Raw genomic sequence first — 524,795 nt, 5'->3', positions numbered from 1 at the left:
CGGAAGAGATTCTCAAAGGAAATGGTGGAATCCCCATAATTTGTAACATTAAAGCCAGAGTAGACAAAGCAGTCATGAATATGCTGTAGGAAATAATCCTCGTGTGGTATTGGACAAACATGCCTGTCTGGCATTGCTTATGTGAACATGTAGTACTTCTTTTTTATTTCTACTGAACTCAATTGATTTTTTACCCCTCACACTTCCACTCCCACTCTCTCTATTTGCATCTGTCTGCTTGTGTCTCATATGCAGGTTGGAAAATGCATTTTGCTATTGGCATTTTTACCACAAATGTGGCTGGATGTCTACCTAATATGCAACAAACTGTACAAAATAATTGTTTGGATGCATTAATCATGTTGCCTCTGAATGGAATGCAAATGGGCCTGTAATTATTTCCAAGTTGGGTTCTAATTTCTTCTAACACTTAAAAATTAAATTCAACGTCATCTCCTAATTCCTCTCCTGCCAAGGGAAGGGAAGGGAAGGGAAGGGAAGGGAAGGGAAGGGAAGGGAAGGGAAGGGAAGGGAAGGGAAGGGAAGGGAAGGGAAGGGAAGGGAAGGGAAGGGAAGGGAAGGGAAGGGAAGGGAAGGGAAGGGAAGGGAAGGGAAGGGAAGGGAAGGGAAGGGAAGGGAAGGGAAGGGAAGGGAAGGGAAGGGAAGGGAAGGGAAGGGAGGTGTATGGGGAGGAGATGAGAGGGGAGTTGCCATGGTTTGGATTTTTAGCTCAGCACCCTAATGTTTAGTCTGAAAACTAATGTAGATAGCCCACTTGTAATTCACAAAGGTTTATGAAAGTGAATCTGAGAGAAGCCAAATGCCTGCTGAAGACTGGCCTGAGGTGTTTGAGCAAATCCTGCCCAGATGGCAGGCCTTCAGTCATGTTCTCCTTTAGCACAGTTGCAGCTCTACTAGTGGGGGAGCTCAGAAGTCTCTTTCTGTGCTGTGTACTGATATTACTGCCACATAGCACAGCTGGCAATGGGAACAGAAACTGGTGCCTGAGCTCCTTTTGCACATAGTTTGGAGTGCTAATGCCAATAGTTCACATGCTAATGAAATGGGATTGGAGCTGAAATACACAGAAATGAGGTACACAGGAAAAGGAAGGAAAAGAAACCCTGCAAAGCATCATTTGCCATCATATATTAGATAATTTTGGGGCATTCCCAAAGCATTCGTGTACACATCTCTCTCTCTCACTCTCCATGCTGCGGTGTTATTTTAAATAAAACATACATGGAAAAGAACTAATCCTTTTTTTTTTTGTCATTTGGCCTCCGGTTAATGCAGTATATCATATGTTTTAGCAAACAAAATTCAGATTGTTACTTTAAGATGATGTCATACAAGAGTGCTGGCACGCTGTAATAGAAATGCAAGTAATATTCTGTTACTTATCATACCTCCCTGTGACCCCATCTTCACCTTTCCTAACGAACGTTCAAATTGCAACAGGCCAATGCTCTGTTAAAGTCCAAAAATTACCTCTAATGCTTGGAAGCATCTTCAGATTCTTTGTGCTGTGAAATGGATTAACATCTTTTTGGACACGCCTTTATATTTTCATGGATTCACAGCAGGGAACATAGCAAGCCATAGAAATGTCTGTTATAGAGGACAGAAGTATCTGTTTTAACCATGAAATTTTCCAGGGGTTAGGAAAAATTACTACAACATTTTGTTACACAGTGTGCACAAAAACGAAACAGAACAAAAACAAGCAGTTCAACCTTTGAGCATTTTAAGCAATCTCTTTAACCTTGGTTGCCCAAGGAGGCTGTGGATGCCCCATCCCTAGAGGCATCAAGGCCAGGCTGGATGTGGCTCTGGGCAGCCTGGTCTGGTGGCTGGTAATCCTGCACATAGCAGGGGGTTGAAACTCAATGATCATTGTGGTCCTTTTCAACCCAGGCCATTCTATGTTTCTATGATTCTATGAACCTGTGATAGGATAAAGCCATCTCAGGCTGGTTGCGGTCAGCCAAAGTTAAGATTAAGATTACCATCTGTAGTAATGCAAAACATTCCACTTTTGAATGCTTTTGATGTTTTGAGATAGTCCTAAGAGTTTCATGCTTTCTTGAAAGTAGGAGAGGAGATAATAAGTTATTCTTGTTAATGCTGAGTACCGAAATGTTTTAGTAACTCTGTGATGTGGATGGTCAGCAGCCACAATACAAATACACTCTCCTCAATCTTCATCTAATTGTTTTCCCAGCTGGGCTGGGCACTACTTCACTACCTGTAGGACTTGGAGCATTCACCCCACCACGCACAATTTTTATTGCCATTGACTCCTAGAAGCAAAACTAATTAATGTGCTGCCACGTCCAAATGACCCGTGTGAACAACAAGGGAAATATTCTGGAGCACTTCCCCAATATCTGTGGTTCTGCCTTTACGTTTTCATTTTTTTCTTACTTAGCAACCAACCAACCAATAAATAAATAAATAAATAAATAACTTTGTTCTGAGAAGCTGGGTTATAATTATCTCTCCAATCTGCTCCCGTTGCATGGTGTCTTACAGCTGACAGTCTACCATTAGCAGTTTACACAGGTGGCAATAAGCGCATTGCTGAGCTCACTATTTGACTCCTGAAAATCATTTGGAAAATAGAAGGTCATTTCTGATGCAGTAGCTTGACTTGGTGATGAAATAGAATCTTACAATCTTAGAATCGTTTTGGAAGGGAACATTCAAGGCCATTTGGTCCAGCTCCCCTTCATTGAATGGGGATACCTACAGCTCCATCAGGTGCTCAGAGCCCCATCCAGCCTGGCCTTGAATGTCTCCAGGGATGGGGCATCCACCACCTCTCTGGGCAGCCTGTGCCAATGCCCCACTATCCCCACAGTATAGAACCTTCTCCTTATATCCAAGGTTAGGGAAGCACGAATAGTGCTGTTGTAGTGGCCCTCACCCTCACAATCAATGCAAGTTTTACTGTGAGCCTCTGAAAGATTTCTTCTGTCACCTCTCCATACTGAAGTTTCCAGCAGCAGCAACACTAGAGGCTGAACTTCTTCACTTCAGTATTTCCAAGCCCGGGTGGGGATCTCCAGAGCAGTGATAAAGCTGCTATGTAGAAGTGCTTTCCCTTGGAGAGCTGCCTTGCTGCTGCACTCTACAACTTCACCCTGCAAGAGCTATTTCACTGACCCGTTGCAAAAAAACCATGCCAAGCTTAAAGTGGCAAGCATTTGCTGTTTACATAGCCATTAGTGAAGCTCTCCAGAAGTTTTCTCCTTTGCATGCCATTGCCTTACTTGGTTTATGAGTGCAAAATCAGGGTGGCCTACAATCATGTTTTTGCAGGCAAAAGCTGAAACACAAAGCCAGACCCCCAGTTCAGATCTCAGGTGTATGATTCAGTACCACCTCGGGGCAACACAGAAGAGGCAGGAACTTCACTTTTGTGATTGTGTATATGTTTTGGTTGCTGAATCAAGGCTGAAGCTAGCTCTGGAAATGAGGTCAGCTGGCACTTGCTTTGATTTCTGCACGCTTCCTGCAAACTGAAGCCATTGATCAAGCCTCCACCTGGCTCCTGCAGCTAATTAATGAATTGAAGTATTCCCTTGGAGTGATAAAGCAGTGCTCACCCTGACACCCATCAGAGCTAAAAAGGTTAGCGCTGGGCTATTTATTCAGCTGTACCTCCCCAAAGGCATAAGCTCAGTGGACCATTTTAATAACTGCAGACAGTGCTCCCTGGCAGTGCTCTCCCTGGCCCTGCAAACCGTCCTTACCAGAAAAGGCTTCAACTCCACAAGCACAGAACTGGTGGCCTCCAATCCCATGTCACTGCTCAGGACTGACAGCTGGGAACATCAGTGCTCAGTAGCAAGTTTGAAATCACTTTTCTTCTTTGTTGTAATTCCTTTAATTACATGTACCTGTGTGGGTCCTCCTGAGTCACTGGGGCTGAGAGGGAAATCATTTTGTTCTCTGAGTCACCATCACCCAGAGAATGGGACAACATCTGTCTGTGCAGAACAGGACAGAGTCCAGCTGTGCAGAGTAGGACAACATCTGCCCATGTAGAATAGGGTAGTATCTGGCCATGCAAAAGGAAGGTGGTATTTACTTACCAGGCAGTGTGAGGACCAGCTACTGAGTAGTACTTGAGTGGGAAATACCACGAATGCCACTGATATATTTATCCAGCAATAAACATTTATTTAGTGATATGAGAAAACAAAAAAAAAGAGAAGAAATCTCTATGCATTAGAATGCCTCCAGTATTATATTGTGTTCTCAGGAAGACTCTCCTTGACATTTTACCCCTTTAGCACAATTAAGAGGGAAAACATTTTATTTTCTGGGATTTAAACCTTAGCTTCCAAAGAAAGTCAGAGAGCTTTGTGTTCTCCAAGCAGAACTGCATGCCAACAACTGGTTATATTGTCAGCCACACTCCTTGGCCTTGCCTAGTGCTGTTTTCCTGCTCTGTTTCTATCACTTTTTGGTCTGCTTTTAGCTGATCCATCTACCCACACATTGTGTAGCATTGTGAGATTAGCACTTCAGGATGGATCTTGCTTTGAACTTGCTAAGTTATCAGATACATGGAGTGCTGAGCCATGAAGATTAACGGAGTAACTGTAGGTTAGCCTTTGTGATACAACAAGTGAACTAACTAAACTGGCTGAAATTCAGCTGGATTTGGGTGCAAGTCTGTGTATGAACACTGTAATTTTGATGTCCGCAGGTCATCCTGGACAGACTTGCATACTGCTTCCAAGCAGTTTGAATTACAACCTATCTACATCACTTTTATTTCAAAGTAAACTGGGGTTACAACACTTAGGAACAAATCTAAACCAAGATGAAGTAAAAATACACTTAATCCAAAATAGGACTGGTTATGGCAGTTTAATAACATCACTGGTTGGCTGTAATAGAGAAGTCTTACTGCCACGCAATCCTGAAGTAATTCATAGAGATGAAATTCTACAATAATGTCATTTCCCCCAACCTTCTTTGCACAGAAGGTTTCTTAAATGCCCTGATCTTTTGCTGCTGCTTGTTTCGTTACTGTTAAGAAAACTCTTTTCCTACTGGAGTTGAATTCTGTCCTCAGGTTTCTTCTCTATAAGTTTGTATTACAGGAAGGAATTTGACTCACGGATTTTACAAGGTTTCACCTCTCGGAGCTGTGACATGGATTCAGGTCAGATGAGGTATCTCAAGACTATTATGTTCTCTGGAAGTCCATCTGAAAAAACATCCAATGTGATAATTTTACACATATAAGGGAGGAGGATATTATGGCTCTTTAGGCAGAACAGTCAGTCAATATCGTGCTTAAGTGCATCTGCAGGATGAAAATACAGATGATGTATCTGACACATCCTTTGCAAAATGTCTCCATTTAACAAAAAGCCACTTAAAGAATCTCACTTTTTAAATACAGTGGAGACAACTCATGGGTATTTTGGTTCTTACAGATCCCCAACTTCATTTTTCAACCACTTCTTTAGCCAGATGACTTCCTCTGGTGATCACTGCTTCCCACACCAACACTGTGCTCCAGGCCCCTGCCCCAGGTTAGGGACCTTCTGGCCCTTGTGGCATTGCCTGTGAGCAGACCAAGCTGTTTCACCCAATGGCCAGGACACTTCTCCAGCTTTGGAGGCTTTCTTGCACCACCTGCTAAGCTTGAATGAGGCACAAGCTTTGCTCTCTACTGTGCTGACTAAATGATGTGGGACCTTCATGTGGAAGGTCTTTAGATAAAATGAGCCTCAGTCTTATTTTGTGCACAGACATCAAAAGACCAACTCATTACAACCTCATTTTTATCATCTTTGCAGGGGTTGCTGTCTCAGTGGGCCAGGACTGGTACTGAGTGAGCAGCTCCTGGTGAGGACCAAGCAGAGGCTGACAAGTCCTTCTGCTCTCAGGCACTCCCACATCCTCACCTGCTCAGATGACGTTGATGGCAAGATCCTGTGGCATCTGTTCACACCTCGCTGATGACAGCTGAATGGCTCACTACCTGCCCGACTATTTGAACTGTCATTTTCCAGCCACGTACAAGATAGACAGAACTTTTGTCCCTTCAGGCTCATCTCTGTTATGTAGAAGTAAAGATTTGTCTGTGTTGTCTTGCTCTTAATTACTGCAGGACAAGAGTGTTTTTTATATTGCTTTAAAGCATAAAATAGATGTTGCAAAACAAATCGCTGTTGTTGTATATAATGAATATCTTCAGTGAAACAGCTATTTTGGTGGCTGTATTCACACATGGACAGATTTTATTTTTAATTTATTTTATTGGAGACTACTTTAGAGATGGTATAATTAAGGGAAAGACATAGTATCTGGGGTGCAATTAGCACAGATAAATGCACGGAAAGGCATGCGCTAAGAAGAAAAAGATCTGGGCATTGCAGATATGATTGATTATTACAAAGATATCATATGAAGGGTAAATTATAACTGTGAACAAAACAGCATTCAAAAAGTCTTGTCTTATTCTGCTCTCAGATTTATGATGAGGTCAGAATTCCACATGCTTTAGGATCGTGTCTTGTTATGAGGCTGTGTTGTGGAAATGGCATATAGAGACTTCTGCTTTTCCTTCAAAAAATCTAGGTTATGATTGTTAATAAGAGTGAACTTCTGTAATGTGTGTGTGTGTGTTTTTAATATAATATGGATTTCAGAGATAGTAATAAAACAAGGTGCTTAGTTTGCTGGCAGGTTCATAAACCATTAAAATAACTCATACATAAAGTTAACTGTGAGTAGTAGTACAGTGAGGGCCTGAGTTTCTCTCAGGGAGACAGAATTAATACTGTTTTCAATTGGACTGGTACGTACTGTGGGAAAATGAAATAGATGACTACAGGGATTTTTGTTATGCTTGAATTTATGTCCTTTCCGTTTCAATATAAGACAAAAATGCACAATGCTTTTCCTCTGGTTATTGTTTACATGGTAAATATGTATTGGAATTGTTACACTTGGCTTTCCATGCTGGAGGGCTTGAGAGGAAACTTAGAGATAATTTGTCATGTCTTTCCTACCTTTACAAAGGAATGGGAGCTTCAGGTCCTTCACTAATCCCCAGTTTTCCTCCTGACTGTCCTATCCACACTGCAAGGGGAGACTTGGAGATCCAGAGCTCTCCTCTCCTTTGGGCAATAATTTGGGTCCTCTTCCTCCACCTATTCCATGAAGTCTGCAGGGATCTATTGTCTTTCTTTCAGTCAAAATTCAGTAGAAGATGAAGGAAACAAGGCAGGCTTATTAAAAAAGAAAAGACAAAAAGAAGCTTAAGAATTCTTCCTCTTTTGAGAGCCACCATCAAGCTAAAAGACTATACATAATGCCAAAAAGGTTGACACGTGAAATGGTTAGTGGAAGGATCACCATCTTATCGGTTTAAAACGTTCCCAAACTGTCATCATTAAAGAGGCTTTCAAAATACACTAAATGTTCAAGCACACTGTAGTTGAATCATGCTGTAAAAGGCCACAGAGAAGAGCATTTGATACTGCCCTCATGTCAGATAGATATTCACATTTATCAAGACTTACACTGAGTAGGGATTCCATCAGATAGCAAACCGAGGCCTTACTGCAGAACTATCCTTGAGATGTGTGATGGGATTGTTCCTGTCTTTAATGAGTAATAATGAACATGCACAAAGTCAGGGAAGAAGTATTGCAATCTGAGCATGTTTTGGCAGCTGGGACACAACAGGGCACTTCCAAATCTACAGGGACACCCAGATGGACAGTTACACACCTCTCGTTGGGGAACAACAATCATTAGATCATCCACTGAAAAGGTAAGGACAGCTCACAAGGCATCCGGGACTGCACGTGTAGTTAACAACCCTGGTATCAGTGTACACTGCCAGTGATTATCCTGTCAGATAAGGTCTACATGGAATCAGTTTAGTATTGTTTATATGTTCCAGTGGCTTCATGTAGGGTGTGACTCACTGCCTGCCCAGAGGAGTAGAACAGCATTCGGAAGATTGTCTACAAGCCCTAATAGGAAGTTGCTGACTCAACAATTTAAGTAATTAGTACAAGAAAGCAACCTTGAGTAGATTTAAAGTCAATAGATTCAAGCAGACTATTTTCTAGGAGTGCTGAGCTTTTCTAGATCCCATTAAGTCCCCAGCAAGATGCTGTATTCAGCAGTACTAGAGGTCAAAGCAACCTTTGGAGACCTTTGGGGATCCATGACTCAGACACACAACTGAGCTACAAGCAGCAGTGTCAGGCTTTCTTGGCTTTTTTTTCCTCAGAACTGTAGGATAAGGGTGCTGATAGAATCCTATATTCACTGAATCCAAAACTGAAAAATGCTGAGTGTCTGCCTGGCAGAGGAGCAAGGTGGGTGTCCATTGCTCCATTTGCCTCATCCTGCTTGGGCTCCTGGTGGGACGTGCTACTGAACATGAGGTGTGCCCCTGTCATGGAGCACACAGTCACTCCTACCAGCAGATCAGCTCTGCACGGTGTTTTACAACACATCTCCCAGTAGTGAAGGCCTTGGCCATGGTTTGCTGCAGCAGCTCAGGTAGTCTGCAGCGACTCACTGAACTGGTGAAATTCAATTATATGTCTTAACTTGCACCCTCCCCCATTCTGGTGAATATGATTTCTGCTGTCTTTAAGAAATCTGGATTTTAATATACATTCTCAATGCACAGAAATGACATCAACTTCTAAACACGTTTTGCTATGTGCCTAACAGGGTACGTGGTTTAATGAACATCCATAACTGTTCTTCAGCTCGCTTTCAGCAAGCGAGCTATATTTGCATCGGTACCATCTTGCATTAATCCTACCCACACAGCAGGAAGTTTCTGAGTACTATCTGTAAAACTGCACATAATTAACATGCAACACCCAGTAAAATCAGCACGGTGTTTCCTGGGCAGCAGGGAAGCATCTCAACAACTATTATACTCCAACCAATTTCTTTCAAGCACTTCCAGCAATTAGTTCTGAGAACACTGGAACTACATTCAGATAGTGTGCCTCTTTCCTTCTCATTTCTAGTTACATGCTTTATATTTCATATGGGATTCTGGTGAGATTAAAGCAAGTTTTTCAGTCTCTCAGACATTCTGGGAGTCATATGAGGGCATTTTTCCCTTGTCAACCTCAATATGGTCAATAACTGTGGAACGCAGGCACTTGAAGATAGTGACCTTTGCAATTGTAGCTTTAACCTAACACAAGCAGAGAAAACAAAGGTCTAGTCAGAAAAACATGAAAGAAAAAGAAGTGAGGAAAACCTATGGAAGTAGGCTTGTGAATGTTTGAGTGTAAGGCTGGTGAAGATATTGTAATGGAGCCATGTATTTAGTTAATCTGGTTCCCAGTACTCACTCTCCAGAGGTCAAGTCTTGGCACATCTCTCTGCCCCTAGAACAATATGAGAAACTGGTTAAAGCAGTCCTGAGTGTTCTCACCTGGCAATCAAATCACACAACTTGTGTTCTAAACCTAACCTAAAACTGTGATAAAAGGCTGGGAGATTTATTAAGGTGCTTTTGAATTCTGGCTAAGGTGTCTCTATGGACTTAACCATAATGGTGTTTGAGTTGCATCTCCATCAGTGCACTCTGGTGGATGACATGCTTTCCACATCAGTTATATTTAAACTGCTTGCTGATGAAGCAGATCTGTCTCTGCCACCACTCTAAGTACTTACCTCGGCACCTGAATCCCAGATTTACGTAGCTCCAGGAGATCTGGAAGTGCTCTCTCTGGTGGTGACTTTGTGCTCTAAGTGCACGATGGAGCCCTCAATAGCTGTGTTCTTGCAGTCTGATCAAAGCTGTTTGGCTGTGGTCAGTTCTGCACAAAATGAGGCCCCAGGCATGCTTAGCTCTTTTCCTTCTGTTGGAACTACCTGGCCATTCTGTTGGGAAGCAGAGAATGTCAAACATCAGGGCAGAGAAAAGGAATATATGAAGAGCACTTGTGTAGTGCAGCACTGAGTCTTCATTGGGAATACTGCGAAGCGGGGCCAGCATTGAGGAGACTTGCAGAGCTTAGCTTACTAAGTCTGGCAGGAAGGCTGAGAGGGATAGAATTCTTGTTAAACATGACGTGGGGTTAACATCAAGAAAGGAGAAGAGCTATTTACACCAAAGGCTGATACTGGCGCACAGTCAAATGGGTATAAACTGATTGTGAATACATTTGGCCTTGGTTTTAGGAGATTGCGTCTGCTACTCTGGAGTAGCAAAGGCTTTAATCAGAATAGCAGGGGACAAAAAACACAGCTAGATTTTAAAAATAGTACTGTATATTTGTGGGGGTATTTTATGCTGCAGTGCTGCCACGGCAGGGGAGTGAATTCAGTGACCCAGAAGGGATTGCTCAGTACCATTCCTACGTTCCTCACAGTTTTTGTCAGAAAAATAAATTGATAACAACACTGACACTAAAATCACTCTTCAGAGACAATCTTCTGAGTCTGCAGCATACTGAGATGAAAGGTGGGAGATGAGGAGGGAGTTCATCTTTCATACTGCCGTTCATTTACCATCTCAGCTCACAGCAGAGAATAACACCAGTTTGCACTCAGTTCTCACTCAAAAGTCTTTTTATTTTCCTCTTCAAATGCAGAGTCTAGAAATGATTTTGTTTAAAAATCAAAGCTCAGATTCTGCAGATGTTCAGGAATCTTTGATGGAATGGAGGAGGGACTCCTGATTCATCAACGATTGAACTAAAGAGCATTTGAGTAGGATAGCATTCATTCATTATAAAAGATAATAGAAGGAGGAGGAACACCAACAGTAGTTTTTCTCCTTCATTTCATAGTATTCAGAAAGCAATGATGTGTCCCATTCAGATCTGGGATTTGGTAAGTAGCAGTATCAGCTTTGCATAAAGTCTTTTCTTAGGAACTGCTTTTGATGAGAACTGGAATGAGAACTTCTCATTTCAGAGGACCATTCTAAGGGATTATTGTGTATCACTTCTTCCCCTTTCTGGTCAGGAAATTGCAAAGATTGTTCCCAGCAGCCCAGATTTTCCTTTCCTCCTTCCACTTTTTCCCTGAGCTGTTTCATACTTTATGAATCAATTTCAGATAATAAGTCTTTTCCTTTTTATTCTCTCCTGTCATGCTACTTTGAGAGAGTCTGTCATTCGGTATTAAAAGAAAAATATTCTAGCAATATTTGTGATTGCAGTTCCTTGTTAATTTTATTTCTTGTTCAGAAATGTTGAAGCCTTTCATGGGATCTTCCCTGTCCATTTGTTCTTTTTAATTTAGCATTCAGAGTCAGGGCTTTGCGTAACCATATTTACCAATGACTGCAGGATCATTTATATAGTGAGGAATGTAGTAAGTGCTTTCATTTGTCATCAAAGTATTGAGCTGAGTTCGAGATGTGGATACTGTAGCAGACTATGTGGCTGAACTAAGACACCCTTCACAGTTGTGCCATTCTGGACTAATTATTTCTTTTCCTATTTCTACACAGAAGGCTGGAAGAAATAATGTGTGTTGTGTTGGAATTCAAGGCAGATGATTACAAATTATCACACGCCTGAAAGGCTGATTTTTCAATGAAGGAAAAGAGCGTTGTTCGCCTTGTCAGCTCATTCTTCTGGAGATATTAATTATTAAACTTCGTCAGTTGTATTCATGAGAGGACATCTGACTCTTCCCTCATACAGTTGTAAATGATGAGTTAGAAAATACAGGTTTACTCCAGTTCGGTTTCTTACCAACAAACATTGGTAAGTGTGCTGGCTAGTTAGATGCAACTGGCCATCAACCGATGGAAGGCCAGGCTCTTCATGCCCTGCAGGCAAATGGCCGCTGCCTTCTGAGCCCGTGTCAGAACTGGCGGGAAGGTTCTGCCCGTGCTGCTGTGTGGTGATACTGCCTCAGCTCACAGGGACGTGTGTCTGCATCCCAGCAGATAAATTATCATCCACAGGCCCTGTCTCTTCTCTGTCCAAGCAGCTGCCATGGGCGTTTCTCCCTCCTCGCTCTTGTACTGGGCGATGTCGGCCTACTCTTGCTGTGACAGGATAGGCACGGGGACGTGGGCCCCTGGGACATGTGTGCTGCTGGGACATTGCTCACAGACCCACGGAGACAGCATTTCTGACAGCAAGTCAGAAGGACAAATCTATCAGCTACTTGATCTGATGGGAATATCTCATATATATATATCATATATATATATATCATATATCATATGTATGATATCTGATGGGCCTGAGAACAAATAAGGTGCTCCTAATACATCAGATCTATGCAAAGACCTTGCCAGAAAGATTGGATGTACAGGTTTAGTTCTCTGCTGGAGGGAATAAATTCCTTAATGGACTTTGCAATGCTTCTGACAAGCAATTACGTCCAGGTCCATGACATTAAATGCACTGATGTGGCAGCACAGATCATGGTGGCTGCCACGAATTGACACTAAATAAATTGTCCAGTACTCTGGGTTGGTACAGCAGTTGCCTTCTTTGAAAATAGCATTACTTTTTTTTTTCTCTGAAGACTCAACTGGAACAGCAATGCAATTACTTCCTGTTATGAGGATTAATTGATCCACTCTGTTACCTCGAGGCAGTGAAAGTTAAACGGGAACATAAAATCTGAGCACCAGTCAGTTATTTAGATCCTAACCTCTTTGTTTTTTAACCACATCACCTTCTCTATGTGTAAAAGGACAACATTGAATATGTGCTAAAATAATGTCCTAATATATGTCCTAATATAATAATGAACAGACCAATGAATATTTCCCAAATACACAGTTACTTCTGTGTAAAGAGGAGTGGCTCCTAAAAACAAAGGCCAAACAAGACTGATGCAGGTGGAACTGAAACAGAGAGGTGGATATCTGGGAGATGGGAGCATGTGAATGTAGGATGCTGGAAGAATAATTCCCACAGAAAATTCTGATTTACATCAAGGACAGGGTGATGTTTGCAGAAATAAGCAACATTATGCTGGGAATTAGTCCTTCCTGAAATACATGGGTTGCTCTAATCATTCATAGAATTCTGAGGCTGCATGCTAGCCATAATTACTTTGCCCCTGTTGTTAACCTTATTCTAAGCTTCCCCACTTTCAGAAAGCCCGAAGAAAATGTTGTGTCCTTCCTTCAAACTAGAGTCAGGAAGCACAAATTGGTTGGCACTTCAGAAGTGGTAAATGGCTATGACTAAATCCAGCCAGGAGCTGACATGAAGGACAAATTTGGCCCAACATCTTACCACATCCCCTTTTCCCAATGCCTGCACTTGCAGCATTGCAAGAGAGAATTACACCTTGGTGCTGAGCTCCTTGCCTGTGTTTCTACATGCCTTATCTCAGGCAGAATCACACATGTGACTTTCTGGAAATCCAGGGAATAAGGAATGGGTAAAAGCAAAATTAGAGTTAAATCTGCTTTCTAAAAGTGTCATTTAGGCATTGGGAGTCTTTTATTCATTCAATAGACATAGAAGCATTATTGTAGAATAAGGAAGCTTATTTGTATGAGTAAATGCTCATCTCCATGAATAAGGCTCTCAAAACATCACGGTGTGTTTTAATGCATAGTGAATTAGTGCCTTAGCGACGACACAGTGGCTGAGTGAGGCCTCCTGAGTCTCACACTTGAGGCAGATGTGCCACAGCACACCCAGTAAACACTCCTGTAAACAAGTTGTAAATACAAACTATAAAATTATGAGATATTTAAAGCTTTAAAGCCAGGGAAAAATTAAACCACTAAGCCCGCCTGCGTTAAGCAGAGTGGGAAAAGAAGCCCTCTGGCCCTGGAAGTCCTGGGGAATGGAGGTGGCTCCACACCTTGGAAGCCTTCGAGTGCTGATGATGTTGAATCTCATTTAGATAACTCAGAAATGTGACCACATGCAGCCTTGAAGCAGGCCTAGGGGGCGGACAAAATAGCCAAGCTGTGCTTCAGTGGCTGTTTGCCTTAAGCAAACCCCACAGTGCCCTACCCTACACAAAACCTTCTGTTGGCACTGCTCACCTTGCGAGAAGTAGGTGGCCCTCCCCAGTACTCAAGGGGACCCAAAACCTCCAGACCAGGTGCTATAGTTTTAATCCCATATACCTTTTCCCCTAATGGGTTGGATTTGTTCCCTGGATGAAGGCAGAAATGTCTCTTGGTTGGTTTTGGAGGTGGAGCATAATAAGACACTGGATCTGGATGGGCACGGATACACACCCTGGGTTTCCAGCATAGGCCTGCACGAAGTAGTTCAACAATGCTGTTGCTGCTGTTTTAGCAAGGAGATGTATGTAAAATATCAACATCAAACACAGACAGCTGAAAGATGCCTATTCCTGAAGTCTGGGCTGACATATCACTCATGTCCATATGGGCATCCCAATTTGGCATGAGTGAATCCTTGTTCCAGTGTAAGCTCAATTCTGATCCTTACCTTAGGGATGCGTCCTCAGTTCCATAGGGATGAGCTGCATGAATTAGAATCATGCTAATTCTAAACCATGAATTAGACTTTCACCAGCATTGATAATTGCAAAGCTCTCTCCAGTCCCAACATAGCTGCCTTGTTATACCCCTTGTTAGCTGAGGAGGACAAGCCAAAGCCAGCGCCTCACCAAAGAGAACAAGGCAGCTCCAGGGATACTTGGTAAATGAGAGGGCTGAGCCTCTTCTGCTGGCAAGCATCCCAGTTGCTACAGTGATCTTGTAGGGAGCCCCACAAAACACTCCTACCTCAGTAGAGATCTCTATGGAATGGAACAAGATGGATTTTCTTCTGCAGAAAGGCCACTGAGCAGCTCAGTTGTGTGTGGGGGATGTGATCTCAAGGCACCACGCAACATTTCCCTTCAGAAATCCCCTGCAGTAAATAAAGGCTTTGTGGTGCCCCAGGTGTGCTGATTGCAGACTGAGGCACAGAGCACAAAACCCAGGCTGTGCAAGGCTTCCTGAGCGTTGAGAAGGTTTCATTCAGGGTTCAGGCTACAGGGAGGATGATCTTGTACCTAAAGTATTCTGTAAGATTCAGGCAATCCCTGGCTCTTTCACAGGGAGCGGCAGGGGTGCATTTGTAATCTTGTGGGAGGCAGTGCTTCAGGCCATATATGTAGATAGAGAGAGGCTCGAGAGAGCAGGGTTTTTTGATTTATCCCCGCTGGCTCAGGAGTACATCTTAACCCTTCTGGTGTTAGCCCTTGCCAGCGCTCTCCCTTCGCCCCAGCGCAGCCCTCCCTTCTTTCATCAGTTGTGCTTCCCTGCTGTTTACACAAATCGAAAAGCCAACAGCAGAACAAATCTGTGCAAACAAACAGAGGCTGCGTAAATGCAGCCTGGGATGAAACAAAATCCCAAAGGCTCGAAGCCGTTTCCTAGAGAAAGCTGGAAAGGAGCATAGGGCTGCAGCCCTGGAGGATGTGAGTTTTGATGGCAGGGAGGTTTCTGCTGCTCAAGGGTGCTGCTGCCCTGCCCTGTTTGCCAGCAGGAGGGTTTTCATCACCGATACATGCATATATATGGGATAATCATATGGGCAGGGTTTGCCTTGCCATGCAAGGAGAGTTTGGGGATGGGTACTTGGGAGGAGGAGGGAAGGAGAAAAGGGAGCTCCTTAGCTCAGAGGGCTGGGAGCTGGCAGCACAGAGTGGGGTACAAGTGATGGGAGCAGTGCACTTCTGTCTTCTCCAGAAACTACAGCCAATAACAGCCTGTATCTACAGAGGGGAAAGCCCCATTTTGTTGTCCCTCCTCTCTGTCCTTCCCCAGCGGCTGAAGGCACTGCACCTGGGACAGTGCATTTCAGTTTGGAACAACGGCAGGACTGAAGAGGGATGTGCTCACAGCAGTATTTCTACTGAAGCTGACAGGACCCAACACTGGGTGTCCTCCCAGGTGAGGTGTGGGCAGTGTACAGCAGCTTTGCAGAAGCTCCTGGCCTCAGAAAGACCAGGACATTCAGCACATCTCAACAAGCTGTGTTGCTGAGCAGTGTTGTTCATGGCTAAGCTTGGAAGGAGATTTAAAGATCATTCAATTCTGACCTCTACCATGGTTTGGTTGCCACCCACCAGATCAGGCTGACCGAAGCCCCATCCAGCCTGGACTTGAGCACCTCTAAGGGTCCACTTGGGACCCTCCTTGAGGCACAAGTGAGTGATTGGAAAATGAAATTCTGTACCATAATGCAGGTAGGGGCAGAATTAGGGTTGCACACTGATCGTGCCTTTCCTTCATCTCAGTTACTTGACTTTGAAGCCTAAATGGAATTCTTCTAATGTATTGCTAAATGTTTAAATGTACGTAATTTTAAATCAAGAGGTAAAAACTCAATTATTTGATGTCTAATGTCTAAATATAATGTCCTTTTTTGAAAATACATTCATTATGCAGCACTACGTGAAGGGGCATGCTGGCTACAAGGCATTGCCACCACTTCTCCTAGCACCTGGCCACACCAGCCAGTGCTCGTACATAGCTGCTGTGGGAGGCACAGCAGACAAGATGAGGAGGAGACTGAAGAACTCATCTTTCTCTCCATCTCCACAACATGCCATCCAGCCAGAGCTGCTCATGGTCCTGTAACAGACCTCCCAGGGCAGAGCAGTATGGGCATCAAGGCACATCTCAATCTGGCTCCCAGCCCTGCTGCATAGACAAAGACAAGCTTTGAGGCACAAAAGCAGCCATGATCAATGTTTGAAAATCCAGTACCAACTTCTAGGAAAAGCATGAAGGTACAAACAGAAATCAATGTTTTTGAAGTTCGTAACTCAGCAAAAATCTGCATTTTTTTCTAACAGAAATGCATTTCCATAGCCCCAGGGATTCCTTCTGCAACATTTCAAAGGCCTGCTGTAAACACCAGCAACACTGACCCTCTCAATAACAGAAAGCATCAGATAATCAAACTAAATGGGCTATGATTAGCAGCAGTGGTAATGCAACACTCCTACTCCAACCCATTTGGATGTCACTGCAATCAATGCCCAGGCTGCCATTAGCCTGCTGTGGCTCGTGATGTTTTTGCATCTTTATGTGTATGTGTCACTGGGTGCCTGCCTGCTGGTGTCCCACCACAATGGCCATCTCTACAAGAAACCAAGGCCAGGATGGTGCAGGTCTAACAAGAAGGTCTGCAGGCAGGAAATACTGCCAAATGTGGGTCAGTGTAGGATTAGGTGTGCTTTTTGGGCCTTGTTCTGTTTCCATTTGGTATTAAATAATGGTGTAAGGAAGCCCTTGTACAGCAAATGCCTATCCTGTCTGTGGTGTTTGGATCGCCTGGCAACAGGCAGAGAGGACATTTCAGTATCAGTATGCCAGACAACTGAAAAGGCTGAAAAACCTGCTATAAGACTGGCTGCCAAAGTGTCACAGCCTGCCTATCCTGAACGTGAGATTGTAGGAATCATGTAGTGATCAAACTGCTGGCGGTATGAGAGCAATCGTGTTTGCTGCATTTCATAGAATCACAGAATCAAGTGGGTTGGGAAAGACCTTCAAGGTCATCAAGGCCAAGAATTAACGTGATCTAACAAGTCCCATCACTAAACCATGTCCCTGAGTGCCACACAGGTACATCTCTTACAGACCTCCAGGAATGGGGACTCCACCACTTCCCTGGGCAGCCCGTGCCAATACTTCACCATTTCTTTCTCTTCTATATCCATGCAGAGAACCTTGTACAATGGGAAGTGGAGATGTGTGACCTGCCAAGACTGTCCCTGAGTGAAACACCAGGATCACCTGTGACATAAAAACATTCCATTCAGAACTGTCAGGGAGTTAAAACTGCAACAAGAAAAACAGTTATGTTGTAAATTAGTTCTCAATTTCAAGCGTTCTTGAGAATACTGAAGAGATTCAGAAAGACACCATTTCCAAGAGAAAATTCTTCATAATGCCCACTCTAAATCTCCCTTGTCAAAACTTGAGAGCGCTTCTTTGCATCCTATCACTTCTCAGCTGAGAAGAGAGACCTACACCTCACTGCAGCCTCCTTGCAGGCAGTTGTAAAGAGCTGTAGTTTCAAGGCAAACTGAAAAACAAAACCTGGTTTGGTGGTGAGAAATGAACTAATGTACAACACTCCTCTTGTTCCTGTGTTCAGACTAATGATGGAAATTTGGCTGTGACTGTCAAAAATGTGTACTAATTCCAGATCCACAAAGCAGCAATTTTACAGCAATGTGCACCTGAGAGAACTCTCTTCCCAGGATGTCAAAGGGAGACTGTGCTTCTCTTGACTGATGTGCAATGCCGTAAGTCCTGAAACCCACTAAGAAAGCCTTTGAAAGCTAGAGACAAGGCCGTAAGGGCAGAGCAAGCTTTTCTCCCTGCCCTCTCTAAGTGAGGAGAGTTTGAGTTGTTGAAAAAATAAATGGATGTGGAAACTTTGTCTGTATTTCATCAGTGACTTCGCTGCAACCCAGATTGACTCTATTGATTTCTTCCTCACGGAAAGCAAGCACACATCTGTACTGTGGGTAGGCACACTGCACTCCGGAATCTGTTGACCAGGGCCATAGCAAAGGATGTAGCAAACTCAGATATTGGATTATTTGCAAATTGCAGCACTGAAGCTCATCTAACCTTCCAGCAGCTCTTTTAAGTGATATTATTATTAGCCCTTGTTCAGAGGGTGGCAGGCAGGCAGCCAGTAAAGCACTTAAGAGTTTACCATCATCCATCTGGTCCTCTATAGATTTGAAGACTGTAGAAATTTTCCTTTTTAGGACTTACTTTGAATATGATTAGTGGGCCACTTGCCATGTTGCTATACAAATGTGTCTGTGTGCTTTAGCCGAGGTATGTGACAGGTATTTTATCAATGAGGAATGGATCGAACAGTGTTTCCATTCATTCATCCGCTTGTTTATTTGTGGAGTAAAACTAAGCCTGGTGTTCTCAAAACACATAACAGAATAACAAACATTCTGCACTGCAGTCGGGAATTATAGGTATACACAGAGGAGGACCACAAAAATGATCCAAGGGATGGAACACCTTCCCTATGAGGACGGGCTGAGAGAGCTGGAACTGTTCAGGCTGGAGAAGGCTCTTAGCTGACCTGAGAGAGGCCTTTCAGTACCTAAGAAGGGGCTATAAGAAAGAAGTGGACAGATTATTTACCAGGACAAAGTGAAATGTTTTCGAACTAAAAGGGGGGAGATACTAAAAGGGGTTGGATATATGGAAGAAGAGTTTTACAGTAAGGGAGGTGAGGTGATGGAACAGGTTGCCCAGAGAGCTGGTGGATGCCCCATCCTAGGACACATTCAAGCTCAGGCTGGATGGGGCCCTGAGTGCTTGATCTAGCTGTAGGTCCCTGTTCATTGCTGGGGAGTTGGACTGGAGGACATTTAAGGCTTCCCTCCAACTCAGATGATTTTATGATTCTATGACTTGGCCATTCTGCCAAGGCACAAGGACATTGGTCTCACACCAGTCCAGCCACCACACCAAGACTGAGGATACTTCTGGCTCATCCAAACCACCATCTGTGCCCTCTACGTTCCCAAACAGCGGCTGAAACCCTTCAGAAAACCCAGCAGAAAGGATGGTGTGCCCCTGAAGGGCCAGCAGGGCAGGCACAGTGCCCAGGAGCCCTGGGTTTTGGGTTGCTTTGCAGTCTCATAGCTCTCACTTGCAAGCTCCTGCAGCACTCCCGCATAGCACCTACACTGCTCTGACAGTCCCCAGAGCTTCCAGAAGCTATCATTTTTCTGATAAGCTTGGGAAAGGCCTGGAGAACAATATTATCCTGTAAGGTCCTGATGTTCCCAGCAGTGGCTCTGAAATGGTCTCTGAGCCAGACAACTGGAGCTTCTCCTACTGCTGGGCAATCTGAACCCTGAGGAGGAGAGCAGTGCAAATGTTTCTCTTTTAGCATAGCCCAGATTGCCTAAACTGGGCTCTGATTGCCATAGCACATCACATGTTCCTTGCTTTCTAAACACCATTGCTCCTGGAAGGACAGCAGGCTCAATTAAAAGACTCCAAACAGATATACAACTTCCTATCTTGGACTAGGACTTAACCACTATAAAAGAGACTGAGCAGATGGTTTCCAAGAATCCCAAATGGTTAAGCTGTAGATCGATTCTACAACAAAATGCATGGTGTGTTGGGGGACTGGGGAAGCAATTCCTGCCCAGAGCTGCTGTTGTTTTTGTCATGTGCACAGGGTCCATTTCTGCACTGCTGAGGAGGGACCCCATCCTGGCACCTTTCTGTCTAGCTCTCCCAGGCTGGGACCTTGCCCAAACACACTGTGAGTGGGTGCCAGTGACATAATGCCCCTCTGGCCTTTGAAGATCCATTTTGTGTGCGTTTCACAGGCCAAGTGCATCACACCATGTTTCCCTGTGACCTCTCATGAGGTTTGAGTTGGCACAGGGCACAAACAAGCAGGGAACAACAAGCAGACTTGTTGGTGCTGCTTTGGTCCATGCACAGAGCAGTGTGTGAGGAACACAGGAACTGCAAAAAAATAAATGAAAGACTATGGCTTTGAAAGCACTGAAGCATATGTTTAACTCCTATGGACTTCAATGGCTGTAAGAACCTACTGAATAGAGCTTCTGAGAGGAGTAAACACGCTTGGATTAAACTCGGACAGAGAAATAACAAGCTCTTTCAGGTTCAAAAACTCATCTCGTGGCTCATTAAAAGTGCTTTCCACAAGGCTCCTCTGAGCATCTGCAGTCTGCACTATCCCCATCTCACACACAAACACATGATGTCTGGCAGAAGAGTTGCCTTGACCACAGATGTGTTTCCATCTGAGAATGCTGCTCAGCCACGCAGGACCCCTCTGTCTGGGCTTTGTGCCCCCCTGGCAACCCCTCCCAGCCCTTGGGTTGCTGCAGCCCCAGGAACAGACCTGAACCTGGATCCCGTGATGAGCCACCTCCCAGTAGAACTCAAAACAGGGCATTCCATCACTGATCCCTGCATCCAGTCCAGGCACCACTGCCACAGGTGCACTGGAAATTTACGAGTGTTTAAAATAGCACTCATACTTTTCTTTCTTTGAATCCTTATTGTTTAGAGAAGACTTTAAAAAATTAAAGATAAAACCTTTCAGAAAATAATTTGGTGGCAATAGATCCCTGATTGAAATACCTCGACAGTGCCATGTCTTTTGTTTTTTATCAGCAAGTCTGGTTTTCAGATCCTGTTTCTCTGAAGACTTCTCGGATTGGCTGTCTGAACCAATTGCCTTTTGTGAGCAGTGAGGATGTGAAGCTCAGCAGCCTGTTCCTTCTCTATTTAAAACTGAGAGAACATGAGGAGTAGGGGGAAAAAAAGAGACTCTCTTGCATAGGAAAATGGCAACCAGCAACAATGCTTGAGAGAATTGCAGAGTATAGCAAGAAATATATACCTTATTTACAAAGAAAACACTTTCATTGTGTCTGCTAAGACATCTGAATTACTGCAGAGGCAGTTAGCAAGGACAAGGTTATTACAATGGCTGTGATTCTGCTTTTAATCACAGGATCGTAGGGGTTGGAAGGGACCTCCAGAGATCATTGAGTCCAACCCCCCTGACAAAGCAGGTTCCCTACACCACATCGCACAGCTCGGCATCCAGGCAGGTATTGAATATCTCCAGAGAAGGAGACTCCACAACCCCCTGTGCAGCCTGTTCCAGTGCTCCCCCACCCTCACTGTAAAGAAGTTCATGCAGACATCCGTGTGGAACTTCCTATGCTCTAGTTTCTGTCCGTTTCCCCTTGTCCTGTCTCCACACACTGCTGAAAAGAGTCTGGCCTCGCCACTTTGCCCCCCACACCTCAGATATTTATAGACCTGGATCAGGTCCCCTCTCAGCCTTCTTTTCTCAAGGCTAAACAGACCCACTCAGCCTTTCTTCATAGGGGAGATGCTCCAGGCCCTTCATCATCTTTGTGGTCCTCCATTGAACTCTTTCCATGAGATCCCTGTCTTTTTTGTACGGGGAGCCCAGAAATGGACACAATATTCCAGATGAGGCCTCACCAGGGCAGAGTAAAGGGGGAGGATCACCTCCCTCGACCTGCTGGACACACTCTTTTTAATGCACCCCAGGACACCATTGGCCTTTTTGTCCACGAGGGCACACTGCTGGGTCATGGCCAACCTGTCTTCCACCAGGAATTAATTTTGTATAGATTTACCATTATTAAAGAATAGCGATTGAAACTCAACAGATTTGAACACTGAAATATGTATAACTCAGACTTCTTTAAGAAATCACTGTTTACAGGCATTTTTGTTTTCAAGAGGGCCTTGGGTGAGCCATGTCATCTATACAAAGGAAACACTGAACATATATAGACTTCCTTTACTAAATAATTTAGTGCTCATGAAAGGTGCCAGATGGAGAGCCCTGGGGACTCGAGTCTTCTTTTTATCTGCTAAACTGCAATAGAATAAAAAGTGACAAATGTATCAAGTTGTTTTCCAGGTGACTCTGTGGCTGCCTGAGCCCTGACGTGGAGCTGCAGCCCCAAAAGGGACAATTTGGCTTTGTCACATCATCCACACTTCCCTGCCTGTCTCTGCTGTCACACGTGATGAGGGCAATGCAATTTGGGTGACAAGGGACACCCAGCTCTCCTCTGGCAGGAGGGCTGACACACATCCTTCATGTGCTCCACCATCCGATTTCTTATAAAACTAATAGTGTGTCACCCTGGTTTTGAACTTGTTCAACAAGGTGGCCTGCAATGAGCAACAAAGAGAACTGCCCACCGCCCCAGGCTGGGTGATTTAGCAGATTATTTATTATCTCCCAGCTTTAATGATCCTGCAAGTAACGAGCCATCCTGTCTTCTGAAACACTTTAAATTTATAAAGCCCAGCCTGTGTGCAATGCTTTGCAAACAAATAAGCTGACAAATCTCTGACCATATGGTTGAAGCCAAACCTATAATAAAAAAAATAGTACAATAAAAAAGAGAAAGGCTAAGGAAAGGCTTCGCTACCATATGCCAAGACACAAACATGTAAAAATATGTGTTCTCTTTATGTACTTTTCTTCACAGGACCAAGACAGAGGGCAAACCTGTTCAATTCAAAGTTTATCAGCGCCAAGTGTGGCAAAAATCCAGATGGTAATTGTTATTCTTTGGCCCTGGCAAAGGGACACACAAAGGGCACTGCTGGTGCAGTGATTAACTTGGGATACTCCAGTTGACACCGCCATTTTATTCAGTTTGGTTTTTTAAAAGCAAAATAGAAGAGCTTTTATGTTAGCATCTCTCATGCTTCTACGCCACTGCCTAATTCAGCGATACAAGCTGCCTTCTGAAATCTCAAGGATGATATGAGTCCTTCAAAAGAAGTTTGCTCTGTTCAGCCGAGGATGGGATCACATCTCTTTGTGAAACAACTGGCCGTTCAAATAGGAAAGATAAAGACAAAAAGTGGAAGTGCTGACGAAGTTCTCATCATAGTCTTTTGGTGTATGAAAGAAACAGGAGAGAAGGAACCTCTAGCCCACAAAAGGTGTGTCCATGACTAATATATGCCACTGTGCCCCAGGGGCTTGAGAGGAATGCATCCTTCTCCTACAGAAGAAACGTTATTGCACAGACAAGCTTCAGGGCCTGAGAAGGTCCTGATCAGAAACCACATCAGCTGTCCAGTGCACTCTGACCAGAGACCTGTCAGACAGAGATAAAAGAACTGCCAGTTGCTGTGAGCCCACAAAAGAGGAGGAGAGCCATGTGTGCCAGCAGGCTCCATGCCAGGCTGCGAGCAATAAAAGGAGTTTCTACAGTCCCAGAAGAGGAATGTGTACAGGATCTTGCTCTGATGCAATCCAGACCTTGTCTGTGCTCTTGCACAAGGAGTATCGGGACACCTGCAAAGGCATTTTGTTCAATTGCAGCTCCAGATATCTTCTCTGGAGGCTAGCATACTTCGGGCTGGCTTTTAACACCACATCACTGTCAAAGCTTGGAATGGATGCGACCAGCTCTGTTCTCAAAGAAAAGGCAGGAGAGAGTCAAGAGGTCAGACATTCTTTCCTTCCAGGGGAGAACCAGATATAAAGAAGCAGGAAGAACAGCGCTGTGAGGGAGATGGAGCCTCTTCTGGATGTCTGCATGCCTGAGGTGGAAGCACCAGCCAGCTCTGAGGAGGAAAGACCCAGAGCGATCTTTTCTCACATCAGCTCTGAATTGATCATCCCAGAGAGGGACAGGTGGCTGAATAAGCTGTTTTGTGGATGTGAGCCACGATATCCTACAGAATGAAAATACATGCTAAGGCCTGAGAAAAAGAAAAATCTCCCCGACTTTCTTGGTAACTTTCTACCCCAGTGTGCTGATGGGAAGCCCCAGGCTGGACACTGGTGGAGTTTCACAAGTGCTCTACATAAGATTTGTAGGAACCACCTCCCTTGACACACTGGCTGCACTCCCAGTGATACAGCTCAGCATGCAGTTGCAGCTGGTTTTCCTATCTCCAGCCCTACAGGCTCCAGCAACGATTCTGTGTTCCCTGACAGTCTGTCCCTGTTCCCATCTTCTTCTCGTTTCCTCTCTGCTTTGGATCTCAATTTGGTTCTGTCTGAATCAGAAGCCCTTCGTTCCATACAATGTCATGCAGTGAAAGGCAGGATCGGTATTAATTACAGAGCAGGTGAGAAATAAAGCCCATTCTCATTCACAGAATTGCATTTATAGCTACAGCAAAAACAAATTTTCTGAGGAGTTTTCATGTCAGAAAGCCCCAAACATCCCACAGGAGGGGCCTCAGAGATCCCCATCTCTCCTGTGTGATACCATGCCCTGACCGAATCTTGACCAGAAGTTCTGTACAAAGAAGAAAAAGCCCAACAGGATGAAGATCACAAAGAAGTTTGTCGCCATTTCATTTTTGTTAAGAGTGCCGCAAGAGCACAGGCTCCATTTTAGTAGCCTGGGGAGCTTTTCTGATGGGGATTTAGAAGGGCAAAAGCACCTCTAGTGTAGAAACAACCCAGCTGCAGCACTCGCGGTCCAACAGTGTGGGTAGGCAATCACACAGCACAGCAAGAGGCGCACCACCAGAGCACAGCTTTGATGGAATATCAAAATATTCAGCACAAAGATTCCTACCAAATACAATGGAACAGGGTAAGTAATCTCCTATCGTAGCAACATCTAAGATTTGAATTAACCTCCCTAGGCCTTAAATTACATTGCTTCACATGGGGCTGGTGCATCTCAGGTTAATTGCGCGGACCTCTGGTAATTGGCCCAAATATAGCACAAGGAGATTTTCATGGTAAGCCAACATCAATACTGCGCATCAAAGGCTGCCCTGAATTCTCCCCCTCTGTTGCTCAGTCATCTTTGATCTAAAAAATGAAAGGAGTGAGGGAATCTGTTGTTATTTTTATTCCTTCTCCCCCACCTCAAAATTGAGGTTACTGAGAATGCAAACAGAGAAAAGGTGGTGAAACAAACAAAAAAATATTGTAAAGAGAAGCAGGGATGATGGAGTGAACAAACAGAACGAGAAGCTTGGGAAAGAAAGAAAATTGCTGTAGGCATGTGGGATATGCCAGTGAAAGCCGCGCTGAAGAAAAGTCTGGGCATGATGATGTGAACCAGGAGAAGGGATCAGTCCATCACTTCTATGAGATATGAGAACTGAATCTGACTTCTTAAGCCATCTGTGTGTTGGCCATCTGGCTTTGCTGTGGTCTGCTTCAGATGCCACCGTGACCTCAGTGCACACATAAAAAGGCCTTGTGCATTTGAGCCTCTTCAGGAATCATAATTATTTGGGAAACAGATGTCATTTTGTGACCCTTGTACTACTTATATAGAAACCAAGGAAGGCCCCATGCCATCCCCATGGATGACTGTGGAGGAGAAAAAGAGCATCTCCACCCATTCCAAGCTTGGGAAAGCAAGCCAAGGTTCTCATGGACAAGAGAAGGGAACCCGCTGAAGGAAGCTTGATTAAAGGGAGAGTATTGAGACAGGGAGAGGAACACGTAGAGGGAAATGTGAAGCAGAAAGGAGCGGACACATGGAATTCTGCAAATTTGAGGATGTGGGAATTTGGGAACATCTTTGTTCCAACATCATATCAGGCCCTTAACAGCCATCCTGAGTGCTTCCTCTGGGCAGCTCCAGAGAATGAACAACTTGCTCTTAGCAACACTAAGTGGAGTTGAGCCCTGGGGTTATAAAAGCTTGGCTCCAGATGAGATTGTTCACAAGCTTCCCATTCATGCATGAGCTCCGGGCCCATTAATTACAGAAGGACAGATCCCCGATGTGGAAATCTGGATGAACTCACAAAACACATGAGGACACTCAGACTTTAATCCCCCAGTCTGGCCTCGCTCATAACTTACAGCCCCAGCAATCTGTTTCCAAGAAGGTGCTCTCCCTTATCCCGCACTCCTATCAGCTCTCCTCCCAGCAGTCTTACATTCACTCCGCAGAGGGCAGTTCTACAGGAACAAAGGCCAGCAAAATGTTTTGGAAAACAAAGAAGTTAAGAAAGACGCATCTGTGACCTCGCAAAGGGGAAGGTTTGCACTATTTGGTGTTGAGTTAATTTCTTAAAAGGGGTAAAGATTTCCTCCTGATGGAATGCTTTGGTTTGTACCAGCTCCAAATATGTTCCATTCTCTGTCCCTTCATTTTCCAGCTTGGCTGCTAAACATGAACTTGAAAGTTTCACAGGTCTGATTATGATACATTTTGATTCTTGGCAACAAAAAATAGACATGTATATATCTAAACAAAAAACACAAAGGGAAAAAAAATGTTAGGAACCACCAACCAGCAACCAAGAAAACAGAGAGAGAAAAAACTGATTCCTGGAGCTGTTTGAGATAGGTTGATTAAAACATCACCAGAAATTTGTGCTGTATTCCAATTTAAATGAATCACAGCCTGATCAGAAGCACAACATTTCACAAACATGCCCAATAGCCACATGGATCACGAGCAAAAGAGGCTGCATCTTATTTTGACTAAAAATTAAAGCTATAGAAAAAAGGACAAAATTGTTCTAGGAGTGGAAATGCATTTCTCTGGGCATCTGAGGTGAAGGAGCATCAGGCAGTTCCACCAAGGCAAGCAGATGAAGTTTCAAAGCCCCTTCCTACCTCCCTGCCTGAAAACCTGTGGCTATGCCTAACGTGCTAAAATTTAATGGGAATCATTATCAAAAACAGCCTTAGCAAACATGACTCCATCTCCCTGCCTTTTTCAGGTACATTTTCATCTGCGTGCTCCTGTACTGCAGGCTGACACTCAAGCCTTGTCCTGCTGTGTGCCAGGGCTCTCACCAGCGCACCATCTGGAGCAGCTCACTCACACAGAAACCAATTCCCCTACAAAGTCCGATAATGGGAAGATGGGAGAGCAAATGCCATTACAGCCTCTGAAGGACCAAATGCTCCTTCCATTTACAGTCCAGAAAGCCTGTCCAGCCAGTGATGGTAACCTGCATTTGCACTAATGCAACCAAAGGCTAATTTTGGCCCTACGTTACCTGTATAGACAGATATTAACTTAATGTAGACCATTTTCTGAGCTCGGATCCTCTGTGCAATGTATATCAATTTACTGAAAGCAAGAGTATCCTTCCAAGCTTCCTGTGGCACAGATTCATGTTCAGGGCACAGACAGGGAGAGAGTTTTCATTTTGTCAATTACAGCTGTGGTGGCAGTAAAATGAGATTGACTTAGACTTACATCCATTACTACATTGCAGGATTTGTTAGGTGGGGAATAGTTTGCGCAATGCATTCCTTTATCATTTGGAAATCAGGCCTTCATAATTTAAAGTTCTTTGTCGTTCTTGTCCCTTCCTGGTGGAGCTGCTTTGCATGTCAGCTGGAATGAAAACCCTGAACTACACGAGTCTGTTGTAGAGAATGTCTGGCAACATATGACCCAAGTCATCTTTATTCCCAGCCCATTGTTTCCTTCAGCATCTGCTCAGATGATTAGATTTAATGAGCAGTAGCTCCACTGGCGCATAAGGGAATTCACAGCTCAGTAGGTAAGGGAAAGGAAGGCTTGCAGTGGAAGATGGCTGCATGCAGGTGGCTGTCTCCAGGATGTGCACTCCCACATGTCTATCGGGAGCACACCAGGAGAAAACATCCTGCCTGTTTGGGGCAGCCAGTGAGAAACTGCCCCGTATTGAGCTGTGCTTCTCATTGAAAGCACCTCGCGATCCAGAGACACAGATAGCTATGAGTACCCAGGGAAAAGTGAAATTATGACTTGAGACTCTTGTCTCTGAATACCTGCAAACTATGATAGATTATTTCCCTTAAAATGTCACCTCATCCACGACTGCAGGAGGAAGTCTCCATCCCTGGATTTTGACTTCTGCAGTTTCCTGCTGCCTTGCACATTCATCCTGTGTTTTCCACAGGGATCAGGCTTCCCCACCCTGCTCCACACGTGAGCGTGAAGAGGAGCCAGTTGGAGCCAAAGCAGCGGTGCAGCACCCCATGGCCACTGTGATTTTCTTCTTCTAGTCAAGTTCGTGTTTTTCCTGTTGTAGAAACAATTCATCCTCTGTTAGACATACTGTCTGCTCCATTATTCACATCTGGAACATACAAAAGCATTCAAAGCTTTGGGTCTCTAATTGTAACAGGACACAGCACGCCTTCCCAGAGATGCACAGATAGAAAGCTGAGGTGTAAAAATACAAAGTAAAGGCAAGTAAAGCATGCTAGAGACTGGGGCTGTCTTAAGCATCAGAATTGGCTTCAGCATCCTCCCTGCACCCATCTCAATGCTGTGGGGAAATGAACTATCCCTGCCTACCCTTCCTGTGTACATCTCTCCTCTCTGGACCAGTGGGAACAACTTGCAGTAACAGATCTGATTTCTCAGGTATAATTGATAAATAAAAGGATATTTATTAACCTGACATGCCTAAAAAGCCATCAGACACATTCATGGTCAAGTCTGTTGGAAATTAAGCCTGTCACCAGGGTAATCTCATGCTTCCCAGAAAAAGCCTGAGAGAAAAGATCCCTGGCATGTATGGTCAGACCATACTGTGCACAGCCCATATGGAGTCTATCTTTAGCTTTCAAAACAAGGAAATGGTGACGGTTGCTCAGAGATACCAATTTTCCTCTCTCCTTGAAGTCTTTCAAGGAAGGAGCCCTCAGCATAGCAATGCTGAATTACATGGCTTGAAGGAGCCACTGGGCCGCTCAGCACCCAGCAATCCCACCAGTGCCAACTTTGAAGAATGTGAAGATGGTGAAGAGCTGCAGGGCCAGGCAGCATGGACTGTGTATGCTCAGGGCTGAGAGCGCACAGCCCTGCTGCTGCCAATGGCTACCACCAGCATCTCCTCCCTGGGGAGCACCACCATCAGGACTGCTGGCATGGCAGGGCCCCGAGCCCTTATTTCCCTTTCTCCAACAAACATACACTAGTCATCCAGGTTGCATTTCCACAGTGTTCTACAACAAACCACACTGATGACTTCTACAAGCTAGAGATGCTGCAGCCCTGTACCAAGGTACTGGGCTGGATGAAACCCTTTTAGTCAGGGCTTCGTGCATCCTTTGGCATGGATCCAGCCAAACACTTATACTGTGCCACAAAGGAATCTGGGGAACCACTGGTTGCAAAAGAAACACAAATCAAAGCAGCCTCTTCTATCCTCTCTCACATAATCACCTTATCACGAGTCCCCTGAGCTGAGGATAAGGGAGTAGGGAGCACAAAGCCTCTGTCCTAAAGAGCTCCCAGCTGAAGCAAGAGGATACGATGAATGCACAGGTATGTCATTACCCAAAGTATTCCATGGAACATTTTAGGACCAGCCAAGCACTGGTTTACTCTGACAAGCATGAAGAGGACCCTGTGACTTCTTGAAGTCTGGAAGTTTTAAGAATGATGTACATTTGCCCTGTAGAGTGATCTCAGGAGACATCACGCTCTCAGTCATTTTCCTGCAGTGCTTGCAGCGATTACAAGAGGCTTGGTACTTCCAGTGCCCTATATAAATAATAACAAAGGTGAAGTGAAAACTTTTTAACCACAGGGTCTGTAGCTCTAATACATTTGCTAAGGTATAGAGCAAACAAAGTACTCAGTGAACACAGACACCTTTCCTCTGAGAACAGCTACTGCCACTGAAAGAAGAAACACTCCCCCCTCTGAGCAAGGATCATTTCTTATGACTGTCTGTAAAGCAATGGAAAGCACAGCAGTGATAGCAGAGTAGCAAAGTCCTAGGTTGCAGCAGCTGTAGACACAGAAACAAAGGAGAGAAAAAAAATAATCTGCTTACCCTCGGAAGGCTACAGCAAAACGCATCTGTGCCCACTGCCAGCACTTAAATGAGATCTGGGAAGGGGTGGATCCTGGCTCATTGCATACACCTGAGCTTCCCTGGGTTGGCCCTGCCTTCCCACCAGGTGCTCAATCATTGTTTCATGCCATGACTTTGTATTTCTGCTATACTGTCCCACTCCTTCTTTACATTCATATTCCTGATACCTTCCCTGCAAGGGGAAGGTATTTTTTGCCCTGTGTGAAAACCTCTATTCATCCTTCTGAGTGTTTGCTGAGGTCATACTATAACTCTTGCTAACTAAGATCACCAAGACCAAATGTCAGCCCATCCCCAACATTCCCACTAACCACATCCTCCCTTCTGAATACCTCCAGGGACAGTGACTCCACCACCTCCCTGGGCAGCCTGTGCCAAAGCTTCACTGCTCTTCCAGAGAAGAAATATTTCCTAATATCCAACCTGACCCTCCTTTGATACAGCTTAAAGCCATTCCCTCGTGTGCTATCACTATCTCAGCTCTTCCACAACTAGTGTCCTGACAAGTATAACGTTTATTTATACTTCTGGAGTCCTTTTTTTTACTCTCTGTATATGATATATCTGTTTTCCTCAGTGGAAAAGAGAGTAAATAAGCTCAAAGTGTGGCTAACTGTATAAACCTTCTCAGCACAGTTTCATCTGAACTTGAAGGATCCGGTTTCTCTCCTCTGCACACAGCTGGCAGATCTCTTCAGCCCAATGAAGGACTCCCTGCAAGGACAAACCAAATGGCAAGTAAAAAGGAAGAATACTTTTAGTCTTGTTTGCCAATTAGGTGACTGAGCATGTGGTGCCAGGCTCACACGCTCCACTCTCCTCCCACCAAAGGCAGCAGGATGCTGGGGCTGGTAGCAGGGCTTAATCCCCCGTGCCACAGCTGGGTGCTTCTTGAATGGCCTTGCTCTGGCAGAGAGAAACATGTGATGAGGCGTCAGGCTGAGCGCTCCCTGCAAACACCACCAGCAGCACTGATTTTAGTGGGAAAACCCATCAGCCTGCTAGGAGCTGGTATTTCCTGGCTCTTGATTTGGCTCTGCTACCAGCCCTGTCCACTCCTATGCAGTGAAGCTGCAAACCACCAGTGCCAGCCAGCAGCAGTGTCACTGCAGTACAGGAAACCCACCCTCCATCACACGGGGTCATTTCCCACACTGCAGAAATCACAGATTCCCACTTTACGATCAGAGCACATCACGCTGCATTGCTGCTGCAGGCGAGCACGTAGAATCGCTCCCTGTATAGTATTGCATCCGAGATGCGCCATTTCACTATTAAACATTAATCATGCTAATGAGGCACGGAGCCCTTGATGCGCGTTGGTGATGGGCAGAGGAAAAAAGCCTTTCCTGATTGATTTCTCGCCCTGAGACAGCGGCAGGAAGGAGCCGGGTCTCGCTGTGAGCATCCCGGCTCCGTTCTTCTGCCCTCTAGTGCCAGAAGCACGAATGGAAAGGATGCGGAGCGCGGCGGAGACCGGCCTCATCACTATGGCTCCTACACCTCAGGTATTTATAGACCTGGATCAGGTCCCCTCTCAGCCTTCTTTTCTCAAGGCCAAACAGACCCAGTTCACTTAGTCTCTACTCATAGGGGAGATGCTCCAGGCCCTTCACCATCTTTGTGGTCCTCCGCTGGACTCTTTCCAAGAGATCCCTGTCTTTTTTGTACTGGGGAGCCCAGAACTGGACACAATATTCCAGATCTTTCTGTAGATCAAAGCCTCCCAGCGTCTGGTACCAAAATGTTTACACTAGAGACTGCCTGCTGTTTAACATGCTGAACATCATTTAGTTCACACTTGTTCTTACTCCCTACTCCTGAACACCACCTTGCTGGGCTGAGTCAGATCTGCTTCCATGGCTGCTCTCTTCAAACACATGAAGAGAAATGTTCTCCTCTTTGGGGTGCCGCTCTCATCATTGAGTTTATCTATTGCTCCTGTGAATCCTCACCAAGATATTTTGAAAACTTGGTATGAATTTGCTGGCGTGTTACTATGGGAACACCAAGGTCAAAGACTCCTCACCCTACAAGGCAATGAGCTGCTCAGCCTCACGTGGCGACAAGTTCTGATCTAAACTCCTGCACCAGAAGACTTTTTAAAGGTTCCTTCCAACCCTAACTCCTCTGTGACTCCATGGGTTGGCACCCGGTATTTGCCCAGGACAACAGATGGGCAGCTGCGGGAGTGTGTTGGAAGACACAGCGCTGCAGGTTCAGGTAAGATGCGAGGAGCTGGTCTGATGTAGGTACTGAGAAAAGACAAAAGCACAAAACTCCCCTCCACTTCAGTTGGGGTCTGGCCATTCTTCCAACACTGAAACTGAGGCTCTGGAAGAACATGAATTTCTGTCCTTTTTCTTCTACTTCCTACAACTCTTAGTACATCATACAGTCTGATGTGGGAAGAAGCTATGAAATATGATTTCCTATGGTGGCTGTTTCTGTAGAGTGATACTCCTTTTAAAACCACCCCTAACTCACATAGCTGAAGGTAACATGCCACTTTATTGCACGTGAGTTAAGGTGAGGCAGCTTAATGGTTAACAGAGGGTCTTCAAAGGGGAAAAAAAAACACTGGAAAGGCCTGCTAGAAAGATGTGCATTTTTGTGTGTCAGAAGGTCACACAGCCTTTCTCACGGCCACATCCTGTCAAGTTTTGGATATCTCCAAGGACGGACACTCCACAAGCTCTCCAGGCAACCTGCTGCACTGTTGACCATCCTCATCCTTAAATAAAAAAAAGAAGCTGATTACAGAATCACACAGAATCACAGATGTTTAAGAGGAATTTCCCATATTTTGCCCCTTGCATCTGTTTGCTGCATCCCTTGAGGAATTCCTGGCTCCGTCTTCCTTCCACCCCAGCAGGTGTCAGACACACCGAGCAGGTCCCAGCCTGGATGATCCCACCTCGAGCCTGGAGACAAACTGGGCAGCACTGAGCCACAAGGGGAGATGATGGCTTATGTGTTTTCCTTACATTGTCCTCCTGGGTTTTATGTTCTGTTTTGTTCTCGTTAACTTCTCGTGTTTGTGTTTGCAGAAACCAGACTGCCACTATTGATTTCAGCGAGTTATTTGGCTTTCTGCTCCCTCAGCAGTGCAATTTCTTGGGAAAGAATAAAGCTGTTGGAACTTCAAAGCAAAATTACAAATGAATAAATTGGTAGAAGAATAATTCCTTAAAATAGATTATCTTGCAGCTAATTGGCACAGCTGAAGCAGTTGATCCTGACCTCTCTGTCCCCAGACAGAAGGGTATTCTAGACTGGTGGCCAAACCAGCAGAGCTGTTTGCCCAGCCCAGGTACCCCCATTGCTGCCTGGTGCCCTGCAGCACAGCTGTGGGTCCTGTAGAGAATTATAGAATGGCTTGGGCTTAAAGAGACCTCAAAGACCATCCTGTTCCAACTCCCTACAGTGGGCAGGGTTGCCAACCACTACATCAGGCACCAGCTCAGGTTGCACAGGACCCCATCCAACCTGGCCTTGAATGCCTCCAGGGATGGGGCATCCACAGCTCCTCTGGGCAGCCATGCCAGCACCTCACTGCCCTCACAGTGAAATAATTCCCTGACAGCGAATCTAAATCTCCCTTCTTTTAGTTTAAAACCATTCCCCTTTGTCCTATCACTGTCTACCCACGTAAAAGTTGATCGTTTATAAACTCCCTTTAAGTACTGGTAGGCTGCAATGAGGTCTCCCAGGAGCATTCTCTCCTCCACACTGAACACACCCAGCTCCCTCAGCTTGTCCTCCAGGTGCTCCAGCCCCTTGAGCATCTTTGTGGTCCTCTGGACCCGCACCAACAGCTCCACAACTTTCCCATACTGGACACAGTACTGCAGATGGGACTTCACAAGGGATCCAGCGACATCCAACAACCACCACATGGCTGTGCCAGACCAGCTGTGTGCCTGCACCAGTGCTGCAGCGAAGACATGCCAGCCTTGATCCGCTCACCTGTGCCAGATGTGCTGTGAACACCTCACGCCAGCAGTGCCTGTTTGGGAACAGGCAAATCCTGCCCTCCAGCTCAGCCCCCAGAGGAGCAGCTTGCTGCGGGTGCCCTCATGGCTGACATCCCCCTGATGACAGCCCCAGAGCTCACCACCACGCACAACCATCCTCAGTGCTTCAGAGGTTTCAGAAGCTGCATCGGCTGCCACAGAGCGGCTCTGACAGACACCAGGGAGAGGAGCAGCCGTGCGGAGCCCAGGCACAGCCAGCAGCTCCTGACGTGAGGCAGCATTTATTTTTAGAGTAATGTAGCGCGAAGGAGATGGCTCGAGCAGGGCCTCCTCGTCACTCTGACGCCATCACCCGCCGCCCACACGCCTGCTAAGTGGGTTATCGCAGCCCATCAGGCTCCCACGGAGAGGGGAAGAGAGTGGAAAGGTCATGGCTCCCCTCATGCCAATAAGCAGCAGAATGCTTTCAGTGCTGTGGTATTTATTAATGGATGTCGCTTTAAAGTGCTGATGGTGCCTTATGCAAGACATCACCTGCCCTGCCGCTTCGAGCCCTGGAGTGGCCATAAGTCACCATCCTCCCACCTCCATGACAAAACCCAGTGTTAAAGCACTTACACAGGGCTTTCCTCTCTCGGCTGATATAAAGCCTTTCTGTGTCCCTGTTTCCCCTCTGACCTGTCAGTATCCTTTTCTTTCTTCTAGACACAGCTAAAATCACTGTGATCCCAGCCACCAGCCTCTTCTCAGCTCCCTTCCATGTCACTTCAATTTTCCCACCTGATGGAACAAAATTCACACTTGTCTGGGATGTTTACACATCCTTTTGTTAAAGGGACTCTCAAGCCGTGGTGTTATGCACAGGTAACATATGGCCACAGTGCCAATTCCCCACCACCCGTGCTGGTGAGAGATCAGCATTGTTCCCAGCACAGCAGCACAGCCCAGGCCTTCACACAGCAGGTCACACTTCTCCATTCCCTCCTCTTCTTCCAGTTGGAGTCGATCTACCACTCCGCAGAGCTCGCTCCCACCCCAGTTGCCATCCAGCGCATCCTTCCAGCACGGAGCTCCTTACTTGGAAGACTCAGCCTGTTCTGCTGTACTTTTCTTGCCCATTTTCCCTCCTCCAACTCGCTGTTTAAAATTTTTGGCACCATCAAGGCACTTGCTGAAGTAGCACATCTCTGCTCTTCATCTGCCCAGCCATCTGCTTGAGAGAGCGGCGCAGGGGGTGTTTCTGCAGCGATGTGCAGACCGAAGGCCAGAAGGAACCAGCATGATCTGGATCAACTGCATAATGAATGCCACAGACACCCAGGCAGCAGCCCCCACGGCGAGTCCTTCCCCACTCATTGCATTATCCCTCACCAATGAAGGCCCAGCTTTTTCTTTTTTTTTCTTCCAGTGGCATTTATTAAACTATTTTCATGCTGTGAAAACATGCAGCTCTACAGGGAGAGGTTTGGAAATCTTAATGACCAGATATGGAAGGGCTGTGAAGTCTCAGGATGAATTACTGAGGTACATGTACACATAGATCCAGTATTTCAAGCTTGCCCCAGACAGCTGTATGCACACAAGCACAGACCCAGGTGTACTCCCTGCTACCAGAAAGCTGCCATTCCACCTCACCCAACCTGGAAACACAATCCCCACCTCTCTGCCTTAGGAAACTGATGATCCCCCTAACCTCCAATGGAAACCTGCCGGACTCTACTCCCAGCCACATGGTACACTACAACAGAGAGACATTTGGCCTAATCCTGTCTCTACCAGATATCCTACAAGTCCCCATGAAAAACCTATCCTCCAGTAATGCTATCCTTACACAAGAGGATGAAAGTCCTCTTACCCCACACAGCCATAAGCCAGTAGCCTTACCCCAGTGACAGCCTAAGGAGATCCCGCTAGCTCATCTCCCATTTCCTAGCAAGTCTTCTTGAAAGCCTAATTATAGCTCAGCTCACCAAAAGTAACATCAGCCTGGAGACACCTGGAAATTCCCTCCTGGGTTCTGCCAAGGTGAAGCCCAGCAGCAGCAGCCTGACCTCTGCTCCAGAGCCTGACCCTGGGTTACAGCCTGATTAGGGCTCCGAGCACCTAATGGAGCCGTAGGTGTTCCTGTTCATTGCAGGGAATTGGACCAGATGGCCTTTAAAGATCTCTTCCAACTCAAATGATTCTCTGATGCCATGATTCTAATATGATTAAAGCTTTCACAGCACAGCCTTTGTCTCTCCAGCAATAGGCGGTATGGTACACGGCGTTCATTAAGATATCTGTTCATGTGAACGTACTGCAGGGCTCTCTGCAAAGTGCCTTTAAATGACTTTTTGCATCGTGAACCACAAATGGCGCCGGCATCTCCCTGAGTGGAAGCTGACATCTTGTGGATGGTTCACTTCAGGCCTCCTGCAGAGCAGAGCAGGGAGCAGCACTGAGAGCTGAGGGGATGGCTGGGCTGCCAGGATGCCACTGAATTTGTGCCCAAGAGTATCTGTGTGACCAGAAAATCTCTTAAATGTTGTGAAAGATACAAAAAGATCTGGTGAATCTTTTCCTACAGATTTCTTGCTAAGGAAAAAAACAGATTGCGCAGCCACGTAGAATTGACACTGATAATTTAATACTGAACCAGTAGCCTCCAAGCAGCAGGAAAATGTGTTAGAATAGCAATTCCTTTTTACTCCCCATAGTCAGTTTGGAAATGACTACACTGCATTTGTCAATGGTTTAATGCAGTAGAGGTGTATTTGTAAGACAGGGCTAATTTCCTGCTCCCTGATAAACACTTTGAGAAAGCAGCTTCTCCATCCAGCGAAGCATTCTCAGGTGCAGTCAGGAGGCATTAGAAATGTTAGGTTACTATCATACCTATTTGGCTAGAAGTCTCACATAAGGCTGAAGAGATACGGACTTTTGTTTCTGCTATACACGCTCCTGAAATAAATGTCAGAACACTGAACATCACAAACCACATTGCCTCTTTTACCAGCTGAAGCACTTAGCAACAGCCTGTGCTTCAACTGCTTCCATGTTATTTTTTATGAACCGGATTTTAAAGCTCCAACAGAGAGTGGCCCTCCTACCTCAGCATCAGTGCAATATCCCACTGGAGCCAGCTCTGCCTGGGACAGACAGATGATCAGCAAAGGCACCTCTTGCTTCCAGCCCAACCACCTCCACCACACAGGGGTGAATGCTGCCTTGAAATCCTCCCAGCAGTGAAAAAAAAGCCTCATTTTCCAAGACTCTCTTAACTTTTCCCTGTCTGCCCTTTGCTAGATGGCTTGGGAAGGTGGTTTCTATCAGAGAAACAATCTTCATATATGATCTGTTTGTCCTGGAGAGAGCAAGAACAAGTCGTCAAGCAGCCATTTCCTGACGTCCTTCCTACAGGTTTTTGTTTGTTTGTTTCCTTGGGGTTTTTTTTTGGACACTTGAGATGGCAATCTGTGCTTTCAAATGTTTACTGTATTGCTATTGCAGCCTCCAGGCACAAGAAAATAAACCCTCAGCAGCTCTGCGAGAGATGATCATGGCTGCAAGCAGTCACAGTGCCTCACTTACAATCATAGTCATTAAGGTTGAAAAAGACCACTGAGATCATCTAGTCCAACCGCAGACCCAACACCGCCACACCCAGTAACCACATCCCTCAGTGCCACATCTCCTGCTCCTTGACAGTCAGACCGAGCTGTCTGCACCAGCACTGTATCAGCGTCCTCACGTTTCAGCAGAGCCTGAAGAGCTCCTTAAGCAGATCAAGGCATGGGATCCATGTTCAGCTGATCAAGATGCAGAGGAACGAGTTCCCAGCCCCCGCTGCCTATTGATCCCATCTCCGTGGACTAAGTAGACAATTAAATTTATGTACGTCTGCAAGCCCCAATCATTGCCTAGTAGCTTATAACTTCATTTCTTCATATTAGATCTGCATTCCTTGCTCTTTGATGCTGTATTAGCGGAGAACAGCCTGATAATCTCCCATTTAACTGCTTACAAGGCAAATCTGGTGTCATTTGCTCAGAAGGTTTGGACATACTGAGCTCAGTCTGACACAGCAGCTTTGGGGGAGAGATGGAAGGACATTATAACCAGTAACAGAAAGCAATTCCTTGCACATCTAATGGAGAAGTGGTACAATCACAGAGCTTGTGTCCGCAAAGATTCACCTCTCTGAGCTGTTCCCCCATTCCTGGCACAAAACGGAGCTTTCCTTGCATTCTTTTGTGTTTCTTTAAGCAAAACATTTGTCTTCGCATCACCATTTTGGCTACAAGCAGGCACTGCTGGACTCGACTCCATATAACACATCTGCAGCTGTCAGCCATGTTCATTTCTGACCTCCTCGTCTTCAGATCCAGCCCTCAGTGCCTGGTTCCCATTTCTACCCAGCAGTGAAGGATCCCTTTGGTGCCAAGGAGCTGAGGCCTTGTTCTCTATGAGATGCATAAGCTCAGAAGCCCCAGCAGCAGTGCTGATGGCCAAACAGCAGAATGGAGCATCACAAAGCAGGGACATCTGCACCTTCTTCCAGTGCAAATGGCCACTGACAAGCTTTGTTGTTTTGCATACAACCGTCTTTCACCCTTTCTCATACCATCAATCTAATTCACCTCCAAGCTCATACAGATGTGGAATGAAGTCAGAATACATTTTGATATCCCAGGCAATCCTGCCAAGCAACTGAAGGTGGTTGTGGAGCTGTGGTGGTTTCACACCAGCAGCTCAGCACAGCTGCTCTCACTCCCCCTCCTCAGAAGCGCAGAGGGAGAAAAGGGCTCAAGGGTTGAGATAAGGACAGGGAGATTGCTCCTATGTTATCACCATGGGCTACACAGACTTAGCACAGGGAGATGAGTGGGCAAGGTGGTGATGGGCTAACAATTGGACTGAATGGTCTCAGTGGCCTCTTCCAACCTTTATGATTGTACGATTAATGCAGTTTTATTGCCTACGATTACTAGATTAGAGTAGTGAGAATTAATGAACTAAAACCAGCACTCTCCAGGGGAATTGTTATTATTGGACAATATTATCATTTTCAGTAGAAATGTGAGTGATTCTTCAGATCTGATCATTCAATTCAGATGCCTTAAATATACACTTTTAGTAATATGCTCTTTAGAAGATGGAGTACAGATTCCAACAGAACAAACAACACCAATGTAGAAATAGGCATAAGTGCTGAAAGATTAAAACAAAGAAATGGAGCAAAACTTAAATATTTCATAGAGCCTATGGCATTTTGAAAATAGGTGTAATTCTTATGGGCAGGGATCAGCTGTCACCTTCCACAAGTGATATGACTCTCCAGAACGACAAAACTGAATCGATAGAGAATATACCATGAGAAGGATAATGACAAACCCTTATGTGCTCTGTTTCTAACAGGGAATGCCTCACTGCAGGCACTGTGCATACAGCTCCTGCTTTGGAAGACACTGGAGACAGACAAAGAACTGGTGACTCTACTTCTGTATGTGAGTTTCATAGGCCTTTCCAGCTTCAGCACATTTTACAACATTAAATGCAGCCATTTATCCCCTCCTTCCTCAGAGCACCCTTAACCGTGTCAGATTTACTGCTCTGCAAACAACTGTGTGCCTGCAGCTCGTGGGATGTAAAGCCACCAAAGCACAGAATGGTTCCTGCTCTGTACGTGTGTAACAAGCATGTGGAGCAATTTGCTCTTCAAAGTCATGAGAATGTAAGAGATTGGGGAGCAGTGCTGTCACACCCTGCTTTGCTCCAACATACACACCGTGCTCCATTTTATGAACACCTGAACTGCTCCCCAGGCTGCTGTGACTACACACAGGACTCTTAATAGACTGCCACAATAAATCAGATTCAGGACTTGACATATTTACAGCTTATCTATAAGAACAGCCAGTAAAGCAAACACACGACCTTTTTCTCCTCCTTCCTTCTCCCCACTGTGAAAACAAGGCTCAAAAACAACCTCAGAGTAGAGCCACGTTCTCTTAAGGCGAGATAACAGCACACACAACACAGGCAAGTCTGTATAGAACTATTATTGCTGAAAAAACCACCATAATAGTTTAGTCCAAGCACCATATGGCTGTGAGACAACAGCTGGGCACATTCCAGGTGGATTTTTCTTGGTTGTTTTTCAGGTGAGCTGATGGAAAGTGAAGGGAGCTGACAAAGGAAGGCCACCACAGGCAGGTAGGCCGCCCTTCCACATCAGCAGCAGGTTATGTTCGTTTAGCATTGCCGTGCATTGGCAGTACCCCACATTCATTAGGTCTACAGAACTGCTCTATGATCAGTGTACATCGATCACTGAACTGTAAGAAAGGAGCACGTTCTTACCTGAAGTTTCTGTGGTGCTCAGTTGTTTAACCAGGTCACCTCAGGGCCCGGCCCTGCTCTGCAGCTCCTTTCAGAAGCAGAGGTCAGGTGGTCACATCACTGCCACCAGCATTTCTGACAAACACCCACACGTCTTTATGTGTTAAGTAATAGGAAACTGGTCGCCTTCCAATTACTTGTAACCCACACGATGTCCAAATCCCAACGTTCAACTGACACGCTGCACTTCTCTAACATGGAGAAACAGGAATTGATGTACGCTGGCATTTCTGTTGGGCTGACAGGGAAAAACATGAGCAGCAAGCAGTCTGTTGAATGGAAGCTCATACAACATTCAGCATGGAAAATAACACTGCGATACTGCCCAAAACGCACACGCAGTAACTGCTAGAGCTTTCACGCTTCTGTCTGTTGTTAAACCTGGACAGGTACAGCTGAATGAATTGCAAATCCGAAGGAGAAAACCTATTATGAGTATTTCCAAAACAGGAGTGTGCTTTGAGGGAGCTCTTCCTTCCTGAAGGCCCAGCCCAGCCACAATACCAGGACGCTTCCAGATTCAGGCAACCACAGCCCTAACCCAAACTTCACTTAAGAGCAAGTCAGGACCTTATTTAAGATTCCAAAGAAACCACTAACAAGGACAATAACCCTCAGCAAACAGAATATTACCTCAGCTCCTGCTTTCCCCTCCCCCATTTTACTCCCTCAGGTTAATCACACTCAGCACACACAAATGGGTACTGCTGCCTCTATGCTCATACTCCAGGTGTTCCTGCTGCACCACAGCCTTAGGTGATGATTGCAACAGCTGTGCTGAACAGGCCAACGAGCATTATTTCCCCCCCCCCCCCAAAATCAGAGATATTCGAGTTCCAAAAATGGGAGCAAAAGACAAAACCATAATTAAGAACTACTGAAGAAAGGTTTAATTAAAAAAAATCAGGAATTCAACAGTGCCTAAATCTTTATTTTTTCATAACCTACATTTTTTTTTTTTCAAATTAGACAGTTTTACATTTTATGACACAAAAAGGAAACTTAAATTACTGATAGTTTACATGTAAGCTTGATTCCAGTCTTAATGGAAGAAGAACAAAAACAAAAACCCTCAAGAAGGCTTCCATATTACACTTGTATTTCACGAATTGGCAGCTGTTAGGTCTCCTTGGAAATCTTCGATTGTCTGCTGCTATTAGTGTAATAGGTTACAAAGCACATGAAATCCCTTAACTGTTCTAGCCGAAGGAGATACAGAGATAGGTATGCACCATTACAGTCAGCTGTTGCTCGTGATACACTGCACCACACTCCAACAAGGGCCTTTCTGTGACAACTGCTCGAGTCTTTTAAAGGATAATGCGGCAACATAAAACACTGCCACGTGTTTTGTCACTGCAGTGACAAATGTCAGCAGAGGGGGGTCTGGTCTGAAACAAGATTGAACTTTAAAAAGCCGCTTTTGTTGGTTTTATTTTCTTTTAATTGCTGGAAGAGTCTCAGATCCCACTTAACTCGCTTTCAAAATGCACCACCACATAATCCTGCGAGGTAAAATGCCGATTTTCATTACTGTATCCTTGGGCCTTTAAACTCAGCTACTGCTTTTGGGAGGCTTTTCCATTTAAAAGCCACATCTTAACATCTCTGTACACCGTAGCAACAGTCTGTGTGCAACTTCACAACTCTATTCCGAAAACTCCATTCTGTCATTGAGTGGAAAACAGATCTCCAAAGTAAAATGCAGTAGGATAAGTTGTACATGACACAGCTATTTGGCATGTCACTTTCTTCTTCTTCTTTTTTTTTTTTTTTTTCTTTAAAAAAGCTATAAAAACCACCTCAGAGGAAGATTTAAACTTTCAATGCAACAGATTGTTGCTGGGTAAGCAGTAATTACAGTGTATTGACCTAGCACAAATGGCAGCAGAATACATTAGAACAGCACAACACATCCTGCTGGTCTCAAGAGATTACCCTATGTACCAGTTGAGCACTACGCCTAGCTGTACACAGTCTGTAAGTAACCACTGGTGATTGTTTGCAGCTGGTAAGCCCTTCACTTTCAGCAGACAAACAAAGCAGAACCATACAGCCAGCCTTAACCATACACAAATCTAGCTACCACATTCACTGCCACCGGGGAAAGGATAAGCGCACCAAAATCCAACGACAGAACTAGTTGAGCTGTTTTGGTGATGTTGTCAGTCCTATCTCCCTCCACAGTTACTCACAAAGTGTGCTTTTTAAACAAGGAAAATCCATGGGTTCCAGCGCGCCCTATTTCAACCAATTGTGCAGCATACGACAGGCTGGATTCAACGAGTTACCGACTGATGCTCCTAACAGGAGATTGGTCAGAAGTTACCTCTAGAGTTACTTTACAGTTACTTTACTTCTACAAATCATACGCTGAGGAAAGCACTGATATTCTTGAAAGCAGACAAGTAAGCTTCCGTGTATATTTTTCTTAGCAGTCTAAAGTTCTTTTTCCCAATTCAATCTGATTTTTATTAATGACTTAAAATTACAGCTTCGATGCTAAGATTCACTATTTACATTGCAGAACACTTCTGAATTGGTTAAATCGCTTTTTAGAGGGTTCAGAAAACACTCGAGGGCTTTCAAATAAGACTTTCGTTCCATTTCCCTTTTGCAGTGAAGAGGCAGAGTCAGTTCAGCACACCAGAATAAAATAAGGAAAAGAAAAAAAAAAACAAAAAAAACAACAAATTAAAGTAATATTCAAACCACAACATTTAGTTTATCTACATCCAGCTCAACAGCAACATTTATAATATCAATAATTTTTATCAGATTTTTTTCTTTAGGGTACCTTTTTATATGTTCTGATTATTTACAACTGTACAAGCAAAGCACACACTTCCAAGTGCACATATTTAATACAGTATTGACTATTTGCATTTACAGATTTTTTTCAACAATCTGAAAAAGATCAACTGTTTAAGATCTTTAAGGTATATTACAAAAACTGCTGCTAGTTCCTGTACTACAGTATGTTTACCCAGTAAGACCAGTGACAATAGATACATACTGTAACTGAGTAATTTCTGTATTCCACTCACGCTAACCCTCAATGGGGTCAGACCTCATTAACTCTAAGCTGTCTTGTACAAAAGTTAAGGCAAAGTCATTTTCAAGTTTAAATAAAATTCAAGTCTTTAAATATTGGATGGAAATAATTCTTTAAAAAAAATCAGTTGTTTAAATAAACATTTTTGTGGAATAAACTGTACTGTCATAGTCAGCAGGAATGAGTTTAGTCTGAACTTCCTGCAGCTTAAACACTTAAAGAAAAGCTTTAGGCATTTTGAAACAAAAATAATTTATATTCAACTTTATTAGAAACTTGCTAATTTAGTGCATCCTTGTCCTTCAGAAAGCGCATCACTTCTAAAGTAAATAAGTGTGAGAAACCTCATCCCAGAGGTAATTATCAGGGATCTCTTCCTCCGCCACACAAAACAAACACCATTATCTCACATCTTGGACAATTTCAATCCATTTGCCAATGCCTGTAGTTACAGGAAGGCGTCAACACGAAGCTGACTGAGATATGAACTCTTTCAAAGAGCACTTGGGGCAGAATTTAAAAAAGAAAAGTCTACACAGAGCACAGGGGTAACCAGAACGTACAGCGCTGACTCAGTTAACTCCCTTACAAGCACAGGGAAGCTAAGGTTATCACGAGAAGGCTACAGTGCTTTCTCCTGATAACATCCACTAGTAGGCTTCACCACCATAGAAGCTCATGGACTCGGTTCTTTCTATTCACAATGTGCTTTGTATTTGCAAATTATAACATCAGTTTTATTCTGGAGTGAGGAGATGGTTACTTGCTTGCAGTAAGTCCAAAAAAAATAAAGGGAAGTGTTTTAGAAAGACTGCTATGGTGCTCCGTGGAATTCATTCTGTGTGTGCAAAAACATCAAGAAAAAAACATTAGGTTTTAAAAAACACTAGAAACAACTACTTGTTTAACCTAGAAGTGCAAGTTCGTTTGCTGACCTTTAGTACAGCAGCCCAATAAAAAAAATCAAGGTCACGTACTAATCTGTAGAACATACCTACTCCTTGCACCCTACACACTAGCTGCCGTTATCAGTCTTTTGGACACTTTAGATATGTACTTGCAGACCAGTTTATTAAAAATATTGCAGCAGCACGTTTCTGCTTAACAGTTTAGAAAAAACTCACTATACAGAGCTTGCACTCACACAGCCACAGAGAGGCTTCATAAAAAGTTGATTCTTCTTTTAAAGACAAATATTTTACATCCTGAAAAAAGAAAAGTAATCACACTAAGCTTCACCTCCAATTAAGCACCAACCTAAATGTAAGGTTTAGAACAACTATCCAGAAATATCCAGAAAAAAAAATAGAATGTTTGTTCAAGAGGGGGAAAAAGTATTTCACAGAAAAATAACTTGCAGGCATTGTTATATGCCTAAGTATCACTGCAAGCTCCTAACCAGCAACTCATTCTCAGGTATCTTAGTGGGAACATGGGTTTAATTTGTGGGAAGCAGACCTCTTTGAATCCCTCCCCGGTGCTAGTTTCACTGAGGAGATTTTGGAGGGGTACTCTGTTCTTTATTTAAGCGTTTGCCAACAGCTGGAGGGGACGATCTGCGTCCTGACTGTCTTCTCTGGTCTTTGGGTTGTCCTGGATGTGACTTCGCAGGAGGAGGTTCTCTGTTTTTCTCTATTGTTTCTGTGGGCTTTTTTTCTTCTTTCCCACATGCTACAGTGTTTGGCTTCTGTTCTTTCTGGGGTTGCAATGTAGGAGGATCTTTAGTTGTTCTCTGGCAAATTTCTGCATAACTAGGTTTTCGCAGTTCCTGTGAAACCAATAGCAAAACAGGACAACAGAGATAAAGCCTCCACAGGAAAAACAATTTAACTCATGAAAAGTCAAATATTTTGTCATAAACAACCACTGTGCTTAAATATGCAGAATACAATGTTTGAATATGAAGTTTACAGAAGTAGTACAGAAAATAGAATCATAGAATCACAAGGTTGGAAAGGACCTACAGGATCATCTAATCCAACTGTCCTCCCATTACCATAGCTACAACAAACCACTAAACCATATCTTGTAGTAGGAGCAAGAGACAAGGTAAATGCGACACAGTATTCCAGAAAAATGGGGTACTGTGATGGAACAAAAATTCCAATTCAAGTAAACTCTAAAACAATTGAAAGAATGTGAACGCTTTGGTTTAAAAACCAAAGTACATACCAGTACTTTTAACTAGAGGTTACTACCAAGTAAGAAGAGCGTTCAGGTAGAACTTCATGGGAAGTCACCTTGAATAATTTTTGCACTGTTAATTGCAGAACTAAAGTAATCATCACAGGCCACTATCATAGACTGATTTATGACACAGCTCTGTTTTAGCAGCGCTTTAGGGTTTATTAACACTTCCGCAATAAATCACGTCAGGTTGTGATTTAAGGTTTCTCAGTTCATATGATTTAGCAGCACTGGATAGCAATAGAAACAATATTTTGTTAAAGACACGAAACTGCATCATTAAGAAAAAGTGAAATAATAAGATCACTTACTATGGCAGCCCCATTGACTTGTACCGATTTACATGCAGTACTGAGTGTGGAAGAAGAAAGCCTTTCTGCACTCTGTGTCTCTCTCTGCTGTTTATCCACGACCTTGGATTCCCTGTAAAGCATCCAGCAGGAACAAAGTCAAGTGAACTGAAACTCGAGGACAAATGATCAACTTAAGAAAGGCTCTAGAACTGTATTCGACTATGACTACAACATTAGAGTGTGCCAGCAAATTACAGCTGTGATTGGCATTGCTTTTAAAAACATCAAATCATAAACAAGTAGATATTAGCATGGAACTTGACACAACCTGCAATTTGGGACATTCTAATAGCATTTGGCATTCAGTTCCCTTATTCCTGTTACTCAAACATCTGAATACAACTTGCAGTTTTTAAATCAGGTCTTACTGAAAACTTTACTATATGGACAATGTTACTACCCACCAGGATGATGCATTTACTCTATGCTTCAAAGCTACCTAAATACAAGGCAATAAGACATTCCAAGATATTTCTTTAATACTTGTTAAGATTAAAATACAACACTAAACTTTTGTCTGCTGGCTTATGTCTGAATCATTATAATGACACTACTCAGAAATTAAATAAAGAAAACATTTACTTCCCAATAACTGTTTACAGTGTCACATTTGGCTTTTTGATGACAGAAAATGCAAACGTGACTGAGAGTAGAATAATTAGAGATACACAGTTAAATTCTTACTCAGAAGACTGGGGTGGCGAAGGAGACCTTTCAAACGTCCTGGGCAATGTAGAAGCAGCTGGCAACAGCGGCTCGCGAGGAATTCCTGATGGAATAGTGTTTGTACTTGCATCCACATTAATGTTCTGAAGGAGAAAAAAAGGCAATTATAGTACCCAATTAATATGGTTTGCCCGAAGATTAACGCAATTCGCAGACAGTTTACATGTTAAAAATGTAAATTGACTAAAGGAAGATCCCAAATGGTCCAATATATTGACTAGATCTAATTTTTTTTTCCCTCTTTATAATTATTCAGAAACACAAATCATACTATCACTCTTCCACAAGGAGTCTGCAGCGTATTTCCTTTTGGGACATCTCTGGATGATAAAAATCACTTCTTTCAAACTGGGAATTATGCACACAATGGTGACAAAGTAGGCTTTGTATCTGTTTACATACTCAGTTTACTTACTACAACGGAAGTCTGCTGGCATTACTCACTAGAAATCGACTTTTGCAAAGCTTTAGCACTAACGTTACCTATCATCCCAATAGCTGGTGCTAAAACCAAAACAATCCTAAGAAAATGAAGTTTTTGCAAACTAGGATGTGACCGACAAGTCCCTATTCTTATGACTATAAAATAGTCTTTTGACTATTTTCTTATGACTATATCACAATTTGCTAACAAGCAGAAGAGGCTTTTTCTGTAGCTCTGAAAAGGTCTTCCTAATGTCAAGTGATATCATCCTTTCAGATAAAGGCCAAAGGGACCCAAGATACACACAACTTTAAATTGTCACAAGGAAGAAAAAAGCAATAAGACTTCTTATAGCTTGAAATATTCCTAACATTTTAACCATTTCACTTGTTTTTACACAGCGCTGGGTTTTGTACTGCTTCTGATCTGATTGATTCTAATACTGGAACTGATGTTAGAAAGAAGAGGTAGCAGTGGTAGGCAGAACACAGGAACAAAGACACAGGAACAAAAACAGAAGGAACAAAACCACCATCCACCTCCTCCTAAGGCCAGTCACCACACAAAGGTCACAAAACATCAGTCTCTTTTCCTGCTAGAAAAGAAAATTACATTTGATGATGCTTAAATCAGGCAGCATAGATTACTGCACCGGATCTAAGCATAGCTTTATCTGAAATCAAAGTAGAACATTAAAAGTTAGATGTTTAGAAATAAAATAACAGGTTCTGTTTGTTTACTTGCTATGATAGTAAGTTCCAAGGTTTGAAAACTGCAAGATTCTGAGCATTCTGGCTCGAATTCATTGAAACACACAGCTACATGGTTACGTGAGAACAGGTTCAAGTGAAGCAGACACACAAGTGCTGCTTTCAGGCCAAAAAAAACTCAGCCTCTGATCTGACAGAGCTACAGATCCCCAGTTAGAAAATGTGTGATGATTAACACCCCCTATTCCCCAGAGCTACTAAAAGAGCGCTACAAAGCAAGGATCAGAAAGACAGCAGGTCTGGGTAACTACTGCCGGAAATCATAGCACATAACTTGTCTCAGCTTCTGTACGCAGGTCTTAGTGATCTATAACAAGAGTAGAGCTGCATAAATCTACTTCAACATCTATTCACACTACATCATACAACACAAAAATCGCTGAGATTAAGAAGAAAAGTTCCCTGTGTAAATCGGCAAGATTCCAGCATTAGCCGCACTTATAGAGCGCAACTCCTTGGAACCATTTACTGTTATCTTATTCATTATTCATGCCAACAAGGAATGAGTGCAATCCCTCTCTTCCACACAGTGGTACAGACATTAACTCATGCACGGCAAAAAAAGAAACCATGATATGTGATAGTGCATTGTGGTAGTATGAACAGTGTCTGACTGACATTAAGACTGTCTTTAAAAGGGATAGGTGCAAATATATCACATTAAGAACAGTGCAAAGCAAGTACTAGAATCAGAGGAACCATGTGCTTTAAACTGTACTAGTGACAGCAGGTGCTGGCATTATGTTTAAAACCTGAAATATAATAGCTAAAAAGTTGCTTTATAAACAGTACTGTTAAAACATTTACAAGTATACAAGTCACAAGAACAGATCACAATCTGGATTACTGATTGACACTAAGTTAAACAGTGCTCTTATCATGGCATTATTTTGCATATTACCCCTAAACACAACCTTAGAATGTTGCTATCTCTTTTCTCATCAAGAGACACAACAATTGTCTGTATGATCTGCTCTGGATGGAGGCTGCCCTCTACTTCCCCTTCCCCTTGCCAACAAATGCCCTCCCAAACAACCTTAGGCACACCAAGAAAAAAAACATCTTTCTTCAGTCTAAGTTAACACTAGAGCTAACAAAATAGACAGTATAAGCCTCCTTAGCCTGCACTGGTCTGTAGCACACAGGGTTGTATCACTCTTGATGGAGAACATACTGACACACACAGGTGGGCATGGTAGAGGCAGTTCTAAGAAGGGAATCTAAGAACAACTACGGAACGTTAATTTTCAGCTGCATTTCGACTACCTCTACAGAGCAATGTTTGGTTGCCAAATCATTCTGGTATATTTTTATCTTACTGAGCAACGTGACAACTCTTGGATACAGCTTGTTTTGATATCAGTTCTTGTTCCAGCTACGATGTCTAGTGCACTAAGATTATGTAGGCAGCTTCTTTATATTTCAGTGGTTAGAAGTTTGTCACTTCAAAATATTTCATACACAATCCATAAGTCTGACTTCTGAACAGGAGGAAAATTTACCATTTATTTTTTCATGTGGGTCTATCAAAAAGGCCATTAGCAACAGTAAAGAGCACATTTCCTGATCTCTGCTATTAACATCTACTTATGTCAGTACACAAGCTCCACAACTTCTCTGAAAGAAGACCCCAATATTCTCAGGTAAGAGTGGCACTTCTCACGACTCATGAAACTGCAAATTTCTTCTACATACAGGACACCCAATTTGAAGAAACAAGAGGGACGATATTCTGTTAATTTTGTTTTCCCAATAAAAATGAACACTGGCTACTCACTCTTTCTTTAGTCGTTCCTATTACCACATTGGACAGTCTGTTTTCAAAAAGGTCTTCGGTCTTTAAGTTGCCAGCAGCCCCAGGTAATGGAGGAAAGCTAGATAAACCCAATTCGAAGCTAGGAGATGGAGGTTTTGGGGGTGGTGGAGACTGTGTTTGGCCTCTCTGGAACAGAAACAACATACTGAGATTACCACAATGGATTAGTCAGGAAGGTCATAGGACTCAATGACATTTTGCATTTGATGCAAAGCCCTAAAAAGAGGCCCATCCCACCCCACTTCCCAGGAAAACTACACAGTATCCAGGAATTCATTTTCCATTGGTGCTCTTAAAATATTCTATTATATTTTAAATGGGATGGTCTAGGAGCCTTACAAATTTTAAATGCTTAAGCTTTTGCACTACAGTTAACCCTCCTTCCTGACGCTTCCTTCAAGACAGATGCTATACTGACACAGGAAAACAGATGTTAGATACCATGATAAAATGAAAATAAAGTCCATTTATGTGCAGTTGGTACCTTTCTACAAGAATGACAAGAGTTAAAGAGCATCTTAATCATGTTTAGATACACTAAGAAACAGCAAGATAACACGCTTTGTCTGTAGTGCAGATAAAGACAATTTTCATCCAATTTCATCAATATGAAAAATGCAAATATAAGCATTAAATTATTTTTTAAACACAGAATTTTTCTAACTAGAGCTAAGAGGAAAAAACAACATCACAGGCAAATACATTATTGGGTTATTTAGAGAAGAGTTAAATGAGTATCACAGGCAAAGTCCACTCATGAAGACTACTTGCAAGAAGTTGTAAAACTTACATACATTGAAAAACTAAAATTCTTTTGTTATGTGCTTTAACTGAAGTTACCCATTGATTCTGCCTATGTCATTTAATCAAAAAGTAACTGTGTCCTGACTGTGCTAAGATCTCTGTTTCAGAACAGTCAATGCAAAGTGATATTTAAGATAATTCCTATGTTGAGATGGAGTTACTGGTACATTGCTAATATGGTCTCAATGTGAGAACAATGCTTCTGAACATAGAATGGGAAAGGTGTCACATTGCTTTCTTTCTATGCTCTCCCTTTTCAGTAAGAGCAATAAAGATATAAAACAACCCTCAAGGTCCCATCTCAAACTGTATTTTATGTCAGTAAAAATGTGAAACATTGAGAAGTAGGGAAAGAATAGAGACAGAGGCAAGAACAATAACAACTCTCATAGATGCTACTGACCGAGCATCCCCCTCACAGCACAGATTTTGAGCATTACAGCAATGAAGGCTAAAAACTGCCCAAATAAGGAGTCAGATAATCTGTCAAAAGGTTGTGGGGAGAAGCTATGCTTTCCTAGCTCAAATCCTAAGAGGGACAAGCTTTTCCTTTCCAGAACAGCATTTCAAATCACAGCACTTCATTTTCAAAAACAGGACAGAAGTCCTGCAATAGATACTACTTCTAGATACTCCTAAATAGACAGTCCTGAAAAGACATTGTAAGAGAGAAGTAGTCAGGATATATTAATGACTTGAATTAGAAGGACTAGGAAAAAACTTAAATAAAAATTAAGCTGCCATCTGCATAAAAGTCTGAAGCCGAATTAATACAAGTTGAGTAATTATATCTATGGCCTCAGACACTACAGATTAAATATTAGTTGGCCAAAAGTCTAGAGTGAACACAACCAAACAGGCTGCAGTTAAAGTCTGCTGCTGAGAAAAGGAAACAGGAGATCTCCAACGAAATCATGAGTTCAGTTTTAAAAGGTGTTTTAACTTTATATTTAGAGTCAGTTGATTACAAAGAGCCTCTCTGTTCACTAGCTGTCCTAGGTAATCCCTTCTCTTTCCACTCATTTATACGTCATTCCTAACCTGTACTGCTTCCTTGTTCTTAAAGAGGGAAAAAGGGGAAAGTTGATAGAAAAAACATCAAGTAGCTCTGAAAGCACAGAATAAACTAGTACTGACAACCCCATGTGTAATCTGATCTCACTAGCTTTAACAAATTTGCCAAGAACCAAAAGGAGCCACTTGTCCCTTTCATACTTTCTAAAGCCCCAGTGTTCCTTTCATCCACATCCCATTAAGCCACACAACAGCAGGAGGCACTAATGCATAAATGCAACTGTTCCAAACCTTTGAGAAACAGTCAGAATTCATGAAGTGATGTTACTTTGCATCTGTTAATAATAAAACAATCCAGTAAGACTTCATGAAGTCGGTAAAACCATGTGTGGCAAAAAAAATGAATTGCCAAGAAGAACTTAAGTCCTACAAAAATTTATTTTTCTTCTACTCACTGCCCAGACCAGCCTTTCCAGGCATCAAAACTATTTAGATATTCACCTTGAATTTAAGTTCACAAAACTTGTAGCATTTCAAGCATTAGTGGTTCTAAATATCTCTGTGCCAATTATGTATGGAAAAAATCAACCTTTCACACTCCATAAATAGCAAAGATGACAATGTGGGTCCTGAAAAAAAACAGCTTTTTGTCCATATTGCACTACATTTAATTCCTCTCCTCTGAGTTTGGATAGGAAGGGAAAAGCAAGGAGAGGTGTTAGATTTAACAAATAGAACTGACCACTAACATAACTAATATTCTAACTATGTGTTATATGACCTGATCTATAAAATATTTCTCATGATCTACATGAATGATAGTCAAATTTCAAGGGTTTCAAACTTCAGGCACTTGGCCCTTTGTGAATGCGCACAGTCATGCTGACAAAATAACAGTAAAGCAGAAGTTATCTGCAATGGCAAAAGAGCAATCTCAATTTTGTCCCTGAATTCCAGAAGTGTGGAAAATTATCTCAGATATCCAACTGCAGAAAATTCACGTGAATTTAATGAGCTGCTATCTTCAATCACACAGTTTGTGGGCAACAGCTTATCTTATCTACTATTCCATATAATAACCATGACATTGCCTTGTTACCCTTGTTACTTTAATTACAGTTGAATACAATCATGAAACTCACTGTGAATTTGTCCTCCCTTTTCTTTCGGTAGCCGTATGAATTTTTCCTAAGGGAAAGAAAACAGTTATCAGAACACTGCCTTGATGTGAGTAGAACACAGGTGAAATTAGTTCTAATTATTATTTCACCTTCATTCTAGAGGAAAAAAACAACAACTTTGTTTCAGGTAAAGATTTCTAGCAAGCTCATTAATATAAACATACAGATTTCTATGACGTCAGTGGAAGAATACACTGGTTTCAAATAACTGCTGAGTTAAACGTGTATCTCAGTGTCAACTGCACAGAACCCCCCACTTAATTCTACATTGACAGAAGTCTAATGCAGGATCATCTGCAAAAGACTCTTCCAATGAAGACAACTACAGGGCACACTCACCTTCCTCGACCTAAACCAGGAGACGAGTCAACGCTGGTCTGTTCCATCCGCCCAGTTCCTACTTCCCTCTTGGTGTAACTCGTAGTAGCGTTCTGCATCCGTGTCCTGTTTTGTCCCGGCTGCCGCGTCTGTGGACTCCTGACGCCATTGATTAAACGATCAGCAGAAAAGTTGAATATTGTAGGACTGTCTAGAAGCCCAGGTCCCCTTTCTGCACTGGGTATTGTATGTCGTATATGGGACTTGCTAGGATTCCTACAAATTCAAAAGTCATTTCAACATACGTACTATGATAGAGCTTCTGAGGCCTAAGTCCACACACAGAATTCAGAAGAAGCAAAATCTTCAGCCCTCTGTTGTGTATTTCAGTTATAAGAACAACAAATACTCATTTTAACAGGCCTTGTGAACTATTATGTTAGCTTTTCCATTGTACTTTCAACTATGGTGTAACTAAAAACTACTTCAAACTGAAAATACCAAATCAATAATCCCGCTGGTCACTTGCCATTGTTCAGAACTATTTTATCTGAGTATGTTAAATTGTGGAGCAGACAAGTTCCCAGCTTTCAGAAGGTCTATCTTCATCTAGAAACAGCATCCTCACTAACAATAGCAAAACCATCTGGCTTTTGGCATCACTTAACCTTGCATCAAGTTCACTTTTACAAGTATTTTCAAGTTGCTGGTGTTTCTAAAATGAGCAGATTAAAACCTCACATGCCAGGTAACTGAGTAGTATGTGTAGCAATAAAAGATAGCTGTACTTGCCTGTTCCTGGGAGGGTACTGTCTGAGTGTAGTCAGTGGAGAAGCAGCAGGCTTGAAGGTCGGAGATGTGAATCCATTGATAAATCCAGTATTTGGAAATGGTGTTACCTTAATAAATAAATAAAACGCAAGCTCATAATCAAAGTAAACTGAGCATTTTCTCTTAAACTTTTATTTTATACCCTTTTATGCGGACAAGTATTTAATAGAATGCTTCCAACAGTAATAGAGCATTTGCCCAGCGTCTCGTAACTAAATGTTTCATTTGAGAATACTGACACTACATTGAAAAACACTGAGCTAAAACTCTCAGCTGTAAGTAATGCTCCTATCTCACACTACACTGTGAAACACATCTGTTCTCTAATATGCATCTGTATTTCTTATTTATATGCAAAATAACCTTAATATGAACCTTCTCCATCTGTTGTCATCTTCCACATGACACCTATATAAAGCCAAGAGAGCAAGTATATGTTACGTGCACCTGATCATCTTTGCTTTGCAGCGCTTCACATGTGATTTACTGTCTTGTTCTCTGAAGAAAAAAGCATTACTAAAGATTTGTTGGGTTGTGGGTACGTGCCAAGGTCCGATACTGACGAGATACCTCAGTATGAAGCACGTTCATAGTAACTTCCCCAATCTCACTAGCACGCTCTTCTTTTGTTTCATGTCTAAATGAAACATACTCAAACATTACTATGAATAACAGCAATTGCTTGCCATTGTCTTCTCTCCACATAAATAAAATGCAGAACAGTAAGACAACATTTTCAATTAATGTTTACATCATGCTCTGGAATAAACTTCAATATAGTACCTTCCAAACATAATTAAACGATGACAGGGACTACGCCTAATACGGCACTCAGTTTCCTACAAATGGGTCCTGAAGCTAATTCAGCCTTTCCTACAACAGTTGGAACAGACCACTAATCAATAAAACAAAAATCAAACACAAGAGCTTCCATCCCAAACTACTGTTTGCCTAACCTAGTACGTCTGACAGCAAACACAACCTTACATTGCAAAAATAGACACTTTGGAGATTAATGAAAGAAAAAAGTTTTATGAAAACATTAGTTTGAAGTGGTTTCTCCTTTGGTATTTACAACTTGAACACAGTAAAATTCACATGAAGTGAGCAAACAGCTACTGAAAGAGAATGGTGACAAAGGATGTAGAAAAGGAAAATAACTCATTTAACTCAAGTGACATTAAGCAGTAGACATCCTTTCCTTCTTTAGATGGACGAATGATCTCTTTGTGGAGAGAAAAATGTTCATTTTCCAACAATACCAAAAACGATAATTTACACACACACAAAAAACACTCAGTTCCTCAAACATACACCTATTTTTAAAAGTACCACAATCCAGCTTTTTCTTCAAATGCCATTAGGTACTTTATGAGGTAGTTTATGAAGTAGTACATAATTTTCCAGTTTGGAAGTCATGTTGCCACACTCTAGTTTGAGAATTAAAACTATTTCCACAAATACAGAGCACTGAACCTCAAATTAGAGTTGAGGAAGTTCTGTCATGGCATTTATGATGAAGCAGAAGTGGATGGAAACTTACGGTACACGTGTACACAAGTCTATATGCAAACTCTGATCCTATCTCATGTAAATTATTGCAAGTGTCATGTTTCTTCTTGGTCCCTATTCTCCTCACAAGTAATTTATTCCCAAATATAGATCTTTCTATTGGTATACAATCACCACAAAGGTTCAAGAGAGATCACACTACATCTATGTATGCAAAATGTAGCCAAATGCCAAAAAGAAATGCATCCAACTAATGACAATATGCTGAAACAGCAGTCAAGACAATGCTCTATCAGTTAGTTCTCTGTTTTTACTAAGAAAGATAAGAGATCTTCAGTACTAGCAAACCTTTGGTCTTCCCCCAGAAGCCAAGACTAGTAAGCTTATAGGGGTACAAAAAGTTCCAGGATGACATAAGACAGATACACACAGTGTTGTGCTTGAACCTGTGGTCAGTTAATCTACATCTTCTACACCAGTGCCATCTGATTATTCCAGTATCTCACAGTGAAACTGTATAGTAGCCAATTGTAGCATTTCTAGGCAAAGAACTGCATTCATTTTAGTTGCTGCTTAATAAGGTGGCTGTCTCTTGGAAAAAACAGAGTTCACTGCACTACTTTGTCTCCTCCACATTCTTTATGCCCCTTACAAAGCCTTCCCCTGCAAGGGCTCTGGCTGCCTTTCTTATATGTGAAGTGTTCAGCACACCAACTTTTTAATTAGTTTGCTGTTCAGTACACAGGAAGTTTGCTCAAGTTTGTTCAAGGACACTTTAATCCTCTGCCAAAAACCTCAAAAAAGCTTCTAATTTTGAGCGCTGCTACCCTAGTTTCTTTTAGCTGCAAGCAAAGAGGCACTTATGGAAGGGACAAGTGGGTTCTAATACAGGACATCCTCAGTCCCCAAGTCATTAACTGAAAATCATATTCATATTAGTTTTCACAGGATGACAAAGGAAGATGAGAAACAGAGAAAACTGTTACAGTGCAGAAGCAGCACTGCAGGATGCAGTGGATGCCCCAACAGAATATATAAAAGTACTTACAGCCACCACTCTAGCTCTAAAAATCATGCTTTTAAGAAATTTCAATTAAAAAAATTAATCACTTTCAGAGCAAATTTTTTTTGAAATAACAAAAATTGTTTGATATTTTATTACAAAAAACAAAGCATCCACAAAGCATTTTGACTCAAGAATGCGTCAAATGGGGCAACTAAGATCAAGATGCTACATTATCCCCCCTTACATTATATGAAATTTACTCACTACGTAGCAGAACTCTGACATTCACATACATATCCTAGTTTCAGTTAAATAAGTTCTTTAAACCATTACAGAAATCAATTTTTACTTTGCCATTAACAAAAGAAAGCTTTGTGAATCTCTCAAAAGAACTTCTGCCTCAAAAACTAAAAAGTCAAGAAGAGAACCCCTAGTCCAGTTTGACACCAGATGTTGTTCTCAATTGATCCTGTAAGTCATGGGGGAGAAGTGTGAATAACTGCTTTTCAAGAAGAATCTGCATCTTAATCTCATTTTCAGGATAATTCTGCTTCCCAGAGCACAGCTCAAAACTATACAACAAAAATACCAACTCTAAGTAGAACAAAACTGTTTTGTAAGCAAGAGACTTACCAATGAAGGGTCAAGGTAGCTGTGCGTGGTTGACCAGGTCTGTGGAGCGATTAAACTGTACAATGGAAACTGCTGCTGGGGACTGTATACGGGAGGTAAGTAAAAGGATGTTGTGTAACGCTGCTGTGTGTAGATGTTCATATCCAGAGGTCTATATCCATTCTTTGGCAAAAATGTGTTTATAGCTATTGCCTTTGCTTTTATCCTTGCCTGCAAAGGAGATAGATTATTTATTACAGCAGCCTTTCAGATTTAATCAGGGTGGTTCAAACTAGCGGATCTCACACTTGACACTTGTCAGTCATTGCTTTCTCCTTCAAGGAAGGCAGGAACAGCTGAATGCTTCCCTGCTGATGCTGGGTTGAACATACTGCTGCCAGAAAGGAGGAAAAGGAGAAGTATAATAGCATGCACTGCATTTCAAAACCAATCAATAGGTCAAACGTTTGCTGAGATTGGACCACCTTAATCCACATTAGAAAACATTAAGTGGAACCCCACAAAAAAAATAGAACATAAGCACAAAAATGAAATAAAGCTTTATTTACCTTAATGGGTTTTCCTTGGAAAGTTTTCACTTCTTCTCTAAGGTATCTGTAAGCCTTTAAAAAGTCATTGCAAAATTTGTCAGATATAATTTAAACAAAGGCAAGTAAGTTTAGACAGGGTAAGGCAAACAATAATTCTTGAAGGGTCTGTTAATGTTAGGCTACAGAAAACCCTCGTATTTAATCTGCATTTGGCGAGATTTAAGTTATCACCGCAGAAGTGCTTCAGTAGTTTTAAACAAGATTTTCAGTCTTACAAATAAAGCATTTCAATGCGTCATGTAAAATATCAATGCTCTTAACACACAAAATTATTGCTTTGGCCAGGAAGCCAGGATATGCAAACAAGATAAAACTTAAAGAGTTATATTTAATAATGCTGATAACTGAGTATTAGCTAACGGGAAGCATTAATGTTTAAAGGATTTTTTTTTTAAGAGTTCTTATACATTTGTAATACAGCTTACGACCCAGTTAATCCTCCCTTCATTTTTCCCATTTTCTGTTATATTCTAAAATGCATTAAAAAAAGCATTACCTGCTGTGCATCAGCTTCTGATTCAAATGTGATGAACCAGTTGTCATTATAGGCAAACTCACAGTTGATAAACTTAGGCAAATTATCTCCTTTGAAAAGTGCTTCAACCTCCTAAGGAAAGAGATTTAGACAAAAAGAGAGAAAAGTGTGTGAGAAAAAGTAGGAAAAAACCAGCAGTTTGAAGTATGATAACCTAGAATTCCTTGTAAGTACTTGTCATCTTATAAAACAGGAATTGAGGAGAGCAATTGTTCTGAAGTTCAAATGTTAACTCTCTAAGCTCCCCATTAGTTAGGAGCAATAAAAACAAGCACTGTCTAGGCCATGTCACAAGAAGTTTCTTGTTTCCTTGAGATTGGGGGGGATAAGTAATTTAGGTGAATGAGAGAGACAAATTTGGCATCAAGTGCAAATTCTTCTGCAAAGCTGTTCTATCTTTCCTATCTCTACCATGCCATATCGCTACCATATCACTACCAGCTACTATCACTTTCTTGGCCCCTCTTATCATGAGGCACCAGCATCCAACAGGTGAATGGTGAATTTCCCTTGTCTACAAATCCATGGAATCATGGAAACCTGCCCATACTGCACAGGACAGGAGACTGCTGCACTTTTGGCAGAAGTTTGGACACGCACCTTAACTCAAGTGGCTACAGATGGGTATATCTGAGAGCAGTACTTGATTTTTTCAGATAATATAAGTGCTAATTTCTATATAAAGAACACATCTTAAGACTTTATGAAATTATTTCACATACTATTTATTTTTGTCACTGAACGGAGACAAGCAGCATCAATAAGCAATTCAGCTTGGGAAGACTTGCAGTTGTAACATGCCGCTTAAATAATGCCTGCCCATGCTAAGCCAGAAAACATATCCCATTAAGTTTGAAAGATTAAATCTAAAATTGTCAGACTGGAAAAATCCAAACACAGTACATAAAATACTTCACTAAAATCACCTATTTCGAAAACAAAGACTACTCGTAACTTTGCTAGCGTTATTTTTAAGCATTTAAGAGAGACTACCTAATGCTAATATATCCAACATGATAAACCAGTGACAGCAAGAAAAGCAATTCAAGATATTAAAAGCTAGGCAGTCTTGGAAAGGCTAAATTTCATTTAGAAATTTAAAAGCAACAGGTATTTTTAAGCAATGCTTATAATGCATTTAACTTCTTCCCTCTGATTCCTTTTAGCACCTTGTTTTATGCTTCTGTATATCAAGGCCATTTACCTTACTGAACATTTTCAATGTAGCAGCACTACTTACACCTTCAGAGAATCTACCTCACTACTCTTACACTAGTTCCATAAGCTAGCCGGGATCATTAGCAACCTGTTTACACCTTTACCTTCAGCATTATGGAAATATCTGCAAAGCTTTTAAGTACTTTAACACAAAAAGATGCAGCAATGATGTTTTCCATTCTAAGACTTATCTCCCCTCAGTTTTGTTTGCTATTTATCCAAGTAGCCAAGAGCTCAGCGCGTACAGAGAAGCCAGAGTCTGAGAAAACAATGCTAATCTCTACTGAACACAGCCATGTCAGTTATTCAGCCCTCTGTAGAGCTACAGATTCTACTGCAGTATTCCTGTGAGTGACATGCTTCTGTCAAATACTTGCTATTCAGTCTCTACTAAGACATGGAAACACAGTTAGTAGTTAAGAAACACAATATTCCTACTGAAAGCTGGAGAAAAAAAATAAAATTCTAACTTCCAAATCTTATATGAGGACAATTATTCCTTATCGAACAGTTACTCACTTCAATGGGGGTAGATTCAGGAACTTCACGTAAAATCACAATACAGCGATTCTGATTTGGCCTAACTTTCTCTCCCTTCTCATCCACTTGGACTAAAGGCAACGCTAAGAGAGAAAAGAAACATAACTTTAGTTGTCAGCAATTGTAACAACATGGCAGATAGGATGAAGCTGTGGACACGGTTTTACAGTACAAAGTTGTTAGCAATGAATATTTTTGAACATTTAACATTAAGAAACAATAGAAGTCAGCTGATAATTTCAAATATGAAACAGAACAGACATTCTTTAATCTCTCCAAATCCTTCCCGCTCTTTCAGATTAAGAAAACCCAATTCATTAGCTATTCCTTTTAAGCTGCACATCTAGTCTTGTTCTTTCTTTATTCCTACCTTAGTGGTAACACTCAGTTGCCCCTTCTGAGAAATTAAATTCACGTTATTCTTATTTACATAGATAGTTACTCAATATTTCGTATGTGAAGTAGATCTCACTGTAAGCGCGATAGTCTAAATTTGAAGATGCTTACTCTATTTTAAGCTTTATAGGAAAAGGATAACATTTGACTGCAATATGACAAACAACAAAAAGATACTGAAAATCTTGATTAATAGAGTCCTACAGCAATGACCAAAATGCTTTCCAGTACTGAGCAATTTTTACTTACATCTCAGCACTTCAACAATCAAATCCATATCAGTACTGAGTTTCTTGACATGATCGAGGTTTGCTACTGTCATTATTGGCACATACTGATCACTGTCCATCTGTGATATAAGGTACATGTCACTGGCAAGATTTTCTCTGTTGGGAGAAAAAAAATAGGGACATGTCATAGACATAACTTTTTTCTGATCTTTAATAAACTTGAGACAAAAGCTCAGTATTGAACAGTAGAAGGCAGACTCCTGCAGTAAGCTGTGTTTTCAGTGTTTTCACCTGTTCTCCAGCACATTCACTTACCACGTTCATTTGTTTTGCCTCATAGAAACTATGAAAATGGTATTCTTCCCCTCCCACCCCCTTCATTCTTCAGTATCAGCATCTTCCCGTTCAAGCAGCACTTTACCCCCACAAGCATGTAACACTAAAGCATTTAGTGTTTCAAGTGACTATAAATGATGATGCAGGAGTACACAGATTAGAAATTGTTCTGTGTTACTAAAATAGGTGTTCAAGATTCATTATTATTATTAAACGCGATACAAGCCCTGAGAACATATAGGTATGGGACCTTGTTAGTTGTCCACTAGTCTGCTACATCCATACATACCTAGATAAGCAAAATTCCAGTGTTTTTTTCAGTAATTCTCGTAGATCTTCCTGACCTTCTGGCAGCAACTGTTCATTTCCACCTAAAGTTTAATAAAAAGTTTCAAGTCTTCAAATTTGAAACAGCTTTAGAAGAGCAGCTTCAAACATGACACTAAATACTGAACCCATTTAACTCACATCTGTCTTTCAGTCTTATGAAATTAACCAGTTTCTGGCTGACTAAACCCAAGAAAAAAGCAAGCAAGCAATGCAAGCAAGCAAAGCAAAGGCAAATCCTGTCTCAGTCTCAGCCTTGCTTTAAGTTCCTAATACAGTAATTCAGAAAAGTCAGTTTCAAATCAACAGAAACACCCAGCACATTTTGCTTTTCCTCACCTCTCACCTCAGTTCAAATAGTAATCCTATACGCATCTAGCAGACGTTCAGTCCCATGAAATATAAGCAGTTTAATCCTTACACTAATTTCCAGAAGTTTCTTAGAACATACCATCTGGTATAAACTACAACTGTTAACAACATTAGTGAACCAGGGAAGTCAAAGAAATGAGACTGAGTTGTTGCTTATGTTAGAGTTTTAAGAAGAAGGTGGATCTTTACTTCACCACATTAATATCTGTGAAAGTATTAAGTGAATTTTACCTCTGTGCCTGACCCAAATATGAAGCTTTAGATATGTACATATTTCAGTGTAAACACGCTAAGGACCTGCATTCTAAATAACATTTCAGAAGACATGAATGAGTTGCATCCACAAGTTATAATTGTTTCTGTACAGTAGCTCAGGAGGCCAATCTTGTGGAAAAGTCTGGTTGCAAACAAGCCTAAGCCCAAAACAAAAAGGAGATGCTTTCTGTTACCTGTCTGGGTGGTTTCATGCATAGACTCATACTCAGAATGATCAAGAGCCAAAGAGTTCATATCTGTCTGGTCTGACACCAAAACAGCTGGCGATGACTCCTGCAGCTCTGTCAGCACCGCATTCTGATGCTTTTTGTCACCATCTCCTTTTGCATCCAGTCCTGCAATGGAGATCAGAGAGGTAACACTCACTTTCATACATTCAAAAAATCTTCCTTCTGATTGCAGTAACATCACATGAGTAGTTGAGATCAAATCTGAAGTGCTAAGATTTGCCTGCATGGTAGCATTCAATTTTTTAAACTATGAAATTGAAAAGGTTCTGCACTGAATTTTAACCCTTGCTTGAGCAACAGCTGAAGACAATATGATTTTTACCTTCTTTACACGAATCTGGAGGCTGGTCAGGTATTTCTTCCCACGTTTTGCTCACGCTACCATCAGTGGCACCACTTGCTTCCAAATGTAACATATGATTTCCCCACACCTTTGCATTAGGATTTAACTCGGAAACCTTGGCTGACTCCTACAAAAGAATTTTCTTTTGGTTACACACTTCATGGATACACAGCACATACCTGTGTGCTTATATGTACATAGTTACAAAGAACAGTATCAGATGCACATCTCAATATAAAAACATCAGTTTTTTTCATATCTGGGTATACCAACTCAAGTCCAATAGTAATTTCAGGTACAAAAGTAACTTAATTGTACAGCACAGAATTCATTGCTCAGATTACAAAACACCAGAAAAGATCAGCCAAGCAGCAAACAAGAACTCATTTTTTGCTTCTAACAAACTAATACAACTAGTACTAGCCTAGTAATTGTACTGGACTTTAAGCAGGTCTCTAATATACATTAACACTGACAATGGTTTCATTCTGTTTCTGCAAAAGAACATTTAAAGAAGAAAATATAAAACCACGCTTGGTCTCCCTTTAGACTCAGTCGCGTGCAAGAGTTTTAAGGAAGTATTAGGTAAAAATGGATACAATGAGATATAAGTAATAAGTATTGTTATTGACAGAAATAAGCAGAGTATTAATAAAAATTTACTATAATTTTTTCCCATATAGGAAAAAGGAAGGAGTTAACAGTTTCAGTTAAACAATTTCCATCTACCTCCTTTGACCAGGACTAGAAACAGTTACATTTAATGGTAATGTATGTTGATATATAACCACTATATATATATGGTTATATTTGCACTTCAGAGACTGCTCTCTGCAGTGCCAGCAACTACAGTATTTTCACCAATAGCACAAGACAGTTTTGTCTTGTTTTGCTACCGCTCAAGCAAAATGTATGAAGTTATTCCATGCCCACATCTCTGGCACATGTTAATATGATTACTGTGTTGAGAAAGAGCATTGCTCATGAAATCAGATACTATTTATACTTACTTTCATTTGTTTAGTGAATTAAGGGATGCTTCAAATATTACCTCGTTCAGGACAAGCACTTCAAATCTCCACAAAGCTTTGATTATTCCAAACATTCACATCCAGGCTATTATCACAGTGTGTGGAAAACATAGCCAAAATGTTTAAAAAAAAGAAAAAAAAGAGGAAAAAAAAGAAAAAAAAGAGATCCAAGGAGAATGATCTCAACTTCAACGCATGTACTGAGTGACAGAGAAAGCGCTGGTAAAACATGTTGCACATTGATTCTTCCATAGTAAGGATTCAAAAACGACAGCAAGTGCTACTAGTTTCCATTTTATTAAATGCAAACAGCTTCCCCAGCAGATAAACTTAAGTGCTAATGCGATTTGCTTCTGGCACTTCAACTGCTGGGCAAGGTCAGAGCAGCTGCTGTAACATGGTTGGTACGGAGAACAATAAAACACAGTAGCTCTGCCCAAAGGCGGAGGATGAAGAGCAGCAGCTGCCACAGGTTGGGTTTGTTTGTTTCTTAACCCAAGTAGCCAAGACGCAGTCTGGCTCATCCCCCATGCTTCTCCTGCAGTCATTTGTTTCCACAGCACTTTGGAAAAAGACCTCTGGAAAAGAGCAAAAGGTTTCCTAACTGCTAGCAAGCAAGAACTTTAAGACTTCAGGAAATCCACACACATCTTCTCCAATATGAAGGTAAAGAGCACAGTTAACTGCCTTCCACACAGTGAAGTGTTCACCTCAAGTTCATCAGGAACTGAGAACTTGCAATCAAGATACCTCACCCAAGGCATTCAAGGTTTCAGACAAGGAAAACAATCAAAAATGAAAAGAAACATCAATATTTGGTCATATTTTAGACTCTTACATTCTGCTTTGCTTTGCAAAGGGAAGAAATGAGAAGCCAGCTTCAGGATAAAATAAAACCAAACATATGAAAAGTTAACTACTTAATGAAAACATAGTTTGACTTGGTTGATTTCAATTTAAGCTCCAGCCTTAAGACTTAACATCAAATCACTTGTGTAGAATACTTACACATTCATCTTTATCTTGCCAGTCCCAAATACCAACATTCTCTAGAGCCAGCAGTTGATAAGGGTATCTTCCCACTGCATACGAAGCACCTGTTAGATCCTCGGGTTCGTTCTGGAAGCTTTCACCATCTATATATTGGCTGTCATTCTTTACAGTTCCGTTAAGAATTGCATTATTCCATAAGAAGCCCATCAGGAATTCACCATTACCAGTAGTGATAGTGTCAGCAAACAGCCCATTTGTCAGATCAGCGCTGCCACTTGGGACACTTACAAGATGTGACCACATTTCAACTTGGGGATTTTGTCTGTCCAGTTTATAGGAATATCCTTGGTTACTTGATACGTCTTCCATTGGATCTAATACGCACTCTTCACTTTTCACTCCCTGAAATCCTCTGGCAACAGCACAAGTACTGTGAATTTCATATGAAGGAGTAGCAGCATATTTGTCTACCTGCTCTGGGTCAACAGAAACTCCAAGCTCTTTGTTTGAGAAAACCTTGTGATCTGACTGCATGTGGTCACAACTTGTGGTCGAGTCTTTCACAGGATCGTTTAATATGTAACCGGCATCTTTTAGTTCAGTAGTCTCAGCTTCTGGCTCTAAATTCCCAGTGGTAAAAGCTTCCACAGCACCAGATGACAAACTAGAAACAGTGAGATTTTTCTCCTTGGAGTGGATACTGACACAGTGTTCTACTTCATTCTGAAGATCACATTCATTTATGCCACATACACTTTTTTCAGGAGTTTCTGGTTGTATTTCAGTAAATGGATCAAAAGAAACTTGAGTATTCCCAAATTCTGGTTCTGGACTGACATGGTTAGAGCTCTGATCCTCTGCCACTGGTTTATCATGATCACGAAAATATGAATTTTGACACAACGAAGGTAAAAAATTACAGTCATTATGAAAAAGATTATCCGTATCTTCAAGAGTTTTAGAGTCATTTACCAGTTTCCCACTCCTGCACAAACAGTTGTCCAGCATTACAGGTAAAGTGTACTTACAGTAAGTACTTCTATCATGAGTTGAGTCCTTATTGAAATTTAAGCTGTTGCTGTCATGATCAGCCATGTTAGCATCAGAATTCTGTTTTGCAGTTTCTGCCTCATTGTTAATTGTTTCATTTGGGTGAACTTCAGAGTTTGTCTGTTTCACAGATTCTATTATATCCCCAGCTATTGTGGTTAGGTCTGTCCCTGCATTCCATTGACTTTCCATTGCATGGAAGGAACACACATCCTGCTGTTTATCTTGTCTACAGTTCAAGCCCATTTTGTCCACATCCTCATGTTCCACAGACACAGAAGAGACGCTGCTTTCCTTATCTGAATTTGAAAAGCTGTGTACTTTACCTTTATTCCCTTTTGATTGTTGTGAAGTCTGAAATTCTACGCTGTTTTTCTGTAGGACTATTTCATCTGTTCTTGTGTTATGTGGTTCATGAGATGACAAAGTACCACCACTTACCCATGACTGAGTTCTGCTGAAGCTACCAGCTTCTTCAAGCACGTTGTCTTTTACCTCGGTGCTTCTCACACAGACATCTTCCTCTACACTCTGCAGGGACACCACCTCAGCTGGCACCTTGTTTTCAGAACAATCCTTAATTTGAGTTTGAAAATCAGAATTCTCTTCCAAGCTTTCATGCATTTCAGTCATATTCAGAGTTTCAAGGTTATGCAGAACTGTACCTGTGCATTTATCTTTCAAGAATTCTTCCAAAACACTGCGGTGTTCACTAGAGCCAGGTGCAAGATTTTGGCTATTGTAACACACGCTTTGAAATGTTCTCTCTTCCACAGAAGGGTTTTCTTCACTTCCTGGCTTTAGGATGAAGCATTCTTCAGCACATTTTTCTGCACGTTGACTCATCAAAAAAGAATCACTGTCTGTTTCATGCAACTCTAATAATTTAAAGTTACCCCTCATATTCTCTACCACTTGCTTATTGTTTTCTTCCTTTACAACACCTGAGGAATGCAAGCTTAAACGATTCAGTACAAAATCAGAATCATTATCTCCCTCAATTTTTCCTGAATTGCACACTTCAGTTTTTAATGATACATTAGAAATACAACCACAAACACGTTTCATGTGTTCTGAGTTAGGGCTGTATTGGTCCTCTCCAGCAGAATCAATAGTTTTTACAGAATCACAAGATCTACCATTGCAGACGTCATATTCTTCCTCCTGTTGATTCTCAAGGACAACTTCATTGCACTCTTTTCCTCCTAAGCCATTTGTTACTACGCTGTCCGTGTTTAACCTATCTATCTGACATTTGTCAGGCAGTGAGCTATTGCAAGACGACTGGATGACCACGCTACAATATTCCTCTGTTTCCTTATTCTCCACATTTGATCTGTCCTCATTTTTACACACAGACAGTTCCTTATGTGAATTAAGCTTAGCTTCCACTTGTGCTGATTGTCGCACTGGAAATTCCTTCCCAGTGTCTAGAGGCCATGCCATGCTGTGCATTCCTTCATCAGTAACAGCTGAATTATCTACGTCTGCTGCAATCTTTTCATGCATGGTAGCTGGCCCCTCTTCGTCCCCTTTCAGATCTTCAGCATCTACAACACAAATACTGTAGAACTCCCTTTCTTTTGTATGTTGTTTGTTGTCTGCATCAAGATAAGAGAAGGTTGGAGACATCTGCCTAATTGAACCTGAAACTTTTTGTACGTTGTCACTCCTATCACCTTCAACATTAACTACTATTTTGTTCTGTACTGAATGGTCGCATGCATAATCACCCTGGAAATTTCTATTTAAGGACATTTCATCCTGTAAGCCACTGTCCATGATGACTGGCATATGAGAAGTGGAAACACAACCAAATGAGCACTGCTCTTCCGCAGCTACATTTTCATTATTACTGTTACTACTATTTTCTGTATTGTTCACGTGCTGACTACTCTTAGATTTTTCAGATGCATCTTTTTTAATCACCTCATCTTCATTTTGTTCACTTTTCTCTAAGTTTCTGTATGTTCCCGAGACCTTCGGAAGGTGACTAAAGGAATTAAAGAAGCCAGAAGGTCTGTCATATGCTCTCTTAGTGCTCTCACAGGATCTGTTCTCCATACTTTCATATGACTTATATTTTGCTTTTCTATCCCAGGGCCCAGATTTAGAACTGGACACTGCGCAATCATTTGTACAAACGCATTCAATGCCGGCTACAGCAGCTTCCCCATTAACCGTCCTTCCCACTGTACGCAGATTCTTCCTTTCTATTGCTCCTAAAATTGAAGATAAAGTTTTACTTATCCTTGAGTCTGGCGCTTCCTCTTCCTCAGGTTTTTGTAACAAGCCAGTTTTCTCCTCACTCGTACTGTTACTCAACTCCTTACTGAAGCAGCAGCCCATGTTTAATTAGTGTCAAAGGAGCCTTCTCATTGCGAATCACCCTCCTCTATACACTAAGCTAACTTTCTACTGCTACTGAGGAGACAAGCCAACACCCAGCTGCCAAAAATAGCGTACTTGAAAACCATGCAGGGGTTCATATGTCAGTGCCACTCAAAGTCCAAATCCCAGTTGCTGAGCAATGTTTTCATATTTCATCATATGCACTGTAACATTCAAGCCAAATAATTTTCCTAATGAGATTACAGTCTGTTTACAGGTATTACTAAGACTTACGAACTTCCATTGTTTAATTTCCTGAAGTTTCCTTCATCTAAATTACTAAAATATTTAAATGGCATCTTCCACAGCGTCTGCGTGCCAAAAATCTGCTTGCCTTCCAGCCCAACGTGACTCCCACTTTATGTACAAGGAACAATGCAGTTTGGCTTCACATGTTTAAACCCGATTTAAAGGCTCAACTAGTAGCAGCTATTACATCAAAGAAGTTCCGTGCCATTTCCTCCTTCTCGCTCCCTCTCTTACAGCTGAATCTACACCGAGATTACTTCTTTAGGAAAAACAGGCTAAAGATAGATAAGACCTCATGTATTCCATTGAACAGTCACTGTACGTTATCAGAAGCTAATTTTGTTCCAAGGCTTTTTTTTAATTGTTATCTGCATGGAAAAAAAAAAAAGCCTCGTCTGAGAGCTCCAGCCATGGCAGTGGGCTCACAGTCACACACACACCTCATGGAACTGTGGCAGGATTAATTACACTGAGCTTGTCCCCAAAACTGGGCATTATTTAACATAAAAAACCTCCAAAGACTAGAAGTCAGTCATCAGTGTAAGCACTGTTCATTGCATGCAAACCGAGTTCCTTCTAGAAGTCAGAAAAGAACACCTTTATACATTTGTAAGTATTTGAGGACTTCTGCTACTCTAAGACCCTCCATAAATTAAATATATATATATATATATTCTCCATCAAAAATAAACAGCCATTAAAAAAAATAATCTAACACTGCCTAAACTCTGCTCTGAACAGCGTGGTTCTTACATTTGCTTTTAGATAAGGTTACATCGTTTAGACATCCCCTCCAATACGATGCTGTTATCTCCCATCTGGGTCTCCCCCTGAGTGGCAGAGCACAACCACCACAGCACTGCCCTACCCCAGTGCTCCAAACATGCTGAAAGCAAGACAAGACAGGCCTGGGAGTACCCCATCTCAAACGTTATTCCAGCAGTATGCTGAACCAAGAGAGATTTTCCAACTGGTTACACACCTTATAGCAAGCTTAATCAAGATCTACTTGAATTAGAGAGAGAAGTTAGCATGGTAGCTTTTCTCCATTGTATTCATAGCAATACACAAGGGTACTACACTAATTAAAGCAGCTGCCTTTCAGATAACTAGAATTAATCTACTACATTATTGCAAGTATGAAGGATGCTCTGAAAGTAATGCCTCCTATTTATTTCCATGGAAACTGCAACAGATACAAAGAGCACAATAACACTATTTAACAGAGCAAATTCTCAGCTACAAAGCCCTATTTTTCAACCCAGTCACCATCCTTAGCTATGCTAAGGATCTTTTCACCAGCAACCAACAAGAGCCTGCATGCCACGCTCATGAAAACCTGCACCAGCACTGCTGAAACACACCACCCATCACCTCACTGTGCTCACATCCACTCTGTGTTCTTCATAGACATCCAGAAAACATCAGTGAATGTCAATGGGTGCAATTCTTCCTGTGTGGATGAATTCAATTCCCAACCTTTGCTTCAATACGCACTTCCATGTCAGACAACATTCTGTCAGGCTGCCCCTCTGTTGTTATCTGTCACACAGCAGCAACATGTAACAGGGATATTGGTGGGAAGGTTCAACCTCTACTGCCATTGCACCAACACGCCTCTGACATTGTGGGCCAACATGGTAAAACAGGCAGCACTACTTTCAGAGCAGCCCTCTCAGTTTCTTAACTTACTTGTATGCGTAACACAAAAAAACATGTAAAGCCATAACACAGCTGCCCTTGTAGCTTTTGCTCTCCAGAGGTTCTGCTCCCAGAACAAATTAATCAAAGAAAACGACACTTCGGATTCTAAAGCCCTTACTGTATATTTAAATGCCATATACAGCAGACTAAGAACCACACTGGTTAACTTCCAAGAACTCCTATTCACCACTAATCCTCCGGCCATTACAAAGATTACAGAATTGGCCAGGAAATAAATGCATTCCCTCCTCAGCAAGTCTGCTTTGGAACCACAGAGTAACAAAAGAGGAAGACTACTCTGCCCCCAGGTTATCTAATGTGTGAAGACTCAGAAGTGCCTACAGATAGCTTGTTCTCAAGGATAGGAAGTCTGATGCATCATTGCTGCCATCTGCTGCACTTTTTTTAATTCACCCCTGGGACAAAGTTATTCAACATGCTGGTATCCAGCCTGGCTCAGACTCACAGCTATGCCAAGCCGCTTCTCTTAAGCATTCCCTGGAACAAAGTACAGGGAAAGGGGGAGGGATTGATTCTAAGAGGATTTTTTTTTTTATAAAGAAATGGCACGAGCAAACAATTCAACTGCTTTAAGTGTCAGCATTAAGTCACATTACTACTTGCAAATTCTATAACTATTCAGATGACTCTTTGTCAAGTGGAGAATTAACACAATATTCCCCTCCCTGACACAGTACAAGGTTTTTGGAGAAGAACTCAGCTCTTAGTTCTGGGCAAAGGACACCGTTCCTGTGCCTTAGCAAGCAGTTCTGCTATCAACCAATGGTGAGAAAACGTGAGCAGCAGTTCAGACAAACAGAGGGTCCTTCTAGTTTTTCCATACTCTTCTCCTTATGTGCAAAGGCACGTTCTGTACTTGTTCCTTTGGTTTTATCTAAGAGTTCTAGATACTATTTCTATTTTTAAGCACCTACAGTGCATATTCATCAGGTCTCATTTCTCAATAATGTTTACTGTGGGATCAGAATAAAAAAAAAAAGCATGAGAAACCTAAGCAGAATTTGCCCACAGTGCTCTTGCACTACATCACCTGAGGTTGTTTGCTCAACTTGGAAAGCTCAATAAGTCTTAAAAGCCTTCCGTGTAGGCTAAACACCTCCACCTGATTTGAAAAGCACTTCTGAGACTAAAAGAATTGCTGCTCTACCACTTCAGAGCTGGATTAGGAAGGGTGGAAACACAACTGCTCCAAAGCAGCACTATCACAACTTCAACAACTTATAATTTTTAGTCCTATATCCAACACACACCTACGCAGTAAGCCACAAATCAAAGTGCTTGTTAGTAGTAGTGTATCTTCAGTCTACATTCATGTCTACAGCCACTACAACCTTCTAACATTTTACTAAGATGATAAATGATGCTAAGTCATGCAATTGTGATCAGCCCTTAAACAACCATTACCCTGCCCTCCAAAGCTAATATGTGATGTTATGCCGACCACCAGTCACAGCAAAAGAGCAGAGCAGGATGACAGTAGACATCCCAATGTCAAGGCTGAAGGTTTCAGGAAAATAGCTGAACAGAACGTTACAACATGACAGAAAATCCTAACACTGGGCAGTGCTGATGCTTCAAGATGTTGACAATCCTCCCATCTCTTGTTTAAAGCAAATTGTGACCTCTTGAATTATTAAATACATCACCTACATGTTACACAAACTGTTAGCAGTTCACTCTTAATTGGCACATACTGTAATACTATGTATTGTTAAATGACCAGAGATCACTATTATACACTATACTGAATTTTTGCTCAGCTTTTACACATGGCCCTACATCAAATTAGTAAATAACATTTCCTCAGTTTCCTTTCAATTCTATCAGGCTTTTTCTTGAATGGATTGCAGAATAATTTTTGAATGTAACCTAGAAGCTCTTAAATCTAAGATATCCTTTCATATGTACTCCAAAATAAGCATCTTAGGAAGCAAAAGGAGTTCTTCTAAATTAATGCCTCCATGTTTATTACGTTGGCCCATGACATCTGAGGCAGATGGCGGTGGTACAGCAGTAGAGGTTGAACCCTCCCATTTGTAAGTGAAAGCTAATATTAAAAAGCAGTTTAGGAGGATCTTCAAGTTGCCAACTTCTTTCAGTCAACTTATGTGCAAAGCTACCAAAATTCTGCCATTGAATACTACTAAAATCAAACTGTTGTTACAACAAACCACATTAGGTTTAGAATCAAACCACATTAGGCATTAAACAGCATACACTGCCTTATGGGCATCTGAAAGACTTTGACATCTACTAGTAAACAAATAACCTCTACATCACTAAGTAAGTAACCTCGGAAAGTTATTTCTGAAGGGTTACGTCATTAGTCACAACATCAAAACTTCAGGTTGAACAGTAATTACTATCAGTTCAGCATTACTAACAGTAAATAACACACTGAGTTTTGATCCTGCCAGAGAAAATAGACCAAGTGCCTGAAAACTCTTAGTACAAATTCTGTGGCTTATCTCTCAAAGTGCCAGAAAAACCACCTGGACCAAGCATCACGGGATCCTTGTAGAATAGCACAGCCAAAATAGCTGGGGAAAGTAATTCAGCACATTTAAGTATGTTTAAAAAGACTCCTGAAGATATCTCCAGATTCCATGGCAGCGTGACTTCACACCAAACACATGTGGAGCAGTGATCACTGAAGACATAAATCCACCCACCTCACAGTGAGTGGAGGGACAGTGCTGAGCTCTCCTCTATAGGGACAGCAACATTGACTGAGGGGACAGCACGGAGCTGTCAGGGGAGCAGCAGGTGGGGGGTTAGGGAAGCAGTCATGGCCCCAAGCTGCCAGAGTTCAAGTGTTTGACACTGCTCTCAGGTATAAGGTTTGAATTCTGGGCAGTCCTGTGCAGAGCCAAGATTTTCTCTCAATGATCCATCCATGTGTGTCCCTTCAAACATGGGACATTCTTTGATAAATCTTGTCTGTTATAGAAATACCTAGTGCTCTGATCTCAAAGTATAAACGAGAAAGAACAGTTAACCTGAAGCATGCACTTGCTAAACAGAATTGAATTTATTTCAGAAGCTTTTCTCCTTCCTACTTGAGACTTCCTTGGACAGAGAAGAATGAATGTCTGTACACTCACATACAACACTGCTCCCAGAAACTTGTAAATAATGAAGTTCTGAAGCACTGGCAAAACATACTTTCCAATGTTTTAGTTTTTTTTTTTCTCCTCTTTCTCCAAATAAATAAGTGAAATTGACATTTAGACCCAAATTCCCACTTAGCTTTATAAATAATTTAGTACTCCAAATGATAAGAACTGGCATCAAGGTTAAGATTAAACCATCTTTAATATTAATGCACTTGTTAAAAGTGCACAAAGTTGCTGCAAGCTTCTGAAGCACATCTGCAACAGCTTCTTACTCAGGCTTATAAGCAAACTGAAGCATGTGGCAAAACAACTGCTCCAGAACTCCTAAGTGCTGCTCAGAATGTTAACTCCAAGAAATAAAATAATAATAATAATAATAATAATAATAATAATAATAATAATAATAAATACCCAACTTTTATGGCACAAAGGTAGGCTCAGTTTATTGCTGTACTGTAAAAAAGAGGAACAGAAAGGTATAACAGAGTAGAAGAGTTACCAAAATACCAACAGCTCCTTAGTGTTTGCTGCCAAGTAAGGTTAAGCAGCAGGCATCCTCTAATGCATAGCACAGACTAAGCACTTGCACAATATACACTGAAGCCAAACTCTTAAAGACATCCCAATTGGGAACATTCCTCTCAATATACAACTACCAAACCATTTTCTGAGAAAAGCTTACACACAAATCAAGTATTTAATCTACTTAAAACCATCTACTGTAACATTTATAAACGCAGTACTATCTGCTGTGTGATCTGCCAAAAGCATCCCAAGGCACAGCTTACTGGATCCTGCACAGCAACACTGAAACAGCAACAAATGCCATTTGGCAGAACTTACAGAGCAAAATTCCTGTTATAAAAGGCAATTTCATATTCTTAAGGGTAACTACTACTATAAGTTATGATTAATGTGAGTAAAATGTAGGGAATCCATTAATCAATGAGTCAGAAATTAACTCAAGGCTGGTAATACAATTCCTGTATAACCAAAAAGACCTGTAACAACTGAAAACTGCTGTAATATGTAGTTTATATCATCCATGGAACTGATAAAAAAGTTAAGGCTGCTACCAGGTATGGAGACATAGCTGCATTCAACAGCTTCGCCCTAATAGTTTATGTTGCAAACCGACTTATAAAACACCAAGACACAATTCTGATTAAGACATACAAAAAAAGCTCCTTCATTCAACACTTATGTGATGGGAATTATAATTAGAATACTTACTAGATGAGAACCGTCTTTAACTTCTTGCACTTGCTGCACCTGCGGTTCAGCCACAACTTTAGTGTCCTGATCAGAAGTCATGAGCTGTCTGCTTTTTGGCTGCTCAGAGAGAACTTTACTGGTCACTTTTGTAAGCTGTGGAAATACAAAGACAAAAAGATTCCATAAGTGGTGGCGGATAGTTCTGAGAATTCACAGCCTTACCCCGATGTAGTAACACAGTGATTCAGCCAAAAAAACTCTAACTGTCAGTAATGTGTTTGGGGAAAAATTTGTGGCAGAGGGCATCCATATAGCTTCTAGTAGTTGGCAGCCTTTGGAATGCAGATGAGCAGCAAGCAGAACACTTACATTGCACTGGCTGAGGAAAATCCAGGGGGAAAAGTTTCATTTCATTCTCACCTTAATTATTCAGACTGGTTTTCAGACCATGCCTTCTTTACACCTCTTGGTACATTTATTTAACTTATCGGAGCATTCCAGTCACAAACCAGCCTTTGTCTTCTACAACTACTCTGACAATCGCTTAATCTTCACAAATTGTAGGAAGCTGTTACAACACTTCTGCTATATTAGCAAAGCTCAACAAGTTGTTCTTCATCATCCTAAAATGTTATTTGATTTGACAAGTGGAGAAGTGAATAGAGTTGGATGTCTGAGTGTCTTAGCTTTGAAATTCGAGGCTATTACTTAATACTGTTATTTTAAGACACACTTAGTCATAAAGTAAAAGCTTAATGAAATTATGAAGTCTTGAAAGTAAACACTAGGAGGTAAATCAGGGTGATTTTAAAATATTTCTCCTCTATAAGAACTACAAACAAGTTCTAATACACTTTTTCATTTATATATTCTCCTAGAAATAAAAATTTGGCAACACGCTGAAGACAACAGTACAGTTACACTCCTTATTTGCATGAACTCCATTTATGGTACCTGGACTCCTAAAGATAAAAACACATTCCAGTCAATATATGGCTTTATGACCTTCCAGTGAATCCATGCCACATTATATTTCGTAACAGACGAAAGCAAAAGTTCCTCATGCAACTGGTTTAGTCAGAAGTCAACACATCAAAAACATGTTTGTGAGAGCAAAATACACACTACATCACTCAAACACCCAAACTTTGGTTTGTTCTATTTGAACATCCCACCAACTCCTCTTCAATGAGAAGCTATTCACATATGGGAGAAATTAAATACACAAGAAAAGCAAAAGAAATCAAGAACTGCCCTGCCCCACACATTCACAGAGTCTAAATTGGAGGAAGTCTGGAATTCATTTGGGATGCTTGTATTCTATTTAATAACTGAAAGTTATCCACTGGATGAAAGCAATTTTTTGAAAGCAAGCATTAAATAGCACAATTCTGAGCTGTTCAAACCCACGCATGGGAAGCTGTACACACATTAACACTAAAGAAGGCTTCTTGCTAAAAGCTCCTGTTAATGTTCTTTAAAGAAATTGGTTTTAGCCTCTAAAATTTCAGATTTTTTTTCTAAAAAGAATACAAGACTTATGCATTTTGTGTTCGCTCCACATAATCTACATCAGTTTACACTAACTGTGGGCACACACCTTAGTCTACATCCACCAGCTAAACCCTACAGAAACTCTGCTACGTTTCAGTCAGTAATAACTTTTTATGCTTTGTATGTTAATCCCCAAATCAATGTACTTCTTTACATGCCCCTGCATCACCTGAGTATCTTATATTCCCATTCCCTTCTATGTTGTTCAGCGTGTTCTGGATATGTAGCATTTGCATCAGTACTTCTTAAGTCCACAGACTGGGGCAGGAAAAAAAACTTAGATCACATGATGCCAACAAAAAGAATGAAGTTCCAGCACATATATGCCCTGTAAATCTTTGGCTGAGCAGCCATCAAGCACAAAATATTCAGCTAAATCATTAATTTTGGCTGAAGGTAGGTAAGTTGATAGTCAACTTGGCAGATGACCGCAATATTCCCATTACTGGTGGTTTGCGTGAGAAATTTCAAGTTGCGATAAGAACAGCGCATCATTCTACTGATGTACAGAGGTCCTTCAGATGAGCTTGCACATGACCCCTATCACAGACTACATCTGCACTGAAGCTCCAGGTGTCTTTGTTTGAAATGTATTTGATGTGATACGCACCACACTAAAACCACTGACCTTGTGGAAAAATATTTTGATAAATATATGGGTTTTGCACTACTGTTAAGTTGAATTTCCATCATTAAGGATCAAACACTTCTTCAAACAAGTAAAATACTATTATAACCTGTTTAAAGCAAATATTCAACCCGCCTTTTAAGTTCTATCCTTTCAACAATGACCAGCTATTGCCTTTCTACAGGTGGGTAAACAATACTGAATGATCCTGAACAGGGGAGTTCTCTAAGCATTAATGTGCATTTAAGGTGTCACCATGCTCAAAGTCCCCAAGATGTCAAGTGCTCTGCTGTAAAATCCCATCCACTGTGCTATGCTTCAATTTGACTCCATGCACTGTGCTGGAAAGTTGGTCTCATTCATGTTTCCGCCATTTGCCAGTCTCTTACAGCATAAAACCTGAGTGACAGTAGGCTTCCATGACTACCATATCAGAGTATAAAGCGTCTGTGGGAAAAAAAAGCAGTGTTCCTTCATATAGATGGGGAAAAATATAAATAAAAACCCTAAAATAACTAAGTGGTAAAGGCTACTGACAGGATGTTTTAGCAAGTTTTTCATTAATATTAATACTGCTATAAATATCTTCATACATAAAATTATTTACAGAAGCGAGAGTCAGTATTTGGTAGCACTAGCAACTACACATGAGGACTGACAGTTTAGAAGACAGTTTATCCTCTCTTGATGGTAATTTAATAGTCGAAATTGCAAGTTAAATGTGGCATTTTAACACAGCAATAAACATTTTCATTCCACCGAGCAGTTAATTTGTCCACCACTTTAATAGACTAACTAGCTGGTAAGCTGTACTCTTGCACAAATACATACTGACCCTTTGTGCCTTCAGGCAGTAATCCCTATAGCAGAGCACTGAGCGACCAGAAGCTTTGGTTTTACCTGCAGAGATACACAGTTCTGGGTTCTTTAATATTCTTAATGTACTGGAAGCAGATTCACAAAAAACATGTCTTCCACAAAATTATGGTCAGTTGCACAGACTACAAAGCAGCTACACTTAAAATCTGATTTACAAGTACACTGTTATGATCTCATACTGTAACTTCCATTCTGTAAGTACACAGAGTAAATCATTACTTTTATTTCTGGGTTGCTATTTGATCACCTCAGAATAATTAGTCAACCTGAACAACCTCGCTTATGCTATGTCAAGAGCAAAGTTCCCTCTTAAGGCACACGCACTTCCAGCTGCCTGGCTCTAGAGAAGCTGAATGGATTTTACTGCAGCTTATAAAAGCAGTTTGGAATCCAAATTGGCAAGACACAACCTCCAAAGATCAAAAAGACAAGTGAAAACATGTTTGTGGGTTTTTTTTAAATTGAAAAAGAAACATTCAGCCATGAAGCCCTTATTATTCCTCAAGTTATCGTGCTACTCAGTCTGCTAAACTGCTAATTGCAACAGGAAGGGCAAAGTGTATATTAAAGCAGGTGATTATTCATTTGAACAGAGATGATAGGAGCAGTAGCTGTACAGGTCCACATACTGAATCTGTCCCTGTGGGCACCTGGCCAGCAGCGCTACATCTGGGCAGCTACAAAAGGGAGGGGACTGAGCAACATTGGTAGCACACGTTCCTGCTTCTGTGGAGCTGGTTTCACTCAAACATCCACCATCATCTTCACATACAAAAAGAACTTTTCAAAAGCCGTCAGCTTGATTCTTTAAGTGCACCTTGCTATAAGAATCCCCTGATACATATCAGAGGATGGTCCATGGGGTGCCTACACAAGCACAGCGCCACAGGACCATTCATGCCTCACTATCTACAGCTGGGACTGTTCTCATCCAAAGGCAACACGTGTGTGTCATTATGATGCCAACATCAGGCTAACCTTTACACTGCACGTTAGTTCAGCTTCTGGTATCCTGTAGCACCAGCAGAGTTAATGTTCAACTACATGAAGATATTTATAGGCACACACAGCACCTCCACATATACACCACAACCCTGGGAACATCTCAGAAGGCATCTATTCAGTTGTTACAGAGACAGCGAAAATTGCTACAGCACCTCTTAGAATCCCCCAAACTCCCATAAGTGCACCCCGATCTGCTCACACCTCTTTCATTGTTTTATTTAAACTCATATTCTAAGCATGCTTTTACATAGTCTGCAATGCTGCCCACAGTTACAAAGGCATGAGTAGCAGCATGCGTCCTCTCCATCAAGCCAGCCAGATAGATCTGTTATTTAAAAACATGCAAAACTCACAATAATGCTCTAGGGCTGAGATCTTGCCTGCCAACTTTCAGCCCAGCGTAATCAGCCCTTAAAAAGCGATTTACAAATGCAAGTGCTGACAACCAGCATTCACATTGCAAACAGCAACACCATAAAACAAAAAAGCTCACTAGGATAAAAGATCTTTTCATTGCTCTCCCAGTGAGCGAAAACAAAAATAGATTTGAGTTTGGCGTCGCAGACAACTCTCAAATATTTTAGAAACCTTAAACAGAGATTAAGAGAAACTCCTCGCAAGGCTAATGAAGAAACACACTTCCAGTAACACGAGAAAGCCTCAGCGATTTTCAAAACAGAGGAGCACTTCTCAGTATAAGCTTCACAACAAACTTTGTTGCAGGCCAGAAGCCCTCTCCCTGCTGCCAGGGCTCACATACTTTCTCACCATCTCTCACACCCTTGTAGCGTTGGTGAGGACTGTGAGAAGCAAGAACTGCTGCTGACTTCAGCCTTGAAAAGAGTTCCAGCACCTACCAAACCTAACACATAGCTGATTTATTGCTGTAAGAAACGGTTAATATCTACTGATAACTAAGGTAGATACATACACTATGGACTCTATTGTAAGCTTGGAAGCAGAAGCCAGGTATTTAATGGAGAACGGAAACACTAATCTCACCTTCCTAATATGCCATAAAACAGCCTTAAACTACTATGACCTAAGAGATTGAGAAACAGCATTTAGCTTTAGCAGGTTACTTAAAACAGCATTACTGATGATATGAGAAACAACACTCCCTTCTAGAAGCATGTTATTAAATTAATGTATTAACTCCCATTTTTAAAAACTCAAGTTTTTTTTTAGTTTCACAAGCATTTTGAATATCCAAAGTTATACATAATGTGGTAATAATTAATGACATTGTAAATCGTAAAGCTGCTACCATATATGAGGTAGTAGTGCTGATAAAACACCAAGAAAAATGAGCAATTCCTAGTCCTTAATGGCTGCGGGTTTTCTTCAGTGTTGAGGTGTGTTAAACATTGGAGTTTGCACATTTTTCCTCAGGTGGCCATTTTAGAAGGCTAAACAAGAAAGATTTCAACTGTTAGTGTCAGAGTTCCACCATCACCCCACTGCATGGGACAAAAGACACCGCTCTGCAGATGATGTGGCCATACAAAGCATCATCGTTTTCACAGTCCTCACAAAAACCCTGGGACAGGACTCCACATAGATTTCAGATTCCCATCTTTCCTTTCAAAACTGGAAATCTTTTCATATATCATCAGAAGCAACAAGTGATGCTCCACGGGACAGTATTATTTAAAAGAAAATATACTATTAAGTGGTTATATGACTAAAGCAGGCAAAATATCCGTACAAGAAAAATCCAACAAGAAGCACATCAGTTGGTGGCAATTTGTGCAATCATCATCCTGACTATGTAAGATGTAAACTCTGTATTACACAACTGCAATTAAAAAGCTGACGTGACATAAATAGTCACAGCATGCAGCTACAGAAGTTCAATACTGCATACGCTACTATTCTAAAAGTCAGCGCAGGGCTCTCCATTTGTTTAACTGCTAATTAACCAAACAGCAGGGGGAAAGTTGAAAGTTTCACCTCTGGAGCCTTGTTTGACCACATGCCCAGACACTATCGAAGTTTGCCGGATGAAGGCTTCAGAACACGCGCACATCCAGTGCAAGTGCCAACATGACTACTGGAAGGTGCTGAGTTTCTTCATTTCTTCCTTCCTGCCAAGAAAATGGCTTATGCCCGAGCACTCCCCAGGAAGAACCCAGAACAGTGCAGAAATGTGGGGTTTGCAGAAGAACACGTACAGCCCCACAGCAGGTGAACCCATTCCAGTACACCCAGCACACGCAAAGTATTTTATAGCCCACTTTAAATGCACACTTAGCAAGAGACAGAGCTCCAGACAGCCCACCTAAATCTTAATGCTGTGTTTTTTGAACACTCTGCAACACAAAGCAACTGCTTTGAGGAGTTTAGAGCTGTTTCCTCTGCTTTGCATGCTGTTTTTTAAGAAAACCTTCTGTTCTTTATGTAGCTGATAGCTTCCAAAACTATCCTGCAATTCCATTCTCACCTCAAACGTAGTCTCTCCTCAAAGGATGGTTGAGATTTCAAGAAAAACAGCTAAGTTCGCTGTGCAAAGGGAACATTAGATCTCCTTTAAAGATTCATCAAGCATTTCTGCACTAGGCTTCAGAAGTGATTTGCAATCTCATCCTGAACTAAGCTTTCTGATCCAAACTCGAACACAAACACAGGAACTGCACACTAGAACTGATTACTCTGCAAGTGCAGAAATTCAGATCGTTAGCAGTAATTAGTTGCCCAAGAGACAAAAAGCAGTAAGTCACTAAACAAAGGTGATAAAATGCTAAAGAAACCTAATACTAGTAAATAAGTGCTCTATATAAATGTATATGAAAGTGTCTCAGTCAACAGCAAGAATAGAGGGAAGTGTTCAGCCTTGTTCACTCGTCTAATACAAAACATAAAGAAAAAGGATTGATGGTACACACACAAGATGAGGGGATAACCCTTACCAACAAACAACTCTGCTATTTAAATCTAGTCTTTATTCTCTGTATTTTAAATGCACTTAAAAGGAAATCCCTTAATTGAAGGGGACCCTAATTTCTGCAGTCCTTTTGCACACCAAGAAGACAGGTTTGACATGCAGGTGCTACTGTCTCATGTATTCCTGAATAAGAATCAAAGAACAGAACACTGAGCCTATGGAGCATGTCCTCCTCAGAAATGCAACGCATCACTTCTTTCATAGAACATAATCTAAGAAACTTTGTCTTTTTAGAGTACTATGAGTGCCCACTAAATCGGGAATAATCACTGGGGAGAAGTTTTTGTGCCTGTAAGGGTACCATGTGCCCTAAAGAGAAGTGACACTGTGTCACGAGCAGTTTTAAGCTTGCTTACAGCTTGTTCTCAATTTTCACATCTGAAGCAGCACTTTCCTGACTGCAAACCGAAGCACACAACATTATAAAATCCAAAGCATTAATTAAGTGGAGTTGCTCCACGCAGCACATCCATCACCAAGCCACAAGCTTGTTTTCTTTGCTTTAAGTGACTTACAGCACACACCCTACAGGTTATCCATATAGTTGCACGTTTTATTTCTAATATAACTACAGTATGTCTGGTAAGTGCTTCTCTTTTAAATCAGATTTCAAGTACCAAACTTAATTAAAATAAACTCTTCACTCTTCCTACTGTGCATTATCTCATCAATCCCTCAACTGGCAAGGTTAAACTTGTTAGTAGCTCAGCCAAGCCACAATAATTTTGAAGGGTGAGATGCCACCTTAATAGAAAGGATCTCTGATCACAAAGCTCCCGTAAAGCTGGTACTTCTTATCTAGGGAATGCTTTCAACTAAAGAATTCCAAATACTACACTCATTCCCAAGGCCTACCAAAGGCCTGAATTTCATCCTCAGGAAAGAGATCAGAAATTTGCCACTCAAGCAAATTACGTTATGTAAGTCAAAGCATGATTTTCCAATAAAATATTCCCTCACTACACCTGGTCAGCTTTTGACCTCCACCCCAACTCCCAACACTCGTCTCTTTTTCTTCCCCCTCCCACAGGAGAAGAAAAAAAGCAAGAAAAGATCAAAATACACCTCATTTCTCCACAGCACCCCATACCTGATTCTGCTTCCAAAGTGTATAACATCAGAAGTGTTAAACGAGCCTAACAGTGGAGGAAAGCTAAATTTTCACATAATTCTCTAAGAACAGCCAACCCAAATAGTTTCCAAGTATATATAAAAAAACAAATTAATTAATAGCTGACATGGATTAAAAGAAGCTGTACAGCAAGACAGAAGCTCCCTCCATCCATAGTATTTTTAAATATATATGGAACTACAGACAAAGAAGCCCACTAATGAGGCTTTCATCAAAGCACAGGCATCATATATTACCCTAAGACACTACTCCTTCATTTCTTGTGATGCTCCCACCCATTCACATTTACCTGTTACGTACAACTGAGCTATGAAGCAACAGCCTATCCTGTCCAGTGTCCAGTGTGCTGGGATCCTGATCTGCAAATGCAAGTCCAACCTGAGGTCATGCAAATAAAATGTGCTGGTATGTTTAATACAGAAACTTCAATGCTGAAGTTGTTTACCTGCTACACAAATATTAACTGTAGGTGCTTTGCTGCAATCTTCTGTAGGCTAACTGCATTCTTCTCTGAAAGACAGAGCTTCTCAACAACTTTAGATATGTCTATGCATACAAATTCCAGGCTTTTAATGTAACACTAATATTTTAAATACCAAATACTGTGCACTGATTTATAATTTTATATATTTTTTCATTTAATGCCCACGTCGGGAAAGCATCACAAAAATACATTTCTGAAGTTTAGCACCGTCAAACAGAAAACCACATCTAATTAACCACTAGTCACCATCATCCACATTGCCCGTCCGCACTGAGGTCACACAAATTAACCATTGCACAACACCTCCGTGCATGAGGAAAGCAGAACAGCACAACTGACTAGGAGCAGTAAAATGAGCTGGAAACAAAGCTAAAGCTTCCCCTGGACTGGACAGGGCAGAAGTTGGTATCTGCCTATGGATTTCATAAAACACTTATTTTCAGTTTTGTACTATTTTTAAACAAGCATATTCAGAACACCAGATGGCGACTTGAACTCCAACCTATTTTAAATAAGATAAACTTCACAAATACTTCCAAATATCTTCAGCCTATGTTACTCCTTCCCATAGCCAACACTTCAATGAAGAGATTAACACAACTACCAGAAAAAGCCACACAAAAGGCTTCTCAGATATTTCTCCTCTAACCTATGGCTCCCTGTTCTGCCATATTATTCCCACCTAGCGAGCTTACTCTGGCACTCCGGATACCAAGTCTGTATCTTTCTATCTTATCTTCTCTCATGTACAGATGAAAAATTACTATGCAAGGATACTATCATGCATAATGATATGTTTCCTTGCTAATCTTCACTCCCTGCGCAGCTGGTTTGCTCTCATTTAGTGGAGGGTTGTTTCTTCTTTTAAAGTATCTGTTGAAGGGAAGTGGGAGAGATTAATCTTCCTATTCCACAACTGAAGGAAGCAACAATTAGCTATGCTACAAGTTCATACACAGCAATAAAGTTCACAAAAACTGTTGCGCTTTCACTCTGATGGGCAATTTTCATTCTGGTACTGAAACTGATCCTGGAATAGGATGGAAATGGAAAAGATACCAAACTTTGCTGGCTAATGAACCCCCCAGCAACTGTGGATGGCAGCCTCGCCATAAACAGACCTGTGGTTTTAGGGAATAGATGCAATTCATAAAACAAATGAAAGCTCTACAGTACTTTAACAGCAGACTCCAATTTCTAAAGCTGAGGTGCAGCAATTGATGTGCTGGTCAGCCTGTTCCAGCTTTTCAATAAATTAAGTCTTCAGGAGATGACACATGACAGAGTACCAACTGCTTCTGCACTTGCTTAGAGGAAGCAAGTTAAAGGTTGTGCATGAAGAATGTCAGTTTGGCAATGCTGGGAACAATGAACTTCCTTGTTTCAATTACTGGATGTTCCTCCTCTTTATTTACCAATATGATCTTTCAGTTTTCCGCATACTTCTTTTTGCTGCTAAGCAAAGTGGCCAATATCATGCAATGCTACAGATCTGTTAGTGACTCGAAGCAGTGCAGTTCTCAAAGGCAAAGGAAGTATCTGCTCCTTTCAGATCTGCCTGGCACAATCTTACAGACAGCATCTTCTTCAGAAAACCTGGAATTTGGTAGCAGAAGATGCAGTTTGTCATTATGAATGTTCAAAAACATCACTTGAAGCTCTAAGGTCAGCTCTTAAGGCAGTTCCAAAGGTGAGGCTAGAAGTCTGACGTCCTTTAAAAGGCTTATCTTAGAACAACCATATTGCTATTATTTAGATTTCACATTTCAAGTCTGCAGTCAGCACTGTGCTTAAGGAACTGGAGGTCAAACACTGTATTAAGAGCTTCCAGGACACTTAAAGAGTAATTCAAAGCACAAACAAGCTTTGAAGCTACGTTTAAATTCTTTATCATCATAATTTTGAAACATACAATGCATGCCTAATTCAGGGAAGCCGAGATCTGAAACCAAGGAGCTCAGATGCAAATACATGTACATCTAGAACTCCAGGGAAGAATTAATGGATACCAACAGAACTGCTGCTTCAGCGCTGTTATAATACACTGTTGGTCAAAAAAGGTCTTGGAAACCATGACAGAAAAGGACCTACCCGTACCTGAGGTCCAGGTCAGGTGGAACCAAATAAGGCATGGACAACTATAGCAAATATAAGTAAGTGTGATAAGTTCTCTTCCAAAAGGAATGTATAGAATTGTGTATGCAAAGGTTATTTTAATAAACAATTCTGAAGAACTTAAACTAGGATGAACATCCCGCAGGCTTTGGAGTTTGCTTCAGATGCCTTGAAAGGTATTCATTTACATTAAATATGTTGGTTTAAGTTCTGAAACATGTTCAGGACCAAAGCTAAAGCAAAATTAAACTACTTACAGAAGAAGCATCACTTAACTTTGAAACTGTAATAATAAGAGGAAGTCAATGTTTTTGCCAGTGATTAACTTCTTGCCAATATTAGAGTTTAACCCAAATAGTCCAGTGATTTTCATATTACTTCTTCTTTTGAAAGATGTCACCACCATCCATTACGAGCTGAACTGAAATCAGAAGTAACTTTTGCTTACTTTTGGACCACTGTACAAAAATCTGTCACCTACTGGGTGCACATTTGTTCCAAGTTGGAGCACCCCACCTTCTCAGAGTATCACTGTAATCAAAACTACAGGTAATTCAGGTTTTGACTCACTGTTAAAGGATAGACTGTTCCAGTAATGGAGCTCAGATTTTAGCACAATAATCCTTCCTTGCAAGTCAAAATAACAGAGAACAGACCCTCCTAAAAATTCCATTGATACCTTCAATCCAAACAATTAAAACCCAGCGTTAATTAATATGGTTATAATTGTAACAAAATGCCTAATAAACTAAATTGCAACAGGCTCATAAAAATAGGATTCCCCCAGCCCAAGCCTTTTAGACAGGTACTGAAATAACTGGACAATAAGCTTTAAACAGGAGCAGTAATACAGACCTAAGATCCTGGAGACGCTCCAATAGAGGCAGTGATATTTTGCTGGAATTGTTTGCCTTGCTGCTTCAAACAGCAGCATGTTGATCATTCTCTGTCCCTATCCATCGGGCAGCAGCAACACTGAATGGGAATAAAACTCGGAGATAAGTCTGCTAATTCTGACGTACAGGTGGCAACTTCCTAAGCTTTGATACTCGGTGATTGAAGTAGCTGTGCCCTGATGCACTGCCCAGCTTTGCTGCTTTTCTAATTCCTAGAACACAAGTCAGAAACCAGCTGAATACTTCAGAACATTTTAGCATAAACCTCCAGCGTCAGGCTGTGAAAAAGCAAGCCACTTTGGACATTGTCCTGTTGATTCATCAGTTCCTTATTTGAACAACAGTCAGAGCAAGCCTCTGTTGTGGGGCAACCTGTGACAGCATCACAACCTATAAAACTACTCTTATGCATACCAACACTGACAGCAAACAAACCCATAAAGCCAGCAACAGACTTCACCATCAGGTTTCTCAAGCACTTTGCTAAGTTTCTGACAAGTGAGCTGTATCGAATGGTTAAATATTTTCTCCCTGATACAGCTGCTATTTAGGTAACATTTCATTTCTTGAGACTCCTCGCTGACATCCTACAATAATAAAATACTTGGAAATAGATGCAGAACCTTCGAACTGCGGAGAAATATCTTTCATGGAATAACAGAAGTCTGCAATTTTGTCATGTGAGTCTGTAACATCATTACCAGGACAGATGGAATTTGTCTCCCAAACGTCCTCAATAAAGTATTAATACTTCTCCACTGTCACTTATTTCCAGAGTCTAGCAGGAAAGAACCAGTATTAAACTGAGGGAGAATTAAACCAAGCACAACCATGTGCTTGGTTTAAGCAAAGAGAAAATACCTTGGGTAAGAGAGTCTGAAAATAATTAAATAGATTGGGATTCAGTATTTAAACTGACCTGCACACTATACAGGGTTAGGGTACCACTTAATCTGACTTGCAAACTATAAAGGGATTCAGTATTTAAACTGACTTGCAAAAAGCCCATCACAGCTTGACAAGGAAGATTTGGACAAAAACGTTACATTCCACAACTGCGCTCAAAATACAGTATGTTCCTGAAGGAGTTTCACATGACTGAATCTGAAGGTCTGATTTCTTAAGTCTTTACATTGCTATCAGTTTATGTGCAGTTTTAACAGCGCAAGCGATAAGGACTTCCATGAAGTCCCTGAGAAGCAAAGCATTTCTGAGGCCAACATCATAAGCTATAGTGGATATATGCAGACATCCATGTATCTGTCTCCACATCCATCCATCCATCCAAGGTATAGCAGCTGTACGTATGTATACTGAATTTGAGATGTCTATGATATATAAGGACAATCCTGAGCAAACCTTCTCTGTAGGATACACTTTCGGGGACACCAGCTCCTTACATGCCAATAGCCTTATGCGGACAACAGAGCTGCTGGAAGCACAGAGGCGGCAGCAATCCATTCAGCTTATGAACGAATGATTCCTTTTGTATTACATCATTCAGCTACCCATTAAGGAGCTGGACTGACAGGATCCAGAATACGCGTGGCCCAGCCCTCCATGGCAAATGAGTGTTAGAAAAGATTAAGGCTCAAAGAAATTGGTGATTCATCAGGGCGTCAAAACAGCATTTCCCCAATTCTCTGCAATGTTCTAGGCTAAATAGCTGGCCGCATACTGGTAACTCCGTCAGACTTCCAATTTTGGAGTTAATTGCTGTTCCTGAAACACATAGCCAGACACAAAATACCTGCAGCAGCACACATCACAGAATGCCGTCACGGCTATATCCTAATCACAAAATTATGCCATATTACAGTCACACCTCATTTAAGTACCTCTGTTCTCTGCAGCTATTACTCCGTGGCACCTGCTTCCTAATGGGGGGAAGCCACTCTCCCCTTGGAAAGGGCACGTAGCAGCAACACGGACAGCAAACAAACGTGAAAGACCAATGAAAAAACAAGCAGATGAGCAATTCTTGGCTCCATCACTTCACAAAAACTTAAGATACGTGAGCTGTTAAGATATGTGAGAATGTTTCTCTCTTACAGCTCTTAGAAAGTAAGCAAAATGTAAATGAATGGGTGGTACCACAAAAATCATCAACTTTAGTTTTTACAAACTTCTTCAAAAATTACTCTTCTAGTTTCTATTGTCAGACGAAACCTCAGAAATACACATTGTTATAATAGAAATGGGTCTTCAATTATCCAGTCTGTACAGCATCAAATTACTTCTATCGACCAGCTAAAATATGGCTATTGCTAGTTTCATACTCACATAAAGAGCTTCAGAAGCTCCGTATTTTCAGTCTACTGTTATGACTTACTGGCTTGCCTCAAATTTAGCACAGAAAATCTAAAGGCTTTGGAGAATGCTTCAGAGAAGTTGCCTTTACACTTATAACAGGCTTCTTCAAAGGAGCATGTTGTGTGTGCTTGCAATTTCTATCTCAAGAACATCAGATAAAACAAGTATTATTTTAAACTTGAAGTTTTATATCACCTTCCCCTCACTAATTTGATGACTGGGTGTACCTTGTGAGCTGGCTAGCTCTTGTCTAAACCACTCTAGTTTATATAAAACAGATATATGTCATAAAATATATTAGACTCAGTACATATATGCTCTGCTTAGGGAGCACAATTGCTTAAATCCCTTTCCTGAGCCTTTTACTACAATAGCAGCTTTTACTCATCTTCCACACAGCTCTCCACATACTGTTTCCTCTTACAAAACTGCAGGGGGAGGGGTTAATTTTCTTCCTTACAACGTTCAATTTTGTAACATCCTTCCTTTCCACTCGCACCTGTGCTCCCATTCTGAATGCAAACTACAGGAGAGTTTTAAGACTCATTTCAGTTTAATACTAATGGTTACATGCATGAATAAATGCAATCATTTCTAAGAGTTACACAGATTCGTTGTCTAAAGATATCATACTATGTAAAAATGCTTGAAGAAACAGAAGACTACAGAGATCACATTCTTAACAGAATGAGCATCTTACATCATAAAACAGCCCCTCATATGCACATGTACACACGTGCAAAAACTGCACTTCCCAAAGTCTGCTATTGCCCAGGCCTGAAACTGTGCTTCCTTGCTTTCTTCACACGCCTCTTCTGCCCTTTTCTGTGCCTCCTTGACACCACATTTCCTAGATACCTTTACAGCCACCTCTGCATCTTCTTTCTTGACAGAAGGATGCTGCTCTTCAAATCAATCAGGCCGCGGCCCTTGAATAAACCCCCTCCTTCCAACACAAACAAAAAACAGGAATCAAATGCTCCATGCACTCACTCGCATCATTCAGCTGTTACCTTTACAACTCAAATATATATCCAGGAATCACTGAATTAAACATTGTAAGCACTGAAGAGCCAGAAAGCAACCTGGTTTTATATATATATACACATACATACATATATATATATATATATATATACCACCAGAAGTTCTACACCCCATTACTTTGTTCTTTACAACTCCTTTATTACTACCTGTCACTTCAGATCTGTCACGCACTAAGGTGAGAAATCTCTCTTCTGCATCTAGGTTCATTTTGGTAGGCAGTGTACTAAATATTTAAGGAAGTTCATATTGTTGAGCCAATTAAGCTCACTGCTAATCTAAAAGAAAACCACTGCCAGATATGAGACTTCAGCAATCCAGCAGCAGGTCTCCCCAGCACACACAGATTACACAGAGGTAAGCTGTCATTTATTTTGCGCTTCAATAAAATAAACAAAGTAGTTTAACTTCACTTGAAGCTCAACATCAAAGCTGGAGATTGCCTGTGTCACTTACAGCGTATCTCAAAAGAAATCAAAATCCCAAGGTCCCCACAACTGCCCTCCATCTTGCTCTGCACTGAACTAGATTGGAGTTCCAGCTACAAACTCAAATGCACGTATTACATACAAATCACACATGCCTTTCTACATGTGTGTTTGTATTAGGGCAAGCCGTAAGAAGCAACCAACGCAGAACACACTTGGGCTGATCTCTCTGTTCCTTTAAGGCACACGTGTGTAAACACACACACAGAATAAAAAGAATCACAGGGGGAAAAAACAAATATATTCCAGAACACTATTTACAAATAAGAACCTGATTTTCTACCAAGAGAATCTGCAATTGCTTGTCTAGGAATATCAGAGGTCAAAAGTCTTCTAAAAACTCATTTATACAAACTTCATATTTCAGTGGCAACAAGGAATATTTCTGCTTCTCCAGATATGAGACCAACTAAACACAACATTGGCTACCAATATAAAATGCATACCTATAACAACAGCAACACACCAAGCAGAATAAGATTTCCTTTAGATATTACATATAAAAAGAAGCCCTGTTTTTCTGTATTTACTATGTCAGGCCAGAACTCAGTTTTCTTCTGCTGTTCTCTGCCCGCAACACATAGTATCCAATAGAAAACATTAAAGCCATTTTAATCTCCAGAGTGAATAAGCCGATTAGTTCCATATCTTAAGAATTAACTAGAAGAACGGCTTCCAAGTCAGCAAGAAACAAGTGAAAGTTCAACTGATAAAAAGTTCCAGATCCGAATCAAAATCGTGGAGTTGTGAAATCCCAACAAGTCAGGAAAAAGAACAAAACACACTTTGACCTTTTAAAAATTATCCAGTCCTTTCAAAGCAGATAAGATTTACATAAAAATTCAACCACGTGAAAGGTTAATGCTTTGCAGTAATGATCCCGAGGCGCTGCCATAAGAACTTGGTTGATGTGGCCACCAAAACCAGGCCAGAGCCGGGCACGATGCTGGAAAACAAAACTGCTACAGTTTTACCCCAACTGTGACTCAAGTTTAAATAGTGGTTTGGAAACCGAGCCTTTCTGTGGCCATAGGCGAGCCCTTAACCGCTTCACCTCAATTCCATTACCTGCAGAACGTAAATAATTATACTTATCTGCCACGGAGAAATCTCGTACAACATTGTTTGGCAGGCACGCATCTGTTTAAACCGTGGGCAAAGCTACGTAGCAATTTCGAGCATCTGCACAAACTGAAACTGAGAGTGAAAACAACTCGGCGGCAGGAACCACATAAGGCCCGACAACAACACGATACCGGGGGCAACACACGCTCAGTTTCCGTCACCTGCCGGGCTCCGGCGCGGCCCCTTCGCGTCTTCAGGCCGCAGATTCCAGCCTGGGCCCGGCACCGCCCGTGCCCGCAGTTCGGAAGGGCTCTGGGCCGCGTGGCGGTTCCCTGCTCCTGCCCTCGCTCGGCTCCCCCCGCCGTGCTCACAGCGACGCTCCGTTGCCGAGGAGGCCGTGCCCGGCGCCTCGCCCCGTCCCGCCGCCAGCCAGGCCCCGAGCCGGCTGCCGCCTCCTCCTTCTCCTTCTCTTCCTCCTCCTCCTCCTCCTCCTCCCGCTCCCCCGGGAACCGCCTCGGCTCTGAAGATGGCGGCTCCTGCCGCCTCCCCGGAGCGCGAGGGGCGGCCCGGGAGGAGCCCGCGGCCCCCGGCTCCGCCATTCCCCTCCATTCCCCTCCCGCCGCGGCCCCTCGCGCTCACCTGTCACAGCCGCCGCCGCCCTCGGGCCGAGCCTCGACGGGGAGAAGGAGGAGAAGGAGACGGGGGGGGGCAGACGCGGGTGGATGTTCCGCCGGGCGCCGGGGCCTGTCTCCGCCGCCGAGCTTTCCGCTGGCGCCGGGGCCTCTCGCCGCGCCGCCGCCGCCGCCGGATGCCGGGAGGAAGAGAGTGGAGCGGGGGGGGGCGGGGCGGGGCCGGGCCGAGGCGCAGGCGGCGGCAGCGGCAGCACAGCGGGACGGGACGGGACGGGGCGCGGGGCACGAGGCGGCGGCGGCGGCTGCGGGGCCCGAAACGTCTCCGAGCCGAGGATCAACCACCCGCTCGCATGAGAGACCCGCTTCCGGCTCCCGGCGGAAGTCCCTCCTCCGCCGGCGGAAGGGATTGGCCGGCGGCACCGGGCGGAACGGCGACCCGCGCGCGGCGTGACGGCGGGAGGCACGTGACGCGTCTGACGTCACCCGATGTGAATGAGCGCGGGGCCGCGCGGTGACTGAGGGAGGTTGGGACATAACGGGCGGATGGGAGCGGGACAGGGCGGGATATGGCGCCTCAGGGCGGCACTACACAGTGCGGGCACAACCCGGCAGCGCCGACACTATGTCCCCTATGAGGACAGGCTGAGGGAGTTGGGTTTGTTCAGCCTGGAGAAGAGAAGGTTGCGGGGTGACCTTATTGCAGCCTTTCAATACCTGAAGGGAACTTACTGCCAGGAGGGGAGTAAACTCTTGGAAAGGGCTGATAATAGCAGGACTAGGGGAAATGGTTTTAAGTTAAAAGAGGGAAGATTTAGGTTGGATGTTAGGGGGAAGTTCTTCACTAGGAGAGTGGTTAGGCCCTGGAACAGGCTGCCCAGGGAGGTTGTGGATGCCCCGTCCTTGGAGGTGTTCAAGGCCAGGTTGGACGGGGCCCTGGGCAACCTGATCTAGTAAAGGTGTATGTTTGGTGGCCCTGCCTGGCAGGGGGGTTGGAACTACATGATCCTTGAGGTCCCTTCCAACCCGGGTCATTCTGTGATTCTGTGACCTCTCCTCATAACTCACAGTCCCAGAGGTGTTTTCAGGATTACTTTAGACCACCTTCTCTCTCTCTTTCAACCTTCTGTTTTATTCCTTTAAACTACCCCCCAGTAGTTGCATTCTCAAATGATTTGATACTGCTAATCAGTGGAATAAGGCTCCATGAATCACTGGCCAAAAAGGCCAATGGCATACTGGGGTGTATTAAAAAGAGCGTGTCCAGCAGGTCGAAGGAGGTGATCCTCCCCCTCTACTCTGCCCTGGTGAGGCCTCATCTGGAATATTGTGTCCAGTTCTGGGCTCCCCAGTACAAAACAGACACGAATCTCTTGGAAAGAGTCCAGCGGAGGGCCACAAAGATGGTGAAGGGCCTGGAGCATCTCCCCTATGAGGAGAGACTTAGGGAACTGGGTCTGTTTAGCCTTGAGAAAAGAAGGCTGAGAGGGGACCTGATCCAGGTTTATAAATACCTGAGGTGTGGGAGCCACAGTGGTGAGGCTGGTCTCTTTTCAGTAGTGCGTGGGGATAGGACTAGGGGTAATGGGATGAAAGTACAGCATAGGAAGCACTGGAACAGGCTGCCCAGGGGGGTGGTGGAGTCTCCTTCTCTGGAGATACTCAAGACCCACCTGGACGCCTACCTGTGTGACATGGTGTAGGGAGCCTGCTTTGGCAGGGGGTTGGACTCGATGATCTCTAGAGGTCCCTTCCAACCCCTACAATTCTGTGATTCTGTGATTTAAGAACCGCTGACCTGGAACAGTCACTTAAACCCACAAAGCACAAAGTGCTGTGGAGATGGTGAGATCTTACCAATCAAAGAATAATATTTCATAATTCCTGATTCTACTACGCAGCTTTGCAGGGAGAAAGATCTTTTCAAGCATACAGTACTAATTGATTGCATACAATGAGCTGTCTCTGTCAGGATACTAAAATTTAAATCCAGTAATTATGCTGCATGTGTAAGAAGCCATGCTTTTTACATTACTGTCTCAAAGTTTGCTGAAATGGACAAGTTCAGGCAAGTCCTGGCCAAGGTTCCAGGACTGCCTTTGTCTGAGACACACAGGAACCAAGGTTCGAGAAATCCCTTTGTTTAGGAGATGGACAAGTCCGGGAGCTACGAAAGGGAGATAAGATACCAATCAATGGCCCTTAAGTGGTCTTTTGTGTAGGCCTATCTCAAGGAAGATGGCCATCCCTGAGGACTAATGGCCCTTAAGTGGTCTTTCTCTCGTGTTGGCTCATCTCAAGGAAGATTGACATCTCTGAGGAAATCACAGGACTCTGACCCGAGCCTTCCCGAAATGTCTCGAAGGCTGGAAAGAAGGATAAAAAGGGCACGGACAAACCCCGAATTTGGGGGGTTTTCTGACACCAGATGCCTCACTACGGAAACAAGGAGGTTTTCTGTCATCAGATGCCTCTCTACGCGAGTGCCTGCATGCTGAAGAAGATGCCTGCATGCTGAAGAACCTTTGTGGGCATCTAGGTATCTGACCTCAGATTCCTCCACCGTTGTCCTACTGCTGCCTATTATCTCTTCTGGGATTGCTGCTCGAGACTCTGCTTCGAGGGACCTCGCTGCCCGAGACTCCACTTCCTGAGACCTCACTACTCTGACCATCTTCTCTGCATTTCATCGATCTGCGGCCTGCTACTCTGCTGCTGCTCTCCCCTACGCTTATTTTGCCCCGGACCAACGTTAACAACGTGCTACGGGACGCTGCTGCATCCAGGAGGTGACTATTCCCCGCTTTAACGTAATTCTTGCTCTTTTCTACCTTTTTCTGTCGCCTACTTTCCCTTCCCCATCACCCTAATTTTGGCATTCGCCGCTCTCCCTTCCCCATCCCCTCAATTGTCTATTACTTCCAATAAACTGGTCGGATCAACATTTGAATGTTCTTCTTCTTAATCTCACGCCGGGCATAACATATCAAAAGAACCTTTCCCTCACTCCTAAATTGGAGCGAGACAGCATGGCATTGAGTTATGCTTCGTATTTTAAATATACAGTATCTCTGTGTCAGTACCTTTCATAGGTCACAAGTAAATGGTTGATTGTGTGTAAAAGGTACTGGAGCAGGTCCAGAGAAGGGTAACGAGGCTCGTGAAGGGCTTGGAGAATCAGCCCTACAAGGAGAGGCTGAGAGAGCTGCGGCTGTTTAGTCTGGGGAAAAGGAGGCTGAGGGGAGACTTTATCACCCTCTTCCAGTACCTGAAATGTGCTTATAGTGAGAGTGGGACAGGTCTCTTCTCACTGGTGACAAGTGACAAGACAAGGGGAAATGGCCTCAAGTTGCACCAGGGCAAGTTTAGGTTGGATATTAGGAAGAACTTCTTTACAGAAAGGGTAGTTAGGTACTTGAATAGGCTCCCCAGGGAGGTGGTTGAATGGCCATCCCTGGATGTGTTTAAGAGCCATTTGGATGTGGTGCTCAGGGATATGATTTAGTGGAGGGTTGTTAGAGTTAGGGTACTATGGTTAGGCTGCGATTGGACTTGATGATCTTCAAGGTCTTTTCCAACCTGCGTAATTGTATGATTCTATGAAAGGCAGTTCCTGTTTCAAGTAGACTGTGGCCTAAACAGTCAGAGCAGACATAGATGAGGAGAAACGAAATAGTTCTTCCAGTGGAAAGAGAAGGTAAGAAAGATTGAATGACCTGCCCAGAGATGATGTAAAATATCCACATCTGAGTCATGGCTCTACACAGAATCCTATAGTTTGGTGAATATTCAGGCTTCCTTTACAGCTAAATGAATATTCACTACTGGGTATGTTGACAAAAGTGCATTACTGCTTACACAGATCTACGATTCCCTATTGCTTACATCTCTCTAATCGTAGGAATTCAACTTGGCCGCAGTGATACTCCAACGCGCAGAGAGCAGCACCAAGCTGTGTGATTGCCTTGTGATTGACAACATGAACACATGCACTTTCTGACTTCTTTGATCAGCTGCTATGTTTGGCAACAAACCTTGTGAAATGGTGTTGTACAACTAGATAAGACAAACCATATTTAACAGCATTTTCCCTCTGGCCGTGTCCCTTTGGCATTTTAGTTATATTTTTTTAACAACACATGGAGGCAACATTAAAATAAGGTTGTGGTGTAGGTACCAGCCACTGTTAAACAGTGTTTTTCATTAATACAGTGTAAGAAGGTCTAATGATACATATTAAAACCATTGTTAACAGCGGTTGGTTACAAATTTTGAAGAGATGGCTTAACAATAATAATTACTGTTAATTGGATGTAATTGCAAGTCTGAATATTACCACCCCGTTTACTGGAGTTTACCACCAAACCAACTAATCTGCAGGTTTTATTCTATCTATGTACATAGCAGGTCTGCAGCAGGGCCAGGACTTGAAACTAGATCTCTCACGTTCCGGGTTTGAGCAGATCATACTGATTTCCATTTAGTTATTGTTCATCTGTGAGAATATTTGGTACTTTAGCTCTTCAACTCATTTTTAAAAGCTAATTATACCTTAATGGTATAATCATGTCATTTAATAGATATTTTGTGGTTGAGTAAGAATTCTTTGAAACTCTCTGACATCAGCTCAGGTTTTAATAGAAATAAGCGTGTTAGCCATTTTCTTCTTTGTACTTAGTTTTGTTATTTTATTGCTTCTGAGCATTTCACAACGCCCTTTCAATACTGCAGCCACTATGTGAGGTGTGTGCTCACACGTTTATATGTATTTATCCCCAGTCAACAGGTGGCAAACTGAGGCGTGGAGATGTTTGGGCTCAATCTTGTAACTGATCCCATGCAAAAGTTCTATCTGTTCTACAAAATGATTGTAATTTTGTATTCCCATCCTCTTTAGCCTTATGCTGAGGCTCCGTGAGAACCACACACGCATACGCTTTTATTTCTTAAACTTTCCTTTTCAGGCTTTAGGATCGTGAATCATTTTTCCAGCTCTTGATCTCGTAAATGCCAAATTAACTTTTTTGTTTGTTCATGTTTTGTTTTTGAGTTTGCTTTTGCAGCACTTTTATTTCTCCCCTTCTGGGTTATATTGGAGGTCTATGGAGAAAACTGCATGAAAAATTTCAGCCCTCCGGTTGAATGTTTTGCAAAGCCACGAACGTCACAGGTTTCTAGTAATACAAGCTCTAAAAAGCTTATTAGTGAGCAAGGATAGAATGTTGAAAGTTGGATAATTTAAATTTGAGTACTTGAAAAATAAGCAAATACTTCCTATAGCAGCAGATTTGTGGCACTTTTGTTTCCAGCCATTCAAAAAACAAAATGTGCCCATTAACCGAAATGAACAGTTTGTTTGGCCATTAATCCATTTAGCACCACTTTTTGATGTGCCCGTACTTATAAAAAATATGGTTATAAAGCAACTGTTTTCCACGAATCTCTCATTGGTTGTATCGTTACGTATAATGGTGTGTGTTATTAGCATGGAGCATAATTTAAGTCACAGAGTTCTCCTAAAGCTTTCAATTTACATTGAGGAACGTGGCATTCCGCTTTAACTCAGCATCAAATACCCCTCTGTGGCACAGAAGAGCAGAAGAAGTTCCTAAAAAGCAATTCATCAGAAGTGTATCTGTTCAATTATAGCTATAATGAGGATCCTCTAGTTCTAATTCATAGGCATATATTCCTCAGTGGATAAAGGAGCACATCTGAAAAGTGGTAAAATTCAGTAATGAAGTGTTAGCAGGTTCTCAGCTCACCTTACTTGAACGTTCATTTGAACTTGGAATTGTAGTGCTAATTGGTTATAAAGATACAGAATGGCAAAGAGAACAGAGTAAATGACTGTACAGCATTGAAGGACAAGGAAATTAGAGTCCTCACCTTGTCTTTTACAGAAATTGATGTTTCAAATGATCAGAGTGTAGTTAAATCTTTGCTGGGTGTGCAGTCCTAATGTGCCTGAATTACACACACGTGTCTGAATTACAGTAGAACAAGAGGAGTTGTGTTTTTTCTCATCAAACCATGCTGTGGATGGATTGTGAAGGTGGCTTATGGGATTTTTGTTGGAAAAGCTGGACTTGAGTATTTCTAAGAGGTCTTATTTGCAGCTTGATGACATCTTAAAGTGTGGTCAAGAACCCTAGCACAGAGTTTGGACTCAGATTATCAGGTGTAACTAAGGAAGGGAAGACATGCCATCCTTCTCTCTTCAGAGTCAGCACTTCCTGTGTAACCTGCATGGTCTGAGTGATTTTGCTTTGACTGGGCAGCTTCAAACTCTCCTTCACCATCAAATACATACAACAGCAGGATGCTGAGAGTGTAAGTTTACCCTAACGCTACAGAAGAAAACTTGCAAACTTCTTTACCTTGTATATTGTACACAGGAAAGGTTATCAGTAAAGTATCTGATGACTTCAGGTTTAAAATAAGGAGCACTTGATACAGTCTGCGGTAAATATACAGGAAATTCAGATGCAGCTATGAAACAATTATTATTTTTACCAGTTCAAATCCTGTGGGTTTGCTGTGAGCTCTGAGATGCTTTAATGCTGGATAGAGCTTTTTGTCCAGAGATGCTAAGGTCACAGTGAGTTGCAGTATCTCTTTGAGATTACTGCTTCTTAGGCTCATTGTACCTCAGGCTCCAAAGGAGTGTGTCCAATGCATCCTTTCTGTGCTAGTGATTCCCAGCTGCTGCCATTGTCCTTTGAGACCACCAGCTGCTGATGTGGTTGGGAAGGGACTGCTTCAGCCACATCAGGAGCAGTGCAACTGCAAAACTGGGTCAAGGCAACTGTGCTTTGTCCTTGAGATGCAAAAAACAGCACAGTCTGAATGAGACCACATCTCCCTTTTCACAGTATTGTCGAATCACAGAACCATAGAATGACTTCTTCAAAGTACTGGATGTACAACGCCTGACACTTCATTTCAGCATTCACTAAACTGACAGTTTCTGGTCTTGCAGTTCTTTTCACAGCTTCAAGAACTGATCTTCCCTCGCGTTCATAATTAAAACAGCTCCAGTAAAGGAGTTGTTTTAGGAGATTTACACCTCATGATTATGAGGTGACATATTTTTTTGTGATGTTTTGCTGGATGAGGTGATTAGGGAGGATAGCATCAAAGGTGGCAGGGAAACCCCAGCTGTATTCATCAGTCAGGATGGCAAGATATTTTTCACTTATTTCTTTACACTTATCCTTTTGAATTACGGACTTACTGCTCCTGAAGCTTCAGAGCTCAAGGTGACTATTACACAAGTAAAAAAACCATGTCATCCTTCACATACCGAAATGTCTAAAAGCTGATTCTGTTGTCTATCACCTATACTCTGCTTTATATATAAATAAATAATAATGGCAGCTTGCGAATCACAAATATGAGTCACATCAAAGCAGAGTATGCAATCAATGGGAATCTGTAACACCAAGTCCTGAAAATCGTCTGATTGTAGAGTCAAAGAATGGTTGAAAAGGACCTTAAAGATGTTCTAGTTTCAAGCCCTGTGCTGTGGGCAGGGTTGGGTTGCCAACCTCTAGACCAGGCTGCCCTGAGCCATATCCAGCCTTCAAGATTATGCTTGAATAGCAATGATTTAATTGATTGCTGTGTTAGTTGCACCTTCAGTTGCATGTGTATTACAAATTATATTGTCAGAGATTTCCACTAGCCCCTGCCTGCTCTCTGATAAGCCCAAAACATGTTCCCTGCTGCTCTAATGAGAGAGGCAACATAGCAGACTGTTTCTTAGCTCATTTTACAAGGCTATCTTTACCCTTCCCACTTGGTGTTTGGGGGGCAGAACTGCTAGCTTTGCCTTCAAATACTTCTAAATTGCCATACATTAGAGTTGCTTAGGATTTATCTATGCTAAAGAAAACTCTGCTGTCCTGTCTCTGGATATTTTATGCCCATTATTTACAGATACACTGCATCATATGCTGAATTCTCTGGCATGTTCTATCTGGACAGTCATGTCTGATTGTTCTTTACACCTCTTCCACCTCAGTCAGAGAGCTGCACTGCTGAGAGCAGTAGAAGAATCACTTCATGTGCTGAATGCTAGTTGTCAAGATGATCTGTTCATACAGCCCTGTGACCTCTTTTCCCTATTACAGAGCCCTTTTCTATAAGATGGGGATTCACTCGGTATCTTTTGCTTTCCAGCTTCTCTTTTCCTATGTTGGCACAATAGTAGCACATTTTTATGCCTGCTATGGGTAGTATTTGTAGCCATATGTTTCTGATTCTTCACCAAATTGAGTAATATGTGAGGGATATCCCACAGAGAGAATACAAATTATCTTTTGAAATTAACTGTGAAAGTGGTCTTGTCTCTAAGGAGGGTGGCTGCCTGGCAGGCAGCGGTGAGCTGGAATTCAGAGGTGTGGAGCAGGTGGGACATTGGTGAGTGATGCTCAAGGATGGCACAACAGGGCTGGTGGTTCCAGGAAGCCCAGAGGAGGCCTTGCTGAGAGGAGACACAGCCCAGCCTGGAGGCTGGATCACAGGCACACAAATAAACTCAGGGGAAACTGGGGGAAATGGATGAATGTGACCTGCATTGTTTCATAGACACTGGGGAGAGAAAAGCCCGGTATGTCCCTGCTGATAATCCAGGCCCATGCTTGTGGGAGACAGATGTGCACCAACGTCTCCCTGTAAGCAGGTAGGAGTTATGAACACGAAAAAAATCTTAAACAGGATTAAATGGAAATCTATAAATATTATTTGAGGTATAATCTTTCTACTGTGAAAGATAAATCACATTGAAAACCAGGAAGGGGGAAAGGAAAAATGGAGAGATGTGTGCAGTTGATTTCTTTTGCTTTAATTGAAAAGCATATTATTTAAAAAAATAAACAAAGCACAGGGGTTAAAAAGAAGTATTTTGCTTCTCCTGACTTTGTGACTAATACTGTTACTTCTTTTGCCCATCAACTTTTCCCTTTTCTTTTAAACTCCTGGCATCTTGTTTTTTAATTAAATAGTAACTCTTCAGGGCAGAAGCTATATTCAGATATGGAGCAGTAAACACCCGGCAGCAATAAATACTTACTCTGATTGGCACCACTGAGCAATATAAACACTATGTAAATAATGAGAAAGAAAGCCTGAGAGGTACTGAGTCCTGGGTAAACACTGTTCCTTTCCAACAGCTTATGATATAGTTAAATTAATTCTAACAGTATACAAAGTCCTGTTGGTGCATTGGCTGAAGGCAGCCTGAGTACCCCTTACAGCTATGGAAACTTGTGAAGAGCTGAGATAGCCCCACAAAGTCAGCTGGGTGTGAAGATGCTCTGGGGAGAAGTTGGTTGGGAACTTGGAGCCAGAATTTCCCACACTTTGGGAAGGAAAAAAAAGCCAACAACCTGAGTCTTCTTATGTGACATTCAGGATGGCATTTAGCTCATAGATTCAATGTCTGTGCATGAGATATATCCCAGCTCCCACTATAGTTAGTGAAACCTAGAGAGCTATTCAGCTGACTAGTATTCAGTTACCCACGTATATTTCTCTAATGACATTTGCAATGCCCACATATATTTTGCAAAGCCATGATACGCCATAACTTCTGGCTGCCCCTTCAAAAGGAGAAAGGTCATATTTAATGTTGGCAATTCCACATAAACGTTTTGGATACCACAGGCAAAGCTGGCATTAAACGTCTAAGTTTAGCCAACTGGGCTGTGTCCTTAGAGGTCTATTTTGATGAGGTGGGCAGATCTCTGTATTACCCTGAGTGTAATGAAAGCTGGGATGTCCAGCTCACATGCAGATACTTACCAGGTGTTTTAATCTATCTGCAAGGTAAATCCTAGTGTCCTTTAAGGTATGCTCTAAGATAAGACTTATCTTAGTGTCCTTCAAGATAACACTTAAAAATAATTAATGCTAATGAAGTGTTTTAACCTCCAGTTTTAACGCTGAAATTGTGTATGAGAACATAGACTTCAGATCTGCTCCAGGTGTGCCCCCTGTGAACAGAATAAAGCTCACACACGCTGTACAGGGACACCTGAGCTGGCTCAGGACCAGGAATACTCTGCTCATGGTACGGTGATACCAGCCAGAATATCCAGCATAGAATAAGCTCACACAGGGACCCACTGGCCTTACTCTTTGCACTGTACACTGACTTGTGCAGAAGGCTGTGCAAAAAAATACATATTCTCAGATGTTACTGAAATTGCATTATACATCTCCAGATCTTTTTATAACACATTCCTTGTGTCTGTGATCACAATGAATTTCAGCATTCAAACAAAGGAAATGAGAGTATTTAACACCACAGTTGTGCTACCTGGAGTAGGAGCAGGACAGATAGATAGACTGACTGTCTCTGTATTCCCAGATGTTCTCAAAGTGAGCAGAAACTGAACACCACTAAGAGTTTTTATCTGAAAGTCAGTACCAGTATGTTTTTTCACCTCCTATAAACAAAGAAAAAGAAGGGTTTGTTCTGCTTCACTGGAGCAAAAAAAAAATAACACAATAGACTTCCATTCAGGCACACAAATAGCAACTGTCCTGTGACTTCTCTATTTAAATGGGTATCCATGGTGAGATCTGCATCGCTTTCGTTAGACGGCTGCAGAACTGTGTGGTGGTTTACACTGCAGACAGGAAGGAAAAGAGGCCTTAAAAATTCCCCTTACAATGAGTGAATGGATGAATGAATAAATGCAGTGAGATACTAAGTCTGTGTTACAACATACTGCAAAAAAAAAATGATGCTCGTGTTGTCCATCCCTCTGCTTTTCCAAGCCCATTCAGATGAAATGCCAGTCTGTATTTGGAAGCACAACACTGACTAACAGAAGGTACATAAGTAGATGTGAAAACTGCAACCTAACATGGACTTCCTTCCTAGGCTGCTTGCTTTCTTCTCTCTTTGTTGGCAGAGGGGGTTAGCAGTTTGCCCCCGTGCTACATGCAGGTGAGCCAGCAGTGCGAGTGCCCGCTGCTGGGGGCTGATGGGTGGCTGGACTGTGGTTGAAAAAAACAGGCTGGAGTAAGTCTGCCAGCCTTCCTGAACTGCCTGTTTTCTGTGGAGAACAGTAGACATGCTGAAAATGTAGGATATTGTTGGCTATATCATCAAGGTTGTTTATATCCAGAATCAGTGAAATAAAATTGACAGCCCACTGAAGAAGTCTGAAGTAATGAATGATGGCTGCCTGGTGTTGGAATAACGGCACAACTTGCTCTCAACAAAGATTAGCTGTTCTGCCAAATACAGGTTCTAAAAAATTATGTGTGGAACCCCCAAATAGGCCGTGACTGGCTTGAGAGTGAAATATGAGGATATTACCTTCAAGTTGTTATTTATATTTTGCATTAAAATACTGAGCTTCACACTTCTGAGATTTTATATGTACATATATCAGCTAGTAAAAATTTAAAATGTCATATTCTGGTAGTAAGTAGAATGTAAATCTTCTTTTATAGATCCTAACGTTCACCGTAAAATTATTAGCATTGCCATTGCTGGATGCAAGGTGGAAGATACTGAAACACCAGTGAGAATGCATTGAACTTTGATTCCATTGAAACAAGTAGATAAGCTGCTCCTGACTTGAAGTGAGAACCAGCTCTAACCTACATGCTGTTATAAAATGTTCTGCCAAGGTGGTAAAACATGAAAATATTTGAAAAAATGGATTCTGCCGTCAAGGTAAAGCCCCCAAAATTTTGTGTATATACACACACACACACATATATATATTCATTATATATTTTACATTATATTCTGCTTGCACGTGAAGACTGAAAGCAGTCTGATCAGTAAACACCCTTCTCATTCAATCCAGCTCAGGAGGTAGGTGCTAAGCCCAGCTGTTAATGGTACAGCAGCTACTGAAATGTGAAAGTGCAGTTAAAAAAGAGCTGAGTTTTCAAGTATTTTCCTGGGGAATCCAGCCAGATTTTTGAATCAGACTATCACTGTCTTCAGTAAATCCATCTGAGCATTACAAAAGCTGGAAATAGTGCTCAGGAAGCCTGCCAATCCCCTGGTGCAGAATGATCGTCTCACGCTGCTTCCTTCCCTGTTTGGCTGTCAGGGCATGTTGGAGTGGATGCTTGTGGCATGTTGTGGTCTGCACTTTCCTTAGGGAGCATCAGAAGGGCCCCTTCGTGTCTGTGATTTGGAGATATCCTGAGGACAGCCTCCATCACCAGGCTGCCCTGCTGGTATGTAAGAAGGCAGAATTCAGCTGGTCTTGCAACAAGGACAAGATAGGTGGAATAAATTCACGTGACTGGGATTCTGCGAGGAAATGGAGAGGAAGAAGTGTGGGCAAAGAACTATCAGGAGGTGGAGGCAAAGCAAACCAAGCATAGGTAGATGTTTGTGCAGTCCTGAGGGAGGATGTGGGCGTTTGCACGCATGAAGGCACAACCAAGCGTGAAGAAGGAGCAGAATCAGTTTGCACTTGGGAGGCACAATCAGCGGCCTGGGTGGTTTTGATCTGTGCTTAGGAAGCAGATGCCTGTGCAGCAAGAAGCAGAGCGTTGTGGCTTCCAAATGCTCATATTTAGCATTCTAGCAAGTTGGAGCAGATGGCAGGTCTGACTACCCTGGGCCCCATTTCTGGGCAGCAGCTAGAAATCCTTAAGGCCTCTGCACAGCAGTGCGGATATGCCTGCTTAAGGAATGGCATCCTGGGATCTCCCACTCCCTTTGCTGCCTCCCCCTGGGTTTTGTACCACTCTCAGCACACAGGAATGTCTCCCCAGCCACAGTGTAGCAGGTTGGGGACACCCCACTGGGTCACGCTGGGCCAACTCAGATACCCTGAGCTGCCCAATTGGGGTGGTGCGAGCCTGGCTGCAGGCCAGCTGCATTGCTTTGCTTCTCAGGTAAAGATGTGGGAAAGCAGCTGTATCTGAGCTACTTGGATGCCTTCCAGAAACCAAGTCATCCATAAGCACTGCTGAAGAGAAGTCATCATGCCCAAGAAGTAGAGCATAGCTGATTTCCCACCCCTGGAAGCAGAGTGCGGGAAGTTTCAGAGCAGCCTTGGTCACAGGCCACTAGGATGGCATAGGAAAGGGTTACCCACATTCCCAGTGTGGCTGAGGTGTACATTGGTGGACAACACCTGTTTTATGCAACCTATTACCCCACACAAGCCAAAATAAATTCTATTGTTCCTTTGCAGTTGGAGAGGAACCATACAAAGGAGGTAGAATGAAGGGCAGGTGTTGACCTTAGGCACGTAGCTTTCACTGCAGCCTTTCACATGGATTTCTAAACTTTGCTCACTAGCTTGTAGCGATGTCAGTATACAACAGAACAGATGTTCTTAACCAAATACTGACATCCCAAATGAGGCTTCTTAGGTTCTCCAACTATAACTACAGAATGCATACAATGAACACTGCATTTATGTCCTTTGAAGTCTGTTATGGCTGCAAGCACATCCAGCTGAGGAGACCATGAGTTTTGTGGAGGTGGCCATGTATTTCAGCAGGGAGGAGTGGGCGCTGCACAGCGAGCTCTCTACTGGGATGTGATGCTGGAGATTTACCAGTGCATGGTCCCGCTGGCTCCACTTCCAGCCCCCAAACCTGTGCTGACCTCCCAGCTTGAAGGAGGGGAAGACCCCTGGATGTGCCTTTGGAGGGAAGCAGAGAAGAAATTGTCCAGCTCTGTGGCAAATAATTCACATACTCAGGTTTTGTACAGGTGTGAGGTTCACTATATAAAGAAAGGAGGGAAAAGGCAAGAAACTACCAGCAAAACTGAAGAAGAGAGTCCTAGTCAATCCCCTCTATACCAAGCTCTGCGTTGGGTGATGTGAGGTGGTGAGTAAAGGCAGTTAGTCACTATGGGGTGTAACTGCAGTATAGGGCTTAGGGGCTTGCCATGTGGTCATCAGTAAACCTGACTGTGAAAGGAGAAAGAGAAAAGGCAACCCAGAAGACAATGGCTGTCATCAGGAGTAGATGTGATACAACTGAAGTAAGGGGGAAGAATGATGAGAACTGGAAATGATCCATTGAAAGCTGACACACGGAAAAATAATTTCAGATTGAAACCATTGGTTCACCAGGATGAAGTCAGAGAAGTTCTCTCAGGAAAGAAGCAAAATGCTGAGAAATCCAAGTTTAGACAGTGAAGCTCAATGCCAGCTTACAATACTTCAGGGAAATGGCGGGCAGATCAGCGAATAACAAATGATGAAAGTGAAGTCAGAATGTATTAAAAGCCTCAGTAACCCTTTGGGGTAGCATTTGCTTTTACCTGGGGAGTTCCTGCAAGTGTTGTGGGAGCTTGAAAGAAAGCAGTAGCTCCCAAATTGCAAACCTCAGAAAGAGGAAGAAAATAATTGCCTCCCAAAGAAGCATGTATGTAAGAAGATGCCTCCACTGGGAGAGGTCACATCAGGAACAGCCATGCTTTTAGTCATCACTGAAGTCCTGAAATCACAAAGGAAGTCATGCAAGAGAAAAAGAGTTGATCTAAGGAGCAATATTTTTTTTCCAAAGAGGGGACCCAGCCATGAGGGGCAGCTCCAACTTTACCTCCAGATTCAAAATGTTAAAGAAGAAGCTTTTGAGACTTCGGGAATATTTCTTTTTTCCATGTTTATGGCCAATTGTCTAGATTGTAGATCTAGATTCAGACATCATCTGAGGTATGAATCTTTGTCAATACTGAACCAGGAGAGAACTTATGACACGTGAGTTTTGTGCAGTCGTCACTAGCTGGAACATCATGGCACTGTCTGTGCTCATCCTGCTTTTTGGTTGTAATCAGTAGCACCAAATGGTTGCTGCTGCTGTTGCATATAGATGGATCTTTGTGCATCTTTAATTACAGGGCTGCTCATAATGCTAAATGCCTTTGGGGCTGGGAGCATAGATGGAAAGCTCTCTTTCATCACTAAACCCTCTACTCATCAGCTAATTTCATCTTGCAGGGTCACATAATCTGTTTCTTGGGGACTTCATCACAGGAAGCCATAGCACTGGGAGTCACAAGGGATGGGAGGACATCAGTCATCCTGACCCAGTTCCATCTTTGGGCCCTCTGATTCCTCCAGAGCATATAAGAGAGGATTGCTGCTGGAAAGGAAGCAGGAAGGTTGGAGGGAAAGACAGTTTGCGTGTCCCCACACAGAAGCACAAAAGGGAGGAACTGTGCCATTAAGACGACTCAGAGCAGGGCCTAGCTGTGCCACGCGGCACTGTGGCATAGCGCACATGACTGGAATTACAGGTACTACTGCTATTGCTACAGGTCATACTAGTGCCTAATAGCTGTGGTACTGCTTAGTACTATGTCCTTGTAGAGTCATGACCTTGGGGGCAACACCTGTCACTGCAAGCCCTCTGACATGCAGGCAGGCTGTGTTCCTCCTGCATAGCATGCAGGCAGGCCTGAGTACAGCCACCCACTGCAGAGACATCCCAGTGCCCCTCCAACATGACAGCAACACACCAAAGCATCCTTTTATGAATCATACTCAAATGTTACTCTTGTGGAGAGCTGTAGCTGTGGAATCAGCCTGTTTCTGATGGGGGCATGCAGAAAGCCCTAGTGCTGCTTGGTGGGGACCTCTAGGAGTCTTCACAGGGGTGGGTTCAGCAAGTGCGAAAAGTTACTGCTCGAAAGGTCAAGATATATTGATAGGACACACCAAGTGAAGAGGATTTGTCTGGAGTATCTTCCTCATCTACTTCTTCATCTTGGAGAATGGCAATAAACCTTACTTCTGGACGAATTTTGACTTTATTGGCTAAAGATTTCCTGTCTTTTTGATAAATTCAAGAAAAAGAAATCAATGAATAGCAGTAGCACAAGTCCTGTGTGTTTATAAATCCTTTATGGTCTGTTTCTAACGTGTGTGCTTTCACACACATAGGAAAGAGCTCTTCTTTCTCTCTTACCAGAAGGCTTTGTTCAGACATGTGCAGGCTGTTCATATTCTTATACACTAAGCCACTGTGTCCAAGATTCCAGTCAAAGGTCAAGGTCCCATTGTGTAAGACAAGCTGTTTCCCCAGAAGTTAGTTCCTGCTCCAAAGAACTTCCAGAGAGAAAAGAAGACAGATTAGCACAGCTAATGGGAGGGAAGCAGAAGGCATTGGTGAGACACTTATAATTAGCATAAGGAGCATCAATCAGATGACACCAGCTCCCTAATCACTGTTAGGTAGTTTTATGGGCTTTGCAGCACAACTGGATTGTAAAGAGAAACGACAGGGGTATTAAGTAGTGACAACTTACAGAACAAACCTTTTCCTCTCTTAAATACATACTTAGATTAGTCCATATGAGATAGAATTTACAGCAATTAATTGAGATATGTCCAAATTTTATGCTTCTTGTTTATCCATAAGTGCTGTGATCTTGCATCTAATGTCCACTTAATGCCTAACGAGCTCCAGATCAGACACACAGATTCAGAATACTAATCTCAATTTATAGATCTTCACATGCAGTACAAGAGTGAACCAAAATTAAAACTACTCTTTCTGACTAGAAAATGCAGGCACTTGATCGATTAGATTGTCAAGGGAGACTTTTAGCCAATGGAATCACCTACCATTTACAACCAAACTTGTTTTTTAAAACCCAAATCCTCACTGAGATTCTCTGGGAAGGTCCTTTGAAATTTCTCTTAAGAGATTTAAGAACATCCACCTCTGCTTTACATGAACTGCCACTACAAAGCAAACTAGATTTTGGGGGTAGGTTTTCAGCTTGCAATCTCTATACGTTCATTCACTATTTTACATGAGTGAATTCCATTTCCAACAAGAAACAAATGATGGTGCACAAATTGCAGTGGGTTGAAATGTGGGCAACTTGGGATTTGTGGTTCAATGATCCCCCTAAGACATTGACCTGGAAGGGGTATTTGCTTATTTTTTAAGTCATGTAAAACCTAAAAGAGAATAGGAGAGGGATATGAATTCATTATTCATGCATGACTCAGCATTCATCGTTCTTTGCCATTTTATAAAGACCCAAAGGCAGTACCCCACAAAGTGCTACTTGGCTGACCAACATTGATGTCTAGTTTTGGGCAACCCAAATCCTGCCCCACCTGCCAAGTGTTTGCTGATGCCAGATGTATACGGGCTGAATGGAAACAGTGTCTGACTCTTTATTCTATTACCAGACCAGAGAAATGGAGTGCTTGTGCTGCTGCTGAGATCACTATAGTATGTGTAACTGGAAGGTCATTTCCCCGTGTTCAGGCTGAAAGGCACAGACCCGCTATAACTAAGCCTTGGATGCTATGGTAACTTGTGAATTTTTCATAGGCCTGCTTCCAGGATGAGCACATCATTTAATTTATTTTATATGCAATATGGAAAGGTTGAGGTGATGTAGTGTAGAACCACGCAGAAAGAGCTACATACTAATATATATTAATAGAGGGATCTCTATTAATATATCACATTCGTATTAATGTGCCTTGTTTCAATATTATTTAGCTAAAATACGAGCAATAAATATTGTTTTTTAAGATTCAGAAAATGCATGCAAAATTAAAGCCTATGCTTTAGTAGATTTATTGTGTCCTTAATAGTGCAGAAGTCAGATAATCAATATGCCTGACATAGTTTAAGCCACAAAGGCAAATGAAAGCTGTTCTGCGGTGAGCTGATTGCAGAACCATCGCAGTAATCATCCATATGATGTGAATGAGAAAAAAAACAGGAAGGCAGAAAAAACTTTTTAACATTACTTCCTTGGAATCACAGGAATGCTTCTCCAAAGTCACAACGGCCTTTCTACTGTGATAGTGTTCTTTCAGTGCACTTATATGCCAAAATCCTTTTTTTTCAGTCAAATATTTGATTGGGTTGAAATGGAAGAAAAACTGCTCTGCACTGTCTCTAAACAGTTAAAAATGTCCTTCTGCAGCTTTCTTGGTCACTGTCACAAATATGTTGCTAGGTGACTGCAGATGTTATCAGATGCTAAAAACATGCATTTTCCAGATGCAGTCATAAAATAATTTTCACCCGAGTGATTCTGCAACAGATTTGAATACCTATTTAAGTGTCTACGTGCTTAAAAATACACAGGCTAATTTGAACTGCATTAAAAACTGTGGTGTGTCTAGAAAGTAGAAAAAACGGATCCAAATGTGGTATGGTTTGACCACGAGTTTCTTGAGATTTAGCTCCTGAAGAGCTGCAACTTCACACTGTCCTCCTGAGTTTTTTAACTTCTTTACAGTAAAGGTGATGGAGCACTGGAACGGGCTTCCCAGAGAGGCTGTGGAATCTCCTTCTATAGAGATATCAACGATTTGTCTGGATGCCTACCTGTGTGATCTACTGTAGGGAACCTATTTTGGCAGGGGGTTGGACTCAGTGATCTCTTTAGGTTCCTTACAACCCTCGCCATTCTGTGATTCTTTGTACACCAGGGTGAGGAGCTCCCAGGCTCCTGTAGTGTACTAGCTGCACTGCCAGTGACTGGAACTCACATGCAGAAATGTACATTAAAATGTTTTAATCCACAAGCTGACTCCTCACTCCAATTAATAGGTGTAACACTTGGATACAATTATTTCCCTTTTTCTTTCTTTCTTTTTATTTTTTAATACAATTAATTTTTAGACTGGAAGTCTGTTTAGGTGATCTAAGGTTTTCTTCTGGTCTCAATATCTTTGAGTGTACACTGGGTAGATGAGATAGGGTTCAAAGAACATGCTACCGCTTGCATTTTGCTTAGGGCTTTGAACCATAACATCTGCATATGCTCTGTGGTTCAGTGTATGCTGTGAATGATGAAGAGATTATTTGGGGTGGTTTGGCAGTGTCTTGCAACATCACACTTTTCAGCTCTGATTATGCTGATCTGAGGCAACGTGACTTGCATGGGTTTAAGTGTAAACTGTCCATAAAGGGTAATGTGCTATGAAATAAAATAATACTTTATTTGTATCAGGAAGTTCCTAGGCATCCTGTGGTAGCAATCTGGGTGCTTATTCTAAGAAAATACCACTACCTATTTTCTATATTCCTATAATTTTTCCCTAGACATTCACTTTTGCCCACATATAAAAGACAAAACGCTGCACTAGATGGATCTTGGCATGACCTGTGTGGCCATGTTCTTAGTCTATAAATACACAGGTGATTTCCAGCAGTGTATGACATTCATATCGTTGGTCTCCAGGGTGTAGTGATAGGTACGGGAAGGACACATCACACAAGAAATCATTAATCCTTCTGGAAAAGCTGAAGGAAGAACAGCAGTTCGTAAAGTCTTTGGTTACAGTAGGTGCAGTGCGTATAGAGCTTAGATTGCTGTGCTTGCTATGCCTAAGCTAAATGTTTTTACCACATCAAAAAAGGTTCAGACAGCATACAATGTCCACGTCCTCTGTTCTAAGATAGTTACAGAGCATTTCACAGACTGTCTGCTAGATGCTGTGTTATTATGCCGTTGCTGCAGGGAGAGGTGGTGGTGTAGGAGAGCCTTTGCTCTTCCTCTTAGTTTTCCTAGCATCAGATAATATAAGGTGAGGCACTGGCCAAGAATTGTGGTTGGGGATGTTCATGTCGGACCACATGACCTCTGGAGATCTCTTCCAGCCAACATTTCTAGAGTCCATAGAAAACCTATAGTCATCTGAATCAGTAACTATAAAGCATCTCAAAGTAACTATAAAAGACTCTACATATTTACATGGTGGTAACTAATCATGTTATCTGATCAGCACCATTAACAGAAAGTGATGCAGCTGATCAGTTACCAGACAAACTAGCTGTTTGACAATTCACCAGCCAAGCAGGTGCACATAGTCAGTGGTTGTATGTAAACCAAGCAAGTATGCATATAATTGGCTTTTTTGGGGATAACTGAGGGTATCTGACTTGCTCGTTGAATGTCATACCAGAAGGACATCGGTTCTGTGTCATATCTATGTGAATATCTCAGGTACCTGGTGGTATCTCCAATGGCACAGCACCTGTTTATGCAACTGAACCAAGCCCTGAATGTTTCCTAGGGTGAACAGAAGGGATTTTGCTTTCTCACCTGCAGCACAGCAGGTTTCATGTTGTCCTCAGTGGCTTGTTCCCTTTAAATAATTTTTTTTTGTGAGACTGTGGTTGGTATATTTAGCTTGCAGGATCACAGCACCAGGTCAAAAAATTACACAAGCGCTCCACTACGCAAATGTTGATCTGGGATAAAGCCCTGTTGTCACATTGCATTTGTTCAAAAACTTAACCACAGCCACAAGTCACAGTCATGTTCACTGTAGCTCATTTACACATTGTTTAGATGTACCAAGTTCTCTTTACCATCAACCAAACTGGAGTTGGAGGTACTCTGCATCAGAACTTTTGGATCCTTTAAGGTTATCACCACGTGTAAGAAAGTGAATATCCAACAGTGATGACTTAAACTGTTGTCCCAGATATGGAGAAAGCCATTATGGAGAAAACGTAGATTCCCAGTAGCCTCTTCCAGTAGCCAGTGCCTCTTCATGTAGCCAGAGTCCAAGTGATTCAGGCCAGCACCAGGCTAAGTGAGCCATACTGTTTTTCTGACTCTTTTCTGCCTTCATTTCTGTATTTATTTCTCCTCTGGAATCCCAAGCTTTCACTGGGCATGCATCCAGCATTAGGCACTTTGCTACCAGGGTGTGTTGGTTTAGGAACTCGTACAACAGCCAGCCTCAGCCTGGGGACCTGGATTGCCAGGGCTGCTCCACCTTGCTGTCTTTGTTTGCTGTAACACCACGTGCAATAATCCTATGCTTAAAAAAAAACAAAAGGAAGGTGGTTCACAAAAAAAAAAGTGACATTTGGAAACCCAGCCCTTGCAGGGACTTTGTTTAGTGTGACACAGCCAGCTGAATCAGCGTAATCAAGGGGAGGAGGAAGGGGGGATTGAAAGTGGGAGTGAGAGCTGGCATCAGATTGGAGCATGAAGGCAGTGACTGTGAGCCCGGTGTGGCCAAGCCCTTCATCTACTGACCGCTCCTGTCCTTTGTTTACCTGCAGCGCTTTGTTCATGGGCTGGACAAAGACCGTGGGTCATAAAGGAGGTATGTGACCAAACAAAGAAATGCTTTTACCTGAGTTCTAATTACTCCTCTGTGTTCCTTTCAGGTAAAACCACCACCTACGTGTATTAGGAATTTCAGATTCTTTCTCTTGAATCTGAACTGTAGGGTTTTGCCAAGGTCTCGGAGCAAAGCTTCTGAAAGGAACTTCCTGAACCACAGAATGGGAGGACAGAGATGTGCACCAGATACACTGAGAGCAAGCCAGGGGCAAATGTCAGTGCAGGGCTGCAGGGCAACAGCTGCTTCTGCAGGGCTGGCCTGTCCTCCCTGATAACAAACATGCTGGGAGCCCAGTGGGTCTGGGGGATGCACACTGGGGAGGTTAGCACTGACACCAATACTCTCTCCTCCCATTTCCCTATTCTGGGAGTTTAAGTTTAGATAGATTCTATACTGTGACCAAATGTAAAACACTGATGGGAATTTTCTGTCTCTTTTAGCAATTTTGAACAGGTAATGACACACAAAGGATTAACGCAGCTTTGCTAAAAAGCGCAAGTTAAATGAAGTTATTAAGGACAAAGAAGTTTTGTTGCTATAAATATAACTCTTTACTGGAAAACATCACAAACTAACATGCACTCAGAAAATGCAGATTTGTATTTTAAGGCTGCTTTTTAGCCTCTTCAGAGTGAATAATATCTTATAGAATATGTTTATTATGTTTACTCTGGTTCTGAAATTTACTGTTGCAGTACTGCTTAAAAGGCGCAATGAAAAACAGTCGTTCCATATGCTTAGCAATAATAATAAACTTAATTCCAGATAAAAACAAAAATGTGGGTAAAGCTCAGTTTTATCTTTCTTCATGAGATAAACACGAGTTTCGTGGGCCCCATTTTTCCCTGCTTTGCAAACTTTATCAGTGCACTGAGGTTTACAGGGATCTGTTTAGTTTATGCCTACTTTGAATGATGACTTGATGACAGAATACAGCAGAGATGAAAATAACACATAAGAAAGGCTAAGAGTTAACTTGTTAGCAATGAACTCTATTTTAATGTCTGCAAGTAAGCAGATTACCTAGTGAAAATGGTTCATTTTGCATTACTTATTTTTGCCTCCAGAACAGACACTTGGATGCCAAGGTATTTTATATATTAATTTTAATGTGAAGCACTGCAATAAAGTGCCACACATCCCAAGACTGGAGGTGTCAGGAGCACACCAGCATTTTTGGGATGCAGTTGCTGTATCTCCCTTGTTACGTGCACTTCATGCTGCAGTTCTAGGAAGCTTGAGTACTCTTTTCTCAGTACAGATGCTGAGATGTTTCTAATGTAGTGCATTCATACTCATATCCCTGCTCATGCAATGGTAGAAGTTTCTGAAAAGAAGTTTAAGCTGTAGAAACCTATTGCAGTGGCAATACTTGATGACTAAACTTGTCTGCCACATCACTAACAAGAAACACTGCATTTCCTGTACAGCTTCTGCTGTTACTGAGGGCCATGTTTTACAACAGGAATCATTAAAAATAAACAGAAAATTTCTTATTTCCGAAGCCTGTCATGTTGGCCTTACTCCTAATGACTTTTGACATAACTCAGCACACTCTGCTGGAAGCATGCTCTCCAGTGTTCCCATTACATTGGTCCACCAGGTACATTTGACATTACCGTAGGCTTTACTTATCAGCATTGTGTTGCCTCCGAGCCTGATTCAGCCTGAGTGACACAAGGCTGATTTGTAGAGTGTGCACAGTCTACGTGAGCAGCTGAAAGCAGAACAGTAGACATTTTAAAGAGCATGCTAATAACTTGGCATGAAGGATCGATGATGAGAATTAGGCAAAGTTAATGGGAAGGCCACCTCTTGGCTCTAGGGTATTCGGAGAACCGGAAAGTGTGAGCCTGGAGGCATTTTCCTGGCATATTGATGTTCTGGCAAAGAGAATGTACACTTTGAACATGGGATGAAGTAACCAGGATTTGTTTTGCTTTGCTTTTGTTTTTTACTTCGTTTGACCTGCCTACACATGTCTGAGCCTCAAATCCCATGCCAAGCTTTAATCCTTTTTCCTCCCAAGCCCTTGGAGGTGGAAAACAAAGTTGTGGTAAATCATATCGTTAGGCTTTAATAGCCAATGAACACTGAGTAACATTTTTTTTCTCCCAAGGGAGTTATTTAGTGTTTAATGAAAATACCAATTTGCATAATTCACTTGCAGTCGAAAGGTCACCATCAGTCTGTCACTGGGATAATAGGGTAATTACCTAAGATAACTATCTCCCAGCCATAAAATAATGTTAACTTGTTGAAAAAGGACAATTTAAAATTGTCGTATTTTAATTATTAGATCATTTTGATTCTATTTTTAAGGATGTCAGACGTTATGCAGTACCGTTCTTAGAGCTGTGTATCAGTTTCTCAGATGCAGTGGGTGCGGAGACCAGGCAGACCAGACTTCTCTACTAGCTGCTGAAAACCTTTGCTTTGCTCCATTTTTTTTCCCATCCACCTTATTCAACCTTCAGTATTTGACAGTCAACATCTGCAAACTTAGATAAGTGGCAACAGCAGCTGTAGATATGAGAAGCTGGATGGAATCAGAGCAGCAGGATGGTGTACAGAAGATTTGCTTGGGCAGAGAACATGGCCATCCCACTCCACGTCTCCTGTTCTCATTTTGTACTATGGTCGGGAGGACCCTGATTTGAGCAGATTGCTCTGTCACACTCCCATCTACAGAGCCTCCAAACCTCGTTGGGTCCCAAATAAAATGCTATCCAATTCAAAGCCCACTTCTTTTTAAGTTGTAGCGTAAGAGTGCTGGAGGACTATTTATTCCTAAAGGAATACGTGTCAGAGCTGGCCTGTAATAGGGACTTCCTAAATTGCTAGTACGTGCGATGCAGCCACACTCATACATGAGTATTTGTGGCATAAGAGTGAATAGCATTGCTTTGTACTTCCAAGCACGTCCCCTTCCTCCAAGGAGCCTCGTCCCAGGGCCGTCACAGTGCCTGGAAGGTGGCATAGTGAAATAAATTCCTTTCCCTTCGTTGTAAAGCCAGGATGAGCTTTCCCTCTTGGAACTCTCAGATCCACCATGAGTTGTTCTTAACATGAGGAAGTGGCCTTGTGAAATGCTGTTTGCAAAAGAACAGACCTACTTTTTCAACTAAGCACAACAGGCCAAAACCGCACGATGTCTCATTTAATGATTACTCCTGCACAAAGCTCTCAAATAATAGGCACTGCTTTAAACCTGAGCAAGCTAAACGTTTCATTTAGCATTCACTTGACTCCACTGTAGCTCATTAAAACCACTGCTGCACTGGACTAGGAGAGGAGGGTAATATGATTAGGATTAGGGTGGGGCAGACAGGGTTTTTCTCAGCTGAAGTCTGAGGAGCAAGGATGTAAATGTGTGATTTCTGCAAAATCCATGCTTGGTTTGAGTTCAGTCACAAAATGTCCTTTTTCATCTCCTCACACGTGGTGACCCAACACAATAGTATAAACATCAGTGCTGGATTTATATGGCTTCGTGGTCAGACAATCCTCTGCTCTGCAAGCCTTCCACCATCGCATGATTAGTCAGTGTTTGAGCTCTCTGGTTGTAGTTTCTATTTCCCGAAGGTCTGCAGAAGCTGGCTGGGTTGGAAGCAGCACTTCAGTTACAAATTTAAGTCGTGTGTGATTTCCAAGTGTGGAATTCTTATTAAAGAGAATTGGAGCACAATAAAAATTGGCTTTACAGGTCCAGACTGGCAGTGGGGAGTCCAACAAAGAAAAGGAAGTTTCTTATAGGGATGGAATTCCTGATGCAAAGGTATATAAACACACACCAGCGGCTTTTCTGGTGTTCTGCCTGACAGCGGCCAATAGCAGATGTAGGGAAGAGTTTCCCAACAGCAGCAAACAGTGATGCTTGTCATACATAATCCCAGCCTTAAGCTATCTGACACATAGGCCTCCTTAAGCCAGGAGCATCATTGTCTTTAAAATAATTAGTGTAACTTAAAATCTAAAAATAATCCTGGAGTCATATGTTCCTCATTCTTCTGAATTTCAGTCATTGCAGCTACTCCACATAGTGTCGCTTTGAGGGAAAAAGAGGGGGAAAAAATCTATTCCCAAGGTTCTCTAGAGCAAAATATTTAATAAATGTAAACTCTCACTCCTTAAATCACGTGCCTAAATGCTGTTGTTTCAGGAGGCGCTGAAGGCATGGGACAAGAAACATAGGGTTGCCCTGGCTGCTGTGATGTGATGGGCTGCAGGCACCCTGCCAGCGTGCTGCACGAGCTTAGAACCTGAAAACAACCAAAGTGCTGGAAATCTGAAAGCTGATTCTCCTCCAAAAACGAGAGCCTTGGCGGAAGTCCCAGGAAGGCAGCACATGAGAATGGAATTCAGCATAAACACCACAAGTGCTGGCAACAAGCAATGCAAAGCAGGGAAACTGTCTTCATCAGTGTTATACACTTTTGCGTTTTCTACCCAAAGTATAAAAGAGACAGAGGCGTGGCTGGACTTCAGGTCACTTGTTAATAGAATGGCAGCGCATACAGAACCCTACTGGTCTTGCTCTGCAGCTTGTGTGGGTTTCTGGCAGCCCTGAATATTGTGATCCAAAATACTTCAATTATATTAAATGCTGGCATTGGGTTTACATTTATGACCAATTTACATTTGTTTTCTTTGGGAGTGTATGAAGGAAATGAAGTTAAGCTGAGACCCAGTCTGAGGCACTTTCATTTTCTTTAAGAATACAAAAAGGAAGAGCCTGACCTTCCTTCAGTCCAGCAGCCTTGATGATCCCCAGCACTGACTCCCCAACGTGCATCATCACGTTGGTGTGTGACAAATAATGTTGAACGGGCAGAGCCCAAGACCTGGTGCTTCCAACTTTAGGGCAACACTGCCCTCAGAGGATGGCAGGTATCTAACATGAAAGTCTAGGCAAGTGCTTGACAGAAGAGCAGCCTGCAATGAATTCCAGGGCAAGGAGAAGCCAGCAGCATCTCCCCTGCTCCATCCACTCTATTAATTTTGCGACCTGATGCCATAATCAGCCTGGAAATAAATTACACTGGCTCCTCCTGGTGGCTGACTGCATCAAGCTCAGCACGCGGGGATGTGGTAATTAGCAATTAGCACTGGGGTTGTTTGAGGAGCCATGTGTTTCACCTATACTGCCATGCAGCCTGAAGCCTTCAACCAAAACTATGTGGCTTTGCTGTTGTATCTGACAGACCTGCCACCAGTTTGTTAACTGTTCTTGGTAGTCACTGCTCGTTGGTAGCAGCAGCTGTCAGTGGTGCAGCTGGCCATGGGCTGTAGCTGCCCGTGGGGTCAGCAGTGTGAGCTCTGAATGCTTCAGAAGGAAAACTTACTGACGGGGAAGGTATCACAAACAGTCAAATATTAAAAGAAAGCAGCTGGATTACAAATGGAGCCAAATTGTGTTCCCTAAACAAATCCACCTGGGACTCATTTCTTTGTGGAATCACTCCACTTTGTGGCACTGAAGAGGTGGGTGCTGCTGCATGTGGGAGGGGAGCTGTGGGAATGCCAGAGGACATTGCATTTCATGGCTAAATGTGAGTGAGTGTTCTGCAGCAACACAGGCCTGGTGACTGAGTGTGCTGGCAGCCTGGCCTGGGGACCTGCTGTTGTAATTACCGTCACCATCGCTTGCATCAAGGATTACAACCACATGAATTTGGAGCCTCGTCACTTTTAGTCAATGCTTGAAAGCTGGCTGTCTTTTATACACGCCCAGTAGTTTCCTTGACCTATTTTTGGACAGTTTAAAGTTATTTTTATATCTAGACTTTCCAATTAATGATAATAATAAAAGTGTGCTGAGGAGGAAGAGAAGAAAGGTAGCTCTGCACCCTCACCCAGACTGTCACAGCAGGGAAAGCGCATCGGTTGTAAGGCTGCTTGGAGGTACAGAAAGCCATCATGCAGAGGATTCTGATTGATGCTTCAGAATGCAGAACGGGGATGGAGGTTACCTTCAGGCCGTGCTTGTCAGATGTTCAATGAGGACTGTCTGGAAGAAAGGAGGAAATTCATACAAGCAGGAATGTGTTACAGGTGTGAGATGTTAAACCTCTGGCAGCTCCTTTTCCATCTCTCTCCTGACAGCTGAAGTGTTTAGTCACTGAGCCTTGTTTAAGGTATGTCTGGTTGTTATTGTGAGGTTGTACAACAGCTCAAGGGAACAACATCTGTATTTGTTCCAGGAATACACTAAAATGCTGAGTTATTGGGCTTATGGATCTGTGTTCCTCTTTGCGTGTTCTGTTACAGCTCCGACATGAGTGCTGTGGAAGCCACCTGTATAGATAGCTCATATGTAACATTTGAGCTGCAGATCCAACCCTCTCTGTTAAGCCTCGATGAGCATCCATCCTCAGTGAGCATCCATCCTTGACACTCAGTGCTGAGGATTACCAGGTCATCAGGAGGAAGAGAAGTAGAAAGACAGCTGAAGAAAAAAAAAAAAAGGAAGGATAAAAAAAAGATGGACCCCTTATATACCTTAAAGGGAGAAATGTAATTTAAACATGGAAATATGAGCAGTAGTAGAGGCAGCATGTACACAGCCAGTGGGAAACTCTCAGAAGTTGGGTACGTGCATAAAACTGAACTTTTCCATGGTTCAAGGGCTGGTACAGGAATGGGAAGCCTGGGTTGGGCTGGGGCTCTGTCCAGCCCATGCTATTCTTCCGCCTCCTTCCATCTGACAGCAGATCTCTAGAGAATAATGTGAGAACAAGACGGCGTGTAGTTTTGCTTCCCCGTCTTGTACGTATTCTGGTCCAGCCTCTGTCAGTCTGCGGCGCAGGGACTTCCTCAAGCAGAGGTAATGTCTTTATGTTGAATACCTGCTCCTGGCCACGCCGCTGGTTCTGCTCTCACAGAGCTATTCACTAGCATGCCGTGGTACTGGTGGCCTCTGAGGTGCCCCCTTGAATCTGCTTTCCTGCTCAGGTGGCATGTGCTGTATTTTCACTTTATCTGGGCTGTAAAGTCAATATGGCATTTTTCTAAAATGCAGCCCTGATAAACTGAGAGGATTGCAACTATAGGTGTGAAGACTTTGAAGGTGACAGTAACATATTTCTTTAGGTCTTACATTGTTTGTTCCTGCAGCTCACATTGCAGTGATACCGTGCAGCATTTTCTGAACAGCTCTGCTCTGAAAAAGATTTCTTTTCCCAAAATGTAACTGTGTAGCTCCCTTCTTTTCCATATTTAAAGCAAATTGTCTGTTTTCTTCTAATTGTTATTCAGAGACAGAGCAAATATTGATAGATAGCGACAGAATTTAATTTATTTCTCTGTTGAAGATTGATTTTTCTTGGGCTTTGTCAGTACTGGCTGCCTTCCCAGAAACATCACTTAATTTATCATTGCTGGGTGCCAAACTGAGTCAAGTGTTAAATACAAAGCTCCTCAGAGTGCGGGGACTTTCCAGCACGATGCAGTTCCTGCTCTTCAGTGCTGTGCAGTGAAGACGGCTGGGAGGAACTGAGGCCAAGGGTTAGCAGAGTCAACAGTGTGAGATCCATGTTAGAGTGGGGTGTCCCTTCCTGCCAAGGACTAATGACCCTCATTAGCTCCCTCCTGATCCTGTCTCTGCCAGGGTGCGGGGCCAGTCAACCAGCGAGGCACTGTGAGATGACATTCCTCAGGATGAGTAGGGATGCCATCCAGTGACATGACGTGCTGCAGTTCTCAGCATGACTTACTGCGGCTGTACGTGCCTGAAACACAGCCAGGATGTGCTCTTACAGAGCAGCATGGCTTCAGAGCCTACCCTTAGTACCGTTCCACAAGAGAAACCAGGAGGCAAGGCAAAATGGGTTGAATTTCATATTAAACTGGAATCATTGAATACTCTGTTGTATGGCATTGGCACTTTTCTGAGCACCCTGGCTGGTGCTGTGAGGCACCGCAAGCCTTGCTGATAAGCCCTGTACCCTTGCTTTCTTTGAATATTTTCCATCAGAAGAGCAAACAGTCTTTATTTCCTACACCAATTGCTTCAAGCTACCAGGATGGATGGGCTGGATGCAGTCACACCAAGTTGTCAAAGGCAGGAAATACTCTATTGCGTTGTCCATCAGCTTCCTTAAGGATAAGAAAGAAGAAGAAAAAGAAGAGCTGCTGTAGATGTGCTGCTTATACTAAGAACAGCACCATACCTGGATGTCCTGTACGTGTTGTGGCCCAGCCCTGCCCTGTGTTCTCCCGGGCATCCACACTCATCAGTGCCAGCCTGGAAGGACTTTCGTCAATACTGACAATGAGTATTAATTTGGTACTAATCATGAACTCAGTGGATTTTAGTTGCACACATGGGAGAAGTTACTACGCAGGTGTAGATCACACTGTGATGCTCCATGCTGGTACTAAACTGGGAGAAGGTCTTCTGAAAAGCTCAGTCTGACTAAGGAGAATCTCTCATCTATCTCATTTCATAATGCACAGGGTAAGATTTCAGCTGTTTAGGCAGCAAGTAAACTTACTGTATAAAAATGACCTCAGCATATTGCCTAGGCCCTAGAGAGCATCTTTAGGCAGGCTTAGAACTGTACAACACATCTCGCTGCTTGAGAAGTGATGTGAAATACACGATGTACAAGAAAACTGGAGTAAAGAAACTGTAATACACTGTAATACTACAGCTGTCTTTTTACAAAAGTGATCTTGGGCGTAATCTGTAATATCCCTAAACTCAGCCTTCAACAGGTACCATTGAGAAGGATAATAACTCACGACATGTATCAGACCATAACAAGTTCACAAGCGAAAATTCATTTAGGAAAACTCCTTCTATAAAGAATGACTGAAGGAATTCACACGTGTGCCCTTGAGATGTGTCAGTTCTCCAGAAACTTAATGCAGAATTTAGTGCTCTGAGACAGCTTCCTCAGATACAGAGGAGATAAATCACAGCTTTGCTAAGCCCTGCCTGCAAACTCCTTTCCTAAAGCACGTCCTGGTCTCCAGAAAGTGAAGGAAAGGGAAGCACGTTGAGCCACCTGGGTGTTTGCTGAAGGGTCTGGCCCCCAACCGGATCATGTGTGTGAACATGCAGAGTTCTTTCTAGAAGAGGATCTGGCCCTTGAATGCAATACAATCAGGATTCCACCTTGTAGCTCCATGAGTTTCTTTCTGTTTACCTAAAACTTGAGAAAACTGCTGTTTTTGTGACGGCTGTAAGGAATAAAGCAGTTCAAGGCAACGTCCTCCTAAAATCTATTTCCTATCATGCAAAAAGCAAAGCTCGTGATGACAGTTAACCTTTAGGGTTTGGAAGATGGCTGTGGTATTTCTGAAAACTCACCTTGTTATCAGCATAGCTGTGGCAGTGTTGTCGTTCCTGTGGCACGGCCTGTTTGTTCACAGACAGCTCCACTCAAACTGTCCTGGTCTGTACAGCTGATATCATCCCATCTGCACACCCCTGTAGCCCAGAAATTCGCCATTCAGCGAAAAATCCAGTAAATACATCATGAAAGCTGATGTGTGGCTCAGGAACAACTTTGACTCGCTGCACTTTGGCTGTGTTTCTTTCCCTGTTTTTGCTGAGCTGCATTTTAACTCCGTGGCTCCTGACAGAGGAGCCAGGCTCACACAAAGGCAGTCCTTCCTTTTGTTGTTTCCGCCATGCTTAGTGCCCAGCCCGGCCTCCTACACCTGAGTACCTGAGTACAGCATGTCCTTCTTTGTTTAAAGAGGCATCACTGGGTATTAACCCTCCACCTCCACAGAGCAGATCCCAGTGGTTGAAGGGCAGGCTGTTACTATTGCTCCATTCTGTTTTTCAGTAGTGATAGAATCAACCTCTACCTTTTTGCTGTTGCAACATATCAAAAGATGCTGAGAAACACTGCTTTAAACCACTCAAACTGGAATTTACCTATAAACAAACAATGGGAAATTAAACGTCCTTTCATCCCTGTGCTGCAGGAGGCCCTTGGAGCAGAGGGCACCTGGCTTTCCATTCACTCCTTCTGATGGATCAAGTGGCATTAAAAAGCACCTTAACCTGAGTGACAGCCGTAGCCATCAAATGTCCATCTCACTCCAAGGTAATGGAGTGGGCGCTGCATTTTGTCCATGCAGAATTTGCAACAAACAGCTGCTGGGCTTCGGTGTTATTGACTGGAGAACACTGTGCTCACCATTCCAGATGTCTCTAATTGCTAGCTACAAATTTGTGTTACAAAATGTTCTCTTCTTCGGGCATTGTGGGTTACTTGACAGGGCAGATGAATGGTGTAATCAGATTTCCTGTCTTCTAGATGAGGGATGTGCTGCTGCTGCCATTAGCATGCAAGTATTGGGCAAGGTCCCTTCACATGGGCCCGCTGATCTCCTTCACACTGGATACCATCAGCACTTCTAATCGTGCTGTTTTTGGTCACATAGACAGTGAAAGGTTGAGTCTGAAATGTGAGAATTCACCTTGATTCAGAGCCATATTCAGAATTTAAGTTCATAAGGAAAATAGGAAACAGAAAAGCTCTAGTGCATTGCATTCCCTGCTCTATTATGTAGTAGTTAATAATTAAAAACACACTGCAGTTGCTTTTGTGAGTTTGTAACACAGAGATAAAGGACGGCTCCAAGTTGTAATTTGACATACAATAATGGCTGATGCATTTCAGTTATTTGTTGGCGAAGCTTAATTTCTTTTTTTTCAATTTTAATGATACAAAGAAATAATGAACATCGTATGTTTCCTCTGCACTTGCACAATTCTGAAGTGCCTTTACTTAAAATGAAATAAAATTTCTTGCTGTATTCTAGAGCACCTCTTCAAAACCCATCTTACATAGTGGTCTTACATGGCAGAGTCCATAATCCCTCCTAAATAGCACCGTGCAACCAACTGCACTGGGAACTACTACTGCTGGTGGGACATGTCAGATCACTCCAGACCTGGAAATGCAGCCTGATCCACCACCAACTCCTGGGGTTTTATGGCCTGTAATTTTATCCTTAAGCGGCTTTATTTTATTTGTGTCTCTGGATGTACAGGGAACACTGGGAGGCACACAGCCCTCAGTACGGCCACGAGCATCATGTGGCTCACTTCTAAGCAGTGATCTTGCCATGGGCAGCATTAGGTGTCTCAGCTGTGGCAGATGATTTGACATGGCGTGGCCCTGAAGACCTCAGAGCACAGAGGGTTCTGTTGGGTCAGCTGGGGCCCCTTGTGGGCATGGGCAGGGCCACAGCTCTGGCTCAGCAGCCCCCAGCCTCATGCAGTCCCACAGCCCTGGTGTCCCTTGCATTCCCATGACCGGCTGCAGTGATACGTGTGTTGGTGCCACAGTCACTGTTCTGCAGCAATGGCTTTGCAGCAGGTTGGCTCCTTCTCACTCCTTTAGGTCCAGTCCTTGGGCTGGGGCAACTGAGAATCCATCTTGTAGTTAGTGCAGCCATGGAAGCCTCAGCTTCCAAATATCTGCTCACTCTGTGGTTGGATCTTCCAAAAAACCTCATTTCCTGTATCCAGAGTGTAGAAATCATCCTGTGGCTAATGGCAAGCCCATCCTCACTTGGCAGTAGTTGTGAGACACAAGACCAGGGTGAAGGATACAACAGCTTGGCACATTGGACATTTCTACCCACAGCCAAGCACTGATTTTGACCTTTCCATGTTTACGTAAAACTTCCAACTTCTTTAATGCAAACCAGTACTGCCTGGTCTCAAGGAGCTGCCTGTGCTTTATACATCTGCTATTTCCTCATATTGCTGCCGGCAAATCTTCCTGCTGAAGGTTCTGTAGGTGCAGGCATGGTTGTTGCAGATGTTGACCACAGAAAGAGCTGCTTCTCAGTCAGCCAGATGTGGTTTTCTGCAGTGTATCTCTGACAGTGAAGCACACAGACTATAGCACAGTGCTTGTGTGGTTAGGAAAAAGCCTGGGGCATGATGCAACTTGCATTGGATGGCATATGATAGCTAGGAAAGGTCAAGAGGAGCTATTTTGAGCAGAACATATACACCATGAATAGGATTTTAGTTCTTTCTAGTCTACATCTGAGTTTTCTCAGGCAACTTATTTCTTTTCAGAGTAAGACTGAATGAGAGCAAATGTATGTACAGTTTAGACAACCAGACAACCTGAAACCCTGCTTGAGTTGGAAGTGCCCCAATATGACAGTATAATGGTCTGCTCAGATGTCCTGTGCTGCATCATGATTCCAGCCAGCACTTCCATCCTCAGTCTTGCAGCTTCTTCCAGAGATAAATGATATCCCATTAAGAATTACTTGTTACTGCTTTAAAATGTCCAGTTGGAGAGAATGTGCAACTAGAAATCACTAGTTATCTCCCCTTTTAGGCTGGATTTGTAAACTTCAGCTTCTCACCCATTTCCTATTAGCCTGAAGTCTTTCATAGCCAGGTGTCTTCCTATACAAGTATTTGTCACCTCTTCTCTTTGTTGGAATTAAGCTGCCTTGATTTCTCTTTGGAAGGAATTGCCCAGACCTTGAATAATTATTATAGACTTTTCCTGACCCTTTTTACCAGTTTTCCTTTAAGAAGTGGAAATGAGAAGAGAGAAGCCAATACTCCAATGGTGCCCTTAGTATTGTTGCTCTCAGAGGAAGTAATGTTGTTTACACCAGACACAGTGGTTTTGGTGGGGATTTTTTGGCTGCTGCATCACACTGGGAGTTCATGTGCTCTTAATTAACTCATCAGGCTTTCACAATCATTTCCTAAATCATTCTTTTCCGAGTACTAATCCATAGCTTTGACCTACATTTTTGTTTCCTATGTGTACGACCTCGCCATGCGCTTTCTTACAGCGCCTGCTTTTCAGCTGAGCCTCATTTTCCACACTCACCACATCACTCGTGGGAGCTGACCTTATTAACTGTGATTCCACCAGCTTGTGGGTCACCTGCAGACTGTTAATGGAGATGCTGCATGACCTTATTCTGGCACGTCTTGCTGGAACTCAGCTTACATCACGACAAGATGGCTCTTGGGAGCTGCTCTCCTGGAGCACGTGGAGCACTTGGAGAGGGTGATCACAGAACGAGGGCTTCACATGAGGGCTTGAGATTGCTCTCCATGTGCAGCATGGGTGTTTTCTCTCCTTTGGAGCTGTTTGGAAATCTGCTAATTAAAGTATTCTTTGTGAATAGCACTTACTTTGTAGGAATGTTGCAAAGATTAATTAATGAGCTTTCTGTAAGTTGGGAGAATGAAAAGTGCTGGAGAAGTGTTGCTGAGTATTATCAAGTACTTCACAACTACAATCCACAACCTTTCCCCCCACCCCTTTCTGTTTATTTACAGGGTTTTTTTTTCTCCCTATTGCTCATTTTACACAATTCAATGAACAATAATAGCGCAGCGTATCACTTGCCCAGTTATTCTCCCTGGAAATGTGTGATTTCTAAAGCCAGTGACTGTTTTGTAATTGTATAAAGGTCAGTATATAAACACATTTACAGATGTGTATGTGTATAAATGCACCCACATATATATGCATTTCAAGCAGGTGTATGTGTGTACATATGGGGGCAATACAATAAAGGGAAGATTTAGCAGTTCTTCACAGATGATCCTGTGGTGGTCCTTTCCCCCAGGATTAATATACAGGTCCCTTTAGGACCACTCACTGTTCCTGGGTTTCTTTAACACAGCTGATTGCCCAGTACTTGGCTAACCAGCAGTTGGCACCCAGACATGTTACAAGCACATCAGGTCCTGGGGCTACCTATAAAAGATAGATCTATCCAAAACAGGTAGTGCTATCCAGAGTGGTTTGGCCAGGCTGTAACAATATCCATAGCACAAAATACAGTATTTGACAAGAGCGCTGCTGCTGTATCTTACCCCGCAGCTGAAGACCCTGTGGAGTGCCATGAAGGTGCTTTTAAGTTGGAACAAGAGCTGCACAGCGCTGCTTTTGGCAGTAGAAAACACTGTGACTCGAAGGCACCACCTGCTGCTTGCCAGCACAGCGGCACAGCTTGCAAGCTGCCATCTCCAAATACCTGCTTGCAGCTGCTGTACTGTACGTGTTTAACTATCAGTGGGATATTTTATTTCTCAAACATCATTACTAACACCTTTTGACTATATGCTGACAGAGGTTTTATATTATTAGATTTGATGTTGTTATGAAACCTGAAACCTGCTGTCTGCAGTCCATCAGTGTGAGGATGAAGGCGTTACTTCTTAAAAGGACATCAACTCAGTTTCTAGTTTTATGTCAATAACACATCTGTAGATATAGTCTATATCATAGATGATTGCAAGGGTATTTAGGTGTCAAACCGCTCACCCTATGGCCAAAACAAGTACAACAAAATGTACCTGCAATTACATGTGCCAGCAGAATTACACCCGCAGTTGTTCTCAAGCGCAGTGATCTGAGAACACCATAAATCACGTGGGATTTTTTCCCTAGGCTGGTTCCTCCCCTTTAGGGAAGGCTCGCAGCAGTGATTGCCTTCTGTGAGCGCAGTGTGATCCTCAGGGCCATGGAATGCCACACCATGGGCTGCTCTGTCAAAAGCTGCTGATCATATTTGGTGCCAGCACAGTCCTGCCAACACCTCGTTTTCTGTGGAGCAGCAGAGAGTCTTGGATGGGTGAGCAACCAGGATTTGAAGACATTTATAATTAGGATGATCACTCGGTATTAAAAATTGAGCTGGTGGAGAATAAAAACTCCTCTTTTAGACCTAATAGATGGCCCACCGTGCCCGTCAGGTGTCAGAGAGCTGCCTAGAGCAAGCTGGGTATGGCTCCTGCTGAGAACCTATGCCATGTCATTCTGTGAAGGCCAGGGCTTGTACAGGTCTGACCAGAGGCACTATTTGTGCAGAGGAATTCCCTGCTCCTTAAAGCACTCCATTTCTGTTAAGCTGTCTCTTCCTCATGCAACTCTAAGGAGGAAGAGCTGGGAGTGACAACACAGCGTGTCTTTATTATACTTCCTTCAACAACTTGAAAGTTTTCCCAGGATTACAGGGTGGCTACAACTATTAGCATGCACGTATTGCGTTCCTGAGAGCTTTCCTAAGCATGTCAGAGCCATGTAACCAAGGCAGATCAGAAGGCATTACTCACCTGTTGCAGTGCTGCAGCTCTCCAAAGCTCTTTGATCTATTGCTGTGCATGCAGTTTGTAGTGGCAATCTAATAAGAATCTGATACTTACTAATTCAATTTCAGAGTTTCTCCTTATCTAATGCCCTCAGTGTTTCAGGTTCTGCAGGTATGTGCAAGTACTATGGCCTGTAGGGAGGTTGCCAGGTATGTTCCGACCTGTCTCTCTTCATTGTGATGGCCAGAATAGGACCAACAATTTTTCTGACAACTGATACGATGCAGCGTTTAAAATCCTTCAGGATCTAAAGAGTTGCAGAGATGGCGGCAGTGGGTTCACAGGGTTCTGTAACAAAGAAGGACACGGAGGCTTTATTTCCTAACTTCTTCTACTTTATTAAGGGTTACTACAAATCACTACTCTCAAGTATACCTATGGTTGACAAAACAACTATATATTGAGCTATTAGTAACAGTTACCGGGGAAGCAAGTACACCTACGTAGTCAAGAGTAACAAAAATCAATAGTATTGCCAGCAGAATCATCATCATCAGTCAACAGTACAGCAGCCATCTGCAGGCTCCTGGTTGGGTTAATTTTCTTCATGAAGGCCGGTATGGTGCTAAGTTCTGGATTTGTGATGAAAATATTGTTGATAGTTGTTGCTGAGTGGTACTTACATCCTCAAGGATTTTTCTGGTCCTTGTCTTGTCCTTCACATGAGGAGCTGGGGTTATGGGAGGAGACAGGAGGGGACAGAGCCAGGCCAGCCCCCCAAATACCCAAAGGTATATCCCATACCATAGGACACTGCAATTCCCAATAAAGAAGGAAGGGGAGAACCACTCAGAGTTACGGTGTTGGTCTTCCCAAGTAATTATTACGTGTGTTAGATCTCATTTTCCTGGAAATGGCTGAACATTTCCTTGCAGATAGGAAGAGGTCAATGCCTTCCTTGATTTGATTTGCTTGGGGGTCCAGCTTTTATTTAACCCATTAAACTGTCTCTATCCCAGCACAAGAGTTTTCTCACTTTTACCTTTCTGATTCTACGTAGAGTGCTCTGCTGCCTAACAGGGTTACACCTCAACAAGCAATTTTATATCAATATCTTATATATCTCTATATAGTAATATTACGAGTTACAACAAACCTACCATTTGGAAAGTAGAAAATACATTTATGATTGATTACTTATAAATGCATGCATATGTTTCAAAGTGTTATTGGTACGAAGCTCTAGCAAACCAATCCCAGAAGGGAACAAAGCCACCTCAGAAATGGGCCAATAAAGACTGGGTCTCACAGGGGGACCAAATAAAGAACGAACAAAGTCTCACTGTGAGGATGATCCGCGTCACGGTTCTGGAAGCAGCCAGGTATCCCCAGCAAAGGTTCAATTCAGGTCAGGAATCCTGAAGGGAAAGGAAGAGTCCATACAGCACAGGATGTTCTCTGAGAGAGGCTCCATTGGGATGGAGAACTGGTCCTCGTTATAGCATAGGGAGCTGAGGAGGGCATGGGACACCACCTCTCAGAGCACCCAATGGATGCTGCTCCATTCTTGTTTTCACCTGAAACAACCAATAGGCAATGATGTTTCCAGTTTTCTCAGACAGAACTTTGCTTATCCCAGACTGTTTTCCTTACTTTCAGCTAAAGCAGCCAATAGCGATGCTGGTTTCTGCTCTCTCAGGATGTTTTCCCCTTTCTTTCAGACCGTTCACTGTTCCAGATGATAAGCTGCTGTTCCCATTCCTCGCTTTGCTCTTATCGATGGTATCTGCAGGATGCCTCTGGTTCCGAGGTGCTCAGCTCACTTCAAAGAGGCAGTGCTGCTCCTGGCTCACAGTCCCAGTTCCTGGGCTGGCAGTTCTCAGGCTGGCAGGCAGTTTCTTCTGTCTGGGTTTCAGCAGTCATTTACTGTCAGTATTTTTCCCATTATAGCCAGGTCACCTTTATGGCTGCTCCCATCACTTCACATCTTGAGCTATGGTCCCTTGTGATCACTAGGAGTGAGACTACACCATGCCCGGTGCGTCTCTCTTGCCTCCTAATGCGTGAGGCGGAGCAGACTTGTGTCCGTTCAGGCCCAGGGTTGTACCTTCTGGGATGGTTTACTAGCTGAGACATAAGCACACCGTACTGGTTTAGATAAAGTGACACAGACGATGATTTGACATAAGAAAGATACAGTAAAGCACAAATCCTACAGCTATATTGACAGCTAATATAATTAAAACTGCCACTCCCGTGCTTCAAGGTCTGGTGTGCAAACCACAGCCACAACTGCTCTGCTGAGAGGCCTCCAAGTGGGGCTTGTTGGGATTTTTGATGGGATGTACAGACATAGCTGAGTAATGTTCACACTGTATTCCATTTGTTTGGATTTGTTAGCATAAAAGCAACAGGCAATATTTATTCATTCCTCTTTGGGAGGCTAAAAGATAGTCCAAGGCCCAGTAATTTTGGATAGCCAGTTGTAAGAATGAATTAATCTTATTTTGGAGCCTTTAAAGCACTTTGGTTAATTTCAAGGTGAGATAGAAAAATTATTATTTTTGTAAGATTTGAGAGATCTGATTAAGAATTTTATCCCAACAAGAGGAACGTTCCTTTCAAGCAAAAACCACCAGTCTGGTTCATAAAGAATGCCCCACTTCTATGCCACCCCCAGAGACCCCACCACAGCCTGTCCTCAGAGTTAACAACTACCTGAAGGGAGGTTGTGAGATGGGAGTTGGCCTCTTCTCCCATGAAATTGGTGATAGGACTAGAGGGAATAGCCTCAAGTTGTACCAGAGGAGATTCAGGTTGGACATTAGGAAATACCTCTCTGAGAGTGGTCAGGCACTGGAATGGGCTGCCCAGGGACGTGGTGGGGTCACCATCCCTGGAGGTGATGAAGAAATGTTTAGATGTTGTACTGAGGGATGTGGTTTGGTGGGAGATATTGGTGGTAAGTGGACTGTTGGACTGGATGATCTCGGAGGTCTTTTCCAACCTTGGTGATTCTATGATTCTAAGTACCTGGCAGTTGTCTCTTACCAATGTAAGTGACAAAAAGGTAAAACCATCCAGGTATTAAAAAGGTTGGGCACCAGTTCTGTCCAGAGTCCATGCAATGCTTGCAGAATGAACACCATAGATTAGAAAAACAATTAAATTTCATTAAGCGTGTTTGGCTTAATCGGCTTCCAGTCTGTCACAGTTAAATTGAAAGTGCTCTTGGGTGTGATTGTAATATTAAGCCTAATTACTATTTTTCATCCTTTCCACCCAAGTTGAACTTATAACCTGGGGCACTGTAATGCTCTGTGGGGAATTATTATATGAATGTGCTCCAAAAGTCTTGTTGTCAATAATTTGGGGTATTGGGGGTTAGTATGCCTAATTAGTTTGAGACCAAGATGCCTCAGGGATAGGTTCTGCTAACCACCACAATTCAGCATCCCACATGAGGGTGGTATAAGCAAACCCAACAACTTGATTCATTGCCCGCTTGAGAAGTCATCTTCATAAATCGAACAGTATGACTGCTGTTCCACCCCTGGAGAACAAACATGATTATAATTATTAGGCATGACCTAATCACTGTGTACATAAAATAACAGTCATAAGGGGTGAAGGAAATCGCTCTCGGCATCGCTTCATTTCATGGCAATCTGCCAAACAATCTGCATCCTGAGTAAGGTAGGACCAGGATCCAAGATGATTTGGGCTTCTGGGTGCTGATGTTGAAGTCAGGATAACCTAAAAGAAAAAAACAAAATCGCTTCATTCCTTTTGGGTATTGGCTAATTTGGAAATCCATTCTTCAAAGAGAAGAAGCTCATTACTCTGCTGAACTAACACCTCTCACACAGCAGTCTGGAGGAGTGGTTGTACTATGCAAGGAAAGCTCTCCTTTGCAGGTGATTACCACAGACAGTTTTTCCAATATCTAAGCGTTGTCCATTTATGTCTGAAGTTGGAGTTACAGTGCAGATGCTAAAGCTTCTCAATGTGGGAGCTACTACCAAGTCCCATACCACCTGTGCAGGACTTGGTGTTTATACTGGGAGCCAGCAGGGCAGTTGACCCACCTTGCTCCTGTGTTTTGGCTGCTCCTCAGCTCTGAGTGCAACCCTTCATTCCTCATCCAACCATGAACCAGGCAGCATCTTTCTGTAAAGCGAGTAGAAATGGTACTTCCTGAATGAGCAAGAGCAGCATTTATTTCCAGGGTGGTGCAGTCCTTTTTGGTGCCCAACATACACTGAGATAACAGCAGATTTGTCTAGAGCACATTAAAACAAAATTGCTATAAATGCTGTAGTAGAGGCATTCAGGCACTGAAACACACATTTAACAAAAGCCACCTGGATAGTCAACACCCGGGGATCTGCCAGAGTCAAGCTAGTCCTGCACAATCAAAACTTTTACATACTGTAGAAGGAAATAAAGTCCTTGCAGTGCACATGAAAAAACATGCTGGGAAAGAGTCTATTATTTCTTGGTCAGGCAAAGGCAAGCCCAATTGTGGAACTGTTTTTGCTCAACGGCCTCATGCACTTGGTGAGCAGTGAGGAAGGATGGGGAAGTCAGGTGTGTACCTCAAAGGGATTCGATGTTAGATGAGAACAGGAAGTAATATGAATTGTATGATGCTAGTCATTACATAATGCTGCATGTCGTCAATACTATGGTTGTTATATACCTTATCGATAGTATTACAGTAAGAACCACCCAGATTAAAGAAAAATGTCTTCTGATGGAACCAGAACTGGCTTCAGCATGCAACAGTCCAACACTGCATCATCCTCCCTACTCTGAAGGACTGTTACGACAGATAGAGCCCAAAGTCATGGAAAAAATAAACTCCACAGGCAATTTAATGGGATGGCCCATAGACTATGGGAATGATATCCTTGTGTATATATATCAAAAGGCAGTAAGGGTGATGGTAATAAACTGAGATGCATGGGAAAGTGTGGGACCTGAGCATGATGAAAACTATATGTCTTCATTTATATGTTTTTGTGGAGGAAACGGACCTGGGGATACTTCTAGGTCTTTTCCAACCTTGCTGATTCTGTGATTCTGTGATATGGAATGAGGAGCAGCTCGGGGAGTTGGGATTGTTCAGCCTGGAGAAGTGGAGGCTCAGGGGAGACCTCATTGCACTTTACAACTTCCTGAAGGGAGGATGTGATGAGGAGGAGCTTGGCCTCTTCTGCCAGGCAACAAACAGGACCTGAGGAAATGGCCACAAGTTGTATCAGATGAGGTTTAGACTGGACATACAAAGGAACTTTTTCTCTCAGAGAGTGGTCAGGCACTGGAATAGGCTGCCCAGGGAGGTGGTGGAGTTGCCATCCCTGGCAGTGTTCAAGAAGCATCTGGATAGGGAGATAGGAGATATGGTTTAGGGGTTTTCTGTAGGTATGGTAAAGGGAGGACAGTTGGACTAGATGATCTTATAGGTCCTTTCCAACCTTGTGGTTCTATGATTCTATGGAATAAGGAGTGGGTCCTCATTTCCGGATCTTTCATTGTTCTTCATCAGCAGCCTTGATGAGGGAACAGTGTCCACCCTCAGCCAGTACACTGATGATACAAAGCTGTGAGGAGTGGCTGACACACCTGAAGGCTGTGCTGCCATTCAGCAAAACCTGGACAGACTGGAGAGCTGGGCAGTAAGAAACCAGATGAGGTTTAACAAAAGTGTTGTAACGAGGCAGAACCGGGTTGTATTTGGGGAGGGTGAGATGTTGTAGGCGCTAACGAGGTTTCGGGCTGTGACATTGATAGTACCTCCCCTGTTCAGTCCCTTACCTTGTGATGTGTCTTGGGCACGCATTTCAAACGTACACCCTAGGGGGCGTAGACGAAGTGATTAAGGTATATAAGGTGTTAATTACTCCTAATAAATGCCACTTTGCCATCTTTCTTGCTGAGTCACGGTGGCTTCTTGGCCCTAGCAGGAGGGTATCGCTAGAACCTGGGACAAGGGGGGTTTGAACCATGGGCGCACAAGGCAACACAAAAGCAAGCATAGAGTCTTGCACGTGGGAAGGAATAACTGTGAGTATCAGTGCAGGATGGGACATGACCTGCTGGAGAGGAGCTCTGTGGAGAAGGACCTGGGTGTCCTGGTGGATGACAGGATAGCAGTGAGCCATCAGCGTGCCCTGGTGGTCAAGAAGGCCAGTGGGATACGGGGAGCCAGCAGGTCAAGGGAGGTGATCCTCACCCTCTACTCTGCCTTGGTCAGGCCTCACCTGGGGTACTGTATCCAGTTCTGGGCTCCCTGGTACAAAAAAGACAAGCATCTCCTGGAGAGTTCAGCAGAGGACCACAGAGATGATAAAGGGCCTGGAGTATCACCCAGTATCACAAACCTGTGTTTCTGTGATTTGGGTGAGATAGAGTTGATTTTTATTCAGAGACTCTGTGTTTTGGCCATCAGCAGTGTTGATAGCACGCCAATGTTTTAGTTGTTGCCAAGCAATGCTGCAAAGAGCCCAAGGACATTTCAGCTTCTTGTGCTGCCCTGCCAGTCAGGAGGCTGAGAGGGAACGAGAATGCTGTGAGGAAACAGAACCAGGACAGCTGACCTAAACTGGCTAAAGGGATATTCCATACCGTATGGCATCATGCAAAAACCTATAAAACTGAGAGGAGTTGGCTGGGGAAGGCAACCACTGCTTCGGAACTGGCTGGGCAATGGTTGGCAGGTGGTAAGCAGTTGTGTTGCAGATATATATGTGTGTGTATAGAGATATATACATATAAATATTATATTTATAGTATAGCTGTTTTTCCTTTTCTGTTTTTTTTTTTGTTTTGTTTTGTTTTTGTTTTTTTTTTCCTTAGTAAAGACAGGCTGGAGAAGAAGTAAGCGAATGGTTGTATGGTGTTGAGTTGCCTGCCGGGCAGGGGGGTGGGAACTTCATGATCCTTGAGGTCCCTTCCAACCCAGGTCATTCTGTGATTCTATGATTGTATGATTCATGAGTAAAGTGTCCATTTCTAAGCAGAAAAGTACTTTAACAGATAAGGGCTGAGCAACTACACTGAACCCAGAAATATGGAATCACCAGAATCCTAAAGTTCCTAAGGTTTTTCAGAACTCCTTCTTACTCAAGGGTGAATCTAGCTCAGATACTTGCTGTAAAGTATCAGAGGGAATACACCCTCTGTCACCTTGCCAAGTTATGCCTAAAAATTGAGCCATCTGGCTAGAACCTGGCCATTTAGGTTCCAGGACAGAAATCCTCTTACTTTCTGAATGAACCGGGATGTGATTGACCATTATTTGGATTTTACTGGGGGGGAATCTATTTGATTAAAATGTCATCTGTATATGAACACTCTTTCACCCCTAGTTCTTGTGGAACTTCCAATCCAAAACCTGATGTGACAGTATAAGGCTATGTCTGAATTCTTGGGGTAAGCAGGTGAAAGCAAACTGGATTCTTCCCAGATAAAAGCAAATCTCAATCTTCAGCTTGGAGTGAGACAATGAAAAATACATCCTTCTTGTCCAGGGCAGACATCCAAGGATGCACTGCTTGTTCTACAGCAAAAATAAGATTTATAAGAGAGCAGTATGTAAGAGTCCTCTATTTTCATTCAATTTATGATAATCTATTGACAAATGCCAGGTGCTGTTACTCCCACAGGGGGGAGTTTTAAAGTGACTGAGTTTTCTGACAACACCCCATCATTCTAAATCCCAAATGACAGCAGTTAACGCCTTGTGAGGCTTCAGGGCTAACATTATTTGGGCCCCTCCCTGCAAGAAAGACACTGAGGCCCTGGAACATGTTCAGAGGAGGGCTACGAAGCTGGTGAGGGGTCTGAAGCATAGGTCATATGAGGAGAGGCTGAAGGAGCTGGGAATGTTCAGCCTGGAGAAGAGGAGGCTCAGGGGGAGACCTTATTGCTCTCTATAACTTCATGAAGGGAAGTTGTATTGAGCTGGGGGTCGGCCTCTTCTCTCATGTAACTGGTGATAGGACTAGAAGGAATGGTTTCAAGCTACAGCAGGGGAGATTCAGGCTGGACATTAGGAAATATTACTTCTCAGAAAGGGTGGTCAGGCACTGGTATGGACTGCCCAGAGACGTGGTGGAGTCACTGTCCCTGGGGGTGTTCAAGGAAAGACTGGATGTTGTGTTGAGGGACACGGTTAATGAGAGCTATTAGTAATAGCTGAACGGTTGGACTGGATGATTTTTTAGGTCTGTTCCAACCTTGGTGATTCTATGATTCTATGATACTTTGTACATGACTTAAGGTACTTTTAGCTAATTTTAATGCAACCTGTAATAGAAAAAGGTCTTTCAGCTGCTATTTCATCTACAGAAATTACAGGGATCTGAGTTTGACAGTTTGGCACCCAGGTGCCTAAAAAAACCTTAATAGTCTGAGAATTTAACATACAAATCTATAGCTGATACCTACTGCCACTACAGGACTCAGTGTTCTTCCATTGGGCAAAGCCACTTTTATGCTAGCTATGGAAAGGTCTTGTCTTTTTCCAGCAATTCTGTTACACAAATCCTTTATCAAGTTTTTGTTATTAATCCAGGGATATCCTCACTTTGATCACATCGAGACTTCTGTATCATGAGAAAAGAGATAAAATAGTTATCTTTTACTACTAATGTTTACTTGCTATCATCAGTTCTAAAAATATTGGGCACTTGGGACAGGTTGTCAGAACTCTCTGAGCTGTCAGTTTCCTGACACAGAGACCAGAGAAGTGGATGGATCATCTGGGATTGGGATCAGGGGAGCAGATGACTCGATATTGTCCGGCACATTCTCAGCACTCACACTCGGGGTGCTGTCACAATCTATTTTGCGATTATCCCACAGTCTCTGTAAGTAGGATGTGGGCATTTTGTTTAATTGACCTGGTGTGAATCCTATTCCCTGAAGGAGACCCCATAAGTGCTTCCTCCGTTCCAGATCTCGTTCCTGTTTATCAGGGTCTCTTCTTGTATTGAATCGGTTTATTTCAACAGGGAATTTACGAACATTTTGTCCTTTTTTGTAATTCCCTCTTGGTGTCTGGGTGTTCCTGACCCATCCTTCCCTCTGGTGAGCTGTTGATTTAGGGGTGCTTTTCATGAAGGCTACCCAGTGCTGCAGACCTTGAGCCATTATAGTGTTCCAGTCATAAGTCCTACTGTATAACATTAAGGCTAAACCCTTTGCTCCTCCATATGCTGCATTTTCCAATAGTCTCGTTTTCCCTGCTTCTGTCGCCATCAGAGACATCATGTCCTCAGGTATAGCACCTTGTGCCTTAAGGGCATCCCAGGCAGCCAGTCTCATTGTCCACTTGGCAAACCCATCCCGGGTATTCCAGGGAGGAGGTGGACTGTATCCCCACCGTACTTGCATTCGTCTAACAGCATGTATTATTGAAGATAATAGAGAAAAGGTATTTTTTCCAGCCTCTGCATCAGGGTTGTGAAGAACTATTCCACCTCCTAGGAATATTTGCCTAGCCTCGTTCTGATTAAGAATAAGAGCTCCGGCTCCCATCTGATAGCATCGTGCCACCCACCCAAGCCAGTCCTCACTTGACTTCTTGCCAAACTGTATGAACTTCTGCCATAGCTGTCCTGCATTCAGATTTATCTCGGTCATCGCGACCTGAGGTGGCAGGAGAGAGCTTTCACGTCCACCTGGAGGTGGGAGCTGTGTGATTGGGCACAGAGAGGCATTTTCATCTGGATTAGATTCAGGCATTGAGGTGGGGGTGAACAGCCCATTGCTAAAATCAGAATCCTCCTCATTATCAGTATTCAGTATATGCGTTTCTTCAATGAGCTTACTGTCGGAGACTGGCTGCACCTGTTCTTGCTCCAGCTGGCTTAAAGCCAGAGGTGCGAGGTTACTTTCTAACTGTTGAATTAAGTGGCTCTTAGTAAAACTACAAGACTCAAAAGCAGCCGCCTGCATTTCTTCACCTTTAGCGTGTGCTGCTGTAGCTGTAGCTTGCTGCAAAGCCCCTTGAGTGGCACTTTCCAGTTTCTGCCTTGTAGTTTTAAACAAAGTGCCTGCAGCTGCTAACGCCTCTGTGAGGAGACCGATGAAGGACCCCTTCTCCTCCTTCCCACTACCTGTACTACTTTCTTGCCACTTCTGAAATTCAGCTCGCAGGGCTTCCCAACTGAAACAGTTCTCAGCTACCCAGTTCCTGTCCCATTTAGGTGTTTGCCATCCCTTCTCCTGTTGCCATTTTCGCTGCTCTTCTACTGCCTCCTCCCAAGCATCCATCACCTGCATATTTTACAGAATCCTGCTTCTGACACCAATTAATATCACAGCCTAAAGGGTGACCAAGCCTGTGGCTTTATAGAGATCACAACAGTAGGTTCACAGATTTCTGGGACACACAAGGTCACAGAAGCCTTATTTTCCAAGTTTCTCTATTAAAGATTACCACAAATCACCACTCTCAGGTATAATGATGAGCAACAAAGCAGGTATATAGCAAGCTATTTTGAACTATTACCAGGAGAGAAAGTGCGTATCTATTATTACGAATGATAGCAGAAATCAATCCTGGTGGCAGGGAATGTAGCAGTAAGTATATACATATATTAATGCTATTGGCTAGGACTTACACAGCACTTACAAAGGAGCAAACATACTCATGATCAATTACTTATATGCACGTGTATATACTATTATCTATTTAAATGCTTTCAGCACTAAGCACTATCAAACTATGGGCTGGTAAGGACCGAGCCCAGCAGCAGGCCCTGCAGAGGGAACAAATAACAAATGCACAGACTCACTGTGAGGATGAGCCGCGTCACGGTGCTGGAAGCAGACAGGCATCCACAGCAGAGGTTCGGCTTGAGTCAAAAATCCTGGAGGAAAAGGATGAGTCCATGCAGTCACGGGGCATTCTCCGAGAGAGGCTCCATTGGGATGGAGAACTGGTCCCTGTTATAGCATAGGAGCTGAGGAGGGCATGGGACACCACCTCTCAGAGCACCCAATGGATGCTGCTCCATTCTTGTTTTCACCTGAAACAACCAATAGGTGATGATGTTTCCAGTTTTCTCAGACAGAACTTTGCTTATCCCAGACTGTTTTCTTTTCTTTCAGCTAAAGCAGCCAATAGTGATGCTGGTTTCTGCTCTCTCAGGATGTTTTCCCCTTTCTTCCAGACTGTTTTCACTGTTCCAGATGATAAGCTGCTGTTCCCATTCCTCGCTTTGCTCTTATCGATGGTATCTGCAGGATGCCTCCAGTTTCAAGGTGCACAGCTGCACTTCAAAGAGGCAGTACTGCTTCTCAGGGATGCTTCTGGTTCCCAGGCCCAGTTCTCAGGCTGGAAGGCAGTTTGTTCTTTCCCATCTGCTCTCACCAAAATCCAAGTAATCCCACTGAAATAAAATGGCCACCTGAATGACTATTTTCTGGCCAGCCAGTTTGCTGGGCATCACAGAATCACAAGGTTGGAAAGTACCTACACTATCATCTAGTCCACTGTCCTCCCATTACCAGCTTTCAGCAACTGGAATCAGAGGATGAGAGAGAACATGTACTGCTGCCAGAGCAATGTGTTATCTGATGAACAAATGCTTTCTCATAAGGAAACAGGAGGGTGAGCTTTTCACTTGGAGACTGTTCACTGTGTGCAGTGTGTGCCTGATAAACTACATTTAAAACTTTAAATTTTGGACACATATACACAGAAGGACTGATGCTGAAGAGGACTTTATAATAGAAATTTGCTTTAATGATCAAAACTAATTCATTTGGATGAGATTCTATACAATCAGTGTACTTACTTACAGAATGAAAGAGACCCATTTGAATGGGATCTTATCAGTGGGTACAAATACCTGAAAGGATGCCAAGAGAATTGATCCAGGCTCTTTTCAGTACAGTCTGTTCCCAGGGCAAGAGGCAGTGGGCACAAACTCAAACACAGGAGGTTTGCACTGAACACCAGGCAGCATTTCTGTGCCATGCAGGTCATGGAGCACTGGACCAGTTTGCCCAGAGAGGTTGTGAGCACTCATCCTTGTAGATCTTCAGAAGCTGTGTGGATGTGGTGCTGGGCATCCTGCACTGTGCAGCCCTGCTGGAACAGGGGCTGGGTGAGATGGACCCAGAGGTCCCTTCCTACCACAGCTACCTTTTGATTCTGTTACTCTGTGAATTGGTCTTTTCATGTTGTGGGACAAGAAAGCAATGATGATTGGGGCCATCTAATTGAAGCACACCAATTTGTTAAGTATATCCACCAAACACACACATGTGCATCTTAGTGTGCATCAAATGCAGACCAAATACCCCAAATCTAAGGCTACTTTTGGAATTCTGAGGTAACATTTTTGAGAAACTATGAATATTAAGCTAGAGTCGCAGCCAGGCACAGTGACAATGTCACACGTGTTCTGCTAGAGTGCCTGCTTGGATCGCCTGTAATGGCCTATTCTCCCCAGTGCTTCTCTGGACAATCAGCACAGCACACAATCTGGGTCTTGCTGGGTGTCATCAGCCGCTCTGTAAGTACCAGAAACTTGGGATACCTGTGGACATGCCTAGAGAAGAGCTCCTTCTGCCCTATGAAACTTTTGGAGGCAAAGCACAATACAATTAAAAGATGAAGTCACATCTCACTTCTTCAAGAATGCTTCAAAAAAGCAGGTGGAAATATTAGTATAAAAACATTTATGAAGCAGCACGCTCATCATAATGAGGCAGATATAGTGTTGTTGACAGGCGACAGCAAATGGGATGGTTCTAACTGCATGCTTATGATTGAATGGTGTTCATGTAGTCATTATTAAAATTAATTTCTGGAAAGGATTAACTACTGGCTTGTCTGATTAGAGAGAATCTTCATTTTCATGCACCTTAAAGTTTCCACTGCACTGGACGGCTGTTTGAAGTGCTGTCTGAAAAATTAGTAAAGCAGTGCAATAAAGGAAATGCAGAACTTATACATTTGAACTTATTATACTGTAGAAAAAATGTGCAGTGACAGAATAATACGTGTCTAAATTCTCTCAAGGGGAAAATGTCACACTTTATGGGGGGGGGGGGGGATGGGGGGGGAAGCCCACACTTTTGAAGAGAATTTTCAGTTTTTCATCATGAAAGCCTGCCAGCAGAAGATGTACAAGCTGGTTTTGGACACTCAGACTACCTTGTTTCTGGGCCTGGCTTTTCCAGGTCTAAACAGCTTTTGGCTCATGAAGAGAAGCTGTGGTCAGACACACACACTGCCCAGGCTGCTGACACGCTATGGGCCTGTTTCATCTCTTTATTTTCACACACCAGTTCCTCCCAGCCCACCTTGCTTCCTCCATTTTTGTACAGTAACATATTGCCTTGGGTTACAAGGCACCACAAAGATCCTGTTCTAAACTTCTGCAGAGGGCAGGGCTGCCAACTACTCCATCAGGCACCAGCTCAGGCTGCACAGGACCCCACCCAGCCTGGCCTTGAGCGCATCCAGGGACGGGGCATCCACAGCACTGTGCTCCGATCCTTAACACCAAAGGAAATTAGCTCTTAAATCACACAACTTGACGCAGGCGGAGTCAGACGAGCCCTCGCGATACGAGACTCGAGGCTCCGTCTCTGTCCCGGCCTCTCTTCCTGTTTCCTGTGGCGTGGCGCTGAGGGCGGCATGGCGCTCTACAACTTCAAGAAGATCACGGTGGTGCCGTCCGCCAAGGTACGTTTATACGGGGTGCAGGAGAGCTCTGTCCTTCCCCTTCCCTCCCTCAGGTTCCCAGCGGGCTCCGTGCTGTGTTGGCGGGGGAACTTCGCTCCGTGCCGGCGGGGTGTGGGTCAGTGCCCGGCCTCCGCCTGAAGGGAGGGGGTGTTTATCGCTGTGTTCAATGGAGACGGCTGGGAGCCGACAGCGCTGCTTTGTTTTGTAGGACTTCATCGATTTGACGTTGTCGAAGACTCAGCGCAAGACCCCGACCGTCATTCACAAGCATTACCAGATCCATCGCATCCGGCACTTCTACATGAGGAAGGTGAAATACACCCAGCAGAACTACCATGACCGGCTGACACAGATCCTGTCGGACTTTCCCAAGCTGGATGTAAGTGCAACCTCCCACCTTCACATAGAATCACACAGAATCACAGAATGACCAGGGTTGGAAGGGACCTCAAGGATCATGTAGTTCCAACCCCCCTGCCTGGCAGGGCCACCAAACATACACATTTACTAGATCAGGTTGCCCAGGGCCCTGTCCAACCTGGTCTTGAACACCTCCAAGGACGGGGCATCCACAACCTCCCTGGGCACCTTCAGTTCTTCAACAGTGTCACTTCAGTTAGCAATGTGAACATTGCTCTCAGCCCTATCAGAGCTGGTTTTACAGGTGCACTCTGACACGGTGTGCGTGGTCATAACTTCCCAGGTAATCGATGATAGATGTAATCGATGATAGAACTAGAGGGAATGGTTTTAAGCTGCGCCAGGGGAGATTCAGGCTGAACATTAGGAAGTATTACTTCTCGGAAAGGGTAGTCAGGCATTGGAATGCACTGCCCAGGGAGGTGGTGGAGTCACCAACCATGGGAGTGTTCAAGAAACGTTTGGATGTTGTGTTGATGAATATGATTTAGCTGGGAAGTATTGGTAATGCTTGGACTAGATGATCTTCTAGGTCTATTCCAACATTGATAATTCTGTGATTCTGTGAAGTACAGCTGTGTGCAGGTGCCCACTGGGACTTCTGTATGGGCAGCTTCGTATACCTGTTTAAATCCTTCACCTGACTTTTCCTACTCTTTTTCTCTTCACAATTTGCAATTCCTGCAAATATCTCTTGCACTTCAATATCTCATGATGAGATTTCTCCACATAAATGCATAAATAGCTAAAAATACTTAGTCTAGCAGAATTGAAGGTGTTGCTTTCTCAGAAAGCCAAGGGGTTTATCTGGACATTGAAGAAACCCTTATTATCCAGTCTTGCCTGTGATTTAGCACTCAAACAAAGGAAGGAGTTAACACCGTATTTCTGCTATAGGATGAATTTACTATTAGAAATTGCTTCTGCAGGCTTCTTGCTGTTTCATTATTCAGTGGAGGAAAGTTCAGATTTGAGAACTGAAAGTATTTTGCAGTGCAAAAGACAAAATGGAAGCTTGGTCTAAGCCAGCCCAAGGCATCACTGCAAAAAAGTCAAAGCATTAACAATTATGCATGTAATGACCAAGGGGATTATTTTTGTTAGGCAAGATAGTAATGAAAACAGTTTGGTTTGTCATCTTCAAGAAAATAAGGTTAATGCTATGTCCTTTTTTTTTTTTTTGGTCTTAGGATATTCATCCTTTTTATGCCGATCTGATGAACGTTCTGTATGACAAAGATCACTACAAGTTGGCTTTGGGACAGATTAATATTGCCAAGAATCTGATTGACAAGTAAGGAAAGTTTCTTCCTTCAGTTCTGTTCCTGTGGGGTTGGTTGCTGCATCACTCCCTGTTTTGCTGTCCCTGCAGTGTTGCGAAGGACTACGTGCGCCTGATGAAGTACGGGGATTCTCTTTACCGCTGCAAACAGCTGAAACGTGCAGCTCTGGGACGGATGTGCACCATTATCAAAAGGCAGAAACAAAGCTTGGAATATTTGGAGCAAGGTTTGTGTAATAAATGTGCTAAAATACAGGAATATGAACACAACATACGTTGTTATTCGTACAAAGGATAACAGTTTAAAGCAGATAAATGCGTTAAGTACAGAAATGTAGGTAATAAAAACGAAAGAGTTCTCAAATGCCCAAACAGTTAGAATTCAATTTTCAACCAAATAGTTCTCTTAATTTAAATTAAAACGTTACAGAATGTCTGTACCTGCTTAAAGGTTGTAGCCATGCTTGTGTTTATCATTATTTTCACGTACGTATATCTGAAAAATTCATCATAGAATCATAGAATACCTGGGTTAAAAAGGACCACAATGATCATCTAGTTTTGACCCTGCTGCTATGTGCAGGGTCCCCAGCCACCAGACCAGGCTGCCCAGGGCCACATCCAGCCTGGCCTTGAATGCCTGCAGGGATGGGGCATCCACAACCTCCTTGGGCAAAACCTGTTCCAGTGTGTCACCACCCTCTGTGTGAAAAAATTACTCCTAATATCCAATCTAAACCTCCCCAGTCTCAGTTTAAGACCATTCCCCCTTGTTTTATCGCTATAAATCCATGTAGACAGCCGTTCCCCCTTCTGTTTCTATGCTCCCTTCAAGTACTGACAGGCCACAATGAAGTCTTACTAGAGTCTTCTACAAACTAAACCAGCCCAGTTCCCTCAACCTTTCTTCATAGGAGAGGTACTCCAGCCCTCTAATAAGATAATTATCAGTTATTGCTAAATGGTTTCCAAGCAGTGGTCCTTATTTCAGGCTCATTTTTGCTTACCTCAGGCTGTGCTGCTTGGTATGATGGACTGACTAACTACATGGGGTGGTTTTCATGTGTAAAATAACGTTTCTTGTTCTGTTGTGTGATACTTCAGGAGTTAACAGACAACAATGCATTTTCATAAATGATCACTGAGTCAGTTTATAAAGTTAAACAATGTGACTGAGCTGTGTTTAAACATTTACATCAATTTTTCTTCCATTCAAAAGTGAATTAAGACAAATACTTCACGCGTCTTTTAAATGTTTCAGTGCGACAGCATTTGTCTCGGTTGCCAACCATCGATCCCAATACAAGAACTCTTCTGTTGTGTGGCTATCCAAATGTTGGGAAGTCAAGCTTTATAAATAAGGTGCGTGATTGTTCTTTACATGATACTGAGGTACCATTTAGCTGAGGTAGAATAAAATATGATGTTGTTATAGCACTGTCTGGTCTGTGGGGAAGCAAATTCATACAGTTGAGTAGAGCCTGACTGAAGTTTCTGGAGGGATATATGTGAAATTAAAGCACGTTCCATTCATAAAGTTGTTATCTTTCCCAAATTAGTGTGTATGTGATTAATGCATTTTCTGACAGATGAATGATTGCAGAGAAACAGCCCATATAACCATTCTTTAGCTTTCCTGTAGCAAATGCAGTGAGTTATGATCATGATACACAGCTTGCAAGTTCAGGAAATATTCAGTAATTGTGCTGATAAATCTTGTTTTAAGGTTACAAGAGCAGATGTAGAAGTGCAGCCATATGCCTTTACCACCAAATCTCTCTTTGTGGGACATATGGATTACAGATACCTGCGCTGGCAGGTAAGAACTGGAATCATTTTGCATTTTCTTGCCATGATTAACCGGTTACAATTTGCTGTTTTGCATCCTGAATTACATTTTTGTGCCTTGATAAGAAACACTGTGAGATCTGCTATGTGTCAAATGGGGACAGTAGTCCAAATCTGTTCTAAAAACATGCATGTATGTATGTATGCATTTTCAGTTTGGGGGAAGAATTGGGACTGGAATGCTTGAGTAAGTCCAGGTCCCTTCTTGTCAGTATTGAGTTCAGAGCCAGTTTGGGGCAGGGCTGTCTGTACTTGTTTGCCTCTCGGAGTGTTTCTTACTCAGTAACCTCGCTGTTTTTGCATTATTCCATTCCCACATTCTCAATTTAGCCGCATTTATGGCCTTATTTATGACTGAAAGGAATACTGCAGTCTTGAGATGATAATATGGACAAGAAGTCAAGAATATGTTATAAAACAGTGTATCGATTATGTTAATTTTAGGTTGTAGACACTCCTGGTATTTTAGACCATCCTTTGGAGGACAGGAACACCATTGAGATGCAGGCTATAACTGCGCTCGCACATCTGCGTGCTGCTGTGCTCTATGTGATGGATGTCTCTGAGCAGTGTGGGCACAGCCTGGAGGAGCAAGTGGAACTCTTCAGAAATATCAAGCCTTTGTTTGCTAACAAGGTAAGTTTGGTTTACGTTCTCTGTAAAATCAGTATTTTTTGTAACGTGATAGTTTGGATTGTGATTGTTTTTTCTTTCTTTTTTATTAGCCGCTTATCATTGTTGCAAACAAATGTGATGTGAAGAGAATTGAAGAACTTCCTGAAGAGAGCCGGGTGAGCCTGATGTTCCCACCCCTTTTTCTTCCAGAATTAACAGAAGTGCTGCGTGCACCATGAATGCACTGGCAGAACTTGGGTCGAGCAAAGAAAAATTACATGACCTGTCCTTAATTTAACTATTTAACAGTGTACTGGAAAGTAGTTTCCCAAGTGTTGACCTTTATGCTTGGTGTATACAATTGCACTTTGTTATGCAGACTTAGCAGAGTCTTGTAAAGACCAAACTGAAAGCAGCTCCTTAGCAGTTTTAGCAATCTCAGACACTGTGAGATCTTTTAATTACTGCTATAGTTGGAATTAATACTGAGTAACTGTTTAATAGCGACTGTTTCAGTAACTTAGAGATAATGAGCCCTAGACTGATGGTGGTGCTGAGCTGATTTTAATAGGAGCTCCTGTTGGGCAGCAGTTCTGTATACAGGGCCAGTTCCTTTGTATCTACAAGTTCAAGGACACGTGCAGCTTGTGTTTTCTCTCCATCTCTTTTTCTATTTTATTCACATGTGCTGTATTGGAAGTGGTTATTTACTTACAAATCAACAGGTTAAATAGAACTGCGGTTGTAAAGTTCCTGCCATCTCTTCAGAAACACATTTTAATGAGGTTCCTCAGTAACAAGTTGCATATATTGACATTGGGTTAAAACTTCAGTCCTTGGTGTAATGGTATATTAAGCAATGGGCACAATGTAATCTTTTGTGGTAATATTTCTATTTCAGAAAATATTTGAATCTTTTGAAGCAGAAGGATTTTCTGTGATAGAGACGAGCACCCTGACTGAAGAAGGTGTGATGCAAGTTAAAACAGAAGTATGTCTCTTTTCTCTCAACTTCATTCAGAAGGAATAGGGGAATCATAGAACAAGAGTTCCAACAAGAGCTGGAAGGGACCTCTGAGGGCTGTCTAGTCCAGCTCCTCTGCAATGAACAGGAACACCACAGCTAGATCAGTTTGCCCAGGGGCCTGGTCCAGCCTCACCTTGAAAGTCTCCAGGGTTGGGACATCAACCACATCTCTGGGCAGCCTGTGCCAGTGCTGCCCCACCCTCACTGTAAAAGACTTTTTCCTTCTATCTAACCTAAATCTGCTAAATTTGAGCTTAGCTTTTACTGTCAGTTAAGCTGTGCTAAAAGCTTTTTGCGTGGTGTTCTTAATAGCACACTGAACACATTGGGTGCAAAGGGAAATGGATTATATCTAGCACAATGCAAATCGTGACATTTTCAGTGAGGTTTTTAGGGTCTTGTTGCTTTGTCTTATTGTCGGCTCATTATAAAATACTGGTTATGCCAACTAAACAGGACCATATGCATGTTCTGTGGTGCTTGTTATATAAAATATGTTGATACGTGAGAGCTAGAAAGGTGAGGCAGAAGATTAGATAGAAGCTACTTATTTCAGATTTAAAGCTTGCTGTGCTACTTGTCATATCAGGATGACTTCATTCCTTACCTTATGTTGCTTCGTGCACTTTCAGGCCTGTGACAGATTGTTGGCTCATCGTGTGGATACTAAAATGAAAGGAAATAAAGTGAATGATGTGTTGAATAGGCTACACTTGGCCATGCCAGCCAAAAGAGATAACAAGGTAGGCTGCATGTTTACACTGTATTATATTTTCCAGTTTTATTTAAATAGAATTAGAATTCTTTCTTGTCTTAACACGTTAATGAAATATACATTGAGATTTTCTTGCTTTTTGGGTTGTTTTAATTTACAGCTGACTTTGCTGCTGGGTTTCCCAGCTTGGTGCTTCATTTCCTCTAGAAATACGTTACATTAAAACTCTGATTTGCCGTGTTAGTAAATAAAATTGTTTCTGACAGGTTTTTTTTCTTTTTTCCTCTTTCCTGGGGTGAATTGCTGTTTTAATTTCAGGAGCGGCTGCCTTTTATACCTGAGGGAGCAATAGCGCGGAAGAAGCGCATGGAAGTGGATACACCCAAGAGGAAAACAGTAAGTGGTGTCTTTTAATTAGGAAACCAGCAGGTGGTTTTAAAATACTTGATGGTGGCGCGTGGATTTACAATTAGGAACTACATGAAATGATGTGTGTCTTTGCAGGAGAGAGATATTGAACTCGAAATGGGAGATGATTATGTTTTGGATCTTCAGAGTAAGTAATTACAGAAGTCGGTATTATTGCTGGTCAGTAAAGGTTGGTCTGACTGGAGAAAACCTAAAATGGATTCCTTTCAACTGAGTGCCACCTTTGTAGTCCTTCTGTTCCACAACCTGTGACGTTCACCCACTCTTTGTTTTCTGATGCTTCTGAGTGGGTTCCTGTTTTAGTCACAGACATAAAATGTGTTTTCTCTTTTTTCCCACTTTATTTAGTGGTGTCTCATTAATGATGCATTGGACTTTGTGATTCCTGAACAGACCTTGGCAGCAGGCAGAGGGTTGGAAGGGTTTATGAATATGTCAGAGATGCTGTGAAATGTTTCCTACTTCGGGATGTGATTTTTTTCTATTGTGTTGTGTTGTCTCCTGTCACTGATCATTCTGCTTTGAAATTATCTCTTTATTAACATTCTTTTTTTTATAGAATACTGGGACTTAATGAATGCATCGGAAAAGTACGATAAGATTCCAGAGATATGGCAAGGTCACAATATCCTTGATTACATCGATCCAGACATAATGAAAGTGAGTTTTCAGTCATTCATTTTACACTTCTTTGCCTCTTCATCCCTTTGTTATTTTTCTCTAAGCTGGGATATTCGTAGATAAAAGTAATGTTTTATAAACCAGTTCTTCACACTGCCTGCGATTGCCGTGGGAAAGGAGGCTGCTTTATGTGTGAGCAAAGATGCTGTTTCAGAATGGAGAACTGCTTGATTTTATCATAACAGAGGTTTGCAGGGGAAGTTATATTTCCTTACTCTTTGACTGTTGCTGGAAGGAATTTAGTTATCAAAATGTGTTATTAATAATAAGAAAATTAAGCCATTGACTTTCTGTCTGCTGGAAGGTGATGTGGAAGGAAATAGGCTGAATTCTCAATTTACAGCATTCTTATGTAGTAACAAGCCCCATTCTTGTTTCATGCTGGTTCTTAAGTTGTGAGCACAGACTGCAGAGCCTGCTGGTTGGGCAGTTGGATTCATCTGGTTTGTTAGAGCTTCAGAATCGTGGTAAATGTAGAGAGAGGAGGTTTTTTGAGGTTGTGTTGCCAGAAGTGGCACAGTGGCACTGAGCATTATAAGTCTTAAGACCTGATGAGCGAACTGATTTTTGTTTCATCTCTTTTAAGAAACTGGAAGAATTAGAGAAAGAAGAAGAGCTGAGAGAAGCTGCTGGAGAGTATGACAGTGAGCCGGAAAGTGAGGATGAAGAGATGATGGAAATCCGACAGCTGGCAAAACAGATCAGAGAGAAAAAGAAACTGAAAATCCTGCAGTCAAAGGAAAAAGACACTCGAGGTCCAAGGATGCCCAGAACAGCTAAAAAGGTGAGTAAAGAGCCTTGCAGTTGCTGTTGTTTAGTAACTGTGTAGGAATGTGTAGCAATTGGGGGTGCTGGCACTGATGTTCTTCTCATGTTTGACCCTCTCCCTCTTCCATGATCCTTAGAGCTCTGATAACTACTTAATTACGGGGGGGGGGGGTTCCAAACAAAATGAATGAGTGAGAGTTGCCTTTTTAATTCCTGTTATATGAGTAAGTCTATTGTAAGATTCCGTATATATTATAGAAAAACTCTTTAAAGACATAATTCAGCTTGTTTAATTGGGTTGCTGTTTTTGTGTGTGTGTGATGGTGGGAGGGGGGTTGGTATATATTAAGACAAGGGTAAGGTGAGAACATCTTTCTTTAATAGAAAGAAGCACACACAGTTCCCTCATTCTTTTTACAGGTGCAGCGGAAGGTGCTGGAGAAAGAAATGACCGATCTCGGACTTGACATGACTAATAAGGATGATGTAAGTTTCTGCTAATTTCACACTGTGTTCATCTGAAGGAGATCAGTTCCACTCCTTTTTTTCTCAAGGACATTTGAATTGCACATTGCAGTTGGCACAAGGGAGAGATGGAATCTGCTGAGGAGAAAATAGGAGGCAGTCGATACTGGCATTTTTTAGTGCTGGCTAAAACCTTACTAACACTTGAATGGAATCGCTCCTGTATATATGCACTGCATTGTGCTACAGGTTGTTTGCTGTATGTGTGGGATTCAAGAACTGGATTTGGCTGAATGATTTTCATGATTGCTTTGTTGGGTGAGACGCAGCTGTGTCAGAATCAGCAATAATGACAGATCGAGCTGATCCTTTTACAGTTCCTTAATGCTGTGACTTATAACTGAAGTCTTGATAGCCTGCCTGGCATTTTTTACATAAGACTGTCAAAGTACTTCAGGCCCTTGGGAGCCATTTTGTTTTATCATCAGTTTTAAGGACTACTCCATTTTGTACAGCAAACCCAGCAGTCTCATGGCTGTGCGGAGCATGAGACCTTGATTTTGTTAACTGAACAAGGGCTTTGGAAACAAGGAATGTCAACACTGCACATCTGAAGTAAGCATTCGTGTTTCCCAGGGCTGATGTGCCATGTTGATTCAGTTGCTATCTCCATGCAGAGGAATTTGATATTTATGCTGTACAGTGATGGTTCTTTGGGGTTTAGTCCTGTAAACAGCCTCTAATCAGAGCAGGTTTTTTCATTGCTTCTTAGCTGTTGCAGAACTGCTTCAGTGTTGCTGTCCCTTCCTTTGTCTGTGGGGTTTCCTTTTTGTCTTTTTTTTAATCCTTATGAAGGAAGTGAGAAAAAAAGGGTTATAAAACAGGAGTTAATTTGGAAAGAATACAGCAGTATTCACTAAGGCTTGAATATTGCTGTGAGGCAATGACCAACAGCTGACAAGATGATGCTGTGGAACTTCACATCTTTTTGTCTTTCAGTATCCTAAAGAACCATTAGTCCTTTGACATTGTATTGCAGCATTTCACTTCCTGCTTTGATTTATTTTCCTATTGGTCTCATTAGAAATGGAGTATCTGAGCTGATGGTTTCTGGTTTTAATAACCCAAGTTCTGTTCTGGATTTCAGGCCCATTATGCCAGAAGGTCTCGTAGCGCTACAAGGAAACGTAAACGTGATGAGTCTGAAACCCCGAAATCTGTGGCACGCAGTCGCAGCTCCTCTCGTCCACCACGGGATGTCTCTGGTCTGCGCGATGAAAAGGTCTGTTAGAGTTAATTACAGTTAATTACCTTTCACAGCAAATAATACACCACTGTTGTGCTTAAGCTGGTTTCTGGGAAACTTCATACAGTTGTGCCTGTTGAGAGTTCATCTCTCTTGGCAGCTTCATCTTCTGATCCTTAAACCTCTCTGTTCTTAAAAACAAAAAGCTTTCTTAACAGTAAGATGTAATGATACTAAGAAAGTATGTTTTCAAATGTTAGGTATGAAGAAAGAAAGATAAGAACTGTATACATTTCATAACCAATTAGTAGAGCTCTACCTTTAATAAGATAGGAGTTTCAGGCGTAGCATGATTGTATTTTTAGTGTGTTGGGGAAGAGTTTTGTTTGCTTTTGAGAGAGATTAGTGTCATACAGTGTTGTAGAATAGCAGATGGTCGCTTATGTGAAGTATTACTTCAGGTCCTAAAATCCTTTGTGTTTCCTTTAAAGGGGTAAAGCTAGTTACCTGAGTTACTGAGTTCCACTCACCACGTTTGTATGCTTGTTTTTAAATAGATGGTGAAGAAAGTGAAGACTATGGCAAAGAAGGCTCAAAAGAAAATGAATCGCCTGGGCAGGAAAGGAGAGGCGGACAGACACATCTTTGACACCAAGCCAAAACATCTGCTGGCTGGAAAGAGGAAATCTGGTAAAACACAGAGGAGATGAGCAGTCTGCTGAATTAAAGCATACATTTATTACAACTGATTTCTGGTCCCGTTTTCCCTTTTAGTAATGGAGAATATTAACAAAAGCACACATTTGTGGTATGGGCAAGATAGTTGAAGCTCAGAGGGGGGAGAGTTCTCAGTGAGTCAGTAGGATGGTGAGAGGTTTATCAGTAGCCGTGGCAGAAGCTGTTTTCTAAATAGACTTGAAAAATGACACTCCTGGGTTGAGGTAAGATGGTTTTGTAGGAAAAGCAAAAGCTGCACACACAAGTAAAGCACAATAAGGAATGAATTCCCTGCTTCCCACTGGCAGGCCCTTTCCATCAAAGCAGTGCACTCCATCATTAATGGTCACTAACAGGAGCAGACAGATGCTGTAACTCTTTACACCTTCTCATCTCCCCCACAGCTTTCATTGCTGAGGGTGGTGCCCCATGGTATGGGATTTTCCCCCTCCTCTTCCTTAATCCTCAGCTTCTATTGCTGGTCACAAGGCCCCGTGCTATGGAATATCCCTTTGATTATTTGGGCCCAGTGGCCCTGGCACTGTCCCCATTTTTTGTGCTTCCTCAGCATCCAAAGATCAGAGCAGTGTGAGAAACAGAAGAGCCTTTGATTCAGATCAGCAGTACATAAACATCATCGTGCTGTCAGCACTTGTTCATCACAAATCCAAACTACAGCACTGTGAGCTAGTGACAAAGAAAATTAACCCAGCCAAAATCAGCACTGTGGAGTGTTCAGGTGTCAGTTTGCCTGTACCTTTATGGACTCCTAGTTGTAGTCTGTCCCTCATCTAATTCATGTGATTTGTAATTAAAAATACTTGTGCTGCAAGGAAGTTCAGTGTGTTAAAACTGTTCACAGGATTTTAAGAACTGTTTGGCAAAACTCTGCTTTCTTTCTATTATGGGCTGTTCTCCCAGCTTTTGCTCCAAGTTGACCATTTGAACTTGTATTAAAATGAAACTACACCTTGTTCACTCCCAGCCGTATCACTTCAGTGCTTGGTCAGCATTTTGTGCACACGTCTAGAAATAACTAAAGCCCAGCCCCAGTGTTTAGGATAATGGTTTTTAATAGTCAGCCTTAAGAGAACATGTAAAAGTAATTCAGGTGTTTCCAAAGGTATTCAAAAGAGTCTACTTAAGTGGTGTAGCTGATGAAACCAAATTCAAGACAGCTGTTATGCTGTGCTGCTGTTGCCTCCTCCACCATTCTTTGCTTCAGGTCAGCGAACAACAGCTTGACCCCAAAACCTTTAAGCGTAGAACTGTGGACACAACTGGGATGAGCAACAAACCAGAAGAGTTAGATCTACTCCCACACCAGACAGACTTACTTAAAATCATGTTTCAGAAATAAAGGGAACCAGTATGGGGAATATCCCATTTCATCAGGAAAACTCAGAGAAATGAACTTAAGAAATCCACATGGGGTGGCCGTGGTTCAGCTCTTACCCCTCCAGTAGATTTTCTGTCAACTAAAATTAAGACTGAATGAGTTCAGAAGGTTTGAGTTCTCCAGGACAATGGGAAGAAATCAGGTGTGTCAATAAAAAGTTTGTCCCAAGCTGCCTTTGTTTCATGTAAGATGATGAAGACTCTCCAGCACACATCACATCCCTTCTCCAAGGACAGGCTCTGGTCAGTAGGTAGCTACCTCCCATCTACATGTGGGTTAATTAACCATTACTTTTTAATTAGCGATGTGCAGTATTTGCTCACTGAACAGGCAGGGGATGGGTAACAAATTATTAAAAATTAATTAAAAAATCAGTGTTTATTACCTGAAGCTGTAACAACTTTTTGTAGCAGCCCAAAGTGAAATTCAGTCCACACAGATGATCCAATTACTTAAGCTTTTACATCTGATTAACTACACAGTACGGCAGCCAGACAGATCTGTTCTGCAATTAAAACAGTCCTGCTCGCTTTGAACTCACTGTTTTTCTTCACAGATTAGTTCTGGCACGTCAGCACAGAACTCAGATGGTTTTGTGATTAGCATTATGGAAGATGCAGTGATATCAAATTGGAAATGCACCATCTCTGCCGAAGGAGCTGGGCAGGAAGCGCCCAAACCCCCTTATAGCACACCTCTATGTAAGGCAGTAAGTGCAAACTGGGTACACGCAGGCTGAGGGTTCTTTAGCATCACATGAAGTAACAGAAGGATGAATCAAGGGTGTTTCTTATGTTACTGGAATGGAAGAAGAGGTGAAGAGACAGGAAAAAATCACTTGCTACAACCATCTGTTTAAAGTCACTTATTAACCATGCTTCAGGTGGGCCATTTTCCCTGCAATCGAGTCACAAGTCACCACACAGACATCACTTCCAGCCTTCAGCATCTCACTGCGACTATTTACATTCTGTGTATTTTTTCATGATCAACGAATTTGTTCAAGTTAGGTAAGTTATCCCACCACTTAAAAAGAAAGGTCTCTGCAATTAGTTTAAACCAGGGAGTAATCTTCACTTCGTTCCTCGAGGCTTTGTCTAGAAGCTGCTTCAGTTCTTTCTGGGTCACGTAACAGTAACTCTGGATCTCGTTGGGATCAGGATTCAGCGTGACATCCTTCTGCACAAATAAGATGTAGTCTATCTCATGTTCACCCCAGATCCCATCAGACTTGGCCTTGTAGTGAATCCGTGTCAGATAGAAGATTTCTTCCGGAGTAACCTACAACCAAAACACACGTTAGGACCAGCAGCAAAGCAAAGCAACTGAACTGCCCGGCAGCACAGCACAATTACCAGATACTTCCTAGGAAATTATTTTCTCAGGTGTACAATTGTAATGCATTTCTTAAAAAAAAATTATGAGAAAAGTTGTTTACATAGTGTTGATCTGCCTGAGGGGAGAAGAGCGCTACAGAGGGACCTGGATAGACTTGATCGATGGGCCAAGGTTAATGGCTTGCATTTCAATAGGGCCAAGTGTCAGGTCCTGCATTTTGGTCACAACAACCCCAGGCAACCCTACAGGCTTGGGGAGGTGTGGCTGGAAAGCTCCCAGATGGAAAGGGACCTTGGTGTGCTGATGGACAGTCAGCTAAATATGAGCCAGCAGTGTGCCCAGGTGGCCAGAGGGCCAATGGCATCCTGGCTTGTATCAGGAATGGTGTGGTGAGCAGGACTAGGGAAGTCATCCTGACCCTGTACTTGGCATTGGTGAGGCCTCACCTCGAGTACTGTGTTCAGTTTGGGGCACCTCAGCACAGGAAAGACATGTAGGTACTGGAGCAGGTCCAGAGAAGGGCAACAAGGCTCATGAAGAGCTTGGAGAATCAACCCTACAAGGAGAGGCTGAGGAAGCTGGGGATGTTTAGCCTGGGGAAAAGGAGGCTGAGGGGAGACCTTATCACCCAATTCCAGTACCTGAAAGGTGCTTACAGTGAGAGCAGGGCAAGTCTCTTCTCACTGGTGACAAGTGACAGGACAAGGGGAAATGGCCTCAAGTTGAACCGGGGCAAGTTTAGGTTGGATGTTAGGAAACACTTCTTTACATAAAGGGTAGTTAAGTACTGGAATAGGCTCCCCAAGGAGGTGGTTGAATGGCCATCCCTGGATGTGTTTAAGAGCCGTTTGGATGTGGTGCTCAGGGATATGATTTAGCAGAGGGTTGTTAGAGTTAGGGTACTATGGTTAGGCTGCGGTTGGACGTGATGATCTTCAAGGTCTTTGTCTCTTTTGGTGTGAATAGCACAATACTTTAAAAGACCATTTGGTACGATAAGCTTTTGATGCTCCAGAATATAAATGAAGAATGCTCCAATTCATCAAATCCTCTGCATTTCTAAAGTTAAATTCACTTTTAGATTTCACACCTGCCAGATGTGAAGACTCTTAGTGCTGTTAAGAACCCCCCTCCTCCTTTACCTGCTCCATAGGAATTCCTAACTCTGCTTTCATTCGTCTCTGTGCTGCTCTCCGAACTCCAATGGCATCATTTTCTTCCAGTTCCAGTGGGTGGCTCAGCGGATGGCTACAGCAAGTGTTGGTAAAGCAATCTGCAAGAAGGTTCTATCAGTGCATGGTATATATACCACTATAAGCTGCTGCAAAAGCAGTTGAGATGTAGAGCAGCCAATTAATGCACCTCATTTTTGTTTCTCATTTATAGAGGATGGTCAGAAGAAAAGGAGAATATTTCTACCCCTTCTTCTTCTCTCCATTCATACCTCTGGATTTGTCTCTACCAAATACTGCTTTGTTCTTCACCAGAGGAATTAAAACACTCACTCTTCACATCTACCAGAGCAATTTCTCCCATGTCAATAAATATGTCTTGCGACAGGTGAGTGTATGGCATTCACCCTTACCATAAACAGGACCAGACAAGTCAAGGAGCAATAATTTCCCAAGAGCATAAATAACGATAAGCTATTGCTCTCATTATGTTGCTCCATCCACAATAAATGCACATCCCAAGCTCTTAAAAGTATCTCCTCCCCAAATCAGTAAATGCTGGAACCTCTGCAAAGGTTTCGGAGTGTTATGTTATATTCTGCAGGAGTTACGCTGCAAAATCAGACTGGAATACCTTAAAACGTTGATTTAAAGCAATACATTCCATGTGCAACGTGTTTCAGTGCTTACCTGGAAACGTAATTTTAGCGTTTGACCTCTGCTGCAGTAACAGTTTATTTTCTGTGTTAAATAAGAAAACACTGAATGCTCGGTGCAATAAACCTAGAGAGAAAAAGAAACAGAAAGCTGTTTGACGGAAGAAAAGATTCATATGAAAAGAAAATGTAAGGCTTGGAATTGCCTGATTTAAACTAAATTCTAAATTCTTCAGGCATTAAAAAACAAGCCCAACTCCCTCAGCCTGTCCTCATAGGGGAGGTGCTCCAGCCCCCTGATCATCTTCCTGTCCCTCCTCTGGACCCTTTCCATGTCTTTCTTGTACTGGGGGCTCCACACCTGGACACAGTACTCCAGATGGGGCCTCACAAGAGCCAAATAGAGAGGGACAATCACCTCCCTATCCCTGCTGACCACCCCTCTCCTGATGGGGCCCAGGATCCCATTTGCTTTCCGGGCTGCCAGAGCGCACTGCTGGCTCATGTTGAGTCTTCTGTCCATCAGGACCCCCAGGCCTTTCTCTGCCGAGCTGCTCTCAAGGACCACTCCTCCCAGCCTGTACAGGTGCCTGGGGTTCTTCCAGCCCAAGTGCAAAACCTTGCACTTTGCCGTGTTGAACAGAGAGGAGACTGACTTTCTGCGTGAGCAGACAGTGGTAAGACAAGGCAGAATGATTTTTAAGCCAAATGAGAAGTTTAGATTAGATGTTAGGTCAAAGATCTTTACTCAGAGAGCAGTGAGGCAATGGCACACCCACCCAGAGAGCTGAGGCTGCCCCATCCCTGCAGGCGTTCAATGCCAGGCTGGACAGGCCCCAGCAGCCCTGCTCACAGCAGGGGGTGGCACCAGGTGGGCTTTAAGGTGCCCGGTAAGGAAGCTCGGCCTGACCCGGTTGGGCACAGGGCACAATGCCGTACCTCTGTCGATGTTCTCATTCAAGTGGCAGTTCTTCTTTGTGTCCGCCCCGATCCGACGGTCGTTCTCATCGATGAGGATGCACATCTCAGCCAGGAGCTGCACCTGCTGCTCGTCCAGGTGGTCAGTGCTCACCTCGGGCATCGTGACGATCTCACGGGCTCTGCTGAGGGCAGCGAGCAAGAGAAGAGCAATGAGGTTCTGTGTAACCGTGCCGCACACTCCCACCTAACCCCATCCCATCCCCATCCTAATCCCACCCCAATCCTAATCCAATCCTAATCCCATCTCAATCCTATCCAAACCCCAACCCAAACCCAGTCCTAATCCTAATCCCATCCTAATCCTATCCAAACCCCAGCCCAATCCTAATCCCATCCTAATCCTAATCCCCATCCTAATCCTATCCAAACCCCAACCCAATCCCAATCCTCATCCTGTCCTAATCCCAATCCCATTCCCAGTCCTATTCCCATCCTAATCCCAATCCCATCCCAACACCATCCCAATCCCATCCTAATCCTATGCAAACCCCATCCCAATCCTAATCCCCATCCCAATCTTAATCCCCATCCCAACCTCAATCCTCATCCTGTCCTAAACCCATCCCACCCTAATCCCAATCCCATTCCCAGTCCTATTCCCATCCAAATAATCCCAATCTCATCCCAATCCCACCCCATTCCAATCCCAATCCCATTCCAACACCTTCCCAATCCTAATCCCATGCCATCCCACCCCATTCCAACACTATCCCAATCCCATCCCTCTTAGGCCGCCCAGCACAGCACAGCCCCGGCGCACCTCACCTCACCTCACGGCCGGTTCCGAACACAGCCGTCCAGCTGCCGGCAGCGGCTCTGGGTGTCCCCAAGCGCTGAGGCGGCAGCACCGCCCCTGTAGGCCGGCGGTCCCGCTCCAACCCACGGCACCGGCCCGTCGCAGCACGCACCACACGGCCGTCATTCCGCCGCCGCCAATAGCGGAGCGCCGACTCGCCGACGTCACCGCATCGCCCGATCGCCCCACTACGGAGCGGGACGGCCGGGAGGAGCGGCTTTAACTCAATGCGGAGTGAGGCGTCGAGCGCAGCCAATCGTGACACGGCTGGGTGGAGGGTGTAGCCAATAAGAGCAGGGAATAGCAGAGAGGCAGCCAATAAGAGCGAGGAAACCGCTAACCAGAGCCCGCCTAGCGGGGCGGAGACGCAGCCCTGTCATGGCGGCGCGGCGGGGATGGCGTGTGAGGAGGGGGGTGGTTCTATGGGGTCACTTTGGGGCTGGGAGCTGTGTGATTTATCAGGCCATACAATGGAGGCACACCAGAAGACTGTTTGTACAGGATGAGATTTCTTCTGTAGTAATGGCTGTTGAGAACTTAAAGCATTTTAGAACCTGTCAGAAACAGCTGTCTGTAGCTCTGGGTGGAAAAGCAAAGTATTTCACCTGTACTGATGTTTGGGAGCAACATGTCACAGTTCCCAGTGGATAAGAAGGGATAAAAGAGCAGCCAGAAAGGACAGCAGAGTCAAAACAAGCCCTTATCGCAGAGCAGACAAGTGAGACCTCCCAAGCTCTTCATTAAAGACTCTTTCAGATCAGGTGTTTGATGCCATCTCTATCATCTTCCATCTCACTCATTCCCCCTCCTCCAGCCTTGCCCCGTGCCTTCAAACGAGCTATTTGTGTTGAAAATAAACCATCGTGGCTTTTGTAATTATATACGTTACATTGAAACCTCACAAGTTTTGCTCCACCCTGCATAAACACAAACCTGCATCAAGTGACACGTATATTTCTTTAAGACTCGATTGAATTTATGCATCTCTTGAAGTCTGCTGCTTGTTTGCAAACGCAGCCCCAAGAAGGGAAACAAAGAGAAAGCAGTTTCTTTTTGCTGCTGGGAAGTCTCTCGTTTCACCTGCAAATCCAAACAGCTGCAAATCACTGATGGAATTTCACTGTCTGCTCAGTTAAAATGCAAACCCAACAAACTGGAGCAGAACACCTTAATTATCCGGGAAGTTAAACTAGAAAGCAGTAAACTACAGAATAAATCAGTGCAGAGTAACATGGCATTGGAGCTGAAATTACAACACGCAGACTTGTGGAATAAACCTGTCCTCAGTTCTACTCTTGCCAAAGAAAATATATTGTTTCTCCATCCTTCACATCCAGTCTGCCTTTCTTTAAGCTTGCTGCTCACTTGTTCTAAAGCTTAAGGCTGCCAGTTTGCTCTTTTTAGCTACAGAGCTATCCCAGCTCCTGATCTCCCTGTGGAATCCTTCTAGAGAGTCATAGCTCTTCACAACATACTTGTCTGAAGGATGCAGAGCCAACACCAGTTTGGACTTCATCAGTTCTGGCAGGTAGCACCTCCCTGTTCTAAAACAGACTGCAGTTCTCTTGGCCCTTTATTCTTAAAACACCTCTTTCAGGAGAGCGTGTTGCTTTTAGCTTCTTTCAGAGGACAGACAGCTTTTATGTGATGGAAAGTGTTATGATAGAGAGCTTCTGGATGCTCCTGCACAGCATAAGGTGATGATAAACAATATAGGAAACGGCTTATTTAGCCAGGAGTTAGTAAGAAGCTTCTTACAGGAAGGAAGAAATGTGCTTTTCTCACTGTGTACAGTGCTTTTCTCCTCTAGATCTGTTTTTCCTTTCTTTTAGTTTGAGCACTGGATTGGAGGCCCTGCCTTTTCCTGCTTGCTTTTGCAACCTTATATCACACATTCTCGATCCAACCCTGAGTAAACAAGTAGAGCTGCCGACTAATCCTGCCCCTTATTTCTCTAGGCTCCTGTATTGTTCTCTCTCTAAGTGTCCTTTTTATCAATCAAGTCGTTTGTGAAAAGCAGTTTGTTCTGCACTTGCTGCTGTAGACAAAACAGTGCCTTGCTACCCCTGGGATGCATATCAAAACTGAGCCCGTCACAGGGCTGCTGTGATAGCACTGCCACACGTTTCTCTTGAACAAGTGGCTGCATCCATATGAGGCCTGCTGGTTTTTAGGTGAGAGTTGGCCCGTGTCGAGGAAGAAATCGTTTAAGCATCATTTCCTTACTGTGGTATTTCACGTTGCTTCTTCAGGAGAGAAATGGTGTTATCTTTATTGCCCCCTGCTGTTAGAGAGTGAGAGAGGGACTGCAGGGAAGGTGTTACTGCAGGGAAATCTTGTAGGTGGATTCATGTGTGATTTCTGGACATTCCCCCCCATTTCTTCCTCCATAAAATATAATGGTATGGCGGTATTATATTAGGATGATGTGGTTTTGGTAAGGGATAACAAGGCTTAAACATTTAGCAAGGGATTGAATCGCTGAGGGCTTCAGCTGTGATTTGGATGACAGATAGCAGATAATTGGCTGAGATAACTGCAATTTCAATGATTACAGAGAGGATTCAAAGTGGTTAACAGTGGCATCTACTGAGGTTGTGTCCCACCCCAGACAGCTCCGTTCTCCCTCCTGTCCATCTTCTTCTGCCTCTCCTTGAAGCTATTTAGATACTTTCTTTGCTCCCTTTCCTGCTCCCTTTGGTGGCACTGCAAATAAGGGAATAGGGGGAAAAAAAGGAAGTCCTCAAGCCATTGGGCGTCTTGTCTTGGAACAAAGCCTCCAGTGACGATGCTCCTATGTAGCTAAACCACATGGATTTGGTCTGTGTCGATACAATTAAGACATGAGAGCACAAAAGGAGGTAGAAAGGCGAAAAGAAGACAAAAGAGATCAGCTGGCACAGTTGTAGCTGGGAAGGACATGAAAAGAAAATGCGCTATTAATTTTAGCCCTCGCAATGAGGCACATGTTCTGCGGCCTTTCCACAGACCTCTTCTGAGGCTGCTGGCATCTGAGGGAGGAGAGGAAATAATTAGGCAGAGGCCTCTTTTGACTTTCATAATGCGCCGCAATGAATAGGAATGTGAGGTGGAGGCTTCTTCTGAGCGTTAATCACCAGAGGAACTAATCCCATTTCAATTACGAGTTGTACGCTTCAAAGCCAGCAGCCCGCTCGCAGAGCACACCACTTGCCCTTCATTCCACGTTTCTGCCACGCTGCAGACAAACGAGAATGACGGATCTGGCGTTTCCCGGCTGTTCTATCTCAAAAACGAAGGAATTCCAGCAGTGCTTTATCACAGATCACAGAATCACAGAATGACCCGGGTTGGAAGGGACCTCAAGGATCATGTAGTTCCAACCCCCCTGCCTGGCAGGGCCACCAAACATACACCTTTACTAGATCAGGTTGCCCAGGGCCCCGTCCAACCTGGTCTTGAACACCTCCAAGGACGGGGCATCCACAACCTCACTGGGCAGCCTGTTCCAGGGCCTAACCACTCTCCTAGTGAAGAACTTCCCCCTAACATCCAACCTAAATCTTCCCTCTTTCAACTTAAAACCATTTCCCCGTGTCCTGCTATTGTCAGCCCTTTCCAAGAGTTTACTCCCCTCCTGGGTCTAAGTTCCCTTCAGGTACTGAAAGGCTGCAATGAGGTCACCCCGCAACCTTCTCTTCTCCAGGCTGAACAAACCCAACTCCCTCAGCCTTTATGCACGTTTCCCCACACGTAGAGGCGCTGGGGCGGCCCTTTGCCCCCTCCCTGCTCAGGGTGTTGATGCAGTGTGAAGTACTCGTGCTGTCAGTGCACACACCCCTGGCAGTACCCGCCGCTCGATCCCGCTGATCGCATCGCGGTGCAGCGGGCGGGGCGGGCCCGGTCTCCATGGCGCCGGGGCGGCGAGCGGGAGCCGCGCGTTGCTTCCGCCCCCCGCCGGATGTCTGCGCTCAGCCGCTAGGCGCGTCGTTGGCGGAGCGCGGCTGGGCTGCTCGCTGCTGCCGTTCCCCTCCCGCCCTCGCCTTCCTCCTCCTCCTCTTCCTCCTCCCCCCCGCCTCCTCCGCCGCCCGCTGGGGCTGACAGGTGAGTGCGGGGCCGCGCCGCCCCCTCCCCGCTACCTCCGCCATCTTCCCTCCCGCTGCGACCCCCGTGGCCGGCAGCGGTTCCCCGAGGGCTGCGGCTCCTCGATCCGGGCCCTGAGCTGTTACTTGCGTGTTGCTGCCGACAACACGCTCACCCCTGAGGTGACCCGCTCGGCCCTCCCTAAAAGCGAGAGCTGCCGCGTTGTTATTATTTTTGTAACCGCTAAGCTGTGGGATCATCCAGCCCTGTCAAAACTGAAGATGGGGATGCCTGCTTAGGAGGCTGCGAACTTTATGTATGCACCGCTGTGTGTCCTGAGGATAGGCCAGGCGGCTGGGTAGTGCACGGGCTGAGACCTGTTCTGTGCACGGATGGAGTGGGAATGGGAGGCTGCTGGCAGAGCTGGCCTTGGGTAGCAGGACATGTCCTGGAACTGGCCGCTGCCTGTGGCTCATCTCCATCCATCACGGTTCATTTGCAGTATTTCTTTCCCTGAGCTCAATATTGTGGAAATGAATCTTCGAAGAGAATAAATTTATTTCCTGTATTAAGAAGTTGAGTAGAATTCAGTTTCCAGGTGTAGAAGGAGGAAACTATGAAGACTGTGCTGGTGTGAAGGTGAGGAAAGCTTTTTCAAGTTGTGCCTCGAGTCGCTGTTCAAGGCTGTCTGTTCTCAGTGTACCTGCGAAGGCAAACCTCTGCATGTCTTCATCCCTGCAGTTGCCTCTTCCAGCCTGTCAAATTTTGACTCGTTACAGTGTTTCTACGTATGCTTCCTATAACAGTAGCTCCTGGCAGATTAAAGAACTGGTGGAACCACTTCTTTGGAGTGACTCAGTGTCACTGAGTACACCTTGAAATTAAGCATGCTCTGTTGTTCAGGTGCTTAGTTTGGAACGTCACGGCTGTATCTTTTTGGATAAACAAAGTTCTAAAACGGTTTTCCAGGCAAGTCTGCTGTTGTCATTTTCCTTTATGTGATATTTTAAAAAGCGAGCTGGTAACCTCAAGATTCCACAGGTATATTGTCATATGAGTAGTTTATATTAGATAAGATCTCATGCTTGCGTGTGTCATTCCTAACGTGTCTTTCTGTAATAACTTTAAGCATAGCTTTGTGTGTTGTGGGCTGGGGCAGTTTCTTTGAGAAGCTCATTCATGAGATGTTAGAATTCAAGGCAAGGGCCAGTGTCATTTGTGTTTTTAATGCTGCTTTCTCTATGTGAACACTTGTCCTTAAACCAGGTTTATTATGTTCCATTTAAATACAACTTCCTCTGAGGATGTGTGATGTGGAGAACCTCAAACCTTGTCTTACATTTAAACTTAGGACTTAATAGTTGCAGAGCATCTTGACTGACAGTGTTGGTAAGTCATGTGAGGAATCTTGTGAGTGGGGTGAAAATAAAAGAGAAGCTTACTTACACCCAACCAGAAACTGCAAACCAGATTTACTGCATCGTAGAGGGAGAAGTGGTGTTGTTATTGATATGTTTGTGATGAGATAGGGATTATGTTATGGAGTTTGTAGGCCCTGGAGCTCAGGCTTACAGCTTGTTTTGGGAGATGAAGGCCAGGCTGCGAGGCCTGTTTGGGATTCAGCCTCTGCAGGGAGAGAGTGCCAGCACCAGGGATTGAGGGAGTTTCCTTCCAAGCCAGAGGAGTTTGTTGTTTTTTCACCATCTGGTAATTCCTGCTGATGGTTGTGAGACTTGGTGTTGCAGAGTCGTAGGACTGGGGACTTGCTGAGCTGTTGCACACTGTCCAGAGATCTGTTAGGCCATATGAGGAAATGCTTTGTGCTGTGTGAAGGTGCTTATCAGTGCTTCAGGAAAGCGTGCTGTGTGTGCTAGGCTTAGTGTCAGAGCTGCTTGCTTCTCTTGCTGTCTCAACAGTAAAATATTCTAATTGATTAGCAACTGATGATACCTAAATGAAGGTAGTAGAGATGATTCTGCTTGCATAGAAACGTGCTATCAGTTTATCTGCTGCGCTGGTAGTAAAAGCCTGAGCATTGTTTGTTTAGAGACAGCGCAGTAAGATTCTGGCCTCGAAATGAGCTGCAGTGCTTCCTTAAACAAATACCTTTGTTTAAGGTAAACCACCTTTGAGCTTGAACTTCCTTGGGATTCCTCACCCTCAGGTCTTATATTTGCATACCTGTACATGCAGCCTGGCTGCTCCTGAGCTGTTAGGGATTTGCTAATACAGGAATGAGAGCTAAAGGGTCTGTTTTGGCTGAGGGAGCTGGGATTGTTCAGCCTGGAGAAGAGGAGGCTCAGGGGAGACCTTATAGCTCTCTATGACTTCCTGAAGGGAGGTTGTAGTGAGCTGGGGGTTGGCCTCTTCTCTCATGTAATCAGTGATAGAACTAGAGGGAATGGTTTTAAGCTGCGTCAGGGGAGATTCAGGCTGGACATTAGGAAGTATTACTTTTCGGAAAGAGTAGTCAGGCATTGGAATGCACTGCCCAGGGAGGTGGTGGAGTCACCGACCATGGGAGAGTTCAAGAAATGTTTGAATGTTGTGTTGATGAATATCATTTAGCCGGGAAGTATTGGTGATGGTTGGACTAGATGATCTTCTAGGTCTTTTCCAACCTTGATAATTCTGTGATTTTGTGAGACAGCTGAGGAAACAAAGCGTGTTTGGAGGCTGCTCTTTAGGACTGAACTAGAGCTGGACTTGATGTTCTTTATTGAACTGTCCAAGAAAAATCAGCTGATCAATACTCATTAATAAAATAAAGCACAATACATATTTGGGTAGATCGGTATTCACAGTGTTAACTGCAAGTACAGTTAAATGTACTGTATGTTGAATGTAGTTATTGAAGCTAATTGAAACAGCATATTCAGTGAGTATGGTGAACTCAGCTCTCTAAGGAATGCTGTATGCTTTCAGTACTAAAGCAATTCCATTTCAGCGTTCTTTGATGATATCAGTGGACCCAATCAGGTTTCTTTTATATTCTAGATAAAAAAAATAATCTATTTTTAATAACACTTATTGATTAATGTCAGCTAAAGCAAGTGTGTATGGTTAAGGAGATGGCTTTTTTTTGCTGTGGTGGTTGGCAGGCTCAGTCAGTGATGCATTTTGATGGGACTGCAACATTTGCTGACATAGTTTTTATTAGCAGGATCAAAGCTGAATAGCAGCAAAACTGGGCTGCTTTACACTTCACAGAATCACAGAATGACCCGGGTTGGAAGGGACCTCAAGGATCATGTAGTTCCAACCCCCCTGCCTGGCAGGACCACCAAACATACACCTTTACTAGATCAGGTTGCCCAGGGCCCCGTCCAACCTGGTCTTGAACACCTCCAAGGACGGGGCATCCACAACCTCCCTGGGCAACAACACTTCAGTGCTGTTAGAAGCTTGCTCAGGGTGGGTATCTACTCATGTGCTGAAGTCTTTATCCCTGGCTTTCAGCTGCATAATGTAGTTAAAATTCACCTGTGCAGTTTCTTTATGAAGGAGGTTGTCACCTTTTCACTGGGAGCTGATTTCCCCTCCGACACGTCTCATAACATCCAGCTTTGTTTGAAAGCACGCAGTGCTAAATTTAGGAATAAACAAGTCACATTGTAATGCTTGAGTGGGTTTCGTAATGTTTGAGTGCGCTTCTCACAGGTTCTGGCATCATCTGTGATGATCTGGAGTGGTTTTGTTTCCTAAATATTTATCTTTAGAAAAACACCTTGTATTGCAAAGGAGTCTGCCTAACCTGAACTTTCTTGGGTGTGCTGTACTCTTGGAACTTGTATTGAACTAACTACATTTGAGTATGTAGCGTCCTTGAAAGTAATGGTTCACTGAAATCCAGATGTGGAGTCCTTGGTACAGGGGAGATGTAGATCTGTTGGAGCACATCCAGAGTGCCACAAAAAGGATCCCAAGGGTGGAACCAGGCTGAGAGAACTGGGGCTGTGCAGCCTGGAGAAGGGAAGGCTGCGAGGTAACGTGATAGTGACCTGTTGGTATCTAAAGGGAAGCTACAGGAAAGAAGGGGCAGACTCTTTAGCAGGGTCTGTGGTGATAGAACAAGGGGAAGACGTTCCAAGCTTAAAGATGGCAGATTTAGTCTAGATATAAGGAAAAAGTCTTCTACAGCAGGAGTGGTGAGGCACTGGCACAGGTTGCCCAGAGATGTGGTTGATGCCCCATTCCTGGAGACTTTCAAGGCGAGTCTGGATCAGACCCCAGGCAACCTGATCTAACTGTGCATGTCCTTGTTCACTGCAGGGGAGTTGGACTAGATGGCATTTAAAGGTCCCTTCCAACTCTAAAGACTCTTTGATTCTATTCTGTGACTTTAAAATGGAAGTTTCACTCTTTTAAATTTGACACCTTTGCATATTAATGAAGGTTGTAGGGGTGTAGATTGACTTTCAAATTCCTTTAACTCACGACTAATGCTGTCAAACTGAGTTATGGTTAATTAAGAACTTACTAAGGGTAACAGTTCTCCTGTCTTTCCCTTCTTTCCCTGCTGCATGAGAACAACATGTTAATTGGCATCTTTATTTCTTAAGGTGTTACTGCACAGGACAGTAATTACTGTTGTAGTAATTCTTTCTTATATAGCATGCATTGAATTTTTGTTCTAAACCATGTTTACAACAGAAAGACCTGAAACACTGTCAGAGATTTAAGAGCACACAGAAATCCAGTACAGTTGTTCTGTTTTGACAAAATCCTTTAAATAGTAAGTCCTGGCGTTGCTAAACTTTAAACAAAATGGACCGGGGAGATCTTGGGTAAGAAATGCTGCTGAAATTTCCAGATGCTTTCCCTTTCCAGACCTGTATGTTGTTTTGAATGAACAAAAAAGGCAATGCAGCCCTGGAGCTGTTTGGTCCGAGCTCTGACGCTTCTTAAAACAGCTTTTCTTCCTGGCTTCAGCAGTATCCATACCCCAGGAGCTCCTTTTGGCGGCCTGCTGCTCTTATTCCATGCTCAGAAGTAGAAGCACGCAAGTAGAATTGATTGACTGCACTGAATTCATGTTTAAGCAGTGAGAGCAGTGTGCATTGGTGACAAGACCAATGGCATTTTTGTTCAGTGCCATTTCTTTATTGTAGCTGAATAAATTGCTAACTGGCTGCACATCTGCTGTTTACTGTTACTCTAATGAACTATTTCCTGTGAATACACGGTAACATCTGTTACAGGAAGGTAGGTGACAGAACTTTAATTTAACAGACTGGAAAATATGATTTGAGTTTAATTAAACAGCATAATTGAAATACCGAAGTGCCTTTACATTCAGGAAGTAGTAATCACCTACGGTCTCTTTTCTAATCACCTGTGGACTCTTTTCTAGGACACCTTTTTTTTCCCCTACTTGTGCTGCTTGTCTTGGTCAGGAATCCATTTGGTGCCGTTCTCTGAAGACATGGCATAGTCCAACATAGCTGGGTGGAAATGCTCAGTACAGTTTACAAGCTTGCTTGTAATAATGGAGTGCTTGTTTACTAGCGTACCTTTACTGCGTTTAATTTAGTGATACCATTCTTTTCTCCCTTTTTCTATTTTTTGGTTTCTTTGGAAGCACTTTTCAGTTTTATGTACTCTATTTTTAACTTCATTTATTCAGGAATCTATTCCCATCCTTCCTGGTGATATTTCACACTGCTTGTCCTATTTGTAAGCGGATGGGGGGGTGGGGGTGGAGATGGGGGAGGAATGAATGCACCTTCTCAGAACTCGTTTGTAACATCTGAATGTTCTGTTTAACACTGTGTGACTAATGGTATGTGAGGGGTCATTTTAATGCCATTTTTCTTAGTTTGCTTGACTCAAATTTGCCCCTCAGCCTTGATGTGTGTTCCCTACTCCATTGCCCCCCTCAAAAATGTGAAATACTTTGGTTTGTGTACTACTGACTGTTTCACTAATCAATATTTAATGTGGTTTCCATAGGATATGTAACATGACACTGATATTCTGGACAGGTAATTCTCGCTGTTTGACAACCTTATGTAATGAGGGGAATCAGGTAACTGCTAGAAATGAGCACCTGATGGATTTGGTTTTTTTTAGCATCGTATTGCCAAGGATCTGTTCTGTAAAATCTACTCTTGGAAAACCTGCAGCTGCTTATTGTTGTGGTCAGTGTTGAAAACGTTTCTGAAGTTTCAAAGAGAAGTTCATGTTTAAAGGGACACCGTCATTACTTTTCCACTCGAATTTATGTCTGGGTTTTATAAACTGTTACTGCTCCCTTACTGAAAGGTGACGTGGCCTTTTGGTGGAAGTCAGAGCAACATGAAAGGTGGTTAAGCTGGACACCCTCCGTTCCTCCTTCCTGTCCTCTGTGTGCACATTTCTGCTTGTTGCCTCTGGGTTGCAGCTTTGCTCTGCTGCAGGGAGCTGTGCATGCTTGCTCTCCCAAACAGTGCATGGATGTGGTCACGCCGGGGCATGAGCAGAGCACGGCGAGTGCTTCGTATCTGGCCTGTTCTGTTTGCTGTGGAGGTAGAAACTCCTGTGTATTTCATGTGAGAATTTCACCCCGTGAAATATCATCTTGCCTTCTTGACCGTGTCCCTTTAAATTCTACATGGCACAATGTGCTGCTTTATAGCTGCTGAATCTGTGTGTCCTGGAGCAGTCCAGAACGGCGTGTCTCTTGGTGAAGTGCTCTGAAATGAAGTAGCTTGGCAGCAGAGGTCAAGGGAAAATTAACATAGAAAGAATAATGCCTAGTAAGGAGTAAATATAAACCATATTAATGCCTCTGTACATACCCACAGCTTAGAAGACAGTAGCTGGCAGGAACTAGACATTAGATTTCTTTTTGTGGCATTTAAGTGAACGGCATAAGCTGATTTATGTGATTGTATGCAGCTGTGTGTATGTATAGATGTATAACTGTTAATGCATCTCTGTGTGCACAGTTTGTTGTATTGGACCACACTGCAGGAACCGCTAAAGTAGAAGGCAACAAAAGAGTGGTTCCCAAGTGAGGTAAGAGGGAATAGAGGAGGAGAATCTTCAGCTGTTTTTGGTGTCTGATCATAGCTTGAAAGGAAACAGAAACGTGGTGAATGCTGCAAGCCTGTTCCTAATTCTTAGCCATATGTTCAAGAACAGGAAGGTACTCAGAAAAGCCCAGAAAATTGGCAGTAACTTGATTACAGGGTTGGCTTTTTTTTTAATATATAATTTCAGCCCTGTCTATCTATGATAGAGGCGTGTGGCCACAGGGAAAAATGAGACGTAGTGAAATGAGAAACTACCTAATGGCAGTTCTGTACTTTCTTCTTAGGTTTATATATATGGATAGAACTAATTAGTTACTGCTGATTAATCACACATGAAAAGCTCCAGTGGGATTAGGTGTGGGGGAGGACTGTACGGAGTCCAGTGGAAATTAATAAAATCCTTTCAGTGAAGTACAGGATAGTGGGGCAGTCTGAGTTTTCATTCTGGATTCCCGATGGGATTGATGTCAGGTTGCTGGAACTCAGATGTTCCAATAGCTAATAAAATACCAGGTACTTTTTTGAGAAGATGTGAGGATTATGGGCATGAAATCCCTAGTTAAATCTAGTCCCGTTTTTGTATCTTTATATATTTTGTGGTATAGAGAAGAAGGCAAATTTAAAGCTGCTTTTATTCGCGATACATACTGTGTTTTCAGTAAGCGATACTTTTCCTTGGCTTTACGATAGGTTAAAAAGTTGAAAATATCACATTGAAACCACCACACTGGTTAATGCTGGTTCTTCTTCATAGTGATGGTGCTCATTCCTAGCTTTGAGATCTGGTGTGTTGGCGGATCTTAAATTGGAAGTGGCCCTGGGTTCGGTTTATATTTTTCTTTGATCAGCTTGTCTGAAAGGAAGCTCAGTTGCCTTGTCAGCTTTGCCAACTCTGCTCTCCTGTTTCTCTGCAGACTGTTGCAGTTGTTTTAAGTCGTAATTGTTGTTTTGGAAAAATCATCTGTGCTGGAGAATGAATCTTTATCTTGTTCTCAATGTTCATGATTAAAAAAGAAATTGAATAATAAAATCCTTAACAGCTGGTACCCCGTGAAGCTAAAAAGAATTTCTGCTACATATTGGGTTTACTAAAAGAAAATTAAGTAGAAATCCAGAAATGGTTCATTTTTAAAAAATACAAAAATATTTCAACTGAAGAACATCTCCACTTGTTTATGGCAGAAATCAAACACGATTTGGTGTTTCTTAAGCAGGGGAAAGCAGTAGATCATGCATGGTAATACCATTCGGTGATACTGTCAGGTGTTATAAGGATGCTAAAATGCATATTTGGCATTAACAAGCTGCTGAAGATTAAAAATTAGCAGCAGCAGCAGCAGCCTGGTAAGTCAGGCTCACTTTCACTGTCCTGAGAAGTCAAGGGCACTTTTACTGTCTAAGAAGGTGAAACCGTGAGCTGTTGGAAGGCAGTTTGCGGGTTGTCATTGGGCATAACTTCTGCTATATGTAAACAAGCACATGAACTCAGTTTCGTATACTAGCGCTTAACGTTGCATTGTACATTCCTAACCTGACAGTGTCCCTAAGTTATCATGTCTGTTTGCTTTCATTTTCCAGCTGGGTTTTAATTTTGCATGCATTTCAGTGCAATATGGTATGCGTAATAATTGTTTCCTGGAAGCGTTTTGGGGCTATTGCTGCTGGTACTCACCAAAGTCAGGAAGGCAATGAAAATGAAATCTCTTTTCCTTTTCTGGAGGTTATCTAAATCAAAAACAGTGCAGAAACGATCCCATTCTTTATTTGTGTAGTAACTTACATGTTTTTGAGTTTAATGTTGTAAGTAATAAGAAGCTTTCTGCTTTAACGAAACCCCAAACAACTCCAAAATGTAGTGTACCTAATATTTTTGTTTAGAGGAAGAATGTTAAACTGTAGTTGCTTTGGCAGAGCAATCGGTGACATTTAATGCTTGTCCTTAGTTTTTAGGAGCCTCTGTGAAGCTGTTGTTTTGAAGTAATGCCAATAGAAAGTGGAAGTTGTGCATCTGCTCGCCAAGCAAAGCAGAAACGCAAATCGCACAGTCTTTCAATCCGAAGAACCAACAGTTCTGAGCAAGAACGGGCAGGACTGCAGAGAGACATGTTGGAAGGGCAGGTAAAGTAATACACCACTGCCTAGGTAACTTCCTTAGAGGGGGGTGGGTTTTTTTTTTTTATGAACAGTGTATTCTGTGTGGAAAAAAAAAGAAACAACAAATGAAAATAAGTAATGAAATACATCTAGTAAAGCTGGAGAAACAGCAGACTTGTTTGCTTTCAGTGTTGACCATCTATTGATGCAGATACTGGCAGTATTTCAGGCTGTTTCCAGGCTGGTGAAACCTTTTATTAGCTTTTACATATTCTTACATGAGTGGTAAAACCACTAACAAAGAAACACCCTGTTCAGAGTGCTGTGCCTCTCCCTGCCATCTCCCCACATCTCTAAGCTGAAGGCTGATTCACATGAATTTGGAATAGTAGTTAGTCAGGACTATGAATAAACCAAAATATTTGTTATTACAGCTCTGAAAGGGAAGGTATTGACAGGGATGCAGTTTGGCTTTTCTTTCTGTTGACTGAAATACTCTCTAATTGGGTGTATTTCTGCCTGCTTGACAGGTGTGAGCTAACTTACAGTTTTCAGTGGGGGTTTTTGTTTTGTTTTTGAACTCATCTCAATTGCAGATGCAGTTTCTTCTGTGCACGTAAATTTAAGTGAATGAACAACAATCTTAAACTTCCATAATGTTTATCATCACGTCAGTCTCTGTAGTAAATGTAGTCAGGAGAAACTCAGAATGCTTCACTTGATAATATTGAAATTAGATGTAGCTAAGACTCCTATGGGAAGAGTTTAAAGCAGTGCTGGCCAACCTGAGCAAATAACAGTTAGAAGATTACTCAGTATCAAACCGAATATGCAGGGTTAACTATGCCTGGCAAAGATGATGTAAAACTTGATTTGTATCAGGGATATTTTGAAATACTGTTTAGCTGTGAGAAACCTCACTTTTTCTTCTGGGCTGTCTGCAGGTACTTTGAAGTGAACAGCTTCTATTTCACTGGTGTGCCAGGCTTTCCTACTGAATCTGTTATTCATTAAATTACAGTATTAGTTTTGTCATCCAAAAGTTGGATCTAAATACTTTCCTGCACAGGAGACCACTCGTGTTGTAACTGAAAACATTTGCAACCTTACTTCAGGAACAAAGAGCAGCTGAGAAGTCAAGCCATGCTGCCACATCTGTATAGAAAACAAAATATTAACCTATTTGGGTATTTCTCATCCAACTCTACAAATGTATTACACTGTGATATGTAGAGTTTCTAAATGCTTTATCAGTTATCTTTCTGAATTTGTTGACTTAACCTTGAACAGCCCACTGGCCAATTCTAACATGTAGAGAATATTAATGCTATTTCACAATGGAGCTATAAACGACACGAGATCTGGGTAATGTTTTTTTTTTACCATGTTGGTTTAGATTTGCTGATGCTTTCAGGCTCTGAGAAGGAGGTTAAAAGCCTTCCCTATATTCTGAAGTTTTAGTAGGATAACTGAATTTCTTGTATAATCTGGAATTAGTGGGTAGTTGAATCGGAAGTATTTGTTCAGCCTTTAGTGTTTCTCATAACAGTGCTTAATTTGTGAGGTGATGTGAGGAGCACAGGACCACTTCTTTCAGCATTGTGCCCTTTTCTGTCAGTTGAAAATAGCAAGCTGAAAGTATCACGTCATTCATATAAGACTGAATCATGCACAAAGCAGGTGTGCTCTGTGTGCATCTGTCAGTGGTTTCTCTTGCTCTTGTCCTTAAACTCGATGTCCATAAATAACCTGGCTTTCTGAAGTAAGTCATCCTGAATGTGAGAACTAGAATATTATGTTAAGTTCTGGTTTCTTAAATGCTGACTTGATCAAAGATGCCTGCTGCCCTCTAATGGCTACCGTGCCTCTTTGTTCGTGTTTCAGTTTATAGGTATGGAAACAATTTCTTTTTGGTTTGGCTTTGCTGAAACACTGAAGAACAAAACAAACCATAATCGTCCTTAAACTTCCTTTGGAATAACCATGTTCCCTGTAATTTGGGAGATGTCCTGGATTAATGTTATGTTCCGTAATGGTTTTTTCTGTAATTTAAGACCTCTAATAGTGGTATAATGGTGATTTACATTGTGGCAGATGCAGACTGATTTTCCTATTTTATTTTATTTTATTTTATTTTATTTTATTTTATTTTATTTTATTTTATTTTATTTTATTTTATTTTATTTTATTTTATTTTAATTTAATTTTATTTATTTTTTTAGCTGATGTTTTCAAGACTTTGAACTTAAATACTTTTTCATGCTTTCTTTCTTTCTCTCTTTTTTTTTTTTAATGTCACTTAAATGCACATGCCCGATGTATTTGATAGGTGGATGCTGACATGACGGTTATGCTGGAAAGAATCATAGAATGGCCTGGGTTGAAAAGGACCACATCATCTAGTTTCAACCCCTCTGCTATATGCAGGGTTGCCAACCATCAGATCAAGCTTTCCAGAGCCACATCCAGCCTGACCTTGAATTTCTTCAGGGAAAGGAGTAGTCTATTACATTCAGTTGTCTTTTCTCTCTGTCTTCTCAACAGCTTTCGGTGATGGATGCACTGATTCACTTTGAATCCCAGCAGAAATCAATACTTGGTTGGGATACAGTGTGTTTCTTTACTGAAAACATGGTGTTGAACCCTGTTTTGTAGGCAAGTCAATAAAATTCAGCTGCCTACAGAAGGTTGTGAGCCAGCTGCATACTGAAGTCATTTACATCTCTTGTTAGTGGTTTTATCGTGTACTTAATTTTATGCCTCAGAAGCGTCATATTAGTTCTGCAGAGGAAAGATACAGCCCTTCTCTGTAAATCTGCCTCAAAATATTTTCTGTGGAGGTTTCTAGAACAGTACGTGAGGACAGAAGGATTAGAAATTGCCGTTTCTTTCATGCTTAGTTACAGTTAGTGATAAGAGTAGGTAACCATTTAAAAGGTAAGTTTGTCTAAAGCTTTAGTAAAGACAGTATCATCGCAGAACACCTTAAGTCATGTATAGTCAACTTCCTTTTAGTCAGGAGGCACAAAACACTTAAAGTGGGCTTAAGATTGAAATACAATTGCAGGAGATGTTTATATACACGTCTTTAGTTTAATGCTAAGTTTATATGACTAAATGTAAAAACCCATGTTTTGCCTCCTAGGATTCTAAACTACCATCTTCTGTTCGGAACACACTCCTTGAACTTTTTGGACAAATAGAGCGGGAGTTTGAGAATTTATATATTGAAAATTTGGAATGTAAGTATATAGTTTTTCTAACAACTTAAGAACTCGTATCTAGGATTTAGTACTTGAAAAGATTGCACTGAGTGCTGTAATATAATGAATTTGAGTTTCTCTGTGAGGAATTTAAAAGTTGTTTTGAACTTGTATTGAAAATGCTTGTTAGTGCATCACGTAAGTAACACCTGCAGCTGCTCATGTGTTTTGATGTTGAACACTCAGTTAAAATCTCCAAGTGTTATCTGCAAAAAAATATGACACATGTAATGTAACCTATTGAAAGTGATCCAAGCTGGTGTATGATCCAGAGTAACACCGTCAGCTGTAAAGCCGCTGCTAAATTTTCCTTGTTGGGTTTTGGAAGCTTGACTTCTAAATTGTCAAAGCCATCTATCTTGGCTCCACGTCAAACCTTTTCCCACACTTAAGCTATTCTCACAGTTAAACCAAACACTCAAGTTACAATAACATTCTTGCTTTGCTATTGGAAACGAGTTGCTCTTTTCTTCTATTAAAAAGGTGAGATTGCATTGGTTAAATGCTCTCAACGCTACACTTTTTTTACATTACTGAGAATTTGCACACCTGACTTCAGTCTCCTGCTGAGAAGTTGGCTGGAAGCGAGAGAAGTTTGTTCTTGGATTTTTATATTTCTCCACACAAAACATTCATGAAACTTCACAAAATCCTGACTGAAAAGCAAGCTGTGAATTTGCTTGTAACGTTCAGAGGGTAATAATTTTCCATCAAAACCATTTCTTTTACTTCTGCATCTTTGTCCTTCGCCAGAACATTATATTTCACTCCTGGCACTTGTGATTTTTCAGCCCCCAGGATGGCTTCCAAGTTTTTCAGTCTGTTGTTTTGGCTCCTGGTCTTACTCCTACATTGGTGTTGCAGTTACATTCACTGGAGAATCTCAAGTTCTCTTTCCCTTATTACAACAGATTTCTAGTCTCTTATAATTCCTTCTAGGCTGCAGTCTTAATTCTTTCAGCTGTTTACTTTAATCTGCCTGACTTGTTTGTTTCAGTCATCTATCACTACAAGTTTGTCTTTGTTTACTTCTCTTTCATGCTGTATTGAATAAGTTTAGGTGCTTGTGACTAAGGACCACAGGAAAGAGAATCCTGCTTTGCTCATTTCCAGCAAAAGCTGGCTTTTTTTAGTGCTTATGACTGAGGCTTCTGTGGAAAAAACACAGTCTTAATGGATCATGTTCTCCCTGATCTGAAAGTCTTGTGTCAAAGTCTGGGAACAAATGACCTTTTTAAAGAAGTTGTAAGAATTTGTGGGAAAGGCACAATTCAAACTTTATTCTTGAGAACAGCTGAAAACTGCCTGGCTAAAGTCTTTCAATGAAATTTGACCTGAGGAAGATGTTTAAAGATATCAGCACAGATTTTAAGGAATAACTATAAGCCACTGAAAATGCTCTTTATAAAGTGAAATCAGACCATTTAAACCAGTTAAGCAGCTGGAAATCTCTTAAGAGTACCTGATCTTGCTGTACCATTGCTCTGTTCCTCAAATGATCCTAGCGAGAGAGATAAGTAATTGAGAGAAAAGCACATTCTTGTTTCAGATGAATGTTTTGTGTTATGTGCAAAAAATATTCTGATGGTACTTAATGTTTCTAAAAGACTTAAATGTAGAATGTGTACATTATTCTTCTGCATTTTAATGTTTCTCAAAGTATAAAATGTATGTTTGCACTCTTTTGTGGAATCTCTAACAGTAAACAGGAGGTCAGGGAAGAATGCTATTTGATGATTAATAGTCTTTGTCAAGAAGTAATGCACATCGCTGTAAATGTACTAGCTGCACAATTAGTAAGTTTTCTACTTTCTATTGTATTTGAGTCAGTGTAGGTGGACCATATATCTAACAGAAGTTGCTTTGTTAATATTTAGTGACTTTTAATAGTAAAAATAATTAATTAGAAGCCAGTAGTGCTTTCCTTGGAATCTGGGTCAAGGTGGATCTCTGGAAGATTCAGCATGAATCTTTGTTTATATCATTGTGAGAACTGCTTCTATGAAATTAACATTACTTGCTAACCATAACACTTCTTATTTAGAATGTTAATGATATTGTTAATGGTGCTTCTTTTATTGTATTAATTTGAATTTTTGTTATCAGTACGTAGAGAGATTGATACACTTAATGAACGTTTAGCAGCCGAAGGACAGACAATTGATGGAGCTGAACTGAGCAAAGGACAACTGAAAACAAAAGGTCAGAAAACCACAAAGAATCTTCAATCAGATTTTTGAATGTAATTTTTCTGTGCTTGGCTGACCCAAACTTGGAATCTTGTTGAGTTACTTGTGCAAATAAACTAATGTTGTTCGAAATATCTTCCTTTGAATTTATTTGTCTCAACAGCTAGCCATAGTACCAGTCAACTTTCTCAGAAATTAAAGACAACTTACAAGGCATCTACTAGCAAGGTATGAGACAAATTAAACCTCTGCTCATCAGTGTGTATTCATGAGACTAATATGGCTATCTTAAGTCTCATCCATATGGTTATAGTGAAAAACTATGAAACTCTGTAGTGTGAGCTATTAATGTTTGCCATTACCTGTTTTCCTTTCAGTACAGCCTTTATGACTATTGCTTCTTTTGACATAAAATAGGAATTCACGCTAACAGTTAATTTGGAATTCTGACAGGGCATTGTCATTTTATCACTGGGAAGTTGTCATGCTCAGGATTTGGAATATCCTAGCTTTAAGTCTTAAAGATGTCCTTCAGCTTGTAAAAACCTTATGTAACTTGCTTTAACAACGTGCTTCAGACACTTTTTTGTTACCACAAATTAATAGGACTTTAATTTTTTTTTTTTTTTTTTAAATTTTACCTTTTACTGTATTTGAAACGTAGACAATTAGTTTCCTAATTTTTACAAAGTTGAATATGTGGTTTGTGTTGAACTGCTTAAAGGTTTTGAATCAACAGGTCATGTAGGTAGATACTTTCCCATAATTGCATGCTGAGCAAAGCATTGAAGAATTGCTCTGTTTGCTTGTTTTTGTTTTAACAAAGCTTTTCAGAAAGTCTTTCTCAAAGCAATACCTTTATTGTCTGGAGCTTTCAGTTTTCTTTTACTATTTCTCCCATTTTTGCTACATGTTTTCTTCCTTTAATTTAGTACGCACATACTAATTTGAATCTTCTCTGTTTTCCCTTAACATTGTGGGAATGTACTTGTCAAACTCATCTAAATGCTTGATGAACCTTTAAAATGTGTTATTACACAGAACCTGGCATGTACTCTCAGGTTAGTGGGTTAGTGTTTGATTAGTGTTTGATGTGATCAGCTTTTTGCAGTTCTGGAAAAAAAGTGATGGTGAGTTTGTGAAATGGAATGTTTTTATTTTATTGGAATTAATCCATAGTTCTTATTATCAAAGACAGTGCTCTCGATTTCATGGACTGTCTTTAAGTTGTCAGATGAAGTTGTTTGGGAATAGACAAGGAAAGGGTTTTGTTTTTTTTTTTTGTTTTTTTTTAATCCTTTACCCACACCAGATGGGAGGTTTGCACTGCATTTGTACAACTGGTTACTCCAACGAGGTTGTATTATTGTAGTACAGAGTAGTTTAGCCTTCTGTAAATAGGGGCATTCTGTAAGAAATAAAGTATGTTTGCGCTGTGAATCACTTTCCAACCATCAAATGACAATTTCTTAGCAGTAGTGAACTGTAAGATAATGAAAGAATCGGTATGAACAAGTTAGTATTTATTTGTGTTTGTGAGATAATTCATCTTGTGTCTGTGTGGAAAAATGTGATCTTTCTGCTCTTTCAGATTGTATCCAGTTTTAAAACTACAACATCAAGAGCAATCTGTCAACTGGTAAAGGAATACGTTGGCCACAGGGATGGCATTTGGGATGTCAGTGTTGCGAAAACTCAGCCAGTGGTTTTGGGAACCGCATCTGCTGGTAAGGTGTTGTGTTGCTTGCACATTCAGAAAATTCTGGTTTAATCTCTAAATAATAGCAAGGTACATCAGGAGCATACCTGAATTCTTTGTTCCACCACTGAACTGCACACTGAAAGAGTTGCTTTAAAGGAGCTCAAAAATAAATGTGTCCCTTCCTTGAAATGCATTTATTCTGTAGAAAATTCAGACGTCCTTGTTGTTCTTAGGAGTATGTCAGTTAGCTTTGATGCAGGTCGCTCTTCCCTTAGGAAGCTTGTTGGATAGTGTAAATGGATGGTTCTTGGAGCTGCTTGCTTGAAGTGGTGTCTTGCACACAGTGCTGTACTCTTGTATTCGCTGATCCCTGTAAGGTTCTCTATCAGTGTTAGCATTATAGAAACTGCTGACATAGGTGTCATAGTTTGCATATTCTTGTGTACTTCCGTACTTTGGGCTGTTGTTTAAGGACCTAGAGGCAGCTGAAAACCTTGTTTTGTTGGTTGTTATGCATCTAACTAGATTCCTCACTCTCCACTGAAGAAACAGATTTACTGATTTATTCAGTAGTACCTGTGATGATCCAAAAATGAGTCTAGAGGCCTGTATGTTTGCAACAGTCAGTTAGAGTTGGTCAGTTTGAGTTGTCAGTCTTTTGAAGAGGAAATAAATTGAGGACACTTTGGTGTGCCTTACAGTCTGAGTTAACTTGCTTGTTGATTAAGAAGTAAAAGTGAAAAGTATATGTTTTTAACAAATATTTACTGCTGCTTTTCAATCTTTGTAGATCATACTGCTTTGCTGTGGAGCATAGAAACGGGGAAGTGCCTTGTCAAGTATGTAGGGCATGTTGGATCAGGTAAGATAGGAGCATATTGTGTAAACTGGAAAAGAGTAGTTTTGGGAGGGGGAAGTGCCTTTTGGACACCTGCAAAAATGGTTATTGTGGTTTTACTTTATGGTTTGCCTACACAATTAACAAGCTAATTGTAAAATTCCATCAGTCTTCATACAGGGAATGTTTTCTAATGTGATTCTTTTTTTAGATCAGAGTATTAAGATAGTTCTGTAAATTCTGAATGAATGAACAGTGACATATACAGAAAATTTATGGGCACATTTGCAAGAGTTGAACCATGTTACCTAAGTTTGTTGTCCAAATGCTTCTTGAATGTCGACAGAATTGGGATTGTCACAATTTCCTTGATGATCCTGGTCCAGTGTTTGACTACGCTCTTGTGATTTTCCAGTCTGAGCTTTCCCTGACACAGCTTTAAGCAATTCCCTTTCATCCTGTAGGCAGTCTACAGAGAGACGGGCACCTCCCTGTCTATTCCTACCCCATAAGGGAATTACAGACAGCAATGAGGTCACCTCTTGTTCTCTTCCAAGCTGAACAAACCAAGTACCTCAGCTTCTCATCCCTCATATCTTCCAGTCCTTTCACCATCTTGTGCCCAAAGAAGGGTATTTCTATTATTTCTATTTTCATATATTGTGGAGCCCAAAACTGCACGTAGTACTTGAGGTGAGGCCACATCAGTGCTGAATATAGAGGGACATCTACTTTTGACCAGTTAGCTATTCTTTTCATTCTGGGATTACAGTTGGCTCTTCTGGTTGACAGGGCGTATTGGCTTATTCTGAGTCAAAACTGAGCCAGTTGTCCCCTAGTTTATATATACTTCCAGGATTGCACTGCCCCAGGTACAGAATCTGACATTTGTTCTTGTTAAATTTTTCATGTTATTGATGGTTGCCCATCTATTAAGACATCTCTGGAAGACCTCTCGACCCTCAAGGGAGTTGGTGGCTTCTCTTACTTATCATACATAAACTTACTTAGCATGCACTCAATTGCTGTGTCTAGGTGACTGATTAAAAACATTGAAGAAAACTGGCCCTGAGACCGATCCTGAGGGAGCACCACTAGTGTGATTTAAAAACTCCAACCACTGGTGGATTTATTTATTTATTTATTTATTTTTTCAATTGCTACTTGGGTAATCACGAAATTAATAAAATGCCCTAAATTAAGTTTAAACCAAAGAAAAAAAGAACAATGTTAAATTCCAGTTTACATAGCTTTCATTTAGTAAAACTTTTTTCACTTGTTTATGTATGACAGTTGATTTGAAATGCTGGATGTCAGCAGTTATTACACCATTGAGGTGATTTAGTGTGAACAATGAGTATCTTTTTCAATTCAATACTCAGCGAATTCCAGCATTCTCTTGAGAGCATAGGCATCTATTTTACTTAAATGATGAACACAAATGATTATTAAGTACTTTCTTGAACTGTTGAAGTGAAGCTTTTGGGTTTTGCAAATAAAAATGTTTAATAATGTGAAGTAATTAAATCTTATTCATTGAAATAAGAAATGAAGAGCAGCTTTGTAGGCTGACAGAATTCTCTCAGGACTGTGTTTTAAAACAATCATGCTTCAGTTTCATGTAGTTGCAGGGCTGAAATCTAATTTGTTATTTGCGTTGGATCTTCAGCAATTTGTTCACGCAATTTTTAGCGATAATGAAGAAGTTGATGGTCATACATAGGAAGTTTAATGATTAGGTTAGGAATAGTTATAAATAATTCACTTTATGGAAATCTAGAGCATTATTTCCAGTCAGCTTGCACACAATTGCTTGAATGTAGTTTGTTCATCCTCTTTAACATGAAACACTTGTAGTAGGTTCAGGAAATAATTTGCTAGAAAATGTGCTTTGTGGTATCTGTAATTGACTTTCTGGAACTAAATCTCTAAGGTCCTTTCCAACCTTGATACTTCATAGGCTTCTATGCTCAAATATTATGGTTTCTCTCAACTAAGAGGTTGCAATCCCACAGAAAGTCAATTACAACTGAAGACTTCTTGATGTTTCAATACTTGTAATGATAAAACATTGTGAAACAGTTCTTGTAGTACTCTAGATTAAAGCTCTGCTTTGTTTTACACAGTAAATTCCATAAAGTTTCATCCGACTGAGCAAGTAGCTCTTACAGGTATGTATGGTTTTTTTTTTGTTTGTTTGTTTGTTTTTTTTTTCATTTGGTGACTGTTTAATCACTTTGGAAAAATAAATGTGTTGTTTGGTTGTTTGCTGTTGTCTTTTTGGTGTTGTAGGGGCCTCTCTCTTCTACTTTGTCAGTACCATTGTTGATTACATTACTATTTTTTTAAGGAATAAGAAATCAGACCTACATCATTCTATCTGTGTTTATCATACCATACTGGCATCTGTGCTTTCTTCTACCCTTCTTGTTCTATTATATAAGAAATTTTTTAAACACATTTCTGTACAGTTTATGTGCCAAACCTGTGCACATGCATAACAAAGCACTTTTCATCTCAATGTAGAACTCTCAGCACTACCCTTGAGTATTAGGAGCATGTTTGTTTTGTCCATAGCCAAGAAAATCTTGGTCAGTAGTGGATAAATCTCTTTGAAAAACGGGGGGATCGTGAAATCAGCTGCTGAGCTGTAAACTGGTACTAGTTAAGCTGAGGTGCTTAATGTAAAGGCAGAATAGCTTCACTCTTGCTGTTCTGACTTTCTTAAAAATGGGCTAGAAACATTTAATAGAAGAAATCATTGAATGAAGAGGAACTTCAGCATATTTGGAAAATAGCATATGAAAGATGGCACTTGTATGAAATACTTTCTTCAAATCCAGTTTATTAGAAAAGCAGTGATATTGGTGTTCTGATTTGTAGGATTTAAGCAGATATTTTTACTGCAGGAAGGATTAATTTAGTAGCTACTTACATTTTTACATGAGTTTTGTTGTCATTTGCATTGGAGTCAGGCAAGTAACCATTTCATTAACATTGAGACTTACTTACCAAAAAGGTTGGAACAGTGTCTGTTAAAAAGATGCTATGCAGACAGTTTTGCCGAATATGTAACATGAAAGACTGTTTTGATTGTTCATGGAAATACTCTAATTTAATCAGTGCTCCCTCTCTCTCTCCTCCTCAATTTCTTTTTGCTTTCTTGTGCAGCATCTGGAGACCAGACAGCTCACATCTGGAGATATATAGTACAGTTGCCTACACCTCAGCCAACTGCAGACTGCAATGTAAGCAATCAACTCGCTGCAACTAAACAAATTGCACAGCAATTTCATTGGATATGGGTGTTATGGTAGTGCTGAACATTATGCTTATACGTAATTAAAAATTACATGATTTCAGGATTGCAGAAGGTGGGGGTTTAAGGTTTTATTTGAACGTGTATATTTCTGTATCTTGCAAAAAAAAATAAAAATGTAATTCCTTACATGTTTCTGAAGAAGCCATGATGCACATGTACCTTAACTGACTTTTTTCAAGGTAATAAGCAAATAAGGAAATGAAGTGGCAAATGCAGTTTTTCCATGAGAACTAAAATCATTAAAAAAAATATTATTTCTAAACTGGTTAAGTACTTGTAGCTTACCTTACTGAGGTATTTGGATAAACTGTAGTTGCTATGAATTCAAAACTGATGGTGAAGTTGTGTATCTTTGGCATTTCCTTGATTGTACATTTAAATATGATTTCCAGTTGACCTTTGACAGCATTAATCACACTGTCTGACATTGCTGACTGAAAAGAAGCCTGTGGAAAACATGTACTGGCTGGCCAATGCTGTTTGTGGCCCTTCTTAAATTGTGAAGACAGATGTAGCTTGTAGCATGAGCTTCTCAGTAAATGAAGTAGGGGCAAGACCTGGCTATGTAATATGAAATGCATGGGTAGATTTCTGCATGGCAAATGTTAGATTAAGATGAGTTGATTTGGAATTTCTATTTTGAAAGAGCAGTGCCATCCAAATATAGTGAAAGAGGAGTGCGTTTCTCTTGCGTAAGTAATGTACGGTTCAGAGATCAATGCTTTTCTTTTGTATTCAGTTTACATGGCATCATGCAGGTTTGATTTAAGGCCCAAAAGACAATGTCATGATACTGATCCGATAAAGACATGACTCTAAATGATTGTCTTCCTGAAGATTAAGACTTGTGCCCTGTTAGATGCTTCTGATCTTTAAAAACGTAAAGGAAAAAAATCTATTGATAATACACATGGGAGTGAAACTCATGGGTAATATAGTGAGAGGAATTACAGAAGAGGCTTGCCAGACTATGTTGGACAGGTATTTAAACAGTTTGATAGAGATTTAAAAATGAAGAAGTTATTAAAAATTCATTTGATTCAACTGTCTTTTCCCTTCAACTATGATTTTGATAGTAGATACTTAAATAGATGAGGTTCTGCAGAGTTAAGATTCCCACATTCACATTACATGTAGTAGAAAGCATTTACACTGTAAAATATAACTTAGAGACATTCTTTTCCATTTGTTTTTGTTCTTTTTCCTCTTGAATTTTATAGCAAGCATCTGGAGAAGATGAATATGAGTTCTCAGATAAAGATGAACCTGATGGAGATGGAGATGCTTCTAGCGATTGTCCCACTGTCAGAGCCCCATTAACTTCACTCAAAAGCCATCAAGGAGTGGTCATAGCAGCTGACTGGCTTGTTGGGGGGAAGCAAGCAGTGACGGCTTCATGGGATAGGACAGCAAACCTGTACGATGTAGAGACTTCTGAATTAGTCCATTCTCTTACAGGTATTTCTTCACTCAAAAAAGGTATAATTGGTGGTTTATTTTTGTGAGTATTCTTTATTGTGAAAGGTATTTCTCTGGAGTATGGTGTGAGTGTGTACAACACTTACGTTGCTGCTTGGTGTTGCAGTGGTTTCTAAAATTCCAGCTATGTAAATCCCCTGAGCATGAATTTTTGTTCTTTGGAGCATGTGATACAGCCAACAGAACAGTTGTTTTAAACTTAATATAGTCAAATTTTAATTCTTGTGAAATACTTCTGTTGTCTTCATGGTTTATTAAGTATCAGCAACCTGTTGTTATTTACTAATCGTGTGAAATGAATAGTACTTTTTGGTTTTGTTTTAAGTATAGTTCTAAACTTTACATCAACAGAAGCATCAGAGTTTGAAATGATTAATGCTCTTTTACTGATAGTCTAAAAGAGGTTATCAGCGTTCCATTCCAAGAAATGAAATGAAAAGTCTTATTTTCATTATTTTATATGTTCTCATCTGTGATTGTAGGGCATGACCAAGAGCTGACACATTGTTGTACACATCCCACCCAGCGTCTTGTGGTGACGTCATCACGCGATACAACTTTCCGTCTGTGGGATTTCAGAGATCCTTCTATCCATTCTGTGAATGTCTTTCAGGGCCACACAGAGTAAGTGACAGTTTCTTCAATTTCTTTTTAATATTTACTTTTGTTTTTTGCAAGTTATAAATATACTTGATTGGTAATATGGACAAAATTATGTTATCTTTTTGTGTTTCTAAGTTAACTTTCCTACTTTGTAAGAACCACTTTCACAGACCAGATGAGCTGTGGTCAAAAAACTGTATATGAGCCATCAGTGTGTGCTTGCAGCCCAGAAAGTCAAGTTTATCCTCGGCTGCATCACAAGGGGAGTGGCTAGCTGGGGGGGAGGAGGTGGTTGCTCCCCTTTGCTCTGCACCTGTGAGGCCACATCTGGAACACTGGGGCTCCCAACATAAGAAAGATGCAGAGAGATGCAGAGCTGTTGGATTGGGTCCATCTTATGAAGCAAGGTTGAAGGAACTGGGCTTGTTTAGCTTGGAGAAGAGACCTCACAGTGGCCTTCTAGTACTTGAAGGGAGCTTACAAGCGGGTGGGGGACTGTCTTTGTACGTAGTCTGGTAGATGATAGGACAAGGAGGAATGGCTTTAAACTAAAAGGGGGGAGACTTAGATAGGTGGTAGGATGAAATTCTTTACTCAGAGGGTGGTGGCACAGTGGAATAGGCTATAGCTGCTGTCTTAAAAACCAAGTACTGTTATGTAATGTTTCAAAGAGAACAATTAGGAGTTTTCTCTGAAAATCAGATTTTTTCACACATACAGTTAAGATTGTTACTGCCTTTTTGTTCTGATCTGTGATCCAAACCATCATCAAATCCTAGCAGTACACAGCGGTTCAGAATTGAAGTTTCATCCCTTTGTGCTGCACTTGCTTCTCTCTGCAGCTTGCTTCTCTCTTGGATGGATGCTGTAAAATGCTTCTGTTGGGCGTGAGTGCTTCTCAGCACACTGGAACTACAATGTGAAATGGAAGAGGAAAAGCAGTTTGTACTGAATATTTTAGTATCTGTGGAGCCTGTGAGCAGAGGCAGCAGAGCTGTCAGCAGATGGCACCACAGCTCTGCCATGACTGCCAGACTGGCTGTCCGTTGCTTCGGCTCACAGCTTCCAAAAAACTTCTCTTTAAAAGAGGCTGGGAGCTTCAGCCTCTGAAGTCAGGTGAAAGCCTGCCACCCTACCACTTCTGGCTCTTAGGACTTGGCATCAGGCACATGGTTCCTGGTTCCAAGAGCAATTTTTAGTTTTGAAAATTAGAGAGAAAACCAATGCTTCAAACCTGATCAGATTTTTTTTTCACTGCCATTTTATGCTTTGTGTCTGTTTGATTATTAAAGGCGTAGGTGGATAGTGTAATTTCACATTCCTTCCTTAGTAGCTGTAATGAATTAGATTTAAGATCTAGTCAAAATGGCACATGATTTATTAGAAATATAATGCAATGGTACTGATGTTGAGAGGCTAAGAGACTTACATGCAGAGTATGATTTTATAAAGCTAATTGGCTTAAAAAATTATAAGCAATTACTGTGTGTTGCCTTGTGCTATGCAGTGATATTCTCTCAAAATAAGCGTGTGTGTGCCAGTGAATGAGGGACTTTTTGTATTTAAAGTAAATGAACTAAGAAATTACCTGTTATTTTGGTTTTCTGAGCACATAACTATTTACTCTATTAAAAGCGGGCAGTTTCTTGTGGTTTATTGCTGTCACAGTTCTGCTATAGTCCAGGAAAAGAAATCATCCTCCAGGAAAGGCAGAAGGAGTCTGTTGTGACCACCACACCTGTGTTGGCCTTCTTACATTGATGCCTATTTTGAATTCGTTGTAGTAGACTTGACTGATTGCATATCAGGCTCTTCTAGTGATAATGATTTTCATTAACTTAGCTCTTGGTAAAACCTGTATGTTGCTCATTCCAGTGTTTAACCTCCCTGTTAAACTTTTTGTGCTTTCCTAGTTGGACTAGCTTCAATTTCTGGCAACTGGATCTTTATCTTGCCTTTTTAATATTAAAGAGCTTTGTTTCCTGCATTAATAGATACTTAGGTGATGATAAGTTTTGTTTATTTATTTTATAAACAAAGCATGTTATCCAATATATTTTGACATTTACTCATCCACAGTCCAAGTCAGTACCTGAATAGTACTTCTGTACTTTAAGCCTGCCTTCCACTGAGTCTCTAAAGGGCATCCAGGTCTTCTTTTGAAGATCTGTAAACTTTGTTGACCTTTTTCCTGTGTATGACTGCTTCAGTTCCTAACTTGTGTTGCATTTTATTTTAGGTTTGATACACCTCCAGGTTGTCTCACTTATTATTTCCTACGGGTTTAAGAATAATGAATTGGTGTGGAAATAATACTAATTTTTAATTAAATATTTTTTTCTCTGCATTTTGTGTGTGCACCACAAGAAACATGGATTCCTAGTACTGTTAGTCCCTAGGTGCATCCGTCTATGGGACAGAACCCTGGGAAAAGCTTACGTTGCCTCTTCAACTTTTTATCTTCAAAATTCTATGTTTGCTGGAAAATCCGAGTGAAAAAGATGAGTCTCTGATGTGTCTTAGTGAAATGAATGTGCAACTGCACCGAGTTTTAGATGTACAGGTTCTGCACCTTTGACTAAAATCTGTGCAGTGAGAAGGAAGTTCTGTTTCCTCCTAAGAATTGTTTCATTAGGCTGTCACTTCCATGTGCATATAAAGGCATCATGACTTGAGATTACTAGACAGTAATTGGTAGTATTCAATTTAGCACATTGATGAGAAGAACTGTAGTCAAACTTCATGTTAGGCATTGCAGTCACTTCAAAGAAAGATGTGGGCAGTAAATCTTGGAGTATCTTAACTTCATTTATGAATGGATGCTCTAAAATTGCTGTGTGTGTAGGTACACATATCTATATCTATCTCTCTATATTTTTTAATATAAGTAAGAATGTGGCCAAAGGCCTTTTCTTTGTATCCTATTCAGTGGAGTATAACACTTCATAGTGTTTTATTGTTCTAAAGCTTACATAACATATGCAGCAATACTGCGGGGATAAACTTTCTTATTCCATCCTAAAGGTAATGGAATTGATTTTAAATACACCATAACTAATCTGCTAACTTGCCATTGAGTAATTCTCATAAAAGCTAGTGATTGGTTTTCAATACTGCATCATTTTATTATTTTAAGACAGATAGAAAGAAAAGGAGATATTTGTTGTTTTCTCTGATTGTCATGAAACACTTATCTCTGGAAAAGGCATTGTTGATTTAGATGCTAGAAAATGACATTTCAGTGCTATCCATGGTCTCCTTCTCTATGTTAATTGTTTCATGGCTTGTTCTTCGCCTTTCTCAAGTTGGAGGAAAAAGCTCTGCTTAAATTTGGAGATAAACTCAGAAACAGGGAATTGTATGTGTGGGTCTTCTGGGCATTGGGTTCCTTTAGCACTCTTAAAACCTAACGGTGTATTCAAATGTGGAGATATTGGTGTGTTCCTCACACAGTACAGCAGTCCTTTTGGATGGGCATCTGTTCTCCATACCTGCAGGTTTTAAACCCAGTTCCTGGCTTCCCCTCGGGCTGCGGGCTGCTCTGTGTAAGGATGTGCTTTATTCCCCTAATAGAATATTAACTTTTTACTCCCAAATAACTCCTTCTTTAGGTTTAGTTCCCAAATGTTACCACTTAAAATACAAGACCCATATTTGAGCACTCAACTGTTGTTGTTTAACTATGATTTGGTGTACATATTTATCTGAAAGCTTTCTTTTAGCTCATTTCCTCCAGAATTTAGTCCCTCGTGCCTGTTAGCGCTCATGAACTTAGTCCCACGTGCCCGTTAGTTCTGCTGCCAGGGAAACGTGTTCTCTTCAAGTATTCAGCTGTAAATCCCGGTATGGGTTGCAAATCAAAATGGAAACAGCAGTGTTAACTTTTTTTTTTTGATGCATTGCCAGTAAGTGTTCTGCATCAGCATTTCATGGTCCAACATTTTCAACATCATTTTTTTTTTCCCTCCCTGTGTGTGAAATTTCAGCAGATTGTTATGCAAAACAGTTTTGTGTCTCAGTATGACTGGGGAGACAGCTGTTCGGCCTAATGAGGAGTGCTAGCACTACAGTATTTCTGTTGATTGAGACCCACGGAGGGAGCAGAATGTTCGAGGCCGGGCAGCGGTGTGTGGTGAGGAAGTGCCACGCTGTCAGCTGGAAGTACACGCTCGGCTGCTCCCTACGACAAGATAAATGAGTTTTGCTGGGGTTTGGCAGAGGCTGAAGCTTTTCTGGAGAATAGTTGTAGCACACCAAACTCCTCGTGGGACCCATGGTTTGAAGTGTCATAAGACTGCTGCTTTTTTGCCAGTTCTTTCTTTTTTTTTCTTCCCACTGTGTCCTATGATACCTGTCATCTTTTTGATTTATTAAAAACCTAATGTCTTCTGGCATTCCCTTAACAAGGCTTGATGATCTTTTGTTGACACTTCTTATTAATTTAACCAAGGAGATGTTAATCACAGGTTTAGGTTTAGTTAGAACAAATTGAAGATTACTATTGATGGCAAGTAAAAATATCCAAGTGGAAATGCAGATCGATGTCTTTTAATGTTTTGATGTGGTTGGAGTTAGGGAGGCCATAATTCTGAAAGGTTTTTGGTATACTGGCTGCTCTGCCAACTTATTTCTTCTCACCACAGACTTTGCTTTGCTTGCTTCTCAGGAAGAAGAATTTCTTCTTGTTGCTGTTTTGCAGTAAAAAGGGCTTTTATATCTAGTCTTTGAATTCAGAGCTTTTTTACAAGAAAGGTTATTTCTGTAGTCACTTGTGCTTGCAAAACAGTGCATATCCCAGTCTGCAGTGCCTTTCAGTGATGAGTTTTGGGGTGGTAAACAGTGGATAAATACTGCTAAACACACTTAGAAAGATGTCATGGAAAACTGCAGGGCATTCTTCCTTTTCATGGAACCATAGAATGGTTTGAGTTGGAAGGGACCATAAATGTCATCTAGTTCCGACCCCCTGCTATAGGCAGGGATGTCTCCCACCAAACCAGGGTGCTGACAGCCCCATCCAGCCTGGCCTTGAATGCTTCCAGGGAGGGGACATCCTCGGCCTTGCTGGGCAACCTGTTCAAGTGTTTCATCGCCCTCATAGTGAAGAATTTCTTCCTGATCTAGTCTAAATCTGCACTTTTCCAATTTAAAGCCATTTTCCCTTGTCCTGTCACTATGCACCCTTATCAAAAGCCCCTCCCCAGCTTTCCTTTAGACTGCTCTCTTCAGGTACTGGAAGGCTGCTATGAGTCCCCCAGGCCTTCCCTTCTCCAGGCTGAAGAACTCCAGCTCTCTCAGCCTGTCCTGGCAGAAGAAGTGCTCCAACCCTCTGTTTATCTTTGAGGCCCTCTTCTGGACCTGCTCCAACAGCTCCATGCCCTTCTTTCGCCTTTCTATCCTTTACCTGGTCAATAGAGTGCTACAGGGGGAGCTCCGCTGCTCTTCTGTTTTACAGACTTTTTCCTGATGTGCCTAGTAGCATCTATATGTATAGTTAAACTGAAAGTAGTACAGACAAAGATTTTGTTTTATTTTGAAAATCGTTTTCTTTTGACAGGAGCAGAAAGGATTGAGCTAATCTAGGGCTGACGTTCTGTTTGCATGGCAATGGCTTTGACTGTTTTCATTTGAAAGATGATAAATCTAAAAAAGAGAGAACTTTATGTGGTCAAAAAGACTTAACTATGTTTGACAGTGATAAGCGATAAAGGAGAACCAATACGAGATCAAAGAAGCTGGAAAACTGTTTAAAGTTGTGAAAAAAGCATCCAAAATTGGAGGGTTATTTTAAGACATTTTCAGAACATATTCCAGCTATAATTGGAATAAAATGTATGATGGGAAAACAGATCATATCTGTGTGTTGGTAGCAGAATACTAAAATACTGTGTATTCACTCACCTGGAGCCTTTGTATGACTTGAATTCGTCATACTGTCATGTATAAGGAGGTTTCACAGTGTGCAAAGTACACAGATTTAATAGTCAATATGAAACTTCTAGACCTTATTTCAGATGTGTTGCAGCAATGTCGAGGCGTGAAACATTTTTCTTGAGGTATTTTGCAGCTCGTGTGAAGAACTTTTGAGGAAATAAATGAAGAAAATTAGTAAGATTTGTGGCGTTAGGCAATCAGAAATCAAGTTGTGTGCAAAGAACGTTCAAACTCTAGTCTGCAGTAACTCGATTGTGTGAATGAGTTCTCTTCCCAAATGTGAAAGTGCCTATTGAAAGACTCATCTGCTGTGGCCTTCGTGTATCTTCTGGCTTTTTGACTTTTGGTTCATGAAGTCCAGAAGATTAGGTGAAGACCTCTTGATTCTTATTATAATCATCTTTCTGATAGCTTGGCTGCACTCTAATAATGAATTAGGAAACTCGGTGTCATGAGTAAAGTGGACCTTCATCCTAATTAAAACTTAATTTGGTGTCAATTTAAATTAAGAGGCTCACGTAAACTGGTCCGTTGTGACCTGGCTAATGCTAATCTCAATCAGCAGCTTGGACAGGACATGAATTCAAATTTCTGTAGAACAACCAAAGTGACAGTAACGACTGACAACTTAAATTAATACTACTAAATTCTAAGAAATTGATATGCGTGACCCCAGTTACATGATAGGTCATTGAGTCAGATCTGTAGGAACAAGATTTAGAAGCCTTCCCTAATGATTTTAGGCACAGATGAAAATGCTTTGCTAGTACTCTCTTAAGGACAGAATATAACTGGTTTTCATTTGAGAATCTGCATAGTATTTAACTGGAAATAGTACAAAGGTGTTAATTGCTTACTATGAAGGAATAGGTAAAAGATGTAGAAAAGAAGTCATGAGAATTTTTCAGTTTCTGGATTATTACTACTTGCCATTAGTCTTACCTGACTGTCAGAATTAAGCTACTTGTAAAATAGGGATTAAAATCAGCATTTGAAATTATTAGATTGAAATAGCTGCTGCTAGCAGAGTTATTCTGGTAACTCTATGTGTGTAATACCATGTTTAGGTTTACAAAATAGTGTTGGTTACAGTCTTGCATGGGGAAGTCTTCTGTTGGGTGCTGGTGATTCAGCTGTGGGTGTTTGATGTTCATATTAATACAGAACTTTAAAAGTGAATTAAGGCTTAATGAGCTAAGCGTTTCCTGCCCCATTAGGATAAATGGAACATGAGAAGTGCCTCCAGTCTGACTCTAAACAGAAGGAGAATAACAAGCTATATAGACTAATGGAAACACAGGAACAGAAACTTTGAATCACTTGCTAGTTTAATAACAAACCTCAGTCTGACAGTTTTCTTTTTCACTCCTAATTGTTTAGCACTGTGACATCTGCAGTTTTCACTGTGGGAGACAATGTTGTTTCTGGTAGTGATGACCGCACCGTAAAAGTTTGGGATTTGAAAAACATGAGGTCTCCTATTGCAACCATTCGTACAGATTCTGCAGTAAATAGGTAAGCAGACCTTCAAATTACTATTTTCTTGATTAAGAGAAATTTAGTTTTAGTCACTGTAACTAGAATTGTATAGTGAGATTTATGCGATTTTGGGAAAGGTCTGAAGTGGTTTAATAAACTAGAGCCCGCTTTTTGTTTTCTCTTCTGGACAGGATTAATGTATGTGTTGGCCAAAGAATCATCGCCCTTCCACACGACAACCGGCAGGTTCGGTTATTTGACATGTCAGGAGTGCGGTTAGCACGCCTCCCTCGCAGTAATAGACAGGTAATGGAGTTTTTATACCCTTAAAGTATGTCCGTTCTTCTCTTTATACAAGGATAAAAATAAGGTTTGATGTCTGTAGTGCAGAAGCTGAAGAAATGCTGAAAGACATTTGTCTGTACATACAGGCTGTAATTGAAAATGACCAACGTGCAAAGAAGTGATGTATTTTAGGGTTTTTTTCCTTGGCATTTCAAAGGGTGTTTGAACTGAGTTTCATCACGTTTTTCCCCTTGTGACAGTGGTAGTAATGTCTGCCTTCTCTGAAATAGGGAAATAAAGTGTTTTAAACGTGTTTTCACGTCTTGGTGTGAATCCTGTAAAAAAGGTGACCGATTTTGAGGTTTCATGGCTTTTTTTTGTTTTTCCCCAATTCTTCTTTGTTGAATTTTTTTATATAAAAGAAATATAAAAGGAAAAAATGGAAGTCGATTCTGAAAGCTCTTTTGAGAATCTTTCTTTTTTCCCCGTGATAATGCAAATCATTTCTTAATACTTGATAGCAAGAACTACACTGTCCTTCCTGCATTCAAAGTTTTGTGCATTTCAGGTTGCCATTCCAAATAGCACTGCTAATGGAGCAAGTTAGACTAAGTGAAATTAATTCCCCTATGCCACTTACAGGGTCCTTTTCATAAACTTTTTTTTTTTAATGTCAGTTGTCTGACACATTTCATATATCTCATAAACAGCATGTTTAACTAAGTGAAAGATAGGGTTTCTGTCTGTCCTATATTGCTTACATTGATACTGTGATTTTTTGGTTTTTTTTTTTTTTCATTATTTTTCATTAGTATTTATTAAAGCTGACACTACAGAAATGAAAGTTTTTTATGTATTTGTTTTACTTGAGCGCTTGTCAGAATCCTCCTTGGGGTATTCTTGTTGCTATCGAACTTAGGCAATACATAGGGCATTGTTTTTGCTCAGTAGGACATTCCTCCTGCTGTACTGTTATCCTTTCTGAATTACAAACATGATCGACAGAAAGAAAAATCAACACTTCATCTTACAGGTTCATAAGACAGTTGTTGCCAGCAAGTAGTTTCTAGTTTTAAAGTTGCTTTTATAAGTGAGAGTGCTAAAATCAAAATTCAGTCTGCTTTTATAAATGAAATGCCAATTAGATAGAAGACATGCTGTGAAAGACTCAAGTTTTGGTACTCCTGTTTGTTTGCTCCTGTCTTTTTGGACCCATTAACCAGTCTCATTATCATAAAGATTTTACCTCACAGATGAAGGTAACTACGATCTTGAGGATTCTTTAATTCCATTGATAAAAATGTAGAGCATTAGCAAGTTTCCATTTTGACTTCTGCCAACTTGTCAATGCAGAAGATTTCAGAAACGTTGTAAGTAATACTGACATCTCCTCACCTGTCATAGGGCCACAGAAGAATGGTGTGCTGCTCAGCCTGGAGTGAGGACCATCCGATATGTAACCTCTTCACCTGTGGATTTGATCGTCAGGCTATTGGCTGGAACATCAATATCCCTGCTTTGTTACAAGAAAAGTGAAATGCTGGAAGAATTCTTGCATTTTATGTTGCTGTGGACTGCTGTACATCTGCAGACTTCTCTGAATACCGGTCTGCTATTGGTCTAAAAGCTGTTCCTTGAATGGAGACTTCAGCAGATGTTGTTCTTGTTACCACATTGTGCACAGTTTGCATGAGTTGTACAGAAAATGTGATTTTTTTTTCTTCTTTTTTTTTTTTTTTAAATTAGTTTGTCTTGTGTATGAACTTTTATATTTTGGAATCCACTGGTCAACATGTTCACTGTTGCATAGAGCACATAAATGTTCATAAGTTATTTAGCGTTTGATAGATAAACAGTAGGGCATTACATTTGTGACATAAATGTGAAACTTATGTAGTTAATGTAGAGAGTGTATAGCAGTCTGTTACGTTTTTCCATGATCTACATATCTGCCTTGTGTCAAAAAGAATCTGCAGGGCTAAAAGTTTGAAATGAAGTGTGAATTTCATTAGTTGTATGATTGTAAACATTTTCCCGTTTGCATCTGATTGGAACAGTTATTTGTTAGTGCTGCAGCATAGTGCAACTTCAGCTCCATTTTCAGTCCAGTTATGGGAGAAATAGTAGACTCGAGAAGGAAAATATAAACAACTTGTAGTGATTATAGACTGCAAGGTGTATTCTGAAAGCTTTTTGTCCTTTTTCTTTGGAGAAAGGAAAATGTTCATTCTGCCCTTCTTATATAAAAGTGATTCTAAAAATCTCATGGCATTTCACACTAGCAAAAATCCAGAATATTATGATCTAGTCAAGCAAATTTTGAAGCACTTTAGTTTATAGCTATTGTTATAAACCATTTATGAAAGTTTGACTTTACCAGTGAATGTGAGCTGACCTTTGTAAGAAGGATTGCTTCTTTTTGGTGATCTGCCCAGAAAGGATATATATTTTTTTCTTTTTTTGTCTTTCTTTTCTTTCCTATACCTGCTATGAGGATACTTCTAAATGTGTTCACTTCCTTTTTTTTTTTCTTTGTTTCCTTTTTTTTTCTTTTTTTTGAGCCAGCAATACAAAGTAAATTAGTACTACCTCAAAAGTGAATGTTGGTCAAGAAGCGCTGAGTCTCTCTGTAGCCTAGGGGAAAAAAAAAAAGCACTTTTGGTCTCTGGCTGAAGTACTATTTTTGACATGAGAGGAAAGACAATCATACTTAATGTGATCCTTAACATAATTAACACTTAAGGCTAATGGAGCAATGTGATAAGTAAACATCATCTGTTACCTTTGTGTTCTCAGCTGTGGCAAAGGGCTGCAGTGGTCTTTATACTGTTGTGAACGGGATAATTAATGTAGAATTCCCTTCTTTCTCCCAAATGATCTTAATCTGCCTTTTCTCCCCACTGTGCTCAGCCTTTTTTGCACTGGCAGTGCGGTGTTATACCACAGCTGCTGCTTATTTAAGTAAATGCAAATGGCAGCTGACATCTTTGAAAGAACAGAAAGGCTGCTTCAGACAGACACTTCTTTTTAGCTAGAGGGAGATCCTGCCCCTGTCTGACATATCACACTGTAAGATGAAGGGTGAGGGTAAGCTAAGGGTGTGCTGGTACAATGGGAAAGTTTATGCTGGGCTGCCATTAGATAAGTAATTGGAACTTTTTATCTCATTCTTTGGATTATGTGAAGCTGTAGCTGTGCTCATGTCCTCTAAACACAGTTCAGGCTGATGTGTTTACTGGGTTCCTTGTTGACTGACATGTAAAAGCATTGGAGTGCGATGGGATGGTGAATGCATCTGAGTAGCTGTAGAGAAACTAGAGTCCTGGAATTGGTTTTGTGGAAGATCAAGGTATGTAATGGAAAATGGGTGTAATATATAGTATGAGCCATCATAGTGGCTTCATCTTAAATTCCATAGTGGTTTTTTCTTTTTTTTTTTCTTCAGGTAGAAGCACTGTACAAAATTGTACTGAAGCAGTCTTAAAATACCACAGCTAGTGAGGTTGAGGAAAGTGGCTGCAGAGCTTTAAGTCTTCTGATAACAAGGGTTAAAGATGGTGTCAGCGTTTCTTTTCTTTTCTTTTTTTTTTTTTTTTTTTTTTTTTTCCCTTAAATTTTAAAGCCATTTGATGTTGACAGATTTTATTCCTTAAGGAAAAAGAAAGGCTCACTTTTTCTTTCAGTTGATAGTGGAGGGAACTTTATGCTGGTTGGTGCTGCTTAACAAAGAGAGAAGCTTCTCTCCAGCCAGCAGAAGCAGTTTCTGTAGCAGAGCTTGTATGTAAGATCTTGAGCGATGGTCAACCTTCAGTGATGTGAGGTGAGGGAGAGAGGGTCACTGTTCTTGGTCCTGCTAGCCTGAATTGGCTGCTTAAATGTACAGATATAAAACAATATACAGATGTAAAACGGGACCATGAGACTCGATGCAGTTTGATAATCATTGCTGCAAACTTTTTATATCACCAGAGGAACAGACCTCTGGCACCAGGAATGAGATGATCATATGCATTCATTTTGGAAACAAATATCAAACAAGGTGCTACAGCCACGTTCTTATGAGCAGGCAAATACTCGATCAGCCACATATACTGAACTTATCTCAGCTTAATTTTATATACTGTACTGAAGATTAAACCCAAGCTTCCATTTCCCTTGAAGCAAATCACACATAAGCAGTGGTAGTGAACGCTACTGCACTGATTGAATACGTGGGAAACATTTCATAGCTTTGGATGTTGTACTGAGAGCTTTTTCAGCATCGAACAACGTCCAACATTTCATAAAATGGAGAGGAGTTGCAGTTACAGTTTCAGTACTGTGTAGAATATTCAGAACTTCACAGGAAGTTCGTCACTGGGCAGAATCAAGCTTTTATGTCTTTCAAATAATGCACATCAGTTTTCACAAGCTTTGCGTGTACTTTTCAATCAGAAAGGTCTGGGGTGCAACATCTTATTTGTTGCCTAAGTCTGTGAAAACCATCTTTTTGGAAAAAGAATTTATAAGTTATGTGGAACCACTTTTTATTATTCTGCTAATTTGTTTATAGGTGTAACATCTTATTCTTCGTTATGATTAAAAAATGCATTAAAACGTTCAACTCTTTTTCTTGCAAGTCACCGTTCTTCTGTTTTGCACTAAGGGTTAATATTAATATCTCGTTAATAGTCAAATGATTTTCCTATCTGTTTTTTGCTCTCCTACTCAAAAAGTGAATTTTCAGTGCAATGATGAGCACAGCTGTGCAAGAAGGTCAGGTGAAGCCCTGAAGTAGGATGTGCGTTTGGTCATGCTGACATAGGAAGGTGCTCAGTCTTGGTGTTTGTGCTGTTGTCTTTGGTTTTGTATGAGGTATTTGGTAAATACGTTTTGTTTTGCAGGTTACTGAAGTCTTCGTGTGACTTTTCACAGTATTACATAAATTGATATTTTTAATGGTCTGAAAGCTGCTATTGTTATTTCTGTAGGTTGAATATTGCTTGCTTGTTGCATCCATATCCTTTGAGACAGAGCTTTGCAACATTGACAAAGCTGCTTGTTTCAGTGGGCCTTGTCATCTGGCTCCAGGTGCTTGAGCAGTGTTGCCAGCCGGTACCCAAGAGCAGAACACATCTGTGTGTGACACATTTTGAACCTTCAGATTTCTAATCCTCTGGAAAATGACTTTTAGTGTTACTGATGATGTGGATCAGAAAGAAAAGAACAAAGTTACAAGGTGACACAACTGACTTGGAGGCTGGATTGAGATACAGTACCACACTTGCGTTTTCTTTATTTATTTTAGTCAGTTTTAATTGGGGGATTTAAATCAGAGCTCATGGTAACTGGTTTGAACTCATGATACTTCAAACCTTCTATCTTCTTGTATCTTAGGCCATATACACTTTACAAAGGCTATTTCTGTTCATTCTTTGGCTTGATGGGATTTGAAGATGAGCATACACTGATGCATAGATGCATTTCTTTTATAAACCTGTGAGTAAACAGCATGTGCAAATGAATGGCTTCAGTGGGATGTCTGCTCTAACTTGAAGAGCTGCAGGAGAACTGCCCTTATCATGTGTCACACTGAGCTCTTGGCTGACACACAACTTGTATTTAATACTCTAGTGAGACAGGAGTATGTCACATAGTCAGCCTTGAGATACTTTAATTTTTATGTAGTAACACAGGCATCCAGAGCTTGGAATGGGTACTGCTGGATGTAAAAGTTCTTTGCAATCTTAGTAACAATAGATGGTTGTTTTCAGGAAGAACTCGGTTATATAAGACGCCATTTTAATTACACTTTTTCAGTTTTCTACTTTTAGTGTTGTGATGGTGCTGTGACTACTTGAGTAGCAGATGGGTTTGTTCCTGTGATGGGAGTATTCCGGTGGGGGGTTACAAATGTTACATGCAAGCAAGCTCTGTCCTACCAACTTGAAGTATGACAGCATGACGTGGCTTATTAGGAACCACTCTTGGTGTGGAAATCTCTTCCTTTTTGCATGAGCTGTTGGTTTGGGGAAAGAGATGGTGTTCTGTGAGGCTTCTTTGGGAACGTGTGGCTGGTCTACAAAGAGATGTTCAGCGTTATAAGCTTAAGCATGATTCCAGACCAAAATGAACGCTTGCCTTAATTCTGTGTATCTCAGTTTAATTTGAATTGACAAGAGTCTTTTCAACCAAGCCAAAACAGAGGCATTTCCATGGATAGACTGCAGCAGGGAGTTACTGCTCTATTTCTAATAATTCCCTTTGCCCTGGGAAAGATGAAAGCAGCTCTTCCTTCACATTCTCGCTTTGTTTAGATGACAGTTTTATTTTCCTGTTATTTATTTTTAGATGATTTTTATTTTCCTGTTCATTTTTAAACCTAATCTAAATCTTTGCGGTATCATCACCCAGATCAGCCTCGTGTGCGTAAAACCAAACCAGCATCTTTTGGTGGAACAGCACCTGTCCTCTGAGGCTGCAGTTGTTGAATATATACTAAGGAGAGTATCCCTACACATAACAAAGGAAAAGATCTGACACACTGCACAACAGGCGGCTTTAATCGTGTTGATAGGATGATAAAACTTGAAGGGGAGGATTAAAGCATTAGGGAGGAGGGGGAGAAATGAAGGGGAAGCAAAACTTTTCAGGGGCAGTTTAAGGGTAGAGGGAACAGCGATGATATCATGATTAAGGTTGATTTTCAGTGTGGATAAAAGGGTGTGTTTTGGCTTTCAGTGTTTTATGAAGCTTGTGCAAATACCTTTGTCCGAAGGCTGTCAGCAAGTGGGATGCTGCTGTTCAGCAATGCAACTCGTTGAGTGTTGGGTGCCCATCGCCCTCTGTGTAGGCTGAGGGTGGTTGGTGATATGGAGACCACCATTATGGTCTCCATGTCTCACCATTGTGAGACAATAAGGCTCTTCAGGTACCTATTTTTGAAAAGCATACCCTGATTTTGTATGCATTTTATGTTGCCAAATTAATGTACCGAGAAGTTCTTGGGCATAAATGCACTATTTAATGAAATACATGAAAGCTAGAGAGGTGATTTTTCCCTCCTGAGTTACATAAAGCTTCTTGGAGTGTACCACTAGGAAACTGAAGCTGTGTTGTGTCAGCTCCAGATACAACTGCTTACTGATCAGTGAGTAAATACATTCTTTCAGATTCTCATTGCTCCTCTTGCAAAAGTTTTCCAACCAGTGCAGAAGTCGCGCTCAAGGTCAGGCTGAGCGGGGCTCTGGGCACCTGATTGAGCTGCAGGCATCCAAGTTCACTGCAGGGCAGACAGATCAGATGGCCTTTAAGGGTGCTGTTATAGGTCCTCAGCACGTCTGTTGCGTGATTTGTGTGACTGAACTCATCCAAATACATGTATAAAAACCCCAGTAATTCTTCTATTCGAAGCAAAATGGAAGACATTTAATCATATCCTTATGGGGGTCTGACCTATCAAACTGATGCCGTGTTTCTGTACAGTATGTTGGGTTATGGTTTGATCTCTCCAGGGCTGAACTTGGGGGTAGCACTAAATATCAATAAGCAGGTGAGCTAGTGGGAAGCCTCTTCTGTGATCAAGTACTAATGGAAAAGTACAAAAATAAGGTGGAAAGAGCTGTGAGGAGGCAGCTGTCAGCCCAGGCTGGAGGGGGAATGGGCTGTGAGCAACCTCCTGCAGAGATGGGGGTGCATGGCCTCCTCCCAGCAGCACTGCTGGTGGGGTCCCACACTCTGGGAGAAGCATTTTTAAGAGTGGGCTCACACAGAATCGTTCCTGCTCATCATTTGGTAGTTTTTGTCTGCGTTTAAGCCTTGCTGCTTAGGATGTCTTTTCAGCTCTTGGAGCAAAATTGAATGTCGCAGTTACAGAATAGTAATGCTGGAAGGGGCCCTGCATCTACCTTTTATCTGTGTTTTTCTTGTTCTTTGCTTGCTCTGCTGCAAGCATGTATTTTCAGTGGAATCTTTAATAATTCAATTTTTGTCAGGCTAGTATTTTATTTTGGAAAAAAAAGCACTGACAAGTTCTTAAGATACAATAAACCGACTCTGAGCAGTGCACTGAAGGAAAGAGGAAATAGTGGACAGGGCCATATCCCTGCAAAGATAAATATGGATGTCACAAGGCAACACCGTCTCCAAGCCTTGAGTACTGTTCTGTTGGGAACAGAGATGAGTAGGTTGAGGTACTTCTGGAGGATGATGTACGGGAAGTTAGTGTTTGTTAGCCCAGTATCATTGTTGTCATCATAACCTATAGATGCCTTCACAGCAATTCTGTTGAGTCAGTGGGGTTCCTTCTGGGGACAAGCAGGTACTGGAGGTGCAGCATTGGGAGCATGAGCAAATGGCAAGTGGCTCTTAGTGGGCCTTCACAATAAGGACATGTTTGTGCAAAGAAGAATGTGATGTCATCACAAAATGGCGGACACATTACATTAGATTTAAAAGAAAACTAATTCCCCATCACTAGAATGGGGAGAAGTTGGGATAACCAGTATTTTTAGTAGGAGGAACAGATCTAGAAAGAGGTGGGTTTGTGTGTCATCAGTGTGTGAGCTCACGTGGAGGCCCAGAAGGACACCAATGGTAGGGCTTTGTGGTGCTAAAGGACAGGGCCTGGTGTCTCCCACTTGAGACTTTGACACACTGGTGAAAGCTTTGATGTGTGTGCGTAGGAGAAATATATATGGAAAGGACAGAAAGTGCTCAGAGCGAGGATGAGAGTGGGTGTAAAGGCAATGGGCTTGAGTCACTAAGGCACTTGAAGGAGTTAGAAGATGGAAAACCAGATTAAACAAGTGTCTGTGGAAGAGTAGGAGGGCCAGGCTGTGGGACAGGGAGGCTGATGACACATCAGTTTTCTTTTGGAGGAAGACAGTGTGACTCAGTGCAGTGATACCAGGGGGCTGAGGATGGGGGGGTATTTGAGCAGGATCCGGGTGAAACTCAGGGCATGGGTCTCAGCTCAGATGGATCCTGATGTCTTCATAGGCTGAGAAATCAAGGTGATTATGGCCCTATAAAAAGACCCACAAAGCAGACCAAAAGCCCTCCTCCCCAGTCTCCTAGAACACTGGATTCATAACTGAAATTTAAGAAAGATGATATTCTCCTTACCAAAGGACCAGCACTTTCTGTTATTGGATCTAAGATGCGTTGCTCAAAGTGACTTGAAATGGGAGAGAAAAGTAAAAGCAAACATTAGAACAAGTCCGTATTTGACTTTTTCCTTTTTTGCCCCAACCTATCTGTTCTGTAAATAGCCTCCTTTATGTTTATTTTTCCATCCTCCTGAAGGCCAAAGATTAATTTATCTGGATGTCCATACCACCTTGCAACAAAGACTCGGTAACATGTAGAGCTATTTTAATCCGGCTTAATTTGATCTTGATCCTTATTTAATATCCTTTTGATTTTTCCTCTGACTTGTGTTCCTGAAGTTTACAAGTACAAAATCATAGGAGAAATGGTATCTGACTTCTGATCCACTTTGTTAATAAGCTGATTACAAGTGTTTAAAATTATCTCCTCTTCTCCAGAAGCAACGGAACAAATGACCTCCAAATGCAGGCAGTTCTGCCAACAAGGTATGGAGCTCCTGCTGGAAACGAACTATTTCACAATGCAAACACAGGCCTTAACCCTGCAAGTAGAGCCCAGCCTCAAGGCATAGGAGCTCAGCAGTGGGCTCAGTGCTGCAGCTCTGTCCATGCATGGACTTTGTATGAAACTGCCAATAAGCAGAGAGGTTTTCCTAAAACATTTGCTGATATCTTGGAGTGGTCTCTCTTCAAGTACATGAGTCAGCTGGTGGAAATGCCAGCTCTGGGATGGGGATTGGGACTGGTGGTGGTTGGGTGTGAAGATGTGGTTGGGGTCCCCTTTCTGGGGACCTGTTTGAGGGGTGCTTGGAAGATGATTGAGAACACAGTTCTTTAACTTTCAAGTGTTGTGGAGGGAGGCTCATTAACCTAAGGTCTGACTACCTTGGTTCAGAGGATTTGCAGAATTACAGAATTAGAAAAGCATTTGAGTTGGAAGGGACCTTTAAAGGGCATCTACTCCAACTTCCCTGCATTGAACATGGACACCTACAGCTCAGTCAGGTGCTCAGAGCCCTGTCCAGCCTGACCATGAATGTCTGCAAAGACAGGACGTCCACCACCTCTCTGGGTAACTTGTTCCAATGCTTCACCACCCTTACTGTAAAAAAAATAAAAAAGTCATTAAATCCAATATAAATTCAAAGTTTTGGGGCTTGTCCTTTGGCTCTGGGGACCAAGAGATACTGGTGAGAGGTCATTCAGACTTATGAGCTCTGGGCATGAAAAGGCTGCTGGTAGTCAACTGTCTCCTAACTGACCTTATGCAGATCTTCAGAGTTGGGAGGGTCTCAAACACAACTTTGCTCCCCATGGCCAGTCCTCCCACCTTCCTGAACCAGGGCTAACATTTCCACCAGCTGCTGCAGGTGAAGCCCAGATGCTTGTTTGATTGGGCCTTTACATGTGTGTTGAGAGCATCTGTGGTCCAAGGGTTTCAACAAAGAACATGTGCTGCAGGCTCTCATAGCCTTAGGGCTGCACCGTTTTTCCGCGTAAGAGAAGCCATCTCTTCTCCATGACATTGGTTTTCCAGCAATGCAGTTCTGTTAACAACATCAGCTCTTCACGTTTCATTTTTCCAAGTGTGATGATTTTCAAAGAATAAATCAGCACCAAACTACATCAGAACTTCAGGGATGAATGACAGAAGCGACTGGGCTGTGGTGGAACAGCAGCTCTGTGCTGATCTGCGCATTTCAGGTGCGGTCTTCTACCACTAAGCCGATGGAGGCTGCATTTGCCTTACTTTTCTTCTCTTTCCTGAAATCTCCCATCGTATGCATTTGCAGAAGTGCTGGCCCCAGGCATTCCCAGCATGGGAGGTTGGAGCACACAGCGATGTTGTTGGGAAGAAATGCCACCAGAGGGCACACCGAGTCACGCAGATGGGGGAAACACAATATTATGCATGTTCAGTTTGTCTATAGAGGCAGGCAGAACTGTGCTGGTTCATAATTCATATGCCTGTAGGACATTGTAAGGGAATATAATTGGTCTGTCAGGGCAGCGGTGGTATTTTGCTTTGAAAAATGCTGTCGACAAAATATCTTAAAACAACCATGAAAGTAGCATAATTTTAGATCTGCTGATAAAAAGAAAAGTGACTCCCTCCCCTGGCTCACCTAGTCCTTTCCCATTAACTTTCCCATCACAATATTTAGTAAAGCATAACGCTGAAAGTAGAGTTTAGCTGTTTTAAAGGCACAGAAGCTTTCTGGTTTTAAATAGCTACGTCTCCAGGATTTGCATCATGTGAATTCTGCTGTTCTTCAGGACTAGACATATAACATGTAAGTCTGTGGCATTAGATGTTTTTGAGTTTAATGTGCTGGTCTATGGGATTGCACACATTGAACATTCTACTGATTGAACAGCCAGACCTGAATCTTTCTGTAGAATAAAACAACTCCCAGACATCTGGCTGACAGCAGATGCAAGCAGTGCCGATATACAATTGCATCCTACCAGAGATATTAATGGCATCTATTGATTTGATAAACTACACAATGGATAGCTCTTCCCAGAGGACACCATGAAAAGCCATCAAGCCCAAGGTGTCCCCTGTCCTTTGTGTCCTCATGTCTGGTGCTGAGGTGGTACTGGGAGCAGCAGTGATGGGATGAGGTGGTGGTGGAATGAAGGCTGGGGGGGCAAGGTGATGAGGTGACTCCATGGCCCAGATAACCACAGGTGCCTGGGAGCTGGTGCTCATCACAGGAGTGGAAAACCTGTTCCACAATGAAAAGGAAATAATAATAAAGAAATCACAGCTTGATTTTTAAGTGTTTAAAGATAGATAGTAAAAGTGTTTTAGCTAATCAGGCAAAGTGTTTAATCAGACTCTTCTGTGCTGTTTAGTTTCTCATAGATCAGAAGCAATGTTTTCTCATCACTAAAGTGAGGTTTTCGTTAGGCAGGTGGATGCAGGGTCTTGGTGCCTGCCTGCATTAAGCCAGCTGTGATACTGCTGGTGTTGTGCTGCAAACCAGAGGCGGGGCAATACCAGCCCTAGCGGCTCTCACACCTCTGTGTTCCAACTTCTTTTAGGGATTTAGGCAAAAAACAATTGGCCCAACCCAATGTGATTTTCATTTCCAACCCCTGAAAACTAGAATTGCTTTGAATTACTATAGTTTTTCAAAAGTACAAAGCATCATTTACTTCTTTTAACTGAGAAGTAAAAAGATACCCAAATGAAATTAGGAGTTTGCAGTCAACCAAAATGTATTTTTTCAATCCAAAGAGATATCTGTTATTTGGCACGTCGGAAGGGAAATAACCCAACACACAGATATATTCAGGTTGTCCCAGCCCCAACTGTAAAAGCAATGTGTAGGTGGAAAACATCATGAACTTTATGAGGAGACTTTACACAGATACAGGAATATTTCCAATACTGCCCTTGGTACGCAATCAATTTCTCAATAAAACATCTTCTCCTGAATCAGAACAATGACAAAAAATTGCCCCTAAACTTGTTTTGTTTGGCTGAAGTGTAAAGTATAAACTCTAACTAACAGAGATTTGGTGGAGCAATAAACAAACATGTTTAGCGCCTAAGGCACTGGTACCCTCTGTGGGCTCAAAGAGTTCATTATACCTTGCCCTGTAAACCTATGGACCGGTTTTGTCTCATGCTGTCTGCTCTGCCAAGATCTTGCTCTGTAATCCCCTAAATGGGATAAGCTCCTAAATATTCAGCCAGCAGCAAGAGGAATAGCAGCCCAGCATAACCAGTGGCCCCGCTATCACAGGAGATAAACTCCCATGAATACTCTGTAGGTATGCATGCAAAGTTTCAAGTAGATGTGATTCCCAATGAGTGAGGAGTAACTGGGAGATCTTGAGGAAACATTTACAGGAATAAAAATTTAAATCTAACCCTCTTGTATTTTTACATCTCTTTCTATCTTATTTTCCAATATATTTTCAGTAAAATGGCAGTTCTGAAGTATGGGAAGCTATCATGCTTTTCCTGGGATAAGACGTGGCTTAAACAAGTAAGATACCTACCTATAATTATCTCGTTTTTTTTTTTCTATCCTTCATATGTTTATTTTCTCTGTGCAATGGGCCTGTGTTTATCACAACTTAGTCCCAGGCTAAGTGGCAGCCACCCTATGCTATTAACCTAAGCTGTCATATATTCTTTATAGATTACAGGCCTTAAAATTGCCTTAGAAGACTGGAATACAGTCATTAGGCTTATTTTGTGCTCCTCGAGCTGGCAAATCATGCAAACCTCCTAGAAAGAGAAAAATGTAAGCTAATAGATCATAAGCAGTCACTTCTTGTAAACAGCCTTTCAGCTCTCAGCTTTTAAAGATGAATAGATGAGGCTGTGGCTGAATCCAAGAGGGGATCTAAGAACCTCTCCCTTCTAGTCTGGAGCTTCCATTCCTGTCTGTCCTGGACACTGGGCAGATGAGGATTTAAATGGCAAAAGCCTACCTGTGCAAGGAATTCTTGCACTACGTAGAACCAAGAAGAGAAGAAGAGGGTAATGCCTCGTGCTGAGGGTAAGCAATATGTTGACTTTTTGCTCTGCCCAACCTGTGGCCATCAACCCAAGGTGACGAACCTTGCCTGAGTCTTATGAAGTAAAATGATCTTGAATAAGTTCTCAAACCAGGCAAGAGTGCAAACCATTGCTCCCGCGAGCCATCTCTGCATGGGCACCTTTTTCTCTGCTCTTCAAAGTTTCATTTTTTGTGCATGCTGCACTCTTGCCTTGTAGTACACTGGTCTGTACCTGTCTTTCTGGGCCACGTGAAGCCCAGCCTAATTTTCCCACCCACCACCAGTGTTGAGAGGCTCCTGTGACTTGATGCCCCAGAGCACATTTGGGCTGATTTCTTACTGAGTCCCTTTACAAGCTCTTCTTGGGAAGCTACTGCTGCTAATTAATCTTGCAGAGGGGCAGGCTCATTCATGGCACTTAATGAGCAGTTACATTTGATCTGATTAGTGCTGGTCATTTGTGTCTTAAAAAGGGTAACTTCTGTCTGACTCATTAATGTTTTGGGGCTATAAATTCTTCTTTAGCATGTCAATGTTGCTTTGCAGCATGATACCTGATGGATGAATGTGTACATTATCTATAGCCTATTTTCTCTAAACTCAGCCCGGAAAGCAGCATGCTCTGCTCTCTCTGGGAGTATTGCAGAATGCTTTCATTTTCAGCCATAACCACATTTAGACGTAGTGCTGCTGTTTTAAATTGGGGTAATGAAATCTTGACAAGTGTTTTGGACAAACACAACATAAGCAATAACAGAGACTTTAATAAAATGAAAGGATTTCCAGGGAATACCTTCATTTCTTCCCTCCTCCAATTTAATTCTTTCAGAGAATAATCAGACCATAACATAAGACTAAATTCAAGAGATGAAGTTCAGCTGGAGAAGAAATAATGACCGTAATATGTTTTCAAATGTTGTTCATCTGTTTGAAATGAGTTCTGTGAGTCAGGCTTATGTTTCTTAAGTACTTTTTAAGCAAAACCACTTTGCACTTGGAATACCTTTCCATCTAGGGATTTCAAATCATTTTTGAGGAAGGGGGAAGGAAAACAGTTTCTGTTGCCCGTTGCCAACAAGCAGCAGGTGGTTGAATCTTTCAAGACAGCTTTTGAGATCCTACTCCAGTGCTGTGGGGGGCTGGGGCAGGGGTTAGGCAGGTTCACTATTTCCATCCCATGGCCTAGAGCATGGATTATGCAGGATGGCCACATCTCCCCATTGAGAGCCCATTGGGAAGCTGCAATGTGGGAAAGGTCTAAAGGTTTTGTTGGCAGTCCAGAGCATTTGCTGAATAACCAAAGGTAGTGTATGAAAATAACTTGTTTGTTAAGGAAATTTCAGATCAGGCTTCAGTCCACATGATCAAACTAACCTTCATGTAGGTCCAGAGAGTCTCCAGATGCTCCATTTCCCTCTCCTGCATGGGAAATAAATAGAAAATAGTCATCAATGCCAAAAGCACTCTGGTGTCCAGTTCTGCTCTGAAGGCATATACATGTTCCTTGCTTGTCTTACTCTTTGGCTGTGGTAACTCTGGTAAACTTCTTGTGAATGGGCAGAGTATCTGCATTACAGCTCATTTTATTGAAAGGATGTGTATCATCTCCAAAATCCCATAGCCAGTAAGAAGTCTCATAAAGATGAAAACTTGTCCCACTGAAATAGAGAAAAAAAATGCAGCCTTTATCCATCCCACTGCTGTCAAATCTTGAATGTCTGTGGTGTGTAATGTGGTAAGGGAGCCATGGCTGGGTGAGACTGGGGTCACTATGGGTGATTCTGAGTCAGGTCCCACTGAAGGACATTCACTTCCAGATGAAAGACAAGGCCCTGCACTGGAGTTCATCACGTTCTGCTATTTCTCTTGGGTGAATAACTTCTAACAGAGGTCTAACAAAAGTCAGTCTGAAGATGATGAGACTGCGTGCTTCATTAGTACTTTTTGTATTTGAATGGACAGTGGGGCAATTAACACAGGGCTCATTACACAAGAATTTTGGTCATTTGCTCTGATTATTCATCATAGTATTTCCACTGAGAATATCAAAGACTGTGATTAAGTACACGAATAATTTGTGTGGTTTCTTCATCAAGAAGAATGAGGTGGGGGTGGGGGGGAGAGTCTAATTGCTTTACAGCTTTGGTTCCTTATATACTCATGGTAAACGCGCATAGTGCCTTGCACATAAACTATCCTCTTCAGATTCTGTTTGAGGTTACAGTCATATTCTATTGTACACAAGTAGATCCAGCTGAAAAGAAATTAAAGTAACAACCTCGAGGTCTAACAAGGTCTAGTAAAACATTCTGAGAACTATGAGATGATAGAATCACCAAGGTTGGAAAAGACTTACAGTATCCATAATGAGCCCAAAGGGATGCTTGCTTTGGTCCTGGACTGATTACCAATTAAAAAAATAGAAGTTAAATATTACAAAATGGCTTTAGTGGGCCAAGCCAACCTCTAATTACCCTCTGTTTTTAACAATAGATGAAGGCTGATTCTAGAATAGTATAAGAACAGTACAAGCAGGCACTGCTGGCTTGCAGGAATGCTGTCTCAGCCTCCATCAGCAGAACCTTTCTAAGCCAGTTACATGACTTCATACTATATGGCTTTAGGTAGATTTCTTTCTTGTATATTAACTTGTTCGTTATACATAGTATGAGAGGATTAATTCATAGTCCTTTTCTAGGATGCAGGAGGAATCAAGTAAGTCAGTTTCAGTGACTGTGACTTCAGTAAGTAAGTATCAGCCAGATAAACTTTGTTGAGACTTTCAGATAAGGAGACATAGGTTGCCCTTATCTAAAATGTGCCCAGGGAGGACTCCAAGGGCAGCAAAAGGGGGGCACAATTGGAAGAGAAAAGGGCACACAGTAGATTTTATTTTGGAAAATAGAGCTTCTACCTCCTTCATCTATAAAATCCTTCTCACTGTGATGTCTGGGGGTGCTTCTGGAAAACCTGTATCAAATGTTGTACTGATTTGGGTGCAACACTAAACAACATGAAGATATTGTAGAGGGACTGTCTGAAAATGCAAAGGCAGAAATTGCATAGAAGTGATATAATAAGTTATTTTCTGTTGGAAAGTTGTCTTTTAAGATATGCACAATGTAAGGTCTTAAAATAGGAGAAAATACAAAGACTGCTATTTCCAGATGGCATAATATCAGGAATAAAATATCTTGTTTCTTTTACAGGCACAGAATGGAAATTTGGGTGAAGTTTTCAGAATCTTTGACCAGAAGTCAGTCCTGTGTTCCTCAGTCATTTAGTTTTTACCTCTGTTTCAAAGTGCTGGAAATAGTTATTGTGTAGCTGAAGGTCTGTGTTGAAAAGATATGGGTCATTTCTGCTAAAACCCATGCAATTATATACGTTTTCAGACATTCAGAATAAATTAAATGAGTATCAGCTGAATGTTCACAAATGGAATATTTTATTTTTTTGAAAACTGGAAAAGCATTTTGACTGCTTGTTAATGAGTATATGAACAAATCAAGTTTCCCATTATTTGATTAGTGTGGGAGCTAATATATTCTGCCTATGAAGCTCAGGCAAAGAGAAATTCTGGGTCCAGTAAGTATGAAACTGGAAGAAGGTTTCCTTATTCCACAGAGGTTTAATTTACTTTTCCTGCTCAGCTGCAAACTGATACAAAGACCTCTCAATGAGAAAAATAATTGTGCTTGGAGCTTGGCAAATGGGAGAGGTGGGATACAGAGCCTATGGTTAACCCAGCTGGTGGGAGCAGCCACCCTCCTGTCCCAAAGTGTTGCTGAGCTTCACCTTGGCATCCTCCCTTGCCACCTTGCCAGGGCACATTGAACAGGCTTCCTCAGAAGCCATTATCTGTGTTCAATGGGATGTCTCTGGCTGAGCTTACAGGGACCAGCCTTGCCCCAGCAGTGGGCACTGTATCCACTCTTCAGGAGCAGGAAGGAGGAGTTCCAAGCCCAGGCAAAGGCCTGAGATGATGCCAGTCTGCTCTAGAAGACCTCTTCCAGTGCCTATTTGTGAGCTCTGCACAGGAACTGTGCATGTGATACTGAATCTCCTGGGAGTACATTCAGATTCTGGTGAACCAGCAACTTCAAATTTAAGAAATAGTTGTTCCAGTAAAGGTTTCCTGGCTGTTGCTATTGAAGTATTTTAGTCTGTGCTAACAGTATCATATTGCTAGCAGGGGAAGTTCATTCCACCTAATTGTTCTAAGCGTGTGGCGATGGAGATGGGAAGCTAATTATCTTCATCAAATTGATTTCATTTTGGTTACCACACGGCTATTAGAGGAACGACAATAAATTTTGGTCTCTTTGATCAGGACTGGAGTTTAACCAACATTTCTGAAGTCGTTAATGTGTTATGCCTCCCCCAGGCTAATGATTTGATTACCATGTAAATGTACTGGAGCCAAACACCTCAGCTATATGTTCCGGGTGATGGATAGGAAGATCTGAAAAAATAGATGTTGCACCTAACTACTCCAGCAGTGAAATACAGAACATTTCAGAGTGTTACAAGAGAAACACAAACCTGGAGGCTTTGCTACTTTGGCTGCTTCACTGTGGGTCATCCAAGAAAGGTGGGGGAGGAGATGCTGACCTGCTGCTGAGAAAGGACTGAAGCCTTCTTGGCTGGATTTTCTTCTTGGGAAGGATAAAAAAAAAACCACCTGTATTGGGGTAGTGCTCAGAAATTCTGTGGGATTTTATTGTACTGTTTTTAGCATTAGTTCTTGATGCGACAAGAAGATGGGTTGCATCAGGTAGTATGCGTGTTTTAAATTATGTGTGTGTGTACGCATATTGTAAACAAACATGTTACTAACACGATTACCAATTAAACACCATAATATCATATGACATAGAACAGATTTTACATTTATTTTAATGTGTTCTATTAAAAAAAGAAGTCTAGCTGTCATCCTTTCTTATGTTCCACAAATATTTATTGATAATGAAATCATGTAAGTGCTTGAGCTCAGGGGACCTTGGTTGCCAGTTCAAAAACTTTGATGTTCCATGCTAAGCTACACAATCCCAAACATTCAGGGCCCCCCAGATGTAAAGATAACTGATGTTTGGAGGGTTCCCCACCACTTGACTCAGTCCTTGGCCACAGGGTCATTGCATACGATCTCTGTCTCACTAAGGCAGAGCCCTTTACCCTGAGTTATGTGTGGAGGTAGCAGGAAGGCTCATAGGAAGCTGGATTTGCCCAAAGGACACATGGTCTTGTGGAGGCACTGCTCACCTGTGGGGTTTCACCGTGGCCAGCTTGGCACGCTGCTCTTGGTTTTTCATCAGTGAGAGATGAACATACAAACTGTGTGTCATTCACTGCTTCGGTAAGGACAAGAGGTGGACTAGACATACTATGGATAATATAAGAGAACCATAGAATCATTTGAGTTGTAAGGGACAATTAAAGGTTATGTAGTACAACTGCCCTGTCATGAACAGGGACACATAAAGCTCCATCAGGGTGTTCAGAGCCCTGTCCATTCTGACCTTGAATGTCTCCAGGAGCAAGACATCTACTACATCTCTGGACAATCTATTCCAATATGAGTATTTTGGGAACAATAAGCATCTTACCTATGTATAAAAATCTGTTTCTAGGGACCTAATCTTCTGCTCTGCCCATGAAATGCCATAGAAAGGCCATGGCATTTTCAGAGTGAGGTGGGCAGAGAGGAGCACATGGGGCAAGTAAGGCTGTGAGGTTGGTCCCTGTCTTAGTTTCAGCTAGGATGGAATTGTTTTCTTTGGTGTGTGACATGATGCTATGTTTTGTTTCTAGGAGAAAATCAATGTTTCTAACACACTGATGTTCTCAGCTGCTGTGAAGCAGTAGTAGTCTACCTTGATTTCAGCAAGGCATTTGATACTGTCAACCATGACATTATAACAAATCTGAGGAAGTGTGGGATAGATGAGTGGACAGTGAGGTGGGCTAAGAACTGGCTGACTGGCAGAGCACAGAGGATTGTCATTGGTGGTACAGAGTCCTGTTGGAGACCTGTAACTAATGGTGTTCCCAAGGGGTCGGAGCTGGGTCTGGTCCTGTTCAACATCTTCATCAATGACCATGACGAAGGGATAGCAGCCACCCTCAACAAGTTTGCTGATGATACAAAGTTGGGAGGATTGGGAGGACATGCCTGAAGGCTGTGCTGCCATTCAGCGAGACCTGGACAGGTTGGAGAGCTGGGCTGTAAGAAACCTGATGAGGTTTAACAAAAGCAAGTGTAGAGTCTTGCACCTGGGTAGAAATAATAGCATGCACCAGTACAGGTTGGGGGATGACCTGCTGGACAGGAGCTCTGCAGAGAGGGACCTGGGCGTCCTGGTGGATGACAGGTTGGTCATGACCCAGCAGTGTGCCCCTGTAGACAAAAAGGCCAATGGCATACTGGGGTGTATTAAAAAGACCGTGTCCAGCAGGTCTAGGGAGGGGATCTTCCCCTTCTACTCTGCCCTGGTGAGGCTTCATCTGGAATATTGTGTCCAGTTCTGGGCTCCCCAGTACAAAAAAGACAGGGATCTCTTAGAAAGAATCCAGCGGAGGGCCACAAAGATGGTGAAGGGCCTGGAGCATCTCCCCTGTGAAGAAAGACTGAGTGAACTGGGTCTGTTTAGCCTTGAGAAGACTGAGAGGGGACTTGATCCAGGTTTATAAATATCTGAGGAGTGGGGGGCAAAGTGGTGAGGCCAGACTCTTTTCAGCAGTGTGTGGAGACAGGACAAGGGGAAACGGCCAGAAACTGGAACGTAGGAATTTCCAGGTAGAGTGAGCAAATGACTCTATGGTGCTGAGCCACCTGCCAGGATAAACCACAACAGTCCTCCTTATATTTGGGCTTCTCAGATCAGCATTCCAGAAGCTTGGCCTTGTCTCATCAGCATCCCTGGAAATGCCACTCTTGCTGATTTAATGCTAGGGCTGGGAATTCCTTATATCTTATCTGACTTCCCTCCTTTCCCCAGAGCCAGTGCAGAGCATTGCTGTGCTGATGGAGCATCTGCACAAGGCTGTGTTTTCCCCATGGGTGCCCCAGGATGGCTCCAAGGCACTCAGAGGTGCCGAGGAAAGACAAATTGGGGGTTGAACTCGATGATCTCTGGAGGTTCCTTCCATCCCCTACGATTCTGTGATTCTGTGAAACTGTGTTTGCAAAATGAGGGGAAATAAGAAAGAAACCAGTGGTGCTTGAGGATGAAGCTGTAAAACAGGAAAATCCCCCTGTGCCCCACCCCTCCCTGCCTCCCCCAGCTCCTCAGCCTTTTGACCCTCTGAAAACGGCTCCAACTCTCCAGCCTTAGAAGCATTTATCATATTTTCTGCTGTGTCAGTTTTGTGCCAGCTTAGTGATTTGAAGCCATTTGGGAGAATGGCAGCACGAGGGCAGGATGTGCAGGAGGAGGAGGGAAGAGAAAGGAAAAGGGGCTTAAACAAAGAGACAAACAGCCTCTTATTCCTATTTTCCTGCTAGTGGGAGCACTGGCCAGATGATTCAGTGCCGATACCTTGATGTGGCATATGGGAAGTAACCCTTAAGCAAATAACATATATTAAAATATAGCATATATATGTGCATATCCAGAGACATACACACAAAGACAGACACTCCAAAGCCTGTGAGCTGCAGCACCCCTTGGATACATGGAGAGCTTTTTCATTTGGAAGCGGACCTGGGGCCAGCTGGTTGGTTTGCTTCTTTTCCTGGACTGCCCCTACCATCTCCCCAGCACCTGCTGCTGCAGCCAGAGCTTGGGGAGAGGGATGTGAAGGACTGAAGGGCTCTAGTCTATTAATTTATTGTAATGAATATAAATTAATATTGTTTTATTCTCTTTGGCTGGCAGTTATTAAAGGCCAAGAGGACTCATGACCGTGCTCTCTTATGGCTGGTGACAATAATGCTTTAATCACCCCTGCTGGTTCCTATGGCCTTGTTACAGGTGAGGGAAGCAGAAATGAAGGCTGGGTTAAGACAAGTGACCGCACACTCTCCATCTCCTCCAGGCACAACTCAACTAGTGTGGAGGACTCCAGGTAACTCTAATACCCAACATCTCCTCCTCAGTTCATCCCCATTTGGCATAGAACACCCTCAGTGGTAAGACAGGCACCATAGAGGATGGAAGAAGTATCAAACAGTTGACCAGTAATGATAATATTAGTAACAATTATGTCAGTAGCTACTGCATACCTGACTGTAAAAGATGGAGGGCCACTTCATTTAAAACATGTTTTTAGTTTGGTTTGTGGTTTCTTCATGTGTTGCTTTACATTTGCTTCTATTAATTAACTAGCAGCGTACCCCAGCAGCACCAGACCTCTGTGTCAGTGTGAGACTGAAACACTGGGACTGATGCTACTGCTTTCTGTTGGGGACATTTGGATCAAGTGACAAGGAGGAGAAAGAACCAACAGCAGAAACTGAGCATGTTTATTAAAAAAATAAATGTTGAAGAGCTACATCTGAAAATAATGCTATGGATCTGCTCTGAATGACAGAGGTGTTGAACTGCTGTGCCACATGTGAGATCACTGAACTATCCCTCCTACCTTATCACAAAAGACTAATCTTCACTGCAGTGCCTGCACAGAGCTTTTTCCACATGAAAACTCGAGGAAATATGACAAAAAAGGTGAGGAGTTTGAAGCAGGATTAGAGTATGGCTCGCGCTGGCCAATCCTAAAAGCATTGAAATGCTTCACCAGTTTAATGTCATTTCAGAGGGTAATCCTCAGCCAGCCTTGTCTAGAGACACTAGCAGGCTGCTTTGGCACTCAGTGGTGCAAATCATTGAGTTGCACAGTGAAGTACAAGGAGAAGGAATGATGAAGTGCTTTCATGTGCCTATTTCATCTGACCTTAACACACTGGCTCCTTCATAAAGTGAATTCTGCTCCATTACAGTAGTATGAGTCCTTTGAATTCAATGGAATTGTGTTAAATTAACAGTTATACCTTAGTTTGATTACCTTGTACGGCAGTGGGCCAAAATTACGTTTTGGTACATCTCAATGACACTTTTGGGATAGCAGGACCTCTGTGTCACTTCTTGAGTGAACAAGGATTTTCAGATTTAGTCAATCTTTGCTTTTGCCACAGTGCTTCAAGAGAGATAAGTAAGCAGAGAGACAAATGTGGACAGATCAGCTACTTCTGATCTCTGCATCATTCCTTGAGTAATCCTCCATAAGATAAAAGAACATTTTAAGAAAGCCACGTACATAGAAAATAGAGCTGAACTTATGGAGCTGAATGTACAAATATACTCCCACCTGTGCTAGGGTCAAATTGTTACTGGGACAGATGTGAAAAAAATACAGCTGAGAAGTGCTGAGACACAGCAAGGAAATTCTGATGCAGAGATTCAGATGGCAGTGATGGATGGTTTCGGTTTCCACTGAGTACAGGTGCATCAGGCCTAGGAACCAAGTTGTGGCTCTTCCAAACTTGAAGGTAATGCCTACGCAAGAACTCATGTTTGCCCTTTTCCTCATGTGTTTTTGTTTTTTTTCATGCTAAAAGGTTATTCAGTTATAGCAAGTAATTTAGCTTCATCCGTATAGTGTACAGTATCATAAATGTAAAGTGTATCCTCCTGATAAATTTCTTTCAAAGTGCCTGTTGTTCTGTTGATTTCAGTGCTCTTTTGCCCCTTTATACAGCAGCATGAGACATTTATCAGCTGAGTTACCTAACAAAGAGGAGCTCTCCTTTTTTTTCTTGGGCATGATCTTGTTCTGAGAGGACCACAGGTAGTATGTGTAGATGAGTCTGAACGGGTCTCAAACCACAGAGTTGATCAGCTCCAGGCTCACAGCAGGCAGCCAAGACAAGGCATATCCAGAAGATATGTAAACTCTAGAGAATATTTAATGTGAGAGGCTGAGAGGCTGAACAGGGGTTTGGCACCCAGCAGTGTAGGGTTTAGGTGTTGACTATGTCTGAAATCTGCTGTTGATAAGCCCAAGTCTCACTGCTCTGTGTAATAGTCAGGATTTCAGGATTCTGTGGTGTCAAGGGTGTGATAGTGTGTAAATCATCTTGTTACGTCTGAAAATGTTTCCTTTCACCCCTGGTTGTTTTGGTCCCATTGGGTGTTAAGGAAGGATCTGCCTCTCTCCTTGGTGAGCACTGCTGTGAAGGTGTCTGTTCAGGGCCAAAGGAGAGTGAAGAGAACCTTTTCCTCTCCTGGGCAGAACAAGGCTTTCATGGTCTGCTGGAAGTAATTCTGTAACACAATGGAAGTTGATAAAATAGAACATAAACTTATCTAATGGAGGATTTAATTGCCAGGAAAGCCAGGCTGAACGAAGCATTTGAATAGAACCATTTCATTGCTGAAAAGACAATGATTATGAATCCCCTTTCTCCAAGGCCGAATTATTTATTCAGGAAGCTTGACAAAAAATTCTACATGTGTCCATATGTATGGATGTGCTTACATACCTTTGTGTGCTTTTTTGTTTGCATTTTGTATGTGTGTGTCTTTGTACCCAAACAGTCTGTCGCTATGCTTGAAAAAGTTGCAGCTTTTCTGTGACTTCACACAAATTTCCAGCTAAACTAGTGTATCCACATGATCAAGCTGAAACCAACCAAATTAATCAGGTCTAAGGGCCGGAAAGTAGGCACAACAATAATGAATCAAAGGGCTTAAAAAGCTTTTAAATTGCTATTTCATTCTTCAACACACAAGCAGGGCTATTGAGGTTTAACTGCAGCAGAAGGACTTATTTATTTCATTTCAGAAACAAGCACTTCTCTCAAGCCCTCTGTTAGCTGATATACCAGCTTGTTCGTGTTTTATGTTGTTGTTTTTCCAATATACAGTTGGAAAAGAAATAACTGCGTCTGATGATCCTGGGGTGGATGCCTGTAAAGTTTTAAGTGCAGTTCTGGTATTTAGCCTTTAAACTCAATGAGATTAAATACAGAATCCATCCATATAATTTCCTCTAATGACTGCTTTGTAGTTGTTTTCAGCAGCCAAATCACATCGCAGTGCCTGCCATAGTTGGGCACTAGCAGCTGATTGTGGAGGGGAAAACAGGCTGGGAACCACCTGTGGTGAGCTCAGACATGGCCAAACTGCCCAGGTGTGGGCTGAGGCTCCCAGGATGCTGGGAAGGCTGGCAGGGAGCCCCAGGTGATGGGGATCATGGAGACATATGAGGCTGTCACCCCTTTCATGGCTCATATCTGGAACTGGAGGTGGAATGTGTCCCCTCTGAAGCTCCTCTGTGGGGCAAGCTGATGCTGCTTATCAAACAAGCCAGGAATTCTGGCTTTCTACTACATTTTCTACTTGAAAATAATGACAACTTCACCACTTTGAGTGTGGTTAGTGGCACAAGCAGCCTTACTGGTGTAGCTTCTCTCCTTTCTTATTGTTCTGCTGGCTTGAGCATCCTTGCTGGTAGGGAAGTAACAAGCCTGTGGTGAGAAGATAGATGATGGGATTTGCTTCAACTATATACTATATAATATATAAAGGATATAATTTATTATGTGAAAAACGTTGAGATCTATAAATGCTGAGAATCTGATGCTTTTATTATTCAAGTCACAAGTCCAGTGTGGATGAATCAGCTCACCGTAAGTTTTGCACGAAGAAAACCTCACCCTGTAAATGTTTTATTCTTCCTCTCTCCTACCTTTCCCATAGAAACATAGACTCAGGCTAAGGACAGGCAACTGCTGCAGTGTCTAACCTTGAAAAAAATGATATGCGTAGCCACTGATGATATTCTGCTGTGCCAGGAAAGAGACCCATGGAATGGCCCATGCAGATCCAGCATCAAATTCTTCAACAAGAGCAAACAAATTTCTGTGGGGTCCAGTGAGCTGAGGGGGCTCACTGGAAGCTGTTAAACTCAATTTAATCCTGGAAACAAATCTTCACAAGGAAGGGTAAGAAAGTCTCTTTCTAGAAAATTTTAACTGTTAATACTTTTACAGTTGGCATTTCTGAAAGGCTGGTAACACTGGAGATCTCTGTAAGGAATGGCTGGAGGAAATAATCTCAGCACCTAAGCAATAAATGTGTTAAACTTTTGCATAGATGATATCATTTGGGCTCAGTGTGATTCTTGTCTGCTGTAACTAAATACTTAAGGCGGAGGAACTTAACTCAGGAGGGATCCAGGGCCACTCCACTGATGAAATGGTCTGCAAAGATGCACTGACCTCAGGCCTTTTGTATATCACTTCAGTTTTCTGAAGCAGCTATAGACAGCAAGTCACGTGACGTGTGAGTTTGTAAAGACGTATTTAATTTTCATTGAGAAAGAGTTTCTAGAGTAACCTGGAAATAAGTTGGTGGCAGACTGATCTCAGTCATCTTTGACTGTCCCTAGAAGGCTTCTTCCCTCCCAGCAACCATCAATGCAAGTGTATGTTTCTTATGACAGATCTAATCCAAACAGAACAAGAACGTGTTGACTAGAGATCTACTATGTGTGTAAAATATTAGTGTATCTTGGAGCATTTGCAAACTGATTCCTAAGGCACTGTGAAAAAATGGTCATCAAACAGTGAAAGAACAATTTTACTTGGCATTTTATTCACTTAACAGAAACATTCACTTATCAGGTATCACTGAAGTGCAATTTACAGAATTTAGCAGCAAATTCACATATGTAAATTCAGATTTATTTTCTCTTGTCCTTTCTTGTTTCTTTTTTCTTTTTTATTTTTTTTTACAAATGTTACAAATGTACATCCATTAGTACAGTATTGCCATTCACTCATGCGTGTTATGTACAGAATCTTCGCTAAAAGATTACTACTGAGCAAGTTTTCCTTTGCTTCAGGAAATGCTGCATGTAGGTCATGCGTGCTTCTGGGAGCTGGTCCCATCACACTCTATCACTGCACATAATGAGAAGAAGTAGACATTTAAGGTCACATTCAACCCTTGTGCAAGTGGAGGGGCAACTTCGTTGCCTTCAGAGGGACAAGCTGATGCCCACTTGCAGTGGGAGCTCCATTTGATCCCCACTGCAACCCAATCCAGGATTTCATTTATGTATTTCTTGCAACAAAGGATAATTAAATCTTGCCAAGCTTTTCCTTTCATTCTTAAAAATAACCATGTGCAGCCTTTTGTTGTCACCTTGGCTGCAACACCAGCCTGTGGAGCTTTATGCACTTGTTGAGCAGCCGCTGTGCTGGGGCTGAAGGAGGGCAGCGAAGGGCTGGGAAATGTAAGGAGAAGCCTTAAGGTCTCTCGCATGCCAGGTGAAGACTAACTTGAAGAGGAAAAGCAAAAGATATTGCTTCCCCATGTCCTGTGGGTCTCTGCCTAAAAGCCTCATCCTCCAGTTTGGTTCTCCTATGGCTTCCCTCCCTCATTGGGAACAGCCCCTGCAACCATCACCACCAGCATTACCCACAGCATCTGCTGTACTTCTGGCCATGGTCATGACCCCGAGCCCTCCTGCTGCTCCCCTGTCGCCCAGACGCTGCAGGGGCTCTGCAGTAGGGATGGCTGTGCTGGAGGCAAGGACCACGTGAAGGGAGTGAGAAGCTCCAGCAGGTGCCAGAAATATTCAGAATGCTAACCAGAATGGCTGAGAAAGTAGTTAAAATATTGACAAAGTGGGTACCACAAAATGCTTCCATTACTTAAAACGTCTTGGGTATTTTTTTTTTAACTACTTCTACTCTAAGGATTTTTTTTAATTATTATTATTTAAATATTTTTGGTAGTTAATATGGAATGTATTATTTTGTTGAAAAGGTTCCTGGAAGGGGGGAGCTTTATTTTATCTAATTTAAAAATTCTAGTTTATCACAATTGTTTTTATACAAGACACTATAGATACATCTTGCAGTTTATAATCTAAAAATAAAATTTCATCAAAATACTGTAGCTATTCTATTGTGGGCATCAATAAACAATGTATTTACTGAATATGGCTCTCCAAACATGATAAACCCTATACAAAGAACATCTATCTTTATTGATAGGAACAGTTTCTTATGTAAAGGAAATTACATGGAAAAATATGAGCCTTGTGTTGTTTGAAAAGTAACTCAACCTGACAGTTCTGAGAAAATACCAAGACAATTATCACAAATCAGTAGCAGCATGTTATATACAGGTTTAAAGAGAATCACAAGAATAAAAAGAAAACAGTAGTTACATACCCGCAAATCCTGTCATTGAAAAAAAAATAAAATAATAAAAACACAAAAGAAATATGCAGGGCATTTGAAGGTTGATTCTGCAGTGGGACTATCAAAGCTTGGTTCTCCCATGACAGCGTCTTTTGCATTCTGATGAATTTTGGGATGATTCAAAAATGAGATAACATCAGATCTAGTTACAATTCTACAGGAAAGGTTATTTGCCTCCTAACTGAAAAACAATAATGTTTGTCATTTATACAGAGTTAGAATCTGGAAACTCTTACATGGAGAGGGACCTTACCCAAGTTTGTAGATCTACTGCACTTATGTCAATTTGGACGGTGTGCAGAGGTGAAACTCGCTGTAAAAGTGACAGCATCTGGCTTATCTGGGACCTGTCCAGAACACTCTGTTCCTGCCAGCTTCTTCAGATGTGAAGCATATGTTATTATCCCCATTTTGCGGATGGAGAAACTGAGGCAGGAAAGAGCCAAGTACCAAACATACTGCCTAGTTTGGGATGTCTGTTGTGGATACCCAACACAACTGGGAACATCCTGAGCTCACACTGACTTAATTTAGAGTGGTGGATTCTCAAGTGCTGTGAGATCTGAGGCCCAGGTTGCTGGCTCCAGCCTGAATGATTTGCAGCCATTCCCTGATCTCTGGATCTGGGATCATCCTCGCAGTGATCCTACAGCTCAGCACCATGGAGAGCCCCAGCCCCAGTGGGTGAGGGACACCCAGTCGGTTTATAATGGGACAAGTGTGGTGTGAATGGGCTCAGATAATTCAGATTTGCAGTGTGTGAAACTCATGGCCAGGATCAGAGGAATGGTGGGAAGTAGAATGTCCACGGCATCAGAGGAGTGCAGTGTAAACAACAAGAGAAAGCTGACGCCCAGCGTTGTGCTCAGAGTCAGCAGTGGGAAGTGGAGCTTAAAAATTCTGCATATCTTCAAGGCCCAAATTCTTTGTCACAGATTTAGGCAGTGAACAGGATGATTTTGCATAGAGGTTCAACACCTTTATTTGTGGATGACTATGGATGCCCAGGGCCCTGCTTAGTGCCTGGGGTGCTTTCATCTCTGCTTACTGTTTTCCATTATTCAGTGATGACTCTTGCACTGACTCTGTGAGGGAAAACAAATTCTGTTTGGGATCTGCCAGGTGGCCTGCTAACATCTCAGATTGTGAATACCAACAGCAATAAACTATGACAAGCAAAATCTTTGTGGGACTGACATTCTAATTTGGACAGGTGCATTCTTGGGAAAGGATCATGAAAAAGCAGTTTTCTAAGGTCAACTTCAGTGCATCAGACATATTTATATTTATGTTTTTCCAATACAGAATTAAAATAAAATATTTCTGTGGAGGTTGCTATTAAATACCAAATCGCTTCCATTCTCAGTCCTGCCCAGCCTCCTCACAAGCTGATTCGATCTGGTCGCATAGCAAAGGTGTTGAGTGATTTACCCAGTCAGTAGAAACTGATCTTGCTCTGGGGGTTTCTTCACCCAGGTGCCCAGCCCGGCTTTCTGAAATGCCTTAAACAGCTGCTGCTTGACAGCCTGGTATGTCTGAGCCACAAGCTTCGCCTCACTGTACATCGATGGCATGTCTCCATGGCTTGGTGTTCGCGTGCTCAGCTGCAGAGCAAGAAGCAGGGAAGGGGAAAAATAAAATAATAATAAAAATCAGACATCGAGCCAAGAGAAACAGGAGGTTCAGTAGCCATATAATCTTCCTGTCTACATGTCATCAGCAACAAACAAACTATCAATGTTCTTTGTGTGTTTACCTTTGGATTAACAACAACAACAAAAATGGAAGCATTGAATGCCTGCGACACTGTTCCAAACCATTGCAAAGAGTAGGAAGGTAAACAGCTCTGCCTTGGTGCTGGCACTGGCAGCAGCAAACATTTGTCTACCTTTTGGTTTTGTGCATTTGTCTACCTTTTGGTTGAGATGATTTTTAGAAAAGAAAGGGAAAAACCCAGTCTGAGAATTTTTAAATAACGTGCCCAGGTTGGCTGAACAGCTTTAGGAGACCACAGGAGGAAAGGCTCCTTGTGTACTCTCCCTTTTCCTTCTTGTATCTGTTATTGTCAGAAATGCTGTGAGAACTGCCCATAATGGGACAGAAATTAGTGTCTGCATCCATGCCGCTGGAGGAGTGAGCACTGCTGCCAGCCAACCAGTCAGATAGATAGATAGACAGACAGTGCCTGCACACACGCACACCTGGAGCACACAGAGACTGCAGTACCCTGAGTTGTGCAGAAGAACCAAACAGCTTTCTCTGACGTGCCAAAGCCTCGGCAGTACCAAAACAGCAGTGAGACTTTGACATGATGTGAAAGAACCCAAAGTCTGGAAAAAGCCCTAGAGCAAGCAGGCAGGTGAAAGTCCAATGCTTACAAGCCAGTGAAATAGCACCCTGTAGGAAAACACACCATTAAAAGCACAGCCTTGGTGAGTAAACAACACTGTTTTTCTTCTCTGTAAAATGGGGAAATTCTGAAAGAGAGACTCCAGGAAAGAGCAATCATGCAGCTTGGAATGAGCTGATCTGGTTTGCTTGGTGCCATGTGGATACACTCCATGGGCCTGCTCAGCTTCGAGGTGTTTGGCAAAGCCAGTGCAGGAGGTAGTGTTCCAGCCCGAGGGTTACATGGGCCTTCCTGAATGGGTTTGCTGGTGGAAGGGGCTGCAATCTTCCCTGCCATCTCTCTGCCTTGTTCATTAATTTCTCCATATGAATAAGGTTTGGGCACTTAATAAAATGATTTATTTCTTGTCCCCTTTTTATAGACTGAAGGACAATTCTTGACAAGCCTTCATATAGCAAAATAGTATTGTATCAGGGAAAGAAGGTGAGCTGAAGAAACACTGCATGTTTTCCCTGCTGCTCATAATAGAAGGAGTCAGTCTTGCTGACTCAGGTGCTCCTCTTCCCCAGCACCTTCTTGAAAGTTTAGGTAGGAAGACAAACACTGACTCCAAAACAAGAATAATGATAGAAACAAAGGAAATGTCTGAGACAAGCATTCAGAAGACATTGAAGCCTTGCCCTTTGCTAGATGGCCAAATGCTATTCATGTAAAATCACAGCATTGATTTGAATTGCTGTTATAATACCTTTTTCTTTGACTTGGTTTTGGACTTTGACTGCAGAAAGCATTCTTTATATATTAGGCCCATTTCTGTTTCAAAATGCTGTTATATCTGTGTCTCCTCAACTTTGTGTTTCCCAACCTTTGGCAAGCAAAAGGCTCCAAGGTACTCACTCAGCCCTCAAAACTGGCTCACTACTTCCAACTCCCTTTGGTTCTCCTTTACTTCCCATACCATTTTTTTTTCTTTTATTCCCCATATTCCAGATGAACTTTTTTCTATTCATTTCCTTCAGCTCTAGGCTCCACCCTGTAGTTTAAGCCATCCATCTGTCCCTGTCCCTGTCTCCATCCATGGGAAGTGAAGTGCAGTGGCAAATTGACTTCCATGCTATTGTGGGAGATCATAGCCAACTTCTCTAGAGGAAGTCCAGCTGTCAAGGAGTGGTTGTCATTTTAACTAAGTATAGCCTGTACTGCTTGTACTGCTACTGAGTAATGAAATCAGAGAGACTTCAGCATCTGGTGAAGTCACCTTTTGAGGAGTAGCTAGGTATTATCAATATTAAATAACACATCTAGGGGAGTGGGTGAGGGAAAAGGAATGACCAATCCATAGTACCTGCTTTAATCAGCTAACTAGAGTGAGACTGGGAGCAGCTGAATTTGGCAGTTTAAATTGCTGTGTAGGCAATGAAATATAGATGTTTCCAAGGCTGTGACAAATGCTGTTCTCAGGCCTCTGAGACTTGGTAGTTTGAGGACTCCCCTTGTAGACAAAGAGATACTTGGAGCAAAATGTGAAATTTTTTTTGTTGTGCTTGACTGGCATTCAACATTGCTTGCTTGAGCTTGAACCTAGAGCCACGGACAACCAGAACACACGCTCCTTCCAAATGTGCCTGCGATTTTGCTGTTGGCTTTCTGTGTGACCTCAGCTACCATAGGATCTTGGCTTTTAGTAACCTCTGGCCCAACCCAGGTCCCATCAGGAGGAATGCTGGACAACGGTTGTGGATGTACCTTCATCATGAGATTCCCAAGACAGGGTTGACTACCGGGTAAAGATCAGCCCACCTGCTGCTGGCAGCAGTATCCCATCAGTGTGCCAGGCCTACCTTGCCATGAAGCTTTGCCCACCGGGCAAAGAGCATGTGCTTGCAGAGCCGTGAGGGGCTTCCACAGTTCCTCTTTCCTGTTGTGGCATTGATAACCTCCAGATCGGTGTTCCCCACAATCCAGTTCACGCTAAAGCTGGGAGACTTTCCAGGCTGCCGAGCATCAGCATGACTAACCCCTGGCAGGAGAGAAGGACACCAATATTATCTAGAGCTTGAAACCCTCAGAGGCTGATAATTTGTGGTGGTTCACTGAGGCTCATGAGATGTCTTTGGGTAAATACACTGACTTTTGCTGTTGTCACTGCTGATTAAGTGCTACTAGTCTGAGCACCTCAAAGAGTTAATTTAGCAATTCCTGTGGATCTTTTTAACTTGACAGGAAAAAAAAATCATTAATCTGAGGAAAACTATTAAAATCATAGAATGGTTTAGGTTAGAAGAGACTGTATAGATAATCAGTTTGCTCTCTCTTCTTCCAACGTGGTCCTTTCTGTCTTATGAACGGGCTGCAAGAGTGTGGCAGGACTGAGCCCACACAATGAGAGAAAGGTGACCAATAAAGGGAAAAATTGCTTGGCACAGCCACTTTGTGTTGTGAAACTGCAGAGACCCTCTCAATCACTGGGACTGAACTCACTACCATGTAGAAGAGACTTACAGCTAAGCCATAACCTCTCCCAGAATTTGTAAACACGTTCATGTTGTATTAATACCTTGTTTGATTTTTTTCCCCCTGAGATAACAGATCTGTCTGCATCTAAAATTCCATTTCACCTAGGCAACAGGATATAAACTGAAAGCCTGAAAATCAGATAGCTCCCGGCACTATTGAAATGCCCCTGTACAGAACAAGATCAGAATCTGCTGCTTGACACCGCATACAGTCTTTGTAAAGATAGCACCCAACAGGACTGGGTGCCAAAAAAATGTGATAGCAAACACACTGCCTTGTGAATCTGCCACAGGTCACTAAATCAGTCAAAATGCCATGAAAACAGAAAAGAAAAGGCAACACCAGGGACACAGCAGGCTGTTCTACTCATTAGCTAGGAAGTGCGGGATGTACACCCCATCCTATGCCCACCCCAAAGCTCTCTCTGCTCATAGTGGACATCTGTGAGAGTAGGGGGTCTTGTCTCAGTGCCTAGGAAATCCTCTGTGCTGGTTCAGCTTTCTGTCTTTCTCTTCCCAGCTATCCTATATCAGCTCACGTATTTAGGTAAGTAGAGGATATTTTCACATCATTGTCTGAGAAAAGGCTTCAAAGCAAAAACTGTGAGACTCATGACAGCCAGAAATAGGATGGCAAGCCTGGATATATTCTGTGTTGGTTATGATCCTTTCTGTAATATTTTTTCATGTTTTTCTGACAAGTAATTGTTCTGAATTTGTTTGAAAGGTAATTCCCAAATAATCTAGATAATTTTTTCTCCTTTATGCAAAAAATATCTTCCTTAAAACCAAGACAACAAAGAATACAATAGAAGACTGTAGGAAATTGAAGGAATAGGAAAGTCTTTGTACAAACAATATGAACTTGAGCATTATGGAATATGAACTGAAATCTGTTCTTATTCTCCTCTCCCTCATTGCAAAGCCTCACGCCTCTTCACAATACACTTTAGAATGGCCTGAATCTTAAGAGAAAGGGAAATAAAAATGAAACAGGGCTTTTCTTTCTTCTAAAAAATGCACCCAAGAGTAATTCCAGCAAATAAAAGGATTTCCATCCATCTGGGACTGCAATGAGTGGAAAACCTCACTGATTATTTTTCTCTGGGACCAACGAGTTATTTCAGGATATCTCATCACACACTCTGACTGTCCTCTCCATCGAAATGCTTGCAGTGTTATGATGAAGTGTCTCAATTATTAGTGTCCTTATAATTGAAGGACTTCTGCAATTTAAAATCCCTGTCTGGTCTGATTCCTATGAAGAAAGTAGGAGGCAGAATTAAAAACTGAGATAAGCCATTCAAACAAGGTAAATTTTTTTGACCTATTCATTTCATAACATGTGCATGCACAATACACTTACCAGATGCATTAAACAGATCCTGGGAATTTTCCCAGTGGCTAATCTATCACTTCTGCCTCAGTCAAACTAATTTTGTCACAGAGACACATCAGAAGAAACAAACAAACACCAAAGCTAAGAAAGTTAAAGGACATAACAGCACAGAACCTAGGAACCTAGAAGACTGTGAAAGGCAATGTTATACTCCAGTAACACAGCCCAACATCCCATCTTTGTATTTCTGACACCATATTTATTTCTTAGTGAATCCTCTTGAAAAGCAAGTATCAGTGCCAAAGAGCAAAATAATGGTGTGATCCTGTGCAGAGCTGGTGGCCCTTGGCACTCACATGCTTCATGAGGTTCTGAAGGTATTTGAGATTTTGAGGAATTTGTGCAATGCAGCTGGTCAGTTGTTGTCTGGAGGCTATGGAAGCTAGGATGGAGATGGGAAGGACTAGAAATGAAAAAAAATGGTGACCAGGGTTAGAGAGAGGGGCTGGGGAGAAGAAAGGTGGCAGTGGTAGAACCTGGAAAGATAGCTGGAAACCACAGAATGGCTCACACAACCAGACGCATCCTCAGCAGGCAGCCCCAATGCCTCCTGGAGGACTGATGAGTAGGCAGGACCACCTGCAGGAGCCAACAGCCCTTCTTGGATGGCCATCTGCTGAGTATGATTGCTAGTTTGTATGGGAGCAGGAGCTTCACATAAAAGGCAGTGGTGGAAATGCTGCATTTATGGTCCAAAGTATGAAGAGCAGTTCTCTTGACAATGCACATTTGCACTGTCATTGGGTGGGGGAGGGTGGGATGAGAGATGCAAACCTAAAATGTACTAAAAACTTTATTCCTGATTTTTAGAGATCTTTCACTTAGAAATAACTTTTTTTTTCCCCCACTTAGTATAATAGCAGTTTTTCTACTCAACTTACATACACTACCGAACTCTGTTCTTATTAAAGAAAAACTGAATTTAAATGCATGTTTCTTTATTCTACAAGTTAATACTCAGAAGGAAAAAAAGAAATCATGGGCTAATGATTTACTTACAAACATGTAAAGTTTCCTGTTGGTGACCTATACAATTAGTGATGGGGGAGGGGCTTGTTTGTTGTGCGGGCAGGTGTTTGCTTACCACTGAGAAGAAGCTGATTGCGCCGATACGAAGCTGGCAGCTGACCAATATCTTCTATTCTATGGCTCATTACCCGGGAAAGGTGACCAGTGTGACAGAGGCTTCCCACAATGATGCTGTGTAAATACATGGGTTCGATGAAAGAGCTGAGGAGAGCACCTTGGAGCCCAAGGATGTTCCATCTGGAAAAGAAATTCAAGAGGAAGAAAATAATACATGGGTGGAGGAATTTTCCTGGGAAAATCTGCAAGGTCAATGTGTGGGGTGGAGGTATAAGGGGTGAAACCTTCCTGTTATTGTTCTATGAGTCACAACGCACTGCACTGGTAGATTATGATACACCTTTAGGACCAGTTCACCCAAAGCAATGGTCTTATATTACTATGCTGCCCCTGACTCAAGGGACTTATTTCCATTTTCTTTTATTGCAAACACCAGCTTCCTATGGAAACCTATTTTTTATACATGCATATTAGTTTGACTGAAGATCTTTTGGCATGTCTTTAGCAGAATTTAATTTTTTTCTGCATCCATATTTTTTGCACTTACAAGGGTAGAACTAAAATGAGTGCCTCTGTTATTATATTCATCTTTATCCATTATCTTGTATCACTACTTTCCCCTGCTGTACAACCAAGATGCTATGTGACTTAGGTCAAAGATCTTGTGAATAATGTTTGAAAACCTCAGAGACTGACATTTTCTTGCAGAAATGGTCAGACATATATGAAGAAATCTATAAGAATGAAATTCTGTTCCTGAAGACAAAGCAAGAGTTACAAGTTAAGGCAATGTATTTTTAACCAACAGTTTATCCTTCTCTAAAGTGTTCCTATTTATGATCTTATCTTACCTTGTTACTGTCTCAAAATGTGCAACAAAGTGATGGTGGAAACCTTGGGGCCTTCAGTTTGTTAATGACTGAGTTCCTTGTCACTGCTGGTTGGTTAGTTTCCCGAACTGTTCATCATTTTAATATCCTATGCTCTTTACATCATACTAGGCACAAGTAGGCATGAGTGCTCTCTTACCCTTGGATAATATTTCATATGTAAGTTGAATGCCATCAATCTGTCTGAATAGTTTTGACTTCAGGAGTTCGAAAGGAAAACTCTTTGGAAAATGCAGTTTTGCAAATCACATTTTGGCTCATTAAAAACCAAAATACTGGCAACATTTGGAAATCCATAGCTGACTGAAGAAAAAGATAAGAGGTGCCTGCTATTTAGGGCAACATTCAGTAGCTGCCATGCTAAATAATGTGTTTAAAGCACAATCTCCATCAGCAGCAAGCATTATGTAGCTAATTTCTTACATCATTGTTCTTTTCATTAATTAACATTTCTCAACTGTTAGTGCAATTATTGCAGTACCTCCATGCTGTATGTCTCTTTTCGTGATTAATAAGAAGTCATTATATTTCCCTTTCCTGAAGCAGTCAATTAACACGGAATACTTTCCATTAATTACTGAATGTTTAAAACCAGCATGCTGTACCTGGAGAGCAATCTGCTCTAAGAACCTGTGACACCAATTGCTTTAAAAAGTTCTCTTTAAATTTTATTCCAAAAACACAAGCAATTTAGCTGGCTATATTAATTTGCCTCCGAAGCAGGGCTGTGAATGAGAAACATCTTTTAATCTCATGCAAGAAAAGGCAGCCATCTGGCTGCTGAGGATTTCAGAGTCAGACTCTCCCTGTCTCCCTCTGTAAATGCAGGTCATTAAAGTAATGTGTTCATCTACATAAAACTCAAATGGAATATAAAAGGTAATATTTATATACAAACAATTTAGTCCCACAATTTAAACAGTCATTGGTTTTATGAAACATTTACTTTAGTCGATCAGATTTGCATAACTTCAATTGGGAAAAAAAAAGTGTGGTCATTCCTTCAAATAACATCACTTTTAAAGGAAGGAACTAGCTGCCTCTTTGAATAAATATCTTATCATGATGCAAAATTAATAATGCAGGCTCAAGAAATAGAGCCGAACTTGATAACAGCACTATGCTTCAGATCAGCTTTGGAGGACAGTAAAGAAATTAGACAGTGATATCTTTGTCCAGATGGAAATTTGAGATCCTGGTTCATTTGACATTTCCTTAAAAATATCCCTTGTAGATTTGATTGAAGGAGAGAAAAAAAAGTACAGCTAAACAGGAGACCAACGTATGCTCAACACTAATGGAACTTTAACTATATGCACATCACAAGAAACAATGTGAGCTTTATTTACTAGGATAGGGGATTATGTTCAGATCATAAATTACAAGGTAATAGTGATTATTTCATTGAAATGAATTGCAAGAAACCTGCCTTTTCTTTAGGTATATTTCTCTGCCTAATTCTGAACATGTTCATCCTTGCATACAAAGGGATTCAAAAGTCGATGGAAATACAGTATTGGAAATTGCAGCATAACCATGATCAGCTCAGCCCCTGTGTGTTAAAAGCATTTCATAAACAATTCTCATAATGCTTTATATACGCTTGGGAATCAAGATGGAAAGGCAGTATGATCTGCTGAAGTCTGCTGCATTATTTGGCAGCAGAGCTAGAGTCCACAGTTCCTCAATTAAACCTGTCTCGAAGGAAGATCCAGTCAAGTTTGAGGGAAGAGGAAAATCATATGTCAGCAATGGTGAGTATAAATAGCCCCAGGATTGACTGGATGGAGGGGTCACACCAAAGAAACGAGGGAACACATGGGGCACAAATACAGATAAGCCTGATAAGAAACAGGTGTTGTAAAAAGAGGTTGACGCAGAGCTAGATAGCACCTTATGGTATAAAGGGCAGAGAAATCAGAAGAGGTGCTGAAGGTTCAGAGGGGAAAGCATCTTGGGAGCCTTACTGGCTCTCTCTGAGTAACACCAAGCCTGTTTCCCATGTTGGCAGTGGGGAGACAGGATGAGAGGGATGGCGCTACCACCAGTACATGGGATGAGTGACATGCTACTGGTTGCTTCCTGGTTTGATACAGCCTTTTGTCAGCATCCATTCAGGGAACAGGGATGGAAAAACAAAGAAGCTTTGCTTGCAAATATGGCCCAGTGTCAGTGTTTAGTTGTGTTTTTTGTTTGTTTGTTTGTTTTGTTTGTTTTGTTTTGTTTTGTTTTTTTCCATTCTGTAAAGCAATCCTGAGCATGTGCATGAGTCTTACCAAGTCCAACCAAGCTTTAGGGAAAGAGCTGTTCCACTCTGAGCTGCCAAGCAAAACAAGACCCTTGCACTGCTGTTCCCTTCCCTCAGAGCACAGTAAAAGCATGTTGTTGATGGTGGAAGCTTTCACTTAATCAGTTTGTTTATGTTCTGTGGATAAAGAGATCTACTTTAAAAGGCTGCCAGTTCAGCATTTTGCATAGTGAATAGATTTGACTGAGAAACACCTAGAGGAAGGTCTTTGGAGTCTTTTGTCCCGTGTATTGTTCATCCCTTGACCAACAGACATGGATACTACACTGAATTATAACAAATAAATGTATCCCTTGGTAGGCAGAACACCTACAGGATTATTTGTAGGTAGATGATAGGGAAAGAGCAGCAGTCAGACTATCCATAAGACTGATCACTTCTGAAGAAGTGATTTCTCTGTAGCCTGATTTGGGTGCATGAAAATAGCTGTGTTCCCATCTGTAACAAAGTGCTCACTTCAAATGCAGCTTTTCAAAGTAAAATTATTATTCAGAGCATCACAGTGTTATATTTTAAGTCCTTGATATATGAAGGTAATTTTTCTCCCTGTGAAGAAATATGCTGGATCATTCTGAATTTTCATAATTGTCAAGGATTTTAAGGATTGTTTTCAAGTCTGTGCAGCTTTCTAATAACTCATATGTTGTGCTCTTCTTAATAATGCTTCCAATACAGAGAAAATCAACTCTCTGCTCCTTTAGTCACAAATGGTTTTAAAAACCTCCCAAATCTTCAGCAGACAGGATAAACAAAACTAAATGTCTTCCCCTTTTCACTTACATATGGAAGATTTTGGTACTTTAAATGGAGGGAAAGCACACTTTTCCTTTTGTTCAAACACCGGATATTACTGCACTGTTTACAAAGACAAAATCCCGTGTCCAGATTCCAATATAGATAATCCTTAAGTCAATATGTTTTTCCCTGTTTGTCAATCACGGAAATGCCAGGGATGAGTGTGAGGCATCCCAGAGCAGGCCGACTTTCTTCAATGAGATGCTGTGCTCTCATGGCCCCACCGGGCACATCGAAACTCCATCTGGCATCCACCCTCCTTGCTGCTCAGCACCACTAGGAAAGTATGCAGGGAAAGGCATCCCATGTCATCCCCATTATTTTCAGCATTACCCATATGATCATACAAATTAACATCATAATAACATCTCAAATCCCTTTGAGGCTGAGATGTAGGGAAATCGACATTGATGCTTCAACAAAACATCTCAGGGAGAAGTGTATCCCTACCATTGAAGCTCTCTGAGACTGAAATGTCTCCTTGGGACCTTTGGAGACCCCAGCTGATGAATTTCAAAGCTTTTTTTTTCCTTTGGGCTTTTTATAAAATACACACTTTTTTTTAGTCATTATTAAGAGCTTTAAGTCTTATCCACTTGGCACATGGTTAACCTCCTGTGCTACAGTTTCTATTACCAGTATTTCTAGCTATGCTTCATACAATATAAATTGTTATTCGTGGTGGCCTGCACTCAGCAGAACACCTGTGGTGTTCCTATTTATGTGACCATTTAGCTATTATTGGTTAGGAAACTGGAACTAGCGCATTAGTTTTTGATCTGTATTTTAACAGTAGGTGGTTTATGTATGTTTTCTGGAATATACCTTGTGGTGAAAGATTGAAATTGAAATCTCAGTCACATAGAAAGGGGTTAAGAGGGAGAATTACTTATCATGTGCACAAATCACCTCTAATTGAAGATCTTGCTGTGCTAATTGATTTTCATTTACATTAATATGCAGCCTTTGAAGTAGCTTTTCTTAAGAGTTACCTTGTCAGGTCTTCTGTTAACAATGGCTCTGGTCAACAGGCTAATGCTAAAATAGATCTAAGAATGCCAATTTCTGACACTGACTTTTAGTCTTGCAGTTTTACACACACTTAAATGTAGCTCAGTGCAACTAAATCATTTTGTAAAGTGCTTCTTCAGATTTCCACTGGTAAAACCTGAAATAGTACAAGACCACATCATCTTGCAGTACTCTGAAGATGTTCTCAGGAAAGATTGTGGACCCACATCATCCATAAACTTTCACCATGGACAAGAATAGGCTGTCAGGGCTGTAATGCCAAATTTGGAGGTTCTTTGTAATTGCTTATGACATTTTATAGGTGAGGTATAATTAATATGTTCTAGGTCCTATTTAACCTCCAGACTTAATGCTACTGTTCTGTGAAACACAAGGAAGCTGATGGCCATTAACCTGGCGGCAAGAAAACACACAGTCTTTTAAAGGTGACCTTTTGAGAAGCTGTACCAAGAAAACAATTTTAAGGCCAAAGCTTACAAGGTACACATTGAATTCTGGCTTTTATTTGCTGAATAAAGACAGTGTTTGTGAGGACTGTTTCCCTCAAAGCCTGTGTAAACACATTTCTCATGCCTGCACCCTGTAAGGGCAGCTGCAGATTGGCAGCTGGCAGATGTCAGCTTCTGGAGGAGACTAAGTGCTGTGTCTCACTCATTTACAGGTATGTCTGTACACTGTAGGTTGCATGCACAGAAAGCTGGCATTTCCAAAGCAAATATAGCAGCTAAGGTGTCCAGTGAGTATGAATATGCTCTGCCCTGGCAGTAGCTTAGGAGCTCAAGTTCCCTTGTGGAGGTTGACCAAGGAAGTGGTTCCCAGGGAAGTGCTGTGTACCACAGAACTCAAAGGGACACCCAGATAAGAATTAATTTTTGTTTTAAGTAAATCTTAACATTGAATACTTGGACTTAGATCCTCAGAATAGCTTTCATACATTTGTCTGGCTGTGGTGTATGACCTCAGAATGCTGGTTTATGCTATGTGTCTGTTGTGTTATGGTGGCCTCCTTCATGTGCTCCCAGTGCCAGTCACAGACAACAGACAAACCTTTCCATGCAGCTATCTGGGAGGAAAACACAGTTATTATGGATTGATATAAAAATTATTAATACAACTACTGATTGCTATCAAGAAAATGTTAAAGTACATACAAAGTGGTTCCCCAAACAATTGTTCTTTTTCAGAATTATTTTGTTCATGACATTGCTACTTTTTCACAGTGTGCATTAAAGAGGGAAATGAAAGTCAGGATCCTCAGTGTTATTGTAACTACTGAATTTTGGATATAAGGAGCATGGTTGAATCTTAAAATGTGAAGCAAGAAGGCTGCACTGTGAGATTCACAGAACTTCAGTGTAAAAGCCAACACTCTCTCAGAGTGGGTTATCTGGGGATTCACAGAGTCCTAACTTTAAATTTGCACATATAAATGCATAAGTTTTTAAAGCCAGAAGGAGCCACCAAGATCTAGTCTGACCTCTTCTATAATACAGTCACAGAATTTCACCTCGTAATTCCCTGCCTGAGCCAAATAACATGAGTATTCATGCCAGAAGTGTTTGTGCTTTAATTCAGTAAGGGAATGGGTATGATACTAGGCTGTTTATCCTGCAATCTCAACACAGCCACTGAACTCAAATAATGCATACCAAGCAACAAATCCTCTCAAATTTGTGTTGATAGTAACAAAAATTGCTAAATTCCTTTGAATAACAAATAAATCTGATTAAATTGCTCTCTGCTTGTGGCTATCCTATGAGCAGGAAAGAACATAAATTGTTAGATACATGATTTATAGAATATTACTCACTTTTCTGGCTAACTCTATTCTTGAGTCTTTGATATTCTGATAGCAATGTCCTTTGCAAATAATGCAAAATGATGTATATTTTAACAGCTACTGGTTAGATTCTCATGGGGAAACATTCTCTAATAGCCCACTGCTCCTGAGGGGCTTTTATAAGCAATAAAATCCAAAGTATACAAGTCAGGTTTTTTGTCAAATCTTGGTTATACAAACATGAATTTCAGCCTTAGAGACTTAGAGATATTTTTCTTTCTTTCTTTTTTTTTCTTTTCTTTCCTTTTTGTGAGATAAGTCCAGATGATATGAAACCAAATTCCTGCATCCTGCAGACATTTGAAGAGTCAGCTGTCTGTGTTTTAGGTTAAATATTTGGAATCTGAAGAATGACACAGAAACCACCTTCTGGTCTCTCAAGGTGGGTAGAGAAAGGGAGAAAGAAGCCTTCCCGCAGCAATTGCCTCATTTGCTGTTCTCCTGTCTGTACTTTCTATGGCTAGAGAGAAAGAATGTACAAAATGGCCGTATACGTGGTGAAACAGAGGTTTAGCAACAAAACCTTTGACTTCTTATGAGTGAAAAGGAAAAGAAGGGCAAAGATTGATCAGAGATTGTATTTTATATGGTAAATTTAAATTTGGGATAAAGTTTATTGGAAATGCTAAATCCAAAATTGTGTCACCACTCTCTCCTAAGCCCTGCCTAAAATTTCTAGCTGCTCATTTCACTGCAGTCCTCATCTGTGGCCTGCCCTTAGGGGACTGCTTATTTTCTCCCATACAAGAGATTTTTTTTGGTGCATGCTTCCCGTGTTGATGCTTTGTTTCTACTAGTGCAGTGATTCCTGGACCAGAACTGGTGAACCCAGCTGGCAGCGTAATACAAAAATGTGCAGTCTGTGGCCTGGTGGAAACAGTCACAGAACCTAATCTCACAATGTGACCACAGGAGAAAAAGAAAGGGAAATGTGTGAGCTTGAAATGTAGCTGTGGTTGGGAGCATCTCTAGAAAGATTTGTTCACTTGCTCAAGGTCTCAAAAAGATTTTCAACTGTCAACTCTCTGTTCTCTAATTACTGAATGAATATTTCTCCTCAAAATCCTCACTTGGATCCCCCTATTTGGTTTCCACCATTTATAGATAATGGAGCTCCTTGCACCATGCCCATAAATAATCTCTCCTATGATCATTTCCTAGCTCCATCCTTCCCCTTTGCTAAGAATGACTATACCCCCTTCCTTGAATTTCTGAATCTATTTGCTTTTGTGATTACTTCAGAAGTTTTTCTATCTACTTTCACTGTATCAGAGCTCTAAACCTGATAAACAAGCAACCAAGGAGCCAGCATGCTTGGAAGTGGTGAGTTTTGCAACACAAGCCTACTACAATTACTACAGATGTTGCTTTTCCTTCTTCTTTTAACTTGGGCATTTAACTGTCCCTTGTGAGAGTAAATATGCGCTGCTCAAGGCAGAGATTAACAGTTGTTGGTTTTTTTCTTTGTTTTGTACAAGAAAATCCTATGCCCAGTTGAATTATAGCGCAAAATACACACTGCAGTAATTCACGCAACACTGCAATAATGACAGCAATGGTGAGATATTTTAAATATATATATATATATATAATGGAAAATATTGTGATAGATTTTTTCCTTCACAGACATTAAGGCTGTTCAGAAAGTTGGCGAAAAGGAAAGGTTTTTTCATTGTGCTTAGCAGATGTGCTTGGAGAAAATGCAGCTTCTGAGAATGTGAGTTAAAGTCAGCATCCCCATCAACAGCAAATGTAACACTATTTGCAAAGCTGATATTTAATTCACTGGCTAATGACATTTAAAACCTCAGAGAGTGCAATATTTCAATTCAGAAACTTGAATTTGTTTATTTTTTTGAGGCTGAATTTGGAAAACCCAGCTGCACCGGAAAAGAATGAGAGCTGCTGAAAACTGTTTGGGTTTTCTTTTATCTCTTTATAAATAAATGAAAATATGATAGCAGAAGATGCTCTTTATCTGTCATGTAAACACAATATTTGTGATTACACTTAGCAGAGTGTGGATTCTGTCTTCTGTCCTTTGAACCTGTTAATATTTCCATTTGTCTGTTAGGTTGTACTTATTTTCTGTCGAAATGCCAGGCTTTGCTAAGCCTAAAGAGAAATTGAACTTCAGTAGGTCATCCAGTTAAAGCTGAGAGAAGAATTCATAAATTTACACTGAACAAAAACATGTTTTTTAAAAAGATTTTGTTCATGTTGAACTTCAGTTATTGAACCAAACTCTGGGCTGCTGTAATTTGACTGAGATCTTAAGCATGATATTCCAGCAGAGAATTCTGCCATAACTTTACATTTTAACGTCTCCAATATACTGCATTTTAAACATAGAGCTTCCCAGGGAGGTGTTGGTGTCACTGTTCCTGGATGCGACCAAGAAACAAGTAGAGGTGGCATTGAGGGACGTAGTCCATGGGCACGGGGGTGATGGGTGGATGGTTGGAATAGGTAATCTTGGTGGTATTTTCCAACCCTAACGATCCTATGATTCTATGATGTTTAGCTAACACACATTATATATATATATAATTATATATAGAAGGAAATTACAAGGAATTATGTATACAAAGAAAGTATACATGTAGGTATAGGTATATACAAATAATATAGTAAGTATGCATCCTGGTGCGCACTTTTTGGTTTCAATTGTGACAATCTTCATTTGCTATTAGTTAATATTGTAAATAGAAAACAACAAGTGTGTTGATGTTTTAAATACCACCATGAAATAATTACGAAATGTTTGTTACTTTGAAGTTGCTCTACATAAAGATATGTTATATGTGCAAGACAGAGTAGAGCCACAGAAGTGGGTGTGCCATGAGAGCTTTGCAATGACGTTCAAAGTAGTAGCAGTATTCTTAACGGCACTTAGGGCATTTTATCAGTGCAGATGAGGTCAGTTTATCTGCATGGTGATTGGTTTGCAAGTTTTGCAGTAAATGATCCAGTAAGAGCAGAGTGTATGTATTTTATTTGCACACTGAAATTCTACTGGCAGAAAATGCTGCAAAGAGAGTTTATATTTTTGTCACACTGTAAAGAGCAACTAATGACTCATGGAGAATTTGGGAGACCATTCTATTTACTCCACCTATTTATAGGATCTATCTTTGCATATAAGGGGAGTCCATGTCAGGACCTATGAGCTATTCCCCACCGGCAGCCATCATCATCAAACTTCATTTCCACATGCAAGCAGATTCATGATGCGTACACATGAGATGCTACAGTACCTGGCGATTTTGTCTGTGCAGGACATGGTGATGAGCTGCTCGCCCAGCAGCACGCCGTCCCACGTCTGAGCCGCGTTATGGCACCGCACTGGGATGGTTCCTTCTCCAGACTCGATCTTTGTTCGGAGGTGCCCTCGATATTTTCTCACTATGTGCTTGCTGCTGTTCACTGTGCAGAATTACAAGAACGGCAATCATTAATTGTTTTCAGATGCCTTTTGAAACTGACAAGCTGTGCTGATGCCATAGCTTGCATTTGCAGAACCACCTGTGGGGGTCCTTGAAGCTGAATGCAAAATAAGACAAATCCTTAGACTAAGCAAGGAGCACAATGGAGAAAAGTTGGTACTTCCTCTCATGATTTGCTTCTCACATACTTGTCATTGACGTACGCTGAGGTGAAGTCACCATTTCCTACCATGTTTGAAAAGAATAGAGGCATATCATTTTTTAATTATTTTTTTCTATTTTTTCCATGCTAAATGTTTGAAATTTCCAATGTTTGGAAAGTCTTGGTTTAAGAACTGTGATTAAAGTCTCACCTGAGCCAACTAAGTCTAGTAGCCTGATGTGATATTCAGTGGCCTTTCCCAAACTGTTTCAGAATAGAGCTTCTCATCTGCTATCAAGGAATTTCACTAAAAAATCTCAAAAGCTGAAGTTTCAAACTCTGGGTCTAAAGCAAGTTATAATTTGGCAGTTATTGCATGCCTAAATTCCCTCTGTAGTGTCCCTAATGGGAAACACGCTATTGCTTTTTGTTAAACTGGTATCTGTTATGACTTTGCCATCTGTCACTTCAGTAATACTACATTTGAGTATGAGGTGGTCGCCTATGGGGTGGTGCAGGGCAAACAGCTAACACACTTTTCCTGTGCCGAAGTGAGCTTCATTTGCAGATAATAAATAAAGTATTTTGCTATCACTTTCATGAAATAAAAAAGTGGGAATTCACTGTCAAAATTACTCTTACTCTCTTATACCACCTATTTGCCTCTAGGTATTTTGGTTACAAAGAGCAGCAATGTTGGAAAAGGAGAAAGGAAATCCTCTGGATCTCATTCTCACCCTCATGGGGTTTAACTGGAGAATACTTTCACACTGCAGCCCAGAGGAAAAGAAGGATAGACAGTAGGTACATGGTGACCTCTGCTTTCTGGGGAAGGAATGCTGCTTCTTACAGTCATGAGGCTTTTAGCCAGTTTTCAGATCTGCAGTGCATTCTTCCATGGCCCTAAGCTGGACCAGAAGGTTTCTGCTGGTGAAGGTGGTGCTCCTCAGATCTTAGTGGCTATGTTGTTGCCTGGATTCTTTTCTCACATTAAGTAATACTGGGTGCCACAGGTTGGCTGACCAAACCTCTGGCAACCAGCAGCAGGGTTTGTAGTGCTCACCATGCACCCATTCTTTTCCTCATTCTGTTCCTCACCATCTTTTCTCTGTGCAACTGCTGCCTGTGCTGTGAGCTCTGGCTGAAGCAATTGACTGACTTTGGCTGCTGCCAATGGATGACTTACAAAATGAGAAGAGTAAAATAAATCACTTTGGCCTGCTGGGATTAACAAAGGCAGCAAACACATGTAGAACAAACAGCAGAGTCAGCTGTGACCTGCCAGCAGATGCAGTAGCTGAACCCACACAGATCATTTCCTCTTGGATTCCTTCCTTCCTTTTTAAGTCTAAATATAGGAATCTGAAGGCGAGCAGCAGGCTGGGCCAGCTTGGATGGAGTGGCCACTGCCACAAGCAGTTCCCACTCAAACCCAAGCCCCATTATACCTACTATCTGGTGTTCCTCATGCAGCATCATCCAGAGGATGTCTGCTGTGCTGCGTTTGTGTGGGATTATCTGTCTGGGAACTGGTCCATATTTTTATGGGAACTCTGCAGGAAACTTTCAAAACATGATTCAAGCAGCAGTGAGCAGCATGTTTTATTATTAAACAACAGAGTGGTGGGGAAGGAACCATGAAATTTGAACAACAAAAGGAGAAAGTGATTGCTTCTGTCTAACAAATGTGTCTAGCTGTGCAACAAAGAGAGATGTATGGCAAAATCCCCTTGCCTCACCCTGCATACACCCAGATCTGTGGCATGACAGAGCCAGATCCCCTACATGGGAGCAGTGAAGAGTGACTCGAGGCTATTTCTGTTTCAACTGGAAGAAAGTTTTACTTTAAGCAAATTGGTTCTCTTTTCCTAAGCTTTCCCGCAGGTAAAATGAAGATAATGATGCTTTCTTCTTCTGCAAATTCACTTAAAGGCACTGCTCAACGTGTATTGATGAGAGCCAGATGTTATCCTTTCAATAAGAACCTACCACAGGAGTCCACCTGCAGGAATTCCCATAGCACAGAATGATTTTTTTAAACAGTTTTTCCCCATCTTTTTTAGAAAAGTGTTTTCTTTTTCTAATCATCTCTGTCTTTATTTCTGACCTCCACCTGCACCCACCTCTCTTCCTCAGCTCTGAGCCCCTTTATCCACGCACCCATCCTCTTGACCGCTTTGTTTCAGAAGCGGTTCACACAACCAATGCTCCACTGTTTTGCATGCAGGAGGACATGCAATTTCTGGGGAATTTTAGTGGCCACATGAAGAGATGAGCAGCTCATTGTGTACATGACTTGGATTTCACTTCCTAAATATTATCTAGGGAGGGTCTGAGGGGAAAAAAACCATCAGCACTGCCAAACTCTGTTGAGTATCTAGGGCATCTAAAGCACAGGCCACCTATTTAAGGGGAGAGCATCTGAAATTCTTCTGTGAGTTGAAGTGGGTTTACTGATCTGATTTCATTTGACTTACAAGACCCAAACTACTCCAGGTGTGGTTGCTACCGTAGCATCTTAGACCCAGCCTGCACATACCCAGTGCTGAAAAATCAAGTTTTTCAAAGCATTAAGAAATGAGTGTGACTGCACAGATCATCTCATTTTCCAAATGCTCACATTAACTCAGCCCATGTATCAAACTTTGCTCCCTTAATGCGCGCCGTACCCACGGTGCAGCCAAGCGGGCAGCATTAGCTGATAGGATTCGGGCAGCTGGGGCCGGCATACGCTCACCCTGGGATGCACTCCCACAGCACCGATAAGGGGTTTTAGCTGCTCAACTGCTATTAAATTCAATGAATAGGGTGTGACTAAAACCCTCTGCTGTGCTGCCTGTCTCGGGCTGCTCACATTACTGGGATAGTGGCACACATGCTGAAAAAAGGTCCGTAGCACACTTAGGAAATACTAATAACTCAGAGCTCCGAATGCTTTCAGAATGACAATGATTAAATAAATCCAGATTGGCAATTGCAATGTGCTTAGGCTTTGGTTTTTTTTCAGGTTAAACAGTTAAATAGTGCAGGAAGATAACAAATACTGAAGAAAGCAAAAGATGAGTTTTATGTGTTCTACACAGACTCTGGCATATGACTGTTGGTAGTAAGAGATGCATGTGCTGGCACAGCCTGCTATGGATAATTTTAAAGCAGCCTGAGAAATATATTTATTTGTGTAACAAAGCCACAAACTACAGCCAACTGCTGTTCTGCTGTTCAGTATGATCAAAGCATCAGAGACTATGAGCACTGCTGATCTTTCCTGCGCTGCTTCTCCAACTGCTTAATCTCAGCTAATTGCAGGGGAGAAGGCGTCTGAGGATGCCACTTCAACCAGAACAAAATGTCAATTTAAACCAGAATTGGAAAGGACAAATTTAAAAATCATTTGGAGTGGATTTATGATGTGTGCTGTGCTCAGATGTGGAAATTACTCCTGAGAGTTTCTAAGATAAAAAGATGCTGGATTATTAATTATTGGATTATGAATGTACACAGGTGGCTTGTATTCAGAACAGCATCTTGAAACCCACTGATTTCAAGGCTTTCCCCTTATTTTCACATTTTCTCTAGGACTTGTTCTGGTTCAAATGGTAATGAAAAAAGCTACCTCCATATTTATTATTTAGTTGAAGAGTGAAGTGGAAATGGACGATGATTAAATAGAATCACATGAGTAAGGCTCTGTTGGAGATTTTGCATGACTGCCTCAGAGGTTCATTTTCTATTTCCCTGCTTCAGTGGAGGCTGTTCTCTCCTCACGAAGGAAGAAATAAAACAGCATATCTTGCAGTTTTTTTTTTCCAAGCTGGACCCTCCATTCATCACAATGGTTTATAAAGCTTCCTTAGAGTGGTATGAAACAAAGAACTGAAGGGAAAGCTGTTAACATCTCACTGCCTTGGTGTTCTGATGGTTATCAGAGATACATACTCCTCAAGCTGATGCTGGGCGAATGCATGATATTCCAGTTCCTGAAAATGTTCAAGTGAGCACGATGAATGCCTTAGACACATCTGCTTTGCGGGGAGGTGGGGGTGGGCCAAATTAGTCTCTGCTGTGGTGTGCTTCAGCAACCATCAGAAGGTGAGGCTGAAATGTGACGGCCCAGCTTTGGAAACTGAGAAATTTTAGGGATATTCTGAAAGGAGGCTGGGTTTGGGAAAATAGAACAGATCCCTTCATAAAGGACTAAGCTGAACTGTGGCTACTGACTGTGGGATTTGAAACATCAAGAGCTGGGCAGGTAAAGCCAACATTCTTGCATGAGGATCTATGGAGCTCCCACTGGAGCAAGAGCAGGGATGCATCCTTCCTCCAGGAAACACATACATCTGGGTTGCACATGTCAAATGTACATGCATGTGAACCCCTTAAAGTCCAGACATGCTTTTAATTGCAGAGAAGGTCTGTTATATCTGAGCCCAGCTTGAGTAAGCTGTTTTGCTCCCTCCTAGAGACAGACAGCATCTGCATTTTCAAGTTAGACATTAAGTCAGATATGCGAATATAAGTACAAACCTTATCCAAGAACTCTTTGATTTGTGAAACTGAAGTTGAATGTTGAAATTGAACTTCCTTATCTTTTCCCTCTTCTGTGTGCTTTTCTTGGCTAACATTCTGATTTTGGATAACAATTCGATATCCCACATCCTGGAAGGTGATATATTTAGGATGCTATTCCTTTTCCTCATCATTAAGCTTCAAATAACATTTGTGAATCTTTCTATCTCGTTCATGATTTTTTTCTTATCTGCCAGTAATTTCAGGTGATATACAGATAAGGTACAGATAAGAAATCAAAGGATGAAACTGTCCATTCATAGTACATCAATAGGTGTGTGGCATTTAATCCATATTATTGATGGTGGGAAAAATGTAAAGTCTGAATTCGAAAGAACTGAATGGAAATGACTGCATCATTTGTCCTCATCTGTTTTAAATGCGTATTAATTAAATGAGCAAATAACACCACTGTATTTTAATGAAAACTCTTCATTTTGAACCATCAAAATAAATGATAGTGACTGGAAAAATACGGTGACTGAAAACACCCCACTCATTTTAAAGAAAGAGAGAAAGGAAGATATGGGGATCTACATACCAGTGAGCCTCATCTCTATGACAGAGATCATAGAACAAATCCTCCTGGAAAACATTTTAAGGCACATGAAAGATGAGAAGGTGATCGAAGACAGCCAGCATGGCTTCACCCAGGACAGGTCATGCTGGACCTCCTGTGACAGCACTAGTGTACAAAGGAAGGGTAACTGATGTACTTGGATTTGTGCAAGGCCTTTGGCACTGTCCTGCACCGCTTCCTTTCCTCTAAATTGGTGGATAAAGAGTTGGCTGGATCAGCCAGAGGTTTGTGGGCTCCATCAAGAAAGGTGGTCAGCAGTGTAAGGGAAGTGATTGTTTCCCACTGCTCTGCCCCTGTGAGGCCCCATTATGAGTATTGTATCCAGGCCTGGGGGGACCCAGCACATGAAAGATGTGGAGATGTTGGAGAATTTCCACAGGAGGGCTGCAAAGATGGTCCCTTCCAATCTATTCTATGATTTTGATGTTGGATGAACTTCTAAGTGAGTCCTTGTCTGTCATCAAACTTTAACCCTTGGAACAGAAAACAGTAAATCAACCAACCAGAGAAATACGTCAAAGTATCTACCTTACAAAAGAGTTCTGTTTTTGAGGAACCCCTGGGATAAAAATAGGAGTAACTAATTAAAATTCTCTTTAAAACAATTTGTTGACAACCGAGTCATGCACAGAGAACTATAAATAACCATTACAGACAAGGAGGAGAGAGCAGTTCTGGGTCAGGCGTGACAGAAATTCTTCATGCCACCCACAAACCCAGTCTACAGACTCCAGCCTATTCTGGGGAAAAATGCATTAATATGTTGAAGCCACAAGCAGAAAATCCTTCCATGGAATTAAGATTCTGTTCATGTGGCAATCAAGGAAAGTAAAACTTGAACACTCCAAGATTATTATTTTTAATTACTAATTGCTTCTCTCATCTAAAATTAGATGTGTAATGCCATTGCTTTTGAAGTGCAGCTGCCCCTGGAGAGAAAAGTCTGGAGACTTGGCAAAGGGCTGCAATGGTGTTGTGAAACTCTGATATGGAGAAAACTTCTGCCTCTGAAGCCTTTGTGAGCCTTGTCACCAGTCACAAAGGTAAATTAGCTGGTCTCCTGGTCAGCAGTTGAGAAAACAGTGGAGGGAGGCTGTACAGGGACAGGAAGAGACTTGGTGGTTCACCTATATCCTAAGATATACAACATCATATCTTCTGTCTATTAAAAAAAATAAATAATAGAAAAAGTTTTTCTCTTACGTCTGGGCTTTATCTTTCAAACATGCTTTCTGTGAAAAATTGTCAACATTTCGGATGTTGCCCATTTGGTGGCAATTCTCTCCCTTGGCATGTTTTAATCAAAAAGATTACATATACACGGAGAGAATGTGTTATTCAGCATAACTCTCTTTCCTCTATCAAATAAATATGCTGCTATTCATGTGAGTTTGGGATTTTTGTTGCTGTTTGGAAACTAGAATCTTCAAGAATCAATTGAAAAAAAAAATGTTATGAAAGAAATCAGCAAAAAAAGTGAAAACAGATGATGAAGTCCATGAGGTAGAAACAACAGAAAATCATCAATAATATTTCTGCATTACGATGAGCTTTAGCTCCCATAGAGTTTCTCTGAGCCCTGAGAGACTGTGGCTCCTGCTGCATCCCCATGCTGTAGTTCAGCTTCAGTTTCTGGAGCTGAAGGTGATGATTACTGAATAAAGTCCTATGGTTATTGGGTGGTCAAACTGAATCTAGATCACCAAGAAATGGTCCTTGTTGGCCTTAAAAATCTATGAATTGTAAATACTAAATCATCCTGAATAAAAGATATTCTGAATAAAATACACACTGCTTTCCATTTTATAACTGAGTAATAAGCATTACTTTCTTAAAGTTGTGACAGCACTGTCATTCATAAATTAAATTGTGTCTGTTGCTCTTATGCATCTGCCTTTAGAAGACTCTAAGAAACTCCCTAGAAATCCAAGGACTTTGAAAAGTCCCCCAGAGATCTTAACTGGACCTGGAGGTTCCTAACACGCTTACCTCAAAAGCTTTACCTGTAACTTCCACTCAGTGGAAGAGTTTGACCAAACTAGATCTAGACTAACATGTTTTTTCCACACAGAGTTTTCAAATTATGATTTGATCTTTTCTTTCCCAAACACTAATTATAATCAGGTGAGCATCTCGGCCTCTGAACACTACTGGACTACTGGATGTTGAGGCTGGTGCTGGAGCAGCTATGAACATATGGTCATTTTGTCCATTCTGAAGAGATATTGGAACCCTAGAAATCATGGACAAATTCTATCCACACAGCTTGCCTGGGTGAAAATTTCTACTCCTATTCTGAAAGCTTCATAGCCATGGCCTTCTGCTGAGTAAGGTAGTGTTTTTATCACATCTGAACATTGTGTCCAAATGCAATGCTGTTCAAAGCAGTAAAACCCAGCAACAAAGCAAAATCAATAAATACAGTGCAGTTCTTTCTTGTGATTCAAGCATTCTGTTAAGTTTTGGATACAGTTATAGCCTTGGAAACATGTTCTCCTGAATCCTAACAAACACAGTTTGCTTTACATGAAAGCTTTTCAGTGCTTTGGCCAATGCTGACTTTGAACTATCTATAGTTTCCAGCATATTCTTTCTCTTTGCTGAGATAGACACGCACCATAGAGACACATCCTAGAAAATCTTATTTTCTACTTTATAGAACCCCCTGAAACAACAAAACCCAAATAAAGAAAAGGCAGCCAAGAATATTACAAGGAGAGGGATTTATAACATATTCAGTGCACTGTTAATGCCAAAGAGTTTTCTCATGAGGTGTCAGTTTTGACAAAGTTTTATAGCATGAACTGAAAAGAGGGAGACTAACTCAGCTAATTGTCAATATCCTGAAGCCTTAACCTAGGACTTGAGAGATACAGGTTCAAACTTCAGTTTGAGTCTAAGTGTTCTTGTATGAAAAACAAAAACACCTCAAATTAAAATGATGTGCTTATTTTCTACCCCTAGTTGGTATGCTACTAACCACGAGGCATGAGCAGTATGTGACACAATCCCATTTTCACACAATTTCTTTATTTAAAAAACTTGCCTAAAAGGTTTTGATTTCTTTGCAGCCAGTACTTTGAGATCCAAAAGTTGTCCATGAGATGGTACTTCTTCAGTCATTTTATAGAAAAACTCCACTAAAAAGCTTAAATAACCATCCTGGTGGAGATAAATAATAAAAAATGAAGCAACAGCAAAATTTCAGAGAATGATTATTTGGTATCAAAGCTTAAGAACTTCCAATGTTGCAACACCAGATTCTCTTTCATAGGTCAGTTCTGTGGCACACTATTATAATACCAACACTAAAACCACCTGTCTTGTCACAGTCTCACTTCACTCAATCCTCCACCTTTCTAAGCCAGGGGATCACTGGTTTCCTTGATAGGTTTATGGATAAGAGATGGACTTGGGCACTGGCCAAAGGTCCAGCATGGCTGACTGTTTGGGATAACAGACATCCCCTTTGGATTATCAAAACCAATAAGATTTCCACCACTCAGAACACTAGGACCAGATAATCCCCACTTTGTATTTGCAGAGGCTCTGGCACTGCTGTTTGAGTGATGCGCCTGTTTGAGCACGAACATGTAACAGCTCATGCTTCTGCAGATTATCCCTTAGGCAGCACCAGAAAGGCTGCAGAGCTCACAGCAAAGGGTGTGGGCCTACCCACATTTGTTCTTCTCTACCACAGAATCACAGAATGACCCGGGTTGAGAGGGACCTCAAGGATCATGTAGTTCCAACCCCCCTGCCTAGCAGGGCCACCAAACATATACATTTACTAGATCAGGTTGCCCAGGGCCCCGTCCAACCTGGTCTTGCTTCAACAGGACTTGATCTCAAGGGAAGCTGACAAAGGGCACTGTGCTTAGAGGCATCCAAACCCAAACTATTTGGACCATCTAGCTTCAAAAAAATGAAAGAACATTTTCACTTCATCTTTGATAACCAGTTTCCAAGCATGTGAAGTAAATCAACAGCCTCGTGCTGTGTCTGCCCTTTTTGCAGCATCTTATACATGACCACAGAAATTCATTTAGTGCTGCAATTATTTCTCCCAAGGCAGTGTTTGGTGTTAAGGCCTAAAGTGCTCTGTGTATGTTTTTCTTTCATGTTACTTCTGGGCACGGTCCTGTATGATATTATTTTATTTATTTTTTTTAGTTCCCCCAAGAAATTGTTCTGCTCAGTCATATGAAAAATAGGAAAATAATGCACCTTCATCCCAGTTCCACAGACAGGTCATTCATCATTGTAAAATCGACTTCACAACCTAGGAGGAAGCTGCTCCACGCTCTGAATAGCTACAAGTTTCCAAAGTGTATTCCCGAGTGGCAGCAGGCCAGCAATCACAATGGAACTACAAGATACCTGGGAGAAGTTGTAGGATGGAAACACTGCTCAGAAAGACAGACGGTTGCCCTTGATTTTTCTAACAGTAGCATTTATCAATATATTAGAATTTGCCTTTTCCAATTGCTACAGATATATTATTTCTTTTCACATCACTGAGTTTACCTAGATGGTTCTTGAAATATTTTTTCCCCTTCATCAAGAATTTTTTTTTTTCTCATTTAAATAACACATGGGATTGGCAGATATAAGAGATTTCTTTCTTGATCTAGTGAGTGGAAACCATGGCAGTAAGCTGGAGCTTAATGATCCTTAAGGTTCCTTCTAACTCAAACCATTCAGTGATTCTATGATTCTATTATTCCCCTTGTACTTTCGATAACAGTTATCAAAATAAAACATTTTGGGTGTTATTCTATTCCAGGTGGTATCATAAGTGCCATCAATGTATCCGTACCCCTGATTTCTTCCTGCAGGACCCTGAATGCAGAGCTATGGGGCTAAGATTCTCCTGACAATTACAAATCATTTGTGCCCACCAATTGGAGATGGTGGTATCTGCTTGAATGTGGCCTTCTTCAGCCACTATGTCCAAGAAAGCTCCATCTGAACATGGAATGCTGATTCTCTGGTGTGAGCAGGACAATGTTTTGGGACACCCTCAGTTTTGGGGGGTAGCAAAGAACATTGCTAAAGATCTTGTCTGAGAATGAGATATAAAATCCAGCAGTCAGAAGCACAAGCAGGGAAAGCACAGGGTTTGCACAGGAAACACATGCTTTAAGTAGACAGCAAACTTGTCTTTTAGCCCTTAGTTCCCCAGATTCTACACAAACTTCAGTGTACATCTTATCCCCATCATATCACCTACTCGGGCAGTGATCCAGCTCACATGCTTGCAAGTGGATCCTGTTAAATGAGAGCTCTGCTGAATGTGTGTATATGAGAGCTTCAACACAGCTGTAGGTTAATAGGCAAGCAGGAGGAAGACCCCTTGTGGAGCAGATGCAATGGTGTGTTTCAGACCTAAAGAGAGCATGGGATGAAACAGGAGCTGGGCTATCAAAGATTCAATGGTACAAGGCAATACAGCATGTTAGCAAGAGATAGAAAAGCAGCCCAGGGGACAAGAATGGAGACAAGCCCTGGGGCAGATTCTGTCTGTCTCTTTGACAGTCTGTGTATCAAAAAAGAGTGCATATCTAGGAGAGACATGGGTGAAGAGGTAAAATCCTGCCAGGAAGAATGAGTGGGGAAGTTGAGAATTTATTAGCTCAATTTTTAAGCAATTCATTTTCCTTTTCAAGAGGTTCTTAAAAAGAAAAAAAGCCGAGTCAAGAAGCCTGAATTAGCTGGGAAGGTACTTCAGAGATCAAGGGCTTGATTGTTCTGTGGTTTGCTTTAGATTCCGGAAAAGGTGCAAAATATGCAACAAATGTTATAGAGCAAGGTGTCCCCATGGCTGCAGCTGCAGCTCATATGCTGGAGTGTGTGTGCTATCAGAAGTCAGAAAGTCAGGCACAACTTGCATGAAGATATACACAGAGGGAAAAGGTACTGGAAAAGGAGATGATCTGACCTACAGTACAGATACTGCTTCTTCATGGCATAGTGCATTACAGCCTTGTGGATGACCTTGGAAAACAAAAGGGAGAGAGCAATGGGAAGGAGACTGGCTGAGAAGGATCCAGGACAAATCCATACAAATCCTCACAGCAGTCTGAAATACCTTTGGCATTTCCCAGCCTCCCATTCCTGACACCACTGACCCTGGCTGGTCTCTCCTGCTCTCTACAACCCAACAGCTCTCCCTCAGCCTTCTCCCTGCACTCCTGGACTGTATCAGGCTCTTTCAAGGCTTCAGATTTCCAGCCTCCTGACCTACAGACACCGAAAAAGAGTTATAGAACTCCTCTCCATGCTCACAGCAGCCCTGTTCCAAATGGACTTTGCCTCTTCGTTAGAGATATATCAACAAACAAGTCTGCTCCTTCTTATTCATGAAGGGCATCATTGCAAATCAATGCAAGATCTGCTCTTTTATGCCCTAATCTCTTACTTTATTGAGTGAAACTATCATGCCTGTGGACTCCCTGACCTCTTCTGCTCTGCAGTGCAGACATTCACAAGAACCACAGTCAGGTCAGGTTCTCACATACACAGTTGAGTTGGTACCCAGCACTATCCAGCAGGAAATAAACTGGGTTTCAAGTGCATGCTGGCTTATCATTTCTTCCCTCACCAGAACAAAGCTAATAAGAAGAAAATGTGAGGCCTCCCCGAGGGTGCTGGGAAGACACAGCAGATAATGGGAAATTTTTTGGAAGGAGATTTGAGAAGTGGATTTTACTCACTCCCTGTATTGATAAAGACTTATCACGGTCCTTTGCAAAAACAGAAACCACATGGCGAGACACTGTTTTTAAATGTTAATGCATCTTTAGAGAATAATCAGCTATCTTTGATGGCTTGTGCTAGCTCTAGGAGAAGCTTCTTTGTTGTTTAAGAAATGAAACAGCATTCATCTGGAGTTCCTTGTCATTATTGGATGAAAGAAAGGTTATTTCTGTAGTTAAAGAGAGGAGGAAAAGAAAAAAGAGAAGATGTGAATGATAAACATTATAAAATATCTTTCCAGATGTCTCTGGGATAATGCGAGTTAAAAGGAAATGCTTATCTCGCAGAAGGACAGATTTTAGCAACATAGCTTTTATACAGAGCTAAATGCTTTTAAGTGCATGGAACAAAGGTGGAGGGAGCTGCTTAGAGCAGTGAAATACAAACCAAGTATTGCCCTATTTCTGCATCACACTGTAACCTTCATTAAGTCACACAGACCTTAGTGTCTCAGTTTTTTCATTCAGACAATAGCTGGTGCAATAAACACCAGGATAAGCGTTGTCATGGCCCCCTACAAGCTCACCCTGTGAATGCCAAGAGTTGCATAAAAATATATTTTTAATATATCTTCTTACATGAACCGTCAATTAAAGATGCATTCCATCATCAGCTGGTAGCATCTAGTCCTAAATAGTCTGTGGCCACTCTTGAGAGTGGCCCGTGTTTAAAAAATGACAGCAGTTTCTGGTGCTTCCACTTCAGATGTCAAAGAAGGAAAACATAAGGGTGCTTAATCAAACATAAAGCCTTTTTTGGATATATCTTAATATTAAAGTGTGAGGCTAAAATCACTATTTGTATTTGGCATTCATAGACACTTGCTTTTAATTTTATTTTTAAGATGGTGTCTGTGTCTCCTAGTTGCTGCCTTATTCTGAATTTGTCTTTTTGCTGCTTTCTTCTTAAACATTTCCTCATTTTTCTTTATTTTATATGCCCTACTGACAGAATGTAGAAATCACATCAAAAGAAGAAGAGTATTTCCTTTCTGAATAGGTGTATTCTTGTTTCTTGCCCCAGCAAGCTGCTGTTTCACCCATGACAAAAGGATTCCAGTCTGGAGAGAATAATGCTTAATCGTTAATAAATAACTCCTACAAATAAGAACCAGAAGTGAAACCACGATCAGATGAATTTTGCTGGGAGGCAGTCAGGTAGTTGCGTGACCTTGGGTGATTAATTTTACATTCCTGTGTCTATGCTTTTCCCTCTGCTCATCCTTCTGTCTTGCCTGCTTCACATTCAAGGTAGTCAGGGCAAGAACTATTTCTCATTATATGTACATTTAGCAGTGAGTGCTATGAGTATTACAGCACAGTAAAATGCATGTGTGCGAAGCGATACCTCAGGATAGAGGGAATTGTGCACCTTGTGAATCATGAAGTGGATCACAGAGTGACAGACATTTATGACAGCAAACCACTATTCTCTTGAGTACCTTGTTCCTTAGTGTGACCATGGCCTGGGGTGGTGCAGGGGGTCTGTAACTGTGATGTGCCTCTGTAGTAGTGGGACAATGTCATGGACAAGAATGTTTGTGGGTGGCTGGTATCATGAAATCACTGGGACATGTGATGGAGGTGAGATATTCCTTCATGGCCAACGTGATCTGCAGTTCTCTTGGTGGCATTCACACTGGCTCAAGGCCTTACTTGTTCATCTCACTTGCAGGATCACCTCTAAAGGACAGCTCTCTGTAAAGTCATATTCCTGCTTGAATATCATAGGTGTAGAACCAGATACTCCAAAGACTGCCTGGCAGACTCCATCTAATTTACCTGTCATGCAGTGACCATGCAGATGGTTAGACCCAAGCAGGACGGTCTGGGAAGGATTTCTTCCCAGAAGGCTCTTGACATTGTTTGCTTCAATGGCAGTTAACATCTGGAATGAGCCTAGCTTTCAAACCAGTGCTACAGGTACCTGATCTCATCTAATTGCTCCACCTCAGAATCCAGCCACTTCAGTTTGGACTGTTCAGATTTGGTATAAACACAGCCCTTCAATCCATCCATAGTACCTAAACCTCAATAAAAGTTCATGCAACCTCATATGCATACATAATTCTCTAGTCCAGCCCATGGCTGTGGCTCCAAGAATCTGTCTGATTATGAGGACCTTTCCCAGGGTATCTACTGATTACTGAGGTTGCATTTCCCATCAGGAAATGCAGGCTGTTGGGAACTGCCCAGCAGAGCCATGAAGCCTCAGGCAGGTAGAGAAATTCGATTTCTGCCCAGCCCCAGTTTTCCCTGCCAGTATGGGGGAAGGAACACCAGCTGCACAGACACACATGCCATGCACCTTGCAGTGTTTCTGCTTTCAAGCAAAACACATTTTCTGCAAGTCAATAAACAAAGAAAGAATGTTTCATCTTGGGACAAACAAACAAATCTACAATAAAAGGCAAAAAGGGGACTAAAAGAGAGGGAAATATTTTCTTCTTACAGTCAGTTGTGATTTCGTAGGGGGAGTTGAGGCGTGCGTCCCCGCAGGGCGAAGTGCTCACATACAGATGGAACAGGATGTTCTCCTGCAGCCTGTAGCCTCCCTCTTTTAATCGCACGAAGATTGATCGCTCCCAGTCTTCTCGTCGTTTGCTATGATCACAAAAGAGGTTCCAGGTCATTTGTATCACACACCAAATCAGAAACAATTCTGCTCTTTCTACCTGTATTTTTCTCCCTGCTTGTTTATTTTTACTAGCACCAGGCATCATATATTTTGCTTGCTGACAAGGAGAGGAAAACAATAAGTGAAGAAATGTTTGAAGGGGATCAAAACTGTCAATGTGCTTTGGCTTGTTTACCTGGATTCTGTTCTAAAAACAGAGCACAGATGCATAAAAACATTGATTTTAAAGAGGTTCTGGCACATGAAGGAAGACAAAGTTCTCTTAGACTCTCAGCTGAGAAAATCAGCTTTGCTCATCGCTGTGCCCAGCCATGTATTTAAATCCATTAACGTGACTGCAGCCAAGATATGCATTTATATGCTCCACTGGAAAAGGTGGCTAGCAAAGCACCCAGAGTTTATGACCCAGTCAACCCTCCTGCTCCCCAGGCATCGCTCTTCCCCCTGTTCAACCTCAGCCACCCATGAGCACTCTGTCTCAGCCAGCAGCATCTCCTTGGTCACTTGGCATTTCTCAAAATCAGAAATTGTCCTGAGAAGTGCAGACAGAACTTGCACAGGCTCCTTCTTGGCTGAGCTGAAAAAGATACTGAGATGAAGCTTTTGTCTGTGAAGTGGTTCAGCAGCTAGATGGGGACACAGCGCTTGTGTTCCATTAGCAGCAGCTGCCCGGGAGGAACAGCCCTCCCCATTCTGCAGTTTGCAGCAGCAGCTCGCATTAGGGCTGTGCTGTGTGTGTTTCTCAGATGATTTACATTCGTGAAGGCATGGGTGATTTCACTGACAGACAGCTGCTTCTGATACGTACATTTGGGTGCTGATTATCATTTTGAAGGAGAAAATGTGATCAGTGAAATTCTAATGACAGATGATGACGCTGTGGTCCTTCCCTCAAAAATTCAAAGGCCTTTTTGTAAGAATGCCTCTGAGTAGAACAGCACCTGCAGGTGGTGGCTTCCTAGAAGGCTCCTAATAAGCCGAAGCCCTACCCATTTAATTCACACCAGGATAGACCATCAAGTGACACAACTTCTGCTTGTCTCTGCATCTTCCATCAGTGCAAGCAGGGCTGCTTTTACCCAGCCTCAGAGCAAACCTTGAATTCAATCTAAGCTGCCTCTTCCTGCTTTCTCCTGGTGCAGACTAGGTGCTATTGAAGCTGTTTGGCTGTCACTCTTGCATGCTTTGGGTGTTTTGTCATTTTTTGAAGTGGGGATGCGTTTGCTGTCAGGAGGAATTTACAGGCACATTACCTTGCTGCCAGGGGCAGGGAGCTGCACCGCTCCTTCCTTCTGTGGGCTGTAGTGGAATTTCCCAACCGCGCTAATTATACTATCGCCCTGATACTGCTCTCTGAAATAATAAAATACCTACAAATTAAGTCCCGCTGCTTGGACTTTGGAGCAAGTACAGTTGGTTTTAAATAATTCACTGCAAAATCAGCTGGGAGAACCAGAGCTGTGCAATTCTGGCATCTGCTGTGATTATGTTAAGCCTTATTAGTGCCAGGGCAGCTTGCTCTACCTGGAAACAGTTGCTAGGTAGGGTTGGAGCAGTCATTTTTTGGGCTGGGTTGCAGGAGTTCGCAGCAATCAGCATCCATTCTGTGACTGTTTCTCAGGGATTAACCTCTCACTCTTCCTAGTACTGAGAAAGGTCTGTGGACAGAATGGTTGACAGACTGGAGTGATGGAAAGCAGATCTGAACATGGGCAACTCTAATGAGCCACCAAATGAACTCCTCCATACCACATGTGCTTCTGACCCATTTCTGGTATGGTTTTCTGGGGGTTGAACTCAATAGATTCCTCCCTGCCTGGTGGTTGGATGAGTTTAACAACTAAGCACTGAGAATATTGTTATAAATGAGTTTGGGATGCAGTATCATCAAGACTGGCTTTGCAGAGAGCCTCGTTTGATGGAGGTTTGGGGGATGTCAGACCCCAGAGACAAGTGGCCTGTGTAAAAGTGACCATGTGGGGCATGAGAGGCATTTCTGCAAATTCGCTTCTCCCCCAGAACGTGTGAGTACCATGCAGAGCCATGCATGCCTGCAAAAAGCCATGACGAATGAGCCCACAGTAAGCGTACAAATGGAGTTCATTCAGTGGGTGACACTAGTGTGTCACTTTCCACTTTAGCCACTTTGGCAGTGGCTAAAAGAACAGAGTCTGTCCTTAAACCTTTGCCTGTTGTGATTTATCGCTAGAGGTTTAGCATTTGAGGAAAATTCAAGAGGAACTCCTTAGAATGTCATAAATTTATTCTTTTATTGAAGTTCATTATTTTTACATACATGCATTTGTTTTCAGCTGATGGCAAAAACATTTTGGCACTTACTTGTGGTTTACTATATGTGTTTTGCCCTAAAAAGGACAGATAAGCTATTTTTAGCATGAATATGTAGTTATAGGTAGTTTCTAGTGCTACATCCATTGCTCAGCATAGAGCACAGCATCCTATGGAAACTAACAGAGGGCTTAAAAAGGTTGTGTTCATTGAGAAGATAAAAAAAGAAAAATAAGAAATAATATGTCTACAGCAAATAGTTATTTTAGAGGGGGAAAAAAATTGAGTGGACTGGATGAAGAGTTCCCTATTTTTAAGATTAACAGTAGTTTGTATCTAAATCTATTGAAGAACTTCTGACAAAGTCATCCCTCTGGCACCTGTAGGGCCACTACAACAGTAGGACCATTACAGTGTTGATTTATTTTAGGAATAGCTCATTAGTTTTAGTTTTCTTTAGTAAAGAAGTGTTGGATTTTTTTCTTCCCTGTTGGTCTGTTGATACAAATAAACCCACCAAGGTCAATGTGAATTTTTCAGCCATCGCTGAGAGATAATCAGACTATGATATTTGTGTACCTTTTGATGGTGAATTTTAGAGAAAGCTTCTCAAAAGGCCTTTCTCTCCTTCTTTTGTACATCAGAAAACTTGCGTCTTACTTTTCATCTCTTCCATGAAAGTACTGAGAACTTGAGGATTATGGTTGTCATAAAAATGAAATCTGGGAGGGGTAGTGGTTTTAATCAGACTGGTTAGAAACTGTCAGGTTTTAGTTGTGCTTTTAGCTTTTATTTAATTCAAGCACTAGACAATGAATCGTTGAAAGAAAGTTTCCTTTTGAAGTATTTGTCACTCTTGCTTCTTAGAGAGGATAAAGTTCCCGTTCTGGAACTCTCTTTCAAAAGAAAATTCAGAAAGCTGCACCTCTAGCATTTAACAATATGAAGAGAAAGAAAAAATATAATTTACATATTGCTGCAACTTCTGCATTTGGATGGAACTATTCCATGGTTCACATATCTGAAGCTGTCAACCTATACTCTCTTTATAACAATGGAAATAAATGGCAATTCATCTCACTTTCAATAAATACCATAATTAGGTCTGCTGAGTCACACTCCACAGATGCCCTTCTCTTACTGCTGATGACACAGTAGCCTTGGGGTATCTGGTCCACACTTGGCCAGCTAACTTGCAGACATCTCAAGCAAGGTGTTAAGAACTAAATTTGGCTCTGTGAATCAGTTTCCCCTGGACATTCATTCTCTGTCCTGGCCCTTGCTCTCTCCAGCCTCTTCGCTCTTTGAAGCTTTCAAGCTACATTGAGAGAAGCAGAAGTTTTGCATTCACTGAAGTCAGTGACATTATTTGTAAATGCTGGACAAGTGGTTTCTTTACAATAATGTCACATTGAAAGGTAATTCTTGTATTGAAAATTCCTGAAGTTTGAAATTCATATTTGGAAATCAGTTTGAGCAAGTAGGCTTGGTGGGAGGATGACGTGACAAATAGGGAATACTGTTCCAAAGAATAATCTTTCCTGTTTCATAGGGAGAGATGCAAAATTTAAGCTCTTTGAGCCCGTGATGCGTACTATGCTTTCTTTATATTTTTAGTTAGGGAATCATGTTTTTGTTTTCAGTGTGTATACCAGTCTGTACAACAAGTTGCTGGTCCAGAAGAGAGAGGACTTGAATTTGTGCAATGACATAGAAGTTCCAAGTCTGAAGAGCAAGTATGCAGGGAGTCAGAGTGAAGCTGTCCTAAACAAACTGTCTTAGGTACGCAGTAGTGCCTTGAGGCTTCTCTGCCAGTGGCAGTAGTGTCTGTTTTTGTAAAGGAAAGGGGTAAATGTGATTTAAATATGTTGAAAATGCTTTTTCTATTTTTTTTTTTTTAATTTCATTTTGAATGGTCCCATTTTTTTCAGTATATGGTGAAGCTCCCGGTGATGGTGTAAAACTGATAAGAAATAAATACTGGAATTGGAGAACATATTACAGCACACAGTTTTTCTTCTACATGGACTTCAGGAAAGCAAAACTTGATTTGACAGTATCTCTAGCCCTGTCTTTCAAAGCTGCTTAGCCTTGACAATTTTGGTTGAGATTTTTATTATTTGTGCTGGACAGAGAAGCGATGGTGTCTGATCTTGACTGAACAGGGAGTGATTTGATGTTATTGTGAACAGAGATCGTGCTGCACTGAGGATTCTCTTAACAAAAGACTGTTAACATTGATCCAAATAAAATAATAATATGACTGAACATGTTAGGGATGTGAATCAATACAATAGTCTGAGATACAGTGGTAACACTTGTTTCCCAAGAGACTTTAGCACAAAGCAAGAACTAGGGCTGCTACACTGCTGAAAACATAATTTAATGTAAACTTGACAGCAATTCAGATTGAAATAGAGAGAATATTGTTTTTGATTAAACCCTTCAAGGCTTTTGTCCTCCTTTGTTAGCCAAGCTCATCTACTCAATATACTCTTCTCTTCAGTCCCAGCCTGAAGTGAAAATAACCACCATTCCTATTATCATTGCTTTGGAGCTGACAATATTATAGGGGCTCACAAGAGCACACAGATTAATCCTTGTGCCTGTGACCTGGTGCAAAGCCTTCTGAAAACAAAGGGAGTTTTTGCACCAAGGTTAATGGCCTTCAGATAAAATCCCATCAAAACGCAAGCAAGAATGGAGGGAAGAAGTGTGGTCTATAGATAAGGTCTTTTTGTTTTCTTTCCTTGCTTCCTTCCCTCCTTTCTTGGTTCCCTCCATATACGTAAACATCACCTCAACCTGACCTCTGCTTGAATTTCATAGGATCAAATAATAATCCTGGAAGGGTTCTCAAGTCTCTGGACCAACCTTCTGCTCAAATAACACTCACCTTTGAGACTATTTAAACCAGATGGCACAAGTCTTTATTCCATTGGGTTTTGAAAACATGAAGGATATGAGGGAGACTAAACAACTCTTCTGGGTACCTTGTTCCACTGCTTGCCTATTCCTATATGGACAATTTCTCCTTATATCTAGACTGAACTTCTCTTATTTAAGTGCTGGCCAGTTGTCTGTCATCTTCCCACTTTTCACATCGGTAAAAACCCCAGCCCCACCTTCCTGATGACCTCCCATAGGTTCTGCTCAGTCAGCCATTCTGTTTCCCCAGATGAATGGAGATGATAAGTGAAGTCCAAGGACAGACTCTGGTGTTATCCAACTTGTGAGGATCTTCCAGACAGTGTATGACTTATTTAAATAGTAACAAGGAAAGTCTGACTGAAAACAAACAATAATTCCTCCATTGTAACTTTCAATGCTATAACATTTTAAAAGTTCACATAGAAGGAATGAATGAGAGCATTTTGTACTTTGGCAAGAAGTTTACTGTACTGTTAACACTGTTTTGTTCTCTGGTGAGTCAATGAAGGCATTAACTATCAGTAAATCACTTCCTTGAGGCATTTCAGCACAGTAAATAAGACAGGAAAATGTCTGCAGAGAGCAGAATGACCTCCTTCCAGAGTCTGGCCAGTGAGTGATGTTAATAAGCCTGCACGTAAGGATTTGTACAAAATCATTAGGCTTCATAAAACACAACTTTATGAGTCATGTCTAATTGCTAATGAAAGGAAACCAGGTAAAGTAAAGGAGCTCATGACCCAACACTCCAGACTGTCTAATACTTATTTTGTACTGTACAGTATAGTGGTCCTTTATCATCAGGACTCAGAAACAACAACATGAAGAAAAAAATATTTCAAGTGCTTGGAGGATGGATCTATGCCACAGAAGTCAATGTAACATTCAAAAACCATCAGAAAAATTAATTTACCTTAAGTGTAGCTCCAGCTGTGAGTAGAGGAAGTGAATAAATGCCCTTCTTGCCACAATTTCTGCATGGCAGTCATTGACTGCAAGCCCTTGGTCATTAATGTATTCCCCATTTATACATTTGGTACCCGATGACAGCACTATAACCTGAGCTTGCCTGATGTCCAAACCTGTAAAAAGAGAAACAAAAAGGTTGTGAAATTGCCTGGAGGTGAGCATATCATAACTGTTAAAGTTCTCACAGCCCACATTTTGATGTGGCTGTAGAGACGGCCTAAATTGGATGCTTGTTGAGGTGTAGATATGGCCTTGGAATATTCAGGAATCTCACATTTCAGTGTTATTAGTGTAATAATGGCTCTGTTTCAGTCTTGCTGCTAATTCCAAGATTAAAGCTTGCCACGAAGTTTACTTGTTAAATCAATAACTACATCCTAGCAGTGCACATGCTGTAGAGAGGTAATAAAGATTTCCTGCAGTGCTGATAAAAAAGGCTAGGTTTTTATGAGCTGTTGAAGACATTTTCTGGTGGGAACACACACTCCCTGTAATGTTAGTTTTCATTGCTGTTGCACTAGAAGTGCTAAATAAAATGCAAGTAACACTTCTAGAGCTGCTCTTTAAAAATGTCAGAGAACAAACAGATCTGATTCTCAGTACAGTCTCCTTTTTGTTTTTCTGATAGCAGCTACATCATTGCCTTTTCTGCTATGGCCCCAGAGATGGAGCATCCCTTTTTGAGATTGGCTCCATCCACTGTCTTTCGAGAAGATGGTGAAAAAGAAGGAAGGGAAGGGAAGGGAAGGGAAGGGAAGGGAAGGGAAGGGAAGGGAAGGGAAGGGAAGGGAAGGGAAGGGAAGGGAAGGGAAGGGAAGGGAAGGGAAGGGAAGGGAAGGGAAGGGAAGGGAAGGGAAGGGAAGGGAAGGGAAGGGAAGGGAAGGGAAGGGAAGGGAAGGGAAGGGAAGGGAAGGGAAGGGAAGGGAAAAGCACGTGCCAGTCTTGGTGCAGTAAGGCACTTGCTAAGATTAAATCTGCATTTAGCAAAATGATCACAGAGTTCAGAAGGACAGGGGTTTCATTGAAAAAAGTGGTTCATTCAACCCTGCAGACAAACTGAAGTAAGAGCTAAGAATGAACTGAGCCCAAACTGAAATTACTTATTGAACAGTACATTTCAGAATGCATCTCTCTGAAAAAGAGAGAACAGAGGAGCAGCTCCCGGAGAAAAAGGATTTTTTTTTTTTTTTTTTTCTTTTCTGGCATATAGGTGTTTCCTACAACCATGACAAAGCAGTTTAAGAGAAGCAGACTGTGTTTGACAACGATACATGTGTATTGTGTTTAAGTATGCACATGTACAGCAGAGCAAGCCAAGCTTGGTTGTGCCCAGGTAGTGGCTCTGACATACCCGTGGTGATTGCTTATCTCTGGCTGCTGCTCCAAGGAGGAGAGAGCATACAGGACGTTCTGTGCTTCTGTTCAGCTATCTCACATAGATATACATAAGGTGACTCAGTGGAAACAGTGCCCATCTTTAGGCACGAATGAATCCATCAAAGTTTTCACCATAGGGTGAGTAGAAAAAATCTCACCATAGGCCAAATGCTTCTGGTTTTCACAGATTTTGCTTGAGGATAAATAAAAGCTCTGTACACACATTTGTTTTGTCTTTTTCCTATGATCTGATTTTAGATGTGAAAAAGCTTTTGGAGTTATTTTCTAAGGTCAGCAATCTGTATTTCTTATGATGAATTCTGTTGAGCAGAAGAAAGGGAACAAAAAAAATTGTAGAGACTTTTCAGGGTTGGGGCCATGTTCTCTCTTAAGATCCATGGGCTGGATCTGAGAAAACAGCAGAGCAGAGAAGGAAAGAATATTCTAAACATAAAAGGATGGTGTTTCTGGTAATGCATATACCAGGAAATGATTCCTAAATTATCTTACATCCCCACCAATATGATAGCTCTATCAGTAGCGCAAAAGGTTTGGTATTATCGTGACACTGTAGCACTGTGATACATATGGGGAAGGTATAAGTGGATTGAAAGTTCAGTTAAACACATCTGATCTTCTGGTCATGGCAGCTTCAGACAGAAGTCATTTTTGGTACTAGTGCAACAGTACACATCATGTACACCTGTGCCTGCAGTTTCATCTCTCATTACACTATGGTGTGGCCATAACAATGTACTTGGCTGCATTCAAATACAAAACCACAAAAAATACCCACAAAAGTTGTAGCTGGAAGATGTTAGCCTACATGGGAGAATGCAATAGAGAAATTAAATTATAAAGTGTTTATGTTTATACTGGTTGTATTACTAGATAAAACATTGAAGTGGCTAAAACATTGCGTTTATACAAAGAAACATATTTACACTCTTTACATCAGAATTACTTTGGTGTTTTAGGGGCACTGCCTTCATGAGAAAAGTAATAAGTTTAGATCAGATTGATGACAGTGTTCTTTTCATGGGCTAATCCCAAGCATTTCATGAGGCACTGTACATATTTATTTCATCAGTGATAAGACTCATGTTTTTATTTATTTATTTATTTAGAAATGTTCTCAGAGTCTTATTTTCCACTGTACAGTAGAAGCAAAACAACAAGAGGCAGTAGTTCAGAAACCCACAAACCCTACCTTTGCCTTCCTGAACCTGAAGAGATCCATTGATACTCCTCAGGGCAGTGAGAAATGCTGCTTCCTTCTTTTATCCCAACTTTCTGCTCCTTTCACTTTCTGAAGTGTGTCCTTCCTTTTCCCCTTTCACCCTGCACTGACTGTACCAGGCTCTACAGAGACAGAGTGAACTATCTACAGAAGCCACCTTGCTCTTCAGTGGGGCTACTTTACTCATTCCCTGTTTCCATACCATCCCAGTGATTTGTGTTATGAATTTTAATATTTCAAACACATTTTTTTCCATACACAATCTTTTTTTCTATCACGAGTGCATGAGGATTGACATTTTTGGTGTTTTCTGTGAGGTCTGGATTTGTTCACAAATGAAAAACAGCTAGATGAAGGCCCCCAGCACTTATTGATGAATGAGAATATGAATAATATGAATACCTCTGATGTTGTTTGCTATCATAATGTTTATCCACACAGTAATAGCAAAGTCTGCCCAGGATGTTAGTTTTTGGGTGAATTAGCTCCATATGTTGGCTTTCAATGACACAGAGCCCAGCAGGTAGTCAAGTGCGTACATTGCCTGGGGTGTCTGCCCGGCCTGGCAAGGTGCACATGTATCCACAACATCACTTTGATGTTGATGTTGCCCAGGGCTGGAGTCAACAGTTTCCAAGAATCTACAGAGCTGGCTTGAGTGTTAAACATTAAAAGTCTCCATGTATTTTTCATTTGCAATGACAGAAAATATAACCCGTGTTCTTCCATTCTCAGAAATGCCCAAGAGTTATGTTTCACTACGAAGGCACTCAAAAACACCATGTACATGACTTATGCATCAGCTCTGAAATATTTACACCTCACTGGGGAGCCAAATGGAGAAAGTGATCTGTGACCAATATACCACTGCTCAACACTACATGTGAGAGCACCCTGAATTGTGAGAAATGCATCCAACAGCCTGACAGCTTCCCAATGTGTTTGGGGGCATATATGTTAATAGGTTGTTCTCTCACATGCCTTACTTTGTATGTGCATAGATTTGGAGGTTTACCCCTGTGAAATGCCTGATACTGCTTTCAACAAATGTAGGGGGAATTTGTCTCTGAGAATGAGACATACGATGCTCAGCTGATGGTGAAATTTTAACAGTGACTGATCACATTGGCATTTTAGGCAGTATTTCCAGCTCTTAAGTCTACATGCACGCTTCAGTGATTCAGAATTAAAAAGATCCTCTACATGTTTGTCTATCTTAAAATATATAAAGTTATTACCAAATCTTTGTATTAATACTTCACAGAATCACAGAATCATGATATTGTAGGGGTTGGAAGAGATCTCTGGAAATCACCTAGTCCAACCCACCAGCAGCTCCCTACATCAGGTTGCACAGGTTAGGTGTCCAAGTGGGTTTTGAATATCTCCACAAGAGATTCCACAACCTCTCTGGGCAGCCTGTTCCAGAGCTCTGTGACCCTCAAAGTTTTTTTTTTTTTTTCATGTTCATAGTTAATTACTTCCTAATTGATATTGCCTGCAGAATACTTCACATTTCTCAAGTGATTTCTGTTTACTAGTATCAAGTTACCTCCTAAACACTGATTAATTTAACCTCTAACTTGTCAGACCTACACAGAATTCATCTTTAAGCTACGCTGAGGAAAGCATTGGGTTTGACAAAATCCTGGCTCTAACCTGGCACTATCATCCATATGCTACCCTCTCTGCTTTGGGGAATGCATCAGGATATAATCCTAGAGCAGGTTAACTCTCACCAAGACCTGCGTTCTTGTTGAGGGAAGCCAGCCTCAGATTAAAGACCCAGGAATCTCACTGTGTGCAGGTGATTTGACAAACAAGGAGAAATGGGCTACATTACTATGACCTTAACTCCTGACCCGTTGATTGTCAGAGTACATGAAGCATTTTCTTCCCTCACTGCCTGTGTGAAAGTAATGTTTGAGAAGACATTAGGCTAGAAGCAACTAGGTGAGAGATTTATAACATGCACCGGCATTAGGTTTCTATTATTTGCCTAAAGACTCTTAATAGCTTCCAATTTGAAGGGGAAATGGAGCAGGGGAAGGAAAATTGGGGAGCTGTGTCAGTGTGCAGGCCGGGGACTGGCTAACATTGCTTTCACAAGGAGAGTGGGAAGGGAATTTGCCACCTTTTCTTTTCCAAAATGGCACCAATTAATTAGTTGCATTATAGAACAAAAATATAGTCATAAATGCATCTGATGGCAGATCTCATCTAATGACCTGGTAAGGTAATCAGTCCTTCTGGTGCTCTCAAGGTCAGGTACGCTGTGTCCCTTCTCACAGCCAAGGGGGACCTCAAGCCCACTCATACACATCTTTTTGTGTCAATGATACTCCAGGCCTTCACACTGCAGCTAAGCAGCTGAAAAGCAACTTGGTTTTACCACAGGCCCCCAGTGGTGGGATTCATTTCAGCTATCTGGAATAACTAGAGTTTAGATGTCTGTACCTGAGCTAATTGCAGTAAACTCTCTTTACAGTCAATGGAGAAAAACTTTCCTGGGAGGTGATTCATCTGGCCTATTTTAGATAGTCTGTGTTATGCCTCAGTAATGCCACTTTTTCATTGCAAACTCTGAAGATCTGTAACCATCCAGCAGTAGCACAGTTTTATATACTGTAGACAGCTGCTTGTGGTAAGATTTCTCTTACATACATTCATTCATGAATCAAAACTTCCCAAATCATGGAAGGGTCAGCAATATAAAATCTGTGCCTTTTAATTTTTATTTATTTTTTAAATTTCATAAAACCATAGCATTGTTTGAGTTGGAAGGGACTCTTAAAGGTCATCTAGTTCAACTCAATGAACAAGGACACCAGCAGATCAATCAGGTTGCTCAGAGCCCTGGCTAGCCTGACCTTAAATGTCTCCATAGACGGAGCAATCTCTGCCAGTGTCTCACCACTCATTGTAAAAAAATTTACCTTATATCCAAACTAAATCTCCTCTCTTTTACTTTGAAATCATTTCCCCTTGTGATGTCACCTCCTTTAGCAGGCTAAAGAATCGGTTCCCTTCCTCCTTATGGCCCCCCTTTAGATACTGAAATGCTGCTATCATGTCCCCCTGAATCTTTCTCTTCTACAGGCTGGACAGCCCCAGCTCATCCTGTCCTCATGCAGAGATGTTCCATCCCTTGGATCATTTCTGTGGCCCTCTTCTGAATGTGCTCCAAGAGGTCTATGTCTCTTCTGTACTGAGGACTCCAAATCTGGATGCAATACTCCAGGTTAGGTCTCACAGCAGAGTTGACCTACTGGCCATGCTTCTTTTGATGCAGCCCAGGAAATGGTTGGCTTTCTACACTGCAAAGGCATTCTGCTGGCTCATGGTCCAGAAATCCACCAGTACCCCCAAGTCCTTCTCAGCAGGGCTGTGCTCAATCCTTACATCCCCCAGCTTGTACTGACAGTGAGGGTTGCATGACCATAGTGCAAGACCTTGCACTTTGGATTTATTGAACCTGATGAGGTTATCCTGGGCTCACTGCTCAAGCCTGTCTATGTCTCCCTGGATGGCATACCACACAGTGTGCCATTAAGAATGCCAACCATACCACACAGCTTGGTGTAATCCGCAAGTTTGCTGAGGTAAATTTTCATTTTCTTTTCCCTACAATAATTGATAACATATATATTTTATATTAATGTCAATATATTCATAGATTGTCATATTGCCCTGAGCTGGGCTACTACACAAGTAAAGCAAACAATAATGTCTTTCACACGTGATCTTTCAGAATATCAGTCTTGCAGTCACAGAGTTTGAACAGAGTGGTTCAGAAAGATACTGACAGAAGAGACTGTAAGCAAGGAAAGTATGTAGATTTACTCAGCAAATAAGGTCGATATGGAAAACTGGATGACATGTTATGGACTACATTTACGAGCTCAGCCATGGTCATAAAAGCAAACTGTCTGCACCCATCTGTTTCCAGAAACAGCTCTACCAATAAAATCAGAAGCAGGGTTTTGGCTGGTCTAATTGATGTTTCAGCTGACTTTAATAGAATTACTCTCACTTCTAGTGTGCTGTGATCATTAAGAACTTCCATAATACAGAATTCATAGCCCTGCATATTTATGTGTTGGGAAAGGAAAGTCAAAATCAGTAGGTAATTGCAAGAGATGTTGACTGCTACCTGCAATCAGAAAACAGCATTTGGTGACACAAAACTTGAATCGCACCTGCCGTATGTTGGAGAACTTACTTCTGTGAAAATCAGAGGGCTTAACTCACATTGAACAGAATGGAATTTGTAACTGCTAATGCCAGCATACAACTGGGATCACACTTTCGCTTCCCAGCATCTGGCACAACACGGAGAGAAACATCAGTCAGTGTGCACGTATCAATTTCGTTGAATGTCTGAGACCCAGATAGTGGTAATGAAATCTATCTTCTGTTTCAACATGACACAGTAAAGACAACTTACTGCCTTGAATGTATTCATTTTAAATTGGAAAAAAAAAAAAAAAATCAGAAAAATCAGGTGTGATTAATTAAAAAAAAAAACCTTCACCTCTTTTACTAGGTTGGAGACAACTGACACTAAATACTGTGCAGTGAAAAGGAAATCCAGAAATAATGATGGTGTAACATCAGCTTTTGTGAATAATTCATGGGGTACAATTTCATGTTATTTTAAATGGTGCAGTTTCTCTCTTTGATAAGCAATAATTTTATGTTCTTTCTTTACCTTTTTTAACAAGTCAGTCAAAAGGATTGTCTATTGTTATCTGCAAAATAGTGTATTTGGAATAATTTTCGAGGCAGCTTAATAGAGCTCTGATCACAGTGGAGTTTTTTTTTTTTAATCCCTTCTACTCATAGCTGAATAAGTTCAAGTTTACATTTCAGGTTTGTTTAGGGAAGGAAAATTTTTTGATGCTACACAGTTCTGACAAATCCTACATTATTTTCTGCTATCTCCTTCCATAGCAACTCTACCATATCCACAGAATGGTTTCAATTTTGTGATAGGAGATAGTCAAGATATGAAAAGGCAGTGGCATAGGAAAACTGCTCCTAGGAACATGACAGTGGTGCATGACCACTCCAGGACAGGCTCCTCAGCACCACCAGGCTGCAGACTGGGGCCACATGCAAAATGCTTCTGCAAAAGTGGCAAAGAACTCTTCTCCCTGTGCCATCACAAACTGTTCCCTGGAAGTTTTCAAGAATCATACAGATGTGACACTGAGGGACATGGTTGAGTGGGCATAGTGGTGGTGGATTGATGGCTGGACCAGATAAAATTAGTGGTCTTTTCCAACCCTAATGGGCCAGTGACTCTGTGAAAACACCAGGAAAAGCACAGTGTTCTGAAAAGGAGCTGAAATATTTGCCCTCTTCAGTTGTGCTTGCTTAGCGGTCAGTCTATAACTAGCAATGAAGGATGTCATCACCCATGTCCATCAGTCTGGGCTACTTCAAGCTGCTGGTGGGTAATCTTACTGAGGTCTGATGTCTGCAGGGATCCTCATGCTTCTTAGTCAGAGAGCAGGGGCAACCCTCTCTGCCACTGGAAGCCAGGCCCATGGTTTTGTATGAAAATGGCAACTGCTTTCACAGTTGGGAATTCCCAGCTTTCCTGTACTACCAGGCACTGCTTTGTGACCAAAGTCCAGGTCCAGTTTCACCAGAAGAAAAATTCTTTTTTGACACAGGGTGGCTTTGAAAAGCTCAATCAGATCTCTAGGTCCCTGTCAAAGAGCTGTTGCTCCTAATTCATTTGCAAGATGCTCCTATGCAGGTCTTTTCAGCAAGACTCCTTTCCAGTCCTGAAAAGAGTCCAGGTTGAGGTGAATCAGAAAACAGGGATAACTGCAGAAAGCTGTGGAAAAGAGCGACCTAGACAGAATGAGTGCAAATATTAAATGTGAAAGCCTTTTCTAGGCAATGCCTGTGAAAGTGGTCTAAATGCCTACAAATATCTGACAGGAACAAGGAGAAAGTTGGGCACCAAATGCACAGTTTAGGGCAGTGTGACTGAGGACCTTGGATGAAATTGAAGAAAATAAAAACCAGCCCAAATAACTGGCAAGAATGATTAACAATGAGGTCTATTAGACTAGAATGCTTTCCCAAGGTAGTGTTGAAAGCCATGTTGGTAATTGATTCATTTAAATCTAGATCAGAAAAATGCACTCAGGAATGCACTACAGGGAAACATCTTGTACTTGCAGGGAAATGGACTGGTCTCTCCCAGTTCTCATTTCCACGGTCCATTTCTCTCCTTTCCTTAGTAGACAGAAAGTAGAAAATCCCATCAGCTCTGATTCTATAAAGAATGGAATGAGATGGTGCTATTCTTGAAAGCCCCAGTGTGTTCCCTTCCCTTCCCTTCCCTTCCCTTCCCTTCCCTTCCCTTCCCTTCCCTTCCCTTCCCTTCCCTTCCCTTCCCTTCCCTTCCCTTCCCTTCCCTTCCCTTCCCTTCCCTTCCCTTCCCTTCCCTTCCCTTCCCTTCCCTTCCCTTCCCTTCCCTTCCCTTCCCTTCCCTTCCCTTCCCTTCCCTTCCCTTCCCTTCCCTTCCCTTCCCTTCCCTTCCTTTCCCTTCCCCTTTCTCTCTATAGGGTTTGGAAATCTGGAGGAGAGGTAGGGAGAAGAGGGACAGTCAGTGCAGACCTCCACATGCCTCACTTCATATCAAGTCCAGGAGGACTAAACTAACAGTGGCAGAAACAATGTTATTTGAGGGTTCTTTCAGGTGAGCGCGAACCCTAGTTCTCTTCAGGAACAGAGCTCTGTAGCAGCTTACAGATAACTTCTAATTTTAAAACAAGAGTGAACTGCACTTTCCTTGCCAGGTTCTGCATACGGATATATCTGTTTCTCTAATAAATGCTGTGCCACTGATATCTAAGTATTAAGTAAAGTGACAGACTTCTGTTATAGTGATGTCCTTAATTACAGTGAGAAAGGATGAAATCCTGAATGTGTATTTTGGCAGGTAAGTGTAGAAGAAACTTATTCTCAAATATTTCTTCTTAAGTATACTTCCATTTTGAAAATCTCCCTATCTTTTTTACTGGATCACAGAGAAATCCAGTCATTTATGTCCCTAAGCTTTTATTCACTGAAGAAATGTCAGTCTTTTAGATCAGATGCATTGCTTTTTTTGGGACTGGATGATGTCCAGCCTGGCTTTCCAGTATGAAAATCTGATCTTCCCAACTCCTTGCTCCTTACATGTAGGGACAGGAACAGAATGTCTACTTTCCATTTTCATGTTTTATGTTAATTAGCATCACCTAGTGGCCAGTGCAGCAATGTGTAACTCAAAAACAGAACTCCGCCTACATCCGGGTTTGGAGAGGCCTCAGTTGCTATTTTGTTCAGAAATACTGTTTAAACAAGAAGAACCCAAAGGTCTGGAAACAGCCAGTGGTTTGGGATGAAAGGATCAAAGTCTGTGAAGAACCATCTGCTCTGAAATGGAAACCAAAGCAACCAGTGGGCACAGCAGGGTTGGAGATGTCTGCCTCAGGAATATTTCAGATGCCTACAGCTTATGCAACAAGTGGAACACTGGGGATCAATTGTCTCCTCAGGTTGGGTCATTCTACTATGGGAGTTCCTAAACCTGCAGAGAGAAGAGAGCATTCTCTCATGTTCTTGTTGGATCTCTACTACCAAACAGCTAGGAGGACAGATTTAGGTTAGGTAGTAGCAGCAAGGAAAAACTGGAGTGCTCACCTTGAAAAGGGAAGCCCTGGTTCTGTGCTCGTGCATGCATTTTTCTATTTTCTGTTTAATATGAAATATATAACAAGGGTTGGAGAGATGACCTTAAGCCTGTTTTTTTTTTTTCCAACTCTGCGAGGGAAGTAGGCTGCACAGTCACATCTTATATTTTCTGTCTCTAAGACAATATCTCTTGAGCTATTTTCTGTTCCTTAGCACCAATTTATCAAAAGAAATGGAGAAATCCCCTGTACCACTCTTGTGAGGGGAGTATGCTTGCTTGCAGCAGTGTGCTTAAGCCCGTGTTTTGAAAGAAGTGGTGAACCTGGCGGAATCACAGTTTGAACCTCAGACTATCCTTTGCGCTGGAATTTGGAAATCTAAATCTATTAGGTCACAGAAATCCCAGTATGGCCATTCTAAACCCATATCATACAGTGTAGGAATGGAATTGCAACTGTTATACATGGATATTTTAATTGAACTCAAAGTTACTTAGAGAGATTCTGAAGATTATTTCTTTAAGGCTTTTAGCAACGGAAAAACAGTTTTCTGAGAAACACAATGACATGTATTGTTTCTAACTAGATAGATATTGTTTTAAAATGATTCAGGGAAACCCAGCATCTTGTGGTGATGTGTCAGCTTGGGCACATGTAAGCAGTGAATAACATTTCTAAGAATGACAGATGAATTTGGGCCACCTCCTTAAGAGCATCAGGAAAAAGAAGCTGAAGAGACCTCATGAGGTTTTCAAAAACATGTCAGCAGTTTGGGCACCCAATTTCCATTTTAGGAATCTAAGTCTCACTGAAAACCCACATCTCAGGGGAACACAGGCGCTTAGTATCCATTTAACGATACTGTGCAAATAGGTCTGGAAAGCCTGAGTTCCTCCTGTGAATGTCTTCCTGAGGGGATTTGCCATGCTGTAAGTTATTCAGCTCCTCTAACTGGTTTTTTGGCTACTTGAATTCAATCTGGAATGGAGCAGATCGATTCTCCACACAGGGCCTGAAATTTCTACTGTATTTTACTAGTTTCCAACTTCCTACTTAAGCTGAAGAAGAGAAGCCAATTGGACATCAATATTCTTGATTGTTGTTAGATGTCAGGCTTTATGAATGTTAATGTACTGTAAAGATCCATGGAGACATATTGTCATCTTTTTTTTTTTTTCTGTTATTCCACTTAGCAATTATTAAGATCTGTTCCATGAGGTATAGATGATAATTTACCATCTTTTATCACAGCATGAAATTGCTATTTAGGGCTCTTTTGTCCAGTTCATCTTTATTTCATACAAAATAACTGAAAAGACCTCCTAGATCGCTTTTAACATCAAAATGATTGTCAGACTAAAAAAAAAAAAAAAAAAGAGATAAAATTGAAATGAGAAATCAACTTATAACCTTTTTCTATGAATGCTGTGCTCCTGTGAAAAGGACTGAACTTTCTTAATGCTTCATTTTTAACAGAAGGCATGACAAAAGGTTCCTATTGGTATTTAAACTGCTAAGATTTGTCGAACACAAATGGGAAAATAGTGTTTAAATAGCAGGCTCATTTTGCCTGTAGTAATTATGGGAGGGTTCTGTAGCAAAAAGGACCTCAGCAATCAGCATCTTGGCAATGAGCAGCAAGTATTCTTTACTGAGTTCATTGATTTCATGTAGAACACAAATGTATGCTCATATTTGATCAAAGCTGGCAAAGACAAACTCTGTCAATGATGTGGATAAACACTGTGAATGACACCTGCATTTAGATCGCAGCACTCAGCATGAAAGATGAAATATGTCTCGCTCTATGGCCAGTCATCAATATTTCTCAACACCCTTTCTTCCTTCCTCTTGGTCTGCTGTCTTTGTCTTTTTGTCCTGCAGGGTTGCCAGCTTCAAAATATAAAAGCCACTCCCCGGCAATATTGAAGAAAGGGCTGGTATGAACATTTGGAGCACAGGCTTTGTTCTGAGAACCTCAGATCCCATCAGAACTGAATAATTCTATGATTCTATGACCATAAGGCTACATCTAAAATGTATGACCATAAAGATACATCTAAAAAGTTGAATTAGGGAATTTGTGAGAATATCTTAAAGATATGTCTGCTTAGCAGCAACCAGAAAATCTGAATATGAGACAGAAAGCCAAGTCTGAGGATTTAGTCTGATGCACAGTCTGAGTCTTTCAGCCAAAAAGTGTTACAATCAGTGAAGCTTGTTTTTTATTTAGTATCATGTTTCAATCAGTATATTACATCAGACAACATCACATCAACCAGTGTGATAGTTTGCTCTTGCCTAGGCAGAGTTTTTGAAAGAATATCTTGGTATCTACTAATCAAATTAATTTTTTCACAAGAGGTATTGATATTTTAAGTTTCCTCACAATTCAGAGCAAAGGATATGTAAATACATTGAACTGCAGTGTTTTGCTGACTAGAATTTGTTACTTTGGAACATTCACAGTCAGTCAATAACATCATTTTCTACAATTCCCCCTCCCCCCCTCCACTTTGGAATTTGCCCTGGATGCCACGGCATAAGTCAATTAGAGAGACCAAATGTATCTCTGCGGTTTCCCTGGGAACTGAAATGGCAAAAAAAAGCCCAAAAAAGTCAGAGTTCAGGAAAAGAAAACCAATCTAGCACAATCCTGTCTTGTCTGTAGAGATTTTGTATTATCTCAACAGTAGTTACCACAGAATCACATTTTACTTTTTACCAGCTTTGTCTGAAAACCCTACAAGCACAGATAAATCCATCTCTAGTTGAGATTATGTTGAAGAGAAATGAAGGCTTTTTATTTTTATTTTTATTTTTGAAAGAGTTGTGTATAATAGCAAACACAATTAGACATTACCAGATTTGTTTTCATTGACATCATTAGTACACTGTGTTAAGAGATCTAAGTTTTCTGCCAGAAAAAAAGGATGAGAAATCTGTACAGATTTGATTCTGTGATGGGAAAAGCCTGTCTGTGTCATATTTGATCAGACTGTCAAGTTTCTTGCTCCCTTTGGGGATGGAGAAAAGACCACAGAGCTACAAGTTTAGTACAGAAAATGACACAATTGTTGAATTATTTGTCATGCCATGTCTGGCAGACATTCTTAAGTTGGAAGTAACTCAGATCTTCCTGGAAAAGGTGCCAAGATATGGCTGTTCTTAGCTTTGCATCTTCTGTGAATCACATTATATCTGTGAATCTACTTCTTAGGTTCCAGAAGACTAGTAAGGTCTTGATGAACTGGGTGGTTGACAGGTTGGGGGAATTCACAAAAGAAAATTCGGAGTTGAAACATAAGCCTTGAGAACGATGGTTTATGAAGAGAAGTACAATGATGCTAAGGAGAATATGAAATGTGAATGTGTAAAAACTCACCAAAGGCATGGGACTCATAAAAACATAATGGGAGGACTCTTTCACTCTTCCCCAAAGACAAGGCACAGGCAGCTGGGCAGCATTCTGGCAGGGTTCTGAACAAGCTCTTTCCTTTCTCTAGCACTGTACCTTCTCTGCAGCTACAATTTTAAAGCTATGACCTCTTCTTCCATATGATAGTGAGGTTTTGAACTGTCCCTCCTATGTCTGCTTCTTCAGTGACAGAGCACTGAGTCGACATTGGCTCCATTATATTTGTTTTTAAGCTGATCCAGGCCCAGGTCTAAAGGATGCTGGAGCTCTACCTTGGCAACTTAGGGATGAGGTGTAAGTCTTACAGACAAATACACATTGAGTGTAGGAAAGCTGAGCAGGGACACTGAGATTAGGACATCTGCCCCTCAAAAAATTGTTAAAGAAACAATTCTTGCCTCCTGTAACTTAGGTTACTCTAAAAGATTAACCTTTTTTTCTTTGTGGTCTTCCTGCTTGGAAAGAGCTCCTTGAAATAAATGATGAGCTCCTCTTGGTCCTGAATATGCCTACTGAGGTTCTTAGGTCTCCCATACCATGTCTTTTGTTTGTACAATCATAGGATTATAGAATCACAGAATATCCTGAATCAAAAAGAGGGAGTCAAAAATTTCAGTGAATCTAATTCATAGTTCTTCATAGGATCACCTAAAAATTAAATGATGTTCTTTTTAAAACACTGCATCTATGCAGCACTTCAGAAATTGTAGTCCCATCCATATCTGTCAATGAAAATAGATGAACCATAATGATATTTTATTTATCCTGAAAACAACACATTTTGGACCAGAGGTAGAAAATACTTCTAGGTCAACTCTTCTATGTCTAACCACTGGATTTCATTGTTAACTCTTATCACATCAGAAAGAAAAATAAGTTACTCTGCACAGAATTTGTAGCAGTATCTAGGCTTTGTGTCTGGAGAAGACCCAGCAGATAATCCTGTCTCTATCCTGCTGCCTCGCAATATTCACAGATGTTCCTGTTGAGTCAAGCTTATGTAATTGTTGAAAAGAACCAGAAAGACAAGCCTGGATGAATTATACATGCCCTTCCCCTGTGAGCTTATCCCTTCATTTCTAAACTCAATCCAGCACTCCATGTGTCTGAATGAAAATGAAGTTTATGGCAGTCTCTCTACTGCTGGCAGCCTCATAAATACTGAGGTGCCTGCACTGAAGAAAGCTCGCAAAGGAGGGAAGGCCATTTATGCAACAGTTTCATCAATGAATTAAGAATTTCTGTATGTGTCCTTCAGTAAAGTGTGAATGTCACATTCTGACCCTGTTGATTAGTACTTCTTGCAGTCAGAGAAGTGCAGAATTAAAACTGTGCATGCTTTGGGTTTCTTTTCTTTGGAAAGGAACCAGGCTGAGATTTGCTTTTACTGTCAGTCTGAGACAAAGTTTATGGTGGCCTTGTACAAACAGAACTCAAATTTTCCAAATCTTAAAAAACAACAACACAACAACAACAAAGACAGTTAATAAATAATACAGCCTTGTTATTGATAACTACCAAAGCCCCATCTATTAGAAAATGCAAAATCAGACAGTTCTGCATTTTGTCCTGTAAACACAGAAATGTAGGGACATATTTATGAATAAATCTTTACCTCTGTTGCCAATATTTTTTGTGTGAACCTACTTGAGCTGTAAATATTTAATGCTTCTTTCTCTGCATTACTATTTATTGTTCTGCGTGGGAGCAAAGGCATCCTTCAATACTGTGGACTAGGTAAATAATGTATTACTTAGTCATGAAAAATGCCAAGGAAAATAAATGAGAGGATAGGATATCTTACCTTTGGTCATCACAATTCCTGCAAGAGTTTTGTGGCGTGCATGTATGGAAGTGAAATTGTCTGTCAGCTCCTGGAACTTCTGTGTAACCATTTGGTACACGGAGTCCGCAAAGTCCTGAAAGACACAGTCAGAAAGAATTCTTTCACTTTCTTTGATTGAAGCAGCTGGGCGTTTCTGCAGATTAATAACCTGCTGTCAACTGCTGAGAAGTTCCTTTTAGGATTAGACACCACCTACCTGAGCAGAGATGAAAGGAGCATCTCTTTTGACTGCCCTCATCCCCCTCAGATTCGGCTGGTGTGGGGTTCAAAAGCCAAAGGAACTGACTTAAAAATAAGACCTGTATTGACTAAGATTAGTGGTAAAGGGACTTTTCTTGAGCCTCCTAGCTGTTGGTGGAAGATCAGTTCACAGAATATGTGTTGGTCCTACATGACATGAAGAGGCGAACATCTTTCCCACAAAACCACGTGGATGTGGGTTAGATGTCACCAATGTCAAAGGTTTACTGTTTCTCAGGATTTTTAATGTCAATGAATACTGAGGAAGGAAAAATTTCTTTAGGCCACTGAGGCCTAAGAGTTGAGCTGAAGACTGGGTTACAGGTAAGGCGTCAAAAGACTGCAGTCAAGGTGAGTTTTGATGATGAGCTTCTAGTGAGGTAGAAGCTAGTTGCTGAAGTCAAACAGGGTAAAAAGTCTAAGTGAATTCTGTAGACTGCATGCAAATACAAACCTAAAACATCTGAGGTGCTCCTGAGAACACTACTGCTTGAACTGTTTCCCTACAGAAACATTTAGTACCTTTTAATTCACTTAATCTGTGCACTTTGGTTGGCAGAGTCTTTCAAGCATACATTAGAGATAAGTCAGAGGAATGCTGTTCGTGAGAGTGAGTTATCCTCAAAATGCTTTGCCAGTCTGAGCATAAAAAAGTAAGATACAAAGGATTTTTAATTTGAGCTGTCTGATCTTTCAAGTAAAACCAAGCTGTACCTACAAATCCTTCTGAGACCAGCTCCTGGAGACCAGAGATTACTCTGGGGTGCTGGATGGAGACCTTCTGTTGCCTCTTTGGACCCAAGTGAGCATGCCTTTGTTAGGAAAGGTGTCTTGACCAAGCAACAGTTCCTGTTATTCTTCTGGTGTTGGGCTAAGCTCACCTGGGATGATGTCCTGGTAATAACAGATCCTCTTATAGGTGGGCTCATGGCACAGGGATAGGACACTGAGGGTGATATTCAGCCTCCCTTACCCTGAAAGCTCCATGGTCATGCAGAAGTAAGGAAACATATCTAAGAAGATCCATTTATTTTTACTTCTAAAACTGCTAATAAGTATGAAAACATGTTGGTGAAAACATAGTATTTTAACTGGGAGAAAATACAACTGTTTTTCAGAGGAAAGCAGATTCTAATTCACCAATATTGTGGTAATACTTGAGCCACTGAGAGCCTCTACAGGCTGCGCACCATATGTTTCTACAGTTTGTTGATGAAAGTCAGCTTAATTTTTAAATATTATTACAGAAAATACATTAAAAAATTGAACTAAATAAAACACAACAATTAGACAAACTCCTTTTCATAAAACCTGGAATATTTTTTTCCATGGAAAATCCTTAAAAATGATTGCAACTTGACCAAGTACATAAAGATAGAATTCCTATTCCTTTGACATGACAATTTTTCGTTGTTTTGCTAAGTGCAGATTTCCAAGGTGTTGCTCTTGGAAACAGCCATTTACCCACAAGAAGGAAGACAGTTTAATATAACATGGAGTAAATTGTGCTGGCTTGTTGTAAAAGATGGAAAGAGGCATTTAAACTCATCTGTGAGATACATGCAAAATTCTGCACTAGAATTAGATGAAAACTAAGAAAAATTATCAAGACAGTTTGACAGTTTCTAAATGGAATTTCACTTTGACTGCATTTAAACCTCTTCTAATCTAATTGTCCACAACCACCATGTGAGCAAGGTATTGCTCATACAGTGCTTCTGAAGGATGAATTTTGGGTCAATTCTCATTTGTCAAGCATCAAGGCGCCCTTGTGATATAAATGCAATTATAGCTGCTTTACAGATGAATGAATGAAGGCATTAAAAGGGTGAGGGACTGGTCCAAGGGAATAGCATGGAGCAGGGCAGAGCCAGGTGTTCTGATTTACCGATGTTTTGGCTATGTGCTCAGCACTGGAACGCTGCCTGTCTTTCATAATATGAAAGTTTGTTTCTAACTTGTTTTCCCTACTGGAGAGTGACTTCATCCATAACGGAAAACTGAAGCGTATTTGCAGTACAGATATAGCTGGGTCCCATATGGTGGACTGAAAATCTGATCAGCTTTATTTAGACTAGGAGGAAAGAGGGGGAAAAAAGAGTATCACAATAAAACTATCTGTACCATCATTTTAAACAAGCATCAAATCACAGATTTCATCTGCTTCAGTACTGCAGTTCAATTCACGCCTGCACTTCTAGAGTACCCTCCAAATCTGCATCCCAGGGCATTTTGCACTCATTAAGAGTTAATTAGCTTAGAGGCACATGCAATTCCTAAAAGAATCATTTTAAAAATGCTAAGTAGAACAAATAACTTTTAACTTTGAATTTAGAAATCCCTACTGTCAGAGCTTTCCTTACTTCATTTGGCAGTAGATTCCAAAGCCAGAAAGCTCACTAAAGGCAAAATAACAACATGACTTCAGATAACATTTAGGGACAATAAGGAATTCAGCATTTACTGATCTCAAGGAGAGACCTGGGACATTAAAGAGTAGCAAATCCACAAAATGTGGAGCTTCTCAGCTAAAATAAATCAGGCAGATATTTTCTGTCTTGAATACATTGCCTGAAAGGATGCCAGTGAAATCAGTAGAAGCAATGGAGTAACACACATGAATAAATGGAGGATACAGGAAAACCAAACAGAACCATGGTGTCTAGTCCAAGAAGTCTTTTAAGTGCAATCAAACTGCTTTATCTTTGGTTATTCCAAAGTACAGTGGAAAGGAAGAAAAGGAACAGTCTATTTTTGAGAAAAATAAGATGTCAAGAGACGAGGGACTCAGCCTTGTAAGGGGTTTTGTACCCCATAGACTGATGCATGCAGTGCAGTTCAAGTGCAGGGTTCTGAATAATTCAGCCCTGAAAGCAGGCCCAGTGGCAGGGCGTGGTTTTGGGTTGGTTTATTGACACTGATGAGTTACGATCTGTAGCATGCTGCCTTTCCCTCCAACACAACTTGTGCCAGCCACAATCACTGAAACCATCAGCAGGATTTCTGCCTATTTAATCTTTAGGCTGGCTTTCAGTGTTTGTACAGAAACAAAACAGATAGAAATCTATATAATGCATACAAGGCAGATATAGTGGAGGCAAGTGTTCACACATTTACCCCTGATTATAACCTGAGATTTTGTTTCAGAGATTTTTTTGCTTTGCTATTAAACAACAATCCAGTTACTAAAAGGTACACAAGGTTATCTTTCTTGATGGGATATAAACCAGAAAAATCCCACTATTAATGGCCATTGTGAACCTGGTTGGACTTTTGGGATATACACTAAAGTATGTCATATGCCATCAGCAATAACTTACAACCCCTGCACAAAAGAAACCAGTCTTGTTACTCTCCATTAGCAAAAAAGTCTCAGAGAGAAGTTGCATTTGGTGATACCATAGTTCTTACTGCCAGATATGAGTGAGAATAAGAGTCTCCATCTGGAGTAAATACAAGAGCCAAATACATCTTGGCAGCTTCAGAACAACTACCAAGTTGATAGCAGAAAAAGGGAAAATTTTAGAATATGGAGAGAAAAAAAAAGTCAAAACATTCCTTGTGAAAAAGAAACACGTGATGACAGAGTAATAACAGCTGTGGGTAGGGAAGGAGAAACTAAAATGATGTGGACAGTCAGAACTCTGACCTAAGAGCTCCAAAGCCCCACTGCAGGCAGTAGAAGTGTGCCTGCCTCAGAGATATTCCTTCAGGGTCATCCCTCAAAGAGATGAGTTCACATGGCTGGGCAGGATGAGCTTGGCCATGACAACTCTGGGCATGTGCATGGGTACCTAACGTGTTGGGAGTAAAAAATGCAGCACTACAAAAGGACTGACCTTCTAAATGACACGCTTCTTTCAAATACCCCACTTTGGTTTGTTTGCTCAAAAATCTTGGCTTTTATAGATCCTCCCTTAGATTTTTTTTTTCTGTACAAGCAATATTTGTCTCAAAAGCAATGTCTTTGAGATCAAATCTTTAATCTTTCTTACTAATACATTGAAGGACAGCAGTAAGGCAAAGAAGATTGCTGGACCCACATCGAGACCCAAATCTTAGTTGTACTCAAGTCATGTACATTGCCTAAAAGCCTACTGTCAGCAGTGAAATCATCAGGACTCTGTTCAGATACCTGGCAGAAAAAAAAAGTAGACAATACTAAAACTTCCATTGTGAAGGAGGACTGGGATATACTACAATATTTAACGGGCTATATTTTATTGTCTAAAGTAGGCTGGAGAAATGAAAAATAGATGTCATTACTACTAAAACAGCACTGTATTGTCTGAAGTATTCATCTCCTCTTGATTACCGTATCAAATTAATGGTCTTATTCACAAGGGAAAATCAAATTTTAGATCTTTCCATTACAGAATCAAAAACTTTCAGTCATTTTTCAACACTAATATTTCAAATAGCATAAATAATTAAATGTGTTCAAGTTTGCAATGGCAGTCTTCAGGGTAAAACTGACATTCAACTGGAGTAGTAAGGATATTAAAATCAATAGATTATGAAGGAGAAAGCCTTTAGTAAACATTTGCTATTGAAATCCTGTCTTAGGGCTTATAGGGTTGTAATATCATAAAGGTTAGATATGCATATGGATGGGCAGAAGTATTCCACTATACAGATATCACCAAGGACGCCGTTTTTCCTGTCTCCCAAGTACTTTATTTTCTAGGATATTACTGACATTTGGGGGTAAATGTTGAATACAATGAATGCAGATCGGGTTGAATTAAATCACAACTTCCTTCACCGATAAAAGGATATTCATACTTTTTTTTTTTTTTTTTTTTTCCTGCTCAAGTGAGAAACATGCACTATTTGACAGTGTAAGTTTGTATTTTTCCTCTGGAGTACTCTCACTACCTAAATGGGAAGGGAAGAAAACAGTACAGTGAATATCAATCCTGAATTGCTGGTTCTAGTCAGGTTGTACAGCAAATTGCTACACAACACACTCCTTCCCAGGCTTGTAAACAAGTTTGCTGTAGCTAGTTGGAGATTCATTGCTAAGTGATTGCACCCTAGAGCCAGTGAATTAGTTAGGGTCTTCCCAGGCACTACATCATCTTCAAGATGCAGCCTTGAGAAGAGAAATGGCAGAAGGTCATGGGCTGCCCTCTACCATCTATCTTGTGGCATCAATTTAACTTCTGTCGCCAGGAGTTCCCTTGGTGCAGTAAGGGCTGAGCACAGACCTAGAAGACAGAACAGACAGGGAAGGCCATGGAAAGAAGGAAGGCAGCCACTCGGAGGCTGAGTTCATTCTTGCCTTTCTTCCCAGCAGCTTCAGTGCAAGTCCCTTGCTTTAACATGAATACCACTTCTTCAGAGCTAAAAGCGTTTGACTTTTATCCACTTCACAAGAGAGGCAAATGTCATTGACAGTAATGAGAACCTCCAAACAGAGTCACGCAAATACTTCTCTAGCTGGTCTGGGGACTGCAAGCACAGCCCTCATAACAGCCTTCCTTCAGCATGCACAGGCTTTTACAGAGTACTACTCAGAGAACAAAGCATTTCCAGGGAATTCATCGTGGTGTTTTTTTTGTTGTTGTTGTTGTTTTGTTTTGTTTTGCTTAAGATGTGCAGTAATTATTTTTCTCCAATCATAACTCCTACAATATTGATCATTACATCTCATTTTGGCTTATCCTTCAGGGCCAGCATATGTGGGCTTTGTTTTATCCTAGGTGGACATAATTTTATTGTATGGCAGGTTTTCATTTCATCTGGACATGCTCATATATCTTGTGTACATCTTGACTTAGAGAGTTCTCCTCATTCACGACTCTCAGAGGGGACAGTGCTTGTGCTTCACAGGCAGCAGCTGAGAACACGTCCCCACATGGAGCTTCTAATGAAAACTCCACTAACAACGCATTTCTGATGCTGAATATCCTCATCATTTTCTTATCAAGATTGATGGGGAAGATCAACTGCTTCAATTGTTTCAGTCAAAAGAATCACTTTCAGCAACTCCCTCCAATTGCTCATAATCCTATTACAAATGTTTTAGCTACATATGATGCTGAGCTATCATAATAAACCCCTCATTTCTGTAATCACCAAATGCTCTGAATTTGCTCTGCATTTTTAAAGGCTTGGCTGACCTCATCTGCCTTGGATGTCTTGTCCGGACTGTGCAAGGGACTCGTGGGCTCAGAGCCATCAATTGCTGGCTGCTTGTCTCTCCTCCTCTCACCCCGGCTGGAGGCTGATTGCTCTGCTAATTTCCCAAGCCCCACAGAATACATTTGCCTCTACACCATTATTTATATCATTAGTGATCATTTACTAAATTTCATTGCTGTGCTGGTTGCTGTGTGAAGCAGTGTCTGCCTGTGTGGCAGATGAAAAAATGACAAAATGCACTGAAAGAGCCCAGAATAGAAAATTCCTTCTTGTACCATTTGGCTTTTGGGTTTCCCATTAACCCTATGTCTGTATGAAAATAATAGACATACTGCTCACTAGGTCTGAGAGGATACGGCACGACAGAGAAATTAAGATGGGCCAAAAGTCAAATGGGAGGTTTAGTTTAAGTTCTTCTTTGATGAATCTCAGCATTTTTATACCTGGAAGGTTTCCCAAGGACCGCTAAATACTAGTTCATCAGATTTTGATGAACTACTCATATATCCACTGTGTACTTCACCAGTGATTAAAGATGGCTGTAAGTTTCTCACTTGTGATGTTTTCAGAGTTGCTAAATGCAAGCTAAATGCCCTTCCCTCCATCTGACACTTGACTCTTGGTACTAGAGAGCCCAAAGGTGCCCTAGTAAATGTTTTAAATCTCTTTAGAATGTTTTTCACTCATGACTGGTATGGAGGTGCTGTATGAATATTCACACTATTTTTTCTTAACATATTATTTTTTTCCCCCACAAATATCAAGTCTGAAGTGGGGAAAAAAAAAGCAATTTTTACTGGAGAAGTATTTGGAGAGAAATGGATAATTTTAGAAACAGGTAGCTATGAAGCAAGTCCTGCTGTATGGAATCAGCTTCTGAATTTTTCCACAAGAACAACAATGTGATCTTGTAAATGAGATTAATCAGTGCTAAATATCTAAAAGGCAACTTGTAGCAACAAAAATCAAACAGGAATTTATTTCAAGAGCTCAGTGAAAAAAACGGTCTCCTTTCTCAATATATGCATCGACTACAGGCAATCAATCAAACTTAATACAATGTATCTTTTTGTTTCAGGACCCCCTGGAGTGGCTGAAAGAAAATAGTACACATAAAAAGGCATACTATAGAAAAAGGAAATACTGTCAAATCCAAATGCCCCAGCTCCTCCAAAAAGTACGGTTTTCTATTTAGAAGCAAGACATTTTGTATGTAGCTTTAATTAGAATCTTTAAATTCACATTAGTGTGTTAATGTTAGGATGCTAACAGATGAGCCCCTCTATTTGAGGTTGATTCATTGCTGTCTGCATTCATCTTGCTCTAAAAAAGATGCTACCAATGAGCGCCATTTCAATGAATTTAGAGGAAACGAGCTTTTCCACTGACACATACAGTTGTTCCCTAAAGGAAGCCATGCTCAGATTCCAGCTTCTGCTGCTTTGAGTACAGCTCTGCATTTATCGCTCTGGTAATGAAGGATGTCCATACCAATTTTGCAGAATCATTCTTGAAGTCAATACTGCACCTGCTAACAAACGTTGGGAAGGAGGGGTTGTTTGTTTGCTTTTTTTCTTTTACTGATCCTTAACCCAACAGCCAGCTTCCTACAGAGATACACATAAGGCTGGCTATGAGTGCTGAATAATTCACAACAATGAAGTAGCATTCACTTTGCAGCCTCGTGCTTGCTTTAGGACAAGCCTCAGGTGTCAAGCTGTTGTACACTACAGATATTAGATTAGCATGAATGGGTTTTCTTTAACTAGATGAAAGCTCTATAAAGCCACCAGCACCTGGGAATGGTTAACTCTGTATAAAGGCTTTTACACTCCCTGTACAATCTGGATTTTAGATTCATATTATGAGGCATATCTCTTTAATAAAATCAAAGTTTTACCTGAGAAATGTCCTTTTGGTTTTCTGTTTTCTTGCTTTATCCTTCTTGGAGACATTGAAACAAACATCCTTTGGAAACTAGCAGGAACAAAACCATTGCCGTATACAACTCTCAGCTATTTAAGATCCACTCTCCTCCCAGATGTACCCAGTTAGCAGCTCTTGGGTACATGCTGAAAGCAGTGAGAAAGTTGTACTTGCTCAAATCCCTTGAACACCACTTTAAAAATCTACGCCTGTGTGTTTATGGTACTCATAAAGGAGTTGACCCATTAAGAGCCTTCTCCACCACACGTATGCTTTGTTAGATAAAGCAGGGTGCAGGCAGCGTCCAAGACAAATTTAATCTATTCTGAACTGCTGATCCCATCAAGGCACTGTACAATTCAACTTTCTGAATCACTGCAGAGTAAACTGTATAATACACTACATGACAACTACCATGCAGACATTGGGATTTTTCCTTTCTTGTTGTTAAAGATCTTGCTGTCATCTGCTGTAATGATTCTCAAAATACAGCTGTAACCTTGCTAACAACTTTTCCCTTGTCTGGGCTTCCGTTTCACATTACTTCACCCTTCTCTGGGCTTCTCCTCAAATGTGTAAATAGCAAGGATGGCTGCCATCTACGGTAGCTTTGTGCCAGCAAAGGCATAATCATACTTTCTGCTGGCTCCCTGTTGCCACCCATAAACCCCACAGAGCCATCTGGATTGGTGTGTAAAAAGTGCAGTTCTTACCTTGCAAAAAAGAGGCCGTAGAAATATGAATAGATTTGTTTCTTTGTCATGTCATATGTCTGGAAGGACACCTCTACAAGTCTCTAGGAGGGATGGGGATACATACATCCCATGTACAGCCATAGGATAACATATGTATGTTCCAAGATTCAAACAGTAATTCCAGGGAGAATAGCTGAATAATTTGCAGCTTCCCAATTCTACACCCAGCTCTTATAATGCATAAAAGTGTGTTACCAGTGCATGCACTTCTGAGGTAATCATTGGATGTTAGCTCACTTGCTAAGAAGCACATAACCTGAAGGGCACCCCAATCAATTCTGCCCAGCAAGCTGCTCTCCTACACTGCTCTCAGGGCTCCTTGGCCAATAGGAGCTGACACACAGCCTTGTTCTGCACTTTCTGGTCCAGAGAACTGCCCTGCAAGAACCTCAGTGTAAAAGAGCACAGAAGGGCTACAGCAAATTCTTGGGCTTTAGATAATATTGAAGGCAAGGTAACACATGCTGCTCAAAGCCCCTGAAAATAATAAAGGCAAAGACAGGATTTAAGGCTGCCTGCCATTGCACATTTTCCTTGTTGTCTTTCTCCATCCCGTCTGCTCCTGTGATTTTATATTTAACCATTTCTTCCTTTCTGAGAAGAAAAAAAACACTTCTGTTGAATGAATCCGTGCTCAGCCTCACAGCAGTATTGTCTAGGTGGTCTGGAAACCCAGACAAACTATTATACAAATCGAAGTCTGTCCGGTTTCTGATAACACCAAAACTAATTTATTTTTTGTTTATACTCAGCTACCTTTGACAAAGCTTCCTCTAGAGATTTATATCTCCATCCTTACTGCCTTTCAACTATTTGTCAATTTTTTTTTTGTTTTGCAACCTATAAAAGAAAAAAAAGTCTGACATCAACCTTGGAAGAGGTACTGTGTGCAGAAATCTTTTCTTTCTTTCTTTTTTTTTTTTTTTTTCAGACGTGATAAAATCTTGCCTAAAACCATGTCCAACCTTTTCAGTAGAAAGTCCAGATGGCTTTGCAGCCTGTACAACAGACTTTATTCAGTGATGCTTCTTTAAGTGTCAGCAGGGTGTTGTCTTCCAGAACTAGTAAATGTGCAGTGAAAGGCAGCTCGGAGGGGAGAAATAAACACAAATAAAAAATATCCAAAAACTTGCTTAAATTGCCCCGTGTAGCCTCAAAAATCAAATTAATCTGAGTATTTCTACACGCGTCTGACTGAAAATTCCCCTTGGGTGAAGAAAAGGCTTTGCAAACAACTGGAGGTGTAGCGGCTGGGGTGGAAGTTCAGGTGGCTGCAGGGAGAGCAGTGATTTACACAGTTGCTGCTGACTCCGGGTCACCCTTGCCTGCATTGCAAATATTTCATCTGCAAGATCAGGGCTGCTCCTGCATCTGTGTATAAGCTTCAATCTGCAGCAACTTCCAGTATTGTTTTCAGTATGATAAAATTAGCTTGAAAAAAACTCACTTGTCCTGCCAGTCTGGGCAGCTGGTTTCAGTATCAGGGATCTGGGATGAGTTTCTGCATATTGATGCCAAACATGCTTTCACCCCTGCACCTCAGTTTCCAGTAAAAATGGGAATGTGTGTTTTTTTTTAACATAGGTGGAAGACAAAGTGCTCTGCTACTTAATGTTATGGCCGAGGTTTTACTGGGTGCCATCCTGCCCATCCCTCTTCTCTACACAGAACCTACGACCAGGTGAGCAGCACTGTGACAAGCACTGTGGCCAGTGACGAGCACTGTGGCTGCTCTACACCAGAAGTAGCAGCCTCTTTGGCACAACATTTGAGTCCTTCCAGGGAAAATAAAAGCTCTAATCAATATACGGGTGATACAGTTATCACAATTCTAACCACCACCCGCATGATACTGGTGGCTGTGGCTGAGTCAGAAGCCACCTCCTTAACATTCCCTGTTCCAGGAGAGGAAAGGAGAGGAAAGAAGAGGAGAGGAGAGGAGAGGAGAGGAGAGGAGAGGAGAGGAGAGGAGAGGAGAGGAGAGGAGAGGAGAGGAGAGGAGAGGAGAGGAGAGGAGAGGAGAGGAGAGGAGAGGAGAGGAAAAATTCAGTACACTCAAGGCCCAGGTTTGGCTCCTGTTGACAAGCTACTCTTTTGTTTTCAGCTGACAGCTGTGGTCCAGCCTTTGTCAGGTAATTAATCTAGGTAGTTCATTTTCACAGGTGACTAGCAGGTTGGCAAAGACCCTCTAGCAGTGTTTGTGCATTTTTCTTTCTTTTCAGAGTAGCATGGGTAAAGGGTGCACAGAAACACTTGTGTGTATGAATGTGTGTGCATAATATGCTTTCCAACCTGGTCAGACATTTGCTCTTTCCTCATCACAGAAGACGTACAGCAGTCATTGCACCCTGCAAATAGATGCTGCTCTTTGGAGGGTGAATGGAAAGAAACCTCAGTTAGGAACAGAAAAAACATCAGACTGGCTCTCGTTGATTGCAACTGACAAAACATTAAAAACACGGTACACTCTTGCCAAGGTTGAGCACCACTCGTTTGACTCCCTGAACAACTTCTGCATCTATTAAGAAATGAAACTGATTAAAAAGAGAGGAAAAAAAGAAAAAAAGGTGAGATATTAAGAAAGAAAAGCCTTAGTGGAGAAGTGGTGGGTGATGTACTGCATTTTAACATTTGGTTAGCCATGAAATAATGCAGTAATAATAATAATAATAATAATAATAATAATAATAATAATAATAATAATAATAATAATAATAATAATAATAATATTTTGCCCATACAACAGTGACAGCTGAAATGAGCACATTTTCTTTTTCACAGCACAGACAGCACTCTGCGAGGTCACTGAGCTGGGAAACGCAACTCTATGGTTCTCATGTCAAAACACCCTTTCACAGATCCATATGCCTCTAGATTTCCCTGAGCTCCACAGAGTCACTTTCCTCTGACTGATGGTCCCTTGCCACTTCTCTCTGGTGCCCAATGATGTCTACCTCAACAAATCATGGGGTAATACATAGATGGACAATACATTTCTCCGTCAAGGTCTCTGCTCTTGACAGCTAACACTACTATCGAGTTTTTTTTTAATTGCTTCTTTCTTGTGTTTCTTCTTCCTTTCTTCTTACAACCCAGTGTGTTCTTAAAATCATATCTGCATATTAGTCTACATGATGTGTCCCAGATTACCCCACCACTCTGTTTCCATCAGAAATCAAGGGATAGTTCAATTCAGATTGTGCTGTGAAAGGATGCAGTGTTATGACACATATTTTAGTTGCCTTGAATAATAACAATAAAAGGTGCTTTGAGATGCAGCCTGCCTCTGTGGAGGTAAACAAGCTTTGGATCCGAGGGCAAGGTGCCCTGATGGAAAGCAGCACTGTGGTCCCTAGGCAGTCAACTATGCTGGGAGGGGCTGTGTCAGAGGAGGTGGATTTAGGAAACTGAGCACTCTCCAGCTTTCCTTGAGTTATTCCTTGTCTTGTTATTTCTAGGTGAACATTTCAGTTGCTAACCTGCTTTCACTACTGAGCACCCGAGTCAAGCAATACCAAAGGAATGGCCACATCCTGGCTGTCTCTTCTCAGCAGGGTCAGTTTCTCTCTCCTGACCAGGTAGGGATCCAAGATCTACCGGCTTGAAACAGCAGATTAAAATTACTTCTCTCTCTCTTAAGTTTCAGTGCTGTAATAATGAATAGGTGGTACCAGTAATAGGTGAAATAAAGTGATTTCCTGACAGCATGGGAAGGTCCTTCTCTTAAATCCTTGTAGTGAAATGCTCAGATCCTATGAAATGTCCTACATATTAATTTTTACTGCCAATCAGGAGTCCTGTGCACTTAATATTGCCCTTGGAACACAGTAAAAATTTATTTCAATGACTAATGAAATTATAATGGACACTGAGACCTGGGAAACAAATAGAATAAGAAAGTCTTACCCTTGTAGGCTAAAATGATGTGGTTCAGCTGTATTTTGTCATGTACTTTATATATATATATATGCATATGTCATGCCAAGTTGTAGAGTGCCATTTTATATATATTAAAGTGGTTAAGCATACTTTCTTTAGCTGACATTTACAGCACATCTCAACAACATTTTTGCTAGAATTTATGTAATTTTTTTGATGGTTTCTTCAGCATGTAGAGATTTTCCATACTGAAAGATGAATACTCATCTGCTTCTAGCAGGGATGCAACAGTGTCACCCTTTTTTGTTTCTCCCACTTTTTACATGACTGGCTTTACTACTTGTGTTTTGTTTTTAATACTTTTTGTTCAGATAAACAAAAAAAAACCTGCACAAACACAGGGTACAGTGTGGGAGTCAATTCTGGGAAGTTGCTGTCGTTGCAAAATACATTGATGTACCACTGAAAAAGACAAAAACTGAGCTTCCCCAGAGTATCTAAGTTCCAAACTTGCATAACTGTATGGTTGGTGGTCTTTGAAAAATCTCAGTCTCACTGTAGGTCCAAACTAGATACATATTTGTCCCTTTCCGTTATATGATGTCAAGAATATCTGTCCTTGTTTGCAAATGACCTCATTATGTAAATCTCTTCAGCAAAGCAAAGCATTGCCACAGTGGTGTCATCACATGAGCAGCATGGGACAACTCATCCCAGCCTGCGACAAAAAGACAAAATGAACATTTCTTTACCTGACAGGTGAAATGCGGCTTTTTGTAACCTGCCATTCAAGCCCAATGGGAGATGACATTGCAAAACCATCTTTCCATCTGTGTTCCCATATTTAACATAGATGGGTTAGTGTGCTGGTTTTGCCTTCTCAATAGCCTTGTCTTGATGATGATGCAGTGTGTAGGCAGTTGCACAGTGGAAGAGTTTGGAGGGTCACCTTATCTCATGGAGCTCTGTCAGCAGCTGTTTGCGTTGCATGTGGGCTGGTAACAAAACAACAGCCACAAGACCTCTAAGCAGGAACACAGCTGTCCCCTCAGAAGGGTATGGCATTTGTTGACTAGGACATCATGAAGTGAGGCAGCCCCTGAGAAATGATGTTCAGGCACTAACCTCTATCACAGTCAGTCACACCACAGCCATTAGGGACTACTTGTTTAAAGGAGAAAATATCTTATACAGGCTATGGGGGACCAAGGGCAGGTTCAGATTCTAGTTTGGTACCTGGCAGCAATGAAATGCTTTTGTAGCTTGCTCCAGCTTTGCAGGTATAACTGTTCTATAAAATCCAGACTAAGAGAGAAAGAGGTCTTCCTCATCGGTGCAGTTATTCTTTCCCAGGAAGGCTGAGGACCCTGGAGCATTCATAGCACAGACAGCTCTAAAAATCTCTTAAGAGTTTAGCAAAGTCCCTTAAAGGGAACACAAAGCAAACTACTCTGGGAATTTTGGTTAAGAAAACCTCAAATACAAAGCTCAGTCCAAAAGGCATGGATGAGCACAAAACAAAGAAGAAAGAAATAATTAGTGTGAATGACAGAAACATTTCCATGCCAGCTTTGGTAAAGGAACCACAAGTGCTGAGATCCCCCATCAGTAAGAACAGGGTGAGCTACATTAATTGTGATGTGGCAAGACCAATTGGATGTGGATGTTTAATATGCATTCTTAGTGCTAAAAAATTTCCAGAAAACAATTTCCAAATTTTCCATCACTAATAATTTTAGAAAAGATTTTACTGTTGCTTTTTTCTTATTTTATTTTTTATATATATTTTTCCCCACAAAGCCTCCTTGACAGACTATAGTTATCTGACATATGGAAAGGATTTAGAATCTGAGCCAAACCTTGGAGAAAGCCATAGAAACATTTATGGTTACCAAAGTAGACTTCAGTTTGGAAGAGATCTGCTGTTTTGTAAGTTGAGCTTTGTACGCAAAGCTGTTAAAAATTTTGCCTGTGCATTTCATTTCAGTCTATATCTGTAGACATTTGGAATAGCTAATGGCTATTGTTGATGCTTAACAACACATTTTGTTGGGTCAAGTGGCATTAATGTATACCCATAGCACATCTTTTGCTAACTAGTACTGTTTTGAAAGATCTCAATGACTAAAAATCAGTCACTCAGAACGTACTGCAAGGGTTTAGAAATAGCAGCTCTCAGTTATGGAAGGCAGACAGACTACAAACCACCACGTGAAACAAACCACTGTGTGAAACAAGGGGTGAAATCGGCTCAGCCCTAAATTGGGAACAAATTTTACAAATGTTTCCTTGAAAAGAAGATAGAGAAGATAGCAGGCAGCAGTCCTTGTCCCCTTGTCTTACTTCCAGATTTCTCCACTCTTTCTCATGCACTATTGGCTTGTATTGCACTTTTTTTTTCCTTTTGGCTTTTTCACTGTGTCTTCTCCACTCTCAGGTGCTCTTTTTGAGGTTTATCTTGTTATCACATGCTAACCCCTTTCCTGTGTACTCTTTGGATGCTTATTTTTCTTAAGCTGCCACTTCTAGTTCACTTGTAGAAGAAAGGCACACCTGAACACAAGGCATAAGGGCATGAGAAGGGAAGAAATAATATGATGCTGGTCTTGGGTGGTGGACAGAGACACAATCTATAACACAGAGAGCTAAGGATGCCATGGAGTGCCTGCACTGGAAATTGTGGCCATCCCTGCCATTAGCCAGGACACCTTAAGGAAATGGATGAATGGCAGGAGTTACCAGGAGAACTATCTGCTAGTGAGGTGACTGCATGTCCTGCTTTTGCATATCCAATATCTGAGGAGGAAGGACCACAGATAACAAAACTGTAGCTCATTTCTACCAGTGATGGTAGAAATTGTAGAAACTTTACCTCATTTTCAGAAACTGTCAAGAGTTCTTGCCACCACCCACGAGTGGAATAGGACAGCAGAAAATAGACCAGAAGCACTAAAGTCCCCGGCTCTTTTCCCTTTTCATGCAAGAAGCTAGCTAGAAATGAGCAAATAATTGCAGTTTATTTTACAGAAATCATAAAATTTTACCACTCAGATATAAACCTTCCATGTCATACAACATACATAAGGAAAAGCTCCTAGTTTTAGCTAAAGATGAATAAGAATGTAAAGTCATGAAGTCTAAGGTAGGTGATATCCACATGGTAAATAGATGGATGGAAGCTATGGTGAGAAATGCTACAAAGACTGAGCACCTAAGACTACAGGATTTCACTGATTTTACTTTTAGCAAACCGCAGTCCTATTTTTGCCTTGCTCAGATTGGTGATCACTTGAGCAGCAGAAGAGATTCGTGTAACAGGGTGAATAAAGACTCCTAATCCCATTTTAGTTTTATTAGTTGCACAGGCGAGGGTGTGCACAAGCACTGAATAAAACAAGCTTGGCATCAGCTTGGAAAGATGTGTGAACTGCTCCTGCACGCACATCTCACTTCTTCCATCCATGCCCTGCAGCTGTGGCCATGCACCACAGCTGAGTGAGTGCAAAGCACACCGGGTGTCAGCGCTGCCATGGCCAGCGCCTCGTGAGCCTCGGAGCGAGCCATTCATCATCAAACATTGATACGGTTCCAGCAGGCTGCCACTCCTGACATTTGATGTATAGCTCTAGGTGCTCTCTGTTTAATTCAGAAGAGTCAATGAAGGATCAAAGGAAATGCCACGTTGGAGCCGTGCAGGGTGCAGTGTGACACATCCAAAGTGGCGATGCTCGGCTCTGCTGGCAGCACCTGGTTGATAGAATGAAGGCCAGGCTTGCAGCCAGCAAGCAATGCTGCCTTCTCTCCCCCAGCGTCTCAAATATTTATCATGTTAAATATCAACTGGGAGAATATTGCATTCGTTTAAGCTTTTCACGTTCCAATGATTTTTTATTATTTCCATCGACCAAAATAAATGAAGAAAATGTTTCAGACTACACATGAAAGCATGTAAAAATCAATAACGGGATTTTAAAAGATCTAGAATGTCTTGAATACATTCATTTTTCAAACATTTTTCTCTGATCTTTAAATAGCTTTTCTTGGAGCATAACATTTTTTTTAAAAGTCAAATATGGAGCATTAAGGGTATAATTACCATTTTAATTATAACTCAATCATCCTATCTACTTTGCATAGAAATTACAGCTTTTATGTCAGGATTTTTGGTACTCACAAACATCCAGGAGCAATTAATGCTAGAGGTTTTCACTGTATATGAACTTTACTTTATACTTAATTCAAGCAGGCTTCCTTCTAAAGGTATAAAAATACTAAATTTTGTAGACTGAATTTTCGAGCAAAAATTCTACATTGTAAATATCTTCAAAGCTAAGAAAAAATAATAATAATACATATATATATATATATATATATATATATATATATATATATAAACTTGAAAATCCTGAGAAAAATAGTCTATTTTCCTACCTCTTCAGATGGGATTCATCTGTGTAAAGACTCCAGATAAATTCCAGTGTTGATAACAAAAAAAATTCTCACTCAACCATTTCTGATCAGAATCGTGGAGCATTTCTGGTAATTTTGCAAGTATTTCTGTATTGTACGTAAGATTTAAAGTCTTATTCATAGGCACTTTCACAATTTATTTTGCCCGTTTGAGATTTTATGATAAATGATTGGTTTTAGCAAATCACTGCAGATTTGCCCATTATTTCTCTCCGCAATTATGAGTGTGTACATTAGAAATTGAGCAAAATTCATTACAGCAAAGCTGTTTTTCATCTAGCTGACACCATAATATATGTTTTAAGTTATTTCTCCCCATGTCATCAGTGCTGAGACAGGAAAGAAAATGCTTTATAAGTATACCTTCAAGGAAATAAAATGATCCTCCTTTTAGAGTTGGGCACCATTTCTTATTTTATTGACTTTTTGCCTTTTTCTCATCTCAAAAAATACTACTCTGTGCATTTCTATTGCTCTCCATGTTCAGTGTTTTGTAGTGTGCTGGAGCAATATGCGCCTTTTTTTACCCTTTAAAAGCATTGTACAGGCACACCAGTTTAATAAGGAGTCTCACAGAGTACGTCCCCTCTCATTGTTTTGGTGTTAATGATATCATGACATTTTCTGTATGCATTTTTCCTTTCCTCGCTCAAGTATTTGTTTGAGAAAAAGAAAATTATTCCAGTGACAATGCTGCAGCTGCAGTAATAGTGCTTCATCCCAAGAAGTGGCTGTCTTTGTGTAGTGTATTGGCTTTTTTGCAGAAAGAATTGCTTTTGTCTTCAGTGAAACCCTTGCATGAACGCCCAGGCAAAAGTAAGCCCTTCGACTCAAAGTGTTGTGGGATGGAAAGGGAAGATTCATGTTGCATATTATCAGACTGCACTACAGATAGATTCCTGGTTGTGGAGCTACAAGTAGGTTACATCTGAAATGCATGTGATTAAAGCACTTATACCAAATCACATCATGCATTCTGCATATATATGTGTGTAAATAGCTCTAACTTTTTTGATGGATGAATGAAAAATATTTTCTTATTATCCCCATCAGTAGCAATAAGTAAAGGTGAATAGATTTTACACTTGGGCTGCTCCATGTTCTTGACAGTTCTGCAAACAGCCCTCTCAATCTCTCGCTGTCCCTAATCTTTAGCAGACGAAACTAGGATCCAGATGTCATTTTAACTCTGGTATTGGAAAAAATAAATGAAGTGGGATGTTAAATGGGAGGCAGAAAATAGATTTTATCAGAATCTGTCTGCTTTCCTTACTTGGCATTGACCTGCGTCTCATGAAGTCACTTACCCTCATGTTACAGGATTTCATACTGCCTTGCACAGGGCAAAATTTCAGAAATATTGGTTTCCAACAGAAATGAATTTTCTCCATGCAAAAAAAAAAAAAAAAAAAGAAATTATACTTGGTGAATTAAAACCATCTTTTAAAGTTCGGGTAAACCTAAACCATTATGAACCCATATGTGGTCATGTTATCTGCGTGTACTTAGAAGATGGCAAGGACAGAGGGATCCTGTCTCTATCTCATTTTTAAGCAAGAGTCAATTTTAATTTCTCTTTCAGGCTCTGGAAAGCAGGGATTGGGATAACAAGTCTTGGTTATCTCAGTTGTCCTGCTGGGCAGATTTTTGTGCGTTGAGCACTAAATTGATGGCTGAAGCAAAGTCCTGTGCTCAGTGTAACCTGTCCTACCTCAGGAAGTGGATGCTCTCCAAACACAGGAGCCCAGAGAGTGGAGAACTGACCCTTGCTAAACCAACACGTTATGGGGGATGGGAATGTGCTAAATCTGGATCGTTTATGCCATGTACCAAGGTCTTGCCTAGAGTATTCCATCTACTCCGTAAAAAACAGAGATAGATGTTAATGTGGGACTTGGAAGACTGTTCAGTATGCAGTGCTGTCCTGGCAGGTACATGACTGAGCTGGAGTCCGAATTATCTGTTGTTTTTGGATGCTCTGAATAGGAGCAGTTTTCTGCTGAAGATCTGACAACTGCTGTGCCTGAGCCCAGGGAAAGGGATGCAGGTAGGTCCTCTGCATGTGGCCCACTGTTGTGGCTCAGCAAGACCACCTCCTGAACATGGGGAAACAAAGAGAATCAAGAGTCCCCAGTCAGCTGTGCACAGTGCCAAGAACTGCCTGAGCATATGACAGACTCTGTGATGGAATTGGCTTGGAAGAGCATTTCTGCTCTCGAGTCACACTGTATGGACCCTAAGAGGACCTGAATCTGCTGATGACCTTCTAATAAGACAAAATACTCCTATCCTCTAGATTACAGGAGACACCTGAGTTTCTGTATTGCAAAGTTTTTTGAACATTTTTTTCACTAGGAAAATATAGAAATTTTCTAAGAAAATAAAGCCATTCACCTGAATGTGTTGCTTCTAATTTAAACATCATAGTAGCAATTTCCCATTACACGTCAGCAAAACCTGAACTTCAAACTGAGATCCTTGATTCAGAAATGAAAGAACGAAACTAGAGAGCATATGAAATCATTCGTTTTTATTTTTTTTCTCACTCTACTGCAAATTTTAAAAGGGCTTGGCTCAGTCCTGAAGGTACATTAAAAAATACTTTCCCTCAAACAAACCTGAACTGCAAATGAACCCTGATCTCAAGACTCATCTGGAAAACAGGGTTTATAGTGAAAATACCAAGTCAGCATAAGCGATAATGATCCTGCAGTGGTGCTGAGGACAGGACTGCTTCTTTCAGTTTGTTTCTTACAGAAGGCAAAAAATGAGGCAGATATCCTTACCTCAAGAAAAATGACCATGGAGCAAGCAATAATTCTTATGTTCTCTTTTGGTAATACCTTCAATTTAACAACTGTCTTTGAAAAGGAGTTTCTCACAATGAGTTATTTAGTCACTATGCTGTCTAGGGTATAACTGTCATTCTGAAGGGAACATCCATGCCATGATTTGCTGTCAGTCTGTTGTGCACTGACTGTACAATGTTCATTTTTTTCCCTTAACAGGTGAAGATAATGCTGTGATACACAGTAAAAGATAGATGATAAAAACAATTCTTTAAGGAAAAAAATAGACACAAGGGGGTTGGCAGGAAAATATGATAAAATGTTCCATTCTCCTTTTTAAAGTACCTTAATAAAATATGTCTGAAGTGAAGTACAGATAACGTAAACAGCAGAGCATAGGTCTGCAATCCCAGCGTGATATTGCACAAGAAGCAATCAGGAAGCTTTCCTATCGCACTTGTCTGTCACACATTATTAACAAGAGTATTTGGGACTATTAAATAATCCTGCTAAAGGGCCATGATCCACTTTAAAAAGGTGATGTATTTGTATCAGTTTCATTTGATCTGACAGAATTATAAATAATTTTAAAGCCAAAGACTCTGAAGCCAGAAGGGACCGTTTAGTTGTACTTGTCCAGATAATAGCACAGTATGGGCCATGAAAGTATTACAACAGATTTTCCTAAAATCAGCTGAGTAACTTACATCTCATTAGTGAAAACAAATTGAAAACATTCTGCTGCTTTGCACTCCTGCTCATGGTGACTGGCATAGTTTACTGAAGACTGGAAAAAAGCAAATGTCACTTCTTTCTCCAAGAAAGGGAAGAAGGAAGATCTCAGGAACAACAGGACTGTCAGCCTCACCTCTGCCCTTCGAAGATGATAAACCAACCTGGAAAACATTTCCAAATACAGAAGGGGCAAGAGGGTGATTGGCAGAAGTACACATTGATTTATGAAATAGTTATTGACCAACCTAAAAGCCCTCTATAATGAGGTGACTGAATTGATGGAAGTTGTTTACCTCAACTTTAATAAACTATTTGATGTGATCTCTAATAATACCATCATAGACAAGCTGTCAATGTATGGATTAGATAAATGGACATTGGGTGGATCAAAAACTGAATGTCCCAAGCCCATAGTAATAAGTGACGCTATGTGTAGCTGGAGTAAGCAGTGGTGTGCTCTAGGGGTTAAAACTGGGTCCAGTCCGGTAGAACAGCTTTATTAATGATCTGGATGGTGAAGCAGAGTATACTCCTAGCAAGTCTGAAGATGACAGAAAACTGGGAGGAGTGGCTGATAGAGAGAGAACTGTGCTGCTATCCAGAGGGAACTGGGCAGTGTGGGCAAGTTGGCAAGGGGAAATGCAAAGTTCTCACCTGGGGAGGAATAACCCCATGCACCTGTACATGCTAGGGGCTGACCAGCTGGAAAACAGGTTTGCTGAGAGGAACCTTAGGGTCCTTATAGACAGCAGCTGACTGTGAGCCAGCAGTACGACCTCATGGCCAACAGCTTCATTGGCTCTGCTAGGAAAACTGTTGCCAGCAGGTTGAAGGAGGTGATTCTTCAGCTCTACTCAAAAATGATGGGGCCACATTTAGAGTACTGGGTCCAGTGCTGCTCTCCCTGTACAAGAGGGAGATTTGGATCTTTCAACAGCAATCAGGGAGAAAAGAAAGCTAAAGAAATGAAACAGTTAAAAGCTGTGGCATCGAGGTGCAAAACACCGTATTTAATACTATTAATTTCTTGCCTAACTTTCAAGTTTAATTACAAAAGCAAAATTGGCTGTTGATGCAGCGAGTTCCTTTTTTTTAAATTTATTTTTTATTTATTTATTTATTTTTTACGACCCTCTCTTTAGGCCATGCTGAGATATCTGCATTGGCATTAAAAAACCATTATAAGCAATTTAAACTCAGAATTGATCCTGATACGTGAATATGCTCAGGTCCTCTTTGTATGGCCTTTCAGTAGTTCTCGATTCAAACTGAGAACAAGCGTCTCCCTATAAACAGAGGAGATAATTATGCTTTATTGATTAAACCCTCGGGGTATGAATGGGAACCAGACAGCTATTTGAGAACAGCCACTGATGTGGATTTTGAATTGTAGTATCTGAGTCTTTTCCTTTCCAAATATTACCCAAATGTAGTTCTCTAAATTGGAAAGCTGGAGTCAACATAATTTTGCCACTAACTTCAGTGGAAACCAGTATGTCAGTGCAGATTCACAAACGGTGATTTTATGTTTCCCACAGGCTTGTCCTCATGCTCCCCACTTAATTTCCACCTCATACTCCTGGAATATTGCCCACAAGGCTCTCAGATGTATCACAAACCATCCTCTTTCCCTAACACTGCGCAACTCCCTTTACAGCTGCCTAAGACAACAAAGGTCCCTGTGTAATCCAGTGTCAACATCAGTTGTCTTCAGTTTTGCTAAAGTAAGGATTTTAGCACCTGCTCCACCTATTCTATAACAAGTGTACCACAGTAGAATCATGAATAGACACCTGACTACATTTCCAGTTGAACCTTTTATCAATCATTTCTCAGTCTTTTGCTTTTTGCCAATTAAATCCCACAGAAACCAGGATGAGATATGTTAGGGGGGGAAAAAAAACATCCACTGTTGGAGAGGAGGATAAATAGTTTTAAAGGGGTTATTAACAGTCCCTTGATTTGGCAGCGTAATACGTTGAAAAACAAGGAAATTGTTCACAGATGTTACTGGAATTCACTTAAATTTAGATGATCAGTTTTGGAGTTACCGCCACGGCTGCAAATAGAGTAAATGATGGCTTGTTCATTTCTGCTCCCTTGGCCCCACCAATCAAGCACTGATATTTCTGATTACGTATTTTCCCTTTGCAGTCTTGACCCAGCCTAAGACATGGGTTCAGACATAGGGAACACATTAGAGTTCACTTTCCCTGGTTCATCAAGGCAATTCTCCAGTGCTTAAAAATAATCTCATAAAAGCAAAAATGTTTCAATATTTCAAAAAACAAATTAGTGCTGTGAAGTCCAAACATGCATGACAGAAATCTACTCCCTTCTTGTATTCTGTGCTCCTACACTGACAGCTGATTGATTCTACAGTGCCCACTCATGGTATAGAAACAAGATTTCTGGGTGCAATATGGTACTCCATAAAAGGGATGAGAGGCTAAGGGCAGACAGCTACCTCAACACAGAATGCAAAAACTTCATGTCTCTGTAGGCATGCCTCTGAGGTATTTCTTGAGGATACCATTGATGCCATGTTTGCAGTAAACACAAGTCCACATCTCCCAGCCTTTCAGAGAGGGAATAAGACGAGGAGGCTGCCCTGACATAGTAGGCTTTTGCACAAGCCTTAGCTCTTCCCAGGCTGGAGCCAGGTCTGAATTGCTGTCAGCTCCTCCACTTGGTATGGGCACAGCTTGATGTTTATGAACCTGTGGTGGCCTCAGAGTCTGAGATGCTGCTGTGATTCCTGCCCAGGGCTGAGATCGGAACAAGGCACTCCATGAGGCTGCCAGATGCCCATTTTTTGGCACAATTCCCTCCCTGCTCCCAACGATTCCCATTATGCAGCCATAGGCGAGCATTTCCTAAACCTAGGCCTCTGTGACTCTGCAGGCTTAAGCAGTGATACTTCTGCAAAAGAGGGAGTGCAGGTCCCCTGTATGGAGAGAAGAAATAGAAAAGAACCTTGGGCTTCTTTCACTTCTACAAAGCCCCTGTTTTCATGTTGTTCAGATAGAGACTAAGTGTCTTGAGATATTTGCTGCTATCAAATACAGCTGAGCAGTCTCAAATGTTATGAGACACAGCAGAAAGTGTGATCATAGACTGATAATTTTGCTAGGAAACCAATCTGAAAACATGCACAGACACTTCTTCTGCAGAAATATTCACATCACACGAATGGCTGCTATCAAGAATGAGATAAAAGGATGGGCAAACACCTCTGATGACTTCCCTTGCCCTTTCAGACAGTGCACTGCAGCAGCAAAAATGTACTCAAAAAGAACAAAAACATTTAGCTGGTAGTTCCTTACTCTATATGGACCAGAAATCTCCATGTGTTTCATTAGATGTGACCAACTTTGGACTCACAGAGCAAACAATCACTCTACAACTATTTTTAATTGCTTTAAAGGCTTTTTGTTCATGAAACCCACAGTGAAAAAAACACTATCCCTCTACCTAAGTGTATGAAAAAGCTGAACGATGTCCAGGGTGTCCTTTCCCCAGTGATAAAATGAGAATGACCTCTGTGACTTCATTCAGGTTCCACCTCTCCTGAGTTATGAGCTTCTCCTCACTCCTAAGGTATGGCCCATATCTCACTCAAACTCTCAGCCGACCACAAAACTCTTCCAGAAAAAATTACTCTTCCCTCAGTCTGCGGAGGATTACCCATGTCAAGGGAAGTTATATTATTGTCTTTAGTGCTGCTAGGAATTACTTTCAGGATGTTTCAGCTCATTACCCCAGGTCTTCATCAGCTATTTTCTGAGCGCGGTAACCTTTGTGATGAAGGTACTGTATATATCCATTGTATTGATTCTGCTTCTCCTGCTACATTACATGCAATACATGTAAACAGATGCCAGTGTTTCACTCCCGGCTAACAAGGTGCAAAATGGTAACAGATCTAGCAGCTACAAAACGCAGATAAAACCCTGAAGTAATCAGCTGAACTGTCGTGGAACTAATGCCATGATATAGTGGAAGCAATTATTTGTACTTATATATCTTACGGTAAAATACGACGTGTTAAAACAACCCTGTTGGCCTTATCAAGGATGCATTTAGCTTCAAATGTTCCCCTCTTCATCAGTAACTAGTTATTAATTAATTAGATAGTGATCACGGTTGTTTTTCATACACACTTGTAGTATTATTGGACTTGATTTTGTGCCTCAGCACAGAGCATTGCTAATTTACTGCACGTGCAAACATGTTAATGTGCTCTAATGCAAGCAATTATCACAAGGACGGGGCATCTAATATCTGACCCCAAATTGTACTGAATTGTTTTCACAGCTGCTTCCTTATTCCCATCTCCAGCCTGTGCCCAGATGGGTGAAGAGACCATTCCCAACAATGGGAGCATGACAAGGGAGACTGGAAATTAGTAGTGGTCAGAGTGGAGCTAGGAAATGGAATGAAGGCTGAAGATTTTGGGAAGCTGTGTATGACACTGGTGAAGCAGGTGAGTGAGGTGAGCAGCAAAAGAGAAAAGAGGTGGTGTCATTGCTTGTTTGCTACACCACAGGGGAAGATGTGGTCGTGTCATTTTTGGGGGCTGTTCCAGCTCTGCAAAGCAATCAGTTCTAATGGTGGGGGTGAAGCTGCCTGCAGAAAGCAATTTGTTAATGGCTAACAAAGAGGAAGTTCTCTGTCCTCCTAACATTAGCTGTGTTTAAAAAGAGGAAGTTCTCTGTCCTCCTAACATTAGCTATGCTTACTTGTGCTTGCTAAATAATACATTTTTCAATAGATTATTCTTCCCCTCTGAAGGCTTTTAGTGGGAACAGATAACAACAATGTCAAGAGAAAAACAAACAGTAGTAGAAAACAGACTTTATCTGAATTGAATTTAATAGGGGCCAGAAGCAGTGAACTAAGGATATTCAGCTGAAGTAGTTCAGGCAGAGATAGCTGAACTTTTTGCTGTGCCTATTTAAACAGAGAGACCTGAACCAGAGATTAGCTATTTATCAGCTGCATGATGGAATGAGAAGCAGCTGCAACATATTTTGGAGTAAGTTTGATATTTTATTCACTACAAATCCACAGACACAAATTCTGCTCTGGTTTATGCCTGTGGGAATATGGAATAAAGGCATTAGCTTCCCCCATTACTTTGTGGCTCCATGCCCACGTATATTAGAGTAAATTTAGTTTATGTTGCCTCAATTAATCACCTTAATTTCACAACCACATAAAGAATTTTTAATATTTCTAATGCTAGCAAGTAGAGATGCAAGGAAATAAGCCCCCAGAATGCACTACGTGGTGTGGGCAGCAAAACAGCTCCCACTCCTAGCAAAGCATGTCCCTGTGTGCACCACAGAGCCCTTCACTGGGATTTCACTTCTATTTGTGCAATAGCAGAAAGTTTCCCTCCCAGACCTGAAGTTTTTGCCTGATTTTCACCACAGGTGTGAGTTCTGCTCCTCAAACCCAGCTCCCAGATTCTCACCTTGGGGAATTTCTATATTTTGAACATTAATTCCAGACCCCAACAAACTTCCAACATGTCTGCAAGCTGGGAACAAGCAAACCAGCCGCTCTCACCTAGACATCAACACTTCACATTTCAAAAGGCAGAATTATTAGTCTGCAAGCCACACCAGTATGAGTGTTTAATTTGCTTGGATCATTTTCTATCAAAGGCATCTTGGAAGCTTATTCTCCATCCCATCAGGTCTTTGCAACATTTCTTTCTCTGTTTCTGCTCAGTTCAGCGTCACTGGCTTTCCACTGCTGACCTGTGGGTATCAAGGTCTCCCAGGAAGATGTCTCTGATTTGCACAAGATCTCCTGTTCTGCCACAGTGAAGCTTTGCTCAGATAACTGCTTGATTTCAGCTTGCTAACATGACAAGGCAGCGACTTTGCCTGCAGGACTCTCACTTTCTAGTTAAGCTCGCTGGCTTGAATTTTGATATATAAGTCACATTATTTTCTTTTTGATGAATACAAGATTTAAAAAGGAAAATTTATGCACAGCAGCTTGTCAGTGTTTTGGGGAATGTTGTTCATTTACTCCTGTCAGTGTAGCTCCAGAACGTGGTGACAGCAGCAGCCTCATCCCTCTTGTGCTTTAATTTCTTTCAAAGTCAAAACGTAAAACACAGCTTGCCCTGGAAAAGGACAGGGCATTGCTGTTACTATGATTATTGTGATTGCAACCAAATATATATATATATATATAAAATTGTATGACAATATTTTGTGTATTGTCCAAGGTTTTGTTTTGTGGATTTATGAGAAAAATATTACATTTATTTTATATATAAAGAAATTTTTAAGAAGTTTTACGGTCTGCTTAGCAGGCAGACTCTACAGGAAAGGCAAATACAATACAATGCACAGATTCTTCCAGCCATGCTGAGACTGTTTGCTGGGTTAGGTCATGTGGAAACTTAGAAAAACGTGCATGAGTTATGGTCAGGAATAATGTGTTGGGGCATTGAAGAAGTCATAGTTTTGAAGAAGACAAACACAAAATGGGTGTAGATGTCTCTGTGTTAAGAACTCATATCTGCTGTTCTCCATGTAACTCTATATTATGATTGCTGTGCTATGATGAACCTTCCAGTGACTTCCCCCAAGTCATCCAGCACCAAAGACACGCTCCAGGAGAGCAGAGCTATTACCAGAAGCCAGTATCAGAAAGTCATAGCCATCAGCCTACACTAATAATACAATGTTTGCTCCCCCTGTGCACTGGAGGAAAACATGCTGAGTGGCCTTAAGCTGAGGGAGAACATCCATTTGAAAGGCAGCAAAATATAACAGTCTTCTAATGTGTTGCCAGTCCTGTCTGGGAACAGCTAAATTCTTGGGTTGAGCTACAGGTTCAGTGATCCATATGATCCATAATTATGTGTATGCCAGGGACTTTTCTTTTTTTCTTTCTCCCTTTTCCTTTTTTCTTTCTCCCTTTTCCTTCCCCCCCCCCTCCTCCCCCCCCCCTTTTTTTTTTCTTTTCTTTTTTTTTTTTTTCCCTATCTATTTTTGAGATGCTAGCTGATGATAACTGCCTTTAGCATCTGTGAGGGTGTTCTCTGGAACTGTGATGCTCATGAACCATTCCTCTTCTCTCCATCTTATTGTATCATGAGCCTCTATTAGCATTATTATGGGTAAATGTCTTGGGTGAATCATGCTGCTGTTCCAAATGGTACAACATACAACTTCTGGCTTGGGGGACAGTTCTAACAGCTATGTGATCAGTTTCCATTTTCATCTGGATTGCTGATACGCGAGAACACAAACTTCAGTGTGGCCCCGATTTGTGTCTTCTGGTGCATGTCAGTCAGCTATCTGCCCCCTCATTCCTGCCATGTGTATAAGCCTTCAAGGAAATTGACTTTGACTGCTGTGTTGGTCAACCATTGCTCCCTTTTATTTTGTATCTTGCTTTTAATTTTTTGCTGTTATGTGTTGATGGCCAATGACTCAGTTTACAGAAGGTTTATGTGTAGCTCAGTCAGGTTTAAACAGGAATGTTCTATTTGTACACTTCTCTACAATAACCAGGACTGCCAAGTCCTAAAAGTTTAATTGTGGTGCTATTATGAACTACTGTTCCATATTATGAGTGTACATGGGTCATTTGGCACAGAGGGCTAGAGTGACTTTTCTGTGTGCATCAAGGAGAGTGGAAGAAAAAGAGGGGGCTGATCCAGGGGTAATGAGTTTATTCTCTAATATCCCTGAGAGGATAATTCCTTAAGAGTATGGGGCAGAGTTGGTTTGGATAAAAACTAATTATCAAACAAGAAATGAAACCAGTGCTGCTGACTTTACTCTCTCCCTGCTGGACCCCGGAGACTCACATTACTCATTGTGTTTAACCTAATAAAGCAATGACCCACATAGGAGGGAAAGGAGTTGTAATTATTTCTGTAAGTAATAGTGGCCAGTTCAGAGAAAATGGTCTAAAACCAGGAACTCGGCAATGAAATAGCATGAAAACATAGAAATCATGTGACTTTAAGGCTATTTCTCTGAACAAACTGAAACACATTCATTTTGTTCATTTCAGTTTGTTTGTTTGCGAATGTTCTCTCCTGACCTTTAGTTTTGTGGGTGAACTAGATAAAGAATAAAATCCTCACCCAAGGAACTCATAAAGCAAATCAGTATGGCTTCAGTAGCATGGGTTCGTGCAGGTGACGTCTCTGTGTGGCCCTGATTTTAAGGTGCCATTGTCTGATTACGTGACTCACACCTGCAGTAGATATGATGACATGTAGGTTAAGAACAATCATGACTAGATTCTTTCATATTGAATGTCTTCTTGGGTGCAGAATATAAAAGGGAAAACTGGAAAATAAACTCTGAGTTACTGATTAGGAAACTGGGAAGAATGAAAAAGTAACACGATTAGTCTAAAGGCAGTTTTAAAGTATTTAAAGTGAAGGAGGAAAGGTTTATAGCTACATTCCTATTTTATATTTCTTAGAATTCAGCCTAAGAAGTAGCCTAAGAAGTAGTATCACAAGACATAGAGCATATTGATTGTTTTCATCGAATAAAACTTTGTGGTGAAAGCAGACAGTTAATTTACCTACTCCTCTCATTTATGTTTCTCAGGAGTTCATAAGAAATGTTGTATATTAACAAATTCACATCACATATTGCTGCATTTGAAAAAATCCAACATTTTCTCAGATGAATTTTACTCCTATCATAGACTTTAAATCATTTGTATTGGTATAAAGTACTAAAGGAACAACAAAGGATATTCAGCCAGTTCTCTAGCTTTGTTTGGTTTTATGAATGTCTGAACATATAAAGAATATTTTTTATCTATTATAACAAGCCTGAAGTCTGTTGCATTCTATTAGTTCTCATCGATCCTAAAATTAAGTCCTAATGCAGCTGGTCCAGGCACCACAAGAGGGAGGTAGGCATCGCCAAATGGATGGGAGCAGCTCGCTCCTCATCGTCTGCTCATGGAAAGAGAGAGCTTCTTGAATAATTAAGGCTTCCTAGATGTGACTACAAATAAAAATAGAGAAAGAAGGGGGTTTTGGCATGAGTGTAACACTCCAACTCAGACTGAGAGAGCTTTACATGGAAGTCGACCAAAGAAAAATCCACTCTGGGCTCTTGTATTACAGCTCCGTTTAGCGGAGCAGAACGATCATGGCTTGTATTAAGTAGATAATAATGAAGCACCATAAACAATGTCAGGATGCAGGATGAAGCAGGAGGTTTAATGAGGTCCAGCTTGCCGGGAGCCTTTTGAAGTGTCCATAGCTCCCCGACAAAGCCAGAAAGCAACAAAGGTGGCTCTGCCAGCTGTGAGAATGCCTGCTTGAGAGGGAAGTTTTATGTGTAGATGACACCAGGCTGGAATTCAGCTTTCACGTACTAACTAGCTCTGCACGTTGCCGGAGCTGTGCACAAACTCTCTCTCCACAACGTGTTACACTAATAATAATTCTTCACAAATCAGATCCATGCCACCGGTCACCACATGGACAAGGCTGGGTCAGTGTGGCAAATAGTGGCAGCCAGCAGAGTCCTCAGTGCCTCTCACTAGACATATTTAATGAGCAATGTAAGCTCTGAAGGGAAGAAATCAAACACACATTCCATAGCAGCAAAGATGGCACGAGGTGTTTGTCAGCAGCTATACTGACAGAGCACCCAGCAGCTAAGTCAGACCGTCTCACCCTACTCTAAATGCACTTTAATCACAATGGACTCCCAGATTCTTTGGAAAGAAAAATCAGATGTTTCTATAACCCCCTTTTCAATGGAAGAAGGCTTTTATGTTGTTTACAAACTTTAATTTTATATAAATACTTTAAAAAAAAAGAATTTTCCTTGAAGATATCAAAATTATATATATTTTTTAAATTCTGGAAATGGAGCCAGCCATTCATTCACCAATTATCACCATTATTACAACTCTATCTATTACTAGTTAGGCAAGCACTATACTTTCACTTAAAGCCAAGTAGTGAAGAGTCCTACTGTGGTCCTTCTGCAGTTATTTATGGGCAATGGGGAATAGGGTTACAGGGTCCTACAACTGAGGAGCAGAAGAGTGAGATGTAGATGAGAAATAAACATGTTGCCACAACTGAGCCTGTCCTCCACTGCCCTGGCTGGGTGGATGCTGCTCTCCATCAGGGCTGTGGGAAGGCTGGAGAAGGGGATGTGGGGTGGAACACGGAGGTTCCAATGGATTGAGGTGTTCTCACACTCACATCCCCTAGGCAAGGTGGATGTGGTCCTACACAGTCATGTGCCTGTCAAACAGCCTCCCCAGATGTGCCCCACAGACAGGCCCTGATGCCTTTGGTGGTGTATGGGTAGAGACGCATACACCGTGTCAGACGCTTCTTTCTACAGCAGTTAGACAGAGTGTAGCTGATGCAAAATGATGTTTTATGTTGCAGTTAGGACTGTACTTAGTTTGCAACCCCTTAACGTGGCTATGCTTATGTGATGATACTGTGAGAACAAGAGATCAGAGACCTTTCTGCTTTATTAACTGGTTTCTTCTGATTCCATGTAGGTAGCCTTTCTGCATCTCTCTTTGATCTTACATGGATTATATACATTAAAACATGGTAATTTCTTCATCTAAGACTCCAGTTGTAATGTCTGTGGGGCAATAATCACCTTTTATGTTGGACTTCTGTGAGGGGTAGGAAGTGGTCTGCTGTGAGCCTGGGAGTGACTGCAATCTTATTAGCAGCCAGGAGAATTATAGCAGTGTCCAGTGTACTAATGCTGTGCCTCTAAAGTGTTTCTTTTGCTATTTTTTTCCTTAAGAAACTGTAATCCTGTAAGTGTCTTGACTGCCCATTGCTGTGCCCATTTTCTCCCTCACCTACAGAGTCAGAAATAGATGGCTGAAAATCAAATATTGTTTGTACCGCAAAGGCATTTCTTTGGTCCCAAGCATTTCCCTTTCTTGTGACTAAGAGCGGCACACATACTTATCGGCTGCTTCTCTGTGTGTGCAAGACAGACAGCTATAAAAAGGTACCTGGTCACTCGATGAGACAAAGCTCTTTGTATAAACACACTGGAACAGATTCTCAAAACTCAGTGCCAGCTCTGTGCTGTCCATATTCGCACCAGAGTGAAATCTATCACTGCCAGACTCAGCCCTGGCTTAATTGCAACACAGGTGACAGGGCATGCTTGCAAGGAAGTTGGCAAATGAGGATAGTTAGTGAAATAGAGCGAAGGAGGCAGGAACAATTGATACTGAATGGAAATGAAGTGTTTTACAACCCAGAGAAACAGGCTTTTGGAGGAAAGCAGATGAGAGGCGTGGGACATACAGGGTTTTCCCTGACATGGTGCTTGATCTTCCTATGCCATTGTTCTACAGGGTGATGCTGAAGTCAGCTGGTGGGAATCCTTGACCCACACAGGGTAAGGAATCAGTGCAGTGTGGATAACTCAGATAGTTCTGGTCTGTAAATGGCACTTCAGAATTATAAGGGATTTAACTGGAATTGGATGGTTAGCTTTATTTGCAGCAGAAAAAATAACCAGCCTGCTTCTTTTTGGTGACATACACAAAAAAGAAAGTGAGGTTTCATTTAAATAAACAAACTGACAGCTACTGCTCTGGAGGCTCTGGATATGAACCAGCGACAGCAGAGTTAAGCAATTTCAAAGCAGAGTGAATGTGATTTTCACACTTATTTGCTTTTAATTGAGATCCATTTGAAATCCAAGCACCCCTCTATTACAGATTTTTTAAATGGCAATATTAATTAACGTTTCTGCTGTACAGCAGTAAGAATGCTGTTTAGACTGAGTGAGATAGATTGGAAGGACTACAAGATTACAAAAACAATCTGTAAATTGGTCAGATGCAGTTGGGGGTCACCTTGATCTTCTGAAACAAGCATATTGCACTCAGAAAATCTGGGAGTGAGCAAGCAGCCGTCTACCAGTGCATCCTTATTAGGGCTGGCTGGGTCAGCGCACCTCAGTCTCATCTCCCACGTTGGACTGCAAGAATATTAGTTACCAATGTGGAGAGAAATAATTGTCAGACTTCCATAAAATCTGATAATTGAAGAAACTGCATATTATTTGATGGACAGTATGAGTTCAGAACAAGTATTCTAGGAAACAAGGAGCAATTATTTAGTGACATGGAAATGGCACACAGTGGTGCACTGCAATTTCCATTCTCCTGATTCACTTTATCTCTGCCATTATTCATTAGTTTAGCAGCTCAACAGGCTTCTTTCTTGGCTACTCAGATCAACGCAGTATGCCCAGCCCCACACCATCAATAGTATTTATCTTGCACTTCAGCAGCATAGCACAGATAAGACATCTAGTTTGTGAAAGAACAGTAGCTGGCAGATTGATGGGCAAATCTTCTCATCACTTCAGCTGGTTTATCTCAGCTACCTCCTATTCACCATATATATGTTCAAGAACTTGGAACCTCAGCTGTCACTGCACCTGTATGAGAATCACAGAAGTGAATGAAAACCCCACCAAGAGCTGCAGAGAAGTCACAGGCTAGATTATTTGGGATTTAAATTTTGACATAATATTTTTTCCTAGAGTAAAGCATGAGTTTTCAGGGGGTGGGGCTGGGGGAGGGGAGAGGGAGGGAAAGGGGCATAATTTTGCAGTCAGCTCAAACACACAGCAGACAGACAAACAGGGAAGAAACTCAGATATGTAGTGTTGTTCTGTTAAGAAAACATAGATTCATAGAGTGGGTTAGGTTGGAAGGGAGCTTAAACATCATCTACTCCCAACAATAATAATGTGAAATTCTCAAAATCTCACGGTGGATATTCAGCATTGTCAGGTGAGGGGCAGAAGAGGCAGCTGAAGAAGCAAGTTGGACTGCAGCTGCCTAAGGGAATAAATCTATTTCTATGTTTGCTGTTCTTGCATTTCTTTGTTTTGTCTGAATTAGACGAGATCAGCATGGCAGGAATTTATGTCTATGCTCTACATTTCCCAGCAGTTCAGGAGGCCTCTTGTGTAACCAGTGCCTATTAGGACAGAGTAGAGGATATGGTGCCTTTTTTGACATCTTGCACTGGATCTCCCTTGTTCAGCAGGGAAAGTGGTTGTCAGGCTGAGAGCGTGCCTGAGGGCCAGGCTGGGGAACACCATGTTCCCAGCAACCATGATGAGCTAGGCACAAATGTCAGTGGTAACAAATCGAGCTGATAAGAACATGTAAACTTTTTGACACTTCTTTGGACAAAGTCAAATCTATAAATTCAGCACTGGTGGAATGGCCAGGATTGTGAGATTTTTGGCTTTTCCTGTTTCCAGGCAGGGAGAAATCAGGAAAGGTCACATTCTGGCTTCCTAAAGCCACTGGTTACAGCAATGGGAACAGGAACAGAGACATGCAAGAACAGAATATTCTTTGGAGTTAAACATAGTCTTGTATTCTACAAAATATGCAAACATATGGGTGACAATTGCCTTTCCTTGTTATCAGTGAGGTAGCTATCTGATATCTTAATAAAATGAAGCATGCAAAAAGAGTGTTGGCTGGATAGTCACTCCTTATTCTGTGAAAAAATTAAAACCCCCTAATATTCAAAACTCTAAGCTGTTTGAGTTTCATATTACTCTCTTGATTTTAAATAGATTTGGACACAAAGCAAGCTGAACCTACTAAATGAAAAGTAAGTATAGCTTTGAAAACACAGCTTCAAATGTGTCCTTGAAAATATGGCTCACAGAAGATCAGAGAGAGAGAAAGGAGATGAAACTAGTTTCAAGTCAGCTGGTTTTCACCACTGCTCAATGTGAATAACATTCTTTTTGATATGTTTACCATCATTTCGACTGGCAAAGACAGCCAGATGGGCCAGCTGAAGCAGTGACCAAAGCGTAACTACATTAGATGCTGCATAACAGAGCCAGATCAAGAAAAAGTGCTTCTGGATATAATGCTCCAGCTACAACCCAGCTGAAGTCACAGGAAACACATCTGTTAGTGTCACTAGAAGCTGGGTTGTGATATAAGTGAGTAACACAAACTCAGGTTGTGTGTCATGGCCTCTATGACTACTCATGAAAGCAATTACTAAGGAAGTCAGCAAAAATCAGTGTTAAGGCTTCTCTCTCAATTAGCATCCTGAATGCTGACATTAGAGGTGTCTGACTAACCTTTTAGTTGTATAGCACATAACAAACTCATAAATAATGAAGTTAGTTCAGTTACACCTTTTCACTCACAGAAATCCATAAAAAGGAGAAAAAGCCGTAAAAAGAATAACCAAAGAATCTGTCATGTACTGAGCAATTTGGGACATGGGTGGATGTAACAATCCATCTTCACGGAACATGGTCTTGAAGCCAGGGAACCAAGAAATATCTCAGACAGATCATATCAAGGCAGCGTTATTGCGGTGTAGTTTTAGAATATTGTGAAGCATCCCTTGATGAATGCATGGTATTGACCTGATAATCCACCCATAAGAGTTTACTGGGGTCAGTAAAGCAGACAATAGGATGCAAATACATCCTCTTTATACTCCACTGTTAGGTTTGCATAGGAAAGGACAGGCAAGCTAGTAAAGACAAATTGCTTTTTTACCAGAACTAATTAAGCCAGGAGACAACATGGATTTCTCAAATAAATCTCACCCATATTTCAGACTGGATGGATGGAATTGACATGTTGGCCAAAGCACTCTGTAAAGATCACTGCTATTATTCAATTGTGTTAGTATCCCACTTGCACATGGAGTTTATAAACCAGAATTAAAGGGACAGAGGTAGATGATTATGATGTACTTAACATTTAAAATTTCTCACATTTTTCATATTTCATTTTTGGAAACTTAGGAAAAAAATTCTGGGTCACCAGATAAAATTCCTGGATCTTGGAGGCAATCACGTCACAGAAAGGATTCAGATCCTATCCGACATCATCTTGTTAATGAACATCTTTACTAATGTTAATGGGAATAGCTACTACCTATTTGCATTTACACACTGCTTAAAGATCTTAAAGTATTCTTTCATATAATATGCACATTTTTTATTACAGGAATATTGGATTTAAATGACTTGCCTAGGGTTTCACAGCAAGCTAGCAGCAGAATAATTCTTAGAGCTCCTAGTGCTTTGCAATAAATCCTGGACATTAACAACTCCCTTCAGAAAGGGAGCTTTGTGGTGGTAGATCACCTCCTGGTGCTGGTGGATCAAACCTTTTATGGGAGTAGAAACAAACCAAGAAATTACATGAGCCCATGTAATGCTTCTCAGGGTGTGTAAATCCCAGCTTCCTTTGAACCTATAAAATTGTCAGAAGTCTGTGTAATGCTAAGATAGCCTTTGGCATAGGACCAACTATGAAATTTTGATGTGCTAAGTATGTACTTCAGGTCTGTATTTTCTGTGTGAATATAACTGTAATCTCTGCATTTATCCCAGGAAAACATCAGAGCTTTCACTATTCCCTGTATTTTAGAGGCTTATTTGGAAAAAGAAAAAAAAAAAAAAAAAGAAAAAAGAATGCCAAACAAAAGTAAACCTACACTAAAAAACAATTCTTAACTTTTCTAGTGGTGGAAATTCTATTATAGAATTGCAAAATTTGCTCTAACAAAGACGTGCCCTGTCATTGCTCTTCCCTCTGGATGGTGCTGTCCTCAGTAAAAATTAACTTAGAAGGAAGACATGGGATATCCCCTTGTTTATGGACTTCTATCTGTCAAGAAAGAGTCAGCATTACAAAATGATTTGTTTTTTCTGCTTGAATCAATGCTATCATTCTCTCTAGCAAATGGAAACCCTGACATTTCACCCTGCCTTCTGTCCTCTCATCTCTGCCTCGCATGGGAAGGACCAGCAAATTCTGCCCAACGATTTTGGATTATGATTTTTAATCTTTTGCTTTTGCAGATAGCTGTGTCTATGAGAAAATAGCTATTTCATTGCATGGCTTTTGCTATAATGTCAGAGGAGCCATCTGATAGAACAATAACAGCTATAGCAATACTGATCATGCTAATTGAATGAGCTCTTCCAACGCAGTGGTGGCTACCCAGGAGCTCTCACCTGTGGCAAATGGTGACATTTACTCCTGCTGGGAATGTGGCTGGGCAGCCGAATGTTAAAGAGAGCTTGCAGTGCGGCCTGTGCTGCTTGGCCCTTAGCCAGCTTCTTGCTGCGTCCTGAGCCTTCAAATGTTCTCCCGTCTACTCGCACCGCCATCACAAAACTCTTGATGTGCTGCTTCTCCACGGTCTCCGACAGGCAGACGTACCGCAGACCCGAGCGCAGCTCATTTAGCAGCACCACTGGGTTCTTCTCGCTCTCTGCTTTGGATGCCATCTTGTGTCTGTTCTGCTTACCGTGGCCCATTAAGTCCAATGTGTGGCAGAGTAAGCGCCCATGTCGATAAGCAGTGGAAAGCAACTCGTTATTAACTGGGTTATAGACCGAAAAGTCCTCACTGTGTGTGGATGGTTCAAACTCCTTGAACAGAGTATCTGGGAAGTCTGCCTGATCAGAAGTAAAGTCCGTGGATGGGTTAATGCAGTTCCCCATGGCAAAGTGAGCTTGGCAGGCATTGGGGAACTGAACGAATGACTTCAGAGCTAGCTCTGCAGCACGCATTTTGGCTTTCTTTTTTGTGGGTCCTGTGCCTTCAAACGTAAGTCCATTTACTTCCACAGCAACAGCAAAGACTGGAGCGTGCACTGGGCCTGTCTGGGAAACAATTTTGTATTGTAAACCAGGTTTAAGTTCATGTAGCTGGACCAGAGCATTCTTTGGTGTCACTGACCACGATACTTTCTTCCAGATGAGTTGGAGTTTGCAGAAATGGCCATTATTTCCATCCTCTAAGGGCCTTTTTCTCTTACTGCTAGGTGTTCCCCCTCTTGGCCTCTCATTGGAGGATATTGGATGATCCTCCACATTGCCAATGTTTCGATTTTCCTTTACATCTGCACTGCTGGTACCTGTCAATAAAGAAAGAACAAACCTCACATTACGGTCGTCATCAGAGCAGCTGACATCATGTCTGGGGCGAGCAAAATAGCCAAAAAAGAAAAAAGAGGTTAATGTCAGATATCTTTGCTTTTCCTGTTTGTTTTTGTTCTCATTTTTCTCCCCAAATAGTGGTTTACTTGTTACAGCATAGATTCCCTTCATATCCTGAATGATTACTTGTCCCTAAATCTTACTTCTATTAGTCAATAGCCTCCTGTTTTAAAAAGATTACATCATTCAAAGATGAAATTTAAGTGATGCCTTGTGACTTAAACAAGATGTTGTATTCACACCGGATAATTACTAGTAGAAAGCGAATAGTTTGCAAACCACCCTTAGGCTGAGATGTTTTTCCATAATCCATGTGGGTGAATGCTTATGAACACATTATTAGAAATCTGAAATGATTCACAAATGATTCACAGATAGAAAAATGGGAAGATGCATTGAATAATTTATTTCCTATCAATACTTTGACTGGTTGTACTCAGCCCATAGGCTCTTTTGTTGCTAACATCACAAATCCAGCCTAAGAAATTATCAGAAATATCTTTCTTGCATTTGAAATCATAATTTGGTCTGGGCTCAGAATTTGGTTTAATAACTGAAGGTCTTTCTGTCAAGTTCAATTGCAGATACTCTTAGCTCCCACATCAGCAACAGATAATTTTGCAAAAAAATGTACGTAAATCTGAATCAGACTATGAGAAGCCAGAGCATCATGACGGGAGTGATTACCCATGTAAAGGATGATCTATGTCAAAGAAATCAATGGGAGAGAGAGACTGCCAGGAAGCACTACTGCGATGGGGGAAGGGAATGAAACAACTGTGATAGCTATGAAGGGAGCACTGCTGCTGTTACTGTTGAGCCAGTGAATCACACTTTGCTCCCAACTACACTTGTTCAGTGCCTGTGCTGCAAGGCAGAGCAGTTTGTTACAGCAGATGTATGACTGAGAACAGAGATTCATTTCACTGATGTCCTGAATGACACAAAAAATGTGCTAATGCCTAAATTATCATCCTATAACGTTTCTGTAGTTTCTGATGATTTTGTTTAAATGTATTGCATCTCAGATGCAGCCCCCAGCCTTACTGTGCCTTGATTCTGGCAGATACCAAATTGGGGAAGTAAACAAGACCTTAATCAGCCCTTGAAGCAACCCATCCCTGAAGTGATGCACCTGATCCCTTTCAGAGCAGAACACTGTCTGCCTGCCTGCTGCATTCCAGCCAGTATCACTCACGGAACCTTTTCCGTGTTTTGTTATTGTCAGACATGATCTTGCCACTTTTGCAGGCAGCATGAGTCCCAAGCACGGGGAAGGTCTATGCTGTCTTAGAGAGAGGGCAGAGAATCATCTTACCAATTGCTACAGGGCCATAGCTGTGTTAGCCTCTACCCTTCTGAACAAACTGGATACAAGGATATGACTGGTGAGCAGCCAGCTGTGCCTCCAGGACCTTCTGCTGGAGCAGTATGCCTTTGCTGCAGCCCAGTCCTGGGCTGTGCTGACATCGTGGGAGCATGCAGAGAATTATATGAAACCAAGCATCCTAATTAAAAAAGCTCCTTTAATATCCCAATAAGATGCACTTGCGTCAAAATACTTTTTCTCATCAGGACAGTAATGCTGATCTCATATGAGTTGTTTCAAAAAGAGCATCTCACCGCTTGGATCTGAGAAAAAGTCCTGGTGTGACTGCACATGGGGAAGCCCATTTGTAGGGTTAAGGATTTTGGTTTGCCCTCATGGAAACCTTTCAGCACACATCAAGCTTCCAGCCTGTGTCTATATTTCACTGGTGTTATTTGCTGAGCTCTGTAAGTGTATGAGGTGCTTTGCTGAGGCAGAACACGAACTGAAAAATTAAGGTCTTCAGTGACTACAGTGACTAGTTAATTTTTACTTTGTAAAGCTAAGGGGAGAGAATGAAGACAGGTGAGGAAGGAAAGAAAAAGAAATACATAATAGAAGAAGAAAGGCTTCATCATTTGACATTCAGCTGTATAAAATGTGACATCTTTAAACCAGCCTAACTGGAAGTAAGACATTTAAAAGGTCAGGTTAAGTAAGACACAAGGATAAGGTGGTCTTTTCTTGTTGAGTTCACAACTCTATTTATGGGAAGCTCTGATCTGAGGGGAAGAAGATGCCAACTTTAACTTTGCTCTGTTTGTCTTGGCAGTGACTTTGGCCAGACATTTTCCACTGGGACTTTCTCATGTTTTCATTTCATTCAAAATAGATTTTTTATTTTTTTATTTTTTAAAATAATAATATTTTGACTCAGACACCATTTATTTATTTATTTTTGTTTTAAGGAAGCAGATTTGCTTCTAGATTTCACACCTCCTCTTACCTCTTTTACAGACCAAGATATGGTACATTACAATATTATAGTCAGGAAGCATGGAAAGAAAGCTTCACACTGTATTCAGGGTTGAAGAGAATTTGTACTGATTATGCATCACAGAATAGGAAAGCTCAGGGGTTGTTTGTGTTAGTAATTCGTATTGTATCTTTTGCAGCTATTTTTTTTTTCCTTTCATACTCAGAGTACCATAAAGCATCGTGCCTTAATCACTCTGACTAACATGTGATTAACTAAACATATGGTATATAAAATAAACATTAACATTACATTTGGTCCATGAAATTCTCTAGCGCAGTGTTTGGCCACCAGTGTTTTCTCTGATGTAATGAAAAAAAAAAAGCAGTGATTCAAGTGTAAAACTTGAAGACATGAAGCACTACACATAGATGGATGCAAAGGTGGGTGTGCGTGAAGGTGATGTGTCTGTATTTATGGTCTGCTTTCACCTAGTTACAGTGGCAGAAATCTGTGCAAGTGTCCTTATAGCCACTTGGATATCCAGAGGACTCTATAATGAATGGCTGGGATGTAGCTGACTTCTTCATAGACTTCAATGCAAGCTGCAACAGGCCAGAAGTCATCACGTCATGGAAAACAGAGGCAGCTTCAAAAAGCCTGTAAGCCTGATGGACTTGTGTGATATCTGACAGCAGCCGGACAATGTGAAATTACTTTATACTTTCAGGTATCTTTGAAATAGGGGGTCTTTGAAATGTGCCTTTTATAAGACCTCTGTGTAGTAGACATGAGATTATTTCTCTAATGGTGGCACATGTACTTCTATTGTGAAAATCAGACAAAGCAGGCAAATGACACCAAACCACATAAGATAAATACTGTAAGCAGCTGTAATAGAACAATCACAAGCAATTTTAGAAATGAAAAGCACTAAAAGGAAAGGGGGTAAGTCGGAGGATGCACACAGCAAAGATGCAAAACTGTGGATCATTTTCAGTCCTGCTAGCTCTTATCTCCTGTAATATCCTTGCTCTTGCGTTCCCCAAACACATTCTCTACATTTGGAAGAAATGATAATCAAATATGTCTCTCCTATGATGAAAGGTTGGAGAATAATAAAATTGTAAGGGGTCAGATGAAAGGTTGGAGAATAATAAAATTGTAAAGGGTCAGAATTAAGAAAAAGGAGATAGAAAAATATTACAATTTTTTTTTGCTCAGGTAACTTTATTCACTGATTTTTGCACTATCACAAACAAGAGGAGACACTGCAGACTTATACTGGCTTCAGTAATTGAATGGGAGAGAATAAAGAAGTTAGTGAAATACATTTATTTATGCACTGTTCCTCAATCTTCTGACTGTTCTTTCATGGTGGTTTTTTTTCCTTTTGGTCATTATGCACAGTAGAGTTAACCTAGAAAGTCTGCATCATCAAGAGCTTTTCAGAACTATAATGCATCACTAATAATGACACTGCCTATGTCTCTGGGTCATAAGGGCTCTGCAGAACTACCCATCCGATACTCCACGCTACATTTGAAGAGATAATATTGTTCCTGTTGAAGGTTATTCTGCTACCTAGCCAACTTCCAGGGAGGATGGGGAAGGAGAGGTGGTAGATGACAACTTCACTCTGACTGGGATCTTTTGTATTGAGTCACAAGGGGCAGTACATTATTGAGAAGCTGTGATATTGAAAGAAAGGCTTTGCAGTTTCTAAGTGTAGCAAAATTCTGATTCAACTGATTTCTCTGAAGCAGGAAGTTATTACTGTTATGAATGTTTAGCATTCACAAGGTTGCTACCAATGCATTTTCCGCAATACAGGTAGGACTTTAATTTCATATTCCATGTTCTGCATTTTAATATCTAGCTCCTGTTTGACCTGCTTATGTACAGTATGTTTTTGCTGTTCATCTACATTACATTAACTGTGGAGGTTAAACAGACTGGCCTCCGTAATTCCTGACATTCTTGAAATTAAAAATGTTTAAATCAGAAGCAATAGGTATGAACCTGTGAGCCAGAGCCTCAGTACCTTTGTACAAGGTCAGCTACTACATCAAAAGTAATGTAGGGCCATTTCTCCATGCAAGCAGATGACATTTTCATACACTTACTGAATCCATAATAGTGGGTTGGGGACTTTTAGGCTGGGGATTTCTAGGTCTGTATACTTGATTTTAGAATAGTAAACTTGTAGCTAACAGCAGGATCCACTCCTTCCTCTCTAACCTGCAAGCACACACATTCTATAAAATCCTTGTGAAAGAAGTCAGTATGGTAAACCTACTTAAGGGAAGCCAACCCTGATCTCTCTGTTGCAGCTGTAGCCCTCCCCACCAGCTCACAGAGTTCAGGCTGCTTAATATAAAATTAATATTTACTGGTGTGCAACAGTGATCTGTGAAGGGAAACATTACCAGTGCACAAACGTACAAGATTTTGCTTAGTTAAACTGGGAACTGAACATTTTTGGAAGTGATGCCATTTGGCTGCTCCAGAATGAAGATACTGAACTTTGCCCAAAGTATTATCTGAAGTAACTGAAATTCATACAACGCTAGCACAGCTCTTAACAGTGTGGGAAATTATTCCCATGACCTGACTGAGCTGATACTCATACTCTCATGCACTCTGTCCAAGTTAACAAATAAGTATGTGCAGCCAACAATTTGGGCAGCTCTGAGCAGGAATACATTTAAGTACTTGTCTGCTTGAATCAGAACCAGAGTTTAGCTTAGCTTTAAGCATGGGAGAGATTCAAATAGAGGCAATAGATACAGCTTTCAAAATAAAACCAGGGAGTCTGATTCTCCTTTGTCTGCTGGTGTGAAATAGCTTTTTTATTGCTGGAGGAGTTGCTCACTGCATTTTTAGAGACATGCAGCTTGCTGTATTTCAAATGTGCCATCAAAAGCTTTGGGGCCTTATGCTGCCTGAAGAGGGATTTGACTGACAGGCTCAAAACTAAACAAGCTTCAAAACACTGAATTTTGGGTTGGGAGTCATCACACATGACTTTTGCTTTTTCTGAGATCCATATGCTGGGGTCCAGCAGCAGCTCTCTGCAGGCAATGAGAAAAGGTATGTGCACCACAGCTATGCATTTGGCACCACAGCACAATGAGTTCCATGGGAATCATATGCTCCTTCTAGAGGTAAAGCCCAGATTTGTGAGTATCTGTGTTGGTTGGTAGTCTGCATTGTTGTGGCATAGTGGATGGAACAATTGAAGATCAGGGCAGGCAGAGGTCTGTAGCATCATGAAAGGAAAGCAGGCAGTGAACAGGGAATGATTATTTACTGTTTCAATCAGTCCAAGCCCTGGAGACAGGAGATTTGAAGCAACAAAAGGGTGTACTTTTTATAACACAAAAATATCACTGAACTGCTGCTCCTTGCTGTTGTTGAGACCAGAAGTATCACAGGGCTCTGGAGAGGACTAGACAGGTCTGTTGGTGAACAAGAAATATGATGATTCACGTGCAAAGTCTATCTGAGTAAATTCCTTCCTGAGTGCTAAAAAGATAAACTGAGGGGACATTCACCATTTAAGCATCCTTTTTCTCAGTGCATAACTATCAGCAAATGTTGAAGACAGAGGACAGAGCTAAATATCCTATTTCTAACACTGTTACAATTTGTATACCCTTAGCTGCCAACCACTGGGAATATACAGGGTGTTCCTTTTCTCTCGTGGTCAGTATTACACAGACTGCACTGGAGACTGATTATAGCCTACCCAAAAATGCCATTCCAAAATTGCCTACAGTCTTCAGTACATTTTTCCAGCATTAGTTTATGGATCATAAACCACATTAGTACTGTCTATATGCTAATAATCACCAGTTGAAAATGCACCTGGAGTTAACCTGGCATGGCTTCCCTATTAAAGCAGGTCTAAAGGAATGTGAAACAGATCTTGAATCCATTTCAGCTAGTGGGACTCTGCATACTGATTACTGTTACAGCACAGTAAGGGCAGGGATGATCTCAGAGAATATACAGTTATATTGCACAGGATAACCCAACCACTGCTCTACTTTGCTGGCATTCTCCTAAACTTTTGTTAAATTGTTAACACAAAATAAGTTTCTGCTTCTTCAGAACAAATCACTGAAGCTCTTTGAAATGTCTAATTAGTACAGGATTACCTGCATGCTATAGAAATTGATGGGAGCTATGCCATTATACAAGAAGTGAATGTTTGACCCAAGAAAGGTCTAGGCACAACATTTTTGAAAACAGTGAAATTTGCTGTTTTTTTCAGAAAACATCTAATGCTGTCCATGTGAGCTATTTTATAACCAGCACAAGCACGAAGCAGACTTAGCATTATAGCAGCAATAAGAAAATGGTGTTACAGTGCTTGGCTTGTACAAACTTCCTACATTACCTAAAAATAACTAAGCAGCACTTTTGGGAAACATTACGCAGGAGGTGCCTGCAGAAGCTGATCATGTGCATAATATGTTTCCAGCGTGTACTTCTCATATCTCTTCCTGAAAATGTAGCCTCCCTGGGACCAGTTCTGAGGGATTTTCAAGATTTTTTCACCTTTCCTAAGATATGCAAAAAACTGCCATTCCCTGTGCAGCAATACAGAGTGATCCTCAGCAGCAGAAAGCTGAGGGCTTTGCTCCTTCAAAAGCTATTCCCCTTCGTGCTGCATCATGATCAAACCGTGGCACATTAGCAACAACAGGGAAAAAAAAAACAACCCATTCCTCCCACCCACTGCCTTTAATAGGGCAACATATCAGTTTGTGTCTGGCTGGGAAAGGAATCCATCTGGTAGGTGATACTAAAACTCAGAGAGTTGCTCATTTGATTCAGAAAGTTTCCGCCCCCTTTATTTATTTATTTTTGAATGATTCAAGTTATGTTTCAATAAGGAGGGCTGGATAACACATAATTGCTTCTGGATGATAAATGGAGGGCTCACTGAGGGCTGTCCAGCCCTACCAGATCATTCCTGGGTTGGCAGGTGTCCTGAAGACTTCATATCTCCTCCCAGCCCAGCAGTGCTTCCATGTAGCTCCACAGTCACGGCACCAGGAATGTCAGTGCTATTTTTTGGGTGTAAGTGCCCCAGAGCTAATTTTGTGCCTTGTGACTAATTTCGTGGTTACATCTACGTAATGAACCCTGTCATCTCCTTCTCAATTGAATTTGCTTTATTTTTTTTTTCTTTATTATTATTTTTTTTTTCTTTCTCCACGTGGATGTAGAAAAGAACCTTGCAAAACCTGCAGCATTTACATTTGCAAAAGTAATTTGTAATTGTGGAAGAAAAAGCTGGGGGAAAGACATAATACAAGAATAGTTTGGGCTTTTGTAGACTGAGCTAGCAAGCAAACAAAATAAGGCAATGGAAGGAGAGGGGAGTTGAGGGAAGGGAGGGGAAGGGAAAGGAAGTAGCTCCACAATCCTGGTACCCTGAGTATAAACATCTTTTTGCAACTCTTTTCCCTTTTATCCGTGACACACCACTTACATTTCACCATCCCAGGGAAAAGTGGGAAGGTTGGCTGAGGTTAACGTCTCCTTTACTGGAGACCAGAGAATATGTCTGCACTCAGCATCAGGGATCTTCGCATTTTACATGAGGACTGGACTTAGGGCTTGCCACTGTTTGGAAACCTCCTTTCTTTCCACAAGTGCCCCAACACTACAGAACTTTTATTTATGGACTTCATTTACCTATTAAAAAAAGAGGCTGCTTACTTAAATTGTCTTCATCCTCCATGGTGCTTGAACCAGGACTCAGATACTTGAAGGGTGCTATAAAGGTTGACAGTATGCTTACTTTTTCTACAAGAAAACAGAATAAAAGAGACATAAATTCAGCATTCTGTCAATGTACCCTGATCTACTCCACACTTTTACCTTTTACTCAGGTGAAAACATCTTGATAAGTCCATTTCCTTTTTTTTTTTTTTTTTTTTCTCCCAACTCCACTAAAATCCACAGAATTGTAACACATTAATTACAGTTGGCACTGCAGGTCCCAAATACAGATCCCTACTGACTCTTGTATCTAATCACAGAGTCATTAAGGTTGGAAAGACCACTAAAATCATTGAGTCCAACCATTATCCTATGCCTGATTGCCCTAGACCATGTTCCTCAGTGCCACATCTACTCTTTTCATCCCCTCCAGGGATGGCAACTTCACCTCCTCACTGGACAGCCTGTTCCAATACTTCATCATTCTTTCAGAGAAGAAATTTTTCCTAATATCCAACTTGAATTTCCCCTGTGCAACTTAAAGCCATAAACTCTTATCCAGTCACTGGTTATCTGGGGAAAGAGGTCGATTCCCACTTTTTACGCAGTGCTTCTGGTTGTTCTTCCTAGCAAAGAAGCTGGAGCACTGCCTTCACACAGCCCAGACCCTGGGTGGGAAGGAGCTGGGGATGTGAAAGGTGTGAATAAGGGCTGGGAAAGGGGTATGAAGGTGGGAACTGGATGCAGGCAGCCTTGAGAGACAGGGGAACTCTTCTGCTGAGTGAGACCATGAGTTTACCCACTCTTGTTTCCCTTGACTGACAGAGTTTGAACCAGAAGTCTCAGAGAATGGACAGAAAAGATGGCACAAGAATCCACAATGGATTCCAATTATTCTAATCCTAATGCTTCTAGAAATTGTTGATTTGGTATTTGGAAAACAGTTTATGGTGTGACACATGAAGCTATTGTCCAAATTATAAGAATCTTGTTTGAAATCCTTATTCACATTCAATTTAAGTGTTTTTTTTTTTTAATCTGCATTTTTTTTTGTTTATGCTAATAGTAGATGGCACAGAAGTGTACTTCACATGCCATGGCCAATATCTATCTGCTTAAAAACTCTTAGTGAGGGGAAGAGGATATGAATTGTGCAATGCTGGGCTTTCATCTTATGGCAAAAGCATAAAAAACAATTGAAGGATGTTTTCTGTCAAGTCATGCAGGACAAATTATTTGCACTGGAAACTTTCTTTTATTGATAAGAAAGTATTTCTCTGAATTTCCTTGAATTACCTGGCTAATACGTTCTTTTCTCAGGCAGCCACTGATCTGGAAGGCTTTCTGGATGAAGAGCTCTTAAACGTTTTCTATTTCACCAGTACATCCGCTAGCTTTTCAGCTTGGTTATTCCTACATTTGCAATTAATCCTTGCTCTTGTTAAAGACTGTTATCAGAATCCATCAAAAAATTACTGCAGATGTTTGCCCTTAGCTAGGAAATATTACAGCTCTATTATGAGAAAGCACAGTAAAAGCAGACTGTTCTTTGTTAAGTAAATACAATAAGCAGAATAAAAGATTGCCTGAAGAAAACCTTTTTCTGTCCAGAAACCTTTCAGCCCAGACTAATATATAATTAGAGCACAAATTAGCCTCCTTGAATTGCAATTTCATTAAGAGATTGTAATGATGTCATGAACTGAAAGAATGAAGCTATTTATGAATGCTTTAGCCAAAAGATTTTCCTAAGTGAATACTTTGACACTTTTTGCTAAGGCTTTGCTCCTTAAGAAAAGCAGTATCTTTGTAAGACACTATCGTGGTGCATGTTAGACTGTTGAGTTGTGATCAGGATTAAGGCTGTTATTCTTTCCTTAACTTCTTAACCAGTTTGTCATTGAAATGAGAAGAACATACATCGTCTTTGATAAGAAGAACACTTCAGATAGACTGAGGACCAGAACAGTCCCTAACTTCAGCATCAGCAATGACTGTTTGTCTGGATATCAAGATGCAGTGAACTGAAGTGTATTTTTCCTGTGGTTGTGGATGTCAGGCATTGAGGACTGACCCTCAAGACACTGGAAGGCACACGCAAACTTAAAGCTCATCCACTGGGAAAATACTCTCATTTCACACAGAGAGATAATCAATTAACTAAGCAATGAGAACAGGAGCCTTCTTGATGAGGTTGCTGATATCTATCCAAATCATCAATCAAAAAGTAAAACTGTAAAGTTTTACTGTAGAATCATAAAATGGCTTATGTCGGAAGGAGCCTTTAGGATCATCAACCTCCAGCTGTGCAGCTGCCATGGGCAAAGTTGCCACCCACCAGACCAGGCTTCCCAAGGCTTCACACAGCCTGCCCTCTAGAGATGGGGCATCCACTTCTTCTCTGGGCAGCCTGTTACAGGGTATCACCACCCTCTGAGCAAAAATGTCTGATTTAAATATCCCCTCTTTTAGTTTAAAAATGTTTTATACCAAACTATTATTGGATGTCTTTTACACCAGCCATGCAGTAGACCAGTTTAACAGTATGACTACAAACGCTATCAAATTATTTTCCCTCTTGCTTTGGGGTTTCTTTTAGCCACCCTAAGCTTTTGTTGTTTCTACTTAGAACCTGTCCCCAAAGACTATGCTTATGCCTTCACTTTCTGTGGCAGAGATCTCAGATAGCAAAATTTACTGCACTCCTAGAGCAGCAATGGATGGGTTTATGTCAACCAAACTTAGGCAGGCTCTAATAACAAGATATCTTTCAATCAATACAGACAATAAAAATTAGAATTTAATATTTCAATCAGTTGTTTGAACAATGGAAGATTTAGTGTGTGTCTGGAAGGAGGAGGAGGAGAAAAACCTCAGTATGCACATAGCAAAGGTGAATTATGGAGCCTGTGGAAGTGGGGAAGATAGATGACAGAATAATTAAAAGTAGGTGTTTACAGGGAATTAATCTGGCTATATATATATATCTACCACAATGATGGTGTACTTCCATCTTTTACATACTATTGCCTGTTACCATATATGCACTATAGGACGCTGCTTTTGCTTTATTGTCAATGATGTTTAACATTTTAGAACATTGTTACCTAAATTGTGTATTCACCCTTTGCAGTCTGTATATATTTTAATGTGCATCACTATTAGTCCTTGATGACATATTATGAATAAAAATAAAGGATATCCTTCTTTGGATACAAAAATGCCACAGATTTTCTCAGATAAATCCCTTTAAATTGAGACACCTTTTATATTTTTCTTTTTATCTTATTCTCGTCCCATGTTTTTTGTTGTTTTTGTTGTTGTTTGTTTGTTTGTTTGTTTTCCCCAAGAGGAAGCAAAAAAAAAAAAAGCTTAAAAGTCCAAGTTTAAAGGCTCAAATTTCAAGCTGTAGGTTTTATTTATAACTGTAAATGTTCTTGTATTTGTTAAAGGAAGTTGTTTTCAAAGGTCAAGAGAGAGACAGACAAGACATTTCAAACACTCTTTTCTCCAGAAGGACAGAATATATAACTCTACGTTTATGAGAAGCTATACAAGGAGATATTACTGATTGCATTCCAATTATACCAAGAGCCTCCAATGGCAGGAAGGAACTATTTTCTGAAGGCCTACAAAGGCACAAATAATGCTGTATGGAATTTGAGAGACAAAAAGCAGGTAGTGTTGGGATTTATTTCTAGCCATTCTGGAATGCTAACATCATAGGACAATAATGTCATATTTTGTAGCATATTCATTATAAAAACATCCTTCCAAGTGATGCCAACTGGAACTCAAACTAAAAAACACCATTTCTCTGCATGAGAAGCCCATTATAGGAAGAAACATCACTCTCTACTGTTTTGGGACAGAAAAAGATTTGAATTCAAGCTTCTTCAGTATGTATTTTCCAACAATGGTAAATATTCACTTAAAAAATGAAAACAAACACAGTTTTGACAGTAGCTATGTCATGTAATCATATAAACAAATTAAAAATAAAACATCAGCCAATATTTTTTTTTTGTAAGGACAAGAGAAAACAGTTTCATCTGAATGGTTCAGCAAAGCTTGGCATACAAAGCAGCCAAGTTTCCACTCAAATCTGCTCTTATTTTAAAGCAGCTCCTGCCCTGTGGATGCAGTTAGAAGGCTGGTCACAGGTTCTCTAAATACACATTTGTTGTAGAGACAAGAATACACAAATACAGCTATAAACAGCTTTAGCGCCCTTCGTACCTATCAGCGTTTACAGGGCATCAGACAATACAACTTGATCATCACACATACTGAGGTTCTTTCACTCTCAATCACATAAATAAAAGCAATGGGAATGGCGGGAGTGCAACACTTTTAAAAATCAGTCCTTATACATGTTGGACAAATTGTTTGGCTTTAAGAAGAGCAGACTGACTGGGGTCATAACAACAGTCTTCCAAGTCATAAAAAGCTGCTTCACAGAAGAAAGGAATGGACTGCATTCCATGTACATTAACGCAACTAGAAGTAATGGACTTAAATTGCACCAAAGAGAATTCACTTTAGACATTAGAAAACCTTCATAATAGCAAGGACAGTGCAGCAGTGGAATAGACAGTCTAGTGGGGACATTGAGGAGCTGTTATTGCAGAGGAGCTGTAGGAAGACGGTTGGCACCTGCTGGGTGTTGTCCTTGGGCTGATATCATCATTACAGTCTCTCCTATCCCTCTGGTCCCCAGTGGAAAGGCACTCAAATGTTCAAAGTTGGAAAAGTGAGTAGTATTTATTAATATCAGCTAATCTCTGAGCAGACGAGTGTGGCCTGCTCTTTTGCTTGGCAGCTAATGAGCACTATTAATAATTGTGTTTTAAAATGCAACTTCTGAATGTGAGAAGGATTTGACAGATGGCTACCAGTTGTTTGCCAGATCAGTGTTAGCAGTGTTTTACTGAGTTAGTTTAATTCTCATATTTTAATTGATTACCATAAGCTTCTTTATTTGTCAGAGGTTTCTTTAATAGTGTTATTCTAAAAACACAATGTGAACATTATAAACCAGTCCCAAATAATTAATTTGGTTTTTATGGAGTATGAAATTACCAAGGACATGTCAACTCTGATGTAATAATGCAGAACTTATTGGAAAGAACTCATTTGATTTCTCTTAAGCAGCATTTGCAGCCATTCAAACAGTTGCATTTTTACAGGCACGTTAGCCTTGCTTTATTTTGAAAGGAGAGAAATAGGGAGGGAAGAGAGCCTGCACATCAGGAGATGGTTCTCTGCCTTCTTGCTGATATCCTAGGCAGTTGGGCTGACGGTGATTGACAGCAAATGGGATTTCTTTACAGAGAAGAAGAATGTGATAAATTTTGTGGGAAAAATAACGACGTCTTTAAACCACAGCACTTACTGAGAGAGGCTCACAGCCTCCTAAATTATGGCTTGTACAGCCACCATGCTGCATCATTTAGTTTAAGCAGCCAGTTTCCAGATAGGGATTTGCTTTCTTGATGTCAAAACCAACCTATACAGATAAATGTGAGAAACAGACATCAAGACAGGAATTACTGAGTGTGAAGTGCTGTAAGATCATTGCCCAAGCACTTTTGGCTGAACAGACAAGTGGGAAGGTTCTGTGTGATGTAAATGCCCACAGTGGTGCCACACTGGTTGGGATGGCCATCCCAGTCCATCTACTTTATCTGTGGTGAAGTTTTAAATGTGGATGCTTTACATACTTTCAAGTGGTTCATGTTCCTTAACAGACATGGAAGCAACCTTGGCATGGTTGTGTCAGTTTTGGCATGGCTGTGTCAATCTTGGTATGGCTGTGTTATGGGTGCAGGAGTTCATTTTGGTGCCTTACATTGCACTAGATAAATTCAAGCCTGCATATATCTGCAAGGGGCTCATAGCACGTGCCAATTCCTCCTTGGATTGCTTTTTGTTCTTATTCCTACAGAGGAAGATTGAAGGTGAAGTCTGTCTGGCATCATGGGCCCTTGAGAGCCATCAGGTAAAGCAGATGGAACAGCGCATCCGACTGAGCAGCCCAAAGGTAAAAAAAAAAAAGCAAAAAAAGCCTGTGTACTGGAGGATAGAAATGGGCTAAATAGTGTGGGACTGTTCCCATCTCCAGCTACGCTGTTTGAGGTCCCTGAGAGTGTGGCCTCTGAAGTGGGCAGTTACTAACGATCTGCTTTTTATAATTGGTTTTCAATCCAAGGCATTTGCTGTGATATCCTGCAGTAGCCCATGTGGGAAGCAGAAGGAAAGCTTTTCTTCAAGGCAGCAGAGGAATGTGTTGAGAGAAAAATCTGCTGGCTGATGGGGATTTTTATCAGGAACATTTTTCTTAAAACAGGGAGGCAAGGAAATATTCAGATTAAGGAGTTTTTTAAAAGAAAAAAGAGGTATTAAACATTATGTCTTTTGTTGTCTGCTTCATCAGGGAACTGAAGATGTGAGAAGCCAGAACACTTTTATTTATTTATTTATTTATTTATTTATTTATTTATTTATTTATTTATTTTCATGCTTGAAAATCATAGGGAAGGGAAAAAGAGGGAACATTGGGATAGTCATTGTTTCAGGGTAAAGCTGCAGGAGGCTGGCTGTGCTTTGCGTTAAGAGAGAGGTGTGGACCTAAAGCCATGGAGACTTTCTCTGAAGTGGAGCAACAGGCTGCTCAGTATGATATGGCACCCACAAACAGAAACATCTGTACCTATGCATCCCTTGGAAGCCAATCATGACCTGCCAAGAACAGGGATCTGCTCTAAACAGATCTACTTGCTGCCTTCATTATTAATTTATCTAGTTCTCGGAGCAGGAAATATCTCTCTGTTCTATCAGTATTCAAAATGGGTCCTCATTCAAAACAGGAGTTCTGAAACACCAGTATATTAAGTGATATCAGTGTAGGGTATTACAATATTTTGTGGAATGCCAATTGTGAAGCATCAGTGAATTCAGAGTGTTGGTAACAGAATGAATCCTCCTATCTCCATTCTTTCTTCTCTGACTGTTTGTTGACCTAGGATTTATGTCCTTGAAAAGCTTTGGGGGAAGCTACAAGAGATTCTTTGCTGGTGATGACTCAGCCACTAACACAGTTTCTGTCCCATGCTCTAACCACTCAGTTCCCCACATCCCAGCCATGCCTCTGCATATGGCCTTTCTCAGTTATTCTGAGGTCAAAATAATTTCTGTCTATCACTTTGGAAGCAGAAAGAGCCATCAACAGATCTGGAACTGTGATTTGTATGGATCCATAGAATACAGCTTGTGATATAGGATCTATGCTCTGACATGTTTAATTGATCACATGGGCCTTAGTCAGTATTTGCAGCATTTAGGGTATAATTTCTTTGCACAGTAGCCTGTCCTGCAACTCCCCGTCCTGCTTTTCTAGGATGAAGATGATAGGCTGTAGGTGCAGTTTCACCACATAAATATAAATAAGCATTTGAGCAGACAAATCTCAGTGACTGTACTTTAGCATTCCCTAACAGCCCACTCCCAATTCCTTTACAATGGAAGACCATTTACAGAATGAAACACATTGTGTGGTGATATATTAGTTTCTTATTACTTCTTGTAAAGAGCATAGTAAGTAAAAGCTCAAGGCAGTTGATGGATTTTATATAAGAAAGGCTATGTGTATGTGTGTTGTTCTCTATTAGATCCCCCCCAAAACAGTCTGAAACCTCATTCAGCCTTGTAAAGTTAGATCTAAAATTGTTTAATTTTGTTTCAGGAGTGTTCTTCTCTCCTGATGCCTTGCTTGAGGATACAGAGAGATAAAAACTCTTGAGTTATTATCAGTTTAGGTGAATCTCTGTCTGTGTATGGAGTGTACTATATTAGGTATTTTCTAAGCAATCTGGCTGTGGCTTGAAGATGGCAGTATAAAAATCACATCTTCTCAAGTCTCTTATGCTGACTGAACATTCATTTTGGAAATATTTGTATCTTGCCCTCCATAAACTGCATCAGGCTTTTTCCCCACATTTGATTTGGATGTCATCACTTTAGAAAACAGAAGAAGCACAAGAGAGGATGATTGTATCAAGTCACCAATGCTCAGCCCTGTGTGCTGATGTCCTGCAATGAACAGTATAAAAATGCCCATTGAATTTATTAGACATATGATAAATCTGCTTAATTGACATTATCTATGACTATGTGATTGTATGCCAGCTGCATATGAAATAGTATTAACAAAAGGCAAAGGTGCTTTTTTCAGTCATGTGGGAGACCAGTTTGGCTGGAATTAAGATGAGTAGGCTAATTTCTCTAATTTTTTATGTCTGCATACAAGTGTTCATTACTTAAGGATTCTTGGCTAAACTTGGAGAGAAAACTATATGAAGCTCAGTTTGCTTCTTCCCTTCTGTTCCTTGTACATTTGTAATAACACATTTCATGTGAATTCTGCCCTGATTTATCCTTTCTAATATGAGGCAGTCTTCTGTCAATCAATATGTTAGTGGGGAGAAAATTAATGGTACCACTATTATAATTTAGAGATGCTTTTACAGAGAAATGTGCACTTACTGAGAGCCAACAATTCTCTCCAGGTACTATAAGAGGGCTGAGCTTTGCAGGGGTTTCTCAGACAAGAAGTTATGGATAAAAGTCGTGTCTGTTAATTGAGCCAGTTATTTAAGCATTTAGATACTTAAATTCCCATTTGATACTGTGGGAGCTGAGACAGATAGAAAGAGTAAGGGGTTGACCCAGGTGCTGCTGGTATTGCAGTGCCATTTACTACAACACAATAGCTCCATTTTCACCTTTTAAAGCATGAGGCTTAAATATTTATTGAGCTCTCCATCACAGCTGGCAGTCCGAAAGTTTCAAGTTCGTTGCTGTCACTTGTTTAGTATTTTCTTCTTACCATTTTAATCCTTCTGGAATCAGATCACAAGTTACTTCAAATCTGTCCTTCAATTAAGAGTGGTGACAAAGGAAAAGTTGGCTAAAGCTTTACAAAGGAGGCTAAGTTTTCGGAGTGATGCAAAGGAAACTTGACACCTGACTCCCATCAACAATAATAATGGGGGCTATGCATCTAACTCTTTCTGCATTGTGCTGACATTGTACCCTTGAATGTTAGTACAGTCCAATAATTCTCCAAAGATGAGGCAGCTTATTTTCTCTGCCATTGCTGCTTTGTTGGCATTTTTATGGCATTCCCAGAAGTACTACCTGTCAGAGCTAGTACTTCCAAGGATGGCATTGCTTTGGGGTGATTGAGGATTGATGTAATTAAAGAGAAGGCAGTCTACTGTTTGCCCATGGGTGTTTTATATCAAGCATTTCAGTGCACAGCTAGGATTGATGATTTAAATGATGACAAAGTTGGGCTGCTCTGTATGTACAAGAGCGGCTTGAGCCAGCAGTTCAGAGATATGAGAGTCTTGTATTTTAGACTAACAGAACTGTAAGAATGCTGTAGAAAAAGAGCTTTCTAGGAAAAATGCAGCCTTCTTATAACCAATTTAATATAATCACTGAAAGTGTCCAAAAGTCTAGTCACAGAAAGGAACTAGTTCTAGACATAGCTAGGGACAAGAAAGATTGCTGTTTGGGAATTATTTGGAAAGGAAAATGGAATAAACAGCATACAATATTATACCACTGAATGCATCAATTGAGTGCATTGTGTGGAATTCTTGTGTTCTATAGTGGACTTATTCAGTTCAGCTTACTCACACTTCTGTACATATCAACATATGGAGCTGTAGGCTTTCTGTATAGTCAGTGAAGACTTAGTTAATATAGCCTTTATGACATTAGACACTGTCCTAAAGAAAGTATGCATAAGTCCTGTTTTGTGACTTGAACCTGTTGAGAACCATGTGAAATATTAGACATCATTATCTCAACATCTACTCCTTAATAAACTGGTGAAGTGCTAAAATCACACAGCAAAGCTGCTCTTTTACAATGCAGACAGTCTGGTAAGGATGGTCTGAGAGCATAAAAGAGCTCTTTGTGCAGAAAGAAGCAGCAGCTTATTCTTCTCTTCCCTGCTGTAATGTCCATAAACTCCAATTACATTTATAACTTTGCATTAAATTAAATATGTTATTTTACACAAGCACTTAAGAAGTCTACTAAATATCCAATAACAGTTTTCTTTATTCCCTTGTTAGCAGCTGCCACATTGGCAGGACTCGCACAAGAGCAGAAGTGATTGAGTGCATTGATTTGCAGTTGGCACAGCCCTTTGTTCTCAAACAGAACTGATTAGCTTAGCAGGAAAGTACCATTTACTTTTTATCACATTTCTTCTCTGCTCATCTCCCTTCAGCAGCTGCCAAAAGGAACAGCACAGAACTGTAACCTTCTGAGCAGGTTGCTTACTGTCTTCAAATCCAAATTGTGCAATTCTGAGGACTGATATTACTGGATGGAGCTAAAGCATGGATAGGGTTGTTGCTTTGACATACTGTAGATAGGTCCCACTGAACTCTTTTAGGCTGTTTCAACACAAAATAAACTCTGACTATGACAATACTGTATGTGACAAATAGCCCCACCTAAACCAGGATTTTTGGTCTTATTGTTTTTTGTTTTTTGTTTTTTTTTCCTACCACTTACTGGGAAATCTGATAGGACGCTGAGGTGAAAAGTCTAGCTGAGAAGATTTCTCCTGAGTATGTCACTATTACTTCATGGGCTGACCCTAGGTCTTGCCTTTTAACACACAACATTTGAGGCCTGCGTATACACTTCTGCACCTCTGATCTTCTGTGTATTGAAGCTGCTGGGAAAACTCTTGATTCACCAGTTAAAAGTAAAGATTTTTGGCAGCACAGAATGACTAGCAGCTGCAATAAAAACAGTGGGAGTCATTGAATTAGCAATTATTTCCCCTTGAAGACCAATTCACAACAGAAGTTCAGTTTGCTTTGGATAAGACTCCATAATTTCACAGGTCAAATCCTCAGCTGGAGTGAATCTGTGTGGCTTTACTGAAGTCCACCAGCATCCATGATGTTATATCAGCTTAGGTCAGTGGAATAACACTGATTCAAATCAGTGAAGAATCCAATCTGATAAACTTATCAGTGCTACTCAGTCTTGGTCAAAAGTCCCATGAATACAAAGATGCTCAGTGGTGCTAAATATTTCTGTCTTTAGTGAAAAATAGGAAGAAAAAATAGGAGTGGTTGGGAGGCTGAAAACTATGGCTAAGAGTTATTTCTGGAAACAAAGATGAAAAGATGAATAGGGGAGACAGAATTTCCTTCCTACTTTTAGCTGAAATTCCTCTTAATAGAATTAATCCTTTTGGATTCTTTACAGTCAACAGATTTGAAGAGGCTAATCCCTGATTCTTCTACACCGGAGCCTCCATTAGTTCTACTAAATAGTTGGTACAGAACCAGAGAGAAAGAAGTACAGAAACATTTACCTTCCCTTCTCCTTTGATCTCAGCAAGAGATTATGAAACAGCTCTCATACTCTCTTCTTCCATTTTACATTGCAAAAGTAATCTGAAACCTTCTTCCCTCTGGCACAAGAAATCCTGGTAAGGAGAGGACCCCTTTACTAGAAAATGTATATAGCACACTCTTCAGATGTATCTAATTCCATTAGTCATGTGAATTCAGTATCTTTTTTCCCTCTTACAAGCCATCTCTCCCTCTTTCCACAACAACAAAGAAAATCCTCTTTTCTTGTAAAGCAGAAGTTTTTTTTGAACTGCACTAATTCAAAAGACCAGACTATATGGCAGAGCTAACAAGCTCCTTACATATCCTATGGATACACTGTTAGGAAAACATGATGACTACATTCCTCTCCTAAATGACCAGAAAATAAAATCTACCTCTTTATAAAAATTAAATTGCTGCAGAAGTGGGTACACTCAGAATCAGCAGCACCTTATTCATGTAGTCCTTTATCTATCTGTTTTGTTCTGCGAACTAATGATCAGGACTTCAGTTTTAGAATCATAGAATCATAATCATCAAGGTTGGAAAAGACCACTAAGAACATCTGATCCAACTGGCAGCCCATCATCACCATGCTACTAACCATATCCCTCAGTATCACATCTACTCTTTTCTTATAAACCTCCAGGAATGGTGGCTCCAGCACCTCCCTGGGAAACCCATTCCAGTATCTGACCACTCCTTCTAAGAAGGAATTTTTCTTGATATCCAACCTGAACCCTCCCTGGCACAGCTTAAAGCCATTAACTCTCATCACTGTTATCTGGGAGAAGAGGCAGGGTAAGATCTTCCCTGAGCCTCCTCTTCCTCAGGCTGAACAATCCTTTGCTCTTATGCTCCTTGAAAGATATCAGCACTCCTAGGGTAGGACCTGGCTTCCCTAGAGCACAGACTGACATCGGGCCTATTCTGGGGAGGCCCGTGGGGCTGGACAAGATCAGAGATGCCCATTTGTGCCCTCAGTCCTGACAATCAGTAGACGTTTAACACAGTTCATTTACCTGCACACAAAGTTCTTCTTCTGAGTAAAACCGAATGCTCCTCTCTCTGTATTTAACCTTTAAATTAGACCAGTGTGTATTCAATGTAGTTTAAATAATAACAGATGCTTAACAGAAATACTTCTCTTCCACACTGCCAATTATGGCAGGCACTAGTCCATCTAAACTACCAATCTTTGCAGTAAGCATATGCTTAGCAACCATGCTTGTCATGGCCTTGCTTGGCTTCCAAACCTGTAGATTGAAATTTGCCAGGTTCTTACAAACAGCAAAGACACTATGAGCCATTGCTGTGTGGCTTTTCCTATGGTCACTTCCAGCAGAGTATGCACACACCTCATCAGCATCAAGCACAGCCTCACTGCTGATGGCTGACAGCAGTACTCTGAACCAAACCAGTGAATAGTCACTGCCAGTCACTTCATTATATGCAGATGGCTTCTTTGTCCTGACATCAAATGCTAAGTAATGTAGCAAAATAATTATAGCACCCTTAGATCTTCATCAGATTTGATCAGTTTTGAAGAATTCTCGATCATATCCTAAATCCTGAATATGGTAATGTATTTGCAGTTAATGGGGTCATATCTGTAGTGCCATGGCTAAATATCAGGACACTGGAAATATATTTATTAATTTTTCCAAGCTCAGGACTACTGAGAATGTCCAGGCTCATTTCTACTGATAAAACTGAAACGTCTTGGCTGTGGCTGAGATTCAAGATATGGGTTTGTTCCTATGTGTTAACACAAGAGACTGTGAGGGGGAGGCATAAGGTAGCAAACTGTCTACAGAAGTACCCACAGAGTAAGTCTCCAGTGAACAGATTTTAAGGAAAGAAAGTCCATCAGATTGGTTTCCACTAATCTGATTCTAGACGTTATTGATGGTTTACAGGATAAATCTAATTGTCTAATGCTGATGATTTAAATGCAAACAATCCCATAATTTATTTCCTCATCTCAGACGGACAAAACTTTGGAGCTGTATGTAATCACAGTAGCTTCTAGAAATGACTTACTTGGAAAAAATGAACTTGTTCAATTCAGAAGGAAATAGGGAACAAAACTATATCTTTCTCAAAAAATGATAAGAACATAAAGTCATGTTCCATGTGGCCCTGACATTGTAGGGTGATTCAGGCTGTAGACTGTAGCCTGTGTCACTGATACACGTAGAACCTGTAGAATCTGTCTACCTCATATCTACTGCTGAGAAAGTGATTTGTGCATGGTAATTTGCTCTGCAGTCTTAAACTTTTTTTTTTTCCTGTTTGTATCAGAATTTGATTTTTTCCAGATATATTTGTCAGTAGCATTTGTTCAAAAGCACTTTGTAAACACATTTCAACCCATGCAAACTATTTGTTTTGACTGTTCACTACTCATGCTGTGTAACCATCCACCTAAGGCAAACTGCAGCTTTCTAGTGCTACTGCAGATGACTGATCCCTGAAGTCCCCTGAATTGTTTGCAGATCTCTACTGTAATCTATCTTCAGTCACCCAGTAAGGTTACCAAAAGCTATTTCTCAGTCACGTAACAGGGGTCACTGTCTGTTGACTCTAACAGATATGCTTAGTGTCCTGACAGAAATGAAAAGCAATGATGGAATGCATTAGCATATACACAAAGTAAGTTGAAAAATGGATATTTTTATGATTCTTTATTATTCAGATATTTAAAATGTAAAATGCATTTCCAGAAATCTCTGTAAAATATAAAAATACAAATGCTGTCTTGCAGAGGTCATTATGGAAAATTAGTACAATAAATCTTCTAATATAAATGAGTTCATTTAAATGTTCTGTTCTTGACAATACCTATCTCTAACCTTGCTTATAAAGAGATCTGGAGGTTTGGACCGCATGGCTACATCCCCAGTTTGAATCCATTGCTAAGTTATGTTAGTATGGTTTTTACCATATAATAAGAAGTGAATTTTCTGCTCTTGATAATGGCTGCAGTTCTGCTTTCCTAGTGAATATAACCAGACAGCATCTCAGGACCAAATGATAACAAATCCTTTGATTACATGAGTCTTTCTTCTGGTCAGACTGGCGCTTAGCACAGCAATGGCAGAGTCTAGTAAGATGAGCCTTGCCCTGACTGACCTGACTTGTAACAACTACCAGTGCCTGGTTGTTCAAAGAAGGCTGGTGGATTGGTACAGAAGTAACAGTGCATTCATCTCAGGGTCCCCCATGGAACCCAGATGCTCTTTTTATGGTTAGTTAGGCATTTAGGAATGAATTTGCAGAAGAAATCTGTCTGCTAATGATGTATCTGCGGGCAAAGATGCATCAGTGTTCAGAGTGCAACGGAACAGGGTTCTTGAATGTGCGTCATTCACTGTAGCTCCACGTATTGTCTGTCTTGGACAGAGGGGCCATGAAATGGCAGAGTTCCTTATTCTTGATGAAGTCAGGAGGGATGCAGGCAAAACTGCTACCTGGGACTTCTGGAGGGCGGACTTTGAACTATTGAGGACACTGGTAGGGAAGATCCCTTTGGGATTCAGTCCTGAAGGGTAAGGGGGTCCAGGAAGGCTGGTTGCTCCTTGAGAAGAAAGTCTTAAAGATGCAGGAGCAGAGTATTCCCCTGTGCTGTAACATGAGCAAGCAGGTAATAAATTGGCATGGATGAACAGGGAGCTTTTCTTGAGGCTCCAGGAGCAAAAGAGAGTCTATCTCCTGTGGAAGAAGGGACTTGGAGAAAGTACAGAGAAGTTCCCACAATTCAAGTGGAAACAGGAACCTACTACTACACCTGGAGTATCACAAGTCCATGCAGCTAGATGGGATTCACCCAAGGGTGCTGAGGGAGCTGGTAAAGGTGACAGCTATTTTCCACCAACTATCAGCATTCCATGTCATCCAGAGAGGTCCCAGAAGACTGGAGGCCTGCCAATATGACTCCCGTCCACAGGAAGCACTGTAAGGAGAATCTGGGGAACTACAGGCCCATAGGCCTGAGCTCAATGCCAGAAAAGGTTATGGAGCAGATCATCTTGAGCAAGATCACATGGCATATGTGGGACGACTGGGGGATCAGGCTCAGTCAGCATGGGCTTATGAAAGGCAGGTCCTGCTTGACCAACGTTATCTTCTATGATTGAGTTATGCAGCTGGTGGGTGAGGGAAAAGCTGTTGATGTAGTCTGCCTAGACTTTAGCAAAGCCTTTGACACGGTCTCCCACAGAATTGTCCTAGAGAAGCCAGCAGCTTCTCTAGATATACTCTTTGCTGGGTGAGGATCTGGCTGGACATCTGGACCCAGAGAGTGGTGGTAAATGGAGTCAAATCCAGCTTGCATGAGTGATGTTCCCTAGGGGTCTGTAGCCTGTACTGAGATTCTAGCTAGAAAATTCCAGGCTCTTGAAAGTGATAACCTCACGTCAGAGTATGCATAACCCCCAATGCCTTCTTATGTCCCCTTGTGGTAAAACTCATCATTACATGTGGCATAATTAGAAGAAAATAAAGACATCTAGCTTAAAATAGGCAACATATATTTTTAAGTGCAGAGGAAGGTCATTTGGCACTGTTATTTTAAGAACTGTGCTGACAGAAGCTTTTCTGTAACATTCTAATTTCAATGCTACTATCTATAGCCCTTTGTGTGGATTTGTCCTTTCAATGTGCACTGTTGTCAATGAAAAGATACTGTAAGCTGGTTTCAAGGTGTGACTCAGAAAAAGCTGGCAAAAGGCCACTCCGAGATTTTCAAAGCCGCGCTGTACACCTTGAGTTTTAATGGGTCTTCTATGTATGCCTCTGCAGCTTGAAAAAAACTCTTCTATAAGCTGCTTCCTGTCTGCAAACAAGAGTGAAGGTTATCCAAAGTGGTTTTATCACATGACTGCAATGATTATCTGTCAGCTCTTGTGGAAAGTCCTGGAGCACTGTTAGAGATAATGTGTATAAGAGAATGTATGTTTACATTATCTTCACATATATAAAGATATGTATTTACAGGAACCCTTCTAGTTTTCCATGTATAGTCACCTAATTTGTACATTATGGCTACCAAACACCTAAATACATACAGGAACCACGTATACCTCAGAGTCTTTAAATCTAGTTAAAGTATTCTTGTTTGAAACAGAGCTCCCTGTGTCCAAGAGGAAACCTTCATATTTGCTTCAAAGATTAAACCTTTGTAGACCTGCAGGCTTTTAAAGCCAATATGGTTTAAAAAAACAACACACACACACACACACACACAAAAACTTGTAAAAGACAAAGACAAACCAGGGCCATACAGAGATCTGAAGAGAGGTAGATCTGTGTGAACGGTGGCTTTATAAGGAGTAGCACAGAGTATATGTTTAGTAACACATCTCACTGTGATTCAGGACGCCCCACTATCCTTGATGACAAGCCCACCAGAAGAACAGATAGTATTTCCTGGTCCTAAATGATGTTTTACTTTTTGAAGTTCAGCTCTAAAATATAAAATCATAGCTTCTCCAAAACAATTTAGAAAAACAAAATGGAAGGTTCCCTTCCATTCTTTCCTCCTTACATACTGCTCAGTCCTGACAGGCTGCTCAGCAGGATGACAGGGATTTACTGTTTGCTTCATGGCACAAGAAAAGGTATTAAAATAAATAGTACTCCCATAAATAATTGCATCAATTTTGCAATCAACCAGAAAACAACAACAGAAAAAAAAAAAAACCACCAAAAAACAAAACAAAAAAAAACACACACCAACAAACAACCAGGTCAATACTCAGTATAGCAATCTTGCCAGTGCTCTGTATAATTAAAACAATTTCACCTTGAAATCTGGCATTAATTATAATATGGAGCAATTCCAAGTCTTAATATTTCACTTTGTGTTCATGGACATAGATGGAAAAGAGGTTTGTATGTGGAGTATTTTATGTTGCTTTCTCTTTGTCTTTTATTTTTTGGGATTTTTTTCTATGCAATCTATTTTCTGTGTATTAGTTGTTGCTTCTTATTGTTGGTGTACCTGTATGGTTGGGTAATGCCACACTGAGTGCAAAACTCTTCCCAGAGTCATGGACACAACATAGAGGCAAAACCCAAGGACATCCCAACTCAGTGTTTGCTTTTAATACATTCACCATTCCAGGGATCAGATGCAACTGTCTTCTGCACTGTGATAGCCCGGAGATTTAAAAACATTTCTCAGTTTTCAGCTCTAGCATTTTGATTTCTCTACCTTCATACAGAGATTCAGTTTCAAGAAGAAATATAAGAACACCCTGAATAAGAATTGATGTTTTTGTGGAATTCAGTTTACATAAGCCAAATATGAGGCGATGAAAGACACACATAAAAATTACATCTTTGCCCTTAATTTTAAGAATATTGCCTTCACATTTAGAGAAATTCAGGCCTTATTTACACTTAGGTAATTCAAGCGTGTTACTCAAAATCTGCACTAGTTAATTCTTGACATAGATTTAAGTTTTGTTAAGTTGAGCCTAGCTTTAATTTAAACTTCGAGGATTTATTCAGTTGCCTTCATTCACCCAACATCAAGTGGTTTCAATTAAAGAGATTTGCAGTTGAAATGCACGCATTTTGCACTGGTGCTGTTGATTTAATAGTGATCTATATGTGTTTGTAGACACAGTGACCTTTATTATCTTCTCATTATGTTTGAAAGCAGTTCTTGTTATCCAACTGAATGAATTATGTTGAGCGTTGTTATGGCTCAAATAACCTATTGAAACTAGTTATTTTTCATCATACGCTAAATGTTAAAACTAACAAGGAGTTAGTTAATCATTACACTGGAGACTACCATCATGTCTTACATCTTGGAACATGTACTTTTAAAACTGTTCAGATTAAAGATGAATTAAAAGTGCTTCGGCTTCAAGGATAAGACTTGGAGGTGAACGTCCCCATAGGCAGAACTGATGTATAAAATCCAAGAAAAATTGCTTTTAAAATTTAATAATTCACAAAATCTATGGTAAAGCGCAGCCTGGCTGGGGTAGATAAGTAAAATAAATACTGCAAAGTCAATTTTTAATAATCTGTGGCATGAAATTTAAGCACAAAAGAAAACATTTCACAATCAAGTCAGAAGCTTTTTGTAAATGATCAAATGAGAATTTTAAGCCCCCTTACCTACCAATGCAAAATACATTCAGTTTATCCTTTAGTCCACAGAGTATCTTCCTATATTTCTTTGTTTAAATGCCTTTTCATTCTAATAGAGCCTTTGCTATAACCCTTTTCTAGAACCCCATCTATTTACAACAACATCAGAAGAAGATGCACAGATACTGAAGGCTGTTTTTTGACAGTGAATTGGCTCAGTGCATGCAGCCACAGGAAATAATGTAATTAGTTCCTGTGCTAGTCTGGTAACAAGTGGTCTGGTATATTTATCTAATTATTGAGACAACACATTTACAACTGAAGGGATTTTGCTATAAGAGGTTTATAAAACTCTGATTTAGGCTGATCTTCAGTGTCTTAATGCCAAGTAAAAACTGGCCTTCAAGCAACAATTTTATATGATGAAGAATAAAATCCCAGATGGATTATGACAAGTCCATGTCTTCCTAAAAGAGAAATCAAAATGAAAAGCAGGGAAAATTAAATGGCAAGGATAATATATATACACACACTCGTCTGGGGAGAGAGAGAAAATGTGAAGATTTGTACATATATTATGCATCTGGAATCAGTACACTAACATGCGGTTTATGCTAAGAGTTGTACCATCTGCAGGGAATAAAGACAAGGGAGAGATTATACCACATTATGGGGAAATCGTATTTTGACTTTATTATTATGGCTGTGGCTATTTTATTAAGAGGAGGTGGGTTAATAATTGTCTAACCATCTGAAAGTGAAAGAGAAAGCAAAATGCTTTTTTATTCAGAGGAACAGGTTATTATTTCTCATGCAATAATAAGAAGTTTGTACAAGAGAGCAGAAAAGGCTGGTGAGGAACAGCAAAAAATAACATGAGACTGTCTCATGGTAGGAGAAAGGTGAGAACTTGGGCATCTGCCGGGCTCCGAGAGGCTGCAGAGGAAAGGGCGAGCAGTCTCAATAGACATGACCAAGTATGCCCGGTGAGTAAAAAGGTCCCTTGGTGACTGGATTCCCTGCAAAACGGTCAGTGTGCACCAGCCTTGGATGTACATATCCTCAGCACAGCTGCCTGCCAGGTTCCCCTGGGCATGGTAGAATAGGGGCAAGGGAAGATGCTACAATGAACCCTCCATGCTTACAGCAGGTTCTTCAACCAGGGATTAGTGGGGATAGGTCATGGACTAGAGGGGCTGTGTACTCTCACATCCTATGATGGTATGCTCACCTCACTCCTTCTTCCCTCAGCTTCCAATTTTGGCTTTTCACTGGAAGTCAAAGAGCAACAGTACTGATAACACTCTTGCTAAGACATATCAGCAATCACAAATCTGTCTCAGACTGGGGGGAGTGAAAGAACTGATAGTAGACACCTGGCTCAACAGCTGAGGGCCAGTTGAGCACGTGCCTGAAAACAAAGTATGACTATGAATCAATGCTGTTACTGTATAAATAGTGAGCAACTCAAGAGCCCCTCGAGCTCCCCTGCATGGAGCAGTTTGCACAGCAGAATGTCCCCTCATATAGGGACACCTCTTGAGGTACCACCTCTGAACTTGATGTTAAGATGCCTTGCTGATACAGATCCTTGGTAAATGACTGATTGTTTTAGGCTTTGTTAGCTTTGGTGAGATCTGAGATTGATTGTGCATTAGATATAAACTAAACTACTGACCAGGTCTGAGACTAAGAGTGGATCCAGTCAGACCTAGGCTCCTTACCTCCATGGTTCAAGGGGATTAGAAAGAAACAGGGTCCACTCTAAACCTCAGGACTCAGTGGGAGGATCTCCTCAAAGTTAAGACCAAGTCTGGGGCTAGAAGTAGATTCAGATGCACCTAGTCTCCTTTTCTCCATGGTTTAGAAATCAAGTCCGGTCCGCTTTGAATCTCATGATTCAACAGGAGGGTTTTCTGTATGTGTGTTTAACCCTACCTTCTTTGCAGTAAATAATCAAGTATACCCAAACATCTCAAATTTTGTTATGAGTCTGTTAAATTACTGCATTATGTCAATAAATAATATTTCTGCTTCTCTCTTATGAGTGTAAAGTGTAGTTGTTTCCATCTGTGACACAACCCCCTGTGAGGCCCAGTGTGGCAGGGGACTGGGGTGGTTAGGGCACAGGTGTGGTGACATTAGGAGCCAAAAAGGGGTCCCCTAGCAGCAAGCTTTTAGCAAATGATTTTCTGAGAAACAGCAGAAACAAGCAACACGACAGCCTAAGTGAAGCCTGTTCAGAACAGCTAAATCTCACCCCTGCATAGAGTCTGGATCAGACCTCCTGCTTGCTACATTCCTCCTATTGGTGCTTCCTCATTAAATATCAGGCATACATTATTTGCCTCTACCCCCACCCTGCTCCCTCAGCAGTCCAACAGCTTTCTGTTCTGAATGGAAGGACAACCCTCACAAAGGGCCTTTTCCTGAGAGATATGGGTTTCATTTACAGTGGGCTAGAAACGCATGTGCTGCGGTGCCCTGGGCTTTTCAATCACCTGCTGGGAGCACTCGCTTCTCATTGTTTCCATTTCAGCACTGTTCTTGCAGCTGCAGTTGTAGCCTCTTTGAATTAAATCTGGGTTAACAGTCTGAGGACAGATAAGCCCCAAGAGAGGAAATGATGTAAATCCAAATAGCAATTCTTTAACCTAGTGCTTTTCTATGACAGGCTTGAAGCCCTGGGTGTGATCGGAAGCAAAGTGCATTTTTGCAGTCTATACTGATTTGCATAAACCTTTCTTTTGCATTTGCATAATTTTTCAATTAATCACCAGGACAATGCCTGAACTCCTGAACGTATCTCTCCCAGGCATTTAAGATATTCTTGTGAGTATAAAAGCTTTGGACAGTGATGATGAGGCCAAGACCTGAGGTTTTCCATTGATTTCACACATAAAACTCAGTCCAAATGTTTACTGCACCTTACACTCCACAACTAGTGCATCAGTGATTACTGAAAAAGCACAGATGGGATGTAGACAGTTTTTCATTCCTTGTTCCATATGATAGAGCTCAACACATCTGGTATGCTATGAAAAGCATCTTTGCACTAATTTGTTTGTCAGTATCTATTGAAATGACTATCTGTCATCCTGTCACATTTCGGTTGCCCTGAGAATGTTTGAAGACAACACTAGTCACAAATTGCGACTGCTGTCCACTTGGGACTATCTGGTAGAAACCACCAGCTGTTCTGAGTATCATCAGTGGTGGATTTGTTTCTTTTTGTGTGGAAATTTCAGTGTAATCTCTCCTCAGACATTTTGTATTTGCAAGAGGAAACCAAATCACTTGAGTAAGAGATGGTCTGTTTGTTCTTGCTGTCCGTGTGCACATTTCCATCTGTTTCTACAGCTGGGTGAGTATTTTTTGACTGCACTGTAGTATAGGGTCAGAAAATGCACTTGGTGCATCTTAATATTCACCTTTGTACAAACAAATCTTTTAAATCACAAACCTGACCATAGATAGACTGATTTGTCAAGGAAGAGTAAAAACTGGAAAGGGATTTCTGTGTTTATATGGATTGATAATGTAGGAATGAGAATGTGTTGTTTTTTTTTTTTCCACATAACTCTTTATGCTGATCATCTCCTTGAAAGACAGCTCTATGACTTATGATTTGTTGTGTTTATTTTACCTCATCTCCCTACCAATGAATCAAAGTGTTTGATGTCATTTCTTTTCCAGTCTGATTTTTTTTTTTTTTAATTTTCTTATTAGAAATGCTTTGCTGCTTTAAATTCTGATTATGTGACTAATTTAAGTCATTTCTCTTCAGTCAAGAGCTATTCTGGCATGAGAATGCAGGTCTGATTGAAGGTGTGAATTTCCGATTCTATTAATGGCTGGGCAATATATACATAAATAGCATTCAGAAATGTGAGAAAATCTGTGAAACACAGAGATAGCATCCCTATATAAAGGGCACATAGGGCACATAACTTCCAAAAATACTGGTTTGAACCATCAATAGTTAATCAAGTACTCATGTATTTTTCACCACCATAACTTGAACTTAATGCCAGGCATTTCAAAATAAATCCAGTATGCATTACAGCCATGTCCATTCATGATCTGAGTATCTCTATGGATGGAGACTCCTCAACTAGAGCTGGTTCAAACAGTGGCAGCTGAGGTGACTAAGAGAAAAGCTGAGGTAGAAGTGTGAATAAGTACCTAAAGTAGGAAGCCTGCATAATGTCTGCCAAAGTGTTTTGCCTTGTCTTTCTTACTCCTACTTGCTAGTTTAAAAGAGATCTTCACATAATAAGATATTTCCCCCCCACCCAGGTTTTCATCAAGTGGTTACACATGCACTGGATATAATTTCTTATACTGCCCTAGAACACCACTGGAGCAATTGGGACTCCAGGAGCTCAGAGACTGCTTTTGTCCCCCTCTCCTTAATCTGTGGGTGTTATTATCACACATCCCATTCCTTGTAGGACTACAAAGCCTTGGATGACAAGAAGACTTCTACTACAAGACCTTCTGTATATTTTACATTCAGTGGAAGAGAAAATCAGAGTCAATTTAGAGAGAACCTGATGGATACCACTTGCAATCAAACCCAAAGCTAAATGGCACAAGCCAGGCACCTGAGAGAAACTCAATTTTAGCATGATTTGATTTAAACTTCATAGGACATTGCAAGTCTGGGCACATATTTCTCCCCAGTGTCATACACTGACTCCATCAGGGTCAAACAAATAAAACTTTATTTAAAAATTCCTTACTTGTCTGCTTGTGTTTGCCTTAGTGCAAAATTGATGTGACAGAGATTTCTGAAAACCTTTTCTTCCTGCAGGGATTAATTCTGGTGGTCTCTCTCTGTTAAGGTTTTTTTTAATAATCTCTGCTGGCTGTGAAAAAGGACTCTAGCACCTATGGAAATGATCATGCCATTTGCTTCTGCAGCTGCTGTCAGTTTTCAGTGAATACAGAAAGACAAAAGCACCATAGGCTGAAACTGGTGCATGATGGGAGAACTCAAGGTAGGATTTATTTTTCTTTGAAAAATTCCACATTTCTACAGTTTCCTGCTTCTTTATCACCTTCATTCTTTCAGGCCAAGTGAAAGAAAGGAGAGACCTGGGAGATGAATGCAGAGTGCACAACATAAAGAATCGATTTGTAACTCTTGAATCTGACCTATGAAGGGGATTATATCCTGAATGTCACTCCCAGCTGCACCCCAAAGTGGTTTTTGAATGCACTTTGCAAGAGGCAGCCCTACATACCAGTGAAATTTGGTGGAGGTTGGGTCTGCCTGACTTTACCTGCATCGCCATCCAGAAAGGCACTTGATGGCAGCTAATGTGTTTTCCTTTGCTGCTTGGTGTCCTTTCCTTGGGCGCAAGCACCCTGTCAACCAAGTAAACATTGGCTGAATTGGCTGAAATTATTTATTTACTGTGGAAATGGAGGAAGATTTTTAGATTGACCATACCAATCAGAATGTATGGGAGGTATAAATTAAAAACTCTCTTTTATGAGCAGAATGAATACTTTTACACAACTATGACTTGTTCTTCTGAAGTCACATTTATAAACTGTCCATACATTTCTGGAAGGTTTACAACACTGGGACATAACAACAAGCCACCAGGTGATTTGTCAGGAGGAATCACTATTTTTGAGACTAGCATGAGACCTGCTTGGGAAGATGCTTTAATCCATTCTGTAGTTTGAGATTCTTATTCCAGACATCGCCTAAAAGCTATGTAGGGTTGGTATGTGAAATGACACTTAGCATTTGGTAAAGACAGAAGGAGAATAAACAGCAGTTGGTGATACCGAGGTGCTGCTATTAGCCAGTCTAACACAGAGGTCAGACTTCAGAAGGTGCTTCGTGGTATGGCATTTACTAAGTGATGAGTTTACAAGTGAGGACTGATCTTGTGAAGTCCTTACGTGGAAAGTAATACACAGACACTTCTTAAACTTCCTCTGTTCCTGTGACTTTCAGGTGCTTCTTCAGGACTTCCACATCCCTGCCACTGCAATTTTGCTACAACCTTTATGAAACTGGTTAAATTGTTAAGACATAAGGTTCTTATGGGAGCAGCCACAGCAACCTTGGCCATACTGGAGCTGAAAGGAAATGTTATCGACATTAGAAAGTACAGCCTTTCACTGTCTCTCAAGACATATGCACTGGTGGGAAGTAACACATCATTTGGGACTTCCAAGAGTGTATCTTAAATTGCAATGGCTTTGAGGGGGGAAGAAATCAGTGCTGGAACTCCTAATGTATCCAGGTAGATCTAAATTTCCCTCGGGGATGAGATGACTTAACTGTCATTTCAAGTTTTATATTCTTCCTTTAAATCGGCTATTTCATTTAAATAAAAAGATTCTATTTTCTGGGATGGAAATGCAGCTGCTTCAAGTAACCCTGCAGCATGTTGATTTATTACTGACTATATACTCGTTCAAGGAGAAGATTCCTTAAGAAGAGATTCTGCGCCCTGTTCCATATTTCTTACTACATAATGCTTTATAGTAATCTCACCATATCTGTATCCATGAAATCTGGGAGGAAAAACTGTAAAACAAGGTAATTACATATTTGGATAAATACATTTGAGGGATTTGTATTCACATGAATAAAATACTCTGCTGTCAGCTCTTAGAGATGCTGAGAGAAAAGTTACCTATCCCAAAAATATCTTTTCCTCATAAATTCAGATATTAAAATATTTTCAGGTTTCTACTTCTACTTTTGTGAAGCTCTGTTTAACTGCCAGTAAAACTGGGCTCAGGATGTAGCTTTTTAAAAAAGGAAGAGAATTTTTAGGGGAAAAAAAACACCACATCGTTTTGCTAAAGGTCTTTACATTTGACAAAAAACAAACAAACAAGCAAACAAAAAACCAAACAACCCTTCCAGTTGCATTTTCTCTATTAGATTTAAAATGAAGGCTATATTGTTATATACCTTTGTATGAACATGACTTAAAAAGGATTATTATGCAGCAAAATTGGATGAAATCTCCTGAGGTTGGTTAGCATAGATTTTCACCAACTTAAACACAGGTTCAGTTCATGAACAAACAGCGCGTTGTAAATTTCAGTAGGCACTCACACATGGGAAAACCTGCCTTTGTACTGAAACAGGAGTAAGTGGCATAGCAATAGCTCACATTAATTGTTAAGAACGTATCTGCTCTACCAGTTTCACTGTTATTAATGGAAAGTCAAGATCTTACTAGACTTAGCTGTAACAGTAAATTGGAAATGGATGGTGGTAGTGGAATACAACTGTCTGAAGAGAAGTGAGATACAGGAAGTTTTATAAGACCACATACTTACACATTCAGTACTACTAATAACAGAAACAAAGTTGAGGCGCTTTGATTTCAAATTGTAAATGTTCTGCACAGAAGATCAACTGTGCTGAAGGAAAGATTGCACAGATTCATAAACTTCTCTACATGTCTCAGGAAGGACCACAAAACACAGGATTCGGAGGGTGAGGTAGAGATGGTAGTTGGAAGCAGCAGATATCTAAATAAATACGATTCAGTACATTGCCAGTACCCTTAATGCCTAATGATGTTTCTTCAACAGAATGTACTAACCAAGATCAAGGTATGGGGTGGGGCACTAAACCCTCTGATTGCTGCTCTTTGAAGGAGGCCACCCTTGTGACTCTTAGGACCACTGAGAACCTGGAGGAAAAGACCTAGTTAGAAGGAAAATCCACTTGTCCTTCTTTGATAGCACTTCTTTCTTTGTCTTTGGTTTTGATCCAAACACTTCCACTGATTTAAGAAATCAGCAGGACGACTGATGAATGCTACTGCTCAACAAAGGATTGAGTGTGCACGCAATTCCACTGTCCCTTAGAGAAGAATTCATACAGTTAAATGACCTGAGATTCAGTTCCAAAAGGACATTTTGAAAATTATGAAGTTCAGGCTCATATTTAATAAGAGAGGGTGAAAGGGGAAACAGACCATCAACAACATTATCAGATCACCAAAAGCAGGGAGCCTTTCTATTATCTCTGCACATGAGCACTTTGAATAGTAACCTTATAGAAAAACTCTATATAGGTAAAAAGATTGTTTCAGTGCTATATAGGTGCTAGGTCTTTCTTGGGTTATGCATATACCCACAACACATGATGATCTAGACTTTACTGATTGTTACTATGGGATCAATATTGAAAAAGTATTCCCTATTCACAGCAACATATAAAAATATTGGCCTCGAACCAACAGAATGATGAGAAAGAAATGAAATTTAAACACGCCCTAAATTCCTGTCTTCTCTTCAAATGACACATTAAGCAGCCATTTGAAATTAACTATCTCACTAAATTAGCCAGCCAGTCTTTTCATTATGTTCACCTGGAGATTTGAGTTTAAAATCAAAATCTCCCTGTACAAGTCTGTCGTTGGAATATAGTAAGGCTATTTCTAAGGCAAAACATTGCTATATCAGTATGTTAAGATGCAATTTTCTACTACTTTTATTGCCTGAGTAGGAAAAATAAAGAATAAGACATTTAAAAATGATAAGAGAGACATGGATTCCAAATAAAATGTGTCTCTAATATTTCTGTGATAAAATGTATCTCAGAGTAGTATATACTGGATCATGGTATTTTAGGATAAACACTAGACATACTTTATATATAGTGTCAACAAAACATGATACACTGAAATAAAAAGTTATTTTATTGCTGTGAACACAAGACAAATGCTGCCAATCAAACATGTTGAATAGGGCAGGTTGGTTACAAGTACTGCTTCTGTACAGACCTTTAATGATTAAAACTTCCCCCTACACATTGTGACAACCTGGTTTTTAAGCTCACTTGGTAGTGTCAGCTGAATCACGGCTAAATACAAACTGTCAAGCGTAGCTGACAAGTGCAAGACTGTATAGTTGTTACCTGGCTTCATTTGTTATAGACTAGTTAATATCAGTTCTGTGTACCACTTTTTCCAAATCAATAGAGGAGAGAATCCTTCCATTTATATAATTTCAGAAGAATGTAAAATGACATTCCTCTCTTTTTGTATACAGTTTATGTTATTTGTTTTTCATAGTGTGGATTCTATTATTTCCCTTACAATAAACTAGTTTAATGGGTGCTATTTTTCTTAGTTAAAAGGGCATGTGCAAAGTAAGTTAGCACTTATGTAAAATAAGATGGGTAATTTTAGAAGAGGATGTTGCTTGTAGTTTATTGTTATTATACAATTCTCATTTTTAGAAGACAGAAGATTTTTCTCAGATAATAAATCCTCATTTACATTCATATCTCTTCTCTCTGGATTTGAAGAAGCATCTTAATCTCAACAGCAGTTGAGATAATGATGATCGTCTGTATCAGACCTCTGCATTACACTTGTCCTCTCATCAGCACTGTGTAATTTTGCTATGGCTGAGCAAGAAGCTTTGCCATCCTTCCCATGGCTAAGTAGGCTGACCAGTGGGAGACATGCATTGCGTTATGGGTCAGAAGTCAACTGGGTCACTTGCAGAACATTTTGACACAATCTGGCAAAAGCTGGAGCAGAAAATATGGTGGAAAGGCTTCCAAGTGCTCTAGATTTCACATAATGATGGGGCTTGCTTTCTAAAACACTATGTATTTCAGAAAACAATCTGGCATTACACATTGTGGATGATATGGACCACAGAGAGACATACGGTGAAAATGTAATTTGCTTTCCAAATACAGCTGAAAAAAAATCTGTTATTTGTAAGAAGCTGGACAGATTATTAATTAGTTGGACGCTTACCTCTAACCAAATCTTATATGGCCTTATCACCCAGAGCGCTGACAGAAACCCTTCAAAACCCTGCTTGCTACATCCTGCAACTTCATTGTTTCATTTGATTTCCGTGGCCATTACCTTCTACACTCAAAAGACAAAAAACGCTGACATTTCTCAGTGGCTTGACTTAATAGTAGGTTTTTTTTATTTTTTATTTTTTACACAGCACATCATTCTCTCTGCTTTGCTGTCAGAAGAAATACTGCATCGTATCCTCCTGATGTGAAACAGGAACTCCTCTGGACATGGCACTGACATGAGCTGTGCTCAGATGAAGAGGTGGCCCTGGTGATTTCATGGGCCTCTTCCATCCACAGCTTTCTGTCCCACCTGGGCTTCAATATTTACTGTGTAATCACCAGAATCTCAAAAGCAGCAGCTTGACTAGCCCAGCAGATGAGAGGATTCCTCTGAAGTACTTTTTGTCCATGTTGTAAAGAGCTAGGAATGGTGGATGCACTTTTCTGTTCATAAATGCACATTTCCTGACAGACTAGAGATGCTCTGCTGTGCAGGTTGTAAATAAATGCCTGTGCTGAAACACTGGCTTTCCAGCAGCTGCTATAAAACCTAAACTACAGACAGAGGAAAGGACATAATACTAAAACCAATTACATAAGGCACAGATAAGGTTTGGCAGCAGGCTGAAGACTCAGACTAAAAGACTGGGCAAAACAACTGCCCAGAGATGGAATAACCCCTGTTCAGCTATTGACACATATGACACTGCAAAATGCAAATATCTCTGAGCAGGTTTTATTACAAAAACCCTCGGAGGCCATTAGCTAAAGCAATGCTCCCTGGCAAGGCTGCAGTAAGACCAAGCAGGATACAAACTGCCACATTCTCATCAGCTTGTCTGAATCTGGAGTCAGCCTGGGGATGAAGGGCAATAGCAGCAACGTATGCTACCTGCAGTGATGAAACTATCATGGCATGAAGCTGGGCAGCTGGTTATCTCCCAAATGGGAAAATGAGTAATTTGTAGCATCTGAGAGCTTGAAGGGGTCATGAATTCCTTTGGAAGAGTTGAGATGACATGTACTGATTCCTAAGTCATCTTCTTGGACATTGGGGGAATAAATATTGATTACACCAACAGCAGTGCTGTAAATCATAAAAAGGACAATATCATCTAAGAACTACTGAATTTCCTTAGGATAAACCCCTGATAATAATGAGTTATAAAACATTTTGTTCCTCTGCTCATATCTTTCCATGCCTTGCCCAGGCAGGCAGCTTGAAAAACAGAAATATAAATCATTATAATCAAAGTAGAGAGTAATATTATATTTTAATGGTAAAATAATATCAAGACTGCAATAAATTATACAAAAACAGCATTAGACATCCTATCTAAGATGTTGAATTATTATCTGAGGTGAAGTTGTACAGTTGTAAGTTCATAAATAATAATGAAGCCTCTGCTGGCAACATAAGTAATGTTTAAACTGTAGCATTTAAACTCAGCTTTTTACTGAACAAGCACTTAAAAGGAGGAAAGAGGAGTACAAAAGCAGAGATAGTACAACCTCAGATAAAACTGCTGTTATCAGCTGTTTGGGGAATGGTAGTTTCCTACAATTGAAATGAAAGCAAACAGGTGGTTCAAGTCATGCGCTATCTATAATAGCACCTCTAAACAAATGAACATAGGAGAGCCTCTGAACCCCCCCTCTGAATCCAGGAATAGCTGAAGAAACAGAAATTAAAGCATACTTGTAGTTAAAACAAGCTCTAGAGAAAATTCCTATTTCCCTTTGCATTTGATCCTTCAGACTTTAACCTGGCATAGTTATGTTAGTTCATACTTTTTAGGGTACAAACATCCTACGAATATCAGAGTGGTTTGGTGAAAATTTAATGGTACTTCTGACTCTCTGAACAGAAGACCAGGCCAGACGTGACCTGATGTTCACCTGTAAGCTGGTGTTGTTAGGTGAAGAGAATGTGGGTCACAAACACCAGCTGGTCTCTGAGGTCTTCCACAACCGACAAGGGCAATCCATTGGCTGGCTTGTTCCCTAATGTTGAAATACTGGTGGGAAAACCAGTATTTTAAAACACTGCAGGACTAAATCTGGCAGTGCTTTAACTCTCAACTGTGCCACAACTATTGCAACTTTGAAATGGAGTTTTCAGAGGATACTGAAAACCTTCAAAATGAGTAACTGCATTTTTCCTGCTGAGGGGAGGTTTTCCTATTCCTCCCTCTTTCTGTGTGTTAGCTAACTCAGATACTCTGAGACAAGTACTCCTGAGAAAGCTTAAAAATCCCTATGGAGACCTTACCTGGGTATAAGCACTGTGCTTATGTTTCACTAACAAGCGTCAGGTAAACGGTGTCTTGAGCTAAGAAGTGGCTATGAGCAAAAATCCTAATAGAAAATTAATTGTACTACTGAACACAGTTCTGTTTTTAATAAAAAACAAAGCTAAAAGATAAGACAAATAGGCTTCTCCCTGCTGAAGAGCAGAGACTAAGATCAAACCTGTGTTTCCACAAGGCACTAAACATAACGCATCTGAAAATATTTTTATATCAACATGATGTTTCAAAACACAGCGGGCAAATTTATATTTTTGTATGCAAATTAATCTGTTCTTGTCATGCACTGGGAAAATAAATAGGATTAAACACATACTACTTATAGTCCAATTAAGTCCAAGGGAAATTAGATGGCTTGTTGAAGATTTGCCCCTCTGACTTCTGGCAGAAAAGTGCTTGAACTTGAGAGAGTCTGTTTTTCAGGTTGGTGGAGCTTGAGCAAAGGTCATCACATTATCAAGACCTCTCCTAATTTCCCACTATTCTTTACATTAACTTTGGACATTCATCCATGCACCCGTGGATACAGACTAGAAACATTTCTGTTCTGCAAGCAAAAATCACTACTTTCCAGCTTCTCAAACTCAATTAATTTCCTCTATAAATTTCAAGCAAAAAGAATCATTAGGGAATCTTTGGTTCAGGTTTGATTTTAAAATGTCTGGACAGACTTTGTATTGCATTGTTAAAAGTTAGTGACCTTCATATGTGCTTTCAGAGGAGTTCATACTCCTGATAAGCGGTCTTTTTAAAAATAAACACCAGACAGTGAGGAAGTTACTGTTGCATTTAAATTACCTATTTATTTAAAATAACCTTCAAGACCTGATATTTACTTTTGCTTGAATATAATTCATCATGAGAAAGAAAACTGCACGGTTAGTGAGAATACATGGACATTTAGCTATTTTTTTTTTCCTATTTATTAGTGTAAATATTTTTATCATCATCTGCTTTGTTGACTAGTATCTCGCCATGAAGGAAGAGGCACAGAGAGCATTTTGTTATGCAAAAAGACAAGAAAGCTTACACTGGATTTCTGACCTCAAATCTGTCTTTTGTCAATAACACTGACAGCATTTTATCTTTCCTAAGCTGAACACTGTCTGCCAAAAGAAAAGCTCCTTAAATAAAACAACTGAATGTAACTGTTTTTCCCTCAGCCAACTATGAGCTGCTGCAATGATCCTTTCAATTAGCGATGATACCATGCAGCAGTGGCCCATGGGGATTGCTCCAGTATTTGTGATGAGTTCATATTTAGCTAAGTACCAAAGAAAATGTCCCAGGCATATGCAGAAACCTTCCCACTAAAGCACCGCTGGGTGCTGGGAAAATTTTGTTCTGTTTTTTAAGTATGATTTTAGTTTTGGGGTGTGTGATGAACAAAGGCAATATGAGCTCAGCAGGGAGGACTGAAGGAGGTGAAGGATGAGGGTGCAGAAGGTGGAAGCAGATTCACTATCAGTATGATGAACACGGCCAGATTTCTGTTCTTTATCACACCTGAAGATTTCTTTGGGATCTGCATGGTGTTCCAATTGTGCAGGCAGAATAAGCTTTGGGATGGTTGCCATAAATGTTCAAATACATTTTTTTCTACATTAGGTCTTTTTTTTTTCAATGAATAAAAGTGTTATCGTTTATGCATCTGCACCTTCTGTTTTAACTCCCTGCAAAAAAATCCACGTGATAACTGTGTTTTCCCTCTTTTTCCTCTTTTAAAGTTCTCCAAGGCCCTCTGTCCTTCAAGGGCTTTGACATAAAAGGCTCCAACTTATTAGAAAGCTGAAGAAGGTCTAGGCAAGCAAGACTTTGGTATATCCCAAGGTTAAAATACTGTCTGAAAGTCTCTTGAAAAAGTATTTCCCCCCCTTCTTCTTACTCTGTAGAGGGAAGAGCTGCACCACATGATTTTCGCAGGTACAATTTATTTACATGCAAAATTCAAGTCCTGCTTATCCATACAGCCAGCTGACAGATGCTTGTTAGCAGGTGAAAAGACGGCTACTTGTTAAAGTGCATCTGCCTCAATATTTTTTGCCAGCTGCATATCAGGCACCACCTGGCAGGAATTTATTCATTAGATATTACTTTAAAAAACAGCAACGTGATGAATTTAAAATGTTCATTTGGAATGTTTTAAGGAGTAGGTAATTGATGAGGAAATACAACACTAATTTGCTGTGACTGGTGTTGCTAGTGGCTATAATATTTGATTGCTTTTTCTAGGTTTGCAAATGAATTAGCCATTGTCATTCCAAAGCAATAAAATAGCGGCAATCCCTTCCTGCATTTACTAGTAAATAAAGTATGTGGTAGATTCTAGGTCAGAGATTCAGCTGAACTAGGCTCTTGATGGAAAGTTAAGCTCCTGTTAATAGCCTGAGAAAGCACTTGTGTTCTTTGTATTAACATTTTATCCGACCATAAGGTGACAATTCAAAGATCTTACAATCCTTCATTTTGCCTTCCCGAGGCTGAATTTGTAATGAGGCTACTTGTCCTTTCCTCTGTTTTTTTATAGCAAAAGAAGGTACTGAAGGAGCGAATTCATAAACATCTAGGCATATGCAAATGTCATTCAAATTATAAAACCCAATGATTGAGAATTATCCCAAACAGAAAATTTAAGTGAAAACACACCTTGTGTGAAGGCACATCTTTCTTTGTCTGTTTTCTAAAGGTATTTGAATTAAGATAAGTTAACATTATTAACCGTCTAAGTTTTCTTTTTCTTGGCATCTAAGAAATATAATAATCACTTCCACAGGAATGATATGAATCCATTTATCATCAGTAGTGAAAAACTAGAATTTCCAGGAAGAGAGCTCATTTATAAGAGAGGGATTCATCTCCCAGAGAGCATAACTCAGTTCTGGTTATTATATTACTGAATCTCTTCTTGGATAATTAATAAATGGGAAAATCAGTAATATATAATTACAAGAAGACCAAAGAGTTTCAATCTAATTTATTGACTTAGTATTTTATGAAATGAAAATTCATTATTAAAAATAGAGGAAGTCATCTTTGTTTTTGACCTTCTCTTTATCTAATTGATACTCCACAGATATTTCATGTCCATTTATTTTCGAACCATGTCATATGTGCTCTGCAGGAGTTGGTAAAGTCACACAGGATTTCTGTTATCACTTCTAAACAGTGGCAGTGTAGCTCCAGGGCCCCAACCTGAGAAGTCTTAAATATAAAGGTCCTTTCTCTTTTTCCCTTAAATGTGTCCCCTGAAGGGAAAGCAACACCTCCATTAAGTTAGAGAAGTGTGCCTTTGGGAGTGCCCTAACTGTGGCAAAGCAAGCAGGCACCTGGGTACACTGCAAAGTCAGGGGAATGAACTTGAGGGAAGGTGAAAAGGAGAAGTCTGCCTGAGTTTTCGTAGAGGCACCAAGACTTTCCCTGTTATATCTCTCCTAGTGCAAAGGAAAATAGGATCTTTCCAGTTTCACTGCCTCTTGCAGATTTCAGGAACACGGGACAAAAGGCATGCACCAGTTGCATTTCCAGGAAAGATCTCTTACTGGAAATCGTGTCTCACCTACCAGAGTTTTCATTTCAAAATTGTTATAGTCATGATATGTTCTGGAGGAAAAAAAAAAAAAAATAATCTTGTACAAACAGAAAATGTGAAGTCAGGTTAATGTTTCTGATAAAATTCATGTATTTTGCTTGAGGACATTTGAAGATGTAAAATCCAGAAAGACCAAGAGCGTAGAACTGGTCCAAAGAGGAGGATATGGCTGTGTGCTGTCAGTCAACAGCAGAGAGAGGAGGAGATGAGCTGCAAGGCCTCTGGTTCTCCCCAGACTGCAGAGATTTCCAGTTCCTGTCTCAGAAGGACGCTGCCTATGAGTCCATCCAAGGCTGGGTGGTGACAGAAGACAATAAGAATTTAAAACTAAGGTTAAAGGGAAGCACAGAGTCTTGTGCTGCTGGGTGCCTAACTTTGCTCACAACTGTGATCTGCAAGGCAGCACATTTTGGGGACTGCTGACATAAATGCTTGCGAAGGTGAGGCTGAACTCAGACCATTTCTAATGTGGAAGCCAGGAACGTGCCCAGCTTAATGACATTTTTTTTTTCATGTTCAGTTTTCTTTTCCTGTTTTCTTTCTTTCACATGCTGCTATTAGAAGACACCTCAGCTGGCCTTAGGATGAAAGACACAGTAACATATTACTGCCTTTTCAGATTCCCTGTTATGTCCTTAATAGATATCTATGACTCTATACACAGTTCTTCTCAACAAGAGCAGAGTGCACCTTCCGCTTGAGATTTCCATCAAATAAATCCCATCTGCAAAGCAAGCACTTTGTACTAACCCCCTGCTAGACACAAACCTTCCAGCTGAAATAAAACGTTAAGGCACATAAGTGAAAATTCCACTGGAGTAGATGGCTTCACATGGTTTTATCTGTCTTCCTTTCCTTAATTTCCTACTTTGTCAAGAAAAATAGTTGGTTTTTTTTTTTTTCTGTTTTCAGGTATTTTCCTTAAGCTGCACCAATAAATTTTGAATTGATAAAAATACAATGTTAAGGAATGAAAAACTACTATTTCTACTTAAAGCCTGATCTTACAGTTGCATTTAGTTTTCTTCCAATATCTACATCTTTTTTCCTCACTTATATATATATATATATATATTAAATCATCCTTGTATAGTCATAATTTTTCTATATTTACAGGGATTAGGTCTGATACCACTTAAGTCACTGGAAAGAATAAATTCATAGGAAAAGCTGAATTAGTTTCCATAAGGAATAAGAGATGAGATTGGCTATAATGTATATTTGTACAGGAAAGTGTTTCTGTTAAGCAGTTGGAACCAAAAAAAGTACAAGGGAAACTTTAGTGGCTTCTAACAAAATTAAACCAGAAAAAAGCATTTTCCTTCTACGTGCTTAATCAGATACTGAGTTGCACATTGTATATGCTGATAATGCCAAGATGGAACTAAATACGTTGGTAAATAAGTGCAGATCTGAAGAATGCTAATGAAATATTAATTTAATTTCTCCAAAGTTAGAAGAGCTGAATCAAAAGGCATGATATTTTCCCCTCATTATATATATATATATATAAGTTTAAAATATATGAAATTTGAAATTTGAATTATATGAAATATATGAAATAGCTTAATACCTAAAGTTTGCTTAAAAAGAAAAGAGAGTAGCAAAAGATTATGGTATATTTTTGGATCAGTTGTTTCAGCATATAGTCACAGAACAGAAAGTGTTGGTGCAAAAGTGATACATTTCTGTCTCATCAGATTCATACCGCTGATGCATGCAGGGAAGATGAACAAAAATTCTCCATCAGTACAACTTTACATTAGGAATTTGACATAGCAACACTTTTCAGTCCTATACACGCTTAGAAAGCTGTCAGTATTAGTGTAAAAAAGTGTGTACACACACACATATTTAGGGAATATAAAATTTTACAGAAATTAATAGAACAAATTCTGTTCTTCTCACATATAGGAATGCATGAGTAGTGTGAAGACAAAATGGGGAGACACAGGAATTTTTAGTGCTACGATCACCCAGTGAATATCCCTACTTTATAGATGAACCACTCCATAAAGTTACTAATTTCTCTCCACAAGATGCAAATGAAGTTTAGGTTATTTGTGGATGTCTATTCAAGCTTATCCATGAGAAATTATTAACTTTTTTTCTTTACCATTGAAAGTATATATTTTCATTCAGGAAGTCATTCATCTCATGGGCATGTCATCATTTTCATCTCACTCATTTTATAAAACATGTTGCAGTAAAATGGATTTTTCTGCCTTTAATGTTAAAGTAGAATACTCATCTTTTTATCTTCCTTTCTCCAAATAACTCTTACGTACAAATCCAAAATAAACCCCAAACCACTGACTTCAGGAGAATGATTATTCTATTTACTTGTGTGGTAAGAGTTTTCTTCTGTCTTGAAAATGTCTGTAGAAATAAATCCCAAAAGCCTGGAATTTTATCAGATATCTGTTTGTGCTTTTAGAACGTTATGAAATCAGGCAGGTATCCTGCCTCTTTCTTTAGCACGTTTACATGCAACCTGCTGACCTAAGAAGGGAAGCAGTGCTTTCTGCTGCAAATATTGTTTTGCTCTGTAAGCGTGCAACTGCTTTCTTTCCGTTATCATCAGCTGCAGCCTTCCAAGATGGCCAGCTTAAGAAAAGAATGAAGCCGGGAGAACACTGAGGAAAATAATAAACCCAATAGCAAAGGAGAAAAATTTTAAAATATATTTTAATATCTTGAAGGAACAATGGGTATATGCTTCAAAAGGATAAGTTTTTTCAAGTTTTGTTTCACATTTAGTTTTGCACAGTTAAACAAAGGTGTTTCAAACTATAAGCAGCCATCTTCATCTAGAATAATGTTCTAATCCTTTATCAGATGTCCAAAGACCTTCCATTTGAAAGAAGGTCATCCAGATGAACATTTTTTCATTTCTGCGTACCAAAGCCAATGCTTAGATGCTTAGATTGCTTAGATAATGCAGTTCATTAAAACAATAACTCACTGAGCCCTGTTTTCTTCAAGGCTGTGCAAATGTGCAGAATAGTGAAAAAATATCAGACATTCTGACAAGTACGTGCCCTAGCTGAGCTTCCATTTAACTAATCTGATAGATTTTTTTCAGCAGATAGATGTCCAACTACTTGAGTGCTGGTGTATTTCCCAAAAATTTCCAAGCAAGTTCTAAGCTTCCTAAACATGCTTCGTTGGCACTTAGAGATCCTGTCTCCCCTAAGAACTTTGAATGTATTTCTTCACCGTGCTGCACAAATACGTTCCAACACCAATGTAGTTATTTCTGAAAGTAATTTCATCTCATTGCCCATTTAATTCTTGACCTTTCCGCTGAGTCTGAATAGACCAAAAATGGAAATAACTTTTTTCAGCAAACATATCCAGAGCGCATTTGCCTTTCATAGTTGCTCCTAGTCTGTGTTTCTTTAAGGCAGAGGAAGCTTCCACTCTCCATGAAGCAATTACTTGTCCAAGAGCTCCAGTTCAAGACTCTAATCTTGATGGTGTAAGTCAGGCTCAAATTATCCACATCCTCTGGCTTTTGAAATGATGTCAATATCAACCTTGCATTGATGTGAAAACCAGACTATGAACCTGGATGCTCAGTGCCCACTGAATTTACTCAGTTTTGGATAAGGTAGCTGCTTACACACCTAAATATGGATTTAAGAGAATGCACTTTCGGCTCAGTGCCCAAATCTTTTTTGCTTAAGTGAGTAGAGTGGATATGACATTTCTCAATGTGCAGCTACATGCACTGTCAGACTCTGCCTGAGACTATGGCAAAGGGATTTCATTCAGAGTATTTTCCAGTGCCTTTAAAAAGTGAAATTAACCTCTAGACTGATGCCTATTTTTTTTTCTATATTTCAGAAACAATCCTTAGAAGATAATAATGTGTCAGAAAACCAAACCTGTTAGAATCCACTGCAGTGTTTCCTGTTTTTTTTTTTTATTATTTTTTTATTTATTTATATTTTTTTCTGTGTGTGTGTGCTTACTAGGATTCCTACTGACAGAATGGCTCTTTGCATCAAATGTCCATTGACAGGTTCACAAAGCCCAGCACGTTCCCTTCATGCAAGAGTTAAACCCATTATTGATACAGCATCCAGTGCAACTAATAAACACAAGCTATTAGCTGGTACGTTTTGTTCCTGGGGATGTGTAAAACGAAAATCAATATGAACAATGTGAACATTTTGAGGCAACACTGGTGCTGCTTGTTTCAGAAAGTAAGAATTGTTGCTTATGTCAGCATATTGTAAAATATTCTAGTATTTCTGTTAGTTCACCTGCTACTTTTAAATAGAAGACATTAGGCTCTCTGGGGAACCTGCCTCTGACACAACACTGAATTTCTCTTTATGAACTGAAAGCAATCTGTCTGACTAGGACATTGAGGACCAGTAATTTACTACATCAACTGTAATATTAAATGCTCACCCAATGCAGGGACTGAAGCTTTCATTCTATAATTATAGAGGAATCAAAGACTAGCTCACTAATGCATTGAGCTGCAATGCCAGCTATTTATAATTATCACTTCTCAGGCAATATGTTTTTAATATGTTAGTGTAATATGGTTGTCAAAAACAATCATTTTTCTCCCTTTTATCTTTTTTTTTTCCTTTTTTTCTTTTTTAGCTTCCTCCAGTGTTCCACGGCTGAAAAATGCAAACGTTTTTTTAAGCTTACAGTATTATATTATTTTTAAAGGAAAGAAAACATCCTGTGAAAATTCTCTGGATTAGAAAGGATTAGGTTTTTTTTCCTTCCTTTGTAATAAAGTAAAAGCATTGTCAGAATAAGTAATAAATATCTTGAAAACAAACCACTATGATAAGTGAAATAGTTAAGACAGTAGGTTTGGGGTCAAGATCAGGTTACTAAGCCAAAGCATTTCTGACCATTCAGAGCCTTGTCACTTTATTAAAAACTTCTGTGTAAACTCAAGACATCAAATGTAATATTTTTGCTACATCTTTACAGTAGTGATCTAATAATTAGCCTCAGAGATGAGTTTGTTGCTTTTTCTGATCTAATCGCCTGTGAGCCACCTAGATCCATTTTTCTCATCATCAGCTGAAATATTTTTTACAAATGACATTTGTTATACTGTTAGCTCCAGAAAAAAAGTGATACATATTATTATTTTTTTTAAGTTTATGGAAGAACTTTTTGTTGTATTATTTGATATTCCTGATTTGCATTGAGGCTTGAAGCCACTCATGACTGCTTCAGGATTCCCTATCTCCAGATTTATCAACATTCTCCACTCTCTGCACTCCCCATATTCAGGAACAACGTCCCCTGCATGTACATTATCTAGGGTAAGCTGCATTCAGGGTGAGCAAGAGCTGCTGTGCTCATTGGTGTGAGCTTATCCCCGTGAGTTCAGAATACATCAGTTTCTGTGTGCAGTAGTACCTGAACAGGGCAGTTTTCCACTAGGGTTAGAGAAGACACAACCATGCTGATAGCTCTTCCCTCTGTAGCTCTCTCATCATTCCTCCTGTCTATTCGCCCTGAGCACCCAGTTCCTTTCCTTCTGTTTGGCCAAATGCTGTTTCAGTTAGATGAAATGGAGAAATGTTCACAGAGCAAAACAGGCTTTGCAGGCATGGGGGAACATGAATTGCTCCTATCCCACCTGAGGTACTAGACTATTTATCTGCCCTTCTTTCTGTTATTTCTACGAAGCTTGAAGAGCCCTATTATTTCTCTGGAATCCAGGCCAAGGCACTTCTGCACTCTCAGACAATTTTGTGGGAAACATAAGGAACATTTTTTCACAATTAAGTGAGCAAGAGTCCTTCCAGATAATGCTGATTCATTCTTTCAGCTCACTAATAAGACTTATCAGGCTGCCACTTATTATGTTGTTCGCACTGTGTCCAGGACAATAAAGCCTTGCATTTATTAGAGCTTTTGATGTCATATTGTTGTACAAATAATTACAAGTAATGGAAAAACAGGTTGAAATTATTCATGAATAACCTGTTATGAAGTTGATTTACTGTCTGGAAAATACTGACTTGCATAGTCAATTAATTAATGTGCTAGATCAAAATTCAAGTGATACAGTTCTCATCAAAAGCTCTCTGCATCGCTCCCTCTCTCTGGTTCTGACTAAGCCTAACGCTCATTCAGCAGGCAATAGGGTTTTCTGCACTGTTCCAGTTCAGTGATCTGATGACACTCCCCTTAACTAGTTTCCTCGTATCAAAGATTGACTCAGCTGAGCATTTTCAGGCAGAAAGCTGCAAGACAGAGAAGGGGCAGACTGACGAGCCCTGGCAGTCCATCACACTCACCCAGAAACGCCAAGAATGGTTTGTCCTCATCTGCTAACAGACAATTATAGACTCTGACCCTGTTTTCTGTGGCTGTCTCTGTTTATTCTTAGACCTGCATAGGACTGAACCTGGACAAGGTAGAGGGAAGCCTCCTGCCACTCAGCCCTGTGGAGATGAACCATTTACCCATAAAAGAGATGGCCCAGGGATTTCTTTTCTTTGTTCACACCTACAGATCCCTGGCACATCAGGATACCTGCAGTTGCTATCATCCCACTCAAATATTACATGCAAAAAAGCTCATCCTCTTGGCTGGATGCACGCTTAAGGAAACTAAAAGAGTTCAGCATCAGCCCCTTATATTCATTTCGCTTACCTTATTCGCTTGGTCAGATCTCTGATATTACCGACTGGCATGGGGTTGTCTGCACATTCAGTGCTGACATACATGTTGCTTTTTGATAACTGAGGGGATTTTAATTGCTATTTTATACACTGATTGCATCGTCAATTGTGTCCCTGATAGCAATATGAGCTTCAGGATAAAATAAAAAGCCAGTGTATAAAAGTTCTTGCCAACCAGCAAGAAAGCAGCGGCAAAATCCATCTTTTTCTTTTATTTTCTTTTTCAAAAATCAGTTAATTTTTATCAAGGAAAAAGTATTTCACTGTGATATTCAGAAAAGGGAAATTTTTTATGTGGACAGATATAGAAAATTACTTTTGTTTTGATACAGTAAGATCTGAGAAGGTTAAATGCAGCTAATGTGAGAACTTCTATTTATGGTAACAGTGTACAGTATTTAACACTGGACCCAGTATAGAAATATTTGTTAGGAGGCAATTCCAATATACGTGCCAGCCTGTCTATTTCTTTTACGTAGCATTTAGAATCTTTATCTGAAATCTTACCCTACTGTCTTCTCTGTCCTTACGTAGGTCAATGCTCAAGCTAATTGCCTTCAGTACCACTGGCTTAGGGTGGAGCAGACTGCCTTGGGAATGTCCATCTCATCATTTTGCTGTGGAAAGAAGTTCTTCAGACCCTATAACCAAAGCTAGCTGAGACAGCTCGTCACAAACACATGAAATATCATACACTATCAGCTCTGGTAATCTCCTTGTGGTACACTCCTAGTCCTTCAGAAAGCATGAACACTCATTCTTTCCAGTCCTGACGAGAAAAAGAGAGACAGTGATGGTGGTATGGGGCAATGAAAGTCACACCAAACAAATGTGTGGGAATAGTCTGTTTCTAGGCCTGTGCACTCACTGTCTGTTATGTACTTTAACTACCTTTCAAACTGCCAAAATAGTTGTCAGCTTCCCTCGAGCCTTGGAGACCAGAGGCCTACACTTAGCTCTGAATTACTGAGCAACTTGCAGCCTGCATCAGTTTTGTGTCCTATGCAGGATATGCTGCAGTGACACAGGCCGCTTTCTCGGTGTCTTATCCTCAAACTGTTACGTAGTAGATATAATTTGCTTTCACTGTCACATCTCAGGCTCCTTAGGAATCTGTCCTGTTTCCTTGGAAGGAAAGAAGGAGGACTGAAGACTGAACCTGACTGACAGTGAGGTTGGGAAGTGGTCCTTATAATAAAGCAACTCTGGCTTGGAATCATCAGTTTACTTTCAACATCAGTACTATCTCAGCTGCTGGTCCATCAAAATGACACAAACACTGTTATAAATTGGAACAGCTGGTGTTACTCATATAGCACTATGCTTTATTTCTTATTTGGTTTATACATACATAGATGTATAAACTAGAAAAAAAAACATCTGAAGTAAAGGGTCCTTCTGTTAAATGCCATGTAAACTTTGAAGAGATCTCTCCTGTACAAATATACATCTCATTATGTATCAGTATGTATGTATACGCACTCATATATACAGGATGCCATATAGTACAGAGAAACAGAACATATTTGCTTTCCTTTCTCTGAAAATGACAGCAGAAAAAGGAAAATAAGATAAAGATTTTAGAATAATTAAGCGAAAAATATCCCCTAACCTTTTCTTTTGTTATCTGACCTTGGTTTCCATGGAAACAGGATCAGAAACGTCAGCAGCAGGAAGAACTCTCGCTTAAAGGTGTCACCCACAGAGAGGGACTGGTACCCCGCACAGACACACTGCCCAGCATGAACACTGAGAGCTTGAAGCACAAATACAGTGGTTTGAAGCAAAATATGACATTTTCGTAGGGACAACAGGAGGACCAGATCATCTGCCCTCTGTAAATTAAGCTTCTCAGACATAATTCCCTCGGCAGGCAAAAATGTAGGTGCCCCAGCATCACTAGTTACTATATATATGTATTGCATTTACATTAAAAGAGCTAAGTCTCTTTTTGCCTGCTGCAAAGCCTATTTGCTCTTGAACAAGCTGACAAAATCCTAGGAAGGCTCATGCAAATATGTGAGGTTGGAGATGGCTTGGGAAGCATCGCTTACTGTGACTTAAGACTGGGGCTCAATCAGTAGCATGTTCTGAAAGTAGGACATAAATACTTACATGGTTTCATTGAAAACAAACAAACAAAAGGCAAAATCTACCATTTCCGATCAAGCCCTTGCCACATAGAAGAAGCTGACCTTGCATTACACCAGTTCCTTATTGATCTCATCCCCCTAGGGTCTGATTCACTTGGGTCATCCACCTACTGCGCTGTAATGCCTCTACTCAGACCTCATACTCATGTCACCCATTCGTGCTCAGAGGTTTCCCATCCCAAAGGTAAAGCTTGCACAGGGTAAACTGCGATTCAGATAAAGCTTTCTTAATTAAGGTATGGAATTAATTGTCTATAATGATGTCATCAAAAGGCTGCTTGCTAGAGTCCATTTACATAGAGAAGCTTAGTGATGGACTATAAAAAATACACAAAGCCACAGTATTCTTTGTTTCATTATGAAACAAAGCATCTGGACATCTTGGCATCTGGGTTATTGACAATACAGATACACATCAAGCCTATTATAGAACCTGACATTCCTGGCTTATTTTCCTTTTCAATTTTTTTAACACCCTATGTTTCTTGTTTAACAAATTGTTCTCAATATGACGTATTCACAATAAGCCCATAAGCACAAACTGAAACACAATTTCCTGCTAGCTTCAGTAGAAATACATTAATCCACTGGATATTTCCCAGGACAATATTATCTCTCATGTGCAGGCTATATTTCTCTCATTCAGCTGCAAAGGGGAGAAAAAATCCTTGAAAATCTGTTTGAAAAGTGACACACAAGAAAGTCGTAGGTAAACTGCCTCTCGCTCACGTGAAGATAGTCCTATCTATTTATCTATCTATCCATCTATACATCACCCACCTGTCTCACAGCACATTATACTAAAACCCTCCTTGAATATGACACTGAAGTTAAATAATGAAAGAAAGGCAAGAAGGTAGTTATGCTGCTGTGCTACTGCTGATTGCTTTGAAATGTTACTGTCATCTGTTTCTAACTGCTTTGTATCATGAGAGCCTTTTTGCATACCTGCAAAGGTAGAACATCATTGTCTTCTTTGCGTTTAAAGACAGGCATCTTTTAATACCCACTGCTATTATTCACCCTCATGTTTTCAAGGCCAAATATGCTGCCATGCCTTATAAAAATGTGATATTAAATGCTACCAAGTCTCCAGGAGTGGTTGATTACTGGCCTCTCATGACCCACAAGGCTGAAACAATAACTTGCTCTTCACTGTCTTGTCATCTGGTAATGATAAATGCTTTCTTAAAAAAACCAAAAACTAACAAAACAAAAACAAACAAAAAACAAAACCCCAACCAACCACACATAAAAAAACCAAAACCCCCCAAACTACCCCAGAGTAAATGAGACAGATTTTTTTATCCCTTCCCTTCCCTTCCCTTCCCTTCCCTTCCCTTCCCTTCCCTTCCCTTCCCTTCCCTTCCCTTCCCTTCCCTTCCCTTCCCTTCCCTTCCCTTCCCTTCCCTTCCCTTCCCTTCCCTTCCCTTCCCTTCCCTTCCCTTCCCTTCCCTTCCCTTCCCTTCCCTTCCCTTCCCTTCCCTTCCCTTCCCTTCCCTTCCCTTCCCTTCCCACAAAACCCACCCAAGTTAAACTCCTTCTCAAGATGGGAATAATTTCACTAATATACAACATAAATTACTTATTCTGAAGATGGTGCATGGGCAGAAATATCCCAAGCAAAAATGGAATGCTGCCGAATAAAATAATAGATCAGAAAACCTAAAAATGGTCACTCATTCCAACACTGATCTTTCAAATGCCTCTGAAGGAGTGGATTTTTTGTGCATGTGCAATTTGGCAAATGAACAGAGGCTGTCCCAGAAAAGGGAAGGCTTGGAAGTGAGCGTGGAAGGAGTTAAAGAGATGGACACAAAAGTAAAGGACTCCATAGGTTCTTTTGTCACTGACCATACCCGGATCTTTGGGTGCTTTGGAAAAAAAGGAGAAAAAGTTCTGGATATGCTGGGAAACAAATCCAAATTGAACTTTCAGGCTTGGCAGGCAGAAAGGATTTGTCCTTGGTTTAGGAAGACTAGCCCTTGGAGCTCCAGAGCAGAAAAACAGATGGAAGGAAATTAATTCAATAAAAATAAATTAGACCTTTTAAACAGTATTGTTTTTAATATTTATGATGCAACAAAATTTGCATTTTTTCTGTCAGTAAAGTATATGTCTCTGCTTGACCTTCACTCTCTGAGTCAACACTTTATTTAGCCTGAATGGCAGACCTTTTTCTGTCCTATTATGGACATTTTAAGAAAATCTGGATGCTACTTTTTATTATTATTTTTATTACTATTATTATTATTATTATTATTATTATTTTTAATTCATGTTGTAAAAAGATCCTTGACAATAAGGAAAAGGTAACATTTGCTCATACCACATGACTGGATCAAGGTAGCCAATGATCTGTATCTAGGTTGCTACAGCGTGATATATTATACTTCATAAGATTTGCTGCAGGCAGAAATCTTAATTAAGCCCTTTGCTAAAGAGTGACCTTCAGGGACTGCATTTTTGAATCGATGTAAAAATAGACAAATGCCCTAACAGCACTGAAGAGTTGTGGAATAGTGTTGTGTACATTTCCCTTTCTCCTCTACACAAACAATTATTATTTGCTGCTTTTATTGAATATGTTGCAAGGTGCTTTCAGCAAGTAATCAGCTTTAATGCACACAGAAAGAGATTTCAACACAATATGCATCTCAGTTACACAGATCCTTGTCCGCTTCCAGTGTAAGTTGCATGTCTAATTTGAGAAAATACTACACTGTGCCCTATGGTAAAGTTCTGATTTTACCATGTTCAGGGATATTCATTGTTTTGGGATTTCTCTATTAGCGTGGTGTCCTGATCAGCTTTCATCAGTACCCCCTGTACCCAGCACATAGTGGTGCCTGTGAGGATTTTACTGGGAAAGAAAGGGATCGTAGACAGTGCTTGGAAGCAAATTAAGCCTATTCACAATAAAGAGTTTGTAGCAGCAGCTACAGCCATGTAGGATCCTGGTGGGATATGTACAATTATCTCCAGGCTGTTTTTCTATGTATCCTGAACTGAAGCATCCTCATGATGTCAGGTGTGGGCTTTTAATCTTTTTTACACCTGAAAGAAACTGGCAGCTTTGCACTGAGGTCACACAGAGGCTGAGATAAGGATATCAGCTACACTTCCCACTGCAGGTTCCAGGTAGGACTTGATCTCCAGAGATGACAGTAAAATGTATGCAATGCCTGCATCCTAGCACCCTCCACGGGGCTGTGGTGTGTGTATGGGGTTGATGTGTGCATGTTTTGGTAGCAGGAGGAACTGTAGGGATGGCCTCTGTGAGTGGAGCTCATCACTGCTTCATGTCAGATCAGAGTAATCTCCAGCTGTCCCTAAAGGGACCTGCTGCTGGGTAGAGCTGAGCTATGAAAACACTGGGTGTGAAGGGAAAAAGTGCTTCCCAGCAGCTCGGAGAGAGCAGTGAGAAAATCTGAAGGAAACAGCTCTGCAGGCACCAAGGTCAGTGCAGAAGGAGGGCAGGAGATGTACCAAGCATGGAGCAGAAGCTCCCTGAAGCCCAGGAGAGGCTCATGGTGGAGCAGGCTGCCCCCTGCAATTCACGGGTGCCACATGGAGCAGATCTCCATGTGCAGCCATGGAGGAGCCCACGGTGCAGCAGAGGATGTGGCCTGGAGGAGGCACAGGAGCAGGGCCCAGGCCAGAGCTGCAGCCCATGGAGAGGAGCTGCAGTAGGGCAGGGATAGAAAGTGCCCATGAAGGAACGGTGGAGACAAAGCATCATGGGCTGACCATAACCTCCATTCCCTGCTCCCCTGCACTACGCATGGAAGATGGGAGTGGGCAGATGGAGAGGAAGCTGCTTTTGGTTTGCCTTTAGTTTCTCACTGCTCAAGTCTGTAAGCAATTGGCAATAAAGTATGTTAATTTCTGTGTTGATTTGTTTTTCCCATGACAGTAATTAGTAAAGGATCCCCCTGTCCTTTTTTTCAGCCTTTGAGCCTTTTTCTATCATGTTTTCTCCCTTTTCTTTTGAAGAAAGGCAGACAGAGAGTGCTTATGCTGGAGTTCTGCTGCTCATCAGTGTGAATCCACCACAACATCATAACACACATTCTCAGCAGTGGTGTTGACATGGGGCTGACCCCAAAACTGCTGCCTCAGCTGAAAGGATTTTGGCAACTGGATGAGGGATACCATACACCGAGATAAGGAAAGAGGATTTCAGTTGCCACAAGTTGGATAAGCCACTTAAAATTTGAAGATGAAATATACTTTCAAAGTAACTTTTAAAAAGCTTTTGACACAAGTTCTCTCCACCTCGATCTACAATACGGCTTTCTTCATGGGTAAAGATGAAATGAAATAGCTGCTGGAGCTTATAGAGAGCTCTTGTCAGAGACAGAGCTTTTGTCTGTATTTTTTGACAAGCAGAAAACCCTCGGCTTTTAAAAGATAAAGCCTATTGTGAGAGACACAAACCAAGCACTGGGCTAGACTCACCCGCCCTATTTCCACTGGGATAAGACCACACCATCCATTTAAACGTGCTGAGGGACTGTCTGTAGTACAGAGAAGAGCATGCTTCCTTCTGGCAGCCCATGGCCCGGAAGATGAGAGCCCTGCACCTGGAGCAGCCTCAGAGGCTGAGCCCCATGGTGTTGGATACCCCTGCATGCTCCTGAACAGGCTCTGCAGGCACCACAGCCTGTGTGAAATGTCCCGTGCTCCTAGGTCTCATTATCATGCTTTTAAGTAAAGAAATTCTCCTGCATTGTCCCAGAGACACAGCCTGACTGGGTTTGTCCCTGGGATGGTGGAATACTGCTCCAAGCAGAGGAATTTTTATTCCCCATTCTGATTCTGATCTTCTAATATGACCTAAGGAAAATGATATCATCTCACTGCTACATATTTCAAACCTAAAGAAGAGAGATAATTTTGCTTATCTGAGGGCAGTAGGGAAAAGCCCAATGCTTGCCAAAGAGTTCAAAGTTGCTTAGATGAAAGATGCAGCAGATAGAAAGGCTGATAGTAGCTGACCTTCCCTCTGAAGCACTGTCCCACAAAGCCTGTCTGAAAAACAGATGACAAGTCACAGTGCTCCCCAGCTGGCTGTCCTGTGAGGTCCCTGCCCCCTCCCACTGCCAGGATGTGGGGTCATCATTTTGGCTCTGGTGGAGATGCTGTGAGGGCCGTGATCTCACATTGCCTCACAACATGCTGTGCCGTATCCAAAACAACTTCTCCAGCTCTGATTCAGGCTGCTTGGCTGGCAGAACCTCGAGTGGAGCAAAAATAAATAATGAACCAAGGAGACAGCTCGCTCTCAGCCTCACACATCGTGGAGGAGATAACAGGCCACTGCATATAATGATCTGCGCTGAATCATTTGCCACATAGGTATCAGAAGCTCTCAGCTTCATTCAGAGGCTCTCTCATCCAAGCTGCATGTGAGATGACAGTGTTAATACATCAAAGCTTGCAAAGGCTGCTGTAATGAAATCTGTCAGTGTTACCCCTGCATCAAACACTACTTGAAAAAGCAGATGTGTAGCTCAGATTTACTGTCTGAACATTCCTCATGTACAAAACCAAATATTGAGTAAGGGAGAAAATCCCAGGCTCCTGCAAGTTGCAGTAGGTGCAGCATGGAGCACAGGAAAAACATGGTCTATTGTTATTAAAAATAGGTATATTTTTATATTGTTATTAAAAATAGGAGATTCACCTACCAGATAAATCTCAAAGACTCACATGTTCTCCAAGGTGTTTAAAAGAAACCTCATCAAATCAAAAATACCTGTGGTTTCTGCTGCTAAAGGGCAGTTTGGGCAGTTTGGTACCCCTTGGAGTGACAGTTTGGGCTGGCTGTCAAAGTATGCATCATTGCTCAGAGCAACATCTATTTCTCCATGTAACCTAGGGGAGTCGTCTTAGGTGACATTTCCATAGTCGTATACTGCTTTCAAAATTGAAATGTCATTTTCAAAACCAAAGCACTAGTGATACATAGGCTGAAAATCTGAATAAGAGAAGTCTCCTATATCATTTTGGTACTTCCAGAATGAATTAACACATGTGAGCTAGTTACTCAATGTTCCCTTTACATTTGGTGGATGCAAACAGCGCATGGGTATTACGCATCTGTCTTCCTTGAGATGCTTCTTTCCACCCAGCTTCAGTGGAAAAGCTGCTCCATAAGTTCCTAATAGTAGGCTAAAATTCCCTTATACACTTTGGGTACTGCTGTGCAATGAAGATAACATCACATGTCATCTCTCCAGCATCACTCCTCTGCCTGTCCAGCCCTGTAAATTTGTGCCATGAGCACTGGCTCACTTCAGATTCTCTGGATTGTGACACAAAAGCAGCATGACTAAGTTCTAAGAAGACAGTTCACAGACACAGCAGGGGACAAAAGGTTTTGCCATCCCAGCCCAGCTTTTGCTCTGTTGCTTTTTTTCCAGCACAGTTGAAAGGATAGGAACTTGCCAAGCTCTAGGAATTTTCTTTTCTCTTCTCCTGCCCTTACAAGGAGAAATGAAGCCTCCAACAGTTCCCCTGCAGTGAGTGTGGGGAAAACACCTGCCTGTCCTCTGCAGTGTGTAAGGAAAGCTGCACTCTCCACTTCAAGCAGAGCTGATGAGCAGGAAGATATAAAAGTTTCTTTTCCCATGCCTTGTGTATTCTGGTAATTAGAGTGAGTCAAACAGATGCAAGTAGCGGGTTATTTTGGTAATTGCCTATCTCTAAGGCATCAAACGCTGTATTACAAACTACCTACCAATTAGGATTCATAGTAAAAACATGTCTTTAATTTTGATTTTACTTACATTTTTACTTCAAATGTCTATTTTTCTCCCTGTGCAAACAGACCTGAGCAATCTTGTATAGATCAACAAAATCTTCCTCAAATGCTAGTCATTTCTTTCTTGATGGTTCTGTGAGCATTTAATCTGCCAGCTTTGTCAGAAAGAGCTGTCTAATTTCTACGGCCTGCTTATTTTTAAATCAACAAATATTTACCGCACTCTGCATTTTAAAAGATACAATTATTAGTTTACCTCTGTTTGATTACCGATGACACAGTAATAATAACAGCAGCTGCTGAATTGTAAGTGAAAATAACCCTTTGTTCTCATTTTTCGTGTCTGTAGACTATAACAGCACTCACGGGGACAATAACCTATGAAATAGATTAAAAGCCTGTTAAATGCTATTTTCAGCTTGGCAGATCACCAAACCCTAGCTTACCCTTAAGCTCTGTTTCCTTTTAAATATTCCTTTTACTACAGCCATGTGACAGCAGTAATGTGCACTTTCACAGTGATTAAGTAACTGTACAATCAAGAGGCTTTAGGTATATAAAGTGAGCAGTGCCGTTCTCACAGGTGAGAAGAACTGCTCTCCACCGCTGACACCAAGTTTCCTGGAAGAGGCTGTAATGGCCTCATTTGCAGATTTTCCCTCTTCTGTAGTGAAGGAGACGCAGTTGATGTTCTCTTTTTGATTGACAGTGCCGAACCTCCTTATTTATTTCCACTCCTCTTCTATAACACTAGATTGAGATTAACAGTGAAATAATTCATATTTATTCACTTATTCTGATGAAAGTTCACAACCAGATAACTGCTGAAGGAGTCATCAGAGGGAATAGCACAGCCTGAAGCTATCCTCTGTGCGTCAATCTGCTTATCTGAGCCTTGATGACTTGCATCTGCTTTTTGGAACAGGAGAACAAAATTAAGAAAATAAAAGAAAGACTAGGAAAACCAGTAAAGTATTAGAAGTAATACTGTGGGAGAGCTTTGTTGAGAGAAAGAGACAGGAAGAGAAGGAAAAAAAATACAAAAACAGATTTAGAGGAAAATGGGAAAAGCTTCAGTATAGGAAGTGGGGCAGAGGCACTGGTGGACAAACACAGCTCTGCTGGAAGCATTTGCATTCTTTGAGTAGACTGTTTCTATTCAGACATGAGACAAAACAGATCTTTTAAGAACAGTTCTACAGGAATTGGGTCCTCTGCCTCCTGCTCTGATTGAGCAGGAAGCCCTCAGAGATCAGCAGCTCTTACTGAAGAAAGCTCAGTTGAAACTGTGACCTTTAACTCCAATTCAGCTTTTTTGAATGAAAACAAAACTGTGGAGAAAATCCTAACCATTTCTAAAATCAGCTAGGGGGAGTGAACATAAATAAAAATTATCCCAGCTTTTATCACCTTTGGAGTTGCCCAAATATCTCTGTGTTTATAAGCATTTCCTTACGGACATTTCTTTAAAATTTAAAATTGGAAATTATCTCACTTTCATCCCTTTCAAATACAAAAACCTATTATCCTCTCACAGGGGGGACAATAAGAGCCCATGAAACACTATGCTGCAGTACGTAACTCTCTACTTGAACTTCAGCTTGCTAAAAGCACAAAGACCTCTCACATGCCTGCAAGTTTCAAAAGACAGGAATTTTCCCAAAACATGTTTATCCAGACAAACCTGCTACCTTGAAAAGATCAACATGTGAGAAGAGGACCAGCCTCTAAGAGGCTCCGTTGCACTCTCTCCTCAGTAACAACCCAGCTCACCTGAGATGGTTCATGGATGGCTGGAGATGTATTCAGATACAGAGCTGGAAAAGGAGTTTTAGTTTTGAAACAAAGTCATTATATTCCTCAACAGAACACAACTAAAACATGTATTCTCCAAACCGCTTTGCATTTTTCATTGCTTAGTGCTGAGTTGTGACACTCCCTCACAAACTTTGCTCTCCCTTTCCTTTATCCTTATCCATGGAATCATCAAATCACAGAATCTTTTGAGTTGAAAGAGATCTTTAAAGGTCATATGGTCAAACTCCCCTGTAATGAAGTTCAATGTGATAATACTTTTATCATGTAGTTGGACATTACTCTAAAATATGTTTTTACTATAACCTGTATCATGATATACCAATGAAAAAATTGAAGCTTTTGTATCTGTATATCATGTGTATTGCTACTGCAAACCAGTTCTGAGGAGATGATGGATATTATAGCATTTACTACGTATCCTGCTCCTTCTCCAATATACATAGGATATACATGCAGTAGAAGAGGGAGAAAACAGTCCTGTACCCTCAGCTGCTGCCCTGTGGATGCTTAAGGTTGGAATTTCAAAGACGACTTTTCAGGTCAAGTGCTTAAACTCCAGTGTTGTTTTAAAAAGGACGGTGCTGTAAGTACCCAATTGAAATATTTCTGCACACGACATTTTAATGCACCTCTTCATTTTTTTTGTTCATTTCCCCAAATCCTGGAGTTTCGCTTTGAGCTGTGGGTTGAAATGAACACGAAACATAAAGTGAAACTCAAATGAAAGCTCTAACTTTTTCCTACTTTCAGAAGAAAACTTCAAATCCCACTAGATACTTCTCTGAAGAATGTTTTTGAAGCAAAAGCTTAGTTCTCTTTCCCTGATGTGTGCTATAATCTTTGTGCCTTAATTTCACCCGTTTGGTTTTATCCCATAAGGCAGAGAGCATGTGAGCATGCTTCTGTATACTCACGTGAGCTGGTTAGGGAGACAGTGCTTGCAATTAGAGCAATAATATCAGAACTCTGAAAATGAATCCAGTTCTAAATGTCTTCTTGTTACTTCATGAGTAAATTGAAGCTTCAGTATTTAATTTTACTCTGGTTCTTTTGTAGTTTGTGATACCAGCATCCTGGGTTTATAACCACAAGGGTGCTGAGAAGCTACTGATGTTTGCTGAACGCAACATGGTTCCTGGAAGGAAGGCAGGATAAACACGCAAAAGTTCATTGTAAGAGCTGACCTGGCTACTGGTACAGGAACAAAAGATGTGTAGCTCTACTAGGAACGTTATTTTTTTCTTTTCTGATTCACCATCATTTTATATTCAGAGCCTCAGGAAGATTTTCTGGGGAAAGCTGAAGGAGCCCTAAGCCTGAACTCTAGCTATTGTATAACCATGGAGCTGGAGAGATGGACCTCAGGAGGTCACCTGGTGCATTTCTCTGCCGTTTGCTATTCCAGAAAAAGAAATTATTTTTCTTGAGTCATTTTTAAAAGACTGACACAAAAAGCCAGTGCAGTTTGCTCATATTGTCACACAGAATGTAACTGTTTTAATAAACCATCAGGACTTGGGTGTCCACGTGACAGTGATCATCAGTAAGTGAATACCATAGTCAAACTGTTAACATTTATTATTCGATCCAAAACAGTGGGTTATCTAGCCAGACATTCTTAAAACATAGGAAATCCCAACTCCATACGATTGTGATCTGTTTTCTGCCTCCATAACTGTGAAAGGACAAGCTTTCCTTGCTTGAGGTAGGACAGATGGCAGCCCTACAGGTTGCCACTCCAAAGTGCCTCCAAGCAAATCTCTCTGTACTGTGGCCATTGTTACAGCAGCATATGCTTGTGAGTAGCAAGCTGCTTATCCTGCATCTAGCACTGTACCTCTGCATGCTAGGCTCCCTCATATCCACAATTCATTGCCTGCCTTCCAAACCTCTCCAAATTTCCTTCTTCTTTCTTAATTTTTAAAGCAAACCTTTAGGAGAGCACAGACATAAATTTGTATGTATAGTTAGATATTTTTGTACTCCTTGTATATTTTGTATTATGTGTAGTTGGATGGAAAATTCTATAGGTGGTGGTTCCAAATTTATGCCCCCACAAAAATAAATGGAAGTCCTGATAACAATATTATAATAGACAGGCTAAAAGGTCTTTTGTTGGGAACCTGTGATCTCCAGGGACGTTTCAGTGGTCATTGCAACACTGGAGAGGATCCACACTTTCCTGTTCAAATCTCTCATTATCTGCACAGTGAGGACAACCAACCCTGTTCCTGGAGATAGATATAGTCCCTTATGATCCAGTGGTCATTCTTTGGGAAAAACATTAGCTTGTTATATCTTTTTATCAAAAATAGCCACTATACAAGATAAGGTGGTACTTTTAACCTTATGCATAATTTAAGGTGCAGAAATTCTCAGTGTAGGGTTCTGTGAAAAGTAAACAGTTTCCAAAAAACAATTAAATGAACTTTTGGAAGAATATTTGAACAAGAACTACCAAGGTCACACAGATACTTGTGATCCCGTGGATCACAGGAAGCTGAGAGTACACACCAGGAAAGTCCTGCTGTAACACATTCCCTATTCCTACACTATTCCTGAGACATCTAATGGGGCTGTCACCAGATATGATTTACTGAAGAATATGATTTGATGATTGACCCAGACTAGCTGCCACTTGGCTGCTCATGGGAGGCTGACAGAAAATGTCTATGCTGGTCTTCTCATGTAGTAAATCTTTATAAAGAGTGATGCTATGATGGTGTCAGAAAACAACAGAGGTGAGAGTGAGTGTGATACAGTGTCCTAGATTTCAATGTGCAGCGTTGTGGGCTCTGTGGAATTTCCTGCCTTGTCTCCAGCTTAGTTCCATGCAGATGTTAGGTTTCCCCGTTGCATTGCAACAGTTGCAGACATTACAATTAAAGGCGTAGTCATACTTATTCTGACTGGATCTGGAAAAATAAAGGGGAAAGTGTTGGTATTAAAATAATAAAGGGAAGGATGATTTTTTGATAAATTTAGCAGAAAAAGTTTAGTGTTTTTTTGTTTTTTTTGGTTTTTTTTTTTGTTTTTTAAGTAGCAACAATTCTGTTAGTCTTTAGAACATATTTTTTTTATTAATATACTTATTTGTATCAAGATCAAGTGGATTCTGCATATGCTGATTTCTAAGTTTCAGATTAATTAGCTTTCTTGAAACCAAAAAATGGATGACTGATGATAAACTGTCTGATGCTTTCTAGGTAGGAGAATACGAACAAATTGTTATGGAATGTATGATCTGTATTTTCTAGGCTTGGCCTTGATTCCTGCTGGGGATTCGTTTTGCCACTGTGGGCATGTTACTAATGCATCAGTTGTCAGAAGATGTGAATGACTCACTTAGGAGCTTCAGGTGCTCAGAAGCACTGAAAATCTGACTGAAATTCCCAGTGTATTTTGACTCTTCTAGAATTAACAAAAAGAGTCCTTCTAATCTATCTTTTAATACCCCGGAGTACAAGGGAGTACAAGGGACTGATGGCAAACTATTATTTGTATAATATGATATAAGGCAGAGGAATTATATATAATAAGGAAATATGATCCATACACATACTTTTTTTGTCTTATAATAAATTAAAATTATTTGGAGTTCACATTTCACCAAAGTGCATAATCCTCAACCTAAATGTGCTAGAAATGTTCATTGAGCTGGAAGAACAAAGCCCCTTGAAGACTGAATCCAGGCCTTTACACCATGAGATGAGCTGGAGTTGAGCAGTCTATTATCAGAATGTGGATTTAGCTGCTAAACATAGGTGAAGATATCATTGTATGTTGGGCACAGGAACTTGTTGAAATAACAGATCTTCCAACCTAAGTAGTTTTTTAGTAGATGTTTATGATGTGGAAATAGGATTTTGTCTGGAACACTTCTGCGTATCTTAATGACATGCTAATAAACCAATAAACTTATCTGTCTTCTCTTCTGATTGAAGAATCTCAACAAAACAATTAATTTACTTTCCCATCTTTATGTCATTTTTTCTTTTCTTGTTTTGTTTTGTTTTTAACTGAAGACCATTCAGTACAAGGATGGTCTTATTATACAGACTTACTCACACTGACCTATGCCTTACAGATAATGTGGTGAGTTCAGATAAATCTGCAGGTTAAAGATGGACATTATCTCATAAGTCTGAAAAAGCAGTCAGCTATGGATCTGTATTTCAGTGCTTGAACATGGAAGGCCCAATATTATCTTCAGGCAGGCACTTAATGAAGCTTTCAAATGCATTGTTAAAATTGTCTTTGATAAAGGCACTTGTCTGAGCCAGCAACCTCTTGCTTTGCAGATGATGAAATGCTTTTCACAGTACAATACTATCCCACAGTAACAGTGCTAAGGCAAAAGCCTTATGAGTGTCTTTGAGAAACTTCCATTTATAAATGCTTTTATGTGTTATGTTTTCATTATTTTTAAGATGTCTTTATTAAGATGTATGTACCTCACTGACCCCTATCCAGATACCGTTTCACCTTTTGAACTTCAAGTCTGCAAATATTAGATGGTAGCAGATTCTGCTATGTCCTGATGTCCCCTTGAACAGGGTTGTTGTATGTTTTGTTTTGTTTTGTTTTGTTTTGTTTTGTTTTGTTTTGTTTTGTTTTGTTTTGTTTTGTTTTGTTTCAAAAAGGACTTGCATTTTACCTGTTCTCTTGTATCTGCATTCCTCACTAATATTCTTTTTATTCTTTCATTTCCCTCCATATCATCATTCTAGGAAGCTGCATTATGAAATTAGTATTCTGGATAGTTCGATACCTCATTCGGGATATTGCCAAGAGTGTAGCTTAGCTTTGACTCTGATTCAAGGTCTATTTAGAAGGTCTTGTTATCTCTGTTGAAATCTTGTTCTGGTATGTGTCAGCTGTTGTTCCAGAGAACTTTTTGCCATAGGATATTAATGCCATAGGTGACCAGCACAGTGAAAAATGGAGTTGAGGAAAATGTCAAGATGTAGACAACTGAAAGCTGTGAAAATAAAGGCTCTTAAAAATAAAACCCAGTACTTAACAACAGAGACAACACTGGTCTGTAGTGAACGGAAATGATAAACTCTTATCAATCTGTGTTGCTGATGTGACAAGTCACCATGTGTTGGACCATCTGGATCCTCTTCATCATATTCTCCATCAATTCTTCATACTGTAATGCTCAGAATTTAATACAAAGGTGACAAACTCAAGTCTGGCTGATCTTCCTCCCACATGGCAGGAAGATCAGGCAGCCTCTTGATTAGGTAGAAGGAAGCATTTCTAACACAGACACCTCTTTAGTAGTCAGGGGCATCAGAGAATATTGAACCCAACTGATAGGACTAATGCTGACATCACATTAAGGAAAACTTTTGTATTAATCAAAAAACTTCTTTACAGTATTTTCTTCTTCCCTTCTGCAACTATGTAATTTATGTTTAAAGCTACTGTTACCTACTGCTAGCTCCTGGCTCTCAACCTCTTTCCTTTCCTGACAAGCTATTCCAGACACATATCTTCTTACTATCTTCAAACCACACACTGTCCTGTTAACAAGATAGCACCCTGAGCCCATCCTTTCCCATCTCACAAACAGATTGGGCTGACCAGTCTGAGTCACCCTCAGTGTATTCTAAGGGTGATGTTGAGGATGCTCAAGGAACTCAAGGAAGAGAGATTTAATGCAGCAATAAGCTTCACTGCACTTGGTTAATCATTGAACAGGTATTATCTGTGAAAACTATAGAAGGAAAATAGTTTTATATTTTGAACTCTCCCTTTCAGCTACACCTGGTAATGATGGACTGTGGGGGTAGATGTAACTGTGAGCAAGTCAACAAAGAGCTTATCAGACTCTTTGGTAGACCTTATCACTGTGAAACCCTGGAAGACCAGAGTGTGAGACAAGAGCAAGCAGTGTCTGTTTGCTTCTAAGGGTAGATAGGAGGTTCCATTGATGTGAGTGGGGTCTTTCCCAATGTTTGTTATAACACTGTGAAAGTCTGTTCCTTAACTATTTTCCTATTATTATTTTCTTCTCCTTCATGTCTGTATGACCTATTTAAATGGAAATCTCTCCAGGAAAAAAAATGATGCATGTATGAAATCCAGCACAACGTCTGTAGTCTTGGTTATGACCTTTGGGCTCTCTTTTGTAATGCTAGTGAAATTCCTCACATAAGGAGGGAGCCCAGGCTGGGAGCAGAAACAATTCCCAAGTTTCTTTGAAAAACTGAGCAGTTCTTGATAATTACATCCCATTTCACACATTTGTTTCTTGTCATGCATTAGCCGATCAGTATGCTTCTGTGACTAACAGTAACAGTGCACAGAATGAAAATGCCACTTTCCAGATAGAATGATCAATCTCCTTGACTTTGCCTGTAAACATGTTTCATCAGGGGGTCACTAATATGCTTTTATTGCCTCACTGTCAGAGATGATGCCATTACCAAGCCTGATAGAGTATTCTGTAGAGGGTTCCTTTTAATTTTATTTTTTATGCAATCATGAGAGACTGTAACCAATAAATTTAGTTCAATGCTTTCTCACTATTAACTAATTCTGAGTAAATCCATTGGGGAAGCCTGGATACAAACACTTCAAAGAATTTTTACAGGATATTGAAAATGATATTCACCGTGGGACAGAGGTTTAAGTACTGAGCTGCTAGTGTTTTCTTTACCATTAAAGCTACAACACTGCTAAATGTCATTTAGTCAAAACACTGTATTCAGAAGGATTTGTAACACAAGATGACTATTTGCTTTTAATAAATTTGTCGCATCAGGGTGGTTATGTTAGCTTATTTCTTGGGGAAATGAAGCTTGGGAAAATATGATGTGTTTTTTTTTCCACTTTTTCTTTTTTTCGTGGGGCCCAATGTAGCTCCCACTGAAGGCAATGAAAATTTTGTTTCTGTCCATAGTGGGACAATGATCTCCAAATGCTTCAAATATTCAAATGTAAATTAAAATACAGGTCTTTTTCAGGGAAAACAAAGGAAACAAACAAAAACCCTTAAACAAACAAGAAAACTACCAACCACAACCCAAAACAAAGTCAAACAAGAAAACAACCAGAAAAAAAAAAAAGAAAGAAAAAATACAAAAATGTATAGCAGTTGGTTTAAAAAAAAAAAAAAAAAAAGGAAAATGGAACTGAAATGAACTGAAATAGTGGTTTTTCTGGTGGAGGATCTTCTTTTTCCCATGCTGCCTTTACATCCCATGTAGCACCCTAAAAACTGGCACACAGGATGTGATACCATGGAAACAACTGGATACTACAGGATTTGTGAACTACTTTTGTCAAGGTTTAGACTCTGGAGATTTGATTTTTTTTTTTCTTTTTTTGAGTTTAATTGATTTTTTCTCCTGCTGAAATCCATGATATGTTGAGCTCGTTAAACTTATGTTAGAGGTCACAGAGTAAATTTAATTGGTAGTATTTCTTTTGAGCCTAATTTAAAGGTTGATTTGGCTTTATGGACAGATTCTCAATTGTTGTAAATCACTATAGGTATAATGGACCTCTGTTTGCATCATTACAATCTCAGGTGATCATATTTTATAAGATGTTAACATCTCAGGAGGAAAAGGAAAATCAACAAAAAAATAAAGCTTTTTTTTTTTTTTTTTTTTTCCCCATGAAATACTGTTTTAAAAAGACAGGGTGGCCCTGTAAATACAGTTTATGAGCTGTGTGGTTTGGTGTTAGTTGGTAGTCACTTAATAAATCATGGCCAGTTCTCTGATCAGTCATCAAAACACCTTCCAGTAGGCCCCATCGCTCCTATGGAGAGTCTTGCACTGAGTATTTATGTCCCCTTTTCCTCTTTCTACCTCCTCTGCTTGGTTGGGCTCAGCTCCCAGCGTGGCTTTCTCTTCTTTGCTCCTCATTTCCCTTCCTACTTCACTTTGGCCCTGCTTAGCTTTCTGACAGCAGACATCTCTAGTAGCCTGAAGGAAGATCAAAGTCAATGAAGTAGCACTGAGTTGCTGTGAGAGATTAATAGTTATCCTTTCCTAACAACAACAACAACAACAACAACAAACACAACCCAAACCAAAACAAAAACAGCCACACAAACAAAACAAAACAAAAAACAAAAAGCCCTTAAGAATGATATTTGGAGAGATCCTTGATCCTACTTTTTATAGGCCTAGTCATAATTCATGCACATAAATTCTTCCAAGTTTAAAGACTATAGCGTATACTCAAAGTATTAAGAGCAGGCTAACATAGAATGCATGTGGCTTATAGACCTTTTGAGGACCATGAAATTACATTGCACTTACAAATGCTGTCCCAGTAATGTGTATGCAGGATCTGGAATATCTACCATGCAACCATGGAGGTGAGATGGTCAGTGTGAAAAAGCTGAAAACTATCAGGAAGATGTGCACAAAATTCAGCCTGGTCAAAAGGTTTTTAGACTGGATTTGATTAAGACGATGTTTCCTGAATCTTTATGACCTCGATGGAAGTACTCAAAAAAAGATAAATACCGTAACAATTGCTAGTCTGTTAGCTTTTCTAACTCAATCAGAAATTGCACTTTAGAAATTGTCTTGAAGTGTTTTTCTGAGAAGCTCATTAGATACAAAAGGCACCAATAAGCTTTTAAATGAAAGAAATGAGTCTGCTAATCTTCTGGGATATTCCCCTCACTAGAAAATATGCAAGTTACTGGAAAAATCCTAGGGCTAAATTTTGAAATCATCCATTAAAACCCAGTAATGACAAAACTATAATCTCAGCACAGTTTAAATAACTTAGTGAATCTGGGCAGCTCTGAGAGTTGTGATTTGAATATCAGCACCCTATTTTTAATCTGTTCTAGTCTTCATGTAGATCCTAAACAGCAGTGCAATACTACTTTCACCGATAATATTGTACTTAGTCTATTTTTCCCTATATCTAGTATGTGAAAAAGTCATTTCTGTGTATATCATGCTTCAGTTAGTTCATCTTGACAGCAGTGACAATCTCTTGAGAGAGCTGCAAACTTCTCACCTCTGGAATATGCACTGGAAACCCTCCCTTCCAGTATTTCTCTGCCAAGTGCAAGTTTTGACAATGTGACACAAAGTACTGTGGTGCCACAAAAAGCAGCATAATACTCTAGCTGTGTGAAAAGATATTCAAAACTGGCCTTGAAAAGTTGATGTTGACAAACAAGCATATTGAGAATGGGCTTTTGAACTGAAAGAAAACATTAGAAAGATCATGGTTTGTGCAGGATAAAGGTCTTGAAAGTAAAGGAGGAAGATGTGTGGAGATTCTTCAAATGATGATATGTTTAGAAAGTGTGAACCTTACAAAAAAGAAAAATAATCAAATGTTTTTAAGGCGTTTTTCCTCATGGTGGATCCTGATCTCCAGGGAGGAACTAAAGTTTTCACTGTGACTTTAAAGAACTCAGGTTGTGTCCTAGAAAAATACAACAGCAGCAACAAATGTGTCTCAAAGATAGAATCTTGTCTTTGCAACAGATGGGAAATGCCTTCCTGAGGGCCCACTCTCAGACTTTTAAGAGAGTAAGGTATGAACTGGAGCTAAAAGGTGGTCCAAATAAAATCTTCAGCTGGTAGGAGAACCAGAAGTTTTACTTACTCTGGCTATGACATGTCCAAGCATAGAATGAAAATATTCCCTTTAATTATATGAGTAGACAGTTATGGTGTCTCGATAGAGAAAATACCTCAGGGTATTTTCACTGGAAAATAGTCTGCAATGATGGAATTTTGGTGAACATGAGTGCATGGCTGACTGTCTTGTTACTAGCTGAAAATTTCCATTTCACATTTGCTTAATACTTGTGTAGCTCACTTTGTTCACAGCTAAGGCAAAATGATCTGAAGAGGCCTAATCTTCAAGTGACAAATCCATAAATATACCCAGAAATAAAGTCCTGAATGAGGAATACCACACTCCAGGATAATGCAATGAATCAAACTCTTTTAACTCCCTACTATTCTGCCAGCCATGCTTGCAGACCTGGATGAAACCCTGATACCTCATTTTTGCCACAGTTATACAGTCACAAGAGATTGTATTGAACTCTCATTATGTAGTACTTAAATGTCCTGTTTTAAGTAAATGTTGTAGCATACTTGTTTAGGTACCCATCTGAATGTTTTGGGCAGTCGGTACTAAGTGGCTGTACAATCAAGAGTCAGGGAATATTTTCTGTCTTCAAACCTTATATTCAAAAGTTTACATTATTAACTCAAAACTGAAATTTAATCTTCAAAGTCTGAATCACCTACAAAGTATGCGAAATCCTCACACTCACAGCTTAGCCCTGACCAAATAAGTGAAAGAAGCAATTGGATAACTTTGAAGGTAAAAAGCAGAACTTTTACCAAAATTATATAGTTTCACTTAGGAAAACTGACCTGGATGAAAAGCACAATTGTAACACTTTTCTGGCACTTCCATATTTAATTGTTTTCTTTCTACAAAACATCTGTGCTCACATCTGATTTCAATAAATTATTCCAGAACCTTTGTGAAGAGTAACACAAAGTGCAATACCTAAATTAAAAATAAGGTACCTATTTGAATAAGGTGCAAAATACAGTTTAAGTCAGAAGAAACTTGACTGGAATAAGTTCTAACTCTCTCAGAGTCAATAGTACAGTGCATTTGCTTAGCCTTCTGCATACTCTTAGTACCATCAGGAAATCTCTTCCTCACATGTAGCTTCATTTCTGCTTCACTTCTGGTTTCACGGTGTCCTTTCAGTGGTTGTCTGAAGCTCTCAAACTGAATTGCTTGTGGGTTTATTACTTGGGTCCACTACACCAAATCTGAGATCTACTTCATGGAAATCGGCACCCTGTCATTGCAGAGAGTAGAGGCTTTCCCAAAGGAGACTCTTTGTTCTACTTGTATCTGCTGCCAGAGTGAATAGTACTGCTCACCCCAGCCCTGCCACTATCTCCCTGCTATTAACAATGAATTTGTATCTGTTTCTAGACAGCAAAGCAGGAAATTAAGGGAGAAACTGAAATCTGAACCAGTTTCCTTCTCTCAGGTGTTCCTAGGGCAACATAGCCACGTACTGTCACTAGTACAAGTTTAAAACTCTAATTTCAAAACAGTCCTTATGAATGTGTGAAATGCCTGGTTAAGAAGTAAAGCATCTGTCCAGATGGTGTCGGCACAGCTGACTGTACCTTTGGGCAACAAAATGACCTTTTAAGGTCCCTTCCACTTCTGTTTTCCCTGATTCTTTTTTCTACAGTGAAAACTGAAGTACTTTAACACTATCCACAAATGAGCACAACTGCCATGAAAATACACACTGGAGGGAAAAATCCTCTTTGATTGCTATTTTTTTTTTTTTTAACGTAAGATACAGCTATAGCTTCTCCCAGAAAGAGACTAATTTTTTACCATTTCTTCTGAGTACTGGCTATTTTTATTACTTTTATATCTCTCATAAAGGCATTTCTTTCAGACAGAACACATTCAGCCCTTGTAAGTATTTGATCCATTTTTTTTTTTTTCAAAGCAGACATCACAATCTAACCTTAGTGCTTTGTATTGTGATTTTTTTTCCTTTTTTTTTTTTTTTTTTTTTTTTCCAGAAGCCTCTGTAATATAAATATGTCTTTATTTCCAAGAGGATGACTGTTTCCTAGGGGATGACACTGCTTCTGCCCGAGACAAAAGCTGTTCCACCCAAGGAAATCTTCTGAAGTGCTAAACACAAGGATGTGCTTTTCCTTTCATCCTGGTGCAGTTAGCTTTTCTCTTCTGCATGAAGGCCTCAGCTGCTGCAAATACCGGGTCTTCACCTGTCCAGCTTCATTTGTTATTAGCAACCTTGGCATTCTGCTCTGCTAGTCATTTAGCGAAGGATTAAAACTCTAAAAGCAAAAATGGTGAAACTGGGAAATGTGGGCCCTGAACATGAGTGTGGAGACCTTTGAGATGGGTCAGGCACAGAGCTGGTCTAATGTAAGAGATGGTGTTGGAGGCAGCTAAATGACAAGATGGCCTCACTAAGTTTGTGTGCTGAGCCTTGATGGCAGGAGCTGGGCCCAGCTTAACAGCAATGTTAATGATAAAGTAAAACCAAGGAGATTATAAGCTCTCTTGGGTAGCTGTTTTATTCACTTTTTGGCCATTTTCTGAGAAGCTAGTGGTAACTAATCAAGGCTTCAAGCAGTGTTGAGAAAATGGGGTGGGATGGTTTCCTCTCACCCAGGGGTGCCCAGTACCCCTTTGCTGAACAAAAAATCCTTTGCAGCTCTTTAACTGATGCTTCAGCATGGATCTTTACCACGGGGCCCACTCTTCAGGAACTGCTCCAGCACAGGTCCCCAAGGGTGGCAAAGTCCCCAGCCCTTCTGCTTAAATGCAGGGCTTGGTCTCAGACTCTGATTCTGCAGCAGCTATCCATGGCTGTGGCCTCCTCCAGGCTACATCCACTGCTGTACCATGAGCTCCTCCATGGCTGCACGTGGAGATCTGTTCCACATGGTGACCATGGGCTGCAGGGGGATAGCCTGCTCCTCTGTGAGTCTCTCTTGGACTGCAGGGAGCTTCTACTCCATGCCTGGAGCATCTCCTGCCCTCCTTTTGCATTGACCTTTGTGGCCTCAGGGCTGCTTCTCATTTCTCATTTCACTGTTCCATCTGTTGAGTGCACGGCACTTTTTTCCCTTTCTTAAATCTGCTCTGTGAGTTCACACACAGTATCACTCACTGCTCAGCTCTGCATGGATGGGCTCCTTTAGGAACATGGCTTCTGGACTCTGCTCACAGACACCATGGCTGTAGCCCTTACACTAAAAAATCTTGCCATGTAAACCCAGTAGAGTCAGCATGAGCATAAAGACCCTCTATATTTTATTGCACTGTGTAGGTAAAAGAAATATGCTTTTTGCCATCACAAGTAGCAGAGTGGTTTGTTTCTTTGTTTTTAAACTCGGGAATCAAAAATTTCCAAAATATTAAGAACTTGATTTTCCCTGTTCTTTTAAAGATTTCACTCGTGAGAAACCCTTCAGAGTAAAACTGCAGAGTACTCAATTTATCTTGTTCTGAGAGATAAAAGGATGAGATGAACCCACCTGGGATTTAAACCTGTGGTTTCATCGAGTCTAAGTGTTTCAGATTAGATGTTTAAACCACTAAATCATCTCGCAAAATAGAATACTTGTGTTCTGCCTTTTTAGTTTCTTTTATACAAAACTTCTGAGCTTGGTGGGGTTTTGTATCTTTGTCTGAATTGATTAGCACTGCAAATAGGACAGTCCAGTGATGAATGAACAGTGCCATCATATACTCTGTGCACTGGCAAGGATATTCCATTTCATACATCATTTACAACTTGCTTCAGCAATTCCACAAAGTTAATATGTACCCTTAACACAGAGAGGGGTTAAAAAAAATGCCTCTCCAATTCTTCATCATCTTCTTTCTATGAAAAGAGGACATCTCAACACGGATATATGCATATTTCTCTGAAAGCCTACATCTTGTCACTTTTCTGACTGTATCCTTGTCATTCACTTTATATCATTTTCTTCTGGCCACAGCTGGGAAGTCAAAGTAGGTAACAGTTTTGATGGATGTTAAGTATTTTACTTGTGCTGTCAAATGTGCAGTTTTGAATTTGCAGACCTTCTTTGTGACTGTGTGCTCTTGAGTGATCATTCTTATATTGGACTGGCATGATACTGGTGGTTCCAAATCCCTTAGCACTGATCACATTGCATCCCTAATCATTATCTTAAATTAATTACATTTGTTCCAGATCTGTAAAAATCTACTCATAATATGACAGAAGTATTGACTGTTAGCCATGTTTACACTGACCTTGACATGTGAATGAAAATCTATGTGAAATGTGACGTTAAAGCTGAGTGAGAAAGAGTTTCCTCAAGCTACCATACATCCTGAGATTTAAAAAATCCTCCTCAGTATCAGTGGGATGAAGTTACGATCTTCTAGAGGTGTTTCAGAGAAGCTGGAGATCCCTGCTGCTGAGTGTCAAGCAGCCTGGCACACGCATGGGAGTGGAATATAGCGATCCAGCTTGCTGCTCTATTTGACTCACTAATGAAATATTAATAGGACAGAGAGCAAAAAATGACTGTCTTGATAGCTCAACAATTTGGTCACTCATCTAAAATGTGTGAGAACTGGGGTCACGTCCCAGATCTAAATCAGGCAGAGGAAGTAGCTAAATAGAAACTTTCAGTACTCTGGTTGTAGCTCTCACCCCCAGACTGATGTACTGTAAGTCTTCTTTTTCTTAGAAAAATATTCTCCAGAATTAAAAAAGTGCTAAATGTGAAATCATTTAGTTAAAAATACTTCAAAAATAGTGCTGTCTGCTAGACTGCAGTGTGCGAAAAGGAGACAAGAAAGTGCAGTTGTGAAATGCTTTTAGTTGACTGCTGCATGTTGCCTGTACTTGACCTGTGATTTGGGACCTGAGAGTAACAGTCCTTTCAACTTACTCAGCTGGCAGCATGGAGGACTCTCATTCATGCTTGGGGGAAGCATTATTTCTTGTGCAGAGTTATTGTAGGACTTTAGAAACAAGGAAGTAATTTGCATGGGTTGCTGGAAGCATGATGAAAAGTAATTGCAAATTCTCCATTCTTCCAAAGTCTATGGAAATAATGAATTTGCTATAAATATTTATTAATATTTGAAATCAAGGCTTTCTTGGGGAGAAAAAAAATACAACAAAAAACCCACCTTGTTTAGTGAGTGCTTTTCATTTGTCCACTTTACTTTTTTCGATATTTATTGATTAGACACGTAATGAAGACAGCTGAGTCGTGTAGTTAAGAAAGAACATTAACGTGTTCGTGAGAGAGCAGAGAATATCCTGTTCGATCAGATTTTGAATGGACCGTGACACCAGCAGAAGTGGAACAACACAGAATACTGACTTACAAATATCGGTGTGAGAAATACATAATGAGGAAAAGAAACAGCAAATCTTGCATGGAATCTGATCACTCATTTTTCTAGTCTATGCTTGTTTCAACATCAAGTACTTGAGAGTAACAAGCTAAAAACAAGCTGAAGAAATCACACAATAAAGCAGTTTTTCCTAAAGATTTATTTCTAACCTTGATTAATTAGAGATTGGCTCATGCCCTGAAGCACAGGGATTTGTACTCCTTCTAAAACCTTTTTAATATTGCCAGATAATAGTGTTGTATGTATAAATGCCAAATGCTTTGAAAATCCTGATATATTCTTGGCCTCAAAGATACCATGACAATGTAGCTTAAAAACTAAGCAATCCCAACTTGAATAAAGTATTTCTTATCTTTTAAAAAGATTTTTCTCAAGAGATATATCTTGGTTTTGTATTATGATATTGGATAGACCAGTGTTGTGATGAAATTTGATGAAGAATTGCATTTTTATTAGTGCCTAAGTGATTCAGGAGTGCGAGTCATTTGGAAGATGAGTTAGATGTTTTGTAAATCTAATTATAAAATATAGATTTCCAAAAAAAGAAAAAAAAATTCAAATATCTCTTCTAACTAGCTATAAAGAAATTACAACAGATAAATAATTAAAGCCTACTTTTACTTTCTTCCACAGAGGAGATCCTATTCCTTACTAAACACGCACTTACAAGCATTATGAAATGTATAGAAATTATTCAATTCCAGCTGATCTTGCTTCAGGCAAGCATTTAGTTATCAAGTACTGGAGGTTAGTCTTGATCTTGCATTAGCATCTTGTGATGCAACACTATCTACACCAGTGGGCAAAATATTAGATTCTTGATTTTTAAGAGATTCTAGTCTTAAAAGAGCAGCGGGATGAAATGGGGATTTCTTCCCTGCATGTTACATACTTATGTAGGAAAGCACTGCACCCCCTTTCATGTTTAATGTGTCTTCTCACAAAATCTCCTGTGCTGCAGAGAAGTATTATTATATTCTTTTCTCAAGTGAGGAACTAAAAGAGTGATTTGCCTACGGTCACTTGGAAGGTCCTTAATGGACATCTGTATCCCCATCAGCACTGTAACTTCCTTTTAAATGAACCTTTTTCCTCTACTTTAGTCAGACCACCCTTGCATTTCAATGCAAAATCCCGCTTTTTATGTTTTGCCTATCCCTTTCCTGCTATCATTTCAAACTCAGCCCACCATTGCAATCACTTGGTTTTCCATTACAGTCCTCTCCAAATCCTATTAAACTTTATGCAGCTTAGTTAGTGAACCTAAAAGTCGTTGCTTTGTCAGCAGACTGGTGGAATTTGGATTCCCAGAAGAGTTACTCATTTGCCATAAATGGACATACTGCTTTAGCACAGTCACAAAGCAGAGCATGTCTACTTGTTGCAACATAAAACTGTGAGAGTGATATGGCTTGGAAGCATGTTTTGTATTTAAATTCCCTAAAACTGGGTCACCCTTTAGAAGATTGTTAGTCTTGTAGTTATTTGTAGTTATACTTGCATATGATCAAGTAAACACCATTTACAGAGTTGTTACAAATAACAACACTACTTTCATAACCACTTGGGACATACACCAAGACCGCTCCAAGTGTGAAGGAAAACATGCCAGCCTAAACCACCCTCATAGTATTATAATAGAAACTCTGTGCAAAAAGCCTGAAGACACTATTTCCAGACACTGAATGTTTTCAGCTGCAGAGATGGATTGAGAAAGAAAGGTGTAAATGGCTTCTTCCATTATTGTATCTACTGTAATAGCATCACCTAAATGACCATCTGAAATTTGACAGGTATGTGCAGTGGAGATGTAGAACATTCAAATGTTTCTTTTTTATTGCAATACACTGAGATATGTTTCTCGTAGTAAGGCAATACACCACAAAGCAGGTTATACTGTTTATCTGTCAGGAGGCTGTGAGGAAATGAGAAACTTATGAATGGTCTCTAGTTTCTCCTCATCCTCTGTTACTCCAAAGCACAAATTAGCTTAGCAAAGTGATTGTATTAAAGAGGGTAAAGCACCATTGTCTGCACTGGTTAGCTGGTAAGCAGTTTTACTCATAACAGGTATTGTGTTATGTGATATACCCATTGTGTTATTTGCACCCATTTTTAATCCAGCCCACTGAATGAGAAGAGGCTAACAACTCTGCTATACAATTATATCTACCATCTCTCCAAGGACAAATGTAGATAGAGGCATCTAATTTACCTTTTAATTAGCATTTCTCTGATGGGTTATGTGAACAAAAAATTGTGAGTCAAATTTAAATGCAGTCGTTGCTCCCTTTAATTTCAGAGAAGAGCCACACTCCCAGCATAACTATGTGGTTCAGAAGAGAAAGATATGAAGTCATGAAGCCTGTCAATTCAGTGCTGTAGTGGATCCTAGACATTTGCTAGTTTGCCTTTGACTTACTGCAACATGGTCCATTTTCAGGGGAAAAAAACATTTCTTACAGTTACCTTCCAAGCACCAAGCTGCAGGCTCATTAAAAGGATGCTCTTATCAGCAGTTAGATGATATGGGGTAATTAGCATAAGGTGCAAATGTCCTGATTATAGGATCCTATCTACCTAACTTAAATATCCAGGCTTCATTACATTTTAGGCACCTAATGAAGCGGCCTATGTAGAATGAGTTCCTAACATAATCAGATGAACCAGATTATTGTGATAGTCTTCTGAAGGATCTAAGGGGTGTCTGCTTGCATTTAGGTACTTCAATTATGTAGGAACGATCTCCTTTTGGAGGCCTCCTGAGGCACTTCATTGTCTCTATTGCTCATATGGGGAATATGCACACTTATTTAGCTATTTGATTAAACTAGAGAAATCTGGGCATAAGTCAGATCTCCCAGTTAAATGGAACAAAGACCACCTAATCGTCTTCATTGAAATCATTTTCCCAAGAAAAATAAAAGCTGTGTTCAAGGGCTTAGGGGAACTACATGTGTTCTGCCAGCCAGCTTTGGTGCATTTTGTCTTCATGTGCTGTACCAAATGCTGAATGTAGGGACAGAAGTTTTCTATGCCAACTTTTCACTGCACTATGAAAAATCATAGTCTGCAGTTTTCTTCCTTGCAAATATATCCTTCACTGAGCAACCCCAAAGAACAGTCCTTGCACTACTTAAAAAAAAAAAAAAAAAAAAAAAAAGCCTAAGCTAATTGAACCCAGTAATGGCTACCTGGAATAATCACTGACTCAAAGGCTGTAAAAACAGCATCTTTTTCCTGACTCTACAAAAATGTGAAACAATAAGGGAATACAGGGAGATAGTCAGAAACCAGCATAAACTGTTGTTTGTACCTTCTTTGGCAGGAGAGAGAGGGACAAAGGACATTGTTGGAAGAAGAAAAACAATTGAGAAAAACGTGATTCTGAAACTTCTATATTCTACACAGATTTTTTCATTCAGATGCAGACATTTGGCAAATATATCTCAAAAGCAGACAATGATTTTGATGGAGTCTGGGGAGATGCAGTACTAGGAGATGGGTATCTGTAAACACTGAAATAAAACAATACAGATATTTTCTGACAACACCATAAAAGTAAGATTCATAGAGCTGCAAAATCAGTTACAATCATCTGCAGTGCTGTTTAATCCACAGTTCATTATTAAATAATACTAAGTACCAGCAAGCTACCAAATGTCCTTCTTTGGTGCACAGTCATTTAACATTCTGAAGACTCAAAAGCGTTTGATTGACCTAAGTTATTGGTCTCAACTCAGAGCTAACTGGAAGAAATTTAATGTTCTGTGATATATAGGATATCAGACTAGATGATCTTTTCTGGCCTGAGCTTTATAAATCTACGGAAAGTGAGACATTGCCATAAGTTTCTCACAATGAGCTGTCACTGCCAGGACACATTGTCCTACTGGCCTTCTTTCACTGATACACAAGGTCTGGATTTAGCCAGCTACTGGACTTGCTGAGTTGTAGCTGTGAAACCTCTCACTTTCCAGCTATCCTTCACTTTGATTATTGTTCTTGGGATGTTGGCTCCTTGTATATAACTGTGCTAAATCATTTAATTGTATATGACTGTGCTAAATCATTTTATTCCAATAAATCTTTCATTAGAGTAGTCCTCAAGAATTCAGAGATACAGTGTGTAATTATTTATCCTACTCCATTATTCTACTTGAGAAAGAGTGTTTCTCTTCCTAGCTAGTGTTTTGCTTTGGTAGATACTGTAATTTTAATCCATACATATCACTGGTAATACATTAATGCCTCTGTCACAGAGGAAAGGACCAAAGATATACAAACTAAGATTTCTTTGGCCAAACAGGACAAAAATGAAGACCTGTGACTGCTGAAAAAGAAAAAAAAAAATGGCACTAGACTGCTGAAAACAATATAAATTTTCCATTCATTAATTTGATAAGAGCATCCCAAAGAAATATGAAATATATTTAAAGTGTATTATTTGCAAATTATTTATCTCCCGCCAAATTAGAACTCTATAGTCTTCATCTGAGCTAGCTACCTTCCCTTGGCCACTGCAAGAAAGGCTGGTAGGGAGCTGTACAAAACTACTCTAAGTGGTAATAAAGGAAACAAACAAACAAAAAACCTTATCTAACATAGGCAAAAGACATCGTATGTATATATAGAAATTTGGATGAAATTTGGAGCCACAGACAAATGAGGAAAGCACCAGATGTAAAAGCGTGATATCAGCTATATAGAAATGACTTTGGGGGGATTCTGGATTGAGTGCAGATGCTATTAACTTGCTATAGGACCTACCCCACTACCAGACTGACCCAGAGGAGCTGGGAAAGGGTAAGCATAATGCCCACAAAAGTGGTAGAAGCTATTTAGTGTGTATGTAATAATTTTGGCATTATTGACATTTTAGTGCAGAGTTGCTTCCTTCTTCTGATGTGATGACATCTGGACTAGTAGTTATTCTTTTATTAGACTATTAATATTGATTTACACTAGCAATAACTTTTTGGCTTTTTTTACATAATGTGCACAAAAAGAAGATTTTGACTAGAAAAGAAACTGGAATAAAACTATTATTTGTCAGAAATAATGTGGTCAGCAGTATGATGAAGCCACTCGTCATCATGCTGAGGTTGCTTTCCTTTTCATTCACCACCAAGTGTGCTGGGAGAAAACAACCCCATTTCAGTGTGGTAGAGACCACCTTTTCCACTAAGCCCTGCTTTTTTCTGTATTTCTACAATAACTCCCATGCCCCAGAAAGGTTCCAGCCATGATAAAGACAGAAAGATTAGAGAAAATTTAACTCTCACTATTTTTTTTGAGACCATCTCTTCAAGTATAGTTTGCTTAGTAGCTGCCCATACCCTGTTTCTATAAGTGGAGGTTACAATCAATCTGGCATGCGTAAGTACACTAAATTAACTTTATAAAGAGACATGTTTCTCTAGAATATACAGTTTTTTGGTTATATAGATGTGACACCATTCATGATAAATACTTCAGCCTCACTTACAAAATGTATAAAATCTATTTTTATATCATCTATTTATAAATCAATGTCTTTGCAATGTCCCTTTCTCAAGGATGGTATTAGATTGAGTGGAGAATGGATTTGTTCCCTCATCCTTCATTCCATTGCTTTCACAATTTGCAAATAGTGCTAGGCAAACAATGCTACTGCTTAAAGTATTTTGCAATTTAGACTGATTATTGAAAGACAGTGCTCAAGCAAAGAGTCTATGAATTATTCTGAGATGCAGAATCTTATTACTCAGAGGGTCCCAAGAAGTAGCAGTTAAAGTGAAGGAGTAAATGGATACCATATTAGCTGCATATATGGAACATTTCGCTAATTGGAAGATTTGCTGGGTTGCTGGAGGATCTGCATAGGGAAGTTTTGATGTCTGACCTTTGAAGATGCAAAGGGCACAAGACAAGATGGTAAGCAACAGACACAGACACTGGAGGATAAACAGATACACTAACCTAAGAGTTTGTTCATTTCTGTAGTATGCATTTTTATGACATATGTTGTGCCAATAAAATCAACTGAAAAGCGAGTGGTACAATACAGCAGTCCTCCCCTGAATTTCTGAATTACTGTGTTCCCACAATCAAAACTCTCAGTATACACTTCTTGTAGCTCAGGCAGTTATTCTGCTCTAATAAACTGTTCTTTTACAGAACTCCTGTGGCCAGACTCAGACAGAGAGAAACAGAGGATTCCCCAAAGAAAATGAACACTAATGAAGTTCACATTTCCAGTAATTTTTGGAGCAGTATATGCTCTTTATTATCAGACTGATGAGAGGGCACATTCACAGTGACTGTACAATTACTGGGTACTGAATTAGCATTAAATTAAATTACTTGAGTTTAGCCCTACAGCACAGGAAAGCTTAGTAGGACATCCTTTCTGCCCAGCTGGGACTGATGAAAATCAGAGGAGCAATGGGATTCCCGCCACCAGATCTGAGAACCAGGGAACAATGCCTCTCCTCCTGCTTTCTGTTTTGAAGACTGGGCAGCTACCTCTTTCCTGGGGCACAGTGGCTTTTTGCTGATCAGATTGTTCTCCCTGATGACACACTCTCCAAGTTTTGTCTCCGAACAAAGCGAAGTCAGCTAGAAGGATCACATCTCCACTCTGCTCTAACTACTGTACTTCACAAAGGCTGGAATTGGCCCTGAAGTGGTTTACAGAGATTAATTTTTTATAAAATAACGCCGTTGAGAGAAGGATGTAGGGAGAGGACAGCCTAGAGACCCTCAGCTTTGCAGCAAGCAGATGATAAGAGAGGTGCAGTGGATATAAAAGCAAATGACAACTTTCATCTATTGCTTGCTGCAAATATCTCTGTCGCTTGCTCTGATTTTCACTGGCATGAGTTATTCTAGGTAAAGGGGCTGCAATCAATTCCCTAAACATCCCTGTTCTAATCTCCAAAGGGTAAACCTTTGATTGCTTTCAGAATCTGATTCCCAGTGCACTAAGTAGAGAAGATGTGCCCAGGTTCCCTTCCCACCTCTCAGCCCACTGTCAGGCATGATGCATACCTATCCTAAGGGAGTAGGTGCAGAAAAAGAGGGGATGCATCCCATGTATCTAGTAGGATGTTCATAATAAGTCTGCATGCAGTGCTTCTCCAGTGCCTTCCAGTTTCTTATTGATGTGTCTTATTCTATGGTGCTGACACACATTTCTGTCAGTTTCTGTACAGATGAGGGGTGTGGATAAGTGTCACTATTCCAATTCCAGACACTGGAAGTCTATATCAGGTCACAGTGAACTTGAACAACTCCAGGTCCCTTTTGGGTGACATTCATGTTGTCAGCTTTACATGCCAAACCGAGAAATCACAACTACTCTTGTTTTTAAGGTCAAAGGGATGAAAAAAATAATTCAGACTGTCTACTACTGAGAGCTGCCAAGTCATGACAGTGAAGACATAGTGATGATGTCTTACCATAGGAGATTGTACATATAGAAGTTTTTTACAGTAAGGGTAGTGAAGCAATGGAACATGTTGCCCAGAGATGTGATGGATGTCCCATCCTTGGAGACATTCAAGGTCAGGCTGGACCAGGTGCTGAGCAACCTCATCTAGCAGCAGATGTCCCTCTTCATTACAAAGGAGTTGGACTAGATGAACTTTAAGGGTCCCTTCCAGCTCAAATGATGCTGTGATTCTATGATTAAAGCACACAGAATTGCAGAAAGACACCTGTGTACAGTTGGAGGAGGTTCCTCAGCAGTGAGGAGTTGCTGAACCGCTTCTATCAGCAGGCCAGGCTCAGGCTGGTGAAGCACCAGACACCAACCAGCAGGACTTCTCAGCTCTTTCTCACTCAGTCTGTTCCTGAGAGCGCCCACAGCACCTCACAGCCTTCTCCTGCTCTCTCTCACAGCTCTTCTTCCTCTTGTTGACATTGCCCGCAAACCATCCCTGATTTGGCAGCAGCTTTACAAAGTGCAGGTGACGACCTGCACGAAGTGATACAACTGTGATGACTTTGCTGTTATTGAAATGCTGAAGATATCGAAAACAAGCACGAAAGTCACACAGCCTCAGAGTGAAAGGTTGTCTGAGCCCCGAGGAGGCAGAGAGGTGGGAATGGCAGGGGGACGACTCACACAGCAGTGTGCTGGCTGGTGGCTGTGATTTGTGAAGGAGGAAGGCCCACTGCCCTTCTTGCTCTCTGTTAGAGTCCCCTCCCACCATTGCTTCCCTCTGGGAGCACTCACAGCAAAATGGATTGAAATGCTTTTGGAAATGCTTCTGTGTGACATAAAGGTCAGCGTGGAGGCAAGCAAGTGAGGATATTTAGATGAACAAAGGCACAAAACTTTGTGTTTTCTCAATCTTTGAGTTTCACACTTTTTTTTTTTTTCTTTTTTTTTTTCATGCCAGGGAGAATGTCATACCTGTCTGTCTCCTCAAGCCCAGGCACTGCTGGGCTCCAGACTTGTCATCCTCTCTGCTCAGATCCAGGTTTAATATGGAAGGAAATAACTGTGCAAGTTCTAGCTGATATGAGCAGCTCACTTTTCCTGCATTAGGACCCCACAGTGCACATCACAGCATGTGTAGGCCCTTCCCTACTACTCCCTCCCCACTTCATGCTGCTCTTGGAGTGCAGCAGCTCATGTCCCCACTCAGGCAATCCAGGAAAGTCTGTAGGAAACATGGTGTAACCCAGCTGGTTCCTCAGTATTTAGTTCAGTAGGTATTGCCATGTTCACAGTATATGTAGCACGTATCTGTGCTGCCTTAAATTTCCTCCTGAAGATAATGCTGCTAAAGCAGTACATTGATGTTGCACTTTCTCCCTTTATTGAATGTCTCAGGAAATAGATCCAAACCTCTTCTTAGTTAACCTCTAACTCATGGCCAGAAATCAGGCGTTATTTTTTCACAGTATTTTTTTTTCTTTCTTTTTTTTCTTTTTTCTTTTTTCCCAGAGGGGAGTGGGAAACCTGTGAGAGCACTCATCACAGCTGCCAGAAGCCACCAGTCAGACTCAACGAGCTTCCACACGCTACTTATGCATCAGTTCAGCAGGGAAAAGGAGACTCTCATCGCTATTCACATGATTTTCATTCCATTCAAATCAGAATTACAAAACCTCTGAAAGTCCCCTAGTATTGGTGAAGATGTGCCAATTGCAATTTCCTGAAAGACAAGCCTTGTAGAAACGTGCCTCACTTTTCATGGACAGTATCCACTCACAGTAGCTCCTCTCAAGAAACAAAATGAAAACATAACAATAATACAAGCATGAAAACAAATGCCTCATTATTATCATCATGTATTGGATAGACTGACAAGTGCAGAGCCCAGGAAATCATAAAGTGACAAAGACACAAATTGTAAAGGCAGCTACTGCAGGCTGCCTGCATGCTGTTGTTAGACTTCATGAATGGCATCTTGAAGGGCTGAAAAAAGCCAAACTCCAACCGTAGGACAGTGGAAAATGGGAAAAGCAGAAGTAAAATCTTCCTTCTTAACGTTTGCTAAGCTACTGTCATTTCAACAAGCACAAACCACCTGCCAGTTTTTTTCCAGAGCAGCAAGCTGACATATTGAGAGCTCTGGCTAAGAGAGTGTTTTAAGGAGAGTGATCCAGTTTCATCACATATGAGTGACTGACTTTGCAGGCTGTGAGATTTTCATACCATCACACTGTATCACTGGGTTTTGATTTATTCAGTAGCAACTGCAACACCAAAATGTGTTTCATCGCTCTCCTGATAACACCCAAATGTGGAATGGGTGAGCATATCATCATCTACTCACTGACATAACAGCACTGGAGTTTATGGAAGCAAAAAGCCAAGGCTTGGGGAAGACTTATCTAAGTGAGTGCCAAATCAGCACGTATAATTTTTTCTCTCTTTTTCTGGCCTTTTCAAAGTGGTGTGTAATGTGCCATCTTTCTCTCACTAAGGAAACATAAAAATGACTGCTATTAAATTGAAAACTATTAACAAGGACTTTGCACTTTTCTGTGAAAATCCTTTTACTCACGGGTCACTCCAGTCATTTTACAGGAAAGGTGAGGAAGGCTAGCGATGCCCTCATTTTATGTGTGGGTAAATCGAGGTGCAGACAGGCTAAGCAAACCCAGAGCACACAGACAGTGATTAGCAATTTTGGCTTCAGCTACACTTTCAGCACTCACACTCCTTTATGTATGCCAGAAAGAGGTTCCACAAGCGGTATCTGTTATACAGCGTACAAAATCAATGATTTATACTGCAACCACAGAAATGTCACAGGGTAACACCTTCAGTTTGCCTCTGATTTTTTCAACAACATGTCTCCAAAATGTCTTCTTGAACTCTGCCATCATCAATGATGAGAAAAAAAAGAAAAAAAAAATATGTTTCAAGATACAGCTTTTGGGAGTAATGCTTGTGACTTGCATGCTTCCAAAAGAAATAGTATGTCAGTGTGTTATTTTAAGCACTGCTAAATGGGAATGGCTGCAAAGACATAGCCCTGAATGCATTAACGGTGCTTCAGCTTTCTCTGGAATCTCAGATTTAGCCTCCCTATACTATTTTGTCCAAATTGAGCAGTGCATATTTTTTTCTTGAAGGACATAATAAACATTTTCATTTTTCAGTGGACAAATACAAAATATGCAGAAGAGTCTTTCTAGCTCATTCAAATTTTTATAAAGGAATTAGTTTGATTTCAGTGTTAAATGAAACAAACAGTCAGCAATACCATGGCATCACCACAGCTAAATTCTTGGTAAACACAACAGGCTGAGGTTATATTGTGCTTTGTTTCTTCACATTAAATATATCTCATCCTTAGATTTATACTGGCACTTTATGGCTTTCGCAAATGACTGTCTCAGCACCGCAAAGTAATTCCACCCTGTCATATTTGTCTTTGGAAATTGTAACAAATTATGGTGATTTATAACATCAAGCTCAACTCTTCCATTTTTTCCCCAGATGGGAATGTCGCTGATGGCAAGGTGCTGGGCCATCCATTTACGCTGTGCGGAGGGTGACAGTGAAACATGTTTCATCTCTCTTGCCTGACACTCTCTTTCCCTTTGAGGGGAGGCTGTCAGCATAACTCAAGCTGTCAAGGCACCCTTGCAAGGGGCCTGAAACAAATCTAAAGCTCTCCTACCTGCATGCCTACTAATGAGGTGTGACCTGACCCTCCTGGCTGCCTGGCTTCACTGAATCTCCTTGCCTCTGACCTCTTGTGGTCTCTTCTCAGTCAATAGAAGTCAAAGCATCATTTGTCTTTGAGTAAGGACAGACAATGATCAGAAATGGAAACTTTGGGGAAACTCACTCCATGTGTATTTCTTCATAGTTGTACTGTGTACATGAAAAAAACAAACCAACCTCTGTGCCGCTATCATGACAGCTAAATAAAAACCCAGCAGGGGGTTAAACCAGCACTGCAATATTCCTCTCCACTTGCCTAGGGCAAGTGGGTTTTCTAATTGGCAAGTCAAGCATTTTCTCAGCACAGTATTTCCTCTCATAGGAAAAGACAAAGAGTAGATGACGCTTGGAAACTGATAAATTTTCCTAGTAGCCTTTTAAAGTAGAGATATCACAGAACTCCAGCTATTTCACAAAATAAATAATTATATTGCTTTTTCTAACATTAAGAAAGGAAAGGAACACATGGTTCAAGCAGTGCTAGAGACATAGTTTTTCTTTTGCAAATAAAACCACAGAATTTTCCACTGAGAGTGGGAGGATGAAAAACAGGTCCCTCCTTTATGGTGCCTTAGCAAGTGCTGGAATATTTTGAAAATCATCATTCTGAAAAAAAAAAAAAGGCATACCCAGCAATATGTGATGCAGTAAGGCTGATGCTGTACCACCTTTGAACCTGCCTTGCTAAGATACATTTCTTGCAAATTAGGAGCTCAGTAATAAGCATATTTCTTTTCCACTGTGTTGTGATGGTGTTACCAATCCCTGCTTATGGCAGAGATCACTTAACAGGGCTATACAGAGGGAGAAGTCAGAGAATGGAAGTAGAGTTTTAACAATCTCCATTGGAAATCTTGTTGAACTCTTTATGCTTTAGTAAAATAGATTTCACATGATGGAAATAGAAAAATGAAAAACTGAAGAAGTGTAATATGAAAAATTCACCAGCCTGGTCTGGTGTAAAAGTGTTATGCACTTTATCATGGGAGTAGTGAAGCTTCAGCACCTCCAGCTGTACAGCAGAGCTGTAATGCTACCCACATTGGCTTGGAGGGTGTATAGCAGCTACCAGGGATCACTGGCAGCTATTGCTGGTGCCATATACAGACAAAGATAAAATAAACTGACCAAGGATATTGTAGACAAGTGTACCCTCCAAGATTAAGTAAATAAATAAATAGGAAGCATGTCCAATATAATCAGTCCTGAAATTACTCTTGAAAATACGGTTTTATTTCTCCGCTCCCTACAGCTGCAGAGAACTAACAATTGTTTAGCATTTTTTCCTTACTTACGTATTACATAAATACGGAAATACACTCAAACCATAGATATGTACTTGAAGTGTATGCAGGCAAGTGTGTGTGCGTGCGTGTGTGTGTGTTTATTTTTAACATGCTAAGCTGGATATGTCAAACCGAACCACACGTAACATGGCAACAAAAGAAATCATTTCAATAAAATTACATAATGTAAAACAAATAATTGGAATACCTACATTAAATACAATTTGCATGCAACATCGCATTATACAACTGCTGACATGCTGCAGAGGTATTAGCTTTAAAGTAACTACGTTTAGAAAGCAATTTGCAGAATTTCTGCTCTTTTTGCTGGTTTGAAAAGCAGTGATAATATGTTTTTTTGCAGCTGACAAGCGAACAAAAAACAATAATTGAATGGTACCATTTTACCCACAAGGCAAGCTGATAATTAGAGGTTTAACAGACAGTTTGGATTTAATCTGAGCAGTGGCAGATACTCCTTTTGATTTTTTTTCTAGTTGTTGTTTAGGGAACAAATAAAAGTTCACCTCTCAACACACATTTGCCAATAACTATGGGAAAAATAAGTTATTTTTTTCTTTCTGGCTCATGTCTGTCAGTGTGTCCCTGGAGAGCATACACTGTGAATGATTATGCAGTAGGGGACAATGTCTGGAGAATGCACATGTGAAAACAAATATAAGGGAACACAGGGAAACAAATAGCTGTTGTAGGGAATTGGCTGACATGCTCAGGCACATATTCCTAGTGTATAGGAAGAGGTTACTGGCCACAGATTCCTCCTACTTGTGCTGACTTAGTGCAAGGATTAGTGGCTCAGGCTCTGGCAAAGGAGGATGAAGATGCTCCATTACAGGTAGGTCAGAGGCAGCAAGAGACAGGCTGGCCTCCTCAAAAGGAGGGCAGGGCACTACTAACTCACTGGAACCTTTAGGAGCATGCTGTGATCACCAAATTCCCAGCTCTTCCTAGGTCAAGTGAAACATAGTCCAGAAGTAATGAAGATAATTTTTTTTCAGCTGAAAAGGAGCAAGACTATACTGCAACTGTTTCATACTTTCCTAATCCAAAAGGAACAGTTCTTTTAGTCCAGTTTCCTTTTTTGTTTTGTTTTTCCTTTTGTACCACTGGGTTTAACTGTGCCAGATCCATGACTGTATTATTAAGGAGTTAAAGTCTGACTGATATCAATAATAAAATAAAACTATCATTGAAAAATATTGACTATTAAACACTAATGACTATATAAACCAATTTTATAAAAACACAGACTTCCTGCAATGCTTAATTGGGCTGGATGGAGAGTGAGGACTAAGTAGGCCATTCCTTTTCAAGCAATTTTCCACTGCTTTTATATTGTGTCCAAAAGTAGAAGTCTGGTTTTGCTTTTGGTTTTTAATAGCTTATTGCATCTGAGAGCAGAATCAATTAAAACATCCGCAACAACGTTAGACTTCATTGGAGGCCAATTAGGAAATTCACAGGCTACAGATGATAGTACCCATTGTTAAACATGTTTGTTCTCAAAAGAATTCACATTGTATGAAAGTGATCTGAATGTGTTACATTTGCAGAATGCAGACAGATAAATTTCCATGCAAAATACCAGATGAAGGCCAATTTGTGGAACATGGAATGCATCCAAAAAATTATGGTCAACCAAAAACAAGGAATAAAGCAAAAATATTTCTTGTTCTTGTTTTTACCAGTAACTGAAGGACTGCATTTTCTGTGAGCACACTAAAGGCCATTTCAACTTGTTGGTTCAAACAGCAAAACAGTGACGAAATTTCTAGAAGGCAATACCATAAAAACAACCACAGCACCTCAGAACAAACCAAGGCAATGGATTCTTCTTTTATGGTGCTGCATCAGTGTCACCATGTAGTTTAGTAAGCCTGACTCTTGCATCTAGAAAGCAACATTGCTCATAAAATGCACTAGATTGACAGTCATGGAAATGGAACTTTTATTTCCACCATGGGTTGTAAAATACACATTCACACACCAGACAGTACCTATGTGGGCTGTCTCCTGTGTAGGTTGGTTCTTGCTGTCTCAGATATCTGCCCCCAGTTCCACTAGCCCTTCTCTAACCCCCCAGAGAAGCCACTGGACACACCTGGTCTGCAATAGGTGCAGGCAGGTCATAAATCCCTTTTGGATAATCATAGAATCATAGACTCGATATAGATAAAAAGATTATACAGATAAAAACCTTTATAGCTCACTGTTAGTTACTTTACAGATTATTTACTTTCCTGATCTTATCTTTTACAAGATTTGAGAATAGGGTAAAATAAATGAAGTTTTAAATATCAGTTATTTTCCTCAAAATAAAATTAAGAGGAAACCAACTTTTCAGTTGGAGACTATATTAATATCAAATGAATAAGTCATTACTCATATTACTGTAATGAGCACCAAGTAAATTAATGGTTGCTGGTTACTTATTTTAAAATTATTCACATTTTTCATGTTTATTTTCAGCTCAGCCATTATGACCTTCTTACAGAATACGTGCTTAAAGAGTAGTTCAATTCAACCAGTAATAGAAGCACAGGAAAAATCATTGGGAAAAACAGTTTGGATGGGAATAATTAGCTTACAATATTCCCTACTATTTCACCCGTTGCTTTAAATGAGTATGCCAGAATGGACATTCTCCATTCTGCTACAGTTCATTAATTGACAGAAATACTGGCTTGTGTAGTTGCACAGGCAGAGTGCTCCTTTCTCTGGAGATGAAAGAATTGAAAATCAAATGTGAATCTTCAAAATAAGAATACAGTGTATTCCCACTCAGTTATTAGGAAAGAAAAGTACTCCTCTGAATACCCAAGATCAAGGTCTAATGCCTAGACCTACCACAGTAATGAAAGTAATGAAAGACCTACCTGAGTAATGAAAGTCACTGACAAAGCCACTTAATCTCCCCATGCCTCAGTATTCAAAATCACAGGAGTAAGTCTCAAAGCTAAAGAGGGGACTCAAATTATGCTTCACACACACAAAAAAATAAAGTAAAATAAAATAAAAATCAGGCATCAAACGTGCAGCTTGATTTTCTGAGACTGCTCATTTGTGGCAAGAGTGGAATATGCTGAAAATCTGGCCTTGACTTCAGGTTGTTCAAAAGTACTGAAGAATGGGCTTTGGGAATAACTTGAAGACCTTGTTCTAAGCCTCCAGTGGTGTGCCCTAACAACTAACCTACATGGTGCCTTTTTTGGTCTGTCAGTTACTAGTTGTTCAGCAAGGGCTACACCTGACCTTGATTTGCTCACTGCATCTGTGCTAGAGATCATATGGCCATGTTCACTTCTACTGTGTGAATCTCTTTATGTACGGTTTGATGATACCTATCCTTTTGGGACAGGAAGTTCTTGACTCCTTTCTGGCACATTTGAAGCCTGCATGAATATCTGATCAGGAAAAGGTTCTGTCACAAGTTGTAGACTGGAACTACCTCTGTTTGTAGAGCAATAGGACAACCGGGATCTCTGATGAGCCACATCTAATATTGTTGTTCTTATATCAGCAACCCAGAATTGATTGTGGAGTGTTTGTAGCTCTAGCAACTGCAGTCAACAGCTCCAGAAATAACACACTACACGTGAGAGTTATTTAAAAACTCCAAACCCAACATGTTTTATTTTACTGAACTGATGCATAGTTTCTTTTATATTCAATTTGTGGTGACAAGGGGCTTAGTAAAATTTTGCCTACAGTTAAAACCCAGAATAGATTTGCTACTTTCTCCCAAATCCTCTTCTGGAAAAGAAATCACCATGTGGGATATTATGTACGGAAGCAAAAGGATCCATAATGTATTATGTATGTAAATTTTTGTGTATAAGGATATGTATGAAACATTCTCTTCACACATCTAGTGCCTGAGGGCTCACAAAATGAGATACAAAACAACAATCTGAAAGAGTGTCTGTGCTGTAGCATTTTGGTTGGTGGTTTATTCTGTTCATTTTTTGGTCTTAAGCAGTGCACCAGACTCACAGGGGACCACCAAGTCCTAACTTTTCTTGGCAATTTGAATCTTGCTTCTCAGCACGCTATTAGACAAACAGATTGTCTGACAGCAACAAAGAGTTAACATTTCCCCTGCAGTCTTAATTCACCTCATTGTGTTTGGGATTGCAGGGATAGAAATGATCATACAGTGAAGTGCTGCAGAGTGCAATCTCTCTAGACACAATGCAGTTGAGTTGAGTTAAAGGACACCAGGCACTTAACTTTGGATTTCCTTGCTTTCATTCAAACACTGTTACTTTAACAGAACTTTTTTTTTTTCCAGTTCTGTTCTGTTCCTTCTGGTTTTAATTTTATAACATGGAAAAAGTTACATGTTTATTTATTTGAGCACAACAAAATTGTTACATACCTACATTTCCAGCCCAGCATGGGTTTGTATATGAAAAAAAGAAGTATAACAGAAGCATAAAAGCAGAAACAGGAAATAGAAAAGGAAGCTGCATGTAGATATCTTGCCTTTTGCATGTCAGATTGAACCCAAAGTGATTTATTTAGGCAAAGAAGATGGGGTGGCTCTAGATTTATGTCACAGTAGAATGTGGTTCATATTTACCAAAATTGATTTATATGCTAGTAATTTACAGTGATTTTCTTTTCTTCTTAAAGTGTGCTAATTTCTTTCACTATCCCTCACTAACAGATTTTAGATGTTGTGACGGTTGGTGGTATCAGCCCTCCCAGGACGGGCATATGGTTTATCTCAGTGGCAGATTACTGAAAACGAGCTTTTCTATTAACAACACAAGTATGAATATATGGAGTGAACTCCTGTATGGAGTATCTTCAGTACTGGCCAAATCATTCTTTTCTTCCCTCTCCTGTAAGTTCTGGACTAATGCCCACAAGATGGTTAACAGAAAAAATTTGTGGACTATATGGAAATGATGATGTGGGCATATGCAACACTCATGTCAAAATAGAAATAAACCCACAGAAAACCGTTTCCTTTTGCACTTTTTTTTTTTCTTTTTTTTTTTTTTTTTCCCTGCAATCTAGCCCAAATGATATCCTGTCTCCAGAAAAACATACATAAAAACCAGTTTGGTTGTACAGAAATGTGCTCTGGCTCAGTTCATACCCTTCCTGCACCAGTGGACAGGCTTTGTATTCTGCAGAAAGTTTGTGCCATCTCCTTATAGAAAAACCAATCCAAAATTCCCCATCTTCACATGGCTCCCTAACATCCGCACCTGTACAGATTGTTAATTTACAGTTATCCCCTTGGAACATAATTTAGCCCCATGTAATGATGGGTGCCTTAAGGAAATGCCTGTTCTAACCATTAATTATTTAATACACGTCAATTCAGCAATATAATACAAGCACTGTTTTTTCCTATAAATTGGCATCTGTATTTCATAAATTGGTTCATTTTAATGGCTTATAATTGCTGCATTTCTGAAACTTATAGAGTGCAGAAATGTTGGACAGGATTCAAAATATGTTGGCACGCATGCAATTCCTGAAAACAGGGGAAAAAACAGAGCAACTATTTAATTTGGTATTTGCAGCACTGTAGAGTTATCAGCCTGCACAAATGCTATAATTGTCATCTGTAAAAAGACCAAAGCGACGTGTTCTGGAAAAAGAAAATGCATCTCACAAGTCATGGCCTAATCCATCAGTCATTGCATTCACGTGTAATCTTTACTCAGCTGAAGCCAATAGTGTTAGTTATTGAACAGGGGTGACAGGGCTGAATGGAAGTGATAAAAAATGAAAACCCTTTAATGAGAATTTTTTAGTCCCAGAGCCTGATCCCGTCAGCATTTTGTATTGGACATGCTGCTTATTTCTGTGAGCAGTCATACTGACTTTGGTCTCGTTATGCTCTGTTATAAGTGCTGGCAACACTACTCTACTCTCAGCGCATAACAAAAACAAAATGCAACAAAACAGAAAAGAGAAATCCTAATGGACCTGCCTATCATATGTCTGCAGTTGAGGCCTTGTGCAGTTATTCTTCATTGCCCAGAAACATCCTGAGCCCAGCACTGAGCATTTGCCCTGCTGCTGGTTACACGAGGAGGACCACAAGCACATGTCTGCCTGGGAGTGTAGAACTGCATGGCTTGTTTTCTACCAAGTTGGTGTGCCTGTTGTGGATGGCAATGCTTGCAGGGTAGTGGGACTGCACTGTTCTACCTAAAGGTCTTTCCTGTAGCAGAGCAGTGCATTGTTCAAGGGATATAGGTCTGGTTTGAATAAGACACAGAGCCCAGTTAGTACCTGCTCAAAGTTGGGTATGGTGGAACATTTCTGTACAGTTTAGGGAGCTGAACAGCCTCCGCACAGTTATTGGTCTTGTCAACAACATGCTGATGAAAAAAAAAAAAAAGCCTAAAATATCTGTGCACTATCACAGTTTTCTTAAGAAGAAGGGAATCACTTTGTATGCTATGTATTTTAAGAGTATCCACAAGAGTATTTTTTGAAGACCATATGCTACTTATTCACATGTGTGTGACAGAACTCATATATGAGGAGTGAGGCAGAACAAAAACGTAGGTGTTACACATTTTCTATGTGCATATGTTCATAGCCTATTCCCGAGCTTTGGTTCTGAAACGCTTCATTACACATATGTCATTTTCAGGTTCAGTTTTTGGTTACCTTTGTCTTAAAAAATCCACTACATTGATGATTAACATCTTCAAAAAGATATGGGCTCTAAACTACTTGTACTGGAAGAATGAGAATGGCTGATTTTATAAGCAAATTATGTCAAAATATGCCTAAAACTTCAGGATGATGCAATTTCATTTTCTGGGAGTTGAGACAAAATGAAATAGCACAAACTCAGCTACTTCTGGCTCCTCTCCTCTCCTCTCCTCTCCTCTCCTCTCCTCTCCTCTCCTCTCCTCTCCTCTCCTCTCCTCTCCTCTCCTCTCCTCTCCTCTCCTCTCCTCTCCTCTCCTCTCCTCTCCTCTCCTCTCCTCTCCTCTCCTCTCCTCTCCTCTCCTCTCCTCTCCTCTCTTCTCCTCTCTTCTCCTCTCCTCTCCTCTCCCATGCAAAAAGCACACAGACACAGGGAACACTGACACCCAAAGCAGAAAAAAACCCACCAAAACAACAGCACTTTCTAGGTAGTCAAAAGAGAAGTCTCCTGGCCACAGATGGTCCTCCCCTGGACGACCTCAGCTGTGTGATGCTCAGCCAGGGCAGTCACTCTAGTGCTCCTCCACTGCTGCTCTCAATAGACAAGGTGTTCAAGAGACGTGTGTTACAGCTATTGACAGCAGGAACCAAGGAAATGATAAACATTTAGCCAAGACAAGGATGTGACTGCCAGTATCAGACTTGTTTTCTCTTAATTCCCAGCTTCTTCAGGTGTTGACCACATTTAGACCATAATTATTTCAACCAATTAGTCACAGAAATCAGCTTTTAAATTGTCAATTCTCAGAAAAGCTTAATGAGCTACAGAAGGGCATAAACTCTGTGCTTTCCCACCCATGAAGTAAAGGAGCAGAGAGTGAACAAATCAGTGTTTTACTCTTCTGACATTTTTTTCTGTTATCACGCAATAACCACTGCTGTTTCTGAAAAGCCTGGAAGCCTTCACTCTGTATAAGTGTTACAAGCCACAGAGGCACCTTCTCACTTGCTACCACAAAAGGTGCATTCAGCCAATGCCTCTCAGCCCTGGAACACAAACACAAGTGGTTCTGGACTTATACTACTTCTTAGTATGTGAAGGAAGATCCCGTTTTTCTAGAAGTAGCTTTCCATAAACTTGCTTATGCTGAATGCAACATTAATATTCCACTGAATTTTCTCATTGCTGTTTGTGAGAACGTTTTTCTACATATGGTCAAAAGCACAGTCTTCTCATCCCCATGCAAAACATTTAGCATTAATTTGAATCTTGTTATTTTCCATCAAACATATATAGAGAGTAAAGGATTACTCTTACAATCATCAATAGAAAATAATTCCGGTGTAGTAAGAACAGTGGTTTAAAAATAAACATTGCAATTTTTCAGCTGACAGATTATTAACAGTCAACTGATAATACTGATAGATTACATAATGACATCTCCTGCTCCCTACAGAGAAGAAAGAAGTAACCTTTGGGGAGCAACAACACAGAAAAGATCAAAGAAAGAACTGGTTGGAATGTGTCAGAATGGGAAAGTAAGGAATGATACTTTATGCCAGTAAAGACATGAGTTAAAGAGAGAAAAGCTGATTGCAGCAATTCATCAGGAAAAAAAAACGTAAGAACCAAAGAGAATGAATTAAAAAAAAAGTAAATAATCTTTCCTCCTTTTTTTCCCCCTACTCAACAGTTATATGTAAGAAAAATATTAATGTAAGTATTAATTAATTAATTAATAATTTTATGATATGCTTCATAGATCTGTTAAACTAGCATTGTGCACATACAAAGTGTCTCTGTATGGCAACAGGACTCTATCACAGATCAGTTACTGTGATGTTCATTTAATTCTAATAGGAAAGGCAAGAGGAAAAGCCTGGCTGGCAGATTTATTGATTACATTTCACCAAGGACCAGCAAGAGGCAAGCACTCTGAAAATCCCCAAAGGTGATCATTAGTACTGAGTAACTGTCACTAAACATTAGCACCATCAACAGACTGGAACTAAAAGAAAGTGTGATGCTTTAAATGTGAGGCCCAAGAGGGACTGCCTGTAGTCCAAAGGCAAAGTGGAAAATCTTCTGTTGTGGCACTTCTGCTGCAGACAGATGAAATGCTTTTTTATTACAGGAATATATATATAGGAAATATGAACATATATATTCGTGCTTATACAGATATATTCCTAAAATTGGTCTAGTGCAATTGGGCAAGTTCGGCAGGGCTACCTACTACAAAACACATAATTAATGTGTCAAGCCAATTTCGCGGTCCACTTCCCTGGAGCTGATTAAGAACCAAATTAAACTTTGTCCTAATCAGCCCTAGTGCTTTGCAGGTAATACAGAAATCCATGGAAATGCTGATTATTGTAAGAGTATGTGCAAGTTATCTGCATAAATAATGTAAGTATGGGTTTACCAGAATAATTTCTGGTTACAGACTTTCTGATACGTTGCTTGTTCACCTATTTTTGGTGGATTTCTATTTGAAAGCCCAATTTATTTATTTATTTTTCCTGTGGCACAGAGGAAATAGATGTCAAACAATTTATTTATTTTTTTTTAATTTATTTTCTGTACTTGAATCTGATATGATTTTTTTCTTGTCCAAAAGATCACTTAATGTTTCTGAAGCAAGCAGTTTAGATATTACATAAAGAAAGTGTATATGAAGGTTTTGCCACTTCCTGTTAGCTCTTGGCTATCTCCTCTTTTTTATCACATCCTGTGATTCCTATATGTGTGCTTTTGTTCCATGGGAAGCAGCAGGAACAATACCCTTTGTAGTGCTGGCAGCTTCTGATACAGACACTTCACTGTCTTTTGTGTACCTGAAGCACTGCCTCAGTAAGGGAAAAGAGTCTATTTGAATTCCACCCTCTTGGTCAGTATGTAATCCTTGCAAGCCCTGTCTCTGAAGACAGCACCCCAACAGAGGAAGTTATTTCTTGCATTGACCAGGCACTATCCCCTTTCATCAAGGGACCACAAGGTCTAAAGCACAGTGCTGGAAAAGATCCTTCTTCTCCCAGTGTTATCTGGCAGTCACAGCAGAAAATGTGGGAGGAGGCTCTGGGAAGGCAGATTCACTGAAAACATCTTATTTCTATGAGGCTTTTCCTGCTTCATGATCCTGCATGAACAGAAACACAGCCACTGTACCATCCTACACAGGGTCCTGTCTGTGATATGTAACTCGGAAAGTGAGCATTAAAGATGAGGATTTTATTAACTCTGTAGACTGATGTTTTATGAGGCAAGATTCTGCTTGTAGATAAAAACTTGAAAGCAGATCAATAGTTTATAAATAGATATTTTCCAGTGTATAATGTCTGAAATGGAGAAAGGAAGATATTCCCCCTCAAAGCATTTTGCTGTTCTTTGGGAAAACTCATTCTCCATTACAGGGAGGAAGGGAAAATGGCAGTGCTATTTCTAAATGAGCCACTGGGCATCAGAAGACACAGGTTTGAGCTGGCACTTCTTCACTAGGATCTCAGAAGTTGCCTCAGAGCACTGTTCTTCCTTTGTCCTATTCCAGCCTTGCTTTAGTACTGTTTTGGTCAAAAATTATCAGTCTAGTATTCTCTCAAAATTAAACTATGTGGAGAACTTCTGCCTCTTTGGCGAAGTTGCAGTGAGGATCAGTACTGAAAAGTGACTGGAACATAGCTTACTGAGGGAGTAAGTCTGGTCATCCCTGAGCTAGAAGATATGTTCTGTGTAAGACACTTCAGCCCCTCTGTATGCTCATGAGATACTTCTGGTAAACTTTATGGGCAGTTGGTATATTACGCAAGACTATGCGACAAACAATTATTTAAAACCAATGTAATAATGCAGGCAAGAGTGGACTCACTATTGAGACAGCGATCATTACTGGGGATAGATGCAACACTGCAAGGTTCAGATAAGTAGTCTCAGGCTGCTTTACTTTTGTTATTTTTCAGTTCCAATTTGTATTTAAAAGCTTCTATCCTAAGGGAGATGCATAAGAGGCGGCTCTACAAACTGCATACTTTTATGTCAGAACCTACATTTTCATCTTCAGAACTTATTAATTTTATAATTCTTGCAATGAGTGAAGATTTCAAAAAGGGACCACTGGCTCAAAAACCCCAACATATTCATTAGATAATCTTTTATTTAGAAGCGCCTCCAACTGCGTGGCCTCTCAATATTCAAGTGATGTTCTTGAACTGTGACATTTTTGCTTTCTTTACGAAACACTGTCTTCTTGTATAATGAGCTAATGTTAACAATCATCTTCACTTTAAAAGAAAGAGAGAGAAGAGCAACTTTGCCACATTTTGCCAAGTCCTTTACCCATACTTTCATACTGTGCTAAGAAAATGGCAATTATTTAAGTCAAAAGGGAAAAAGAAGCTAATTTACATCATCCATCGCAGTTTTGTTACATGCACAGATTTCAAGACGTCACAGCAAATCAGTTGTGGGGAAGGGAACAATCTTTTTCATCAATTGCTGTGTTGGTGTTTACAAGCTTTTAAATATTTATTGACCTCCTATATCAAAACAGCTGATCGAATTTTGTGAACTTTAAGTCATACAAAGCTGTTTATTTCAAAATCTCATGGGGAAACTCTAATCAAACCAGTTAAACTCAGAACACAGCTGTAGGAATGGAGAGAACAGATTTAACTCAGGACAAAACAGCAGGGACCTGGAGTTGTGGTTTGGGTTATCCAGAACCTTGGGCTCAGATCCAGACATTTTCACAGATGTGTTTTGAGTAAGGTATTTCTCTCTGGCTTCACCTGTTCATCTAGTTCATTTGTTTTACTTAGTTTGTATGGTTTTAATACAAAAATCAAGATGATATTTTAAGGGCTTATGGTTGACACTGCATGCAAGAGGACTTGGATGTTGATTACAATGGCTAACACTGTAACAGTTGAGCTTAAGGATTTGCCAGCAGACGTTCAGCAACCTGTTTTCTTCAGGAAAAAACAAGTAGCCTGGGCTTAGAAGAGTTAGTAGCCCAAAGCCTCCAGAACAGTTGTCTCTCCATCATTCAGAAAAATTGTGTGCCAAAAGGGGTCTATTCAACTGCGTAAACACAGGCTACACACAACTAATTTCTGCAAACATGCCATTCTCCAGGAATCCTCCAGTCTACATCCTTAGAAAGTAAAACTTAGCAGAACTCTTGTTTGTCTTTCCTACATGAAAACAAAAGGTGTTTCCATGGGTTACAACAACAACAACAAAAAGGCACACAGTACATGCCTCCTCTCCTGCCAAACAATATCAGTCAATATTTTCTAACATTTACATATCCACCCTTACTCTTCCCCACAGTTAAATCCTCATTTATAATCCCCTGCTTTGGGATCACAGCTCTGTAGGGACTGGTATTAAGGGGATTCAAGCAGGCAGACTGAAAGGAAAACAGACCTTGGAGTTAATGTTGATACGTACTGCATATATCCATGGCCAATTTCTGCTTCAGAGGATTTATGAGTGAAGTACAATAGATGGAGACCTAAAAAACTATGATCCAGTTGTGTTCCACAGATGGAGGACTGGAGCACAGGTAAGCACTAACTGCCAAGTGACAGCCTCAAAGTCACCAATTAACTCTTGAGCACAATAAAATTTGTATTCAGATCACTTGTGTTCTTGGTAAAATATTTCAGTTTAGGGCTTTACTGGATTCCCAGGGATATAAGAATATCTGATTTTTCTTTCTCCTGGGGGAGAAAAAAAAGGAAATGATAAAACTCATGAAGTCCTAACAATAGACATGGAATTGTCTGCTGTGGAAAGATTCACAGTAAAAACAATTGTTCAAAAATTATTAGCTTTATTGTTTCTGAATGCATCTATTAATGTATGTGTGTGCACACATGTATGCGTTTGTTTGTACATGCTTGTGATGAACAATATAAATGCTACACCCCTATATCAGCTCCCTGGTCTATTTTCCTTCCTCTCCTATGGACTAAGTGTCCTAAATTTAATCTTTCCCCTTACAAATTGGCTGCCCTTTCATGTCAGGAGAGAAAACGCCCACTCAGCATGGCTTGAAAGAAATAGTGAGATAGTGATAAGTGAGCGCTCAGGACCAAAGGGAATTAAAAGGCCACACTTTGGTTTGATGGAGTCACTCTCCTTCTGTGGTACATCCATTAAGGATGCCGTGCTGGCACGTGGTGGTGCCTGTACCACTTAAACTGTAAGATACCAGCTTCAAATAAAACTAAGTGTGTGGCTCCAAAGGACACACGTGGCTTTCCAAGGAGATCCTCATAGCCTTGTGAAGGAAAAACAGCTTCAGGCTATAGTGTGACCACAGGTTCAGATTCTGCTCTGGACAATATGGGAAATATCTGTCAAACAGACCAAGAGGTGGTTCAGAGTGTTTAAGAAAAAAAAAAAAAAAAAAGTTAACTTTACTCTTACAGAGAAATTTATCTGTCTCTATTAAAAGAATTTCTGAAACCTTGTAACTAAAAGCATTTAGAGATAAGAATTTCTTTCTCCATCATTTCAGATTATCAAATCATGGAGTCAGAGAATGGCTTAAGTTGGAAGGGACCTTAAAGATCACTGAGTTCCAAATGCCAGCTGTGGGCTGATTGCCACCCACCAGCATGGGCTGCCCAGGACTCCATCCAAAATGGCCTTGAGCACCCCTAGGGATGGGGCATCCACAGATTCTCTTCGCAGCCTGCACCAGTGAAGGTAATGTGACAATAATGGTGCGTTAGACAGTTAGTAGTTTGTGTATAGTCAGCATTCCCTTGTTCTTTCTCTGGTATTACTGTTTCTCTTGTTCATGTAAGCTCTTCCCTGAGGAACAATGAAGATGGAAAAACATTTTTAAAGATTATGATTCAACTGTGAAACCTTACTATTTGTCAGTGTCACCAACAGGCAGGTGTAATGCCTGAAACTGTCTTTCAACTGCTTTCTAAAGGGACTAAAATGTAAATGAAATTTTTATTTCATAATTAGTACAATAGATTTGACACTTGTCTGCCTCTGGTAACAAGGCAAGCTTTCCTTACAATTGCAAAGTACTATGAAACCTCCTCAAGGAAGATGTTGCAGAAATGGAAAGCTCTGACTGAGTGTTGTAATACGCTATGTTTCAAACCAGGAGCCCAGCAAGAGACTTTTACAGACAGAACAGTTAATGATTTAAGGATTATTATTCGTTTTCCTTTAAAAATATTGAATTTTTCTCTGTTTGGAGAACTGAAATTGCGAGTGCTGGAGCATGGAAATGTTGGTCACTAGAAACAGACCGTGTTTATTATCACAGGCAATCCCCTTTAATGTCACGATTTTTAACTTGCATTAGTTAAAGGACTGAGCATTAAAGTAATTACCATGACAATGAGTTTGAGAACTCCCATTTCCAACAAGTAGTCATTACAGAATGCTTGGTCTTTTGCACAATTCAAAACTAATCTTTAGTATTCATTTATTTCTGTATATAGGTCTATCTATCTCTTGCAGTAAAACAACTCAAGAATGTGTAAATACACTTGTTTCCTCATGCACAGAGATGCTTATTTATGAATAATTTTGTATAAAAAGTATGCTGAGGAAAAAAGAGAATTTGTTTTGAATAAGATTTAGTAGTTCTGTGCAGGAAAAAAAAAGTGGTAGGTTAAGGGTAAAAGCCACATAATTTGAATTACTATTGGTTTCAAAAGGAAAAACAACAAGTCAAATGAAACTGCACACACAGTACAGGCAAAATCAAGAAAGATTCATAATGTGAAAAAAAGAGAAAGAAAATATTCCTCCAAAGACAATAACTTTCCAACCACATTCAGTTTTCTTCTTTACCATTAATTACTTTCACCCAGCTGGTTTTCATTTCTCCTTTCTTAAGATGCGAGATCATTATTATTCTTAGTATTACAACAGTAGCTGGAAACTCCAGCATTGATCATCATGTCATTTTGTTAAATATCAGTGGAGAAAGAGATATTTTCACCAAAAATTTCATCTGTGGGACAGGGAGTCCAATGCCCTACTCTGTAAGCTTGCTTAAGTGAACAGTGCAAATAGGCTGCAGTTAGAGATTGTGACTGTACAGTGAAAGCTATGATTTCAGCAAAACTTCTGCTTTTTTGAGATTATCAGGATTCTGCCCACTACTGTACCACAACTGATAAAAACTGGAGGGAAAAGTAATGGGAAGCTGTGATAGTTATCACTTCAGATGCAATTATTTCCATCTATAACAAAGTTTTTGCTCATCAGTAACATTTTGTGGATTTATGGCTTAGTTTTTTGTTTTGTTTTGTTTTGTTTTTCCTCTTGTGAAGCAAACCTTTCAAAAAGTATTGATAGCATATAATACATCTAGACCTCAGGATACTTCTGGTTAATGGATGAAAGCTGTTACACTACTACTACTAGAAAAACACAGAACTGGTAGTGATTTGAAGTTAAGCATTCCACAGCTGAAATGTATTAAAACAGGAAGAAATGAATAACTGATTGACATTTTCTAGGTTATCTAGCTTCCATTTTCACAGCAACGGTGGGCATCCTGAGACAGACTCTGCAGACTGTCTAGGTTCAGAATAGTTGTTCAATGTGATCTGGCAGGGCATTTTAGTGATATAATTACAGACAGTAATTAAACCTCTATAACACCCCTTGGGGATCTCTTATCCCACAATATAATTGCTTTGTCTGGTTACTCTATTTTATTTAGTTTATGAGGAATGAACTCCGACCTATTCTACAAGAATTTGTTGAATGACTTTCTTTTTTAAAGCCAGATACCTGTGGTCCTAACATAGCCCCATGTTACAACCAGTAGCACTACTTCTGTTCTCTAAAAGCTCCCATAGCAACACCAGAGGCATGACAAAAAATGCAGGGAAGAATGATGAACAAATGGACTTAATATAGTGCGGAAAGTAAAATTCAGTTAATAAAGCAATATCCAGGTACAAGCCACTGTAAAACAAACCTTGTTTTCCACAAGAAGAAGAACTGTAATTTTCCAAAGATGCCTCAGCAAATAAAATACCTTCTTTTTATTGGGTTCAAGGAAAATAAAGTAAGGAAAGAAAGCAAATATAGCTAGACCTGAACTAGCAATTCTTTTTCTGCAGGTATTTTTTCTTGTTTCTGAAGAACTATTCACTGTTCTTTTTGGATAATGCAGATGTTCAATTGAATCTTAGTTTTAGCTGATTTCTCAAAATTCTTGTAGGACAATAATAGCATTTTTTGCAGTGTCCATATATAGTATCTGTGCAAATCAAATAGAACTGCCAGAAACTGGTTCACTTTCCCCCTGTACATTATTGTCATATGTAATTATGTATCAGACAAAAACATATGCTGACTTTTGACTAAATGATAAAAAATGCATAAGAATTTTTTGCAGTATTGAACAATAAGTATTTTTATAATGCTTAGCAATATATAGAATTTTTTATTTCTTTTGCTCACGTTGGCACTCTTTTGCTTTCTCCATTTGCTGTGGTTTTCTGGTGGCATGCTTAAAACCAATTATTATCTCTCATTACTGCTTCTAAGGAAAAACCATACATTTTCTCACTGTAGAAATAATCAGCAGTAACAATGCAATAGCAGGCCACTACATTTTAATGAGCTGAGAAATATAACTCATGTCAAAATAAAAAATACATCCATTTTTATTTTAATAAAGAAAAGTCAAAACCACAAGGATTACTCTACCTGCAAAACATGCTAATAAGCATTTGATTGAATTAATTAACATCGGCGTTATTTCAATGCTCTTGGTGACCTAGAGACCATGAAGTTCACACTGATTTTATAAGTCTTAAAAACTTTTATACAAAATGTAAAACCATAAATTACAATTAGAGTTACCTAACAATTTCTCATAGTTTAGTGTCACTAAACTATCCATAAAATATCCAGAAATGGTTACATAGACAAAAAATACCAAGGCTGAGGTCCTTAAAGCTCTAAAGGTGTCTAAGCCTTGTAAGTTAGATTTTGAAATAATGGAAGTCAAATTTTAAAAGACCTTTTGGAGTCTAAAAACAGTCGAGCTATGCCATTTCCAGTTATGCCCATTTAGCTCAAGACAGGTTGAGCATGCAGTTTTGAAAACACTTTCAGGCCATCTGTATCTTTAGTACCTATATGCCTTTAAAAACATCATGCTTTGAAACAGCATCCTGAGTGTACCACTTCTGCCCCTTTTCTCCTCCCTTTTCTTCCACAGCTCTTTGATATTTTTCCATAACCTACACCAGTCTTATGTGTGATCATGTAGGGCTGACTGCAACTGACTAGAGGTATCTTACTAGCCAAACAGGCAGTAGGATGTTCATCTGGAGTGTCATACCTCATTCTGGCTTTGAAACAGCATGACATCACCAAGACACAGCCAGGTTTACATATGCCCATTAGCAGGCATGAAGTGTTGTGAGCACTGTCTCAGCAGAAACATGCTTGGAAGTCAAGCACAAGCTATGGGCCCTAACCTGCATGCATGGAGACAAGCAGTCAAAGTACTGAAAACAACCTTTCCTGCCAAGCCTCTCTCCTGCTGCCTTCCCAGCATGGCAGTGGGAAGGAAAACACACAGCTCAGAGGAGTCTAAACTTGAACAGCTGAGCTTCAATGAGAGCTTTTTACCTCCTCAGAATCATTTTATAAGCAACTCTGTCATTTTTGTCAACAATGAGCAAATCAGCAGTGGAAGACTCCACAAAATATTTCAAATTACAACCAGTGCTGACCTAAGTTTTATTAAATTTGTCTAATGGGCTTTCATTTATTTTATCAGAGATTGATGAATCCCTGAAAAGTATATAGAAATATGACACAGCAGCATAATTCCCAAGTTATTGACATTATATCAACCCTAGAAAGTATGTTTTATATTTGAAGAGGCTTGCATTTATTTCTGATTGTGGTCCATCATTTTGTTTTTTTTTTCTCCTATATTCTGGTTATAAATAAAATGGGAAGTGTGTTTGGAATCTGAAGTTTGTGTATATATACTTAATCCATTCAAGCTGAAAATACTTTCCTTAGCAGCCTAATAGACTCTTACAGGAACATGAAGCATTCCATCTACATGATGATGATGAGACAGGAAAAGAGATTAAGTAGTGGCTTTTCACCTTGGGACAGTGAATGATGGAGCCCAGCTACACCCTGAACCCTTTGGACAGAAGACAACTCCTCCAGTGCCTCTGCTGTCAGTGTAGGGTGTGGTCTTTAAAAACACACTGCCATACTGTTCATGGTTTCCATGTCACAGATGTTTACAGGCCTTGGCAGAATGAATCAGTATGTCTCGTGGGGACTTCACTCATGAAGTCCCACCTATGTGGCAAATCAGCCAGACTGATATTATAAATTTGTACAAGTGCAAGACCTGCTATTGCTACAATCTGGACTCCAGGGAGCCTCCTCTTATTATTAAATAATTATGAAATAATTTTTAATTATTATTTTATTTTGCTCTCTTGGCCATCGTGGCCACACAGCCCTGGCAGGACAGCAGAGTTCCCCTGTGAAATATCTGCATTGTCTTCTATACACCAAGACTGATCCCAAATCAACCTCATTCCTATGGGAAAACAGAAATCTCCTTTCTAAGCATTCACAGGGGAAGAGGAGTTTGTCCCTAATTGCACATAATTTTCATACTATTGTCTCCTAAGCTGGAGAGATCCTTACTAGAGATCCTCACATTCATGGACTTTCTTGTTTGCCCTTAGACACAGTTGCCACCTGAACGCTTATGCAGCTCATACAAGCAACTCTATGATAGCTGGCAAAAAATAATTCTGCTGCTCCAGGGAGTATAAGTACTTCCATGCATGAGAGGCAAAAAGTAGCTGATGTGTGAGGTGACATTCAGAGCGAGACCACTGCACTGCTGCCTCTGCAGAACAGAATGATTATTTTCTGTTGTTCTCTGTGTGTGAATTGAGGCTGCAAGCCATGTTGGTGTCTGCGGCGGAGAAGTGGAAAGCAGCACGAATATGTTTTCATGCCCTGTAGCTGAAATCTACAAGGCACAACACATCCTTTTGGAGGTCATGAGCCTCCCAAGCTAGGTCAGATCAAACACATTCTGGGTTGGCACCCCTAAGGAGAGAACTTTTTATTATATAAATGTCAAAGAGCTACAGCCTGTTAAAATGCATTAGTGCCTTCTGGGTAGTTCTACACTGGCTTTAATTATGCACCATCTTCATTTGAAAGCCTGATTAGAGTACAGTTTGGTTGAAGCCACATTGCCCACCCAGCTGTACACAAGCCCATGTGGAGAGGACTTGAAAGAAAAGTCAGAGATGCAACAGACACTGAGCTACATTCCTTCACGTTTGTACCAGTTTAGTACCCAAAAGAAGTAAAGGAGACTTCTGCTGTTTCAGGCTCTGAGCTTTGAGGCTGGAAACACTGCCCTGACTTAAAATTATGCATTTAAGCCAAACTCCACATTTCTATTCTTTCATGAAAGAGAGATGCACCAACATAATCTTCCCATTTTAGGATCATAGAATCACAAGGTTGGAAAGGACCTATAAGATCATCTAGTCCATCTGTCCTCCTTTTACCATACCTACAGGAAACCCCTAAACCATGTCTCCCAGCTCCCTATCCAGGCTCTTCTTGAATGCTGCCAGGGATGGCGACTCTACCACCTCCCTGGGCAGGATATTCCAGTGCCTGACCACTCTCTGAGACATAGTGAAGACTAACACTAGAGTTTGAAATTGTAGTTCATACATGATGAAACTTGCAGAAAGAAAAATATGCAAGTATTCTCTATTCAGGCTTTACTTCTCTTATGCCAATGTAGGGTATGTTTTTGTTCATTAATACCAAGAAAACATTTGTTTTGCTTGACTTTCTTCCCATCTAGTGAAACACTGAAGCAGAACAGAACTCTACATCACCTTCAATCATACCAGCTTCTCCGTATTTATGCTTTTTTACATTAAGGGCAGAATATGACAGAATTACTCAACAAAGTTTACTAGGAGAATAAGTAATATATTTCCACCTTAATGTCAAATACAACTTTTTAGAGTAAATATTGAAGCAATAATTCAGTTTGGTTTATTCAAGAAGGTAGTTTTACTTAGCTGGGAAACATCCGCCTTTTTCTGCCACTGATAAGCAGTTTGTACCTGCTCAGTGTCCTGCAGCATCCTCTGGCACACTGTCATTTAATCTAAACACAACTGGACACCTGGAATTCTTCTGAACACTGCAAATTCATTTTCATATAAAAATTAGCTTTAAAATAATATTTTCTCTCATTCCGTCTCACTGGATTTGTGTCTGTCTATTCTTCTGCTCTGTATGTCTTACAGAAGGACCTTCTCGAATCAGCTGATTAAAACACCCTACCCCAGCATTTTTGTATATAGTTGTTTCACTTTTCCCTCTATAAACCACACCTCAGCAGGAAATTTCACTTATCTGTTCTTTTCATAATATATTCTCTACAGAAGTGGTCAAGTTATATATAAAATATGGTTGCTTGGAAAGTAATGACCTCTAATTTCCATGGGAACTATAACAAAGAGCACAACACTATTTCATAGAGCAAATGCTTAACTACAACACAGTCACCATGTTTAGCTATGCATTTTTGCCAGTGCAATTTTGAGCTTGTAAGAATTTGAACCAGTGGAGGTTTCCAGGTAAAACAGATACTTGGCTAGGTACCAAGCAGTAATCTGCTGATCAGAAATCTGGCCTGCATGTGTATTGGAAAGGCTTGCAGAGCCTCAAATAATCCCTTGAATTTGTGTTCAAGGATAGACCTGTCTGCGTACTCTGATATTTATTAAAGACAACAGGAATCTATCACAATTTTGTGCATAATAAGAACAAATAAACAAATAGCACCACACTACTTACTGCAAGTACAATATAGCAGTAAAACAAATAAAGTGCATTATCTTATCTTTACACTCTAGTTGCCTGCTTATCTTGTGCTTATTAGTATAGTCACTTAAACCCTTACATGAACACCAACATGAATGGCAAAGTCCTTAGTGAATCATCAGTGATGGTTCATTAACAGCACCTTATTCCTCAGTAACCAAATACTCTCATTAGAGGTGAAATCTGACTGCAAAAAAGACATTTCTGACTTACTTTTTCCAGTCCACAACCATCACTAACCTCAATAATAAGCCAAGAAAACTATCCTGCTATGACTAAATGAAGTGGAAAACATAACTGCCAAACTGATCTCTCCATATCCCTTCTATTGCAGAAGTTTGAGAAGACAGAGTTGCCCACACCCTCTGAATATCAGCCTTTTATTTATCTTTAAAGTTTACACAACCAAAAATAAGCTTAGAACTTGTGTAAGAGATCAGACCTGCCATTGCTGAGTTTCACCATTTAGCTCCAAGTTGGCATGACATGGAGAATGCTGGCACTCTAATGATAATGCATCCAAGCAAACCACTTCATAGTAATAGAGATCCTTGAAGCGAAGTAAACAACTGCGCATAGTGTATGATATGGAACATTAGTCATTCCGATCAAGACACCATCAAAATACTATCAGTAATTGTGGTTTTCAGTCATTATATCAATGAAATACTCAAGATATTCAAGACCCATCTCGACACCTACCTTTGTGACCTATTGCAGGGAACCTGCTTTGGTGGGGGGCTGGATTCAGTGATCTCCTGAGATCCCTTCCAACCTTGTGATTCTATGACTCCATGATTCTGTGAAAGTCACATTTTAGTAAATTTTAGCAGAAACACTGCATCCTGAAATATCAGATCTCTGCCTCTCAATACCTATGATATTGTCACTGAAGTTTTTCACTGAATCACTCTAGAAAAAGAAAATACAATCCTTCCTGGAAATGAAATTAAACCATGCTGGCTTACGCAGTAACTTCTATTAACCCTGTGGACGTATTAATGGCTGAAACTGATGTTTCTAGCTTCTAACACAGTAACTAGTAAATAGTTTTCAGTTTGAGAGAATGGTTTAAGCCTTCATTATGACCAATTTCAGTCTCTCTGCTCTTTGTTTTTTAAGTGGTTTCAAAAAATAGGTATTCTCACGCCAAAAGCAGAAATTTTGCACAAGGTGTGTCTTGTTAAACATGCTTTTGTAACATTTTGCAAATAGGATAAGCAGCCAAAGAGAAGGTATGAAGATAATTTTCTACTGACAGCCCATGCAGTCAGCCTACCTCATGCTTCAGGCAGGACAGAGATTCATATCCTGCTGAGAAGCTGGGCAGCCCCAGAGGAGGTATTTTTCTCATTTAAGGAAGTGAAGTTTGCCTTCTTATATGAACAGCAGAGCAATAGCTGTGCTGAAGCTCAGTAGGTATCATCTGTCCTAATTTCAATAATTGCTTATAGAACAAATCTCCAAATGGTGTAAATCAAGACAATGCTATGAGTTTCCATACACTTGTACTGATTGCACTCATTTCTAGTACATCTCATGATTTTTTGACCATGAGAGGCAAATCCAAATGTTTAATTCTGATCCAGTAGAGGACAACAGCAAAGCACTCAAAGTCCAACAGCACGCGAGTCCCCACAATGAACTGTTAAACAGCATTCACTGGTTTTGCCTGGCTATTATGGTATAAGAATTTAATTTGAAACTCCTTTTCCTGGTGATGGAAATGCCAGCTCATATCCACAAAGCAATAGTAAAAAAAAAAAAAAAAAAAGAAATGAGTACACACAAATGCATTTTGTTCTGAGTGCTTTCAACTGTAGGTTCTTTGTGTTTTATAACTTTATTAATTAACACACTGTAAAAACTAGCAACACGAACACAGAGCTTTAAACAACTTGGTATACTGTATTTTGTTTTAAGCTGCACTTAGTAGTTCCTTACAACATATTCCAGAGTATATAATTGAATAAGTTTCTTAGATTGAATTGAAATAAAGTCTTTTTTAAAAGTTAAATTGGATATCATATTTTCTTGAAAGCTGTCATCTTAAAAATATAGTGGTGTTTCAATTTAGATGAGTTATATTGAAAGAAAGGAAGAACCTTGTGTGCAATTTTAATGTGTTTTTCAAGGTCTACTGATGTTTGCTATATTTGTTTTTAGCTTGTAAGTAAAATGAGATAGAAAAGAAAGTTGAGATGGGTGAACGGTTCATAAAATTAGCTTGAACTTGCGTAGAAGAAATTTTATGCATCCCAAGCCTCATTTTTCTATTGAATGTTCAAGTCTTGCTTTCTGTTACACTACTCATCTTTGCTTTTTCCCTGTGCCACTCTAAAAATATATCACCCTTTCTGTGATTAGAGAGAGTAAAATGTTTCCTTAATACATCACATTTTTGTCTCGCACTAAAGTAGCTTAAAAGTCAACAGAGCCACATTGATGTGAAAAAAGTATGAGTGAGATCAGGCTCAGTTACCTCCTGCTAAGAATGTAACTGACAATCACAGAAGGGAAGGTTACTGATGGCAGAGAGAATACTGATAATCTCAGCCATCTTCTTCCATGTGTACATTGAACCAAGTCTGAGAATTTCCGAAGGAGCTACACTTTCCCAAATATCCAATTCCCTCATTTGCAGTTCAACTCATCATCTTTTCAAAGTGTTTCTTAACAAATTAGTGCCATAACCAATATGAGCTGGCAGTTTGATTACAGAAACCATGAGAAAGATGGTGAGTATCCTGCCTGTGGAGAAAACCCACAGGAGTAATCCCTGCAGATCAGCACAGAGATGTGTCAGTCTGTAGCTGTTTGATAGATGAGTAACAGATTTCACTTCATAGAACTATTTATAGCTCCATTTATCAGACTTAACATTCACTAATTTCTTTTCAGTTGTTTTCCAAACAAATACTATTTCTGAAACGTTTCCATACCATGAATTATAATTGCCACATCAGACTTCATCAGGAAGATGACACCTGTTTGAAAATCCAAACAATACTATTTTAATACGTGCTTCTCTAGAGATAGCAGAGAAAAATGCTTACAATGATTATTTTTAAACAAAGTGAAATGAGAAAACATTACCAGGTAAAAGAGGGGCAGCAAAACTAGGCAGAAGATTAACACTTCTGGTTACTACTATTTAAAAAAGGGTAGCTCTCCGGACATTAAAGGAAAGCCACATAAATGGAAGGAAAGATGACTCACAAGTTTTTCTTGTCATTCTAATGCATGAAGAGATGGCTTTGATGCTTATAAAGGTAGCTGTTTCAAAGATATGATGAAGGATAAGTAATAATCTATTACTGTTTGTAAAACTACAGAATGTTCTTCTGCCTATCCTAAAGGCACTGGACAAGAATGTATTTGGAGAACTTAGTTTATGAGTGCATGAGGTACACAGAGGCACAGGGCAGGATGTATATCAAAATCTTGGTGAATTCTTCCAAATTTGGATGGTCCTGCCATTAAAGTAACTTATCTTTACACCTCTGTTTTTCTTTCTAAAGACTGCTTTCTTGATAGTAACAACTACTGTCAGAATACAGGCAGACAAACAAATATGTAAGGAAATCCCCACTTCTGACACAGAATTCTATGATTCTGAAATGTTATAGTAGTATTGGCAACATAGGTCTACGAGAAACAAAACTGAGGAATTATATCAAAACCTTAACAGTTTCCTCAATACCTCAGTCTTACTTTGGGCATTCTGACAACAGGTGTTCCTGATGATGAGTACAAGTCCAAGAGAATGTGCTACCTTCCCAGATGATTACTGCTGCTGACTGGCTTCCTACAGCATTCTGCTCCAACTGGTTTGGGTGAGAAGCTGACTTCGATTAGACTGTCCAGAAAGGAAGCCACAAATCAGGCTTCATGTTTTAGGGGGAGTGTGGCACGCTTTATGTTTTAGTATTTAACAAAGACATTCAGACTTAGTGGAAGGGGCTTTCTCATATTGTTTAATATAAACCAAAGATTCCATACTCGGACTGAATCCAGAAGTCAAGACTACAAACCTTCACCATTAAGAATCTTATTCTAACTAACTAGTTTGAAGTTTTCCATGTTAAGGGCAGTTAAGGGCATGTTATGCTGTTAAGGGCAGCATAAAGCTTTCATGGCACCATCAGGTAAAACGACATGCGTGCTGTCTATTTGTCACTGACAGAGCAGCAACAACTATATCTTCTAACCACATTTCCAAAAGGAAGCAGGTGGATATAAAATAGCGCAAGGGCTGAAAGTGAATCCTGGGAAGTATCATATGGACTGGCTGTCCAAACCTCAAGCTACCAACTTACCCAGGATAATTACATGGCAGCGTTTCTGCTAGAGGACTTGAGCCAACTTTATGCAACGATAAATGCATCCACTCACATTCCAAGATATTCCCTTTATGTATGCAACCTGCCAGAAGATTTAATAAACTAGAGGTAAAACTGTCTCATGTCTATTGTACTGGTTAAAACACCAACTCAGTCTATCCCTTTGCTGTCATCATCAAAAAGGAAAAAACAAATGAAAAAATGTTACATGATTGTACAGGCCCTTCAGGTTTGTGTTCTTTCTCTCCAAAACTCTTAGGATAACAAATTCATCTGACATGCAAGCAGTCAACATTTCACATAAGTCATCTATCTAAAAGACAGTTTTAGACAAAGGTAATTCCTGCCCTATTTGCTACTAGTGAAATCTCAAGAACATGCCAGCTCCTAGAAAGGGATGTGTGTGAGGGATAGGGAGAGGAAGAAAGAGAAGTCTTGAGAAGAGCAGTCCACTTGATTCGTACACATCTAAAGGAGATGCACCCTCTTTTGGAACAGCAAAATTATAATATTAGAGGCAGCAAGAAAAATCTGAGTTCTCCTGCAACTGATGTTGGAGATCTGAGCAAACTGCCACTTCTAGTCCTTGGAATAAGTCTGGGTTTGCATGTCTGTGACCTAATGTGAAGCTGAGTTCTACCTGCATTTCTTCATTTTTTGATATGTGGAAAGACAGTTTTTCCAGTAGATTTTTGTTACCAGATTTCTTTATCCAGTTTAAAGTAAATGTGAGTCTGAACCTTCCCATGGAGGAAGCTTGCTGACTGCGTAAGCACAAAGGAAAGTGTGCTGCACATCATTCAGATTTGCATTTGCTCTAGTCTTCTCTGTTTTTGTCCCTTTCTGAAAAAATGGTACTTCAAAACTGATATAATTAATATTCCCTTCAGTGATGTTGAACTGGAGTTGGCATAAGTGACTTCTATGAAGTTGTGCAGATAATTAGTTGTCAGCTCATTTTCTTAAAATACAGTGTGCCCAGATTTGAAGTGAATACCTGTAGTTTGCTAACAGTAAAGCTCTTGACAAATACCCAGTGCCTCTACTTATACACTAATAACATTTCACAGAAGCTTTTCTGAACCTAGATGGATGTCTGCAAGCACAGGAACATCTTTACATGACAAGAAAATTATGGTGCTTATTGGTTAGCAAGGCTCTAAAAAAGTCAGTCCTGCTCTCTCAACGTTATGGCTTCTCAATGTAAAAGTGAAACCCTTCTAATAACATTGATTACCATTGTGAAAGTACATTTTATCTACTCATGCTAATAAGGAGAAAAATCATTTTCAAATTCTGAATATTTATATTAAAATTATTTCTGCCCTAATGTAACAAATTTGTCCTTTAAATGTGTTTTTAAGTATTCTTCCTACAGAGTTAAATCAAGCTATGTGGTATGTCAGGAAGACTGCAAGACAGCAAGTTCTTTGTGGAGAATATCCCAGGGAAAGCTGCGAGGCTTATGTTGCTCAATATCTTCTGCCATGATTAGGAGAGAGAACTGCAGTCTTTCAAATGATCCCAGTATGGGGAGTGGTTTGTCTTCCAACAGGTAAGGGATGAAGAAACCAAACACTGGAATACCTGCAGAATCTTCTAGAATTCAATGAGATGTGAACTGTCGTGTTGGGTCAGGTTGTCAGGTTTACCACAGGAAAGTGACTGAACAACAGCCCTGCAAGAGAGAATCTGGGGTTTGGGACACTGAGCTGAATATATGCCAACAGCATGTGATAATTGCAAATAAGCCCAAATCCACAGGGCTGCAGTAGGAGTAGCTTGGCTAGCAGGTTAAGATGGCTACTATCCACCTCCACTTGGTGCTGGTGAAGCTAAATATGGAATATCATGTTAAGTGCTATTTTGGGAAACTGGAAGGAGTTTAAATTACTTATAAGGTTTTTACTTATTAGTAAACTTATAAGGTTCAGATAATGGTACACAGAATCTTAGACATCTAGGATTACTTGGTCTGGGGAAGGTGTAGGGGGGATCTGACAGCAACCTGTAACTACCTGAAGGCTACTTGAAAAGGTGACTCTCTTTAGTAGGAAAAGGTGTCAGAACAAGGCCACGGAGACTCCACCCTTGGCTCGACATGTATCTACTGATCTAATCCAGTGTTACCCATGAGTTTATTTCAGCTAGAAGACTGGACTAGAAGTTTGTTGCAACTAGCACTCTGTCAATTTGATGATTTTATAAGAGGTAGCCTAATTTATAAGCCAAACTGAGTACAAAGCCCTGCTGAATTTAGAGCCCTCCCCATAGTTAGATGAAACCTCATCATTAAGCTGGTAACCTCAGTTGACTGACAAGACATTTTGTATCTGGAATGATGAGATGTGATTTACTCTGACATGTCAATGTTGTTCAATGCAGTTTTCAGAATATTTTTTCTCCATATTTTATAACATAATAAAAAAAAAAAAAAAAAAAAAATGAAAATGTTCACATTAATTCCTGAAATAAGCAAATACTTTTTAAAAGCTGAATTTGGTTTCACTGAGTATTTTCCACTGTCTTCCAATTATGGCAAAGAAAGACAATGACAGGAATTTTAATAGCTCTACTGTGAAGCCAAGTGAGACTAAGTGGTTTAAACTGATACATTGCAACTTGAAAAATCAAAACAAATTCCAAAAATGTGAACATATGCAACTGAAAGAATAACTGCTAATGGAGGCAATCAAATTTTCATGAGACTAATTAATTCTAAGGAAAAAAAAAAAAAAAAAAAAAGGAACTATTAAATACGAAGATTAGAAACATATTCTGCCCTTTCACTGGTGTTACACACCCCCACCCCCATTGTTCTTGCTTCTTGACTCCTTCATTCTCACTCATTTATTTCTTGTGGAAAGCCAAAGAGCTTTTGTTGGTACTTATGTGAAATTAAGAACATTACAAGAGTCCTCCTTTGAATTTGGATTTTCGGAGGTACAATTAGATTTTCAAAAATTGATACAAATTTCAAGGCAATATTTTGAAATAATTAAGATAATAAATATTAAAGTCATATGGTTAGCCAACTTAAGTTGGCTAACTCAAGCCAATTTAAGTTCTGGTTAGAAGCCAGAAAAATTGAGCAACTAATTTGGATATAGCTTACTCATATTACTTAGGTCATCAAGGTAGGGAAGAAAGTAACATTTTGTGAGGTAGATGAGAAATTACTCAGTTAATCAGAAGAATATCAAATGGGTAATAGTCAATATTCATATAAAAACAAAAGTAAAACCAAAAACAAAACCAACTTTGTTAGTTTTCTGTAAATTGAACCATTGTTAACACCTCACTGCAAGTAAAAAAATATTTGCCTTTGTATTTAAAAGCAAATATCTTCTGTAAATTAATGTGTGATAAGAAGTTTTTCCACTTGGGCAGGATGGGATTTCAGGCTTTCTGATCTAGAAGTTCTTTGTTGTTTGCTCTGAAAACTCTATCATGTGCATTTCTATAAATTGATTTTTTTTCTTAAAAACATTGGTATTTACACAATATGCATTACATTCAGTCATTCCTTATTTGAAACTAAATAAATCGTCCAGGTATGGATGCGCTACAGGTGGAGTACACATTCTAGTGTAAAGACCGGTGTAAGAAAAAAACAGTCCTTACAGGAATATCATAATATTTCATACCATTTCCACTGCCAAGAAAGCAAATTTATTTAGTACTTCCTGAGCAAATCATCCTTATTCTGCATTAGGGATGAAATCAGAAGCAGTGCTTTTGCGTACTTTAATGAGGCACGAGTGAATCACATTGACTCCAGTCCTTCGGTGTGTGTCTGAACAAACGTAGAGTGGTGACTGTCTTCTCCTATCCTGATAGGTGTATACTTTAAATGGATTATTCAACCAGTCTAACTGATTAAACTAGAAAACCCCAAGAACCATAAGGACCATTTTGCTGCAGAAGCTGCTAAAAGATTTTTATTCCAGTATCAGACAGTTAGAGCTTGGGTTAAAAGCTTGGGATATGGTTAAAATGTGTTTTTAATCTGTCTAAGCAATTTTGCATACAACTGATAACTAACAAACTCAAAAATCAGTGAATAGCTTGTCCACTTGCTAAACTGCTAATCCAACAGTTATTCACACAGTGCTGAAGAGCTTCAGAGTTCCAAGGACAAGGTAAAATAATGAGACTGTAAACCCCAGAAGGAGATGAGCTTGTGAGTTATCCCAGCTGGTGCAATCCCTTCAGTACTATACAGTGAACTGCTGTATGGAGTATCAGAGAAACCCCAAGTGGTTAGTCTGAGATGAAGAAAAGCCTTTCAGTCTTTGCTGATGAGGGGGCAGAGAGCAAGACCAGGGAGAGAAAAGCTAGTTGCATCACTGAGTAACATGTAATCCCATTCATAGAGCAGAACCAGGGTGGGCTCCAAAGGGATATCTGCCAGTCCTGCGAGCAGGAGCAGAGATGTTGACTATAGTTCCAGAGGGAAGAGATGAAACAAAACAGTAAGAATGGAGGAAAAATAAATAATTTAGTTCAGTGGCAAAAAGATTTTTAAATGTCACATTTCCAATGTTTGAACTATTTTGGCAATACCTTCTTTGGCTTCGTTGTCACTTTTCAGATAGAGAAGAACTTATCTCCATGGCAACACATTACATTAAATGTGGAATGTAGAATCTATCTGTCTCAGCATCTAAGCTTGTTAAAGTTCATTAAATTGTAACCTACAATAAGAGGGGAACAGGGATCTGTACTGCTGTGTTTGTTCAAGGCAAATGAAATACACTAGTAGATATCAACTAAAAATGTAACATTACATCTGTAAAAACAGATTTTAAATATGAACTGATTTCTAGGCAGTGACAGATGTGCAGGTCTAAACAGTAGTCTAAAAGTTGTGTGTAATAGAAAGAAATGAAATGTTGAAACACTTTATGTCATTTAGAAGATAGAACAGACTGAATGTTGCAAGGGGAGTTTTCAAAAACTGGAATCCAGGCAAGGGAGTGTATCACACAGCAAACGGAATAACAAATGATCACAGGGACTGGAATTAGCAGCTAAATTCTGCCAGGGGCTTGTGACTTTGACTAGTACTGAATTAACTAGTAGTGGAGGGTGTTTGGCTCTCCCAGGAAAGGATCCATAAATCAGCGAGCTCATGTAGCTTGACTGCCAGCCATAAGGACCCTCTTAGGTTCTTATGGTAGAAATGGTATTCACAAATCTCTCCATCTTTTCATTCACAAGACCAACATTTCTAAAGTGCATGTCCACTTTTAACTCACACAGGAGTATTGCCGTAGTTTTTCTTTGTCCTCTGTGCACTGGAAAATCTGTTTAGATGTTACTGTGAAAAACTCCTTGCTGATAGCTGCATACCTGAGATCACAAACACTCTGCTATTTCAAGTGAATACCCCCCATTCAGATAAGCAATAGTGTCTCGTGCTTGGAAAGCCAAAAGGCCCTCAGTTCTCCTACTGCTCTTGACCCATAGCCAACAGCTGAGCAGCATGTGCTGCAGAAGCTGCTAAATGCTTTTTCATCCAGTATCAGACAGTTAGAGCTTGGGTTAAAAGCTTGGGATAAGGTTAAAATGTGTTTTTAATCTGTCTAAGCAATTTTGCATACGACTGATAACCAACAAACATGAAAATCAATTAATAGCTTGTCCACTTGGTTCATTTTCACATGCTTCATTAATGAAATATCTTTAGGCATCCTATTCACAGCAGGCATCAAGAGATAAATGAAAGTACCAAAATGTATGAAGAGGCTTGTTCAAAAGAGTTCACTCTCATTAAAAGTTAACTGCACAGGAAAGCACAGAGAAAGCAAAATGGAACAAATGCCTGTTGGAAAGCGAATCACACATTATCTGTTTGTGCTTCTTACAATCTCGTTCTGGGTTTTTAACCTCAGGTGAAGCGCTACTTATGTTATGACTTTACACAGCCTCCCTTACATCTTCTGTTGGGGAATACAGAAGAGAAATGCAAAGCACAATTGGAGTGACCGGAAAGACACTTGATTGGGTTTTAGTCAGCTGACAGCTGGTGTTTATCTCAGTTTGCCATGGAAAAAATAATCTGGGAACCAACAATCATAGAGTGATATTATTTCACAGGGTGCTGAATTCTCCCAAGTCTCACTGGGTTTTCCTCCTGCCCATTTGTCCATCCCCGCATTTCCCCTGTTTACTTGTCCTTTCCAGCAAACCCACTCCCATGGCTTTGCTTCCTTGGCACATCAGGCTCCCCAAGCCACCACCCTCTTTGTGGCCATCAGCCACAGCAGCAGCTTCCAGGTGTGTTTATTTACCAGCCTGTCAGTGAAACTAAAAGATACAGATCAAATGAAGCTTGGGTAATTTACTGTTGCATGCATATATATTTTAGTGCTTGCAATTTGCATGTTCCTTAGGAGCAGCAGTGAATGTTTGTGAGCTGTGCACCTTGCCTTTCAGACCGCATTACCCAGGATTCACAAGCAGATAGGAAAAAGGTAGACTGAAGTCAGAGTGAACCAATTATGCCAAAATCATTTTCAGAAATGATTTCAGTGACCACTTCAATTAACAAAAGACTGCAACAGAAAACACAATCAACAAATTAAAGTAACCTTAATTTAAGACTGTTTTGGTCCCTAAGTGCAGCCAGTACATCCCCCTACAAGCAAAATTTTATGCAGAAAAATATGACCTCTTTTTCTTTTAAATCAAAATAATCATGCAGTGACTTCTTCAAAGCTCGGGCTTATTAGACAGGAACAACACACGAGTAGAAGTTACTACATTTTCTGTGTCTGTCTAAAATTTATGAAATCCATCTGTCTGAGCAAGAAAATTTTGACATTGAGGGCTCAGAAATGTAAGTCATTACCAGATGCTACTGTCATTTCTTAGTGTTATTGTAATATTTTAAGAATATTTACATGACCATATTAATACTTACAGTAGTCTGCAGACTGGTGAAACAATGCTTTTCTGAGGCTTGCATAGCTGCTTCTCTATGGTATAAATGATGTCAGTCAAGAGGCAGTATATCCCTGAAAGATCTTGCCTAAAGGACAGCGTTTAGATGGAGCAGGGAGGAGAGATAAAGCACTTTTTTTTTCTTTTTTTTTTTTTTCCATTTGTCTTTCTTCAGTTTCTCATTTGTTAAAGGAAAAAATGCCAATATCCTTCAAAAAGTTCCAAGATCATTTATTCCTATTTTAAAAACAGCTATATGACACATCAAAGGAGTGCTCTAAAGATGATAACAAGGCAGGAAATGACAGCATAGAACTAATGAGATGCCTTTTTTCTTTTCTTTCTTTTTCTTTTCTTTTTTTTAAAAAAAAAAAAACCAAAAAAAACCAAAAAAACAATGATGTGGAATTCATCGTTGTTTGGGAATTTGTGCAACAGTTCAATCCCATCTCATCAGGCGGACTAATGCTCTCTGTTCGCTCTCCATCAACTCAGAACAAAAGGTACATTTTCTTAAGCATGTCCTGTGCTACACAGGGAACAATCAGTAGAATAGGCAACAATAGAGAAAAACATATTTGAAACCAATGAACTTGGCATTATTATAATTATGAGATTCTAACACTACAATAAATTATAAACACATTTACATAATTATAGCCACTTTGAAATAACACTGGGTTGTATTCAAAATCAATAATTACTAAATATTAATATTTGACCTTCAGGATGGCCGTTTCAGCCTGTGTATAATGTGTTTTCATTGAGAGCATCACGCTCTCATTGCTATGATGTTTAAACAAGGATATCTTACAGAATTCAGACAGGAACCCAGAAAGAGTTTTATCTAAAACAGTATGTGTTAAGTGGTTCTCACACTACCCAGCACATATTAAAATGAACAATGAGTTTTGTACAGCCTGCTCAACCTGTGTAACAGGAACCTGTGTTGGTACCGACAGACCACTGAAGTTCAAAAAACAGAAAACATTGCAGGGATAAGTACTGGCTTGGACTTCAGGGAAGATGTGCTGAATGCAATTTTGTGATGAGCTGCAAAAATAAATATCTTAGCTCTGCTGCAAGTTCTATCTCTAAATATGTCCCACAGCAGTACCATTTGTAAATCTATTAAAATAAAAAAGACAAGATGTTGCATGTATATAATCTGTATTTTATTTAAAATGTATACTTGGCCACAATCTCCCATTTTTTCTAAAGAACATTTAAGTTAGCATTTAAAATAAGATATTTATTCGGTGATGCTAGTACATAGTTCTAGAATCATTTCAGTCACTAAATAAACACTCCAGTATGTTCAATTTCCTTCTAAGTAGCTTTATTTGCAGTTAAGTATAGTATCTTAAATAGAGTTTTGTTTTCACATGAAGATCATATGCCTTGGCAATTCTGTCAAAAAAGCACTTTTTTTCTTTATAGAATAATATAACTTTAATATTAGCAATCAAAAACATCTAACTTGGGATTCTGTTTCTTTACTTACATCTGCTGTTTCAAAATAGAATGTGGCTCCTACTTGTCTTTCAATTTCCAGACAGAAGTCCAAATGTTTTCCATATATACAGGTGATAAAAATTAGCTCTTAAATAATCTGTGTATTTTTTAAAGATTTAGGAATAAACTCCACGAAATCTAGTGATGATAGTACTATTATACAACAGCTTCATTAAATGTACAAGCATCAGAAAGATTACTGTAGTATTCTTGAGGTTACCCAGTCACATGGAGAAGAGCTGCTCTTTTGGCACATTACCTATTAATTAATTTTGATTGCTATTCTAAGGAATAACGCATTGACATTGCCACAAAGCTGAAAGTAAGATCCAAAATACAACCACACACGTCATTTCTATGTTCCTTCACACCACTCTCTCAAAAGGAAGTTGATTAATATATATATATATATATAAAAAGCCGTGCTGTTTTCTACAGAAGTATTTCTTCATGTCCCTACAAAACCCATGTGATATTATTGTTTTCATCTCTACTAACAGAACAACAAAGTAGAAATTCTTCCAAAGCCACCAGAATGGGGGTCCCTGATACATGGGAGGACATGAAAACATGGATAAGAAGACATCCTCAGCCAACATGTACACCTTCACTGACTATTTCTGTGCATAAGAGGCTGAATTCCTCCCTTGAAGATATCTACTCATCATATCTACATGCCTACTTTAGATTCCATGGATCATGAGCACTCCTGAACTACGAGGTTCCTCTACAGGAACTTCTACTCAGCCTGGTCCTCCTTCTCAGGACTTGAGAACTTATTTATTCCACCACTGCTTTAGCAGAGGATGTTCAAAGCTGACGGTGCTGCCTGCTGCACCCACATAGAACAGAAGCAACAATGGAAGCAGCCATTGGAGGCTGCTTACGGAGCAGTGGAAGTACAGCAATGGTTTTTTATTAACCAGTCTTGTAAATGGCCCTACAAAAGCAGTGTGACCTCTTTATTTAACAAATGTGTTACATTTCTAGAAAAACAAAACAAAACAAAACAAACACAAAAAACCTAGTTTGCTCCAGTCAAACTAGATTAATTTTCCTTTAAAGCTGTTTCAGTTTGCTCAAGGCATCTTAAGCACCCTGTATAAATGAATTAGGAATGACAGTTTCTCTAGCAAGGGGATAGGTGACCATGTTCTTTTCTTGTACAGCACATACTTTGTGAGAACAAAGAATAAAAGGCAGCATGTTATCTGTATGCCTGTTATTTAAATGGCTCTCTCCCCTTTCTTTGTGAGAGTTAAACATTCCCAGTGATGTGTGGAGAAAGACTTTGAAACATAAAAATAGGACTTCAGATAACATAAAATTACTTTGCAGCAACAAATGCATGCATCTGCTAGTCTATAGACGTGCTAAGCAAAGCAAGGTGGAATTTTACAAACAAATTTACAGCGTGTCAAAAGCTTCAGCAAGAAAGCAGATTGAGCAATGCTCTGTAATGATAGTACATGGCTCAGAGCGCTCCGCAACAGCCTGCCTGTACTGCAGGACAGTTACTGCCGCATGGGGACATCTGAATGCCTCAGATCAGGGCATTATTTGTTCAATAACATTCTCCATGTGCTATATTCTTATAATTCTGCAAACTTTGTCATGTCTTTGAGAAAGATACAAAACTTAAACCAGATTTGAGAAGTCCGAAGAAGGAAGAATAATTTTCTAGGTAAATTAGATTTCTGTTTCTTAAAATATGAAATAAATACCTGGTCTTAATTCTATTTAGTTTTGGACTGCATGGAATAAAGTTTCCCTTCTGCCTCCCTTTCTGATGTGCAGCACAGTCTTGCAGCAAACCTTACAGCATCTACAAGACAAGCTAATAACATGCCCAGGACTCCAGGACTCGTGAGTATCCCCCAGGACACGAGCACGCAAGAAGAAGCACATGAGGCAATGACAGGAGAACACTGTTGAGAGTCTGAGACCGCACAAATCAAGTTATCAGCCTGGCTCCAGCCTGGCAAGGCAGGCTGGGGAACAATTTACCATTTTGCTCCTTTCAAGGCAATGCAAGAGAACAGATTCTGCTAAGAGCTAAACAAACTTCTGGGAAGTATTTATGTGCCTGATTTGAGGTTTGCCAGCCCCTGTTCTAATCAAGGGATTTGGGTTTTGTGTAGCTGATGCGTTAGTTATGGAGTTATTCATTGCAGAAATTTGTTGCTCTGGTAGCTGGGTGACCCAGGGAGTTAATAAAGTGAGTTTTCACCCCAGAGATCAGTGATTCATGCTTGGCTTAACAGACAACAGTAAATGAGTTTGGTGGTCTCAAACTGGCCCACAGCCTCATGGTGAAATCCCAGCATCATTTCAAAGGAATTTACTGAATCTGGGATTTTCAATTCATAAGAGAGCTAAGGCTGGAATAATAGGGTTATGTTTCAGGGCAGGATGAGAGGCTATTAAGCAATCCTAGTATATTATTAAGTAATGTAAGTTTAAATACATGTGCATAAATGTCTGGAATTAAATATAAAAAAATAATTTAATTCCATTACGAGTTTAACTTTTGACCATAGCGTTACAAGGAAAAAAGGAAACAGTCTTTCTCTTGGACTGTATACTGACATACAGCTGTATGGGAACTATAGTATCAGTCATCATGGAAATGCCGTATTCCACAAGTATGTGAAAGCATTGTCCTAAAAGGTAGTCCTATAAACATAATTAACTAATTTATGCTTCATCCGTGTATGAGACAGCTTTTGAATATTTCTGTCAATATCAGACATTAAATGCTTCTCCTCAAGAGACTGAAGATTTAAAACTCTCCATGGACTATCTCTAAAAGGCAGAATGCATTACCCCACAGATATACCACCTCCTGGGGGAAATGTGTGTTTTAGTCACAGGTCTGTTAGCTCTCCCAGTGTTGTGTATTACATCAGAAACAAAAAATATAGAAAAAGCTACTTATAGATAATGTTGAGACACAATCCCCGAGCAATGACAATATCCTTACATGCATAATACTTCTGTCCCATTCTTAGGATGTACATCTCAAACACTTCACATTTGCCCTATCTGTTCACCAAAGGGACAGACACAAGGCACATTTTGCCCGTCTTCACAGCTCTGGCTTGATCCCAGCCTGATGTAAATCAGCATTATTCTGCTCTGAACCTTAGTTTCCAGATGAGGACCTGACTTATTTCTTACCGCCTTGGTCAGTGAGAAATGCAGCCCAGACCTGTCAGAGGGCTGTCACAAGGCAAGTATATGAAGAAATCCAACAGACTGTAATACATTTTCTCTTTATAAAGTATAAACAGCCCACATGTTTATGGATGACAGTGGTACTGTGGAGGGGGCATGAGGGAGAGATGTGGGGAGTGACAAATAGACTGTAAATTAAAATGAATTGCATCAGGAACTTGAAGGAAAGATACAAGTCAGGTGCTGTGTGTAGAAAATATCTTATTGCAGTCAAGCCTGACCCTGTTTCTTGAAAAGCATTTCTCTGATTTGTTCAGGTCACAAGTGAGATGGAAATGAGCCTCTGTACTGCTTCTTCACACATCCGGATTTAATAGACTTTTTTCCACTGATAAAAGACCACTAATGAGTTCATTTTCAAGCTATTAAATTGGCTAGAATAGCTAGTTCTGCTGATGATTGCACAGAGGCCTGACGGTCACAGTGGGTTTTGTCTTTGGCGGTTAACCATTTGCTGTATCAGTGTTGCAATACAAATATTTAAGAAGAAAAAGAAAGGAAATAAAGCACAAAAAAACCTTTTGTCATTACCTTTAATCTATTCTTTGTTCTACACTTCCTATTTTGTAGCTCCAAGTAATTGTTAGATGCCTGTAAACATGAACATTTCTTTTCCAGATAGATCTTGTATTACTAATACCTTGTGTGATCCAATTAGAAGCATTTTTACAACATCTGAATCTGGTTCTGGATGAAAGCACAATTCATATTTTTCATCCTGCACAGAAATGTTTTACTTTGGTTTTACTCAGATGTCAATCTTGTATTTTATTTATTTATTTATTTATTTTCTGGGCTGGAGTCTATACCACACCCTTATTAAATGCATGCATGGCATGCCCAGTTTTCAGGCAGTGTTTAGCTGCCTGAAATCCTAAGAGAACGACTTACTTCTTTAGCCATACAAATGAATGCAATTAAGGAATCACTAGGTGATTTCTCTGTTGGTTTAAATACACATCCATTGCACTATCATGCAATCTATCAGCCTTTTATGGGCAAGCAATTAGTTGCATAGTTGCTCAGTGGTGAAAACTCTGCCCTTCTCATTGCTTCAGGGAGGCAGAGGGAGGTGGTCAGAATTGTTTAGTGCAGTTGTGTAAAGCACAGTTGGAACACCTTTAATGTGCATGGGGGCAATGGATTTGGCACCATAGAAAATCAGGTATATACCTGCCTTTAACATATCCCTATATCTTGCACTGCCTTCTCTCTATCTTGCCTTGAATCATCATTTCTTTTTATCAGATAGCCCTGGACAGAGCCACCCACAGCAGTATAAGTACTACACACTAGACACAGCAAAGAAAATGCCTGAAATATACCTGAAATACTGGGAAGTCATATGTGACTGATATTCAGCGTGAGTGAATGTTGTGGCTTTGGTCTTTTCCAGCTGCCCAGGGGTAAGGAGAAGATAGAGGGGAGTCTGACTTTGGGTACTGCCCTTTCACACTCTGGCTGGCTGCTTCAGTCACAATGGCTGCAGACTATATTACAAATATTAAATGAGAAAATGCCATGATGTTAAGATCAAAGGTTGTTCAGCAGTTTTAGCAGCTTGAGCACATGTTCATTCCCCTCAGTGTCTTTGGAAACCCCAGGTTTTAGTTTTCTTTCCTGTATTCCACTAAGTCTCTGCCCACACCAGAGATAATAAACACAAATAATGAACACAATACTATCAATTAGTCTGAATTTCTGGGTCTTTCAGCGCTATCACGGATTATTTGCTTCTGTGCTTACCTTCTAACCTGCTGCTGTACTCAGATCTCTTTTTTTTTTCTGCAGTTTCCACAATCTGTCCCTGGGAATCTCCCTTAATGAGACAGGATTTGTAAAAGGCAGGGAGAAGTAATACTAGATTCCTTTTCACACCGTACAAAGTTATGGATTTATGCATTCATGAATTTTATGCTCATTGAAGATTTCCTTTCAAGCTTAACTGAAACTGATGTTTTCACAGACAATCAACCAGCCTTTCCAATGATATAGTCCTTGTTTAACATTAAAGAGAATGTTAAAAAAAAAAAAAAAAAAGAATATGTTATCACAGCCTTTAACACTCATGTGGCTTCCCTTTATTCTTTACCAACTTAACTTGGCTAACATTCCCTTTTGTTCCTCTCTAGGAACCATTTCTGCCACCAAAACAAAGCTCTTCCTTCCAGATCTCATGGGTCAATACCAATTTGCAGAAAACTTTGGAGAGAATCATCAAAATGTGGGAAAATGGGATAAAACACAACACTTGCCATCACAAGATCTACTCCCAGTGACTGGTGTTGATTATACAGTCAGATTTTGACAAATGAGACAGTCTACATTTCCCAAAAGTGGAAATTTTTGAAGCTAGTTCTTTTTGGCCTCTCTGGATCCACACAATAAGTCCATTCATGATAGCTGAGGCAAATGGACTTCAATCAATCACCTCATCCAGAATGGAATTGTCATTTTGGGCCACTTGTTTGACTCTACACAGCTACTCTGCTTGTGCATGACTTGGAGCTTCCTGTTCAGTAAAGAAGAAATATTTAAATTTAGCCTTCTGTCAATTGAAATCTTCACTCAGTGATCCAGTTCATTCTATTGAAGGCAGTAGATGACCTCCCTCTTCCTTAATGGCAAAATGATTTATGACTTCAGAGATTTCTGACTGAAACACCTCGTTGGAGCAAAGTTGAGTGAGTTAAAATCTTTAGGCAGGAAATTATTGTCTTGTAAAACTAACTATGCTAGTTGGCTGATGTTAATTAGCTGAAACAGAAATTTACCTTGGAGTAAGTTGGCACAGGAACAATTTCTTTTTTGAAGAAAGGGAAAAAATATCTTACAACTAAACATGTTACTTCTAAAACTGTATTTAAAAGAAACAATTTCAGTAGGAAAAATAAAAAATAAAAAAGAAAACAGATGTTTGGAAAAACAGATAGATACAGACTGGAGATTTGGGAAAGAAGTAGAGAAATAATTGTCATGGTTTTATGTTGTTTGTTTTTTTTTTCCTATCAGAATTCCATGTCATAACATCATGTAGTGCCCTGGGAGTTAAAGAGCTAATGCTGTATTCCATGAATTATGATAGTTCCAGGTACCTGGTTCTCAAAACAGAAAGAATGAACTACAGTTCCCAGAAGACTTCACTGTTCTATTTCCATTTTCCACTCAGAGGGAAAGAAAGCTGTATGGGAGATGCAAGACTCCTTCCTTTTTCTGCTTGCCTCTGCAGCGCATGTGCTCCCTAGCTGTCTCAGCGCTGGAGTTAGACCTTTGGTTTTGGATGCTCTGTCATTTATTCGACTTTTTACCTTCAATTCCAATTATATTGTGTTATATTATCTCACATTCTGCTATCATATTTAGTAAATTAGTTTTCTCCCCTTGCTTGTTGCTGCTGTTTTGTTTGCAGGCTCATCTCCCTACCTTTTCCCTTTTTCCCTTTCCCTCTTCCACCTCTCCCTGGGTGTGGGTCCATGGGTCCTGCTGTCCCATTAGTCATGGAACTAGGCTGAAATGGGTGAGAACTGTTGACAATAATCAAAACACAATGGGTCATCCTTATTTTTATTACACATTCAAAGAGTCTACGCCTGAAGAATTTGTTCCAAGCATATAGAACATCCAGTTAATTCTCTAAAAAATGATTATTTTCTAAGTTATGCAAGCTCACTTCGCAGAAGTCTTGCTTCTGCGATCCTCTTACGTAAAATGTAAAGCAGGGCCCAGCCCATAGGGCTTCTGAGCTGATGGAGTTGTGCTTGGATGAAGCAGAGTACTCCACTGGGCTGGGGCTTCCTGCTGTGTGACAGCAGCTATAGGAGAGCACCTAGTGCACACTGCAGCACACAGCAATGTGTGTCCTTCTGAGGTGAGTCCTGATGCAGAATCCATTCGTGAAGATACGTTGTTTCTCTCCTAGTGCTTATGAAAAGCACCAGTTTGAGAAGTTAAGTTTTTTATCAGAGAATGTATTACAGACAGAGAACAGTACTCTTGTATAAGCAAAATGCTCAAGCAAATTATCTTGAATAAGGTTTTAAAGTTGATTAATTAAACTGAATTACAATTCTGTGTGGACACTTCCAAAGTGAATTAAGCTAAATCCAATGAAGATCACTTTAATTTTGAATAAGGGATTTACGTCATATTATTTAACAATCCAATTTAAATTAACATCCTTAGGTAATTTAGATTCCAATTTTGTAGCATATGTCATACAGGCAAAACACTAAGCTACGCTGGTTCCAGCAGTATACAGTCACAAGGAAATCTCTAGCAGGTGAGGAAGACTTTTGTCTCCATGACAATATTGCTTAGGTTTTCTGATAGTAATAAATGTAACCACTGAAAGTCAGATAGACTATTTAAAATAACCGTTAGGATAAGAGTATCTCCTTATTCTAGAGCTCCAGAAGTGTGACCAAAGCAAGTCGACCTCAACCTGGCCACCAATTTGTAGAAAAGGTAAAATTCAAGAAAAAAAAAAGAAATCAACAACCAAGCAAGACATCACTACCAAAGCAATGTGGCTATTGCAGCTAGCCTCAGCTACTTTGAAGCAGATCATCAAGAAGCCATCAACACACATTGCACTGATGGTCCTGTCTGGCAGGCTCTATTCCCAGCCATTGTGTTACAGGTGAATAATTCATCTCCTCTCACCAGTCAGATTGTACCTTGACTCTAAGCCAATTCATAACAACTGCTATTATAAAAGCACAAAAACCTCAGGTTAATCTAGTGTTTCAGAAGATAGATAGCCCAAGCGTTGATGTGAGATACTCTCTTTTCCTCTGGACTTCTCAAGGTTTCACAGCTCCTTTTTGACACATGGGTGCTTCTAGGCAGCAGCCAACCTGGATTGCTTCTGACAAACTACAGGGCACAATTGTTTTAAAAAAGGAAACATTAAAAAAAAAGAACAAACAACTTAGAAATTTCGTTTGCATGTAATCAGCATTCATTTCCTGCAAAAGCGATGTCCAGTCAACTAGAAGAAAAATGACTTTTAAAAGCAGGTGTTCTTTCTAATTATTGTTGATTTGAGCAAGTTATTAACACTTAGTTATACTCGGGTTTACAGTATTGCAAACTTGTTTGGTGTACAAACATACATGTGATTGGGACCAGAGTCTTTTGGTTTGTTTGGTCTTCAAAACTGGAGCTTAATAAATGGCTTAAATTATCACACCCTGAACTTATATGTTTAGTACATTATATCTTAATATACAAACCTAATAACCAAGCTAAAACAATGCCTTCTCTGCAGATTAGAGGAAAGGTACTGTACTATCAGAACAGCAGTGGTTAAATGTGTCGACAACACTGATAGATTCAAGTAGTTTATTTCTCCAGGCTTACAAATTTGATTACCATGGAGTACAAAGCTATTAAAAATATGACCTTTCTATACTGTACAATGAGGCAAAAAGCCAAATAATAACTTTGTTTGACTTGGGTAGTATGATCGAGTGCCTATTCAGCTGGAAATAAAATGACTTTTCTTTACAGAAAATTATATCCGGAAGACTTAATGTCCATCATGAACATAATACACATACAGAGTTATTAATTCAGACGCACTGCAGCCACTGTCATGGAAGTAAAGGGACAATGTTTCTATATGTCTCAGAAAATAATGAAAAATTCTGGTGCTTGCTTGTTGGTTCCTCTATCATGGTGGTAAGCAAAGTAAGCACTGATAATAAGCAGTAAGGAAGAAAATAAATTTCATAACTGTGGTATGGCACTCATACCTTCTGACTCCTTGCCTTGAACAAACACTTGCTTTTTTATACTCTTCACATGCAAACAAGGGAAAAATATGAGTCCTATTCTGATGTTAAGTAGATAGACATTTGATATGATAAAACATCTCATGAGCTTCCACTAATACCAATGACAAACCTAATGGCCAAATGACAAAACCAGTGGAAATTCCTTCATATTCAATTTTTAAGTTAAACACAATGCAGACAGGTAAACGCTTTTCTTTTGGACATGAGGGAGAAGATAAGGGTGGTCCTTCCACCACGAGCTCATTGGGGACTAGAATGTATATTTAACATGTCGTAGTTTAAAAATCACTATTCCTTGCTGTTTTCTTTCTTGGGAATTAGGTGAGACAGTGAGTTGTGCTTGATTCAAGTTTACAGGGAGGTAATTCTGAATGTTGAAATCCTCTGACTGAAAGTGTGTGGCAACATGACAAACTCCTGCACCCTATCACTTTCTGTGAACTCACTTCAGGGTTAAGAGTCTAGTCACTTTTCAAGAGCCAAACAGCTATTAGAGTGGATTGATCAAGTGGAACATGATGTCAGGAACAACAGAGAAGGAAAAGAATGAAAGCCATTTTATATGAATTATGAAGCTGTGGTATGCACACTATACTGATCGTGGTTGCTTACCCTAAGGAAAGCCAGGCAATGAAAATTTGTTTTCATGTTGGATAAAGGTATCCTACAATGCTAGCACTTATTTACCACTTTGGGATTGTGCATATATACTGCCTGTTGTCTTTTCTGCTGGAAAGATTAGAGGCATGAACTGCTGCTGCTTCTCTATGATACTACTTTCCTAGGAGAATATCAGCCACTAGCTGCATAATGGAGCGATAGTAAATATATTAAGAAATACAAGTCTCAAAGCATTCCTTTGGCTTTCTTCTGCTTATAGAAAAGAGATACTCTTAATACATACATTGTGAAAGACCGAGAGGGGACTTCATCAGTGCTTTATAATAACCAAGTATAAATCCTAAGCTCTATGGGTAGTATTCATGATTAATTGCATTCAGTCGACATTAGACGCTGTCATTATCAGCTACTTGCTGCTCGGCACTTGCTATGCTGTTAATTATTGTTATGTGGCTCTAAGGGATGTTTTCAAAACATTTCAAATTCTGCTACTGCAATAGCACAGCTAAGAGATCGATAAGCTGCTATTTAGCAAAGGAAAGACAAACAGATACTTTTATTAAGATGTTTTGAATAATTTTGTTTTATCTGAGACTCGACAAGCCATAACTAATAATAAGGGTTCTTCCAAGACAGGACTGACATTCTACCTAGACTTCACTGAAACTCTTTTCTTCATCCACCTACACACAAATCCACACCCTGTGGTACACAAGGTAAATGAGAAGATTTAAAGGGTTGTGTTCAGCTTCCAAGTTTTTTGGTATGGATGTTTTAATCAAATTTCTGCAAGTACATATCTTATGAATAGGAAAGATATAAGTGGTGCTTTTTAATTACGATTAGTAAAAAGATGGACAAAGTACTAATGGTCTTCATAGAACAGAAGATACCGTTTCCAAATGAGATATAAAAGGAGCCGCCTGCTCATAAAAACTTTACCACTCACCCCATATTATACAAGTTAACACTAACTTGATCAAGACAGATACAACTGATTCATTTCTGCTGAAGTCCATGTGTTTAATATTGGTCAGCTTTAAAAGTTTGACCAACAGTGCAGCCATGTGAAAGTCATGCAAGACCTGTGCTATTTGCAATAGTGATAATGGGCTTCTATACATTGTAGCAAATCTGTATCAATTGCCCCTGGTAATAAAGGCAGGATTAAATTTATGTAATGAACCTAATAAAGGAAAGAATCTTGGAAATTAGAGGAATTCACAAAAATCCTTTTAAATTTATTTCATATTAACTTTTTCAGAACATGATTTTCCTTTAATTCTAGTCTAATGGAAAAAAAAAAATCTAGTCTGCTTTCATCCAATTCAGAATTAAACCAATTTTTGAAATTCCAGTATTTCTAGAGTCGGGAATGTTCTTTATAATAAGTGGAAATGGTCTAGTAGCTGGAAAAAAACTGACTCCATATTTACATTGTTGGAGTACATAGTTTGGATGTGGAAAAACAAGAACTAAGACTGGAATACGTAGGATGTACAAATCTGAAGTACTGGCCACAGATCTGCCCATTCTGGGATGGTATATCTAGATTATTCTGATCGTAAATCTCACCCCCAGACCAAAGAATCTGTCATGATCACGTTTACAGACCCAGTGGCCTCTCTCCAGAAAAATGCTTAGAGACTTTCAGTCAGTTTGGATTCCCTTGGAGTATGAGAATGTATGGAACTTATTTGGTGTATGAGAATGCAATGGATACTGTTGTCAAATTAGAGTTAGCAATGCTGTTTGTTGTTGCCTCCCCCCCACACCACCACCAATGAACATCAAATTTGGTTGAACTTGAAAGTGTTTGATTTTCATTTTTTGGATTTTGGTCTATAAAACTCCAGACATCTCCATATGGGAAGCACTACAACAAGACCAAAAGGAAAAGTTAAGTGCATAAATTATCCATTTAATGAAAACATCAAGAGACTCTGTAAATCAATTTCAGCTATCAACTAATGCTATAATCTGAACAAGATGTAGTGCCTGAGAACATCTGCATGGGCGTCCCTGAGCCTATACAGTGAGATTTACACATATGTGGGCTGTGTATCCATGTGCAAAGGAGCTTAAAGCAATCCAGAAGCAGCAGTTCTGCTGGGACACATTTGTGGAACACAGATCTGGATTATGTGTCCGAACCATTTGAAGACAGTGAAATTGCATGTCAGTTTCCATTCTGTTAAAAAAATGGGAGACTATTCTAAAGAGAGGAGGACAGCAGGGTGTGCCAGAGGCCAAAAGATTAATATATTTTCTCAGTATTAGCATTAACAAAGCGTTGCCTCAGAGGAAGTAATGGTTAGAATGTGCACTAAACATGAAGCAAAGCTCAATCAAATATTGGAATAAATAGGATAAAAAATTACCTTTGTATCTTTCAGAGAGGCTTTTTGAGCCAGTATAGCTCCTATTGTTTTGCTGGGCAAATTTCAGCCTTCTTTTGTGCTTTTCATGAAAAATCAGTTATGTCACAGGAAGAGTGAGAGACGTAGGAGGCATCATACTCTGAGCCCTGCAATGCTACAGGTTAAAAACTGATGCCAGACAAGTTTTAATTAGCAATAAAGCACAGATTTGCAACAGTGAGGGTGACTAACCACTGGAGTGGTAGGTTTTACATTCATATCTCTTCCAAATGGCAGAGCTTCCTGGAAAGCATGCTTCAGCGAAGTGCAAATTACAGAGCTCAATAGAGACAGTAAGATCTAATAACTCATAATAGACTGGTCAGACTGGACAAACTAATGATCCCCTGATTTAATTTTCATAAATCTGCTAGCACCAGGAAGCTACTGACTCAGCTGGGAAGAAGAAAAAAAAGACACATGTTCCTTTCTCAAATTTGAGTTTGCTAAATGTGTAATACTTTTTGGCAGATTTACCCCTCCTTCCCCCACAACACAAAGAATTGTAAAATGTTATGCAGAGGGGAATTTGTTTGTCTTATGTTCAAGGCACAAAATCCTGTTATGAACAGATTTTTGCTATTTGCATCTGAAATTCAGCTATGATGGATATTTCCGTTTAAGTACCACCTCAGCCACTCAAATTGTAATAGAGACACCACAAAACGGAGAAGCCTAAAAGGAGATCGTAAATGGGTATTCTGTTATTATTCTAACTCCATAAAATTGATAAAATATTATTTAAAATGACACATTTTCTTTTACTCACCTTGGAAATGAGTGATGAACAGTTGGAGAGGAAGCTCAGGACTGAGAGGCATTTTTGATAAACTCCATACACAGATGAGCTTTAGGCAAGTTCTGTCATGGCAGAGAAATTAGGTTTGGAATATAACCAAAACCTAGGTGTTTGACTTCATAGAGCTGAACTGTTTTTAAGCAGGACTCTAACAACATACATCCCTACCTGTAAACAAGACAACTTCTATGTTTTCAAAGCTTGTTATAGTAGCTTTCAAGAAAATAGCTCTCATTTCTCTTCCTCCATTTACATCTGAGAGATTAATTAAGCTCATCTACACTTGATTAATGCAGGTAGGAAGCCTGTGGCTTCCTCCAATTACATTCAGATGATATGGTACTACTAGATATATTTATTTGGCTTTTAAGAAATATATCTGTAAGAATGATCTAGACAATCGTGGTGTTGTATTAAAATACATTATAAAATCATTAGCAAACAAAACCAGCAGCACATTCCGTGTGGCCATCTGGAAAAGAAGATGTTACAGAAAAGATCAACAAGGGACCCTGTTTCTAATATATTTTCCTTTATTACACTAATAGCTGCTCAGATATTTTATTATTGTGGAAGATGCTAACCTATGGAGTGGGGAGGTGGTAGCAGTAAAAGTTTATTACAAAGCAAAGTCTATAATCTGCTCCTTACATGGGACAAAGTTACACGTTTACTTGTACTGTACTCATATACTAGATGAAATCCTTGCCAACAGTTATATATATATATTTGCATTTCTGACAGCTTCATCTGCAGAATAAAGGATCTACTGGTTTAAATAGGTAAAATACAAGCATAGGAAATATGCTAAAAAATAAGAGTAGACAATTTTTTAAAACATTTTATTTTGCAGAAAGAAATGGTCTCCAGCATATAAAATATACTTCAGAACTCTGCTGGGACAGTACAGAGACCTCTCACTTTTAAAGCAGAATGCCCCGATCCTGAAAAAGTGATTCTCATGGTTCCATCTTATGCACCACATGTGGAAAGCAAAACAAAACAGGAAAGATTTCCAGAATGAGAAAAATCCATCTTTTGTTGTCATTTTTGTTGTTGATGTTGTTGTTATTTTCCCTTACTACCTACAAATCCTGTTGCAAAAGTTCCATCAAAATGAGATCTGGGGACTGATGTTTCTGATGGTGAGGGCATCATCTCCAGTGCTATGGAGCTGAACTTGGAGAATTACAAGATTTATTTAATTGCATCCCCATCATCTCTTTGGGTTACCTACACTGCAAGGATGAATTTGGGGTTTTCTGATTTCAACAGCAACACTCCCATAGGACTCTGTGTGGCCTGAACTTTAATTTGAGCTCTTTGCTGTGCCTGCAGGAAGCACAATCAGAGTATGTCTCACTTGGGCAGTGATGGGATGGTACTCACATAGAGCACTCCTCATTGTGGCCCTGCCTAAATTGCAGCTATGGTTTTTCCTGGAAGGAGATGAAGAGCTGGAAGATCACAGAGAGGATCAGCACACCTCTCTATTAAGTCTTTGATGATTAGTGTGCTTTGGTTATATCTCTATAAAGTCACACGAAGAAACTCTTCCTAATGCACTAAAAGCAATGCATAGGTTTAAAACTACATAAAAAGAAGACAGATAGTAATATGGCAAAAATTATACTAGCATGGCTCACTGCATATGTCTGATCTTCCCAAAATACCATGATTTTCCACTTTTCTTTCTCCAATGCATGTGAACTCAACACCCCAAACTCCTGCATTTCAAAGAATAGCTGCATGTATATTAACCATCACTGCAATGCTCAGGTACCATGCTTAATTGCTGTCCACAATTATGCACTATACAGTATAAACAAGCAGAAGTTGTACATCCAAGCTATCTTCTCAATTCATTTATATTCATTCTAGTACGTGGAATTTATTCTGTGCTTATTTTATCATTTTCAATGGGATTATTCTTTTTGCATCAAATACTTAGGCATTACAGTACTGTTACTGGTTTAATTTTTCTAATTGATATGGTTTTGATGAACCCACTTAATGGAATTCATTTCATTAGAAGTGGGACTGATACTGATTTATGTAAAGAAAACAATTTAAATGAATGAGCAAATATTCACCACATTCATTCACCCCAGAATGGCTTTTCATTGAAATCAGTAGACACTTCTCAAAACAAATGCATTTTAATTCCTTCTGACTTATTTCTTCTCCTGACACTTCTTTGTCACAGTTGGATGAATTGAAGTAAACCAACTGGTATTTACAGAAGACAATTTTCATTTAAATCCTGTAAGATAGTTTAAATATTTCTTTAGAACTTGTTACTGAAATGCAGTAAGCTTACTACTTATAATACTAATAGATTTTATTTTAATGATATTTTTGTTTCTCTCTTCCTCCCAGTAATTAGGCAGATCAAATTTATAAACAGGAAAGATTGGCTTTTTATATTCCATCACATTTTCACAATGCCATAACTTTCTTGCCTGTGGTACTACTGGACTATGTGGATCCAAGCATCTCCAGTTTGTCCTCCCTTAAATGAACCTTGGGGATGATCCAGATGTGGGCACCACCCACATGAGTCATCCACTAATGGCATGCAGTGCCACACTGATCTATATAGTCAGAACAGGATAAATACTTTTCCCACATATAACAGCTGCATATATCCTAAATACATCATTTATATTCTGATTTTATCCTGCATCTCATATTGTTTTTTAACAGTGCTATAATGTCAACAACTGCACAACAACTCTATGCACATAATCAATATTACTGTCCTGTGATGTTTTTTTATTTATTTATTTTTCTCACAATCAGAATATACGCATTAAAGAAACTTGCTATCAAATATTTGAAACCGGTTATGAAAGATTCTGGAGTTCACCTCACTTCTGTGAATAAGTTACAGGATTTTGTTGCTAGTGGTTCTGGGTACTTATTAACACTTTCTACTACATGTTAACAAAAGGTGACCTCCTCCTTCTGGAACTAGGATGCCAGTCTCATCTCTTCCAGGATTTCATATGAAGAGATAATTCTCTTTGAAGTGTATAGGTGATGCTGTCATTAATAGCAGACTTTGACTGGATAATCAAAGAACATATTCAGTAGTGATAACCTTGGTTTTGTTTTCAGATGATGCTATTTCTACATTCTGTATACAAACTATAGAAATTTGCTGCATGAATCTCCACTTTGCTAATGCTCGAGTTGATTTGCAATTAAAATGCCAAATCCATAGAGATGCCACGTTCCTCTGACTTTCACTATCACAGAAAAGTTTTCAGGCCTCCTGAGACTGATTTAGTCTCTGAAACCACCAAGAAATGAGCCAGAGGTATTGTACTAATCTTACTACACTTCCTAAAAGGTGGTTTCTATATGATTTATCCTAAATCCATATTCAAGTGGAGGAGAAATCTTAATTGAAGAGTAATGGCCTGTGAGGATTCCTTCCCTGCCCTAATTTTCACATTGTTCTTCCTTAGCATCCTCTGCCTTTTTCATTTAAAGATTAAATCAGATATCCAGAAACCAACAATGTTTTTGTTTCCCTCTTGCTGTGCTTGAGGTGTTTCCATTTCTTCCAACATGCTGGCCAAGTGGTTCACCCACAGGCATTGGTGTCATTCTGGATCCCTCAGGAAATGGCTAAATTATGCTTGAGTGACACGAGGATTCTATCATTTTGCTATCATAAATAGAGATAAGATATGCCATAGTCTCTCCAAATAATTTGCATGTCACAGTTCTGTTTGTCTTGAGTATTTTGTCACTTACAAATGAAAAATGCCTGTATTCCCTGATAACAGCCATAAATAACTACTATCTAGGTCTAGATCTACTTAGACATTGCTGGTCCAAAGAAGAGGAGGAGGAGGGACTGCTGCAGAGCAGAGAATGATATTCAACAAGAAAAAGCACTACACAGAGAGAATAAACATCTGGTGAGAAGCAAGAAAGGGGTCAGTTTACAAAAAAAAAAAAAAAAAGAAAAAGTGAAGGGTCATAAAATGATCCCCAGCGTCCTTCCACAAAGACATAATTTCCAATACCAAATTCCCTAACAGCTTGTAAAACCTTTACAAGTACTCTAGTTTTGCTGCAGCCAACTGCTGAGTGATGTGCCCATATATCAGGTACCAAGGTTAGCAGATGAAGGAACTGGACTGGAGGACACTTGTAGATCATATTGACCCCATAGCTAAGAATCTGCCACCTCAAAAACAATGAGCATGGCTTGGTTTATTAATAAATGAAGTACATCTCCATGTTTCTGTGACTTAACAAAATACATACTTTGCTAAAATGTGAACTTAATAATACAGGAGTTTAAATTATTTACTTTACAATTGAATTAACATGTCAGCTATGTTGCATGCTCTACAGAGGAAGCAAATGTTTTTAAAGTGCACCAGTAATCTAATTAGCATGCTCCTTTTCTTTATATCATTTCTCAACAGTTACTGTGTATGTCTGGACCTCAAAGTACTTCTCCCTTTGGTTAGATGAGGGGAAAGTGGTTAATTTGGTCGTGAGAGAAAGGGAGAGTGTTCAGGAAACAGCTCTGTGTCATGCTTTGATAAAAAGCTTGGCAAAGATTTCAAATGAACATACAAGACTGGAGTTGATTTTGAAGCTGACAGCTTCAAAGGAGATGCAGGATTGTGTGATAATAACGGGCATTAAATTACCTTCACTCCAGCAGGGAGACTGTATCATCTGGAGTTAGGTCACAAGCAGGGTAAAGGAATCTGAGCTTTCTACTCCTCACTTTGCTGTACTTTGAAACAGCAGAAGACTCTTCACAAGTCTCATTAGCTGCCATTACCATTCTCAAAGGACTATTTTAAACTTGAAACTAAACAGAAAAAAACTGAACAGATTTCTAATTTCTAAGATTGATGCAGGAACTACATTGCTGCTTAAAATATGGGCTTCACTAAAAAACATATTAACAGAAAGATCCATATTTTGGAAAGTAATGCAACTTTCTAGGTATGCAAATAGGCAAAATGTTTATTTAAAATGAGAAATACTGTTTAGATGTATCTGGAGGAGCTTTAATTGTTGTCTATACAAAAGCTGTAACAAACTAAAGCTCAGGGTCCTGAGGCCATCTTCCAAAATACTACTTATGATTAAAATCTGAATGCAGCCAGATATTGGCAACATTTTGTTTTTCTCACTGTCTTCACTTTGACACGTGCTTTGGTAGACAGTGTGAATTGTTGGGTTTTGTCTACGACACTAAATAGACATTTAAAATCTTTTATATTCAACATGTTGCATCTGAAACATCTTTGGTTATTGTGACAGAAAATATTGCAAAATGACTGATCCGTAATTTAAATCTTAGTAGCAGCTAAAGACTTCAGCTAGATGACCTAAGTTCTGAGCTCTGTATATGCCATGAGACAGTACACTTATTGCAAAGCTTACAGTTTAAATATTTAAGGTACTCATAAAGAAATGTGTATTTCTGTTCTATATATATGAGAAAATAAAATTGCTGTGGTTGAATGACACAAACCTAAGGAATTTTTCAGCTCCCCTGAGGCCCAGGTCAGAAACTTAATTCTGGCCTTCTTTCATCTACCTTTAATGAAATATTTGTGTTGTGTGCTGTGTGCATGATGTGCTGTATGGATCTTGCTATTACTTAAGCGTCCACAAAACATAAAGCCATAAAATTGACATAATAGGAAGTTCTTATACTGAATGAAAGCAAAGGAAAAACATAAAAGCAGAGAAAGAAATGTGAATGGGAAAACTATTTCCCTCTCCAAATATATCTTGTTCAGAGTAGCCAAATTCTGCTGCCCTCCTTCTGTAATGTAATGCAAATTTAATGATTTGTGTTATATGTTATAAACAGTCTGCCATGGCCATAACATTATCCTGGATTTAGACTGCTGTCCACTGCCCTGGTGAGCATATTCCACTCCCACCTCCCACAGGTGAAGAACCTTTTCCTAACATCTACCTTACCCTCCCTGACAGAGCTCCATGCCATTCCCTCAAGGCCTGATTCTGTCACCAGAAAGCAGAGATCAGCACTGCTCCTCCACTTCTCTATGAGGAGCTATCAGCTGCCCTGAAGCCTCCACTCAGTTTTTAGCTGAACAAGCCTATCAGCCTCAACTGCTACTCATATGTCTTACCCTCTAGACCCTTCACCATCTTTGTAGCCCTCCTCTGGATGCTCTCTCATAGTTTTATGTTCTTATATTTTAGTACCCAAAACTGCACATAAATGAGGGGGAATTGAAATGAGATGTAGAATAGGAGCATCTGCCAGGAACATGATGATTGGCAGCCTTCACACATCTTGACAAGAGAAATGAGGAAGGGATGTGGCAGTGTGGAATTGCTACCAGCACCAAATGGGGCACAGGCAATTTCTTCTACAATGGGTGAACTTCACCAAATGCACACATTAACATGAAAACTGGAGGCACTGCTGGAAGCATGCAGGTTTGTGTAAAATAGGCTGTTGGAGGGATGTCAGTCAGGCTGGCAGGAAAAGCAATTAAGCTGGTGAAGAGTCTAGAAAACAAGTTTTATGAGGAGTGACTGAGGAACAGACGCTATACAGACTTGAAGAAGAGGATGAGGAGAGATCTCACTGCTCACTGCAAGTATCTGAAAGGAGATTGCACCAAGGAAGCTATGAGTCTCAGTTCTCAGGTAACAAGTCCTGGGCAGCAAGGAAACAATCTCAAGATATGTCAGGGGAAGTTCAGTTTGAACATTAGGAAAATACTTATTTACAGAGAGTGTTTAAGCATTGAAAATGGCTGCCCAAGGATGTGGACAAGGCCCCTGCTATGGAGGTCCTTAATAAATGTGTGGACATGACACGAAGGGACATGGTTTCAAATGGAGCATGCAGAGAGTAAAATCATAATCTCATTTAAATTAATGACATGAACAATCTAATATGAGTCCTTGTAACAGTACTGTGTCTTTTGTTCACAGCAAAACAAATAGGAAAGTAGAGAGAAGGAATATTGTCTGAACTATCCATATAATGAAAGAAAGTGTGGCTATAGTCCGCATTCATTACCCTGAGGAAAGGATATAAAGCATCCTTCCAAATCTGACTTTCTTTAAATGATGTAAGAAACATTCTGAGTTTGTTACCTCTTATATTATACTCCTGTAGTGGGGGTGTCATTCACAACTTCTCACTGAGCTCAGGAATTCAGACGCCCTTTGAAAAACAACAATACTGAGCATGGAAGGGGCAGAGAGTCCATTGTGCTTTACCTCTTTGTACTACTCCCTCCCCCTGCTAAACAGTGGGTTCACTTCCTGGGTATTCCTTCTGTCATCCCTTGTGCAGCAATCGTGGTGAAGATACAGAAGTGTATACTGCTGGGACATGAAATCCTCCATCTGGCAGTGAGAACCAGAGGAAAAGAAATAGGAAGCTATAAAAGTTTTAAAAGGATTTCAAGCTCCCCAGGGAATCTATTCTATTCTTTATTTAGCACTGAATACCTCTTGTAAAACTCGGCCTCCCCCACTTTCCAATTAGAAAGACTCCTGCTTTATTCCAGTTGTATCTTCTCTGAGCTAAGCAGACTTTCTAATGCAACTCCATAAACGAGGTCGACTTGACAAAAATATCCATTGCTGAGGAAACCATGTAGCTGCAGGTGACTTACGGTCTTGCACAGCTCTGGGAGGTAAATCTGTCCTACTGCAGTGAGTCAGAATTTTGCTGTTTGACTTCAAACAGATCAGGATTTCATTCCAGGTGATGGAAACTACTGCAAGTAATAGTCAGCAGAGCATTAGGACACTAAAGAATAATGGAATTTATATTCACCAAGTGTCAAAATGGCAGCCTCTATAGCAGTTTCCCTTCTTGTCCAAAGGTCAGAGTACAATCCTATACATGAGAACTGTCTCTTCTTCTATAATTTATACGAAGTAAATTCCAGGTGTAGTGCTGATGATGTGACAGATACAACCAAGAAAATCTGAACTGATTATAAGGCTTTACTCCTAGAATCTGTCCAGCATTCACTGTAATTATTGTAATTATTCAACTTTCGTGTCGCCCAACAATTACAGCTGTGGGGAAACATATATGGTGTCCTCCTGGCCAGAAGCAGAGAAGCTAAATATCCAGGAGACAGAAGCTGCAACAAGTAGTATAGCAAAAACTATCCCTTGTTACTACAGGGTTCCTACACTGCAAGGATAAATTATCAGACTCCAAGCGTAAAACTTGTATATCTCAAATATAATTTTTAAAAGCAGGGGGCATTTCTCCAGGGCTTTTCTCTGACTGCAGCAGCATTGGCAGGTGTGCCAAGTACTCTGCCACTGATTTAGTGGGCTGGAAGCCACACTCCATCATTGAGCCTTACCTGCCATTACCTTCAGGTCTTTGCTGTCCCTCGGCATCCTTCTCACAGCAAAAAAATTATTCACTTGCTTGTATGGTACACACAAAACACACTATTTTTAGCTACCTGCATCTATCACAGCAAGTTTATATCAGGACTTCAGGGAGGAAGAAAAGAGAGGAGGAAAAAGAAACTAGTGCAGAGGGTTTGCTTTCTTGCACCCAGTATACACCCACTGCACAATGGTGCCACAGGTTCTCACCGGCAGTGATACAGAAAAGCACAGGATGCTCCTTGATCTGTCACTCCAACTTTGTCTTTTCCAGGAGAGTACTGCACTGAGTGGACAGATGATGATCACAGTGGAATGAATGCAATTTTTCTTGTCTTCAGTGTTTCAGCTCAATGGGGTTTTGAAGACACAGTCATGGCCCGTATCTTTCATGATGACTCAGATGCATTTTGAATTATTTTCCTGATGAAAGTGAGCCTTTTGTTGGTGGCTAGAAATTTCTATGACAGACATTTTACATTTCTAAAGTCTAACTTTCTGTCAAGAAGAGATCTAATTTGCCATGTGATGAAAAGTGCATTCAAGGCACTTTCTAACAGCACTGTGCAAATATCATCCCTCATTATGCTCCCTCTGAGAAAAGCTGCCCAACACATTTCTTGCTCCCCCCTACAACTCAGGAAAGACAGCAACTCCAAGACATACAGGTCCAGAAGGTTTTGATGCTCCAGTTAAGAAAGTACTAATCACTGCAGGATATGACGGCTGTCACCAGATGGTTGCAGTCAATATTTAGATATCTAATTCAAGGCATTAAGTCAGGCTCTTAGCTGTGATTATCAAGTCTTTAGATCCAAAGGAACCATCAGGTCATCTAAAATCTGACCTGTTGGACAAGTCATGCGAGGAAGCTTTTCAGATTATTTTCTTTCTCTAAAAAATAGCAAACAAAACTTGAAATTTTCCCTCGTTAGCTGATGAAACACTGAATAAGCATTGCTGGAAATTCAAAAGTTTGGTCTCCATACAGTAAGCACAGAATAATAACACTTACATTTTCTATATATTCAAACCTCTCAGCTGAAGTAAACAGACCAGGTAGTTAGGAGTTTTGACTGAGTTCTCTCAGAGATTTTCTAGAACATGACAGGGTTATCATAGGATATCTTAATATATTATGGAAGAAAGTCAATGCTGCCTGGCTCCCCAGTAAGGCCAGTTGCCTAGAAGCACATGGGGAACAGTAAAGCAAATTCAGAATTAAATTAAAATAAAATAAATAAATAAAAATTAAAAAAATAAAATAAATTAAAATATAATAAAAGGATTGCTGTATTGGGGTGACACATTGATTTCTCAGAACACAAGAATCCTTTTGCCACCAAAACACCTTATGGTGGATCTTCTGATGATCCCAGTGATGTTCTGGATTCTGCACTGATGACATTGAGAGTAACGGGTGCTGGGACTTTCCAACATTGGGACACACGTTTAACAAAAGTTTCTGGTTAGTTAGTCATCAGGGACCTGCCCATCAAGCTGTTCCTCCCCAGACAAATCTCCTACATACTGTAGGAGGGGATAAAGTCCCAGTTGTGCACATAAAGAACATGGTGGGAAAGACAGTCTGGGTCATTCCTGCCTTGGGCAAAGGCAAGATTATTAATGAGATTGCTTTTGATCAAGGACCTGGGTGCATGTGGTGGGAAATGCAGTAGGATGGGGGATGTCCATTGTGTTCCTCAAGGTGATGTAATGCTGGCTATATAATACTGTATGTCATAATTATTATGGTTTTTATATGCCTTGTTATCAGTATTAAAGTAAGAACTATCCAGGTTAAAGATGAATGAACTGATGGAACCAGAGCTAGATTCTCGATGCAATAACCCAACACTATGAATCATCCTTCCAGTACTCAAGTACTGCTAAGTTATGCAGCTTAAAGTTATGAACTATATGAATACCATGAACAATTTAAATGGATGGCTCATAGACTATTGAAATAATACATGTGTATGTATAAAAAAAGACAAGGTAGGTGATGGTAATTAGTTAAAATACGTAGAAATTGTGGGTGCTGAACATGATGTAAATGGTATGGAATAAGAGATGGATATCTTATTTTCAGCTGGCTTGGATTCTTCTTCAGAGTGTCAGGTATAATGATTTGCTTTGGTTCTAGGAGCAAAACAAGGTTGATAACACATAAATATTCATAGCTGTGCTAAGCAGTGCTGGACAAAGCCAAGGCCATTCTCAGTGAAAGGGCCCAAGGAGATGGGAGAGAACGGAACTAAGACAGCTGATTTAAACTAGACATTCCATACCATATGACATCATGCAGAAGGAGTTTTAGAGGGGATGGAAGTTCATCTCACTCTCTTCTGCTCCTCAGGGGGATAACTGGGCATCAGTTGGGGGGTGGTGAGCCATTGCTTGTGCATCACTTGTTATAAACAATTATATATATATATATCATAACAGCTATTATTCTTTTCCTTTTTTTTTTTTTTTTTTTTTTAAATCTTAGTAAACAATCTTATTACAACCTACAAATTCTAGATATTTTTTTCCAGTTCTCTCCACCCCTATCCCACAGGGATGGAGGGAATGAATGAATGACTGTGTAGAGCTGAGACGCCTGCCAGGTTAAACTACAACAAATATATGTCTTCAGATACCTCCTCTATATTGTAATATATGCAGATCATTCTGTTATGAATGTTTATTTTGCTTTCTGTAATTACAAGACATGGTTAAGTTGTGTAAAATACATTCAACTTACATTTTCAAGTTATATTGCTAATTATTGTTTTTGATAGGAGAATTTTCTCTGAGATCTGCAAAAATATCAAATCAGAATTATGACTTTTGACAGAAACGGGAGACAACATGCTGAATTTTCCTTTCTTACTTTTTTCAGTTAGTTGAAAATTTATTTCAGACACCTAACATAACACTTGGTAGGACTTAACAAGACTGGCTACTACCGGATTGCAAGGTGCAGATGTAAATCAAATCCCAGTTCTAACTTTCTAGTAGCTACATCAAATCTTTTAACGATTGAGAAGCCATTAAAATGCTAATGAGTATGAAGGATGATCTATGATCCCACACTTCAAATTCTGTTTTTACAAAGGCACAACATACATGAAAACCCCAACAGTTCTCTGCTGCTGAAAGAAATATGAAAGACAGTTTATCTTTTGAAACTATGACACTGTTGCTAGATTTGCCTGCAAGATAAATTGTTACGTTGCCAGCACTGTTATAAAAAAGCTTCAGAGTCAAAATTAGACCTACAAAATTCTTAGCTAATTCTCTTTAATTTACTTCCAAAGGCTAAGCAGCGAGATATCCAGGAAAAAGCAGTGAACCCAAGCTGCGACTAAAATTGAGAACTTGGAGAGAGGTCATTCACTCAGGAAAGCAACCCCCTTCATAAGTGTCCTGAGCACTCTGCTTGCTCCATGCAGAAGATATGGTCAGACATAACCCCCAAAATCTGGCAGCTCAAATGTTCTTTCTAGCTGGCATCTTTGGAGTTAAAATAAATACCATGCCTCAGACTCACAGGATTTCTTCCTCAAGAGGCACTGGTGCTTTCCCAATCCTAGTCAAGGAATTTTATGTCTATTGTCTAGCACACAGGTTATAATAAACTCTGCTTAGGCTTTGGTGGAAGCACCACGTTTTCAGATGTGCTCAGGTGTGACCATGTGTGTGTATCTGGCACTAAATTTGTGAACTTGCTGGTCCCTGAGTAGCAGCACATGCATCATACTAATGCAATCCTGCCATCTCCTGTATCCCCTTAATCAGCAAGCAGCTGTGTTTCACTTGCTTCCAGAAATATCACAGTCTCGAATATCTCAGACAACATGGAAAAACTCACATTTTTATGGAGGTTAGAATGAAAAGGGTGAGAGGGACAAGTTACAGTCAGCTTTCTGTGCTGTTCACTTCATTGTTGCCTAATGTTATTTATTGCAGCACCATGTTGATTCTGAAACATAATTAAACAAGATAAATAACCACATAGTCTTCCACAAAGACAAACTGATAGCTTGAGTCTTTTCCTGTTGAATCTTAACATACAAGAATGAACAAATCTTTGATACATATTTTCCTCTTTCTTTGCAGGAAACATATTCATCTACTTTGGGGTTTTCTGAGGCCCCAGGAGTAACCCAGCACTTGACTCTGGGTCTCAGTAAAATAAACTGTTAAGCATCATTTTTGTTTTCACTGCATGCATTGGGCTGCAGGTCTGTGTTCCCACAGGTGGGCAACTGGGCAGCCCTTTGTCTGTGGCATGTCCTAATTTGGGGAATTTATCCTGTTTGCCTCTCTTTGATACACCAAGACTTTACGATGCAGCTCCAGTGGCAAATATCCCATTGGAAATACATTCCTTCACCACCTGAGCTGGTAGGGATGTGACTGCTGTGGTCCACACAGCTCAGCAATGCAACTTAAGGCTGCTCTCATTTACAGGGCCTCATTTTTGTGAGCTGCCTTTACGGACCTAGAGATGATGGCAGATCAACTCTGTTCCATGTTCTTCAAACAACATGAGGCAGTGCTGCTTTTTTCCAATAGTAAGTGGGCATACCGCTGCACTGTTTTGGTAGCATTTTATTTATTATGAATGATTTGCATCACAAGAGTGCCAATGCAAGACAAGAACTAGACACAAGGCACACCATATTTCATCTGGAAAACAAGAAGCAAGAACAAGTCTGTCACCTATCCCATGTAGCACTGACAAGTAAGACAGGTGAGTGAAGAGAAAACCAATTGGTAGGAATCAAAATCCCAGCCTTTACCAGTTAAATGTGTATATAAATAGTAAAAACGTTTCCAGTTTATCCACTGTTTCCTCCACTGTTGTAAGCAAAACAGAATGCACAATGCAGCAAGACTGACAACAAGGAGCTTTCAAAAGGGATTTGGGTGAAGGCAGCATATGATCGTGAGACTCTTGCATTGCAAAACATTTTTGTTACTATGCTTTTAGCTTGCTCAGTATACATGTTCAGAATTATGTCTGGAAGAGACAACCTGGATTAGTGACTTTGTTTTAAGAATAGATAATCTCTTGGTAAATATTTGCGCTGCTTCAGCTAGCTTTGCCAGCAAAATTGTCTTGACAGTTTATCAGGCTGAGCACAAAACTGATTTGCTGATTCTTTCACGATGTCGCAAAAAATAATACAAACTAATGATGCTTGTACTTGCATATGAGGCAAAATTAATTAATAGGGAACTAGACTGGCAAATTTTTTATAAACTACCCTATTTCCAAAGGTATGAAACTGCAGACTGAAACTCTTTGAACTCACTTGTGTTAATTCTAAAATGCATTTATCCATTGTAAAAACTGTAGACAGGAATTAGCAACTATTGGATGTGAGTACAGAACTGTGCACCTGACACAGCATGTACAACCAGGCAAGGTGAAAGCAGCTGAGCTCAGAATCTAATTTATGCCATTCAAATACAGCGCTTTGGTTCTGCAATGTCTAGCTCATGAAAAAAAAATCCTACAATAATAAAAGAGTACTATAACCTATACTTATAAAACTGCAGCAAATATTGCCAAGCACAGAAAATATTTTTAATGTTACTAATATTTTTTGGTCAGGAGATTAGAATGGACTACTTGCCCATGAGATTAATTGAAACATTCACTTCAGATGCTTTCAGCTCTCAAGAATCAATTCCTTTTAATCACTGTATTGTCTCCATCTTTCATTTCTTAAGGTACAGATAGGTACCTGAGATCTATAAAACTGAGTGATTTATTGACTTGAAGATTTTTTAAGTGATGATGCCTCCTCTGAGACTACTCAGACTCTCCAAGTGTCATTTATAGTGGAAACAGCAATGTTTGTGTTGGATGAGCTTTTCGCTTCTTTTAGTTTAGTCAGCACTGACATTATGAGATGGGGAAAAAAAGGCCAACATTTGACATATTAAGTGCTTTAGGGGGTTTTGAAAAGGCAGAGGGTGATACTACAACGAAGAATAAGAAAAAGTGCCACATAAATTCTAGTGGGTAAATAAATGTGAGAAAAGACTACTTGCTGTCTCCCATGCTCTCTCAAACATTTTCCACATGGAAGCAAACGTAGCTTTCACATCTTCTAAAATCTATACTAACTGTAATGCCAGGCTGAGAAGAAAATAGTTATTTCAGCTTTTAAGGCAGTTGCCATAAGTTTTAAAGTATTTCCTTTCTTCTGTTGAATTAAATTATAGCTTTATCAATTAACACAACTTAAAGACAGGTTGTTTGAATTCTTTAGCACTGTTGTTCTTGTACCCGAAGCAAAGATACCCCTAAATAGAAACTAATAGCAAATATCCTTACCGTACTGTTTTATCAGGACAGCATGAAAGAGGGGATACTAAGAAAAAGGGAGAAAAACGTCATTTCCCTTTACTTGGTTTGTCTGACACAGGCAAGATTAACCTGACTTTCAGGGACTCTGCCTGAATTTCTCTACCGAGGTTATCTCAAGGATACTGTAGAATAGCATCATTTCTCCTCAGTGTGCCAAGGTGAACCACACAAATGCCTCCAACAGCTCTCAGCTATTCTCATGTGAGACAGATTGCTGAGCTTCTGTTTGGTTTTAGAGATGTTCTCGTGCCAGTCACTGGGCCACAGGATGACAAATTACCTCTCTGCCAATATGAGAACTGGGACAGTTCTCTCCACAGCCTCCACCAGATGGGCCTAATTAAACTATTAGCCAATGAGTGAGGTCTGATGACTCCATTAGGAATCCTCCTGTGCTTAAATAAACAGCTCAAAATAAATAGTTTTATCAATTAGAGTGTTATTCACGTCCTGTTCTGGGATATTCATTAGCAGAGTGTCTCCTTTGTCTCCTTTACCCTAAGAGGACAAGGCCTTCCTGACATTATGCAAGAGATCCAAAAGACTGTAACAGCACTGACCAGTTTCCACTATGGAATGAAATTCCCTCCCTTGTCTCTCCCAGAGTATCTATTTCACTGGGCTTTGTCATAAAGACTTATTTTCCCTTATAGTATATACTTTCTTTCTGGCTGTAGGATTTGATACACTGATGGGTTGAAGCCTGCCAGTGGCACGCATAAGACCAATGTAGACTATACCACCTATAGATCTTAATCCATAGTACTGTGGCAAGGAGTGATGGTCTCTTCCCTTTTTTTGTAAGTACTACTTAAAACTTACTAACTTCTCTCATGTTAACAAAATACCCTCAGAGCTGACTATTAGACCTCCCTCTTCAGCTCCTCCCTACATGAAATTTGTCTCCCTGATTCAGTTGTAAATATTTCACTTTGCAATCTTTTCACCTACCAGAACAATCTTTCTTTTATGTATCTCAGCTTGCTGATGAGGAAAATGCAGTTTGAAGACAAGATCTTAAACAGATCCTCTTCCTCTCTTCTCCCTTTTTAAAAATTTCCCCTGAAAGTCACCTCCTACTCATTTATTGCATTATCCTTGACTCTTAGTTTCCCAAGGACATTTTCATAATACAGAAGTTTCTTTTGTGCCCTATCAGTGTAAGGATGATGAGTTCTGCAGCGAGCATGGTTCGTGATCAAGTACTTTTTTCTGACTCATTCTCAGAGGAGAATTGCTGCTTCTGGGGTGGGTGTTGGTCCCACAGGGTAAAAACTTGATACTTTGCCCATTAATAACACTCTTTGCCAGTAGGGTTTGACTCACTGTTTGAAATGATCAACTGAGATTTTATACAAAATAAATAGTAGATGGATTCTTCAGTATACCTTATGTCAAATGTGGTATTATCCATGCAGCTAATTAGAACAACTTGATCTCAAAAATAGTAAGACACTTGAACCACAGCTCCACATATTTAATTATAACTCACTTGGTATTGATTCTTCATTTGTTCTGATAGAGACGTTTTAAGATGTCCTTCATTCAACTGCTTCAAAAATAAATTGGCATTTAAGTTTTAAGTTAAAATATATATATATGTATATTGGACGGCAAACCCCAAATTGTTCCCATTTAGTCACTGGAATGAAATCGAATCATTAACTCTATGTGAGAAAATAACATACTTCAGAGGTGGGTCCTACAACAATTTGTATGAAGAATCTATCACCACGTAAAGATTCCGCAGTAAAACAAAATTCAGTGTCACCAGTAGAGGCCATATTTTTGTTCAAATAAGATCTTTTTTTTTCATTTTGTCTGTTAACATTCCCATTTGAAGTAAAATACACATGCAGTATTTTTTCATTTTGAATCAATGTCTGAGTTCTTTCTTGAGCTCCCTGTCTAAATAAGCCATTTTTATCATCCCATTGGTCTGGGTAAAAAACAAGTATAACACCTTTTTCATTCTCACACAGCTTCTGTGAAGCAGGCACATTCAGAAAGTAACTAAAGTCACATACACATGGAGGTAATAATATCAGTAGAAGGAAAGGTTTCAATAACTTTGTGTCTGGGTTCTCTTTTAAGCTCCTGTTGGAAGACTGCAGGGAGCAAGTATTTTGGAGAGCAGTGCTTTCCGCACATTCTGATTCCTCCTGGTGCTTCACCTAGAGTCAAGTCAGGGATGGAGCTCACCTCCATCATATGTGAGGATCTCAGAGCAAAAAGGGTGATATGGGAAAGTGCACAAAACATCTTTCAGTGGCTGCAGAGGATTAAAGAAATAGACTTTTAAAAAGATGTGCAAGAGGCTGTTTTTTGTTCTTTTTCTTTTTCTTTTTATCATCAGCTAGTTTGAGGGCTGACGGTATTTCCACTAGATGAGCTTCCAATTGAGAAGAGAGACAAGCCAGTTCAGAAACAAAATACAAAAGTAGGTACCTAATGAAAGTAAATGACTTGAAGAAATAAAATACAGTGAAATAAAGTTAAAAAACCCATCTATATAAAGGAAGGAAATATCCATGTTCTTAAACAAAGAGAGCCTTGCTAGTGAAAGTCTATTAGCATTTAAATGCTAACCTTTTTTCCTTTTACAAAGTGAACGTGATCAAGTATCTTAATTCACAGAAACGAGCTAAGAACATATAACTTCTGGTCCTTTCAATTATAACCTACCAGAAACGTGTTTTCCCAGGCTGCCCCACTAATTTATCTTAACCCTGTTGATAGTGGCCCACTTTTTATCAGTTGTCTCTTTCCCTACACAAGCTCCTCTCTCTTGCTGAGCATTCTACTTACTGCCCTGCATCCACCCAGCCTTTGCAGTGTCAGGATTGCCAATAGCATTCCATAGATAAAGATCCCTGCCAAAATTCAATCAGAAATAAAGGCATATCTTATTACTTCAGAGGAAGGTTTGATTAGAGGAAAGAGCCAGAAAATTCCCACCTGCTGAAGTGGTAACACTTGTCCTGTTCAAAACATTCTGGTTTTCACTGAGATATTCAGAATTCTACTGGAAATGCTACATGGGTTTCATCAGTGACCACAGTGACATTTACTAGATAATGTATTTTATTTTTTCCTTTGCTTAACTCAAGTAACTAAGGTTATCTTCAGAACTGAGACTGGTGTTGGTTTTTTATTATTTGTTTAGTTTATTTTATCTTGCGCTTTATAAAATAACAACTGTGAACTCTAACATGACAAAAACAACAGCAACAATAAAAAAAAACAACATACACAACTGAGAACATGCCTGTGTTTGGCACATAAAGCTTAATTGCAACTGAGCTAACACGAGTGCCTTGCTTAAACTTCAATTGTTGGAATTGTCATATTGTAAAATTTCATTGAAGTCCCACTTCTCTGCCTGAAGTGCCATAATGTTAGCCAAGTGGGGAGAAGGGTTCTTCTGAGATTGATTTTGCAGACACCGTAGTTCTGTTCAATTGAATTCACTCAAGTAGTGGTTAACATAAACACTGTGGAGAGTATGACATGTCAAATTAGCAGCTTTGCAAATCTCCTGTTAATTGTCAGCCTAATTAAAAAATTGCTAATTATAATGTTTATAACTTCAAATAACTGCTCAGCTATAAAGCACTGGCTGTCAGGTGTAAACAGGGGGACTGAAGGAAAAAAAGAAAAAAAAATCAATCGACATCTGTTAATTTATCAGAGGCAGTACACCAAATTGAAAAATGGATTGCCTAATGCACTGTAAATCTGCATTACGATAAAAGACCAATTCATTTCAACACCTGCTTAATAAATGATAATGGCCATCTTTAGAGGGTTGCCCTAGGGTTTCTTCTGCCAATCACACTTAAAATCCTGCCTTTACCAACATTAGGCCACAAACTGATTGCACATTGCTAAAATATACATAATATCTCCTCCCTTCTTCATTGTCATAAAAATGACTAGTCTTTTCATATAATTTTTGTGAAAAAAATCTCCTGGATATGTCATGAAGACACGTAGAGAAAAATCTATTTCATCCTCCTAAGTTTCCTCTACTTTAGACAGACATAAATTCACTTACGAACCAGAAAAAAGTGCCCAAGTCCCCATCTACAGACATTCAGCAATAGAGCTCTTACTTAGAGCATGAAAGACAGTACTTCATTTCTGTATTTTTTTCCTTAAATGTTTACTTTATTCAGACATTACAATTTTCAGGAGCTCACAGGACAGTAAGTATTGTTAATGGAAGTGATTTTGAACTACCATCATCCAAAGCACAGGTCATTTTGCTCTGCCCAGCCAGGTGGGGACATGGGATGGACCCATCATGCCTGGAGAGGTTCAATAAATGTGTAGGTGTGATACACAGGGATATGGTTTAGTGGGAAAGACTGCTGGTAGGTGGATGGTTGGACAGATGATCGTACAGGCCCTTTCCAACCTTAATGGTTCTGGAACTGCAAAGTGTTAGACAATCACTGCTCAGTCTTTAACAGAAGCTAAAGAGGTTATTTACCGATAGATTAGTATTTTTTTCCAAGGTTCTGAAAACTCCTTTCAATGGCTTGCTCCCTCTAGGGGGCAAGAGAGTGAATATAATAAACTGGTTGTAATTTCCTTGCTGAAAAGGTGGACTGCTCTTGATGTGTGGAGAAGACAAGGAAGGAGGATGAATGGAGAAGACAGATGTCTCAGTAAAGGACTTAAATTTCTCAAAAATTTGGGTGATTTTTTCTGAGCTAGGTGTTGCTGTTTTCTAATGCATTCTGGCAGCAGTATGTATTGCTGCTTCTTGACAAATATCAAACTCTCTCCTGTTCATTTCGGCATAGACGTGTTTTGAACCTACGTGTCTTTCTTGAACTCAGCGTTACCCTTTAAAACGATGCCCTTGGCAGTGTGGTGGCAGTTGCCATCTTAACCTGAGATATGTCTCACAATGCTGTGTTAATGGTTCGCATTTCATTGTGACATTTCCAGCATGCAACACTGCTTCTCCTTCACTTTTAAGCACATTGTGAGGGATTAGGCAGCTTCTGTGCTACACGATAAGATTAATCAATAGAACTCTTACATATTTTGGAGACTGAAAATCTTTCATGGCACATTATCAAGTCCAAGTATTAACTCAGCTATTAACTTATTAACTTAAAACTATTTTTAAATTGCCAGTTGTGATGACAAGGTCAAGTATGGCCTAAGGTGAAATTACATATTTTCGATAACGTTTCATGCTTTGAATCCTCAAGTTCTTGTGCTCTTCCCACCATGTCCCAAGTTCAAAACATAGTCATTTTCCATGAAGTTTTATAAAGTATTTTATAATGTTGTACTATGGTATAATCTGAAAGTTTAGTATTAGGACCAGTTGAAAGATTTAGGATAAGAAGGTGTCTAGTCCTTGAACCCAGCAGGTAATGCTGAAATCAAGGAAGAAAAAGTGAGTGGGGCAAAATAAACAAAATGATTCACAACCAAACAATGTGTCCAAGCCAGAAATGAGGGCAAGTCCAAACTTACCCATCTATACATCAGATGATGCTGCTCATCTCAAAATGTAGCCTACTTTCATGAGTGTCATGGTTCCGGTAAAACACAGACTTCTTCTCTATCTTGCCACCCCCCCCCCCCCTCCCCTCCCTCCCCCCCCCCAAAAAAAAAGACTCCTGATTAAAATCGAAATTAGAGGCTTTATACCAGAGAGGAGAAAAGTGAAATGATAGAAGTGGAATATTCACAGAAACTTGCTGCCTGTGTTGCTTCTGCACAAACTTAGGAGAGGTGAGTTACAGGCTGGGAAAAGGCGTCCAGACATTTTCTTAAAGTTTCAGTGAACTGTATGTGAAGACCTCCAGCAACTGATGACACACCAGCAGTTTGTATTCTATGTTTTTCCATTAGATTTCATCCACAATTTTGTAGTTATATATGGGAAGGCATTATATTGACCTTATGTTGAAGTGTAAGATTTGATTCTTTAAGGAATCAACATTAGTGATATTTAACAATAAGTGATACAACAAATCACAAAGCAATAGATCCAACTGGACTGGAATAAAAACAAAATATTTCCCGTCACATCTTAAATTTCCATTTTAAGCCATGTACATTAATTCACAGACACTTTATTTGCATGTAGGGATACGGCTGTTTTTTTAAAGCCAAAATTAAGAATGCTTCCAAGTAATAAAGAATCACAGAATAGCTCGGGTTGGAAGGGACATCAAGGATCACAAATCTCCAACCCCCTGCCAGGCAGGGCCACCAAACTCCCCATTTACTAGACCAGGTTGCCCAGGGCCCCATTCAACCTGGTCTTGAACACCTCCAGGGATGGGGCATTCACAGCCTCTCTGGTTGTTCCAGTCTGTTCCAACACATCACCACTCTCATAGTAAAAAACTTGCCTCTAAAGAAAAAATTACTGACTTAACTTCACAGATCTCTATATAAGTTTGTTTTGGAAGGCTTTGTTTTCCCCAAAATATATTTTTCATAACAACACATGGATTCTTACAGCACTGCATGCCTTTAATAGATCTTGTATTTAATAGCTTTTCACTACTTTTATCTTCTTTCTCTCTGAAATCCAGAAATAAAATAGTATGCTTTTTCTATTGCATATGCTCCGTCTTTGGCACACCTACATACACACCTTTTAAGACAAACCCATTAAAATTAATGTTACAGCTTATACATCCATCTGGTGTATATAAGTTAGCCAGGAGCAAGATGTTTGATGGATTTAGTCTGCCTTGTATATCTCATAATGTTTTTAACCATTTGAATTCATAAGCTTCATATCCAATATTTTACATTATTTTCTAGATTATAGAAATGAAGTCTGTTTTCTGAATTTATTTTAGAAGCATAGTTCAGCAAACTACAATTTTATTTTATTTTTTTTAATATTTCTTCATAAAGTGAAGGAGAATTAAATTTGATATCACAGATGACATTGTTTTGATCTAACATTCCACATTAAATAGCCAAGTAAACATTAAGCCAAATGCCGCAATCAGTGAAGACCAATTTAATATCCAGCGTATTTCAGGGTAAATAAACCAAACTGAGATACCTGAAATAAATCCCTGAGTAAGTTGTGTAGTTAGTTTTATAAAACTATTACTAGATATTTGTCCTAGATTTTTTTTCAGGCAGCCTACAAATTATAAGATAACAGCAGCACAGTCAGTCGAATACCTTAAGAAACATACTTAATCTGCCAATAATTACGATGAGAAAAGTTATCATGCATTTAGATAACAGAGACTGGGTAATTTCTTTAACTATAGTGGTAGACAGCAAATTCTTCCCTGAGCTAAAAATTCAAAGAAAAAATTATAGGAATGGCAGCATATCTGGCCTTTGAAACATCCTTTAAAATTGCAAGCAGAAATACCGCAGGCACGTTAGCCAAACAATATAACAATATAGTAACACTAAATGAACATCAGATATTACACGGTTTTTTAACGATGTCTGCAGATAAGGGTGACTTCTGGAAGTCTTAGCTAATTTAGAGAAGAAAAATGCACAGTACCCTGCAAATTAAGAGGCGGATGGGAAAGCAACTAAGTTTTCAGTAGAACCTGAGCATATAACACACCTTTCTATTTTCTTTCAACTAATGGGAAAGAAAACAAGGCTTAGAAAAATTCCGTACCAAGTACAGAGACAACAATACTTCATCTGAAAATTTGAAATGCTTTCTTCCTACAGTAAGGAGTTATTTGGAGAGAGAAAAATAAATAAATAAAAGGAGCAGGACCAGCCACAACAGAAAACCACTTACTATGAGCAAAGAAAAAAACAAAGAAAAAAGGAAAGATAAGAGATTTGGAATAAAAATACCAGTATTAAAAATTTAAATTTCTCTTATTGATCCGCCTATGATAATATACAAGATCCCTCACAGCTGGATCTCTTAGTTTCTCCACCTTTTTGTCCTTCTTATTTACTCATCTAAGCTTTGCCATCGCTACCCTTACAGAAATAATGGCATTTTCTCCGGCATTGTCCTGAAAAAATTAAGTCAGCCTTTTCTTAACATTGCAAACCAGTGATAGAATGTTATTTTGCTGCACATCACATGTCTCCTAAAACAAAGTACACATTTTATAAGCATATCTCTCTACGCATACACATATATATTACTACAGGGGTATATTCAACAAGCAAAGATGTAAGTGTATACAAAAATGTAGTGAATTACATCATGATAATTTAGACTGTTATTGATTAAAAAAGCAATTGTAAAAAGGGACATTTACTGTTATATTCCCCTATCTCTTCTTAATGTTAAAGAAGCATTGACTACATCAGCTAGGGACATTAGTTAGTCACCACATTTGGATAATTCATTTGCAATATCCAATTATCCCCTATGTTAATGCCACACATCTGTGTGCAAACCCTGCCAATGAAACCACATTCACATTCAAAAAACACACTGAACTTATACCACAGTGAAACTAAATCCCATCATTTCCATCCAGTATTCTCAATCACTTAGTCCTTCTAGAGGGAGGAAAAAAAAAAGAATTCAAACATCCTAAAGTCAGGCTGATTCACTTAAAGCACAAAATAAAACCAATATGCCAGTTTCCTGAATCCTGCACTGCAAACGGGAATATTTTATATAAGTTCTTCGCATCCATACTTAGTGGCCTACACAGATCCTAGAGGTTAGAGTTTCACAAAGCAAAAGTTACCAGCCTGTGTATACTACCATTTAGCAGTCAAAATACTGTTCAAGAATCATAGAATCACCAAGGTTGGAAAAGACCTAAAAGATCATTCAGTTCAACCATTCACCTATTACCAATAGCTCCCACTAAACCATATCCAATAGAAAACAGAATATTCTCTAGAATATATTAGGTATATTCCCTAGAATATATTATATTCCCTAGAATATATTAGGTAAAGCAGACGTAAGGGTGCATATGGAAAAAAAACTAAATCATTCTGTTGTTAGTTCCTTAAATGATAAGAAAAAAAAGAAAAAAGTAGTTTTTTTGAGAGGACTTTAAAAGATTAACAATAAGGAGATCATAGGAACTTTTATCCAATTTCATATCCCCACCTTCTAAGTTTCCTCTCCTAGCAAAGAAGTTCATACTTAAAGTATTTCATCAAAATTAATGTATCAATATACTTAAAGAGCCACCAATGAAGAAAAGATGTAAGAAACTAACAAGAAAAATATAGAAAAGGGATTTTTCAGTGACACATTTCTTGCTTTTTGTGATAGAAGGGTAGACTTTATGCCCTGTTCCAGATCACATCACAATTTCATAGAACCAAAGGAGCTCCTTTGGCTTGGCCCTGCCTTCTCACCAGGTGTTCCATCACTGTTTAAGGCTGTGACTTAGCATTTCCACTACAACTGTAAAGACAATGAATGCTGATATGGTTCACCAAATATTTACCTGTTGGAGTTCACAGCCTGTCGACAGTGAAGTAAACATAGGTGTTTTTTGTGTACAAAGGTTGATGTAGTATGCTATTCAGTAGAAAGTAGTACTCACAAAGTTAAATTTTTACTTTTTGTGTAATTTTTTTTTTCTTGTCCTCTCTACAGCAAACAATAGCATTATTGGTACTTTCTGACTTGCTGAAGACAAGAGAAAAAATAAACTATCAATAAAGAAAATATGTAGACCAGTAAAGATGGAAGACCTTAGCACAATTTCTTCTGAAAACAAGAAAATGTATCCAAAACAACATATCTGGGGACCAATAATGCAAAATACTTCTATTAACTACTTTAAATTTACTTTGTTTCCTCTTCTGTCCTCCTCCTCCTTTTTGTATACCCTTAACCCATGTAATTAGCATAGACTGGAAAATACATTTGGAGGACTCAATTCACATTTGTGGGTAAGTTATTTATTTTTGAGCAGATGCATTTACAGATCCCTGATAAGAGAGAGCTAACTGTTTACCAACGTAGGATGTTCACTAACATGAAAGATGTGGCACAATGCTTGCCTGACCTTCTACAAAACCATTCAAGCCTGGTTTCACACAAAGCACTTTCAAGAAAACCAAGGACTTCAATACAAATAATCACAAAAAATCATTTTCATCTCCTGTTGAATGTCATCTTAGTAAATGAAAGTCAGTTTTATCCTTGTCTGCTGCATATGCCCTGATATCAAGGGAGTAATGGCTTGTGGCTATTGAGATTAAGGCAGATGAAGGGCAAATTTCTTTGTCAAAAGCAACACAGATCCTCTACAACAGTTACTTCCAGTGTAACAAAAAGTTATACTTTCCACTGCATAAATGTGCCCACAGACATTGCTGTACAACATGGGAAAGCTAGAAAAATAAGAATTAACAACTTGAGACAAGTGAAAACAAAACAAAACAAAAAACGGATGGGTATCATGTTTTTGCATCTGTCAAGGAAAACTCAGAGATGAAAAAAGTGAGGAGGCATAATTCATAGACAAAAACACATCTTGTCTCTTCTCTCAAAGAAAAAGAAACGTCACCTGAGCTCAGCCTCTGCACACCTGAATTAAATTACTGTGAATGGCAGCTGTGTAAGACAGAAATGGGTTGATGTGCTCAGAAACAGAAGGTTTTTTATGCTGTTACACTTAAATAACCTATACCCAGATCTATCTGAGAAATAGTAATATTTATCTTGTTTAAATAAAGACATCCAGCTTGTTCTGACAGTCACTGAGAAACAGCAGCAGCTCCATTGCACCACTTGCAGCCTATTTATTCTAGTTCTACAGGGAGGAGGGCTCTGAGTTAAGTAAGGGGTGAATAATTGTGTAGGCCATTGAGTAATGATACAAAAAAAGCATCACATAAAGAAGACTCCTTAAATATAATTATGGAATTATTAAAATGCAAATTCCAGATGGAAATTGCCTTAATGGCTATTTTACTAAGGCCTTCAGAGAACACTCAGAGGAAGCAGAGCACTGACAAGACAGGCTGTAAGGCTGTCATTACACAAAAGGTCAAAGTTCCCTTAGATTATGTCTGCTCTGTGAGTCATTGACTTTTATAGACTGAGGTGTTTGGAAAAAAGTCTCATGAAATTTATGGCAGTATAATGTTCTGGCTATACTCTGTAATCTTATTTTAAAAGAAAATATAGCTCGTTAAGTATAGTATTCAGAGTATATAATATATTATTGTTTTTCATTTAAATAACACTATAAATGGGAGCTGGATTTTTAAAGCCTGAAAGATAATAACTCTGCTAAGAAAAATTTACAACTTACAGACTTTTTGAAACACCAGACCAGCAAGTAGCCTGGCTGAAAGTCTGGCAGATACCAAAGGACTGCTGGTAGAAGTAAGGACTTTAAGACTTAGCTCCTACATCTTCAGGAGCTGCCGATGGACAGAAAAGAACAGGTGAGGAACAGGGTTCTTTTTGTCCCAGTCTTAAGGGTTTCAGCTGCTTTTCCTTGTTGCTGACTTCAAATCTGTCAGTCAACCTGCCTTCCCACCACTTTCATAATGTTGCTCTCTTAGACCCTTTATAGTTTGCTTATGCATGCCTCCTTTAATGATCACACTCTGCTTAGATCCTGTCTCTATTTTCTTTCTGTTCTGTCATGGGTTAGTCTGTGTTGCCGTATCTCCTGTATTCTTATTCACAAGCTTCTTTCACCTATACAACTCAGCTTCCCATTTTCCTTCCCTGAAATCTCCACCTCAAGGTGCAAATAGAAGTAATTAATGTACATTTTCCTTCTCCAGCAAATGTTTGTTTTGTTTTGTTTTTGGGGGGTAAGGAGGGAATACAAAAAGAAAAACTAATTTAAAGACCGATCAGGCACATTCTTGTTTGAAAATGTGGTGCCTATATCGCAGCATGTATGCCCACCACTTCAAAGAATCTTTCATAAGAAGTAAACAGACAACAAACAAACAAAAAAAACCTGCTGTTTTTAGGGCTAAAGCTGAAAATATTCAGTTAAAAAAATGAAACCATGAAATGAGTTCTCTTTACTTGACACTTAGCCCTTCAGTTTCCACCAAAAACTGTTTTTCATATGCCTGAGGCTGTTCCTGTCTGTGCATTACCAGGCAGTTTTAAGGGATCATAAGTGTGTATAAGGTTCAGCCTGTATAGTGCAAATGATTTGCCTGGATTTTCACAAGTAATTTGCTTGGTATTGAAATACTAAAGCAGTTTAAGTAGATTTGTGCAAATGAGCCATGGCAATTATTCTGAATAATTTAATGTAGTGAAAATTAAATGATTTGCAATCTTATGTGGTTACAATTATAACTATGACGCATTCTCCTTTCTTTCTCTCCACCCTCCTTTTTTTTTTTTTTCCTTAAGAATTTATTACTTCAGTACCTCAAGCAAGAAAGGAGACTTCAAACTGCGTTATGCTTAATTTTAAGAGAGTGAATACAGCTTACAGCTTATTAGTCTTTGAATGACTCTACTACCTGAGTAACTTTTTCTTCTTAATGTATTGCCAATATCAAAATGGCATTTTACATACTTTTTTTGTTCACACTTTTAAAGCTCGACCAACAATCATGCATTTGCAAAAATCAATTAGAGTTTAAAAATCGTCTCTCTGCTTGACAAGACAGTCATCTGCCCCTTAAACATTATGAGCCAGCCATGCCCAGTCTTCACCTACCAACAATTGCATATTCCAAATTTATAGGCTCTATAACAAGCCAGCTGAAGAGCAGTCTCCGTGCCAAATCTCCCCCACTCTCTCTCCAGGGAATCCCTTCTCAGATGCTCTTTTCACAACCGGTAAACAACACTTTATGTCTTTTGAACAGATAGCAGATAATTACCATATGGTTAAAAACATGTTTGTTTCATTCACTTTCCCACTGTAAGCTTCCTTCATTATGACAGCTAAGGAGCATTTAGGGAGGCAGACTCTATAATTTACCCCCCTATAGTCTCAGTGGTTTGAAAGGTCAGTGTCTATTACAATAAAGTTAGAAGCAATTGTAAGTGACTTTGCAAGAAATAATTTTTATTCCAGAAGTGCTGAAGAGAGAAACTGATGTAGGTGCAAGGAGAGAGCCTACCTCATATTGCACTGAAAACTGTTATAATCTATTATTGAATCCAGTACTGTAAGAAATACGTGCTCAGGAATAACGTAGAAAGAGAACAGCTAACCAATATATGGTAAAGAGACAAAAGTGTCCTGTTTTTTGTTTTTTGTTGTTCTTTTTCTTGTTTGTTTGTTTGTTTTGCTCCTATGCTGCTTCCCTGCCTTGTTGCTCATTGTATAGCATGGGGTTACACCTGGGAGAAGGACACTGGACCAAGTTATTGAGCAGTCTATGGAAGAACATGACCCATTCAACTCTACCTGTCAGAACACTGGGGGAAGAAGCAGCAGCACATCTAATTCACATAGTTCAGGAGACAGGAGATGAAACCCCTAAAAGATAAGAAACCCAGAGGTTTGTCACAGTCTTGAGGAGCCTCTGAGGCAACAATCCTGTGGAACTGCTTTATAGGAAAGCCGATTATGATCAGTTTCATCAGGCTTCTTCCCTTTTGTGGTTGCTTAATCTGTGCTCTGAACTGAAAGGTTTCTTGGCAAATGCAATGGCACCTTCAACCTCTGTAAGATTAATTCTTTGTGACCTGGCTATTTACTTAGAAATGCAGATGACAGATGAGCCCAGTGGGGAGAGAAAGAGTATGAAGTATGTTGCACATTTTGGTAAGGCTTCTGTCACCTTATGTTCCACAGCTCCTGGAATACAAAACTCTCACAGACAGAGGAGGGAGCAGAAGATCCTGATTTACATTGTATATCGTTTCCTGAGCCTACCAAGAAATATTTGTTTTTAATTTTCACCCTTCAAGTCTCTTTGAAATGTAAGTTAATTCTATCAGCAACTTTCTTGATATGCTAATCCTATCCTCCTTACAAAGACAAAAACTTTTTCTTCATGTACACAGTAAATGATAGCTACAAAAATGTAGTAAACCTAGAATTAGATAATGACATAATGACACAACCCCAGTCATTCTCATATCAAACTTTTCCAAAACTCAGTCAACAGCTGTGGAAATACAATGTTAATTTTGAATGTTTTCATTTCAGCTATTTATGTGATAATTTTTGCTGAAAATTTTCTTTAACAATCCCTTCCTTTCTGATTACCTTTTAATACAGAACATCCTTCTAAGAAACAAACGACATCAAGGGCTGTGAAGAGATACTCATTAACTCCTGTAAAGCCATCGGAACATAAAACAAGCTCACAGACAATTATTAGAAAATTCAGAGTTTGGATTACAACTCCAGAGAGTGGATGCATTTCATATATATAGTGGATTTATGCTACCCAAAGAGGATGAGATCTCACCTATTCATAAGTAAACTGGGACCTGTTAAAATAAATAAGAATGAAAGTGGTGAAAGTGAAAATAGAAGCCAGAGGTTTAGAATAATGGAATTTATATTGATAAGTGGGAGGCCAAAGCAGGTCAGCATTCATGATGTCAGGTGCTGGACAAGCAAAGGAGCAGAGACAGTGACAAAGTGGAGCAGTCAGAGCAGTGCAGCTGCTATGATGGCAAGTCCACTGTAACACTGTAACAAGTAACACTGACTAATAGTTACTAATGTATTTCAAAGACAGAAATGAGAATGGTGATTCACCTGTTATGAACATATCATCTATCAGTGGAAATTGCCCTTAGCAATGGACAGTGCTGTCAGCTTGGGAAGGAGGCAAGAAAGAGTAGTAAAGGACACCAAGGAGCTGATTTGGTATTCTGGAAAGAGTTCTCTGGACTAAAAAACTAAAATTTGATACCTGTGTTTAATCTGTAAGTTAAGGATGCACAACAATATAGCAGATTTAACTCCAAGGTATCCTCACATATGGGCCCAAACATTTTATTAATTATCAAGTTGGAAGGGATTTCCAGAACTGTATTTGTTCTTATGGATAAGGATAGAGAATATTAGGGGCTTATATCCCTTAAAATATATTTCAGGTGTTCAGATGCATCACGGGGTCCTACAGTGTTTCCTGGTTCATTGGGAAATTCATGCCTTAAGGACCCATATGAGCACCTTCCTATGGGCATGTATCACTGGTACTTGATGAAAAAACCTTGGTTTATTCCACTCAGTCATTTGAACAGTAATATTTTCTTTCAAGCAGAACATTTATTGTACATGTAAGAGAACTTACACTGCCATTTTTAGATTTAAAGAAGAGATTTTCTCCTGGAAACACAAAGCACACTGTTTTAACAGCATTAGAGAGCAATTTGGGCAGCTGGAGCCCATCTTATTTGTTTTATAGATAAGTCACCTTTCACATGAAAAAAAAAAAAAAAAAAAAAGAACATCTGTGGTTTTATCCACACAGAACAAGTAAAACAAATAGCAGTACAGTATTAGAGCTGACTGCTTTGTGATTTACTTAGGAAATGATCTTCATACATTATTATTATTATTTATATTGCACTATAATGCAGGAATCCTGTAATGCTAAGTATTAAAGAAAAACTTGCATTCCTCCAGAGGTCTTATGCAGTCAGACCATGGCAACTGTGCTCACGGACTTGTTAGAGAAATATGACGCTGCTGCCTGGAGAAGCTTTTCTTTCACCATTGAAGGGAATAGCAGTAGGGAGGCAGGTTTAACTTTTAAATGCTGTACAGTTTTGCTGTATATCCTAGCTGAAAACTGGATCAAGAAAAGTCTCCCCTCCCCAACTTATCTGGACAATGTTGCCATGAAGATAAATTCTATAGGAAAATATCCTTCATATTATTTAATAAACAGCCTCACTGTGGGATAAAATCAGAGTAATGGACAATTAAGTACAGATCTCTGGCTTTAACAGAAAATGCAAAGATGAAACAAAGACATCAGCTTCAAAGCCGAAAACACCAAATATTTAGCTATGTGTTCTTTTAATTAACCTTACACAATATGACTAATATAGACGGAAATATCAGATGATGTATAGGCACAATCACTTGACATAGTCCATTACATCTTTATTGGTGTTTGGTGAATTCCATTGGTTCAGAGAAGAGGCTGCATTGAGTTTAGGAATACATGGCTCTGCTGAACTATATAAGTAGGAACAAACAGCTTCTGAATGCTCAATAGCCTCATGTATTTCCTTCCATTCCTAGGGTCCACCACAACCAAGCCAACTTTTTCACTGTGCAGAAGGCTCTGCCAGCTAGCAACAGCTCTTTCTCAGTACCGTAGATGAGTACCATAGGGGCCTCCACATGGAACCCTACTAACCACATCTGGTACCCCTTTCCTTGTTTCTCCTTTCTTTCCCTATAGAAACATGAAGGATGGAAGGGATCAGTGTGACCTCATTCACCTGTACAGAGCTGCTCCCCTTGCTTTCATACCCTTTCTGTCAACATCTATCCTTCATCATTCAGTATCTCTTCAGCTTTAATGAACCTTCTATGACCTCCCTTTGCTATATCACTACTTAATAGTAGGAATATAAATTTGTTCAGAGGCTCATTTTTGGTAGTGAGATTAAATATATAGAAAGAAAGTCATTCTATTTAATGAGCCTGTAACTAGATATCAGCAGGTTCAGTGAATGACAGGGATATAACACAAACTGATGAATCTGTTGAAGAATTGCTATGGATTACATGCTAATAGGTTGTTGATCATTGGAAGCAGTGAAATTCTTTACAACACCTGACAAAACAACATTAGGAAAATCAAAAATCATATATTAGAAAAAGTTGACTCACACAGCAGTGACAGAGTCTCTAGCTATAGACCACACCACATCAGGAAGCAGCTTCTATCCAAAAAAAATTCTTCCTTTGTTGGCTGACCCTTAATGAGCCTTGGGGGTAGGGAGGTGGGGCTGGGGGGTGGACAGATCCTGGGTGTGCTCCCTCCAGACAGGTGGGAAGTTACAGAGAAGTTACAAACCGCTCAGTGATAACCAGTGAATGACATGGCTTTTTAAGCCATCCATCAGAGATAAATGCTGTAATGAGGTGACAGTAACTCTAATTATCGGCGGAAAATGGCCAAATAACAGAACTCTGGTGGAGCAGAGAAACACCAACAGTCTTATATAAGCTCAACTTCTATCAGCAATAAGAAAACAATATATTCTGTACTCAACAATTTTTAAAATAGTAATCCAAATTAATCACTTGAAGTCTGCAAAGATTGAGATGATTATTTCAGCTAATTTTTTTCCCCCACTTGGAGAAAATATGTGGTGAAATGTGCAGAGAACTTACACATCCAGATCTATCTTAGAGAAAAGTTTGACAATAATTAACAATAGTTGCAGCCTGAAATATCAACTCTGAGATCTTCAAGCCTCAACTTTTAATTTTTTCTTTAACTACTTTCTGATTTTTTCACAAAATTTAGCTTAAATTTTTATTCAATATAGCAAAAAGTGAGAACAATACATTCCTGAATCAATGAAGTGACCCATCATATTTCAACATCATTAGATTTTGCAATTGATATACAATTTTAATGTTTATTTTTAATCGATACTTGTTGCTCAGTGGCATTACTTTAAATTATTGAGGCCTAACAGTGTTCTTTAAATAATTGATCTAAGTATGTATTGGGCACAGATGGGCCCAAAGGACACAAACATCTAAAAATTATATGAGGCCTTTGACAACAGTGAAATTAAATTAATAGTAAAATTGGATTGAGTTAATCAATTGAGTAAAATGACAGGAAGGTTGCGTAAGAGAGCTGGAATTGAAGGAGTTTCACAGTAATCAGTTTCTGCAGTGCAGCTGCTACATGTTTGTGCAATAACAAGAGTTGATGAGCAGCTAATTTGTACGAAACTGGAAGCAAGTTTAATGTTTGGATTAGAACAGGAGTGTGGATGAGTCACATGCTGGAATTTCTCAAAGCTATTAATGATGAGATTGTATGCTGCAAGAAAGAGCTGCTCGCAGAGTAATGGAAAACTCAGTGACTACATTCCTTTCCCGAACGTTATGCCCTTCCTATGTTTTCTTGTGCCTTTTTTTTTTTTTTTTCCTTTCCAAAATAGCAAGGGAATGCGCGACTACAGCACTGTGTTGAACTTGACTAACCCTACTCTTTTCAGTCCTTGGCAAGACAGACACCTGTGCTAGAGCAATGCACTATCAGAACTGAATATTTGGACGAAAACAAAACTGACTTCTCTTGGATCCGTCTGTATCAGCTGCAGGTGCTCTGGCATGTTTTCTCTGCTGAAACCATACAGATTTAACACCAGCTATTTCTCTTACAAATATGGCAGTATCAGTAAGTGTTCCATCTAAAACTTCGTTAATTTTGCACCAGTCTTATAAATGGCAGCTAAACATTTTATTCTCTGAATCATCTTTTCTTTCACTTATTAAGAATAATTCTGTTTCTTGGGGTATACATTTTATTATATGTGAATTTCCCTTTCTAATACTGCGGCATAGGTAATGGTATGTTATTGAATAGAAAAAAAGTTAGGAAATGTTTCATTAGATGCACATGGGCTCTATGCACTTGAACTGTCCGTCCATAACCTCCAGTTAGAAATGTATATATTTTAAGTCAACAAGGTTCCATTTATTTTAACAGCACATGCAGTGGTTAGATGATAGGAAAGCACAGATGAGAATAGCACCTACCTCATGAATGCTGGCTATTTATGTTCATAGTCAATACATAGTCACCAGTTCTAAGCTTTTTGATGGCAACAGAATGCTCATTCCAGTCCAACAAATTTTTGAAAATAATAAAATTAGGAGGACCTGTAATCATTAATGGAAATGTGGCGCAGCCAGGTTACAAGCATAATTGCATGTGGGGCCATGTATAGGGGAAGCAGTCCTTTGGCACTGTAAGCTGCAGACTTGGAGCTGCTCTTGCTTCATGAGAAAGTGACTTCTGTAGGCCTTGCCAGCTGGATGGATTGTAAAGCTCTGGAGCTGATATAAAAGGAATAATGATGTATTCTTCTTCTTCTCACACTATGCTGTGGTACTCAACAAATAACAGAAATTATTAGAGCAGGAAATTTGGACATAAATAGGATTTTGCATAGAAGTGTATGCAAAACTAGTACATGATAGACTAATAGTAATTAGTGATAAAATTAGATAAGATAGATTTTTATTTATTTATTTATTTATTTTAAGTTTAAATCTCTGGATAGAAAAAGCAGGGAGCCAGAGGATCAGAGCCTCATTTTAAAAGCTACAAAGTACCACAGCACTAATGTAAGTCAGCGCAATCTACCAGCTCCACTGGAGTTTCAGCAAATTAAGACATTGCTTATTTTCTTCTGTGATCCCATCCATTCATCTCTTACAACTGTGTGTCAGAGTCAGCTATGTTTATTGCCTGTTCAGGATTAAATTCTGGCTCTGGTGTTCCCATAACTTCCACACTTGATGCATACAGGACAGGAAGATTCCTCATGTGTAGCTTGTCCTGTGCTTAACCCCCTTCCTAAGCATCTGCTTCTGACCACTGCTAAAGGCATGATACCAGCCAGCTGCCTGCTCTTATGTAAGTCAGGGAGTCCTACGCCAAGAGTATGAAGTTCCACTCCTGAAATCAATAGCCAAATTCTCATTTCAGCCAAGGAATGAACAAAGAAATATTTTTCCTTGAGATTTCACAGCTGAAGTAGTTTAGCAATGTTAAATCTTCTATTGTCCACTCCATGCTAATATGAGCAATGAAGACCCAAAGAAGTAATGAATAAATAAAATTATTACATTTGTGTAAGGAAATTTTGAAACTGACAGCTCAGATTTTATTGGCCAGATTATTTGAGAACAATTTTTTTCTTGTATCACCACCTCTAGTCAATTATGAATATTTTTTGCAAGATGTCAGGCAGTAGTAATCACTGGGCAATACAGAAACTAGAGACAGGCATATGGTTCCGATAATCCAAGGTGTGAATCCACACAAAAATGTTCTTCCTTGAATTCAGCCCCAAGGCTTACGTATTACCTTGAACTAAAATATCCACTCTGTTATTTACTTCACTGCTTAAAAAAATGGCCTTCCTACTTTTAGTGAACCTCATAAATGGCACACTTTGTTGTGCAACGTACTAGCTTGTGTGCTAAATCATATATCACTACACTTAACAGATGTCAGAATTGAAAGCAGATCTTGACTTTTCCTTCATCTAAAGACAGAAGGAAAATTGGCAGTTCATGCCACTGTGAGTTGAACTACATTTTCTGATTTGTTTCATTGTGACTGCAGCATCTTGTTGGTTAAGGCTCAGTATAAATATCTGGGCTGGGTTCTTTTTGGTTTTGATCTTCTGTCCCATATTTTTATTATTATTTCTAATGATGCTTGCCTTCAAGGATGCCTGCATTTTAAGGAGACACACAACTGCATAGAATCATAGTATGGGTGAGTTTGGAATGGATATTTAGCCACACACAGCTGCATAGAATCACAGTATAGGTGAGGTTGGAATGGACATTTAGGCCCATCTGGTTCAGTAACAGTTCCAGCAGGGACACCTGGAGCAGGGTGCCCAGGTCCACTTACAGGCAACTTTGAAAGATCTCTAAAGAAGACACTTCACAGCGTCTCCTTACAAACTGCTCCAGTGCTTCATCACCTGCACAGCACAGATGTGCTTCCTGGTGTTCACCAAGAACATGTCGTATTCCAGATTGCGCCCATTTCTTCTTGTCCTGGCACTTGGCACCACTGACAAGAACCTGGCTCCATCCTTTTTGTACCCTCCTTTCAGGCATTTGTATATACTGATGAAATCTCCCTAGGCCTTCTCTAGGCTGAACAGTCCCAGCTTTCTTATCTGCTCCTCATAGAAGTACTCCTATTCTTTAACTGTGTTTGTTGAACTCTTTCCAGTATGACCATATATCTCTTGTACTGGTGAGCCTAGAACTGGACGCGGTATTCCAGATGTAGTCTCACCGTGTTTAAGTAGATGAGGAAACTAGAAGCTCTGAATGCATAAGGTCTCATATAAACCTATCAGGGTCACTGGGAGTAAAACACTGTTTAAAAATTAAGACTGCAACAACAATGAATCTGTATTGTGACATCAGGGGGGCTGGAACTACATGATCCTTGAAGACCCTTCCAACCCGGGTCATTCTGTGATTCTGTGATCAGATTTTTATTTATTTATTTATTTATTCTGGTGTAACCAAAGGTGTCTGGGAGAAGGGCAGGGAGAAGGAAAAGACTAAATGAAACTATGACTAAATGAACTAGACTGGATGAACATATCCTACCAACTTTACCAGTACAAGCTTGAAATGCTCATGTTGAAATTTTAGCATTTACAGCTCTGAATTTATACTGCAAAGGCATGTATATATCATGCAAAAAATAATGGTTCAGATAGTGCTGCTGAAACAAAGCTCTACATGGCCCATCAAACTGCTGGGAATTCATCTGTGATCTGCCTTCCTGGAGTAAATCGTAATGTTAATATATAACTTTGTGTATCCTTTAAGATCAGAATGTGCAAGCTGTACACTGATTGGCACCTCTGTGGTATTAAATGACATGAATCTCCTAGAAATCATGATATATCTTGTTTTGTGGGGAATGGCTCACTCTCTAAGCTGAGATCAGGTTAAGAAGAGTCATTTGGGAGTCAACTGAATTCTCTGTTTCTGAGAAGAAACAAAGAAAAACAAAATAGAAAACATAATGTGCATCTGTATGTGAAATAATTCTTTCCAAAGTGACAGCAAGCATGGGGGACTTTATTTCAGAATTGAATTCAGAGAAGTTTTAAAATAGAATGCCATATTGAGGGGTAAAGTTAAAATGATTTGTTTCAATGATTGTCAAAAAGAGCAAATATTCTACAGTACTACTAATCAACTCTAATGCACTCATTACTTCAGAGGTTCTGCTCTTTCACCTTTTTTTGCTAAAAGTCTACTCACCTTCTTATTCACCCAAAATTCTGTTGGCTTTCGGTACATCATTTTTCTCTGATTGTGGTGCAGATTTTATATTCATGAATGATGTATGTAGCAGCTTCAGTGGTCAGACCCAACCTTCAATCATGAGTCCACTTGAATATTGCATCTAAACGTAGATGTCCTAATGTTTTACAGGCCCATTGAGTTAAACAGCACAACTCTACTTTGTCTAGGTCCACTTGAGCCACTTCAAGTTTTCTAGCCTGTTTGCCTGCTCATTGTTGCAGTGTCATTAGAGAAACAGTTCTTGGGCATGTTCCACTTAATAGATTATGACCTACTGAAATAACTCGTGCTTCCTATTTTCTGTTAATTATACGACTTTCTGTTGCTACTAAAGCATTTTACTTGGGGACAAAAAAGAGATGAGATATCCTCAATTCAGAATGCAGAGAGGAATTTGTTTAACTTTGGCAAATGTAAAAGAATGGGATTTTTGTTTTTTGTTTTCCATTTAATTTAGGAAATCATTTAGCTAAGCCTTAGATAAGCTGTACCAAAAGTACTCCATCTTCACATGGTTTCAGAATCTGAGGCGAGCCCTGAAATTAAGAATATAAAAATGGTAATAACTCTTCAGTTTCTTTGCCTGTTAGTGGATATTATTACTTGAAGGAATGAAGGATACAGCAGTAGAAAAGATTCCCTTGTCCCACAGCTATTCCAGTTACAAGATGGGACAAGACACAACCTGTACAGAATGACAGGGAGACTGTGCACAAGACAAGAAGAGTTTAAGATAAACATTCAAAAAATGATGTAAAAATAGATCCAATACAAGAAATGAATTTTAACATGAACTAGCTTGAGGTACAGGTTAAATTGGTCTTTTTCATGTATTAAGAAGAGTCTGAAAGAAAGACCGTGGTTTAAGGTGTAGGTTATGGAGGAAATCTATATATCTTTGTGTGAAACAGAACAAGGTTTTCACCATTATTGAAGTGTTTTGAAAGATTTTTATTCTTTCAGAAAAAATATGAAAGCATAGTCTGTCTTAACCAAAAGCTGAAAAGCAAATAAAAAGAATCCCAGTTCCTTCTCCTATCATCTATGAATTTCCAAAGCTCTGTAGGAGAAATACTAAAGAACAGAGTTTCTTAGCTGTGAGAATAATTCTAACTCCATAAAAAAAAAAAAAAAAAAAAAAAAAAGTAGAAGCAAAATGAAAAAGAACCCAGACAGATTTAATGTGTCTGTGTTTACGTACTCCTTTTATTTCCTTCACTAAACACCTGTTTAAAAACAGATAATGTGCTAATAACAACAGATAGAATAACGTTCTCCCTATCTTTTATAATAACCATCCAGCATCCCTTGTTCTACATCTTATACCCTGAGACAGATGCCTAGCTAACAAAGCAGACAGCAGTTATACCCATAAGTACATTGTAGCTAAAACAGCACAGGACAGGACAGAGCCAGACCATGGTAGTCACTAGTAGTTAATAACCTCCCTGAGAGTTAAATGGGAATTATGACAGAATTGCACAAAGCTCATAGTTAGAATTTTCTGAGCATTTAATAGCTCACCTGGAGATAAAGAAGTATTCAATATTTTTCTTTCCATGTGCCAGTTCATTTGTACATTAGTCTTAACGCAAACAGGAATTTCAAAATCATGGTGCTAGCTGATGATACTTAATAGCTTGTACAGGTGCATTCCAGTGACCTAGGGCTTTGCTTGTGTATTTTTTGTTTGTTTGCTGCAATTATGTTTTTACCCTTTTATCTTTTCCTAAAATCTTTCCTGATATTTTGTTCCAGTAATGCTTAACCAGCCACTAGCTTTTGTTAGTAAAGCTAAAATGAATGACATTAATGTGAACAGCATGAAATATTGACCTACTTTATTAAATGAAGGAATAGGCCCTATAGGTCTGTTAGGTTGTCCAATTTACTGTTCCACTTAAAATTACTGATATTTCCTTACCATGATCTGTATATACAGGTTATGCTTAACTCTGTTTGAAAGCAACACAAATGCAATGCACAGTATGTTCTTATTCACTCCCTGTTCTGAATTACCAGCAATTCAAGAAATAGCTAAAATTGATGGTTCCAAAAATTGGAAAAGGAAAGAAAAAATGGTACAAGGTGACAGATCATCATCTTGACACAATTAAATGCTACCCATGAAGCCAGTATGACCCAATGGCATTTTTAAAAGAAAGAACTATCCTCAGGCATTTTTCTGCTCAGGTAATTTTGCATGTTTCTCCTCTTCCTTGCTCTGTCCAATTTTAAAGGTCCAATCCTGATGGAATTGCTGAGTAGTCTATCATTGGTTTTAGCAGAACAGAAATGCTCTTTGCACCTCACTAAGGTTTGCCGAGCATTGCAGAATTAGGTCAAATAATTAGTTGCTGTCAGACAAGATCAAATGTCAAAGAAGTAGCCTTTGAAAGTTCACCTGCAGGTGACTCAGCTTCCTCTATGCCTAAAAATGCCATTTAGTAACGTTGCTTTTTCTTTTACAATAGCAATATGCCCAAAATCAGATCAGGACCACACAGTTTCAGAAATATTTTACTGGTCTTTAAAAAGCTCACAGTATGTGGACATTATAAATAATAATGAGGAAGGTTTTCTCTCTGTCCCCATGGACTCCACGTAGAAGGGATGCAAGCAGATTGCCAGAGTCGCAAAAATGACAGCAGCAGAGCCAAAAATCAGATCAAGGGTTCTCAAATTGAACAAGATCATCTTTCTAATGAGTTTTACAAGCAAACAAGACAAACACAGGACTACCCTACCAAAACTCCTATGTTTCTCCATGTGAAATTTAACAGCATAATGACAAAGAGTTACTCAGAAAAATCTACCCTAAAGTGTCCAGTTTGGGGTACTAAGGAAAATCAGTGCTAACCACCTCCAGCTCTATATCCTGAAGGAAAAAAAAACCACAAAAAACAACCAAGCTAGTGTTCACAGATTATTATTTTTTAATAGCTCTGGCCTTGAAGTAGCAGCTCCCATTCCCAGTAATATAGGGAAAGAGGAAGGCAGAAACGTATCAATCACTCAACAAAGAGTCTTGTCAAAGAGTGGGCATTTTTCATTTGTTGCATTTTCTTCACTGCAGCTGCCCACGTACAGACTATCAAGAGAAATCTCAGGTGTCCATCAGAATATTTTTGTACTCTCTCCACCGTTAGTGCTCAAGCTTAATTTGTTTGTCAAGTACTTATTTGGAATTAGGAAAATGGGGGAGAACAGGAAGGAATGTGCTTGTTTCGTTGCAATGCTCTCCATCTCCCTACTTTCAGTCAGCTTGCAAATATTTACATCAGACCTGCTGGATTCCTGCGTCTTTTAGGATACTTTGTAATTAATTCAGTTTCAATATCCTCCTCATTTCCATACTTTTCAAATGTCATTTCATCTCTTTTGATCTGCTTCCACTTCTTTACTCCCTTCTCCCTTTTTCCCTTCATGCTCTTTTTGAATTTTGAAATGGTTTTTATTGGTTGATAGAGGCATTTGAAATGCTTTCAGAGGCTGGGCCTTAGAAACACAGGAGAGCAGACTGCTTAATCACATTTCTCACCTAGAACCTGTATAATAAGGGTGATACATAGGGTGTGAGGCTGCAGAGATACTCATGAAGACGAGCTAATGGACCTTGGCCAGCCTTAATTAGAGTTTCTAAGCCAACTCTTTTCCTCCTCTGGCCATGAGTGTGTCAGCCTATCAGTTTTAAAACAGCTGCCAACCTCTTTGGACTAGTTTATCTTCATCTTTCCTATTTTGCGTGTTGACAGGGAACCAAAGGAGAGTTACTTAGCAGCAAAGGGTCTCTGCTTTTCAGAGCAAATACTGCTCTCCACAGAGCCTGATTCTGCCCAAGGTTTGGTCAAGCATGCACATGAGCTGCTGCATTCCCAACACCTTAACTGTCTACCACTTAAAAGAAAATTTACTGTCCTACTATAATGTCTCTAAGCAGTCACTTCAATCAATCCATTCCAGATGTGCTGGCCCCAACATGAATTACATTTTTGTCAGAGGGGGTGGGGTGAAACAACCTCTTTTCCTGTTTCGAATGAGTTCAGGAAGGTTTATCAATTGTATGTTTGTTTCCTGGTGGAAAGCTTCCAACCAGCTGTGCAACATGTAAATCAGAAAGTGCCTTCTTAATAACAAAGGCTTGTTCAAAGCAGGATGGGCTGATAAAATTGCTTTCTGCCCACGGATAAAGGACTCAATTTTTGGTAGGCAAAAAAAATGTAAATATTTCTCTCCCTCTTTTGTTCTTTCTCAGCCAAAAGCATTTAAAGGGAGCCATCTGTTTCCTTGCCACATAAAGAAAAAATTAGGGTTACTGGGCTCCTTGCTCATTCATCTGATTTTGCCTGGAGTGAAATGTTGGAGAACTTTTCTCATTCAGGGGAAGGTTTCAGTTCTGCCACTGGCTACAGTAAGGCTGCTGTTATATCCACCCTGAGGCTTGTTTGTCCCAGGGTTTTTATTTCAGCTAGATTTGCAAAAGAGTTCACACAATTCTAGTACAAAATGGATGGGATTTCCTCTTCTAAGTTTATTAACTTCATCTGTTTCTCTCCATTAAAAGGGAAAAATCTCTCTCATCCTCTTGCCCTCTCCACAGCCCCAGAGAAAGTCGCAATTGTACCATTAAGCCTTGAGTGCTTTGCATATGCAAACACAAACACAGTGCTTACAGGAAAGATCTTTGCTATCCATATGTTCATCTCCTTCCCTTTACCTAAACCAGACGATTACCTCAGCAGCTCAGCTGTGTTATTGAGACATTTCAGCGTGAAATTTGTTTTTCCTCACTGAACTTTAAGCGGAATTTCAAGTGCCAAGTCTCCAAAGCCAAGTGGGGCTATTAAGAGATAATTACTAATTATGCTAATTTGAGAAGTTGTGCTATTTCTTTCCCTGGTCATTTTATCTGCAGCTCTCCTGAGAGAACAGTCCCCATTCAATGTTAATAACCTTTTCCTGCTAAGCATTCAATGGAGGACAGTGTGTCCTAAACCTAGGAATATTTTACAGTTAATCTAGATATGTGGCTGTAAATTGGAAAGAGAAGCAAGTTGCACTAATGCTAATGACTTGCTTTATTAACTTTTTGCAGTGGCAGAAATATCTGATTCCTCTCCATTCATATATTGATACAGCCTTTTGGTGATGGTTTTATTTGAAATAAAAGAGTCCTTGGTGATTTGAAGTATTCAGTATACCAATGATATTTCTCACAGATCATTCTCTAATCTTATCTTTTCCAAACTCCCAGAATGGCAGATTAAAACAAAGAACAGATATGATTTGCATTTTCTAAATGTCTCATTTATTTTTGTGTTATTCATGTCAAAGTACAAAACATCTTTCCCACATTTTATACATGGCTTTATTTTTCTTTTTCAAGCAAACAGTTATTGAGTTGGTCACAACTGTATGTGCAACATACTGCCAGAATAATTGTTTTTATCCTCATTTTAAGTAAAATAATAACATGAAGTTTTATTTGATATATAATTCCATCCCTGCTGTATGGCAAAACATACATAATTCACCAAATCATAGAATCATATAATGGCCTGGGTTGAAAAAGACCTCAAATATTATCTAGTTTCATGAACATGAGGAAACCTTGGTTGCTCACATAGGGTGGCAAAGGGCAGCTCCTGCCATGCTGCCTTAAGCCATTATCCCACCTTGGTGTGTCAAAGCAGCCCCTGGGAATAAGGGATGCAGGGACACACTCTACTTAGTTGTTAGTATAGTTTGAACACCATAAATATTCTATTGGGGACAGTGACATCTGAAAGCAGACGACAAAAAAAGTCACAAGTGTACAGTTGCAGCCAGGAAAGGCAAGGTACAGCATGCAGCTACAAGATGCCTCTGCCCACAGCATCAGTACTAATGAGAACTGTTGCTGTCTTTCCGCAGTAAATAAACTCCTGTCCTCACTCAAGTTCATCATTTAGCTTGATACTTTGCTAAATTTTGCTCCAGCAGGGTTTTTTAATGAGTTCTACCAAACTCCTTTCTTCAAAGCCATCAGCACTGATCCAGTTCTTGGTGCTTCCTCCAAAGGCCAAACACTGTCCTTGGTGCATGTCAGGATTCCCAGAAATAAAGTTTTGGTTGATCTTACCACCTTGAATATTAGCTTTATGTGCTTTGGTGAGCAAGTCATGCAAGTACATCACTGGTTTCTGCCTCATGCTGACCACTGAAGACAACAGGGCATAAATATCTACAGATACCCATGGGTAGCTCAAGAGGAGATGGCAGAAAACAAGAAAAGACCTAAATTTATTTTAGAGCAATTTTGGACTATGCTGTATACATTTATTTAACATCTCTCTCTATATATATGTTTATTTTATTTTATTTTATTTTATTTTATTTTATTTTATTTTATTTTATTTTATTTTATTTTATTTCTGATTTGCAGCATATACAATCAAGCAAAGATCCCTTTCCCACAACCAAATTAAAAATGAAGAACAAGTGACAGGAAAATAAAGCATAGCATCTCATCCTTTTTGTTTTTCACTGTTTTTAAACTGCATTTAGGCCTAAAACCAGTGGATGGATTTTATAAAAAGCAAAGGATGTAAATATTCAATATCTTGGGTAACATCTTTTTCTGGAAATTTTAACACCCTGCCCTTGGTACACCCAGCATAGCTGTGGGAGGACTGTGCTTCAATGAGATGTGAATTGGGACCTAAAAATATGTACTAGTAATAAAGGAAAAGTTAATTTTAACTTTCAGCACTACTAATTTAAAAACAGAACTTCCTTTATTAGAAATCTATTTTGCAGGTGTGAGAACCTGCCCCCAAACCCTATATGAACACTAGGCTTAACACATATCCTCCTTGCTGATAGGGCTGGGAGCACCAGCAGGCCACTTTGCCCCAATCATACCACCAGAAGACAGAGGGTAAACACAGCTGCAGGGCTCTCCAGCTAGCAACACATCTGTAATCACTCCATGTGCAAGTTCTTCTGGGAGATTAGCTGTATTTGCTCTATCTCATGACTGCCTCAACATTTCAGCAGCACATCTCTCCCAAGCACCATCAACACTTGAGACATTATGGGGTCTAAAGAAATGTTCTGTTGCCCTCAAATTTAGCCTGACTGAGTTGCATCTGTCAACATCTCCTTTCTGATCCACTGCTGCCCAAAGACAGTTGACACACCATGTCACAGAGTTATCTAGATCAATGTATGTCTGTGACAGGGGGCAGTAGGCCCGTGGGCCCTCCAGCCCCCAAAAATGGGAAGAGAAAAAGGGAAAGGGTAGGGAGATGGGAGCTGGGCTCAAGGAAACAAACAGAACAGCATCAATGATCTAAGGAGGAAAACTTATTTTACTAACTATGATATCAGAATGCAAGATAATACAATACAAACTAATTGAAACTGAGGCTAATAAATCAAGTAAAATAAGAGAGAGAAAAGCCTACTTTGAAACTGAAGGTGTACAGCTTGGAAGCACACCTACACCCACTGCCAGGTAGTGAGAGAGCAAAAACAAGAGTAACTTCCGTGATGTATTTTCCTCTTTGACTGCAAGGTCCGCTGGGATGTGTGGTTTTTCTTCTCCATGCTCCATATTATGTCATGATGTGGAATACCACTAGCAAAAATTACAAAACCATGACACACCAGAGGACTGGGATGCCATCCAGAGGAACCTAAACAGACTTGAGCAGTGGGCTGAGGTGAACCTTATGTGATCTAAATGCAAGATCTTGCACCTGGGTCAAGGCAAACCTTATTATTAACACAAGCTAGGGGATTAAAGGATTGAGTGCAGTCCTGCTGAAAAAGATCTGGGGGTACTGATGGATGGGAAGCTGAACATGAGCCATCAGTGTGCCCTTGTAGCCCAGAAAGCCATCTGGACTGCATCAAATGAAATGTGGCCAGCAGATCAAGGGAAGTGATCCTTTCTCTCTGCGCTGGTGAGGCCTCACCTGGAGTACTGCATCCAGATGTGGAGTTCTCAGTACAGGAGGCACATAGACCTTTTGAAACATGTCCAGAGGAAAGAGCCAAAAATGATTCAAGGGATGGAACACTTCTCCTGTGAGGACAGGTTGAGAGAAGACTCCGAGGTGACCTAATAGCAGCCTTTTCAAAGCTAAAGGGAAGCTTCGGGAAAGAAGAGGACAGACTCTTTAGCAGGGTCTGTGGTGATAGAACAAAGGAAAATGTCTTCAGGATCAAAGAGTATAGATTTAGGTTAGATATAAGAAAAAGTCTTTTACAGTGAGGGTAGTGAGGCACGGGAGCAGGTTGCCTAGAGATGTGGTTGATGCCCTGTCCCTGGACACTTTCAAGTTGAGGCTGGATCAGGCCCTGGGCAATCTTATCTAACTGTGCATGTCCCTGTTCATTGCAGGGGAGTTGTTCTAGATGGCCACTAAAGGTCCCTTCCAACTCTAACAATTCTATGATTCTATGACAGCAGCTGAGAGGACCAACCACCATAGCAGAGGCTGAGAAATGTGTATTGGGAACTATGAGGCTGTAAGTGATTAAATATCTGAAAGTGAGGAGATCTCTACAAAAACAAACAGCAAACAGAGGCAATCAGGAGAGAAATGTGCCGTATCTCCAGAAAGGTATGCTGGAATATTTCAAATTAGTTCTTCCTGGAGAATGAAACGAGTGCTAGAGACAATCTTAAAATGCTTCATGGGCTCCATTGGTCACAGACACACTTGTTCTGTGCTCTTTGGGAAGCCAGCGAATTTGAATCACATCTCCAGAAAGGTACCTCACATTTCTCATTCTAGTTGAGATGAAGCTCTACGTACATGCTTTTTTCTTATTCATGTTAGAAAATATTCTTTTTCAATATAGTTACCCAAAAGCTCATAGGTAATCACATAGGGTTGTGAAAGGAAAAAAAGTTTTTAAATCAGATGCTGTTTTCTTTCTTAAATTTATATTATATCTATAGAATCATAGAATCACAGAATGGTGTGGGTTGGAAGGGACCCCAAGGATCATCAAGTTTCAACCCCTCTGTCACAGAGTCAGGGCCACCAACATACAGATCTGGCACTAGACCAGGTTGCCCAGGGCTCCATCCAACCTGGCCTTGAACACCTCCAGGGATGGGGCATCCACAGCCGGTCTGGGCAGCCTGTGCCAGAACCTCGCCACTCCCTCTGTGGAGATCTTCCCTCTGACATCTAACCTAAACCTTCCCTCCTTGAGCTTAAAACCATTCCCCCTTGTGCTATCTCCATCTATCCAAGTAAAGTTGATTCCCTTCCTCTTTATAATCACCTTTTAAATACTGTAAGGCTGCAATGAGGTCTTCTCTCAGCATTCTCTTCTACAGGATAAATAAGCCCAGCTCCCTCAGACAGGAGAGGTGCCCCAGACCACCGATCATCTTTGTGGCCCTCCTCTGGACCCACACCAATAGCTCCACACCTTTCCTTTATTGGGGATCCCAGACCTGGATGGCATACTCCAGATGGGGCCTCACGAGGCAAAGTAGAGAGGGACAGTCAACATCCTGACCCTGCTGGCCATCCCTTATCTGACGGAGAACAAAGCTTTCAGACATACAGACTGATTTTTGGACAGTGTTGGGTGGAGTTGGTGGTTGGGCTTGGTGATCTTTGTGGGTGCCTTGCCTCAGGATATTCTATGATTCTATGATGAGGACAGCCTCGGTATCTCTCTTTGGCTCAGTTTGGGCTGAAGAGAATGAAGATCTTTGGATTGAGAAGTCCACCTGGGCATTAGATGCAGTAGAAAGTAAACAAGCAATTGCTGCATAAGTTGTGTGACACTCAGAAACAGCTAGTTCCTTCTAGAAAAATACATCTTGTTTGTGCTGCTAGCTGTTGCTTGACAGGTAGACTGGGACAGTAGGTGGGAGGAGCAAAGAAATATTTTAGCCTTCACTATTCTATCTGGAAAACCATTATTATTATACTTCACTATTCTGTCCTGAAAAATACTGCCTTGGACAAATTTATCCTCTGCTATTCCTTCATTCTGTGCTTTCATGGTTTCATGCTTGAAATAGATAATGACAAATGGGTATTTATCCCCCTTCAATCTCTTGATATGTTGACCCCATCTGCTTGAAAAAATATGCATAGGGCAGAAGTAATGGAGAAAAGTGCTTCCTGCACAAGCTCTGAGCATTGGACTTCACAAGGAAATCTGGACAAAGAGTTGAGGGAAGTTCAGGTATGAACAACTGAGGAGGACAGATCTTCTCTGCCACCGTAAGTTCTGAAGCCTGTAGTCTCATAATTAAGGACACAAGTTTCAGCTTTGTTGCCATTGCCCTCTGTCCCCTTGGGTGTGTTACCTGAATCACCAGCTTCTGCCAAGCCCATCCTCCTCGGATACAGTGCTTCCCCTGGGATGTCCAGCTCTGCAACTGCTGCAGGCAAAGCTACAGGTACACATACAGGTCCTGCCATGTGATTTTTTGAAAACCATAGATTTTGGCATTCTAATGTTCTTGGAAAATGTCCGATTTGTTTACTTTACACACATATATAAATATATGCATGTTTTTGTCCCACACATCTGTAAAGAAAATTTGAGATTATAAGCAAATGAAATCTCTGCAAGATAATTGATTTGTCATTCTATTCTTCTAGTTGCAATATCCTCAAGTTAATCTTTGGAAAAATAAAAATAAAAATGGACATTTGAAGTTCCCAAACCTACAAAGAAACATAAGTGGTGGGTTCTCTGACTCTACATTATTTCCCATCAGCCTATGTGATGTGATTTAATTGCAGGTTAAGAGCCAAGATAACAGAGAGTTAACATTTCATCCTTAGAAAAACCCGCTCACAATTAAGAATAAACAATAATCATGGTAGTTACACAAAGCAAAGAGATGAACTGCAAGGGAGACGTTCAATCTTGTCTTTTCAGCTAAGGTTATAAATGATCTGAGCATATGAGAACGATTCAGAGTCTGAATCAGAGGGGCTGCTAATTAATCGGTTATAACGGCATAGGGGATTACAATGCATAATTAAAACACACAGAAAACAACAGAGACAAAGGAGAATGGACAAGAGAGTGTGGAAACACTACAGAGTCAGCAGAGGAACACCTGTGTGCTAAAGTTATGCTAAAGAAAAAGCAAATAAAGAAGTAACAGTGAACCAAACGAATTCCTGGAAATTTGGCCCAATATTTATTAAAAACTAGCAGTTTGATTCAAGATCTGTATGAATCTTAGGACAAAGCTTCCATCAAGCTCAGCCCTTCATATGAATATGCATGTAAGTTAATGTACGCATTGCTGGAGCACATATTGGCACATTAATATGCATAGTACTAGTGTCTGTGTTTAAGTATATAAATAGAAATTGAATATAAACATATGCATTCATGGCTTTGAAGATTCATTAGTAGCAGGATAGTGTAGAGAAATTATTACCATTTTTTACATGATGTTTAAGTCAAATACCGAAATGCTACAGTCACTTACTAACGAGGCATTCAACAGATGGGGAGTCTAGACTGATAACTCGGGTGTTATGCAAATGTATTTTTAAACATCCTGTAATGTTAAATTCTGTTGCTGTAATGCAGTAAGTAAATAAACTGCTTTCCTGAATGTGCAATTTTGCATGTTTGCTTTCTTTTAGAAATTCTAATTTGGCAGTGATTTATTGCTGTCAGTTCCAGCTGTCATGACCCTAACCCATATAAAAAGTTACCACTGAGATCAATGAAGATAGTGTAACCACCCATGGGAGAATGGCCACCCATGGGATGAAGGTCCCTGTAAGCAGTAGGGCCCAGTCCTGTGAAAAAGAGGGATTCCCACGTGACAAAGCAGGATCAGGCTCCTATTCTCTTCATCTTGACTCTGCTCTCAATCTTTCTTTCTTTTCTAGTGGAAACAAAAAAGGAAATGGTGCTTTTGATCGCAAATTCACAACAAGCAGTGTTGATGCATGCATATTTTCTGTATTACCTACTCAACAAAAATTAAACGATAACCTTAATGTACATAATAAATGACAATGATCTTTGTAAAAGTGAAGACAGAAAACATTTTTCCTATCTCCTTTTACTGTTTTGGAAAATGAACACAATAAAATCATATCCCTTTAGAAATACCGCTGCATACTATTTGTGAAATTTTAAGCTATATCGTTTAGGCAGCATTTATCTGTGTGGTTCACTGCTTGCCCTAAGAGACATTTATTTGTTCAAAGTATGAACTTATTCTAGATTTAAAATGGTAAAAGCAAACTAATGTAAAAACATAATGAAATCACCTTGCAATCTGCTTACATTCTCACTTTTTATACAACCCCCCCTTCATAAAAATAATCCTCCAAATTTCTCTGAGATTATTCCAACAAATCCCATGCCCATCAAATCCTAAAACATGTTCCACCTGCTAGTGAAACTATCACAGTAATTGTCTGGGCTTTTATCTAATGAATATGCACTAAAGCAGTCAAAACAAAATTCTACAATCTACATTACGGGGAAAAGTTTCTGAAACAAGCTGTTGCAGGGAAAATTATGTAATATACTGTCAACATTCAGCAGAAACAAGCTGTTAGGCAGGACTGAAAGACTCCAGGTTCCCACACTCAGTCATGGCCTGTGTTGCTGTTACCCTCATGTCATGATTTTGGTCACTGATGTATTGATGATGTCCCGTCTCACGCCTGAGCCTCATGCATATGCCTGGACTGTGCTGGTGAACACAGACTCATAGATTGTCCCGAGTTGGAAGGGATCCATAAGGATCATAAGGGATCACTGATGAGTCTCTTTTTCACTGTGCAAGTTTCAGTGAATTATCTGCACCTGTTCTCCAATGCAGACATTCATGGATATCTGCTGAAGCGCAGAGCAATTGCAGATGGAATTTCATGTGTTGTTGCAGGCTGCATGCAGATACTTGCCTCACACCAGCATTCACAATAAAGCCCAGGGCCCAGGGCAAATCAACAGAAATCAAACAAGTTAGGACTGAGATTAACAAACCACTGCTTCCACCCTACAGTTTACAAACATTGCTTTTGCTACCATTGTGATTAGAAAATTAATCTTAGCCCTACATCTTGATTTTTCGCTATCTCCCATTTTTGTCTAAACAGCATGGGCAGCAGCTTTACATGCCAGTGTCACAGAAACAATTATTCAGACCAGCAAGCACTAGGATCAATTTAGATGAGGTAAAACAGACTTAGACCTTAAGTAATATCTTTCAACAGTCATGTGCATTAGAAACTTCATATGTGGAATTTTTTTAGGCAAATAATAAGAGCTTCTTGTTTCTTTTCTGATTCCACAGAAAATTTAAGCATATGTGTATCTGTATGCAGGTCTTGTTACTCACTCATTACTGCTTTTCTGAGCATGATGGCCTGACTGAGGAAGTGATTTTGCCACATGCTACCTCAGAAACCTTTTGTGAGATATTAGTCTGATCCAATCACCAATCAGTCATGGACATTAATTTCTATAATTTGTATGAATAAAGTGAGGATACACGTGAAGAGATAATGGCAAGAGGTGGAGATGTTTCAGTAAAAAGTGAAAGATTCTTGATAGTGGTTTGGAGTTTTATGAGGCAAAGTTAAAGTAACATTGCATGGGGAATAGATTTTTTTTTACTAAAAATTGTTTTAACTTTTAGAATTACTTTTCTAGATTCAGAAAATGAGGCTTTTTGCTTTTTATTCGTCTTTTTTTAAAGAAACATAGAATTATCTGCCATATTTTAGTCAAAGACTTACCTTATGATTAAATGGTACAGTCAATTTACAGTGGCCTCAGCTTAAATGAAAAAATCTCCTGGTCTTCCAAGGAGGATGTGCATTTACCAAATTGATGAACTACACTACAGGTACTGTAATTACGATTTTTAGTGGAAATAAAGGCTATGAAATTTAGATCATATTTATGAAAAATACATTCCCATGCATTTGTTTATATCCAAAAATAAGGTAAAAAGTGGAAAAAAAAATATCAAAAAATAAAGTAAAAGCCAGGGAGAAGTCAAGTGAACAACCCTGCAGGCTTGTGGTGGCAGGGATAACTGTCTGCCCATTAGCCCCATAGGGTGGCTATGTGTGGAGTCGGACCTTGGCAAAGCAAAGTCCCACTGTGGCAGTGTTGAGCGATGTGGTGCCATAATGTGTGCATTTGAGTGGCTCTAGGCAATGAAAGTCCTTGCTGGTGAGGGTGAGTTGGGGTTATCCAACGGGAAGGGCAAAAATTAGTTCAATGTGTCTTGCGTCATGAAAAACTAAACTTACTTAAGAACTGACCTTCAGGAAAACTTTTGTCTGTGTTTTCCAACCTTGAGCCATTTTAGCAGTGTATCAACTGCTTATAATTGTACCTATGCTGGCAAATCTAAAAAGTAGCGTCCTGTTAAGCTGCATCTAATACAAATCACACCGCTCAACTGCCAAGGGCTGTTTCATTTTAGACTAAGCAAAATCCGTGTACATTTTTTTTAAACTCACCCCATTTATTCTTTGACACCTAATAACTACCTTGTGGGAACTGGGATTCTGTTGTGTTGTACTACCTTTTTTTCTACCTTACAGCTTACACTTCATATGTTAACATGCAGGAACTGAAAAATTCTTCTTTTTTAAAAAAAAACGAACATGTAGAACTAAAGTATTATAGTCAAGGTAGAAGTTATCCCAGTAACACTTGCTTTTAACTTGTTCTGAAAACTAGAAATGCTTTAAATTCATGCTTGAACACTGTATATTCCCACTTCCTGTCTGCGTACAAAATCTAAAGCATTTGTACAATGAAACTTTTGATTCTTAAAAAAAAAAAAAAAAGATCATCAAATGATTTGTGCTTGTGGATTTCAGCTGAGGGTACAGCGCTGGGTAAAGCAAACCTTTGCCATACATCTGCAAAAGCTGTTTTTTGTGAATGTGGTTTGAAAACGAGCCAAATATCTCGATTTTAGAACTAACAGATTTTACAGACGTGCATCAGATGCTTTAGCATAAATAAATGATAAACACAGATCAATCAATGCTCTTTGCAGCAGTTGCAGCTGGAGGAGACCTGCTGTCAGTGATAGCAGAGAACTGCCTCTCTTTGTACTGCATCTTTAAAACTCCTCCATCCACGAGCAACAAGAGCTGAGCTCCAATTTAATTACTATCTGCGCTGCTCAAGAATGGAAGCAACCCAGACCTCTGCAGCTCTGCCCCTCACAGCCCAAAATTGCCATTCATGTGAACACATAAACAGCAATTCATGATTGGCATGAGAGAGGCAAGATTACAGCCTGGAAATCAGCTAATGAACGTTAATTAAAGTTAAATATTGCCAAAGGATCCATAGGCATTTTTGCCTGGCATTGTGTGCCATATCTGCTGGCATGGATGTGACAAAGAGCACCAGCTCAAGGTGGCTTCTGTTTGCAGCTATGACAGTTTTTCCAAGGAAATCAGCTGGAGAATGATCATCACAAAAGCAAACTTCAGAGCAAATCCGCCTTTTTTGATGAAGGTTTGGGGTTTCCTGACATGAATATTACAGGCTCCTGCACAAGTGTCTCTGTCTTTGCCATTCTGAATTACTCAGCTACTCAGAAGACATATGTACAAAAATAGAACATAGCAATATCCCGAAAAATCTGGATTATAAAGGATTTCTCTTGCTTACTTATTTTGCAATTAAAAAAAAAACAATCTTGTACTTGTTACACAGCTGTGTCTGTGATTTGTCTACAAGACTCTTGGTATTACACAGATGGAGATAATACAGAAATCATACGAGAATGTTTACATGTATGCCTATGTATTCAAAACTGCGAATTCACACAGCATGAATGTATGGGTGGATCTGCACAAATATTCACATGCTAGAAATGGATTTTATCTTTACATCCCTGAACAAAATTATTCAGCTTAATATAAAAATTCCTAAAGAAAATATTTTTGTGGGATTCTACAGGCTTTGAGATACATTACGTAACAGAACATGGTGTTTAAAATACTCATTGTTTAGACACAGACAGAGAAGGCTACAAGTGTCCCTATTTTGTACAAAAGTTTCGGCACAAATACACATATGTATAGCAGCACAGTTCTGCCTCCCAGTCATGTGGAGGAGTTTCAATTATAATTTTACTGGAAGCAAGGGCAGAGCATCAGGCCTTACACAAAGGCAAGCATTATTAGAGTTGGCCATCATTTTGTTAAACCCTGCTATTTAAGGAACAAGTAGCCATTGCATATGATAGGATGCAGGCAGTCGCATAAAATTAGTTGTGTGTAAATATCTCTCCATGGAGATGGCGATAAAATGTCTGTCAAATACTACTTATTTCACCCTACACCTCTCAGCAACACTGACTCTTCATGCCGATGTTTCATTAGCAGGCAGAGTAAGGTGACTCTGCTGATAAATTTGTGCACCTCCTAAGGCTGATGTAAAAATGGGGAAAAAAATATGAAAAGCACCATTTCCCAAGAAGTACTTTGCTGAGATCTGCTTATTTCTCACTGCTTCCCAAAATGAATGTGAAGCACCGCTGCCACATATGTGGTAGGTGTCAGACAGCACTCATATGTGGCATGGCTGCACCATGGGATGTGACGGTTGGTACAGCTCCATCCCACGCCAGCATAAAGACAGCCACTGTCTGTAGGAGCCATCTCCCATGCACAGCATTCATCTTGCAGCAGTGCGCTCACAGTCACGTCAGTAACTGGCTTTCTTCTGCTTAACAAATCATCGTGTGGTTACACGGCTCGTCAGTATCCCACTGCTTTGTTCCTTTTTCCCGGGGAATAAGAAGGAGGGAGGGATATTAATATTTGTCATCCTTCTAAACTCTCCATGCCATCAAGGAGATTGGGAATTTTGGTCTGTCTTTATGTACAGAGAGATGAGTTGTAACAGAAAGGGGAAGAACTGAGCAAGTCATCAGGAAAAGCAAGGAAATAGATCTCTCCAGAAGTGCCCTGCAGTATTGGAAGGAACAAAGGCGGCTGCTTAGTGCCAACCCAGTAGTGGACACAATGGAATAAACCATCTACAAAACCACATTTCCCCTTAGTCCATGTCAGTAACTTCCTGAATAAGAAGATTCAGAACTCGTATTAAAAAGCAAACTAACAAATCCTTTCTGATACATCCAAAATAAAGCCCAAAATTTCATTCACTGAAGTGAGCAGCAAACTTTTTATATTTATTCTCAGCTGAGCTAATCAAGTGCCTCCTCTCCTTACACAAAGGTAAGTTTTGTTTTTTCATACCTGAAGCAGTGAGTCCCACTTGCCAGCTATGTGCTGTCTCAGAAGAAAGTCGTTTTCTCCTTTGAAATGTGCTGAAATTCAGCTTCCTTAAAGGCTTTTGTCTTGGTAAAAAAAAATAAATCAGGAATAAATCAGAGTAGCCAGTTTACTTTATTTGTAATCTTTCCGTCATTAATATGGTTTTGCTGTTTTCCTTCTTATGTTTATCTCCAAAGTAAACAATACAAATCTCATCAATTTTCTTCTGCTTAAGTTTTACACGTCTCTAATCCCTTTGCCATATGCCTCTGAATCCTCAATGTTTCTAGTATACATTTTTGAGCCAGAACAGCCAGATGAGGCAGAAAGCACTCTGCAAGAATATACCTTTCATTCGCTAATGACACCATAACATCCTCAATATTAGCCACCCTGTTCTTCACGCATCCTGCCCTGCTCTGTGCTTCCCTCATTACCACACTTTGGCTAGCAGAGATTTCCATCAAACCATCCACAGCAACAACCAGCCCTTCATCTCAAGCAGACGCTGTTAACTCAGAGCCCCAAAATATGCCTTCATATTTCAAATCCATTTTAAGAAGCAAGAAATCTGAGACCAACTGAACAACAATGATAACACTGTCCATTTAAATGCTTTCTGTTCAGGCATTAAATTTGGTTATTTTATGACTCAGGGAGGGCTGCCTATTAGTATGAGCTGACAAGCTGTTTCTACCAGTTAACATAGTGGTCTTTGTAATATATTACATAACGCAACATGATGTTAGAACACCTCTGGGTTGGCTGCTTCGTTTAAAATTCATGCACCAGGAAACAAAAGTCAGAGAAGAAATGTAAGCACTGCTGGAACTTACATGATTTGCAGGCAAACCAGGCAGTTTTACACACAAATAAATGTCAAGTTCATCACAAATGCCTTGAGAATAAACTATCTACTGATGCATATCAGCTTTTTTGTCTGGATAACTAATAGTTTACATGGGAAAAAAGCGGTAAACTGCCTGAAAGGTTGTAGAGATAGTTAGCAGTGAACATGAGGATCAATTCAGGTTCATTACTACTTGCAAAACCTAGGCAATATTGGACAGCAGTAATTCAAAAGTAGTACAATCAATGGAGATCAGACAGATATTCTAACGCTTGCCTTTTTAATGCAACTCGCTAACCTGAAGAGAATTGAAAGAACCTAAGAAAATGTTTCCATGGACCTTTGGTACCTCTGATATTTCACAAGGCAATTTCATGTGACCTTTAATTTTTAGTGCGGGGTTTTCCATTTGAAGGGTAGCTCTTCATACAGGGCTGCCATTAAGTATTTTCAAAACTCTGTTAATATCTCTTAAACAGGAAATTGTAAGCAAAGCTGTAAAGAATCGCCTTATGGGAGAATTTCACTATCCAAATCACAGAGAAGCTACAAAATTTTAAGGCACGTTGAAGCAATTTTCGACACTATATACATTGCCACTACCTTTCAGTGCCTGTGCATCATTACTGAAGAAAGAAAACCTTTGACTAAATTTCTGTGTTCAAAAAGGCAAAAATGGCTATAATTGTGGCTGTTCGTTTACAGTCTGGTCAACATTTGTGTTACTGCTTTTTCTGCTTACATAGTTAACTATTGGAGGTAAAGTCAAAATATTTTGTTCTGTCTAAAAGTAAAACGCACCATTTTATTGTTCTCACTCTTATGTGCTGTTGCTAGGAAGATACAGCTGTGCTACAACCTAATTGTCTGCTATTTAGGTATGGACTCATGAATCCCATATTTTTATTCTAAATTTAAGTTCAGTCATTGTAGCTAATGTCCTTGATGCTATCTCAAATTGCTGTCATTACACGGATCACTAGAAATTGGAGGTAATAGTAAAAAAGAAAAGAAAAAAGAAAGGTACCAAATTAGATGATGGATAAAGGTTTAATCAATTTAATTTTATCACTAAATCCAGTCCCTTCCTCTCAAGCTGCCAGGGAATGAGATAAGCGGAACACATCTTGAAGCACGACACAATCCTGTTGTGGGGAAAGAGTTGTGTCCCTGAACCTCGCTGAGATGAAACACTCTCATTTATTACTTTGGCACTGCAGGATGATGAAGAACCAAGCTGGTTTCCTCCCTCTGTCCTCAGCACACTCTTTCTATTTCATTAATTTTTCATGAAATTTCGTTTCACAATCGTTTTGTCTCCCTCATGTTCTTGCTGCCCTTACTTAGTTTATTCTGTCCATTTTTATCTCAGATCACATTTTATCATAAACAACCCCTGACAAAGCTTTCCACCTCAAAAGGGATATGTGATTCCCTCTCATTCTCTATAATTAATTTTAATTGCTACTATAATAAGGTATTGCAAATGAGGTGGCTTACTTGTGGTTTTACACTGGAAAATAACTAAGAAGTTATTATATATCCTCAGTCATCCATTTCATATTTAGTTTCTCTGTGTTGATTTCTAAGAAGTTAATGGAAGCTGCCAAAGTGTGCCTTTTCAGTGTTATCAATGAATGACAACTCTGCTTTTGTTTGGTCCACTTTTAATCATTTATCTCAGAAAGCAAGCTTGCTTTTCAAAATCTGTACCGCAGGCTATCAGATCTGCACAGAACATGGGGAGGCCGCTGCACTGAATTCTGCCAATACTCTCCCATGTTTCAAAACCTTGGAGAAAACACCATAAGAACCCACATATCCAGCAAATTTCTCTAAAGACCTAAAATTTGGAATGGATTTCATTAAATCATTAGTCAGAGTTTTTTTTAACTTCTGGTCATTTCATACACATATATCAAAACGAAAAGAAAAAAAAAAGAGAGAAAAGCATAAAATATCAATTTCTGCTTTTGCACAAAATTAGCCTGTGGATATTTTGGCAATCAGCTGCATTTATTTTTCATTAGGTCTTTGAGAAATTAAGAAGTTTATTTCCTACTCAGAGTTAAATATTTATTTTCTAAATGACAAAATATTCACCCCTCCCCACCCCCCCTTGTAGTAATTTCACAAAAGCTGTGAATATCCAACCGTTTAAGTGTTTTTAACAGACTTTCTGCAAGCAGTGTAAAACTGAATGGAATCTCTGAGCAAATATATGCTTGGAATGTGATATCCAGTGGACATTTAATGTTAATGCTTCAAGGCAAGATATTTATACTCAGTAGTTTGCTGGATTTCGTGTACCTAAAAATTAGGTGCATGAAAATTAATTACCAGGCTATGTTTTTGTACACTGGAATCACACTCAGTGTCTTCAATTCACAATTTGCATATATGGAAATTCTCTCTCTGTGTTTCCCAGCACAGCACATGAGTTCTATTGTTTTGTGTTGCTCTTTGTTGGTTTTTTAGCATAAATACACACAGACACTTAGCTATTCAAAGAATGTTGTTTGTTCTCCTTGCTTGAACTTGCTTTCTGCCCCCAAGAAACTCCTAAAGCAGAGCATCCAGGTTTACAGAGAATGAAGCAAATTTCTAAAACAGAAAAACTAACTTATAATTCACACCGAGGACAAAAACATGACTAAAACCATGAAAAATAAATTAGAAGAGGAAAAATAATGCTATTAAATAGAGAATAATATCTACTACTGCCATGCGTTTCTAGATGTTGCGTATAATGTCTCAATTTTTTTTTAAAGTACAGAATGTATATAATCTGTATATATATATATGTGTAATGTGCTTATTAAAATTGTATAAGTAATATGTAGAGCTCACCTCCTTTAGGAGTGGAGGTGTGAGAGGAAATTTCACTTCTTTACTCTGAAACTGCTCCATTTAAACATAAAACAAGAACAATTTCTTTGTATACATGTGTCCAGAGGTATCTGTGTCTGTCTAAATATATGTGTGTACTTACACATTTTAAAGCATCATTTAGAAGTATTCTTGCTATAAGTACAAAAATAGGTACTGGAGAACTGTTAAAGGCAAGTGCTTTAGTTGTAACTCTATTAAAGGATTTTTCTCACAATCTATTAAATAATCAGAGCTGCAGAATAGTGCAGCCCCTATTAATTGCAGTGAAGATGTAGTAATTGGTGAGCCTAATAAACATTTTCTTGATGAACCTCCAGGAGAGCTAGTTGTTAAACAACACCTTTGCACTAGATAGCATCAAAAAAAGACATAGGAATATATGATGAATAAATGAGATTTCATAATAGTCAGAACTGATTGGTTTTATACTGGACATGCCACAAGTTAGAGAAATTTTGCCAGCATAAATTCACAGGAATGTGTATTTCCTTTTTGTTTAAGAATACACACGGTGGTTATATATGAAAGAAAAACAAAATAACACAAAAACATGCATTTCTCCCTATAGCAAGTATAGTAACTACCTGGTTGTAAAGTGCTTACAGCAGTATGTTTGAAAGAATAAGAAGACAAACTCTTCACATGCACATTCACATTGAGAGTGGTCAGCGAAACACTTTCTAGAATGCCAGTGGCATCCAGCTGTTTGTTCTGCAAATAGCTGCCATTTACTAAGTTATTATTTAGCAAGTTTGTCATTTATTTTGTGCAGTTTTGGTTTTTTTTTAAAGACATTCAACTTCCACCTTATTTTAGCAGAAAAAAGCAATAAACAAAGCAGCAGAAAAACAGTATTACTAAAAGACCCCCATTTCTGTCTGTTCCTTACAAAGAAAATCAACACTTATGATTTTCTGTCATAACAAAGCACTCCACTGTGTGGATTACTGGCCACATTTTTCTCTTGGCCAAGCACAGGGTAGTTAAGACTAGGCTAAGTTTGTAAACCCCCAGAAAAGTTGCTTTTCTCAAACGTTTACAAACATAAAGAAGTCCACAAAGAGCAACTTATGTATAAGCAGATTTAAAGACATGAGTGTGGGAGCTCTCCCTTTGCTTCATATTTTAATATTTGCACTGTAACAGGGTAAAACACTCTTTATCACCGGATGTGACAGCATGCTAAAGATGAGGAGCAGCAAGTCAAGACTACACAATTACCAGAAGCATGAATGCTTCTGCAGGTCTGCTGTTCTCACTTGTGCTCAGGTCACTGTTTGTTAGCATGATTATGAACATAGTGTTCAAAGTCAAAGTTGAAATAGTGGCAGTTGTGCACTGGAGTCCGGAATTCAGCATCTGGCCCATTTTCACTTGTTATCACACAAAACCTGCTTCAACATTTCTAAAAAGTTATCCAGTAACATGATTATTGGCTTTAACACACGCCAATAATTAAAAGAGTGTTAGCTAATGTGCTCTATAAGTTCCTAAAATCAGAAGAAAAAAATAATGTAGCTATAGTATCAGCTTCAGTTGACAAGCTTAAACTTGTGTCAGCCCCTTGTAACTGTGACAGGGAACAGGTTGGGGATTTTTACTGCTCAGATAAATAGTAGGAGTTAGCATTGCAGTATCCAAATGTTTTGCAACTGGCACTGTTTCCTGTATCCTTTCATATTACTGTAGTGTTCACAGTCTGCTAACTTTGACTTTTTCAGGCGAAACATCAGAACTCAGTAGTGTGTCATCCTCTCTACAGGAGAAAACAGGACAGCCATCAGAAGAGCTTTTATCTAGGGCATATTCCCTGTTTGCGGTGACATCCTGTAGCTTTACTTTTCTTGCTCATGACAATTAGTACTTCCCTAGCAAAGGTTTTTCACTGGGGGTAGCAGAACAGTACCAAAAATAGCTAAACTTGGTGGACTTTATCTAAAAAAGGAAAGGAAAAAAAAAAAAATAAATAGAGAGAGCTTTGGGGTCACCACCTACAGCCGAGAGGCTCCGCACCACTTCGTGCTCCACACGGGTATGTCCTGCCGGGTGGAGCGGGGACACCGCGGGACGCTGGGGAGCCGGGGACAGCACCCGGGACAGCTCCGCCTCGCCAGCATCGCTGCGGGTTTCAGCCGCGGCCCCGAACAAAGAGAAGGGAGAACCGATAGGGCGGGGGAGCGGAGGTCCCTCTGGTCCCCGTTTCGCCCTGCGGGGCAATAAGGCACAGCCTCCCCTGCGCGGCCGTCGGGGCCGGTGCCGGCGGGCGCCATCCAGAGTCGAGAAGAGCAGAAGCAGCCGGGGCGTGCGGCAGCGTGCGGGCGGGAGCCGGGCAGAGGGAGGCGTGGGGTGGGGAGGGAAAGGAGAGCGGGGGAAATAAAAGGAAAAAGAAAAAGAAACAAAATTCCTCTTACCTTTCCTCTTCGACCTCCTCCTCCTCCTCCTCTTGGACTTGCATTTCAGCTGCCCGCTTGGCCCTCCCGACGCCCTGCTGCCGCCGAGGACGGATGTCATGCTCGTACCTGAGAGCAAAAGCACCGCGCCGCGATGCTCTTCTCGCCGACTTTCCTCTCTTTCTGGAGGCGGCTTTTATAGCGCACAGGGGAGGGCCGCTCGCTCGGCGCTGCCCGGCGTGGGGTCGCGCCTCCGCCCCGACGGGCCGGGCCCGGCCGTGCGGTCCTCGGGGGCGGGGGTGGCTGCCGCAGCTCCTCCGGCCCCGTGCCCACTTTTGTTACCTCTGTGACTTTCTCGGCCCCGGCCGCTTTGAAGGGAGAGCGCGAGGAGTGAAGGAGGGGGTGCGGAGCCGAGCGGGGAGGGGGGGGGGAGAAGGGGGGGGACGGATTTGCTGCTGCAAAGTCTCCTGCAGCCCAATCGCTCCCGCCGCCCTGCTCTGACATCAGCTCCGCCAGCCCTCGCCCCCAAACTCCTCTCCCCACGGGCTGCCGGCTTTGCCGGGCTCCCGGCAGAGAGCCGAGCTGAGCGGCCCCGTGGGGAACGGCAGCGTCCTGCCGCCCGTTCCGGGGGAAGCCTGAGGGGCGCCAGGCGAGGAGGGATGCTGCAGGCAGGATCGCAAGACCGCAAGCCCCCCTTTCTTTTTCTCTTTCTTCCTTTCTCTCTCTCTCTCTCTCCTTTTTTTTTTTTTTTTTTTTTTTTTTTTTTTTTGTCTTCTCTTTTCACCATGTGGACAACCGAACATTTCTTCCAGCGGAGCAGAAATGCTGCTGCTGTCTTCCTCAACCAAGCGCTTATTAACTAGTTCGCTAATTGAGCTGCTTAATGTTTCCAGAGAAAGCGTATGAGTTACTGTCGAAAGATCCCTGATCCGCAAGCCTTACGTGGGAGGCTAAGTGTAGCGATTCCCCTTGAATCTCCACTTATTTGTAAGGTATGTGCTCCGCTAAATTCACAATCAAGGGCAAAAGCTCTGCGAAGAGTCTGTTGTCGCTCAGGCTGATACATTAATGCTCTGCAGTGCCTCATTTAGGCAACTGTGCAATTAATGTGTCGGGAGCAGAGGGGCTTTTATGGGGAGGAAAGATGACAACAGCATTTCTCTAAAAAGCTTGACTACAAAGCATTATGCGTTCATTAGAAAAAGCCAGCATATGCAACAGATAAGATACGGCTTTAAGTTACAGGGGAGCTACAGCCTCTGTGCTCTTCCCTCCTTAGTTATTATCTAAGTTAAAAATATGTATCTGGATTCACAGGCGGTGAATGGAAAACAGAAGAATATCAAGAAAAAAATCTCTATGCTAAATAATTAATGTCATCATTAGTGCTGACTCTATTTGTAGTTGGCTAGAGAAGTGCAGTAAAACCCTGTTTATCAGAACTACTTTAATCTAAAACTTCCTCTTGTTGGAATGTAGGTTACCCAGCTCCTGCTGCTAAGCACTGCCACTGCAACTCTCACAGCTATTAGAAACCCTCTGTGTTTGGCTGTTATAGTCCTCTGTTGTTTTTGGATTAAGAAGAGCTACATGTTACACAGATTTCTTTAACTAAAAAAACAAAAATATTTTCATGATTCTCTCTAAAAGTTTTCAGTTGGCCAAGAATTTGGATCACACACTCATACCAATGTGGTGTTGCCTCTTGGATCCTCCAAGGAGTGGTTCTGCTTTTCCCGCATGTAACCTCAGTTTTAGCTATGTGGCACAGCACAAAGTACAAAAAAGAAATGGTCCCCATACCTTATAAGCTAAGTTAAGAGAGCCTTAGAATTTGTCCCAGTATTTCTTGGATGTCAGATGTAATTCAGGAAAGCCTACGTGGAAGTAGGTTTTTAAATGCATGGCTTTTACAAATTACTGGCTGTAGTTTTTTACATCATTCACATCACCCAAAAGAGCCAAACCTTTGAACCATAACTTAAGTAAACATCTCTTTGAAAGCTTCTTCTTATGTCAGGAAAAACAAACAAACAAACAAACAAACGTGTCCAGGAAATGAGAGAAAATCACTATTTTGTTATTTTTATTTTTTTGCTTGAGTGTTCAGCCTTTAATCACCAACGTTCCCCTTCTGGTTTCTGATGCTCAGACCACAGCTGACTCTAATCTATTAATGAAACAGTTGCATTCACATGAGAAGTAGCAAAACTCAGTTGCACTTTCAACTGCATATCAAACTCTTGTCTGTTCTGCAACTTAAGTCACTCAGTTTAGAAACCAGGTTTAGTTAACAGTGCTTTCTATGCTTCAGTACCAATCTGTGCTTTATACATTAGGAATCCAAATGAGAAGCAAGGCCCAATTAGGAACAAAATGAGCATCCCAGAACATTTTCCTATCCTTAGGGATGGCTTCCAGCTCAACAAATGCTTTAAAGTTTCTGAAAATGTTCTTTCTGATAACTTATAATTATACTCTCAAAATGACTGGAACAGGAAATCAGAAATATAAGAAGATAGACTGTCTAGATGGCATTGCCAGTCCCTAGATAAGGCATGCTACCAAACCAACCTGAAAAATGTGACAGTTTACCAATCCTCAGAAGCTATCTTTCAGTGCTAGCAATTTCATGAAATGTTTTCCATTCTAGGCACACACATTGAGCAGGCCAGTTATTATCAGCACAGCATTAGCAAAGCTGAGCTGTGCTGGTAGTACAGCTCCCTCCATGGCTGCTTACAGGTTTGCTGAAGTCATGGGACAGCTGAAGTCGCATTAGAGGAAGGACTCCTTTTGAAAGTGAGCTTAAGTGAAGGGCATTCACTTTTAGTAGCACTCAACTACAGTCAACAGAATTCCTTAGGTGCGCTGTGTTTATTCCTCTTGTTGTCCACAATGGAAGAAAACACCGTTTCCACTTATTGGTGTCCTGTTCAGCACCTTATCTAACAACAGTGAAAGATCACCACTCCCATCACCAGTCTGAATCTACCCTTAGGCAAACATGTACACGATTTCAAGTGCTATGGTAAAAGCAGTGACATAAGCTCAATCTAGGAAATACAAAAGCAGCACCAGTGAGACAGAAAAAACAGCTAAACAATAAAATAATACCCCTTTTTTTTCCATTGTGTGCTCATGCCACTAGCAGCCAAGGCATTTGATAGTCTGAGACACCCACAGAAGTTGTGGCTATTACTGCATGTCCTGGTAATGACCTTCAGTAGTATTTCATGCTCCTTTTCATAAAGCAGCTTAGAGCTTCACCCATTCCCATGGGCTGGGGAGGTCATTATGTTTTTCGCCTTCAAGCTGAGGCATTTCATAATACTAAAGGCAATAGCTTTACATACCTCAAGTTGCAGCACGCAGAGAAGTGCGCCTCACACCAGTGCATGGACACCTGCTCAGGTTTAGGGGAACCAGCCAAGTTGGAGGACTTACAGTACAAGTTCTGATGTAAAAGTTTTTTTTTTCTATCTGGTTTAAGGAGCTAGGACTTCTCTTGCGATCCATCATAGCACATCCCAGCCCATACACCAGTACCAATATTCCTGTTCTTCAGTCTTCCTCTTCATTCAGCACTGGAAACAGCCCAGTAAGGAATCCAAGCTTGTCAGATCTGTGACATTTCACTTCTTTACTCAAGTTCTCTCAGAGAACTTTCTCAAAGTGTTAAGAACAGTCCAAATAGTTTAATTGAAGTATCGATGGGGACTATGAGAATATGTTGGGGAGAATAAGTGTGAAACTGGATACCAGGATATGCAACTAAATTGCAGATTGCCATATATTGCCATTTCTCAGGAAACCAGTGTAGAGTTAATCACTAACAGAAATGAAGAAAAATGAAAATGTATGAAGAGGAAAACGCAGTCCATATTTATTTAAGCAATGTATTGATCAGATAAACAACTTCAAGAACACAATTTGAGGAAGGTTATCCAAACCTAAATAAAAACTTTAATTTTTTCAGTGACATGATACTCCAAAAATTGTGTGTGAAATCAAATTTATTTATTTATTTTTAAGAGAAAAAAAACCCACTACACTGAACTTCTAGAAATGCAAATACCTAATAACGGGGCTGAGCATTTAAGGCATGACAGGGATGCTCCACAGGAGAGCAGCAGCATCTACAATGCATGCTCCTCTCAGAGAAAAAGGGTCCTGCTGAGCAGCACAGCCAGCAGCAAGTTCCAGTCTGTGCACATCCCAGGATATGCATAAATACTTGGAAGATAGAATGCCTGGCTGCAATATCCCACAATTTCCAGCTGCACCACCCCTTCTATAAGGAGCAGTGGATGCTGAGATCAGCAGGCCATCACTGAGACCTTTGTAACAGGCTGCTGATAGGCAGAGGGGTCCTACAGGCTCCTGAGTAAGGAAAAGGATGTAGCAGCAATGCTCTATTTTTCTACCATCCTCCCCACACCATTTCTGCTTGCTTTTGCTACCTCCTGTCTGGTAGCTGGAGAAAAGAGTAAGGTCCTTCAGAATCTGGAAGACAAAACAGAGCTCAAGGGCATTAAAGCAGTACAGAAATGCAATCGTGTGGCTGTGCAGGTGAGACTCCTGAGCTTTCTGCCGCAAAATGCCTGCACTAATCCACTCTTGCCCTACTTACAAGGAGCTGTCGGTGTGCCTGTTTTCAGCAAAAGCCACTTTAGCTTTGGGGCTAACATCACGGGGTGGTGATGAAGCAGTGAGGGTGGTGATGAAGCAATGAGGATATGGATCCATACTGAGTGCATCAAGTTTACCAGATAAACTCCTTACTGCAGGCAAGTCCGTCTGTCTGTCTGCTTAGAATCTTCTTGTATGTAAAATATCTGTGGTGTTGGATTTCAGGATGTTAAGACAACACTAAAAGGATTATAGCTCCTGATGAACAAAAGATAAACATTTCAAAACTGCTCCGACAATGCTGTCTTTAATGGGGAACATGCCAGGATGTCAAAGACTGCAAATCAATGGAATTAGTAAGTCTGTACATGCCACACAAAACAGCAGCAGTTGCTGGGGATGAAACAACTTTTTGAAAGGTGTTTAATATTGTCATATTAAAACACATCTCAACAGTTCTGAGTCTGGAGAACTGTTCATCACCAAAAATGCTTTTTGTTTTAATCAGGTTTTTCTGTTTCTAGTGAACTAACTCAAAACATGGAATGATGAAAGTGACCCCAAAGCAAAGATGAATGAATCCCTATTTAGCCCCCAGATGTTGCTGTCCTGGCCCAGCCTGATCAACCCTGGTTTGTTGTCTGACATTACCTTGTTCACAGACTGTCTGCAAGGCCTCTACCAATCAGGTTTTCTTCTCAATATTCAGAAAGCTAAGCAGCTGTATTCTTTATTTAAGCACTTGAGAATTTGTCAGTGTTACAACAGCCAAACAGTATTATTATTTTCTGTTTTAATTATGAAATATTTGCTTATAAATGCCAAAATACTGAAAAATCATTATGTCTTCATACCCGCCATATATTATATATATCATTATCTGTCTGAAACACTGGATCTGCCTAGGGGACCTTCCCTGTGCTGCAGAGAAGCTGTCCAGCACAAGGACTTGCAGCCATTTGACCTATACACACCTTTGCACATGATCAGCCCTCAGCAGGGCCAGTAGGACCAGTGCCATTATCACTGGTGGGTCCCCAACCCACCTTGGTGGGAGGCAGGATGCAGGGAACTGAAACTTTGCATTGCCCTCCTGCTTCACGTACCACAGACTAAGAAATCTGGCAGCTAAGAAGTGTCCAAAACACTGACCAGACATAAAAATAAAGACCTTCATTTCTCTGCACTGACAGCTTTTGCATCAGTAAAATATGGATGCAAATGCTTACCACAGGGGATTAAGGAAATCTCAAATGACCAGGGGATGTTTGCATACAATATACTTTTCACCCTAATCTTTCCAGTTTGGAAATTTTCCAGAATTACACTATGAATAAATTCTCCCCCTAGCTGCTGGGTGGCTTACAAAGACTTGTAAAGTTTTTGATGTAAGACTCAACCACCTTCTAAAATGAATACTACTTGCCTATGTCATGAGAAACCTTAACCAACTTCTCTGGGACTCTAAAAATGCTTTATAGAGTAATCATGCAGTAACTGCATTGTAAAGAAATAAGGCGGTACTGAAAAATAGTATAGCACAGTAATTGTACAGCATTATTTCAGTAATGCAACGTGCTAGAGCTTAAAGAAGTTATTACAGAAGTATAATTTGACTAAATTTTGTGTTTGTAGGCATGCATTTGTTTAGTATTATAGCCTTTCTTTAGACCTCCAGCACCCGTTACTGACCTTGCTAGAGATGGTAGATGAGGCTAAGGTACAATAACAGTCAGTATAAGAGATGTACATTAAATTGCATTAACCTCTGGTTAGATTTCCTTGCATATTCATCAGTCTTCAGTGATATCCTGTTGCTTTACAAAAGGTGCTTCACTGTGTTTTTTCATGTTATTTTAAAACATAATTTTTCAAAAGGCGTTCCCATTAAGATGACATATAGTCATTGCACAGACAAAGGCAACAGGAAAATGCAGAAAAAGACACGAAAAAAAAAGCAGTATCTCTGTATTTACAAGAACTCCTCTCATGGATGTCCATGCTGTATGACAATATCATCATGGAACTGGTGTAAGACTGAAACATCGCCAGTCAGAAATCAAGTCTCAACTTTAGCAGACTTGAAATGCATGACCTATATCATCTGTGTGCAAGAGGTACATCAGTACATCATCTATATTCTACAAAATGGCAAGCTATATTGCTCCGTGTAATTTTTGATTCATTTTTTAGTCTACAAACTACTGAGATAAATGCTATCTTTTGCTTGTGTCTGGGTTCAGCCCTTAAACATATGGTGGCCAACTTTTGACTGAGATGATATTACAATGTGGATATAGAAATATCAGGGAGATATAACTGCAATCACATCTCTCAATTAATATTTGCCAGTACCACTGAGAAAGCAGTAGCAGTTTCTAAAGCAAAAATAAATGCCTCAAATTATCTTGAATAAGGAAAACAAATAATTCAATGCAGTCAATGCTATTACAGGTTTTTCCTCTACCTACCACATAAAATTCTCCTTAATTTTATTTTCTCTGCACTACAACTGGTTTTCTTTCATCCAGAACTTGATCCTCGGTAGGCATTCGGAAAACAGAGGTGTTGAAGAATCTGCTGGCAGGAAAAAAAAAAGAGTTCTCTAAGGATGCTGGTTTGGAGGGTTTTTCAGCAAGTTAACCACTGAAGGAAAATGACATTTACAGTTTGAACAGACTAGCCAGGGAAAGTTGAGCAGAGATGGAAAACAGATTCAAAACATGCATCAGGGAAAGCGGAGACATCAAGAGAGGCAGAGACTACAGTGTGTCTCCCTTACTCCAGAATTCTCACAGAACAATCTGGTATCTCTGGATGTTTCAGTGGACCAGTCTATACTCAACAGACAGACAGAGGTGGAAGATGTTATTTTAAGACCTCAGGGAAAAGTACTGAAGCACAACATGTCCATCAGTGATGAATCTTGAAACCTTAATTATAGAAGAAACAGGTAAAATTACTTTTGTGTACTTTGTACACAGTTCCCTAGGGACACGGTGGCTCTGTCAATTACCATGCTAATTAATAGTAGCTATGGAATCCTTCAGCCTAAGGTTTTAGCCTCCACCCTCTTTCTCTGAGTTTTTCTCACTGAATTTGCATTCAGGCTTTATTTCTGTGTGTCATACAAGTAAATATCACCTTTACATCAGGATGACAATGACAGGCATTCACTGAAGCCTTAAAACACAACTGCTGCATCAAATAAATGCTCAGCCAAACTGACATGATTTATTTTAAAATAATGAACTTCTCCTTACTGCTGGACATTTTCTGAACAAATTTGGCAGTTGTGAACTCTGACAAGCTTAGAGGTTCAGAAGTAATCAGTGGAAATGCAACTTCAATTCTGTTGTGTCACGGGTTACTTAGATTTACCTATGCCCGTGACAGGGGAAGCCACCCCACGCCCCCCCCCCGGGGCCCGGAAAGGAGGGGGAAAAGGGGAGTGGGATAAAACAGTGACAATCTAAGGAGGAAAAACTTATTTTACTAAATATGATATCGAAATACAAGATAACACAATATAATATAATTAAGGCTAACAAAATCGAACGAAACAGAGAGAGAGAGTCTCCGAAAACCGAGAGGCCTACTGTGAACTCTAGGCGACACGGCTGGAACGCTTCCCACTCTCCGAGAAGTTCGAGAGAAGAAGGAGGAGGGCACTCCAGCCTGGGAACGAGATTATATAGAGTCCTGGTCCCGTGACTTATTGTTACTCCTGTTGTTCTCTGGGATATGTAGTCTTCTTTTGTGGACTGCACATTCAACAGAAGTATCCATACTTGACATGATGTTATGATGTGGAATACTGATAGCAAAATTACAAAATTACAAAACCATGACATTCCACCCCTTATTCTACATTATTACATCATGGTTAATATATACATATATATACATATATATACACGTATGTAAAATTGTGATAGCTAAATAGTAGAATTGCATGTAACATAACTAAATGTACAACTATAATAACTAAAATACACTACACATGCAAACATATATATATATATATAGATACATAAAATTATTGACTGCACTCCCCCAGCATCAAATTCCCTTGTGGCACACATTGAACATCCCCATCCTTCTGCATTACCCACCAAGTGCACCCAGGTCCCTGGGCAAAGACAGTTCCACGGATAGGTTTGCCCTTTCCAGAAGCTGGAAGGACCCAAACAGCTTTTCCCAACATGTTCTTTACATGTATAACAGGGACCTTATCTCCTTCTACAGTGTGTAGGGGGCTAGATTGACTAGGACCATCACGATTGACAGATCCTCTAGTATTGACCAACCAAGTGGCTTCTGCCAGATTCTTCTCCCAGTGCTTAAATGTTCCACCACCCATTGCTTTCAACATAGTTTTCAACAACCCATTATATCGTTCAATTTTACCAGAAGCTGGTGCATGGTAGGGAATATGATAAATCCACTCAATGCCATGATCTTTGGCCCAAGTATTTATAAGAGAATTTTTGAAATGTGTCCCATTATCAGATTCAATTCTTTCTGGGGTGCCATGTCGCCACAAGACTTGTTTCTCAAGACCTAATATGGTGTTTCGAGCAGTTGCATGGGGTACTGCGTATGTTTCAAGCCACCCAGTGGTTGCCTCTACCATAGTGAGTACATAACACTTACCACTGCGAGATCGTGGCAAGGTGATATAATCAACCTGCCACGCCTCCCCATATTTATACTTTTGCCATCGCCCTTCCTCCCAGAGAGGTTTCATCCTTCTGGCTTGTTTAATTATGGCACATGTTTCACAATCATGAATAATCTGCGCAATAGCGTCCATGGTTAAGTCCACCCCTCGGTCTCTGGCCCACTTATATGTTGCGTCTCTTCCTTGATGGCCTGAGGTCTCATGAGCCCATCGAGCTAGAAATAATTCACCCTTATTCTGCCAGTCCAAGTCAATTTGAGCCACCTCAATTTTGGCAGCTTTATCTACCTGATGGTTGTTTTGTTGTTCTTCAGTAGCCCGACTTTTGGGCACATGTGCATCCACATGACGCACCTTTACAACCATATTCTTTGTTCGGGAAGCAATGTCCTTCCATAGTTCAGCGGCCCAAACAGATTTTCCCCTCCGCTGCCAGTTATTTTGTTCCCACCGCTGTAACCACCCCCATAAGGCATTTGCCACCATCCATGAGTCAGTATAAAGATACAGCATTGGCCACCTCTCCCGTTCAGCAACATCTAAGGCCAGCTGGACAGCTTTTACCTCTGCAAACTGACTTGATTCTCCCTTACCTTCGGTGGCCTCTGCAACCTGTCGTGTGGGGCTCCACACAGCAGCTTTCCATTTGCGATGCTTCCCTACAATGCGACATGATCCGTCAGTGAATAGGGCATATTTCTTTTCATTTTCTGGTAATTCGTTGTATGGTGGGGCCTCTTTAGCACGTGATACCTCTTCTGCTGGTGATGTTCCAAACTTTTTATCTTCAGGCCAGTCCATGATTACCTCTAGGATTCCTGGACGATTGAGGTTTCCCATTCGCGCTCGCTGTGTAATCAGCGTAATCCACTTGCTCCAGGTGACATCGGTAGCATGATGGGTGGAGGGAACCTGTCCTTTGAACATCCAGTTCAGCACTGGCAGTCGAGGTGCCAAAAGGAGCTGTGTTTCAGTCCCGACTACTTCGGAAGCAGCCCGAACCCCCTCATACGCGGCTAAGATCTCCTTCTCAGTTGGAGTGTAGCACTCTTCAGACCCCTTATATGATCGACTCCAGAATCCCAGGGGTCGGCCTCGGGTCTCTCCTGAGGCTCTTTGCCACAAACTCCAAGTGGGGCCTTTCTCTCCAGCAGCAGTATAGAGGATGTTCTTTACATCCTGTCCAGTCCGTACTGGCCCCAGGGCTACAGCACGGGCTATCTCTTGTTTAATCTGTTCAAAAGCCTGCTGCTGCTCAGGGCCCCATGCAAAATCATTCTTCTTCCGCGTTACCTGATAAAGGGGGCTTACAATGAGGCTGTAGTTTGGAATGTGCATCCTCCAAAAGCCCACTGCACCCAGGAAAGATTGTGTCTCTTTCTTGCTAGTTGGTGGAGACATGGCAGTGATTTTGTCGATCACATCTGCTGGGATGTGACGACGTCCATCCTGCCACTTTATACCTAAGAACTGAATTTCCTGGGCAGGTCCTTTTACTTTGCTTCGCTTAATAGCAAAGCCAGCTTGTAGAAGAATCCGGATTATCTGCTCTCCTTTTGTGAAAACTTCTTCTGCTGTATCACCCCACACAACAATGTCATCAATGTACTGCAGGTGTTCAGGAGCACCACCCTGTTCCAGTACAGTTTGAACTAACCCATGGCAAATGGTTGGGCTGTGTTTCCACCCCTGGGGCAAACGGTTCCAAGTATACTGAATGCCCCTCCAGGTGAAGGCAAACTGTGGCTTGCATTCTGCGGCCAAAGGAATAGAAAAGAAGGCATTGGCAATGTCAATGGTGGCATACCATTTGGCTGCTTTTGACTCCAGCTCGTACTGGAGTTCCAACATGTCCGGCACAGCAGCGCTCAATGGGGGTGTGACCTCATTCAGGCCACGGTAGTCTACTGTCAGCCTCCATTCTCCACTGGCTTTACGCACTGGCCATATGGGGCTGTTAAAAGGTGAGTGAGTTTTACTGATCACTCCCTGATTCTCCAACTGGCGAATCAAATCATGAATGGGGAGCAAGGAATCCCTGTTGGTGCGATACTGCCGTCTGTGCACTGTCTTTGTAGCAATCGGTACCTGCTGCTCTTTTACTCGTAGCAGCCCCACAACAGACGGGTCCTCTGACAGGCCAGGCAAAACAGACAGCTGCTTAATGTTGTCCATGTCTACAGCAGCTATCCCAAAGGCCCATCGATACCCCTTAGGATCCTTGAAATGCCCCCTTCTGAGGTAATCAATACCCAGTATACATGGAGCCCCTGGGCCAGTCACAATAGGATGTTTTTGCCAGTCTTTGCCAGTGAGGCTTATTTCAGCCTCCAGCACAGTCAATTCTTGAGAGCCCCCAGTCACTCCAGAAATATGGATTGATTCTGTCCCTTCATGACTGGAGGGCATTAGGGTGCACTGTGCACCGGTATCCACCAGTGCCTTATATTTCTGTGGTTCTGATGTGCCAGGCCATCGAATCCACACAGTCCAATAAACTCTATTATCCCTTTCCCTCCCCTGACTGAGGGCAGGGCCCCTCTATTGGTTACCTGTGATGACTGGAGCAACTCCACTGGTGGTTGGTATGTCTAGTAGTTCTTTCACCCGTGCTCGTAGTGCAGACATGGGCTGATCATGCCACTTCCTCATGTCTTCTCCACGGTCACGTAGGTAGCGCCACATGGAAACACGCGGTGCAATCGTACTGTTGTTCTTTGCTCGAGCTGGGAAGCGTGTGCGTTTAACAGCTGAGACTTTTGATGATGCAGGTGGGGAGTAGGACTGGACTAGTTTGATCAGATCCTTCATTAGACCTGGTGGCCCGTACGAGGATTGACCTTCATCAGTTGTTTCTGATACTATTACGGGATCATTACAATTAGTTGATGGAAACAATTTCTTGCACATTTCATCTACTCGGTTTTCTAGCCGTGAGATGGCAGAAACTGCGGCATGCAGTTGGGGGAGCTGCTGATCGATGGTTTGAAGCATTATAATCAGCTCAACAACTCGGGGCCATCTGTCCACGAATCCTTTAGATCCTGATACCAATGACTGTGCAATTCTCTCTGGTGCTGTACTTGTGATTTTCTGCCACATGTCAGGATCGGCCCTCACTCTCTCAGGGTCAAGTTCGCTTGGATCAGGGCTGTACAACATTTTCGCCATGGCCAATTCCCTCAGGCGCTGAATACCTTTTTGGACGGTATTCCAACTATCAAATTTAGGCTTCAAAGCATCCTTATAGGGGTACCTTTCTCTCACGGCTTCTAACAGCCGCAACCAGAGAGTAGCAGCTCCATCCGAACATCTGCTAATCCCTCTGTCGATACCTGCATCTTGGGCAATGCTTCCTAGTTGGCGAGCTTCATTACCATCTAGAGACAAGCTGTTGGCCCCATTGTCCCAGCAGCGAAGCAACCAAGCAAGGATACCTTCATCTTGACGCCGTGTAAACTCCTTTCTTGAGCCTTGGATTTCAGTCAGCTTCAGAGGTCGACAATAGGTGATTTCCTCCTCATCATCAGTCTCTTCTTCATGCCTCTTGGTTTTTGCCTTTGCTTTTTTCGGTACTGCTCCATGCCCGGCACCTGGGTCTTCTGCTGCCCCCCCCTGTGCTTCTCCTTCTTTTCGTTCTAGACGCGTGGACACCCGTTTCCATTTCTTGCCTTCCACAGGGGCAACTGATATTGCTACTGATGCCTCCTGTGACTGATCAGAATTAACTTGGGCTTGAATCTCAGATCGGAAACTCTCTCTCTCCAGAATAGTATGATACAAAGCACGGTATGCATAAGCCAAACCCCACATAAGGTTTACCTCCTTAGATCTCTGACCCAAATACTCACTTAATTTCTTAGGGTCCCTTAGGTGTTCAAGAGTGAAATCCCATGACACTGCGGGTCCCCATGCTTCTAAGACTTTTCCTAAACCTTTCCATATTCCCTGCCAGTCATCATTCTCTGGTTCTGGAGGAGACTTCCGCATAGAACGAATGCATAGGAACATATATGCATGCATTGATAGTGATAACATGAATGCAAGTATGAACCCTATCTCAGTTATTGAAAAGCGTGTGGAAATCTGAGAGTACAACCTAAATAAAAAGGGTTTTTTTAGCCTGTACAATGAATTAAACATGGTGGTGTTTGTAAAATTGCCTGTTCCATCTGGGATGCAAGTATTTGTAAAATTGCCTGTTCCATCTGGGATGCAAGTGTTTGTAAGATTCACAATTGCATCTGAGGTGTAGATGCCAAAATTCTGACCATACCACATCTCGTAAAAGTACCAGGCAGGTGTCTCCATCAGTATCCACCTTATTAGGCTATATATCTGCACAATTCCACAACACCAAATTATGGTGTTAATAGTTGACCAATACTTTAAGAAGATCATAATTGCTTTCAATCCCTTAAACAGAGCAACTGGGATGAAGAGTGGATTCATAGCTGGCAGGCTCTGTAAAAGTCAGAGCTAGCTAGCTTTGCTCTAAGGGAGAAAGAAATCCCTTTGTTTTCTACACAAAAGTTAGATAGCAATGCTGAGAATGTGCAACAGCCCTTAATGTTGACAATTTGTCTGGTATTTCAAGGTCACGTTCTCCGTGAGCAGCTACGGAAAGATAACACTCCGAACACTCCCGTAACGAAGCTCTTTAAGAGCAAAGAGAGAGTTGTTCTAAAAGCTAAAAAGCTCTATGCCCGCATTCTCCACCAAAAAATCTGTCACGGGTTACTTAGATTTACCTATGCCCGTGACAGGGGAAGCCACCCCACGCCCCCCCCCCGGGGCCCGGAAAGGAGGGGGAAAAGGGGAGTGGGATAAAACAGTGACAATCTAAGGAGGAAAAACTTATTTTACTAAATATGATATCAAAATACAAGATAACACAATATAATATAATTAAGGCTAACAAAATCGAACGAAACAGAGAGAGAGAGTCTCCGAAAACCGAGAGGCCTACTGTGAACTCTAGGCGACACGGCTGGAACGCTTCCCACTCTCCGAGAAGTTCGAGAGAAGAAGGAGGAGGGCACTCCAGCCTGGGAACGAGATTATATAGAGTCCTGGTCCCGTGACTTATTGTTACTCCTGTTGTTCTCTGGGATATGTAGTCTTCTTTTGTGGACTGCACATTCAACAGAAGTATCCATACTTGACATGATGTTATGATGTGGAATACTGATAGCAAAATTACAAAATTACAAAACCATGACATGTTGCTAAATCACATGACTGGAAACCTAAGCCTGAGCTCATCCCACCTAATTTTGACAGCACAGGTGAAGACCTAAATGAAGAATCTTCACCCTCCACTTCTTTGCACTCATTGGAGAAAGACAGGCCTCCAGATGGTAGGAACAAGTACATTGTGGAAATACCTTTCTCTTTTTCCATAGGTGAACTGAGTGTTACTTCAAGTCTGAAGAGCAGCCACAATTAGTGAAATTAGATTTTGTCTTAAAAATGGAAAAATGGGAAAAATTGAATTACTTTTTTTTTTCTTTTCTTAAATTTGTTAGAAAGTAAATCCACTGTGAAAGCAAAAGAAGAATAAATGTGGGGTAGGTAGGTTGAAGTGACACAAATATAATTTACAAAATGGTTATAAAATATGCAAATTTATTTTCTTTTTTTCTCCCATTTTTAGAATCAGTTTCATAAATATCCTTTTGTTCAAATGCTCAAGTTTCTTGTTACATCTTTTATAAAGGGAAAATCAGTTGAAGAACATTCTTTTACAACAAGAAATATTAGAATCATACACAAGATGCTTTATTTAGAATCTGAAAATTTATTTTATGTTTTTTTCTGTTGACAACCAGAAGCACTGGGTGGAAAAAAAATAGCAGAACAAAGAGCTCCCTTGAGATATTTCAGGTTTGCTGACTCACTACATCATCACATATGACACTGAATTATTAGTTTCAGCAAATACTGAAATAGCACGAGAAAGCTTTTTAGCTCTTTTATCTTTACCATTGTTCTTGGATTTAAACAACTCACATAAAAAAATTTTGGGTAAAATTACAAATATTGAAAAATCATAATTTAGAGTGGTGTTTATTGTACAAGATACCTCCTTAATCATACTGAGATAGAAGGCTAAGGATATAGTTTCCTTGAGCTCAGAGGACAATGTGGATAGAAAACATGTTTCTTGCTGATAGCCTGACCCAGAGCGCATCAGGACTTTAAGAAGTTTTAGGAGGATTCTTCCTCTCTCTCTTTCCTCATCTGCTTGAGTGCCTCTGCTCACACAGGAAGACTGATTTTGTGACGTGATTTCTACCAGGATGAGCTTTGCTCTTATCTGAGAAGAGCCCACTCCAACCCTGCACATCTTTCAATCGTGTCTTATTTTGAGTTAGCCGCTTTCAAAGTCCTTTTGAAAATGTAATTATCAGTGACTATTCAAGGTCAGATGGCACATGCCATGTTAGCTACATGGGGTCTCAAAATGTCTCGCCCTGGCTCAGTTTCTGGCATTCCACAGTACTACTGCCATACAGATAACTTGCCATCACAGACCCCAGCACTCTATCGCTTACATGGGTTTATTTGATTCCCTTGGCCTTGACCTGAGCTGGAAATTTTTAAAGCAACACCATGTTGCTCTGTATTGCAGGAACAGCAAGAGGTAAGTGACTGGACTGTATTACGACTTTCACAACCTTGTGGCTTGGAATAGAAGCTTAGTACTTTGCTGAAGATATCCAACCAAAGCAACTCCAAATTCAGCTGTGTAAAAAGCTGGTAGCGTAATATAATTGACTTTGATGTAATAGTAAATAGAATTATAATATTTTACATTAATGCAGATACTGAAAATTTCTGAAATATATATTAGGTAATATGAAGCGCATAGTTGTTAATGTTGAAACTATTAAATAATTAACATCAAACAAATGCATACTTGGCTTATTTTCATAATTAAATTTCAAAAGTAGCTATTAAAGTTGCTATTGTTTTCAGTCTTGGTTATCTGATTTTACTCCTGTTAAAACAATGACAAAATTCTCAGTTACCAACATTTTACATGGATTAGATTCTTTTTCTACAATGTCTGTCTTTCAGATACACTGTTATTGTCTTCTTAAAATGCTGTATATGGCAACAAGAGAAAAAAGGAAGACAAAAGGCAAATGAAGTAGATAGATCAGTAAGTTATCCAGTGTCATAAACTGAAACTAAGAGATAGAAAATGATTGGGAATATATATGTTACAATTTAAAATAATAATAATTAGAATGGATTTATTTTAAATTCATGTTACAATTTACTGTGCTCATCTCAGCCATTTCCTTCTCTTTCTATTCTTTCCATATCCAATGAAAGATTTAAACACCTTACTTGTTAGTAATAAGCATTGATTCAGCATCCCTCACGAAATGATGCATGATTTTACTCCATCACAGATAATTTCAGAAACATTTTGCTGCCTGCTTTTATCTGCGCTCTACTTGTGTAGAGGATTTGAAAGGGTTTGTGTAGTTGCCTGCTCTGCAGTAATGTGAGGGTTTTGTTATCCGTCTGAGCTACCAGAGTTGGTTCAGATAGCTTGGATTCTTTCCTTCTGCAGCCCAAATCTCACAAAACCGCTCACTGAAACACAAAGGTACAGGAGGGAAAGGGCAAATGAATCATCAAACCTTTCAAAAGACTATTTATATTCCTCCTGGAGCTTGCCAATTAACACTTCTCCCAGCTCCCTCTGATCACCTTCTTGTCCTCTGCCTGTGCACCCACTTAAACCGTTACCAGATCCAGTCCTGCTCTGAGCCAGAGACAGCAGATCTCTTACTACTGACTTCAGCACAAACAGAATAGAGAATCACATCCCTTTGGTTCCAGCAGAATGCCTGCAACAGCCAGACTCACACATACCTGCAGCTTGGGAACACAGAATTCCAGGTTCATGCCATAATGCACTTCAGCCACAGTATACATGCAGTGCTAGTGTACCAACTCGAATGTGTGGAAGACATCCTCAGACTAACCTGTACAGTCACTACTTCGTTAAGACAAGGAAAGAGGAAGCCTACTGCACTGAGAGCTGCCTAATAAAATTCTCCCTTCCTTTCTCAGTCTTTCCTCAGCTTTTGCACAATAACATCCTCCCCATAATTCTAGAGATTAACGTGAAATACCCAGCAGAGGCATTTATGTATTTAGCTCCTTGTAGCTATTGTTGAGGCAGCACAGGTAACTCATTCATGCCAGGTGTGTGTGTGCTACAGGGCTCAAGGATGGTCTCTCTGTGGCCCTTGTGGATGGGGGAACTGCGATCACTGCTTGTGACTTCCAGTTGTGGGAAGGAGCAGACCAGAGCCCCTAGCCCCTGCCTTTCTTCACCCTAGAGAGGTGTTCCAGCAGGCTATGGGCAACTGAGCAAAAACCCCTCCTAGCTCTGGCAACCTGTTCTGCCCTTCAGAAATTTCACAGTTAGTGTCTCCATCCAGGGAAAGAGAGCAAGAAGTTTTGCTCAATTTCCATCCTCCAATGGCTCAGTGCAATGGGATGTGTGGGAGCATGACTTTCCCTTGCTGCCCCCTCAAAAGGGGCATCATTCGCTGGAATAAGTATAAGTCTTCATAGGGGTATCAGCCCCTACATGGGCTGTCAATGCTTTTAAAGTGTATCGGTCCCTATAAGGGTGTTCAGTTCCCAGTAGGACTATCAGTCCTTATAAAGGGACATAACTTCCTACAAGTAATATTAGTCCCTCTATGTCACATCAGTCCCTTTAAGGGGCATCAGGTTTTCGTATTGCTATCAGACCTTGAGAGAAGTAAGAGTACCTGGTAGGAGTATTGGTCCCTGGCAGTGGTATCAGTCTCTATAAGGGGTTCCATTCCCCACAAGGAGTTCCAGTTCCTCTCAAGGGCGTCTGTTCCTGTAAAAGAATATCTGCCCCTAGGGATACCAGCCCCTATAAGGGTTATCAGCCCCTGCAAGGGACATCAGCCTGTCTGAGGACAGTCACGAGTGATCCATGCAAATTGCAGCTCGAGTGCAATCAATAGATGTGACAAGCAGCCAGCGCTGGCAACCGGGAACATAATGAAGGTGTGACTGTGTAAACGGCTAACAGATAACAATGCTATAGGAAATTATAGGGCAGCGCTGTATTGAATAAGTGCAGTGCAAAATGAGCTGCGGCTCGCAGGTCATACTTCCCCACTGCTGAAGTGTCTCCTGCTCTTGTCCTTTGTAATTGTAAGTGGCAGCAGTGGCGGCTGAATGCGATGAGGGCATGTATCCAACCCTCATTTGTTCTGCATTACAATGCAGCTCTCGCCGCCAGCAGCTGATTCGAGTGTCAGCGCCCACCTCCCAAGTGGAAGCGGACACCAGAGAAAACTCCACACACATAAGGAGAAGGAAGGCTGTCTTCAATTCGGGCTGTCCTTATAACAGAGCCGAACAGCTGGGGTGGTCCTGTGGGAAACGGGATGGAACTGCTGTGTTTGGCTTAAAAAAAAAATAAAAAAAATCACGATTTTCCCACCAAGAACCACAGCTTTTCCTTAGGAAACCAAAAGACCACATGTAAGAGAGTAAATAAATAAATAAGTTTTTAAAACTAACAAACCCCCCCCCCCCCCAAAAAAAAAAAAACAAAAAAAAAACCACCAAACAAACAAACAACCGCCCCCCCACCAAAAAAAAAAAAAAAACAAAAAAAACCCACTCGTTGGATTTTATCAGGTTTAAAGAAA

The 524,795-nt window shown here is 40.5% G+C and overlaps 5 protein-coding genes across 23 annotated transcripts; 2 read left to right on the top strand and 3 right to left on the bottom strand.

Moving 5' to 3' along the window:
* Positions 1–41,581: 41,581 nt before the first annotated feature.
* Positions 41,582–91,790, bottom strand: LARP4B (La ribonucleoprotein 4B). 13 transcript variants are annotated; one of them, XM_032442986.2, is made up of 18 exons: positions 91,651–91,790; positions 74,483–74,617; positions 64,734–66,326; positions 62,674–62,821; positions 62,295–62,456; positions 61,436–61,517; positions 60,830–60,966; positions 60,164–60,267; positions 58,388–58,498; positions 57,850–57,903; positions 57,302–57,511; positions 54,112–54,218; positions 53,341–53,595; positions 52,963–53,008; positions 49,964–50,128; positions 46,951–47,075; positions 46,225–46,336; positions 41,582–45,503 (listed from the first exon to the last, which is right to left on the bottom strand). In XM_032442986.2, the coding sequence occupies exons 2-18, from the start codon at positions 74,561–74,563 to the stop codon at positions 45,213–45,215; spliced, it is 3,783 nt and encodes a 1,260-aa protein (XP_032298877.2). In that variant the 5' UTR covers positions 74,564–74,617; positions 91,651–91,790; the 3' UTR covers positions 41,582–45,212. The 13 variants fall into 13 exon arrangements, with proteins under 13 accessions (XP_032298877.2, XP_085395060.1, XP_032298876.2 ...); XM_085538934.1 differs by lacking the exon at positions 91,651–91,790 and adding an exon at positions 91,233–91,475; XM_032442985.2 differs by lacking the exon at positions 91,651–91,790 and adding an exon at positions 91,233–91,475 and having other exon boundaries at positions 53,341–53,478.
* Positions 91,791–141,413: 49,623 nt separating this feature from the next.
* Positions 141,414–151,737, top strand: GTPBP4 (GTP binding protein 4). The gene is made up of 17 exons (XM_015853095.2): positions 141,414–141,492; positions 141,701–141,871; positions 143,103–143,206; positions 143,285–143,421; positions 144,456–144,556; positions 144,921–145,013; positions 145,487–145,678; positions 145,768–145,833; positions 146,559–146,648; positions 147,317–147,427; positions 147,718–147,795; positions 147,904–147,955; positions 148,388–148,488; positions 149,096–149,293; positions 149,698–149,763; positions 150,890–151,024; positions 151,546–151,737. The coding sequence occupies exons 1-17, from the start codon at positions 141,445–141,447 to the stop codon at positions 151,696–151,698; spliced, it is 1,896 nt and encodes a 631-aa protein (XP_015708581.2). The 5' UTR covers positions 141,414–141,444; the 3' UTR covers positions 151,699–151,737.
* A 1,023-nt stretch (positions 151,738–152,760) lies between these two features.
* Positions 152,761–158,132, bottom strand: IDI1 (isopentenyl-diphosphate delta isomerase 1). Of its 4 annotated transcripts, none has more exons than XM_015853101.3 (5): positions 158,017–158,132; positions 157,210–157,373; positions 156,305–156,397; positions 155,585–155,715; positions 152,761–154,385 (listed from the first exon to the last, which is right to left on the bottom strand). In XM_015853101.3, the coding sequence occupies exons 2-5, from the start codon at positions 157,349–157,351 to the stop codon at positions 154,068–154,070; spliced, it is 684 nt and encodes a 227-aa protein (XP_015708587.1). In that variant the 5' UTR covers positions 157,352–157,373; positions 158,017–158,132; the 3' UTR covers positions 152,761–154,067. The 4 variants fall into 4 exon arrangements, with proteins under 4 accessions (XP_015708587.1, XP_015708585.1, XP_015708582.2 ...); XM_015853099.3 differs by having other exon boundaries at positions 157,210–157,370; XM_015853096.3 differs by having other exon boundaries at positions 158,022–158,132.
* Positions 158,133–161,993: 3,861 nt separating this feature from the next.
* WDR37 (WD repeat domain 37) lies at positions 161,994–196,931 on the top strand. Of its 2 annotated transcripts, XM_015853207.3 has the most exons (15): positions 161,994–162,130; positions 168,062–168,093; positions 171,069–171,243; positions 174,365–174,461; positions 176,589–176,684; positions 176,835–176,899; positions 178,263–178,398; positions 179,164–179,235; positions 181,338–181,382; positions 182,383–182,459; positions 183,754–183,991; positions 184,495–184,636; positions 191,930–192,064; positions 192,220–192,334; positions 193,718–196,931. In XM_015853207.3, exons 3-15 carry the CDS (start codon positions 171,106–171,108, stop codon positions 193,847–193,849), a joined length of 1,488 nt encoding a protein of 495 aa, XP_015708693.1. In that variant the 5' UTR covers positions 161,994–162,130; positions 168,062–168,093; positions 171,069–171,105; the 3' UTR covers positions 193,850–196,931. The 2 variants fall into 2 exon arrangements, with proteins under 2 accessions (XP_015708693.1, XP_015708694.1); XM_015853208.3 differs by lacking the exon at positions 168,062–168,093.
* Positions 196,932–218,503: 21,572 nt separating this feature from the next.
* Positions 218,504–505,919, bottom strand: ADARB2 (adenosine deaminase RNA specific B2 (inactive)). 3 transcript variants are annotated; one of them, XM_015853321.3, is made up of 10 exons: positions 505,773–505,919; positions 320,244–320,354; positions 311,257–312,164; positions 274,219–274,333; positions 258,624–258,792; positions 252,305–252,456; positions 237,618–237,786; positions 227,494–227,675; positions 224,336–224,514; positions 218,504–221,748 (listed from the first exon to the last, which is right to left on the bottom strand). In XM_015853321.3, the coding sequence occupies exons 1-10, from the start codon at positions 505,870–505,872 to the stop codon at positions 221,572–221,574; spliced, it is 2,262 nt and encodes a 753-aa protein (XP_015708807.2). In that variant the 5' UTR covers positions 505,873–505,919; the 3' UTR covers positions 218,504–221,571. The 3 variants fall into 3 exon arrangements, with proteins under 3 accessions (XP_015708807.2, XP_015708808.2, XP_032298879.2); XM_015853322.3 differs by having other exon boundaries at positions 320,268–320,354; XM_032442988.2 differs by lacking the exon at positions 320,244–320,354.
* Between the last annotated feature and the right edge of the window lie 18,876 nt (positions 505,920–524,795).

The sequence above is a fragment of the Coturnix japonica genome, chromosome 2 (genome assembly GCF_054131305.1).
Source record: "Coturnix japonica strain WE chromosome 2, WE-NBRP24, whole genome shotgun sequence".
Taxonomy (NCBI): Eukaryota; Metazoa; Chordata; class Aves; order Galliformes; family Phasianidae; genus Coturnix; species Coturnix japonica.
The sequence above is the reverse complement of the archived record's forward strand: the minus strand, read 5'-3'. Positions and strand labels throughout refer to the sequence as shown.

What these genes read in the sequence shown, in the direction of transcription:
- LARP4B (XM_085538933.1), bottom strand. Translation starts at nt 68,117, where the DNA reads ATGGGCTGCTGCTTCAGTAAGGAGTTGAGTAACAGTACGAGTGAGGAG. An exon ending in CTGAATCTACCCCCATTGAA is followed by an intron (nt 58,499 to 60,163) that starts GTGAGTAACTGT and finishes CTCTTTCCTTAG; the next exon opens with GAGGTTGAAGCACTTTTCAA. An exon ending in CAGAAGCTGATGCACAGCAG is followed by an intron (nt 57,904 to 58,387) that starts GTAATGCTTTTT and finishes GACTTTTTAAAG; the next exon opens with GCTTACAGATACCTTAGAGA.
- GTPBP4 (XM_015853095.2), top strand. Translation starts at nt 141,445, where the DNA reads ATGGCGCTCTACAACTTCAAGAAGATCACGGTGGTGCCGTCCGCCAAG. An exon ending in TGATGCAAGTTAAAACAGAA is followed by an intron (nt 146,649 to 147,316) that starts GTATGTCTCTTT and finishes GTGCACTTTCAG; the next exon opens with GCCTGTGACAGATTGTTGGC. An exon ending in CTGGTCTGCGCGATGAAAAG is followed by an intron (nt 151,025 to 151,545) that starts GTCTGTTAGAGT and finishes GTTTTTAAATAG; the next exon opens with ATGGTGAAGAAAGTGAAGAC.
- IDI1 (XM_015853101.3), bottom strand. Translation starts at nt 157,351, where the DNA reads ATGCCCGAGGTGAGCACTGACCACCTGGACGAGCAGCAGGTGCAGCTC. An exon ending in GAATGAGAACATCGACAGAG is followed by an intron (nt 156,398 to 157,209) that starts GTACGGCATTGT and finishes TTTTCTCTCTAG; the next exon opens with GTTTATTGCACCGAGCATTC. An exon ending in CGCTAAAATTACGTTTCCAG is followed by an intron (nt 155,716 to 156,304) that starts GTAAGCACTGAA and finishes ACCTTCTTGCAG; the next exon opens with ATTGCTTTACCAACACTTGC.
- WDR37 (XM_015853208.3), top strand. Translation starts at nt 171,106, where the DNA reads ATGCCAATAGAAAGTGGAAGTTGTGCATCTGCTCGCCAAGCAAAGCAG. An exon ending in AGCCAACTGCAGACTGCAAT is followed by an intron (nt 182,460 to 183,753) that starts GTAAGCAATCAA and finishes TGAATTTTATAG; the next exon opens with CAAGCATCTGGAGAAGATGA. An exon ending in TCCCTCGCAGTAATAGACAG is followed by an intron (nt 192,335 to 193,717) that starts GTAATGGAGTTT and finishes CACCTGTCATAG; the next exon opens with GGCCACAGAAGAATGGTGTG.
- ADARB2 (XM_015853321.3), bottom strand. Translation starts at nt 505,872, where the DNA reads ATGACATCCGTCCTCGGCGGCAGCAGGGCGTCGGGAGGGCCAAGCGGG. An exon ending in GCAGCCTCTTTTTTTAATAG is followed by an intron (nt 312,165 to 320,243) that starts GTAAATGAAGTC and finishes CTTTATTGACAG; the next exon opens with GTACCAGCAGTGCAGATGTA. An exon ending in CTACGAAATCACAACTGACT is followed by an intron (nt 237,787 to 252,304) that starts GTAAGAAGAAAA and finishes AATTCTGCACAG; the next exon opens with TGAACAGCAGCAAGCACATA.